The sequence below is a fragment of the Oncorhynchus masou genome, chromosome 21 (genome assembly GCF_036934945.1).
Source record: "Oncorhynchus masou masou isolate Uvic2021 chromosome 21, UVic_Omas_1.1, whole genome shotgun sequence".
NCBI lineage: Eukaryota > Metazoa > Chordata > Actinopteri > Salmoniformes > Salmonidae > Oncorhynchus > Oncorhynchus masou.
In genome coordinates this window covers 20,196,843-20,734,290 of record NC_088232.1, presented here as the reverse complement: position 1 = coordinate 20,734,290, position 537,448 = coordinate 20,196,843, and the positions used below count along the sequence as shown (strand labels likewise).

The 537,448-nt window shown below is 43.3% G+C and overlaps 8 protein-coding genes across 27 annotated transcripts; 1 reads left to right on the top strand and 7 right to left on the bottom strand.

The window, feature by feature from the left end:
• Positions 1-25,151: 25,151 nt before the first annotated feature.
• On the bottom strand, positions 25,152-72,345 carry LOC135507944 (nesprin-3-like). 2 transcript variants are annotated; one of them, XM_064927769.1, is made up of 19 exons: positions 72,155-72,343; positions 70,361-70,516; positions 60,665-60,837; positions 60,215-60,353; positions 59,719-59,889; positions 55,647-55,802; positions 55,079-55,426; positions 49,056-49,192; positions 45,822-45,996; positions 44,865-45,047; positions 44,330-44,473; positions 43,942-44,076; positions 43,100-43,261; positions 42,688-42,860; positions 41,203-42,271; positions 38,252-38,410; positions 33,527-33,724; positions 32,377-32,421; positions 25,152-28,303 (listed from the first exon to the last, which is right to left on the bottom strand). In XM_064927769.1, exons 2-19 carry the CDS (start codon positions 70,502-70,504, stop codon positions 28,115-28,117), a joined length of 3,900 nt encoding a protein of 1,299 aa, XP_064783841.1. In that variant the 5' UTR covers positions 70,505-70,516; positions 72,155-72,343; the 3' UTR covers positions 25,152-28,114. The 2 variants fall into 2 exon arrangements, with proteins under 2 accessions (XP_064783841.1, XP_064783842.1); XM_064927770.1 differs by lacking the exon at positions 32,377-32,421 and having other exon boundaries at positions 72,155-72,345.
• A 2,283-nt stretch (positions 72,346-74,628) lies between these two features.
• On the bottom strand, positions 74,629-100,753 carry LOC135507354 (gamma-aminobutyric acid receptor subunit rho-2-like). The gene is made up of 9 exons (XM_064926912.1): positions 100,470-100,753; positions 98,892-98,998; positions 81,721-81,788; positions 80,738-80,961; positions 78,232-78,314; positions 77,886-78,026; positions 77,432-77,584; positions 75,286-75,506; positions 74,629-74,979 (listed from the first exon to the last, which is right to left on the bottom strand). The coding sequence occupies exons 1-9, from the start codon at positions 100,610-100,612 to the stop codon at positions 74,629-74,631; spliced, it is 1,491 nt and encodes a 496-aa protein (XP_064782984.1). The 5' UTR covers positions 100,613-100,753.
• A 38,526-nt stretch (positions 100,754-139,279) lies between these two features.
• Positions 139,280-178,688, bottom strand: rragd (ras-related GTP binding D). Its single transcript, XM_064927768.1, has 8 exons — positions 178,454-178,688; positions 176,217-176,362; positions 175,437-175,583; positions 174,577-174,776; positions 173,594-173,708; positions 152,519-152,661; positions 146,598-146,746; positions 139,280-144,318 (listed from the first exon to the last, which is right to left on the bottom strand). Exons 1-8 carry the CDS (start codon positions 178,593-178,595, stop codon positions 144,116-144,118), a joined length of 1,245 nt encoding a protein of 414 aa, XP_064783840.1. The 5' UTR covers positions 178,596-178,688; the 3' UTR covers positions 139,280-144,115.
• Positions 178,689-206,152: 27,464 nt separating this feature from the next.
• On the top strand, positions 206,153-216,292 carry ankrd6a (ankyrin repeat domain 6a). Its single transcript, XM_064926911.1, is given in 12 exon segments — positions 206,153-206,299; positions 209,351-209,449; positions 209,938-210,135; positions 210,427-210,525; positions 210,683-210,760; positions 211,028-211,162; positions 211,367-211,528; positions 211,622-211,780; positions 212,050-212,202; positions 214,678-214,996; positions 215,193-215,572; positions 215,738-216,292. Coding segments are annotated over 12 exon segments (2,118 nt in total). The 3' UTR covers positions 215,927-216,292.
• A 2,166-nt stretch (positions 216,293-218,458) lies between these two features.
• On the bottom strand, positions 218,459-257,475 carry LOC135507459 (cation channel sperm-associated auxiliary subunit beta-like). The gene is made up of 28 exons (XM_064926993.1): positions 257,455-257,475; positions 256,990-257,056; positions 253,813-253,901; positions 253,419-253,568; positions 253,228-253,282; positions 247,952-248,071; positions 245,000-245,152; positions 243,888-243,977; positions 243,361-243,491; positions 239,513-239,545; positions 239,345-239,411; positions 239,197-239,243; positions 238,958-239,110; positions 231,970-232,113; positions 231,642-231,786; positions 227,714-227,865; positions 226,387-226,577; positions 225,789-225,985; positions 223,302-223,490; positions 222,910-223,050; positions 222,037-222,179; positions 221,591-221,788; positions 221,382-221,492; positions 221,091-221,201; positions 220,170-220,311; positions 219,118-219,218; positions 218,817-218,891; positions 218,459-218,680 (listed from the first exon to the last, which is right to left on the bottom strand). The coding sequence occupies exons 1-28, from the start codon at positions 257,473-257,475 to the stop codon at positions 218,459-218,461; spliced, it is 3,438 nt and encodes a 1,145-aa protein (XP_064783065.1).
• A 1,673-nt stretch (positions 257,476-259,148) lies between these two features.
• On the bottom strand, positions 259,149-266,440 carry LOC135507942 (eukaryotic translation initiation factor 2 subunit 1-like). The gene is made up of 8 exons (XM_064927767.1): positions 266,286-266,440; positions 265,554-265,802; positions 265,264-265,343; positions 264,106-264,257; positions 263,758-263,864; positions 262,768-262,865; positions 260,462-260,605; positions 259,149-260,223 (listed from the first exon to the last, which is right to left on the bottom strand). Exons 2-8 carry the CDS (start codon positions 265,792-265,794, stop codon positions 260,098-260,100), a joined length of 948 nt encoding a protein of 315 aa, XP_064783839.1. The 5' UTR covers positions 265,795-265,802; positions 266,286-266,440; the 3' UTR covers positions 259,149-260,097.
• A 2,394-nt stretch (positions 266,441-268,834) lies between these two features.
• On the bottom strand, positions 268,835-319,688 carry LOC135507941 (protein PALS1-like). 4 transcript variants are annotated; one of them, XM_064927763.1, is made up of 13 exons: positions 319,498-319,688; positions 296,734-296,855; positions 284,973-285,556; positions 283,610-283,818; positions 281,041-281,118; positions 280,024-280,170; positions 279,429-279,668; positions 276,507-276,690; positions 276,242-276,385; positions 273,010-273,177; positions 272,571-272,773; positions 271,919-272,029; positions 268,835-271,762 (listed from the first exon to the last, which is right to left on the bottom strand). In XM_064927763.1, exons 3-13 carry the CDS (start codon positions 285,343-285,345, stop codon positions 271,586-271,588), a joined length of 2,034 nt encoding a protein of 677 aa, XP_064783835.1. In that variant the 5' UTR covers positions 285,346-285,556; positions 296,734-296,855; positions 319,498-319,688; the 3' UTR covers positions 268,835-271,585. The 4 variants fall into 4 exon arrangements, with proteins under 4 accessions (XP_064783835.1, XP_064783837.1, XP_064783836.1 ...); XM_064927765.1 differs by lacking the exon at positions 319,498-319,688 and adding an exon at positions 314,937-315,070; XM_064927764.1 differs by lacking the exon at positions 296,734-296,855.
• Positions 319,689-320,006: 318 nt separating this feature from the next.
• Positions 320,007-450,457, bottom strand: LOC135507939 (gephyrin-like). Of its 16 annotated transcripts, none has more exons than XM_064927745.1 (28): positions 450,367-450,457; positions 391,986-392,064; positions 386,922-386,979; positions 386,291-386,419; positions 384,881-385,042; positions 382,400-382,573; positions 381,781-381,930; positions 381,109-381,246; positions 380,118-380,252; positions 355,103-355,144; positions 353,635-353,709; positions 352,018-352,083; positions 349,522-349,564; positions 348,681-348,818; positions 347,949-347,993; positions 328,869-328,961; positions 328,607-328,662; positions 327,984-328,103; positions 327,673-327,731; positions 327,343-327,496; positions 327,011-327,132; positions 326,432-326,519; positions 325,806-325,879; positions 325,573-325,637; positions 324,660-324,755; positions 323,554-323,657; positions 322,142-322,238; positions 320,007-321,932 (listed from the first exon to the last, which is right to left on the bottom strand). In XM_064927745.1, the coding sequence occupies exons 1-28, from the start codon at positions 450,428-450,430 to the stop codon at positions 321,799-321,801; spliced, it is 2,760 nt and encodes a 919-aa protein (XP_064783817.1). In that variant the 5' UTR covers positions 450,431-450,457; the 3' UTR covers positions 320,007-321,798. The 16 variants fall into 16 exon arrangements, with proteins under 16 accessions (XP_064783817.1, XP_064783819.1, XP_064783823.1 ...); XM_064927747.1 differs by having other exon boundaries at positions 386,327-386,419; XM_064927751.1 differs by lacking the exon at positions 324,660-324,755.
• Positions 450,458-537,448: the final 86,991 nt, after the last annotated feature.

The window sequence follows — 537,448 nt, the reverse complement described above, 5'->3', positions numbered from 1 at the left end:
CCAGGATACATACAGCTCAAGATGTATGCTTAGATATCCAGAAAAAAAGCCATCCTCACATATTTGGTACCCCTCAGAGTTTTGGGATGCATGACGCCCCTGCGCACATATGCACGCACACACACACATGCACGCACGTACACACACACGCACGCACGCACATACACACACGCACGCACACACAGTTAACACACACTGAACAATCCTATACCTTGCAGGTGGTTCATCTATTTTAGATTAAAAGCCCTTACATGGAGATAAGCTCAGCAGAGTCCTGCTAACATCCCTCTCCCACAGGGAGCATGGACATATTCTATTATACATTTTTATAGTAGCACTTGGTTACTTAATTAAACAAGCATTCAGAGAATGTATTTGAATCTCTTCTCTGTCCACATGTTTTGTAATGGTACTGTATAAATAAGCAACATTTTGTCAGCTATGGATATTCAATTCGGTTGGTCTCTCCTTCCAGGACTGAAGTCATGAAGCCTTAGCGGTGGTGTCTGTCTGGCTTGTACAGTACTGTGCTGTGCTTTGCCTCTCAGGAAATGTGAATCAATAATTAGTGAAGCGAGTGTTTATGCAGCACGATGCAGGGCAGGGTAGTTCCGAGGACAGATATTTCGATGTCTACAGTACTATACAGCGTATTCCATTTCTGACACATAGTCGGAGGAGGAGGAGGAGACAGAAGCTCAAGTACTGCAGTTGATAAAAAACAGGAGTCCGAGTGTTTTTGGTAAGAAACGGTACATTTGATTGCTTTCAAGACACACTGCAGCTCATACTGTGCTCCAGTGTAGCACTCATGCCATGTGTGTGTGAAATGTTAGGATTGCTTTTATGAAGCAATTGTTTGTCAGCAAGAGAGAAATAACACGTCTTTTTTCAACATCCGTGAAAGAAAGTTCAGGAGAACTCAGGAGAGCATGTCAAAGGGGTGCAGTAGAAATGGATTTACAGTATGACTCTATGACTCTAGCATTGTTTGTTTGTTTGTTGACAAACTCGTTGCCAGCTAGGTCCCATCTGGGCAGTAGGAGGCACAGCTTAAGGCGGGGCACCAGCTGCTGCTGGTTCGAACAAGGCACACAGAGAGGACAGACAGGCAGTTGGACAGATGCGTAGAGAGGAGTGTTGAGCAGACAAATAGGGCAGCAAAGTCAGAAGCACAGAAACATAGCGACTCAGCTCTCAACAGCAGTATAGAATGCCCTGCAGAATGAATCATTTGTCACCTCCTCAGAGTAGCCGATAGGCTTATTGTACACACACACACACACACACACACACACACACACACACACACACACACACACACACACACACACACACACACACACACACACACACACACACACACACACACACACACACACACACACACACAGTACTATATTGAGGCTAGGTTGGGGTATGAGGAACCCTTAATGACCTTTCTCCTCTTCACCTGACATCTTTTGCAGAATTTTTTGTGGTCTTGAGGGATGAGGGCAGGTGAGAAAACTACCCTCCTCCTGTCCTGTTCCCCAAGTGTGTAGGAGGGAGATTCCTAGTTGTGAGAAGTGTACTGGAGGGCATGAGACAAAGGAATGTGTAGTATCGGTGTGTGTTAACTGTAGGGGTACCCATGGTGCTGGAGATCAGAGGTGTCCGGGGAGAGAAAGGCATGTTGAGGATGCCAGGGTCAGAGTCATACAGAAGTTGTCGTATGCTGAGGATGTGAATAAGAGAATTAGAGGAAGACGGGTCCAGGGCAAAGGATCCTAAGAGGCTCCCTGTGAGCAGGCCGAGGGTCAATAAAGAGTGATGGGAATGACATGTACTTCAGTAAGGTTGGTTTCTTAGAGTTCATAGCCATGGTTATCAACTGTATGGCAGAAATGGAATGTAAATCACAGAAAAGGGTGGCAGCTGCAGGGAAGTACTTGGGTGTACGAGATTTTACTGCAGAAGAGTTACAAGGTGCGTTGAACGATAGCGTCATGTCCTCCGAGTCTGCTGGCATGGTGTAGGATCAGATAGAGCCAAGTAGTGGAATAGTGGGGAGGTTTTAATAGGTTTTTCTTCCCTCTTCCCTGTTCCCCATCTTTTGTCCCTTCCCTTTTTGTGTCACAAAGTGTAATGAATTCACACTCCAGAACAGTAGGCAGAAACACAGGGCTAGATAAGAGAAATAGATAAATAGAGAGGCCATGGCCAGCCTCACACTCCAGTACAGTACTGTAGGTGGCCGGTATATGTACCTTTCAGTTGATCGCGATCCACCAATACACATTTAAAGAAGAAGCGTAAGAGAGCTAGAGAGAGGGGAGATGGGGGAGATAGAGGGAGAGAGAAACAGGTGGGCAAGACAGAGAGGGAGAAAAAGAGAGAGACAGGTGGGGAAGACAGAAAAACAAAGAAAATGAGAGAGTGCAGTGCTGAAAAACAGCCCAGTCCCAAAAGCGAGAATAGAAGTACATTTTTGTTTTGTTTTTCTCAGAGCTGTAGTTAAAATAAGAGAGCCTCTCTCTCTCTATCTCAGGGTCTGCTTTGCTCAGAACCGATCAGTACAGTCATATGTAGGAAGCATTGGGTCAATGCTCCCCAGCCCACTCTGAGTACCATGCGGAGGCAGTTGTTGTATAACACAGCACAGAGCTGAAAGTGATTTTACTCCCACAGAAAGTGGTTGAATTTCAGAGAAATAAACCCAAATCAACTCCATCACTTAGCTACATCTAAATAGTACTCTACAGTGCTTCATAATACATAATCCCTTTAAAGGCCCAGTGCGGTCAAAAACATGACCGTGTTTTATAAACACTACCGTTCAAAAGTATGCGGTCACTTAGAAATGTCCTTGTTTTTTAAATAAAATCAAACGTCTCAATGTCAACAGTAAAGAGGCGACTCTGGGATGCTGGCCTTCTAGGCAGAGCTGCAAAGAAAAAGCCATATCTCAGACTGGTCAATAAAAATAAAAGATTATGATGGGCAAAAAAATCACAGTTGAGACTGGTGTTTTGCGGGTACTATTTAATGAAGCTGCCAGTTGAGGACTTGTGAGGCGTCTGTTTCTCAAACTAGACACTCTAATGTACTTGTCCTCTTGCTCAGTTGTTCACCGGTACCTCCCACTCCTCTTTCTATTCTGGTTAGAGCCAGTTTGCGTTGTTCTGTGAAGGGAGTAGGACACAGCATTGTACCAGATCTTCAGTTCCTTGGCAATTTCTCACATGGAATAGCCTTAATTTCTTAGAACAAGAATAGACAGACAAGTTTCAGATGAAAGTTATTTGTTTCTGGCCATTTTGAGCCTGTAATCGAACCCATAAAATGCTGATGCTCCAGATACTCAAGAAAGTCTAAAGAAGGCCAGTTTTATTGCTTCTTCAATTAGAACAACAGTTTTCAGCTGTGCTAACATAATTGCAAAAGGGTTTTCTAATGATCAATTAGTCTTTTAAAATTATAAACTTGGATTAGCTAATACAACGTGCCATTGGAACACAGGAGTGATGGTTGCTGATAATGGGCCTCTTTATGTAGATATTCCATTAAAAATCAGCCGTTTCCAGCTACAATAGTCATTTACAACATTAACAATGTCTACACTGTATTTATGATCAATTTGATGTTATTTTAATGGACAAAAAATGTACTTTTCTTTCAAAAACAAGGACATTTCTAAGTGACCCCAAACTTTTGAACGGTAGTGTATATTTCCACGCTATGTGGTTGGAATAATACTGTGAAATTGTGCAAATTATGACAATGCCCTTCTAGCATAAGAGCTGTTTGAAAAGACCGCCTGCAATTTCTGCCTGTTTTGGTGGGATAGAGTTTTGGCCTTCCATTGCAACAATTAGTTAAATAGACCAAAAAGAAAGGGCGTTACAAACCTTGAATAGAAGGTAACATATTTGGGGAATCAGTGCTAGCTCTTAAAGGGGCATAATTTTCAAATACAGCATTATTTAATCTGCAGTTATTCTTCTGCTATTTATTATTTTACCAATAACATCTTCTAATTATAAATATTACATCTGATCTTTTAACAAAATGCTAACTATTAGCTAAAATAAAATGTGAGTAGGTATATCTAGCTGTCTGATAACACGCTCTAATGAAATGGCTTGTCCTGCACTTGCTAAAAACCCAGAGTGCATTGAGTGAATGTCGGAAAAAGATCTTGGTTCCTTTCTAAACATAGAAATGTGAATGCAAAGAGTACTCAGCCCACAAAATAGGTGAAGTGAACTGGCAAAAGAGTTGAGTTTTCATTTAAAAAGCAAGAGCAGTGTGAATACAAATATCATTTAATTATTTAGCTTTTTTCATCCCAGAGTTCACTTTAAAGAGGACTGAGATTGGTTATTTTAAAGAGGACTGTATGTGAAAACACCCTAAAGTACCTAATTGACCCTTTGCTAAGCCCCGCCTCCTTGCTTACCATTACAACCTCGGGCCATTTTCCCGGGAAGCCCAATTCCCCATGCAACCATTGGCGAAAACTCCTCACAATGATCTCAAACTGTGTTTGTAATACACAATTAAATTAAACACAGACTACCCCTTGATAATTAGGAAACTCTTGGGTCTGTCGTGATGGACTGTCATTACAATTGCTTCACGGGAACCTGTGAAAATGATGTTTGTTGTGTAGCTAGCCATTGAATGGCTCTGAATTCACTGTTAGCATGCAGTCAAAGCTATAGCCACTTTTGGAGCCAATTAGTGCTCTCAAGTCGTATCCTGATGTTGACAGCATTTTGGAGTTGAATTCTTAACATTGCTAACTACACAGCAAATTGGCAGTGTTACCTAGTGTTGATTTTTCAGTGTGACATTTCTAGTGTTGATTCAGGTGTTAAATGAATTCTGTAAGTGTTAAATTAACAGTCATCGGTGTAAAAGAGCCCCAGTGTGTCACGCCCTTCTCTATTTGGTAGGTCAGGGTGTGACTAGGGTGGGAAATCTATGTTTATATTTCTTTGTTGGCTGAGTATGTATCTATCGTTGTCTCTGATTGGGGATCATACTTAGGCAGCCCTTTTTCCCACCTTCTGTTGTGGGATCTTGTCTTTGTTTGTTGCATGGGTTGCACTCCTAAGCTTTTCGTCCGTTCGTTGAGTTGTTTATTGTTTTTGGTGGAACATTTAAAAAAGAAAGAAAATGTACGCCTACCACGCTGCACCTTGGTCTTCATTTAAAGACGGACGTAACACAGTGTTGGTGTTAATAACCAATCTGTTACGTGGACTTATTGCACCTGTTACTGAAATGGTTGTTCCAGTTTAGATGGTTTAGGTAGTCTCATATCATTCTGAATGGTTATGGGTGAATAATAATTCAAAATGCTGGATATCCCCACTTTGGCTGGATTCCAGTAGGAATTACACATCACTTTGCAAGCCATCATAATGTGACTTGCAGGCCTGTAAACCTTGAGTTTGCCACTGTACTATGGTAAAACTAGGCCCTTAAAATAAGGCCTTTTTAAATGAACAAATGCAGTCATGGGTGGTAACTCTACAATTCAGTTGAAAGGCATGTGCAAAATGTGCAGTTTTGTCACAACACAGATGTCTCAAGTTTTGAGGGAGCGTGCAATTGGCATGCTGACTGTAGAAATGTCTACCAGAGCTGTTGCCAGAGAGTTGAATGTTAATTTCTCTTCCATTGACCTGATTGCAGTTCGACGTCGTAACCAACTTCAGTGGGGAAATGCTCACCTTTGATGGCCACTGGCATGCTGGAGACGTGTGCTCTTCACAGATTAATGCTGGTTTCAACTGTACCAGGCAGATGGCAGACAGCGTGTATGGCATCGTGTGGGCGAGCGGTTTGCTGATGTCAACATCGTGAACATAGTGCCCCATGGTGGCGGTGGGGTTATGGTATGGGCAGGCATAAGCTACAGACAATGAACACAATTGCATTTTATCGATGGCAATTTGAATGCAGAGAGATACCATGACAAGATCCTGAGGTCCATTGTCGTACCATTAATCCGCCGCTATCACCTCATGTTTCAGAATGATAATGCACGGGCCCATGTTGCAAGAATCTGTACACAATTCCTGGAAGCTGGAAATGTCCCAGTTCTTACATGGCCTGTATACTCTCCAGACATGTCACCCATAGAACATGTTTGGGATGCTCTGGATTGAAGTGTACGACAGCGTGTTCCAGTTCCCGCTAATATCCAGTAACTTCACACAGTAACTTCACACATTGAAAAGGAGAAGGACAACATTCAACAAGCCACAGCCTGAACAACTCTATGAGAAGGAGATATGTCGCATTGCATGAGGCAAATGGTAGTCACACGTGATTAAAAATGAATAAATATATATTTCACCTTTATTTAACTAGGCAAGTCAGTTTAGAACAAATTCTCATTTACAATGATGGCCTACGCCGGACAAACCCGGACGAAGCTGGACCAATTGTGCGCCACCCTATGGGACTCCCAAATCACTGTTGTGGTACAGCCTGGATTCAAACCAGGGTGTCTGTAGTAACACCTCAAGCACTAAGATGCAGTGCCTTAGACCGCTGCGCCACTCGGGAGCCTCAATACTGACTGGTTTTCTGATCCACTCCCCTACTTTTTTTAAAGTTATCTGTGACCAACATATGCATATCTGTATTCCCAGTTATGTGAAATCCATAGATTAGTCCCGGTTAATTTATCTTATCAATCTGCAGGGGTTTGATGTTTCTGGACACAGATGACAAGTGGCGGCAGCTCAGCCCATTTAAACTGTCTTTGTGTCTGTGTCCCAAATGGCACCCTATTCCCTAAAATTGTGCTTCTTCTGACCAGGGACCACATAGGGTGCTATTTGGGACAGTCCTGTGACTTCATAAGGCAGGGACACTTCCTTATTTCTGGGAGATGTGACACCTCTATTTCCTGTCTTGTTGTTATAAGAGAAAGCTGGGAATGTTTATGAATCCCCAGTGGGGTTGCTAATGTGGTGGAGGGACTAGCGTGGGACAAGTGTGACTCATTAGTCACTCTGTGCTTGGCAATAATGGATACTGGCTTGTAATGAAGCTGTAAGTAAACTTGGAGTGTGTCCTTTGAGGGGGAAAAATAAGGAATGCAGAGAAAAGCTTTGGAGGAGATAGAGGCTCTGAGGTTTTAACAATAGAAATGGGATGACTCTATTTCTGTGGATGTAACGAACATGGACCACTGTACTCCATCTAGAAAAGCAGGTGTAACAGTGGACATACAGTTGAAGTCGGGAGTTTAAATACACTTAGGTTGGAGTCATTAAAACTCATTTTCAACCACTCCACAAACTCTAGTTTTGGCAAATCAAACTCAGTGTCTCTTTGCTTGACATTATGGGAAAATCAAAAGAAATCAGCCAAGATTTCAGAAAGACAATTGTAGACCTCCACAAGTCTAGTTCATCCTTGGGAGCAATTTCCAAATGCCTGAAGGTACCACGTTCATCTGTACAAACAATAGTACGCAAGTATAAACACCATGGGACCATGGAGCCGTCATACCACTCAGGAAGGAGACGCATTCTGTCTCCTAGAGATGAGCGTACTTTGGTGCGAAAAATGCAAATCGATCCCAGAACAACAGCAAAGGACCTTGTGAAGATGCTGGAGGAAACAGGTACAAAAGTATCTATATCCACAGTAAAATGTGTCCTATATCGACATAACCTGAAAGGCCGCTCAGCAAGGAAGAAGCCACTGCTTCAAAACCGCCGTCAAAAAGCCAGACTACGGTTTGCAACTGCACATGGGGACAAGGATCGTACTTTTTTGGTGAAATGTCCTCTGGTCTGATGAAACAAAAATAGAACTGTTTGGCCATAATGACCATCATTATGTTTGGAGGAAAAAGGGGGATGCAAAGTTGTGGCAAAATGGCTTAAGGACAACAAAGTCAAGGTATTGGAGTGGCCATCACAAAGCCCTGACCTCATCCTATAGAACATGTGTGGGCAGAACTGAAAAAGCTTGTGCGAGCAAGGAGGCCTACAAACCTGACCCAGTTACACTAGCTCTATCATGAGGAATGGGCCAAAATTCACCAAAATTGTAGTGTGAAGCTTCTGGAAGGCTACCTGAAATGTTTGACCCAAGTTAAACAATTTAATGGCAATGCTACCAAATACTAATGTAGTGTATGCAAACTTCTGACCCACTAGGAATGTGATGAAAGAAATAAAAGCTGAAAGAAATCATTCTCTCTACTATTATTCTGACATTTCACATTCTTAAAATAAAGTGGTGATCCTAACTGACCTAAGACAGGGAATTTTAACTAAGATTAAATGTCAGGAATTGTGGAAACTGAGTTTAAATGTATTTGGCTATGGTGTATGTAGAGCCTAGCTCACATGCTCACAAACATAAACAAATAAACAGCTCCTCTCACCCCCACCCCTCCATTCACTCCAGTAGCTCAGCGTCCATCTCTCTGTCTCTCTGTCCTCCTGATTGGCTGGATATGGAACTTAGATGGTCAGAGGGAGAACAGGCTTTTAACCACAGACACACTGAGCATGCGTCAACCACACTGTGTCAGTACACAGACACTACTCTAGTCTACACACAATCATATGCATCAGTCTAGACTCTAATGTATTACAGCAGCTGGGCCAAATACATGATACAAATACAATATGAATGGAGGTGTCAGGTGTGAAAACATCCTCTCCCACTCTCACCCTGTTGTGTCATCGTGACATAGTTTCACCACACGGAGACTTAATTTTCTAGACCTAGATTCCCTGTGTATAGTTCTACAGTCAGCAAGTGTGTAGACGTTTCATTTGACAGAACTGGTAGGTAGGTCCTGATGAGCAGATAGAAACACGATCTGTGTGACCCTTACTGATGATCTGTCTGGATTAGTCATCACAAAATGTGTGCGGATTAGGATCATACAGATGTGCCATAAAATTGCAGATAAAAACATTATTTTTTATTTAACCAGGAAGGGCTCATTGAGATTTAAAATGTCTTTTTCAAGAGTGTCCTGGCCAAGATAGGCAGCACCAAGTCATTACAAAAATGACAGAAAAACAACATGAAAAACTACAAGTAATCTAGTAAAATCCATAGAATTCACAAGAGTATAACAAAATCAAAAATATCAAATTAAAAACATTGACAGGTCAGGGAATCAGTCTCAAGATCATTCATCAGTGATTTAAAAATACCAATCGGGACAAGTTCTTCCAGTTTAAAAGTATTTTGTACGGTGTTCCAAGACGATGGCACAGAGTACATAAAAGCCCTTTTACCAAATTCAGTTCGGACATTTGGAACAGTTAGCAGGATAAAGTCCAGCGAAGAGAGTACCCACCGCATTTCTGACCAATATAAATGCCCAAATAAAAAGGTAGTAAAACCCAAAATGGCTTTGTAAATAAAAGTATACTCATGCCTGAGCCTACGAGTGACTAGAGAAGGCCAGCCAACCCTGGTATACAAAGTGCAGTGGTGCGTAAGTGTTTTGCAGTTTCAAATCAATCTCAAATAGCCATGGTAAAGGGTGTCAATTGATCTCAAACACTGAGCGGAAGCATTCAAATATAAAATATCCCCATAGTCTAGTAAAGGTATAAATGTAGCTGATACTAGCCTCTGCTGTTCCCACATGCTTCAAGAGGGCCACCATTGTTCCTGTTCCCAAGAAAGCTAAGGTAACTGAGCTAAACGACTACCGCCCCGTAGCACTCACTTCCGTCATCATGAAGTGCTTTGAGAGACTAGTCAAGGACCATATCACCTCCACCCTACCTGACACCCTAGACCCACTCCAATTTGCTTTACCGCCCAAATAGGTCCACAGACGACGCAATCTCAACCACACTGCACACTGCCCTAACCCATCTGGACAAGAGGAATACCTATGTGAGAATGCTGTTCATCGACTACAGCTCGGCATTTAACACCATAGTACCCTCCAAGCTCGTCATCAAGCTCGAGACCCTGGGTCTCGACCCCGCCCTGTGCAACTGGGTACTGGACTTCCTGACGGGCCGCCCCCAGGTGGTGAGGGTAGGCAACAACATTTCCACCCCGCTGATCCTCAACATTGGGGCCCCACAAGGGTGCGTTCTGAGCCCTCTCCTGTACTCCCTGTTCACCCACGACTGCGCGGCCACGCATGCCTCCAACTCAATCATCAAGTTTGCGGACGACACAACAGTGGTAGGCTTGATTACCAACAACGACGAGACGGCCTACAAGGAGGAGGTGAGGGCCCTCGGAGTGTGGTGTCAGGACAATAACCTCACACTCAACGTCAACAAAACTAAGGAGATGATTGTGGACCTCAGGAAAAAGCAGAGGGCACACCCCCCTATCCACATCGATGGAACAGTAGTGGAGAGGGTAGTAAGTTTTAAGTTCCTCGGCATACACATCACAGACAAACTGAATTGGTCCACTCACACAGACAGCATCGTGAAGAAGGTGCAGCAGCGCCTCTTCAACCTCAGGAGGCTGAAGAAATTTGGCTTGTCACCAAAAGCACTCACAAACTTCTACAGATGCACAATCGAGAGCATCCTGGCGGGCTGTATCACCGCCTGGTACGGCAACTGCTCCGCCCACAACCATAAGGCTCTCCAGAGGGTAGTGAGGTCTGCACAACGCATCACCAGGGGCAAACTACCTGCCCTCCAGGACACCTACACCACCCGATGTTACAGGAAGGCCATAAAGATCATCAAGGACAACACCCACCCGAGCCACTGCCTGTTCACCCCGCTATCATCCAGAAGGCGAGGTCAGTACAGGTGCATCAAAGCTGGGACCGAGAGACTGAAAAACAGCTTCTATCTCAAGGCCATCAGACTGTTAAACAGCCACCACTAACATTGAGTGGCTGCTGCCAACACACTGACTCAACTCCAGCCACTTTAATAATGGGAATTGATGGGAAATGATGTAAAATATATCACTAGCCACTTTAAACAATGCTACCTAATATAATGTTTACATACCCTACATTATTCATCTCATATGTATACGTATATACTGTACTCAATATCATCTACTGCATCCTTATGTAATACATGTATCACTAGCCACTTTAACTATGCCACTTTGTTTACATACTCATCTCATATGTATATACTGTACTCGATACCATCTACTGTATCTTTTCTATGCGGCTCTGCACCATCACTCATTCATATCTTTATGTACATATTCTTTATCCCCTTACACTGTGTATAAGAAATTAGTTTTGGAATTGTTAGTTAGATTACTTGTTTGTTATTACTGCATTGTCGGAACTAGAAGCACAAGCATTTCGCTACACTCGCATTAACATCTGCTAACCATGTGTATGTGACAAATACAATTTGATTTGATTTGATTCTGGCTTCAAAAGAAAAACAGGCCTTATTCCTAAAATAAAATCCCAATTTCATGGTAATTTCTTTTGTAAGTTGTTGAATATGCAATTTAAAAGAGAGGCCATCATCAATTAAAATTCCAAGATATTTATATGAGTGTAACGGTTTTCTTCTGGGGAAAGAGAGGCGGACCAAAACACAGCGTGTTTACTTGTAAACATCTTTAATAAAGATGAACAATCTACAAAACAAGAATTGTGGGGGAAAAAAACAGCCCTATCTGGTGCAACAAACACAGAGACCTAAAGAATATGGCTGCCTAAATATGGTTCCCAATCAGAGACAACGATAAACACCTGCCTCTGATTGAGAACCACTCTAGGCAACCATAGACTTACCTAGAGTACTACTCTAACCACAATCCCATAACTACAAACAACCCCAGCTTTCTTACCAATTAATTGTCACTGCCCAATCCAAATCACCCGAACCACACTGGTTCGTCACAGCTCCTCACAACACTCACAAAACTCACATTTTTTTGGTTTGTTTTTGTAATGGATAGGGTTGAAAAGATACCGGTAATTTACCAAAGTTACCAGAATCTTCAGTCATTTTAGTAATGAACATAAAATCTATGGAAACCTATTGTAACTTTTGTAATTTATACTTGAATAACTTTTTTAAAAAACATACAGGAGCATTCAAAAGTTTGGACATACCTACTGAAGTTTTTATTTTTTTATTTTACAATTTTCTACATTGTAGAATAATAGTGAAGACATCAAAACTATGAAATAACAGATATGGAATCATGTAGTAACCAAAAAAGTGTTAAACAATTCAAAATATAATTTTATTTTTTAGATTCTTCAAAGCAGCCACCCTTCGCCTTGATGACAGCTTTGCACACTCTTGGCATTCTCTCAACCAGCTTCATGAGGAAGTCACCTGGAATGCATTTCTATTAACAGATGTGCCTTGTTAAAAGTTAATTTGTGAAATGTCTTTCCTTAATGCGTTTGAGCCAATCAGTTGTGTTGTGACAAGGTAGGGGTGGTATACAGAAGATAGCCCTATTTGGTAAAAGACCAAGTCCATATTATGGCAAGAACAGCTCAAATGAGCAAAGAGAAACGACAGTACATCGCTACTTTAAGACATGAAGGTAAGTCTGGAACATTTCAAGAACTTTTAACGTTTCTTCAAGTACAGTCGCAAAAACCATCAAGCGCTATGATGAAACTGGCTCTCGTGAGGACCTCCACAGGAAAGGAAGACCCAGAGTTACCTCTGCTGCAGAAGATAGTTCATTAGAGTTAAATGGACCTCAGATTGCGGTCAAAATAAATGCTTTACAGAATTCAAGTAACAGACACATCTCTCAGGGGTGGCAGGTAGCCTAGTGGATAAAGTCCTGGGCCAGTAAACAAAAGGTTGCTAGATTAAATCCCTGAGCTGACAAGGTAAAACTCAGTTAAGGCAGTTCCTAGGGTGTCATTGTAAATAAGAATTTGTTCTTAACTGACTTGCCTAGTTAAATAAAGGTTAAATAAAAATAAAACCATAAACTGTTCAGAGGAGACTGTGTGAATCAGGCCTTCATGGTCAACTTGTTGCAAAGGAACTGCTACTAAAGGACACCAATAAGAAGAAGAGACTTGCATGGGCCAAGAAACATGAGTAATGGACATAAGACCGGTGGAAAGCTGTCCTTTGGTCTGATGAGTCCAAATTTGCGATTTCTGGTTCCAAACACCCTGTTTTTGTGAGATGCAGAGTAGGTGAACGGATGATCTCCGTATGTGTGGTTCCCACTGTGCAGCATGTAGGAGGAAGTGCCATGGTGTGGGGATGCTTTGCTGGTGACACGGTCAGTGATTTATTTAGAATTCAAGTCACACTGCATTCTGCAGTGATACGCCATCCCATCTGGTTTGTGCTTAGTTTGACTATCAAACACATATCCAGGCTGTGTAAGGGCTACTTGACCAAGAAGGAGAGTGATGGAGTGCTGCATCAGATGACCTTGTCTCCACAATCACCTGACCTCAACCCAATTGAGATGGTCTGGGATGAGTTGGACCGCAGAGTGATGGAAAAGCAGCCAACAAGTGCTCAGCATATGTAGGACCTCCTTCAAGACAGTTGGAAAAGCATTCCTCATGAAGCTGGTTGAGAGATTGCCAAGAGTGTGCAAAGCTGTCATCAAGGCGAAGGGTGGCTGCTTTGAAGAATCTAAAAAATTAAATATATTTTGATTTAACACTTTTTTGGCTTCTACATGATTCCATATAAGTTATTTCATAGTTTTGATGTCTTCACTATTACTCTACAATGTAGAAAATAGTAAAAATAAAGAAAAACCCTTGAATGAGTAGGTGTGTCCAGACTTTGACTGGTACTGTATGTTCGTAGACAGAGTTGGGCCAGTAAACAGAGTTGGGCCAGTAAAAATCTGTCATTCTGCCACTGAGCAAGGCAGTTAACCTACTGTTCCCCAGGTGCCGAAGATGTGAATGTCGATTAAGGCAGCCCCCCGCACCTCTCTGATTCAGAGGTTGGGTTAAATGCGGAAGACACATTTCAGTTTTACAACTGACTAGGTATCAACTGACTAGGTATCCCCCTTTCCCTTTCATAGACAGTGCCTTCAGAAAGTTTTTATTTTTTATTTAACTAGGCAAGTCGGTTAAGAACAAATTCTTATTTTCAATGACGGCCTAGGAACAGTGGGTTAACTGCCTGTTCAGGGGCAGAACGACAGATTTGTACCTTGTCAGCTCGGGGATAGGAACTTGCAACCTTCCGGTTACTAGTCCAACGCTCTAACCACTAGGCTACCCTGCCAGCCCGGTATTCACACCCCTTTGACTTTTTCCACATTGTGTTGTATTATAGCCTGGATTTAACATGGATTCATTTGAGATTTTTGTCATTGGCTTAAACACAATACCCCATAATGTTAAAGTGGGATTATGCATTTTTATATATATATTTTTTTACAAGTTAAGTAAAAGCTGAAATGTCTTGAGTCAATAAGTATTCAACCCCTTTGTTATGGCAAGCCTAAATAAAATAAGTTCAGTCGTGAAAATTTGCTTAACAAGTCACATGATAAGTTAAATGGACTCACTCTGTGTGCAATAATAGTGTTTACCATACTTTTTGAATGACTACCTCATCTCTGTACCCCACACATACAATTATCTGTAAGGTCCTTCAGTCGAGCAGTGAATTTCAAACACAGATTCAACCACAAAGACCAGGGAGGTTTTCCAATGCATTGTAAAGAAGGGTTGGTATTGGTAGATTGGTATAAAAAAGCAGACATTCAATATCCCTTTGAGCATGGTGAAGATATTAATTACACATTGGATGGTGTATCAATACACCCAGTCACTACAAAGATACAAGCATCCTTCTTAACTCAGTTGCTGGAGAAGAATTAACCGCTCAGAGATTTCACCATGAGGCCAATGGTGTCTTTAAAACAGTGACAGAGTGTAATGGCTGTGATAGGATGGACAACAACATTGTAGTTACTCCACAATACTAACATATTTAACAGAGTGAAAAGAAGAAAGCTTGTAAAAAATACAAAAACATATTCCAAAACATGCATCGGGTTTGTGGCAAGGCAATTAACTCTTTGTCCTGAATACAAAGTGTTATGTTCGGGGCAAATCCAATACAACACATTACTGAGTACCACTCTTCATATTGTCAAGCATAATGGGGGCTGCATCATGTTTTGGGTATGCTTGTAATCGTTAAGGACTAGCGAGTTTTTCAGGATAAAAAATAAACAGAATGGAGCTGAGCACAGGCAAATTCCTAGAGAAACAATTGGTTCAGTCTGCTTTCAACCTGACACTGGGAGATGAATTCACCTTTTATCAGGACAATAATCTAAAATACAAGGCCAAATCTACACTGGAGTTGCTTACAAGGGAGATATTCAATTTTCAAAACCTAGATTAGTGTAACTTTACAGTGTCACAAGGTCATCCCCGAAGTCAAGACCCTGTGACAGCAACACGGTTGTCACTACTTACCACAGACACAGTCTCTCCCTATTTCTACAATTTATCTTCTTACAATGTGATTAGATAACGATCAGATATCATCATGGCTGAACTGAGATGAATGTATAGGAGTTAAAAAATAAGAAAAAACAAGGATGGCCCGAGGGCGGTGACAGTAAGGTGAAAGCAACCTATCAGAGAGGGAGCTGTAAATCTACTCGGACAGATTGATGGCAGGTCACATTCCATGACAGGACTCTGTCTACACACACACACACATTCCATGGGGGGCAGAGACAGAACACAGCACATCCACTGGACTAGCATCTCACCTTTAAATGAATGTTTTGTTTTCCAAAGATTACAGAGTTAAAACAAAAACATACTCAGACCGACTTAGACTATAAAGAGGCCTCAGCATTAGTGCTTAACCTGGTGAGAAGAGAAGAAAGAGGAGAGAAAGATATTCAATTTCCCAAACCTAGACTAGTGTAGCTTTACAGGGTCATCATATCAAGATTTATGAGGTCATCCCGAGGTCAACACCTTGTGACAGCAATGTGTTTTTTACTAGCTACCAGTCACAAAGTCATAAACCCCGCCTATTTCTAAAATGAATCTTCTTCAAATGTGAATTCCTAAGCCTAATCATAGATTAATATAAAAAAGCTAATTGTTGATATCATACATTTGTACGATATAGCCAATGTTGACTTTGTGGCTGTGGTAACTAGTGGGAACCCAGCAAGCAGCGGCTGCTATGGCAACGTAGTGAAAGGATTAAATATTTACCCATGTGGGTGGTGAAGTGTCGGTCAGTAAATCAAACTACAAAATGGAGGTGGTCAGCAGACAGCAGTAGCAGGACAAATGGGCCAGGCGCAGTAAGAGGGAAATTGGAGTTCCTTAGAGTTGTTTACAGGTTAAGTGATCATGGGACTATACTGCTGTGGAGCACCTTTGAGCTGAGAGAGAGAGCCCTGACTGTGCAAGGACTACTGCACTATGTTATTCAATGCGTTTGTATGGGCTAATAGCAGTAAGGCCAAATGAACATTTTGATCAAACTATTTTTGCATATATTGTATTTCATAGGTCAATGTGTCTTAAAATTACAAATCAAACAGCAAAATGGTCCTTGGTATGACCTTAAAATAATTCCATATAGCTTAGTATAGCTTAGTATAACGGGGTTAAATACATGTTAAAAATATGTAATTTTCCTGATCTTTCTTATGTCTCGCACATATAGGAAAGACACTTCGGAACAGACTTCCTTTAGATTTTTTTGAGGTACTATCTTGTCCCATGTAGTGAATTTGTTATTCAATGATTTTGTATGGGCTAATAGCAGTGTGTGTGTGTGTGTGTGTGTGTGTGTGTCCCTGCCCACCTGCAACCCATAAATACATTCCCAGAACAAGCAAAATGTTAATTTAAAAAGAAAAAAGTTTGGTTTTACTGGTCAGAAAACATATGGCTTCGTTCCCACAACCAATGTGGAACCCAAAACATACGTTCCCACAACTCCCAATGAACCAAATGTGCTAGCTGGGTGTTTACCTTGATTCTGTGTCTACCCTCCGCCCCCTGAATACAGCTCTCTCCTCTGTTTACTCTGCAGTCTAATGAGAATTGTCTGAATCCGGTTACCATAATAAAATCAGCAACCTACTGTTCCGGAAGGCAGGCAGCTAGCTCACTAGTCATTTGTCCAGCCACAGGTCATACATCCGAAACACTATTCCCTAACTAGTGTACTACTTTTGACCAGAGATATGGGTCCTGGTCAAAAGTAGTGCACAAAATAGGGAATAGCGTTCCATTTGGAATGCAAACAGTGGTAGCCTTTCAACCTTCCGCTAGCATTTCCTCCTTTCATCTAGGTCATTATAAAAATGCATAGCAGAAATATACATAAACCACTGACCAAGGTCACAAAAAAAGATGAAATGAAATACACTACATGACAAAAAGTATGTGGACACCCGCTCATCGAACTTCTCATTCCCAAATCATGTGCAGATGGTCCCCCCCTTTGCTGCTATAACAGCGTCCACTCTTCTGGGAAAGGCTTTCCACTAGATTTAGGAACATTGCTGCGGGGACTTGCTTCCATTCATCCACAAGAACATTAGTAAGGTTGGGCACTGAGTCATTGTTGCTCCTAGATGTTTCCACTTCACAATAACATCACTTGCAGTTGACTGGGGCAGCTCTCGCAGGGATGAAATTTGACAAACTGACTTGTTGGAAAGGTGGCATCCTATTACGGTGCCACGTTGAAAGTCACTGAGCTCTTTAGTAAGGCCATTCTACTGACAATGTTTGTCACACCTGACACCTGTCAGCAACATGTGTGGCTGAAATAGCAGAATCCACTCATTTGAAGGGGTGTCCACATACTTTTGCATATATTGTATAATATGCTTATTATTGGGTAGTGATAGGATTGGGGGGAAACATTTTCAGATGGAACACAACCAGTCATGCCTTTAACAGTAATTGTGTTAGTAGTCTTGCTTTGAGGAGATATCTCTAAAGTGAATGGATGTGACCAAAGTGAATGAGGGAGAAACATTTGGAGTGTGTAAACAGCAGTCAGCATGCTGCTGTGCTCTCTCAGCCGACAGGGGAACATACTGATACATGGTGGTTATGTGGAATCATGATTGATCATCTGGAGAATGGAAAGGACAAAATGTGTGTGTGTGGGTGTTCATGCACTATCTACAGAACATGTGCCCTTCAGGCATCATCCAGTGCATTCTGAAACTATTTAGACCCTTTGACGTTTTGTTACGTTACAAGCTGTATTGTATTTTTTTCCTCATCAATCTGCACACAATACCCCATAATGACAAGGCAAAAACAGATTTGTAGACATTTTTACAAATAAAGAATAAAAAAACTACTGAAATATCACATTTACATAAGTATTCAGACCCTTTACTCAGTACTTTGCTGAAGCACCTTTGACAGCGATTACAGCCTTGAGTCTTCTTGGGTATGACGCTACAAGCTCGGCGCACCTGTATTTGGGGAGTTTCTCCCATTCTTCTCTGCAGATCCTCTCAAGCTCTGTCAGGTTGGATGGGGAGCGCTGCTGCACAGCTATTTTCAGGTCTCTCCAGAGATGGTTGATCGGGTTCAAGTCCGGGCTCTGGCTGGGCCCCTCAAGGACATTCAGAGACTTGTCCCGAAGCCAATCCTGCATTGTCTTAGCTGTGTGCTAAGGGTCGTTGTCCTGCTGGAAGGTGAACCTTCGCCCCCAGTCTGAGGACCTCTCTCTACTTCTCTCCGTTTTTCTTTCCCTTAATCCTGACTTGTCTCCCAGTCCCTGCCGCTGAAAAACATCCCCACAGCATGATGCTGCCACCACCATGCTTCAATGTAGGGATGGTGTCTGCTTTCCTCCAGACATGACGCTCGGCATTCTGGCCAAAGAGTTCAATATTGGTTTCATCAGACCAGAGAATCTTGTTTCTCATGGACTGAGTGTCCTTTAGGTGCCTTTTGGCAAACTCCAAGTGGGCTTTCATGTGCCTTATTCTGAAGAGTGCCTTCCGTCTGGCCACTCTACCGTAAAGGCCTGTTGGTGGAGTGCTGCAGAGATGGTTGTCCTTCTGGAAGGCTTCCCCATCTTCACAGAGGAACTCTGGAGCTCTGTCAGAGTGACTATCAGGTGCTTGGTCACCTCCCTGACCAAGACCCTTTTCCCCCGATTGCTCAGTTTGGCCAGGCGACCAGCTCTAGGGAGAGTCTTGGTGGTTCGAGGCTTTTTCCATTAAAGAATGATGGAGGCCACTGTGTTTTTGGGGACCTTCAATACTGTACCCTTCCCCAGACCTGTGCCTTGACACATTCCTGTCTCTGAGCTTTACGGACAATTCCTTCGACCTCACGGCTTGGTTTTTGCTCTGACATGCACTGTCAACTGTGGGACCTTATATAGACAGGTGGGTGCCTTTCCAAATCATGTCCAATCAATGGAATTTAGCACAGGTGGACTCCAATGAAGTTGTAGAAACATCTCAAGGATGATCAATGGAAACATTGAGCACCTGAGCTCAATTTCGAATCTCATAGCAAAGGGTCTGAATACTTATGTAAAGATATTTCTGTTCATTTTTTATAAATTTGCAAATACTTCTAAAAACCTGTTTTTGCTTTGTCATTATGGTGTGTAGATTGATTAAGGAATACTTTTTAAAATCAATTTTAGAAGAATGCTCTCATGTAACAAAATGTGTAAAAAGGTAAGAGGTCTGAATAATTTTCTGAATGCACTGTAAATGACAGACCATTCATTGCTTTGGCTTTACTCTCTCCCATCTTACTATATAAAGAATGGTCTATCATGTATGATGACAAATCACCCCTTATAGAGAAAGAGGATAATTAATTGTATAATATCATTTAGCCAGGCTTTGAAGATGCTGTGTGTGTCTCTGTGTGTGTCTGTGTGTGTGTAGGCTCCTCAGAGGAGGAAGGGGAGGACCATCCTCCTCAGTGAATTTCATAAAAATAAAATAGTGAAACATTAAAAAAGGGATCTTTTTTGGATAAAAATATACACAATACATTCACATTTCACTAAATAACTGATTAAAACGCACTGTTTTGCAATGAACGTCTACAGTAGCTTCAAAAGTACTCTGTAGGGTAGCACCACGATGTAGCCGGAGGACAGCTAGCTTCCATCCTCCTCTGGGTACATTCACTTCAATACAAAACCTAGGAGGCTCATGGTTCTCACTCCCTTCCATAGACTTACACATTAATTATGACAACTTCCGGAGGTTGTCCTCCAACCTATCAGAGCTGTTGCAGCATGGACTGACATGTTGTCCACCCAATCAAAGGATCAGAGAATACATCTAGTACTGAAAGCACAAGCTACAGCTACCTAGCACTGCAGTGCATAAAATGTGGTGAGTAGTTGACTCAAAGAGAGAGAAGGACAATAGTTGAACAGTTTTTAAATAAATACATTTCTTCAAAATGAAGGAGAAGCAAGAGAGAGATCTAGCTATATTTCATATTTTTTCACTTACTTAGCTAGCCAATGCAGCTATCTAGTTTAGCCTACTCAAACACATGGCTGAAACAGTGAGAGGGATGCTATGTTAGCTAGCTGGCTATGGCTATCCAACACGGGAACTCTTCCAAGTCAAGGTTTGGTTTAATAATTTTTTTGCCACTGGGTCCCGCCGGTTTAACTGCTAATCTGCCTGCTGACTGTACACTTTACTGCACGATTGTAGCGGGTTTGCTAACATGTTAGTTCTAGTAGCTATGTTGACTTGACATTAGCTAATATGGTGTCAACGAAGCAGGCTGTGCCTTAGGTTTTTTGGCCTGGTCACACAGCTGATGTGTTGTGCACTGAAGTCCACAAGCGAAGGGAAATGGTAAGAGGAGGAGAGTGTGTAGATGCGAGATGGAATTATTGAATGATGAAAGGGACCACGCTGTTTGTGTGTGGCTGATATGAAAGTTAACTTTGTTTGCGTGTGATGAGGGGTGTATTCTGTGTATTCTGCCAATTCTGTTGAAAAATGTTTCTTAAACGGAAGCAAACAGAACAGAGATAAACATACTTGAACTCTTGTTTGCAACTGTTGGACTAATGATGACATCCTACAGTATATCAGCTAGGTGCAGGCAAGATTGACACATTCAATACTGCCTTGCACAATGTCTCCTTGATTACAAAAATGTATCTTGACATGTGCATCTGTTATAAACTTTCCTTCATAGGCTAGGTTGCAGCAACCTCATGATGGGCGTAGGGAACATTTTACTAACATGTAGTAGCCTAAACCTATTGATGTTACATTGAGCTGGGTGTATGGAATATGAATGAGAGTCATCCAATTTTCTGTAATAGAAATAAGGCCATGCTCATGAAAAAAAATGTCCTCCATCTTAAATGGCACAGACCGTCACTGTTGTGTAATACTGTGTCTCTCTATATATATATTCTCTGCGAAGTGCTAAATATCCTATAGGAAGGCTTGGTGAGTAGGAAGAAGTAGAGTATTTCTATCACAGATTATTTAACATGCCAGATTGAGTCTCAGTGGTGTAGCTGAGAAAAGCAGGATTGTGTGTAAGTGAGGATGCAGTTTGCAGAGAGTGGGTGGATGGGTAGAGGCAGTGAAATGTACATGCACACTGATCGAGAGTGTGGTGAGGTACTGTGTACGTGGGTTTGAGGAAACAATCAGTGCAACACGCACACACACACAAGAGATGTATTAGGTAAGTGTTTGTGATCTGTAGTGTACGTGGGTAGTAGTAAAACACATACAAAATCACAGGAGTACACATACAGCCACCCACATTCACAGGGACACAGTGATTTCAGCTCTACTACCCATATCAGTGAGTGGGATTGTGGTATTCCGCACACATGGAACAGAGAGAGAAGAGAAAACAGTCCCACTACACCAAGAGGGAATTCCACTTGAAGTAATTAGGCCAAACAAGGGCTTGTGCACATAGCAAAGTGTGCCACTGTCGCTTTCAGCCTCTGCCAGGTAGGGCAGAGTCCATACAGACCAACAAGATTGACCAATTTGACTACAGATTCTGACGTTTATCCACGTTTATCCAAACGGCAAGTTTCGAAGTTGCTCCAAAGTTAAATTTCGAATTATTTTTGACACCCTGCTCCTCCAGCGCAGCGTCGTTCCATTTCTCCAAACCAAATATCGACATGTTTTTAAGTTAAGGGTTAAGGTGTGGGATAGGGTTAAAACAGTATGTTACAAAATTAATTCTGAATGGTCAAGGGTTAAGGTTTGGGATTGGGTTAAAACATTACGTTTACAAATTCATTCTGAATGGTCAAGGGTTAAGGTTTGGGATTGGGTTAAAACAAAAAAAATGTGTGGGATTGAACACGAGACCTTCAGATCCAGTCATGACCTGTGGATCCATTTGTAATGAATTCGGATCCAGTCATGACCTTTGGATCCATTTGCAATGAATTCGGATCCAGTCATGGGATTACGGCCATCTGCCACCCCGTCCACAACGCCCAAGCAAACCCAAGCCTACTTGATGGTAATAGTACTCACTGTTGCCCCTAGTGGCTGGCACACACACACACACCTGGAAGGCAAACGGTCACCTGAGTGTTGCAACAGAGTGCTTGTCATGCACAAGCACCAGACATAAATATTGCTTGTCTACCAAGAGGTTGTGTGTGTGTGCGTGGGTGTGTGTGTGTGTGCGTGGGTGTGTGTGTGTGTGTGTGTGTGTGTGTGTGTAGAATTGGGAGCTCATCTGTAACTAACAAATCAGATGTTTTGGCAGGGCAGCTACTGTGTCTTCCTCGGATGAGATGCTCTTGCTTCACTGGTGGCCTAAATCACAGCCAAATTAATTTACTGAGAATGTCATACTGCGACACAACTGCACATCTCGTGAGCTGTTTTGCAGAAAGAAAGAGAAATGGCAAGGCAAGCAGTAGAAAAGCAAGTAAATGCTTCATATTTGACTGTGAGGCTGTGGCTGTGTGTCAGGTTTTGGGTGTCAGTGTGTCTGGTTTGTTCAGTGGTGTCCACCTTGTTAGACCCGTTCAGTCCTAACCCTCTATTCAACACAGGTTAAGGAAAACCTATCTGCACCTATCAGATATTACTAGCTGGGCTGTATTTCATTCCAAAATGTTGTCCCCTCCCTTCTGCCCTTTGCTCACCCCCCTTCCCCCAAGCTGATACAACTGGAAAGGTGAAAGCAATACGGTGGAAAGTAGGTGTAGAAGCGAATGCGTACAGCTGTTCAGTCATCTCACATCTAAAAAGGGCAGAAAGGAGGAAAGATATTTTTTGGAATTAAATAATGATTATTTGTGTTCATATTTTTGTGAATAATTCACAATTTTTGCAATATCATACGGGCCGCCATGAAGTCTTTTTTTGACATGGATAGGAACAAGTTCACAACCTCACCTTACATCCTGGTATGTGATAAGGAAATGTGTGCTTACTCCAAGACATGCTCATAGCCTTTCAAATCATTGACTAACCAGAGGCTTGTGAAACTAAACAGCCTGCTACACTTTAAACCCGTGTGCATCCCAAATGGCACCATATAAAACGGCCAAGTTCTATTCACAACGGTATTCAGTTGGTAAGAGACAGACATTCCGTAAATACTAGGAATAGATTGTCCACCATCTATGCGTTATCCAGACAGAAAAGAGAAATAGGCAAAATAACATTTCGATTTAGAGCAATAAAGAAATTGAATAAATTAAGAAACTCTGGGGGCGCTATTTCATTTTTGGATGAAAAAACGTTCCCGTTTTAAACAAGATATTTTGTCACAAAAAGATGCTCGACTATGCATATAATTGATAGCTTTGGAAAGAAAACACTGAATTTTCCAGAACTGCAAAGATATTGTCTGTGGGTGCCCTAGAACAGGAGCTACAGGCAAAACCAAGATGAAACGGCAATCAGGAAATGAGCAGGATTTTTGAGGCTCTGTTTTCCATTGTCTCCTTATATGGCTGTGAATGCGACAGGAATGAGCCTGCCCTATCTATCGTTTCCCCAAGGTGTCTGCAGCATTGTGACGTATTTGTAGGCATATCATTGGAAGATTGACCATAAGAGACTACATTTTCCAGGTGTCCGCCCGGTGTCCGCCCGGTGTCCTCCGTCGAAATTGGTGCGTCATTTTCAGCTGCTGGTATTTTTCCATGGGATTCTGAAGGGAAAGCAGGCTTCCACGAACGACATATCAATGAAGAGATATGTGAAAAAACACCTTGAGGATTGATTCTAAACAACGTTTGCCATGTTTCGGTCGATATTATGGAGTTAATTCGGAAAAAGTTTGACGTTTTGGTGACTGAATTTTTGGTTCGTTTCGGTAGCCAAATGTGATGTACAAAATGGAGCGATTTCTCCTACAAAGATTCTTTCAGGAAAAACTGAACATTTGCTATGTAACTGAGTCTCCTCATTGAAAACATCCAAAGTTCTTCAAAGGTAAATTATTTTATTTATTTGGTTATCTGGTTTTTGTGAAAATGTTGCGTGCTAAATGCTACGCAAAATGCTAAGCTAGCTTGCAATACTCTTACACAAATGCTTGATTTGCTATGGTTCAAAAGCATATTTTGAAAATCTGAGATGACAGTGTTGTTAAGAAAAGGCTAAGCTTGAGAGCAGGCATATTATTTTCATTTCATTTGCGATTTTCAGAAATCGTTAATGTTGCGTTATGCTAATGAGCCTGAGGCTGTATTCACGATCCCGGATCCGGGATGGGTAGTATCAAGATTAACTGAGCAAACTAGAAACCTTTCAATATGTACATTTAAACATTATTTTAAAACGATTGAAATATAATACATAGAAATGTTGTGGGACTATAGTAGATGAAGAATCAATATTTTTTAGATTGAGTATTTATTGGGTCACTATGTTAGTATATTATGTATGTTTGTAATAGTGTGTTATATGTGAACGTGTGTTTGTATTATAAATTGTATTTCAATGTTTAAGGACTCTTGGAAGATTAGTCCAAATGGGGACTAAAAGATATCCAAATAAAATTGAATCAAATGTATTCGTCACATACACATGGCTAGCTAGGTTTCACCAGAGCCCTGCTCTGGTCAAAAATTGCGCACTATGTAGGGAATCGGGTGCCATTTGAGATGAAGACCTGGTAACTCAGGCATTTTACTCATGCTGATCCAGTAATTCCCAACAACAGTAGCTCAACCATGAGCAACACCATACAGACTCAGATATCAATTATACACACTGCATATTTTATTGCCAGTTTTGAGTACAATACAAAAATATTGGTTAGGCCCTGTTGATACATTTTAAGCATTTCCTTCATTTCAAAATATAGTAATAAAATAGAGCATAATATTGTACCGTTTTACAAAAGCTTTGAATCTTCATTCCTGCATGCATGTGCGTTTAAAAAAATTGCAAAGCAGATACTCATTTGCAGGACAAGCTATTCCAATCTAATCTAATGTCCATTCGTATTACATTATCTACTAAGTGCTCTGCTAAATGTATCAAACTCCTTGTAAACACCCAGAGGAATCTGATTAGGGTTGGAAAATGTTGATAACCTGGGAATTTTGGAAAAGTTTTCCATAAATCCTGGTTGGAATATTCCCGGAATCAGGAGGTATCTGAAATATTCCAACCTGGAGATCTGTTAAAAAAAAAAAAAGGCTGAATTCTTCAACCCTACTTCTTTTGTACACTGCGGAGTAATCTGATACAGTATTCCATGAGATTCCCTTCATTCTCCACCACTCTCTCTCACCTATCCTCTCACCTATCTTGTAGCTAATTGGTACTCAAATTAATGCCACATATTATGGTCATGTTTAGTACTCTGTATTTAGTTTAGCATTGACGTTTAATATTCTCACATTTAAAAGAGCTAGATATGTTTCATTAATATGTATGAAGACTGAATAAGAGCATTGCATAACTTGTGTATAAATAACAGTAGAATGGTATAAATATTTCGGTTCAAGTCTGCTTTGTACAGGTAGGGCAGGCATGCGGGTTTCCTTCAATTTTTTCATTAAAATTCAGTTTGTCAACATTCATGATGACAGACTAAGACAGCCCTCTGAAACCTTCCCTGACGGAGAAAACAGATACAGATTGTGCAACATTCTGAGACAAGACAGTCAAACTAAACACACGCTCTCCCTCATTCTGAACAAAAGCTAACAGTTCAACTTTAATCAAATGTAAAAAAAACATCAAACTATTTGTGGGTTATAACCTAATTTTGCTGTCGTAACAAAAAATATCTGTGCTGTGTGATAGGACACTAATAGATATAATGCGATTTGGTTTCCGTTGCCCTAGCAACCCTCGGGTCTGTAAAACAAACATGTGCGGGAGGGAAAAGTACAAAAGTGAATGAGAGAAGAGAGGGGCATGCAAGAGAGAGGAAAGAGAGAAAAGGTTGACTGGGTCATTGCGTCGTTTTAAGAGTCTGCTCAAAAAAGGATATTCTCCCATAACAGGAGCTATTTCCGTGATATAATCTGGGCCCTGCTGAACATGATGTATTATAAAGAAAGTAAACTTAGCATCTAAAGTACTCTGTGGTCCAAGAAAACGTCAGGGGCCAAGATAGAAGTTAAACTGTGCGAAGGGATCATTATGACAGTGTTCAAATATAGCATAGCACCTTTAGGAAAGAAAAGCATATTGTTCAAACATACCTACAGTTCAGTACAAATACAATATACTTAAACAGTCAAAAGTAGGTACATCATGTATACCAGCACTGACTGATTTTCTGTATGGTAAGTATCACAAATTGACTGTTTTGTATTAACACTGGAACAAAACATGTCAAATTGATTAATTTGAATTGCCACATGATAGAACAGGGGTGTAGTCATTACGCTGATTCTGTTGCAAAACATTATGTCCGTTTACACCAAATAACAAAAACGAGAGTTCCTACTTGACAATTTCAGGTAGGTTTGCTTCCTTTTGGTCGTTGAACACGGTAAAGGGTTTCCGTTGCAAGATGTAATGAATACACCCCAGACGTTGTGTTTTGGGATGTGAGCACATCCTGCATCTAAAATTGAAGCCAGCCTAGACTTATGAACACAGTGCTAAAATTGATAAGGGTACTGTATGCAAAAGGCATTATGTACAGGTAAAAAATAAAGCTTACAATTACACAAAAATAGAAAAAAGCATAACGCTATTTGTGCAGTTTAAAAGCAGTTTAAAAGTATTCACATCTCTGTTATACACCCGTCTTTAAAGGGGTAGTGAACCATGATATTTTTGGGGAGTGTATGATCATACGCAGTAATTTTCTAAGACATCAAATCCCTCCAAATAGAGGAAATAAAAATACACATCCTCATCCTCTCCTAAAGTGCTTGGTGGCCATTGTTGTAGCTACTGTAGTACTGTGAAAAGGAGAGGGAGTGGAGCACTCTACTCTGTGGATGGATGGAAGTGTTGCCAGCCTGTGTGAATTGGCTTGATCGTGTGGGTTGCAGAGTGGAGAACAGCTTGAGTCAAGAGGAACAGGTGGAAAGAGCCGAGGCTACCCGCCCACACAGTGACACATCCAGCACAGACACACATTCACACACTAAAGGCGTCAGCATGCTTCGGTTCGACTGGCGCCTAGCCGAACGAGTGTTCTCGCATACTCCCTTAAAAGACATTCGCTTGAAAAAAGAGAAATAAAACCCAGCAACATTACTGTGTGTCAATTTGAAACGCCGTAGCCAGTAAACGCTTCCGCAAAATAGTAAGAACTAATTCAAGATAACCCAAGAAATCTGTCATTCATTTTGGCGTTTTTTTTTTTTTTTTGCAGAGATCTTAGTCGCACAATCTTACATCAAACTAAGATGCTTGGTGCAGTATTTCTCAATTAAAGAATTTGCATGAAAACGAGTCGCATCGTTGAATGACAACAAAGACTTTGAAGAATCCCTATTGTTGACCAATCACCGACGAAGGGGCGTAGACTTTGGCTCCGAACTTCAGCCTGCAACCAGAAAAGAAATGCGTGTGCCCGAACAGCCGAACAAGCCCAAAACTAACAAAAATTTCACAAAATGTCGTCATAATATATGCACAAACTTCTAACTGTTTCGGCTGGGAGGCATGCGGATGCCTTAACACACACACACACACAGACACACAATGGATTGAGAATGAAGAGGAATCAACTTATATGATTCTTCTATGTGGGTGGAGGTCCGTCGTAGCGTAGCATGATGTTGAAGGAGCGGGCAAAGTTGTTGGACAGAGAGCAGCTGGAGCCTTCGTCCATCCAGGGCAGGAAGAAGGCGAAGAGGAGTAAGGCCAACAGAAGGAGCCAGAGGGGCAGGGCCACCCGACACACACGGTACAGCAGGCCTGGAGTCTTCCCCTACAGGGAGACAATAGAGAGATGTTAACACATACACTGTGTGTATATATCCATTTACACAAACACTCACAGACATCAAGAGTTGTGAGTATGTTAATTGAACCCATCAAATCCCATTCTCATACTTTCTCTCAAATGCACATACTGTTGTACATTCCTTGTCTATACCATTAAGCGCACAAGTAAATGACCAGTGATTGAGGATAAACCGTAAACCCTTTGAGGGGCCATGTAATTATATGGGAAACAGAAATGCCTCAAATTCAACCCCAAATGACATCAAAACTAATACAAAAGTAGGTGTTTCACTCTCAGAGTATTTCTGTCTCCCATCCAACTGAATGTTAATCCAATGCGTCAGACTCCCTGTACATCTACCTCTCAACGTGGAGGAACATTCTGTGATGCTGAAATTTAAATAAATGCTTCTCATACTTGCCCGGTAATGACGCCACATTTGACTGGTTCATAATGAAGCAACGTGCCAATGTCTAAAAAGGGTTCATCTGGGATTCCAACAACAACAAGACTGCTCAGCTACATTTTGTTGGTAGTCGGCTCGGCTTGAGAAATGTCACCACTCAAATTCATACACAGAGTTATGGACTGACAATCCATTATAGTACAATTCTAGTTTTATGTACCAGTTTGATGTACATTTGCCAGATATCCCAGGGAGTGTTAAACTAAGTCACTTTTAAGATGACTCATACAGTAGGGTCAGTGTTCGCTCGCTAAGTAAACAAACAGTAAAGGCTCACAGCCCTTTCAATATAATCAGGGTTGTGATGGCACACACAGAGAATTAACACACACCACAGCGCAGAGTGCTCTTCCAAGTGAAGAGAGTAAATCCTCGCCCACTCTGTCCTCTCTGCACTCCACCTTTATGCTCACTCACTCAGTTCCATCAACCCCCTCTCCCTCCTTCTCTCAAACTACTTTCCAGAGCACCTAGGATCGAGAGAGGAGGAAGATGAGGAAGGGCAAGAGAAAGCCTCTCAACAGGCCTGCACCTTTCCTCGTTCTACATCTATATCCAAACTCCCATCACCTCTTTAAGAATATTCGAAGATAAATACACAACGCAGAGGTCAAGAGGGAATTAAACTATCAATGGAAATAGTTGTTTTTCTGTAACGGGGAACTGAAGATTAACGGGTCAGGGACACAGGAGGGGTTTCAGTCCAGGACTCATAGCGAAATGTGGCAAGTTCTCATTGGTCCAAATTATCTATACATTGTGCCTGAAACGGGATACTTGGCATTTGGCTATTGGCCCAATTATATTGGTCAACCACTGGCTAGGCTTGGGTATAAACTGCATCATGGCTCTTTATTCAGTGAAGAAAACACTGCAGACAGGGAAGAATCTACCATCTACTTCCCAGCATAAAAACTATGATTTGTTCTCTTTGAATAAATATATTTTCTCCCCCCGATTTCCTTTGGGGTCTGTGTTATTGAAGAACAACAACTGCTAACACCTCTGTCCCAGATACTCAAACTAAACAGTCCCAATAGCAATCCATTTGACAGACAGGTGTTAAGCGCCCTTAAAGAGATCAATCAATCAATCATTGTATACAAGCGCTAAGCTAGTCAAGCACCGTTAAGCTCAACCCCCTGCCTGACAGACCTATAGATAGCTATGTTCAGAGTGAAAATTGCTCAGAGCTGTTCTAATGGGAATAGGGGTGATGAAGAGGATTATTTTATCATTTTTATGCACTTCAATTATAAATGAGACTGGTGATTAATTTTTGGGTAATTCATTATCTGGTGTAAGTGAGGATTGTGTGTAGCCAGTGAAGGAGATTGCTGTTGGCCAGGGGGTTTGAGTTTGTTGCGCAGTGGAGAGGTATAATGCAGGCCAGGTGGTGTGTGAACTCTGAGTTTAGTAAATTGGAGGGGTCCTCTGCAATCTCTCATGCCATCCTCTGCATGTTTGTGTTAAAGTTGACCAGGAAGTTGTTGTTGGGTTTGCCCTTTTCAGTAGATAGGAAGGTTGTAGGCCAGGGGGCGCGATTATGTAAACAACCCTATGTTTATACTCCAAAGTAATGACAGGTCAGAAAGGAACTGAAACTAGTGAATGAGACCTGAAGAGTTATCTCCCTTGTTATCTCCATAGGTGTGTGTACGTGGGACAAAGGCATGTGTGAGGTACAGGAGCCATCTACAATCATAGGATAGTGTGTTAAGAATGCTAACAAGCACCTTTAAAACATGACTAAAATAACTAAGGGAAGTAATAACAGTCTATACAGCGTGAAAGTTATGAAGTTATGACAGATATAGAGACTCATAGCCCGCAAAACTAGCAACCACAATTCCTATACAGTGATTTGTGGATGGATGAGTTTCCGTGTCTTAGCGCAGATGCTGCAGTGCACTGATGTTTGTCATTGGGGTACTTTAGGCATGTACTTTTTGTCTTTGCTGTGAGTCACACTACCATATTTGTCTTTCATCTGTGTCTGCTGTTTTACTCATATCAACAACCTGGGGGTAAACTCGGTGAGCTACTCTGCTTATTTTTTACCATCCATGCACCTGCTGCGTTCACAGCTATATGATAGCGACAGAGAGAGACAGAGACAGAGAGAGAGAGAGACAGAGAGAGAGAGAGAGCAAAGAGAGAGAGAGAGAGAGCAAAGAGAGAGCAAAGAGAGAGAGAGAGTGACAAGAGACCAGACGAAGACAGAGTAGAATGAGGTTGCTCCAAGACAAGGATTTGTTATCCATTCCCCCCTTTCTCCAAATGGTTAAGGTGATGATTGTAGAAGGGTATGCTGATCATAGATCTGTGCCAAAAGGAAACTTATACCTAGAGCAGAGAGGACTGGGATGAGGCTGTCCACTAACTTAGCCATCAACAGATGGAGAGGAGGACAAGGTTTGAAACCAATGCTCCAGGTACAAGTTGCCCTTAAACTGACCTCAGAACTAAATCTACCTACGCGAAACATGGTGCAAATCCTCTGGAATTTTGTGTAATATCGAGGGCCCCCACGCTCCACCAAAGAGGGAGAGAGAGAGAAAGAGAAAAAGAGAGACCTGATGGGGGGCGAGGGAGGGAGTGACGGAGCATGTCATTGCTTAATCTCTTCTCCACCCAGTCTGGTCTCAAAGACTAGATGTTACTAAGTAAATGTAAATCCGGGACACTCAAATTAGTAAAATATGTTAAGTTTGATATGGTTACATAACACAGAAGGTTACTTAAGGTAAAAACGAAAGGAGGGTGGTTGATCGGTGTGGGCGTATAACACAAACATCTAGCAACCCAAAGGTTGCGTGTTCATATACCATCAGGACTACATTACCCTTTTAGCTACTTTGCAACTACTTAGCATGTTAGCTAACTCTTCCACGAACCCTAATCATTTTAGCTAACCCTTCCCCTAACCCTTTAACCTATCTCCTAACCCTATCTAACTTTTGCCACCTCGCTAATGTTAGCCACAACAAATTGGAGTTCGTAGAATATTTTACGTTTGGGAATTCAAACTATATGGTACATTTTGCAAATTCGTAACATATCATAAGAATTGTAATTCATAACATATCATACGAAATGGATGATGGACATCCAAAAATGAAGATATACCATACGAAACATATAGTAAATGTAGTGTCCTGAATTTACATACAGAATAACACAGAATGCTCTGAGACCAGGTTGCTCCACCCCACTGGGCTGCCAAATTAACTGGGGTTTGTTGGAGACAGCAGTCTTGACTTGGTGCCAGTCTTGGGTGGTCAGACAAGTGGCCCTAGAGCTGTGTTTTCTAAGCCCAGAGGAGTGGGGAGGCTCAAAGACTCCCCTGAAGAGGGACTTTTACTGCTTTTAAACTCTCTGGAGCAGTCCCACTCCTGGCATGTTTTCTTTCTTAATAGGACAAAGACAGACAAACCCACGCAGACAAACCCATGCTGTAGGAATATATGTGTTCCAAAGGCCGCGGCTTGGACCACCAGACCACACGTTTTTCCAGTTTGAACTACACTGAATATTAAAAGGAATGTTTGACCATGACACAAGCTCTGAGCTGGATTGATAACTGTACCTTAGCTGTCCTGGTGTGTTCCTCCTGTCCAGCAGCACTTGCACCCTAATGGAAATAAACCCAGAAAACTATACTGTGAAAAAAAATACTGAAAAACTATGCTTTATACAGTACAGTTCAGTCAGACCACGACCTAACAATGATGATACACTGCACCCTTGTGGTAGACCAATGTATCATCCCTTTATTATGGGATACTCTTCAACGCGCTCTGCTGCATGGACATTTTACACAGCACCCTAATTCCCTATATCAGAGGTCACCAACCTTTCCTTAAGTCAAGATCACTTTCGAGTCAAAATGCAAACCGTGACCTCAGATTGTTTAAAAACATGACTTGAAAAATGTAAGCCTATGCAACATTAACCAATTAAAAAGAGCTCTGTCGCAACAAGGTTTGTGCAGTAGGTTATAGACCCAATACATGGCTATGCTTGAATTGCCCTGCCAGTGTTGTTCTTCTCAGACCATTTTGAAATTATATTTAAAAAAATGTTGGTATATAGATCAAACTGGTAATAGATCATTTGTTGTATTAATTGTGATGCACAGCTGAGTGCGCATAAAATATACATACTTTATTTTTACTGGACTGATGGCCTGCATCTGATGATCTATTATTCCAAGGGTTTCCGTTACTTGTACTATGTTCTATATTGTACACACACACACACCAATTGTTTTAGGGTACATTTACCCCTTTTTGTGTTATGGGAGTAGTAATCAGGAGGCGAAGGTCGAGAGCCATGCGTCCTCCGAAACATGACACCACCAAGCCGCACTGCTTCTTCACACACTGCCCGGTTAACCCGAAAGCCAGCCGACACAGGAAACACCATACAGCTGCTGACCAAAGTCAGCGTGCATGTGCCCACCACAAGGAGCCACTAGAGCTCATGGGGCTCCCAAACCCGGATCTGTAGTGACGCAGTGCCTTATACCTCTGCGTCACTCGGGAGGCCCTATCGTTGTTTTATTAACAGAAATGTTTGGTGATCGACTAGGAATTCCTTGGAGTTGGTGACCACTGCCCTATATAGTGCACTACTTGTGACGAGAACCATATAGATCCTGGTCAAAAAATACTGCACTATAAAGGGAATAGGGTGCCATTTGGGAGGCACAATACAATGTATACAGCATCTCTTACCTTGACATTCAACAGAGCCTTGAGGTCTCCTACATCCTTCAGTTTGGACTTGTAGAGCATCCAGCGATAACGTATCTCCTCCATACCCACATCCTCAGCCCAATGGTCAGCCCCATCCCTGGATCCGGATGCAGCCACCCCAGACATCAGCAGTAGCTGGAACTGCTCCTGACCCCAGCCCAGACTGGACCGCAAAGTCTGTGGGAAAGAGAGAGAGGAGAGAGAAGAGGCAAGTGAACAACAGGGGGATGGAGAATGAAGAAGACTAAACAGTTGCATATGGCTGAGGGGTAAGCAGAGGAATTGTTGCATAAAGTAATAACAATAAGCAGTGTGTGTGTGTGTAATGTCCACACAGGATCTTTGCACAGAAGAATAACTACAGCAGTAAATACTGAAGGAATACTTAACCATTTTTCTCTACTGAAACCACAGCAGCACATACATACTGTATATTCCCAAACAAAGAGGCAAACATCTTCAATCCCCTTTCTGCATTGATTCAATGTCTGCTGACATTAAGGCATGCTTTGTGCACTGTTATCCTATCTGTTATCCTGACAAAAACATTCCAACCACTAACATGGGCTGCTAGAATCCCAAATGGCATCCTATTTACTATATAGTGCCCTATTTTGGGCCAGTGCCCTATATCAAAAGTATATATAGGGAATACACCCAGATGACAATTCAATGTCTATTTCACGTTGGAAATTTCATTGAAATGAAATGACGTAGAAACACTGATTCAACCAGTGTGTGCCAAGTGGGTAGGGTGGCATTTAGGACACAACCTGTCTGACTGTCAGGCAGCTTCTGGTTGGGATGTAAGTGTACTGGCCGTCAGTTCAGCTGCCAAAAGTTATTTTAGCCGTCTAGAGGAACGCTGGAAGGTTTGCGGTGTGTATCTGGGGTGTGTATTTGTTAGGGCCTTGCTGTAAGGTATGTTTCTACCTAGCCCAGTAATAAACTAAAGGAGCCTAACACAACTCCTTATAGTCCAAGGACCTTACATGCTCTGTTTAGAGGCAAATTGGCTCTGGCAGCCAAAACAGCCAAATCCTCTGAAACGTAAATTGATTCTCAACTGCGGTACGGTTCTAGAAATAATGCCTTCTACTTTCTTATCACATCAGAATAATTTCACAAATTGACACTTACTGTACACTGTTTCAACCAGTTTTAACACAGTTGCAGCCGACAGTATTTTTCAGTGACAACACGTTTGCCGCATCCGCCTTCTGTTTACACACAGGTGTTCGGTGACGTATATAGCTAATTAGCAGTGGTATGCCTCGGTCTTCCATCTGTTTTCAGTAAACAAGCCGCTGTAACATGGAAATATGGACGTGGGAACCCCAATCAGCCCTATAAGGATGTAGTAATTTAACCTTTTGTTTTTTGAAAATGATTTCTCGCTAATATGAAAGATGTTTCCAAAACCGTACAGCAAGGGATTGGGGCTCTTCTGGCCGCAGGCCAGAAGATTATTTTCGACCATCCTAGAGCTTTGTTTGGTGCACTCTGAACATAACATCCTCCAGAAGTTCTCACAAAGCATGTATATTACTGGCAAAGTAACTTGTTTTAAGCCAACCCTGATGTCCTAGCCATGTCTGAATCCTGGCATAGGAAGGCCACCAAAAATTCTGAAATTTCCAACCCCAATTACAACATTTTCTGAACTGCTAAAAGGGGGCGGAATTGCAATCTACTGCAGAGATAGCCTGCAGAGTTCTGTCATACCATCCAGGTCTATGCCCAAACAGTTCAAGCTTCTCCTTTTAAAGATCCATTTCTCCAGAAATAAGTCCCTCACTGTTGCTGCTTGTTATAGACCCCCCTCAGCCCCCAGCTGTGCCCTGGGCACCATATGTGAATTGATTGTATGCCCCCCCCCCCCCATCTATCGTCAGAGTTCGTACTGCTAGGTGACCTAAATTGGGATACGCTTAACACCCTGGCTGTCCTACAATCTAAGCTAGATGCCCTCAATCTCACACAAATGATCAAGGAACAACGGCAAATCCGTAACCATGGGCACCCTCATAGATATCATCCGGACCAACTTGCCGTCTATATACACCTCTGCTGTTTTCAACCAGGATCTTAACGATCACTGCCTCATTGCCTGCGTCCGTTATGGGTCTGCAGTCAAATGACCACCTCATTACTGTCAAACGCTCCCTAAAACACTTCTGCAAGCAGTCCTTTCTAATTGACCTGGCCCAGGTATCCTGTAAAGATATTGATCTTATCCCGTCAGTAGAGGATGCCTGGTTGCTATTTAAAAGTGCTTTCCTCACCATCTTCAAATAAGCATGCCCCTTACAAAGTAGAACTAAGAACAGATATAGCCCTTGGTTCACTCCAGACTTGACTGACCTTGACTCGCACAAATACACCCTGTGGCGTACTACACTAGCTTCGAATAGCCCCCGCGATATGCAACCTTTCAGGGAAGTCAGGAACCAATACACACAGTCAGTTAGGAAAGCAATGGCTAGCTTTTTCAAACAGAAATTTGTATCCTGCAGCACTAGAGTCCCAAAACTATTTGGAATTAAAGTCCATGGAAAATAAGAGTACCTCCTCCCAGATGCCATCTGCACTGAGACTAGGAAACACTGTCACCACTGATGAATCCACAATAATTTCAATAAACATTTCTCTACGGCTGGCCATGCCTTCCACCTTTCCACCCCGACCAACAGCTCTGCAACCCCCGCTGCAACTGGGCCAAACCACCCCGCTTCTCCTTCACCCAAATCCAGATAGCTGATGTTCTGAAAGAGCTGCAAAATCTGGATCCCTAGAAATCAGCTGGGCTAGGCAATCTGGACCCTCTTCCTAAAATTATCCGCCGCCATTGTTGCAACCCTTATTACTAGTCTGTTCAACCTCTTTCGCATCGTCTGAGATTACTAAAGATTCCTCTCCAAAGGGGGAGACACTCTAGACCCAAACTGTTACAGACCTACATCCATCCTGCCCTGCCTTTCTAAAGTCTCCGAAAGCCAAGTGAACAAACAGATCACTGAGCATTTCGAATCCCACCATACATTCTCCGCTATGCAATCTGGTTTCAGAGCTGGTCACGGGTGCACCTCAGCCACGCTCAAGGTCCTAAACGATATCATAACCTCCATTGATAAAAGATAGTACCGTGCAGCAGTCTACATCAACCTGGTCAAGGCCTTCGACTCTGTCAATCACCCCATTCTTATCAGCAGACTCAACAGCCTTGGTTTCTCTAATGATTGCCTCACCTGGTTCACCAACTACTTCTCAGATAGAGTTCAGTGTGTCAAATTGGAGGGCCTGTTGTCCAGACTTCTGGCAGTCTCTATGGGGGTGCCACAGGGTTCAATTCTCAGGCCGACTCTTTCCTCTGTATTTATCAATGATGACGCTCTTTCTGCGGGTGATTCTTTGATCCACCTCTACACATTGTGTTAACAAACCTCCAAACGAGCTTCAACGCCATACAAGACTCTTTCCGTGGCCTCCAACTACTCTTAAATGCTAGTAAAATTAAATGTATGCGCTTCAACCGATCGCTGCCCACACCCACCCACCCGACTAGCATCACTACTGAGGACAGTTCTGACTTAGAATATGTGGACAACTACAAATACCTAGATGTCTGGCTAGACTGTAAACTCTCCTACCAGACTCACATTAAGCATCTCTAATCCAAAGTTAAATCTAGAATTAGCTTCCTATTTCGCAACAAAGCCTCCTTCACTCATGCTGCCAAACATACCCTCGTAAAACTGACTATCCTGCCGATCCTCGACTCCGGGCAATGACATTTACAAAATAGCCTCAAACACTCTCCTCAGCAACCTGGATGTAGTCTATCACAGTGCCATCCATTTTGCCACCAAAGCCCCATATACTACCTACCACTGCGACCTGTTTGCTCTTGTTGGCTGGTCCTCGCTACATATTCGTCGCCAAACCCACTGGCTCCAGGTCATCTATAAGTCTTTGCTACGTAAAGCTCCGCCTACATCAGCTCACTGGTCACCATAGCAACACCCACCCATAGCACGTGCTCCAGCAGGTATATTTCATTGGTCATCCCCAAAGCCAACACCTCCTTTCCTTCCAGTTCTCTGCTGCCAATCACTGGAACGACTTTAACCCCCCCCCCCCCCAATTTTATTTTATTTTATTGGAGACATATCTCCCTCACTAACTTTAAGCGTTAGCTGTCAGAGCAGCTCACCGATTGCTGCAGCTGTACACAGCCCATCTGTAAATAGCCCATCCAACCAACTACCTACCTCATCCCCATATTTGTTTTTCTGCTCTTTTGCACACCAGTATTTCTACATCCTCATCTGCACATATATCACTCCAGTGTAAATAGCTAAATTGTAATTACTTTGCCACTATTGGCCTGTTTATTGCCTTGCTTCATTTCCACACACTGTATACAGATTTTCTATTGTGTTACTGACTGTACATCTGTTTATCCCAGGTGTAACTCTGTTGTTTTTGTTGCACTGCTTTGCTTTATCTTGTCCAGGTCGCAGTTGTAAATGAGAACTTGTTCTCAACTGGCCGACCTGGTTAAATAAAGTTGAAATAAATGTTTTAAAAAAATTAAAGTCTAACCATAAGATGGCCACAGCACTTGAGTACCTCATTATTTCTGTGTGAATATAAACAGGAGTGGAATACTGTATATTTCTGAGAGAATTCATTAGCACCAACCTTGAGTGTGTTCTGCCTGATCTTGAGTTCTCTGGTGCTCAGCGGTCCCTTGGTGTTGAGAATCCCTGAAAGAGTATCGTTTTCCTTCTGTAGCCAGGCCTCAAAAATCCCCCTCCTGTCCTCATACTCCGCTGCACTCAGAGCTGACCCTGGATCTGCCTGAAGGACCACAAAAACAACAACTTACTTGAGGTGATATTTCACAAAAGAGAATCCGTTAGCTAATTTTCTAAATATTCTGGTTTATAACAGAAGTGTAATATCAGTTATCTCCTCTGTGTCACAGAGGCTCTCTGCTCTGCCAAAGCTGACTCTTTCTCCTCTGTTCTCATCCTCCTAGATCTATTCTCTGCCTTCGACACCGTGAAACATCAAATCCTTCCCTCCACCTTCTCAGGGCTGTGCGCACATCTCAGGCTCTGCACACTCCTGGATTGCATTCAACCTGGCAGGTCGCGCCTGTCAGATGGCATGGAGAGGACCATGGTGCGTGCCTACAGAGCAGCAAGGGGAACTGCCCCTCCCTACCTTCAGGCTATGCTCAAACCTCACATCTCAACCCGAGCACTCCAGTCTGCCATCCTCCAGTCTGTTGGTCGTTCCACCCCTACAGGAGGTCAGCTCATGCCTAGCCCAGTCACAGCTCTTCTCTGTCCTGGTCCCCCAATAGTGGAACCAGCTTCTCTCTGATGCTAGGACAGCAGAGTCCCTTCCCATATTCCTGAAAACGTCTGAAACGTACATCTTCTCAGAGTATCTTAAATAAGAACCCCCCCCCTCCCCCCGTCCAAAAAAAACAAAACTTCAATTTGTCTTTTCCTACTAGCACTGACTTTGCTGATAACTTCTGTATTGAGGAGAAATGTGCTAATACGACTGTGATATGTGGTTGTCTCACCTAGCTATCTTAAGATGAATGCACTAACTAAGTCACTCTGGAAAGCAGCGTCTGCTAAATGACTACAATGTCAAATGTTGTTATAAACCGGGGTGTTCGAGCCCTGAATGCTGATTGGGTTAAAGCTGTGTTATGTCCGTATACACGGGTATGACAACCAAATAAAGATTTGTACTGTTTTATTTACGTTGGTAACCAGTTTATAATAGCAATAAGGAACCTTGGGGGTTTGTGGTATATGGCCAATATACCCAGACTAACGGCTGCATCCTGTATCCGCATTGCGTCATCCATAAGAACAGCCCTTCGCCATGGTATATTGGCCATATACCACACCCCTCATGCCTTATTGCTGACAGTGGGGCAAAAAAGTATTTAGTCAGCCACCAATTGTGCAAGTTCTCCCACTTAAAAAGATGAGGCCTGTAATTTTCATCATAGGTACATTTCAACTATGACAGACAAAATAAAATAAAAAAAACAGAAAATCACATTGTAGGATTTTTTATGAATTTATTTGCAAATTATGGTGGAAAATAAGTATTTGGTCACCTACAAACAAGCAACATTTCTGGCTCTCACAGACCTGTAACTACTTCTTTAAGAGGCTCCTCTGTCCTCCACTCGTTACCTGTATTAATGGCACCTGTTTGAACTTGTTATCAGTATAAAAGACACCCGTCCACAACCTCAAACAGTCACACTCCAAACTCCACTGTGGCCAAGACCAAAGAGCTGTCAAAGGACACCAGAAACAAAATTGTAGACCTGCACCAGGCTGGGAAGAGTGAATCTGCAATAGGTAAGCAGCTTGGTTTGAAGAAATCAACTGTGGGAGCAATTATTAGGAAATGGAAGACATACAAGATCACTGATAATCTCCCTCGATCTGGGGCTCCACGCAAGATCTCAAATCCATGGGGTCAAAATGATCACAAGAGCGGTGAGCAAAAATCCCAGAACCACACGGGGGGACCTAGTGAATGACCTGCAGAGAGCTGGGACCAAAGTAACAAAGCCTACCATCAGTAACACACTACGCCGCCAGGGACTCCAATCCTGCAGTGCCAGACGTGTCGCCCTGCTTAAGCCAGTACATGTCCAGGCCAGTCTGAAGTTTGCTAGAGAGCATTTGAATGATCCAGAAGAAGAGTGGGAGAATGTCATATGGTCAGATGAAACCAAATTAGCACTTTTTGGTAAAAACTCAACTCGTTGTGTTTGGAGGACAAAGAATGCTGAGTTGCATCCAAAGAACACCATACCTACTGTGAAGCATGGGGGTGGAAACATCATGCTTTGGGGCTGTTTTTCTGCAAAGGGACCAGGACGACTGATCCGTGTAAAGGAAAGAAAGAATGGGGCCATGTATCGTGAGATTTTGAGTGAAAACCTCCTTCCATCAGCAAGGGCATTGAAGATGATGTGGCTGGGTCTTTCAGCATGACAATGATCCCAAACACACCGCCCGGGCAATGAAGGCGTGGCTTCGTAAGAAGCATTTCAAGGTCCTGGAGTGGCCTAGCCAATCTCCAGATCTCAACCCCATAGAAAATCTTTGGAGGGAGTTGAAAGTCCGTGTTGCCCAGCAACAGCCCCAAAACATCACTGCTCTAGAGGAGATCTGCATGGAGGAATGGGCCAAAATACCAGTAACAGTGTGTGAAAACCTTGTGAAGACTTACAGAAAACGTTTGACCTCTGTCATTGTCAACAAAGGGTATATAACAAAGTATTGAGATAAACGTTTGTTATTGACCAAATACTTATTTTCCACCATCATTTGCAAATAAATTCATTAAAAATCCTACAATATGATTTTCTGGATTTTTTTTCTCATTTTGTCTGTCATAGTTGAAGTGTACCTATGATGAAAATTACAGGCGTCGCATCTTTTTAAGTGGGAGAACTTGCACAATTGGTGTCTAACAATACTTTTTTGCCCCACTGTAATTATACCATGCCCATTTGAAGTTGAAATTATTTTATTAACTAGAAAATAATGAGTATGTGATTGTGAGTTAATAGAATCATTAGAGATAGTAAACCGTACCGTGGTGTGTTGACTTGATCTCTGTAACCCTCCAGAGGTTTTTCTAGCAAAGCCTTGGTCCATGACTGGATCCTCCATCTTTGTCTTGATCAGGGTGAAGGACCCTCTGTGTCGTGGGTGTCCCCCTCCACTTCCACTCTGGTCTCCCATTTCACTTGTTCCCTCTCTATAGCTGCTTCTGCTGCCCTGACTATGACCTTGCCCTAACCCCACATCTACCTCCATGGCCACAGGTTCAGCCACACCTCTGGACCTCTGCTCATCCACCCACTCCTCTGTCCGCCCGCTACTGCTGGACCCAGACGCCCCGACAACCACCACTCCGCTACTCCTAGAGCCTGATCCCTCCATCACACCGCTACCTGTAAAATCAGAACCCCCCACCACTCCGCTACTCCTGGACCCAGAGCCCCCCACCACTCCGCAACTCCTGGACCCAGAGCCCCCCACCACTCCACACTGGGGGCTTCTGCCTCCTGTGTGGCCTGAGGAGTATATCCCTGTGGTTTCCCCTCTGGTCTCCCCCTCTCCTCCCTGACCATACCCCCCTCTCCAGGCAATGGAGTCCACCTCCTCAACACCAAAGCTGTGCTCACCGCCACCCTTCTCCCTGCAATTGCCACTGCTTTCAACCCCACTGCCCTGTCCCGGGCTCTGACTGCTTCCTTGGCTTAACGCCATTGGACCCTGTTGACCACTGCCCTGTCTCTCCCCATGTTCAGAGAGATCCATATCCTCCACACTGCCCTCGAACCCTCCCTCGACCCACACACCCTCTTCTGCTCTAAAACTTGCCCCTTTGCTTTGCTCCATCCTTGCCCCTGACCCTGTTCTTCCCCCTCTCCCAGACCCTGATCCATAGCTCTGAGAGACCCAGACACCATGGTCCTCTCCTGGGGATCTCTCTGGAGCACCCTCCCTCCTGCTGCTGGAGCCTCTTCCTTTGATCAGGTCTCCTCCCTCCCCAGGAAAGAGCTCCCTAGCTGGGCCTGTCAACTCCCCAGCCTGACCTCTCACCCTCTGGATGTCTAAGTCATGGTCCTCAGAGGAGCTGTGCCCATTCAGCAGCCTGGGAATGGAACAGCAGACAGTCAGTAACTGAAGGAATCTCTTAGGATTGGTGTGTAATTGGCCGCATTAAATACTTTTCACCCAGATGCAGGGACAGCATGTGCAACATATTGACTTCTTTGTAGAAGGCTATGGTTGGTAAAGTTTTCAGAGATAGTTGTGCACAAGCCATATGAGGTTGCCGAGAACCTTCACTGAAACACACTAAGCTAGAGATGAAGTAGCATTAGTGGTAATGGTACTAGAGTAGTCCTCCCATAGAGACACTATCATTCACAAGGGTGGATGATTCGATACATGTGCAAAGCTGTAGAATGTGTTGATAATAGCAGCCATCTTTGTCAAGCATAGTTGTTGATTCCAAAGTTCTATATCTAATTCTAAGAGTATACTGCCCGCTATAGCGTAATGTACCTGAAGAGGTTGAGGCTGAGGTCATGCAGGGCCATCCAGGACTCTCTCAGGCGCTTCATGTCCCTGAGGATGTGTACTCGTCCCTCCTCAGAGGTCCTCTTCAGCACCCCCTGGCCCTCCACCTCTGTCTGGTGCAGCTGCAGCTCCTTCTCTGGGAACTCACCTAGTGCCCTCTACCGGACCGGAGGAGGAATAACACAGGATGGGACGTGACATATTAACTTCATGCAAGTTCAGCACTGGACAGAGTCACAGTTTATTTCCCATAACTCTTTGTCAGTAGAGAACATTTTATTACATTTTGTTTAACACAGGATATCCTCTCCATAGTAGTCCAGTGCCTAGTCATGTTTGTCTATCTTCATCAAAGCCATAATCAGTGCCACATAACAGATGTGTGGTATGTCAGTACCTCAGCTTCATGCTGTCTGTTGTCCACGCTCCACTCCCCAGCAGAACTGCGGTAGGACTCCAGCTTCTGCCTCATAATCATCAGCCACTTCTCTACATTCAGCAGGCTCTCATGGAAACTCTCGTGCTCCCTGATGCTCTCCTCACTCTCGTTCCCCTTCACCTGCCACACACACACACACACGTTAATATCAAAGTTATACACTCAGTGCCGGTTTATTAGGTACACCCATCTAGTACCGGGGTGGACCCTGCCCCTTGCCTCCAGAACAGCCTGAATTATTTGGGGCATTCTACAAGGTGTCATAAATATTCTACAGGGATGTTGGTCCATGGTGACGCAACAGAATCACACAGTTGCTGCAGATTGGACAGCGGTACATTCATGCTGCTAACAGCCTGTTCCATCTCATCCCAAAGATGCTCTGTTCAGTTGAGGTCTGGGGACTGCGAAGGCCACTCAAGTAAACTGAAGTTACTGTCAATGTTCCAGGCAATGTTTTTCCACTCATTTGTCCAGTGTTGGTGATCGTGTGCCCACTGGAGCCGCTTCTTCTAGTTTTTAGCTGATAGGAGTGGAACACAGTGTGGTCGTCTGCTGCAATAGCCCATCCATGACAAGGATTGACGAGTTGTGCCTCCCACAATGCTGTTCTGCGCCGTTATTTGTCTGTTTGTGGCCTGCCTGTTAGCTTGCACGATTCTTGCCATTCTCCTTCGACCTCTCTCATTAACGAGCTGTTTGCGCCCATAGTACTGCCGCTGACTGGATGTTTTTTTTTTTTTTTTTTAGAGTATCATCTTTTTCAAAACTTCTGCTTAGTCAAATCCTTCCATTCTTACCCGGACTGCCTTGTATAGGTTCCTCCAGTCCCCATACAGTCTCTCAGACCGGGTCTTGTTAGTGGAGCTGGATGACACCAGAGTCTCCAGAGCTGTGATGTGGGCCTCACAGTCCTCCAAGTCCTTCTTGATCCCCTGAGAGACAAAGCAACTTTATGAATGCTTTATACATGCTTATATGTTCTAAATGAGTCTCATAGGACCCCCTGGACACAGGCTCATTCTCAATTCATCTTTCCTCAATTCCTTGCATCCTATCTCCTTGCCTCCTTGCCTACCATATTCTCTAACCTTCTCCAATGCCTTTGAGAAGGAGGTGAGGAGAGAGGATGCAAGGAAAGATTAATTGAGAATGAGCCACAGGTTAAGAATGTAGTAAGTGACCCACCCGTAGCTGGTCTGACTGGCTCTTCTTGGCCAGTATGTCTGGTTGGAGGATGTCTGCTGAGATCAGTCTGTCTCTCAGGAGGGTCAGCTTGCTCCTGATTGACTCGTAGGCGTCGCCAAAGTCCTTCGTCCTCGAGATCAAACCCTAAGGACATACGTAAGCAATAAGGCACGAGGGGGTGTGGTATATGTCCAATATACCACGGTTAAGGGCTGTTTTTGTGTACGACGCAACGCGGAGTGCCTGGATACACCCCTTAGCCGTGGTATATTGGCCATATACCACAAACCCCCGAGTTATCTTATTGCTATTATAAACTTTTACCAACATAATTAGAGCAGTAAAAATACATATTTTTCTCATACCCGTGGTATACAGTCTGATATACCACAGCTGTCAGCAAATCAGCATTCAGGGCTCGAACCACCCATTTTATAACAAAAATTACATTCCATCCCAAATGGCACCCCATTCCCTAATAATGACCTACATATGACCAGAGCCCAATGGCACACACACAAAATCACTCACACACCTGCAGTCTTCCCTTCCTCTGCAGAAGCTGGCTGTGCAGTAGCTCTCGGTTCTTCACGGCGGCGTTGAGCTCCGTCAGTAGACTCTCTGCTCTGTCAGAGCCAAACACTGAAGCCAGCAGATCTCTCTTCACCTGCAGCAGACTCAACCGCTCTTGCAGCTGTAGACTTTGCATCATCAACCTCTGTAGGGGATAGAAAGAAATAGGGGAAACAAAGACAGACAAAAAAAGTAGAAATATGTGCCTCGGGGCATCTAAATCACACATTCCTCTGTGTCAACGAAAAGCAAGCATGATCCTCAGATGTCTCTTTCATAGATCAGGAAATGATTGAACTCCCTGACCTGTGCTTTCAGTATTCCCATGTCTGGAGGGGAGGAGGTTATATGGGGAAAGCCATAGATTCAATTTAATGATGAAGAAGGCTCAAATGGCAGTCTCTTCCATATATAGTACACTACTTTTGACACCCTATTCCATATATAGTTCACTACTTTTGACCACAGCCCTATGGGCCCTGATCAAAAGTAGTGCACTAAACAGGGAATAGGGTGCCATTTCGGACACGGCCCAAGCCAATCTCTGTCAAGTACTGTCTGTCTGTAGGGCTGAATGGATTTCCATAGCCGACCTAATTAAGGTACCATGACTACAGTATATCATTATTACAGTGGAGGTCTCCAGGCCTTGAGTGCCACAGTGACTACAAGTTTGGTTTCTCAGCCATCAATGGGTTACCTTACGAATACAATCCTGGTTTAGCTGCTTGATTGATGGGATTGAAGGTCACCTTTTCTCGATGCATTTTACAGTGTTGAATTAGCTGCATTGTATGTTTTCTGTATCATGTCCTGCTCCATCCCTTTTAAGCACATGACCAAAAACATTTCCCATGGTGGAATAATAGTTGATCAAATCAGTAGCAGCCTGCAGTGCAGTGTGGTGTGGTGTTTATACCTCGATGTTCTGCACTAGCAAGGCGATGTGGGAGAACTCAGACACCTCTGCTGAGGCCTCCAGCACCTGAGAGACCAGCTGACTCCACTGAGAGAAGCCATGCAGAGGGTCCTGCAGCACCAGTCTCAGCCCTGTCTCTGACTCCACACATAGCTTCATTGCGCGACACTTCACACTATTGGCAGACAGGGGAGAGGAGACGGGCTTCAAACAGGCTAGATATGGTGCATTGCATGCAAAAGACAAAATGTACTGTATATATTTAAACACAGTAAAAAGTCAGAGGAAAAATGCAGCTTATACATTTAGCCTGTTTGACATTTAACCAAGTAATCACTGTACGTTTCAATAAGTTATTATGTTATAGAACAGCATAGACATCCTGTCTTTTCCTATAGAGAGAGAGCAAAGACTGTTTGCATGAATTATCATATAACATCAAAAGCTAAATCAGTAAGGGAAAGTGGAATAAATTGAGCCATGTTTTTACATTCAGCATCACTCCATCAAGGGGAATATAGTATTCTTTCTAACAAAGATATCTACACATATTTCAGGATGTTGTGTGTATCCCTGGAAATAATCACAATATAGGTAAACGGTTTTGAAAACATACATTACATGACGAAAACTATGTGGACACTTGCTCGTCAAACATCTCATTCCAAAATCATGGGCATTAATATGGAGTTGGTCCCCCCTTTGCTGCTATAACAGTATCCACTCTTCTGGGATGGGTTTCTACTAGATGTTGAAACATTGCTGCGGGGACTTGCTTCCATTCAGCCACAAGCGCATTAGTGAGGTTGGGCACTGATGTTGGGCAATTAGTCGGTGGTCCAATTCATCCCAAAGACGTCCGATGGGGTTGAGGACAGTGCTCTGCGCAGGCCAGTCAAGTTTTTCCACACCGATCTCGACAAACCATTTCTGCATGGACCTCGCTTTGTGCAAGGGGCATTGCCATGCTGAAACAGGAAAGGGCCTTCCCAAAAGTGTTGCCACAAAGTTGGAAGCACAGAATTGTCTAGAAACTCAATGTATGCTGTAGAGTTAAGATTTCCATTTACTGGAACTAAGGGGCCTAGCCCAAACCATGAAAAACAGCCCAAGACAATTATTCCTCCTCCACCAAACTTTACAGTTGGTACTATGCATTCGGGCAAGTAGCGTTTACTGGCATCTGCCAAACCCAGATTAGTCCATCGGACTACCAGATTGTGAAGCGTGATTCATCACTCCAGAGAACACATTTCCACTGCTCCAGAGTCCAATGCCACCAAGCTTTACACCACTCTAGCTGATGCTTGGAATTGCGTATGGTGATCTTAGGCTTGTGTACGGCTGCTCGGCCATGGAAACTAATTTCATGTAGCTCCCGACAAACAGTTAGTGTTGACTTTGCTTCCAGAGGCAGTTTGGAAATCGGTAGTGAGTGTTGCAGAGGATAGATTATTACCCGCAACGTGCTTCAGCACTCGGTCGTCCTGTTCTGTGAGCTTGTGTGGCCTACTACTTCGCAGCTGAGCCGTTGCTGCTCCTAGACATTTCCACTTCACAATAACAGCACTTCGAGTTGACAGGCACAGCTCTAGCAGGGCAGGAATTTGACTAACTGCTTATTGGAAAGGTGGCATCCTATGTCTGTGCCACACTGAAAGTCACTGAGCTCTTTAGTAAAGCCATTCTACTGCCAATGTGTGTCTACGAAGATTACATGGCTGTGTGCTCGATTTTATACACCTGTCAGTAATGGGTATGGCTGAAATAGTGGAATCCACTCATTTGAAGGGGTGTCCACATACTTTTGCAATTAGAGTACCGTCAAAAGTGTGGACAACAACTCATTCAAGGGTTTTTCTTTATTTTTTTCTACATTGTATAATAATAATAATAATAATAATAATAATAATAGTGAAAACATCAACATCATGAACAGATCATGTTGTAACCAAAAAAAAAAGTGTTAAATCAAAATATATGTTATATTTCAGATTCTTCAAAGTAGCCACACTTTGCCTTGATGACAGCTTTGCACACTCTTGGCATTCTCTAAACCAGCTTCATAAGGTAGTCACCTGGAATGCATTTCAATTAACAGATGTGCCTTGTTAAAAGTTAATTTGTGGAATTTCTTTCCTTAATGCGTTTGAGCATATTGGCTGTGTTGTGACAAGGTAGGGGTGATATACAGAAGATCGCCTTAGTTCTTGCCATAATATGGACTTGGACTTTTACCGACTAAGTACATATTTGGCTCAAATAAGCAAAATTTACTTTAAGGTCAGTCAATTCGGAAAATGTCAAGAACTTTGAACGCTCTTCAAGTGCAGTCACACAAACCATCAAGCGCTATGATGAAACTGGCTCTCATGAGGACCGCCAAAGGAAAGGAAGACCCAGAGTTACCTCTGCTGCAGAGGAAAAGTTAATTAGAGTTAACTGCACCTCAGATTGCAGCCCAAATAAATGCTTCATAGAGTTTAAGTAACAGACATCTCAACATCAACTGTTCAGAGGAGACTGTGTGAATCAGGCCTTCATGGTCAAATTGCTGCAAAGATACAACTACTAAAAAGGACACCAATAAGGAGAAGAGACCTGCTTGGGCAAATAAACACGAGCAATGGACATTAGATCGGTGGAAATCTGTCCTTTGGTATGACGAATCCAAATTTGAGATTTTTGGTTCCAAGCGCCGTGTCTTTGTGAGACGCAGAGTATGTGAACGGATGTTCTCCGCATGTGTGGTTCCCACTGTGAAGCATGGAGGAGGTGGTGTGATGGTGCTTTGCTGGTGACACTGTCAGTAATTTTTTATTACTCAAGGCACACTTAACCAGGTTGTGTAAGGGATATTTGACCAAGAAGGAGAGCTGCATCAGATGACCTGGCCTCCACAATCCCCCGACCTCAACCAAATTGAGATGGTTTGGGATGAGTTGGACCGCAGAGTAAAGGAAAAGCAGCCAACAAGTGCTCAGCATATGTGGGAACTCCTTCAAGACTGTTGGAAAAGCATCCCAGGTGAAGCTGGTTGAGAAAATGCCAAGAGAGTGTAAAGCTGTCATCAAGGCAAAGTGTGGCTACTTTGAAGAATCTGAAATATATTTTGATTTGTTTCACACCGTTTTAGTTACTATATGATTCTATATGTGTTAAATCTTAAAAAGCATCTTCCTCTCCATCGTCACTCTCCTTCTACACTGTGAAGTGCTCTGATTGTCCACTCACCTCTGGTGCTCCTTCACCACAGCCAGGACGTCGTCAGAGAGATGCCGGGAATCTTGGGAAAAGTGGAAGAGTTCTTTAAGCTGGGCCTTGAGGTTCTCAACCTGGGATTCCTCTGCTGACAGAGTATTCCGAACATTCTGAGAGGGGAATACCAAAAGGGAAATAAGAACAATTGTTTAAAAACCTATCACAGAGACCAGCCTGGGCACCAGGCAACTCACTCTCTGCACACAAAACACACACCAACAACCAAATGTGATAAACGCTAACTTAATTTCCTCAGTGCCAGCATTAAACTGTTATACAAGATCTTTCTCCCATAGAAGACAAAATGTTTAAACTTAACGTAATTCACATTAATGTCAAGCAATTTTAAACCACTATTGCAATCCTCGTTGACAAGGGTGAAATTCACCTCAGTGAAATGAAGGCAGCAGGCACAAAGTGGCCTCTGATACTGTAATTGGTTAAGTGGATTTTTCTAGACCAGGGGTCTCTCACCTTTTCTAGGATGAGAGCTACTTTGCGAGCTACTTATTTTAAAATAAAATAAAATAATCTCTTCTCCACTACTCTTCCATGGGTCCTTGGTAGAGGTCGACCGATTATGCTTTTTCAACGCCGATACAGATTATTGGAGGACCAAAAAAAAGCCGATACCAATTAAATCGGACAATTTTTACAATATTTATTTGTAATAATGACAATTACAACAATTACTGAATGAACATTTATTTTAACTTAATAGAATACATCAATAAAATCAATTTAGCCTCAAATAAATAATGAAACATGATCAATTTGGTTTAAATAATGCAAAAACAAGGTGTTGGAGAAGAAAGTAAAAGTGCAATATGTGCCATGTAAGAAAGCTAACGTTTAAGTTCCTTGCTCAGAACATGAGAACATATGAAAACTGGTGGTTCCTTTTAACATGAGTCTTCAATATTCCCAGGTAAGAAGTTTTAGGTTGTAGGAATATTTCTCTCTATACGATTTGTATATCATATACCTTTGACTATTGGATGTTCTTATAGGCACTTTAGTATTGCCAGTGTAACAGTATACAGTGGGGAGAACAAGTATTTGATAACCTGCAAAATCAGCAGTGTTTCCTACTTACAAAGCATGTAGAGGTCTGTATTTTTTATCATAGGTACACTTCAAATGTGAGAGATGGAATATAAAACAAAAATCCAGAAAATCACATTGTATGATTTTTAAGTAATTCATTTGCATTTTATTGCATGACATAAGCATTTGATCACCTACCAACCAGTAAGAATTCCGGCTCTCACAGACTGTTAGTTTTTCTTTAAGAAGCCCTCCTGTTCTCCACTCATTATCTGTATTAACTGCACCTGTTTGAACTCGTTACCTGTATAAAAAGACACCTGTCCACACACACTCAATCAAACAGACTCCAACCTCTCCACAATGGCCAAGACCATAGAGCTGTGTAAGGACATCAGGGGTGAAATTGTAGACCTGCACAAGGCTGGGATGGGCTAGAGGACAATAGGCAAGCAGCTTATAAGGCAACAACTGTTGGCGCAATTATTAGAAATGGAAGAAGTTCAAGATGACGGTCACCCTCGGTCTGGGGCTCCATGCAAGATCTCACCTCGTGGGGCATCAGTGATCATGAGGAAGGTGAGGGATCAGCCCAGAACTACACAGCAGGACCTGGTCAATGACCTGGTCAATGACCTGAAGACAGCTGTAACCACAGTCTCAAAGAAAACCATTAGTAACACACTACGCCGTCATGGATTCAAATCCTGCAGCACACGCAAGGTCCCCCTGCTCAAGCCAGCACATGTCCAGGCGTGTCCAGTTTGCCAATGACCATCTGGATGATCCAGAGGAGGAATGGGAGAAGGTCATGTGGTCTGATGAGACAAAAATAGAGCTTTTTGGTCTAAACTCCACTCGCCGTGGTTGGAGGAAGAAGAAGGATGAGTACAACCCCAAGAACACCATCCCAACTGTGAAGCATGGAGGTGGAAACATCATTCATTGGGGATGCTTTTCTGCAAAGGGGACAGGACGACTGCACCGTAGAGGGGAGGACGAATGGGGCCATGTATCGCGAGATCTTGGCCAACAACCTCCTTCCCTCAGTAAGAGCATTGAAGATGGGTCGTGACTGGGTATTCCAGCATGACAATGACCCGAAACACACAGCCAGGGCAACTAAGGAGTGGCTCCATAAGAAGCATCTCAAGGTCCTGGAGTGGCCGAGCCAGTCTCCAGACCTGAACCCAATAGAAAATCTTTGGAGGGAGCTGAAAGTCCGTATTGCCCAGTGACAGCCCCGAAACCTGAAGGATCTGGAGAAGGTCTGTATGGAGGAGTGGGCCAAAATCCCTGCTGCAGTGTGTGCAAACCTGGTCAAGAACTACAGGAAACGTATGATCTCTGTATTTCCAAACAAAGGTTTCTGTACCAAATATTAAGTTTTGCTTTTCTGATGTATCAAATACTTATGTCATACAATAAAATGCAAATGAATTACTTAAAAATCATACAATGTGATTTTCTGGATTTTTGTTTTAGATTCCGTCTCTCACAGTTGAAGTGTACCTATGATAAAAGAATTACAGACCTCTACATGCTTTAAGTAGGAAAACCTGCAAAATCGGCAGTGTATCAAATACTTGTTCTCCCCACTGTAGCTTCCATCCCTCTCCTCGCCGCTACCTGGGCTTAAACCAGGAACACATTGACAACAGCCACCCTCGAAGAAAAGTTACCCATGCAGAGCAAGGGGAACAACTACTCCAAGTCTCAGAGCGAGTGACTTTTGAAACGTTATTAGCGCGAAATGGCAAGCTAACTAGCTTGCCATTTCACATCGGTTACACCAGCCTAATCTCAGGAGTTGATAGGCTTGAAGTGAAACAGTGCAATGCTTGAAGCATTGCAAAGAGCTGCTGGCTCAAACGCACGAAAGTGCTGTTTGAATGAATGCTTACGAGCCTGCTGGTGCCTACCATCACTCAGCCAGACTGCTCTATCAAATCATAGACTTAATTATAACATAATAACACACAGAAATACGAGCCTTAGGTCATTAGTATGGTCGAATCCGGAAACTATCATCTTGAAAACAAAACGTTTATTCTTTCAGTGAAATACAGAACCGTAACAGGTGGCATCCATAAGTCTAAATACTCCTGTTACATTGCACAACCTTCAATGTTATGTCATAATTCCATAAAATTGTGGCAAATTAGTTCGCAATGAGCCAGGCGGCCCAAACTGTTGCATATACCAAGACTCTGCGTGCAATGAACGCAAGAGAAGTAACACAATTTCACCTGGTTAATATTGCCTGCTAACCTGGATTTCTTTTAGCTAAATATGCAGGTTTAAAGATATATACTTCTGTGTATTGATTTTAAGAAAGGCATTGATGTTTATTGTTAGGTACACATTGGAGCAACGACAGTCCTTTTTTGCAAATGTGCACCGCATCGATTATATGCAACGCAGGACACGCTAGATAAACTAGTAATATCATCAACCAGGTGTAGTTAATTAGTGACTATGATTGATTGATTGATTGTTTTTTATAAGATAAGTTTAAATGCTAGCTAGCAACTTACCTTGGCTTCTTACTGCATTCGCGAAACAGGCAGGCTCCTCGTGAGGCAGGTGGTTAGATCTTTGGACTAGTTAACCGTAAGGTTGCACGATTGAATCCCTGAGCTGACAAGGTAAAAATCTGCCGTTCTGCCCCTGAACAAGGCAGTTAACACACCGTTCCTAGACCGTCATTGAAAATAAGAATGTGTTCTTAACTGACTTACCTAGTTAAATAAAGTAATAAAATTACATTCAAATCTGCTAAATCGGCGTCCAAAAATACCGATTTCCGATTGTTATGAAAACTTGAAATCGGCCCTAATTAAATCGGCCATTCCGATTAATCGGTCGACCTCTAGTCCTTAGTGTACAATATATTTTGTCAATACACCTGGTAAAATAATGGTTAATCAACAACTCTAAGGGGACCCACAAAAATTATATTTTCTTGGTTTTATCTTTCCTTTTCTTGGTTTTATTAATCCTTAATATTACAATTATTCATAGAGAAACAATGAAAATGGATGCCCATGTCGATGCTTAAATCACATCAGAAGACCATTTTTGAAGTCAAGAAATATTTTCCGGTCTGGCGATGTTACTGCGGTTTGGCCTACACCCTTAGAAAATACAGTATGTGTTATTGAACAACCCACTTTTGCTGCAGCATGTCATGGCAGAGTTTTCAAAACAATCCCCACCCAATTTATACAAATAATCTTGATATTGTTCTGTCAGGTGAAACGACTTTGCGGTTAACATTATAAGGTTTTGGGGGAAAGTCTGTCTACCCACAAGATGGTTATCATTAGCATCGCTTTAATGGCTACATACAGAGTGATAAACAAATGTGCTCACCAAACAGAGATGGGCAATATTTCTGGAAATAAATTGGCAGATAGTGTTACATTTGGCTCTTTAAGGCAATAGTGGCTAACCAGGGTTGGGATAATGTCAATGCGGCCTTGATATTATGAGAGAGTTTGCAATGGAACACGTGAAAAAATGTATTTTCAGAATTTATTGGCAAGCTACTCATAGGTGGGCCACGAGCTACTGGTAGCTCACGATTGAACTGTTGGAGTCCCCTGGGTCCAGATTCACAAAACACTTCTTACGTAAAAAATTAAGATGCTTCTTAAGAATAAAAAAAAACTTCACAAGGTAAGTGCAATTCCTCTACAATATCTTAAGATTTAATGATTTTCTTAAACTTCTGAAATATAAATACACACAAATAAAGATTGTGTTGCTAGGCAACCGTTTTAGCTAACTATCTAGCTAGCAATGGCAATAATGTTAGCATATTTTCTTACTGAGATTACTGTTCGAAAACATGTTCTTGGGTGTAAAATAATTAAATAATAACCTCAAGTTTGAGAGTGAATTAAACAGTGAATTGCTTTCATGAGCTTTTTCCTCTCACTGCCCTGAGGGTTAAGCTATCTTGGAATTAAAACATTTCCAATAACTTTATTTTCTAAATCTAGTTTCTTCTTAACCTTTTTGCTAAATGAGAAACATACTGTAAGAAATAGTGCAATACATTTTCCAATAACCTTTTTGAGAAACAACAACTTTGCTTAACTTTCTTCTTAAATCTATAGTTAAGGGGAAAAAAATGACAGTTAAGACCTTTCTTCTTAAGAAGGTTTTGTGAATCTGGACCCTGGTCTAGACACTGGGATAAAATGACTATACTAATTGTTTTAGCCTCTGACGAATCTTATCACTCTTCTGCTAGCTTTTGTTTCTCAAACTGACCTCAATAGACTACTAAAGCTTCCGAGCCTTATGTCCTCTCCATCATCTACAGTCCTAAATGGAACCCGATTCCCTACATAGTGGACTACTTTTCACCAGAACCCTCTGATCTGAAAACACAGGACAGGTAAAAGCAATGTATTGAAAGCCTATGAGGCATTTCCTTGCATCTGTCCAATTCATTGACATCAGTGAATTGAAGGAGATTAGAAGAGCAATGAAGCCACTTCAATCAATCAATACAAATCCATAGACTGTGGGAACCTGCCCCACAACAGGTACGTTTTGACTGTGAGGATACAATACCATCCCACAACTATTATCTTCTATGTAATCTCCACCAGACTTCGCCCAGGCATGTAGCCAGAGGGCCAATTCCTGCAAGGTAATAGTTAGAGCAACTGCCCACTCCTATTTTAGCTAGTAACTAAAGCTGTAAGCCTTGGGTTGAGGAGTGAAATTTACAGAGAGACACTGAAAGAGAAAAAGAAAGCAAAGAACAAGTAAGGGGAAGGAGATAAGAGTGGAAGAGAGAAGGGTAAAAAAGGAAGGCAGAGGGAAGACTGGAGAGAGAGAGAGGTAGACAACAAGGAGATTAAATTAGGAAGAGAGCTAGCGAGAGAGAGAAAATGAGAATGAAAGAGAGACAGAGTGTGTATAAAGCCCACCATGTACTTCCTCCACTGCCCAACCATCTGTTCCTCGGTCCAGTCTCCCTCCCTGGCTGTCTCCAGGTCTCTGGTCAGTCTGTGAAGCAGGGCCTGGAGCTGCGCTATGTCCTCCCCCAGGCGCTGGCAGTGGCTCTGGTACTGGCTCTGGGAGTCTAGGCTGCTCCTTAGGCCCTCCCCAGCCTCACACAGGCTCTGTCGGAGCCTCTGCCAGGCCAGACGAAGCTCCTCCACCTCCTCCTCCACCACCTCCACCCCCCCGGGCGACGTGTTGGCCCGCACTGCCTCCACCATGCCCTCGATGTGCTGCAGCGTCCGCTCCTCACTAGCCACACTGTCGTCCAGCGTCTGACAGAGGGGAGAGGAGAGTTACGATGTGTCACGATTTTCCACCCTTCTCAAACTTAATTCAAAGTGCAATTAAAATAACAATAAACTTTACAGTAAAACAAATGTTTTTTTGTTGTCGTTTTTTTTTACAGCAAAAAAAAAAGAACATTGATGTGACTAGGGGGAACGCTCATCTGTCCCTCCCAGGAGTCGTATAACCAGGGTGTACTACTCTCACCTGTAGGGCTTGGAGATTGTTCTCGGCTGTGTCCTCTGACTCAGTAAGTGTGTTCAGCTCCTTAGCTTTGGACACCAGCCAGGCCTGGAACTTTAGGACGTAGCTCTGGTAAATCTGGTGCTCTTCAGCTATCTTCTGCAGCACTGACAGCCTCTCCTGTTGAAGGGAAATCCACCACTTTTTACACATATTCATCAACTCCAGCACCATACCAGGGTCTACACACAGTAAGTGAAAATGACATGTTCCTACATTGTAGTTTAACTTCTCTAGGGTAGGGGGCAACATTTGGAATTTTGGATGAAAAGCATGCCCCAATTAAACTGCCTTCTACTCAGGCCCAGAAGATACACTAAAGTTTCCAAAACTGTTAAAATAATGTCTGTGAGTATAAGAGAAACCTGAGAAAAATCCATTCAGGAAGTAAGATGTTTTTTTGTTGTTGTAATTTTCTATTCAATGCCATTACAGTATCCATTGACTTAGGACTCAAATTGCAGTTCCTTTTCCTTCCACTAGACATCAACAGTCTTTAGAAATTGTTTCAGGCTTGAGCAGTCTGAATGAGTGGACCCTGCCGTGAAAACATTGCAAGAAAACCTTTAGAAAAAGCAACAGCAAATGCTCTATAATAAACAGAGCTACAGATAGGGATACTAATAAAAATGAAAGAAAACCGTATCAATATGCAGTAGATACAGAACACGCATATTGCTTTGAATAAAGGAAACACCATTGGTGTACTTGGTGGATAGTAGAAAAGAATTGTATTCAGTGAGGGCCTATTAGCTTACAGTGCCTTCAGAAAGTATTCACACCCCTTGTTTCCATATTTTGTTGTTACAGCCTGAATTTAAAATTGATTAAATTGAGATTTTATGTCACTGGTTTACACACAATAACCTATGATGTTAATGTGGAATTATGTTTGACATTTTTACAAATTCATTAAAAATAAAAAGCTAAAAATGTCTGGAGTCAAGTATTCCACTTATTGCAAGCCTAAATAAGTTCAGGAGTAACAATTTACATAAGTTGCATGGACTCACTCTGTGGATGATGAGTGTTTAAAATGATTTTTGAATGATATTTTTTTATTTATTTAAGTCAGTTAAGAACAAACTCTTGACAATGATGGCCTACAGGCCGAACAAACACAGACGATGCTGGGCCAATTGTGCACCGCACTATGGGACTCCCAGTTACGGCCGGTTGTGATACAGCCTGGAATCAAACCAGGGTCTGTAGTGACACCTCTAGCACTGAGATGCAGTGCCTTAGACCACTGCGCCACGTGGGATATCTGTACCCCACACATAAAGATAATTTTAAGGTCCCTCAGTCGAGCAATGAATTTCAAACACAGACTCAACCTCAAAGATCAGGGAGGTTTTCCAATGCCTCACAAAGAGAGGGCACCGATTGGTAGATGTGTTTTTTTTACACATTGTATATCCCTTTGAGCGTGGTGAAGTTATTCATTACACTGTGCATGGTGTATTAATACACCCAGTCACTACAAACATACAGGCATCCTTCTTAACTCAGTCACCAGAGCGGAAGGAGACTGCTCAGGGATTAAAACAGTTAAGAGTTTAATAAGAGAAAACTGAGGATGGATCAACAAAATTGTAGTTACTTCACAATATTAACCTAATTGACAGAGTGAAAAGAAGGATGCTTGTACAGATAAAACTATTCCAAAACATGCAACAAGGTACTAAAGTAATACTGCAAAAAATGTGGCAAAGCAATTTACTTTTTTTCAGAATAAAAAGCGTTATGTTTAGAGCAAATCCAATACAACACATTACAACAGTTCCACGCTCTATATTTTCAAGCACAGTAGTGGTGGTTGCATCATGTTATGGGTATATTTGTAATCATTAAGAATTGGTTAGTTTTTCAGGATAAAAAAAAAGATGCAAAGAGGGTAAGCACAGGCAAAATCCTAGAGGAAAATCTGGTTCAGTCTGCTTTCTACCAGACACTGGGAGATTAATTCACCTTTCAGCAGGACAATAACCTAAAATAAAAGGCCAAATCTACACTGGAGTTTCTTACCAAGAAGACAGTGAATGTTCCTGAGTGGCCTAGTTACAGTTTTGACTGAAATCTACTTGAAAATCAAGACCTGAAAAAGGTTGTCTAGCAATGATCAACAATCAAATTGACAGAGATTGAACAATTTTGAAAATAATAAAAAAGGGGAAATGTTTCACAACCCAGGTGTGGAAAGCTCTTAGAGACGTACCCAGAAAGACTCACAGCTGTAATCGCTGCCACAGGTGATTCTAACATGTATTGACTCAGAGGGTTTGAATACTTATATCTAGTCAAGATCTATTAGTGTTATATTTTTCATTAATTCTTTACAAAAATGCTTTATTGTTTTTTAAAATCCAATTTGACAGAGTATGTTGTGTAGATAGTTGACAAAAAGTGACAATTAAATCCATTGTAATCCCGCTTTGTAACAACAAAATGTAGAAACGTCAAGGGGTGTGAATAATTTCTGAAGGCACTGTAGAACTAGCTAGTTCTAGCTCCTTTCAAAGAGTAGGGGAACAAATGTTCTCCTCTTTTGAGCAACAACCTCCATATGAAAGAGAATATAAATCATTAGAATGATATTCCCCCTTTGGACCAAACGCACAGCTCTGCCATGAGCTAAGCATGTTCAAACGGGCGAGGAGCACCAAAAGACTGTTCCCTTTGAAAGTAGAGAGACAGACAGGGAGAGGAGAGGACCGTTGTGGACTGTAAGATGTTTCAAAGACCTAGATGAAACAGAAAGAAACAGGAAAGGCATTGCCTTGATTGTGTGACTACAGAAAAATAAAAAAGGACGTACACAACAAAAGAAGCTCGGCACAAATTGAATTCACCAACAACGCTCAGAGAATCAAGTTACTCGACTCTGAGAACCTAGAAGTTAGTTACTGTACCCTGCAGCCTGTCTGTCTGGATGGAAATAATAACACTCAATAACAGCGACACGGTTTCAATCATTCTATTGTGTTCACTATATAGCTTACACGGGTCCAGATCCAAAAGTTTAAATAATATCTCGGGTCTGGGTCAGATATCAGTCATGGATCTTGGGTATGTGTAATTTTAATTGACTTGTCTGGGTGGACTTGTACAGGTCCGAACGCGACTGCTGCAGTAGAGAAAAATAGATATAATCATGTTTGCTGCTGCTCTTGCTTTTCATGACAGTGGCACATGTAGCTTATTGTTGTTGTTGGCTAATCATCAAAGTGGCAATAGGCTACAGTCATAGAGCCTACATGTGTGGCAAGTGTTAGATATCTAATCAATGGAAAATGGAATTAAAATGACAATTAAAAGTTAAAAGGAAGAAGGATAGGCTTCAACAACCAAGAGCCAACAGGTAGACTGCTACTTAATATTTTGAATGGAGTTATTCTTGTTTGTAACTGTGTAGGACGAGAAAGCGCATGCCTCCATAAGCCTAGCTCGCTAACATTAGCTAGCTTCTCCAGTTTTAATGCAGTCAAGACAGGTAATAGGTAATCATATTTGATTATAAATAACCTAGCTATGGCAGCTATTAGTCTCCTATAGCGTGAGTCGGCTTGGTTGGTTGCGGGCTCTCGTCTCTCTCTCTCCGTCCTCCCTGCTCACCATGTCACTTGCTCACACTTACAGTAGCCTACATACACAGCACGACCCCTGCTAGAGCGTCAGCTCTCTCTACCTCCTCTCCCTCACGCTTTATCAGCTCTGGTTAATAATGTATCTTAAAAATGAACTTTTCTGCTGCTTCCCTCACTCTGATCGGCCCAGGTCTGGATCCGACCAGGTCTAGTTCTTCGGGTCCGTTCAGGAACGGGTCTCTATATTTAACATATTTACTCATGCATATTCGTTCCGAGTGAGAAAGCCCCAGGTCCATTTCGGGAATGGGTCCTACTCTTTGGACCCGTTAAGGCCTCTAAGCTCAGTACAAGAATGCTAGCTTGAGTTTTGTGCAGAGAATTCGAGGGAATAGATGGAGATTTTGAACAAGTCATCAGAAAGCCTCCATTATACTGCACACACACACCTCAGCCCTGTCCCGTATGCTATTGTATGCCTCTTGCAGTCTCTCCTGTGCCTCCTGGTCCACACTGGGGTCCTGGGTACGGTTGTGCAGCGCTGCAGCCTCATCCAACAGCCTCTCCAACAGCAGTGCCTGGCTCTGCACGTCACTCAGCAAGACATGCTGGTGGTCCACCTGGAACACACACATTAGACTACATTATATACTTTCTACCTGGAAGACATACAAGTTAGCTACTGTGGTTGCTCTATAGGAATGATTGGCAGCATTTGAAGGCTAGCTTGATGTAGCTAGGTTTATTATTTCTTATGACCAAACATCCAAACTCAAAATATGGCAGTACAGTTGAGTTTCTGATATGGTATCAGTAGTATTACTTTATATTCAGTATCCGTTGGAACCACGGCCTACCCTCTTCACTCACACTAGTTTCCAGACTGGCTAAACATAGACATTACCATTGTTAACACCCAGGCCAGTGTCAGGTGTGTTCGCTCACCTGCCACAGTTTCTCCTTCACCCCCAGCTGTAGTTCCACCTCCGGCTCCAGACTGCGGCGCATGCGGACCAGCCACATCTCAACCTCCTCGTGCGCCTTCAGGTACTCACTCCAGTGCAGCCACACCCACTCTATCCGGCTGGGAAAGAGAGTAGTAGGGTGGGATGAAGAGTAAATATCGACCATAGAAAAACAAAGACCTTAGAAAATTGTGTTGATATGGCCATTAACAATCAAATTAACAATCAAATATTTTTCACTGAACGAATAGAATGTATTCCCTCATGCATACATTATCCATGGGTGTGTAATATTAGCTGATGTGACAGACAATAAAACTCATGGCAATTCCTTTTTAAAATGAGACATAGTAATTGACCTGCCCTTTTCAGCTGCCACAGAAGTCATTGGAGGTCATGGAAAGTCACAGAGGAGTCGTGGGTTAGTTACCTGTGGCAGTGGATTATGAAGGTGCAGGTCTCCTCCCATGATGCTTTGAGCTCTTTAAGTTTGGCATGGGTTTTGCTCCTGGTGTCCTGGTCTCCGTTCTGCAGTAAGACCTCAGCAGCCACCAGCACCATGTCCATCTTCACGCGACCCTCATGCTCAGACTCGTGGATTTTCTGTCCACCAGTAACACACAGGAGATGCTTGATGAGATCATGAATTTTGGGCTGACAGATAATGTGGTCAAGCATAGGGTTATGGCGATCACGAAATTGTCAGCCGGTGATTGTCAAGCAAATAAACAAACGTTAAGCATCTTCTGGTTTCCACAAAGACAAGGCATTTAAAAAAAGTCTAATATATCCATGTAATATAGCCTACTACTTCACAATAAATCCATTATTTATTTTAGACAGGTCTAAAGAAACATGAAATTAAGTAAATGTAGTCTATTTCAGAAGAAAATAATAGCATACTCTACGTTGTCCTTATGTTAGGTCCTGATCTGGCAATGCCAAATGGCTGTGTGCTACACTACAGTAGTTCATTTAGCAGACAAGATTTGCTTATAATTATAAGTATAAAAATTTAACAAAGCTGAATAAAATATATTTTCTCCAAATGATTTGAGTGCGCACATACGGCAATTCTGTGTTGAGCGGTTAACAAATAGGCATTCCTATATGCTTCATTTATAGTTATGAAATTGTAGGTGTTCTACAAACATTGGGCTATATGTTTAGATTTTAATACATTGTAAGGCTGCATGATGAGACTAATGATGACTTCAAAAAAGTATCTCGAAAAGGTATGAGCTCTGCTTTGTTTTTTTTGCGCAGGCTATACATACTCCAATAGTCTCTCATTCACAAATTGAGAAGCATTTGATAATGCCTCGAATTTCATAGCGGCATATCCTTTGTGTCTACAATGAATCCTAAAAAAATCCATGTCTTTTGCGGCCCGGAGTGCTGCGTTGCCTTTCTTCCCGAGTGTGCTGTTGCAATCTGAAGCATCTCTCACAAGACTCTCAATCACGTGATCGGGTCTTTCTCACGGGCTACAAGTGAAGACAGACACATCGGGGATGCAACTGCGTGCGTCCTTATCCAATTCCAAGGTGCATATTGAAGATATTGGAAGAACTGTCCACATTTACTTTTCATCAGCCAACAAGATGAGTAGGCCTAACAAACAACAAAAGAAGTAGCCTCTGTCAATCTACTATCCCCCCATAGTACAAAAGTCAACATATTCAATTCTGTGCAAGAAATACATATTCCAAACAGTCTGGGACAGTTGTTGGTTGGCTTCCATGTCTTCTCCCTGGACCTCCTCAATGTCCACCTCTTGAACATCAGTCTCTGAGGCCTCATCTTCACTGTCACTTACCAACCTTGAGGATGGCTCGCTGTCTGGCTCAAAAAGCCTCATTTGCCTGGATGGCCACCAATTTGTCAACCCTTGAATTGGTCAGCCTGATGCGTACTTTGGTGTGTGTGTTCCCAAACAAGGACCAGTTGCGCTCTGAGGCAGCTGATGTTGGTGGGATTTGGAGGATGATGGAGGCAACAGGGAAAAGAACCTCAGGTCCACAAAGTCCATTCCACCAGGTGGCTGATGAGATATGTTGGCACGACTGCCATATTACATCTCCATCCCAAAGCCCTTGCTTGGAAGTGTAGTTTGCCAGACTGTCAAGAACCTTGCCCTCATCCAGGCCAAGGTGGCGAGACACGGTAGTGATGACACCATAGGCCTTGTTGATCTCTGCACCAGACAGGATGCTCTTGCCAGCATACATGGGGTTCAACATGTACGCTGCGGCGTGTATGGGCTTCAGGCAGAAGTCTTAACGCTTTTGATGTATTTCAGAACTGCAGTTTCCTCTGCTTGGAGCAACAGTGAAGTGGGCAGGGCATTACGGATTTCTTCTCTTACATCTGCAAGCAGTCTGAACATCAGACAGGATGGCATTTTCACCCTCAATCCATGCAATGACTACCGCTCTAGGTATCAGGAGTTTCAGGCTGCTTACCACTCTCTCCCAAAATACATAATCCAGGAGGATCCTCGATGGGGCTGTCCATATCGGCAGACTGTGATATGGCCATTTCTTAGAGAGACTCCTCCCCTCCAGGAGACTGTCAAACATGATGACAAAACCACCTCAACGGGTGTTGCTGGGCAGCTTCAATATGGTGCTCTTATTCTTCTCACTTTGCTTGGTGAGGTAGATTGCTGCTATATCTTGATGACCCGTCACACACCTAACCATTTCCTTGCCTCTCTTGTAGAGTGTATCCATTGTTTTCATGAGCATGAGCAGCACAGCCAATGGGTGTGATGTGAGGGTCGGACTCTTCCACTTCAGATCAAGCAGCCTTGAAGTTCGCAGCATTGTCTGTCAGCAGTGCAAATACCTTCTGTGGTCCAAGGTCATTGATGACTGCCTTCAGCTCATCTGCAATGTAGAGACCAGTGTGTCTGTTGACCTTTGTGTCTGTGCTCTTGTAGAATACTGGTTCAGGGGTGGAGATGTAGTTAATTATTCCTTGCCCACGAACAGTCGACCACCCATCAGCGATGATTGCAATACAGTCTGCTTTCACTAGGATTTGCTTGACCTTCACTTGAACTCTGTTGAACTCTGCATCCAGCAAATGAGTAGATAAAGCATGTCTGGTTGGAGGGGTGTATGCTGGGCCAAGAACATTCAGAAATATCTTCCAATACACATTGCCTGTGAGCATCAGAGGTGAAGCAGTAGCAATCACAACTCGAGCAAGACATTCATCAGCAATTCTCTGACTAAGTTCCTCCATTGAGTCAAAAAACTTCTGATTTCAGGAGGACTATGAGCGGTCACTATCGATAAGGTGTCTGCTTCATCATTTTCACTTCGAATAGAAGTAGAGGGACTTTTGTCAGATGTTGCATGTTGTGAGTGCTGAGGAAACTTTGTGCACTTGACCAGATGATTCTGCATCTTTGTTGCATTCTTCACATATGATTTGGCACAGTATTTGCAAATGTACACAGCTTTTCCATCTACATTAGCTGCAGTGATATGTGTCCACACATCAGATACTGCCTGTGGCATTAAAACAAATATACATACACACAAATCCATGTACAGATAAATAGTTAAGCAGTTAGATTAAACAACTCCTTTGTAAGATAAATGTTTTAAAATTAAACATGTATGGAAACAGGTGAATTAACACTTCTCAGTTAGCAGGCTTAAGCAAGCTAAAACCTACATTGTGGCAAAAACTAACTTGTAGAAATTGTGAACAAGTTAGAAATGATTTAATCACACTTTGCTGTAGGCTACGATTTACAAGTTAACAAAAAAATAATGTACGTCATAAAATATTTTCACCCCACCCAGTATTGTAATCACAACTTACCAGAAAGAATGTAAACCTTGGCTCAGACAGTGTAGTAGTGTGGGCTCAATAGCATCTCATTAGTGTGCAAGATCTTGAGAATCAGCTGTACATGTGATGGAAGCATGCACTGTGCATGCAGAAGGATGAAATTCCATTGAATTGGGGATAGTTTAACCAAAATATGCCACAAGACCTAGAATTGCCTCATCTGTATCCCACTAAAAAAGGTTCACTGTTAAATGCTAACTTTTTATGAATTAAACAAAATTCCCCAAATTCCAGGGCTTAACTTCCCATGGAAAATTTCCGGAAATTTCCCGGAAGGTTTACGGCTCTTTGAAACCCTAACTATATACACTACCAGCCAAAGGTTTTAGAACATCTACTCATGCAAGAGTTTTTCCATATTTTTACTATTTTCTACTTTGTAGAATAATAGTGAAGACGTCAAAACTATTAAATAACACATATGGAATCATGTAGTCTCCAAAGAAAAGTGTTTGATTTAACTATATTTTATATTTGAGATTCGTCAAATAGCCACACTTTGCCTTGATGACAGCATTGCACACCCTTGGCATTTTGTCAACCAGCTTCACCTGGAATGCTTTTTCAACAGTCTTGAAGGAGTTCCCACATATGCTGAGAACTTGTTGGCTGCTTTTCCTTCACTCTGCAGTCCGACTCATCCCAAACCATCTCAAAATGGGTTGAGGTCGGGGGATTGTGGAGGCCAGGTCATCTGATGCAGCACTCCGTCACTCTCCTTCGTAAAATAGCCCTTACACTGCCTGGAGGTGTGTTGGGTCATTGTCCTGTTGAAAAACAAATGATAGTGGGACGAAGCGCAAACCAGATAGGATGGCGTATCGCTGCAGAATGCTGTGGTAGCCATGCTGGTTAAGTGTGCCTTGAATTCTAAATAAATCACTGACAGTGTCGCCAGCAAAGCACCCCCACACCATCACATCTCCTCCTCCATGCTTCACGGTGGGAAATATATATGCGAAGATCATCCGTTCACCCACACCACGTCTCACAAAGACATGGCGCTTGGAACCAAAAATCTCAAATTTCGACTCATCACACCAAAGGACAGATTTCCACCGGTCTAATGTCCATTGCTCGTGTTTCTTGGCCAAAGAAAGTCTCTTCTCCTTATTGGTGTTCTTTAGTAGTGGTTTCTTTGCAGCAATTTGACCATGAAGGCCTGATTCAAGCAGTCTCCTCTGAACAGTTGATGTTGAGATGTGTCTGTTATTTGAACTCTGTGAAGCATTTATTTGGGCTGCAATTTCAGAGGCTAGTAACTCTACTGAACTTATCCTCTCCAGCACAGGTAACTCTGGGTCTTCCACTCCTGTGGAGGTTCTCATGAGAGCCAGTTTCATCATAGCACTTGATGGTTTTTGCAACTGCACTTGAAGAAACTTTCAAAGTTCTTGACATTTTCTGGATTGACTGACCTTCGTGTCTTAAAGTAATGATGGACTGTCATTTCTCTTTGCTTATTTGAGCTGTTCTTCCCAAACTACGGACTTGGACTTTTACCAAATACGGCGATATGTTGTATATCTCTCCTACCTTGTCACAACACAGCCGATTGGATTTGAGGAACAGAATTCCACTTTTTTTTCACAAACTTTTAGAAATTTTAATTGAAATGCATTCCAGGTGACTATCTCATGGAAGCTGGTTGAGAGAATGCCAAGAGTGTGCAAAGCTGTCATGATGGCAAAGGGTGGCTATTTGAAGACTCAAATACATTTGGATTTGTTTAAACATTTTTTGGTTACTACATGATTCCATTTGTGTTATTTCATAGTTTTGATGTCTTCACTATTATTCTACAATGTAAAAAATAGTAAAAATAAAGAAAAACCCTTGAATGAGTAGGTGTTCTTGTCACGGCTGTCGAATGAAGTAGACCAAAGCGCAGCGTGGCGAGCGTACATATTCCTTTTTATTAGGATGACGCCCACAAAAACAATAAACAATACAAAACAACCGTGAAGCTTAAGGCTATGTGCCACAAACAAAGTTAACTTCCCACACTGAAAGGAGGGAAAGGGCTACCTAAGTATGGTTACCAATCAGAGACAACAATAGACAGCTATCCCTGATTGAGAATCATACCCAGCCAAAACATAGAAATACAAAAATCATAGAAAACAAAAACATAGAATACCCACCCCAAATCACACCCTGACCAAACCAAATAGACATAAAAAGTCTAAGGTCAGCGCGTGACAGTTCTAAAACTTTTGACCAGTAGAGTGTATGTATGTACAATCGAAGTCAGAAGTTTACAATCACCTTAGCCAAATACATTTAAACCCAGTTTTTCACAATTACTGACATTTAATCCTAGTAAAATTCCCTGTCTTAGGTCAGCTAGAATCATCACTTTATTTTAAGAATGTGAAATGTCAGAATAAATAGGAGAGAATTATTCATTTCAGCTATTATTTCTTTCGTCACATTCTCAGTGGGCCAGAAGTTTACATACACTCAATTAGTATTTGGTAGCATTGCCTTTCAATTGCTTAACTTGGGTCAAACGTTTCAGGTAGCCTTCCACAAGCTTCCCACAATGAGTTGGGTGAATTTTGTCCTGTTCCTCCTGACAGAGCTGGTGTAACTGAGTCAGGTTTGTAGGTCTCTTTGCTCACACACACTTTTTCAGTTCTGCCCACAAATGGTCTATAGGATAGGGTCAGAGCTCTGTGATGGCCACTCCAATACCTTGACTTTGTAGTCCTTGAGCCATTTTGCCACAACTTCGGAAGTATGCTTGGGGTCATTGTCCATTTGGAAGACCCATTTGTGACCAAGATTTAACTTCCTGAATGATGTCTGGAGATGTTGCTTCAATATATCCACATCATTTCCCCTCCTCATGATGCCATCTATTTTGTGACGTGCACCAGTCCCTCCTGCAGCAAAGCACCCCCACAACATGATGCTGCCACCCTCGTGCTTCACGGTTGGGATGGTGTTCTTCGGCTTGCAAGCGTCCCCCTTTTTCCTCCAAACATAACGAGTCATTATGGCCAAACAGTTATATTTTTGTTTCATCAGACCAGAGGACATTTCTCCGAGGAGTACCATCTTTGTCCCCATGTGCAGTTGCATACTGTAGTCTGGCTTTTTTTAATGGAGGTTTTGAAGCAGTGGCTTCTTCCTTGCTGAGTGGCCTTTCAGGTTGTCGATATAGATAATTTGTACCCGTTTCCTCCAACATCTCCACAAGGTCCTTTGCTGTTGTTCTGGGATTGATTTGCACTTCTCGCACCCAAGTACGTTTATCTCTAGGAGACAGAACGCGTCTCCTTCCTGAGCGATATAACGGCTGCATGGTCCCATGGTGTTTATATTTGCGTACTATCGTTTGTACAGATGAACATGGTACCTTCAGGAGTTTGGAAATTGCTCCCAAGGATGAATCATACTTGGAGGTATACCATTTTTTTCTGAAGTCTTAGCTGATTTCTTTAGATTTTCCCATGATGTCAAGCAAAGAGGCACTGAGTTTGAAGGTAGGCATTGAAATACATCCACAGCTACACCTCAATTGACTCAAATTATGTCAATTAGCCTATCAGAAGCTTCTAAAGCCATTACATCATTTTCTGGAATTTCCCAAGCTGTTTAAATGCACAGTCAACTAAGTGTATGTAAACTTCTGACCCACTGGAATTGTGATACAGTGCATTATGAGTGAAATAATTGGTCTGTAAACATGATGGAAAAAATATTTTTGTCATGCACAAAGTAGATATCCTAACCAACTTGCCAAAACTATAGTTTGTTAACAAGAGATTTGTGGAGTTGTTGAAAAACGGGTTTTCATGACTCCAACCTAAGTGTATGTAAACTTACGACTTCAACTGTGTGTATGCATGTATGCATGTATGTATGTATGTATGTATATAAACCAATTTAAAAAGTATACAGAAGCATCCCCCGGGGGCAATGAAACTGAGTGAGTGGTGGAAGCATCTGAACGAAAAAGGAAAACTGGACTCTGGTGTCACATACCAGTGTCCTACTGTATTACAGGAGTTAAAGGTGAAGGATCGGTTGTGGGCAGTCATAACAGACATGTTGGAAAGGACAATTTGAAAAGACTTATCTGAGCCTGCACAGAATGGTTCAGACTGGCTGAATAGTGTGAAACACGTCTTTGACCCTCGTTCAGAAGTTAGGGTTTGGTCTCACCTCTTTCCCCTCTGAGCAAGTATGACTGGTTAGTTAGGAGATGATGTGAGCAAAACTCAGCCCTAAGACAGTGTCAGTGGTTAGTTGGGGTCAGAGACTGGGAGTATTTTGTAAGTTGAATTACACTGGGCTGAACTACACTCCAATGCAAGATACTTTCAAAAGCTGTAATATGCATTTTCAAAATACAAAATACTTTTCTATAGCATTTTTCCCCCCATAGTGGTTCACAATTTTGTGGCCCCCTTTCAGCCTGCATTGGTATCAAATGTCTGATCGCACTATGTTGTGATAAGAGCATCTGGTACTTTACAGTGCATTCGGAAAGTATTCAGACCCGTTCACTTTTTCCACATTATGTTACGTTACAGCCACAGGAGGTTGGTGGCACCTTAATTGGGTAAAACAGCTCATGGTAATGCCTGGAGCAGAATCAGTGGAATGGTATCAAATACAGCAAACTTATGGTTTCGATGCCATTCCATTTCGTCCGTTACAGCCATTATTATGAGCCGTTCTCCCCTCTGCAGCCTCCACTGGTTATGGTCTTGTTCTAAAAATAGATTAAATCAATCTACACACAAAACCCCATAATAACAAAACAAAAACAGTTTTTTTAGGAATGTTTGCAAATGTATTAAAAATAAATAAATAATAGAAATACCTTATTTACTTCAGTATTTGAGACCCTTTGCTATGAGACTTGAAATTGAGCTCAGGTGCATCATGTTCCATTAATCACCGTTGAGCTGTTTCTACAACTTGATTGGAGTCCACCTGTGGTAAATTCAATTGATTGGACAAGATCCTCTGTGGAGATGGGAGAACCTTCCAGAAGGACAACCATCTCTGCAGCACTCCACCAATCAGCCCTTTATGATAGAGTGGCCAGATGGCAGTTACTCCTGAGTAAAAAGCCACATAACAGCCCGCTTTGAATTTGCCAAAAGGCACCTACTGGACTCTCAGACCATGAGAAACAAGATTCTCTATTGTGATGAAACCAAGATTGAACTCTTCGGCCTGAATGTCAAGCGTCACATCTGGAAGAAAGCAGGCACCTCTCATAACCTTGCCAATACCATCAATACCGTGAAGCATGGTGGTGGCAGCATTAAGCTGTAGGAATGTTTTTCATTTTCAGGGTCTGGGAGACTAGTCGGGATAGAGGGGGAAATTAACAGAGCAAAGTACAGAGAAATCCTTGATGAAAACCTGCTCCAGAGCACTCAGGACCTCAGACTGGGGGCAATGGTTCACCTTCAAAAGAGGACAACAACCCGAAGCACACAGCCAACACAATGCAGGAGTGGTTTCGGGACAAGTCTCTGAATGGCCCAGCCAGAGCCCAGACTTGAACCTGATCAAACATCTCTGGAGAGACCTGAAAATAACTGTGCAGAGATGCTCCCCATCCAACCTGACAGAGCTTGAGAAGATCCGCACAGAAGAATGGGAGAAACTCCCCAAATACAGGTGTGCCAAGAAGGCTGTAATCGCTGACAGAGTTGCTTCAACAAAGTACTGAGTAAAGTGTCTGAATACTTATGTATACATTTTTATTTTATTTTTAAATATCACATTTACATTTGAAAATCTAAAAACCTGTTTTTGCTTTGTCATTATGGGGTATTGTGTGTAGATTGAGGGGTAGAAAACAATTTAATCAACTTAAGAATAAGGCTGTAACATAACAAAATGTGGAAAAAGTCAAGGGGTCTGAACACTTTTCGAATGCATGTAACTATATGTAACAATTTCAAAGCATTCTGAGTTTTACTCTAATGAGCTCCGCCCAGAAACAAGGCCAATCTTATCCAGAGTGACAGTGCATTCAACTAAGGTAGATAAACGACATATCACAGTCAGAGCAAAACTTTTCGCTAACTGTTACTAAGAATGTTGCTGTTCGGCCAGCTACTTGCATATCTATTTTGTATTTTAAAATACATGCATTTTAATTAAATACAAAATTATCTTATATTTTGATACATTAGTCTTTCAGGTATTTTGTAGTTATATTTTGTAACTGTAATCTATTCCCATCCCTGGTTAGAGTTCTGTGTCAGTGGTTAGGTTTCACCTCTGTCTCTCTGAGCCTGGCCTGCAGGGCTGCTCGGGGGCCCTGGGTGTTGTCATTGACCCGGAGCCTCTCCTGAACGACATGTATCCAGGACTGAACTGCCTCCAGGCTATCAATAAACTCCTGCTGCTCCTGCTCAGTCATGTGGGAGCCAGACTGAGGCGAAACACAGAGAGGAGAGAGAGGTTTAGTCTGTATATAGTGCATTGGTAACCGAAGGTTAGTCAGGTGATAGACTGGAGATGGGCTTGTTTGGCATGGCAGCCGAAATAGGAGACTGAAGATTGACTGATCAACAAATCACCTTGCATCATAAATACCTACTCATTATTATTTGTAGATCAGTCAGTCACAATTTACCCACAATTCATCAAATAATCTATACTCTCAACATGGCCACAACACAGAAGAGAAATTATACTGCTTCATGTTGTTTTTCTGTGAGTAAAACTACACAACAACAATAGGTCTAGGCCTACTTCTTGGTTCGTCGGTTTCTTTAGAGAAGATTGGCAATACCTTACTAGGGAGGATCTACTACAACATATGTTTCAAGGAGACACCATCACAAAATAAATAATTGAACTGATGTAATCCTCATACTTCAGTCAGTGGTGCACTGTTGACTCCTGGTTTGAAGGAATGAGGGTGTTACGTTATTGCACTCACCAGACAATATAGCATATGTATGTATTTGCATACTTGCTGAGTGTGTGTTTACATATCAATGATACTTGTAGTGTAATAAGGTGTATTTGTCACGATGGCTTAACTCAGTCTCGCTGCAGACCTTGTCCTTGTGATGTCTGTAAAAAATAAATGTGCTTTTAAAAAAACAGAAATCTTTGTTTCTACTAGGCTCAAATCTGTTTCTACTATGCTTAAATTTGTTTCCACTAGGCTCCTCTCTCAAGGGGATTGAAATCCTTGACTAGAATAGTGTGAATTGTAGGCCAAGTCATGATAACGCAATGTTAGGAAGGAAAGAAGGGGTGGTCTGAAGGCACATGGGCACCACAGCTCTTTCTTTTTTTCTCCACTGGTCAGAAAATGAAGCCAAACACATTTTTCTGAGTGACTCATTTTCCCCAACAGATCAAATCTCCCCACGTATCCCCCTTTTAGGGAAGTTAAACTAAACTGTGCCTCTTGTATGTTCTCTAACGAACCACAATATTGAGTAACAGAAAAATGGAAAGAACACATATAGTAAAAATGTAAGCGTTATATTAATGGAGAAAGTCAACTTTACCTACGTTTCAAAGCCAATAATAGTCGAATAGACAAAACTTAAAATGTACTTTCAGAGTTTACGGGTAAGTTACTCCCCGCCCGCCATCTGTTTTTTTTGACAGCTCACGCTTCGTAAACGGACTTGCAACATGATTGATAACTTTCACGCCCTCACTAATGTTACATTCAATCGCTCCCCAGTGGCTTTATAATTGTATATTGACTGAAACGATTCGGATCTGCAATCTTTGCCCCAAGACTTGATCATTTGCCTGTATCCAAATCTATTTTATGGAAATAGCCCTACGACTGAAACGGCAAGCTATTTCGGGACGTTTTCAACCCTATATTAATAATAGAGACTTCGACTTCAAATATATTGGGATATAGGTCTACAGAAGGGAAATGTCTATCCATAATATGATACTACTGAAGTCTGACAACGTGACATTGTGACGATGAAATCCATAATACGTTTGTCATCATGCTATGTAAGGTACGAATAACCATAACATGAACAGCCCTGCCAATAACGGAAATAGACGATATGAAATGACTTACCGATTCCTGTTCATTTGGTGAAAGTAACAGCTTGCGTTCCTGTCCACAACTGACCTAATATGCACTGTAAACTTCTAGCATAACGCAGGAAGTGTAGGAGAGGCCTCTGCGATAGCCTAACCTTAGCGGATTTAGCCAGACGAGAGCAGCAAATCCGCAGAGCAATTGATAATCGTGGGGCGTGAGCGTATTACGTCAACAATTCAAACCGAAAGGCGCGCGCTGAAGAGCGAGACAGATACCGTGTTCTTCTGGACTCAGTCTGATTGACAGAGCAAGTGTGTGTGTGTGTGTGTGTGTGTGTGTGTGTGTGTGTGTGTGTGTGTGTGTGTGTGTGTGTGTGTGTGTGTGTGTGTGTGTGTGTGTGTGTGTGTGTGTGTGTGTGAGTGAGTGAGTGAGTGAGTGAGTGAGTGAGTGAGTGAGTGAGTGAGTGAGTGAGTGAGAGAGTGAGTGAGAGAGAGAGAGAGAGAACACCAATTTCAGTCCCTCTTGTCCTTGGCTGTGTGTTAAACACACTAGTATGAACAACATCGGTTGCGTCCCAAATGGCACACAATCCACCAGGCTCCCATAGCCATACCGCTCCTATACAGTAGGAACACCAGTAAATTAAATAGGATGCAGGAGCCAGGGGAGGGGGGAAGTTTAATAGTCTGAACAGTTGTAATGCTTGCAAACAGAACAGAAATGTGAACAGCAACATATAAAACACATTTCACCAATAATATTTTAATACCACCAAATTCTACAATACATGTTATTTTCATAATGAAAAATATCTACATGGTGATACAGGAAAATAGTTTCCTGTAGTGACTCCCTATTCAAAATGGAATGGCTAAAGTAGTATTATGGTTTCACAAAACCAATGCGAACTTGTCTGTGAAGAAAGTGAAGCCTACAGCTGCATTTACTTAAAGCCAATTTCTGCTCACACATTGACAACAAAAAAAGTGTTTACTAAAAGCTGTTCCAGCCACGTAATTAGAATGAGAATAGAATCGTTCATCTAATTTTAGGGTTGCAGCTTCTCACCTGACAATTAAAGCCTCTAGTGCTCAAAATAAAAGTATATTTAGTTTTAGGCAAAAATCTTCTATACTGTACATTTAAGGTCAATATCTCAAGCAAAGCCATGTGTTGCCTTTTGTGGCTGTAGCTTGTTAAGGTACGATGGCATGGGACACCTTAGATGTTTTTAAACATGTAATTCATTACACAAATCTTTATTAAGTGCTACAGTGTCACGATACAAGGTATTTGTTTTTAGATTTATATATTTACATTGTAGGCCTAAATAATTTTTTTACAATGGCATATAACCATACAATAATGACCATATGAGAGGTATCAGAGAAAGGAAAATACATATCTATACACAATTCCTCAGTTCCTTTACACAGTAAGCTACAAATGTCCCAGTAACTGTTGTTCACAGCTTGAAATGCTCTACATTATTGTTACTGTTGTGCTTTAATGACTTCACAGCTGTTTTAGCACCACTAAGACCTCACTTGAACCACAAACCATATATATATATATATATATATATATATATATATATATATATATATATACACATACATACATACATACATACATACATACATACATATATATATATATATGCACACACTGTAGTATATTGCATCATAACATTTCACATATGTATGTAGCAGATTCTCTAATCCAAAGCATCATGTCCATCCCAAATGGCACCCTATTTCCTATATAGTGCACTACTTTTGCCCAGAGTAGTCCATTATAAAGAGTATAGGGTGCCATTTTGTACGCAACCATTAAACTCAACTCTGTTAAACACTGAGCTGTTTCAACAGACTGAACTGGTACTTAGACCTGAATGCCAAATAGACCTGAATGAAAAGCTAACAACATTGTAGACACACCACTGTTGTCAAATGCCAAGCCCAGAGTACAAAAGACTTGAAATGATAGTTATTTGGACAAAAGAGTTTTTAAACAACAGCTGATACGTACTTGCAGAACTATGAATCAACCTGTGGAATCGATTGACAAAAATTCACAAACTACAGTGGGATGATGAAAACTGTCTCGGTCTCTCTCTCTGGGGCTTTTCTCTTTGTCCATCAGTGCCAAATATCCACATAGAACTCAGTCTCCGTCTCTCAGACTTTCGCAATCTCCCTCGTCATTCGTGAGTGAGTCACACATACCGTAATATACATAATAAACAAAAACCCATATAGATCAGTCTCATATGGGCCAGTACCCAAGTCAAACCAGTTAGCAGTCCATCCAAATATGGGCCATTAGTATCAAAATGTCCATGTAAACCCCAATAGCAGTCTCTCTTAGCCTTTCTCTTGTCCATGGCGAGTGTGTTAAACACAGTCGTATGATAAACATATAGTCTGTGTCCCAAAATGGCACCCTATTCAATACATTGTGCATTACTTTTGACCAGGGCCCATACTGCACCTATACAGTAGACCCTACGCTCCTATACAGTATGAACACCAGTAGATGAAGTTGAATAGGATATAGGAGCCAGGGAATAACATCCTGGAGTACTTGTCGATGGCATGTGTATTCTGGATAATTTTGAGGGCACGGATACCTTTCTTCTTGGTGGTTGTGGACTCGCTACTGACAGACAGGTGGACCACCATGTGCTCCCCAGGAGTCTGCTTCTCGTTCATCACCTCATGTGGCATCTCCGCATCCTCCTCGGACACCATAGTTCCCGAGGTGTAGCCGGCCAGGCTGTTGGTGTCAGCCTCGCTGTAGTTCCCGTCTAGTATCATGGTCCTGGTCTGGGACATGCCACAGGTGCAGGGCAGCGACTGCAGGAAAGGAGAGAAGGTAAGGGGAAGGCCGAGATTATGGCAGGAAAAATGGATCTAAACTAACTTGAGATGCATGCCTGTCATTTTTTAAATCATGCATGTCAATGAGACATTTGACCAAACATTCATGTGTTAGCATGTGTTAAGTTAGGCCCTAAGAAAGAAGAGGAAGAAATGTGTCAGCAGTGTCTCGCAGTCCAACCGAGTTGCATGAAATTAAGAGCAAACTGTATTCACAAGAGATATTCAGTTACTCTTTGAAAATGGTCTTATATGCACAGTACTATGGTAGCATCTAATTACCTGTGACCTGGCCCTTTCTCTTATCTCGTCTCTCATCTTACGTTCCCTGCGGTCCTGCATGGTGGACAGGTAGTTGACAGCAGCGTACTCCAGCACGGATAGGAAGACAAACACAAAGCTGACCCACAGGTAGATGTCCACAGCCTTGATGTAGGACACTCTGGGCATGGAGGCGTTCACTCCAGTAATGATGGTGGACATGGTGAGCACTGTGGTGATACCTGCAGTGGAAAAAAGAAGGAAATAGCAAAAGCTCAAATCTGTTGGATTCGAAATATATACAGTTAGTGTTGGAAGTGTACATATACTTAGGTTGGAGTCATGAAAACTAATTTTTCAACCACTCAACAAATTTCTTGTTAACGAACTATAGTTTTTGCAAGACGGTTAGGACTTGTGCATGACACAAGTAATTTTTCCAACAATTGTTTACAGACAGATTATTTCACTTATAATTCACTGTATCACAATTCCAGTGGGTCAGGAGTTTACATACACTAAGTTGCCTGTGACTTTAAACAGCTTGGAAAATTCCAGAAAATGATGACATGGCTTTAGAAGCTTCTGATAGGCTAATTGACATCATTTGAGTCAATTGTAGGTGTACCTGTGGATGTATTTCAAGGCCTACCTACAAACTCAGTGCCTCTTTCATTAACATCATGGGAAAAACGAAAGAAATCAGCCAAGCCCTCAGTGAAACTAATTGTAGACCTTCACAAGTCTGTTTCATCCTTGGGAGCAATTTACAAATGCCTGAAGGTACCACATTCATCTGTACAAATGATAGTACGCAAGTATAAACACCATGGGACCACACAGCCGTCATACCGCTCAGGAAGGAGACGCAGTCTGTCTCCTAGAGATGAACGTACTTTGGTGCAAAATGTGCAAATAAAACCGAGAACAACAGCGAAGGACCTTGAAGATGCTGGAGGAAACGGTTACAAAAGTATCAATATCCACAGTAAAATGAGTCCTATATCAACATAACAATGCTCCAAAAACCTCCATTAAAAAGCCAGACTACGGTTTGCAACTGCACATGGGTACAAGATTGTACATTTTGGAGAAATGTCCTCTGGTCTGATGAAACAAAAATAGAACTGTTTGGCCATAATGACTACCGTTATGTTTGGAGGAAAAAGGAGAAGGCTTGCAAGCCGGAAAAACACCATCCCAACCGTGAAGCATGGGAGTGGCAGCATCATGTTGTGGGGGTGCTTTGCTGCAGGAGGGACCCGTGCACTTCCCAAAATAGACAGCATCATGAGGTAGTAAAATTATGTGGATATATTGAAGCAACATCTCAAGACATCAGTCAGGAAGTTAAAGCTTGGTCGCAAATGGGTCTTCCAAATGGACAATGACCCCAAGAATACTTCAGAAGTTGAAGCAAAATGGTTCAAGGACAACAAAGTCAAGGTTTTGGAGTGGTATCACAAAGCCCTGACCTCAATCCTATAGAAAAGGTGTGGGCAGAACTGAAAAAGAGTGTGTGAGCAAGGTAGCCTACAAACCTGACTCAGTTACACCAGCTCTGTCAGGAGGAATGGGCCAAAATTATTTTGGGAAGCTTGTGGAAAGCTACCTGAAATGTTTGACCCAAATTAAACAATTTAAAGGCAATGTTACCAAGTACTAATTGAGTGTATGTAAACTTCTGACGCACTGGGAATGTGATGAAAGAAATAAGAGCTGAAATGAATAATTCTCTATTATTCTGACATTTCACATTCTTAAAATAAAGTGGTGATCCTAACTGACCTAAAACAGGGAATTTTTACTAGGATTAAATGTCAGGGATTGTGAAAAACTGAGTTTAAATGTATTTGGCTAAAGTGCATGTAAACTTCTGACTTCAACTATATATGGAATGGGGGCTACCAGAATAGAGTTCAGACATTTCTATAAGTATCTGAGTATTTTAGAATATGTATTCTTTCTTGTAATCGTACAACACCAATATATCTTCATTAGGTCTGACAAAGAGGGCTTTATTGTTCAAGGCTCGACGCTGAAAACCATTGTGATACTTACACAATACCACCAAATGCCGGAAATTTGACAATGAGGGGAATAAGCAGCGCTAGAGACGACAAACTGTAAGACTTCTGAGCTATTGGTAGCACCACCATAATTTTACCCAGCGAGACGCGGGCTGGGACGGCCCTGCGGTCGATCCAGAAGGACACCCAGGACAGCATGACCATGAGGGTGGCAGGGAAGTAGGTCTGAAGCAGGAAGAAGAAGATGTGTCTCCGCAGGGTAAAGTTGATGTACAGACGATTGTACCAGCCTGTACAGGAGGACACAAACCCAAAGGAAAGTATGGGTCAATAATATCATCATGGGAATGTCAATGCTTATGATTCCCTCCATGTGGATATTGTGATGATGACTTAAATGACTGTGTATTGGAGTTTTTAACTCAAATCATGTAGTGTGGTTGATACCTGTGCCAATACCTAATTGACCACTGATCGTGATCCCTAATCTTAGTCAATACCTTTAGCTCAACCAAAATTACCCTATTTGTCCGTAACATTGATCTGCCGTCTTAACTGTACTGTACTGCACTGTAATGTAGTTTAGTGTACCTGTGCTGCTGTAGAACGCCAGGTGAGAGGTGGTGTGGAACTTCTGGATGAGGAACTGAGAAAGGGAGATACGGTCGTCCGTACTCAAGGACTCATCCCCACTCTTCCAGTACAGCATCAGATCCTCATCCGTATAGGCATCTGGGGAGCACAAACATTAGATATATTCTCCATAATATTGTTCTGTTTGTGTATTTAGTCAAAAATACTAAATGTTGTGCCCAGTGGGAAGAATCTTGATGTCAAATGGAGATTTCTGTGTGTGTGTGTGTGTTTATCTAAGTTAGGATTCATTCAGAAGTTATGACAGTATCAGCCTTAATAGTAGTTGATGACAGTTACTCACAGCTCTCTAGCTCCAGTGAGCAGGTCTGGGTGTCCAGAGGAAAGCGGCTGAAGTCCATGTTACAGGCTGCGGTCACTGTCACCCTGTACCGTAAGGACAACACAGATCCATGATGTGACTTCAAGTAACCTAAGATTCCCCTATGAGCCTGTTTCCAACACATAAGATTCTTGTAGAGGGTCCGCACTCAAAAAAGTTATTGGATGCGAGCACAAGATTTTCAAAGTTGTATGGTACTTTCTCTTTTTGCCTTTTGTAATAAATAAATAGCACGACATGACTTTGAAAATCACATTTTTTGAGTGCGGACTCACTACATACACCATCACCTATTTACAACACCAAATGAAGTTGGTCCTTTCTGTTGTCCTTATTATTCCATACAACCAATTCAATACTGATTATAACTATGTAAACTCAGCAGAAAAATAAACGTCCTCTCACTGTCAACTGTGTTTATTTTCAGCAAACTTAACATGTGTAAATATTTGTATGAACATAAGATTCAACAACTGAGACAAACTGAACAAGTTCCACAGACGTGACTAACAGAAATGGAATAATGTGTCCCTGAACAAAGGGGGGGGGTCAAATTCAAAAGTAGCAGTCAGTATCTGGTGTGGCCACCAGCTGCATTAAGTACTGCAGTGCATCTCCTCATGGACTGCACCAGATTTGCCAGTTCTTGTTGTGAGATGTTACCCCACTCTTCCACCAAGGCACCTGCAAGTTCCTGGACATTTCTGGTGGGAATGGCCATAGTCCTCACCCTCCGGTCCCAGACATGCTCAATGGGATTGAGATCCGGACTCTTCGCTGGCCATGTCAGAACACTGACATTCCTGTCTTGCAGGAAATCATGCACAGAACGAGCAGTATGGCTCGTGGCATTGTCATGCTGGAGGGTCATGTCAGGATGAGCTTGCAGGAAGGGTACCACATGAGGGAGGAGGATGTCTTCCCTGTAACGCACAGCGTTGAGATTGCCTGCAATAACACCAAGCTCAGTCCGATGATACTGTTACACACCGCCCCAGACCATGACGGACTCTCCACCACCAAATTGATCCCGCTCAAGAGTACAGGCCTCACTGTAACGCTCATTCCGTCTACGATAAACGTGAATCCGACCATCACCCCTGGTGAGACAAAACCACGACCCGTCAGTGGAGAGCACTTTTTGCCAGTCCTGTCTGGTCCAGCGACAGTGAGTTTGTGCCCATAGGTGACGTTGTTCCCGTTGATGTCTGGTGAGGACCTACCTTACAACAGGCCTACAAGCCCTCAGTCCAGCCTCTCTCAGCCTATTGTGGACAGTCTGAGCACTGATGGAGGGATTGTGCGTTCCTGGTGTAACTCGGGCAGTTGCTTTCCTGTACCGCAAGTGTGATGTTTGGATGTACCGATCCTGTGCAGGTGCTGTTACACATGGTCTGCCACTGCGAGGACGATCAGCTGTCCGTCCTGTCTCCCTGTAGCGCTGTCTTAGGCGTCTCACAGTACGGACATTGCAATTTATTGCCCTGGCCACATCTGCAGTCCTCATGTCTCCTTGCAGCATCCCTAAGGAACGTTCACGCGGATGAGCAGAGACCCTGGGCATCTTTCTTTTTGTGTTTTTCAGAGTCAGTAGAAAGGCCTCTTTAGTGACCTAAGTTTTCATAACTGTGTCCTTAATTGCCTACTGTCTGTAAAATGTTAGTATCTTAACGACCGTTCAACAGGTTCATTAATTGTTCATGGTTCATTGAACAAGCATGGGAAACAGTGTTTACCCCTTTACAATGAAGATCTGTGGAGTTATTTGGATTTTTACAATGATCTTTGAAAGACAGGGTCCTGAAAAAGGGACGTTTCTTTTTTTTGCTAAGTTTCGTAGATGGTCTGAAAAAACAGGGCCACTTTCATGAATAACAATAAACATGTTCTCAACCCATTAGAACACAATTTGTGGATCCAATGTCTGGTGAATGACTTTTGGAAGCATAATAGAACAATCTGGCATAACCAAAAACTTAGTAGTACCTTCACATTTTGGCCTAGTTTTCAAAAACTGATTTAAAACAAATTATCAGCCAGAAGCACATTTCAAATCTTAACAAACAGAAGCAAAATGCAAATTAATCTTCTTGTCTAGATGTCATCATACATCCTGCACAGAACCATGTTATTTTTAATATTAAAATTTAGGATACTATTAACATTCTAAACTGATGACATTTCGTTCTTACATGTCAACAGCTAAATACATAATCCCAGTATTGAGAATTTTAGGAGTCGATCACTTTGTAGCAGGGGAGGCCACAGTGTGTGAAGGCTTTTGCTCCATCCCATTCCATCCATACCATAAGGTTGTGAAATTCCGGTAACTTTACAAAAATGCCCAGGTTTCCAGAAATTCCAGGATTCTGGATTTCCTGCTTATCTCTCATTCCAGAAATCATGGGTATTTTGGAAAAGTGACCGGAATTTTTCAACCCTAGTCCCCAAAGCATACCAGACCCACCTCAGGCTGTAGAGGACGTGTCCGTCGGGAAAGACCCTGAGCATGATGTTGTCTGTGGTGGTGTCATGGATGAAGGATCTCTTAGAGTGGACAAAGAACACATCTGGCACCCAGATCTTCTTCACCAGACGCCCGTCAAATGTCATGCTCTTATTGGTGGAGCTGGTGAAGGTCAGACGCTCATCCTTCCAATAGTGTCTCAGGTACAGAGTCATGGTGAAGTCCTGTTGGAACAGAGAAGCGGAAAGTTATGCATTGCCCAGTACCCAGGGTGAGTGAACCAATAGAATGGTCTAGAAACTTTATGATCCAAAATTAAAGTGCCCAGTGATTGTGCAAAACTATACCCAATCGTAATCATCCCAATGAGTAAGTTACACAAATCTATGTGGAGCTTTGACTTTGAGAAAAGTGCTACAGTTTATACATGTAAATAGAAATCAACCCAGCTGTCAGTGCTTACAGCACTTTGGGTTGAAATCCTGTTGGGGGTGAAATTAAGTGTAGCCTGAAAGTCAATGGTCAAAGCAGTCTCTTTGATTTCTCTGCAACCTCTCATGCCTCTGGGGTTGAGCTCCACTACAAAAAGACTCAAACCTCCTCCTCAGCTTTTACCGCTTCCTACTCCTCATCTCCCTCCGCGTACTCCAACTCCTCACAAAACCCCTAAAGTAGAGATCATCCCTCTCTCACTCCCTATTTCACCCCTCTCCCTCATGTAATGACTAGCAACAGTTGGGAGTACCCATCATTATGATGACCATCTGCAATGGTAAATAAAGACAATCCAAATGTTAGTCTGTTACGTAAGGGATTTACCAGGACAAACAAATACAAGCAGAACGTGTCCATTTGGATTCAGGAAGAAATGGCATAAGTGTTAATGATGTGGGTAATTTACTATAAGTTTATTTCCACAATGCGCAGTTGGACATTTTTGTGTCATAACTTGGTAGTACAAAAATCGGTTAGCCTTAACCCACCATGTCTACTTCTGAGATGCTGTCCAAGCTTTCCACTTGTACGTCCACTCCAACAGGAATAGCCGGGCCTGGAAAACAAAATGAAAGAAACCACATAGAAAAACATATTTGTACAAAAAGATGAAGACTTTTGTATACTTGGGTGCAGAAATAAAGCGCTGGGGAGAAGCAATATTCGTTGTGCAGGCCTCTCATTCCTTTATCTCAGTATTATTTCTTAGTCCAGCACCGGTATTCTTAAATTTAAGATGTGCATATCACTCTCCTTTTCTTCCTACAAACTACAGTATGGCATGTCAGGTGGCACATAGATGGTGATACCTGGTTACAGTGATTGAGCTGGATTCTCCCACAGGCAATTAGGAGAATGATCTGCGTTGAACTTCAAAGCAAAATCATTGCTTTGTCGTTGCATTACCTGACTCTACGTCAACAGTGACATCCCAGGCAACTCTGGGATGCTGGACTAATAGGCAGAGTTGCAAAGAAAAAAAGCCATCCGACTGGCCAATAAAAAGAAAAGGTTAAGATGGGCAAAAGAACACAGACACTGGACAGAGGAACTCTGCCTAGAAGGCCAGCATCCCGGAGTCGTCTCTTTGATGTTGACGTTGAGACTGGTGTTTTGTGGGTACTATTTAATGAAGCTGCCAGTTGAGGACTTGTGAGGCATCTGTTTCTCAAACTAGACACTGTAATGTACATGTCCCCTTGCTCAGTTGTGCACCGGGGCCTCCCACTCCTCTTTCCATTCTGATTAAAGCTAGTTTGCTCTGTTCTGCGAAGGGAGTAGGACACAGTGTTATACGAAAGCTTTAGTTTCTTGGCAATTTCTTGCATATAATAGCTTTCTTTTCTCACAAGTTTAGACTGACGAGTTTCAGAAGAAAGGTCTTTGTTTCTGGACATTTTGAGCCTGTGATTGAACCCACAAATGCTGATGCTCCAGATACTCAACAAGTCTAAGGCCAGTTGTATTGCTTCTTTAATCAGAACAACAGTTTTCAGCTGTGCTAACATAATTGCAAAAGGGTTTTCTAATTATCAATTAGCCTTTTAAAATGATAAACATGGATTAGCTAACACAACGTGCCATTGGAACACAGGAGTGATGGTTGCTGATAATGGGCCTCTCTACGCCTATGTAGATATTCCATTAAAAATCAGCTGTTTCCAGCTCCAATAGTCATTTACAACATTTAGTGTCTACATTGTATTTCTGATCAATGTGATGTTATTTTAATGGACAAAAAATGAGCTTATCTTTCAAAAACAAGGACATTTCTAAGTGACCCCAAGCTTTTGAACGGTATTATATTTTGATTTGTAAAACACTTTTTTGGTTACTAAATGATTTCATGTTATTTCATAGTTTGATGTCTTCACTATTATTCAACAATGTAGAAAATAGTACAAATAAAGAAAGAAAAACCTTGAATGAGTTGGTGTGTCCAAACTTTTGACTGGTACTGTAAATGTGAGTGGAAACGTTGGGGTTTAGTACAAATTCCGCTGGCCAAATTACGCAACTGCATTCTGGTACTAAAAGTAGGGCAAGTACCCGGAAAACCTCTGACTGTACTGTCTTTCATGTAATGGCCTTGCAGTACCTCTGTTCCACCCACAGTGGCAAGCAGTGAGTAACACTTAAATCTGTGTAATTCAATAGAGGACGAAGGCCTATATTCAAATCAAATCTGTCATATGCGCCGATATAACTGGTGTAGACTATCATAAAATGCTTGCTTACGAGCGCTTACCAACGATGCAGTGTTTAAAAATTAAAAATAAAATTGTAACACGAGGAATTAAATAAAATACACAAGAATGGAGCTATATACCAGTACAAGATCAATGTCAAGATGTCTAATATTAAGGACGTCTTGAGATATTGCTCGCCTCAGGTAGAGTACCTCATGATAAGCTGTAGACCACACTATCTACAAAGAGAGTTTTCATTTAGATTTTCCTTAGCCATCTATTTACCACCACAAACCGATGCTGGCACTAAGACCTCAATGAGCTGTATATGGCCATAAGCAAACAAGAAAATGCTCAACCAGATGCAGCACTCCTAGCGGCCGGGGACTTTAATGTAGGCAAACTTAAATCAGTTTTTGTCACGTTTACTCCCACTCCCCGGTGCTCTACGTCGCCAGATGTCTCATCATTATGCTCACCTGCCACCATCGTTACACGCACCTGTGCCTCATGACACTCACCTGGACTCCATCACCTTCCTGATTACCTCCCCTATATCTGTCACTCCCCTTGGTTATTTCCTCAGTTGTTGACTCTGATTCTGTTCCTGTGTTCTGTACGCTACTTGTGTTTCTTGCTTTGTTTCATTTATTATTAAATGCACTCCCTGTACTTGCTTCCCGACTCCCAGTGTATACGTTACAGAATAACAACTCACCAAGGGGAAACAACAGGGAATCATAATATTTTTACTGGTGACTTTGGGTCCAAGTGTCGCTGCTGAAGCAACAGGGATGCCTCAGCTGGCTCGTCAGGCTTCCTTGCCTCGGCTGGCTCGACAGGTTCTCAAGCACAACAGGTTCTCAAGCCTTGGAGTGTGGTGCCAGGACAACCGCCTCTCCCTCAACATGAGCAAGACAAAGGAGTTGATCGTGGACTACAGGAAAAGGATGGCTGAAAGCGCCCCCCCATTCACATTGACAGGGCTGTAGTGGAGCGGGTTGAGAGTTAAGTTCTTTGGTGTCCACATCACCAACAAACTCATGGTCCAAACACACCAAGACAGTTGTGAAGAGGGCACGACAACACCTTTTCCCCCTCAGGAGACTGAAAAGATTTGGCCTGGTCCCAGATCCTCAAAAAGTTCTACAGCTGCACTATCGAGATAATCCTGACCGGTTGCATCACCGCCTGGTATGGTGACTGCTCGGAATCCGACCGTAAGACGCTACAGAGGGTAGTGCGTACGGCCCAGTACATCACTGGGGTCAAGCTTCCTGCCATCCAGGACATACATACTCGGCTGTGTCAGAAAAAGGGAAAAAAAATTTTTGTCAGACTCCAGTCACCCAAGTCATAGACTGTTCTCCCTGATACCGCACGGCAAGCGGCACCAGAGCGCTAAGTCTAGGTTCAAAAGGCTCCTTAACAGCTTCCACCCCAAGACATAAACAATTATTAAAACGGCCACCTGGATCCCTAAACAGAACTTATTACAGGGAATACTGAATAAAGAGGTTCCCTCTCCCAGGTTCCTGAGCCTGTTTAGGGATCTAAATAGAATATGAATATGACTGAAGGAGTACAGTTTTAGTTTTTAGTTGACTTCTGAATGTTAGAAGTATATTTTTTTCACCTTTCCCTTCTCCAAATTATTTTAGAAAAAGTTGACCCTTGCCTTTTGGCTGATCCATTTGTGGTTTCACAGTGGGTGAAAAAAAGAGTTGGGTAATGTGGAATCAGTGAGGGTAACCAGAAGTGGTCCAGTGATAATTGTTTGTGTTTCTGTTGGTCAGAGGTGGAATGCGTTTGGAGTAAAACGAATGGGGGGAAGAAAAGTTAATTGTTTCATTCTCAAGAAAAGGGCACAAATGAAAGGAGTGATAACTGGGGTAGCAGTAAATATAAAAGTTGACCAGCTGAGGGGAAAGATTTACGGTGTATGTGATGCTCGTCGTTTGATGCGACGCAGACAGGGTGGCGAGAATGGGGAAACAGAATTGTCATTGTCGGTTCTTTTGAGTTTTGAAGTTGAGTCTTTGCCCGACAAAGTGAAGTTAGGATTGGTCCCAAGATCCAGACCCAGTGAGTTGAGGCCATGACAAGGTCCCCCTTTCCTGAGGTCAAATGACTGAATATCTGGTGTTTCTATGTCAAATGGTTTTGTTAAATTTCAGTCTTTTGTGATGTATATAAAGTGTAATATTTGTATGCAAACTCAAAATGTAATACATATACATCTCTGACATGGTACAGGTGTCTTCTTTTTTTAAGCCCATAACCATGTGTGTGAGGTGTATACTTATTATACTTTGTTTAAGACTTAAGACTACCAAGAAGCACTCTGTGCGACCCTGATTTAACCCACTGCAGTAAAAGGTAATTAAAGACCGAATTTATGTGGTCTTGAGTGGCCCAACACCAAGACCACTCAATCAAGTGTCCATGGGCCCTTTCTTCAATTGTAAGAAACTCAAGTAAACAGTACAGAAGAACACAGTACATTACAGTACAGTATAGCACATTAAAGACACCTATGTTTCTGCCAAATATATGTAAATGTTTGGGCTCCACTGCTGGCTCCATTTTTTCCTGAAGTGTGCACTTGTCCACTCCCCACATGGTAGTCCTCTGTAGTTCAGTTGGTACAGCACAGTGCATTCAACTTTAGAATGGCGATACCGTTCCCGTATATTAGATGTTTGGTAGTGACACTTAAAAATACATGAAGATTTATCAACTTGCTAACTCATTTTCTCAAAAATATTTGCAAACAGACTACTCACCATGTGTCCATGCTGGAGAGGAGTGCAATCCCATCACCTGGTGATATTTGTATGGGTGTGGCTTAAGGCACATTCATTCTAGTCTTTCAATGTGTGTGTTTTGATAGTGACATCAACGGAGGGGACAGCGTTTTTTTTTTAAAGATTTGTTAAAAATCTAAAAGTAAACTACAAGATGTTCTATTGAAATAATAGTGTTAAAAAATCATGAAATGCTTTATTTTCAAACACATCTTAATAGAAATAAGTGCATAAACAATGTACTGTATTATGTACAATGTTAATTTTATAATATGTTTGTTATTGCCTTGGATTGAAATAAAATATATGATGTAAATAAATGTCCTAAATTTGGAGACTTAAGTGTTTTTTTGTTTTTTTATATAGTATTTTGGGGTGGGACTACAATTTGCACCACTTCTGTAGAATGCACCATGTATGGAGACAGATTCACTCCAGCAAAGACATTATTAGGAGTCATAGCTGACATGTTATTTCAGAAGAGGTTGTGATTTGGATTGGCCTGCAAGCTGCTTTTTGATTGTCTGTGATTCAAATCACTTTAATGCGGAACGTCTTCACGGTTTTGCTTCTGAATCTGTCTTCGATTCTCAATCAAGAGTCTCTGAGCTGAGAATAAGATGAGGGTTGCATCCCAAATGGCGCCTCATTCCCTTCATAGTGCCCTACTTTTGACCAGGACCCATAGGGCATTATATAGACTAGAATATAGTATGCAGTGCCCTATATAGAGAATAGGGTGCCATTTACTGGATATCAAAGTGGCTCCCCGCTCCCTTTTAAGATGCATAGTTATTAGCTTGTCTGTGGAAACAATTATAGATTTTTTTTAATTTGCTATTACATGATGCAATTTCCAATTTCTGTTTGCATCACTGGGTGCAATAAAGGCTTTGGTTAATTGGGATAACTTGCATAGACAATAACTAACCTACGTGCTAGAAGTTTCATTCACATACATTAACATAACATAATGTGGATAAACTGCATAAATTTAGCCAGAGGAAAGATCTGAATCTAAATCTAGAGCTGCATGCACTGTGGTTTCACGCCGCCATACTTTAGATACTACTGCATATCACACAGCAACACATCCTACAACCTGTTGGTCATTTGTTTACATTTATCTACTTATCTATCCTGGGGCATCAGTGATCGGATTAAATTAATGTCCATTGGGTAAACAATGCTGGTACATGTTCTAATAAACACCCCCAGGCCTATTAATATGCCTATTGTTTGTGTGTGCGCATGTGTGTATGTATGTATCTGCATTCTGTCACTCTGACCTTGGTTCGATTTACCCCAACTTTGTCCCAGTTCGGTCTGACATTTGGCCTAAAAGAGACCCAGGAGATCAATAGCTTCTGACTTTCTGCATAGTAGTCATCAATGCAATGTTCTCTTTTTACAACTTGCGATAAATCAACACATGGCGATTTACAGTCAATTTACATTGACATCTCAACTCATTGAACTAAGTGGTGAATGTAACAGTGCAACAGCCTAGATGTCATTATAAGGAGTATTATACTGTCTACAGTCAGAAGCTGGAGTCATTTTGTATTGAATTATTTAATAGTATGAACTAATGAATAATATTGATACAATATTATAAATAATATTCCAAATCCCCTTAAAAAAAACTTGGCAGCATATTGCATATCAAAGGTTTTTAAAGACATCCCGGAGTGATGTCTTTATGCAAACTCCATGCACTTCTGTTAAACGACTTCATGTTGCTCTCTTCTAGTGCTTTGTGGAGCAAAATTGAGGTCAAGTCGACCTACAGACATGCAAAAATGCATTGCAAACTGGTCATGTCTTCAGGCTACATCCCAAATGGTACCCTATTCCCAAGTAGTGCATTATGTTTGCATTGAGTAGCCTATATTATCTGGTTCAGAGAAGGACATCTGTGTATGTGAGCATAACCTCTGTCGCTAACATGGCTTTTCAAAAGAATTAGCAATCTGCAGATAATTACATTTTAATGCCAACTCTTGATACATGTCCCAAACAAAACCCACGTTCGAGACAGAATCTAATTTCCCTTAAGCCAGGTATTAGAAAACAATGTACCATGAAACTTTTCAAACCGTTAATCAGGCCAAAATACTCTGGGACCCCCGTTCCAAGCCTAGAGGAATATTGGGATGTCAATTGAATATTCTTAGAATTATTTCTAAGAGTGAACAGGTAGAACATTTATTGAATGACTCTAATCTCGATCTTTTTCTGTTTCTCTGAGACATGGCTGAAGAAATCTTCTCCTATTTCTGACTTTAATGAGTGCAGAGGGGGTGAATTGCTTATGGACATGAAATCTAACTTTAAATGCAATCGTATCATATGGAAACATGCCAATGACCTTGAATGTATGGGGCTGAATGTCTTCCTCTCCCCTCATATATCTCACACTATTATTGGATTATATCGACCACCAACATCTGATATCTCGTTTTATGACCATCTAAATGCCATACTTAAAGAACACGATCAAAAGAAGGAGATCATCTTCATAGGCGATTTAAATATATTCAAATCCACCACCTTTAACAATTTTTTGGGTTGACTGTCAGCGAACTGACAGCTTTAAGCAATATGTTGATGCAAGCCTTGTCTTTAAGATCCTGCTAGATCTTGCCCCTCCACCCCTATGCCGAAATATCATGCTCAAGGAAAGCACCTCCAGGATAACAAGGGCAGTAACTAGAGGGGATTGTTGTCCCTTTTCCACACAGTAAAATTGGTCAATCTGTCTTCTCTGTTAGAGCTACAATATACTGGAATGCAATGCCCATGGACTTGAGAAGCTGCACTGATTATTTTTTAATTTAAATTGAAAACATGGCTCAAATCTATCCAAACCTGTACACATGAGTTATCTGTGGTTCCTCATATGCAAGACAACATTTGATGATAATGTTATTGTTAGAATTGTTAGATTCTAATTATTAGATTAAGAACTTGACGGACACTGTGAAAGCTTAAACCAAGTCTATTCTTCCCAAAGGATCAAACATATTCACACGAGCACTAGTATTTAACCCTTTCTCCTATGCTGAGTCTCCTCCGACACATCTGAACAGCCAATGCATCCCTGTTGCTAGACAGAACCTTTAGTGATATCGGTTCTTCCTCACTTCATATGACCTGACCTTTGCCCCAAAGTGCTCACTCCTCCCCAACTCATGGCTGTCATGGTGACTGGTACCAGACTGTGTCTCCTCCTCCCAGAGGATCCCTGATGGCTAACAATAACATATCCTGACATAACGTAAATGTTATACATTACCCTCTCTCCCTCAGTGACATGAATAAGTATATTTCCTACTTTCAGAACCCAACAGAATGATATATTATTGGATGTAATGTATTTGTATTTTGTATTGTTTTTGTGAGTATTTGTATAGTGGCTGTGAGGCCCTTACCTGCCTGGGGACTACAGGTGCAAATGAGCTTTGGCTAACCCCGGCACATTTACATGGATGTTGGATTATTGTAATATTGATGTTGATTAATGTGCATTGTCCCCTATAAACAAATAAATAATGTAGGAAACAAGGTGCCACTTGGGATTCAGACAAAATCTACTGATCACCCCAAAACTGTTGTTTAGAAAGACGATGTCACTGCTAATATAATGTATGTTACAGTAATGCTCTTAGTACTACTCAGTACTGTAAGTATTTAGTACTACTCAGTACTGTCTGTGTCCTTTAGTGCCCAACTGAGCCAGCCTGGCAGCACATCTGGTCTGTCTGTTGAGACAGTGTTATGGATGGTAAACAGCTGTCAGCAGAAGTCCCTAGTGCATTATGTACTAATCCACACGGTCAGCAGGAGGATCCCCTGCCAGTTTAATCTGTTCATGATCGTTAGCATCGCCAGCTAGGTATCACTGGCTAGGGTAAACTAAGGCTAGCAGCTAGCTACAGCAGCTAATACAAATCTAGATGTGATGGCTAGGCTAGGGTTAAGGCTACAGCAGATGGCTACGGGTTAAGCCAGCCGTCAGTGAGTATTGCTTAGCCTTGGCGACAAATTATTTTGTCGCTAATCAAAAACATCCCAGTGGGGGTGGCGATTACTCTAGCGTTCCTCCCAAAGGAGTGGACACACTATAAACATGGGACAGGACACACAAATATGCACACAAAAATACACACACACACATGACAGGGCACACATATGCAGGATAGCATACGACTTGGGTGGTTCAGCATTATGTTAGCGACCACTGCTGTTCGAGACATTTCCGAGTTGGCAGATGAATGTCATAGCAGAGCCATATTCCAGCCATAGAGGAGTAATGTATCTGTGTACACAGTAGCAGCAAATCAAATTGTATTAGTCACATGCACCGAACACAACAGGTGCAGACTATACAGTGAAATGCTTACTTACAAGCCCCTAACCAACAATGCAGTTTAAAAAAATATGAATAAGAATAAGAAATAAAAGGAACAGGTAATTAAAGAGTATCAGTAAAATAACAATAGCGAGACTATATACGGGGGTACAGGTACAGAGTCAATGTGCGGGGGAACAGTTTGGTCACGGTAAATTAGGTAACATGTACATGTAGGTAGAGTTATTAAAGTGACTATGCATATATAATAACAGAGTAGCAGCTAAGTAAAAGCGGGGGGGGCAATGCAAATAGTCTGGGTAGCCATTTGATTATATGTTCAGGAGTCTTATGGCTTGGGGGTAGAAGCTGTTTAGAAGCCTCTTGGACCTAAACTTCTGTTCTCTGCGGTAGCAGGGAGAACAGTGTGGCTGGAGTCTTTTAGGGCCTTCCTCTGATGATGTGGACACCAAGGAACTTGAAGCGCTCAACCTGCTCTACTAAAGCCCCGTCGATGAGAATGGGGACGTGGTCGGTCCTCCTTTTCCTGTAGTCCACAATCATCTCCTTTGTCGTGATCACGTTGAGGGAGAGGTTGTTGTCCTGGCACCACACGGCCAGGTCTCTGACCTCCTCCCTATAGGGTGTCTCGTCGTTGTCGGTGATCAGGCCTACCACTGTAGGGTCATCGGCAAACTGAATGATGGTATTGGAGTCGTGCCTGGTCGTGCAGTCATGGATGAACAGGGTGTACAGGAGGGGACTGAGTACGCACCCCTAAGGGGCCACTGTGTTGAGGATCAGCGTGGTGGATGTGTTGTTACATACCCTTACCACCTGGGGACGGCCTGTCAGGAGGTCCAGAATCCAGTTGCAGACGGAGGTGTTTAGTCCCTGGGTCCTGAGCTTAGTGATGAGCTTTGAGGGCACTATGGTGTTGAATGCTGAGCTGTAGTCAATGAACAGCATTCTCACATAGGTGTTCCTTTTGTCCAGGTGGGAAAGGGCAGTGTGGAGTGCAATAGAGATTGCATCATCTGTGGATCTATTAGGGCGGTATGCAAATTGGAGTGGGTCTAGGGTTTCTGGGATAATGGTGTCGATGTGAGCCATGACCAACCTTTCAAAGCACTTCATGGCTACAGACGTGAGTGCTACGGGTCGGTAGTCATTTAGGGAGGTTACCTTAGTGTTCTTGGGCACAGGGACTATGGTGGTCTGCTTAAAACATGTTGGTATTACAAACTCGGACATGTGAGAGGTTGAAAAAGTCAGTGAAGACACTTCCCAGTTAGTTAGCGCATGCTCGTAGAACACGTCCTGGTAATCTGTCTTGGGACTGTTGACCTGTTTAAAGGTCTTACTCACATCAGTAGCAGAGAATGTGATCACACAGTTGTCCGGAACAGCTGGTGCTCTCATGCATGTTTCCGTGTTATTTGCCTCGAAGCGAGTATAGAATTAGTTTAGCTCATCTGGTAGGCTCGTGTCACCGGGCAGCTCTCGGCTGTGCTTGCCTTTGTAGTCTGTAATGGTTTGCAAGCCCTGGCACAACGGACGAGCGTCAGAGCCGGTGTTGTACGATTCGATCTTACGATTGATGCTTTGCATGTTTGATGGTTCGTCTGAGGGCGTAGCGGGATTTTTTATAAGTTTCCGGGTTAGAGTTCCGCTCCTTGAAAGCGGCAGCTCTATCCTTTAGCTCAGTGCAGATGTTGCCTTAATCCATGGCTTCTGGTTGGGGTATGTACGTACAGTCGCTGTGGGGACGACGTCCTCAATGCACTTATTGATAAAGCCAGTGACTGATGTGGTGTATTCCTCAATGCCATCGGAAGAATCCCGGAACATATTCCAGTCTGTGCTAGAAAAACAGTCCTGTAGCTTAGCATCTGCTTCATCTGAACACTTTTTTATTGACCGAGTCACTGTTGCTTCCTACTTTAATTTTTGCTTGTAAGCAGGAATCAGGAAGATAGAATTATGGTCAGATTTGCCAAATGGAGGGTGAGAGAGAGCTTTGTACACATCTCGGTGTGTGGAGTAAAGGTGGTCTAGAGTTCTTTTCCCTCTGGTTGCACATTTAACATGCTGATAGATATTTGGTAAAACGGATTTAAGTTTCCCTGCATTATAGTCCCCGGCCACTAGGAGCACCGCCTCTGGATGAGCGTTTTCCTGTTTGCTTATGGCGGAATCATCTCATTGAGTGCAGTCTTAGTGCCAGCATCGGTCTGTGGTGGTATGTAGACAGCTACGAAAAATACAGATAAATTCTCTAGGTAGATGGTTTACAGCTTATCATGAGATACTTCCTTAGATATTGTGCACCAGCTGTTGTTTACAAATATGCATTGTCCACACCCCCCTTGTCTTACCAGACGCCGCTGTTCTATCCTGCCGATACAGCGTATAACCAGCCAGCTGTATGTTGATAATGTCGTTGTTCAGCCACGACTCTGTGAAGCAGAAGATATTACAGTTTGTAATGTCCCGTTGGTAGTTTAATCTTCCTCGTAGGTCGTCAATTTTATTTTTCAATGACTGCTTGTTAGCTAGTAAAACGTAAGGCAGTGGGGGTTTGTTCGATCGCCTACGAATTCTCAGAAGGCAGCCTGACCTCCATCCTCTTTTTCTCCGTCTTCACGCAAATTACAGGGATTTGAGCCTGTTCCCGGGAAAGCAGTATGTCCTTCACGTCAGGCTCGTTGGACTCGTTAAAGAAGAAAAAAAGCTTCTGCCACTTCTGATGTCCAGAAGTTATTTTTGGTCATAAGAGATGGTAGCAGCAATATTATTTAAAGTATTTAAAGTTACAAGCAACGACAACAACAAAAAAACACATTTGGTTAAGAGCACGTAAAACAATAACACGATTAAATAAAACGGCCCCCTTTTTCCTGCAATTTTCCCTATATTCGGTTACGTTATCATGGCTGTCACGGACATTAAAAGAAGAGGACCAAGGTGCAGCGTGGTGAGCGTACATTTTCTCTTTATTTGGAAAATGACGCCGAACAAAACAATAAACACTACAAAAACAAACCGTGAAGCTAAAGGCTATGTGCCCTAAACAAAGTCAAGTTCCCACAAAGACAGATGGAAAAAGGCCTACCTAAGTATGGTTCTCAATCAGAGACAACAATAGACAGCTGTCCCTGATTGAGAACCCGGCCAATACATAGAAATACAAATAATAGAATATAGAATACCCACCAGAACTCACATCCTGACCAAACCAAAATAGAAACATAAACAGGATCTCTAAGGTCAGGGCGTGACAATGGCTTTTGCTACCTTTTATCCAGCTGCAATTCTTGCCACTTTCATTCCAGCCACATCGCACCCTGCATACTACTACTGGTTTGCCTCTGAAGCTAAGCAGGGTCGGGCTTGCTCGGTTCCTGTATGGGAAACTAGATGTAGCTAGAAGTGGTGGAAAACAATTTAATAGTGAAAAAAACGTTGTTAGGAGAGGGCAAAGCAAATGCATAATGTAAGTCTACAAACTGCATGCAGCCTACAAGTCAGTGTTCAGACATGCATACATTCATTCACTTTAAAACTTCCCACAAAGCACAGACTTTGAAAATGCATGGAGGGACTAAAATAAGCCAAGCCGGTCCAAGGAAAGCTCCTTTACTGGGCCATTTGCATACAGAAAGTTATACACCACTAGTTCATCTGTACGAGTCCTGTGTAACTCCACATACATGTTTCTCTTCAAGGAGAGGAGAGGAGACTGTAACTGTATGAGTTAGTCAGTTTCCATTGTAGTGTGATTAGATCCATGTACCCACTGTTGGGATGTTGGGGATGATTGTACTCAGGCTATTTCCAGCTCTGCATGACACTGTGATGCCCTGCTGAATGGTGTGTGTGTGTGTGTGTGTGTGTGTGTGTGTGTGTGTGTGTGTGTGTGTGTGTGTGTGTGTGTGTGTGTGTGTGTGTGTGTGTGTGTGTGTGTGTGTGTGTGTGTGTGTGTGTGTGTGTGTGTGTGTGTGTGTGTGTGTGTGTGTGTGTGTGTGTGTGTGTGTGTGTGTGTGTGTGTGTGTGTGTGTGTGTGTGTGTGTGTGTGTGTGTGTGTACAGCATGTGTATGTGTGTGTGACCCCCTGCTGATCAATGTTCCCCTTCATTCCCCTGCAGTACAAGCCCCCCTACTTTCATCAGATCAGCTCCAAACAAGAAACAAGTTGAGATGAAAACATCAAAAGAAAAAAAAACTTGTTCATGCTCTTTCTCTCTCTTCCATATTTTTTCTCATTTTCAAATGCAGCATCTCCAAACATTGTTAAAAAAAGCTACCTTTGTCACGAAGAAAACAATCCTAAAGTTAAAGTTGGTAGATTTCTCGGTTGCAACAAACGAAGCAAACCTTTATGTACGTCAACACAAAGACTGGCCCTGAACAAGTCTCATCTGAACTCATCCAATAATACAAGTCTGCTTAGATTTCACACAAAAGTAGCAACGGTCATTTTTTTTAACAATTCCAATAAATGCAACAGTTGAACGGAGGAAGATACTCCAACTTTTGAAATGGTATAATCCATCAGATATTGACTGAATTCTAGCACATTAAACATTTCACTGGCACGGACATAGAGTTCAGGAATTTTGGTTGTAATTCAGGTATTCAGTTTATTGTCAAAATGCACTTTATTTTCTTAAAATGCACTCTCTCTTATTGTATCAAGCATTTAAACAATATTTTTTGTTAAAATAAAGAAAGGTATAACATTCGGAAAGTATTCAGACACATTTCCATGTTTCCACATTTTGTTATTTTACAGCCTTATTCTGAAATGTATATGTATATATATAAAAAATCTTAATCAATCTAAACACAATGCCCCATAATGACAAAGCAAAAACATTTTTTAAATATTTGTTTTGGCAAATGTATAAAAAATAAAAACAGAAATACCTTATGAATATGAATTCAGAGCCTTTGCTATGAGACTGGAAATGATCATTCTTAAGATGTTTCTACAACTTGATTGGAGTCCACTTGTGGTAAATTAAATTGATTGGAAAGGCACACACCTGTCTATATAAGGTCCCGCAGTTGACAGTGCATGTCAGGGCAAAAACCAAGCCATGATGTCAAAGGAATTGTCTGTAGGATTTTGTCAAGGCACAGATCTGGGGAAGGGTACCAAAAAATGTCTGCAACATTGAAGGTCCCCAAGAACACAGTGGCCTCCATAATTTTTATATGAAAGAAGTTTAGAACCAAGACTTTTCCTAGAGCTGGCCGCCCGGCTAAACTGAGCAATCATGGGAGAAGGGCCTTGGTCAGGGAGGTGACAAAGAAATCAATGGTCACCCTGACAAAGCTCCAGAGTTTTGGGAGAACCTTCCAGAAGGACAACCTGCAGCACTCCACCAATCAGGCCTTTATGGTAGAGTGGCCAATCGGAAGCCACTCCTAAATAAAAGGAACGACAGCCCACTTGGAGTTTGCCAAAAGGCACCTAAAGCACTCACGAACCATGAGAAACAAGATTCTCTGGTCTGATAATACCAAGATTGAACACTTTGGCCTGAATGCCAAGCATCACGTCTGGAGGAGACCTGGCACCATCCCTACAGTGAAGCATGGTGGTAGCAGTATCATGCTGTAGGGATGTTCTTCAGTGGCAGGGACTGGGAGACTTATCAGGGGGATAGATGAAGAGCAAAGTACAGAGAGACCCTTGATGAAAACCTACTCCAGCGCGCTCAGGATCTCAGACTGGGGCGAAGGTTCACCTTCCAACAGGACAACAACTCTAAGCACACAGCTAAGACAACACAGGAGTGGCTTCGGGACAAGTCTCTGAATGTCCTTGAGTGGCCCAGCCTGAGCCCGGACTTGAACCCGATTGAACATCTCTGGAGAGACCTGATAATAGCTGCACAGCGACGCTCCCCACCCAGCCTGACAGAGCTTGAGAGGATCTGGGTTCAGGAGCAATGTTCCATCTAATTATTTTCGGCACTGAGCAAATGTCAGCTCTGCTGAGTGCCAACTTGAACGTTGTGAAAATTCTGTGCAACTTCCAGTTTACTGTGAACACTGAGTCTGTACCCACTTTAAATTACAGTTTTAACAGTGGCCAAGTAGGCTACTGTGGCTGTTTTATCATATTGTGGGCCTACCAGAGTGGCCTGCCATCAAAAACAATGGATAAAATGCATCCCATAACATCCCATACTTTCTTCTCTGGAGCAGAGCACCGTTAAAAAGAGTGATAACTGGAGTGGCGTTAAGTGTTGAGGAGGATCAACTGAAGTTGAAGATTCCCGGTGTCTGTAACACCCACCATTTGGTGTGACGCAGACCTGGTGGAGAGCGTGGTGAAACAGAGAAGACACTTTCTGTACAACTGAGTTTTGATGCAGTGTCTTTACCAGATAAAATCAATTTAGAATGTGTCACTTATCCCGTGAGAGCTTTTGTCCCGAACCCATTACAGTGTTTTAGGTGTCAAGCTTATGGTCATGTGGCAGCAGTGTGTAGGAGGGAGATGTCTAGATGTGAGAAGTGTGCAGAAGGACATGAGACAAAGGAATGTGTAGTATCAGTGGGAAAAGTTGTGTGTGAACTGTAGGGGTACCCCTGGTGCTGGAGATTAGAGGTGTCTGCTGAGAGAAAGGCATGTTGAGGTTGCCAGGATCAGAGTAGTGCAGAAGGTGTCGTATATTGAGGCAGTAAAGAGAGTAGTAGAGGAAGATGGCTCCAGGGTGAGGAATCCTAAAAGGATCCCTGTGAATAGGCTGAGGCCAATAGAGAGTGATAGGAATAACATGTGCTTCAGTAAGGTTGTTTTTTTGGTGTTCATGACCATGGTTGATAATTGTACCGCAGGTATTGAATGTAAATCACAGAGGATTGATGTTAAGGTAGCAGCTGCATAGAAGTACTTGGGTGTATGATATTTTACTGCAGCACAGTTACAAGATGTTTTGAATGATAATGTCTTGTCCTCCCAGGCTGATGGCCTGGTGTAGGATCAGATAGGGCCAAAGTAGTGGAATAGTGGTGAGGTTTTAATGGGTGCAGAGTTAGTTGGTAGGGCAATTTTTTCACAAAGTGTAATGAATTCAAACTACCGAATAGTAGGCTGATACACAGCTAATACAGTAGGTAGCGGCATGCACCTATAATATTTGCTTGCGGACCGCCATTATATCGAAGAAGAAAAAGAAGAAGTGGAACAGGGCTGACTCCCCAGAGATAATTTCTTCGTGCTTTGAGTAGCAACGCCCATGGATCTGTCTTTTTCAGCCACAGTGCAGGTAGGGTAGACAGAGCATGGGTTTAGGTGGTCGCAAAACCTAACCGTACCCTATCTGCACTGTGGCTGAAAAAGACAGATCCTTGTGCGTTGCTACTCAAAGCACTAAGAAATGATCTCTAGGTTCACTCATAGGAAATCCATGAAACATCTCATGAATTGTTCTCAATATGCTGCTGCACAAAGAACATGGTGAGTCAGGTTAGTAGGCTATAACAAGCTAGAGTACAGTATGTAACTGAAAACTAAGTAGACGGCTTTTAAAAATCCTCTTCAGATGTTTTAGAGTGTGGTAGCTGGGTGTAAGACATTTGGTTATTTGGAGGTACCGAAACAGAGGCTTACAACCATAGAATTAGAATAGAGTAGAATGGGCATAGAATCAGTCCACCCATTATGGCATCATTGACTTAAATGGAGATGTCCGTTCTAATCATTCTAAATATATGAAATGCTTAAAACTCAGCAAATCTAATTGTTTAACCAATACACAGGTATTGTATACTTGTATCTATCCAAAAGTATTTATAGTTTACAGGATGTAAGAGCCTCACTTTGTGCTTTTCTTTTCTAACAAGCAGGAGAAGGTGTGTAATTGGAGGATAAAAGTTGAGATCATGTTCTCTCACTTTACCTAATGTGTTTAATTGACCTGTCATGTTGGACTGCAGTTGTTACAGTACTGTGAATGGGCTTACAGCTAAACCATTGAACTCAGTAACTGAGTGAAGTCAACTAGCACAAAAGCATTACCATTTTACATTTAGCAGACACTCTTATCCAGAGCGACTTAGAGTCCATGCATTCAACTAAGGTAGGTAAATACCATGAATGGGAAATTCATGCAGTTTGTGAAAGATGTTTAAGGTGTTTCACATGACATCTTACAGATAAATGGGGTCCCCTGAAAACCATCCAAGGAGCATATCTGGATTCTTCGGCCAGTGTGTGTGTGTGTGTGTGTGTGTGTGTGTGTGTGTGTGTGTGTGTGTGTGTGTGTGTGTGTGTGTGTGATCCCCCCTACCTCCGAATGCTGGCCTCATGGTGAAATCATGATCATCTACTTTCAGAAGCTGCTCTGTCTTCAGCTTGCGATTTTTGGTCACATCCGGAGGCTTCTTTGTCAAGGAGCTGGTATAAGACAACACAAGACAACACCATAATAAGTCACAACGACTGTCTGGCGGAATAATTCATTTCTAACTCGACACAAGCACATCTGGAATGAGATCAAATAAAACTCTAAATGAGCGGAGAATATCTCACTTTGGTCTCTCTGAGCCTATTCATATTGTAGCGAGTGTGTTAACCCTATTGGCGTGATGTTTAGGGTGCTTGCCTTTCAAGCCAGTTACCGCCCAGTTTGCTACATTGGTGTCCGAAGTGGGATGGCGGACTGCGAGGCCATCATCTGAGTAGTCAAAGCACAGGGGACGTGCTTTCCTCGCTATATGATCCACTTTACAATTGCCGCTAAGTGGGCTAACCCTATTTGCGCAATGCATAGGGTGTTTGCCTTTTACACCAGCGACCCGTGTTCACGTTCATGCCTTGACGTTCGGTATAACATAACATCAAAGTGGAATGGAAATTCATGTTGCTTTGCCTTATTAAATGAAAACAGTAGCTGCAGTTCTCAACCCCTACTGGGTGACATCCAGATAACTGTGCTTCCCTCCCTGATGGCTTTGACAGATGGCTTTGAGACACGTGGTCATGCTGATCTTCCTCAAGGCACTGGCAGCCAGCCGCTAAACTGTAATTGATGAGTGGGCACAACAAGTAGGCTATACCTAGGGTCTTCACTGAATGTCTAGTGTTGCAACCTTTTCTCACAGCATTTCACATTATCCTGTATGTAAATCAGAGACACTCCATTTAGTATGATATGTTCTGTTTTGTATAGAATGTAATCATTTGTGGATGTCCATCACCCATTTTGTATGATATGTTATGAATTACAATTAGTATTATATGTTAATAATTAGCAATACGTGTTTTATGTTACGAATTTACAAACCTACAATATGTTACGAAATTGCAAAGCGTATTGTATGTTACTAATTTGCAAAACTTATGATGGGTTAAGGTTAGTGTTGGGGGAAGAGTTAGCTAAAAGGGTTAAGGTTAGGATTAGGAGAAAGGTTATTTAACATCCTAAGTAGCTGAAAAGTAGCAAGTAGTTGAAAAGGTGCTAATTAGCTAAAATGCTATAGTTGTCCGTGACGAGATTTGAACTCACAACCTTTGTGTAGCTAGACATTCGTATTATAGTTTTTGCCCCAAGTAACCATTGTCTTATGTAACCACACCAAACTTAACATTTCATACTAAATGGAGAGTCACGGATTTACATACAGAATAATACGAAATGCTCTGAGACCAGGTTGCGTGTCTTCTACCACTGTCTGTCTGGGTCTTGTTGGATTTTCACCGCCCCTCTGTCGTTTATAATTAGTTATTAGATCGTTTTTCCATGTCCAATTTTGCATATCAAGTTTTGTGAATTTCAATGATGATGATGAAGAAGAAGACAACGGATCTTGAAACACTGCACACCACAGAACCACCCCTGGGTGAGCAGTATCGAGTACAAACTTACGTGCCATGATTTGCTGTCTCTGTGCCATGCTTTGCCGTCTCCACGGTACCCGTCCATCTCCGTACTCGGTGTCCGTGATTACGGCATTCCCCGGTAACCACCAGACAGACGAATAAAAATAGCGATTTAGTCAGATAAGGCATCGTTATGCGTGCAAGTCTAAAATTCCACAAGTTACTCCAAAAGCCTCGTTAAGTTGACCTACAGGCACACGTCTTTGTACGCATCTCCTCGCTCACGGGAAACCAAGCGTTCAGACAGGCATTGCATTGCAACTGCGATGGTTTGATAATGTGTAGGTTGTGTTTGAATACGGCCGCTTGGGAATCTATACTCCGAGAGGATTCTTCCGATTGTCATTGGTTAACAACTGCACAGCTGTTTTGATGCCCAGTGCCCCCAGTCACCGTTGGTCATTGTCGCTGGGAACACGCAGGCAGGGAGCTCCGGGTCTACACAGCTGTCATTTTTAACATGCTTGATAAAACACGGGAATAGGTATGTAACCTAATAATAACACAACCTCCAATGTACGGGGGCGCAGAAAGGGATTGCTACAACTAATATTGGTCTGATTCGTTTTTGAGTGGAGATACTGAGGTTGCGGAATGTGTGGGCAAAACATACAAACACTATTTATAGGGATAGATTATGCCCATTTTAAGATTCTCGTTGTGCAGTACAGTTAAGTGAAAAGTGCACGTGTAGAAGAAGAAAAGAGCAGCCCTATTATGCATCACTTGTTTCCAAATTTTCACAGTTCAAAGTTGCGCTGCGCTGTGCAATGGCAGGTCCATTAGTATTCTCTCTGTGATTCCTCCTTCCTCTCAAGTTGAGATGATAAGGGCCAGTCTCTGGGGGACCTGGGCTCCACGCTGGGACCTGGCTCTCAGATCCGCAGGGGGGTAAGAGGCACCAGGGTCCCTGGGGTACCTCCGGTCCCTGCCGCGGCACGGAGAAGCAGCAACATCAACAGCAGATGGCGCGCGGCTTTTTGTTATGTGTTTTGTCGTCGCCCACTCAGCTCTCACTCTACTCCAGCCCCTGAAACGCATATTATCTGGATTTCAGTGCAAGTCTTCCCGATCGGTGCTATTTTGGATCCTTGGGACGTCCCTACCCCATTGACGCTGTCATTTAACTCTCCTGTTGTGTTCCGGTCGAATTGGACCAATTTACACGTTCTCTCTGACAGATGTAGTTCATTTAATCTGATTGTCATAAGGTTCCATTACTTTGTCCACGCAGGGCATCTGGGCACGCAAAATACATGTTGATGATTTTTGTTACATTTTGGGTGTTTTATTTAACTTTTGTACACCTGTGGTGTTACTTTTTGACCGGTCAATGAAAATGAACTGGTGAGACTACAATTAGTGTATAAAATTGATTTCAGGCACATGCCCATTCATCAGATGGACACACTTCCTCTCCCAGACCCCCACATGCATGTGTGTTTGAGAAAACACACACACACCTCACTCCCCTTCTTGGCTTCCATGTCAACCCCCACGGGAACCTTTCAACTGTTGGCATTCTCACAAACAATCGCAACATTGTTTCAATAATATATAGAACTTTTCTTGCAGCTCTGGTATATAAAGCTTTTTGGAAGCCCTGCTCACAATTCATTCTGTGGCTGTCACACCCTGACCTTAGATATCCTGTTTATGTCTCTATTTTGGTTTGGTCAGGGTGTGAGTTGGGGTGGGTATTCTATATTCTATTATTTGTATTTCTATGTTTTGGCCAGGAAAGGTTCTCAATCAGGGACAGCTGTCTATCGTTGTCTCTGCTTGAGAACCATACTTAGGTAGCCCTTTCTTCCACCTGTCTTTGTGGAAAGTTGACTTTGTTTAGGGCACATAGCCTTTAGCTTCACGGTTTGTTTTTGTAGTGTTTATTGTTTTGTTCAGGGTAATTTTTCCAAATTCAGACCTGAGCCAACTCCCAGTGCTTACCGTGGCGAGCATGTGACTGGTCAGGCACCGTGATATGGGGTGATGCGCACAGTGTTTCGGTTGAGCATTCACAGGCCGGTGTGCTCTGTGCCAGCGTCCAGCATTTACCGGGTGGAAGCGGGCATCTAGCCAGAACGGTTTGTACTAGCTCTGCGCTTGAGACCGACAGTGCGCCTCCACGGCCCAGTGTATCAGGGGCCTCGGCCAAGGAAGAAGCATCCTGTATGTCTCCCCAGCCTGGTGAGTCCTGTGCCTGCGCCTAGAACTAAGACTCTTGTATGTCTCCCCAGCCTGGTGAGTCCTGTGCCTGCTCCCAGAGCCAGGCCTCCTGTTCGTCTCTCCACTCCAGTGATGATCCATGGCAAGAAGCCCCCAGTGATGATCCATAGCACGAAGCCTCCAGTGATGATCCATGGCACGAAGCCTCCAGTGATGATCCATAGCACGAAGCCTCCAGTGAGGAGTCATGGCACGAAGCCTCCAACGAAGGACTCCAGTCCAGAGCTTCCAGCGACGGCCTCCAGTCCGGAGCATTCAGAGACGGCCTCCAGCCCGGAGCCCCCAGAGATGGCCCCCAGTCCAGGGACCGCAACGGGGGCACCCAGGCCGGGGCCCACTGTGAAGGTCCCCAGTCCGGGGCCCGCTACGAGGGTCCCCAGTCCGGGGTCGGCGACGAGGGTCCCTGCACCAGAGGTGCCACCAAAGTGGGGTGAGCCAGTGGTGGAGCCAGTGGTGGTCTGCGTCCCGCACCTGAGCCGCCACAGAGGATAGATGCCCACCCAGACCCTCCCCTATAGGTTTAGGTTTTATGGCCGGAGTGTCAGGATTTGGCCAGGGTTGTTCCGGGTTTTGGTCACTAGATGCCCCCATTGTGCTTTTTGACCTTATGTTTTTTCCCTTGTTCCCCATTATTATTTGCACCTGTGCCTCGTTTCCCCTGATTGTATTTAAACCCTTAGTTTGGGTGTACTGTCGCACCCTGGCCTTAGAGATCCTGTTTATGTTTCTATTCTGGTTTGGTCGGGGTGTGAGTTGGGGTGGGTATTCTATTATTTGTATTTCTATGTTTTGGCCAGGTAGGGTTCTCAATCAGGGACAGCTGTCTATCGTTGTCTCTGCTTGAGAACCATACTTAGGTAGCCCTTTTTTCCACCAGCCTTTGTGGGAAGTTGAATTTGTTTAGTGCACATAGCCTTTAGCTTCACGGTTTGTTTTTGTAGTGTTTATTGTAATGTTCGGCGTCATTTTTCCAAAGAAAATGTACACTAACCACGCTGCACCTTGGTCCAGTTCTTCCAATGTCCGTGACAGTGGCAGCACAATGACCAAACGATATACTGTATGTGAGGCTCTTGATCAGATCTTTGATCATGACACTGGTGAGGAAGAGAGAGGCCAGGAAACTGACAGTGAAGTAGTCTGTGATAAATAGCACAATATGTTTAATCTTAGTATTTGTTATAGTAAAAATAATCCATACATAATGCTATTTTTTTACTCAAAAACAAGTTGTATGAGCTCAGGTCAATGAGGCTTACAGGCCATAAATAGCTAATATAAGTTCAAAACTTCTATTTAACTTAAGTTAATAAAAATATATAACACAACATTATGTGATAAAATATGTATGTATTATGATGGGGTGGTCATTTTGGACCGAGAACACAGAATTAATTAACATGAAACGAACACAACCGGAGGGTTAAAAGGGTCCCCAGCTAGCACAGTGGATCTTGGCCGATTCCTGCTGAGAGTAGGGGCACTCGGCCGAGTCTGGGCCACCTACTGCAGTATTACTTATTGCTAGGATGCAGGGATTGAGCTCGGACCGATTCCGGTGTGAGTTATCTGGCCCAAATGTATTACCTGGGGCTCGGGCAAATTGGGGCTACTTTCTGGCAGATGATTACATGGGCTGCTTTCTATAATTAACATTTAATTTTTTATTTTTTCCATATTTCCTCATTGTTTCTGTGATCAAAAAATACAATTAACATTTAAATGAAATTCTTTAGGCATCCTGTGTAGTATTTTAGTATTTTCATACTTTGTGCAAGGCAATTGATAAGCATTAAAAACTTTCTGAATGAAACTTCTCGAGGGGCGCAGCGGTCTAAGACACTGCGTCACAGTGAAAACTGCGTTTCAACAGAGGCTGGTTCGAGACCCGTGCCGGCCGGAAGACCCATGAGGCGACGCACAATGGGCTCAGCGTCGTCAGAGTTAGGGGAGGGTTTAGCCGGCCGGGATGTCCTTGTCCCATTGCACTGTAGCAACTCCTGTGTCGGGCTAGGCGCATGCCGCTGACACGGTCACCAAGTGTATACTGTTTCCTCCAAGACAAAATGTTTTATTTTTTGTGGATGGGTATAATTTGTATGTATAATAGTAATATTTAAAATGACTAAATCAGGTAATTTTTTATACATTTATTTAAATTTGCATCGGGCCGCTTCTGGGGGGATTCTGGTAAGTAGCTGAGAAAGTCGGCTGAATTATGGTAGACAGAAAATGGCCCAATGTACGTGGGCCGATTCTGGGCAGTCATTCATTTTGAAGTGGGGCGCTTCTGGGCCAATTCCTCATTGCTAGCTGGGTTAGGGTTAGGTAAGGGTTATGGTGCTCCTCAGAGGAGGAAGGGGAGGACCATCCTCCTCAGTGAAATTTCATAAAAAATAAAAATTGTGAAACATAAAAAAGTATTAAAATACACCTTTTTGCAATGAAGGTCTACAGTAATTTCAACAGCACTGTCTGGGGTAGAACCCTGGTGTTAGCTTCTGTCCTCTTCTGGCTACCTTGACTTCAATACAAAACCTAGGAGGCTCGTAGGCCTCACCCCCTTCCATAGACATACATGGTAATTCTGACCACTTCCAGAGGACGTCCTCCAACCAATCAAAACTTTTGCAGTATGAACTGACATGTTGTCCATCCAATCATAGAATTAAGATCAGAGAATGAACCTAGTGAGTTAGTGAGAAGGAACAATCTTCCCATTTTACAACAGATCATTATGGGGGTTCTATGTGTTGAGAGGCTTGTTGAGATTGTTGGATAGAGATTATGAGTGAAGAGCGATAGTTTAGCATTTTTGGGATATTATTACATTTATTAAACATTTTTTTCAAATTACAGGAGATGGAGGAGGTATATTATAAATAGTTTTCTTCGTTTTAGAACTTTATTTTTGTGTTCAGTTAGTGCAATTTATTTAATTTTGCTTTGCTAACTTCAGTAGCTAGCTAGCTATCAGCACAAGTGTGCAGTTTTGTACGCCAGAATGGCTAACGCTGCCGAAAATGTTGTGGACTTTTTTGTTGAAGAACCTCTTTCATTCTCTGGGATACATGGAAAAGGTGCAAATTAAAAGCGAGGGTCGACCAGCTTCATGAAAATGTGAGGGCGTTCAATACAAACTTGAATCAAAAGTGTAGCTGGTTAACAGGGAGCCTTTCATCAGGCTATTGCTGGCCTTACCTGCTTTTTGTAACGTCTGAGCCTTGTTCGAAAGGTGGGTGCAGTGACCTGAAGAACAACGATCGTTCAGCTAAATGAAAAAACACAAGCAGGGCATGTAAGAATTTGCTTTTAGGAGGACAAGACTAGAGGGAAAGTTCCATTAACAAGGGCAACTACAAGGAGCTTGTAGAGGTAATTGCATGTTATGATGCTTTACTTGCTGAACATATGGAACTTTCAACTGTCTCTTCTGGAATGTTAAAAACAATTCTGAATTATTTGATAGCTTCCATCGCCTCATCCATGAAAAGAGAGAGGTTGACGCAGCGCATTTTTTAGCGTGCGCTCAGGCTTTCCACTTTCCTTCGGTATTTATTTAGCAAAGATGATAACACATAATCACTCCGGACAGACACGAGCAAAAACTCATGACATAAATGGTGCAGCAGCCTAGGCTACACCTAAACATTAGAAATCTAGATCATTAGATCAGGGCTTTAGTCAGGAATTTTTCTTGGGCTTGTCACGCCCTGAACTTAGAGATCCTTTTAATTCTCTATTTGGTTAGGTCAGGGTGTGACTAGGGTGGGCAATCTATGTTTTCTATTTCTTTGTTGGCCTGGTATGGTTCCCAATCAGAGGCAGCTGTCTATCGTTGTCTCTGATTGGGAATCATATTTAGGCAGCCTTTTCCCACCTGTTGTTTGTGGGATTTTGTTTTTGTGTAGCTGCCTGAGCAGCCCAGAACGTCATGGTCTAGATTGTTTTTGGTGAGTTTCATATTTATGAAACATGTGGAACCGTGGTCCGATCCTTCCATCGACGAGCGTGACAGGGCTACTTTAATGTGTCAAGTGGACAAGATGCGCAGTCTAGGTTTGACCTCATGAATTTTGAGGTGTCTTAGTTGAAGTTCATAGAGAAACTTGTTGTCCAAACCTACTATGTAATGGAATGTATCTGCTATTTGTATTTACAGGGAAGTCCCGTCCTGTTCCCTGATGAAGAGGTGATGAGTACTCGACTCCACTACAATTGTCAACTTTCTCCTGACATGAACTGAAGCCACATCTCATGTGCCTGCTCATCCACTGGCACATTGAATGTTTCCCCTCCAAGCACTGAGTACCCCCTATCAATTTTCTCTCATTACTGTATGTAGAGTCAATTTCTTACACTCACATTATTACACATCAATATTAAATATTAAAAAGGGATGAATCCATTCTGTAATGTGTCTGCGTTGCAGCATTGCCACTCTATTCCCTACGCACACATAATCCACTATCAATATTTATAGAAAGACAATATGACAAATTGAATTGGTCAAACTGATAAACATGCAGTTATTAATTTGATGTTTAATTTAATTGAAGACATCAGTGTGTGCATATAGGAACTTTACATGTTATAGCCCAGTGTGCCGTCTATGGAAAAACAACATGATTTCACATGTGGAAAATCAAATGTTTTCATTTCCAGAAGATTTCACATAACATTTCCTCTTGTTTTGCACATGTGAATCCATTTGTTTTTGGAACACTTCAATTGTGATAATGTGGATTTTTACATGTGAAAATATTAGGTTTCACATGTGGATTCAAATTTTCACTATATTTCATAGGCGATGCCCTGCAGACAAAAGTTAATCATTAGAATACACAGGGTTTTCAGCTGACATATTTGACATACTTTGACTACATTGTGCATGGTTATTTGTTCAATAATTATTATTTAACATGTCCTTTCCTGGGAGTTGAACTCACATCCTCTGCATTTACAGCATTCCCATATTCCTGCTATGACACCATGTCTGTTTCAGCAACTGATTTTATCTGTATTAATACACTTTATTCTTCAAAGTAAATCTCAGCTTTGTTAAAAAATACACTCAAGAAAAACAATTATTTATCACAGTGGCTTCGGACTAATGTGAAAACAGAATAATATGCCCACCAACATTAGACAACTATACAGAAAACCCTCAAATTGCTGAAATAAATATATGAAATCAATGATGAGAGAATAGTCCGAATAGCCCATAACATAAATTACAGTTCAAATCAAAACAAATGACATGTTATTTGTCACATGTCTGAATACAACAGGTGTAGTAGACCTTACAGTGAAATGCTTACTGTCACGTGTGCTCCCTCGCTGGCCTTTAGGTCATCAGGCTGCTCCTTATGGTGCACACCATCATTATGTGCACCTGCGCATCATCAGACTCACCTGCACTCCATCACATCCCTGATTACCTTCCCTATATATGTCACTCCCTTTGGTTCCTTCCCCAGGTGTTATTGTTTCTGTTCCAGTGTTACGTCTGTGCGTTGTTCATGTTTCGGTTTATGTTGCATTTATTTATTGAAACACTCGCTGAACTTGCTTCCCAACTCTCAGCGCACATCGTTCCACTTACTTACAAGCCCTTAACCAACAATGCAGTTTTAAGAAAAAAATACATGTTAAGAAAGTATTTAGTAAATAAACTTAAGTAAACAATAAGAAATAGAAAAATAACAAATAATTAAAGAGCAGTGGCTCTCTTTTGCTAAATGCAGAGATGTATTATACAGTAGGTAATGAATGTTTAGGGAAAATCTACAGACTTTGTAGCGCAGCAGAAAGATCTCAAATCCAGGTTGTAAATTCAAATCCCAGGCCTGGTCCTATTTTAGCTGAACAGCAATAACACGTGGAATTGCACAGTTGAAAACATGATCACATGTGAAGTGTTTCAAAAACACATGTTTTCACCTGTGAAATGTCACGTGGTGTTCCAAAAACGTTTTCCCTTGATTTCACATGTGGACAATCACATGAATTCACACGTGAAACATCACGTTTCATGTGTAAATTTATGTGATTGTCCACATGTGAAATCATCTAGTTCAACATGTGATAACATGAAACTACACTGTTAGCCATTTCTGTTAATTTTGTGGTACATTTTACGGTCATTGTACAGTACATTTCTACATTAATGAGATACTGTACTAGTGTTTTGCTATATATTTACTGTCGATTGCAATGGACTTGCGTTATTTTTGGCCCATCCTGCAAATTAACTTGGCATACCTCACTTGCAATTGCATTTCAACTTATAGGATACTTTAGATGTGCTTATGGCACAAACTGTTAAAAAACATGTATTGCCATTTTAAAGTAAGTTACCGGCTACTAAGTTGCGGTGAAAATAGTGGAAGCAGGCTTTAATGTATTTCTACAGATGAACTGTATTTCTAATTAAATTATTATACCGGTAAAATGCAATTGAGTTCACTTTCTGAACTGACTGGAACTTAAATGGAATTGACCTCAACATTGGTAAGCACACTTGGGATGCACACTTGGGATGCAATTGAGTTCACTTTCTGAACTGACTGGAACTTAAATGGAATTGACCTCAACATTGGTAAGCACACTTGGGATGCGACCCCCACCCCCCTCCCCCCCCGTGGGATTTGAACTTACAACCTCTTAGATCAGTGGTTCTTAAACTTTTTCAGCCTGGGAGCCAAATGAGAAATTCTGTGTTTTCCTGGTACCCAAGCTTAGGAAAATATGCAACTGTACATAAATATTGGTAGATTTCATTGCTCTTATGCCTAAAACAAATGCAATATAGAAAAAAACAACAACAATTAAATAAAATATCCATATAAATATCTATTAATGTTTATTTTCCCCCATTTAAAACACTTACATATCTGTCTAGGTTGGAACTGTTGCTGTTAAAATACAATACATATTTTTTATTCTGACCTGGAATAAACTGACTGATCACATCACAGATGTAGACCAGAAAACACACTCAATCCTAATGAGAGCATGTCTATTCTGGGCCCTGTTTTTGACAGTACAACACTGAGGTTATGCTCAGCTTTGAAATGGTTTCTGTACTTGTTTTTTAAAAGTATGTCAGAGTTGAGAACCCTGACTCGTATATGTATGTGGTGCCAAACTGGACCAGAACATCTACTGCTTCCTCAGTCAGGCAGGAGACCACTTCCTGCTGTAGTTGAACAACCCAGAACTGTGTGAGTGTTTGCCTCAAAAAGCATTTTGCTTCAATCAGTTTATTCCAGTTAAAAATAACAAATATTATTGTATTTTAATAGCAACAGTTCCAACCTAGAATAGTTTTCAACAATAATTTATACAGTAAGATGTACAGTAGGCCTGATCATTTTCATCTTCATCTGTATTGTTACTCGGGTTGCACTATCAGTAGCTAGCTTGCTTTGGCGAATGTTAGCTATTATTTGCTGTGTACAAGGCCAGGGGATTGTTTGAAAGAGAAACTCACATCTACTACTATGTTAGTACTCCCTTACTTCTGCTTATCATCACCTGTTATAAAATGACAACAATGCCTTGCAAGCTGACTTACTTTTCCACTGTCGGAGCACTGTTTCCTGGAGCATTCTGCCCTGTTCTGAAAGAACTCCATGGGTTTACCATCATGCTGTGGATGTTTGGTCAGGACGTGTCGTTTAATTAATTTATTCGTTATGAGACTCATTACTAAGCACTTCCACACACAAAACACATTGTGGGCGCTCCTCGTTATACGTTTGTATGAAAGAGAGAGAAACTCATCTCTGTATATGCGTTTCATGACAATTGAGCCCAGTCAGAACTTGTGGCTAGCATGAGTCCATTTGATGACAGCGGTGAGTGATGGCAAGTGGGAATGTCAAGTTAGTGGCAGACAAGCGCATCATCTGCTGCTGAAGGACAGCGCTGCAGCGTGTGTGTCGCGGAGTGATCTTCAAGAAAACGGAAGTAAAAAGATACGGATCCGGCACACGGGCATGTCCCTCTCACGCTCGCGCAGCTGCCAAACTAAGCAGAGACCGCTGCTTAAGCAGAGAGCGCATGTGCCAAATCAATTCCAGTAATTAATTAAATCATTATAAAATTTTCTCTGGCACGTTGCGACCCCCTATTAACAGGTCCGGGTCGCAACCCATACTTTAAGAAAAGGTTGTCATCTAGGCTGTCATTAGATGACAGCAACCTGAATTTCCTGCTTCGACACAAGGTCTATGGCTGTGACAGAGATCTGCCACAGAATTATTGGCAAGAATACATTTCTGCAGAAAGTTGCCTGGAATCAAGTCAATAATTGTGTGATTATTTGACAACACCACCTAAAAAGAAAGAGTGCTCAGGGACACTTGACATTAAGCAGCAGTGCCACCATATGGTTATTTGTTACCAAGAACATATATCCAAACACTCAAAAGTAAGAGTACAGTGTTGTTCCCTGGTGTACAAAAATAAAATGTTGCCAGTAAGTTATTGTGACTTTTACAATAACTTACTGACCAGTAGTTTCCAGTTAAGAAATTACAAATTCATAAGCTACTGGGAAATGCACAATAACCTCTTCAGAGTGCAACTCATTACTGGCAGATTCTCTTACAAAGTTGACAGAACAGACGGTGTCAAAGGAGGTCCTCTATTTGCATCGGAATAACCATCAAACACTTAAACTGCTGCAACACTTCCACTGACGGTTGGCACAAATACACACACTGCATATTTGACCAAGCCCCCAAATATGCTAATGAGTCCCACCAATACATTGCACCCACCTATCAAAGTGCAGTGATGATCATACCTTATATTTCAAATATTGTGTGGAAAAATGTCCCAGTATACCTACAAGGTACCAAACTGTAGTGTACCCTAATCCTGCCCTTGTTTTTTGAGAGTGTGGTAGTATACTTTATACCATTGTTGAATACTCATTTCTGATAGACCACATACTTGGTGGTGCAGCGTGCACTTCAGGTAGCAACCAAGAGGTTGTGAATTCAAATCCTAAGTAAGCAGCACACTGTCTTAACCTTAACTGCTGTAACTTTTTATTTTTATTTTACCTTTATTTAATTAGGCAAGTCAGATTTAAGAACAATTTCTTATTTTCAATGACGGCCTAAGAACAGTGGGTTAACTGCCTGTTCAGGGGCAGAACGACAGTTTTGTACCTTGTCAGCTCGGGGGTTTGAACTTGCAACTAGATTTCCCATATTTTAACCTCAACTGGACCATAACCTCAAGGGGACCATGACACAACATTCTAAAAGCTTCCTTGAGTACATCCCTGGAACAAACCAGGAACTAGACAAAACCTGCATGGGACCATTACTGTTTAAATTGAATTAATGTAAATTATGCCTTTCAAACTAAAATATTCTAAAAGACATTTGGGTTTTCACGTGTTCAAATGTTGGCATGTGTAGTGTCATGCATCACATGTTGAAATTTTGCATCCCCATGTTGTCATATTTATTTCACATTAATTTCACATGAGATCATGTTCTCACATGCTCACATGTTGTCACGTGTATTTTTAAGGTTATCACATGTTGCTTCACATGTTGTTACATGTTATCACATTAAATCACTTGATATCACGCGAGATCACGTGTTCACATGTGAAATTCATGTGATTTTTCCATAGGCCTCCTCCCAAATGCCATCATATTCCAAATGGCACCATATTCCCTATATAGTGCACTACTTTTGACCAGAGCCCTAGGAGCCCAGGTCAAAAGTAGTGCACTACATAGGCAATAGGGTGTCATTTGGAACGCAAACCTACTGTTGTTCATGCTCTTATAGGTGACACCACTCCTTCTCTGTGAGAGTTTTAACAGGACATGATTGATCTTTAGCTCAATTAAAAGGTGAAAGGACTGAATAGAATATAATGCAACCTCCAAAGCAAATGGAGACATTTAGTTCATCGTCACAAAGGAGATGTGGGAAGGTCAAGGAAGATAGGGAGGACTTTTGAGACTCAAGCCCAATCCCATATCAGCCCCAGACACATCTTCATGGCCCCATGGCAACCTGGGGATAGTAATGCTATATAGTCCATTAGAGATGCATGGCAAGACCTCACCCGCTGGGCAAAAACTAGTTGAATCAACTTTGTTTCCATGTCATTTCAACCCACAAAATCTATGCAATGATGTTGAATCAAAGTGGAAAACTGATTAGATTTGTAAAAAGTCATCTACACAAGGGCATTTAATATTTTTTTCACCCACATTTTAACCTTAATTTGTTGTTGATTTCACATTGAGTTCACATTAGTTGACACCTGAACCAAATGTAAATCAAAACTAGATGTTGAACTGTGCCCAGTAGGCACACTCAGGCTGCAGAGGCCCTTAGAACCTCCTCAGGGTTAACCCACACTACACAACAGAGAATAGGATATACAACAGCCACAGCTGTATTGTACATTACATAGTAATGAAATATCACAAAAACAAGGGATAACACCGGGAATATGAGCATCAGTTCCATATGGCTCAGTTCATGTTTCTTCTCCTTACGTTGATTCACTCCCATTGTGGAAATAAACTCCTTACACAACACATTAATATTTGTTGTGTGATTAAGCTGCGATACCAGCTTGTCTGAATTGGAATCAGTGCAGAATAACTGTAAAACAACACACTGCATTGATTTTATAAATAGAAAGCGAAGGTTCCATTGAATAACAGATTTCAAATGACAGTGTTGCTGTGCTCACTGGCAAACTTACCATTAGGCAGAAGAGGCAATTGCCTTAGGCCTCACATCATGAAGGGGTCTCATGAGCTGGCCATAAAAAAAAGTAATTTCTCAGCTTGAGCCCCCCCCATGCTCCGCTTGAGGCAAAATGCATGAAAAAAAAGAAAACCCATCAAAATCCATCTGTTAAAGCTAGATATAGTTTTTTTTTTGCATCGGCTGCATCGAAATCCACTGCATCCACCGATTTGGGCCTTCTGCATCTGTGGTGGAAGGTGACAAAGCTACAGTGGTGTTTGTCAGACCAGGAGACATCTTGAAAATCAGTCTTCTGACTGAAATGTCTGCCGCTCCCAAATGGTGTGTCACAAGTGTCACAGGACTCGTCTGAAGGTAACATGGTACCGGGCCCAAAAAGGAATGGAAGTGAATAGGGCATTTCCACGTCAAAGGTATACAGGTATTTTCTCGGGGGGGAAAAAATACTGAGCTGTCTTATATCTCTCAGATATAGGACAGACACTTCACAGTCATAACCTGTTATAATATGGTCATAACACTACATAGTAGAATAATAGTGAAGACATCAAAACTATGAAATAACACATTTGGAATCATGTAGTAACCAAAAAAAGTGTTCATCAAATCAAAACATATTTTATATTTGAAATTCTTCAAAATAGCCACCCTTTGCCTTGATGACAGCTTTGCACACTCTTGGCATTTTCTCAACCAGCTTTATGATGTAGTCACATGGAATGCAATTCAATTAACAGGTGTGCCTTGTTAAAAGTTAATTTGAGGAATTGATTTCATTCTTAATGCGTTTGAGCCAAGCAGTTGTGTTGTGACAAGGTAAGACCATGTCCATATTATGGCAAGAACAGCTCAAACGAGCAAAGAGAAACAACAGCATCATTACTTTAAGACATGAAGGTCAGTCAATTTGGAAAATGTCAAAAACTTTGAAAGTTTCTTCAAGTGCAGTGGCAAAAATCATCAAGCGCTATGATGAAACTGGCTGTCATAAGGACCGCCACCCAGAGTTCAAATTCAATTTTATTTGTCACATACACATGGTTAGCAGATGTTAATGCGAGTGTAGCGAAATGCTTGTGCTTCTAGTTCCGACAATGCAGTAATAACCAACAAGTAATCTAGCTAACAATTCCAAAACTACTACCTTAATAGACACAAGTGTAAGGGTATATGTACATAAAGATATAGGAATGAGTGATGGTACAGAGTGGCATAGGCAAGCTACAGTAGATGGTATTGAATACAGTATATACATATGAGATGAGTATGTAAACAAAGTGGCATAGTTAACGTGGATAGTGATACATGTATTACATAAAGATGCAGTAGATGATATAGAGTACAGTATATACGTATACATATGAGATGAATAATGTAGGGTATGTAAACATTATATTAGGTAGCATTGTTTAAAGTGGCTAGTGATATATTTGACATAATTTCCCATCAATTCCCATTATTAAAGTGGCTGGAGTTGAGTCAGTGTGTTGGCAGCAGCCACTCAATGTTAGTGGTGGCTGTTTAACAGTCTGATGGCCTTGAGATAGAAGCTGTTTTTCAGTCTCTCGGTCCCAGCTTTGATGCACCTGTACTGACCTCGCCTTCTGGATGATAGCGGGGTGAACAGGCAGTGGCTCGGGTGGTTGTTGTCCTTGATGATCTTTATGGCCTTCCTGTGACATCGGGTGGTGTATGTCTCCTGGAGGGCAGGTAGTTTGCCCCCGGTGATGCGTTGTGCAGACCTCACTACCCTCTGGAGAGCCTTACGGTTGTGGGCGGAGCAGTTGCCGTACCAGGCGGTGATACAGCCCGCCAGGATGCTCTCGATTGTGCATCTGTAGAAGTTTGTGAGTGCTTTTGGTGACAAGCCAAATTTCTTCAGCCTCCTGAGGTTGAAGAGGCGCTGCTGCGCCTTCTTCACGATGCTGTCTGTGTGGGTGGACCAATTAAGTTTGTCTGTGATGTGTACGCCGAGGAACTTAAAACTTACTACCCTCTCCACTACTGTTCCATCAATGTGAATAGGGGGGTGTTCCCTCTGCTGTTTCTTGAAGTCTACAATCATCTCCTTAGTTTTGTTGACGTTGAGTGGGAGGTTATTTGTCGTTGTCTGTTGCACTGCAACATTGCCACTCTATTCCCCCCACACACTTAATCCACTATCAATATTTCTAGAAAGACAACATGACAAATTGAATTGGTCAAAACAAACTGATAAACATACAGTTATTCATTTGATGTTTAACTTAATTGAAGACATCTGATTCTAACTGGATTATATTTGATAAACTTCCATTAAATAACACCCTCTGTGTTCTGTTAGACAAGTAACTATTTATCCACATTATAGCAGGGGGTGTAAAGCTATAACACATAAATTTTTCCAGCAGCAGACTATGATCAACAATGTCAAAAGCTGCGCTGAAATCTAACAAGACAGCCCCCACAATCATTTTATCATCAATTTCCCTCTGCCAATCATCAGCCATTTGTGTAAGTGCTGTGCTTGTTGAGTGTCCTTCCCTATAAGCATGCTGAAATGCTGTTGTCAATTTGTTTACTGTAAAATAGCATTGTATCTGGTCAAACACCATTTTTTCCAGAAGTTTACTAAGGGTTGGTAACAGGCTGTTTGGTCGGCTATTAGAGCCAGCAAAGGGGGCTTTACTATTCTTGGGAAGCGGAATGACTTTAGCTTCCCTCTAGGCCTGAGGGCACACGCTCTCTGGTAGGCTTAAATTGAACATTTGGAAAATAGGAGTGGCAATACTGTCTGCTATTATCCTCAGTAATTTTCCATCTAAATTGTCAGACCCTGGTGGCTTGTCATTATTGATAGACCGCAATCATTTTTTCACCTCTTCCACACTGACTTTACGGAATTCAAAAGTACAATTCTTGTCTTTCATAATTTGGTCCGATATAATCGGATGTGTAGTGTCAGCGTTTGTTGCTGGCATGTCATCCCTAAGTTAGCTTATTTTGACAATTAAAAAGTCATTAAAGTAGTTTGCAATATCAGTGGGCTTTGTGATGAATGAGCCATCTGATTCTATAAATGAAGGAGCCGAGTTGGCTTTTTTTCACGAAAATATCATTTAAGGTGCTCCAAAGCTTTTTACCATCATTCTTTATATATTTTATCTTTGTTTCATAGTGTAGTATATTTTAGTATTTTTTAAATTTAGTTTAGTCACATGATTTCTTAATTTGCAGTGCGTTTGCCAATCAGTTGGGCTGCCAGACTTCATTGCCATACCTTTTACCTCATCCCTCTCAACCATACAATTTTTCAATTCCACATCAATCCAATGGGATTTAACAGTTTTTACAGTCATTTTCTTAATGGGTGCATGATTATTAGTAACTGGAATAAGTAGTTTCATAAATGAGTCAAGTGCCGCACCTGGTTGCTCATTACACACCAGCAAATATTCTTTACATCATCAACATATGAATCACTACAAAACTTAATGTATGTCCTCTTATGCACTATATTTGGCCCAGACTTTTGGAACTTTGGTTTTCCTAGATATGGCTATTATATTGTGATCACCACATCCTATGGATTTGGATACCGCTTTAAAGCAAATATCTGCAGCGTTAGTAAAAATGTGATCAATACATGATTTAATTCCTGTGCTGTTTGTAACTACCCTGGTAGGTTGACTGACAACCTGATCCAGGTTGCAGGCATTATCAAGCATTTCACACGTATTATCCAGATACTGACTGTTAGCACTTTGTGGTTTATAGCAGCTTCCCACTAGAATGGGCTTTAGGTGAGGCAGATGAACCTGTAGCCATATTATTTATAACAGTATTTAACATTAGATTGTCTCTAAGCTTTACAGGAATGTGGTTCTGAATATATAGTAGACAGCAACACCGCCTCCGTTGGCATTTCTGTCTTGCTACCACTGTATCATCAAAGGTATTATCTAAGTGAGTTTCAGAGATAGTCAGAATATAAATGTCATCTGTTACAAGCAAGTTAGTGACTTCATGGAGCTTGTTTCTATGGCTACATATGTTAATATGGGCTATTGTTAGCACTTTTCTGGGTTGTTTGATTGTTAATGCTTATCAGAGGTAGACTTGCTCATGTTATTTATATTGGAGCTGATAGTGCAGGTTGAGCTGCCCAAAAGTGGTTTTCCTACTATTGCACACCGCCTCAGTGCTAAGAGTGTAAATCTGGTTTATAAGCTCATGATTACTGCTTACAATAGCTGTAGCATAAACAGATGTATTCAGTGCAATTAGGGGTACATAAATTAAATTACTTACATTGTGTTTGTCAATGCCCCTAAGATCATGTACATTTGATGCAGCATTATGACGACTCATTGTCACAATGGTAGGGATTAACTGAGCTCGTCCTGGATCATTTACCAGTCATTGTTTCAACGCTGCCTTGAAATTCATGGACAGAGTCCAGGAGCCAAGATGATTTGGATGGACTCCGTCATTCCTGTAGAGTATCTTCTGTTTCCAGAAGGTTTCACGTAACATTTCCTCTTGTTTTTGTTTCGCACGCCTCTATGAAGTGGGAACGCAACACCCTGCTACAACTCAACGTGAAGTGAAAGAGGTATGGACTGTAGGTGCGAGTAAGGATTACAAAAGGCAGAGAATTGTACCGTTTACAAGGAATTTATTCCGTCACGCGGTAATTTTGGGGAAAAGGGGCTGTGACGGAACCAAAGTAAAGAAAGTAAATATCAAAGCCCCCTCTCCTACCTTACCTGCCTACCCACTACTTAACTAACACCACCTGGTGCGCTAACCAAAACACAGGGGGCGGTCCACCCAGGTCTTACCTAGTGTGCCTAGACAGTGAATATACTACGGGTATATGTATGCCCACGGACCTCTTGCCTAAGCACTCCCTAGGTGCCTTCCCCTTACCCCCTGTGAACAAATGAAACAGAATATTATAAACAATTTCACAAACACACTGAGAAATACAGGACATCAAATATGCTCTAACTGAGCAACAAACTCAAACAGAACATATCAAAGCTGCTCCCATCTACAACTAACCTAGTACATACCAACTGCCTGAGAAACAACCAACATATGCTATAACACTCTGCAATCTGCCTCATCTCTCAGGCATCAGCCTCCTCTCTCAGGCATCAGCCTCCTCTCTCAGGCATCAGCCTCCTCTCTCAGGCATCAGCCTCCTCTCTCAGGCATCATCTCTCAGCAATGATCTTTCTGCAATCTGGTCTCTTCTGAACAGAACACTGGCTTTTATATAGCTTCAGAAGGAGTCTAATCGGACACCGCTGTAACTTGACGAGGGGGCGGGGTCAGCCCCAATCATCAATGGGGCTGACCAATCAGCTGCTTGGGGAGAATTCAGGAAGCCATCTCCTGAAACACACACACTCCAATACAAACTACAGCACGGAAACTGGGGAACATAACAGTTTTGCACATGTGAAATCAAATGAAACCATTTGTTTTGGAACAATTCACATGATGATATTTCACATGAATGTTTCACACGTGGATTCATATTTTCACATGATATTTAGGCGATGCCCTGCAGGCAAAAGTGAATCATTAGAATACACAGTGCTTTTAACATACACGGTTTTCAACTGACATATTTGACATACTTTGAGTACATTGTGCATGGTTATTTGTTCAGTAATTATTATTTAACATGTCCTTTCCTGGGAATTGAACTCACATCCTCTGCATTTACAGCATTCCCATATTCCTGCTATGACACCATGTCTGTGTCAGCAACTGATTTTACCTGTATTAATACACTTTAGACTACAAAGTAAATCTCAGCTTTGTTAAAAAATACAAGCAAGAAAAACAATTATATTTATCACAGTGGCTTAGGACTAACATGAAAACAGAATAATATGCCCCACCAACATTAGACAACTATACAGAAAACCCTCAAATTGCTGAAATAAGTATATTAAATCAATTATGAGAGAATAGTCAGAATAACCCATAACATAAATGGCAGTGCAAGTCAAAACAAATCACATGTTATTTGTCACATGCGCAGTGAAATGCTTGTCATAAACTGTTATAATATGCTCATAACACTACATTGTAGAATAATAGTGACATCAAAAAGACATCAAAAATATGAAATAACACATATGGAATCATGTATTAAACAAAACATGTAAAACAAATCAAATATATTTTATATTTGAGATTCTTCAAAGTAGCCACCATTTGCCTTCATGAACTTTGCACACTCTTGGCATTCTCTCAACCAGCTTCATGACGTAGTCACCTGGAATGCATTTAAATTAACAGGTGTGCCTTGTTAAAAGATCATTTGTGGAATTTCTTTCCTTCTTAATGCATTTGAGCCAGTCAGTTGTGTTGTGACAAGGTAGAGGTGGTATACATTAGATAGCCCTATTTGGTAAAAGACCAAGTCCATAATATGGCAAGAACAGCTCAAATAAGCAAAGAGAAACGACAGTCTATCATTACTTTAGGACATTACATTTACATTTACATTTGAGTCATTTAGCAGACGCTCTTATCCAGAGCGACTTACAAATTGGTGAATTCACCTTCTGACATCCAGTGGAACAGCCACTTTACAATAGTGCATCTAAATCATTAAGGGGGGGGGGGTGAGAAGGATTACTTATCCTATCCTAGGTATTCCTTGAAGAGGTGGGGTTTCAGGTGTCTCCGGAAGGTGGTGATTGACTCCGCTGTCCTGGCGTCGTGAGGGAGTTTGTTCCACCATTGGGGGCCAGAGCAGCGAACAGTTTTGACTGGGCTGAGCGGGAACTGTACTTCCTCAATGGTAGGGAGGCGAGCAGGCCAGAGGTGGATGAACGCAGTGCCCTTGCTTGGGTGTAGGGCCTGATCAGAGCCTGGAGGTACTGCGGTGCCGTTCCCCTCACAGCTCCGTAGGCAAGCACCATGGTCTTGTAGCGGATGCGAGCTTCAACTGGGAGCCAGTGGAGAGAGCGGAGGAGCGGGGTGACGTGAGAGAACTTGGGAAGGTTGAACACCAGACGGGCTGCGGCGTTCTGGATGAGTTGTAGGGGTTTAATGGCACAGGCAGGGAGCCCAGCCAGCAGCGAGTTGCAGTAATCCAGACGGGAGATGACAAGTGCCTGGATTAGGACCTGCGCCGCTTCCTGTGTGAGGCAGGGTCGTACTCTGCGGATGTTGTAGAGCATGAACCTACAGGAACGGGCCACCGCCATGATGTTGGTTGAGAACGACAGGGTGTTGTCCAGGATCACGCCAAGGTTCTTAGCGCTCTGGGAGGAGGACACAATGGAGTTGTCAACCGTGATGGCGAGGTCATGGAACGGGCAGTCCTTCCCCGGGAGGAAGAGCAGCTCCGTCTTGCCGAGGTTCAGCTTGAGGTGGTGATCCGTCATCCACACTGATATGTCTGCCAGACATGCAGAGATGCGATTCGCCACCTGGTCATCAGAAGGGGAAAGGAGAAGATTAATTGTGTGTCGTCTGCATAGCAATGATAGGAGAGACCATGTGAGGTTATGACAGAGCCAAGTGACTTGGTGTATAGCGAGAATAGGAGAGGGCCTAGAACAGAGCCCTGGGGGACACCAGTGGTGAGAGCGCGTGGCGAGGAGACAGATTCTCGCCACGCCACCTGGTAGGAGCGACCTGTCAGGTAGGACGCAATCCAAGCGTGGGCCGCGCCGGAGATGCCCAACTCGGAGAGGGTGGAGAGCAGGATCTGATGGTTCACAGTATCGAAGGCAGCCGATAGGTCTAGAAGGATGAGAGCAGAGGAGAGAGAGTTAGCTTTAGCAGTGCGGAGCGCCTCCGTGATGCAGAGAAGAGCAGTCTCAGTTGAATGGCTAGTCTTGAAACCTGACTGATTTGGATCAAGAAGGTCATTCTGAGAGAGATAGCGGGAGAGCTGGCCAAGGACGGCACGTTCAAGAGTTTTGGAGAGAAAAGAAAGAAGGGATACTGGTCTGTAGTTGTTGACATCGGAGGGATCGAGTGTAGGTTTCTTCAGAAGGGGTGCAACTCTCGCTCTCTTGAAGACGGAAGGGACGTAGCCAGCGGTCAGGGATGAGTTGATGAGCGAGGTGAGGTAAGGGAGAAGGTCCCCGGAAATGGTCTGGAGGAGAGAGGAGGGGATAGGGTCGAGCGGGCAGGTTGTTGGGCGGCCGGCCGTCACAAGAAGCGAGATTTCATCTGGAGAGAGAGGGGAGAAAGAGGTCAGAGCACAGGGTAGGGCAGTGTGAGCAGAACCAGCGGTGTCGTTTGACTTAGCAAACGAGGATCGGATGTCGTCGACCTTCTTTTCAAAATGGTTGACGAAGTCATCTGCAGAGAGGGAGGAGGGGGGGGGGGGGGAGGAGGATTCAGGAGGGAGGAGAAGGTGGCAAAGAGCTTCCTAGGGTTAGAGGCAGATGCTTGGAATTTAGAGTGGTAGAAAGTGGCTTTAGCAGCAGAGACAGAGGAGGAAAATGTAGAGAGGAGGGAGTGAAAGGATGCCAGGTCCGCAGGGAGGCGAGTTTTCCTCCATTTCCGCTCGGCTGCCCGGAGCTCTGTTCTGTGAGCTCGCAATGAGTCATCGAGCCACGGAGCGGGAGGGGAGGACCGAGCCGGCCTGGAGGATAGGGGACATAGAGAGTCAAAGGATGCAGAAAGGGAAGAGAGGAGGGTTGAGGAGGCAGAGTCAGGAGAAAGGTTGGAGAAGGTATGAGCAGAGGGAAGAGATGAAAGGATGGAAGAGGAAAGAGTAGCGGGGGGAGAGAGAGCGAAGGTTGGGACGGCGCAATACCATCCGAGTAGGGGCAGTGTGGGAAGTGTTGGATGAGAGCGAGAGGGAAAAGGATACAAGGTAGTGGTCGGAGACTTGGAGGGGAGTTGCAGTGAGGTTAGTGGAAGAACAGCATCTAGTAAAGATGAGGTCGAGCGTATTGCCTGCCTTGTGAGTAGGGGGGAAGGTGAGAGGGTGAGGTCAAAAGAGGAGAGGAGTGGAAAGAAGGAGGCAGAGAGGAATGAGTCAAAGGTAGACGTGGGGAGGTTAAAGTCGCCCAGGACTGTGAGAGGTGAGCCGTCCTCAGGAAAGGAGCTTATCAAGGCATCAAGCTCATTGATGAACTCTCCGAGGGAACCTGGAGGGCGATAAATGATAAGAATGTTAAGCTTGAAAGGGCTGGTAACTGTGACAGCATGGAATTCAAAGGAGGCGATAGATAGATGGGTAAGGGGAGAGAGAGAGAATGACCACTTGGGAGAGATGAGGATCCCGGTGCCACCACCCCGCTGACCAGAAGCTCTCGGGGTGTGCGAGAACACGTGGGCGGACGAAGAGAGAGCAGTAGGAGTAGCAGTGTTATCTGTGGTGATCCATGTTTCCGTCAGTGCCAGGAAGTCGAGGGACTGGAGGGAGGCATAGGCTGAGATGAACTCTGCCTTGTTGGCCGCAGATCGGCAGTTCCAGAGGCTACCGGAGACCAGGAACTCCACGTGGGTCGTGCGCGCTGGGACCACCAGATTAGGGTGGCCGCGGCCACGCGGTGTGGAGCGTTTGTATGGTCTGTGCAGAGAGGAGAGAACAGGGATAGATAGACACATAGTTAACAGGGTACAGAAGAGGCTACGCTAATGCAAAGGAGATTGGAATGACAAGTGGACTACGCGTCTCGAATGTTCAGAAAGTTAAGCTTACGTAGCAAGAATCTTATTGACTAAAATGATTGAAATGAAACAGTACTGCTGGAGTAGGCTAGCTGGTAGTGGCTGCGATGTTGACACTACACTAATCAAGTCGTTCCGTCGAGTGTAATAGTTTCTACAGTGCTGCTATTCGGGGGCTAGCTGGCTAGCTAGCAAGTACTGTAATAGTTACTACAGTGCTGCTAACCTAGAAAATCGCTCTAGGCTACACAATTGTCTTAGATACAAAGACGGCTATGTAGCTAGCTAGCTACGATCAAACAAAACAAACCGTTGTACTGTAATAGTTACTACAGTGCTGCTAATCGGGGGCTAGCTGGCTAGCTACGTTAGAAGAACGACAATAGCTGGCCAGCTAACCTAGAAAATCGCTCTAGACTACACAATTGTCTTAGATACAAAGACGGCTATGTAGCTGGCTAGCTACGATCAAACAAATCAAACCGTTGTACTGAATGAAGTGAAATGAAAATGTGATACTACCTGTGGAACGACGCGGAATGTTGACCGGGTAGTTGGAGTTCAATTCGGTAGAGGTTGGCTAGCTGTTGGCTAGCTAGCTAGCAGCATTTCCTACGTTAAGGACGACAAATAGCTGGCTAGCTAACCTCGGTAAATTAAGATAATCACTCTAAGTCTACACACTCTAAACTGCACAATTATCTTGGATACAAAGACAACTATGTAGCTAGCTGACACTACGCTAATCGAGTCGTTCAGTTGAGTGTAATAGTTTCTACAGTGCTAGTGGACAGTGGATGTTAGCTAGCTGTTAGCTAGCTGCTGGGCAGATACGTTAGGACGACGAAATACGATAATTAAGCAATTGTCGTTGATACAAAGACGGCTATGTAGCTGGCTAAGAAGAAGTTGCGTCACGCCTTGGTCTTAGTATTTTGTGTTTTCGTTAATTAGTTGGTCAGGCCAGGGTGTGACATGGGTTTATGTTGTTGTATTTCATAGTGGGGTTTTTTAGTTATTGGGATTGCGGCTGAGTAGGGGTGTTGCATAGGTTTGGCTGCCTGAGGCGGTTCTCAATCAGAGTCAGGTGATTCTCGTTGTCTCTGATTGGGAACCGTATTTAGGTAGCCTGGGTTTCACTTTGTATTTCGTGGGTGATTGTTCCTGTCTCTGTGTAGTTTCACCAGATAGGCTGTATTTAATTTTCACGTTCCGTTTTGTTGTTTTGTATTTGTCTCAGTATTTTCATGTAATCGTCATTTGTTTTCATTAAAAAACCTGAGTAACCAACACGCTGCATTTCGGTCCGACTTTCTTGCAACAAACGAAGAACGCCATTACAGAATGTCAGTCAAATCGGAAAATGTCAAGAAGTGTCTTTGAAAGGGCAACCACAAAAACCATCCAGCGCTATGATGAAACTGGCTCTCATGAGGACTGCCACAGGAATGGAAGACCCAGAGTTACCTCTGCTGCAGATGATAAGTTCATTAGAGTTGGCAGCCTAAGAAATTACAGCCCAAATAAATGCTTCACAGAGTTCAAGTAACAGATACATCTCAACGTCAACTGTTCAGAGGAGACTGTGTGAATCAGGCCTTCATGGTCGAATTGCTGCAAAGAAACCACTTCTAAAGGACACCAATAAGAAGAAGAGACTTGCTTGGGCCAAGAAACACGAGCAATGGACATTAGACCAGTGGAAAGCTGTCCAAAATTTGAGATTTTTGGTTCCAACCGCCGTGTCTTTGTGAGATGCAGAGTAGGTGAACGGATGATCTCCACATGTGTGGTTCCCACCGTAAAGAATGGAGGAGGTGTGATGGTGTGGGGGTGCTTTGCTGGTGACATTGTCTGTGATTTATTTAGAATTCAAGGCACACTTAACCAGCATGGCTACCACAGCATTCTTCAGCGATACGCCATCCCATCTGCTTTGCGCTTTGTGGGACTATAATTTGTTTTTCAACAGGACAATGACCCAACACACCTCCAGGTTGGGTAGCGCTATTTGACCAAGAATGAGAGTGATGGAGTGCTTCATCAGATGACCTGGCCTCCACAATCACCCTACCTCAACCCCATTGAGATAGTTTGGGATGAGTTGGACCACAGAGTGAAGGAAAAGCAGCCAACAAGTGCTCAGCATATGTGGGAACTCCTTCAAAACTGATGGAAAAGAATTTCAGGGGAAGCTGGTTGAGAGAATGCCAAAAGTGTGCAAAGCTGTCATCAAGGCAAAAGGTGGCTGTCAGGACCCGGTTACGAACCTGGGTCTCCGGAGTGAGAAACAGTCACTTAACCAACTGAGCCACGAATAGTCAGCAGAACCCAGAAGATGAGGCAGACACAGCAGTACTTAAGACAGTGTATTTAATAAAGTAAAAAAGGAGAAGTCCTTCAATACAAAATGGCAAATCCAAAAGGTGGTAGGTATAGCAAAAAAAGCCTCAAGAGATACTCAAAAACAAAAACAGAATTCCACAAGAGCATCCACCGGAAACGACAAGAATACACAGAACACTAGGGCTGGGTGCTAACATACAAACACAGAGCACAGAACTGAGGGAAACTAAGGGTTTAAATACAATCAGGGGAAAAAACAAGGCACAGGTGCAAATAATAATGGGGAACTAGGGAAAAAAAATAAGGTCAAAAAGCACAATGGGGGCATCTAGTGACCAAAACCCGGAACAACCCTGGCCAAATCCTGACAGAATCCCCCCCCTAGGAACGGCTCCTGACGTTCCTACCAGCTCTCTCAGGGTGGAGGGCCCTGAACTGACGAATGAGGTCAGGGTCCAGGATGTCTTTGGCAGGAACCCAGGAGCGCTCCTCGGGACCGTAGCCTTCCCAGTCCACCAGATACTGCCAGGACCGCTGCACCCGGCGGGAATCCAGTATCCGATGGACGGTATAAGCCGGCTGGCCTCCAATGACACGAGGCGGAGGGGGAGGTCTGTCTGCCGGGACAAGGGGAGAAAAAACAACAGGTTTTAACAATGAAATGTGAAATGTGGGATTAATCTTAAGGGATCTGGGTAAGTGTAGGCGATAAGAAACTGCGTTAACTCTCCTGGCAACCTTGAAGGGACCGATGTATTTTTGGGACAGCTTGCGAGACTCCACCCGTAGAGGTAAGTCTCTTGTGGAGAGCCAGACTCTCTGGCCGGGGCGCAGGGTAGGCCCGGGACGGCGACGTCTGTTGGCTTGTTGTTGGTACCTCTGTGAGGAACGCATAAGATTAAGACGGGTCTTCCTCCACATAAGCCGACAGCGTCTGACGAACTTCAAGGCTGAAGGCACTCTGACTTCTGCCTCCTGGTCCGGGAACAATGGAGGAGCATAGCCAAACTGACACTCGTGCGGGGACATACCAGTGGAGGAGGAACGCAAGGTGTTGTGCGCGTATTCGGCCCAAACAATAAAGGATGACCATGTGGACGGGTTGTCACGAGTCATACATCGGAGGGTGGTTTCCAGCTCTTGATTCATCCTCTCTGTTTGGCCGTTGGACTCCGGATGGTACCCTAAAGATAGACTGGCAGAAGCCCCCATGAGTTGGCAGAAGGCCTTCCAAAACCTTGAGGCGAACTGGGGACCTCTGTCAGAAACCATATCTTGAGGAATGCCGAAGACTCGGAACACACGATTAATTACCAACTCAGCCGTTTCCTTGGCAGAAGGTAACTTAGTCAGAGGGACGAACCTGGCCGCCTTTGAAAACCTGTCGATTATGACTAGGATAGTAGTATTGCCATGGGATGGAGGAAGTCCAGTAATAAAGTCCAATGAGATATGGGACCAGGGTCTGTGGGGAACAGGTAAAGGGTGAAGGAGTCCTTGAGGGCGGAGGTGAGAAGATTTGCCCTGGCAGCACACGGGACAGGCATTGACGAAAGTGGCAACGTCTTCTCTTATGGTAGGCCACCAGAACTTACGCTGGATGAACTCCAAGGTGCGACCTACGCCCGGATGACAGGTGAGGCGAGAGGAGTGCCCCCACAGAAGGACCTGAGTCCTCACTGCCTTGGGGACAAACAACCGATTGGCAGGACCTCCTTTCGGGTCCGGTTCGCTAGCTTGAGCACGTCTCACGGTATCCTCAACTTGCCACGAGATCGGAGCCACAATCTTAGCAGCAGGAAGGACAGGCATGTCCGTGTCATCTCGAATGGCAGGAGCGTAGACTCGGGACAGGGCATCCGGTTTGAGATTCTTCGACCCGGGCCGATAGGTGAGGATAAACTGGAATCGATTGAAGAAAAGAGACCATCTAGCTTGTCTAGAGTTCAACCGCTTCGCCTGCTGGATATACTCCAGATTTTTGTGGTCCGTAAGCACTTGAAACGGGTGAGAAGCCCCCTCGAGCCAGTGTCTCCATTCCTTCAATGCCATCTTAACCGCTAGGAGTTCACGATCCCCCACAACGTAGTTCCTCTCAGTCGGGGTAAGCCGGTGTGAGAAGAAAGCGCACGGATGAAGCTTCTTGTCTTCACCCCTCTGAGACAGGACAGCTCCAACACCAACCTCTGATGCGTCTACCTCCACCACAAATGGTTCATCCGTAGTCGGTAGTATCAGGATGGGAGCAGAGAGAACGCGCTGCTTGAGTCCTTGGAAGGCCGTCTCAGCTTCTCTTCCCCACAAAAACCTTGCATTGCCACCCTTGGTTAAAGCTGAGAGAGGGGCTGCCACCAAGCTGAAGTTCTTGATGAACTTGCGGTAGAAGTTTGTGAAGCCCAGGAAACGCTGAACTTCCTTAACGGATTTGGGGGTGGGCCAATCCGCTACCGCCCCTACCTTCCTGGGGTCCATTTGGACTCGACCGGGTTCCACTACAAATCCCAGGAATTGTACTCGGGATGAATGGAATTCACATTTTTCCGGCTTAACGTACAGATGGCTGTCCAGGAGGCGTTTGAGTACTTGTCTGACATGCTTAGTGTGTTCTTGAAGGGAGCTCGAAAAGATGAGGATGTCATCCAAGTAAACGAACACAAATATGTTAAGCATATCCCTAAGCACATCGTTTATGAGCGCTTGGAACACCGCTGGGGCGTTGGTCAGGCCGAAGGGCATCACCAAGTATTCATAGTGACCAGTAGGCGTGTTGAAAGCGGTCTTCCACTCGTCACCAGGTCTGATCCGCACAAGATGGTATGCGTTCCGCAGGTCAAGCTTAGTGAAAACAACTGCTTCCTGGAGCAGCTCGAAGGCTGTGGCCATAAGGGGTAGCGGGTAACGGTTACGGACGGTTATGGCATTGAGTCCCCGGTAGTCGATGCAAGGACGTAATCCACCGTCTTTCTTGGCCACAAAGAAAAAACCCTGCTCCCGCCGGGGAGGTGGATGGACGCATGAGGCCTGCTTCCAGAGCGTCCTTGATGTAGGTATCCATAGCAGCTCGTTCGGGTGGAGATAGGGAAAAGATCCGACCCCTGGGAGGGCAAGTGCCCGGAAACAGGTCGATGGGGCAATCGTAAGGTCTATGGGGTGGTAGCATGGTGGCCCTCTGTTTGCTAAACACCAGTTTGAGGTCATGGTAACACTCGGGAACTCGGGTCAGGTCGATGGATTCTAAAGACTCGGGAGTAGAACTCGGGAATTCTGGAAAATACAAGTAGCTTGGCACGTAGGACCCCACTGCTTGATAGTGCCCACAGACCAGTCGATGTGAGGGTTATGGCTGTGAAGCCAGGGGTATCCAAGGACGAGAGGGAACTCGGAACAGGAGATCAAATGAAAGTTCATCAATTCCTGGTGTTGTGAAACTGAAAGTCGCAAGGAGGTAGTGACATGAGTGACAAGTCCAGATCCCAAAGGGCTTCCATCCAATGTAGTGACCCTCATGGGTTCACTTAGAGGTTCAGAGGGAACGCCATTCTCCTTCGCCCAGACACCATCCATGAAGTTACCTGCGGCTCCAGAGTCTACCAAGGCTTGAAGGTGAAGCTTGTGGTTGTCCCAGGAGAGGGTGACTGGAATGAGCAGACGGGAGTTGGACGGATGGGAGGAGGTTATGTTTCCCGTTACAGTTCCCCCCGGTCTGTACGGGACAGAGCGTTTCCCTGGAGCCTGGGACACGTGGAACGGAAATGGCCCGGTTTGCCGCAATATAGACAGCGTCGCTCCCTCATCCGGCGGTCTCTCTCAGCCTGGGAGATGCGTCCAATCTGCATGGGTTCCGATGGAGCCAGCGAGGATAAAGGTGGGGACTCGGAGCTGGGACTGATAGGGGCTAGAGGTCTACGGTTGAGTTCTCTCTCTCTCAGACGCTGGTCAATGCGTGAGGCCAACTTGATCAGGGACTCGAGATTGTCCGGTGGTTCCCGAGTGGCCAGTTCATCTTGGATAGTGTCGGAAAGGCCTTTCAGAAAGCACACCGTGAGCGCCTCGTTGTTCCAGCCACTTGCTGCTGCCACCGTGCGGAACTGGATGGCATAGTCCGTCACGCTGCGCCAACCTTGGTGGAGAGTCAGGAGCTGTTTGGCTGAGTCAGAACCACTGCTTGGGCCTTGAAACACTCGTTTGAATTCCTCAGCAAAGGCAGAGTAGCTGGCACAGCAGGAACTATGGGCATCCCACACAGCAGTAGCCCAGGCCAGGGCTTTTTCCGACAGCAGGGTGATGATATAAGCGATCTTAGACCGGTCGGTGGGAAACGACGAGGGTTGTAGCTCAAAGGAGAGAGAACATTGGGTGAGAAACCCTTTACAAGCACTAGGATCACCTGAGAACCGTTGGGGAGGTGGAAGACGAGGTTCAGCCAGGGGGTTAACTGCCATGGGTACGTGAATCTGAGGTACTGGGACGGGAACTGTTGCCGGGGTAAGACGATCAGATATTTGCTTAATGGAAGTCAGCATCTCCGACAGAAGATGAGAATGTCTAGCCATTAAGGCCTCTTGCTGAACCAGGGCGGCTTCGTGGCGTTGGACAGTCTCCTGGTGGTGGGACAGCATGGCAAAAAGGTCCTGGGAACTGGCTGCCTCTGGGTTCATTTTTTGGCTCTGTGTTTCTGTCAGGACCCGGTTACGAACCTGGGTCTCCGGAGTGAGAAACAGTCACTTAACCAACTGAGCCACGAAAAGTCAGCAGAACCCAGAAGATGAGGCAGACACAGCAGTACTTAAGACAGTGTATTTAATAAAGTAAAAAAGGAGAAGTCCTTCAATACAAAATGGCAAATCCAAAAGGTGGTAGGTATAGCAAAAAAAGCCTCAAGAGATACTCAAAAACAAAAACAGAATTCCACAAGAGCATCCACCGGAAACGACAAGAATACACAGAACACTAGGGCTGGGTGCTAACATACAAACACAGAGCACAGAACTGAGGGAAACTAAGGGTTTAAATACAATCAGGGGAAACGAGACACAGGTGCAAATAATAACGGGGAACAAGGGAAAAAACATAAGGTCAAAAAGCACAATGGGGGCATCTAGTGACCAAAACCCGGAACAACCCTGGCCAAATCCTGACAGTGGCTACTTTAAAGATTCTCAAATATTAAATATATATAGATTTGTTCAACACTTTTTTGTTCACTACATGATTCCATATGTGTTATTTAATAGTTTTGAGGTCTTCACTATTATTCTACAATGTAGAAGAGAGTAAAAATAAAGAAAAACCCTAATGAGTAGGTGTATCCAAACTTTTGACTGGAACTGTATGTGTTGCGCATGTATCTGATGCTGTCTGGCCAAAAAGAGTATGGCATGTCACTCTTTTTTGTCCAGACAGGATCAGATACATGGGCGACATGTTGTAAGACAGAGGGGCGCTGTTTTGCTCACTTGGATGCTTTCTCTGGTGAGATAGTTTCAGCCAGTGTTCGGATGCTGGAATTATATTGGAGGAACGTGTAAAAGTAACCTACATTTTGAAGTAATTTGTTTGACAATCAGATGAAAACATAATGTCTGGTTGTGTTCATGGCTCAAGTGTCCACACACAAGAGGTGGGGGGCTCATAATGGCCTCTGTCTGGAGCCTCCACATCACTTAGTCTGCCCCTGGCTGTGCTGTTTATTTTTTAACTTTTTTAATTGAATATTTAACTAGGCAAGTCAGTTAATAAGAACAAATTATTATTTACAATGACGGCCAAACCCTCCCCTAACACAGACGTCGCTGGGCCAATTGTGTGCAGCCCTATGGGACTCCTGATCACGGTCAGTTGTGACACAGCCCGGGATTTAACCCAGGTCTGTAGTGACGCCTCGAACACTGTGATGCAGTGCCTTACACCGCTACACCACTCAGGATCCCTTTAGCTAGGGGTAGCTTGGTGCATCACACACACACACACACACACACACACACACACACACACACACACACACACACACACACACACACACAGGTCCCCCCAGTGTGACTGAATGTTTCAAACCCCAGAAAGCGACAGAGGATGCAGTGCACTACTTTTGGTAAAAATTGGTGTATTATGTAAGAAATAGGGTGCCATTTGGGATGCAGACAGAGAGCTACAGGACTGGTCCTAACAATGACTGTGAGTAAACAACAATGACATAATAGAACATGCCAGCCACTAACTAGTGATCCCCCCTAAAGTGCTGGCACTATTTCCAAGGAATTTTGGCAATAGTCAAACTTTGATCTTGTTATCTGGCTGTGATTTGAAGGTAAATGTAACGAGTGCGCTGAGAGTCGGGAAGCAAGTACAGGGAGTGAGTGAGTGAGTAATTTAATAAATAAACAAAACACGAAACACAAACAACGCACCGACATGAAACAAAGTCAATAACACCCAAGGAAAGAACCAAGGGGAGTGACACATATCGGGAAGATAATCAAGGAGGTGATGAAGTCCAGGTGAGTGTCATGAGGCGCTGGTGCGCTTGACGATGGTGACAGGTGTGCGGGATAATCAACAACCTGATGACCTAGAGGCCGGAGAGGGAGTATACGTGACAGTAAATTGCTTCTCTCCCGGCCGGGGCAGGGCTATTAGTGTTGTTTCAACAGACACTACAGCTGGATAGGCTCTTTGCCAGGGCACAGAGCACCAGACTCAGCAGGGCTTAGCATTCAGCATATTACAGAGAAAATGGAATGGTGTCATTGTCAGAATAGCCTGGTCACAGATCTGTTTCTGCTATCTTGTCAACTCCTTGTCACTCATTGTAACACCAAACATGACAATTCCACGAGGAGTATAGAGGGCATCAAACAGACTGGCATCCAGGCTAGACATAGAACACGAACAGGTGGAATTCTCTACCTTGTTGAATTGACACTAGAGAACTTCTGACTGTTTAATGCATTTCTATATCTACCTGAAACATTCTGAACATTGTGTCCTAAATCTTTCCATGTACAGTTATTCTCCCGGGAGTTCTCTATCTTTCTCCAACTGGGTCTTTTCCAAGTATTTTTAAGGGTATCCTTGCCAATATATATATTTTTTGTACTATGGTATTATTTTCCCTAAAGAACTCAATGTTTCTGCAATGGGGGCTTCTTTATGAGTATTTCCAAGGGTCCCCTTGTCAAAATAATATGTTTGGTTTGAATTGGCCTCTGCAATTCCAGGAAATCTGCATTTATGTTCAGCTTTAAGGGAGATGTGTGAAATTCAATATCTGCCTCTGTGAAGATATGATGATTATAACTGGATCCATTTTCATTCCTGTATACTCAGACATGTTTCTTCACAAACACTCAATGTTCTGTCCCAATCATTCAACAGTCAACACACTCACTGGACTATAGTGGATTTGTATTGTGTGTGTGTCTGCGTGCATGTGTGTGTGTGTGTGTAGTAGTAGTAGTAGTAGTATATTTCTGTCAGATACAGGGTTGGGGAGTAATGAAAAAGTACATGAAATCAGTTACATGTAATCTGTTCACAATTTGTTTTATTACTGTAATCAGATTACAGATACTTTTTAAAAACTAGATGATTACTTTTTGGATTACTTTTAAATTCAGAAAAATATATATTATGACAACTTTCTCTCCAGCTAGATTTCTATCCAATTGGTGATATTAAAATTTTTGCATAAAACAATTTTCCCACAACAGATGTGTTTCGATCAAATTGACCTGTTGCGGATAAAAGGCTGTGCATGATGATGTAGTGCACATAAAAATAACTATCTTGTCACCAGAATAAGACCCTTGATCTTTATTGGAATAGGGCATCAAGCTCATACCGTCCACTTTCACCACCCTTTGAAGTTCATCATAATTTATTTAATCTGTAGCCGAATGCTGCGTTTACGTGCTCGTCTGAGATTCTTATTTCCTTATTGTGATGTCGAAAATCCAACTTTATTTCATTCGTGTGCTTTTTTGGTCGGAACAATTCTTCAACCAATAAGATTTTAGCTAGCTTGATAAGCAAGCTAACATTGTTTATGATACAGTTAGCTAGCTTGCTTAACATACACAATATTGTGGTTGTCAAAAACGTATTTCTTATCATCTTTTGGTTGAAAAGATAAAAGGTCAGTGGTGAAACGTCACAACTAGGTCACAAGGGGAACAACATTTTGTAATTCCAATTTGGGGTGTTGTTCAAGTGAAACGTTCCAGTCAGAACTAAGAACTTCCAATAACTCTGATAGCATGTGACCCCAACATAATAAACTGCGTGATTTCCCCAAGTCTTAGTGAGAGAACCACACAACATATCATTGCGTGACTCCAAGTTTACTTTGATATGATGGTTGGTAACATAGTAGAAACTGATCTGAGCACCACTTTCAAAATAGCTGCTGAAAGTAATCCAAAAGTAACTGAAAGTAATTAGATTGCGTTACTGAGTTTGGGTAATTCAAAAGTTACATTACTGATTACAATTTTGGACAGCTAACTATTAACTGTAACAGGTTACATTTAGAAAGTAACCTACCCAACTCTGGTCAGAAGGCCTTGACGCTATAAGACATGTGTATTTAATATTTTATTTTTAATTTTTATTTTATTTAACTAGGCAAGTCAGTTAAGAACAAATTCTTATTTACAATGACGGGCTACTAGGGAACAGTGGGTTAACTGCCTTGATCAGGGGCAGAACGACAGATTTTTACCTTGTCAGCTCAGGAATTCGATCCAGCAACCTTTCGGTCACTTGCCCAACGCTCTAACCACTAGGCAAGAAGTAAAGGTTTTTGGCTTTGGCACCTTGCTGAAGATTTCTTCAAGACAGAGGACACTATTTCACCTAAGCCAAACTCTACCCAGGGACAGATTGTTGACTGAATACCCAAAACACTGTTGACCAGAGCCCTTTACTGCAGTAGGAGGCTCAGCTGTTGATTATCAATATCTCCTCTTTGTGCAAACCACAGGAGGTTGGTGGCACCTTAATTGGGGAGAACGGGCCCGTTGTAATGACTGGAGTGGAGTCAGTGGAATGGTATCAAACACATGGTTTCCAGGTGTTTGATGCCATTCCATTTGATGCCTCCACTGGTGCATCAAACTGGTGCATATCATAGATGTTATCAGCTAGTTGCTACCCCACAACGGAACCACAAAACCTTCTGAATCTGACCAGAATATGACACGTAAGTACAATTCCAAGTCTCTTCTGATGACCTCCTCTTATAGTTTACTCTAACTTTATTATTACTTGGTGTCCAAAAGTACATGTTCACGATCTGACGATAGTGTTAGTCAGATTGATTACATTCCATGTTCTCTCTCTCTCTGCCAAAGGAAAAAACACATTAAACCATTCAGTTGACGCAGGTTTAAAGTATCACATGTGTGATAACAAATAGAATGTGTGCTAATCCTGAGCTTTGGCACATGTAGCATGTTTTCTACCACTGGAAACAGCTGTTCTATTTGAACTATCAATGACTTCATCACATGAACTGGTGTGTCGTGCATCACGAATGGCATAGGGCTCTGGTCAAAGGTGGTGCACTATATAGGGAATAGGGTGCCTTTTGGCACAGCGACCTAACTATTAACTGTAATGGATTACATTTCAAAAGTAACTTATCCAACCCTGGTCAGAAGAAGTGACAGCCTTGAGGCTATAAGATTTGTGTATCTAATAGGCTATCTGGAGATTATACTCATGCATAGTTCATGAAGCTTTCTTTTCCTGTTGACTGACAGAATTGTTATTTAACTAGGCAAGACAGTTAAGAACAAATTCTTATTTACAATGACGGTCTACCAGGGAACAGTGGGTTAACTGCCTGTTCAGGGGCTGAATGACAGATATTTACCTTGTCAGCGCAGGAATTCGATCCAGCAACCTTTCGGTTACTTGCCCAACGCTCTAACCACTAGGCAAGAGTGGGTGTCTGAAGTAAAAGTTTTCGGCTTTGCCACCTTGCTGAATATTTATTCAAGACAGAGGACACTATTTCACCTAAGCCAAACTTTAGTCAGGGACAGCTTGTTGGCTGAATGCCCAAAATACTGTTGACCAGAGCCCTTTACTGCAATAGAAGGCTCAACTGTCGGCAATCAATATCTCCTCTTTGTGTAAACCACAGGAGGTTGGTGGCACCTTAATTGGGGAAAACGTGCTCGTGGTAATGACTGGAGCAGAATCAGTGGAATGGTATCAAATACATCAAACACATGGTTTCCAGGTGTTTGATGCAATTCCATTTGATGTCTCCACTGGTGCAAACATATCGTAGATGTTATCAGCTAGTTGCTACCCCACAACGGAACCACAAAGCCTTCTGAATCTGACCAGAATATGAAATGTAAGTACAATTCCAAGTCTCTTCCGATGACCTCTTCTAATAGTTTACTTTAAGTTAGTGTACAAAAGTAAAGTTTCACGATCTGACGATAGTGTTAGTCAGATTGATTACTTTCCATGTTCTCTCTCTCTCTCTCTGCCAAAGGAAAAACCCATTAAGCCATTCAGTTGACACATGTTTATAGTATCACGTGTGGTGGTAACAAGTAGAACGTGTTAATCCTGAGCTTTGGCACATGTAGCATGTTTTCTACCACTGGAAACAGCTGTTGATCTATTTTAACTATCAATGACTTCATCACATGAATTGGTGTGTAGAGTGTCCCGAATGGAACAGGGCTCTGGTCAAAAGTAGTGCACTATATTTTGGCACAGCCTACATTTTTGTTGTTGTTGTATTTTACCCCCTTTTTCTCCACAATTTTGTGATATCCAATTATGATATTGTCTCATTGCTGCAGGGGTGAAGGTCGAGTCATAAATCTTATAAACATAACCCGCCAAACCGCACTCCTTAACACACACCTGCTTATCCCAGAAGCCAACTGCACCAATGTGTTGACCGAAGTCAAGCGAAGTCAGCCTGCAGGCGCCACAAGGAGTTGCTAGTGCGAGATGAGCCAAAACCTCCCCTAACCCAGACAACGCTGGGCCAATTGTGCACCCCCTATGGGACTCCCGGTTATGACACAGCCAGGAATCGAACCCGGGTCTGTAGTGACACCTCAAGCACTGCGATGCAGTGCCTTAGACCGCTGCGCCAGGCTAGTGACATGGTTGTTTAATTCGTGTTAAGATGGTGTGTTCCCTTGCTGTAAATGTGTCAGGCCAGGGGATCTTGTGTGATCAGAATAGAGATTTCTCTTGAAGTCATCATGAAGCTGTTGATACTGGCTCAGATTGCAGCCCAAGTAAATGCTTCACAGAATTCAAGTAACAGACACATCTCAACATCAAATGTTCAGAGGGGAGTGTGTGAATCAGGCCTTCATGGTCGAATTGCTGCAAAGAAACCACTACTAAAGGACACCAATAACAAGAAGAGACTTGCTTGGCCCAAGAAACACAAGCAATGTACATTAGACCGGTGGAAATCTACCCTTAGGTCTGATGAGTCCAAATTTGAGATTTTTGGTTCCAACCACCGTGTCTTTGTGAGATGCAGAGTGGGTGAACGGATGATCTCCACATGTGTGGTTCCCACCGTGAATCATGGAGGAGGAGGTGAGATGGTGTGGGTGAGCCTTACTGGTGACACTGTTGGTGATTTATTTAGAATTCAAGGCACACTTAACCAGCATGACTACCACAGAATTCTGCAGCAAAAAACCATCTCATCTGGTTTGCTCTTCGTGGAACAACCTTTTTTTTGCAACAGGACAATGACCCAACACACCTCCAGGTTGGGTAAGCTCTATTTTACCAAGAATGAGCGTGATGAAGTGCTGCATCAGATGACCTGGCCTCCACAATCACCCTACCTCAACCCAATTGAGATAGCTTGGGATGAGTTGTACCACAGAGTGAAGGAAAAGCAGCCAACAAGTGCTCAGCATATGTGGGAACTCCTTCAAGACTGTTGGAAATGCATTCCGGGTGAAGCTGGTTGAGAGAATGCCAAGAGTGTGCAATGATGTCAATCAAGGCAAAGGGCGGCTACTTTGAAGAATCTAAAATCTAATGTATTTAGATTAGTTTAACACTTTTTTGGTTACTACATGATTCCATATGTGTTATTTCATAGTTGTTATGTCTTCACTATTATTCTACAATGTAGAAAATAGTAAAAATAAATAAAAACATTTGACTGGTACTGTATATCACTACACAATACTAAACTAAATAAAAGGTTAAATCCAACAATTGTTGCATAGCACTATATAGTGGATATGATGCTGTTTGGGACACATACATTGTTAGAATTTCCATGCAAGACCTATTGACACGAAGAATGCATCTGTTTGATATTGCACAAGTATATTGCCGTATATCAATAAGCCACATATGCAAAGTATACTGTACATGCATGACTTTGTTTTTCCATGCACAATTTTACCCCTGTATAGATACAATAAATCAGATGTGCACAGCATAATGCATCTGTTTGCACCAATCCACCATTTCCTTCCCATCATGAATAATAGGAGGCAAACATGCTATGAATATACTGTACACCAGGGCTCTCCAACCCTGTTCCTGGAGCACTACCATCCTGTAGTTTTTACCTGAACTCTAATCTCGCACACTTGATACTAATAATGACCTGATTGACAAGCTGAATCAAGTTAGTTACAACTGGGGTTGGAGTGTAAACCTATCGGAGGGTAGCTCTCCATCAGCAGAGTTGGAGAGCCCTGCTGTAAACAGTTTACTCTTTCCCTCTCACTCTCTCTCCCACAGTTGATTCAGAGTTAGAACCCCGGCAGAACTCCCCACGGTGTGTGTGTGTGTGTGACAGCTAGCTAGGCCTTAGGAACAGCCTGATCTATACTGACAGTCTCTGACATGCAACACACACACATACCTCCCAACCAGCAGCAGGATACAAAGCCAACATCTCTACACACACAGTCCACCCTTCTGCCTCTGCTTGTCTGGCAATGTCTGGGTATCCCCCTTTCTATGACCCGCTGGCAATCGCTCTCCAACTATGTAAGAGACTTCAGGGCCGCTCTTCAAACAGTCCTCTTCTGACTGACAGGCATGAGGCCAGCCCACCCACATCATCGAACACGTCTGAGGCTCCTTACAGGTGATGGGGCCCTTTATAGTGCACTACGTTTGACCAGGACCTAGAGAAGAGGGTTCCATTTGGGACGCAGGCCCGAGGTATTTAACATTTGCTTGTTTATTATTTAGGCTCGATCACGTGGCTGTGTTTGTGTGTGTCTCTCTCGTCTCCTACGTTTGTAACAATGAGTGGCGCGTGAGTGAGTAAGTAACAGGAAATATCCGGAGGTCACAGCTGGGTTGTGCTCTAGCCGAATGGAGGATTTTGGCCCTGTGCTGCGTGGAGGATTATAATTTGAAACATCAAATTGTCTTACATAACACATTGTAGTGCAGATGATAACACACTGTGGCTGTCCAGCAAAGAGCAGCTGCTGTGCAATCCATGTTTGACCTCTCAACACACCCAGGCAGAAACACACACACAGCCTCCTCACACAGTGTACAGGTATCTCCTGTGGGGTTAGCGTGGTATGTGTTCCCATAGGGCTCCAAGTGGGTGGTGAGACAATGTGTGTGTGTTCTGTGCAACCTTGAAATTGCGTAATGCCCTAGTGACCTAATGGTGCAGTCATAATGATGACAGAATGCTTGTTCTAACAGATGAAAACAGGCAAAAAAAACACTCACACACTCATGATGTGGAAATATGTTGTGAATGCATCCATTTTTTCCTAATGGGTTGTGATTAAGGTGACAATGAGATACATCAACGTAAACAAATCTTATTTTATTGAGGAACAAAATAAATAAATAGAACTTTAAAATAAATTAAATGTTTCAGTAAAGTAGTAAAGTAATACAAGTATGGGTCAAAATAATTGGTTTTGAAAGCAGACAGGCTTCAAGAGCAAATTGCTTGTCAAAGTCAACAAGGTGTTAGTAGAACGTTCTAGCATTGCTAAAATAGTAGTTTTGATGCCGTGATTAAACAACTTTGAGACACCACAATTGATTCAAACTGTCGATTGTAATTGCTAGCACATTTAGATTTGGTGTTCCTAGAATTGACATATGTTATCTTGTATAAAGCATGGAAAGAGATACGTTTGCATTGGCTACACAAAATCAATACACTATAATAATACATACATAATGCAATACAGCATTTTTGAATAGCTGTTTTATAGAGTATTTATTTGTGTATTTTGTATGCTGACCTTACAGAATGTATTTCCATATACATTTACAATAAAGTTATAGTATCATACTATTTGAATGGGAGTGTTACAGTTAAATGTGATGTACAGTTAATATTACAGATGATAAACATAGCTATAAGGATGGGAACATAGTTATATTGAACAACCCTTATTGCTATCTTTGATCTTGCCTTCGCACTGTACCTGAAAAACGTAATAAAGCACCTTTTAAAAACATAAAGTTATTGACATTCAGTTAGCTGACATTCTGAGACTCTTCTTTCTCTTCTCTTATCTTTCAGACCTGAGTTCAAATACTATTTGACATCTTTCAAATACTTCCGGAGACACCTGAAACCCCACCTCTTTAAGGAATACCTAGGATAGGATAAAGTAATCCTTCTCACCCCCCCCCCCTTAAATTATTTAGATGCACTATTGTAAAGTGGCTGTTCCACTGGATGTCATAAGGTGAATTCACCAATTTGTAAGTCGCTCTGGATAAGAGCGTCTGCCAAATGACTTAAATGTAAATGTAAATGAGAGTTTGCATGGTGCCAGGTGGGCAGGGTTTGCACAACTGAACTTTTCTATTGGTTCCATTGCAACAGGCAAGCTACACTACTTGGCCAAAAGTATGTGGACAACCGCTCGTCGAACATCTCATTCCAAACTCAGGGGCATTAATATGGGGTTAGTCCCCCCTTTGCTGCTATAACAGTCTCCACTCTTCTGGGATGGCTTTCCAATAGATGTTGGAACATTGCTGTGGGGGCTTCCATTCAGTCACAAGAGCGTTAGTTAGCTCAGGCACTAATGTTGGGTGCCTGGCTCACAGTCAGTGTTCCAATTCATCCCAAAGGTGTTCAATAGGGTTGAGGTCGGGGCTCTGTGAAGGCCAGTCAATTTCTTACACACTGATCTTGTCAAACTATTTGTGTATTCGCTTTGTGAATGGGGGCATTGTCATACTGAAACAGGAACAGCCTTCCCCAAACTGTTGCAAGTTGGAAGCACAGAATTGTCTAGAATGTAATTGCATGCTGTAGCGGTAAGATATCTGGAACTAAGGGGCCTAGCCTGAACCATGAAAAACAGCCCCAGCCCATTATTCCTCCTCCACCAAACTTTACAGTTGGCAATGTGTATTTGGGCAGGTAGTGTTCGCCTGCCATCCACCAAACCCAAATTAGTCTTTCAGACTGCCAGACGGAGAAGCATGAGTCATCACTCCAGAGAACGCGTTTCCACTGCTCCAGAGTCCAATGGCGGTGAGTTTTACACCACACCAGCCGACGCTTGGCATTGCGCATGGTGATCTTAGGCTTGTTTATGGCTGCTCGGCCATGGAAACCCATTTCATGAAGCACCGGACGAACAGTTTTTGTGCCGATGTTGCTTCCAGAGTCAGTTTGGAACTCGGCAGTGAGTGTTGCAACTGAGGACGGATTACTTTTACGCGCTGCGCGCTTCAGCACTCGGCGGTCCTGTTCTGTGAACTTGTGTGGCCTACCACTTCGCAGCTGAGCCATTGTTGCTCCTAGACATTTCCACTTCACAATAACAGCACTTACAGTTAACCGGGGTAGCTGGGCAGAAATTTGATGAACTGACTTGTTGGAAAGGTGGCATCCTATGACGGTGCCACGTTGAAAGTCTATGTGCGCTTCAGTAAGGCCAATCTACTGCCGATGTTTGTCTATAGAGATCGCATGGCAGTGTGCTTGATTTTATACACCTGGCAGCAATGGGTGTGGCTGAAATAGCTGAATCCACTAATTTGAAGGGGTTTCCACATACTTTTGTATATACACACTCTTAAAGGGAGTGCTACTAATCTCAGTTTGTTACCTATATAACAAATTTGTTACCTATATAAAAGACACCTGTCCAGAGAAGCAATCAATCAATCAGATTCCAAACTCTCCACTATGGCCAAGACCAAAGAGCTCTCCAAGGATGTCAGGGACAAGATTGTAGACCTACACAAGGCTGGAATGGGCTACAAGACCATCGACAAGCAGCTTGGTGAGAAGGTGACAACAGTTGGTGCGATTATTCGCTAATGGAAGAAAGACAAAAGAACTGTAATTCTCCTTCGGCCTGGGGCTCCATACAAGATCTCACCTTGTGGAGTTGCAATGATTATGGGAACGGTGAGGAATCAGCCCAGAACTACACAGGTGTCACGAATATCGCCGAAGATGGTGCCTCTTCCTGTTCGGGCGGCGCTCGGCGGTCGTCGTTGCCGACCTATTAGCTGCCATCGATTCCCTTTCCGTTTGTTTCTGTTTATTGGGTTTAATTGGGTACACCTGTTTTGAGTTAGTTTGTTTGTAGGCTATTTAAGGGCACTAGGCCCGCTGGGTATTTGTGTGGGCTTGTTCTGTTATTTTAGTGTTGGTGTAGAAGTGTATTCCTCATTATTTTCCGGACAGTTTTAGTCCTGTTTATTTTGGACGGGTGGTTTCTTACACCCTAGTGTTGGCATGTCCATGTCTCCGCTGTCGTTGGAATAAATAGATACACGTACGACATTACCTGCTCTCTGCGTTTGACTCCTCCACCGCACCATTTGTAGAAGTCATAACAACGGGAGGATCTTGTCAATGATCTCAAGGCAGCTGGGACCATAGTCGCCAAGAAAACAATTGGTAACACACTATGTCATGAAGGACTGAAATCCTGCAGCGCCGGCAAGGTACCCCTGCTCAAGAAAGCAGATATACATGTCTGAAGTTTGCCCGTCTGAAGTTTGCCAATGAGCATCTGAATGATTCAGAGGACAACTGGGTGAACGTGTTGTGGTCAGATGAGACCAAAATGAAGCTCTTTGACATCAACTCAACTTGCCGTGTTTGGAGGAGGAGGAATGCTGCCTATGACCCCAAGAACACCATCCCCACTGTCAAACATGGAGGTGGAAACAATATGCTTTGGGAGTGTTTTTCTGCTAAGGGGACAGGACAACTTCACCGCATCAAAGGGATGATGGACGGGACCATGTACCGTCAAATCTTGGGTGAGAACCTCCTTCCCTCAGCCAGGGCGTTGAAAATGGGTCGTGGATGGGTATTCCAGCATGACAATGACCCAAAACACACGGCCAAGGCAACAAAGGAGTGGCTCAAGAAGAAGCACATTAAGGTCCTGGAGGGGCCTAGCCAGTCTCCAGACCTTAATGCCATAGATAATCTGTGGAGGGAGCTGAAGGTTCGAGTTGCCAAACATCAGCCTCGAAACCTTAATGACTTGGAGAAGATCTGCAAAGAGGAGTGGGACAAAATCCCTTCTGAGATGTGTGCAAACCTGGTGGCCAACTACAAGAAACGTCTGACCTCTGTGATTGCCAAAAAGGGTTTTGCCACCAAGTACTAAGTCATGTTTTACAGAAGGGTCAAATACTTATTTCCCTCATTAAAATGCAAATCCATTTATAACATTTTTGACAAGTATTTTTCTGGATATTGTTGTTGTTATTCTGTCTCTCACTGTTCAAATAAACCTACCATTAAAATTATAGACGGATCATTTCTTTGTCAGTGGGCAAACTCCCGCACTGTATAGTGTAAGTCAAGTACAGAAATGATTGAAATGATTTCAAATAGTATTTGAACCTGGACTGGTAGCTTTATGAACATCTGTTCTTACAATCTGTTCCTTTGGTGGGCTGCTTCCATAAAGATCATAGCTGCATCTCAAATGACGTCCAATTCCCTATATAGTCAACTACATTTGACCAGAGACCTATGGGGCTTACACACTATAAACGGAATAGGGTACCATGTGGGATGCAGCCAAGGTGATTTCAGTGTCCATCCTACTTCTACAGTATTCAAAAGGCCCATCCATATTACTTTGACTATGACCATGTACTATTATTAGTGACAATATTAGATGACATTACAGGCCCTTACTTGTAAAAAAAAAAAAAATGATACAACTTCAGCATGCCCTGCTATGGGCTGACACTCAACATACAGGTCATCTGTAACAAATGTGGTAATTATATATATATATATATATTTCCGGGTCAGGTCTTGTATGATTAGACAAAAACTTCTGGCCCAAGTTATACAGATGTAAGATCTTAATTTGAGGCAGTTTGCTAAAGCAGGAAAGTAATCTTTCTGTAACAGGAAATGTGAATTATCATGTTCTCAGCAAGAAAAGGGTGATCAAATTAAGATCCTATATCTGCTGGTTTGTATGGTTGAAATGCAACCATAAGTGATTGTTGAACAGTCGTGAAGACCTGCACTTGCACAAAAATGTTTACTATTGTGTTTTTTTTTTAACTCTCTGTTGTATCACAAACGTTGTGCCAAATGTGTTGTACAGCAGTTGTACAACCTGAGTGTGTTTGGGGCCATACAGCCCACAGCCCTTCACATATCACCTCCTCTTTATTTTATGTTGATTTAAAGATGGTTGATTGACATGTGATGCCACCAATGGGGCGGCGTTCAGTGCTGGCTGCTGAGGACTCAATTGAGGCCTGTTTGCTCCACCTCCTCTGGCTGAGTAGCTTTCTGTTTTTCTGCACCTTCACTCGTACATCAAACACCTCCTGAATAGCATTCTTAAAACAGTGAAAGTTGTAGTCAATTAGTCCTGTGGGATAAAGACAAGATAGGATGAGATCAGTAGTCAGACAGGACGAGCAGAGTTACCATAGCAATTAGAATGTTAAAATGACAAATTCATCTCGCTCTCACAATATCAGTTATGAGCGGAAATATCCTACATTGTGAATCAGATAATAATTGCAATTGCAAGAAACACAAAATTATGTACTTAAATATCTTCTGTCTCATTAGCTTGTTAGCTTAAAGTTAGGTAATACATGTTTAATGTATCTGTCAAATTATCAAAGCCTAGCCATCTCTAATTATTTAGATAGTCAAATATGCAAGTTTGGAGCAATGCTCTTTACATGAGATTTTTATTTTATATCACTGAATTTGAAGACACGCTAAATATACCATTGTTGAGTGGTATTTGTCTGAAGAGTTGAAAGTGTCAAAACGCTAATAAAGACTGAAATATTATTTTACAATTCAAGGGAATAGAATACAGATGCTATGGGCTCATACATGCTTTGAAGACAACTTTTACCCCCATTCTTCCAAAGTTTTGGAGGGTGAAAGTACTTGAAATCGCAGGTGAAAACAATGCATGATGCGACCTTGAATAATATAACCTGTATATGACCTGTTGTAAAAACCACTAAAGTTAACGAATACATTCTACATAATAATGAGGTAATTAATGTAACCTTATCATTGTTGGCCTATTGTTATATTGGGGAAAAGGGGGTATTTTGTGACTCGTTGACAAACAGTTTACCAGATGTAAGAAGCTTCCATGCTTTTGTTCTGCTGACAAATATGATAGGGGGAAAGACTTATCAATGCCGATGGAAATGTTCAAATGTAACACATAAAAAAAAAAGTCAAAGACCATACTGTTGAATAACAATACACACAATAAAAAACAGGAAATACACAGCCCTGCACTGACTTCGCTGTGTCTAATAAATACAACTTGAAAATGACTGTTCCCGTAGTTTGGGTGCCATGCCTTCCCATGTACTGTACAAAGAGAACACTCTTATGAATGCCTATTATCACAAGTGGTGTGTCATCTGTCGTCCAATCTCTTAGCTGCCGCAGACAGCCAAGGCTCAATCTAACAAGCCGGGAGGAATTGACAAGTTCACAAGTTAAAAGGAAGATGAGAGCCTTTGATCATCGGTGCCAAGGTAACCACACTCTTCTCTTTAAGAGATAGGTTGAGTGAGTGAGTGAGTGAGTGAGTGAGTGAGTGAGTGAGTGAGTGAGTGAGTGAGTGAGTGAGTGAGTGAGAGAGAGAGAGAGATGTCTATGGATTAATGGGCTTTCCATTGCAATTTATATAAATGACTTATTATGTGTTCATCTGTTAATTGAGCGTAAGAAGGGATACTGTATTTAGTCTCTGGACAATACAGCTTTTTGCTTTACATTGTCATCATATTAACTGTGTTATGCCATCTGTCAATTAACACATATCACTGTGCTCATCACACAACACGCTAGCAGCGGTTGGATTATAAATATTTCAATCCTGGTTAGTCGTTAGTCTTTGGAAGCATGCTGTTTAGAGTAGCAGGTGGTCTAGTATCAGCAGGTATTCAGTACTGCACTTGTGGATTCATGTCATGTCTGGTCGTCGTGACATCTGAATATGCGCATGTAGCTTTGCTAACTCGGACCTTGGCATAAATCATGCATTGATGTAACTCAGATTTTTGAATAAATCATGCATTGGTGTTAACAGGAGATACGTGTGACATTTCCTGGAAAATATTTTGTAGTGCCAACGACACATCTAAAAACTAGGTATGTAACATAAAACTTTGTGTTAGTACAAGCACATAATACCCAAAGTTAGAATTCATCCCTATAAAGTCACAGCACATTCTCCTATAAGTCTAGGGGTTCTTCTTGGACCAGGTTGGGCCCTGGTCAAAAGCAGTGCACTTTAAGGGGAATAGGGTTCCATTTGGGATAGAGACTGACTCTCGCTCACCTTTCTTCTCAAAGCTCTCCTCCCTAACTCTCACCTTTTCTCTCGAGACTCTCTATTCCCTAACTCTCTTTCACCTTTCTTCTCAAAGCTCTCCTCCCTAACTCTCACCTTTTCTCTCAAGACTCTATATTCCCTAACTCTCTTTCACCTTTCTTCTCAAAGCTCTCTTCCCTAACTCTCTCACCTTTCCACTCGAAACTCTCCTCTCTAACACTCTCTCACCTTTCCTCCCTAACTCTCTCACCTTTCTTCTCGAAGCACTCCTCACTAACTAACTCTCACCTTTTCTCTCAAAGCTCTCCTCCCTAACTCTCTGTTACCTTTCCTCTCAAAGCTCTCCTCTCGGAGGAAGCAGACCAGAGCCAGGAACTTCGTGACCTCCTTCAGGTACATGACGGTGGTGTTGTTCAGGTGGATGATGGCCATGGACTCTTTATCATAGGGCTGACCTGCCTCTTCCTCCGTCAGCCTGGGAGAGAGAGTGGTACGAACAAGGGTATGAGAGAGGGAAGAGAGCGAGGGATGAGAGAGGGAAGAGAACCAGCGACGAGAGAGGGACGAGAACCAAGGAAGAGTGAGTGATATAGGGTGTGCCTGCCTTGGCCCACGTTAGCCTGGGAGAGAGGGATGAGATCGAGGGGATGGGAGCGAGAAGAGAACAAAAGGTTGAAATGGCGAGATTTAGGCTAAAATTCATTCAAAGAAGAAAAGGAGGGTGATATGCACATCCTAAACTTAAGAATACCAGTACGGAGATTAAAATGAATACAGAGATAAAAGAAACCCTGCTGTTGTTGGTTTAATAATGTATTTTGTTTGTGCTTTTACATTGTCGGCCAAGGAACTGAAGGAGAAGTTCAATTCAATGAATATTCAATAGACCCCTCATATTCAACTCTGGAACTGGAAGTCAGTTCCACTGCTTTTTTTCATTCTTTCCCTCTAAATCAGAGACCAACTTAGACCTGGAACACCAGGTGGGTGCAATTAATCAACAGGTAGAACAGAAAACCTGCAGGCTCCGGACCTCGTAGGGTCAGAGTTGAATACCCTTTAAATTATTTTGGGATTCTGCTCGAAATACAGCCTATTCCCCATTCCTTTTCCCAAGTGCTCTTCTCTGTTCTCTTTAGGGACTGTTCGTTCTCATAGACTCACTGTATGTAAAATCATACAATAAGAGCTACTCTTTAAAAGTGCTCTAACTTCTGAAACTGGGTTATTCTTGTTAGTTTGGAGAGATGATGATGGCTTTGAGTGAGGGTGCCTTATCTCTCTCTTTGTTAACAAAACAACAAGCAATAAGGCCATGTACTGTAGCCCCCCACACTGTTTTTAAATAAATATTTTTAGGAATGAAGGCAACACATGTATGGCTAAACTCTATTAGCTCATTTAACAGATCTTATCCATGGCAAACTGGCACTAAGTGCAACCACATAGCAAAATCATTGCCAGTAAAACCTTCACAATAGCCACCATCTGCATAATCAGTGATAACAATCAATTAAAAACAAGTAGAACAGTTAAGGCATCCATCTTGATTTATTCACTGAGAAAGTCAATGGCATACTGTGGCAGCAGCAGTTATAAGTCAGAGCTGATAGCCTATTAGGTAGAATAACGTAGGTACTCGCCGTCAAACAAAGAAATGGAAAAACCAAGGAGGCCAGGAAACAAAAATATACGTCATTTAATCCATGGTCGAAAAAATTTAAGTTGCTAGTGCAAAGTGCTAAACAAAAAAAATCACTTTGCATTAGCACCTTTTTGTTATCATTTCGAGCATACATTAAATGAAGTATATTTTTGCATCTTGCCTCCTTGGTTTTTCCTTTTATATGGTTTGAGTGCGAGTACTTACATAACTCTATAGATATGTGTTCTCCCACACACCGGCAAACATCCATATTAAACCGAGCACAAACCTTCACACTGGCTTTCAATGAGTTAAATACAGGGGCACAAATAATCTACTGTATATTCCTACATGCATTAAAATGAGAAAGTACATGTGTACCTGTGTCCCCTCTGCCAACACCATCTAGTACATACGATAAAAAGCTGTGCTATGTAACAGATACCGGATCAAATGGTAATTATCAAAATGAATAAAAGCTCAAATCTAATCCCATGCTTTCAGGAGCTTTTGGGGGGGAATACACTGACATAAGGTCTGCAAACCAAGAATAGTTTCTCACTGGGGAGGAAAACAACGCAAAAAACATGAACGGTTTCACATGGAGTCATAATTTGTGAAAATAAAAAAAGGATAACCTCAATCAAGAAAGACCCTTTCAAAGAAGGGCCTACTTGCAATAACTGTGATATGTGGTTGTATTAACCTTACTAGTTGAATGCACCGACTGTAAGTCTCTCTGGATAAGAGCATCTGATAAATGACAAAAATCTCAAATGTAATTACTAGGAAAAGAAGCAGACATTCAATATGTTGGTCAGGGGAGTGCGTCATTAACTAAATGAGGTGGGGAAAAAACATTGCTGAAACCTCTAAATAATGTCAATAGCCCAGCCGTTTTGTCATGGTTCTGCATCCCAAATAACACCCCTTTCCCTACATAGTATATACACTATATAGGGAATAGGGTGCCATTTGGGAAGCAATCCATGATAATGATGTTCAAACGTCATGTGAGTAATCCCAGTATTTGGAGGAGAGTAAAATCAACTGGTCCAATGAAACCTCAAGAGCTAAATTGGAGCTCAATTTGCATGCCTTGGCCACTCACACACAATTACCTACATACAAGAATATGTAAAGTGCGTTCATAAAAAAATTATACCCCTTGACATTTTGTTGCGTTACAGCCCGAATTAAAAATAGATTTAAAAAACAATTTTTCAAAAGGACAAACTGTTTTTAGAAATGTTTCAAAATGTATTGAAAATGAAATACAGAAATATTTCATTTTCATAAGTACTCACACACTTGAGTCAATACATGCACAGCTGTGAGCTTTTCACACCTGGATTTTACAATATATGTACATTATTGTTTTTTAAATTCTTCAATTTCTGTCAAGTTGGTTCTTGATCATTGCTAGACAGCCATTTTCAAGTCTTGCCATAGATTTTCAAGCTGATTTAAGTCAAAACTTTAGGAAAATTCAATGTCATCTTGGTAAGTGTTTTATTCAAATTCAATGTAACTAGGCAAGTCAGTTAACAAGAAATTCACATTTACAATGACAGCCTACACCGGGCCAAACCGCCACCCTATGGGACTCCCAATCACGGCCGGATGTGATACAGCCTGGATTTGAACCAGAAACTGTAGTGACCCCTCTTGCACTTAGATGCAGTTCCTTAGACCGCTCCGCTACTCAGGAGCCCAAGTAACTCCAGTATATTTGGTCTTGTATTTTAGGTTTTTGTCCTGCTGAAAGGTGAATTTGTCTCCCAGTGTCTGTTGGAAAGGAGACTGAACCAGGTTTTCCTCTAGGATTTTGCCTGTGCTTAGCTCGATTCTATTTATTTTTATCCCAAAAACCGCTAGTCCTTGTCGATGACAAGCATACCCATAACATGATGCAGCCACTACAATGCTTGAAAATATGAGGAGTGGTAGTCAATGATGTGTTGTGTTAGATTTGCCCCAAACATAATGCTTTGTATTCAGGACATAAAGTTTTTTGCAGTTTTACATTTTTTGCAGTTTTACTTTAGTGCCTTATTGCAAACAGGATGCATGTTTTGGAATATGTTTTATTCTGTACAGGCTTCCTTGTTTTCACTCTGTCATTTAGGTTAGTATTGTGGAGTAACAACACTAAACAAAAATATAAACGCAACGTTGATCCCATGTTTCATGAGCTGAAATAAAAGGTCCTTGAAATGTTCCACACGCACAAAAAGCTTATTTCTCTCATATTATGTGCAAACATTTGTTTACATCTCTGTTAGTGAGCATTTTATCGATGGCAATTTGAATGCAAACAAAATACGGTGATGAGATCCTGAGGCCCATTGTGAGGCCTATATTTTTTTATTGTATCTATGACCAACCGCATCATATCTGTATTCCCAGTCATGTGAAATCCATAGATTAGGGCCTAATGAATTTATTTCAATTGACTGATTTCCTCATATGAACTGTAACTCAGTAAAAATCAATTAAATTGTTGCATGTTGCATTTATATTTTTGTTCAGTATACAATGTTGATCCATCCTCAGTCTCCTATCACAGCCATTAATCTCAAATCAAATCATTGGCCTCATGTTGAAATCCCTGAGTGGTTTCCATCCTCTCCGGGCAAGTGAGTTAGGAAGTACACATGTATCTTTGTAGTGATTGGATGTATTGATACACCATCCAAAGTGATATTCAATGTTTGCTGTTTTTATTTTTACCCATCTACCAATAGGTCCCCTTCTTTGCCAGGCATTGGAAAACCTCCCTGGTCTTTGTGGTTGAATCAGTGTTTGAAATTCACTGCTCGACTAAGGGACCTTACAGACAATTGGATGTATGGAGTACAGATGTGAGGTAGTCATTCAAAAATCATGTTAAACACTATTATTGCACACAGAGTCCATGCAACTTATTATGTGACTTGTTAATAAGCAAATATTTACTCCTGAACTTATTTAGGCTTGCCATTACAAAGGGGTTGAATACTTATTGACTCAAAACATTTCAGTTTTAAATTTGTAATTAATTTGTTTTTTTGATTTGTTTTGACATTATGGGGTATTGTGTGTAAACCAGTGACACAATTTATAACTGAGGCTGTAACACAACAAAATGTGGAAAAAGTCAAGTGGTGTGAATACTTTCTGAAGTCACTGTACACACACGTTCCCCCTTGGAAAATATCTCAAAGTCTGTGCAGTCTCCAAGACTTATATACGGTGAGAGCTCATCTCATCTAGAGTGTTGTGCCCTGAAGCGTAAACACAGTCAACAGCCTTCCCCAGCTCAGCCCTCCTAAACCACAGCGTGGCATATCTCCATCCCATCCCAACCCACAGCTGCAGTGCCCTGGGTAAGGCCTCGGCCTATGTCCCCAGCCCCAGCAGCAGCCTCCCTGCCAGGGCACAGCAGCCCAACGAAGGCACATCAGACCTGGTTCATATTGGGTCAACGGACCCAGAGGGAGCTAACGTTACCACATGGCTTACATCGGCTGGCAAGTTTACTACCGTCCTCTCATGGCTACGAGGAAGGTTCTACCATCAGCCTGACGGCCAGAACAGGAGGACAGGACATGGCAGGACAGGAGGTAGGTGTGTTTGTGTGTGTGAGTGTGTGTGTGTGTGTGTGTGTGTGTGTGCGGGTGGGTGTGTTCAGGGCTAGGGTGAAGACTGAGGAGACATAAAACGGATGATCACCTGCTGTGTTTGTCAGGTTTTGATGCAATAGAGCTCCCTGACAGGCAGCCAGGTGGAAAGATAAGAGAGGTGTTTGCAAAGCAAAGCAGAACTCTTTTGAGTGCACCACACCGTGCTTAAAAGGCTCAACTTAAAAGGATACACTTGTGTGCCTTCCGTGTTTAGCACCACCTACATTACCATATGAACTCTCTATGTAAATAAACTCAGAGTGCAAATATGTGTTTGTTTTTTTACTTGAAATGACTGTGATGTGGTTGTCTTAACTGCCTTCATTTAATCCACTAACCTTCAGTCACTCTGGATAAGAATGTCTGCTAAACGACTTTGAAGTGAAAGTAAATGTTTTTTGATTTTCCCCAATATCAATAAAGGCTAGATTTGGAGAATATAAATTTCAACTGCGAATGCAGCTATTCGTGAGAGGAATAACGTAGATGAAGGTGTGCTTGGAATCATCATTTCTTCATTTGTGTGTGTGTGTGTGTGTGTGTGTGTGTGTGTGTGTGTGTGTGTGTGTGTGTGAAAGAGAATAACTATCTACTAAAACAGACTGGGAACTCAGATTAGGATCTAATTAGTGTCTCAGCTGGAGTGAAATTGAACAGAGACACAGTGAGTATGAAGAACAGGATTCACACAGACTCTGTTCTGAGGGGAAAGCATTTGCTAAATGACAATTTTATTACCAGAACTAGGCTGGAACAAAACCCTGCACAGCCTGTGGGTCCCCAGGACTAGAACCGAAGGGCCCTGCCTGGTGTGAAGGTCTGATTGCGACTGTGAGACTCAAGACAATAACATCTTTGTTGGTCCATTATACTCAGGATACAACAGAAATGTGTTGGTTTTTGCCGGCACAGTACCTCCACGCAACTTTCAACTCACCCGTAGATGCAGGAGATGTCTATGACCACATCGATCATGTCGCAGCACAGCTCGTAGGTCTGCATGTCCACTGGACTGCTGTCTGTGGCGATGTAGATCTTACTGACCACGTCAAACAGAAAAGCCTTCTCTATGCCCGAGTTCTGAAAGTACACGGAGAGAGATGACACGCTACACTTGGAAAACACATAATAGAGCAAATACACCAGAGCGATTAGAAGCAGCAGGTGGGCACGCTATCGTCTCCTGCTAGAATATCATCCATCAATTTCCTGACGATTCTACATGTTGAACTGCCACAGTTCGCCGCCACCCAGCAGGTGATCCGTAAAACACTGCAGCCACCCGCTGCTTTTTAACAGTTCATCATTCTGGTGTGTTTTCTCTCCGACATTTGACACTTGACTAGCTCACACAGGGGAAAAAGAAAGCAAGGACGGGGCAAAAACTAAACTGGAGATGCTCTACTTTCTAAGAACTCAAAACAGCAGGGAGGGATATATTTTGGCAAGACCCAAAAGCCCTGTAGAGGAACTAACGAGTGAGGTTGAGAGCCATGGTGTATGCTCGCCAGGGGGGCAGAGGGGGGCAGGGAGGACCAAAGTTAAGTAAATCAAAGAAGAGAAAGTAGAGAGCACCGAGCACCAACCAGGGATATGAAAAGGATTGCGTCCTAAATAGCCCCCTATTACCTATATAGTGCACTACTTTTGACTATGGCCCATTCAAAAGTAGTGCAGTTTATAAAGAATAGGGTGCCATTCAGGACGGAACCAAGAACTCCAGAGCACTAGGGGTCGGTGGTGGGAAAAGGACTCCAACAGAGTCTACACTTTGAAGATATAGCACTAACACAGTCATCTGGGTCTCCCTCTCCTCTGTGAATATTAGATCACTGGAAACAATTTACATAAGCAGAGGGAGAGAGGCAGAGAGAAAGAGCGAGAGATAGAGAGGCTTGTTTATTTCACTTTTGTTTATCATCTATTTCACGTGCTTTGGCAATGTAAACATATGTTTCCCATGCCAATAAAGCCTTTTGAATTGAATTGAATTGAGAGAGCGAGAGAATGAAAGAGCACTCACTTGAAAGCTTAGAAATAAAGCCCCAAAGCCAAGGTTTTCAGACATTCTTTCCATTAACTAAAATCTCCCCAAACAAATATATGTCCCATGTGGCTTTTGAACCTTCTTTCCATATGTTGATAATGTATTTTAGATACTGTACTAATCTATGGGCAGCAAGAGATTACTGACATTTGATGAGGTAAAGTGACTTCTGTATGATCTGTGTTGACACTGAATGACAGGTATTCTCTCTTCTCCCTCCTACTTTGACGACCAGTTGATGCAATTGATTGGCTAGTCCACTCATCTGGTTTTACAAGTCTACATCACTCTGGGACTAATCCTAACATACTTGTCTTTCTTGCACTCACTTGTTTTGTTTTTCTTCCGGGCACGGATTCCACTATTTTGAAGAAGTCTACTTGGACTGACGCTGATATGTGGTTATTTTTTACTAAATTAGTTGAATGCACTGACTGTATGTCTCACTGGATAACAGTGTCTGCTAAATGAATTAAATTGGCATTGTAAATGTAGATTTACGCACATCAAATCAAATTTTATTTGTCACATACACATGGTTAGCAGATGTTAATGCGAGTGTAGCGAAATGCTTGTGCTTCTAGTTCCGACAATGCAGTAATAACCAACAAGTAATCTAACTAACAATTCCAAAACTACTGTCTTATACACACAAGTGTAGGGGGGTAAAGAATATGTACATAAAGATATATGTATGAGTGATGGTACAGAGCGGCATAGGCAAGATACAGTAGATGGTATCGAGTACAGTATATACATATGAGATGAGTATGTAAACAAAGCGGCATAGTTAGTGGCTAGTGATACATGTATTACATAAAGATGCAGTAGATGATATAGAGTACAGTATATGCGTATACATATGAGATGAATAATGTAGTGTATGTAAACATTATATGAGGTAGCATTGTTTAAAGTGCTAGTGATATATTTGACATAATTTCCCATCAATTCCCATTATTAAAGTGGCTGGATGTTAGTGGTGGCTGTTTAACAGTCTGATGGCCTTGAGATAGAAGCTGTTTTTCAGTCTCTCGGTCTCAGCTTTGATGCACCTGTAACTGACCTCGCCTTCTGGATGATAGCGGGGTGAACAGGCAGTGGCTCGGGTGGTTGTTGTCCTTGATGATCTTTATGGCCTTCCTGTAACATCGGGTGGTGTAGGTGTCCTGGAGGGCAGGTAGTTTGCCCCCGGTGATGCATTGTGCAGACCTCACTACCCTCTGGAGAGCCTTACGGTTGTGGGCAGAGTAGTTGCCGTACCAGGCGGTGATACAGCCCGCCAGGATGATCTCGATTGTGCACCTGTAGAAGTTTGTGAGTGCTTTTGGTGACAAGCCGAATTTCTTCAGCCTCCTGAGGTGAACAGGGAGTACAGGAGAGGGCTCAGAACGCACCTTTATGGGGCACCAGTGTTGAGGATCAGCGGGGTGGAGATGTTGTTGCCTACCCCTACCCTCACCACATAGAGTAACTTCAATCTTCAGACATACTGTGCAGTGCCAATCATAAGTATTCAGCCCCCCTTGGATTTATTCACTTTTTATTGTCTTACAAAGTGGGTTTAAAATGTAGTGAATTATCATTTTTTTTGTCAACAATCTACACAAATCCTAAAATGTATGAAAAATAAAACACGAATATACCTTGATTAGATAAACATTCACCCCTGAGTCAATACATGTTAGAATCGCCTTTGGCAGTGATTACAGCCGTGACTCTTCTTGGGTAAGTCCCTAAGAGCTTTGCACATCTGGATTGTGCAATATTTGAAGATTATTCTTTTCAAAAATCTTCAAGCTCTGTCAAAGTGTTGGGTATCATGGCTAAACATAAATGTTCAAGTCTTGCCATAGATTTTCAAGCAAATGTACTGTAAGTCAAAACTGTCACTCAGGAACATTCACAGTCTTCTTGTTAAGCAACTCCAGTGTAGATTTGACCTTGTGTTGTAGGTTATTGTCCTGCTGAAAGGGGAATTCCACTCCCAGAGTCTGAGGTAAAGCAGACTGAAGCAGGTTTCCCTCTAGGATTTTGCCTGTGCTTAGCTCCATCCCGCTTCTTTTTATCCTGAAAAACACCCCAGTCTTTGCTCATGTCAGGCATACCCTAGTCTCGTGTTGCCATACCTCCAAAATCACGCCTCCTTTGGAGGTCTGGAGAATGTTGTATTGCAAAAAACGGTTTGAATAGTCCTCTGGCAAGATTATGATTGGATGTTACATTTCAAGAACTCTCCCCCCACACACCCGTAGAAGGAGTGCTGTTATGTTATGTGCATTTCCAGGTAACTGTTACCTATGCTAGTTTTTCATCCTGTCCACGTGGCTGTGCTCAGCTACCATTGAACATATCTTGAAGATGGCCCATTACTGGGAGAACCTATTCAAGTAAGTAAATACATTTTTTCAAATGTGAAGAAATTCTGTATTAATAGCCAGCTACTGTAACAAAATATAATGTACTTGTCAACGTCAATTATACTGTATGATCAAGAGTAACATGCTGTATAAACTGAATACAATAGATTACCGTACATTGTATTTGTGAATATTCAAAATAGAATGTCACAACAACAAAAAAAGCACATGGGGGCAAAAGAATCAAAGCACATCCTCAGAGTCAAGAGAGTAAACGTTTTTGCTAATTATTATAATAAATTAAATATTTTATTCTTAGTTAATTGGTACCTGTTTAGTTATTTTATATGCATTGCTTTGTTTTTGGCCTTGCCATTTTATATTATAGAACAAATATAAAATCAGAAAACGGTTGGTCTAAAGGCATCTTACATACAGGCTCCTACAGTATCACCAGGTCCAATTAACTAGAGCGCCATCTTTACCCATAACCCCATACCACTACAAGTAAACCCAAATGTGTCCTCCAGGTGTCACAATAAGAATAGGGCATCTCCATATACAGTGCCTTCAGAAAGTACAGTATACACACCCCTTGACTTTTTCCACATTTTGTTGTGTTCCAGTCTGAATTTAAAATTGATTCAATTTGAGCGTTTTTCCGTCACTGGCCTATACACAATACATAAATTAAATAAAAATACAAATGAAAAGCTTAAATGTCTTGAGTCAATAAGTATTCAAAACCCTTGTTATGGCAAGCCTAAATAAGTTCAGGAGTAAAAATGTGCTCAACAATCACATAAGTTGCATTATTTTTGAATGACAACCTGATCTCTGTACCCTACACATATAATTATATGTAAGGTCCCTTAGTAAAGCAGTGAATTTCAGACACAGATTCAACCACAAAGAACAGGTAGGTTTTCCAATGCCTCGCAGAAGAGAAGGGCACTTATTTGTAGATAGGTACAAATTTAAAAAAAGCACACATTAAATATCTCTTTGAGCATGGTGAAGTTATAAATTACACTTTGGATGGTGAATAAATACACCCAATTTACTGCAAAGATAGGGATCAGGGACTTCACCATGAGGACAATGGTGAATGTAAAACAGTTACAGAGTTTAATCCTTAAGACTTTATTGACGCACCAGTGCATCAATCGAAGTAACATAAAAAAATCTGTCAGTTTAAGCTAGAGATATCCGTCTCAATCCGCCGCATCCGCCTATGTCAGCCTTCAGCATCTACGGTGGAAGGTGGCTGAGCTACAGTGGTGTTGTCAGACTATGAAACAGCCCAAGATTTTGTCTACTCACAAAAACATCTGTCACGTCTGAACGGTTTGGCCTACAACAAAAATTATATGACCACTCTATGGAAAGATGAAAAGACGACCCACAAGTGTCACGGGACTCGTCTTAAGGTAACCAAATTCATGGAAGTATGGAGGTAGTTTTTTGGCAACAAATTAAGGGGTTAAATATGTGTCCAAAATAACAAAAATATTTCCTGATCTTTCTTATATCTCCTAGACATAGAACAAACACTTTTTTTTTTATCCTCACCAAAAAAAATGTACTGTCTGTATTTTGCAATTTATGAATATGTTATTCAATGCATTTCTATGGGCTATAGAAATATGGGCTATACCCACTACCCATGTGGAAATTCTCAAAGTGATTTTTTTCTTCACCTCAAACAGAAAGTAAACAAAGTCTGTTTTAGCATCCATTGAAAATGACAATAGTTCCTCAACGTAGCCTATTTGAAAAATCTTTCCATCTCTCTTTCAATAACAGCTCAGTGTGAAGGGAGAAAAAAATGTCATGCTCTGATCCGGTGGAAACGTCATATATTAAGCCTACCTGATTACTTCTTATCCCTTGTGCAAATAGCCTACAGCTATGTCTGTCTGGAGCTCATTGGAGCAGGAAACTGAGGGCCCAGAAAATGTTATACAATGTTGCAAGTTTTCTAGAACAATCTTCAGACTGTACCCAAGGTAATAGTTGGTAGAATGTTTCAAGTTCCTTTCAGACAAGCCATGTGTAGCCAATGTGATTTATAGGATATTTATTTTAAATCAGGAAATTTTCTATCTGCAGCCGGCAATGTTTTTATTTCTTGGCTTTATGTAGGCTATTTTTACAAAGTTGGCAAATATAAGTTACTTTTAGAATTTTGATTAACCACATGATACTATTTTGAGATATAAAGGAAATGAAACCGTTCCACAAAAATGTGCATATAAAAATCATAACCGGCATGCAGATCCTCAGTAAAAGGCACATGACAGCCCACTTGGAGTTTGCCAAAGGGCACCTAAAGGACTCTCAGACCATGAGAAAAGGGTAGCCTAGTGGTTAGAGCATTGGACTAGTAACCGGAAGGTTGCACGTTCAAAACCCCCGAGCTGACAAGATACAAATCTGTTGTTCTGCCCCTGAACAGGCAGTTAACCTGTTCCTAGGCCGTCATTGAAAATAAGAATTTGTTCTTAACTGACTTGCCTGGTAAAATAAATAAATGAAACAAAGATTGAACTCTTTGGTCTGAATGCCAAGCGTCACGTCTGGAGGAAACCAACCATTTTTCAGCGGCAGGGACTGTGAGACTAGTCAGGGTCAAGGGAAAGATGAACGGAGCAAAGTACAGAGAGAGATCCATGATGAAATCCTGCTCCAGAGCGTTCAGGGTCTCATACTTGGGCAAATGATCACATTCCAGCAATACAATGACCCTAAGCACACAGCCAAGACATCGCAGGAGTGGCTTCAGGACAAGTCTCTGAATGTCCTTGAGTAGCCCAGCCAGAGCCCGGACTTGAACCTGATCAAACAGCTTTGGAGAGACCTGAAAAGAGCTGCGCTCCCCATCCAACCTGAGAGTTTCTGCAGATAAGAATGGGAGAAACTCCCCAAATACAGGTGTGCCAAGTTCGTAGCGTCATACCCAAGAAGACTCAAGGCTGTAATTGCTGCCAAAGGTGCTTCAAAGTACTGAGTAAAGGGTCTGAATACTTATGTAAATGTAATATATAAATGTGATACATATATATATCACATTTCCAAACACCTGAAGGTACCTGAAGGTACCACGTTCATCTGTACAAACAATAGTAAGTATAAACACCATGGGACCACGCAGCCATCATACAGCTCAGGAAGGAGATGCGCTCTGTCTCCTAAAGATTAACATACTTTGGTGCGAAAAGTGCAAACCAAATGTGTCATGCACAAAGTAGATATCCTAACCGACTTGCCAAAACTATAGTTTGTTAACAAGAAATTTGTGGAGCGGTTGAAAAATGAGTTTTAATGACTCCAAACTAAGTGTATGTACATTTCCGACTTCAACTGTATATACCTAAAGGGGCCTTAAAATTCATGGCATGACCATGGTATGACCATCTTAAAACAATTCCATATGTTAGCTTCGTTACTCCACATTACTAACCTAATTGACAGAGTGAAAAAAAGGAAGCCTGTACAGAATACAAATATTCCAAAACATGCATCCTGTTTGCAACAAGGCAGTAAAGTAATACTGCAAAAAATGGGGCAAAGTAATTAACTTTATGTCCTGAACACAAAGTGTTATGTTTGGGTCAAATCCAATACAACACATTACTGAGTACCACTCTCCATGTTTTCAAGCATAATGGTGGCTGCATCATGCTATAGGTGTGTTTGTAATCGTTAAGTTTTTCAGGATAAAAAATAAACAGAACGGAGCTAAGCGCAGGTAAACTCCTAGAGGAAAACCTGGTTCAGTCTGCTTTCCACCACACACTGGGAGATTAATTAACATTTCTTCAGGACAATAATTTAAAACACAAGGCCAAATCTACACTGGAGATGCTTACCAAGAAGGCAGTGAATGTTCCTGAGTGGTCGAGTTACAGTTTTAACTTAAATCTACTTGAAAATCAAGACCTGAAAATGGTTGTCTAACAATAATCACCAACCAATTTGACAGAGCTTGAAGAATTATGAAAAGAATAATGGGAAAATGTTGCACAACCAGGTGTGGAAAGCTCTTAGAGACTTACCAAGAAAGACTCACAGCTGTCATCGCTGCGAAAGGTACAAAGTAGTGACTCAGGGGTGTGAATACTTATTAGGGCTGACCCCATTTAGTCGACTGTTTGGTCGACAAGCTGTTGTTCGACTGAAATTTCTTTAGTCGAGCAGTCACAGTTTATTTTTTCACGGTGCACAAGACACCTGTCTGATTCACGCCTGTCTCAGTGGACTAATCCATTGCAGAGGCCTGCTAACGTAGCTCGCTAGCTATCTAGCCAACTTTACATAAAGTATAGTTAGCTACAGAAAGTGAATTAAATGTCACCATCTACCTAACTTCATATTAGCTAGCTATCTTGATGTAGTTATCATTGTAAAAAACTAACTCTAAATGCATTTGTGGGTAGCTAGCTAACTGCCATGGAGGAGGGTGAAAGGATAGCAGCCCCAACTATCAAAGTGAGAGAGTATAGGGCAGGTACTTGTGTAGTTCCAGCACATAGAAATGAGGATGGAGATAAAAGTAACATAATATTCAGTGCTGTATTATTGAAGTATAATGAAGTCTGTTTCCTGTGATGTTTTCTGTCCTCAGACACAGAGAGCTGTGAAAGCCTGTCTGCAGATGAAGAGGTCCCAATGAAGAGCAGTGGTTCTCAGTCCTGGTGCACATTTTTGTTTTTGCCTTAGCACTGTACAGCTGATTCAAATGATCAACTCATCATCAAGCTTCAAGTGTTATTTATGTATTCATGTGTGATGCTATCCTTGACATGATCCTGCCGTTGTCACATGTTACACATGCACATGCCTGTGCACATGCCTCTATCAATCCAATGTTATCATGATTCGTTATTAGGGATATTATACTTTAGTAATCCACAAAGACCTGGTGATGTAAAATTCTAATAAATACATTGTCTTCCATATTCCTACAGATACCTTGTAACTGGAGATTCCTTCAAAATGATTGCCTTCCATTACTGTGTAGGGCAATGCAAGGTTGGGGTGACCAGGACCATCTGGGACTCCCTCTGGGGAATTCAGGCTTGTGAAGGCTACCTGTGTTCTGTATAACTTCATGAGGATGGACACGAGGACCAGGAGGGGATCTGCAGCTCGCCGCTGTGTGCCAGAGGAGAAGTCTGCTGCTCTGCAGGATGTTTCAAGGAGGGTGGTCAACAACGCAGCAAGAGGCAATCCATGTGCCGGAGGCCTTCACCTCCTACTTCTTCGAAGACGATGCTGTTCCCTGGCAACACAAACGACTACACTATGCACAACCAAAGGCTCTTAAGAGTAAGAGTATTCTTCCATTTCCTTAGTGTCAGGATTTGGCCAGGATTGTTCCGGTTTTGGCCACTAGATGCCCCCATTGTGCTTTTTTGACCCTTTTGTTTTCCCTTGTTTCCAGTTATTATTTGCACCTGTGCCTCGTTTCCCTTGAACGTATTTAAACCCTTAGTTTTCCTCAGATCTTTGCTCAGCGATGCTGTGAACATTTGTTACTCCAGTTGGACTCTCTTGTGGTACTTTGTTTTTGTTCTCGTTTATTTATTTTTTATTATCTTTTGAGGCTTTTTTCCTGCTGTACCTACCACCTTGTGGATTTACCTTTTCACTTGGATTACCTTTTTCTCTTGGAATTACTTTTGACATTGTGGATTTATATTTTTACATGAAGTACTTTCCTTTTTACTTTATTAAAACACTGTCTCAAGTACTGCTGTGTCTGCCTCATCTTCTGGGTTCTGCCGACTATTAGTGGCTCAGTTTGCTAAGTGACTGTTTCTCACACCGGTTCCTGACACTTAGCTACAGTACCTGTCAAAGGTTTGGTCACAACTACTCATTCAAAGGTTTTTCTTTATTTTTTACTATTTCCTACATTGTAGAATAATAGTGAAGACATCAACACTATGAAATAACACATGGAATAATTTTATATTTGAGATTCTTCAAAGTATCCACCCTTTACCTTGATGACAGCTTTGCAAACTCTTGGCATTCTCTCAACCAGCTTCATGAGGTCGTCACCTGGAATGCATTTCAATTAAACCTCACTAGGGTAGGGGGCACTATTTTCACCTCCAGAAGCTAGGATATGCATATAGGAAACATTCTAAAGTTTCCAAAACTGTTCAAATAATGTCTGTGAGTATAACAGAACTGATATGGCAGGTGAAAACCTGAGAAAAATCCATCCAGGAAGTGGGATTTTTTTATGTTTGTAATTTTCTATTGGCTGCCTATACAGTATCCAATGACGTAGTACTCTGATTGCACTTCCTACGGCTTCCACTAGATGTCAACCGTCTTTAGAAATTGTTTCAGGCTTGTATTCTGAAAAATGAGGGAGTAAGACCACTCTGAGTCCGTGGATAGTGGAAAGTCCCCAGACCTGATTTCTACACTCGACCGAGAGCATGCCTTTCTTGTTTTTCTTTTATATTGACGAAACAATTGTCCGGTTGAAATATTATTGATTATTATGACTAAAAACAACCTGAGGATTGATTATAAACATCGTTTGACATGTTTCTACAAACTTTACTGATACTTTTTGGATTTTTCGTGACTGCCTTTGAGCCAATGGATTACTGAACAAAACGTGCCAACAAAAAAGAGGTTTTTGGATATAAAGAGGGACTTTATCGAACAAAACAAACATTTATTGGGTAACTGGGAGTCTTGTGAGTGCAACCATATGAAGATCATCAAAGGTAAGTGATTAATTTTATCGCTATTTTTTACTTTTGTATATTGAAACAATTAGACACCCTATAACCCACACCTACTGTACACACTTGTGTATCAATCTGATTGATGGATTGTGTCTCAGGTGTATAACTGCAGCTCCTTCCACCTTCAAAGAATAAACAGGAGGACCAACCATGGAGAATAGTAAGACACTTCATTATTTATATAACTACGCTAGATTGTTTGTCCTTGTGTGTCTGTGCATGTTTTTCAGTATAAAGTATTCTGCAGCCACTTAGTGTGGACACCAGGTGAGGCCACACACAGATTCCTGTTGACACTGTCTTTTTAACGAACTTATTTTGTCAATAACAGTCTCTCTCCTTCACTTCATCACTCTCCCACCTTCTCCATAAATCCTCTAGATCAGGGTTGCCCAACCAGTCGATTGCGATCTACTGGTCAATCGCTGCGTGCTTGCCAGTTGATCGTAAGATGATAATACATCTACTAGTCCTCCATTCACAGCAATGTCTGAAAAGTCACGTGATTTACATAAAATATGACCAGTCCCTGCCCACTTATTGACTAGTTGGCGCGGTCAGATGCCGCCCGCCAACTTCAAGTCGAGGTCACGGTAGCTAGCTAGCTAACTTTGTAGCTAGATCCGTTATTAAGTCGTTCTTAAATTGTGTTGTCAACAGCAGCAATAATTAGTGAAGGGAAGGATACAAAAAAACAGAAAACGTATAATTTCCACAAGGAATGGGAGGAGTATTACTTTTTTGCCAAATCAAACTCAAAATGTGTGCCAGGTTGCCTAGTGGTTAGAGCGTTGGACTAGTAACCGGAAGGTTGCAAGTTCAAACCCCCGAGCTGACAAGGTACAAATATGTTGATCTGCCCCTGAACAGGCAGTTAACCCACTGTTCCTAGGCAGTCATTGAAAAAAAGAATTTGTTCTTAACTAACTTGCCTGGTAAAATAAAATCTGCCATAATAGCATCGCTATCCCAAAGAAAGGTAACATAGAATGACATTATAAACCACACACAAAGCCCAGGAAAGAGATTTTCCAGCAAAGACTGAATTACGAAGAAGAAAGGTACAAGAACAAAAAAAACTACTGGCAGCGCAGCAGTCAATTTTCACACGGCCTGTGACCAAAGGGAAGGCGGCAACCATAGCATCTTATCGTGTGAGTCGCGTTCTTGCTAAGCATAAAAAGTCCTTCCAAGATGGGGAGATGATCAAGGAAGCATTTATTGAGGCTGCAGACTCGCTGTTTGGGGATTTTCAAATCAAATCAAATCAAATTTTAAGACTAAAATTATGGCTGCCATCAATGACATTCAGTTGACCAGAAATACAGTGACAAGAAGATGTGAGGGAATAGCAGAGAACCTCGAGGATCAACTGAAGAAGGATATTGACAACTGCCAGTGTTATTCCCTCCAGTTCGACGAGTCCACAGATATGGTAGATGTGGCACAGTTATGCATTTTCATTGACAACATGAGTACAAAGGAGGAACTACTCACCATTTTGCCACTGAAAGGACATACAAGGAGCGGCAGGTAGCCTAGTGGTTAGAGCCTTGGGCCAGTAACCGAAAGGTTTCTGGATCAAATCCCCGAGCTGACAAGGTAAAAATCTGTCGTTCTGCCCTTGAACAAGGCAGTTCACCCACTGTTCCCCAGTAGGCCATCATTGTAAATAAGAATTTGTTCTTAAGTTCTTAACTGAGTTGCCTAGGTAAAGGAAAACAAGGTGTGAAGATATTTTTCAAGCTTTTATGGAGTTTGCTAACAAATTCCAACGGCCCTTTTGTAAGCTTGACTTTATTACTACCGATGGGGCACCCACTATGTTAGGCCGCATTAGTGGGTTCGTTGCACTGTGCAAACAAGATGATTCTTTCCCTGAATTTCTTAGTTATCACTGCGTAATTCATCAGCAAGCCTTGTGCTGGAAGATGTTAAACATGAAAGAGGGGATGGATGTTGCGATGAAGATTGTGTGTTCTATTCGAGCAAGAAGCCTACAGCGGAGGCTATTTCGAGCTCACTTAGAAGAGACTGAAGCGGAACACACAGACCTGCTGCTGCACATGGATGTGCACTGGCTGAACTCAGGTATATTTTTAGGGAGATTCAGGGAGTTGTCGCCTGAAATCAAGGAGTTTCTCAAGGTCAAACATGCAGAATATGCACAGCTAGAGGACACACAGGCTCCTGGATTGAGCGTTTCTCACTGACCTAACTTACATGCTAAATGAATTGAATGTAGAACTGCAAGGAAAAGGCAAACATGTAATCAACATGATCAGCTCTGTGAACACTTAAATGCAAACCTCAACTGCTCACAAAAAAACTGCAACGTAACTGCACTTCTTTCAACACATGCATTCAGATACAGCACAGCTTGACAGTGCACGTAACGTGGAGCAGGTCCAGAGAATCTTATCTGAGTTTGACAGTCGTTTCACTGACTTTGCATCACTTGAGCCTATTGCCACTTATACGTGCTTTCCGTTTGGCACATACATAAATGTGGAAGTCATTGCCTCCAAAATGGGGTACCTTTTTCAGTTGGACACCACTATAGCAGAAACTGAAATTCTCCCCCTTCAAAATGACATTCAGCGGACATCCAGGGCAACCACTGAAATGAAAGAAGAGTTCTGGGAGCTACTGCTAGACGAGAAGTATCCCAACATAAGATGTGCTCTCAACTTATCAGCCCTTGGTGGATCAACCTACCTCTGTGAGTCTGCATTTTCTCACATGAAAATAATACAGTCCAAGTACAGATCTACTTTGACTGATGACCACCTTGTGGCCTGCATGAGTCTTGCAACAAGTTGCTTACAGCCCTGACTATGAAAAACGACTTGCCTCCACACAATGCCAAAAGTTAAACTAGTTGCACTTATTTGTAGAAGACATGTTATTAGTCCACATTACATTTGGGTATCAAATAAGTATTACAGCGGCAGGTCCATACTCAGTGGTGTGTTGCGTTTCATACATTTTGTTGGTTGGTTTAGATTTAGACTGGTAGATCTCATCAGGCTGGCAAATGAAAAGGTAAATCTCACGTCAAAGGTTGGGCACACCTGCTTTAGGTTATATCATCTGTGAAACCCCTCCCGCATCATCTGGAAAACCCCTCCCACATCCGAACTGGCTACATAGAGGGCACAGCATGATCAGCGGTGAGAGGTCACTTGGTCAGGTCAACAGGAAGTATTATTAAAGAGATGCTTTACATTGAAATACAGATAGAGATGTAGTAGTGCCAGAGTTAATGATCCAAGGTCAGTTTTGCATTTCACCTCCTGATGATTATGATGACTAACAGTTAGAATAAAAATAACACAAGGGCTTTAATCATGCCATTTCTTTCTCCATCTGTCTCTTGTCTTCAGGTATGTTTTGATGTGAGAGAGGATGCCAACCCCCAGTCCCGTCATTGCCATCTCACCAGCTCTTCAGATAACCTTCGGGCCAACTGGGGGCCCAAGGCTGGTTAGGAGACACCGCTAGAGACACTATTATGTAATTGTGATGAACTGAGATAATATTACGTTATGTAGCACTGTAATTAATGAATCATGTGCTGTCTTCCACGCTCCTCTGTTCTTACCACTTTCCCGTTCTGTTTTTTACACTCTCACACCTCTCTCGCCACCTCTTTCTTCCCATGTTTTTATAATGCACACCAGATGTGCATTGAAGTACAGATTGAACGTGTATTTGTGTGCTGTCTTGGCTGTGTGCTTAGGGTTGTTGACCTGTTGGAAGGTGAACCTTCGCCCCAGTCTGAGGTTCTGAGCTCTCTGGAGCAGGTTTTCATCAAGGATCTCTCTGTACTTTGCTCCGTTCATCTTTCCCCTATCCTGAATAGTCCCCTAGTCCCTGCCGCTGAAACATATCCCCACAGCATGATGTTGCCACCACCATGATTCACTGGTGCCAGGTTTCCTCCAGACGTGATGCTTAGCACGCAGGCCAAAGAGTTCAATCTTGGTTTCATCAGACCAGAGAATCTTGCACTTAAAGCTTTGATTGGTGGAGTGCTGCAGAGATGGTTGTCCTTCTGTAATGTTTTCCCATCTCCAAAGAGGAACTATGGAGCTCTGTCAGAGTGGCCCTTCTCCCCCGAGTGGCCCTTCTCCCCCGACCAAGGCCCTTCTCCCCCGATTGCTCAGTTTAGCCAGGCGGCCAGCTCTAAGAATCTTGGTGGTTCAAAAGTTCTTCCATTTAAGAATGATGGAGGCCAATTGTGTTATTGGGGACCTTCAATGCTGCAGAAATGCTTTTGTACCCTTCCCCGGATATGTGCCTCGACACAATCCTGTCTCGGAGCTCTACGGACAATTCCTTTAACCTCATGGCTTGGTTTTTGCTCTGACATGCACTGTAGACAGGTGTGTGCCTTTCCAAATCTTGTCCAATCAATTAAATTGACCACAGATGGACTCCATTCAAGTTGTAGAAATATCTCAAGGACGATCAATTGGTCACATGCATGCGATGCTTACATGTTTCACGTAAAGAGAGAAAGGGTTGAGGGAATAGGGAATGTGTTTCCTAAACAAATGAGTAATTTCGGTAACAGAACTTTTCAGTCAGAAACCAGTAAGTAAACTAAATGGCTGAAATAAGGTTGCAGCATCAGCACAGACAGCACAATAAACACTTACTGTGATGTGGTGCCTTTTCGCTGCAGTACGGAGAAGAGCGAGTGAAAGTATGCCAGTCACACAGGTACTCGCTCTCATTCATTTTAACAGTGACCATCAGCCTCTTTCAACCACTTCGCTTAAAGCATCAGACAAGCTCAGAGCATACGTAGTTGATTTCATTCAAAGACATTGTGTGAGTGTCTATATATGGAAAAATACGTTTATACCAATCGATTGGTCAAAAGAACAGGATGACTTGGTCAATCAAGATTTTTTTTCGAGTCAAAATATATTAGTGTTTTATTTTTCTTACATTTTTCATGATTGTTAGAATTTTTCTTCCACTTTGACAGAGTATTTTGTGTAGATTGTTGACCAAAAATTAAATCTATTGTATCACAACAAAATGTGGAAAAAGCCAAGGGGTGTAAATACTTTCTGAAGGCACATATACATTTTCTTATTGTATCAGGTATTTTAAAAATATATTTTGAGTTAAAATACAAATAAAATTATGTACCTAAATTGAATAAATACACAGCTCTATTTGCATATATGAATACATTAACATAAAGGGGTGGAAGAGGGCTGCAGCCACCAAACACTTGCTCTGTCTACCCTCCCTTCCTGCACTCACCTGCACTGTCTAGACTGCCTCATTAATTAATGTTGTTGTTACGTTCAACAAGTGTGTCAATAGCAGGATACCCTCAGATTGAAAATCAACATGCTTGGGTGGAGATTACGCCTATCTAAACATACTTTACATCAAACTTACACCAAACTTGGGGTCGCGGCCCCCCCCCCAATTTTTTTTTTACATTTGGTTATTAGAACCGGGGTTAGTAACCTCCAGTAGCTGCTAGATGCGGTTGTAATAAATAGAGTGGTTTCTGTTTTCTTCCTACGAATGTGGCTCTAGCTTTTGAATGGTTTAAGCTACAAACTATTATGACTCCATCACTGAAAGATAAGGACATCTATGTATTTACGTACTGTTTCCCTCTACTATGCCCACAAGCCGTTAGAACCGAGTGGACAAGACCAGACACTAAATCAGACTGGGGGAAAAATGTCATACAACATTATTACCTGATGCTCTTCTGAACTTACTGCCTGATGCTCTTCTGAATACCTTTCTGATGCATTTCAGTCACTTCAAACCATAGTGTTCAGATTGAAATACTTTAAAAAATATATTGTCTGACTGATTTGTAATAGACTGTCACAGCCCAAATAAAAAAAGTCAGCATTGGCCATTGATTACAAAACAAAATATTTACATGGTGGGGTCGGGAAAGAAATGTGATTTCAAATGGGGTAGTGGGCCAAAAAAGGAACCCCTGCTTTACATTGTTTGCGAAATCAGAGATAATATGAATGCTCATTTTCAGAAGTTGCTTTCATTTCAGCGCATCTAATTTGTAAACATTTCAACTGTATTAAATTATTACTTTTTCAATTACACAAAAAATGAACACCCATCAAAATAAAGTTCTCTTTCTTCCCTTTCTTGTGATGTAAGTGTCGAGATGGTGCATTATATCCCCGAAGAAACATTAGCGTTGTTTTTGATTCAACGGTAAGACAATGTATTCAAGACAATGTATTGAGCCCATTTCAGCCATTACCAGGGTGTTTGACAGGTCATCACAAACAGTGTAACATTAACAGGGAAAAAACGACAGGCACAAGCAAGAGTATGAAAGAGTCACAGGATTAAAATGAAAGCAATCCAGCAGGATTTAAGTGGAAAATGCATTTGAACCCCTCTAACACAGGAAATGGACGGCTGAAAAGGACAGATCCTCAGGTGGGCGTGGCATGCACGTTGCTAATGTAATGTCCATTAAGAGATTAATGGTTTCTCATGTACTGTACTTATTAACATACACAGACTAACAAGATACTACAAACGCTTTGCTGATGTCATGTCTTGTTATGTCTGTTCCTGTCCTTTCTCTTCACTCTGTCTCTCTCTGCTGGTCTTATTAGGTTACCTTCTCTGTCTCTCATTCTTCAGCTGTTCTACATCTCCCCTAACTAGCTCATTCACTCTGTCCCACCTGTTCTCTCTTCCCCCTCTGATTAGGTCTCTATTTCTCTCTCTGTTCCTGCTACTTTCAGTGTCTGATTCTTGTTTGTGTTTTTGATGCCAGAAGCAAGCTGTCGTCTCGTTTGCTTCCACCTTGTCCTATCCTGTCGGAGTCTGCCTGGCAGGTGCATCCTGCATTATACTAACGTTCTTTTTGTTCCATTGACTACGTTGGAAGAGGATTTATGCCATTCCTGTTTTTCATTAAAGAACTCTGTTTTCTGTTAAAACCGCTTTTGGGTCTTCACTCAAGTACATAACAGCTGATTACACTGAAGGCACAAAAGCAGAGAGAGGCGTTTGCTGCCCCAATCTTCCACACTAAGCATAAAACCCATTTTAAATCTATTTTTCTAAGAAACGTTTGTACCCGTGATATGAATAATGATTTCAATCATGGAAAGTTGTTTTCTCATATGGCTCATTTGGCTTCACCGAAGGTAAGATGTGAGTGACCAATATCTCTCATGATGTTAATTTTCTGTGCAGCTTGTTCACAAATGAACATCCACTGAAAACAATCAGTCAATTAATTTATGTGTATACAATAAATGAACTGAATGATGTATTCTGTTTTCAATCTTCTCTCTACACAGTATAATGGGATCATACCTCTTTCTACAAACCCCTGCCATTCTTACCTATTACTGCCACCTTCTGGATGAAATTCAAAGTGTTCATAATAAACCATTTGATTCAGCAATAATAATAATAATAATAATATAATATTAATAACAACAATATATGCCATTTAGCAGATGCTTTTATCCACAGCGACTTACAGTCATGCAGACATACATTTTTTGTATTGGTGCCCCCAGCGGGAAACAAACACACGACCCTTGGCTTTGTAAGTGCCATGCTATCACTCACATTCAGCTGAGCACAAAATTGACCAAATTACAATAGAGATGGGCCTCTGCTTTATTTGCTCAGGCCTTGTCAAAGCACTTCTGCCCAAACAACCAGCCTGTTTGGTCTCTATCGGCCATGTTCGAAGTGCACTAGGAATAGTGTGCCATTTGTCTGAAATATACCCTATTACTCACTCACTCAATCACTCTAGAGGTGTCACGAGGACAGTTCTGTGCATTCACACATATAAAAATATTAAAGGGTCGGTTCAGTATATTGACAACTTACTGTTGGATGGTTCTCACCCTGAAAGTAGTCTATCGGCGAGAATAAACTTTTCTTTAAACTGCGACTTTAAACAGCACTGTAGTAGTGTACTTGTGACAAACAAATATGTCTGGTCATATTTTTTACATTTTATTTTCATTTGTTATTTTATTGGGCCATCCCTTGCATCATTTTTAGGCCTCCTAGGTATTTGCATGTAAATGAATGTGCATGAGTACTGCCACTACGGGGAGCGGTGATGTCAAATGGGAGCGTTAGTGAGATCTTGGAGGTTTCTCATTCAATCTTGTAGAATGCCTACTACTGAACACCACTAACGTTTCTCCGTCTTATCATTCTATCCTGTATGGTATGTAATGTGCAAAAGTGCAAGATGACTCTCAAAATATTGAGGTAACATGGTTACTTACATAGTCCGTGAGTTTGGTGACGTTTTAAGGCAATTGGAGGGAGTTTTAATGGAGCGGGAAAACATGTTGGTACGTTCCCCATTGTAAGTAGGTTTGCTAGGTTGCTAATGATTTACATGTAGGGATTAAGATGGCGAACAAACGTTTTGTACTTTTAGCTCCTAATTTTTTTCTTTTTTTCTATGACCGAAGGCTCAGTTTAGTTCAGGAAATACAGTTGAAGTCGGAAGTTAAAATACACCTAAGCAAATACATTTACATTTAAGTCATTTAGCAGACGCTAAACATTTAAATTCCTGACATTTAATCCCAGTAAAAATTCCCTGTTTTAGGGCAGTTATGATCACCACTTTATTTTAAGAATGTAAAATGGCAGAAAAATAGTAGAGACAATGATTTATTTAAGCTTTTATTTCTTTCACCACATTCCCAGTGGGTCAGAAGTTTACATACACTCAATTAGTATTTGGTAGCATTGCCGTTAAATTGTGTAACTTGGGTCAAGTGTTTCAGGTAGCCTTCCACAAGCTTCCCACAATAAGTTGGGGGAATTTTGGCCCGTTCCTCCAGACAGAGCTGATGGAACTGAGTCAGGATTGTAGGCCTCCTTACTCCCACACGCTTTTTCAGTTCTGCCCACAAATGTTCTATAGGATTGAGGTCAGGGCTTTGTGATGGCCACTCCAATACCTTGACTTTGTTGTCCTTAAGACAAATTTGGAAGTATGCTTGGGGTCATTGTCCACTTGGAAGACCCATTTGCGACCAAGCTTTAACTTTCTGGCTGATGTCTTAAGATGTTGCTTCAATATATCCACATAATTTTCCTGCCTCATGATGCAATGAATTTTGTGAAGTGCACCAGTCCCTCCTGCAGCTAAGCACCCAGACATCAAGATGCTGCCACCCCCGTGCTTCACGGTTGAGATGGTGTTCTTCGGCTTGCAAGCCTTCCCGTTTTTCCTCCAAATATAACAATGGTCATTATGGCCAAACAGTTCTATTTTTGTTTCATCAGACCAGTGGACATTTCTCCAAAAAGTATGATCTTTGTCCTCATGTGCAGTTGCAAACCGTAGTCTAGCATTTTTAATGGAGGTTTTTGGAGGCTGAGCAGCCTTTCAGGTTATGTTGATATAGGACTTGTTTTACTGTGGATATAGATACTGTTGTACCTGTTTCCTCCAGCATCTTCACAAGATCCTTTTCTGTTGTTCTGGGATTGATTTGCACGTTTCGCACCAAAGCACGTTCATCTCTAGGAGACAGAATGCGTCTCCTTCCTGAGCGGTATGGCGGCTGCGTGGTCCCATGGTGTTTGTACTTGCATACTATTGTTTGTATAGATGAACGTGGTACCTTCAGCTGTTTGGAAATTGCTCCCAAGGATAAACCAGACTTGTGGAAGCCTACAATTTTTTTGGCTGATTGGCTGATTTCTTTTGATTTTCCAATGATGTCAAGCAAAGAGGCACTGAGTTTGCAGGTAGGCCTTGAAATACATCCACAGGTACACCTCCAATTGAATCAAATTATGTCAATTAGCCTATCAGAAGCTTCTAAAGCCATGACATAATTTTCTGGAATTTTCCAATCTGTTTAAAGGCACAGTCAACTTAGTGTATGGAAACTTCTCACCCACTGGAATTGTGATACAGTGAATTATAAGGGAAATAATCTGTCTGTAAGCAATTGTTGGAAAAATTACTTGTGTCATGCACAAAGTAGATGTCCTAACCGACTTGCCAAAACTATAGTTTGTTATCAAGGAATTTGTGGAATGGTTGAAAAACTAGTTTTAATGACTCCAACCTAAGTGTATGTAAACCTCCGAATTCAATTGTACATGTAAATATGCAATGTGATACAATGTGTTAAAGTGTTGACATTTGTAAAAAACAACAACAGTTTGTTAGCTTTATTCTAACCAAATGTAGCTTTGCTAAACGCTAGCTAGCTTTAGGCTAGTGGGTTTCAGCTATTGTTAACTTACGTGTTAATGGTTTAAAAGGTCATGGTTGTAGCATTGTTTAGCACAGGCCTCCAGTGAAAATTGATACTGCTGGTACAGTAAGTTATATAATGTAATGTAGCCTCTTATGGTACAATTTGATGGTTTTCATGCCAAATAGATTTTGTTGCTAGATGCTAAATACTACTGATTGAATAACCTCAGATTATATGCACTATTGGTTTGGCCATTAGTGAAAGGTAATATGTGAATGTGTTTGAATTTGTAGATGTATGGCGAGAGGTTTTTTTACTTTATTTTTGTTACTGAAATATGGAAATATAACAACGTAATACTACAATGCAACTGTAGTGTGGAATTGATTTTGACAACAAAAATATTAACAAAAGACAACCATATTTTTTAACATTGTAGAATGCCTACTACTGAACACCACTAACGTTTCTGCGTCTCATCATTCTATCCTGTTAATTCGGGTTTATCATCTGCTGACCCGTCTCAGTCCGAGGCGTGTAACATGCTCACAGATATCAAGCTAACTGAGGAAGTTTGAGTGTACTCACAGATATGAAGATGTTGAGCAAGTTCTCTAGAGTGGGCAGCTGAGGGATGAGTTTCTGCACCACTTTGCTGAAGGCCTCAAATATGGAGTGGTCATAGATGCTGGTCAGGTAAAGACTGAAGGGTCAAAGGGGAAAACAGTCAGTTCCTTTCAATTGGGTAAAACTGTAACCACCTACAGCAGCAGTTAGACTGGATCTACTCACAAGTGCATAGCAAAAATGAATGTGAACAAAATGTAGGTAATGTAGTTTGGAGAGAACACTCTGGCCACACACTAGTAATCCACATTATGGTAGCTTCATTTGAAAACACCTCTTTATAGTCGGGCGGGTAAGCAAATCGGTTGTGCATTTTGTGATAAAAGCGCCACATTTTTTACAGAGGTAGATTTATTTACCCTGAAAATATTGAAATATGGAGCAACCAGAGATTTAGCCCTTGGGGGATGTGGCAGCCATCTTACAAAATGGCCGCTGACGGTATTACCATTTTTTTAAATAACTAACCCAAGATAGACTGCCGTTTCCACTGAGAGCAAATCATAGTGGGCAGAACAAGCAAGGACGTGGGCAGAGCCAAGTACGAGCTAGTAAAATCCAAATGGTGCATTCTAGCATTTATTTGCATATTTCCATTAGGGAACGCCTACTCTGTGACGTACACGTGTCCAATAACACAATCAGCCCTTGTACTCGTTCTAAACAACGCAATTTTAGAAACTTTGGCAAAGGATAAACATTTTAAAAATATAGTTCACTATGTTACAGATTTTAGTTTTGGAAACAGAAAACTGTATGGAGATCAAATGTTTAATCGATGAGAAAATGTAAAGAACGTCGCACAAAACCCATCTAGCTCCGTCTTCTCCCACTGCCGGCCACTGAGCTTCTTATATTTGGTAGTTTGTGGAAATGCCAACCGGATGCTTCACATTTATATATCTAGTGAAATGTCTGGCTCATTGTTCTATCTGTGGTATTACCTTAGATGTATCTTCTCCAAGCCAGCGTCAGCCAGGTCGTCATTGGCCCGTTTGTGTATGTCCCTCTGCTTCTCGATCTTAGCGTCGTCCGACAGCCCATCCACCTTGTGGATAAACACCTCAAAGTTGATTTCTGGGTTGACCTTGTAGGCCCTGGTTACTGTGAGGTGGAGCCGACTCAGCGCCTCCACATAGTCATCCTACAGACAGACATTGGGGACAGGATGGACAGTTACTGTTATAACAGAGGGAAGGTAGCGCTTTCTATGAACAGCCTGTGTGTAATTAATGCATTTATAGCGCCTTATATGGTTAGTATTACACTCCTAGTAGTCGCTTGAGTCCATCCTTCCAAATCTCGTCTCGTTGACAACGTGAGCGATGTCTGGGCATCCGAGGCTACACCCTAGACATGCTTTAAACATTAATACAATTGTTGTATACAAATGCATAAATGCCTTTTGATGCATTCACAATACATAACACCAAGGACTTAGACGAGATCTGGCCCTAGCTCTTCAATAACACATAGATGGTTCAAAGACAGCCAAGTCACCAAAAGGATTCCCGATTGCTGATTGAAGCTCTCACAGCAAGACTCCTTATCAAAGAGGTGTGGAACACATCTAACAACCTAGTTTCTATTAGAGACCTAGGAGACGTTGCTTTTCTACTTTCGCTGTACACTCAAAAGTTCTGAGAACTTTTTTGAATTTAACTGAACTGAACTGAACCGGACTGAACTTTATTGATCCCAGAAGGAATCCTCCAACCAGGAATTATGGAAAACCAGAAAATTTTCTGGAGGTTTTGGGCACTTTGAAACCCTAACATGGACACCACCGTTTCCATGTAGTCACCTGTGAGTCGATGACGAAGATGAGGGCCCCTGTTCCTCTGAAGATCATCTCGTAGTCAAAGGTGGGGTCAAAGAAGTCGATCTGTCCAGGGAAGTCCCAAATCTGGAAGCTGACGAAGGAACTGTTGGACACGTCCTCTCTGCAGATCTTATTCCAATCAAATTCAACTTTGGTTAAAGTGGATTTAAAATCACAACACACTTTTTTCCAGTAAAACAATACAATGATGGAGATAGAAAACAAACAGAAGGCAATAAAAAGAGATGTATAAAATGACATAAAAAATGCCGTCTGAAAAAAAAAACAGTAAAATCATCACCAGGCGAAAAAGGTGGGTTTTCAAACGTGATTTAAAAGCTTTAACAGTGCCTGTGTGACAAAAGTCACTGGTGCATGCTTAAAAGAATGTTTGTTTTTTGTTGTTGTTTTTTTTAACCTTTATTTAACCAGACAAGTCAGTTAAGAACAAATTCTTATTTCCAATGACGGCCTGGGAACAGTGGGTGAACTGCCTGTTCAGGGGCAGAACGACAGATTTGTACCTTGTCAGCTCGGGGGTTTGAACTCGCAATCTTCCGGTTACTAGTCCAACGCTCTAACCACTAGGCTACCCTGCCGCCCCTGGGACTGAACACTGTCCTTTACCAGGCCAGGGATCCTCTGTCTTGTGACCGCACCGTGACAACATCTCAGCCAGTTGGGTCAATTCGATAGCACGAGTGGAGTCATTTCTACCTGGGGAGTGAGGTTACGGTGTGATCTAACTCGGTTACATCTTACCTTATTGGTGCTCTCCAGAAACAGGGTCTCGTTGGGGGACATCTTGTGGAACACCACTTTTTGGATGGAAGACTTGCCGCTACGCCTTAGACCCATGAGGAGGATCCTGGGCTTCACCTCCCCACTGAGGGGGTCACTGAAACCACCTGGGGGAGGGAGGGAGAGATGTGTTTTATGACAATGCTGTGTATTTATTAATATCGATGTTCATATTTTTGCTGTGTATGCACTGGACTGATGAATGGTTTGTGTATTTGTTTTTTTAAATTGAGCTGCCCTTCTTGGCCAGGACTCTTGTGAAAGAGGCCTTGTAACCTCAATGGTGACTTCCTGGTTACTCGCATACCAGTATTTAGCCTGGTGATGATTTTACCGCAAGCCAATTAAATACATAAGAGCAACTCATACTCAGGGAACATGTGCTCCACATACACCGCCCAACCAACACCACATGAGTGTGGCTCACACTCCGACAGCACAGTTGGCATGATGTGTATCATATAGCATGAAATCTCCTCAGCCCCATAGAGCCACAGTTTATCTGACCAAAATGGCACACTATTCTCTTTCTAGTGCACTTATTTTGACCAAAGCCCTATGGGCGGCCACTGGTCAAAAGTAGTGCTCTACATAGGGAAAAAGGTGCCATTTGTAATGCGGACAGTGTCTTCTCTGGCCCTGGTACTGAGCTGGCCCAATCAAATGCTTCCTCTGACCTTGATAACTCTCTACTGAGGGAAGAATGTGGTCTGCATTCTGTCACCACAGGGCTGGCCTTCCTAATGCTGTAACGTTATAAGGCTGCGGCCAAATGCCACCCTATTCCCTATGGGCCCTGGTAAAAACAAAAGTGGTGCCATTTGGGATGTAAACCGAGACTGAGACTTGGCACTCATGTAATGGTATGTGGTTGAGATGGGGTAGCACCACAGTGGTAATATATTATGGATTCTGAAGAGCATTCGGGAGTTTATAGCTTCGGGAAAAGGAACTGTTCTATCGGTTATTCTTTCACTGACTGGAATGATTCATGACAAATGGCTGGCTGGCGGGTATGAAGAGAAGGCCCAGTTAGGCAATTAGCAGCGTATGCATTGAGATCACTGTTACTTTTAGAAGAAAAAAAGAAGGACCTCTGAGCATATGAAAGTGTGCCATTGCAGAATTATTGGAAGATCATTGTAATGGAAGAGATAGTGGCGACTGGTCATTTAACAGAACACACACTGTCTGGGAGAATGATGAAATCCCCCATTGAATTTCTCAACACACTCTGAGACTAGAGAAAGAGAGGCTAGAGAGGCGCTGTCTATCATGTGACAGTTGAGTAATTATACAGACATAACCAACATCCCAAATGGCACCCGATGCTCTATTTAGTGCACTACTTTTGACCAGGGGCCCTACGTAGTGCGTTTTATAGGGAATAGGGTGCTATTTGGGATGCAGACATTCCACACCTTATGTAGCTTATTTGATCCAATAGTATCATTTGGATTGACTCTTCAATGCATAATTTCACTATCTGCAGGTCACACAGTCCTATACCTCTGACAGGGAGTCTGCTTGCATCAAATGAAAGATTGGAGAAGAATCTGGATATAAATCTTAAAAGAACAAACTGTAGATTTGTGAGAATGTTTGAGCTACCTATTGGAATACATGCACATATTTTGGCAGTTCTTTAATGGTAATAGATTGTAATCGCTTATTAAACGTTAATAAAGGTATTATCAAATAGTAAAAAAAAATAAAAAAAACAATGCATAATGCCAAAAAGATGTAATAAGACTATGTCAATCAGATTCAGATGCACTGAATGTCAGGCAGCAAATCAGTGAATATGCAGAGGCGCAACAGGACAGGCTTCAATTTCTCTATAGTCAAAACTGACCAATGATTCCTTTTTAGGTAACATGACGCATGCAAACCAACACGTTTCTCATAGGCCAACGCTCAATATGAACACAGCTCTCGCCTAGCTAGCCTCGTTGACACAGTAGATTACAGTAGCTCATTTAAATGTAGCTGCCAAACGACCACGCGTTCGGTGTGAAAGCGCTTGGAGGTTATTTTACGCTGCGCTATGTATAAACATTTCACACAAATAGTGAACTTCAAAGGGTTTAGACACAATTCACCTCGTAGTCTACATAGCTGGGATACAGTAAGATGAAACATTGTGTCAATATATTCATGACCTTCCTGACGCGGAGGGAGAAAAGTTTTGCCACTACCTCCGTCTTCACAGCTACAGTCCAGATTCCCGTCTGTGAATGTATCAAAATCGTCGTCGTCGTCATCGTAATAACCAATCGCCAATGTTTCTTCGTCTTCGACCTCGGTGTACTTCGAAACCCCCTCGCTGCTGCTGGTCATTTTCTTAAATGTCTCTGTTGGTTAGGCTAAACCACAGACGCTGACCAACTTTTCCACAGCATTGTCACCTGATATGTGCAAACCATTATGAACTTTCACCCCCTCTTCCTCCGTGTGAATGAAGCATGCTCGCTGGCCAGCATACCAGTCCGCCTGCGAGAGAAATTGCAGAACACTGCAACAATTCCCCGCATTCAGACATGTTGGAAAGATGCCAGCGCCGAGTCAGATCAGGGGCAAAACTTGCAATGCAAATGCAAAAGTATAGCATGCATCTCGTCCCATCAATTAGCTTTTCTCTCGTGCGGATCTTGAGATGTGTACACTATATTTTTCTTAGAATGAGCTCATACAGTGCCTTAAAAAAGTATTCATACCCCTTGATTTATTCCACATTGTGTTACAGACTAAACTCAAAATGTATTAAATGTGTTTTTTTCTTACCCATCTCCACACAATGCCCGTTATTATTTTCAAAATTCTTTCAGTTCTGTGAAATTGGTTCTTTGATCATCGCTAGACAAACATTTTCAGGTCTTGCCATAGTTGTTCAAGTATGTTTATGTCAAAACTAACTGGGCCAGTCAGGAACATTCACTGTCTTCTTGGTAAGCAACTCAAGTGTAGAGTTGGCCTTTGTGTTTTAGTTTATTGTCCTGCTGAAAGTTGAATTAATCTCCCAGCATGTGGTAGAAAGCAGACTGAACCAGGTTTTCCTCATGGATTTTGCCTGTGCTTAGCTCCATTCTGTTTTATTTTATATCCTGAAAAACTCCCCAGTCCTTAACGATTACAAGCATACCCATAGTATGATGCAGCCACCACTATGCCTGAAAATATGGAGAGTGGTACTCAGTAATGTGTTGTATTGGATTTCCCCCAAACATAACACTATATATTCAGGACAAAAAGTGAACTGCTTTGCCTCATTTGTTGCAGTATTACTTTAGTGCCCAGTTGCAAACAGGATGCATCTTTTGGAATATTTTCTATTATGTACAGGCTTCCTTCTTTACACTCTGTCAATTAGTTTAGTATTGTGAAGTAACAGCAATGTTGATCCATCCTCAGTTTTCTCCTATCACAGTCATTCAACTCTGTAACTTTTTTAAAGTCACCATTGGCCTCATGGTAAAATCCCTGAGTGGTTTCCTTCCTCTATAAGCAACTGAGTTAGGAAGGACTCCTGTGTCTTTGTAGTGACTGGGTATATTGATACACCGTCCACCAAGTGTAATTAATAACTTCACCATGCTCAAAAGGATATTCGAGGTCTGATTTTCTTTATTCTTACCTACCAAAAGGTGCCCGACAAATCGAGGCATTGGAAAACCTACCTGGTCTTTGTGGTTGAGTCTATTAGAAATTCACTGCTTAACTGAGGGACCTTACAGATAATTGTATGTTGGAGGTACAGAGATGAGGCAGTCATTCAAAACTCATATTCAACATTATTATTCCACACAGAGTGAGTACATGCAACTTACTGTATGACATTTTTACTCTTGAACTTATTTAGGCTAGCCAAAACAAAGGGTTTGAATAATTATTGACTCAAGAAATTTCAGATTTTCATTTTAGTTTGTAAATATTTCAAAATATTTCAAAAAAGCATAAACACTCTGACATGATGGGGTTTTGTGTGCAGGCCAGAGACAAAAAAAATCTAAATTTAATACATTTTAAATTCAGGCTGTGACACAACAAATTGTGGGGAAAAAATCAAGGGTTGTCAATACTTTCTGAAGGTAGGCTACTGTATATGGAGTCCAATTGGAAACCTAACTACCGAACCATCAAATTATTGGATTTATAAATAAATTAAATAAATAAATTATCTGGGCTCACGAATGGACTAATCTCTATAATATGTACTGAACCATTGGAGATTTTAGCATGTAAATCTTGGTGGAGTAAAAAAACTAAAAGTGGGATGCATGCCAGCAAAGCCATTACATAACACAACACTAAACAATACATGAATTGCTCTATAACGGTGACAAGCGGTGCCCATAAACTGTTAGAGCCTACATAAAGCTGTCCCAACATCTCACCACTGCTACACCTGGCTATCAGCGGAGCTTTGTCTGGCTGCGAAACTGTTCATTCACCCTCATTTACTGCCCTTTAAAAAACACATCTGATATGGCTGACTTGCTTAAACAAATGTGGTATCTGCTGACAATTGAGATTTGCAAACTATGGCATAAGGGGACGACAAGCGGATAACAGACAATCGGTAATTTCGATTAAGACATTAATGAGTGAGCTAGGATGGACGTAGTCAATATAACTATTTGTTTAGCACTTCCGAAATGTACAGAGACAGAATTCAGAACATGGCCAGTTCTTACAGTGTTCTACCTGTACACCAAGTCAGAACTGTAGGATAAATAAAGGGGGCAAATAAGCAGACAATGAAAGCTCTTACAATATTCGATGATTGCATTTCTCTAAAACAGGTTATGGACTACACCACCAAGTCAGAACAGTAGGCAAAATTAAGAGGGGTAAATAGACCAAATTATTAGGGTGAGGCACATGGGCTACTGACATCTTACTACACAACATACACTTGGTAGTACTTCTTAGCTACAGTTTACATATCTCCCTGGCATATTACATCATTTATGCAGCAGCATACAATACATTTTTGGACTCACCCTTTTGTGCTGTGCTCTCTTGAAAAGGAAGGTAGCGTGGTGATACTTTGTGGGCACATTTTGTCATCAAAGTCTGTCATTCTCTGGATTTATGGTGCTTTCAAAACAACTGGGAACTCAGAAAAAAAACAAGGTTGAATCATGATGATGACATTGATCTTCAGGTTGTAGCTCTAGAAAGATGCCAGATTTACAATTCAGTGTTGGATGACCGTTCAAAACCTATTTTCCCAGTCGGAGCTCATTTATTTCCGACTTCCCAGTTATCTTGGACTCACTTAAGTCAAGTTTTTGCCCTTCCGAGTTAAGTTGTTTTGAGCGCGGCACAAATCATGCTTTATTGACAGCATGGCCAATGTTGAATGTTATCATTTTAAACTTGGAAAAGAGCCTCTTAATCCCAGTTTTGGGACCACACAGCCACTCCACTGAATAGCAGGCTAGTTATTGCTTTTAAATGCTTGCAGTTAGCCACTGATTCCTTCCAAACCATTCATTGTTGAATTTGCGATTTCCAAAGCAGCCCCACCTGACCTGAATGACGGGTTGTCACTGGGTATTTGGAGATCAAACGATTTCAGGATCATGGACAGTTCAGCACCATGGACAGTTCAGGGCACGCCTTTCACCTGCGCTTCATCGCTGATTCCAAAGCTTACAGATAAGCTTTTGATATGGCACTGTCACATATTGACCACATGATAGCGCTGTAGGTACAGATTTTAAAAACTAGAATTTAAAACAAGTAGATCTTTACTGCCTCTGATCTGGCAGACTCACTAAACACATACTTCTTTGTAAATCATATCTTAGTGTTGGAGTGTGCCCCTGGCAATCCGTACATTTAAAAAAAAAATATGTGTGCAATCTGGTTTGCGTAATATAAGGAATTTTAAATGATTTTGCTTTTGATATTTAAGTATATTCTAGAAATTACATTTACCTTTGATACTCAAGTATATTTAAAACTGAGAATGGATCAACATTGTACTGACTCCACAATAATTACCTAAATGACATGAGTGTCCCCAAACACTTTTAGACTTTTACTTTTAGGTAGAATTTACTGTGTGACTTTCACTTTTACTTGAGTCATTTTCTATTAAGGTACGGTATCTTTACTTTTACTCAAGTATGACAATTGGGTACTTTTCCCACCACTGTTGAAAGGTAAATTCCTCTCCCAGAATGAAGCAGGTTTTCATCTAGGATTTTGTCTGTGCTTAGTTAGCTCCATCCCGTATATTTTTACACTGAAACTGGCCAATCTTTTCCAATGTCAAGCATACCCATACCATGATGCAGTCACCACCATGCTTGAAAAAAGGAGGCAGTTACCCAGTGATGTGTTGTATTGGATTTGCCCAAACATTTAGGCCAAAAAGTTTATTATTTTGCCTTGTAATTTTTCAGTATTACTTTAGCGCATTTGTTGCATGTTTTGGAATATTTTTTATTCTGTGTATTGGCATTCTTCTTTTCACTCTGTCATTTAGGTAATTATTGTGGAGTCAGTACAATGTTGTTGATTCATCCTCAGTTTTCTCCCATCATAGCCATTGAACTCAGTAGATGTTTTAAAATCACCATTGGCCTCATTGTGACATCCCTGAGCAGTTTCCTTCCTGTCCTGCAGCTCTGTTCAGAAGGACAACTGTATCTGTGATGTGTCTGGGTGGTTTAATACATCATCCACAACATAATTACTATATTGACCATGCTTAAAGAGATATTCAATGTCTTATTTGTTATTGTTACCCATCTACCAATCCGTGCCCTTTTTATGAGGCTTTTGAAAAGCTCTGTGGTCTTTGTAGTTGAATCTGTGCTTGAAATTCAATACTTGACTGAGGGACCTTACAGATGTTGTATGTATGGGGGACAGAGGAAGGGGTAGTCATTCAAAAATCATGTGAACCCCTATTATTTCACACAGAGTGAGTCCATGTAACTTATTACGTGATTTGTTAAGCCAGATTTTGCTCCTAAACTAATTTAGACTTGCCATAACAAAGGGGGGTAAATACTTAGGGGAGAGTGGGGTAAGTTGAGGTCGGGCTTAGTTGAGGCACCCACCCCTTGTTTTGGGGAAACCATACACACAATGAATCACGTGGGATTTTAACAAAGTCGAAATAATGTATTGTTTTATAGGTTTCATGATGGTGTATCTAAACCAAAGTAGATAGTTTTAACATTGTTTTTATACATCAGTTGGGGTCTCTATAAGCTACAATATGAGGTCTTAAACCTAGCATGTAAGTGCATCCGTGTAGCTGTGTGGGCTAATATAGTCAAGTGTTAGCCTTAGGGTACGTTGAGCCAATGGCCATTGGGTAAGTTAAGATAGTGGTTGTCAAACCCCATACAAATGGTCATGACATTTTGTCAGCTTTATGCATAATATGCCTATTTTTGCAATGTGTCATGCATATGAACAAAATATTTTGTATTGTTACCAAGCAGACGTCATCGAGCACTGTGTATACACACATAAAACAAGCAGGGGTCTAGCCCCCCTTGAGATTATTGAAAGCAGCCAAGGAAGTAAGAGAAGGGAAGAAGTCCATTTGAGAAGCAAGATATAACCATAAATGAACTGAATGACACTGAAGGGGTACATTGACAATAAAGAAAACGAATATGTACAGTGCCTTGCGAAAGTATTCGGCCCCCTTGAACTTTGCGACCTTTTGCCACATTTCAGGCTTCAAACATAAAGATATAAAACTGTATTTTTTTGTGAAGAATCAACAACAAGTGGGACACAATCATGAAGTGGAACGACATTTATTGGATATTTCAAACTTTTTTAACAGATCAAAAACTGAAAAATTGGGCGTGCAAAATTATTCAGCCCCTTTACTTTCAGTGCAGCAAACTCTCTCCAGAAGTTCAGTGAGGATCTCTGAATGATCCAATGTTGACCTAAATGACTAATGATGATAAATACAATCCACCTGTGTGTAATCAAGTCTCCGTATAAATGCACCTGCACTGTGATAGTCTCAGAGGTCCGTTAAAAGCGCAGAGAGCATTATGAAGAACAAGGAACACACCAGGCAGGTCCGAGATACTGTTGTGAAGAAGTTTAAAGCCAGATTTGGATACAAAAACATTTCTCAAGCTTTAAACATCCCAAGGAGCACTGTGCAAGCAATAATATTGAAATGGAAGGAGTATCAGACCACTGCAAATCTACCAAGACCTGGCCGTCCCTCTAAACTTTCAGCTCATACAAGGAGAAGACTGATCAGAGATGCAGCCAAGAGGCCCATGATCACTCTGGATGAACTGCAGAGATCTACAGCTGAGGTGGGAGACTCTGTCCATAGGGCAACAATCAGTCGTATATTGCACAAATCTGGCCTTTATGGAAGAGTGGCAAGAAGAAAGCCATTTCTTAAAGATATCCATAAAAAGTGTCGTTTAAAGTTTGCCACAAGCCACCTGGGAGACACACCAAACATGTGGAAGAAGGTGCTCTGGTTAGATGAAACCAAAATTGAACTTTTTGGCAACAATGCAAAACGTTATGTTTGGCTTAAAAGCAACACAGCTCATCACCCTGAACACACCATACCCACTGTCAAACATGGTGGTGGCAGCATCATGGTTTGGGCCTGCTTTTCTTCAGCAGGGACAGGGAAGATGGTTAAAATTGATGGGAAGATGGATGGAGCCAAATACAGGACCATTCTGGAAGAAAACCTGATGGAGTCTGCAAAAGACCTGAGACTGGGACGGAGATTTGTCTTCCAACAAGACAATGATCCAAAACATAAAGCAAAATCTACAATGGAATGGTTCAAAAATAAACATATCCAGGTGTTAGAATGGCCAAGTCAAAGTCCAGACCTGAATCCAATCGAGAATCTGTGGAAAGAACTGAAAACTGCTGTTCACAAATGCTCTCCATCCAACCTCACTGAGCTCGAGCTGTTTTGCAAGGAGGAATGGGAAAAAATGTCAGTCTCTCAATGTGCAAAACCGATAGAGACATACCCCAAGCGACTTACAGCTGTAATCACAGCAAAGTATTAACTTAAGGGGGCTGAATAATTTTGCACGCCCAATTTTTCAGTTTTTGATTTGTTAAAAAAGTGTGAAATATCCAATAAATTTATTTACTTTTACCTTTATTTAACTAGGCAAGTCGGTTAAGAACAAATTCTTATTTTCAATGACGGCCTAGGAACAGTGGGTTAACTGCCTGTTCAGGGGCAGAACAACAGATTTGTACTTTGTCAACTCGGGGATTTAAACTTGCAACCTTTCGGTTGCCAGTCCAAAGCTCTAACCACTAGGCTACCCCACTTCATGATGGTGTTCCACTTGTTGTTGATTCTTCACAAAAAAATACAGTTTTATATCTTTATGTTTGAAGCCTGAAATGTGGCAAAAGGTCGCAAAGTTCAAGGGGGCCGAATACTTTCGCAAGGCACTGTATTTGTGCGAAAGAGAAGCTATGATAGAGTGGTAGAGGAACACAAGGTCTTATCTGATGACATGGAGTCAGTCTGAGCTTGCTAAAGATATAAAGAATCTTGCGGACCAGTTTCATGGACTTAGTAGCCTCAAATGCAGAGAACTGGACTATGAATTGACACATTGAAGCAACGTCCCTGTCCCGGACAACTGGTCAACAAATGGTAGGTAAGTGATATTGAACAGAGAGATCTATACCTGAAAGCAGGCATAGAATTAAGACATACAATGTACCACACCCCCATTCCATGAATTAAACTTTGACCTACCAGCACCATCACCTACTTACCCCAAGGCAGATCAACTTACCCTGTCCCTATGCTCAATTTACCCCATACCCGGGATAAGTTGTGCTAAGACAGCACTTTTTTCGGGGACAGTTTTCAAAACTGTTATGTTTACATGAATTCGGATTTATTCCAGGGATACACAACATCCTGAAATATATGTACAGTTGAAGTCGGAAGTTTACATACACCATAGCCAAATACATGTAAACTCATAGTAAAAATTCCCTGACTTAGGTCAGTTAGGATCACCGCTTTATTTTAAGAATGTGAAATGTCTATTGTAGAGAGAATTATTTATTTCAGCTTTTATTTCTTTCACCACATTCCCAGTGAGTCAGAAGTTTACATACACTCAATTAGTATTTGGCAGCATTGCCTTTAAATTGTTTAACTTGAGTCAAACATTTCGGGTAGCCTTCCACAAGCTTCCCACAATAATTTGGGTGAATTTTGGCCCATTCCTCCTGACAGAGCTGATGTAACTGAGTCATGTTTGTAGGCCTCCTTGCTCGCTCACGCTTTTTCAGTTCTGCCCACAAATTTTCTATAGGATTGAGGTAAGGGTTTTGTGATGGCCACTCCAATACCTTGACTTTGTTGTCCTTAAGCCATTTTGCCACAACTTTGGAAGTATGCTTGGGGTCATTGTCCATTTGGAAGACCCATTTGCGACCAATGTCTTGAGATGTTGCTTCAATATATCCACATAATTTCCCCTCCTCATGATGCCATCTCTTTTGTGAACTGCACCAGTCCCTCCTGCAGCAAAGCACCCCCACAACATGATGCTGCCACCCCCGTGCTTCACGGTTGGGATGGTGTTCTTCGGCTTGCAAGCCTCCCCCTTTTCCTCCAAACATAACGATGGTCAATATGGCCAAACAGCTCTATTTTTGTTTCATCAGACCAGAGGACATTTCTCCAAAAAGTATGATCTTTGTCCCAATGTGCATTTGCAAACCGTTGACTGGCTTTTTTATGGAGGATTTGGAGCAGTAGATTCTTCCTTGCTGAGCGACCTTTCAGGTTGTCGATATAGGACTCGTTTTACTGTGGATATAGACACTTTTGTACTTGTTTCCTCCAGCATCTTCACAAGGTCCTTTGCTGTTGATCTGGGATTGATTGATTGATTCGCACCAAACTATGTTCATCTCTAGGACACAGAACGTGTCTCCTTCCTGAGCGGTATGACGGCTGCGTGGTCCCATGGTGTTTATACCTGTGTGCTATTGTTTGTACAGATGAACGTGGTACCTTCAGGCGTTTGGAAATTGCTCCCAAGGCTGAACCAGACTTGTGGAGGTCTACAATTCTTTTTCTGAGGTCTTGGCTGATTTCTTTTGATTTTCCCATGATGTCAAGCAAAGAGGCACTGAGTTTGAAGGTATGCCTTGAAATAATAATAATAATAATAATATATCCCATTTAGCAGACGCTTTTGTCCAAAGCGACTTACAAGTCGGCTGGGGCCACTACTTTTACATATGGGTGGTCCCAGCGGGAATCGAACCCACGATGCTTGGCGTTGCAAGCGCCATGCTCTACCGACTGAGCCACACAGGACCCCAATACATCCACAGGTACATCTCCAATTGACTCAAATGATGTCTATTAGCTCAAATGATGTCTATTATCAGAAGCTTCTAAAGCCCTGACATAATCTTCTGGAATTTTCCAAGCTGTTTAAAGGCACGGTCAACTTAGTGTATGTAAACGTCTGACCCACTGGAATTGTGATACAGTGAATTATAAGTGAACTAATCTGTCTGTAAACAATTGTTGGAAAAATGAATTGCGTCGTGCACAAAGTAGTTTTTCAGTTAGTTGTCCTAACCGACTTGCCAAAACTATAGTTTGTGAACAAGACATTTGTGGAGTGGTTAAAAAAATGAGTTTCAATGACTCCAACCTAAGTGTATGTGAACTTCCGACTTCAACTGTCGATACCTTTTGTTAGAAGAAATACTACATTTCCTTGACATAGTGATTGTGAAAGTAAAAAAATTCAACATTTAGTAGCTTTTACATTTGTATTAATTTGTAAACATTTGAAGAATTTTCTTTTCACTTTGACATAATTAAGTATTTTATGTAGATAATTGACAAAAAATGTATATTTAATTCCCACTTTGTAATTGTCAGGATTTGGCCAGGGTTGTTCCGGGTTTTGGTCACTAGATGCCCCCATTGTGCTTTTTGACCTTATGTTTTTTCCCTTGTTCCCCATTATTATTTGCACCTGTGCCTCGTTTTCCCCTGATTGTATTTAAACCCTTAGTTTCCCTCAGTTCTGTGCTCTGTGTTTGTATGTTAGCACCCAGCCCTAGTGTTCTGTGTATTCTTGTCGATTCCGGTGGATGCTCTTGTGGAACTCTGTTTTTGTTTTTGAGTATCTCTTAAGGCTTTTTTGTGCTATTCCTACCACCTTTTGGATTTACCATTTTTGTATTGAAGGACTTCTCCTTTTTACTTTATTAAATACACCGTCTTAAGTACTGCTGTGTCTGCCTCATCTTCTGGGTTCTGCTGACTATTCGTGGCTCAGTTGGTTAAGTGACTGTTTCTCACTCCGGAGACCCAGGTTCGTAACCGGGTCCTGACAGAAACACAGAGCCATAAATGAACCCAGAGGCAGCCAGTTCCCAGGACCTTTTTGCCATGCTGTCCCACCACCAGGAGACTGTCCAACGCCACGAAGCCGCCCTGGTTCAGCAAGAGGCCTTAATGGCTAGACATCCTGGGCTACTGCTGTGTGGGATGCCCATAGTTCCTGCTGTGCCAGCTACTCTGCCTTTGCTGAGGAATTCAAACGAGTGTTTCAAGGCCCAAGCAGTGATTCTGACTCAGCCAAACAGCTCCTGACTCTCCACCAAGGTTGGCGCAGCGTGACGGACTATGCCATCCAGTTCCGCACGGTGGCAGCAGCAAGTGGCTGGAACAACGAGGCGCTCACGGTGTGCTTTCTGAAAGGCCTTTCCGACACTATCCAAGATGAACTGGCCACTCGGGAACCACCGGACAATCTCGAGTCCCTGATCAAGTTGGCCTCACGCATTGACCAGCGTCTGAGAGAGAGAGAACTCAACCGTAGACCTCTAGCCCCTATCAGTCCCAGCTCCGAGTCCCCACCTTTATCCTCGCTGGCTCCATCGGAACCCATGCAGATTGGACGCATCTCCCAGGCTGAGAGAGACCGCCGGATGAGGGAGCGACGCTGTCTATATTGCGGCAAACCGGGCCATTTCCGTTCCACGTGTCCCGGGCTCCAGGGAAACGCTCTGTCCCGTACAGACCGGGGGGAACTGTAACGGGAAACATAACCTCCTCCCATCCGTCCAACTCCCGTCTGCTCATTCCAGTCACCCTCTCCTGGGACAAGCTTCACCTTCAAGCCTTGGTAGACTCTGGAGCCGCAGGTAACTTCATGGATGGTGTCTGTGCGAATGAGAATGGCGTTCCCTCTGAACCTCTAAGTGAACCCATGAGGGTCACTACATTGGATGGAAGCCCTTTGGGATCTGGACTTGTCACTCATGTCACTACCTCCTTGCGACTTTCAGTTTCACAACACCAGGAATTGATGAACTTTCATTTGATCTCCTGTTCCGAGTTCCCTCTCGTCCTTGGATACCCCTGGCTTCACAGCCATAACCCTCACATCGACTGGTCTGTGGGCACTATCAAGCAGTGGGGTCCTACGTGCCAAGCTACTTGTATTTTCCAGAATTCCCGAGTTCTACTCCCGAGTCTTTAGAATCCATCGACCTGACCCGAGTTCCCGAGTGTTACCATGACCTCAAACTGGTGTTTAGCAAACAGAGGGCCACCATGCTACCACCCCATAGACCTTACGATTGCCCCATCGACCTGTTTCCGGGCACTTGCCCTCCCAGGGGTCGGATCTTTTCCCTATCTCCACCCGAACGAGCTGCTATGGATACCTACATCAAGGACGCTCTGGAAGCAGGCCTCATGCGTCCATCCACCTCCCGGCGGGAGCAGGGTTTTTCTTTGTGGCCAAGAAAGACGGTGGATTACGTCCTTGCATCGACTACCGGGGACTCAATGCCATAACCGTCCGTAACCGTTACCCGCTACCCCTTATGGCCACAGCCTTCGAGCTGCTCCAGGAAGCAGTTGTTTTCACTAAGCTTGACCTGCGGAACGCATACCATCTTGTGCGGATCAGACCTGGTGACGAGTGGAAGACCGCTTTCAACACGCCTACTGGTCACTATGAATACTTGGTGATGCCCTTCGGCCTGACCAACGCCCCAGCGGTGTTCCAAGCGCTCATAAACGATGTGCTTAGGGATATGCTTAACATATTTGTGTTCGTTTACTTGGATGACATCCTCATCTTTTCGAGCTCCCTTCAAGAACACACTAAGCATGTCAGACAAGTACTCAAACGCCTCCTGGACAGCCATCTGTACGTTAAGCCGGAAAAATGTGAATTCCATTCATCCCGAGTACAATTCCTGGGATTTGTAGTGGAACCCGGTCGAGTCCAAATGGACCCCAGGAAGGTAGGGGCGGTAGCGGATTGGCCCACCCCCAAATCCGTTAAGGAAGTTCAGCGTTTCCTGGGCTTCACAAACTTTTACCGCAAGTTCATCAAGAACTTCAGCTTGGTGGCAGCCCCTCTCTCAGCTTTAACCAAGGGTGGCAATGCAAGGTTTTTGTGGGGAAGAGAAGCTGAGACGGCCTTCCAAGGACTCAAGCAGCGCGTTCTCTCTGCTCCCATCCTGATACTACCGACTACGGATGAACCATTTGTGGTGGAGGTAGACGCATCAGAGGTTGGTGTTGGAGCTGTCCTGTCTCAGAGGGGTGAAGACAAGAAGCTTCATCCGTGCGCTTTCTTCTCACACCGGATTACCCCGACTGAGAGGAACTACGATGTGGGGGATCGTGAACTCCTAGCGGTTAAGATGGCATTGAAGGAATGGAGACACTGGCTCGAGGGGGCTTCTCACCCGTTTCAAGTGCTTACGGACCACAAAAATCTGGAGTATATCCAGCAGGCGAAGCGGTTGAACTCTAGACAAGCTAGATGGTCTCTTTTCTTCAATCGATTCCAGTTTATCCTCACCTATCGGCCCGGGTCGAAGAATCTCAAACCGGATGCCCTGTCCCGAGTCTACGCTCCTGCCATTCGAGATGACACGGACATGCCTGTCCTTCCTGCTGCTAAGATTGTGGCTCCGATCTCGTGGCAAGTTGAGAATACCGTGAGACGTGCTCAAGCTAGCGAACCGGACCCGAAAGGAGGTCCTGCCAATCGGTTGTTTGTCCCCAAGGCAGTGAGGACTCAGGTCCTTCTGTGGGGGCACTCCTCTCGCCTCACCTGTCATCCGGGCGTAGGTCGCACCTTGGAGTTCATCCAGCGTAAGTTCTGGTGGCCTACCATAAGAGAAGACGTTGCCACTTTCGTCAATGCCTGTCCCGTGTGCTGCCAGGGCAAATCTTCTCACCTCCGCCCTCAAGGACTCCTTCACCCTTTACCTGTTCCCCACAGACCCTGGTCCCATATCTCATTGGACTTTATTACTGGACTTCCTCCATCCCATGGCAATACTACTATCCTAGTCATAATCGACAGGTTTTCAAAGGCGGCCAGGTTCGTCCCTCTGACTAAGTTACCTTCTGCCAAGGAAACGGCTGAGTTGGTAATTAATCATGTGTTCCGAGTCTTCGGCATTCCTCAAGATATGGTTTCTGACAGAGGTCCCCAGTTCGCCTCAAGGTTTTGGAAGGCCTTCTGCCAACTCATGGGGGCTTCTGCCAGTCTATCTTCAGGGTACCATCCGGAGTCCAACGGCCAAACAGAGAGGATGAATCAAGAGCTGGAAACCACCCTCCGATGTATGACTCGTGACAACCCGTCCACATGGTCATCCTTTATTGTTTGGGCCGAATACGCGCACAACACCTTGCGCTCCTCCTCCACTGGTATGTCCCCGCACGAGTGTCAGTTTGGCTATGCTCCTCCATTGTTCCCGGACCAGGAGGCAGAAGTCAGAGTGCCTTCAGCCTTGAAGTTCGTCAGACGCTGTCGGCTTATGTGGAGGAAGACCCGTCTTAATCTTATGCGTTCCTCACAGAGGTACCAACAACAAGCCAACAGACGTCGCCGTCCCGGGCCTACCCTGCGCCCCGGCCAGAGAGTCTGGCTCTCCACAAGAGACTTACCTCTACGGGTGGAGTCTCGCAAGCTGTCCCAAAAATACATCGGTCCCTTCAAGGTTGCCAGGAGAGTTAACCCAGTTTCTTATCGCCTACACTTACCCAGATCCCTTAAGATTAATCCCACATTTCACATTTCATTGTTAAAACCTGTTGTTTTTTCTCCCCTTGTCCCGGCAGACAGACCTCCCCCTCCGCCTCGTGTCATTGGAGGCCAGCCGGCTTATACCGTCCATCGGATACTGGATTCCCGCCGGGTGCAGCGGTCCTGGCAGTATCTGGTGGACTGGGAAGGCTACGGTCCCGAGGAGCGCTCCTGGGTTCCTGCCAAAGACATCCTGGACCCTGACCTCATTCGTCAGTTCAGGGCCCTCCACCCTGAGAGAGCTGGTAGGAACGTCAGGAGCCGTTCCTAGGGGGATTCTGTCAGGATTTGGCCAGGGTTGTTCCGGGTTTTGGTCACTAGATGCCCCCATTGTGCTTTTTGACCTTATGTTTTTTCCCTTGTTCCCCATTATTATTTGCACCTGTGCCTCTTTTCCCCTGATTGTATTTAAACCCTTAGTTTCCCTCAGTTCTGTGCTCTGTGTTTGTATGTTAGCACCCAGCCCTAGTGTTCTGTGTATTCTTGTCGATTCCGGTGGATGCTCTTGTGGAACTCTGTTTTTGTTTTTGAGTATCTCTTAAGGCTTTTTTGTGCTATTCCTACCACCTTTTGGATTTACCATTTTTGTATTGAAGGACTTCTCCTTTTTACTTTATTAAATACACCGTCTTAAGTACTGCTGTGTCTGCCTCATCTTCTGGGTTCTGCTGACTATTCGTGGCTCAGTTGGTTAAGTGACTGTTTCTCACTCCGGAGACCCAGGTTCGTAACCGGGTCCTGACAGTAATGCAACAAAATGTAAGAAATTCAAGGGCGGTGAATACTTATGATACCCACTGTATAGCATGCAGCAAATCTCTGATTTTACTGAGTCCACAGTAGGGTATCTTGAGAGAGGAGGCTTGCCTCTCTAATCCTCAAATAATACATTCAAAAAATAATCTCTAAAGGCACGCAAAGCGATCATGGGTGGGTTGACCATCTGGCAGTTCTGGCAAATGCCAGATGAAACATATTTTTGTTGGGTGGACTGTTCAAAATTGACAAAGATAAAAATTTAAATCACAAAAGAAAGGGACATGGCCAGTTGCCCACTGGCCTATTAAGATGTTTTTTTTTTATGATTCTCTTTTGTCTTCATAATTTATTTAAGCATTTGCCTCATCAGTGGGCAGCAGATGACCCCCTTCTATCAAAATGAGCCGGCCTGGTTTTCTGATTGAGCAAGGGGTCAGGCAAGAATTCACCTTCAAAGTCAAACACACATCAGCAAAGAAACCTGCTGAGACTCATCAATCGGCCCAGAACAGGGATCATAAAAAACAGAAAGGTGGTGCTAAAAAGAGACAACAAAAAAAAGGCTCTTGAGACTGACGCTGCTAAACGTGTAAAATGAACCAACTTATTTTCTAAAAGTTCTGGTCTGAGAAATGATGTAGGCACATTGACAGATCAGATGATGCTACAGAAGACAGTGCAGTCGAGGCAGGGAGAAAACAAAGACACACACTGACACCGATTTAACCTACTGCTGCCAATTCATATTTTGTCTGTATATCATATTAAATAGTAGTTTTATTATCACTTAGGCCTAATTATGGAAGGGGGGATTCGGAGGAACAGATATGACAGGTATCAACTTGCAATAGCCTTAAAAGTTGTTAGATTGGCTTTTATAACACATAAGCTAATAGCCATCAAGCTAATCAAATCAACTTTTATTGGTCACATACACATGTTTAGCACATGTTATTGCGGGTGTAGCAAAATGCTTGTAAATAGTCATTTAAAACACGAAACACTGGATTAATCCATAATAGCTAAATAATCCTCTGTGAAAGGTCAATTCAGGGACTCTCTGTGTATTTAAATTGTTTTATCAATGTTTATTCTCTCCTGAATCTGAGTCTTCAGCCAGCGAATGGGTCTTAATTTATGAGCTGTAGTAACAAGTGACTCTGGTGTCGAATTACATTACATAGCCACCGCCACTGGGGGCTGGAAAGTCCCGCCTATTTCCTGCAGAAGGCCTGTCACTTCTTGGCAGAAAGATACGCATAAGCTGCTCTGTCAAATGAAGCAGATGCTGGAAATCTATCAGCATCCACATAAAGTACTCCTGGCATCGTTCTATGAGAAACACGGAAGGTTTTATATTGAATCCAATAGAAGAAAACAGAGAGAGCGGGAGAGAGAGATACTTATACTCCCAAAACATTAAGGAACTGCAGTCTCTCTCTCTCTCCTTTTCTTTTTATGTTTTCTGTAACTCATCCATTAGTGAATGAATAAACACATCTATTAGACAAAGAAGAAAATCACTGAATAAATGCCTTGTAGATGACCATTGGTAGTTGTGTGTCTGTAACTTTCTCACTCATCATTATTCATGATTCATTCAGGACTATCAGGAATCATGGTAGCATCCACATTAATGTAGAAGTGTTTAGAGACATATTCTATTCTTATTTACAGTAAAAGTGACTCCAAAATGACACAATACATTATTTACCATTAATTTCTATTGGGCACAAAATAATCTGAAACACAACCAAAGCAAACAGCAAATGCATCCAACAGGTTTGTAGAGTCACAAGCTTGATGTAATTATTGCATGCTAGGAATATTGGACCAAATACTAAACTTTTGACTACTTTAATACATACAGTGCCTTGCGAAAGTATTCGGCCCCCTTGAACTTTGCGACCTTTTGCCACATTTCAGGCTTCAAACATAAAGATAAAAAAATGTATTTTTTTGTGAAGAATCAACAACAAGTGGGACACAATCATGAAGTGGAAAGACATTTATTGGATATTTCAAACTTTTTTTAACAAATCAAAAACTGAAAAATTGGGTGTGCAAAATTATTCAGCCCCTTTACTTTCAGTGCAGCAAACTCTCTCCAGAAGTTAAGTGAGGATCTCTGAATGATCCAATGTTGACCTAAATGACTAATGATGATAAATACAATCCACCTGTGTGTAATCAAGTCTCCATATAAATACACCTTTTGGTGAACCTGGCCACCCCATCACAAAGGTTCTTGTAGTCAACAAACCAGGGCGACTGAAACGGGTATGGCCAGGGCAGATTGTGAAGGAGTTCTGGAATGGGCTGCCCCCGCTGCCCAGGAACAGGCAACATGAGTACCTCAATGGTGAGGGCTTGTAAGATGTCCCAGGGGAGGAGCAGGAGTCCTGTCCACCCCTGTTCAGCCAGAAACTGTGAAGCCACTAGGGAATCAGGAAACTCAGGGCTAAGATACTCTTGACCTCCTGGCGCTATAGACTTAAGACCTAGTAGGGCAAAAGGTGAAGTGTCTCCTACGAAAGGACACTGAACACCTCGGTCAGGAGGGTCCCCCATGGGGACATCAGGAGGGTTCCCCACAGAGTCTCCCAAGGCTGAAACTAGCAGGAAACAGTTTGGAGGGGCTAGCAAGAACCCCAGGGCTGAGACCGGCAGGTTCCACCAGACAGGGACTGACAGGGCCTGGACAACAGATATTGACCAAGCCACTGCAGCAGAGACTGGAGGGGGCTCCCAGGGAGGAGCAGGGAGACGTCTTTGGAGAGCAAGTAGGCTGTATGCTGAAGGTAGGAGTAGACAGATCCCACCAGAGAGGTTTGAGTGGCAGGGCTGGTCATGGCGCCTTCAGCAACTACAGACAGGGCTCCCGCATTATGGACCAACTGACATCCAGTGGTGTCAGCTGGAGTAGGTGTAGGGTTCTCCCTCAGGATGAACTCTGGTATCTCCTCCGTCCCTGAAGAAGGCTGTAGATCTTCCTGCTCGCGAATAGGCAAGGAGGTAAGGCTAAATCTTGGGTCCAGAACAGGGGTCGGCAGAACCTCTGTCACTGGAGATGGCACAACTGTGGGAACCAGTTGAGACTCCGTGACAGGAGCTGGTTGAAGCACAGCTGTGGGAGTAGCGAGCTGAAGCTCCATGGCAGGAGCCAGTGTAGTAGGCCCCACTACTAACTTGAGCTCCAAAGCTGTAGCACCACTGTGAGGGACTCCACAGCATGGGTCAGATCCAAGACCGGGGCTAATGTTGACGCTGATACAGAATGACGCTGTGTCTCAAGCATTTAAGGCTCCCGAGTGGCGCAGCGGTCTAAGGCACTGCAGTCCCTGGTTCGAATCCAGGCTGCATCACATCCGGCCGTGGGCGGTGCACAATTGGCCCAGCGTCGTCCGGGTTTGGCTGGGGTAGGGCATCATTGTAAATAAGAATTTGTTCTTAACTGACTTGCCTAGTTAAATAAAGGTTCAATTTAAAAAAAATCTGGCATTAATGAGCTGGATGATGTCATCAACTTCTTTGTCAGCTTGGTGGCACAGGTTCTTGCACTCCCCCTCTGACGCCTTTCAGTTGTAAGAGGAGAGAACTATTGAAGGACTGGCTGAGATGCTCAGGTGACAACTGGCAGTGTCCATCAAGTAAGTACTGCGACGGTGGTCACATGGACTGTAGGAACCTTCCATCTTCTGGACTGCTTCAATGAGCACATCAATCTCGTCACACTGGCTGTGTAAACGCAGTGAGACCTTTCCGGTTGTCACTGGCGATTCATGCTCAGGTCGACGCTGATCCCGGTGATCTTTGGTTGAGGTCAGATGCTGATCCTGAGGATCTGGTCGAGGTTCGACGCTGATCTTGCCGATCTCTGGTCGAGGTTAGCCTGAGGTGGGAACTCAGTGAATTAGTAACTAATAAAAAGGCTGAGGCTTTGTTCTTTATTCTGCTGATCACTCTGGGTGGTGACTTGGACCGGTGATGAGTTGTTGAAGGGGAAGACGGCCACTTTGACTGCTCAAGAAAACCCTCTAATTGCTCTCCCTCGTAGGAGTGGTATGTGGATGTGTGTGGTAGTCTGTGCCTTGACTTGTAGCCTTCGCCCAATTTTCAAGATATTGTGGCAGGTGAGCTGGTCGTTGCGGACGGACCACATCTTGTGGAGAATCTTCTCTGTTAACTGTCATTCTTGGGCTTCAGCAGTTATCTGGATCCAGCTCGAAAGGACCATGAAAAATAATGGTTGCTACTGGCCTTAATGCAGACTGTCATCTTTAATTCCAGAGTATTCTCATCCATATCATGTGAATCGTTTACAAATTACAGCACTTTTTGTACAAATGTACTTAAACAGTATGAAAAATAGGGGTAGGATTAGGGTTGTAGAGAATCGAAGGACCATGAATGTAATAAGAAACCTTATGTGCTGGCTAAAGCACTTTAACCTCATAGTCAATGTATAATTTCAAATGCAAAGTGCTGGAGTACAGAGCCAAAACATCAACAAACGAGTCACTGTCCCAATAATTACAGAGGGCACTGTAAATACCTGTGTGAATAACTAGCTCACTAACACTTACATATGTGGGAGTAATGATTAATAAATGGTGAACAAATGGTTTGTAAATGTGTTATAAATAGTTTATTATGGTTTTGGGCTCAGTACTGTCAGTGTGGTCCCCTGGTCTTCTTGTTACAGTGATGCTAGGCTTAGCAGCACAGACAGCTCAGCTGCTACTGCAGCAGTCAAGTGCAGTGGAGGTAGGAAAGAGAGAGAGACACACACATGTACTACCAGTTGGTATTCATATTTTAGCTCTATATTATATATGTAATAGTAATTAACCCTTAGGATTGGGGGACACATGTAAGAAAGTCAGGCACTTTTATAAGGTAAAGTGAGCCAATGGTCATCTATTAGGCATGTATTCAGTCATTTTGTTCTTGATCATCTAAATGTGTTTATTCATTCAGGCAGTGTGGTCCGATGGTCTTCTGGTAACAGTGCTGTGGGAAAGGATGCTAGGCTTAGCAGAGACAGCTCACAGGTGGGTGCAGTGGAGGTAGGAAGAAAACAGAGAGACACAAATGTACTGCCAGTTCCTTAACCCTGGGACAGTCTGTGGTTAGAGCGTTGGACTAGTAATCGGAAGGTTGCAAGTTCAAAACCCCGAGCTGACACGGTACAACTCTGTCGTTCTGCCCCTGAACAGGCAGTTAACCCACAGTTCCTAGGCTATCATTGAAAATAAGAATTTGTTCTTAACTGACTTGCCTAGTTAAATAAAGGTAAAAAATAAAGGTAAAAAAAACAAAACAACATGTTGACACTATATGTACTGCCAGACAGATTCCTCTCTCTGTCTGTCTCTCTCTATCTCTCCATCCTCTCTCTCTCCTATTATCGCTCCTCTCTCTCCCATTTATATCTCTCCCCCTCTCTCTTTCTCTGTCTCTCTCTGTCTCTCGCTCTCTCTCTCTCTGTCTCTCTCTCTCTCCTATTATCTCCTATTATCTCTCCTCTCTCTCCCATTTATATCTCTCCCCTCTCTCTTATTATCTCTCCTCTCTCTCCCCTCTCTCCCCTCTCTCTCTCTCCCATTTATATCTCTCCCCCTCTCTCTCTCTGTCTCTCTCTCTGTCTCTCTCTCTCTCTCTCTCTCTCTGTCTCTCTCTGTCTCTCTCTCTCTCCTATTATCTCTCCTCTCTCTCCCATTTATATCTCTCTCTCCCCTCTCTCTGTCTCTCTCTCTCTTATTATCTCTCCTCTCTCTCCCCTCTCTCTCTCTCCCATTCTCTCTCTCTTTCGCTCTCTTTCTCTCAGGAAGCGTGCAGCTGATGCTCCAGAGCAGCAGCTGGGTTAAACTCTAGGACACACTGACGCCGAGGGGTCCAGGGACACAGTGAGTAAACTGATTTTCTTTTCACAAATCATGTTGTATATGTTTGTTCATTCTTTGTATTTATTTATCCTTTATTTATAGAGGTTGTCTCATTTAGGAGTGTTTTCAAATGACATATTTACTTGTGGAGCTGGATGAGAAGTTGCTGGATGAGAAGTGGACAGGACGATTGCACAGCACTGAGTTGACCAATTAAGCCGAATATACTTAAGTAGTATTTCTCTACCATTACTCCACCTCTATTTGTAATCACATGCAAAGAAAAGAGTATTACTAAGGCCAGACATACTTCAATACTGCAAATTCTTACGTAAAATTTCACAGCGTTGTTAATTATGGAACACTCAAATGTGTTTTTCTGATGTGACCTACGCAATTTGAAACATTTGTGTTGATACTGATAGTAATCCCTTGGCAAATCTGTATTCGTCTCTAGTGTTCACTGAGCTGAGTGTCAAGGTCTTCCCCTCCTCATCCAGACACTACTCCTGGGACTGCTTGGCTGGCGTAGTAAGACACCAGGTGTGTTAGGAGAGTGGATGACCTCAGTGTGTGTGTGGGGGTGAAGGTGTGAGGGGGTGGGTTGTGCCATCTCTCCCTATATGATCTTAATGCTGCATTAACATATTTTCAAAAGCTCAGTGAAGTCTTCACTAATCTTTTGTGAAAGACTCTTCTCAATTGCTTAGTGGAGACAGTGATAGCAAATGTTTACCCAGGCTAATAGCTGTGCACACGTTCAATGAAAGCAGCTTTTCTCCCAGTCATTTGCTTTAAACCTATTTATTTGAATAAGCCATCATAACCAATCACTCCAGAGTTGACAGGGGTTACATTGTGATAGGAAGCTTTATACTGTATATTAGGGGCGAAAGGTATCCTCGAGGTTAGAGCGCTGGGCCAGTTACCAAAAGATTGCTGATCGGAATACCAGATCCGAAAATGCACAAAACTCTGCTGCTGTGCCCTTGAGCAAGAAGGTTAACCCTAATTGCGCCAGCCACGCTGTAAATGATGACCGCACTGCCTGCCCGAGTCTCAGTGGGAGTATGGATATGCAAGAAATATATTTCCATGACACACTTGTGTGTAATAGGACAAATATAAGCACCCCCAAATGATTGTATTTGTACAGCTAACCTAGAGAGCTTGACAGAGAATACTAGCACTCATGTAACAGGCTTAACTGTATGGCTACTTGCTTAATTAACTCTATAGCGTCCTTACCGGCACTTGCTATCAGATCCTCTGTCTCACAAACCCGCGACCACCCTCTTGACAATGTTTTAGCCAGCCGCACCATCTAAAAGCTAGTATTTCTTTGGCTTGGGAGTGGACATTTCCAGCTTTGTTACGGTCGCACAGCAGAATGTACACTGTCAATTTCTCTAGAAGGAAAGACTCATTCATGTTTATATTATCAACTCAGTCTTATTCCACAACCCTTGATCTGAGTGTTCGAATAGATTAAATGTGTGAAACAACTGGTGGTCCCAGAGACTGGGATGAGAAACAGCACCTCCACTATGAACACTGGGTACCAGAGACGGAGATAGTTTGGGGGTTTGATGAATGTAAAACCCTCTCCTTATCACTCAGATCATGTAGGGTTGCAAAATTCTGGTACATTAACAAACATTCCCAGGTGTTCCAGAAATTCAGGTAATGTAATAGGATATGTGAGATCAGACATTTAGAATATCTCTGATGTGGTTGTTCTAAGAAACCTTACTGAAGGAGGAACAAGGATAAGCCGAGCTGAAGGGTGCTTTGTTGTACGTACGTACACACAACACAACACAACCCCCTGATTAAGACCCTATAGGCTTTCTGAGGATCAAAGGAACCACAGACTACAAATGCTCCCTGGCAACCATCTTTAATCTGACTGACTATCACGGCTCAGGGTAAGACCCAGATGCAGACACAGGAGGCGGATAGTACACGGGAACACGCTGGTAGGACTTGACGGGACAAGACAAACTGGCAACAGACAAACAGAAACCACAGGTATAAATACACATTAGGTAATGGGAGACACCTGTTGGGGGTTGGAGACAATCACAAGATAGATGAATCAGATCAGGGTTTGACAGTACCCCCCTCCGCCTCTAGGGGCGCCACCTGGTGTCCTACCCTGGGACATGTCCTACCCTGGGACTTGACGACCGGGGTGTCGATGGCAGACGTCTGCAATGAGGACTGGGTCCAGAATATTCCTGGCAGGGACCCAACACCCAACGCCATAACCCTCCCAGTCAACCAGGTACTGGAATCCCCTGCCTCGAGGTCGAACACTCAGTAGGCGCCTCACCATGTACACCGGATGGCACCAGAAGGCAAACAGCAGAGAGGCTAAGGACCTTAGAGATGGGGAAAGGGCCGATAAAACGGAGGGAAAGTCTGCGGGACATCACCTGGATGGGCAGATCCAGAGTGGAAAGCCATACCCTGTGCCCAAAATGATGGCGGTCCTCCTGTCATCGATACCTGGAGGTGGTCTTGAGAAGAGTAGCCTGGGCTCTCTTCCAGGTATGACGACAGCAATGGACGAACATCTGGGCAGAAGGTATGCTGACCTCTTCCTCTTGCTCCGGGAAGAGCGGGGGCTGATATCCCAGGGAACACTAAGAAGGCGAGAGACCAGTAGTAGAACAGGGAAGGGTGTTGCGGGCATATAAACCCACACTAGTTGCTGACCATGTGGTTGTATTGGTGGAGACAAGGCAACGAAGTGTCGTCTCCAGGTCCCGATTGGCTCGCTCCGACAAGGCAACGAAGTGTCATCTCCAGGTCCTGATTGGCTCGCTCCGACTGGCCATTAGACTGGAGATGAAAACCAGAGGACAGGCTGGCCGACGACCCAATGAGGGTGCAGAATGCCTTCCAGAAACGGGATGAGAACTGAGGACCGTGATTGGAGACCATGTCGACCGGAAGTCCATGGATCCGGAAGATGTGCTGCACCATGAGCTGGGGCCGTCTCCTTAGCTGAGGGCAACTTAGGAAGGGGGATAAAATGGGAAACCTATCCACCACCATAAGGATGGTTATGTTGCCATGTGACGGAGGGAGACCCGTGGCGAAGTCCAAGGATATATAGGACCAGGCGTGGTGAGGAACAGGGAGAAGTTGAAGGAGGCCAGCCGAAGCTTGTGTCGGAGTCTTGTTCTGCGCACACAAAGTGCAGACCAGCAATGAAAACGGAGACGTCAGGAACCTTGGTGGCCCACCAAAAACATTGTCGGACGAAAGCCAAGGTCCGACGGGAGCCAGGATGACACGTGAGTCTCGAGGAATGTGCCCATTCCAGGACTGGAGCATGGGCAGAGTCCGTGACAAACATCCGGTTGGGTGGCTCCCCTTCCTTTGGACCCCGGGTGGTAGGAGGTAGTGAAACGAGTGAATAACAGGGCACTGCCTGGATTTGAGGTGTGGCGATATTTCAGGTTCTTATGGTCCATCCCCACCAATAATTGATGTTCCTCCCCTTCTAACCAGTGCCATTCACTCCTACAACACCATCTTAACTGTGAGTAATTCACGATTTCCCACGTCATAGTTCCTCTCAGCAGGGATAAGACGATGGGAAAGGAAAGCGCAGGGATTCAGCTTCTGGTTCTGGGCAGAACGCTGGGACATGACAGCCCCCACTTTGACGTCCGAGGTGTCAACCTCCACCACGAGCTGACGGGACGGGTCCGGATGTATTAAAATGGGAGCTGTAGTGAATCGCTGCTTGAAGTCTGAAAACGCCCGGTCAACTGCTGGAGACCATATGAACAAAATCTTGGGAGAGGTGAGTGCAGAGAGGGGGGATGCAAGGGTGCTGTAACCCCGGACTGGCTCTTGAGCTTACCGGGAATAAATGAGGATGTTGTCGAGGTAGACAAACAAATCGGTTCAACATGTAACGGAGTACATCATTGACCAGGACCTGGAACACTGCGGGAGTGTTTGTCAGTCCGAACAGCATCACCAGGTACTCGTAGTGCCCGCTAGCCATGTTAAAGGCTGTCTTCCACTCGTCTCCTTCCGGTATCCGAACCAGATGGTAGGCGTTCCAAAGGTCCAACTTGGAGAAGATGACCGCCCCCTGGAAATGCTCAAAAGCCGAGGAGCTAAATGGTAGCGGGTAATGGGAGACACCTGGTGAGGGTTGGAGACAATCACAAGACAGGTGAAACAGATCAGGGTGTGACATTGACTGTGATGGGATTATATTGTATGTTCTTTATATCCCCTGGCCAGCCGGAACCCTTTATGGTTAGAGTCAGGCCATGTACATAAAGAGATCAGAATGCATTAAAGATGAGTCTTATGGAGGCCATGTACAGAAAGAGAGAGAGGAGCCAGGTCCTAGAGTGATTCAGTGCACCTCTTCCAGGACTCCCAGAAAAAAACTGTGGCAATGTCGTCACTCCGCCCACCTTCCTTCTATCCCATGAAAATGCTGAACTCCTTGCTTCTGTCCAATGAAAATTGCTGAACACCTTTCTTCTGTCCAATGAAAACCATGAAGCTGTGTCAACCAGAAAGTAGCCTACTTGCAATAGTACTAACCTTTCCTTAGAGTTTCCTTTACCTCAGATAGTCAAGCCATTTTTACATTAGCAGTCACAAAGTGCTTTACAGTAACCTGGCCCAGACCCCAAAGAGCAAAGCAGAAGTGAAAGCACAGTGGCCAGGGAAAACTTCCTAGAAGAAAGAAGCCTAGAGAGGAACTCGGCTCAGAGGGTTGGTCTTTGATGAGCCATCAGTATGTTACCACCCTGGCAGTGTCTGTACTGCTCCTCGTAGCCTCCTAGAAAGACCAACAGGTCCACCATGTGGGTCAACACATCACCACCCAGGGAGTCAAAGTAGCCATCACCAAGGTTGCATTTCCTGTGACAAATTCTTAGGTGTTTACATAAAAATGTAATCGGATGTGCAAGTGACTTTGTCCCACATCATACTTCCAGGTCCTGTCCCCTCATCTTTTGAATGGCTTGACGATTATATCATCACATTTGTGCCAGATGCCTTTTAGGACATTTTTGCTCATTGAAAACCATTTAAAAAAACCTACAAAAGTAAAAAACTACAAGGCTATTTCATTGAAAACTACGCATCACTTTCATACCGTAACTCGGCACCCAAAACCAAATCAGCTACTAATGTCAAGGCAAAAGACAATATGACTGTGGATATACAAAAAACATTGTGAAATACACTTCTCACATCAGCTGAGCAGACTTTTCACTCCGTTTGTTATATGAAATAACTAGAACAACATAATGTAGATCCAGGCATTCAGCAAAGCAAGCAGAAACCAGTTCACTTCCTCCATCTGTCCATCCCGGTGTACAGCTGCAGTGGTAGGAAGTCAACATCTGGAACAGGGCAGCTAAAGCCCCATAGCAGGGTCACTGCCTTTCCTCTCCTCTGCCTGCCTCTCTGACTGTACTGGAAGACTTTACCATCAAGCCTTTGTTAAATGGATGGATATCTCACTGTGTTGCTGTCATAGCTCTGTCTCTGTGGTTTAAATCTCACTTGTGCACTGATCTGATGCACACATTGGTCACACTCTCTGACTGAGAAGGTGATTGATAGAGAGGCAATATAGGCAGGGGGATAGAGGGAGTGAGAGGAGAAAAATGAAACCAGGAGGTGTCTCCTAATAGTCCAAGTTGGAGGGAGGACAGACGCAGAGTGAGAATAATTTTAATTAGGGCTTAAGCCAAGGGGGGAAACCTGCCTTGCATCCCAAATTACACCCTATTCCCTTTATAGTGCACTCATTTTCTTACCAGGGCCCCATGTACTGTAAAGGGAATATGGTGCCATTTGGGACTCATTGGAGTGACAGGGGCGAGTCAAATGGTAGATGAGGAAACACTATGCATAATAGCAATCTATTTTACCCTGTCATTTTATAATCCCGACAGGTTTATAACCATAGCGATCATACAATTCACTTCTGTGCCTATAGCTTATTCTCCTAACTGGGTGGTCTGGAGGCAGAGCAGTTGTGTGGTGGTATCAGGGCAGGGTTTAACCCTCTCTGCTCCCTGTCTGCTCTGTGTTCCACTCCCAGCCTTTATCTGTAACAGATAGATAGCAGAGCCAGCGAGCAGGATCTCCTCCGCTTCCCCCTGTGGATTATACATGGGGTTGTTTACTGCCTTTAATTCTGCGAGCTGGCACACACATACGTACGTAGACACACACAACCACAGACTCGCCAACACACACACACACACATAAATACGTACTCACCAATGCACATACTGGCTGGCATACACACATGACCATGTACATATGCACGTGACGCATGCACACACAGCGGGCACTCTGTCCGAGAGCAGCAGATTACAGTTGTGTGAGGAGTGAGTGACTATTTGCAGTTTACAGTCGAGCTGAGCTCATTTCAGTCGATGTTTATTTGCCTACTACAATGCTGTAATGCCTTTTGTAAGGAGAGGGCATATTATATATTTTTTAGAATACGGATTTGGATTGAGCCCATCAATCGTCGGTTTGTTGTTTGACTTTTCTCAGGCATACCGCTGCACCCTGACCTTTTTAAAGGGTCAATCTGGGATTGGGATACATCCTGCTGGAACACGGACATCCTGGATGAGGTAAGACAATGCTTTCAGATCAGATAAAAAATATTGACCATTTAGATTTGAAATATATTCATCATATCGACCATTAGATATTGTCCTTGATGTTATTAAAAAAAAGAATGAAATCATTCTTGATGATCTGATACAGCAAACAATATTCCCTATTAGATCATGTTTTTGTTACCCAGATTAGTTTTTCATCCCATTACGTGATCATACCAGACTTCATTTGGTACATAGAGATGCATGGCTTTTTATCTTAGATTGCGTGTTGGAGGTTGATGCACTATTTTTGTGATTGAGATAGAGTTTATCATTTTTATCATTTTAACCTCAGTGTGTAATGTATGTTGTGTGTTGGGTTGCACATTAGTGATGTGTGTGCTCGTGCGTGCATGCATTTGTGTGCGTGTGTATGCATGTGTGCGTCCATGCGTACAAGTGTGTGTTTAACGTTAGTATTCTGTGTGTTGTGTTGACAGTAGTGAGCAGTGATGAGTGACAGGGAGGCAGTCCAGGCCCATGTCCTTCTGTCATCACAGGGCCACCAGACAGCTCTCCACCGAGCAGCCATGGTGGGGAACAGTGATATCATAGACGGACTCATCAAGGGAGGCTGCGCTCTAGACCTGCAGGACAAGGTGAGGGAGAGAAATGTCTCTGAATCTGGATCTGTCCCAATACAGTTGAAGTCGGACGTTTACATACACCTTAGCCAAATACATTTAAACTCAGTTTTTCACAATTTCTGACATTTAATCATAGTAAAAATTCCCTGTCTTAGGTCAGCTAGGATCACCACTTTATTTTAAGAATATGAAATGTCAGAATAATAGTAGAGAGAATGACTTATTTAAGCTTTTATGTATATCATCACATTCCCAGTGAGTCAGAAGTTTACATACACTCAGTTAGTATTTGGTAGCATTGCTTTTAAATTGTTTAACTTGGGTCAAAGGTTTCGGGTAGCCTTCCACAAGCTTCCCACAATAAATTGGGTGAATTTTGGCCCATTCCTCCTGACAGAGCTGGTGTAACTGAGTCAGTTTTGTAGGCATCCTTGTTCGCACACACTTTATCAGTTCTACCCACAAATCTTCCATGGGATTGAGGTCAGGGCTTTGTGATGGTTAATCCAATACCTTTACTTTGTTGTCCTTAATTAAGCCATTTTGCCACAACTTTGGAAGTATGCTTGGGGTCATTGTCCATTTGGAAGACCCATTTGCGGCCAAGCTTTAACTTCCTGACTGATGTCTTGAGATGTTGCTTCAATATATCCACGTAATTTTCCTTCCTCATGATGCCATCTATTTTGTGAAGTGCACCAGTCCCTCTTGCAGCAAAGCACTCTCACAACATGATGCTGCCACCCCCGTGCTTCACGGTCGGGATGGTGTTCTTCGGATTTTTCCTCCAAACATAACGATGGTCATTATATTCAAACAGTTCTATTTTTGTTTCATCAGACCAGAGGACATTTCTCCAAAAAGTATGATCTTTGTCCCCATGTGCAGTTGCAAACCGTAGTCTGGCTTTTTTATGGCGGTTTTGGAGCAGTGACTTCTTCCTTGCTGAGCGGCCTTTCAGGTTATGTTGATATAGGACTCGTTTTACTGTGGATATAGATACTTATGTACCTATTTCTTACAGCATCTTCACAAGGTCCTTTGCTGTTGTTCTGGGATTGATTTGCACTTTTCGCACCAAAGCACGTTAATCTTTAGGAGATAGAACGCGTCTCCTTCCTCAGCGGTATGACAGCTGCATGGTCCCATGGTGTTTATACTTGTGTACTATTGTTTGTACAGATGAACGTGGTACCTTCAGATGTTTGGAAATTGCTCCCAAGGATGAACCAGACTTGTGGAGGTCTACAATTTGTTTTCTGCGGTCTTGGCTGATTTCTTTTGATTTTCCCATGATGTCAAGCAAAGAGACACTGAGTTTGAAGGTAGGTCTTGTAATACATCCACAGCTACACCTCCAATTGACTCAAATGATGTCAATTAGCCTATCAGAAGCTTCTAAAGCCCTGACATCATTTTCTGGAATTTTCCAAGCTGTTTAAAGACACAGTCAACTTAGTGTATGTAAACTTCTGACCCACTGGAATTGTGATACAGTGAATTATACGTGAACTAATCTGTCTGTAAACAATTGTTGGAAAAAGTAGATGTCCTAACCGACTTGCCAAAACTATAGTTTGTTAACAAGAAACTTGTGGAATGGTTGAAAAGCGAGTTTTAATGACTTCAACTTAATTAAGTGTATGTAAACTTCAATCACCTTCAACTGTATATAGTGCATTCGGGAAAGTATTCAGACTCTTTGACTTTTTACACATTTTGTTATGTTACAGCCTTGTTCTAAAATGGAATAAATTCATTTTTTCCCTCTTAATCTACACACAATACCCCATAATGACAAAGTCTTTTAGAAATTGGTGCAAATGTACAGTAAAACGTGTTTACATAAGTATTCAGACCCTTTGCAATGAGACTCGAAATTGAGCTCAGGTGCATCCTGCTTCCATTGGTCATTCTTGAGATGTTTCTACAACTTCATTGGAGTCCACCTGTGTAAAATTCGATTGATTGTACATGATTTGGAAAGGCACACACCTGTCTATATAAGTTCCCACAGTTGACAGTGCATGTCAGAACAAAAACCAAGCCATAAGGTCGAAGAAATTGTCTGTAGAGCATTGTGTCGAGGCACAGATCTGGAGAAGGGTACCAAAACATTTATGCATCATTGACGGTCCCCAAGAACACAGTGGCCTCCACCATTTTTAAATGGAAGAAGTTAGGAACCACTAAGACTCTTCCTAGAGCTGGCCTCCCGGCTAAACTGAGCAATCGGTGGAGAAGGGCCTTAGTCAGGGAGGTGACCAAGAATCCAATGGTCACTCTGAAAGAGCTCCATAGTTCCTTTGTGGAGATGGGAGAACTTTCCATCTCTGCAGCACTCCACCAATCAGGCCTTTATGGTAGAGTGGCCAGACAGAAGCCACTCCTCAGTAAAAGGCAATTCACAGCCAGCTTGGAGTTTGCCAAAAGGCACCTAAAGGACTCTCAGACCATGAGAAACAAGATTCTCTGGTCTGATGAAACCAAGATTGAACGTTTTGGCCTGAATACCAAATGTCAGATCTGGAGGAAACCTGTCACCATCCCTACGGTTAAGCATGGTCGTGGCAGCGTCATGTTGTGGGGATGTTTTTCAGCGGCAGGGACTGGGAGACTAGTCAGAATCGAGGCAAAGCTGAACGGAGCAAATTACAGAGAGATCCTTGATGAAAACCTGCTCCAGAGTGCTCAGGACCTCAGACTGGGGCGAAGGTTCACCTTCCAACATGACAACGACCCTAAGTACACAGCCAAGACAAAGCAGGGGTGGCTTCGGGACAAGTCACTGTATGTCCTTGAGTGGCCCAGCTTGAACCCGATCAAACATCTCTGGAGAGACCTGAAAATAACTGTGCAGCAATGCTCCCGATCCAACCTGACAGAGCTTCAAATCAAATCGTATTGGTCAAATACACATGGTTAGCATCAATTAATGCGAGTGTAGCGAAATTATTGAGCTTCTAGATCCAACCGTGCAGTAATATCTAACAAGTAATCTAACAATTTCACAACAGCTACCTGATACACACAACTACCTTTACGTCTCGCTGTTTCTGATAGGACGGCAACACGGCGCTCCATGAGGTCTCATGGCATGGCTTCTGTCAGTCAGTCAAACTGTTGGTCAAGGCTGGAGCTGACGTTCACGCCAGGAACAAGGTACAGCAATTCGAATGCGAATATGTTAGGTCTAGATCTGTGACCAATGATGGTAAAAATCATTAGGACTGAAATGTTTTTCTGTCTGGTGCCTGACAGGTTTTCCATGCCACTGTCAGAGTGCATCCCAAATGGCACCCTATTCCCTATGTAGTGCATTCCTTTTGAAGTAGTGCACTCTAATACGGTGTCGCTGGAATTTTTTTATAAAAAATGTGTCACATACACCGGATAGGTGCAGTGTTGTTTCACAGGGTCAGTCTATGGTATAATTTGGTATCTTACATGTGTGATTTAATGAAAGTTTGATTTTTATATTTTTATTTTTATTTTTTTTATTTGGCACTCTGCATTTTCCCTGGCTATTGGCCAAGTGGGACGCGACTGTCCCGCCTATCCCAGAGAGGCCTTGCTCAAGGGCACATCGACAGACTTTCCACCTTGACGGCTCGGTTCTGCCACACTAGGCTTTGTGTGTTTGTTCTTAGGCAGGAAACACAGCTCTCCACCTGGCCTGTCAGAATGCCAATGCTCAGAGCGCCCACGTGCTGCTGCTGGGAGGCTCCAGACCAGACATCAAGAACAATGTGGGGGACACCTGTTTGCATGTGGCAGCACGCTACAATCACCTGGCCATGATCAAGATTCTGGTGGGCGCCTTATGCTCTGTTACGGAGAAAAACCAGGTAGGTCCCAGCTTGATTTATATTGTTACTACAGCTCCTTTCACATCATTGATTACTTGTTTAGTGATGCCACAGTAGAGTTTGTGTCCAGTCAGGGAGAGACTGTGTCCAGTCAGTGACTGCTCAACTCTGGGTAGAGGTAACCTTTACATAGATGTAGGATCAGCTTATCCTCCATAACCCTAGGGGGGTGGGCTCCTTTGACTGCTCTTACACCTATAGTCAACTCTTCCCTGTGCCCAGCTAGGGGATAGAGTTAGGGTTAGTCACCTATCTGTTTCCTATACCCAGCTAGGGGACACTGCTCTCCATGTGGCGGCTGCCCTAAACCACAAGAAAACTGTTCAGCTCCTCCTGGAGGCAGGGACTGACGGCAACGCACGAAACATCGTAAGTGTATGCATCTCAAATGCTACTCTATTACCATACAGTGCTGTACTTCTGACCAGTGTACTATATAGGGGGGTTGCATTTAAAAGGAGCATTGTCAACAGTGCAGGGACCTTGTCAGCAACGCAACCTTTCAATTAATTGCTGTGTGTTCCAGGCAGGGAAGACTGCCCTGGACAAGGCCAGAGACTACAACCACAAAGATGTGTCTCTCCTGCTGGCCAGAGCTCCTCAGGTCAGCATAAGATGTTTCTTTGGACATAGACCAACGACACACTGATCTGATACACATTATGAGCTGATTCTGGCATCAAAACACCTGTTAGTGAACTTACATTTCCCTCCAAGGGTGACAGTTTATTAAGGAGTATAAAGAGTGCAGATGATTACCCATCGCCTCGCCTCGCCTAGTCAGTTTTTCCAGTCGGTAATCCAGTCTGTTCTTCATTTTATGTACCTTGGCTTGACTGTGAAGTTTTCTACTCTCCTGTGTTTTGGTCAGGTTCACTGTTTCACTAGAGAAAGGACAGTGAGGAAGAAAAGGGACCGGCTGAAAGCAGAACGCAGAACACAGTCTGTCACTAGAGAAGAAATTCTGCCCAACAAGGTAAAGGCTGTCTGGGGGTAAAATTAGGCGGTGTATATTGACAGGCAAAAAATGGATGACAGTAGACGGCGGTATGCTAACCCAATGTTAAATATGATGTTTACATTATTTGTGCCTCTTGAGTTATTGGGTTGGGGTAAAGCGGAATTCGAACCTTCATGGAGCTTTGTGTACAATTGGACAATAAAGTTATCTTCTCCTTCACCTCTGCCTCCTGGCTGTTTCCTTCATCAGGACAGTGGGTACATGGCTGAGGCGCCTCACGGTAGTGAGCGTAGGGCCAGCAGAGCAGGGCTGCCTCACCATCATCACCACCGCCTTCACTACAGTAAAACATCAGTCACCCCAACCAGCCCTTACCACAGAAGGAGAAGACATAAGCTTTTCAAAGAACAGGTGCTTAGGGGTGTCTCAGGGGATTGGGTTGTGAGGATAAAGACCATTTCTGTTCTCTGCAAGATAATGGACAATGAAGTCTCCTTCTTCCAGGCCTTGGCAGAGGATACTCCGAAAAGAAGAATGAATTGCCATCCCGAACTCCACAGGAAGAGCAGACTGTGTACACATGATGAAGCCCCTCCGCCTCACAACGGAAAAACCTATCAGCTATACACCCTGTACCGCGACAAGGACGGCAATGTCAAACAGGTCAGTCACCACGCCACGTTTTCGTGAAACCACAGATAGAATATTCCATTACCAACTTTTTATTTCCTCTTGAAGTTATTGAAATGTTTCAACCCTAGGGGTGGGGTGTCCATAACTGAAGTGGTAGTAGTGGTACAGTACAGTAGAAGTATTGTTGTTGCTGTTGATATTGGTAATATAAGAGATTTAGAAAGAAACCAATGAAAGAAATCTAAAGAAAATATGTAAAACAAACATCACAATTATACATGATTGTGTCGCCTGGTCAGGCCCCAGCCAATGGCTGCCACTGTAAGCCCCTGATCAAGAGGCTAGAGGGAGAGCTGAACGCCACTAAAGAGGAGATGAGGACACAGATGCTGACGGTTCGGGAGCAAGTCTATACTAGGCTTGGGAGGATGGACCGCAAGAGCACACACCAGGCCTGTCTGCTACCAGTCAATTCAATTCAACTTTGTTGCACACATGGCTTTTTCTGTCTCATACAGAAAGACAAACTGCAAATACAGCCTGTAAACCTCCACTCGAATTTGTGTGGAAATGACATGAATGACATACAGATGTAGCATCTTAATTTGATCACTCTTTTGTGGCTGAGAATTTTCCTACACGGCAGGAAATGCAAACGTGTCGTGTATTTGAGGTTTGAAAGGCTTCTAAAGTTTGTCATATCCACTTGAAAATGTCCGACTTGATTTGCTGCAACAACATTTTTTATTTTTTATTATTTTTTATCAACCCCTTTTTATCACCATATTCCCCCTATAACGCGACACTTTTGAATGCTATTTGAGATGCAACCATGAATTCTGTTTAACTGATAGCTGCTGTTCGGCGTTGTGTTGATCAGATCAAAGTGCTGGACATGTTGACCCAGGAGAGGGTGGCAGCAGAGAGGATGGAGTGTCTCTACAGGATGGACCAGACAGCTGCCCAGGGCAGAGAGGAGGCACAGAGGAGACAGGTATTGTATTACATGGCACAACCACACCCTTATATACGTTCTATCCTCATCCCAAATGGCACTCTATTCCCTATACAGTGTACTCCTTTTAACCAGGGCCTTATTCACCCTTCGTAATAACGTCTGAAACGTATTCACAACATCTGGAACTAACATCTTCACTAACCCACATCTTCTGAAAACATGACAACATGTATTTCTGATGTTCATTCACACACAAAACAGGCAGCAGTCACCCTAACCCCTATGTTTCTCTGGTTGTAGACACACAAAACAGGCAGCAGTCACCCTAACCCCTATGTTTCTCTGGTTGTAGACACACAAAACAGGCAGCAGTCACCCTAACCCCTACGTTTCTCTGGTTGTAGACACACAAAACAGGCAGCAGTCACCCTAACCCCTACGTTTCTCTGGTTGTAGACACACAAAACAGGCAGCAGTCACCCTAACCCCTACGTTTCTCTGGTTGTAGACACACAAAACAGGCAGCAGTCACCCTAACCCCTACGTTTCTCTGGTTGTAGACACACAAAACAGGCAGCAGTCACCCTAACCCCTACGTTTCTCTGGTTGTAGACACACAAAACAGGCAGCAGTCACCCTAACCCCTATGTTTCTCTGGTTGTAGACACACAAAACAGGCAGCAGTCACCCTAACCCCTATGTTTCTCTGGTTGTAGACACACAAAACAGGCAGCAGTCACCCTAACCCCTATGTTTCTCTGGTTGTAGACACACAAAACAGGCAGCAGTCACCCTAACCCCTATGTTTCTCTGGTTGTAGACACACAAAACAGGCAGCAGTCACCCTAACCCCTATGTTTCTCTGGTTGTAGACACACAAAACAGGCAGCAGTCACCCTAACCCCTATGTTTCTCTGGTTGTAGACACACAAAACAGGCAGCAGTCACCCTAACCCCTATGTTTCTCTGGTTGTCCACACACAAAACAGGCAGCAGTCACCCTAACCCCTATGTTTCTCTGGTTGTCCACATACAAAACAGGCAGCAGTCACCCTAACCCCTATGTTTCTTTGGTTGTCCACACACAAAACAGGCAGCAGTCACCCTAACCCCTATGTTTCTCTGGTTGTCCACACACAAAACAGGCAGCAGTCACCCTAACCCCTATGTTTCTCTGGTTGTCCACACACAAAACAGGCAGCAGTCACCCTAATCCTAACCCCTGGGTTTGCGTCCCTTTGATATTTTAAGTAGAAATTGTGCACCATTTAAAAAAAGGCTGTTAAATGAGCTGATGTGCCCTTTTAATATAGACCACATGGAGAATTTATTAAATCAGATTTTTAATATGAATAAAGACATTCAGCATTTTGACATGTTCCTCCTTTTTGACTTCTAAGATTTCATCCCACTTCATCGCAACATTTCTCCAGGTTTGTAAAGCCCTAGTTATTTTGTTGCTTTGACAAAAGTCATTTCTGAAAATTATTATTTAGTCTGTCCCTCATTTTTAGGTCAACCCTGTTTTAATGTGTTGAAACTATTATTTTTTTTACATTTTATTTTGTCTCTAAAGAAAAATGTAACATCTAATAGTAAAACTATAGTGTAAAAGCAGGTGAGCTGGTTGTACTCTTTTTGAACAAGTTTTGTGGTGAAGCTTACTTTCAATTGTCTCTCCCTGTTGCACACAACAAACTTCCTTTCCCCCGCCCCAAGGATTAATGGCTGTTTCGAGGTGAAATCCTCAACCATGTTACAGTCAACCCTGTTACTTTATTTGGCACTTAATAGGCACTTAGTATATTAATATTCGTATTTAACCACTTAACCACCAGAAAAATAGTTTTTTATGAAGTTGAACATGTGCTCTTTATGACAGAATGTTAAAATGAGGTGAAATGAAAAGTTACACTACCCAGAAGGCACACAATTTGTGGAACGACCCCTCTATGGTTCATACCCCAAGCAGGCAGCAGCAACCCAGGAGTTGAAGAGGTGGTGCATGACTCAGATCCAGGATATGGACCTCCACCTCCCAGCCCGCCCCCAGTACTACAAGCTGCTCCCCTCACCGTCTGTGGGGGACGATGGAGACTCAGAGTGCCTCCCCCTGCTCTCTGTCTTCTCTGGGGACAGCAGCAGCTCTCTGGCTAACTACGTCAACCTGCTGTCATGCCCTTCACCCTCGCCTTCAATCACCCACAATGCACCACACAGTCCGGCAATGGAGCAGGGCCAGGGGTCGGGCAGGAAGTACTTTGAGCTGAAGCTGGACAGATCACCAGGTGGGTGTTAGGAGGAGCATGAAATGAGAATGAGACATGGGAAGGTGGTTCCAGAAATCAAGTCACAATCTAAAAAAAAAAAGTATGAATTTCTTTAACCTCGTCCCAACATTTTTGGTGATGAAGTTGTGGGGTTGACAGTAGGTCTAGGTCCTACACCTCTGATTTAGAAAACGCACAAGCGTGAAAAAACAAGCTCCATTTCTCGTTCCTCCCTTCTCAGATGACGACCAGAACACTACTCCTCTCCCTCTGCTAGCTCACCGCCATCACCCAGGAATCCCCCTGAGCTCTACCGCCACCCGGTGTCAGCATCCAGAACTGCTCTCCAATCACATTCCGGGGCTGATCTGGGATGGCTGCTCCAGCAGCAGCCAGTCTCCCACCGGCAACTGGAAGCAGGGCCGGGGCCAGGACAGCCATGGCTGGCACCACAAGAAGCACCTCCGGGACCGGATCAGGACGCGCGGCCTGATGAGACCACCCAGTGTCGGGACCAGGACCCTAGAGTTCTTCATTGACAGACCCCCTGAGCCCACATTCAGTCAGGAGAGAAACAACCTACACGCCATGGAGGTAACTGATGACAAGATAGCTGTGGTGAATACTATATCAATGGCTTCACATTGCCCTCTGGTGGGCTGTGGACCAATGATTCCTTTTCACTTGGATTCTGGGAAGGGGTTGTGTGTGGAGAAGGGGTAACTTCTTCTTCACTCACTTCATGTATCTTTGTTGCAGGTGACCCAGAGGTTCTTTGAGACAGTGTCCACTCAGCTGGAGTGCTGGTATGAGAGGAAGATCCAGGATGCCAAGCGGCAGGCAGAGCTCAGGGCACAGCAGGACAGGGCCGAACTCCTGCAGCGAATAGGAAGCCTGGAGGAGGAGCTTGAACAGCTCAGGATGACCAATGGGAGCACAGACAGTTGATGCCAACCGGGCTGACATCATGAGTTTGAGCAGAGGAAGAGATGAAGCGAGAGGGTTTACATTGCCCAAAATCTGTCCACGAAAATAAGACCGCAAAGTGAGGAATCTTTTATGGAGGACAATGAGTCGAATTTGGATAAGAAAAACTTGAATTGCTTACTTGATCAAATCAAAGTTTCAAAATGGTTAGGTTGTTATGAATGCATTGATGTAAGTGAACGCATGTGGCATTTCGGAAACCTAAAAAAAATCAAACTTAATCTGAGTTGTGCCTTTTGTTCACAAGTGTATCTGCCCTCTCATTGGCTAGAATAGTCCCACCTGATCTCGACTCCTTTGGCCTGCCTTCCATCAAAGACAATACAGTGCTTCCATCTTTGAGGACACTCATTTCCAATGTTAGTGGTCACTCGACTATCTTGTCAATATAATAGATTGTCATTGGTTTGACCCTTACCTTAACCTAATTGTAACCCATTTGAAAATGAAATATCACATCTCCCCTTTGTTTTTCCCATTTATTGCTTATACAGTGCCTTGCAAAAGTATTCAACCCCCTTGACATTTTTTTCAATTTTATTCCATTACAACCTACAATTTAAATGGATTTTTATTTGGTTTTCATGTAATGGACATACACAAAATAGTCCAAATTGGTGAAAAAAACCCCAGAAAAGTGGTGAGTGCATTTGTATTCACCCCCTTTGCTATAAAGCCCCTAAATAAGATCTGGTGCAACCAATTACCTTCAGAAGTCACTTAATTAGTTAGATTGCACACAGGTGGACAATATTTAAGTGTCACATGATCTGTGACATGATCTCAGTATACATACACCTGTTCTGAAAGGCCCCAGAGTCTGCAACACCATCAAGCAAGCAGCACCATGAAGACCAAGGAGCTCTCCAAACAGGTCAGAGACAAAGTTGTGGAGAAGTACAGATTAGGGTTGAGTTATAAAAAAATACCAGAAACTTTGAGCATCCCACGGAGCACCATTAAATCCATTATTAAAAAACTGAAGAATATGGCACCACAACAAATATGCCAAGAGAGGACAGCACACCAAAACTCACGGACCGGGCAAGGTGGGCATTAATCAGAGAGAAAACAAAGAGACCAAAGATAACCCAGAAGGAGCTGCAAAGCTCCACAGCGGAGATTGGAGTATCTGTCCATAGGACCACTTTAAGCCGTACACTCCACAGAGCTGGCTTTACGGAAGAGAAAAAAGCCATTGCTTAAAGAAAAAAATAAGCAAACACATTTGGTGTTCGCCAAAAGGCATGTGGGAGACTCAAGGAAAACTCTATGTCTGACGCAAACCCAACACCTCTCATCACCCTGAGAATACCATCCCCACAATGAAGCATGGTGGTGGCAGCATCAAGCTGCGGGGGTGTTTTTCATCGGCAGGGACTGGGAGACTGGTCAGAATTGAAGGAATGATGGATGGCACTAAATACAGGAAATTCTTGAGGGAAACCTGTTTCAGTCTTCCAGAGATTTGAGACTGGGACGGAGGTTCACCTTCCAGCAGGACAATGACTCTATGCATACTGCTAAAGCAACACTCGAGTGGTTTAAGGGACACATTTAAATGTTTTGGAATGGCCTAGTCAAAGCCCAGACCTAAATCTAGTTGAGAATCTGTGGTATGACTTAAAGATTGCTGTACACCAGCGGAACCCATCCAACTTGAAAGAGCTGGAGCAGTTCTGCCTTGAATAATGGGCAAAGATCCCAGTGGCTAGATGTGCCAAGCTTATAGACACATACCCCAAGAGACCTGCAGCTGTAATTGCTGAAAAAGGTGGCTCAACAAAGTATTGACTTTGGAGGGGGTGAATAGTTGTGAATAGCATGCTCAAGATTTCAGTTTTTTTTGTCTTATTTCTTGTTTGTTTCACCCCAAAAATATTTTGCATCTTCAAAGTAGTAGGCATGTTGTGTAAATCAAATGATATAACCCCCCCCCCCCATTTTTAAAAATTTAAATTCCAGGTTGTAAGGCAAAAAAAAAAAAGGAAAAATGCTAAGGGAGGTGAATACTTTCACAAGCCACTGTAGCTGCTCCTATGCCGCATTCCAATTTAATATGGGTTACTACGTACTCACGACGATGAGTGATGTGTTTTCTTTATGGATCATTCCCGACTACTCCTCCAGGCCTGAGATAATATGTGATACTACTACATTATATTCTGGTAGGTTGTATCTGACAAAGTCCTAATGGCAACAAATCCTGGTTTACTTTTTGTGAAAACAGTTTTTTACAGTTTGTATTTTCTTTGAAAACACAGCAACAACCAATAAAACCCACTCCGAGCATGTGTTTTTCCTTTCATTTGTACCTTTTCATCTTTGCTAGTTTCTTTCAATCTTTCCCAAATACAAATTTCATGGAACACACATTTGAAAACAGGATCAATCTGAACACTAAAAACATTTACATCTCACACTTAGGTTAAAAGGCTAAAAATGGAACGTACAACTCTATAAGACACTCTTACAATGCCGAACTGTAAAATCCTACTCAGGTCCCTGTGTCGTGGTAGAGTTCTGGGTTCTGGTTGGCGAGATGGTGGGCTTGTGTTTCTTGAGGAGGGTTTTGAGGCTGCTCTTGGTTGGCATGGCAACGCCGTTGTATATGAGAAGGAAGCCAAAGAGCAGCAGGCCTCCCAGGATGATGGCTGCCATGTTGTTGACGAGGTGTTGGGTTGGGAACGCCAGCGGAGGCTCGTCTACGTAGATCTACCCGTATGGAAAGAGAGAGAAAGGGAGAGCGAGAAAGGAAGGAGAGAAATAGGTGAGGGCCGGAGGTTATCTTGCTCTTCCTCTTTTTTTTATTCGTTACTGACTTCAGTGTAAAAGCTACAGGGTTCCTCACCTGTACCTCCTCCACTAGGTCACACAACACAACTCCAGGAATGACAGAGATACGGAAGTGGAAAAGCTCAGAGCCCTGTGGAAAATAATGGTGGTGGTTGTTAGGTTGGAGAAATATTATATTTATAACATTGTCACAATGAAACCCCAGATGGAAACTTCTATTTCATAGCACAATTCGCATGACTGAAATGACTATGTCTATGCAGACGCTTTCAGATTACACTCAACTGTTTTACAATTTATATTCAATTTTTATGACAATTTATGTCATATAGTCAGGGAGACTGTAGATGATTTACATATAGGCTGATCTGCAGTCCTTCTGGGTTGTAGAGATTGTTCTTTAGACTGTCTTCAAGATATTGTCTCATCCTGTCCATGGTGGGGGTGGCATGGGTCCCTACCAACACAAAGGATGGGAAAAGACGGTTTAACAACAGAGAATGTGTGTTTCACTATAGTGCACTAGAGACCTGCCCATTAGGCAACATTTTGCAAGGGAAGTCCTGATCACACCCTTTTCTGGTTGAAATCAGTTTTTCTGGTTGAAAAGATGACAGAAAATATGTATTTTTCACATTTTAAAGTTGCAATCCTGAATGGTGACATGGCCACGTCCGTTTGGGATATTACAAAAACACATATGTTTGTTTAATTTTAAATTTGTAGTTTTACCCCTTTTTCGCCCCAATTTAGTGATATCCAATTGGTAGTTACAGTCTTGACACCCTGCCTGTTTAACCCGTAGGCCAGCCGTACCAATGCGTCGGAGGAAACACCTTACAACTGGCAACCGTGTCAGCGGGATCAAACTCGGATCTGTAATGACGCCTCTAGCACTGCGACGCAGTGCCTTAGACTGCTGCCCCACTCGAGAGGCCCCAACAACAAAAGACGTTACTGCAAACAACAAACACTGTTTTTTCCCTGACTCGGACATCATTTGGGGGACCGAGTGGTACAGCATTCTAAAGCACTGCATCGCAGTGCTAGAGGCGTTACTACAGAGCCGGGTTCGCTCCCGGGCTGTATCACAACCCGGCCATGATCGGGAGTCCCATAGGGCGGAGCACAATTGTCATCCGGGTTAGGGAAGGGTTTGGTCGGGGTAGGCCATCATCTTAACTGACTTGACAAGTTAAATAAAGGTTAAATAAAAATTGAACACGCGATAGAACAGCAGAATGTGTACTGCAAATTATATTTTTTTTTACTCAACGCACCTCGCCTCCATTTCAGCCACAAAACAAAAACAAAGGTGCTGGGGCGGACAGTGGTGCTGTTTCCCCTAAAGCTGATTCCATCTTTAAAAACATCCTTATATTGCAAAACCTTCTGGGATGAGACTGACCTGTGACCTTCCAGCTGGTCCGGTTGTTGACCTCTGTGACAGTAACAAAGTAAGGAGAGCAGAGCGGGTGGTCAGCGTGGTTGGTTCTCCTCAGGAACAGGGTGATGTTGAAGTCAGTCACAGGAAACGTTAGCCTCAGGACCTACAGTACAACACAGAGGACATGGGAAAGACTCAAATATTTTTAACCAATATACGATTTTTATATGATTTCATTCATGTTCGCAGTCGACAAGACTGAATTATGCAGAATGCACAGTTACATTAAGACAATACTTTAATATATTCCACTAAGTGGTACTAAATATGAGTGTATAGCATATTCAATATTGTTTTGTGTTATAAATGTTACAATATTTAATGTATAGTACCAGTCAGAAGTTTGGACACACCTACTCATTCAAGGGTTATTCTTGATTTATCTATTTTCTACATTGTAGAATAATAGTGAAGACATCAAAACTCTGAAATAACACGTATGGAATTTGCTTATTGAAGCTGTTCTTGCCATAATATGGACTTGGTCTTTTACCAAATAGGGCTATCTTCTCTATACCAACCCTACCTTGTCACAACACAACTGATTGGCTCAATGCATTAAATAAATAAATTCCACAAATTAACTTTTAACAAGGCACACCTGTTTATTGAAATGCATTCCAGGTGACTACCTCTGGAAGCTGGTTGAGAGAATACCAAGAGTGTGCAAAGCTGTCATCAAGGCAAAGGGTGGCTACTTTGAAGAATATAAAATATTTTTTTTATTTGGTTACTACATGATTATTTCATAGTTTTGATGTCTTCACTACTATTCTACAAAGTAAAAAAAGAACATGTCCAAACTTTTGACTGGTACTTTATATGAAATTGATTTTTTTTTGGAAGACATTGATGATTGATCACACTGATGCAGATGTGTACCCTCTGTCTGCAGTCAGAGTTGATGGCCAGAGGAGAGACTTTCAGTATGTCTGTGCAGCCACATTCCTCTGCGGACCTTTTCCCTGCACACTGCTTATAGCGACCAGAGTTCTGGAGGAAGGCACACAATTTGTCACCCACAGACACTATGTATCACAGCTTACACCCAATACGAAACACAACACAGAAGCACACATAGACACTTGGTTAAGTTACACTGCACAACAATACAAGACTTGCTCAGCTTGGAGAGTAGTGCTGACGTGTGTGAACCTTGTGACCTGTACTCACCTTGGAGATGGGGTAGTGTTCTCTGGGGCGGGGATGACTTGGGTCAGCGTTATAGATGTTGTCTGAGGTCGGGATTAAAACACCTAGTTGGGAGGGAGGCCGGTAGTTCACCTGAAGCACACACACACACGCATCTCATTATCTGCACACAGGTCAACTAATAAAACATTGATCACATGCCTGTAACCCAGTGTGTCTCTATCTCTCACAGGCAGGTTGAAGAGCCTCTTGTTGTCCATGTGATCCTCGGGATCCGCGTGGATCCATTCGTGGTCACTGATTGGCTGTTGGGAGACATAGACGATTTGGAGTCCCTCGGGGCAGGAGTTCTGTAGCGTGAAGGTGAAGGAGGAGGACCTACACAACAGAGAGGCTTCTGGGATGTATACCGTCACTGTGGTGGTTGCCTAAGGGCAGAGGGAAAGATATCACAACACAATACAATGGAGGAACAGACTTCAGACAACTGCATTCAGCAGGGTTGGGGTTCTTTCAATTAAAAAAATGGAATTGGAATTTCAGGTAAATTCCAGAATTGAGTGAATTGAAATGGAATTGACCTATACCCTGATATACAACTACAAAATGTTATTATTAGTCTATATAGGCAAACGCAAGGATGATATGAGGGTGATTTGGAGTATTGGGGATATACCTTCTTGCAGAGGTGACTGAAGGCGGTGAGGGTGAGCATGTGGTTGTTGGTGTCGTCCCAGGAGTGTCTGGCTGTGACTCGGATGGCCAGAGGGTTGGTCAGAACCACACGCATGAACTTCTTATGGTACACCATGGACAAAGCTGCACACACACAGGTTTTGTTAGAACGAGAGCATTAAAGCTGGACTCCTTAAGTGGTGAAACTGTTTGGGATATTACAACAAAGAAGTTACTGCAAAAACCTGACATCAATGAACACGTGTGACAGAACAGCAGAATAATTCAAAACAAAATGACCACACTGAAGGAGGCCCTGTTTCCCCTAACGCAGATCTCAATCTTAAACTATAGACTACCCTTTCAAAAGAATGTAGACAGCGATACACAGTGAATAGGACTTGGTGTTAGCTTCTAATTTTCAGACTGAAAACTCGGACACTATGAAAGCTTAAACCAAGTTTATTCTTCCCCGGAGGATCAACACAGCTGCATTAGACAAAGACATTGTTCACACAAGCACTGATATCTAACCGTTTCTCCTAGGCTGCAACCGGCCAACAGTATTATCCAAAAATAGACATTCTAATGACATATCTCACATAAACATGCAATAAAATAAATAAAACATATTATTTATAAATGTTTACCTAAATAATTCTGATTCCGCTACGACATTGTACACACTATATACCTTCCTCCCACAGATAACCATTTACTTCTGGTGTAGACCCTCTAAACCTAGGCACTCAATATTTCAATAGGATACCTGATAATTAACCCTATCCCAAGTTTAGGAGTTAGTACCCAGAATCCATTATTGGTAAGAACCCAGACACCACACACCTCAACCCCCCACACCACCACTACTCACAGTAGTCGGACATGAAGGCCTTGAAGGTGAAGTTGAGCTTTTCTCTGACGTTGATCCTCATCAGAGCGTTATTCCTCACACCGTTCAATGACTGCAGGGCGTGACGACATGGCCCCTCCTTCATCCCCCAGCTCCCCCGGCCTAGATGGATAAACGGATGGATCTATTTCACACATTTAAAACACATACAGGGTTGGTTTCCCAAATCTAGATTACGTCTCGTCTTGGATTAAGAAGTACTTTCAATGGAGAATCTCTTATCAAGCATACTTTTTAGCCCAGGACCAGGCTTAATCTGTATACAGGAAACGAGCCCATAGACTTACCTCAGGCGAGTACTACAACAATACACATTCAAAATCTTTGAGGATGTAATAACACACAATAAACACAGTAACCTGCAGAGTGGAAGAGCAGCCACTCTCCTGACCGGTGGCTGGTCAAGGGGAGCACGAGGGCTGGCATGGTGGGTTTGGCTAGGGCACTGCCGTTGGGCAGCAGCCCTGTGATGAGGTAACTGCTGAAGCCTGGTGCTACCACAGCCTTCCCCACGTGGGACAAATTAAACCCCTGGGACGGATCTGGACAAGACAGGACAGCTCAGAGTTCATCACAGGAGAAAGAGCAGCAGGGTTGACTAAAGCGGTATTTACCACAGAAGAATGATAGTGTTATCATCTAAGAAATCAAATCAAATCAAATGTTATTGGTCACATACACATGGTTAGCAGATCTTAATGCGAGTGTAGCAAAATGCTTGTGCTTCTAGTTCCGACCGTACAGTAATATCTAACAAGTAATCTATCAATTCACCAACAACTACCTAATGCACACAAATCTAAAGGGGTGAATGAGAATATGTACATGTAAGTATATGGATGAGCGATGGCCGAGCAGCATAGGCAAGGTGCAATAGATGGTATAAAATACAGTATATAAATATGATATGAGTAATGTAAAATATGTCAACATTATTAAAGTCACATTATTTAAAGTAGCATTGTATAAGGTGACTAGTAATCCATTTATTAAAGTGGCCAGTGATTGGGTCTCAATGTAGGCAGCAGCCTCTCTGATTTAGTGATGGCTGTTTAGCAGTCTGATGGCCTTGAGATAGAAGCTGTTTTTCAGTCTCTCAGTCCCAGCTTCGACGCACCTGTACTGACCTCGCCTTCTGGATGGTAGCAGTGTGAACAGGCAGTGGCTCGGGTGGATGATGTCCTTCATGATCTTTATGGCCTTCCTGTGACATCGGGTGCTGTAGGTGTCATGGAGGGCAGGTAGTTTGCCCCCGGTGATACGTTGTGCAGACCGCACCACCAGGCTGTGATACAGCCCGACAGGATGCTCTCGATTGTGTATCTGTAAAAGTTTGTCAGGGTTTTGGGTGAAAAGCCAAATTTCTTCAGCCTCATGCGGTTGACGAGGCACTGTTGCGCCTTCTTCACCACACTGTCTGTGTGGGTGGACTATTTCAGCTTGTCTGTGATGTGTACGCAGAGGAACTTAAAACTTTCCACCTTCTCCACTGCTATCCGGTCGATATGGATAGGGAGGGGGGGTGCTCCCTCTGCTCTTTGCTGAAGTCCACGATCATCTCCTTTGTTTTGTTGACGTTGAGTGAGAGATTGTTTTCCTGACACCACACTCCCCGATTGCCCTTACCGCTGAGCACGCACCCTTGTAGGGCCCCAGTGTTGAGGGTCAGAGAAGTGGAGATGTTGTTTCCTACCTTCACCACCTGGGGGGCGGCCTGTAAGAAAGTCCAGGACCCAATTGCACAGGGCGGGGTTGAGGCCCAGGGCTTCCAGCTTGATGATGAGCTTGGAGGGTACTATGGTGTTGAATGCTGAGCTGTAGTCAATGAACAGCATTCTTACATAGGTATTAATTTGGTCCAGATGGGATAGGGCAGTGTGCAATGCGATGGCGATTGCGTCGTCTGTGGACCCGTTGCGGCGTTATGCAAACTGAAATGGGTCTAGGGTGGCCGGTAAGGTAGTCTCCCAAAGCACTTCATGATGACAGAAGTGAGTGCTACGGGGCGGTAGTCATTTAGTTCAGTTATCTTTGCTTTCTTGAGTACAGGAAAAATGGTGGCCATCTTGAAGCATGTGGGGACAACAGACTGGGATAGGGAGAGATTGAATATGTCCGTAAACACACCAACCAGCTGGTCTGCGCATCCTCTGAGGACGAGGCTAGGGATGCCGTTTGGGCCAGCAGCCCTGCGGGGGTTAACACGTTTAAATGTTTTACTTACGTCAGCCACGGCGCAGTCCTTGTTAGCGGGGCTGCGACGGTGGTACTGTATTATCTTCAAGAGAGCAAAGAAGGTGTTTAGTTTGTCTGGAAGCGTGACGTAGGTGTCCGTGACGTGGCTGGTTTTCTTTTTGTAGTCTGTGATTTCCTGTAGACCCTGCCGCATACGTCTCATGTCTGAGCCGTTGAATTGCGACTCCACCTTGTCCCTATACCGACATTTTGCTTGTTTGATTGCCTTGTAGAGGGAATAACTACACTGTTTATCTTAACTTCAAATGTGCACACTTAAATGTAATCTTCCTTCAAATAGATCTGGCAAGTCAGACAGCTCATAGTTTACCCCAGGAGAAACCGAAACAGGCTGGGTTAAATAAAGCTATGAGTTGTGAGTAGTGGTTGATTTATTTTGGATCGTGCCTTAAGACTCATGACGAGAGATTGAGATCGTAGCTAGAAATATCACATTCATTTACTTGGAAGGATAGGAACATATCTGAAACGTCGCATGATTCTGTTAGAATTTCAGGACTAGTAAGCAGCACAAAATAAGTTTGGGAATCACTAAATGTAAATGAACAAACAAGTCAGTTGATGCTATCTTTCTTTCCAGTTACCTAGGTCTTTGAGCTGCAGTGTAACAATGAGCCCCTCGGGCTCCCCCTTCTTCACCAACAGGTCATATAACTGCACAGGCTCCGCATTCAAGCTGGCTCCTTTGATTGGCTCCAGGATCTCCCCGACGACAACCCCAGAGAACCCCTTCAGATAGTGAGTCCGGAACACCTCTGTGATCACCACCATGCCTCCGTCACTGGGGGAGAACACACACACACACACATGTATGGACATGCACACACGCACATCTGGAGGACACTGATGGCATTTACTAAGACACATAAGACAATACAAAGATATAAAGACACTCAATAGTAGATAGGAAAGTCAATATGAGATAAGAAAGTCAATACTAGATCAGGAAGTCAATATTAGATAAGGAAGTCAATAATAGATAAGGAAGTCAATATTAGACAAGGAGGTCAATATTACATGTAGACAAGGAACAAGTGTCTAAAATAGTTCAAAAGATCCACAAGATGACAGGTTAAAGAGATTTTGAACATGTAAGAGGTAAATGTATGGTTGAGGATAGTATTGAACAGGTGAAAAGGAAATGGGGAGTAAGGAAGAGACTAGGGCTAGTGTCCCCCCCACCTGAAGTAGATGACCTTGCCCACGTGGTCAGGTGAGAAGTGGCTGGCAGGTGCCACGGTGAGAGGGTTGTTCCTGCCCTGGAGGTTGTTTCCGTTAGCATGGTCATTGATGACAGCGTTCTCGTGGAGCAGGACTGTGTGGTCTGTGGTGTACTGGAGGGCCAGGGCTTTGTCAAAACTCATCTCATGTTTCTTTTGGGACACAAACACACAGTAGGTTAAAAATCAAGATATCAGTGTATGTCTGCAACAGGCCTGACAGACAGGAGAATATCGTATTGGCCAGTATAAACAACAGATGGTGTGCTATGAAGCCATTTCTACACCAACAGTTGTCAAAAACTGCAGTAACCCGATTCTTATTGCGTGTAGACCAAAGAATCTGCCGGGACTGAATGGGATACGTGAGATAACGAGCTGCAGTAGTTCTGGTCTTTGGGTTTTGGCACTGGTTATATGGACATATCAGAATTGTGCGAAGGCAGTGCTTAAACTGCTTCACTTCAAGTGCTTTGCGCGTGTGCCCATGTGGGTCGAAAGGGGCGGGGGTGGGGGGGCCTTTGGCTTGGAGTTTCCTTTTACAAGGGTGGAGACTTCGCAAACCATCGGAACTCTCAATTTCAAACACATTTTGACCCAGAAGTTAATCATGCAGTTGACCAAATTACGCAAGATTTTACTTCTGGGTTAACTAACATTAGTCTGAGGACAGTGTCTACACTAACTAGGTCCTGTTCAGTTGGGAATAGTGCCTCTGTGTTTCAAAAACAAAATCTCCTGACTGAACAGGCCGTTGGTCTGTACCGTTATGAGGTGGTCTATTTCAACGGTCCTGTAGCTAAAGCAACTTTGGTTATGTTCAGTATACAGACCGTAGCAAAACGTTTGCAACACTGACCTCTATGAGGTGGTCAATCTCGATGGTCCTGTAGCTAAAGGGCAATTCCACAGTGACAGAATGATGCTGAGACAAACTTTTGACCTTAAAATGCATGTTAAGTTAAACAAACCATACAACTCTATGCACAAGGACCACTTTTAACCAAATCACTTTTTTTGTGCCATCATTCTGTTACCAAACTGTGCATCTGCACTGTTCTTCAAGTAAATGTGTTTTTGTAAAAATGTCTGTGGAAATTCTTAAAAGGTGTCTTTGTGCATTGAGATGCATGGTCTGTTTAACTTTGCAATCCTTGGATTTTGTTTGGCATACATTTTAAAGTGAAACATCTGAGTCTCAGCATCATTATGTTACCGTGAAATTGACCTAAAGCAACTGGGGTTGTGTTGAGTAGGGCATACCGTAGCAAAATGTTTGCAACACTGACCTCTATGAGGTGGTCTATCTCGATGTTCCTGTAGCTAAAGCCACTGGGTTTGTCTTTGTCCAGCTGAACAGCAATTAGGATGCCCATGTGACCACACAGTAGAGTACTGGCTACATCCAGGGTCTCGTTCAACCACGCATACCTGGCAAGACCTTCAGGAGGACAAAAATGGGTGGGGATGGGGGAGATGGGATGTGATGGGAATTCTGTCAGGTTCAAGTAGGGCTGTGGTGGTCATGAAATTTTGTCAGCTGGTTATTGTCATGCAAAAGACTGCCGGTCTCATAATTAACATCTCCAGGCTTCCATGCATATAAGCCGCTGATGGGACATCTGCATTTAAAATAGCTGAATAAATCAATTTAATATACACCATCACAATAAATCCATTATTTATTTTAGCCAGGTCTAAAGAAAGATTATATGAAGAATATGTATTTTTAGAAGAACAGAATATGTTGGCCTACTGTATGTTATCTGGCTATGCTCCATGCCTTAGGCTGGACGCTTGTTCATTTAGCAGACTAGATATGCTAATAAGTGTCGTGGCATTATTTTATATTATATGATTTTATAGTAACTAGAATATAATTGAACTTAGCTGAATAAAATGGAACGGATATTTTTCCCATTCCGGAGCGAGTGCACATGGCTATGTTGAGCGTAAAAGTGATCATTTGAAACAGGTCCTATATAATAGATTTAGAGTTATTTGGCAAAGCTTGCAGTCTGTTCCATGCCTCAGTCTGCACACTTTGTTCTCTCATTAAGTGATCATATTTTCCCTATTCTAAATGTAATCTTGCCTTTACTATCATGTAAAAGTAGTTCTAATTTAGAATGGGCCATATATCAAATGGGCAGAAACAGGGGCATGGGAAAAAAGACATGTCATCCATTTGCACTCGAATAGTGAATGGAGGCAACTTTTTAGCTGGTTTGGTTATTTGGAGAAAGGAATGAAGGAGAGAGGAAAATATGGAAATGTATAGTGGTGAGATATTCTGTAGCTAAAGGTAATGCTCTATATTACTAGGCATTTCAAAATCAAATACAAATTCATATACAGTGCATTCAAAAAGTTTTCAGACCCCTTGATTTAGAATTCAAGGCACCCTTAACCAGCCCGGCTACCACAGCATTATGCAGCGATACGCCATCCCATCTGGTTTGCACTTAGTGGGACTATCATTTGTTTTTCAACAGGACAATGACCCAACACACCTCCAGGATCTGTAAGGGCTCTTTGGCCAAGGAGTGACAGAGTACTGCATCAGATGCCCTCCAAAATCACTTAACCTCAACACAATTGAGATGGTTTGGGATGAGTTGGAGGAGTGAAAGAAAAGCAGCCAACAAGTGCTCAGCATATGTGGGAACTCTTTCAATACTGTTGGAAAAGCATTCCAGGTGAAGCTGGTTGAAAGAATGCCAAGAGTGTGCAAAGCTGTCATCAAGGCAAAGTGTGGCCACTTTGAAGAACCCAAATATATTTTGATTTGTTTAACACTTATTTGGTTACTACATGATTCCATATGTGTTATTTCATAGTTTTGATGTCTTCACTACTTTGTACAATGTAGAAAATAGTAAAAATAAAGAAAAACCCTTGAATGAGGAGGTGTGTCCAAACATTTGACTGGTACTGTACATAAGTATTCAGACCCTTTGCTATGAGACTCGAATTTTAGCTCAGGTGCATCCTGTTTCCATTGATTATTTTTGAGACATTTCTATAACTTGATTGGAGTCCACCTGTGGTAAATTCATTTGATTGGATATGATTTGGAAAGTCACACACCTGTCTTTATAAGGTCCCACAGATGACAGTGCATGTCAGAGCAAAAACCAAAAACCGACGACCCTAAACAAACAGCCAAGACAACGCAGGAGTGGCTTTGGGAAAAGTCTCTGAATGTCCTTGAGTGGCCTAGCCAGAGCCAAGATTCTGTGCAGCGACACTCGCCATCCAATCTGACAGAGGTGGAGAGAAGAATGGGAGAAACTCCCCAAATATAGGTGTGCCAAGCTTGTAGTGTCATACCCATGAAGACTCGAGGCTGTAATCGCTGTCAAAGGTGCTTCAACAAAGTTCTGAGTAAAGGGTCTGAAAACTAATGTAAATGTGATATCATTAAAAAAAATTTTTTATACATTTGCTAACATTTCTAAAAAACTGCTTTTGCTTTGTAAATATGGGGTATTGTGTGTAGATTGGTGAGGGAATTTTTAAAAATAAATAAATGTTAGAATATGGCTGTAACGTAACAAAATGTGGAAAAGGTCAAGGGGTCTGAATACTTTCCGAATGCACTGTATACTGAACAGAAATTAAACGCAACATGTAAAGTGTTGGTCCCATGTTTCATGAGCTGAAATAAAAGATCCCAGAAATGTTCCATATGCACAAAAAGCTCATTTCTTACCATCCCTGTTAGTGAGCATTTCTCCTTTGCCAAGATAATCCATTGACTTGACAAGTATGGCATATCAAAAAGCTGATTAAACAGCATGATTATTACACAGGTGCACCTTGTGCTGGGGACAATAAAAGGCCACTCTAAAATGTGCAGTTTTGTCACACAACACAATGCCACAGATGTCTCAAGTTTTGAGGGAGCATGCAATTGGCTTGCTGACTGCAGGTATGTCCACCAGAATGGAATGTTCATTTCTCTACCATAAGCCACCTCCAACGTCATTTTAGAGTATTTGGCAGTACGTCCAACCAGCCTCACAATCGCAGACCACGTGTAACCACGCCAGCCCAGGACTTCCAAATTCCCCCCAGGCCCACCCATGTCTGCGCCCCTGCCCAGCCATGTGAAATCTATCAATAAAGGCCTAATTAATTTATTTCAAATGACTGATTTCCTTAAATTAACTGTAACTCAGTAAAATCATTGAAATTGTTGCATGCGGTGTTTATACTTTTGTTCAGTATATAACTGTAGGTTCGCCGCCCTGTACAATCATTGAACCAACAGCATCGCCTAGGCCTATATGTTCTCTCCCAGACTCATGAATAGAACGTTTGCAGCGTAGCATAAGGGAACCAGTCCATCCAGTATGAATAATAAGTCTGGCGATTACTACAATTAGTTACATTTTGGAGTATAGGCAAGACAAATTATGTACCAAAGACATCATAAATCAGTTTTTAAAAACAAAATATTTTTCTGCCATTCGTAATATGCGCTAGGCTATCTATTGTGTAATGTCACAATCATTATTTTAAATCAGTTTTTTTTTCCGGGATCGGGCTCATAGACCTAGCCGTATTTATAAACTCAATGCGTATGGGTGTTTTGAATTAATCATCACCTTAGAAAGCGCTGTCCATTTAGTTGTTTGGCTTTGAAACAATATCCACAACGACCACGTTTTCCACTCAGTTTCAACCTGTTGTTGAACTTCTTTCTTCAAAGTGATCAATCACAGTGAGGTGAGTTTTAAAAGCATGACACTGTTTTGATGATAAGTGTTTGCCGTGATTTTCAATTGTATTTGCATTGATGTCAGTGGTTAGGTGGACAATAGAGCTCTGAGTACCAGGCCATTAGTGACCTGATGATCGTTAGCGAGTTGGGTACTACCAACATGTGTCCTGAGTGCATAAGAGGAGATTACTGTGACTCAACGGTCACGTGGAATTTAACTGCGGGCATGACTCATGACTGCCGATGTGGTGGTAATAGGGTCTCCACAACAGCCCTGGGCTCAAGCCTACATCCTGCAGCATATTCTTTAGGAGTTGATGGTGGTGTTCCAGGTTGTCTGTCCTGCAGTCACCCTGTTCTCAGAAGGGTTCCCAAACAAACACGGTTCCTTCCTGAGTAGTTACAAACTTCTCCAGGAGATTGGATCATTTGGGAAGCAAGACTGCAAGAAAAGATAACCTGGAACGTCACTGTTGTTGTTGTCCCACCTGACTTCATGATGTAGAGGTTTCCATGGTCAGTGAAGAACACTACCACGCCAATGACAGTACAGCTCAGCGCGTCTATCACGATCTGATTGTCTAGAGAGAACACCCACGTGAAGGTAGAGCCTCTATCTGACGATGTCCACACCTAAGAACAACGCAATACACAGACAGAGGTTGGGTAAGGGAAATGCATTATGGTATCAAATTCATCATACTTAGACAGGAACCTGAGTTTTCCTACCTCCGGTATTTTTTATTTTGCCAAGTTATTTGAAATCTGTGTGCGTGAGTATGCATGTGTGCGATGTATGTGTGTGTGTGCTGTCACCTCTGAGCCGTACAGGATAACATGGTTGTCCAATAGGAAGATCCCTCTGGGCTGGAAGTCTAGAATCACCGGGGGGAACTTGGTGTGACGCTGAAAGAGTTCCTCTGCCTTTACACCAAACACTGACACCATCGCACCCTCCTGCTGGAAGAGAGAGACAACACAATATCATTTCATGATCATACTATCTGGGGAAGGTGGATTTTTACTTGACTCAAATTGAATCAATCAAATCTCTCTCAAATAAAGCAAATGGAATCCACACTTAATGGATTGCACTCACTTTGTATGGATTGTGCTATACACTGAGCGTATAAAACATGAAAAACACCTTTCCATGACATAGACTGACCAGGTAATCCTTATTTATGTCAATTGTTAAATCAACTTCAATCAGTGTAGATAAAGAGGAGGAGACAGGATAAAGAAGGATTTTTATGCATTGAGACAATTGAAACATTGTGTCACACCCTGATCGGTTTCAGCTGTCTTTGTGCTTGTCTCCACCCCGCTCTAGAGTTCGCCCATCTTCCCCATTGTCTTGTCTGGTCTTACCAGCGTGTTTTCCTGTTTCTCAAGTGTTTGTTTCCTAGTCTTCCCGGTTCTTACCATTTTGCCTGCCCTGACCTGAGTCAGCCTGCCGTCCTGTACCTGCCTGACTCTGACCTGTTTACGAACCTCTGCCTGCCCTGACCCCGAGCCTGCCTGCCGTCCTGTACCTGCCTGACTCTGACCTGTTTACGAACCTCTGCCTGTTCTCAACCTGCCCTTTGTTATGAAATTATCTGAGAACTGTACTATCCGCGTCCTGTGTTTGCATCTGGGTCATATCCTGAGTCGTGATACATGGATTGTGTATGTGTGCCATTCTGAGGGTGAATGGGCAAAACAAAATATTTACAATGCCTTTGAACGGGGTCCAGTAGTATGTGCCAGGTGCACAGGTTTGTGCCAAGTTTCTCGTGTGTTCAACTAAAGGACATCCAGCCATCTTGGCACAACTGCGGGAAGCTTTTGAGTCAACATTGGCCAGCTTCCCTGTGGAATGATTTTGACACTTTGTAGAGTCCATGCCCTGACGAATTGAGGCTGTTCTGAGGGCGAAAGTTGGGGGTGAAACTCAATATTAGGAAAGATGTTCTTAATGTTTTGTACACTCACTCAATGTATATAAAAATATACACAGTAGCAGTCAAAACCGTTGGACACTCATTCCAGAGATTTTCTTTATTTTTTACTATTTTCTACATTGTAGAATAATAGTGAAGATATCAAAACTATGAAATAACACATATGGAATCATTTAGTAACCAAAAAAGTGTTAAACAAATTAAAATATATTTTAGATTCTTCAAAGTAGCTACCCTATGCCTTGATGACAGCTTGCACTCTCGGAATTCTGTCACTACAATGTAGAAAATAGTAAAAATAAAGAAAAACCCTTGAATGAGTAGGTGTGTCCAAACTTTTGACTGGTACTGTACATGAATCTATTTGACCATTTAGAAATGAAAGCATTTCCTGTATCTAGTACCTCCATTTGAAGAGGTCATACGTATTTGGACAAATTCACTTATAGTGTATTAAAGGAGTCAAACGTTTAGTATTTGGTCCCATATTCCTAGCACACAATGACCACATCAAGATTGTGACTCTACAAACTTGTTGGATGCATTTGCAGTTTGTTTTCATTTTGTTTTGGATTATGTTGTACCCAATAGAAATGAATGATAAATAATGTTTGTGTCATTTTACTCTCTCCTACCTAATGCTGCATTCGTAACGAAGTGGGAAGTGGGAATTTACCACATGCAACTGGGAAAAATCCACTTGAACGGCCCTCTAACTGGTAATTACTAGTGGGAAACGTGTCTATCATCCCTCAGCTCTGACCTTTCTCTCATGCTGGCCTCTGACGTCACCTACTAAGGAAATTACCTTGGCAGTTAAATGTAACAACAAAACATTAGAAAAAGCAATCTATTAATATGGTTTTTGAACTCTAAAATTTGTTTACAAGCATGATAGCTATTTTGTGGTTGATGTTGCTTGTTGGCCATTAGCCAATTGGCATTTCCCAACCATTTCATAGCGCGTGAATGCATTCAACTGGTATTTACGACTTCACAACTTGTAAATTCCCACCTTCCAAATGGTTATGAATGCAGCTTTGTATTTAATATATTGGGTAGAAAACGTAACATTATACTAGATTATCCACACATGTACCGTAAAAGGTACCGCTCAGTAACATGTGAGTTCCTATAAGTACCTCTGAAGTTACCTGATGTGTACCTTTGACCTTTTTGTACACCAGGGAAGGGATATACCACAACCAGACTCTTATTTTTGAGAGTGTGTGGATATATGTTTAACCATCTGGTGGTATTGCTGAGACATTAATGCACTCCAGATCAAAAGGTTGCTTAGGGCTAGATTCTATCAGATCCGTGCTAGTGGACAACCACATAGTGTTTTGTGGTGGGCGATGTCGGAGCTGGAACAGCTGGCAAATCCACAAGCGCCTCCTGGCTTTATACCAGAAGCAGAAATTACCATTGGCTGCACAGAGCTGCATTAAGAGAAATCCCATGCAGCTTTGTTTACAAGTTGAAACACTGGAATGTGATATAAATATGAATGAAAATATGATTTTCTTTAATGATTTTCAATTTTAGTGTCATCGTTTCTATATAGCCTACACTTTATTATTCTGAACTCTTATTCTGAGCCGCTCACCAATTTGACAGCTCTAATGTAGTAACATCTCTGACACCGTCAAAACACCAGCTATGTGGCTGTCGGCTATCGTTTGCTTATGCTGTTCATGCTTGTAGTGAAGAGGGCACGACAACACCTCTTTATTGCTGAAAAGATTCGGCATGGGCCCTCAGGTCCTCAAAACCTTCTACAGCTGTACCATTCAGAGCACACTGGCTGCATCACCACTTGGTATGGCAACTGTTTGGCATCTGATCGCAAGGAAGTTCAGAGGGTAATGCGTACGGCCCAGTACATCACTGGGGCCAAGCTCCCTGCCATCCAGGATCTATATACCAGGCGGTGTCAGAGGAAGGCCCTAAAATGTCAGACATCAGTCAGCCAACTCATAGACTGCATGGCAAGCAGTACTAATGCACCAAGTCTCGAACCAACAGGACCCTGAACAGCTTCTACCCTAAAGCCATAAAACTGCTAAATAGTTAGTTAAATAGTTAACCAAATAGCTACCCGGGTTATCTGAATTGACCCTTTTTGCACCAACGTTTTTGACTCATCACATATGCTGCTGCTACGGTTAACTATCTGTCATTTTTATTCCTAGTTATATGTACATACAGTGCCTTGCGAAAGTATTCGGCCCCCTTGAACTTTGCGACCCTTTGCCACATTTCAGGCTTCAAACATAAAGATATAAAACTGTATTTTTTTGTGAAGAATCAACAACAAGTGGGACACAATCATGAAGTGGAACGACATTTATTGGATATTTCAAACTTTTTTAACAAATCAAAAACTGAAAAATTGGGCGTGCAAAATACTTTTTGCCGAATACTTTTGCAAGGCACTGTATATACCTCAATTACCTCGTACCCCTGCACATGGACTCAGTACAGGTACCCCTTGTATATAGTCATCATTACTCATTGTGTATCTATTATTACTTTTATTATTACGTGTTTAACTTTTAAATGATTTATCTATTTCCTTTCTCTCTGCATTGTTGGGAAGGGCCCTTAAGGAAGCACTTCACTGCTAGTCCACCCCGGTTGTTTACAAAAAAAGGTGACTAACACAATTTGATTTTGATTTGATTGAATCTAGGCCTTAAGGTCAAGTGTCCCTGAGCACTTTTACTTTTTAGTTTTAATCGCACAATTACCGACTTGATTCTCGGCAACTTTTAGCAAAGGGCAGAAATGTTTTCATATTTTTTATTTTTATGTTTAGCTCACATAATATAATTGAAAGTACACATTAAGGTGTCTGAAATAGAATAAACGTGTCAAAAACAAATGTAGACATTCTTAAATGCATTTCTATAGCTTCCAAAATATATGTTTTTACAATGGAGGAGGAGTACCAAGATGGCTGCGCGGTGGCTTCAATACATAGCCCCCTGTTAGTCATCCAGGGTTTATACACATCATTGGTTGTTCTCCACCAATCTCTATTCGGCAGATTGAGCCATGAGTTCTAATCAGTGGAGGCTGGTGGGAGGAGCAAGGAGGACGGGCTCATTGTAATGGATGGAATGGAATTAATGGAACGTTATCAAACACATCAAACATATGGAAACCACATGTTTGACTTCGTTCCATATATTCAATTTCAGCCATTACAATGAACCCGTCCTCCTATAGCTCCTCCCATCAGCCTCCACTGGTTCTAATTATTGATGCTCGGGGTTCCGTGGCTAAAGCAAATATTACTGGGCAGAGGGCATCCTTGTCATGTCCCTCTTGATAACCTAAATGGATCAGAGATTTGTCCATTTGTTCGTATAGCTCACATGTGAAAACATGTGTTTTTGAAACACTTCACATGCGATCACGTGTTTTCAAATGTGCATTTCCATATGTTATCGCTGTTCAGCTAAAATATGACCCCACCTGGGATTTGAAATCACAACCTCTGGATTTGAGGTACGCTGATCTTTCTCGTGTGCCACACATTCATTCACTATAATACATCTCTGCACTTAGCAAAATAGTGCCATCTGCACTGCTATTTTAGTTATCAGTTATTCAGAATATTCTCTCATCGTTGATTTCATATAATTATTTCAGCCGTTTGAGAGTTTTCTGTATAGTTTTTCTAATGATGGTGGTACATATTATTCTGTTTTATGTTACTCCTGAATCACTATGATAAATATAATTGTTTATCTTGAGTGTATTTACTTTAAAGTCCAAAGTGTAGGAATACAGATGAAATCAGTTACTGATACAGATATGGTGGAGTATGTGAAAGGTTATGTGATCACATGGGAAAATCCACATGGAAAACCTTATGTGGGGAAACTTCAATATTTATTCTGCCGATTGTGTTGAAAAGCATTTCTTAAACAGAAGCAAACTGAATGAAACGGGGATACACATACCTGAATTTGTCCAATATAAACTCTTGTTTGCAACTGTTGGACTAATGATTACACCCTAGATCTGCTAGATGTAGGCAGGAGTGTGCAAGCCGGTATTGAATGTGTCACTGTCTGTCATTAATCAACTTTTTCTCTCGATCTGTGCACCTCTGTCGTAAACCTTCATTCATAGGCCAGGTTGTAGCAACCTCATGATGGGTATAGAGAAAATGTGAGTATAATGTAGGAAACTAAACCTATCTGGGTGAATGAATCATCCAATATGCTGTAATAGAAATAAGGCCATGTTCGTAAATCATCCTCCCTCATCTTAAACGGCTCCGGCCGCCACTGAATTAGAACCACAGTAATACAGTGGTAGCTATTTAAAACGGTGCTACTTTTTTAGCCAATTAAGCTAAAAGATCAACTTTAAAACATTCAGGCTATCCTAACTTCCAATTATCTATAAATTAAAACTATATAAATTTGCAGACATTTGCATGAAATAACTCACCGCGGTAACTCTTGAAACATTCAAGCTAGAGACACCAAACCAAATTTATCATGTTCAAGCTATCCTAACTTCAAATTCTTAAAAACTTTGATCAACTATAATTATATAACTTAACAATAATTATATAAATGTGCATACATTTGCATAAAATAACCAACCCACAGTAAGTCCTGAACCATTCAAGATAGACACCAAACCAACTTTCACATGTTCGGATACTTCAAATTCTATCCTAACTTCAAATTCTATAACACATTATAGTGTATTTTCTGTAAGCCAGCGACAAATAATAATAATAATAATCTCAATTTAATCCATTTTAAATTCAGGCTGTAACACAACAAAATCTGGAAAAAGTCAAGGGGTGTGACTACTTTCTGAAGGCACTGTAATGTTTATTTATCTGAGAATTTCGAATTGTCAAGAGGTGCAAAACAAGGTTTCCCTCTATCACTGAATGGATTTCTTAAGGCCATTGAATTGTTAGCAATAAAAATCAGATCAAATTATAAAATTATGGGGATAGAAATGAATGGGTTCGATACAAATGTATGCCGATGATTCAAGTTCAGACTTCTAGGTTCGGCCTTCTAGGCAGAGTTGCAAAGAAAAGCCATATCTCAGACTGGCCAATAAAAAGAAAAGATTAAGATGGGAAAAAGAACACAGACACTAGAGGAACTCTGCCTAGAAGGCCAGCATCCCGGAGTCACCTCTTGGCAATTTCTCACATGGAATAGCATTCATTTCTCAGAAAAAGAATAGACTGCCGAGTTTCAAAAGAAAGTTCTTTGTTTCTGGCCATTTTGAGCCTTTAATCGAACCCACAAATGCTGATGCTCCAAATACTCAACTAGTCTAAAGGCCAGTTTTATTGCTTCTTTAATCAGCACAACCGTTTTCAGCTGTGCTAACATAATTGCAAAAGGGTTTTCTAATAATCAATTAGCCTTTAAAATGAAAAACTTGGATGAGCTAACATAACATGTCATTGGAACACAGGAGTGATGGTTGCTGATAATGGGCCTCTGTACGCCTATGTAGATACTCCATTAAAAGTCTGCCGTTTCCAGCAACAATAGTAGTTTACAATATTAACTATGTCTACACTGTATTTGATGTTATTTTAATGGACAAAAAATGTGATTTTCTTTCAAAAACAAGGACATTTCTAAGGGACCCCAAACTTTTGAACGGTAGTGTATTTTGATTTGTTTAAACACTTTTTTGGATACATGATTCCATATGTGTTATTTCATAGTTTTGATGTCTTCACTTATTATTCTACAACGTAGAAAATAGTAAAAATATAGAAAAAACCCTGGAATGAGTAGGTGTGTCCAAACGTTTGACTGGTACTATGTATAAAGACAATATAGAAAAGATACCTCAGTGTGTGAGAGCAGTAGGCCAGTGTGTTGGTGACGGTCATGGAGGAAGGACAGGTAACGGTGTTTGGGGTTCTTCGCGATGTCAACAGCGGAGGCCTGGCACAGGAACCACCTCGTGAAGGGGTACTTACTGTACACACACCTAGAATGCTGACAATTGAGAAGCTCCGGTTGAAACACAAGGATAGACATTTGTATAATATCCATTATAAACAAACGCCCTCAATCACACCTACCAGGTTTTCACCTTCACCTTCATTGGAAATCAAACTGAGTGTGTCATCTAAACAAGAGAGAAAACCATTTAAAACGGCTTCCACAATGACAAAAAACATGTTATGAATCCGCATGGTTCATTTATTGGAGGTCATGATAAAGCCATACCACTGAAATAGATGCGATCTGTCACACATTGAGAGGAAAACCACAAGGTGGTGGCAGAGTAGTCCATCTATGAAGGAGAAACACAATGACTTGTTAACTGTTTTCTTGGGAGGCACTCTGCCCCTACTATATTTGAGAATAGCTTGAACAACTGACATGTTTACAGACCTGAGCCAGTGCAGGGAGGAACAGCAAGGTGAACTGTAATATTCAGAAGCAAAGATCAGATACCACAACACAAGCTGTAAGGACCATAAAGTAAGGACCATAAAGAATAGTAAGGACCATAAAGAATGTTCATGCCAATCAAATGGATCTGTGCACAAAGTCAAATAAAATGTTACTTGTCACATGCGCCAAATACAACAGAGCCAGTGAAATGCTTACTTTACAAGCCCTTAACCAACACTGCAGTTTAAAGAAAAATACCTACAAAAAAAAAGAAATAAAAGTAACAAATAATTAAAGAGGAGCAGTAAAATAACAATAGCGAGGCTATATACAGGGGGTACCGGTACAGAGTCAATGTGCGGTGGCACCGGTTAGTCGAGGAAATTAAGGTAATATATACATGTGGGTAGAGTTATTAAAGTGATTTATGCATAGATAATAAGAGAGAGTAGCAGCAGAGTAAAGGGGGGGGGGGGTGCAAGTAGTCTTGGTAGCCATTTGATTAGATGCTCAGTAGTCTTATGGCTTGGGGGAAGAAGCTGTTTAGAAGCCTCTTGGACCTAGACTTGGCGCTCCGGTACCGCTTGCCGTGCAATAGCAGAGAGAACAGACTAGGACTAGGGTTGCTGGAGTCTGACAATTTTTAGGGTCTTCCTCTGACACCGCCTGGTATAGAGGTCTTGTCCATTTGCTCTCATGCATGTTTCAGTGTTACATGTCTCGAAGCAAGCATAGAAATAATTTAGCTCGTCTGGAAGGCGCATGTCACTGGGTAGCTCTCATCTGTGTTTCCCTTTGTAATCTGTAATAGTTTGCATTCCCTGCCACAGCCAATGAGCGTCGTAGCTGGTGTAGTATGTTTCGATCTTGTTTGATGGTTCGGTGGGGGCATAGTGGGATTTCTTATAGGCTTCCGGGTTATAGTCCCGCTCCTTGAAAGTGGCAGCTCTACCCTTTACCCATTTGCGGATATTGCCTGTAATCCATGGTTTCTGGTTGGAGTATGTACGACAGTCACGGTGGGGACGACGTCACCTATGCACTTATTGATGAAGCCAGTGACTGATGTGGTGTATTTCTCATTGCCATTGGAAGAATCCCAGAACATATTCCAGTCTGTGCTAGCAAAACAGACCTGTAGCTTAGCATCTGCTTCATCTGAACACTTTTTTATTGACCAAGTCACTGGTGATTCCTGCTTTAATATTTGCTTGTAAGCAGGAATCAGGAGGATAGAATTATGGTCAGATTTGCCAAATGGAGGGCGGGGGGAGAGCTTTGTATGTGTCTCTGTGTGTGGAGTAAAGGTGGGTCTAGAGTTTTTTCCCTCTGGTTGCACATTTAACATGCTGGTAGAAATTAGGTAAAACTGATTTAAGTTTCCCTGCATTAAAGTCCCCGGCCACTAAGATCTCCGCCTGTGGATGAGCGTTTTCCTGTTTGCTTATAGCTGTATACAGCTCATTGAGTGCGGCCTTAGTGGCAGCATCGTTCTGTAGTGGTACAGTGCCTTGCGAAAGTATTCGGCCCCCTTGAACTTTGCGACCTTTTGCCACATTTCAGGCTTCAAACATAAAGATATAAAACTGTATTTTTTTATGAAGAATCAACAACAAGTGGGACACATTCATGAAGTGGAACGACATTTATTGGATATTTCAAACTTTTTTAACAATTCAAAAACTGAAAAATTGGCCGTGCAAAATTATTCAGCCCCCTTAAGTAAATACTTTGTAGCGCCACCTTTTGCTGCGATTACAGCTGTAAGTCGCTTGGGGTATGTCTCTATCAGTTTTGCACATCGAGAGACTGAAATTTTTTCCCATTCCTCCTTGCAAAACAGCTCGAGCTTAGTGAGGTTGGATTGAGAGCATTTGTGAACAGAAGTTTTCAGTTCTTTCCACAGATTCTCGATTGGATTCAGGTCTGGACTTTGACTTGGCCATTCTAACACCTGGATATGTTTATTTTTGAACCATTCCATTGTAGATTTTGCTTTATGTTTTGGATCATTGTCTTGTTGGAAGACAAATCTCCGTCCCAGTCTCAGGTCCTTTGCAGACTCCATCAGGTTTTCTTCCAGAATGGTCCTGTATTTGGCTCCATCCATCTTCCCATCAATTTTAACCATCTTCCCTGTCCCTGCTGAAGAAAAGCAGGCCCAAACCATGATGCTGCCACCACCATGTTTGACAGTGGGTATGGTGTGTTCAGGGTGATGAGCTGTGTTGCTTTTACGCCAAACATAACGTTTTGCATTATTGCCAAACAGTTCAATTTTGGTTTCATCTGACCAGAGCACCTTCTTCCACATGTTTGGTGTGTCTCCCAGATGGCGTGTGGCAAACTTTAAACAACACTTTTTATGGATATCTTTAAGAAATGGCTTTCTTCTTGCCACTCTTCCATAAAGGCCAGATTTGTGCAATATACGACTGATTGTTGTCCTATGGACAGAGTCTCCCACCTCAGCTGTAGATCTCTGCAGTTCATCCAGAGTGATCATGGGCCTCTTGGCTGCATCTCTGATCAGTCTTCTCCTTGTATGAGCTGAAAGTTTAGAGGGACGGCCAGGTCTTGGTAGAATTGTAGTGGTCTGATACTCCTTCCATTTCAATATTATCGCTTGCACAGTGCTCCTTGGGATGTTTAAAGCTTGGGAAATCTTTTTGTATCCAAATCCGGCTTTAAACTTCTTCACAACAGTATCTCGGACCTGCCTGGTGTGTTCCTTGTTCTTCATGATGCTCTCTGCGCTTTTAACGGACCTCTGAGACTATCACAGTGCAGGTGCATTTATACGGAGACTTGATTACACACAGATGGATTGTATTTATCATCATTAGTCATTTAGGTCAACATTGGATCATTCAGAGATCCTCACTGAACTTCTGGAGAGAGTTTGCTGCACTGAAAGTAAAGGGGCTGAATCATTTTGCACGCCCAATTTTTCAGTTTTTGATTTGTTAAAAAAGTTTGAAATATCCAATAAATGTCATTTCACTTCATGATTGTGTCCCACTTGTTGTTGATTCTTCACAAAAAATACAGTTTTATATCTTTATGTTTGAAGCCTGAAATGTGGCAAAAGGTCACAAAGTTCAAGGGGGCCGAATACTTTCGCAAGGCACTGTATGTAGACAGCTACAAAAAATACAGAGGAAAACTCTCCAAGTAGATAGTATGGTCCACAGCTTATCATCAGGTACTCTACCTCAGGCGAGCAAAACCTCGAGACTTCCTTAGATATCGAGCACCAGCTGTTGTTTACAAATATACATTGACCGCCACCCCTTGTCTTACCAGAGACGGCTATTTTATCCTGCCGGTACAGTGTATAGCCCACCAGCTGTATGTTACTCATGTCGTTGTTCAGCCACGACTCAGTGAAACATAAGATATTACAGTTTTTAATGTCCCATTGGTAGGATATAGTTTGTCCAATTTATTATCCAGCGATTGTAGAGCAAATGCAGATTAGCCACTCGTCGGCGAATCCTCACAAGGCACCCCGATCTCTTTCCGGGATACCTCTTCCGTCTTTTTCTCCTGCAAATGACGGGGATGAGGTTTCTGTTCTGGTGTCTGGAGTAAATCCCTCTTGTCCGACTCATTAAAGAGAAATTCTTCGTCCAGGTCAAGGTGAGTAATCGCTGTTCTGATTTCCTGAAGCTCTTTTCGTTCATAAGAGACGGTAGCAGCAACACTATGTACAAAATATGTTCCACAAAATGCAAAAAAGCGAACAAAATAGCACGGTAGGTTAATTAAGAGCTCATAAAACAGCAGCCACCCCCCAGTGCAATCTTTAATGGTGTAAATGAGTGTGTGTGTGTGTCTAGTACATTGAGAGTGCCTGTGACAGGGGAAAGGAGATCCTGGCTGATGAAGAGCCCCCGGTTGGTCAGCAGGAACAGGTGACAGTTGGTCAGCTTCAGGTCCACGATGGAGATCCCCGCACAGCCAGACACACACACTGTGGAGATAGCAGGTCAGTTACACACAGACAGTGGGGGATCAGTAAGTCAGAAAAAGTTAGTTCCCTGCACAGCCAGACACACACACTGTGGAACATCAAGAGACTGGTTAGCAGCCAGACACACACAGTGTAGAGGACAATGAGAACAGCCATTAAGGCCCTTTTCAAGTGATCTCTCAGCTCAGCTCACCTTGGGTGTGTGAAAATGGTATTAGAGTCATTAATAACCAAATAATACAGGACCGGCTAAAGACAATGCACTGAAAACTACTGTACAAAACACTCACTCACTGTATCGTTGTGTATCAAACAGCAGAATAAGGGATGTTGAAATACAATTCTAAGTAATACAGTATATATCAAAGCTGCAACGTGATAGATAAGATGCTCTACCTTCATTGATCAAGCTACATAGTGATCTTGTGGCGTTGAACCATCGTCCCTGAGCGGTGAAGGCAGATCTGGTGACACTGAGAATCACCCCTACAGTTACAATGGTAGAGGACAGAAGACCTCAGTAATGATCACTGACAAAGTCCTATGAATGAGTACAAGCAGGGGTAGAATTGAATTGGCATGTTTGAGAACTGAGATCCCCATGTGAAACTAATTTTAACAAGTGCAAATTGCTTTCAAGCTAAATTACCTGTGATGTGACAGTGATTTTTCTTCTAATTCTACCCCTGCGCAAAAGCATCCATTTCTGGATCAGTGGCCAGGCAGACAGGCATCGAGGCATTCAGTTAATGTTCGATTGACCATTACAACGGGCAAAACGAGTGACCTAAGTGACTTTGAGCGTGGTATGATCGTCGGTGCCAGGCGAGCCAGTATCTCAGAAACGGCCACCCTCCTGGGCTTTTCACGCACGACAGTGTCTAGGCTTTACCAAGAATTGGTAAACATCAAGTCAGCGGCAGTACTGTGGGCGAAAACAGCTTGTTGATAAGAGAGGTCGAACGAGAATGGCAAGAATCGTGCAACCTAACAGGCGGGCCACAAACAGACAAATAACGGCTCAGTACAGATCTGGTGTGTAGAACGGCATCTCGGGAACACACAACCCGTCAATCCTTGTTATGGATGGAAAAACATTGGCTGGAACATTGACAGCGACTTCAGTTTACTATAGTGGCCTTCGCAGTCCCCAGACCTCAACTGAATAGAGCATCTTTGGGATGAGATGGAATGGGCTGTTAGCAGCATGAATGTACCGCCGTCCAATCTGCAGCAACTCTGTGATGCCATCGCGTCAGCCTGGACCAACATCGCCGTAAAACGATTCTGACGCCTTGTAGAATGCCTGAAGAATTCAGGCTGTTCTGAAGGCAAAGGTGGATCCGAACCGGTACTAGGGTGTACCTAATAAACTGGCGGGTGAGTGTATACACAGGGCACATCAATGGCCTGTTTGTCTGCAGTTAGTTCTCTATAGTTAAAGTATGTTCTGTTTGTCATAACATGTTTGTGTGTGCGTGTGTGTGTATACAGTATGTCTTCCTCACCTGTGTGTCCTCCTGGAGCGAAGACAGGTGCCAACACAGCCACATCACCGGCACAGGGACTCTGGCTGACCTGTAGTTGCAGGACCCGGTGGAGATGTGGTTCAATGATACGAGACGACAACTCCTCCCCTATCGTCCACTGCAGGATGGGCTCTAAGGGAGAGATGCCATGGTCAATGCAATTCTGACAAACTTATAGAAATTCACACTCATACTGCTAAGATACAACCTTAAAAGGGCAAACATTAGTTGAAACAATAACAATGTGAACACCCCCCATCTGTTTTGTTAAAAAGCTGAGGGATGGGCCTGGAGAAATGTAACCACTCTCAAATTCAACATTGTTGTTTTAAGCATGTTTTAAGGCTATACAGTGTTTTTATTTTTTATAATGCTTACACATTTGAGTAAAACAAGCTTATAATTTGGGTTCTGATCGGCTTTGACAGTTGAACTAAGCACGGGACATTTATAAGTTATATTCTTCAAGAATCAATGGGTATACAGTGGGGCAAAAAAGTATTTAGTCAGCCACCAATTGTGCAAGTTCTCCCACTTAAAAAGATGAGAGAGGCTTGTAATTTTCATCATAGGTACACTTCAACTGTGACAGACAAAATGAGAAAGAAAAATCCAGAAAATCACATTGTAGGTATTTTATGAATTTATTTGCAAATTATGGTGGAAAATAAGTATTTGGTCACCTACAAACAAGCAAGATTTCTGGCTCTCACAGACCTGTAACTTCTTCTTTAAGAGGCTCCTCTTGTCCTCCACTCGTTACCTGTATTAATGGCACCTGTTTGAACTTGTTATCAGAATAAAAGACACCTGTCCACAACCTCAAACAGTCACACTCCAAACTCCACTATGGCCAAGACCAAAGAGCTGCCAAAGGACACCAGAAACAAAATTGTAGACCTGCACCAGGCTGGGAAGACTGAATCTGCAATAGGTAAGCAGCTTGGTTTGAAGAAATCAACTGTGGGAGCAATTATTAGGAAATGGAAGACATACAAGACCACTGATAATCTCCCTTGATCTGGGGCTCCACGCAAGATCTCACCCCGTGGGGTCAAAATGATCACAAGAACGGTGAGCAAAAATCCCAGAACCACACGGGGGGACCAGGTGAATGACCTGCAGAGAGCTGGGACCAAAGTAACAAAGCCTACCATCAGTAACACACTACGCCGCCAGGTACTCAAATCCTGCAGTGCCAGACGTGTCCCCCTGCTTAAGCCAGTACATGTCCAGGCCTGTCTGAAATTTGCTAGGGAGCATTTGGATGATCCAGAAGAAGATTGGGAGAATGTCATATGGTCAGATGAAACCAAAATATAACTTTTTGGTAAAAACTCAACTCGTTGTGTTTGGAGGACAAAGAATGCTGATTTGCATCAAAAGAACACCATACCTACTGTGAAGCATGGGGATGTAAACATCATGCTTTGTGGCTGTTTTTCTGCAAAGGGACCAGGACAACTGATCCGTGTAAAGGAAAGAATGAATGGGGCCATGTATCGTGAGATTTTGAGTGAAAACCTCCTTCCATCAGCAAGGGCATTGAAGATGAAACGTGGCTGGATCTTTCAGCATGACAATGATCCCAAACACAACTCCCGGGCAACGAAGGAGTGGCTTCGTAAGAAGCATTTCAAGGTCCTGGAGTCGTCTAGCCAGTCTCCAGATGTCAACCCCATAGAAAATCTTTGGAGGTAGTTGAAAGTCTGTGTTGCCCAGCAACAGCCCCAAAACATCACTGCTCTAGAGGAGATCTGCATGGAGGAATGGGCCAAAATACCAGCAACAGTGTGTGAAAACTTTGTGAAGACTCACAGAAAACGTTTGACCTCTGTCATTGCCAACAAAGGGTATATAACAAAGTATTGAGATAAACTTTTGTTATTGACCAAATACTTATTTTCCACCATCATTTGCAAATAAATTCATTAAAAATCCTACAATGTGATTTTCTGGATTTTTTTTCTCATTTTGTCTGTCATAGTTGAAGTGTACCTATGATGAAAATTACAGGCCTCTCTCATCTTTTAAGTGGTAGAACTTGCACAATTGGTGGCTGACTAAATACTTTTTTTGCCCCACTGTATATCATTCATTTGTAAGTCTAAAAATGGATGTATCAACTGCAGATTGTCCCTTTTCATTTTTTTACATTTACCCCCCAATTGGTACAGTCTTGTCCCATCGCTGCAACTCCCCTATGAACTCGGGAGAAGCGATGGTCAAGAGCCATGTGTCCTCCGAAACACGACCCTGCCAAGCCACACTGCTTCTTGACGAACTGCTCGCTTTACCCGGAAGCTAGTCACACCAATGTGTTGGAGGAAACACCGTCAGTCAGCTTGCAGGCACCGGGCTCGCCACAAAGAGTCGCTATAGCGCGATAGGACAAGGAAATCCCAGCCGGCCAAACCCTCCCCTAAACCGCACAACGCTGGGCCAATTGTGTGCCACCTCATGCGTCTCCAGGTCACGGCCAGCTGTGACACAGCCTGGGATCAAACCTGGGTCTGTAGTGATGCCTCATGCACTGCCATGCAGCGCCTTAGACTGCTGCACCACACGGGAGGCCCCAGAATGCCCCTTTAATGTAAGTCTAACTGACTTACTTACTGTAAGTCGCTCTGGATAAAAGCATCTGCTGAATTTAATTTAATATAACAATGTAAAATGTTAATAGGGGATAGATAGATAATATAGGAAATACTATCAATGCCTTTAACCATATTATCATTGTGGAAAACCCCATCTCTTCTCAGCTATCCGGCGTTATGATCATAAAGAAAAGATTGCCACCTAGAGGTAAACCGGCACCGCAAATAATCAGAGTACACTATTTTCTTTAGTCATTGGCAAAAATATCCAAATTCAAAACACCCAGTGCTTTGTCACAGAATCACAATAGGCCCTTCCGTCCCCTAGTCCAACCTCTGGCCACGTCCAGTAGTGTTCCCTTCAGTGTGTCCAGGATGGATCCCTTGCTGCTGAACATAGAGAAGCCATGGAACATACTGAATTCCACATACCACTCATCCACAGGTGCTGCCACTAGGGGAAGGGGGGGGGGAGACAGAGAAAGAGGTGCAGAGAGGGAGAAGACAGGTTTAAATAGGCCAATCAAGCCTGTGAAGGGCTGCTGCAAGTAGATATTGTAGTAGTACGTCAATATTTCAAGTAGCCTTGGTCTTCAAGTAATAGCTGGGTAGCCTGGGTACCGGTCTTTTTAGCTAACATTCCACTCCGTGGCACTCCTGTCATTTGCAAAAGACTTTTCATATTTGAAGATTGAAGAAAGGCCATTCTATCATTAATGAGCTTGAGATCACCTATCAGAATCCAAGATGGCGTAGCAGTCGGATGAGTGTTTGTCTCCCGTGTAAATAGTCCTAGTTTTTTTCGTATACATTTCGTATATATTTTAATCTCACTTTCCATCTATAAACTGAATATACTTTCCTGCAACCCGCCTCACCCAATGTGGTACGGATATGCTATTTTTTATACTTTAGAACCGGAACCCCCATCGGAAGCTAGCCAGATAACTAGCTACTAGCTAGTTAGCCATTGCTGCGGTCTTCACTGTTACCTCGGACACCAGCCAGCTTCAGCGCGTGCCAATACCTGCCAGTCTGCAAGCTCAATATCAACCCAGAGCATATCGGACTGCTTTTTCTCTACCACATCACCGGATTCCTGACGCAAGCTCTGGACCATTACGCCGGATCATGGCAGCTAGCTAGTAGCTGAGGGCTACTGCTGGCTAACGCCTCTGTCCCGAAGCAAGCACCAGTTAGCCTCTCCCGGTTAGCCGAAGAGGTCTACCAGCGAATTCTTGGGCTTCAATACCTCTTTTGCCAATTGGCATGGACCCTTTATTGCCGACACGGAGCCCCGCCGATCCATTATGACTGGTCTGTCGACGTAATCGTCTGAGGTGGTTTCAACAGGCTTTTCCGTTGCGATGTTGTCGAAGACCCATCTGCTAGCCCCGGCCCGCTAGCTTTCTGAATCGCTGTGTCTCCAGCTCGCCTAGCGTAGCAGCGACTACCGAACGGCTCCCTGACTCACCTATTGCTGCTCATTGGACTCTATGATCACTCGGCTACACACGCCTCTCCCTAATATCAATATTTATTTATTTAACCTTTATTTAGCTAGGCAAGTCAGTTAAGAACAAATTCTTATTTTCAATGATGGCCTAGGAACAGTGGGTTAACTGCCTGTTCAGGGGCATATGCCTTGTCTACTACTGTTTCGGTTAGTTATTACTGTTTTATTTCACTGTAGAGCCCCTAGTCCCGCCCAACATGCCTTAGATAGCTCTTTTGTCCCACCCCCACACATGTGGAGACCTCACCTAGCTTAACTGGTGCCTCCAGAGACACAACCTCTCTCATCGTCACTCAATGCCTAGGTTTACCTCCACTGTACTCACATCCGACCATACCCTTGTCTGTACATTATGCCCTGAATCTATTCTACCACACCCAGAAATCGGGTCATTTTATTCTCTGTTCCCAACGCACTAGACGACCAGTTCTTAAAGCCTTTAGCCGTATCCTTATCCTAATCCTCCTCTGTTCTTCTGGTGATGTAAAGGTTAACCCAGGCCCTGTAGCCCCCAGCACCACACCTATTGACCCGGCGCTCTCATTTGTTGACTTCTGTAACCGTAAAAGCCTTGGTTTAATGCATGTTAACATCATAAGCCTCCTCCCTAAGTTTGTTTTATTCACTACTTTAGCACACTCCGCCAACCCTGATGTCCTAGCTGTGTCTGAATCCTGGCTTAGGAAGGCCACCAAAAATTCTGAAATTTCCATCCCCAACTACAACATTTTCTGACAAGATAGAACTGCCAAAGGGGGCGGTGTTGCAATCTACTGCAGAGCGAGCATGCAGAGTTTTTTCATACTATCCAGGTCAAACAATTTGAGCTTCTACTTTTAAAAATCCACCTTTCCAGAAATAAGTCTCTCACCGTTGCCGCTTGTTATAGACCACCTTCAGCCCCCAGCTGTGCCCTGGACACTATATGTGAATTGATTGCCCACCATCTATCTTCAGAGTGCGTACTGTTAGGTGACATATACTGGGATATGCTTAACATCCCTACAATCTAAGCTTGATGCCCTCAATCTCACACAAATTATCAAGGAACCTACCAGGTACAACCCTAAATCCGTAACTATGGGCAACCTCATAGATATCATCCAGACCAACTTCACCTCTAAATACACCTCTGCTGTCTTCAACCAGGATCTCAGCGATCACTGCCTCATTGCCTGTGTCCGTAATGGGTCCGCGGTCAAACGACCATCCCTCATCACTGTCAAACTCTCTCTAAAACAGATAATGACCTCATCTCGTCAGTAGAGAATGCCTGGTTGCTATTTAAAGTGCTTTCCTCATCATCTTAAATAAGCATGCCCCGTTCAAAAAATGTTGAACTAAGAACAGATATAGCCCTTGGTTCACCCCAGACTTGACTGCCCTTGACCAGCACAAAAGCATCCTGTGGCGTACTGCATTAGCATTGAATAGCCCCCGCGATATGCAAGGGAAGTCAGGGAAATCAATATACACATATATATACACAAACAATATAAGATTAGCCTTTTCAAACAGAAATTTGCATCCTGTAGCACTAATTAAACATTTTTTTGGGACACTGTAAAGTCCATGGAGCATAAGAGCACCTGCTCCCAGCTGCCCACTCCACTGAGGCTCAGAAACACTGTCACCACCAATAAATCTACGATCATCGATAATTTCGACAAGCATTTTTCTACGGCTGGCCATGCTTTCCACCTGGCTACCCCTACCACGGCCAACAGCTATGCACCACCCGCAGCAACTTGCTCAAGCCCTCCCCCACTTCTCTTTCACTCAAATCCAGACAGCTGATGTTCTGAAAGAGCTGCAAAATCTGGAACCCTACAAATCAGCTGGGCTAAAATTATCCGCCGAAAGTTTTGCAACCCCTATTCCTAGCCTGTTCAGCCTCTTTCTTATCGTCTGAGATCCCCAAAGATTGGAAAGCAACTGCGGTCATCCCCCTCTTCAAAGGGGGAGACACTCTAGACACAAACTGTTATAGAACTATATCCATCCTGCCCTGCCTTTCTAAAGTCTTCGAAAGCCAAGTTAACAAACAGATCACCGACCATTTCGAATCTCACCGTACCTTCTCCGCTATGCAATCTGGATTCCAAGCTGGTCATGGGTGCACCTCAGCCACGCTCAAGGTCCGAGACGATATCATAACCGCCATCGATAAAAGACAGTACTGTGCAGCCGTCTTCATCGACCTGGCCAAGGCTTTCGACTCTGTCAATCACCGCATTCTTATCGGCAGACTCAACAGCCTTGGTTTCTCAAATGACTGCCTCGCCTGGTTCACTAACTACTTCTCAGATAGAGTTCAGTGTGTCAAATCGGAGGGCCTGTTGTCCAGACCTCTGGCAGTCTCTATTGGGTGCCACAGGGTTAAATTCTAGGGACAATTCTCTTCTCTGTATATATCAATGATGTCACTCTTGCTGCTGGTGATTCTCTGATCCACCTCTACGCAAACGACACCATTCTGTATACATCTGGCTCTTCTTTGGACACTGTTAACAAACCTCCAAACGAGCATTAATGCCATACAAATCTCCTTCCATGGCCTCCAACTGCTTTTAAATGCTAGTAAAACTAAATGCATGCTCTTCAACCGATTGCTGCCCACTAGCATCACGGTTCTGACCTAGAATAAGTGGACAACTACAAATACCTAGGTGTCTGGCTAGACTGTAAACTCTCCTTCCAGACTCACATTAAGCATCTCCAATCCAAAGTTAAATCTAGAATCGGCTTCCTATTTTGCAACAAAGCCTCCTTCACTCATGCTGCCAAACATACCCTTGTAAAACTGACTATACTACAGATCCTTGACTTTGGCGATGTCATTTACAAAATAGTCTCCAACACTCTACTCAGCAAATTGTATGTAGTCTATCACAGTGCCAATCATTTTGTTACCAAAGCCCCATATAGTACCCACCACTGCAACCTGTATGCTCTTGTTGGCTGGCCCTCGCCACATATTCGTCGCCAAACCCACTGGCTCCAGGTCTTTGCTAGGTAAAGCCCCGCCTTATCTCAGCTCACTGGTCACCATAGAAACACCCAACCGTAGTACACGCTCTAGCAGGTTTATTTCACTGGTCATCACCAAAGCCAACACCTGCTTTGGCCACCTTTCCTTCTAGTTTTCTGCTGCCAATGACTGGAACGAATTGCAAAAATCACTGGAGCTGGAGACTTATATCTCCCTCTCTAACTTTAAGCATCAGCTGTCAGAGCAGCTTACCGATCACTCTACCTGTACACAGCCCATCTGTAAATAGCAAACCCAACTACCTCATCCCCATATTGTTATTTTTTTGTTGCTCTTTTGCACCCCAGTATCTCTACTTGCACGTCTATCACTCCAGTGTTAATGCGAAATTGTAATTATTTTGACTCTACGGCCTATTTATTGCATTCCCTCCCTAATCTTACTACATTTGCACACAATGTACATAGATTTTTATATTGTGTTACAGACTGAATGTTTGTTTAACTTGTGTGTAACTCTGTGTTGTTTTTTTGGCGCACTGATTTGCTTTTTCTTGGCCAGGTCGCAGTTGTAAATGAGAACTTTGTTCTCAACTGGCCTGCCTGTTAAATATTTGATCCTGATTCGGTAACAGTCATAGCTATCCTCCAATCAAAGGTTATGCAAATATTGGAACTCGTTTTTTAAAAGCTCATTTTGGAACTTTTTCACTTTTGGTGTCTGGTTGCTAAGCAACAGTTTGTTGTTGACCAGATGAAAACCAGTCTGTAAAAAGTTGCTCGCTCACTTCTAAATTCAAAAACTAAATACATACTGCAATTACAATCACAAAATGTCTTAGCTTTCCGCTAGAAAAGTATAAAAGCTAAATGTTTATTTTTTGTACTTTGTTGTAATTGTAATTCTATTTGAGGCTCCACATGTTGTCATGGAAAATATTATATATACAATGTTATTCCCAACAACCAATGAGCAACTCCGCTGGAAATCCAGCTGCATATTGACCGTTGAGATTCTCTTAGGCAAATGACAGGAGTGGAATGTTAGCTAAAGACTGGTTCCCAGACTAATAGATTGGCTCATTAATGAGAAATAATGACACCTGTGTTGATAGTTATGTTGTATCTGGGGACGTTCACTCTCCAGGTGGATGCATTCTAACAAGCAGAGGGAAAGCACACATAACACATAAGAGAAACAGATAGAAAGTAGAAAGTCACTGAATTCAAGTAATTACTGAGACCATTGATTTTGTTTTATGTACCATTTAATCCTAATCTTAGGGCATCTCACCATAATTAATTTAAAGGAGAAGGTGGCTGAGTTAGTGCTGTTATAGATGGCCATGGTGGGCAGGAGACCAGATGATGTGTAGAGCTTCAGTTGGTTCTGGTACTGTCTAGCTGAGCCACCTGGTTTCTTCCGTAGCATGCAATCCACCACCTGGAATGAATGAGATAGAATGGCAATCACAAGGACAGACAAATTACAATGGTTTGTTTTTCCCCCCTGAAAAGTTACTTTGTACGTTTTCCATTGAACATGACTTTTAAATCTAGAATGAGGCTTTATCTGGGTCATAGAAACTGGCCCTAAAATTATTCATCATAATTCTGGGACACAGCATTTGTTCCAGGCAACACAAGGGGGCGCCAGATGTTTGATGAGAGCTGCAGGAGCAACATACCAGATTGTCCAGGCCGAGGTACAGTCGAACCCTTTTGCTATCCATATTTCCTGACACACACTGAAATAGTTTCTGTTGCTCTGGGTCATCTGGTTCATCTGTGTCATTTGTTTCATCTGTGTCATTTGGTTCATCTGTGTCATTTGGTTCATCTGTGTCATCTGGTTCATCTGGGTCTAAGTGCATCAACGTCATGTAAAGAATAAATCAAAAGAAGTCTGCCAGCTAGAAAAACCGTAATCTGTTCACATCCAATGCAAATAACAGCCCTATGCATCATCAAAATTGGTGGAATTAAATGGTGCCTATCTTTTCCATTAATTTGGGATTGATGCATATGTACACACCACTACATATTTATTTGGACAGTGAAGCTAAAACGTTTCATTTGTCTCTACAGTCCAGCATTTTGGATTTAAGTTTTTAAATCATATGAGGCGCCAATACCTTTTATTTGAGGTCATTTTCATACATATCTTTTACTGTTTAGAAATGAGTACATCAAGCCTGTTACTCTACAAACTTGTTGGATGCATTTGCAGTTTGTTTTGGTTGTCTTTCAGATTATGTTGTGACCAATAGAAATTAATGGCAAACAATATATTGTGCCTTTTATTGTAAATAAGAAAATAATGTTTCTGAATACTTCTACATTAATGTGGATACTGTCTTGATTATGGATAACCATGAATGAATCATGAATAATGATGAATGATTAAGTCCTGTGGGCAGATTCTGTGTGCAGAAAGATTATCCAAGACATGCTAACCTCTCACCACTACCAAAAATGGGGGTGGTTAGCATTTTTGCGTGAGGGGCGTAAGATATTTATGCCTCTTTCTCACTCATCATTATTCATAATTCATTCATAATTATCCACAATAATCCGTCACCTAAAGTAGCAGGCGTAACAAGGCGCCTGAGCGTAGTCCCCACATCCGTTGTTCAGGGGAAACAGAAGTTAGGTTGAAAATACTAAACCTCTGAAAAAAGGAAACATCCTCCTCCTTTCTGCCGACCCTGCGGAGAGTGAATAACATTCCGTAATCATGACGAGGGTATGAAGTTGATTTTGAGTCCAACCCGCAAAAATACCTCCAAATGGTACCACCTCCCAAGGCCAAACACAGAAGATATACATTCTAGAGCAGTGAGAGAATGCTCTATAGCCTACTTTGTCTTTTTTTCACATGATTTTATTTGATATTTAATCAACAATACAAAACATACACACACAAAACATCAACTACATCACTGCCCATACCCACTAACCCTCACCCCTATCTCCAGCGCTCGTATCACTTTCTGCCACATGGCGTCAAACTGCACGATTTTGTTTCTTTCCGTCGCCCACTCACTTTACATTTTTAGATAGTAAAGCATTTGACCTTTCCCTTGCGTAAACAACGGAGGTTGATTTCCAGTTTTTACAGATATGTTTCTTAAAGAGTTTTTTATTTATTTAACCTTTATTTAACTGGGCAAGTCAGCTGCAAATGATTGATAAGAAATGTATTGTCCAACCCATCTGGTATCTTACTGCACCCTCATATGCCATGTCTTGAAATATACAGACAGACAAATTAAAAGTAAATTTACATTGTAATACTTCTTTCCAACTCCGCCCATTACTTTTGGACTTTATAAACATTCCCAGAAGGCATTAAGTGTGTGCAAAGCTGTCAGAGTGAGCAAAGGACATTTGGCAGCTTTGAAGAATCTCAAATATATTTTGATTCGACACTTTTTTGGTTACTACATGATTCCATATGTGTCATTTCATAGTTTTGATGTCTTCACTATTATTCTACAATGTAGAAAATAGTAAAAATAATGAAAAATCCTGGAATGAGTAGGTGTGTCCAAACTTTTGACTAGTACTGTATGTTGTGCAGAAAAAAAGTAAATTATGAATTATTTTGTCTTAGTTAAGAACAAATCGGTATTACTGAAAATAAATACAAAAACATTGGGAGCCATGCCATTCTGAAGAGGTTTATTTTACCTCTAAGATTTATGGGAAGATTATTCTATTGAATTAAATATGCTTTCATATTGTTAAGTAATGGGATAAAGTTATCTTTACAGTGCATTCGGGAAGTATTCAGACCACTTCACATTTTGTTAAGTTACAGCCTTATTCTAAAATTGATAAAATAGTTTTTTCCCCCTCATCAATCTACACACAATACCCCATAATGACAAAGCAAAAACAGGTATCGCAAATAAAAAAATTCTAATATAACATTTACATAAGTATTCAGACCCTTTACTCAGTACTTTGTTGAAGCATCGTTGGCAGCAATTACAGCCTCGGGTCTTCTTGGGTATGCCGCTACAAGCTTGGCACACCTGTATTTGGAGAGTTTCTCCCATTCGTCTCTGCAGAGCCTGTCAAGCTCTGTCAGCTCTGTCAGGCTGAAAACTTATGTAACTGTGATACTTTAGCTTTTTATTTTAAATATGCGATACCTGATTTTGCTTTGTCATTATGGGGTATTGTGTAAAATGTGTGTAAAATGTTGAAAAAGTCAAGGGTTCTGAATACTGTCCGAATGCACTGTACGTACATTGTACATACTGTATATTTTAAGATAACAGAGGCGACATTGCCCCCCCTACCCCTCCCCCTAATTTGATAGTAGTAGTAGGGTGGTAGATGCCTAGTCTCCCTTGTGGCTCTGCACAGGTGCCTACATAGTACATAAACCACAGACATACATAATTTACACACAGAAGTCAGCTCAGACAGATCCAGCTCAGAGGCCCAGCTCATGGAAAATGAATGTGTTTTTGCAACAAATGTTGTGCATCGTATCGCATCAAATCGTTCTCTAATCAAACCAAATTGTTTCAAACAAACCTATCATTGCTGTATTGTATTGGAGCACATCCCTTGGGGACCAAATACATAAAGTGCTTTCATTTCTAAAGAGTAAAACATAAAAAATAAAAAAGTGACAATTTACTGTCTCCTCATATGGAACATGTGATCTCGAATCCAAAATGCTGGAGTATACTATAGAGCAAAATTCAACATTTTAGCTTCACTGTCCAAATAAATAAATACACACCATGCCTGGTAAGACATGGACTTATCCCCTCATTATAATTATTTTGGAGTAGAATGTCCTTTCAAAACTAGCTACTTTCTTTGACACAATATGATCAGCTTACCTGATATGGTGTTTCCAAACTGCACCCTGACTAACAAAATGGTTATGATGAATATAACTTGGGTCACCTACACAAAAGATTAGGAAATGTCATTTGTGTCATTCATTATTAGTTAGCTACAGAACGAAATGCGTTTTCACAAGCCAAAATCTAGGTTTAGGACACATTGGGAGTCTGTACCTACACAGAGGGCTTCCTTTCGCCAGGTAGCAGGCTTTTTTCCGATAAAAAAAATTGTAAAGCCAATAAATAAAATTGGCACCGTACAATTGTCCAGAAGAAAAAATCCCATTGCAAAATTTGCCTATCAGCTTTTTAGCCTATTAATTGATGGATTCAACAGTCTATGTAAATACATTTGACTGATCATGCCTAATTTGTATAATTTTGTGGAATTAACTTGGTGCATGTGTACACTATATTCCTTATGTATCTTTTTTTTTTTTTTTTAAATCACACACATACAGCATACAGATACAGAGCCATTGAGTGGAAAATATGTCAGACTGTGCAAGAGCTACTGCTGCGCTTTCAAGACAACTGGGAACTCAGAAAAATACGAGGTAATTTCATGACGTCAGTGATCTTCAGCTCGTAAAGTCAGTGCTCTACAGGCCGGAGTTGGATGACCGTTCAAAAACAATTTTTCCCCCAGGCAGGCTTCATCAGCGCGTCACACTTCACTTTGCAACGAGCTGGAGGCTCATTTTTCAAAAAATGTATTTTGAAAACATACTTAACTGTTTAAATCCTGAACGTTTTAATATATATTACGAGGCATGTCTTACATTGCTTCAAGTTAGCCTATTAGATCTCCTCTTTCTCCATTTCTAGCGAATATTTTCATCTCTCACATGAAACCGCTTGAATGAATGTGCAGTGCCCTCTCGACAATGGTGTTTTCCCGCCAATTGCATTATGGAACGAACATTCCTGCGTAGCCTACTGCCTTGTGTGCATTACTGCGTTTATAATCTTAATAAATAGTAGTTTATCAACTTTAAGCTACATGTTCTGATCTGTTGCATCAGGCTCATTGCTTTTTAACGTTTTTGTTTTATGCAGCATAGGCCTACTGGTTGTATTAATTTGGGATCTATCTTCCCACAAATGTCCAGACTGGAATAGACAATCTTTCTCGACAAGCTGACCAATAGAATAGGTAGCCTAAACTTTTCTACTATAGTAGATTCACATAGGATAGTGATTTTGCTGTTCATTAACTTACCCATCTTGTTGGCTGAGGAAAAGTAAATGTCGACAGTTATTTTAACATGTTCAAAGATATTTACCTTGATTAAAGGTCGATTAATCTCCATAGTCTGTCGCTCTACAGAGCTAGCAATTTTCGTCGTTGCTTCTGTAATTTATGTATAGTTTCAGTCAACTAGCAAAACATTTACAACTTTTTAAAATATATATTTTGCTACACTACAGATGATTGACAAGTAAGCCTTCAGGGTTGCTACCAACTGCTAACACTGAATTCTGGGATTTGTAGTGCAGACAAATTTACAACCAGAGATATTAGCAAAAATAGAATAATGAGCCAGATGTTTCCCCGGCCGTTTCTACAGGAAGCTCTGGGACCGGTAGTGCCAATTTACTCATCGATGAAACATTTGATCTCAATATAATTTTCTGGTCCCTGAACTAGAATATCATACGAACAGAGTAGATTAAGTTATGTAGACTTTACCTTTTACCAAAGTTTATAAAAAGTGCGTTGTTTAGATGCGCATTTCAGAGTAGGCGTTCCATAACGGAAAACCACAAATCTATGCAAGAACGCGCCAATAGGACCTCACTATCTCGTGCTTGTCCTGCCGACTATGATTAATTTGCTTATTTTGTGAATGGGTGGAAGGTAGCCTAGCTGTTAGTGTTTCACTAGTAACCCAGCCGCAAAGGTTGATTTGCCCTTGAGCAAGGCACTTAACCTTAATTTGCTCCAGGTGTGCTGATACTGCTATGGCAGACCATATAAAGCAACACATTTCACTGTACATATCCTGTGTATGTGACAACAATAAAACATCTTATTTAAAATCTTTGATAAAGGCTAGAGTACTCACATGGACCTTTCTGAAACAGTTTCTGCTATAACGGCATCCCACATTTAATTTAAGTGCATGCTTCACTTTCAATCACTTCTAACCTGACAACACAAAGGTACTTTTTATTTGTTTAATGTAATGTTAAGAATGTAGTCCTGTCAAAATAGAAATACATCCAGAATGCACCCTAAGTTATAAAGATCTGTGTGCGTTGGTTAGGTGAGCATTATGCTCTCCCTTCCGACATTTCACTTGAACCATATTGAGCTGGAAAACGACAAGAAAGCTATTGTCCTTTCATGGAGTTGGGGAGATAGCCAAGGCCACTTTCAAAAGTACTCATTCCTAAAATATGTCCTTGCTATATATAAAACACTTATTATATTCTCAGAATCTATCAAAACCCCTACTCACTCTAGCCTGGTCCTATACTGTATGTGTCACAAAGAGTTGGCTAAAGAACATTCAGCACGGGACCAGGCTACCACCCCACCAACCCAAGCCTTGTCCCATTTTGTATTATATGTGCTGTAGCCAACTCTTCCACACAGAGATAAGTTGACTACAGCACAAATAGGCTAATCCTACCCCAACCCACCCGTTCTGATGCAATTCAAACAGCTAGGGTTCAGTGATCATATTCAGTTGTTATTGTGTCCATTGGTATAATCACAGAGGCCTTTCCCAGCCCTGTGTTTGGCAGTATGACAGTCAGTGCCTGTAGCCATCTCTTTATCAGTCTCCCTGAGAGGGTCCCTGCTACTGATCCAAAGGGTTCAGTTGGAGAGACGTTCTAGAATGCTTGATTTGACATGAAGTTCGTCATCTCATCAGACAGGGCCTGTATTCATGAAATATCTCAAAATAGGAGTTCTGATCTAGGATAAGTTTAGCCTTTTAGATCATTATGCATAAGATTACATATGGGGGTGGTGTGGTCTGAACCTAGACCAGCACTCCTACTCTGAGATGCTTTATGAATACATGCTCTGGACTGCATATGTATAATTGGTCTCGTCGTCGTATCCAATCCCTCAGTTCTTCATCTAGTTTAGTCCTCTGCCTTGGCCTCCATCTCTCCATCTTCGTCATCTCCGTCCACCTCAGCGTTCTCTCTCTCCAGTTGCTCCAGCTGGCGGGCCAGCTCTGTCTCATCTATGTCTGTCACAACCTTCGCCTGGAGGGGAGGAAAACATAAGACATTAACACATGGACATTGAAGGCGCAATGTCCTGAACATTGTTGCTGTTTATAATACTGTTTTAATGCGAGATTATTATTATTTTTTTATTCACATGAAACTTCTAACCACCCCACATTGGACTTTCCATTGTCCCCCTCTTTCTATAGTGTATTAAAATACAGCAAACATATGATTTTATGTAACTTATGACAATAAGGTAAATTGTACTGACCTCCATCTGGATGTTAAACACGCCTCGCTTCTCCTCAATCTTCTCTTTGATGGCAGCCATGGCCTGGTTGAGGACAGAGAGACCCTCTGTGCGCTCCAGTGTGGTGGTGGTCATGACGTAGCGCGGCGGCGCTATCAGATTAATCTGTCAGGGACCCAAAGAGACACTATGATGTGATACATGCAGCCTTTTCCCTGACACAGATCTTGGACTAAAAGTCACTTTCAGTGGATGCTTTTGTCTTTTTTAATATATATTTTTTATGTGTATACAGTATTGTATTGTATTGACCCAACTTATTGTGGAAGGCTTTCCAAAATGTTTGACCCAACAATTTAAAGGCAATGCTACCAAATACTAATTGAGTGTTTATAAACTTCTGACCCACTGGGAATGTGATGAAATAAATAAAAGCTGAAATAAATCACTCTACTATTATTCTGACATTTCACATTCTTAAAATAAAGTGGTCATCCTAACTGGCCTACTAGGATTAAATGTCAGGAATTGTGAAAAACTGAGTTCAAATGTATTTGGCTAAGGCGTATGTAAACTTCCGACTTCAACTGTATGTATACACTCACACTACCGTTCAAAAGTTTGAGGTCACTTAGAAATGTCCTTGTTTTCCATGAAAACATACATGAAATTAGTTGAAAAATGAATAGGAAATATAGTCAAGACGTTGACAAGGTTATAAATAATGATTTTTAATTGAAATAATGTCCTTCAAACATTGCTTTCGTCAAAGAATCCTCCATTTGCAGCAATTACAGCCTTGCAGACCTTTGGCATTCTAGTTGTCAATTTGTTGCGGTTATCTGAAGAGATTTCACCCCGTGCTTCCTGAAGCACCTCCCACAAGTTGGATTGGCTTGATGGGCACTTGTTACATACCATACGGTCAGGCTGCTCCCACAACAGCTCAAAAGGGTTGAGATCCGGTGACTGTGCTGGTCACTCCATTATAGACAGAATACCAGCTGACTGCTTCTTCCCCAAATAGATTTTGCTGTGCTTTAGGTCATTGTCCTGTTGTAGGAGGAAATTGGCTCTAATTAAGCACCGTCCGCAGGGTATGGCATGGCGTTGCAAAATGGAGTGATAGCCTTCCTTCTTCAAGATTATTTTTACCCTGAACAAATCTCCAAATTTACCACCACCAAAGCACCCCCAGACCATCACATTGCCACCACCATGCTTGACAGATGGCGTTAAGCACTCCTCCAGCATATTTTCATTTTTTCTGTGTCTCATGAATGTTCTTCTTTGTAATCCGAACGCCTCAAACTTATATTAGTCTATCCATAACACTTTTTTCCAATCTTCCTCTGTTCAGTGTCTGTGCCCCTCTTAATATTTTCTTTTTACTGGCCAGTCTGAGATATGGCTTTTTCTTTGCAACTCTGCCTAGAAGGCCAACATCCCAGAGTTGCCACTTCACTGTTGATGTTGAAACTGGTGTTTTGCGGGTACTATTTAATGAAGCTGCCAGTTGAGGACTTGTGAGGCTTCTGTTTCTCAAACTAAACACTAATGTACTTGTCCTCTTGCTCAGTTGTGCACCGGGGCCTCCCACTCCTCTTTCCATTCTGGTTAGAGCCAGTTTGCGCTGTTCTGTGAAGGGAGTAGCACACAGCGTTGTACGAGATCTTCAGTTTCTTGGCAATTTCTCGCATGGAATAGTCTTCATTGCTCAGAACAAGAATAGACGGACGGGTTTCAGAAGAAAGTTCTTTGTTTCTGGCCATTTTGAGCCTGTAATCGAACCCACAAATGCTGATGCTCCAGATACTCAACTAGTCTAAAGAAGGCCAGTTTTATTGCTTCTTTAATCAGTTTTCAACTGTGCTAACATAATTGCAAAAGGGTTTTCTAATGATCAATTAGCCTTTTAAAATGATAAGCTTGGATTAGGTAACACAATGTGCCATTGGAACACAGGAGTGATGGTTGCTGATAATGGGCCTCTGTACGCCAATATAGATATTCCATAAAACATCTGCCATTTTCAGCTACAATAGTAATTTACAACATTAAATGTCAACACTGTATTTCCGATCAATTTGATATTATTTAAATGGACAAAACCTGCTTTTCTTTAGAAAACAAGGACATTTCTAAGTTACCCCAAACTTTTGAATGGTAGTGTATATAAAACAATTTTTTTAAGGAAAGAAATTCTTGGGGAAAAAATGGGTTCCCTGCTGAAAAAGTCTGAATATCAATGGTCTAGGATTATACTATGTTTAATCTGGGTCCGTAAAAAAAACGGACTATTGAGGGGTGTTCGTTGTTTTATTTACCTTGATTGGCATGGCGTCTGTGGAGCAGCCCAGCCCCGCCCTCAACGCTTCTTTGACAGCATCAATCCCCTCATACCCGTAACAAGCCACCTCAATGTCTGAGGGAGACATGGGAGTTGGCTTAAGTGGGTTCCCAAAAATATTATTCTAACACACAGTGGCAGTTCTAGCTTGTATGGCTCCCTGGGCGAACCCCCCTTCAGACATTTGGAACAACACAAATAATCATAACATTTTAAACTATATAAATACAAATATACAAAATAAAACTAATAAATATAAAAAAGTAATAACAAAGACAAATAGATACAAAGTCTATATAAATACAAAGGAAAAAATTATTGAATTACTACACTATTACTAACAAAAAACCCACAAATAAAACTAAATTGCACAAATCCTATATTACACAAACACACAAATAGAATAACACACTTATAAAGAAGAGAACCTGCTTATTACACTATTGCACGTCAAACAAGAAACACACAAACTAAATTGCACAACTAATTGCATTAGTACTGTACAAAGTTATAAGGGTGCTATTTGACAGATTCCCCCGCTCCCCCTACCTCGGGCTTCCAGTGGGGAGACCTGAGGTCAACCTACCCACGTTCCCCTCCTCATCTCGTACTTCTGAGTTGGAGACCTTCCCAGGCAGTAGCCTGCCTAGCTCATAAACTAGAATCAGGGCGCCCACTCCGACAAGGTTAATTGACCCACAGTCCCACACGGTGACATGATATCATTGATGTGATGTGCAAATGAGCGATAGATAACCCATCGCACAAATGTCACCATTCCAAATTATTATTATTATTATAAAAAAATGGTGTGGGCGCCCCGTGCCGTGTCGGCATGGGCTGCCCATGTCGCCTCTCACTAAATCCGCCACTGCTAACACATTAGTATAATGCTATATCAAGATTCACCAAGACACTGCTGTCTATATGATGTACATGTACCCAGGTAAGTGTTAGGTGTACATACCTGCCCTGATTTTGACAGCTTGTGGGGTCAGTCTTCTGTTGATGTTGTCAATGAGGACAGCCTTCTCCTCCTCTGTCAGGTCCAGACAATCTAAAACGGCTGGGTCCCTGTGGGCCAAAACACCAGTCATTAACACATTCAATCCTGGGAGGTCCAGGGCAATAGCTAAATAATATGTCTATTGATGCAAGAGAAACAGATTTGCATCTAGTCTCGCGTGGGCAGATTCTTCCATTTCTAGTTCCATAAGTATGTTTGAAACTAAGAATGGAAAATCATATTTTTGTGGATAAATGTCTAAACAAGAGAATCCCATCCACCAACCCTGACCAGGTTGTCAGTACTTACGCCACAGCCTGTTTGAAGACATCATAGGCTCCGTATCCAGGCCGCTTGTACTTCTCATCAAACACCCAGGCGGTGCGTGTGAACAGGCTCTCCAGCTGCTCATCTTTGGTGTACTCCAGAACCTCAGCCACATGCCTCAATATGCTGTACACCTGTCATGACAGAAGACACACAAGTCTAGGTTCCCCTCCAGAAATGATATCTGAATATATCAGTTGACAACACATCTAAGAGTACCAAAACTTAACATAACCAGCCCTTCTGCATTGTCAGCCCAAGGCAAAAGTGCATATTGTACTAGGGTTGTTCCACCAACTCGGCGACTTTTGAGAAGTGTTTATTGGTAAAAAAAAAATTCTAAAAACAACATTTATTTCACCAAATTTTAACATTGTCATAAATAGCAATCAAGAGGTTAAATAAATAAAAATGACTACAGTAAATTTGAGGAAGAATGTACTTACATGTGTGATATGTGGTTGTGTCTCATCTCGGTATTTTAAGAAGAATGCACTAAGTTGCTCTGGATAAGAGCATCTGCTAAATTACTCAAATGTAAATGTAAGTGCCAAATAAAGTAACAGGGATTGATGATTTAATCTTATATAATGCATAAATCCCCTTGTGACAGGGGAGCTTGTTGTGTGCAAAAGGGAGCGTCAATTGAATGAAAGCTTCACAAAAACTTTTTTTTAAACATTTTTTCTAGCCTTTCTATCTACAGGTAATGAATGGCATGTTATGTTCGACCCACTCAGTTTCCCACCACAAAACACCAGAAAATTGCCAAAAAGAGCAGAACTAGCTCACCTGCTTTTACACTATCATTTGACTATTAGATGTTCAATGTATCTTAAAAAAATATATATATTTAAAAAGGAATAGTTTGAACATATTAAATATAGTTCAGTTCACGTAACAGGGTTGAACATAAATGGGGGACAGTAAATTATTCACTAATAAATAATCAAGTTCAGAAATGACCATCAAAGCAACCAAATAACAAGGGCTTTACAATGATGGTAAAATATTGGAGAAAGGCTTTGGTTAAGTGGTTTAAAATCGTCCTAGAAGTCAGAGGTTACATGGAAGGGACATGTAAAAACAAGGACTTTTGGCACTTTAAGTCTTTATAATGCGAGGATTTAGATAACCTACCGTTTTAGATTTGGTGAATTTGTCTTCGCACTTGATTGCCTCCTCGGGTGAAACTCTTCTCTTGGACAGATCAATGTAACCTAGAGAGAGAGAGAGAGCAGGGAAATGAACCGGTAAATTATAGTATATTCCTATCACAATGAGAACAGGACAACTAGCTTAGTCCCAGATCTATTTCTGTCTTGCCAAATCCTATGGTTATCTGTGACAAGAGTTGGCAAGGCAACACAAACAAATATGGGACCAGGCTACAAGTCAACCCATCACATTCCGAGCATTTTTCCTCTCACCTTTCTCCTTATCCACTCGGATGACGACCACACACTCGTTGCGTCCGATCCTGATGAGTTTGTTGATGGAGCGGATACGTCTGCGAGACAACTCGCTAAGAAGGATCATGCCTTCAATGTTGTTGTACTCCAGTAGACTTACGTAGGCTCCCATCTCTGCGATGGAGCGCACGTTGACCATCACCACATCGTCCACCTCTGGAAACCTGTGCTGGTAGAATCTACAGCTGAGCGACGGCATCCTGCACTCTGTGGTCAAGATGATTTCAAGTATGTGAGTAAGCAGCAGAGGATAGTAGTCATTGCATTCTCATTCTGCCTGTATGTTATCACACTCTGCCAAGCAGGCGTAATGCTTGCAAAATGTAGATCACTATATAGCAAATTATCATGGGCAGAGAACTAAGTAGGTGAACAGATGTATACGTTGTTGGAAGAAAACCTTTGTACTGTATAAGTAGCAGGCTCACGTTAGCTCGCAGTAGCAAACAGCTGCCAGTGACTGCCAGCTTATTCTGAATGATGGGTTTCTAGTTAACTAGCAAAGCAAATCTAACCAACCTTATCTAGCTACAACACATACACATGTAGCTAGAAAACCAGCTCGATAGGATACTAGCCTGAGGGACAGGTTAGCTAATGTTAACTAGCTAACGTAACGCTTTTGAGTCTCATCCGTTCATCACCAATCATTCATTCTTTCAGAACTTCACAATCAAACGTTATACTCACCTTATATAGTATATCCACAACTTGAGCTTTAACTATATGAATATGTCTGTATTATAAGTTATTACATTAAACTGTAGTAATTCAAATGTATTAGTTGAGGGGATAAAATTCGACTGTTTCATCAACATGCGTGAACGAGGCGACAACTTAAACTTACCCGGAAGCGGAACTGGAAACATGCACTCCAAAAAAGTACCATCGGTATTTTAGCAAATAGATTTCCCATTGAAATTAGCAGTTTGTGATTTCTCCACAAGGTGTCACCCTGTGAGTGTTTTGAAGCAAGTTTAACAAAGACACTGGTAGATACAGAGTACACAAAACATTAAAAACACCTTCCTAATATTGAGTTACAGAACTAAGATTGAATCCTACTACACCGGCTCTGACGCTCGACAGATGTGGCAGGGCTTGCCAACTATTAGACTACAAACGGAAACCCAACCATGAGTTGCCCAGTGACGCAAGCCTACCAGATGAACTAAATGCCTTTTATACTCTCTTCGAGGCAAGCAACACTGAAGCATGCATGAGAGCACCAGCTGTTCAATAACGACTGTGTGATCACTCTCCATTGCCGATGTGAACAAGACCTTTAAACAGGTCAACATTCACAAGGCCAGACGGAATACCAGGACGTGTGCGCTGACCAACTGGCAAGTGTCTTTCCCTCCTAGACAAAAGGAACACCTACGTGAGAATGCTGTTTATTGACTACAGCTCAGTGTTCAACACCATAGTGCCCACAAAGCTCATCATTAAGCTAAGGACCCTGGGACTACATCCCTCTGAAACTGGATCCTGGACTTCCTGACGGGCCGGTAAGGTGGTAAGGGTAGGCAACAACAGATCTGCCACGTTGATCCTCAACATGGGGGCCCCTCAGGGGTGCGTGCTTTGTCCCCTCCTGTACACCCAAGACTGCGTGGCCAAGCACGACTCCAACACCATCATTAAGTTTGCTGACAACAACAATGGTAGGCCTGATCACCGACAACGATGAGACGGCCTATAGGGAGCTCAAAGACCTGGCAGTGTGGTGCCAGGACAACAACCTCTCCCTCAACGTGAGCAAGACAAAGGAGCTGATTGTGGACTACAGGAAAAGGAGGGCCGAACATGCACCCATTCACATCGACAGGCCTGAATTGGAGCGGGTCGAGAGTTAAGTTCCTTGGTGTCCACATCACCAATAAACTATCATGGTCCAAACACACCAAGACAGTTGTGAAGAGGGCACTACAACACATTTTACCCCCCAGGAGACTGAAAAGATTCCGCATGGGTCCCCAGATTCTCAAAAAGTTCTACAGCTGCACCATCGAGAGCATCCTGACCGGTTGCATCACCGCCTGGTATAGCAACTGCTCGCCATCCGACCGGCGCTACAGAGGGTAGTGCGTTCGGCCCAGTACATTACTGGGGCCAAGCTTCATGCAAACAAGAACCTATATACTAGGCGATGTCAGAGGAAGGACCAAAGAATTGTTAAAGGAACGCCAAGTCTAGGTCCAAAAGGCTCCTTAACAGCTTCTACCCCCAAGACATAAGGTTGCTGAACAATTAATCAGATGGCCACCAGGACTACTTATATTGACACCGCCCCTTTGTTTTTATACTGCTGCCACACGCCATTTATTATCTATGCAGTCATTTTACCCCATGTACAAATTACCTTGACTAAACTGTACCCCCTGTATATATTATTTTATTGTTTTACTTTCATTTATTTAGTAAACATTTTAAACTATTTCTTGAACTGCATTGTCAGTTAAGGCCTTGTAAGTAAGAATTTCACTGTAAGGTGTATGCGGCGCACGTGACAAATAACATTTTGAGTTGCACTTGCACCCCCGCTTTTGTCCTCAATTTGCCATTGCATAGACTCTACAAGGTGTCGAAAGTGTTCCTCAATTGTCTCAAGGCTTAAAAATCCTTCTTTAACCCATCTACTCCACTTCATCTACACTGATTAATGTGGATTTAAAAAGTGTAGTCAATAAGGGATCAGAGCTTTCACTTGGGATTCACCGAGTCAGTCCATGTCATGGAAAGCACATGGAATGGAATGTTTGTACACTTCTGTGTTGAGTTGACCACTTACATATTACATGGCATAGAAATTAGTGCATACCTCATACTCTTCCCCCTAAGGGAGTGGTTGTTGACTACGCTTGATGCTGCCGCCAAGTCTGAGGAGACTGGCCTTAGTTCAAGAAAAGTAATTTAAGTTTAATGGCTCCACCTTGCTTTGAGATTCAAATTAATGTGCCAAATGTTTTAATACCCCTGTCAGATCTTTTAAAGGAGGACATTATCATACAATGAAAAAGGTTTCAATCTCACTCAAGTTCCGTTATCTTATCTATATTTTAGTGTCAATCAACTCTGACCCCACAATCTCTGTAGTCTGACCTCTTGGCATCATCATACATTCCTATAATTTCTACAGCAGCTCTTTAAAAAGTGCTGAATAAATAAAATAACCCGCCTCTACTTCTATCAATCTGGTATTTAATCCACTTGAATAATTCATACAAAAACAGATCTAAAGAAAGTGATTTTTAATAATACAGCAACTTTACATTCATTAGTTCTACTTCCCAGTTAACGGCTCAAATCTACACAAGGTGTGTACTGTGTATACTAAAAAGGGATATACATTCTGAACTAGACTGGTCCCAGATCTGAATGGCCACCATTCTCATAATAGGAGTGCTGATCTAAGATAATTTCCCCTTTTTTGATAATAATAACAATGAATAGGGATGACCTGATCCTAAATCATCACTTCTACTCTGAGAAACTAAATACAGCCCTATGTAGCCAACATCTATGGGAAACATGACAAATCGCCAGAGGAGCTGCGTAAAACACACAGATCTGGGATCAGGCTAGCACTGAGCGGTTCCTGGAGTTTGATCCAAAACGGGGGGATGGATAGGCGTTCGAGTCATCATTCACAGGTGCATTACTCTGTACTTAAATCGATCTTTAACATTACAAGTATATCAAATGTTAAGTATCTAGATACACCATGATTATCATCAATAACCAAAAATAAAAAAATGTGAAATGGTCTTCGCAAAACTATTTCCCATTGTCTACTAGAGATAATACTTGCCTGCATTACAGTGACAGTCCTGTCTCTGTGCATGCACACACACACACACACACACACACACACACACACACACACACACACACACACACACACACACACACACACACACACACACACACACACACACACACACAAACAAAGTCAGCATATTATAATCAAGGGTGAGCTGAAACCTATGATCATAAACACCAGATGCAAAAACAACTATTTTTTTTCGGTTCGGTCGAGTTAATTTCAGACCCATATCAAAAAGTAGAACACAATTTCAATAACAGCTTTGAAAAATCACTGACAAATAATAAAATCCCACATTTAAGATGTCGCATGTGGTGAATATTATTGGATTAAAATACAGCATAGTTGGATAGGTTATAATGCATTTAAGTGAATTATAAAATGCATCGATTTCAAACAAAGCATTTATGAAGTATTGATTATTAAGAGAATCCCACAGACAGCGGTGCTCATATGTTCCTTAGTGTTTTCAATGAATAGAATACTGCTGGTTACACTTGTAGAAATATAATTCAATTTCTATGGTCACAATCCTACAGATTAGCACAGGAAGTGTGCATGATGAATACTGAGATCAGGAAAATGAAGACATAGATAAAGTTACCCCTCAAGAGTTTAGTGTCATAACTTTTAAACACCTCTAATAATCTTTCTTCAATATCATCACTGTTGGTTTAAATCCTGTGATTCGGGACAGGACAGTTTTCTATTTAGCAATGACTCGTAGTGCTTGGGTAGAGGTAAGGGGTGTAGTGTGTTAGGACTGGTTAATCCTCCAGTACCCTTTTCACACTACTGAGCCAAGCTTTACTGCACTGACCTGGTTACGATCCACCATAGTTCCTGGAAAGGAAAATGTGAAAATATCAGAGCCAGCACACTCCAGTTTTGGTTGGCATGATAGTGTGAAAAGAGTATAAGGTAAGTAGGAGAAAGTGGCTCTTCACCATCTCTCAAATCAGATTGTCTAATTAATGTGGTGTCAAAACACCATTCAGATGAACCTTCATCATTATACTGTGCTCTAGTGCAGACCAGGGTTCAAATAGCATTTTAAATCTTTCAAATACTTTTAAGGTTTTGCTTTTTGCCGACCTGGAGAGACAGCTTGGGTAGGGATTACCGTTCTCGAACAATTCTATAGTTCAATTCTATTCTATAGCTCTAGTTTAGAGGATAGAGGCCAGATGCAGAGATCATGACTGCGTCCCAAATGGCACCCTATTCCCTATATAGTAAATAACTGATCAGGACCCATAGTCCTACACCGGGATGTTATCACCTCACAGATGGTTTCATTAGGTGAGCAAATCACATCCGTGATGATACATTACTGAACAAACACACACACCCACACCTAACCACACACGGGGTCAAGGAAACAACAAGGGTACAACAACCAGTGTGTGTGTCTATAGTTTTGTGTAGGAGTCATTCACTGCCCCTTTCCCCCAAAGACATTTTATGCTCGCAAAGTGGGGTGGGGGGCCCAACAACATTTCACTTAGAGCCCCCTCTGACCATGTCTGGGTATGGATGTGGGTACGCAGACCTGCAAGCCACTGCAGCCCCTCATGATGAGTTGAGATTTTTTTGTGGCCCCAACCCCTATCAAAGTTGCCCATCCCTGCCATAGATAGAAGCTATGGGTTCTTCTTATCGAAAGCTTCTTAAAAATAGAATATATTTACAATTATAAATAGTTATCAAAAGCAGAATTGAAGCACTAATTCGATTTCTGCCACCAAGTGCCAAGTCTTTACATACTTCTCTGGAATGTGAAAAGTTAATTTAGTGAAGAGAAATCCAGCAACGAAAAAAAAGGACAAATAATCAGAGCAATAATAAGACAATAATTAATTTCCCCAGGCAGTCTCAGAAGGGAAGAGAAGAGCTCGGCTCAGTTCAGTTCAGTTCAACATCACATGTAGTGATAAGCATTTTAAGTGTTTTATTCATCTTCAGCTTGAGTGTTGATTGAGGATCTTCCACTAGTCTCATACTGTGATTCTGGTTGGAGAATGGAGTCAAGGCTAATTTTCAGCTAATAATTGTCTTCCCCCTGGGCAACTAATGTCCATGATCCAGGGTAGCTCTAGCTCTTCATTGAACCAGTGAGTGCTGTGTCAGGTTAGTGTTGTGTCTGTATTATATTGCTCCTTCAACGTAGCCAGGAGGAGGGGACCCACTGTGGCTCAGTGTCCAGTTTGTTGATGAGCCTCAGCAGCTCCTGATATGCCTTGTCCTGGTCTGTGTTCACGATGGCTGCGTCAAACAGGTGGCCAAAGTTCTGCTCCATCTCACGGGCCTTCTCGATGATGTCTCGCAGCTCCTCCGGCTTAGGTAGAGAAAGGGTAGGAGATAAGAGATGGAACACAGAGCATGTTTCACTACATTAGCTTGATGTCAAGTGAGTTAACTTTACTAAGGCTTATTAGATAAACCTTACTAAAAAAAGATGAGAAAACAGATTGTGATGTGTTAAAATGACTACCTTTGGGTTCTTGCTCTCCTTGGCCAGGAGGGCTCGCAACCGTTCTTGGGAGGGAGGAGCGATGAAGATTATGTAAGGCTTCAGATCAGAGTTACGCAGAATCTTCAGCGACTATAGCGAGAGAAAGAAGAAGAGAGAAGGGGGAGAGAGAAAGAGGGGGGTGGGACTCACAGTCAGACAGCAGCAACAGACATTTTATGCTCTTAAGGCATCAGCATGCTTCAGTTTGGCTAGAGCGCGTATGCTCACATACTCCCTTAAAAAGACCTACGCTTGACAAAATAAAAAGCAGCAATAGTACCACTTGTCCATTTTGAGATACAGTAGCCAGTACACACTTCCTCTAAACAGTCAGAAACAATTTAAGATATTGAAGAATCCCTACTGTTGACCAATCACAGATGAAGGGGCGTAGACTTCGGCTGCCGATTTCCCTGCTTACTCAAGAAAATATTTTGTGTGCCTGAACAACTAGTCCGAACTGTTTCGGCTGGGAAGCATGCAGACGCCTTTATCCTCTTCTTTTCCCTGTTGGTCTCACCTTTCTCCCCCTCCTTACCTCACCTGGGTGTGCAGACACAGAAGACAGGCCTTTGCCCCCTCTCCCTACCTCTCCCCCTCCCTCCGTCTCTCTACTCCCCCCCATCCTCACCTGTGTGTGCAAACAGAGCAGACAGATCTTGCCCGTGTTGATGAGTTGACGGACAGAGTCGGTACTGGTTCCGTACAGGTTCTTCTCAAAGTCTCCCGACTCGATGAACTTCCCCGCGGTGGCGTCCATGTCAAAGGCCTGACGAGAGACGAAGTGGTAGTCCCTCCCACTCACCTCCACATCACGCCTGTTGCGTGTCGTGTCTGGAATAAACCCACTTTTACCAACATTTGTATTGCTTTTAATTAAAAAAAAAATGAACAGGACAGGGGAACAGACAATGGCCGCAAAACCATTAAACATTTCTGGAATTAACAAAAATGACAATTCTCATGAACCAAATTCTATAGGTCTTGAGTAATACTAAGCACCGAGGTGTGCAGTTCAAGGGGAAAGTTAACCCTTGAAAATGCACACAGGAATTCACACAAACACTTACGCGGGACAGCTCCTCCAAATCTGTCTGGCTCGCTAGACAGCAGTCTCTGTCTTAGCTCGTTCTGCCCACAGTTGGGAGGACCAATCAGAGCAATGGGCCGCTTGCGATTGGCTGGCTGGTGGTAGAGCGCCATCTCCTCATAGGTCAGGATCTCCTCGTTGTCATAGTCTGGGGAGGAGCAGATAGACAGACTGTTTTAGTTTCATATCAAACAGCATTCATATCGTTGGCTCGAGAGAGAAACTTGGAGACTGAGAAAGACCTTTAACTGAAACGTCGACATACAGTGCCTTCAGAAAGTATTCATACCATAACTAATTACATATTTTGATGTTACAGCCTGAATTGAAAATGGATTACCCATCTACACACAATATCCCATAATGACAAAGTGAAAACATTTTTAGAAATGTTCGCTAATTTATAGAAAATTAAATAAAGAAATCTCATTTACATACGTACAACAAATTGGTTGTTGATCATTGCTAGACAACCATTTTCAGGTCTTGCCATAGTTTTAACTTAAATCTACTTGAAAATCTAACTCCGCCCCTCTTTAGAGGAACAGCCTTCTTGGTAAGCAACTCCAGTGTAGATTTGGCCTTGTGTTTAAGGTTATTGTCCAGCTGAAAGGTTAAGGCTGTCCACCAGACACTAGTAGATGAAGACAACCAGATTTTCCTCTAAACTCTTTTTCAGGACCCTGTCTTTCAAACATATGTATTTTTTTTTACAAATTAACTTCACAGATCTTCATTGTAAAGAGTTTAAACACTGTTTCCCATGCTTGTTCAATGAACCATAAACAATTAATGAACATGCACCTGTGGAACGGTCGTTAAGACACTAACAGCTTACAGAAGGTAGGCAATTAAGGTCACAGTTATGAAAACTTAGGACACTAAAGAGGCCATTTTACTGACTCTGAAAAACACCAAAAGAAAGATGCCCAGGGTCTCTGCTCATCTGCGTGAATGTGCCTTTGGTATGCTGCAAGGAGGCATGAGGACTGCAGATGTGGCCAGGGAAATAAATTGCAATGTCCGTACTGTGAGACGCCTAAGAAGAACGCACGATATCGCCATCAGTGCTCAGACTGTCCGCAATAGGCTGAGAGAGGCTGGACTGAAGGCTTGTAGGCCTGTTGTAAGGCAGGTCCTCACCAGACATCAACGGGAACAACGTCACCTATGGGCACAAACTCACCCTCGCTGGACCAGACAGGACTGGCAAAAAGTGCTCTTCACTGACGAGTCGCGGTTATCTCACCAGGGGTGATGGTCAGATTCGCGTTTATCGTCAGAGGAATGAGCGTTACCCCGAGGCCTGTACTCTGGAGCGGGATCGATTTGGAGGGGGAGGGTCTGTCATGGTCTGGGGCGGTGTGTCACAGCATCATCGGACTGAGGTTGTTGTCATTGCAGGCAATCTCAACGCTGTGCGTTACAGGGAAGACATCCTCCTCCCTCATTTGGTACCCTTCCTGCAGACTCATCCTGACATGACCCTCCAGCATGACAATGCCACTAGCCATACTGCTCGATCCGTGCGTGATTTCCTGCAAGTCAGGAATGTCAGTGTTCTGCCATGGCCAGCGAAGAGCCCAGATCTCAATCCCATTGAGCATGTCTGGGACCGGAGGGTGAGGGCTTAGGGCCATTCCCCCAAGAAATATCCAGGTATTTGCAGGTGCCTTGGTGGAAGAGTGGGGTAACATCTCACAGCAAGAACTGGCAAATCTGGTGCAGTCCATGAGGAGATGCACTGCAGTACTTAATGCAGCTGGTTGGTGGCCACACCAGATACTGACAGTTACTTTTGATTTTGACCCCCCCCTTTGTTCAGGGGCACATTATTCCATTTCTGTTAGTCACATGTCTATGGAACTTGTTCAGTTTATGTCTCAGTTGTTGAATCTAGTTATGTTCATACAAATATTTACACATGTGAAGTTTGCTGAAAATAAATGCACTTGACAGCGTGAGGACGTTTCTTTTTTTGCTGAGTTCAGGATTATTATTATTATTATTTTTAAACTATAACATGATGGAGCCACCACTATCCTTGAAAATATGGAGAGTTGTATTCAGTAATGTGCTGTATTGGATTTGCCCCAAACACTTTGTATTCGTGATGAAAAGTTAATTGTTAATTTTCAGTATTACTTTAGTGCCTTGTTGCAAACAGGATGCATGTTTTGGAATATTTTTCACTTATCAATTAGGTTAGTATTGTGGAGTAACTACAATGTTGTTGATCCATCCTCAGTTCTCTCTTATCACAGCTATAATGTAACCATTGACCTCATGGTGAATTCCCCGAGTGGTTTCCTTCCTCTCCGGCAACTGAGTTAGGAAGGATACCTGTATCTTTGTAATGACTGGGTGTATTGATTCACCATCCAAAGTGTAATATTAACTTCACCATGCTCAAAGTGATAGGTAAAAATAAAAAAAGCAGATGTTGACTATCTACCAATAGGTGCCCTTCTTTGCGAGGCATTGGAAAACCTCACTGGTCTTTGTGGTTGAAATTCACTGTTCGACTGAGGGACGTTACAGATAATTGTACGTGTGTGGTACAGAGATGAGAGTCATGTTAAATCATTATTGCACACAGAGTGAGTCCATGCAACTTATGCGATATGTAAAGCAAATTTTATCTCCAGAACTTATTTACGCTTGCGATAACAAAGGGGATGAATACTTATTCTCGCAAGACGTTTCAGCTTTTCATTTTTTTATTTGTGAAAATTTCAAAAAACATCATTCCACTTTGACATTATGGGGTATTGTGTAGGCCAGTGACAAAAATCTAAATGGAATCCATTTTAAATTGAGGTTGTAACAACAAAATGTGGAAAAAGTCAAGGGTTGTGAATAATTTCTGTCACAAACTCCCCTGTTCTTGTCATTTCTTCTACTATATATTGGGGTCATGCCAACTACAGCCAATAAAGTAACAATGTTCACTTTCACAGTACATTGTCTCAAGGCGAACGCTGGTCAAAATCAGTGATCTCCTTCTGTAACCCTGGGATATGAAATACGAGTAACAATCAATAGTGTGATGACAAGGAAAGTGTGTGGGGAAAGTCCATTAAAACAAGCAAAGTCTAAACATTCCAGAACCAAAAAACTCTTACTCAGACGATGTGGGAATACGGGCCGGGTCGTTCTACACCAGCCTGCCTACATCTCTGCTACAGCCCTCACTGCTGGTCTGGCCTTACCGTCGTTCTGCTTGGAGTTGTAAAGGAGCTTCTTCCTCTTCTTCTTGTTCTTCTTAGCACACCACAACTTTCCCGACTTCTCAGGCTCTTTATCCTCTTCTATGGTCTGCTTCATGGCCTCCCTCTGCTGCTGGAAGCTCTTGCCTGCATTCCACAGAGAGGGAGAGATGATTAACACTTCTCCAGGCATTGTGGGGTCTGATAATCTGCATATATAACCTGGCACTTGCCCACTGTTGTTGAGCCCTATTGTGAGGTAGTGTACCTGGTACTAGCCCGGCCAGGGGCTGGTTGTCCTCGTCTCCGTCCCTGTAGGCCTGCCACCAGTTGGGGTCGTCCTGGCTGATGATGTGGAGGATGTCTCCTTTCTGGAAGCACAGGCCCAGCTCTCTGCACGGCACGTACGGGTCATCAGACGGGTCGTAGTCAAAGTGAGCTTTCACATGGACCTGGTGGAATAGAGGAAACAAAACATGACCGTGGTTTTCTAGTAGCTCGCACGGTATATTATAGAATTAAATAAAAAAGATTCATATTTGTAAATATGGTCATGTTGCAGAGGCTCCAAAACAATTGACTGTTCATAATGGTGATGCATGCAGGAATCAAACCAACATTGGCCATGGGCCAAGATCATGCTCTGCAACCAGGGTTGGGGAGTAACGGATCGTTACTTGTAATGGATTACAAAAAAAACGGTAACTGTAATCCGTTACGTTGCACAATTCTGTTCTCAATGACATTCAAATCAGCATTGAAAAAAATGTGCGAGTTTAAGTTTGTTACAGCGGAGCTAGTCTGACCACAAATCAGAAACCACTATGGTGACACACCAAATGTGTTTGATGGATCACAGGAAAAGAGCAGGAATCGGCTTTTGTAGGCTACAGGCCAAGCTATGTCTTCAAATGGTGCGACTGCTGTCGGCATCCAAAGATTATCCAACTTGAATAAATGCTTTGAGGTAAGGCCGACAGCGACCCCCGATATCCATGATACGGATATCACTTATTATTCATATCTACATAGCGCATTGATGGGAATCACACTGCTGCTCTCTCATTTAGCTATTTGCATTTTACGCATTTTATTTGCATTTGTGGTTGTTGTGGATGGCTGTTCACAAATCTGTGTATTTGAACCCAATAATTGTTGAATTCAAGAAGTTTAAGCTGCCTATCAATCATTGTTCTTGAAACCAGTGGACAGCCAGTGAAAAATGAACTCTTGCAACCATGTTATGAGGCTATACAATGTTTGTTTACATCTACAATGTTTACAAACACTGGAGGAAAACAAGTTCACACGCAACTCTTCAAAAGTTTGGAGTCACTTACAAATCTTCTTGTATTTGAAAGAAAGCACATTTTTTGTCCATTAAAATAACATCAAAATGATCAGAAATACAGTGTAGACATTGTTAATGTTGTAAATTACTATTGTAGCTGGAAACGGCTGATTTGGAATGGAATATCTACATAGGCGTACAGAGGTCCATTATCAGCAACCATCAGCGAAACTGGCTCTAACCAGAATTGAAAGAGTGGGAGGCCCCAGTGCACAACTGAGCAAGAGCACAAGTATATTAGTGTCTAGTTTGAGAAACAGACACCTCACAAGTCCTCAACTGGCAGCTTCATTAAATAGTACCTGCAAAACACCAGTCTCAACGTCAACAGTGAAGAGGCGACACCGGGATGCTGGCCTTCTAGGCAGAGTTGTAAAGAAAAAGCCATATCTTAGACTGCCCAATAAAAAGAAAAGATTAAGATGGGCAAAAGAGCACAGACACTAAACAGAGGAACTCTGCCTAGAAGGCCAGCATCCTGGAGTCGCGTCTTCACTGTTGACTGGTGTTTTGTGGGTACTATTTAATTCCAGTTGAGGACTTGTGAGGTGTCTGTTTCTCAAACTGGACACTAACATACTTGTGCTCTTGCTCAGTTGTGCACCGGGACCTTCCACTTCTCTCTCTATTCTGGTTAGACAGTTTGCGCTGTTCTGTGAAGGGAGTCATACATAGCGCTGTACAAGATCTCCAGTTTCTTGGCAATTTCTCAGATGGAATAGCCTTCATTTCTCAGAACAAGAATAGACTGACGAGCTTCAGAAGAAAGGTTTCTGTTTCTGGCCATTTTGAGCCTGTAGTCGAACCCACAAATGCTGATGCTCCAGAAGGCCAGTTTTATCGCTTCTTTAATCAGACAGTTTTCAGCTGTGCTAACATAACTGCAAAAGGGTTTTCTAATGTTCAATTAATTAGGCTTTTAAAAGTATAAACTTGGATAAGCTAACAACGTGCCATTGGAACACAGGAGTGATGGTTGCTGGTAATGGGCCTCTGTACTCCTATGTAGATATTTCATAAAGCTATACGTCATTAACGATATCTACACTGTATTTCTGATAAATGATGTTATTTTAAAAATGGACAAAAAAAACAAGGACATTTCTAAGTGAACCCAAACTTTTGAACAGTAGGTATATCCCATTGATTCTTGAAGAATATAACTTGTAAATGCCTCATGAGCTTAGTTCAACTGTCAAAGCCCACCAGAACCCAAAATAAACGTGATTTACTCCAATGATTATAAACATGGTAAATGTAAACAAACACTGTATAGCCTCATAACATGGTTAAAACAATCACTTTGATATCATGGATAGTCAGTCCTTGCATCCATTTCTGGGTTATGCTCAGGTAAAACAATTTGGGTAATCTATATTTCCATATGCCCAAGTCCAATTCTTGAAGATCAAGTGGTATAACATTTATTGGAATGACTGGAATTCTGATAGAACTTAATCATATGATAATATGTAGTAGAAAGTGATGGTTAGAAGAAGTCTACATAACCACCCATAAAGTAAAATTTTACATCCATTTATGGCCAGCTATATAAACATTACATTAATTTATCCTGCAATAGATGTCGTTCAATTTGTAAAATACATTTTTGCCTTCTTAAAATGTCTCTTAAGGGGAACATCATCTAAAAGTAACCGATTACAATTTTGGACAGGTAACTAGTAACTGTAACAGATTACATTTAGGAAGTAACCTACCCAACCCTGTCTGCAACCCACTGAGCCTGGAACAGTGTGATTGCTTCAGATAGACATACCAGTCCAGGGGCTGAGAGGAGAGGTGTGGGGGGTTCTTGGATGAAGGTGTGTCTGTACTTACCACAGTCTCCTTGATGGGCGGGGGTTTGGTCTGTGGGCTGGGGATGAGGATGAAGGTCAGGTTGCCGTGCATGTCGGCCAGGATGTCGAAGACCTCGTTGACGTCCTTCCCTCGGATCTCCACTCCGTTGATCTCCAGAACCTCGTCTCCTTCATGGAGCAGCCCGCTGCGCTCTGCCGCCCCACCCTTCACTATGCGGCTTATTATCACGCTGTCCATGTCGTTACGCACCGTCGCTCCCTGCCACACAGACAGTGGAGAACAGAGGTTAGTGACTGTGCAGATACAGGAGGGTTTAAACTTTGTTAGGTAGAGGAGAGCGATGTTGGCGCTGTCTGAAAAGTCTACAAGCGGCCAAATTATTGATTCCTCCCGTCCTCGAATCCTTGCAACACTCTCAAAGCTCATTGGAGGAGATCCGAAGGGAGGGACCTTGAAGCCTCTTCTCCAATAAGTTTTGAGAGAGCGGGGCAAGACGTTGAGGAAACAAAAGACAGAGGGAATCAAGGCTTTAACAGCTTGTACACTTCAGACAGAGACTATATCTACTCCTATGTTGATTCATGACAGTGTGTATTATAGGGGTCTCGCTCACCAGTGGGATGTCCCTAGCCTTCTCGATGCAGACTATCTTGACGGTCTCCCCTCCCCACTGGGTGAGAGTTTCACAGTGGTCATCTGGGGTCAGGGGCTCCAGCTGCATCTCCTTCTCCGCAACACAGTCATGGGCCAGAAGCACTGCCTGTGGAGGGACAGGGGACATCGGGTTCGTCAGCCTTACTGGGTTAACTTTTAGACACGTAGATGCATGGACACAAGCATCCACACACACACAGAGACCTGTATCTAACAGTACTGTAGTTATTATTTCCAGAGCCCCCTGCTGTTCTCGTTCTGGTGGAAGGAAGACATCCAGGAGGACAAACTTTACAAAATAAACTTTAATTTCAGTAAGTAGTAACATAATTTAATAATTTTCCCTGAGGGACAGCAGGTAAATCATTTTCCACTCCCTCCATCTGCCCCTGGGGAGAAATGCCTGGTTAGTTACCTCACTCGGTCTACCTCTATGGTAACCCTCAAAACAATACAGGGGAACCCTGTTCCCCCAAAATCCTTACTGCATCACATCCTACTGTGTGGATTGTGTTCCGCAGGGCACACTGTAGCAAAACATTCAGGTAGTACACTTCCCCTTTCCATCCGTTTCAAACGGTCCCTCCATATTGAACATGCCCTGGTGTCTCAGAGGAGAAGCATCACCGTTGTAGATGTTGGGGACAGATAGAGAAATCAGGTAACTCATCCACGATTGAGAGTTAAAGAGAGCGAGATCAGGCCTTTGGCCCGGCTTCTGCCAAGAGATGTAGCCAATAGTTGATCACAGCTGAACCAACACAGTCCTGACCTGAAGAACCCCAGCCCTAAGATCCAGGATCATAAAAGGTTATACTGGGAGATGTCACACTGGGACAGGTTAAACAGAGATGCACGTTACACCTGACACAGGTTATACTGGCACCCAGATGCACCGCCATTAAAGTGGTGCAGAGAGAGACAGGTTAAACTGAGACACAGAAATAGACAGAGTAGGAATGGATGGAGGCCTCACCTGGACATGTGGGGAAGAGAGCAGGGTGTTGAGCTCCAAGCCCTCCTTGTGTTGGCTGTTATAAACCATAGACTGTACCTGGAGGACACACCAGAACACAGAAAGTATAAGAAAGAGGATCAGGGATAGGACACACCAACTTGAAAACACATCTGATGATTTACACCCGTTCTCTCAGATCAAAGAAACTGACCAAAACAGAGGACAGCAGGATCTATACAGGAAGGTCGGAAAATCTGTCACAATTCTTCCCACCTTGATTCAACAGCTGCAATGCTTTTGTTCACCAGACTAGATGGCATACATGGTGTGTGTTAAACTAGTGTTGACTGGTTTTAACTTTTTGGTTGTGGGGTGCTTTAGAACGGCCCCAGCAGCAGACCATGTTAGAGTAAGCAGTGAGACGGCCTCGGGCCCGGGTTCAGCTTTGTTTGTGTTCATTAGGGCACGCAACAGAACACATTTGAAAACGTTTTGCAATGAAAAGTCCAGATAGTCCTTCCATGTTTCAATACATTTTCTTCTAATTGGTGCCTTATGAACACGACCCAGTTTGAGTGCAGTCAGTCAAACCAGAATCGCTCTGGAGCTGACGTCACTGGGACCAGGTTAATGCAGCCAAGGCAGGGGGGGGGGGGTCTGACACTAAGTTTATGGAGGTGGGGTTATACCAGGGTGGCCCAATGGGGGAAAATAAAAACCTCCTCACTTAAGTGGTCTCCTCCAGACCTAGGCTAATCCCACTATGGTGTTGTGGTAGTATTCCAGATTGACTAGGTAAGGGCAAGGCGCCGGAGCAGTTGACCCTCCCTCGCATGATGCCTGCCTCACCTGGGACAAATTTAGAGAATTGCAACTCTGAGCAAATCGTGGCCGTCATTTTTCTTGACCACTGGGATGCTTTATTTTGGCTATATGAACCCAGCGTGAACCGGAAGAGTTTGCCCATTGTTGGTTGTGACTCTACCATAAGGTACACAATGGTGACATGGTCCACATAAGGGCTGGCCAATAGAAAACTCCCTACATACTGAGGGCACAACATTCAAGGCTGAAAACACCTCTACCGTTGCCTTTTAAAAAAGGCCCAAGTTAATATTGGAATAGGGACCATTTGGCATGGGAAAGGTATGTATATTATAGGACAATGTATTCCGTCCACATGCATACACACACGGGGCAAATTCTGGTATTCCGACCCCATTTAAGCCCATTTTCTCCCGTTTGGTGCCTAATGAATAAAACGGTGGTGGCTCTGGCTGGTGTCAGTGAGTCTATAATGGTGCAGGCAGCAGCCTCAGAGAGACAGAGACGCCGTATTGTGAGTGTCCTGTCTTGTCCAGGTCAGTGAGTTTCAGTTCTACGTCTAGGCTCTAATGACGGTGCTTGAGTACAAGAGCTGTTCTGTGCTGCTGGGGCAGAATGAGACAACAGGAAAACAACAATAAACAAGTTTATTATTGAGTCTCATTAACACTTCTTCACACAACAGCGATTCCAGGCAACGAGGCGCTCTCCTCAATCAAGTGTCATTAGTGGACAAAACATTCAAAAAGTCATGTGGTACTTTGATGTGGTTTCTTGCCCATTAAAAACTTCTTACACTGCACAAACTCTGCTAAACTTCAACTTCAAGGCTAGTCGGCTACCTAATTTCGGCAACATTTTCCACAACTCCTACAAGTCGTACTTGATCGCTTGTGTGTGTTTGTGTACATGCGTGTTTCAGTGTGTGTGTGTTTATGTGCCTGCCTTAGTGCGCGTATTCCTGTCATTGTGTCACACAGACCCTCCTCAGTCCTCACTTTTTGGCCTGTTAGCTTGGCCTCAGATCAAGTTTGATGTCCCCCTCCCATTTCCTTCTATTCTAGTTCCCACGCAGTCTGAAATGGGTCTAAGACCAGTGGAAGGGGTTGATTTGGAAGTGGGTATACAGGAGAATTATTCTGTATTATTGGACCCTCAGCCTACATCCTCTTCCCTAGCCCTACTCAGTATGCTCCGGGTAGACGTTGCCCACAGGCAACAGATCCTAGGATCAGCTTACTCCTCCACAAATCCTACCCTTAACCATGTTGAAGAAAACACTCTGGATCCGTGTCTAATGGAGTCTTTCACTTTCCTCATGAGCCAGTTTTATTTTTTCTTCAGGGCAACATCTGTAGGCACATATCTAGAAGCAGTTTACCTTTCGCAATCCCTACACTCAACTATAACATAGTAATGAGGGTCCTGTGTGGCTCAGTCGGTAGAGCATGGCGCTTGCAACGCCAAGCGTCGTGGGTTCATTTCCCGCTAGGGCCACCCATATGTAAAAGTAGTGGCCCCAGCCGACTTGTAAGTCGCTTTGGACAAAAGCGTCTGCTAAATGGGATATATTATTATATTATAATACTGCAAACTGACTTGATATCAGCATCTGAGTCTCAGCTCCTGGACCAGGCTTTAAGGGCAGTGTGTGGGGAAGGGCAGGCTGGGTCGGTTCATGTGCTGCTGGGCCAGCTCTGTAAGCACAGCTCTATGATTAGCTAACCATAACACCCCAAACGGACTCCAGAGCAGGACTCACCTCTTGTGCCAGGCCCTGAGCGCGGTCTGTGTGTGGGAAGGGCGGGCTGGGCCTGTTCATGTGCTGGGCCACAGCGTTGTGGATGTTGAAGGCCTTCTGGAAGTCAGTCTTCTGGACCAGCTGCAGCACCAGCTCCACGTCCTCCAGGCTCTGGGCGTCAGACAGGCAGTGCTGCACCTGCTTTAGGGACATCAGCAGCTCCTCCAGCTCTGTATGCAGGGAGAGTGGGGAAGGGGGAGAATCAGACATGCATATGCTATACAGATAGATCAACCATACATTACACAACAGCCAGAGACAAATGCTCAGATTCAGGAAAGAATTACAGTGAACTCATACAGGGATTATGGTCAAGACAGAACATTTATATCAGTGATACAACTCCAAAATAATCATCATATTCTTAAACCTTACCAGCTCTCTCAAATCCAGACCCCTCTCTTAGACATATCTGTCCAGTCTAACTAAGACCAAAATAAGGTGACAGTCTGGTCTGCGTGTGTGTAAAAGGGAGTATCTAAGTGGGAGGTTAGTCGTCTCATCTGATGGTGGATCTACTGTCACGCGCCATTGACTTCACTGAGTACCTTCTGTCCTACATATTGTTTTCTTAGGCTAGGCCCAGGCTATATGATAGGTATCATTTCAATACATTATTAAGTTGGCAGGAGGAATGGTAGGGCAGTTGAAAGACAGGAGATGGGGCTGAAAAAGAAAATAAATGACAGAAAATGGAGGGCCAGAGAGCAGCCATTGCAGCCTGGGTCAGAATGTTTTGTAACAGAGTTTTTAATTAACAACACCCCCCCCCCGAGGAATGCTGCTACCACACACACCTCCTCACGTACCACCTCCTTCCTGCTCTCACTCCCTACTTCCCTCCCTCAGGCTCAGTCTTTCCCAGACCCCAGCCTCCCGATCATCAGAGAATTAAGTGGGAGTGAAGTAGGACTCCCTCAGAGAGCTTTAGAAGAAGAATGCACTGACGCCAGGCCTATAGACTGCTGTGTGTGTGTTTGGTCTCATTCATAAGCCTACCTGGAACAGGAAAAGTGAACTTGTGTTAAGAGTCTGAAGGAAAGCTAGACAGCTAGAGGCCTATCCTGAATTCCAAATCGACCCTATCCCCATAAATCTGAAAGGATCGTCTTAAGCAAAATAGCAATTTCTTCACCTTGTTTTCAGAGCATACATTTTACCATTCGATTTCAGCAAGAGACAGCCACTTGCTTGTTAGCACTTTATCCTTGCTAGTGCTCAAGGCTAACGCCAAATAACTATTCTGTTCAGAATCACAACTTAATAGAACACTATTATATTGTATGGCTGTGTTAAGACTATTGCCATACTCAGTCCTACTCACCCAGTAGAGTAGGGCCCCCCAGGTTGGGTGGAAGTCCCATGGGCCCTACGGGGCCTTCAATGGGGTCGAAGGTGGGGTTATCGATGCCCACCTTGGGGTTCTGAGATAGCTTCTTGAGCCGTATGGAAGCATTAAGATCTAGCTCCTGTCTGTTCCTGCCATCCTCCTCCCTCCTCCTCCTCAGGTCCTCCTGGTGCTGACGGATCCTCTCCAGCTGGGCAGAGCGCCGCACAGGCAGGGTACGAGCACCCAGGTCCCCTGGGCAGTCCACTGCCATCTCCCTGTGCCACTGCTGGGGCTCCTCCTGGTTCGACTCGCCTCCTCCACCGTCTGACTCAGTCACATGACCATTCATATGTGATGTGGTCATCATTGCCACCCCTGTGCCTCCTCAGTGTGTGTGTGTGTGTGTGTGTGTGTGTGTGTGTGTGTGTGTGTGTGTGTGTGTGTGTGTGTCTGCAGGTGGCTGGCTGGGGGAAGCACTATGAGGGGTGATCTCTGCGTGTCCTGGGCCCGGTGGCCATGACACCCTGACTTACTACTGATGACTCAGCAGATGTTGGGATTCCAGGAGTGGGGGACACCTGAAGAACAGGAAGGGAGGAAAGGTTAGTATGGTACAGGAATGCTGTCACTCAGACAAATCACAACATAGTATGCACATTAGCGTGCCCTACACTACCAAACATTTAAACACAAGCAGAGAATTCGTAGTCACTCACAATTCCACCAAAAATAATGAGCTTCTTAGACAATCACGCCACTCCTCCCCAGCCCCCAAACCCAATGTTGAAAACCTCTACCCACAATCCAATGTAAACAACCTAACACACGAAGCGGAAGACAGAAACTAAGCTATTTATCAGCACAGACCTAGCTACTATACTACCTTCCGCTCTGCTGCTCTCTACAGGGCCCTCCCTCTCTCCCTGTTTACCAGCTGGTTGAGACAGCACAGACCAAGGACGCCATTATCGCTCTGTTATCACCTTACATTACACACGGTTTTAAACCAAACAAACCTTAGCGCCCTCTCTCTCTCTCCCACACACACACAGCAATTTCAACCCTTGACCCACAGACATACTCCCCTCGCCAACAGATCTCTCACACAAAGGGTAAGGAGTGAAAAATCTCTGCAGTTTTACCCTTCAGTCTTACACAGAAGTAGGCCTCATCTAAACCACACACACTAGAAGTAGGCCTAATCTAAATCTTACATATTCGAAGTAGGCCTAAAAGATAATCTCAATCATGCGAGTGGGGTCATGACTGTTGGGTCACCTTCCACTGTATCAGTATACAGAGAACACATTTCAGTAGGACACACTTTATTGTCACCTCAGGAACGGGGTTTGATACTGCGACCAAACCCGTCACATTTGCGACCGTTTGACTTGGCAGTGCAACACACTTTATTTTATTGGTCGCAAGGGTGCCAGTAACATTTTGGTTCACAAATATTGTAAGACATTTTTTATCAACATGATTTATTCAAACAGTAATGCTCAAATAAGCAAAAATCAAACAACTTTCTGAAGAGGCGACATCGGCACAGAAACGCCCTTGTGTGCGCAGGGTCTATGTCTATACTTTGTGTAGCCATATGTGATGCAAATAATAGCTTAACCGTCTTCGGTTAGATGGAAAGGCTAGCAGACTCATGATTTTTTTCCACATCAATCCAGTTTTGAAAGTGCGCTACAGACATAGGCGGAGTGGCCATAAGTCAAGCTTCCCCTAAAGTAAAATTACCAAAATTATATAACCTACTCCTGTCAAAACAGAAATACATTTAAAATAGGAGACTACACCAGAAAGTATGATTTGACTGAAGGATTATTATCTTCTTTAAACCTGTTAAGCCTACCCCCTACTTTTTCGAACATTCTGTTAAAAATCACACAACATTTCAGCGTCCTGCTACTCATGCCAGGAATATAGTATATGCATATGATTAGTATGTGTGGATAGAAAACACTGACGTTTCTAAAACTGGTTAAATCACGGCTGTGACTATAACAGAGCCTGTGTTTCATCGAAAAGCGCAAGGAAAACTGATGACTGAAAACTGGAAAAAGTATCAATGCGCCACTTGCATGTATTGTTTATGGGAAACCAAATTACATGGGGCTGAGATTGCAAGTCCTACAGCTTCCACACGATGTCGCCAGTCTTGTCAATTGCCTGGGCTTTGTTTCTTGGTCAAACGAGTAAGAGAGAGCCCATTTCTTCCGGTCTCCGACAGGATGTTTTGGAGGAGAAATTTTCGACCATGAGTTCAAGACGTGGAGCTATTGAATACACACCGCCCCGTGATCAATTTGATAGATTATTGACGTTTACTAATACCTAAAGTTGGATTACAAAAGTATTTCGAAGTGTTTTGTGAAGGTTTATCGTCAACTTTTTTAATTTCAAAAAAATGACGTTGCGTTTTAAAATGCAGTTTTTTCCTGGATCACACACTTTTCATAGATCGATATTTAGGGTATATATGGACCGATTTAATCGATAAAAAGACCCAATAGTGATGTTTATGGGACATATAGGAGTGCCAACAAAGAATCTCGTCAAAGGTAATGAATGTTTTATATTTTATTTATTTCTTTGTTTACGTCCCCTTCTGGTATTTCGGCGTGTTGCCTGCTATCAGATAATAGCTACTCATGCTTTCGCCGAAAAGCATTTTATAAATCTGACTCGTTGGCTAGATTCACAACGAGTGTAGCTTGAATTGAGTACCCTGTATGTGAATTTTAATGAACGTTTGAGTTTTAACGAGTACTATTAGCATTTGGTGTAGCGCATTTGCATTTATTGTTGGCAAGGTGGGACGCAAGCGCGCCGGGTTGCCTAGAGAGGCTAAAAGAATAAGCTGTGGATTGTTTTAAAATCGCATTGCCTACAGTCAGAAGGGCCCGCAATTTGTTGAGTTGCGACTGTCAGTGAAAAGAATGGCATATCGCAATATTTCATCATAGTTTGGAAAGAAAATATTTATTGCTGTAAAGAGAAGACAATGAAGACTAATCTCTTTCATAGTTAGGCTTCTGCTCAATTTAGTATATGTTATTGGCACCAGCAGAGAGCATCAACCTTATCCCCGGTGAGTTCACATAACCAACAGAGAACATTAGATATTCAGTCATCATTGTTCGACCAGTCTACATTTCCCCCCCCCCATAAATAGACATACCATGTGTTTTAATAAAATAAACTACAGTACCAGTCAAGTCTGGACACCTACAAGGGTTTTTCTTTAATTTTACTATTTTCTACATTGTACAAAAACAATGAAGACATCAAAACTATGAAATAACAAATATGGAATCAAGTAGTAAGCAAAATAGTGTTCAATCAAAATATATATTTGAGATTATTCAAAGTAGCCACCCTTCGCCTTGAGGACAGCTTTGCACACTCTTGGCATTATCTCAACCAGCTTCAACTGGAATGCTTTTCCAACAGTCTTGAAGGAGATCCCACATATGCTGAGCACTTGTTGGCTGCTTTTTCTTCACTCTGCAGTCCAACTTATCCCAAACCATCTCAACTGGGTTGAGGTCCCGTGATTGTGGAGGCCAGGTCTTCTGATGCAGCACTCCATCACTCTCCTTCTTGGTCAAATAGCCCTTACACAGTGTGTTGGGTCATTGCCCTGTTGAAAAACAAATGATAGTCCCACTAAGCGCAAACCAGATGGGATGGCGTATCGCTGCAGAATGCTGTGGTAGCCATGCTGGTTAAGTGTGTCTTGAATTCTAAATAAATTCTCAAGTGTCACAAGCAAAGCACCCCCACACCTCCTCCTCCATGTTTCACAGTGGGAACCACACATGTGGAGATCATCCATTAACCTGCTCTGCATCTCAAAGACACAGCAGTTGGAACCAAAAATCTCAAATTTGGACTCATCAGATCAAAGAACAGATTTCCACCGGTCTAATGTCCATTGCACGTGTTTCTTGGCCCAAGCAAGTCTCTTCTTGTTATTGGTGTCCTTAGTGGTTTATTTGCAGCAATTTGACCATGAAGGCCTGACTCACAGTGTCTCCTCTGAACAGTTGATGTGGAGATGTGTCACTTTAACTCTGTGAAGCAGTTATTTGGGCTGCAAACGGAGGTGCTGGTAACTCTAATGAACTTATCCTCTACAGCAGAGGTAACTCTGGGTGTTCCTTTCCTGTCGCGGTCCTCATGAGAGCCAGTTTAATCACAACGCTTGATTTTTGCGACTGCAAAAAAAGAAACTTTCTTGACATTTTCCACAATACATGAAGGTCAGTCAAAGTAATGGACTGATACAACTATCTACTTTCACCTCTAATTTAGATACATTTCTGCTTATCATTTTCAACATTTGGTAGGTTATTATAATTTCTGACATGGTTTGCCATTTGTTTGTCAACTATAGTTCAACACATTCAGCTTCTCTTATGTCATCTTGTTGCCCTAGAAGACTAAATAAAGTAGTACTCACCAGAATAATGTATTTCGATAGAATGAACACATTAGTAATCTAACACCTGTAAAGTTGTCAGTTTCGTTTAGGGACCGGGGAGAAAAAAATATTTTACAAGTGGAAAAATTGTTCCTGTGCAAAATGTCCAAATGTCATCCGTTTGACCGGTTTTAAGGAAATGAAAAGCTGAGAAAACTATGAAACATGTTTCTGACTTCAGTTCCTCTTGGATACATATTATGTGTGGTTGGAACACTGTCTGCTTGATTATAACAGTGTTACACTCACATTCCTATTTTCTCAAGAGAAGCTGAAAGAAAATCACATTTTCCCACTCCTGTTCCTCTGACAAAATTAACATTAGTTATATAATTTTACTGCAAGAAATGCATAATTCTGCAGGAGTTAATATTATATTACGCTACATGTGAGTTTATAGGCCTACAGTCAGTCACTATTCCATTTAACCCATACGAATTTAAATTAGGAATATACTGTTTATTCATGGGTTCAGGGATAAAAGTGAGAGGAATATCAAAAGGTGCATGTAAAATTGCTTATCCTGGAATTGGATAAGCCATTTACAATTTTTTGTTGAAGTGATATCATTTTGGTATATCAAGTAGTTTTTTTTAATTCTGCTCTCTAGATCAGTGGTTCCCAAACCTTTTATAGTCCTGTACCCCTTCAAACATTCAACCTCGAGCTGCATACCCCCTCTAGCACCAGGGTGAGCGCGCACTCAAATGTTTTTTTTTTCCATCATTGTAAGCCTGCCACACACACACACACACACTGTACATTTTTTTAAACATAAGAATGAATTTATGTGAGTTTGTCACTTCCCACGAGCCGGGTTGTGACAAAGAGCTCTTATAGGACCTGGGCACAAATAACAATAAATAATTTTGCTCTTTATTTAGCCATCTTACATATAAAACATTTGTTCATCGAAAATTGTGAATAACTCACCACAGGTTACTGAGAAGGGTGTGCTTGAAAAGATGCACAACTCTGCTGTATTGGAGAGTCTCAGTCTTAAATCATTTTCCCCACACAGTCTGTGCCTGTATTTAGTTCTCATGCTTGTGAGGGCCGAGAATCCACTCTCACATAGGTACGTGGTTGCAAAGGGCATCAGTGTCTTAACAGTGAGATTTGCCAAGGCAAGAAACTATGACCACAGCCCTATCCAGAAATCTGGCAGTGGCTTCTGATTAAATTATATTTTCACAGAGCTGCTTGTTGCAATTTTGATGACTCTCTTGTTCAGATATCAGTAAGTGGACTGGAGGTAGTGCATGAAAGGGATAACGAATCCAGTTGTGTCGTCCATTTCACCCAGTTCACTCAGGTGCTTCACTATATCACATTTGACATTGTCCGTAAGCTTGAGTTCATTTGCACACAGAAAAAATTCAAACCAGGATGGAAAGACCGGTGTGTTGTCCTTGTTAATGCAGACAGAAAATAGCTCCAACTTCTTGATCATAGCCTCAATTTTATCCCGCACATTGAATATAGTTGGAGAGTCCCTGTAATCCTAGATTCAGATCATGCAGGCGAGAAAAAACGTCACCCAGATAGGCCAGTCGTGTAAGAAATTCATCATCATGCAAGCGGTCAGACAAGTGAAAAGTATGGTCAGTAAAGAAAACTATGAGCCCATCTCTGAATAAAAAAAAACAAACTTGTCTATACTTTGCCCCTTGATAACCAGCACACTTCTGTATGTTGTAAAAGCGTTACATGGTCGCTGCCCATATCATTGCAAAGTTAACCATTTGTACTGTAGTGTCCAAAACATCTTTCAAGCGGTCAGGCAATCCCTTGGCAGCAAGAGCCTCTAGGTGGATGCTGCAGTGTACACAGGTGGCATCGGGAGCAACTGTTGCAAGCGCGTTTCCACTGTGGTTCCTCCTTTAAAAGTTGCAGCGTACTGCGGTGCAGCTTGCATGGTGCTGCAGAATTCTATGGTACGTTATTAAGTGTGAACCACTGGTAGCATTAATGCATTAGTGCTAGTTTGACCACCAGAGGGCATCTTTGAGAAGCATTTGATAGCCTTCAATAATGGCTGAACAAGAGAATGTGGGCACACGGGAGACCGGGCTTCAATTCCCCGACAGAGAGGAAGCAGTAGGCTGTTCTTGTAAATAAGTTCTTTGTAAATTTGTTCTTAACCTCTAGCGTCGAGCAATCCCGTATCCGGGAGCGTAATCATAGCCTCAAGCTCATTAGCATAACGCAGCGTTAACTATTCATGAAAATCGCAAATGAAATGAAATAAATATATTGGCTCACAAGCTTAGCCTTTTGTTAACAACACTGTCATCTCAGATTTTCAAAATATGCTTTTCAACCATAGCTACACAAGCATTTGTGTAAGAGTATTGATAGCTAGTATAGCATTAAGCCTAGCATTCAGCAGGCAACATTTTCACAAAAACAAGAAAAGCATTCAAATAAAATCATTTACCTTTGAAGAACTTCAGATGTTTTCAATGAGGAGACTCAGTTAGATAGCAAATGTTGTTTTGTTCATCACGTTTGGTTAAGAAAACCCCCCGAAAATTCAGTCATTACAACGCCAAACTTTTTCCCAAATTAACTCCATAATATCGACAGAAACATGGCAAATGTTGTTTAGAATCAATCCTCAAGGTGTTTTTCACATATCTATTCAATGATAAATCATTGGTGGCAGTTGCCTTTCTCCTCTGAACCTAATGGAAAAGTGGACGCAGCTGGAGATAATAATTTCGACGGAGGACCCCAAGCGGACACCTGGTAAATGTAGTCTCTTATGGACAATCTTCCAATGATGTGCCTACAAATACGTCACAATGCTGCAGACACCTTGGAGAAACGACAGAAAGTGAAGGCTCATTTCCTGGCGCATTCACAGCCATATAAGGAGACATTGGAACACAGCGCATTCAAAATCTGGGTCATTTCCTGTATGAAATTTCATCTTGGTTTCGCCTGTAGCATTAGTTCTGGGGCACTCACAGACAATATCTTTGCAGTTTTGGATTTTTCTCAGGCTTTCGCCTGCAATATCAGTTCTGTTATACTCACAGACAATATTTTTACAGTTTTGGAAACTTTAGTGTTTTCTTTCCAAAGCTGTTAATTATATGCATAGTCGAGCATCCTTTCGTGACAAAATATCTTGTTTAAAACGGGAACGTTTTTTTTATCCAAAAATTAAAAGAGCGGTGTGCATCCCAGCACTGCTAAGAGCTGCTGTTTGAATGAATGCTTACGAGCATGCGGCTGCCTACCAACACTCAGTCAGACTGCTCTATCAAATATCAAATCAAACACTTAATTATAATATAATTAACACAGAAATACAAGCCTTTGGTCATTAATATGGTCAAATTTAGATTAAATACGAAACCGTTCTGTATTTTATCGAACAGGTGGCAACTTTAAGTCTAAATATTACTGTTACATTGCACAACCTTCAATCTTATGTCATAATTACTTAAAATTCTGGCAAATTACGGTCTTTGTTAGGAATAAAAGGCCTTCCAATATGTCGCAACGAGCCAGACGGCTCAAACTGCTGCATATACCCTGACTCTGCTTGCACTAAACGCGAGAGAAATGACAATTTCCCTAGTTAATATTGCCTGCTAACATTACATTTCTAGTAACTACATATGCAGGTTTTAAAAAATACATTGATTTTAAGAAAGACAGTGATGTTTATGGTTACGTACATTATTGCAACAATTGTGCTTTTTTCACGAATGCGCTTTTGTTAAATCATCAAGTTGATCAAGCTGTGATTCGATAAATTATGAACAGGCAACCCCATTGATTATATGCAACGCAGAACAAGCTAGTTAACCTAGTAATACAATCAACCATGTGTAGTTTTATAACTAGTGATTATGTGAAGATTAAACTGGTCTTATATAAAAAAACAATCAATGATAGCTAGCAACTTACCGTGGCTCCTTGCAGCCACAAGGTCATTTTGATGCTGCATTCACGTAACAAGTGGTCAGCCTGACACGCAGTCTCCTCATGGATTGCAATGTAGTCGGCCATAAATCGGCATCCAAAAAGGGAGATTACCGATCGTTATGAAAATCGGCCATGCCGATTAACTTCGAGTGTAGGGAGCAGTATTTTCGTTTTTGGCAAAAAAAAACGTACCCATTTGAAACTGCCTATTTCTCCGGCCCAGAAACTAGAATATGCATATAATTGTCAGATTAGGATAGAAAACACTAAAGTTTCCAAAACTGTCAAAATATTGTCTGTGAGTATAACAGAACAGATATTGCAGGGGAAAACCTGAGGAAAATCCAACAAGGAAGTGCTGTTTTTTCTGAAAGCTCTCAGTTCAATTTGATGCCTTGCCCCCATTTAATGGGATATCATCCAGATTCCTTTTCATATGGCTTCCTCTAGCTGTGGACAGTCTTTAGACAGTTTCAGGCTTTCATTTTGAAAAATGAGCGAGAAAGAATCCATCGCATCAGTGGGTGGCTGGGTGCCAGCAGAGTTTTTCATGCGCAACAGCCATTTTCTCTCTCTCTCCTATGGAAGAAGCTACATTCCGATTGACATATTATCGATTATATATTGTAAAAACAACCTGAGGATTGTTTATAAATAACATTTGACATCTTTCTACTCACTTTACGGATACTATTTGGAATTTCCGTCTGCGATGTCGTGACCGCTCGAGCCTGTGGATTTCTGAACATAAAGCTCCAAACAAATGGAGGTATTTTGGATATAAAATAATCTTTGTGGAACAAAAGGAACATTTATAGTGTAACTGGGAGTCTCGTGAGTGCAAACATCCGAAGATCATCAAAGGTAAGCGATTTAATTTATTGCTTTTCTGACTTTCGTGACCAATCTCCTTGGCTGCTTGCTGTTTGTAATATTTTGTCTACTGAGAGAGATGTGCTTACATAAATGCTTGGATAGCTTTCGCCGAAAAGCTTTATTGAAATCTGACTCACCAGGTGGATTAACAAAAAGCTAAGCTGTGTTTTGCTATATTGCACTTGTGATTTCATGAAAATTAAATGTTTTTAGAGTAATTTAATTTGAATTTGGCGCTCTGCAATTCAGCGGATGTTGATGAAAATGATCCCGCAAACGGGATGGGTGCGTCAAGAAGTTAATCGGTCGACCTCTAATAATCAGTGCTCTAACTCCCCCCTGCGCTGGTTTGGAGCAATGAAGTGATGACGCAGGGTACCGTACTAAACCACAAATGACCTATAAGTCCCTCGGCGTAAGCTCGCAACTTTTAAAGGAGGAACCACTGTATTTCTCAATATCATGGCTTTTGCGCCAGCAGTACAGATAACACATCTTGACCACCAAAGTCCATTTGATGTCACAAAGTTGTCCAGTACTTTAAAAATATCCTCTCATGTTGTCCTGGTTTCCAGAAGAGGATGTCTTCCTTAATTGACCCCCATGAACGTAACGGACATATACCAGGAGCTGTGCCAGGCCCGCCACGTCTGTTGACTCATCCAGCTGTAACACATAATTCACTGGCTTGTATGCATAGCAGTAAGTGTTACAAAACATTTCCTGTCATGTCACTGAAACAGTGTTGTTTGATGAAGACATTGTCTGTATAGTTTTTGGACCTTTTGCCCCAGCATTGCCCCAGCCATATCCGCGGCAGCAGGACGAATTAAGTCCTCCACAACAGTATGGGGCTTGCCTGTCCGAGCCACTCGGTATCTCACCATATAAGACGCTTCTAGCCCCTTCTTATTAAATGCTATGTTGCTTTTATACGTCTTACTACTCGAAAGTTATCTTTATTCTTGCTCCAAACACTCCTGTGGCTTATTTTTCAAATTGTCGTGTTTTGTTTAAATGCCTGCGCAAGAGTGAAGGTTGCCCGCGAGAGAGTAACGGTTAACGTGATTGGATGTTAATTACTTGACTAGGCTACCTATATTTGACATTGGGTTGTTATTTCACTGAACACTAGATGGGTTTCATTTTATTTTTGGCAGTGAAACGAGGCTGTATAGCCTCGTTGGAAAATCTAAATGTACTGTTAGAAAATGCGAAGATTTTTTTATAGTTTTGTTTTTAAAATTTGAATCACATTTTTATTTGGCATACCTCCGACGGCATTGGGAATACCCGCTCTTGATGATTTGTCAGAACACACGGCACTTTGAAATCTGCAATAGATTTTGCACTTAATTTTAAGTCTTATCGGTTTACAATAAATCTATCCAAATAAAGGTAAGGACACAAGGGAAAGCTAATTTAAAAGATGGACGCCAATGCCTTCCTCCTCTCTTTCATGATGCCGAAATGGTCTATCACTGTCATACAGTACAGACATTTAGTTTTTGTTGTCCTAGACTACCTGGCTAAAATGCTTACATTCATTATTAGCCTGGTTCTGTATGAAATGCAGGCACATTATAGGACACAAGCCATTATCATTTATCATTATTTATTCATTTTTAATTGCTGCGACCAAATCATGTGCTGGTGCCATCAACTGAAAAAGTTGGTAGCACCAGTGACCCAGTGGAAAAAGTTGGTTGTCTTCATGCAGGGTTCTACACCAACACCAGCCAAATCAAGTGTCTCTCTCCCCCTCCCACCCCCCATTCCCACAGGCCCAGCGCTGGTCACATGACCCCGGATGCTAGGAGAATAGATAACCTTTGTCCCTCCATCCGTGGATCTGCCCCCCTTCTCCACATGCCAGTCACATTCCTATCTACGTAGTTAGTCCAACTCCGAGCTGGACACAAACCTCAGGCCATGCACTAACGGGGCTGTGCGTCACAGACACTTAGTCTACTGTTTTAAGAACAAAATAGACATGCTGACGAGAAAACGATTAACAATATGTACAACAAGCACTGAAGGTCCCCATTAGTAACACCAAGTCCACAAAGAACACCCTAATCGCAAAGCAGCCTGTAGTACTCCTGTGTGTTAGCTGGTTGGACACAATTAAATCTGCTCTGTCATCCTAACCTCCGGGCCCCTCCTTGTCTCACACAACCCCCCCCCTACTCTTTCTTTACTCCCCCTTTTTTCGTCTGGGCGCCCCCTCTCTGCATTGGCTTCTCTGTTGTGTGGAGATTACTGTGCTGCAAAAGTCCCAGACACGTCTCCATGACAACAGCTTTGTCAGCGGGCGGGAGGTCCCCACTCCACCGCCCTGAAAAATAAGGAGGCAAAACACAAAGACAAACACACACTCAAGAAGAGGGTGGACTGTCAAATAAGGAAGAGGAGAAACATAGGACCCTATGTCCTTACCCAAATGTTGGTTGATTAGTTGGTGCTCTATAGTAGTAGATCAGCTGAGGGCTCTTCTCTCTGTATATAACCTCCAGGTAGTGGGTCTTCTCCCAGGCTGTGGAGCAGCGGCTATCCCCCTCCTAGGATCAACAGGCAGGCACTCAGTCAGCTAGCGCAGTCAGGGGGAACTGAGAGGACCAGGGAAGGGAGGTGGCAGGGGGGGTTGGGAGCACTGGTGTGTTTCGATTCCTCAAGGTATTGTGTGCTGGAACTGTGAAGGTATTTTTTTTTATTATTGTAGAAGGTAGTAGTATGGGGAATCTACTTGGGGTATGGGGAAGATATACTGTTGAAGTCAGAAGTGTGCATACACCTTAACCAAATACATTTAAACTCAGTTTTTCACAATTCCTGACATTTATAGTTTGTTAACCTATTGATGCTATGGGGGCGCTATTTCATTTTTGGATAAAAAGACGTGCCCGTTTTAAGCGCAATATTTTGTCACAAAAAGATGCTCGACTATGCATATAATTGATAGCTTTGGAAAGAAAACACTCTGACGTTTCCAGAACTGCAAAGATATTGTCTGTGAGTGCCCCAGAACAGATGCTACAGGCAAAACCAAGATGAAACTTCAAACAGGAAATGAGCAGGATTTTTGAGGCTCTGTTTTTCATTGTCTCCTTATATGGCTGTGAATGCACAAGGAATGAGCCTGCCCGATCTATCGTTTCCCCAAGGTGTCTGCAGCATTGTGATGTATTTGTAGGCATATCATTGGAAGATTGACCATAAGAGACTACATTTGCCAGGTGTCCGCCCGGTGTCCTCCGTCGAAATTGGTGCGTCATCTTCAACTGCACGTCTTTTTCCAAGCGATTCACCGGAGAAAGGAGACTATTAACGATATATCAATGAAGAGATGTGAAAAACACATTGAGGATTGATTCTAAACAGCTTTTGTCGGTGTTTCAGTCAATATTATGGAGTTAATTTGGAAATCAGTTCGCCGTTTTGATGACTGAATTTTCATTTTTTTTTGGTACCCAAACGTGATGTACAAAACGGAGCGATTTCTCCTACACAAAGAATCTTTCAGGAAAAACTGAACATTTGCTATGTAACTGAGTCTCCTCATTGAAAACATCCGAAGTTCTTCAAAGGTAAATGATTTTATTTGAATCCTTTTCTGCTCGCTACATAAATAGTTATATTAAACATTCATGAAAATACAAATGTCTCACATGTATCGAAAGCCTAGAATCTTGTTAATCCAACTGCGTTGTCAGATTTAAAAAATGGATTTACTGCGAAAGAATGCAATGCAATTATTTGAGCATAGAGCCCCATACTTTTTTTTACATTTTTAAACAGCACAGGGGTAACATAATCAAACTGCATTAAAATAAATTGTTTACCTTTGACGATCTTCGTCTGTTTGCAATTCCAATGCTCATTGTTACACAATGAATGATCTTTTGTTTGATAAAATCAGTTTTTATAGCCTAACACGAAACATTTTGTGAACCCGCTTGTGCAGTGAATTCCGTCTCATTCCATTTGACGACTCATTCCAGGTAAATCACCCACACAGATTGGTTTCATTGCAATCAACTGGTTTGTTTGTAACACAATCAAACCTGGGGCCATTTCGCGGGACGTATTGACTAAACGAAACCGATTTGAAGACAACAAGTAATGACATCATTGTGCACCAATGATTTGCCCGCTGTTTCGTTGATTGACTGTCTTTCAACCCAATGACCACTGATCGTCTTGAAATCAGGCTGTGTAGATAGCCAATGAGCTGAGCTAAACGGCAATACGCCATGTTTATGTGTTGCAAGACCAACCCATGTAGTAAGCTCCAGCGTAAAGAGAGTCATGCGCTATTGAATTTTCATACCGGAAGAAGCTACGCATATTATTGTTTGGTGAATGCGCAGATTCAGCTGTTTATATATCAATCATTATGGCGACTAAGTCAGGGAAAGCTAAATCTAAGTCTAGATATACAGATGTACACACAAATTTAGAATAAATTGATAGGGAAGGTGAGACAGAGATTGTTGTAGGATGCTTCATTTAGCGATTGTGGAGGAATATTTTTTGAACGGGAGAGGACATTGTTTTGGACTGGTAAGTTCTTATGCTAATGCCCATGTTTGAAATTAATAATATAAAATATGTGATTTTTTATTTATTTTAGAAACAATATATAAACATTTAATGTCATGTATTGTGAGATGCGTGTGTCTGCCGCCCCACCAAAACCCACATGAAATAGCCTATTTGAGGCTGTTGAGGAGAGTGCAGGACCACATCAATGGCCAAAGTGAAATGGAGACAGTAGATACAGCTGGTCTGTTGTAATATAATAAAGACAGTAATATAATACAGACAGTAGATCTAGCTGGTCTGTCATAATATAATAGAGATCTGGCATTTTTCGAGGTGCTGTGCTGTTGCACCCTCTACAACCACTGTACAACCTAAGTGTATGTAAACTTCCGACTTCAACAGTATGTAGGAAGTTGCCCGAGGGAGAAAATATGACCCACTTCTGAGATGTCACTCAACTGCTGAAATCAGAGTTGGGAAGAACACAGGCGCACGAGCGTACAGTAGACACACACACACACCCCGCGCTGGGGCCTGTGCTGTCTCAGAGGTCAAATCGTCCTTGTGACAGTAGAAAATAACCATGATGCAAATTGTAAAAATGCAAAACAGCCTAGGAACACCATTCCTGAGCAAAACATAAGGGACCTATTGTTAGGGTGTGTGATCACAGCGTAAACGTCAAACCTTATTACATTTGAAGAGTGAAGGAGAGGGTTAGATAAAGGGCGCCTGTCTAAATGTAACAATTTCTACTAGATAGCCCACACTCACCTGCACAAAGTATGGTAAACAAACACCCATAAAAGACTGGATGCAGTCAAATGTTGGTAAGAGGGTGGCACTAGCCATCCCATGGTTGTGGGTTTAATGTATGGCCTATCAGATACATACGCGCACCCAATTCATTGAAATCACGCAAAATTGCTTTTCCAAAAGATACAGAAAAACAACACTTGTCAGTTCATAAATTCATATGACTCAGACAGTGCATTCGGAAAGTATTCACTTTTTCCACTGTTAAGTTATAGCCTTATTCTAAAATTGATTCAATTGACCCCCCCCCCCAACAATCTACACACAATACCGCATAATGACAAAGCAAAAACAGGTTGACATTTTTGCAAAAAAATGTATTAATAAGATGCTATTGAGCCCACACTACTACACTGTCTGAGCCAAGGATCACATGCTTTCTGGTAAGTTTTGATTACAATACTGGGTCGGATGAATACATTTTATATGGCATACATGATTTAACACAAAGTGTGTTAAAAACATTAACTTGTCAACCATTTCTGCTAGTTAGTTTTTGCTACCATGTGGGTTTTAGCTTGCCTGTGCCTGCTAACTGAGGAGTGTTAATTCACCTGTTTCCATACGTTTCATTTTAAAACATTTATCTTATGAAGGAGTTGTTTAATCTCACTGCTTAACTTTTTTTGGGACAGGGGGCAGTATTTTCACTTTTGGATGAATAGCGTGCCCAAACTGAACTGCCTCCTACTCTGTCCCAGATGCTAATATATGCATATTATTATTAGTATTGGATAGAAAACACACTGAAGTTTCTAAAACTGTTTGAATGATGTCTGTGAGTATAACAGAACTCATACGGCATTCAAAATTCTGAGAAGAAATCCAAACAGGAAGTGAGATATCGATTTTCAAAACATTGCCTATTCAAATCCCTAATAGTTATGGATGTGCTAGGGCTTCCACTAGATGTCACCGCCTTTAGATCCTAGATTTACGATTCTACTATAAAAGGAGGGGCTCATAGGAGCTCTTTTCGTGAGTGGTCTGGCAGAGAGCCTCGGTCTCATGACGCGCGCTCCCGACAGAGTATGCTCTCATTCCAGTGCTTTTCTTCAGACAATGAAATTCTCCAGTTGGAACCTTATTGATGATTTAAGTTATAAACATCCTAAAGATTGATTGCAAACATCATTTGACTTGTTTCTACGACCTGTAACGGAACTGTTTGAGTTTCTGTCTGGAGGAAGTGCTCGCTCCTCATGAAGATGGATTACTGGGCTGAACACGCTAACAACAAGTGGCAAAATGATGGTCTGTATGGAACAAATCAGTCATTTATTGTCAAACTGGGATCCCTGGGAGTGCCTTCTGATGAAGATCATCAAAGGTAAGTGAACATTTAGTGTTTTTACGAACTAATGTTGACGCCAAAATGGCGGCTATTTCTTTGGCTGAATTGGGTACTGAGTGCCGTTCTCAGATTATGCTTTTTCCATAAAGTTTTTGGGAAATCTGACACAGTGGTTGCATAGAGGATAAGTCTCTTTAATTCTGTGAATAACACTTGCATCTTTTATCAATGTTATTTATGAGTATATCTGCAAAATCACCAGATGTTTTGGAATCAAAACATTACTGCACATAACGCGCCAATGTAAACTGAGATTTTGGGATATAAATATGCACATTATCAAACAAAGCATACACATATTTTGTAACATTATGTCCTATGAGTGTCATCTGATGAAGATCAAAGGTTAGTGATTCATTTTATCTATATTTCTGCTTTTTGCGACTCCTATCTTTGGCTGGAAAAATGGCTGTGTGTATTTGTGACTTGGCTCTGACCTAACATAATCATATGTTGTGCTTTCGCTGTAAATCATTTTTGAAACCGGAAACCATGGTTAGATTAACAAGATGTTTATCTTTAATTTGCTGTATTGGACTTGTTAATGTGTGAAAGTTACATATTTCAAAAAAAATATTTTTGAATTTCGTGTGCTGCCTTTTCAGCGGAATGTTGTGGTGGGGTTCCGCTAGCAGAACTCCTTTCCTAGACAGGTTAACCATTTATCTGTACATGGAATTGTATGTTGTTATTTTACTATTTTTTCCAATCTTTACAGGAAAATGCCACGGGAACCATCTGATGTGTGGAAACATTTCACTGGAGCTAATGTAGAAGGAAAAGCTGTGTACATTTGTAAATACTGTGCCAAATCTTATTTTATTTATTTAACTAGGCAAGTCAGTTAAGAACAAATACTTATTTACAATGACAGCCTAGGAACAGTAGATTAACTACCTTGTTCAGGGGCAGAACACCGCATTTTTATTTACCTCGTCAGCTCGGGGATTCAATCTAGCAACCTTTCGGTTACTGGACCAACCCCAAATATGTGAAGAACATGTGAAGAATGCAACAAAGATGTAGAATCATCTGGCCAAGTGCATAAAGTTCCCTCAGCGCTGACAACAAGTGACCTCCGACAAAAGTCCCTCTACTTCTATTAGAGGTGAAAATGATGAATCAGACACCTTATCGATAGCAACAGCTCACAGTCCTCCCGGAATCAGAAGTTTTTTTTGAGTCAATGGAGGTATGTAGCTAAGGTGTTCACAGATAATGCTCACAGATAATGTGTATTGGAAGAGATATCTGAATGTTCTTCGCCCAGCATAAACCCCTCCTACCAGACATGCTGTATCTACTAATTTGCTGAATGCAGAGTTCAACAGCATTCAAGTGAAGGTGAAGCAAATTATAGAGAATGCAGACTATTGCCATCTCTGATAGGCGGTCGAATGTTCGTGGGCAAGGAATAATTAACTACATTATCTCCACCCCTCAACCAGTATTCTACAAGAGCACAGACACAAGGGACAAGACACACCGGTCTCTACATTGCAGATGAGCTGAAGGCAGTCATCAATGACCTTGGACCAATGAAGGTATTTGTACTGCTGACAGACAATGCTGTGAATATGAAGGCTGCTTGGTCTAAAGTGGAGGAGTCACACTCTCACATCACACCAATTGGCTGTGCTGCTCATGCATTGAATCTCCTCCTCAAGGACATCATGGCATTGAAAACAATGGGTACACTCTACAAGAGAGACAAGGAAATGGTTAGGCATGTGAAGGGCCATCAAGTTATAGCAGCAATCTACCTCGCCAAGCAAAGTGAGAAGAATAAGAGCATCACATTGAAGATGCCCAGCAACACCCGTTGGGGTGGTGTTGTCATCCTGTTTGACAGTCTCTTGGAGGGGAAGGAGTCTCTCCAAGATATTGCCATATCACAGTCTGCCGATTTGGACAGCCTAATCAAGAGGATCCTCCTGGATGATGCATTTTGGGAGAGTGGTAAGCAGCCAGAAACTTCTGAAACCTACAACGGTAGCCATTGCACAGATTGAGGGAGACAATGCCATCCTGTCTGATGTTCAGACTCTGCTTGCAGATGTAAGAGAATAAACCTGTACTGCCCTGCCCACTTCACTGTTGCTCCAAGCAGAGGAAACTGCAGTTCTGAAATACATCAAAAGCGTTAAGACTTCTGCCTGAATCCCATACACGCCGCAGCGTACTTTTTGGACCCCAAATATGCTGGCAAGAGCATCCTGTCTGGTGCAGAGAGCAACAAGGCCTACGGTGTCATCACTACCGTGTCTCGCCACCTTGGCCTGGATGAAGGCAAGGTTCTAGGCAGTCTGGCAAAGTACACTTCCAAGCAAGGGCTTTGGGATGGAGATGTAATAAGGCAGTCGTGCCAACATATCTCATCAGCCACCTGGTAGAAGGGACTTTGTGGATCTGAGGTTCTTTCCCCTGTTGCCTCCATCCTCCTCCAAATCCCACCAACATCAGCTGCCTCAGAGTGCAACTGGTCCTTGTTTGGGAACACACACACCAAAGTACGCAACAGGCTGACCAATACAAGTGTTGAAAAAAATGGTGGCCACCCGGGCAAATTTTTGAGCCTGACAACAAGCCATCCTCAACATGGTTGGAAAGTGACAGTGAAGATGAGTCTGACGTTCAAGAGGTGGATATTGAGGGAGAATACATGGAAGTCAACCAAAGCTTCAGACAATCATTTTACAGATGTATGATGAAAACGTTTTTGGGAGATGCAATGGATCGTTGGGGATCAATCAATATTCCCTTTTGTTGTTCAGTGAAATCATCCCATGTGAAGATTCAACTCATTTAATTAAAGTTCAATTCATAACTAAAAAGTTTTTTAAAATTTCTATTGGAAGGATTTAATCATTTGCAATTATGTATATTTATGACAAGGTAAAAGGTTTATGTTTCTGTCTCCCAGTCCCTGCGGCTGAAAAACACCCCTACAGCATGATGCTGCCACCACCATGCTTCCCCGTAGGGATGGTATTGGCCAGGTGATAAACGGTGCCTGGTTTCCTCCAAACGTGATGCTAGGCATTCAGTGCCAAGAATCTTGTTTCTCTTGGTCAGAGTCCTTTAGGCGCCTTTTGGCAAACTCCACACAGGCTGTCATGTGCCTTTTACTGAGGAGTGCCATCTGTCTGGCCACTCAACCATAAAGGCCTGATTGGTTGAGTGCTGCAGAGATGGTTGTAACTGCAGAGATGGTTGTCACATCTCCACAGAGGAGCTCTGTCAGACTGACCATCAGGTTCTTGGTCACCTCCCTGACCAAGACCCTATTCCCCTGATTGCTCAGTTTGGCCAGCTCTAGGAAGAGTCGAACTTCTTCCATTTAAAAATGGAGGCCACTGTTCTTGGCGACCGTTGGGGCAGCAGACATTTTTTGGTACCCTTCCCCAGATCTGTGCCCCAACACAATCCTGTCTCAGAGCTCTACAGACAATTCTTTCAAACTCATGGCTTGGTTTTTGCTCTGACATGCACTGTCAACTGTGGGACCTTACATAGACAGGTGTGTGCATTTCCAAATCATTTCCAAAATCATTTGAATTTACCAGAGGTGGACTCCAATCAAGATGTAGAAACATCACAAGGATGAACAATAGAAACAGGATGCACAAGCTCAATTTCAAGTCTCATTGCAAAGGGTCTGAATACTTATGCAAATACGTTTATTTTTAAATTTTTATTAAAATTGCAAAAATTTCACAAAACCTGTTTTCGGTTTGTCATTATGGGTTATTGTGTGCAGATGGATAAAAATAAATTATCATCAATTTTAGTACAAGGCTGTAACAAATTATTTCCGAATGGACTGGATAACTGTCAAACCGCACTACTGAAAATATGCAGATGTTTTTTAGTGCAGAAAAAGTAACAAAATAATCTCTCTGGGTGATGTGGAAGTGAAGCAGCCCATTTGTCCTTGGAAACACACACAGGAGCAGAGCAGACGCTTTGAATGAATAATGTAGTTTCCGTGAGTGACGTAGGTTTAGGCTAGATAAGTAACTGTTACAGTAGCACTCACTAGATGAGTTGGAGTGTGAGGATAAATGCACACAATCCTCTTGTAGCAGAACATTTATTTTTATGGCCTTGAGTATTCTATTCTCCCCTTTTTGTACTACAGGAGCAGAACAGATAACACTATGTAGAGAAAGGCTTCCCATACATTGAAAGTGTCAGACAATTTACATTTCAAACCTTTTTGTGTGTGCATTTGTGTAAACAATGGCAATTCTAAAAACCCTATGAGTTTAGTTTCCTTCACTATAGAATTACAACTGGTTGTCTAAAACCTGCCTAACTTTCAATAAGGACTGGCTTCCTCCCTTTCCAAATAACAGCTGTAGCATGCTTGTAATCTGGTGTGGTGAGTATGCATTTGTTTAAGGGATAGTGTGGGACTGATGGAAAGTAAGGTCTGAATGAATTGAAATCTAGTCCGGTCATCTTCTTGAAAAGGTATAGATTTAACCCTGCTGGTTTATTTAAAATTCTCACCAACACCAAAAAATGTGTCATAATCTACACATCCATTCACACACAGATGGCATCACACACTGCATTAAGATCTTGAGCTAATCTCGTCTGGCAGGATCATCCCCTCCCCGTAGAGGAGTCATGCCCACGAGGCAGGTTAAAACACACTGTGCCCTTGATGTGGACCATCTGTTGCTTGTGGTGCTTAGCCAAGCAACCTGGTATAGTCAGTGGTCACCCTCCTGGTATGGCCGGGCGATATAGCCTAATAATCATATTTAAATGTTTTCAAATTTATGGGCGATACACAATATACACTGAGTGTACAACACATTAAAACACTTTTATAATATTGAGTGCCCCCCATTTTTGCCCTCAGAACAGCCTCAATTGGTCAAGGCATGGACTCCACAAGGAGTCGAAAGCGTTCCACAGGGATGCCGGCATTCATGGATGCCAAAGGAAGCCAGGCTTCCCCCCAAATATGTAACAAAAAATAATACATTCAAATAAAAATGTTATTCTATTGGCAAGAGGCTGAATGTATCTAACTGGAGAAAGAATCAAAACAAGTGAAACAGTGCCTCTGTTTGTACCCCATCTGATGCTGTCTGGTCAAAAAGTATGACATTGCTGCCACCCATAGCATTGAACACAATGGATGCCAGTGAGCAGTTGACCTCTCTTGATAAAATAATAAAAAAGAGAAAAAAAGTATAAAATAAAAGCCAATCAGTATTGAGCTAAACTGAGTGAGCTCAACTGTGAATGGTCCTGGCGCAACAAAGTAGTGTCAGAATTGTTGCATCTCGCTGTTTTGTTGTCCTCCGGTGGCTAGCTAGCTAAAATTGCCCCTTTCCTAAATTAGCCATGGATGGACATAGGGATTTGGACATGTGGTTTTACTTAATTCTCCATACTGGCCAATGAATATAATGGCTATTCTGATCCAACCATAAATTCATACACTGTGCCCAAGGCCTGAGAGGATGAAAGTTCAAGATATAGCAGGCTAGTGTTAACTAGATAACGTTGCACATGAAAGAAAGTTAAGCTAGCGAGCAAGCATTTTAGCCAGATAGTCTAGACGAACAAAAAAGTGTGAACTGTATGACAGTTCATACACAGATTTGTCAGCAAGAAAGAGGATGGCATTGACGTTTGTTCCTCTACAAGTATGGTGAGTGTACATGTTTTTCCACTAGCACGAATGCACACAAATCAGAACCATGGAGAGCCACATCATTTTTAGCTAATGTTGGACTAAATTGTTTTCGGTATCTTTTAGTTATCACTTAGACTAAGCATATGTGATTTGATAGTGAAAGCAGCTCCTGTTTTCTTTACAACTTGAGGTAACTCTCCGTGGTTCTAAATCAAAAGATGTTTAGTAGTCCGAAAACATTAGCTGGCTTGACCATGCTGTAGGTCACGTAACTGTTTGCTACATGCAATATGCTTTGTGGACAGAGGTTGCTCTCCGGGTTTGTGATGAAACAAAAGGTGTGGTTGAATTTATTCTGCCACTGTCTTGTTGTCTCAGCCATAGGCCTGGACGTCATGGTTGCAAGGCATATGAACAAACAGGTTATAGAGCAAACGATGCAATTATCTGGCTTGGTTTGCCCAGTGATTTTACCCACACACCGCACAAACCGTTGAGCCTGGCACCTACTTACCCTGTTTAAAGTTACTTAAATCTTTTGTCTTGCCCATTCACCCTCAATAGCACACATATACAATCCATGTCTCAAGGTTTAAAAATCCTTCTATAACCTGTCTCCCCCCTTCATCTAAACTAATTGAAGTGGATATAAAAAGTGACATCAATAAGGGATCAAAGCATTCACCTGGTCAGTCTTTAACATGGAAAGAGCAGGTGTTGTTTTGCATGCTATATATTAGTGATGCACCGATTTGACATTGGCCGATAATAATTTCCAATATTTTCTTTGCCAAAAAAAACATTACTGATAAGCGATATTTAAAATTTTAGCAGCCTTTTAAGCATTCTATTACAGTTAAATAGTTCACACACACAGCAGTCTAAGTCAATGCATCTCTGCGCAGGAGGCGTAACAGACCTGGTTTGAACCCAGGCTGTATTCACATCTGGCCGTGATTGGGACCCCCATAGGGAGGTGCACAATTGACCGATCGTCGTATGGGCCGTCATTGTAAATAAGGATATGTTCTTAACTAACTTGCCTAGTTAAATAAAGGTTACAGACACAGACCAAAAAGTTTTGTTGGCATTTACATAGTGGGGCAAGAAAGTATTTAGTCAGCCACCAATTGTGCAAGTTCTCCTGCTTAAAAAGATGAGGCCTGTAATTTTCATCATAGGTACACTTCAACTATGACAGACAAAATGAGGGGAAAAAAAATCCAGAAAATCACATTGTAGGATTTTTAATGAATTTATTTGCAAATTATGGTGGAAAATAAGTATTTGGTCTCAATACTTTGTTATATACCCTTTGTTGACAATGACAGAGGTCAAACGTTTTCTGTAAGTCTTCACAAGGTTTTCACACACTGTTGCTGGTATTTTGGCCCAGTCCTCCATGCAGATCTCCTCTAGAGCAGTGATGTTTTGGGGCTGTTGCTGGGCAACACAGACTTTCAACTCCCTCCAAAGATTTTCTATGTGGTTGAGATCTGGAGACTGGCTAGGCCACTCCAGGAGCTTGAAATGCTTCTTACGAAGCCACCCCTTTGTTGCCCGGGCGGTGTGTTTGGGATCATTGTCATGCTGAAAGACCCTGCCACGTTTCATCAGCAATGCCCTTGCAGATGGGAGGTTTTCACTCAAGATCTCACGATATATGGCCCCATTCATTCTTTCCTTTACACAGATCAGTCCTCCTGGTCCCTTTGCAGAAAAACAGCCCCAAAGCATGATGTTTCCACACCCATGCTTCACAGTAGGTATGGTGTTCTTTGGATGCAACTCAGCATTCTTTGTCCTCCAAACACGACAAGTTGAGTTTTTACCAAAAACTCTTCCTCTTAAAGAAGAAGTTACAGGTCTGTGAGAGCCAGAGATCTTGCTTGTTTGTAGGTGACCAAACCATAATTTGCAAATAAATTCATTAAAAATCCTACAATGTGATTTTCTGGATTTTTTTTCTCATTTTGTCTGTCATAGTTGAAGTGTACCTATGATGAAAATTACAGGCCTCTCATATTTTTAAGTGGGAGAACTTGCACAATTGGTGGCTGACTAAATACTTTTTTGCCCCACTGTATGTCCCCATTACCAGTAAAACAATCAACCTATTTCTGTCACTTACTTGCTGTGCCGTTTTGTTCATTTGTTCAGTCGTTTCATTTCATTCTTTTAGTAGCTATAGTTAGCTAGCTAACTATTAGAGGTCGGCCGATTTCAAGTTCTCAAATCAGTAATCGGCATTTTTGGACACCGATTAATGGCCGATTACATTGCACTCCAAGAGGAGACTGACTACCTGTTATGCGAGTGCAGCAAAGAGCCAAGGTAAGATGCTAGCTTGCATTAAACGTATAAAAATATTATTAAAAAAACAATCAATCTTAACATAATCACTAGTTAACTACACATGGATGATGATATTGCTAGTTTATCTAGCTTGTCCTGCGTTGCATATAATCGATGCGGTGCCTGTTAAGTTATTGAATCACAGCCAACTCCGCAAGCGCATTCGCAAAAAAGCACTGTCGTTGCACCAATGTGTACCTATCCATAAACATCAACGCCTTACCAGTATATATTTTTTTAAACCTGCATGTTTAGTTAATATTGCAGGCTAACATTAATTTATTTTAACTAGGGAAATTGTGCCACTTCTCTTGCGTTCTGTGCAAGCAGAGTCAGGGTATATGCAGCAGTTTGGGCTGCCTGGCTCGTTGCGAACTGTGTGTAGACCATTCCTTCCTAACAAACACTAATTTACCAGATTTGTACATAATTATGACATAACATTGAAGGTTGTGCAATGTAACAGCAATATTTAAACTTATGGATGCCACCGGTTAGATAAAATAAGGAACGATGCCATATTTCACTGAAAGAATAAACTTTATGTTTTCGAAATGATAGTTTCCAGATTTTATCATATTAATGTATTTGTGTGTTTATTATAGTATAATTAAGTCTATGATTTGATACAGCAGTTCTACAGAGCAGTGGAGGCAACAGCAGGCTCGTAAGCATTCATTCAAACACCACTTTCCTGCATTTGCCAGCAGCTCTTCGCTGTGCGTCAAGCATTGCGCTGTTTATGACTTCAAGCCTATCAACTCCCGAGAATAGGCTGGCAATACTATGGTACCTATAAGAACATCCAATAGTCAAAAGGTAAATGAAATACAAAATGGTAGAGAGAGAAATAGTTCTATACCTACAACCTAAAACTTCTTACCAGCTTTCATATGTTCTGAGCAAGGAACTTAAACGTTAGCACATATTGCACTTTTACTTTCTTCTCCAACACTTTGTTTTTGCATTATTTAAACCAAATTGAACATGTTTCATTATTTATTTATTATTCATTATTGATGTATTATATATTATGTTAAAATAAGTGTTCATTCAGTATTGTTGTAATTTTCATTATTACAAATATACATATAAAAAAAGGCAGCTTTTTTTTGGTTTTCCAATAAATCGGTATCGGCGTTAAAATCATAAATCGGTCGACCTCTAACTATATAGCTAGGCGTTATCTAAATAACTCTAATTTATAAGAGAGTTCTTATTTGATTAATGGTCTGACCCATCCATGTGAAGCTAGCCACAATAAGTATTCGCCACAAGAGTGGACTTTGCAGTTAGCCTTCAAAATCAAAGTATGGCATAATTCTACTATTTGTATTCATTTGCATCACTGTCAATTACATACATTTATTTTGAAGGCTAACCGCAAAGTCCACTATTGTGCCTAATCCTGATTGGTGCTAACTTCACAACACCTAACCCGGTCCGGTGGAGGCTCTCTAGCCAGATGAAGCTAGCTGGCTGCTTATAACGTTAGCTTTTGGAAACAGGGTTAAGATGCTGGCTAGCTATTTATTTTCATGAACAGAAGTTCAATTTCAAGTGGCAACCTTGCTAATAATTACTCACAAGGAATCCTAAATCATTGCTAAGTATAATGAAAATGACTGCGGTTTCTACTGGTCATTGTTTTCAGGCTGGTTGTATTGGTGCTAGCTAGGTACCAAGCTAAAGCTAGCTACCCCAGATGTTGCAGTCAATTTGTTTTGCTTTATTATCAACATATTGTAAACATATCGTTTGTGTCTGGGGTTTGCTTGCTTGCAGACTTTTGTACAGCTTTGACAGTGCTACTGTATCTTTTTTGACGCACAAAGACCCAAACGGCATTCCATAGTATGCATGTCGTGAATCTAATAGCAGTGACACTATTACTGTGTAACTCCGGTATTGCAACATCTGAAAAAAAGCGCACTTGGTAGTGTGTACCGGCGCTTGACTAGTCAGCAAAAGCCAACATCACCCACGACAGAGAACAGTTGATTGTCAAGGGCAATGAATTCCATTTGACTTTCATGGATTTCACCTTTGAGTTCCCGCTGAAATGTTCTTACAAATGAATGCTTGACTGCTCGATCCACACAGCTGACTTGTGTGGGCTAGGTTAGGAATGCTGTGTTGCATGTGTAGCGCAAAATGTTATATTGCGTTATTACGTCATGCATCTACTGTATATAGGTATGCACGGTAGCTTTGACATTGGTTTTTAACGTTGGCGTTAAACTAGACATCGGGCCAATATGTTGCCATTTTAAGCTAATAACGGCAGATTCTGATATGTTCACCGATATATCGTGCATCCCTTCTATATATACACAAAAGTATGTGGACATTACTTCAAATTAGTGGACTAGGCTATTTCAGCCACACTCGCTGACAGGTGTATAAAATCAAGCACACAGCGATGCAATCTTCATAGACAAACATTGGCAGTAGAATGGCATTACCGAAGAGCTCAGTGACTTTCAATGTGGCCCCGTCATAGGATGCCACCTTAATCAAATTTCTGCCCTACTGGAGTTGCCCCGGTCAAACGTTATCTGGAGTGATGAATCACGCTTCACAATCTGGCAGTCCGATGGACAAATCTGGGTTTGGAGGATGCCAGGAGAAATGCACCGTGTAACAAAATGTCAAGTTTGGTGGAGCAGGAATAATGAGCTGGGGCTGGGGCTGTTTTCCATGGTTCGGGCTAGGTCCCTTAGTTCCAGTGAAGGGAAATCTTAACGCTACAGCATACAGCATTATTCTAGACGATTCTATGCCTACAACTTTGTGGCAACATTTGGCTAAGGCCCTTTCCTGTTTCAGCAGGACAATGCTCCGTGCCCAAAGCGAAGTTCATACAGAAATGGTTTGTCAAGATCGATAATCAATAATCACTGATCTGGCTTTTAAGTCTGTCAATTAAAATCCTCTTGTTACAAATGTAATCAGAACAATGCAAAATGCACATTCACTAATAATGACTAACTTGACATTAGACAATTAACACCAGTTACAAACACTCAAGCACAAGCCCATGTGCTCATGAGGAGCCAACTAATCTTTATATTTCAAGTTTAGCCAACTTGGATCTATTTGCTTGCTAATAAGAGAGGGGAAACGGTTGAATTGTTATGAACACACACTTGTCTGTCTCCAACTGTTTGAACAGCATGCTCGCCTGTCCACTTGGTTCAGATGTTGAAATCAAGTGGCCTGTCTTATTTCTCAGAATGAGAACAAGTTGCCAATTCCTTGAAGAACTGTGTTTCATGCTTATTGTACATTTATAAAAACACAGACTAGTCTTTGGCTAAAATGTTACTAGCGGTAACATACGTGGTACTGCAATGCACAGCACAGAAGGAGTGAAGGAGACAAGTACCGAAAGACAACACGAGAACAAGCGGACATAAACACTGAAGAAAAAAAAGTGATTCTTGCGATACAAGCAATTTGGAATATCGTGCCAAACACACTCGAATTCAATATATCGCCCAGCCCTACCTCCTGGTCTTCTCAACCTCAGACACTAGGCTACCTAAACCAACCAACCAAGTCAGTTAGGCTACATACTCCAGTATAAATAATAATAATGGGCCAGGTAGAGGTTGCAGTAAACTACAGAAAAAGCTACCTTCCTCAGCTTATTACATGATTATTATTACATAATGAAATGCATTTTATAAACCTCTATACATCAGCAGACATCACTAAGTGCTTTACATCTACCCAGCCTAACCCCAGAGCAAGCAGCAGCATTTAACTTCTTCGATATAGGGGGCGCTCTTAATTTTTGGATAAAAAAAACGTTCCCGTTTTAAACAAGATATTTTGTCACGAAAAGATGCTCGACTATGCATATAATTGACAGCTTTGGAAAGAAAACACTGACGTTTCCAAAACTGCAAAGATATTATCTGTGAGTGCCACAGAAATTATGCTACAGGCGAAACCAAGATGAAATTTCAAACAGGAAATGGCCCAGATTTTGAAGGCGCTGTGTTCCAATGTCTCCTTATATGGCGGTGAATGCGCCAGGAATGAGCCTACACTTTCTGTCGTTTCCCCAAGGTGTCTGCAGCATTGTGACGTATTTGTAGGCATATCATTGGAAGATTGACCATAAGAGACTACATTTACCAGGTGCCCGCTTTTTGTCCTCCGTCGAAATTATTGCGTGATCTCCAGCTGCGTGCATTTTACCACTTGCTTCAGAGGAGAAAGCCAACTGCCACGAATGATTTATCATCGAATAGATGTGAAAAACACCTTGAGGATTGATTCTAAACAACGTTTGCCATGTTTCTGTCGATATTATGGAGTTAATTTGGAAAAAAGTTTGGCGTTGTAATGACTGAATTTTCGGGTTTTTTTCTTAGCCAAACGTGATGAACTAAACGGAGCGATTTCTCCTACACAAATAATCTTTTTGGAAAAACAGAACATTCGCTATGTAACAGAGTCTCCTCATTGAAAACATCCGAAGTTCTTCGAATGCTTTTCTTGTTTTTGTGAAAATGTTGCCTGCTGAATGCTAGGCTAATGCTATGCTAGCTATCAATACTCTTACACAAATGCTTGTGTAGCTATAGTTGAAAAGCATATTTTGAAAATCTGAGATGACAGTGTTGTTAACAAAAGGCTAAGCTTGTGAGTGAATATATTTCTTTCATTTCATTTGCGATTTTAATGAATAGTTAACGTTGCATTATGGTAATGAGCTTGAGGCTATGATTACGCTCCCGGATATGGGATTGCTCGACGCAAGAAGTTAAAGCAGGGATCATCAAATATATTCAACTGTGGTACGATTTTCTCATGAGCGGATGGTCGGGGGCCGGAACATAATTACAAATCTTTTGAAGACCGCAATTTGACTGCAAGAATCCCAAACAAAAATAATTTGACAAAAATGTGATAACTTCAAACCTTGTTTACATTTCTGTATGATCATGTCTCTATTATGTTATATATATACTTGGGAACAGATTTCCAAAATTAAAATAACTGGTGTTTTTACAGTCTTACATCTAACAATGATTTTATGTTTTATTTTTTTAAGACTTGTTTTTTTCAGAAAACTTGGGGGCCAAATAAAACCACCCACAGGCCGCCAGTTGGGGAAACCTGATTTATAGATTAGCATGTGACAGTTAAGGTAGTTGGAACAGGTTCATTGCCTGTGGGTAAGGGAGGAGCGGAAGTGCAGTGTGTGTGTGTGTGCGCGAGGGTGTGTGTGTGTGTGTGTGTGTACGTACTGTGCAGGTGTTTTGTGTTTTCAGGGGGAAGCTAGCAGCAGGTGCCCTAGGCTGTGGGTGTGACTTTACATTCTGGTTCAAAGCAGAGTGAGAGTGGGAGGAACAAATCTACAGGCCCCAACTGACTGAGTCAACAAGAGCAATGAGTATAGTGTCTCTCTCTGATGTCATCTCACCCACCGGCACTCACAGTGGTCTGTGAAACACACTCAGTCCTTACACAATACACACCCTCTCATTAACCAGTACGCACTCACAGGCTAAAATAGTGGGTAACCTCTGACCATTAAATCGCATATCACCATTTAGGACAGTACGGCTCACATAAGTGCTAGTATTGCATACAGTTTAAAACATACTTGAGGAAGGAGACACTCGTCACACCTAAACAAATAACAATTTGACCACCATCTTCTAGCCAAACATACCACTTCTTCTCTAGGCCACATCAGATTTGGTGACATCGTGGTGGTGTGTGAGGTGAGGACAGCCACACAGGGTCCTGACCTGAAGTAGGTGCCGACTCTACACCTAGGCTACAGGACAAACCTGGGGTGTATTCATTGTGTCTTGCAAAGGAAACCGTTTACCGGTTAAGAACCAAGCGGAAGCAAACAGCACAAACAGAACAAAATGGGGAGGGACTTACCTGAATTTGTCCAACAGAAACTCCCGTTTCCATTTCCAAAACGTTTTCGATTTAGAGTAAACTTTTTTCAACAAAATCGGTGTAATGAATACACCCCTGCTATACTGTGGGCATGAAGCAGATCGTCCTGGGAGTGGCACAGCAGTGAGTAAGTGACTGCACACACTGCTGTACAGCACCTCACAACAGCAGCTGAAGCATGCCATTACCCAATCAGTCTCCTAAAGGGTGGTGTCGGTCTTCCTGGCTCACTTTAGATGAGCCTTCTGAGACTACAGTAAAGAATGGAAGTCTAAGCATCCCCTCCTCCAGCCCACTGCCCTGAGCCAAGACCCCATATTAACACTGGGCAAAGCCTAACATTCCGCTAAATATATTTGCATTTCAAAATGGTGCTTTTATACTCACTTCTTGGCTCATATTAAAAGGAGAGAAATCAACTAGGCCTATTAACTTTCTTCTGATACCATGTAATCAGAGAATGCTAAGTCCCCATTACACCTCAGCTGTGGGCCAGTGTATCCTATCCTCTCAGCCCGTCACTGTGGAGAAGAAACAGACCAGGATTGTTATCTTCTCCAGAACTCTCATTCCACATTCCAACATGGAATATAGAACATTTCAGGGAAGGGGAAGAGAGTGATGTACCGTACCACCTCGTACCAGGAAGGGGGTAGAGAGATGGGGCTGAGAGAAGGGAAGTGTGATGGTGGGGAGAGAAATAAAAGGGGGTAATACAAAAACCTTTAATCCATATAAGATCATGGCATTTACAGTCTAACATTTTGATAACATGTTGCAGAAGTACACTTATCAGCTATCAAACTCTTCCTACGGGCAACATTCTGGCAGTTGCAACTAGAGGTCGACCGATTATGATTTTTCAACGCTGATACCGATTATTGGAGGACCAAAAACAGCAGATACCGATTAAATCGGCCGTTTTTTTTTTTTTTTAATTTGTAATAATGATAACAACACTGAATGAACACTTATTTTAACTTTATATAATACATCAATAAAATAGATTTAGCCTCAAGTAAATAATGAAACATGTTCAATTTGGTTTAAATAATGCAAAACCAAAGTGTGGGAGAAGTAAAAGTGCAATATGTGCCATGTAAGAAAGCTAACGTTTAAGTTCCTTTTTTCAGAACAGATCTAGTTGCAACAAAGCATTCTTACTTAGATAAATAGAACACTCTAGATTAGCTGTGTTCAAATACCAATACTAACATACTGTATACTACATACTTTATATATATATATATATATATATATATATATATATATAAAACATACTATGAGTTCATTTTAGGAGACTGTAAACGAACCGTCTCTTTTCACTTGAGCGCAATAGCCCTTCGCCTGTCTACCGGAAGTTGATGCTGTTGCTATGCAACTTCTTGCTAGTATAACAAATTACTAGCTAGACATCATATGTCCATTAAAAACACACAACGACTATAACACTTAGCGAAGCACGACTTGATAATTAGGTTGTGTTCCTAAATTCACTCTGGCTATCTAATCAGATTTCAGAGCACTCTGAGTGTGCCAGAGCGCTGAATAACCGCCGAATTTACGAACTCAGCAAACGTTTAATATGGCGATGTCAGTAAACCCCGGCAAAAATGCTTAATTATATTACCAGTAGCAGTTAGTCAAAAATGCTCTGGATAACATGAAAACAGCCTAACCAGCTCTGCTATGGTAAGTAAAACGGTCAGAGTGAGGTGTTCTCTCATTTGTGTATGGAAGTAGCTAGCCAAGCTAGCCAGTTAGCTTGAGTGCTTGACTGAGGTCAGGACGTTCAGTTCAACTCTACTCCTCAAGAGCGTCCAGTGTGCGCTCCGAATTTAGAGCGGACAAATTGACAACGCTCATTTTACAAACGCCCAGAGGGCACTCTGGCACTCAAGATTGAATTTAAGAACACACCTTTAGTAGCCAACTTATGTTAGCTAGCTAGCTAACATAGCATATAATTACAGCAGTAGGTGTCTATGTGGTTCATAAGGATAGCGTAGCTACAAATTGTCAGGGGCTAAATTAACAGTGGACAGCAGGGGCGGGGGCTGGTGGGGGACAGTGATTCCCCTCACAGTGAGTGAGCGACAGATTGAGAATTCCTGGGGGACACAAACAGGTCAGAGAGAACACTGAGTTACTGTGTGTTCCTGGCCTGGGTCCAGTCCCTCCCGGAGCAGGCCCTGATCACTGCAGACGTGCTCAACAGTCCTCACCTCGCTATTGTGTGTGTTTCAAATCAAATGTGAAAGTAGGCTGCTATGAGGTTCCTCACACAATAAACAAGTAGGATAAATGACAAGAGAAAAAGACATGATAGAGCCTAGCTCTTTGTTCGCAGAAGATCTACTGTACCTATAAGGTGATGCCATTACATCAGCTACATAGGAGAGACTGGCTGGACACTGGACACACACACTTCCAGGAAGTTCCTCAGATCAGCGTTGCTAGCTAAGTAACATGACTCGACAGGGAGAAGCATTAGCACTTTAATTTTCCCTCTCCCTGGCTATGACTGAAACCGATACAGAGTCAGAGAGATCCAAGCAGCAAGTCTAATCTACAAATGTAGCCCATAAGCCAAGGAGTCCAGTCCTGGCAGAAGGCCTAGTAGCAAACATCATTTTCGACTTGCTGTTGCTGGGCATAGTTGACCAGAATTACCACTTTGCATGTGTACCTAAAGGTCTGAATTTGTGAAAGTCGCAAGAGCTCCATGTACAACCGTTATGTTTACAAAATTTTCAAAAGCTATAGGCTAGATAGACTATGAGTAAAGTGTCTTCAGGGCTAACCTCTTGCAAATACGTTTTTATTATTAACTCATTCTGAAAGTGTATTAGAAAGCAGAAGTCATAATAGTTGGGAGTCAATTTTGATTAGGCTCACTCGGCTGTTGATGAATGAGGGGAAGTTTCAGAGATACAGGTAGCTGAATACATTCATGTCTAAATAAAGGGAACACTCTTGGCTATTATGCATTCGGTAGCTTATCATCACAAATGATAGCACAGACGAATTTTAGAATTGAGACCCTATTGAACAATTCATAATAATCACCACCGGACAACTTACATCGACCTCCCCCTCTTGTACACAGCTGCTACTCACTGTTTGTTACCTATGCATAGTCACTTTGCCTCAAAATACAAGTACAGATTACCTCAACTCGCCTGTACCCCTGCACACTGACTCTGTACCGGTGCCCCCTGTTTATAGCCTTTTTATTTTAGCCTAAAGGGTAAATATGTTGTTCTTCTTGAACTGCATGGTTGGTTAAGGGCTTGTAAGTAAGCATTTCACGGTAAAGTCTACACTTCAGGGAAAACCAACCACTTTCAAAGGTGTTGGTTGATAAGCAAGGTGGGTAGGGTCCTTCCTGGCTATTTTAGGTGTGATTGGAGGCAGACCACCTAAAGAAAATGTTAAAAATAATTTAAAAAAAATTGGCCTCAACTGTGAATAGCATAACACTGTCAGCTGACTGGAGGCACGTGATTAAGTAAACTGATAAGACTGGAACTGTTCTTTTTAGCCAAGAAAGTCTCAGGCTGAAGGTAAAAAGTGACCAGTGCGGGCACTGTCTGATTGATAAGGTTGTAGAAAACTACAGTACCTGGATGTGGGCTTCATTGATACCATTCATTGTGTGTTGCTTTTCGGTGTGACCTGTACATATAATACTGTAATGTACCGAAAAATACATTTGTTAGTCACTGACGCTTTGGTCAGACAAACATTGAATGAAACGATTGATCACAATACTGGCATAACCTCAGTGGTACAGCATACTTCAGTGCTGATAGTTGAGAGCTGGTGACCAAATGAAAATCAACAGTCTATGTTGATTGATGACTCTCTGGTCAGACGGTATTGCATTGCTGTCAAAAACAGACTCCTCATCCCCTTTGTCGACATCATGCATCTGTCCTGAACTGGTAAACTGGTTCAATCATAACGTTGAGACATAATACAGTAGTGACTGGGTTGTAAGGCACGAATCCTGGCGTCCGGACTCCAGGCTGTAATACCAGAATTTTGAGACGCATGAGCCCTTTTTATACGTAGAATTCCACCTTGCGAGCTAAAAATGCCTGTTTAAACAGTGCATCAATGAAGGCACCCAAACTTCACACACGTAACAGGTAGGGCCATAGAAATAGCTAGAATCATTACATTTCTATGGGTTGGGCTAGATACTAGTCCGCTCTGCTAGCTTCTAAGCCAACTAGCCTGGCATTGCGACAATTTCCGCTGTGACATGGGTTCGGGGATGAAAAGCGACATGGACATTTCGGTGATAATTTTACGCAAGAAAATACACCATTTTATTGTTAACCCACACAGTTGAAATATCAACAGCTTTAGTTCAACCTGGTGTGAAATGCTCTATTATGCTAGTTTACCAGGTCGCATAAACTTTAAAAGCTCGCGCTAGATAATGCTAGCATGCTAGCTAACGTTAGCTTCCTGGCAACCTGTTGCAAACAATGCCAGCAAAATACATTTGAAATGAAAGAGAACTACTCACTTTTAACCCGCAACGCTTTAAAAAAATATATCCTTCATTGAATTGTCCAATGTTCCTCCATTGGTTTTTGTATCAACTGAGTGATGAAAGACTCAACTTTACTAACTTTGTGTCACAATATCAGTCGAAACCCTCTCTCCCGCCGTAGCCTTGCATTATTAGAAGTCATTTCCAACTTAAGGGTTGAGACGTCAAGGCTCTCCCATTTGCTCCACAGCGCCACAAGTAACGTTACATTCTTGAAACAATATTCGCGATTGGTCAATGTTGCTCACAGTCAGTCATTTATCCAATGATAGATGACTTTACATCTATAAAGTAAGAGGGTAAATTAAATTTAAACAATTCAGTGTTTTTCTGCAAAGCTTTTTGCTGAAATCAAGGCAATCAAATTAAGGACCAATGCTGTAGAAACACATATACTTTTATGTACTCTATGTAGCGTAACATAGAATAGTTAAAAATTTTCCAAGAGGACATGTCCGTTTATAAATAAGAGACTGAACTAATTGTTTTACATAATGATCAAGGATTTTTTATTTTTCATCAGCTTCATCAATATTGTTACAGAATTTTTATAGTACAGAGTTCAATATCTCCTCATTGCTTCATTAATTTCTTTAGGAGTGCTGGTCACCATAATATCTGTACAATATCACTCTTTTTTATTTATTTATTTTTCTGTACATTGTTTTTAATAGTTGTCAAAAAGGCAGTCAGCACTTTAAATAAGCTGTTTCTTCCTTCTGAAATTAAACAAATAAAATAAAGTTCTCTCCCTACCCCAGTTCCCTCACCTATCTGTACTAGTGTGTGTGAGGTGAGCAGTCCTGGAGGGGTGTGGGTGGGGGAGAGCGGGGTGTTGGTAGAGTAGAAGGGCAGGGGACAGGGTGGGACCAGAGCCAGGATATACATATCTCTGGGTGGGACTTTAGTACCAGGTGAGGTTAGACTGACGAAGCGGGGCCGCTGCCTTCCTCCACCTTTAAGGCATGTATTCATAAAGGGGTAGGAGTGCTGATCTAGGATCAGTCTAATTTTATATATCATAATTAATAAGATTATATAGACCGGGGGGACCTGGGCCTGCATCCACAAAGCATCTAAAATAAAAATTCAAATCAAAGTTAATTTGTCGCATACACAGATTAGCAGATGTTAAAGGAGGTGAGGCAAAATGCCTAGAATCCCAGAGCAGGAGTTCTGATCTAGGATCTGTTTTGTATTTCAGATCATCATGAATAAGATTATATGGACAGATCCTAGATCAGGACTTCTACACAGAGATGCTTTGTGAATACGGGCCCTGATCCTTGATCAGCACTCCTACTCAGAGCCACTTTATAAATACAGGCCCAGTTCTCAACATGATGCCCGACACTTTTGGCACTGCGCACATAAACACGACTCACAAGATAAACGACAAGCAAAGCTGTGTGAAGCCATTATGAAGCATAATGAAGCCCATATAATGTGGCATAGAAGAGAAGAATACTAAAGGGAGGTAAAGATAGCTGTCACCTAAAGGCACCCTCAGGACCCTGAAAGACCTCCTCCTATCAAGCCAGAGCACCAAGGTTACATCCTGATTCTTCACTCTTTTCCTGTTTTCTTTCTTGCATGGATTTAGCTATGGTGGAAACTACCTCCAGCCAATGCCTACACCAAACCCATGCATTTAAATGACTGGGAGTGTGCAAGTGCACACTTTAGGAGAAGGGTGGAGAATCAGAACATAGACCAAGGGGGACTTCTGACAATCTCAAAAGGGTTTTCGTTGTAAAAAAGAAGATGTATTTTGAACCTTTCTGTGAGATAAGAAAATAGGCTTTCTTTTTTAATCCTGTTAAGCACCTACAGCTTCCTATTGAAATGCTACTGCTATCTATCTATAAGGTCTAGGGTTGAACACACAAAGCAATTGCAAGGATGAAAGAGAAACAAGAGTTGCTTAATATGATAATATAATATTAATAATTATCATAATAATCATGATACTTATAATAATAATAATATAATATATTACAGAATAATTCTCTTATGTTTTATATTTTTTCCCTCCACTTTTTAAAGGTATTACATTTTGTCTTTGAAATACAATGATCTTTTAAAATTAATATTTTCATGATCAATGTATGTACTCATTTATTTTGTGTTCGTGATTAATTATACTTGATCAAATTTATTATCCAAATCAATAAAAACTAGCTGTGCCGTTACATATTACAGAATAGTTATGATATGTGGACATGCACCAATTCCTCTTCCTGTCTATCTATCTGTCCCTGTAAGATGACATCATCATAGTCGTCCTATGACCATCACATCCACAACCTCTCCTTTATGTAGCTCCACGTATTGCTCTGTTTTAGGAGGCAACATCAGCAGCCCGTTGGCACTTCTCATGCTCATCAGTCGACTACTCATCTGATTTCCTGTAGAAGGGGAGAAAGAGAGAGAAAGAAGGAGAGGGTGGTAAGAAAGGGATAGAGGGGGAGGGGGAGAGAGGGAGAGGAGGGTGGGGAGACAGAGAGTCAATAAAATGACAAGGATAAACTTTCGGATAAGCATTTTCCCTTATCCATTTGTCCATGCAAACACATGCGGACAAACTATTGTGTATTTACTTAGTATGTGATAATACCTGTGCTCTGTGCCCATGGCAGAGGCTCCTGGTGGTGCCATGTCAGGATGCAGCGGTGGTACTCTGGACGAGGGTCCAACTTCACATCGCAGGACAGCTGTTTGCACACACACAGGAGAGAGCAGGGCGCAGAATGACGACATCACTCAACTTTCAACCCCAACGTATTTGCTGTGTGTATAAAACCCTCTCCAGCTCTCGCTCAAACTCCCTAACTTATGCAGCAAGCTCGAAGGACCTGTATATCTGGCTCCAAGGACCATGACTGCAAGGTGGAACACTTTTTCATTATGTGCCTGTATTTCAGCCGTGTCCAGACTAGGTAGTACAACGTAATAACGTAAGACAACGTAATAATTCCATGCAGATGCGTTAGAAAATAAATACATTAATTGGACTAGCGCCGGAGTGAAAATGACTGGAAGTGAATGTTAGCAGTACAGAAAGTTTGCAATCAAGTGAAAAATAAACAATTGTAGTGAATTTCAGCTAACTACTCAGCAAACACATAGGATAACTGTTTTACTGTCATTCTATTCATTTACAGTGCATTGTGGAAATTATTCAGACCACTTGACTTTTCCCACATTTTGTTACGTTACAACCTTATTCTAAAATTGATTAAATTGTTCCCCCCCTCATTAATTTACACACAATACCCCATAATGACAAAGCAAAACATGTTTATAGAAATGTTTGCAAAAAAAAATATTAAAAAATATCACATTTCCATAAGTATTCAGAACCTTTCCTCAGTACTTTGTTGAAGCACTTTTGGCAGCGTTTACAGCCTTGAGTCTTCTTGGGTTTGCTCTGACATACACTGTCAACTGTGGAATCTTATATAGACAGGTGTGTGCCATTCCAAATCATGTCTAATCAATTGAATTTATCACAGGTGGACTCCAATCAAGTTGTAGAAACGTCTCAAGGATGATCAATGGAAACGAGATGCACCTGAGCTCAATTTCGAGTCTCATTGCAAAGGGTCTGAATACTTATGTAAATAAGGTATTTCAGTTTTTATTTTTAATACATTTGCAAACATTTCTAAAAACCTGTTTTCACTTTGTCATTATGGGGTATTGTGTGTAGATTGATGAAAGAAAAAAAGTATTATATCCATTTTAGAATAAGGCTGTAACGTAACAATGTGGAAAAAGTCAAGGGGTCTGAACACTTTCTGAATGCACTGTAAATGTTTTTCAAATGATAGACAGCCACTTTATTACTTTAATTTATTGACCGTTGGTCACGTTTTCAATGTTAATGGTTTAGATTCAGCAACAGCGCTGTTCCAATAAATGTGTTTATTTTTTAACGTACTGCCTTTAATTATGATACTGTCTTAACCTGTATTTTACAACCTAGTGTCCAGAAACCCTCCATAACAGCCAGTGCTGTTAACCTACCCTGGCTTTGATGATGGTGGGTCGAGGGTCCAGGATCCCCTGCATCTTCCTCAGAGCAGGGATGACAAAGAGGTTACAGGTGACGACAGCAGACACTGGGTTACCTGACCAACAGAGAGAGAGGTGCTGAGGATGAGAGGGAGACAAGGACGGGACATTACCACTGTTCAGGGCTGAGGAGGGAGACGGCAGGATAGGCCTGGGAAGGTTTGGATGGGTTGGGGTTGAGGAGCATTGTTGTTGTTGACATGCTCCAGCTAGTAGCCCCTGTCGGACAGGACAAGGGCTCAGTGCATAGGGCAGTGGTTTTCTTCACCCCACTGGCCTGTCAGTATGCGACCCAGGCTGCAGTTGTGGACCTGGGCTGGGGCTGGAGGGATGGGGAGGCAGACAGGTGAGACATGTACGCTTCTGCCTTTGAAAGTGTTCACAGAGGAGGGACTGGTGGGTGAGAGCTCTTTGGGGAGAGTGGGACAAGTTTGTGAGTGCTGTTTCTTTACACCAACAAGCAGAGGTGAGGGGTAGCAATAGCAGGTGGAGAGGGTGAGCGGCGCTCTCAAATCACAACAACAAGCAACAGCATGGAATAGATACTCACAGGGGCAGGGGCTCGGGGACACACAGAGAAACAAAACGAGGAGCGACAGAACCAACAGCAACGCCACAGAAACGTTAAAGAAACAAAACAATATTTCTCTCTCAGAAAACAGAACAGAAAAATCACATAAGTAAAGAAAAACTAAAGTTTATTTTATCTTTTGTTAAGATTCAAGTTTGGGTTCACTAAAAGGTGTAGTGATCTTGTTTAGTTTAATCACCAATAAAAAAACAGACATAAATGCCCCCAAACATGCCCAAAGTCTGGGAGACAAAAATAAAATTTATCCATTTGGCCTGATAAAAAGTTAGCTTTTTTTATAGATAATTTGAAGCCCATATCATTTGAGTTGGGTCGAGTTTCAGTTAAGCACTCTTAAAAGAAAAAACACATTTCCCATTTTCAGTTTAAATTCCGTTTTCTGAGCTCAGTTGAAGTAAGCTTGCTTTCAGGTAGAGAGCAGCACACTGAACGGTACAGTATGGTCGACCAGGTTGGTAGCACCTACTTCCGCGCGGGGGCGGTGGCACGGGCACCCTGCTTGCCTCACTGTCGGGCACAGGGTCGATGCGAATGGCGCCTGTGTCTCTGAAGGTGAAATTACCTTAAAGGGGGAATATAAAAAGAGTGGCGGTCACCACAGCCACAGACTAGCCCTCCGGTCATATGTAGGACGGGCAGAGACAAGGCAGGGGGGCTGGGGCAGGTTGGCAATAGGACGGGCAGAAGCAGGGGCCTGGGCAAGGGACTAAGGGGTCCAGGGCTGGGGCCTTTGAAGAGGTGTGGAGGGGCCAGGTCGAATGCTAGGAAAGTAGAGGGACAAGAGGCTGTTGTCAGCAGGCTTGAGTAAGAGAGGAGGTAGGGCACTTTGGTTGGTTGGGTGGGTCAAATTTCAGGTTTGGTTGGATGGGGGTCAGGGCTGGCTGTGTTTTTTTTGGGCTGTGTGGGTCTGAGATAAAAACACAGGAGCACGGTTTTGGAGGGCTGATATAAAAATACAAACACAGACATTCCCTCACGCAAACATAGTTCTAATACTAATTAAAACTCATTTACTAAATGAAAATGGTCAAATCGGAGAGGAAATAAAAATGGCTGCTGTGGGTTGGAAGGGTTCCTGGATGCTGTGGAAACTGAACGGGAAGTGTGATTAAAGAGGAACATTACCTCTGTCTGAGGGCATGCTGCTGCATTAATATAACATGTTTCCCTCAAGGAAACATATTTGGTTGGTAAATGGTGGCGTTTTGGACTCAGAGCAGAGACACAGACGAGTGCCTGAGATCTCAGTCAAGACCAAGCGGTCCCCTGCCAGTCCTGAGACTCAACAACGACATTTATACCACACAAAAAAAAAAACACACACAAAATACTGCACACACGCACGGTACACATGACATGCAGATCTCAGTATGAAGTACCTGGTAGAGCAAATATCAGTTTCCGTGCCCCGTCAATGTCTACAGTGGCGAACGTGGTGGGAAGACTAAAGAGGAGAGAAGACAAACTCAGTGAGACCTTCATGACTGACTATCCATCTCTTCTAAACCAGCCTAACTTCATGAATTAAGAAGGCATAAACTTTGGTACCAAAATGTATTTTTTATTTAAATTTTGTACAATTTTTTTTTTTTTTATCCCCATCACGTCTCACCCTGGCTTCATAAAGACCCGTCCAAAGTGGATCTGGGCATGGAGGTCAATGTCCAGCACCTGCTTCAAGTAGTCCTGAAACACAAAGAGATACATTCTATGATATTATATTGTATTTACAGTGTATTTCATGCCCGATAAAGTTTCCGAGTTGATTCTGATATTGCAAAGAATACATGGGCGAGAGGTTGAACATCGAATCGAATGGAAACTTTGTGCATCTCTAACATGTCTGCCGGTCTCTGACAGATGGTGAGGTGTAAAATGTGTGATCCAATCACAGAAGTAATTGGAGCAGAAAACGCAAAGAGGGAAGCAGAGAACTCAGCTAAGCAGTAAACATACAAAAGGTCAGCCGAACCAGCAGGTTCATCACTAAAGAGTAACAGCTGGGTCAGAACAACAGATGGCAGCAGAGTGCATGAGTTGGACAGTACGTTCAACATAGAAAACAAACTGTTGTGGCGAATTCCAAAATGAGTTCCAGCCCTTACTATAGAGCCACGACGGAATTGATTTCGCTCTCACAAACACAGTAACCTCTCGCTGCCCCTTCTCTCATCCCCTTCTCTCTCTCTCTCTTTTTTATTTATTTTTAATTAACATTTAATTTTGTTTGGATCTTACCTTCTCTCCCATGGACACGCCCCCTGAGGTGATGATGACATCAGCACGGCTAATGCCCTCGTTCAGGGCATTGAGGAGGTCGTCTGGGCTGTAGGGGAATGGTCATAGTTTAGACCCTCCTATCTTTCTGATTGTATGTATATATGTATGTATATATACATACATATACACACACACACACACATATATATATATACACACATATATATATATATACACATATACACACACACATATATATATACACACACACACATATATACACACACACACACATATATATACACACACACACATATATATACATATACATATATATATACATATATATATATATATATATATATATATATATATATATATATATATATACACACACACACACACACACACACACACACACACACACACATATATATACACATATATATATATACACATATATACATATCTCTATCTACAGTTCTGCAGACACAGATTTAGTCCTGGACGAGGAGTAATGTGTGTCCATGGAAACCGGCCCAATGTTTTCTACGAGGGTAGACAAGCCTATAGTTATTGAGGGTTATGTTCACTGACTTGTCTCCGACGATGCCCAGGTTGATGGTAGGATATCCGTGCTCCTGAATGGTGGCCAGCAGTGTAGATCTGTTACTGTCCCGGATCTTCCCTGGGTGCAGGTCATCCTCTGGGTTCAACAGCTACACACACACACACACACACACACACAACTTTATTATCCATTGTCTATCGGAAACCATCTTACTCCTGCAAGATCTTCCCATCAGACCTGGGATTCCACCCAGAAATCGGTTGCCGTCGTACCCGCCGCTCTAACCTCAAACCCAGGTATTAAAGACACCATGAGAGAAGGCAAAAACGTGTGTGCATGCATGCGAGCTTGCGCTCACCTCGTTGCCAGTGGACATGACAGCCACCACGGGGAACTTTTGCACTTCCACCTCAGTGACTCCTACGGTGGCCAGCAGGCCAATCTCAGAGGGGCCCATGTGGGTTCCCTTGGACAGGACACACTCCCCACGCTTTATATCATGACCTATAGGCCTGGAGGGAGGGGAGACAGAGGGCTGGCACTCAGACATACTGGCTGTGTGGTATAGTACTGACACAGAACAGCATTAAGGAAAATTGGAATTTCAGTTTACTTCCTGAATTGACTGGATTTAAATGGAATTGACCCCACCAGTCCTGATTGGTACAACCCAAAACGTCTCGCTCACCTGATGTCCTGTCCAGGGCGTGCCTGTACCAAGATCCGCACCTCCAGCTCTTCTGTGCCCTGCAACGACATACAGGTTTAGTGAAGAAATTACAGTACAGTATATTGTAACGAAGAGGATTGTGGCAGACGAGTAAGTGTATGTACAATATAGAAAAGCTGTCAGTTTGTGGAGGGGCGGTACAGGAGACAGACGAGAGAGCCTTGAGGGAAACGGGGAGTGAGTTGAGAAAGAGAGAGGATGTTATTGTACAGTGTATTCCAGTAAAGCTCGTTGTGACAAATTGAGATTGGGACAGGAAGTCGACTCACGTCCTCAGACTCTCGGAGCAGTTCAGTGTCCTCCACCTGCACCACAGCATCCGCCCCACAGGGGATAGGAGCGCCCGTTGTCACCCTCATCACCTGACCCGGCATCACCGTGTGCGTGGGCTATAGGGACACACACAAGTTGGACATTATAAAAAGGTGTTAAACATGCTTATGGCTACAATTTTAAGGCATTATAGCGGCATAATTATGCATTATAACTGCTGGCATGGAGTAGTGTTAACATTACAATTGGGAAAAATCTAATCGACTGTACAACATTTTTCACAAGACGCACTTGAGCAACTCTTGAACACGAGGCTCCATAGTGGAGGCCGTGTGACAATTGTACGAAAGCCGAGCGGAGCGTTGCAGAGACAGGGTCTGTGTGCAGAGTAGAGCCCGATATAAATCTGTGTAAAGGTAGAGAGAGGACATGGTCTGTCTCTGTGGAGTCTTGTAATCACAGCTGAGCCAGTGACCTGTGGAACTCCATGCTGCAGGACAGCCCATGGGAATACACGGACTCACACAGAGGTAGGAAAAGGCAAGAGAGCTCCTGTTATAGTATGTTCTCAAAGCAACACTCCAGAATATCAGGGCTCACAAACTGTAAAGGACCTCACCTGCTGTCCTGCCTGTGACTCTCCAATAATGAAGCGATCTCCAGGACCATCAGCCGCTGAGAGGAAGAGAGAGAGAGAGAGAGAGGGCGGGAGGGATGGCGAAAGCGATAGCAGGAGAGAGTGAGAAAACTGTGAGACATAAATAGCTGAAAAAGGTGCAATGGTCAAAAGGCACAAAAACAAGCATTAAAGTCTTAAGCGTTAAATGGTTTGCAATCTATCAAACTACTGCACTGTACACCCACTCGTCCTGGCGTCTTACCTCGCACGGCGTAGCCATCTTTGACTGACGCAGGGAATGGAGGCAGGTTGTCTTTGGCGTAAACGTCCTGCGCCAAGACTCGACCCATCCCATCTACAACAGTAGAGCAAAGTGCAGTGGAGTGGAAATAGGAGAAAAGGTAGGATGGGAAAGAGAGAGAAGAGAAACAAGATTGTCATTTCACACATCAATTGGAGGTGAGTACACAAGGTGTGATATGCATGCTGGCGGGGTAGGCTGTGTCCCTCTATGTTTTGGTTAATGCTTGTGTGTGTGTATGCAGTGCAGTGAGGATGGGCCAGAGAATACATATAACCATGCTGCCACACAATCTGTTGACAACAGCACAGAGACAGATGCTGGTAGGACAAGACAGAGTGTTGAGTAGGTGTTGTGAAGAAAAACAAAAATCGAGACGCCAAGTGTTACACTGTGACGCTAGCTAATGCATCGGAGCTACGAATTACAGCCACACGCGCACGCACGTACTCTCCTCCGTGGAGAGAGCGGATAGCTCACTCTCAGCACATAAAAGAGAAATAGCGAGAGAGAGAGAGAGAAAAAATAGCGGGAGAGAGAGAAATAGAGAGAGAGAGCAAGAGAAAAATAGCGAGAGAGAGAGAGAGAGAGAGAGAGAGCAAGAGAAAAATAGCGAGAGCGAGAGAAAAATAGCGCGAGAGTGAGAGTGACAAATAGCGCGAGAGGAAAATAGCGAGAGGGAGAGAGAGAAAAATAGCTCGAGAGAGAGAGAGCGAGAGAGAAAAATAGCGAGAGAGAGCGAGAGAGAAAAATAGCAAGAGAGAGAGCGAGAGAGAAAAATAGCAAGAGAGAGAGCGAGAGAGAAAAATAGCAAGAGAGAGCGAGAGAGAAAAATAGCGAGAGAGAGAGAGAGAAAAATAGCGAGAGAGAAAAATAGCGCGAGAGAGAGAGCAAGAGAAAAATAGCGAGAGAGCGAGAGAAAAATAGCACGAGAGAGCGAGGGGAGAGAGCGAGAGGGGAGAGAGCGGGAGGGGAGAGAGCGGGAGGGGAGAGAGAGAGAGCAAGAGAAAAATAGCGAGAGTGCAAGAGAAAAATAGCACGAGAGAGCGAGGGGAGAGAGCGAGAGGGGAGAGAGCGGGAGGGGAGAGAGCGGGAGGGGAGAGGGAGAGAGCGAGAGGGCGAGAGCGAGAGGGCGAGAGCGAGAGGGCGAGAGGGAGAGAGCGAGAGGGCGAGAGGGAGAGAGCGAGGGCGAGAGGGAGAGAGCGAGAGGGAGAGCGAGAGGGCGAGAGGGAGAGAGCGAGGGCGAGAGGGAGAGAGCGAGAGAGCGAGAGGGAGAGAGCGAGAGGGAGAGAGCGAGAGAGCGAGAGCGAGAGAGCGAGAGCGAGAGGGAGAGAAAAATAGCGAGAGAGCGAGAAAAATAGCGAGAGAGCGAGAGGGGAGAGCGAGAGGGGAGAGCAAGAAAAATAGCGAGAGAGCGAGAAAAATAGCGAGAGGGGAGAGCGAGAGGGGAGAGCGAGAGGGGAGAGCGAGAGGGGAGAGCGAGAAAAATAGCGAGAGAGCAAGAAAAATAGCGAGAGAGAGAGAGCGAAAAATAGTGAGAGAGAGAGAGAGCGAAAAATAGCGAGAGAGAGAGCGAAAAATAGCGAGAGAGAGCGAGAGAAAAACAGCGAGAGAGCGAGAAAAACAGCGAGCAAGAAAAATAGCGAGAGCGAGAGAGAAAAAGAGAGAGAGAAATAGCGAGCGAGAGAGAGCGAGAGAGAAAAATAGCGAGAGGGGAGAGAGCGAGAGGGGAGAGCGAGAAAAATAGAGCGAGAGCGAGAGCGAGAAAAATAGCGAGAGAGCGAGAGCGAGAAAAATAGCGAGAGAGCCAGAGCGAGAAAAATAGCGAGAGAGCCAGAGCGAGAAAAATAGCGAGAGGGGAGAGCGAGAGAGAAAAATAGCGAGAGAGCTAGAAATAGCGAGAGAGAGAGAAATAGTGAGAGAGAAAAATAGCGCGAGAGAGAGAGCGAGAGAGAAAAATAGCAAGAGAGAGCGAGAGAGAAAAATAGCAAGAGAGAGAGAGAAAAATAGCGAGAGAAAAATAGCAAGAGAGAGCAAGAGAGAAAAATAGCAAGAGAGAGAGAGAAAAATAGCGAGAGAAAAATAGCGCGAGAGAGAGAGCGCAAGAGAAAAATAAAAATTTCGAGAGAGCAAGAGAGAGAGAGAGAGAAATAGCGAGCGAGAGAGAGCGAGAGAGAAAAATAGAGAGAAAAATAGCGAGAGAGAGAGAGAGCGAGAGAGAAAAATAGCAAGAGAGAGCGAGAGAGAAAAATAGCGAGAGAGAGAGAGAGAAAAATAGCAAGAGAGAGAGAGCGAGAGAGAAAAATAGCGAGAGAAAAATAGCGCGAGAGCGAGAAAAAAATAGCGAGAGGGGAGAGCGAGAGGGGAGAGCGAGAGCGAGAAATAGCGAGAGAGAGCGAGAAAAATAGCGAGAGAGAGAGAGCGAGAAAAATAGCGACAGAGAGAGAAAAATAGCGACAGAGAGAGAGAAATAGCGAGAGAGAGAAATAGCGAGAGAGAGAAATAGCGAGAGAGAGAAATAGCGAGAGAGAGAAATAGCGAGAGAGAGAAATAGCGAGAGAGAGAAATAGCAAGAGCGAGAAATAGCGAGAGAGAGAGCGAGAAAAATAGCGAGAGCGAGAAATAGCGAGAGAACGAAAAATAGCGAGAGAGAGAAATAGCGAGAGAGAGAAAAATAGCGAGAGAGCGAGAGCGAGAAATAGCGAGAGAGCGAGAAATAGCGAGAGAGAGAGAAATAGCGAGAGAGAGAGAAATAGCGAGAGAGAGAGAAATAGCGAGAGAGAGAGAAATAGCGAGAGAGAGAGAAATAGCGAGAGAGAGAGAGAGAGAGAGTGAGCGAAAAATAGCGAGAGCGAAAAATAGCGAGAGGGGAGAGAGCGAGTGGGGAGAGAGCGAGTGGGGAGAGAGCGAGAAATAGCGAGAGAGAGAAAAATAGCGAGAGGGAGAAAAATAGCGAGAGGGAGAGCAAGAGAGAAAAATAGTGAGAGAGAGAGAGCGAGAGAGGAAAAATAGCGAGAGGGAGAAAAATAGCGAGAGGGAGAGAAAAATAGCGAGAGGGAGAGAGCGAGAGAGAAAAATAGCGAGAGAGAGAAAAATAGCGAGAGAGAGAAATAGCGAGAGAAAAATAGCGAGAGGGAGAGAGCGAGAGAGAAAAATAGCGAGAGAGAGAAAAATAGTGAGAGGGAGAGAAAAATAGCGAGAGGGAGAGAGCGAGAGAGAAAAATGGCGAGAGAGAGAGAGCGAGAGAGAAAAAAATAGCGAGAGAGAGAGAAATAGCGAGAGAGAGAGAAATAGCGAGAGAGAGAAATAGCAAGAGAGAGAAATAGCAAGAGAGCGAGAAATAGCGCGAGAGAGAGAGAGAAATAGCGCGCGAGAGAGAGAGCGAGAGAGAGAGAGAAAGTAGCGAGAGAGAGAAATAGCGAGAGCGAGAGAAATAGCGAGAGCGAGAGAAATAGCGAGAGCGAGAGAAATAGCGAGAGCGAGAGAAATAGCGAGAGCGAGAGAGAAAAAGCGAGAGAGAAATAGCGAGAGAGAAATAGCGAGAGAGAGTGAGAAAAATAGCGAGAGAGAGAGAGAGAGATAGCGAGAGAAATAGCGAGAGAGAAATAGCGAGAGCGAGAGAGAAATAGCGAGAGAGCGAGAGCAAGAAAAATAGCGAGAGAGAGCGAGAAAAATAGCGAGAGAGAGTGAGAAAAATAGCGAGAGCGAAAAATAGCGAGAGAGAAAAATAGCGAGGGAGAGAAAAAATAGCGAGAGAGAAAAATAGCGAGAGAGAGAAAAATAGCGAGAGGGAGAGAAAAATAGCGAGAGGGAGAGAAAAATAGCGAGAGGGAGAGCGAGAGAGAAAAATAGCGAGAGAGAGAAATAGCGAGAGGGAGAGAAAAATAGCGAGAGGGAGAGAAAAATAGCGAGAGGGAGAGAGCGAGAGAGAAAAATAGCGAGAGAGAGATAAATAGCGAGAGGGAGAGAAAAATAGCGAGAGGGAGAAATAGCGAGAGAGAGAGAGAGCGAGAGAGAAAAAAATAGCGAGAGAGAGAAATAGCGAGAGAGAGAGAAATAGCGAGAGAGAGAAATAGCGAGAGAGAGAGAGAAATAGCGAGAGAGAAAAATAGCGAGAGAGAGTGCGAGAGCGAGAAAAATAGCGAGAAAGATAGCGAGAGAGCGAGAGAGCGAGAGAGAAAAAAATAGCGAGAGAGAGAGAGAAATAGCGAGAGAGAGAGAAATAGCGAGAGAAATAGCGAGAGCGAGAGAAATAGCGAGAGGGAGAGAGCGAGAGAGAAAAATAGCGAGAGAGAGAGAGCAAGAGAGAAAAATAGCGAGAGAGAGAAATAGCGAGAGAAAAATAGCGAGAGGGAGAGAGCGAGAGAGAAAAATAGCGAGAGAGAGAAAAATAGCGAGAGGGAGAGAGCGAGAGAGAAAAATGGCGAGAGAGAGAGAGCGAGAGAGAAAAAAATAGCGAGAGAGAGAGAAATAGCGAGAGAGAGAAATAGCGAGAGAGAGAAATAGCAAGAGAGAGAAATAGCAAGAGAGAGAAATAGCGCGAGAGAGAGAAATAGCGCGCGAGAGAGAGAGCGAGAGAGAGAGAGAAAGTAGCGAGAGAGAGAAATAGCGAGAGCGAGAGAAATAGCGAGAGCGAGAGAAATAGCGAGAGCGAGAGAAATAGCGAGAGCGAGAGAGAAATAGCGAGAGAGAAATAGCGAGAGAGAAATAGCGAGAGAGAGTGAGAAAAATAGCGAGAGAGAGAGAGAGAGATAGCGAGAGAAATAGCGAGAGAGAAATAGCGAGAGAGCGAGAGCAAGAAAAATAGCGAGAGAGAGCGAGAAAAATAGCGAGAGAGAGTGAGAAAAATAGCGAGAGCGAAAAATAGCGAGAGAGAAAAATAGCGAGAGGGAGAGAAAAAATAGCGAGAGAGAAAAATAGCGAGAGAGAGAAAAATAGCGAGAGAGAGAAAAATAGCGAGAGAGAGAAAAATAGCGAGAGAGAGAAAAATAGCGAGAGGGAGAGAAAAATAGCGAGAGGGAGAGAAAAATAGCGAGAGGGAGAGCGAGAGAGAAAAATAGCGAGAGAGAGAAATAGCGAGAGGGAGAGAAAAATAGCGAGAGGGAGAGAAAAATAGCGAGAGGGAGAGAGCGAGAGAGAAAAATAGCGAGAGAGAGATAAATAGCGAGAGGGAGAGAAAAATAGCGAGAGGGAGAGAAAAATAGCGAGAGGGAGAAATAGCGAGAGAGAGAGAGCGAGAGAGAAAAAAATAGCGAGAGAGAGAAATAGCGAGAGAGAGAGAAATAGCGAGAGAGAGAGAAATAGCGAGAGAGAGAGAAATAGCGAGAGAGAGAGAAATAGCGAGAGAGAAAAATAGCGAGAGAGAGTGCGAGAGCGAGAAAAATAGCGAGAAAGATAGCGAGAGAGCGAGAGAGAAAAAAATAGCGAGAGAGAGAGAGAAATAGCGAGAGAGAGAGAAATAGCGAGAGAAATAGCGAGAGCGAGAGAAATAGCGAGAGCGAGAGAGAAAAAGCGAGAGAGAAATAGCGAGAGCGAGAAAGATAGCGAGAGAGAGAGAGCGAGAAAGATAGCGAGAGAGAGAGAGAGAGATAGCGAGAGCGAGAGAAATAGCGAGAGAGAAATAGCGAGAGCGAAAAAGCGAGAGAGAAATAGCGAGAGAGCGAGAGCGAGAAAAATAGCGAGAGAGAGCGAGAAAAATAGCGAGAGCGAGAGAAAGAGAGAGAAATAGCGAGAGCGAAAAATAGCGAGAGCGAAAAATAGCGAGAGAGAAAAATAGCGAGAGGGAGAGCGAGAAAAATAGCGAGAGAGAGAGCGAGCGAGAAAAATAGCGAGAGAGAGAAAATTAGCGAGAGGGAGAGAAAAATAGCGAGAGGGAGAGCGAGAGAGAAAAATAGTGAGAGAGAGCGAGAGAGAAAAATAGCGAGAGAGAGAGAAATAGCGAGAGGGAGAGAAAAATAGCGAGAGGGAGAGAAAAATAGCGAGAGGGAGAGAGCGAGAGAGAAAAATAGCGAGAGAGAGAGAGCAAGAGAGAAAAATAGCGAGAGAGAGAGAAATAGCGAGAGGGAGAGAAAAATAGCGAGAGGGAGAGAGCGAGAGAGAAAAATAGCGAGAGAGAGAGAGCGAGAGAGAAAAATAGCGAGAGAGAGAAAAATAGCGAGAGGGAGAAAAAATAGCGAGAGGGAGAGAGCGAGAGAGAAAAATAGCGAGAGAGAGCGAGAGAGAAAAAATAGCGAGAGAGAGAGAAATAGCGAGAGAGAGAGAAATAGCGAGAGAGAAATAGCGCGAGAGCGAGAAATAGCGCGAGAGAGAGAGAGAGAGAGCGAGAAATAGCGCGAGAGAGAGAGCGAGAGAGAGAGAGAGAAAGTAGCGAGAGAGAAATAGCGAGAGCGAGAGAAATAGCGAGAGAGAAATAGCGAGAGCGAGAGAGAAAAAGCGAGAGAGAAATAGCGAGAGAGTGAGAAAAATAGCGAGGAGAGAGAGAGAGAGATAGCGAGAGCGAGAGAAATAGCGAGAGAGAAATAGCGAGAGCGAGAGAGAAAAAGCGAGAGAAATAGCGAGAGAGCGAGAAAAATAGCGAGAGAGAGCGAGAAAAATAGCGAGAGAGAGCGAGAAAAATAGCGAGAGAGAGAGTGAGAAAAATAGCGAGAGCGAGAGAAAGAGAGAAATAGCGAGAGCGAAAAATAGCGAGAGAAAATAGCGAGAGAGAAAAATAGCGAGAGGGAGAGCGAGAAAAATAGCGAGAGAGAGAGCGAGAAAGATAGCGAGAGAGAGAGAGAAATAGCGAGAGAGAGAGAGAGCGAAATAGCGAGAGTGAGAGAGAGAGAAATAGCGAGAGCGAGAGAGAGAGAAATAGCGAGAGCGAGAGAGAAATAGCGAGAGAGAAATAGAGAGAGCGAGAGAGAGGAAAATAGCGAGAGAGAGAGAGAGAAAAATAGCGAGAGAGAGAGAAAAATAGCGAGAGAGAGAGAAAAATAGAGAGAGAGAGAGAAAAATAGAGAGAGAAAGAAAAATAGCGAGAGGGAGAAAAATAGCGAGAGAGAAAGAAAAATAGCGTGAGGGAGAAAAATAGCGAGAGGGAGAAAAATAGCGAGAGGGAGAAAAATAGCGAGAGGGAGAAAAATAGCAAGAGGGAGAGAGAGAAAAATAGCGAGAGAGAAATAGCGCAAGAGAGAGAGAGAAATAGCGAGAGAAATAGCGAGACAGAGAGAAATAGCAAGACAGAGAGAGAGAGAAAAATAGCGAGAGAGAAATAGCGAGAGAAATAGTGAGAGAGAAATAGCGAGAGAGAGAAATAGCGAGAGAGAGAGAAATAGCGAGAGCGAAAAATAGCGAGAGCGAAAAATAGCGAGAGCGAAAAATAGCGAGAGAGAAAAATAGCGAGAGAGAAAAATAGCGAGAGAGAAAAATAGCAAGAGGGAGAGCAAGAAAAATAGCGAGAGAGAGAGAGAGCGAGAAAGATAGCGAGAGAGAGAGAGAAATAGCGAGAGAGCAAAATAGCGAGAGCGAGAGAGAGAGAAATAGCGAGAGCGAGAGAAATAGCGAGAGAGAAATAGCGAGAGAGAGAAAAATAGCGAGAGGGAGAAATAGCGAGAGAGAGAGAGCGAGAGAGAAAAAAATAGCGAGAGAGAGAAATAGCGAGAGAGAGAGAAATAGCGAGAGAGAGAGAAATAGCGAGAGAGAGAGAAATAGCGAGAGAGAGAGAAATAGCGAGAGAGAGAGAAATAGCGAGAGAGAAAAATAGCGAGAGAGAGTGCGAGAGCGAGAAAAATAGCGAGAAAGATAGCGAGAGAGCGAGAGAGAAAAAAATAGCGAGAGAGAGAGAGAAATAGCGAGAGAGAGAGAAATAGCGAGAGAAATAGCGAGAGCGAGAGAAATAGCGAGAGCGAGAGAGAAAAAGCGAGAGAGAAATAGCGAGAGCGAGAAAGATAGCGAGAGAGAGAGAGCGAGAAAGATAGCGAGAGAGAGAGAGAGAGATAGCGAGAGCGAGAGAAATAGCGAGAGAGAAATAGCGAGAGCGAAAAAGCGAGAGAGAAATAGCGAGAGAGCGAGAGCGAGAAAAATAGCGAGAGAGAGCGAGAAAAATAGCGAGAGCGAGAGAAAGAGAGAGAAATAGCGAGAGCGAAAAATAGCGAGCGAAAAATAGCGAGAGCGAAAAATAGCGAGAGAGAAAAATAGCGAGAGGGAGAGCGAGAAAAATAGCGAGAGAGAGAGCGAGCGAGAAAAATAGCGAGAGAGAAAATTAGCGAGAGGGAGAGAAAAATAGCGAGAGGGAGAGCGAGAGAGAAAAATAGTGAGAGAGAGCGAGAGAGAAAAATAGCGAGAGAGAGAGAAATAGCGAGAGGGAGAGAAAAATAGCGAGAGGGAGAGAAAAATAGCGAGAGGGAGAGAGCGAGAGAGAAAAATAGCGAGAGAGAGAGAGCAAGAGAGAAAAATAGCGAGAGAGAGAGAAATAGCGAGAGGGAGAGAAAAAATAGCGAGAGGGAGAGAGCGAGAGAGAAAAATAGCGAGAGAGAGAGAGCGAGAGAGAAAAATAGCGAGAGAGAGAAAAATAGCGAGAGGGAGAGAAAAATAGCGAGAGGGAGAGAGCGAGAGAGAAAAAATAGCGAGAGAGAGCGAGAGAGAAAAAAATAGCGAGAGAGAGAGAAATAGCGAGAGAGAGAGAAATAGCGAGAGAGAAATAGCGCGAGAGCGAGAAATAGCGCGAGAGAGAGAGAGAGCGAGAAATAGCGCGAGAGAGAGAGCGAGAGAGAGAGAGAGAGAGAAAGTAGCGAGAGAGAAATAGCGAGAGCGAGAGAAATAGCGAGAGAGAAATAGCGAGAGCGAGAGAGAAAAAGCGAGAGAGAAATAGCGAGAGAGTGAGAAAAATAGCGAGGAGAGAGAGAGAGAGATAGCGAGAGCGAGAGAAATAGCGAGAGAGAAATAGCGAGAGCGAGAGAGAAAAAGCGAGAGAGAAATAGCGAGAGCGAGAAAGATAGCGAGAGAGAGAGAGCGAGAAAGATAGCGAGAGAGAGAGAGAGAGATAGCGAGAGCGAGAGAAATAGCGAGAGAGAAATAGCGAGAGCGAAAAAGCGAGAGAGAAATAGCGAGAGAGCGAGAGCGAGAAAAATAGCGAGAGAGAGCGAGAAAAATAGCGAGAGCGAGAGAAAGAGAGAGAAATAGCGAGAGCGAAAAATAGCGAGCGAAAAATAGCGAGAGCGAAAAATAGCGAGAGAGAAAAATAGCGAGAGGGAGAGCGAGAAAAATAGCGAGAGAGAGAGCGAGCGAGAAAAATAGCGAGAGAGAAAATTAGCGAGAGGGAGAGAAAAATAGCGAGAGGGAGAGCGAGAGAGAAAAATAGTGAGAGAGAGCGAGAGAGAAAAATAGCGAGAGAGAGAGAAATAGCGAGAGGGAGAGAAAAATAGCGAGAGGGAGAGAAAAATAGCGAGAGGGAGAGAGCGAGAGAGAAAAATAGCGAGAGAGAGAGAGCAAGAGAGAAAAATAGCGAGAGAGAGAGAAATAGCGAGAGGGAGAGAAAAATAGCGAGAGGGAGAGAGCGAGAGAGAAAAATAGCGAGAGAGAGAGAGCGAGAGAGAAAAATAGCGAGAGAGAGAAAAATAGCGAGAGGGAGAGAAAAATAGCGAGAGGGAGAGAGCGAGAGAGAAAAATAGCGAGAGAGAGCGAGAGAGAAAAAAATAGCGAGAGAGAGAGAAATAGCGAGAGAGAGAGAAATAGCGAGAGAGAAATAGCGCGAGAGCGAGAAATAGCGCGAGAGAGAGAGAGAGCGAGAAATAGCGCGCGAGAGAGAGAGCGAGAGAGAGAGAGAGAGAGAAAGTAGCGAGAGAGAAATAGCGAGAGCGAGAGAAATAGCGAGAGAGAAATAGCGAGAGCGAGAGAGAAAAAGCGAGAGAGAAATAGCGAGAGAGTGAGAAAAATAGCGAGGAGAGAGAGAGAGAGATAGCGAGAGCGAGAGAAATAGCGAGAGAGAAATAGCGAGAGCGAGAGAGAAAAAGCGAGAGAGAAATAGCGAGAGAGCGAGAAAAATAGCGAGAGAGAGCGAGAAAAATAGCGAGAGAGAGCGAGAAAAATAGCGAGAGAGAGAGTGAGAAAAATAGCGAGAGCGAGAGAAAGAGAGAAATAGCGAGAGCGAAAAATAGCGAGAGAAAATAGCGAGAGAGAAAAATAGCGAGAGGGAGAGCGAGAAAAATAGCGAGAGAGAGAGCGAGAAAGATAGCGAGAGAGAGAGAGAAATAGCGAGAGAGAGAGAGCGAAATAGCGAGAGTGAGAGAGAGAGAAATAGCGAGAGTGAGAGAGAGAGAAATAGCGAGAGCGAGAGAGAGAGAAATAGCGAGAGCGAGAGAGAAATAGCGAGAGAGAAATAGAGAGAGCGAGAGAGAGGAAAATAGCGAGAGAGAGAGAGAGAAAAATAGCGAGAGAGAGAGAAAAATAGCGAGAGAGAGAGAAAAATAGAGAGAGAGAGAGAAAAATAGAGAGAGAAAGAAAAATAGCGAGAGGGAGAAAAATAGCGAGAGAGAAAGAAAAATAGCGTGAGGGAGAAAAATAGCGAGAGGGAGAAAAATAGCGAGAGGGAGAAAAATAGCGAGAGGGAGAAAAATAGCAAGAGGGAGAGAGAGAAAAATAGCGAGAGAGAAATAGCGCAAGAGAGAGAGAGAAATAGCGAGAGAAATAGCGAGACAGAGAGAAATAGCAAGACAGAGAGAGAGAGAAAAATAGCGAGAGAGAAATAGCGAGAGAAATAGTGAGAGAGAAATAGCGAGAGAGAGAAATAGCGAGAGAGAGAGAAATAGCGAGAGCGAAAAATAGCGAGAGCGAAAAATAGCGAGAGCGAAAAATAGCGAGAGAAAAATAGCGAGAGAGAAAAATAGCGAGAGAGAAAAATAGCAAGAGGGAGAGCAAGAAAAATAGCGAGAGAGAGAGAGCGAGAAAGATAGCGAGAGAGAGAGAGAAATAGCGAGAGAGCAAAATAGCGAGAGCGAGAGAGAGAGAAATAGCGAGAGCGAGAGAAATAGCGAGAGAGAAATAGCGAGAGAGAGAAAAATAGCGAGAGAGAGAGAAAAATAGCGAGAGAGAGAGAAAAATAGCGAGAGAGAGAGAAAAATAGCGAGAGGGAGAAAAATAGCGAGAGGGAGAGAAATAGCGAGAGGGAGAGAAATAGCGAGAGAGAAATAGCGAGAGAGAAATAGCGAGAGAGAGAGAAATAGCGAGAGAGAGAGAAATAGCGAGAGAGAGAGAGAAATAGCGAGAGAGAGAGAGAGAGAGAAATAGCGAGAGAGAGAGCGAGAGAGCGAAAAATAGCGAGAGGGAGAGAGCGAGAAAAATAGCAAGAGAGAGAGCGAGAGAGAAAAATAGCGAGAGCGAGAAATAGCGAGAGAGAAATAGCGAGAGAGAGAAAGAGAGAGAAATAGCGAGAGAGAAATAGCGAGAGAGAGAAATAGCGAGAGAGAGAAATAGCGAGAGAGAGAAATAGCGAGAGAGAGAGAAATAGCGAGAGAGAGAGAAATAGCGAGAGAGAGAGAGAGAAATAGCGAGAGAGAGAGAGAGAGAGAAATAGCGAGAGAGAGAGAGAAATAGCGAGAGAGAGAGAGAGAGAGAAATAGCGAGAGAGAGAAATAGCGAGAGAGAGAAATAGCGAGGGAGAGAGAGAGAAATAGCGAGGGAGAGAGAGAGAAATAGCGAGGGAGAGAGAGAGAAATAGCGAGGGAGAGAGAGAGAAATAGCGAGGGAGAGAGAGAGAAATAGCGAGGGAGAGAGAGAGAAATAGCGAGGGAGAGAGAGAAATAGCGAGGGAGAGAGAGAAATAGCGAGGGAGAGAGAGAAATAGCGAGGGAGAGAGAGAAATAGCAAGGGAGAGAGAGAAATAGCGAGAGAAATAGCGAGAGAGAGAGAGAGAGAGAAATAGCGAGAGAGAGCGAAAAATAGCGATAGAGAGCGAAAGAAAAATAGCGCGAGAGAGAGAGAAAAATAGTGAGAGAGCGAGAGAGAAAAATAGCGAGAGAGAAAAATAGCGAGACGGAGAGAGCGAGAAATAGCGAGAGAGAGAGAAATAGCGAGAGAGAGAGAGAGAAATAGCGAGAGAGAGCGAAAAATAGCGATAGAGAGCGAAAGAAAAATAGCGCGAGAGAGAGAGAAAAATAGCGAGAGAGCGAGAGAGAAAAATAGCGAGAGAGAAAAATAGCGAGAGAGAGAAATAGCGAGAGCGAGAAAAATAGCGTGCGAGAGAGAGAAATAGCGAGAGAGAGAAATAGCGAGAGAGAGAAATAGCGAGAGAGAGCGAGAGCGAAAAATAGCGCGAGAGAAAGTGAGAGCGAAAAATAGCAAGAGGGGAGAGAGCGAGAGGGGAGAGAGCGAGAGGGGAGAGAGCGAGTGGGGAGAGAGCGAGAGGGGAGAGAGCGAGTGGGGAGAGAGCGAGAGGGGAGAGAGCGAGAGGGGAGAGAGCGAGAGGGGAGAGAGCGAGAGGGGAGAGAGCGAGTGGGGAGAGAGCGAGTGGGGAGAGAGCGAGAGGGGAGAGAGCGAGGGGAGAGAGCGAGAGGGGAGAGAGCGAGAGAGCGAGAGGGAGAGAGAGCGAGAGAGAAAAATAGCAAGAGAGCGAAAAATAGCGAGAGAGAAAAATAGCGAGAGGGAGAGAGCGAGAAATAGCGAGAGAGAGAAAAATAGCGAGAGAGAGAAAGAGAGAGAAATAGCGAGAGAGAGAGAGCGAAATAGCGAGAGTGAGAGAGAGAGAAATAGCGAGAGTGAGAGAGAGAGAAATAGCGAGAGCGAGAGAGAAATAGCGAGAGCGAGAGAGAAATAGCGAGAGAGAAATAGAGAGAGCGAGAGAGAGGAAAATAGCGAGAGAGAGAGAGAGAAAAATAGCGAGAGAGAGAGAAAAATAGCGAGAGAGAGAGAAAAATAGAGAGAGAGAGAGAAAAATAGAGAGAGAAAGAAAAATAGCGAGAGGGAGAAAAATAGCGAGAGAGAAAGAAAAATAGCGTGAGGGAGAAAAATAGCGAGAGGGAGAAAAATAGCGAGAGGGAGAAAAATAGCGAGAGGGAGAAAAATAGCAAGAGGGAGAGAGAGAAAAATAGCGAGAGAGAAATAGCGCAAGAGAGAGAGAGAAATAGCGAGAGAAATAGCGAGACAGAGAGAAATAGCAAGACAGAGAGAGAGAGAAAAATAGCGAGAGAGAAATAGCGAGAGAAATAGTGAGAGAGAAATAGCGAGAGAGAGAAATAGCGAGAGAGAGAGAAATAGCGAGAGCGAAAAATAGCGAGAGCGAAAAATAGCGAGAGCGAAAAATAGCGAGAGAAAAATAGCGAGAGAGAAAAAATAGCGAGAGAGAAAAATAGCAAGAGGGAGAGCAAGAAAAATAGCGAGAGAGAGAGAGAGCGAGAAAGATAGCGAGAGAGAGAGAGAAATAGCGAGAGAGCAAAATAGCGAGAGCGAGAGAGAGAGAAATAGCGAGAGCGAGAGAAATAGCGAGAGAGAAATAGCGAGAGAGAGAAAAATAGCGAGAGAGAGAGAAAAATAGCGAGAGAGAGAGAAAAATAGCGAGAGAGAGAGAAAAATAGCGAGAGGGAGAAAAATAGCGAGAGGGAGAGAAATAGCGAGAGGGAGAGAAATAGCGAGAGAGAAATAGCGAGAGAGAAATAGCGAGAGAGAGAGAAATAGCGAGAGAGAGAGAAATAGCGAGAGAGAGAGAGAAATAGCGAGAGAGAGAGAGAGAGAGAAATAGCGAGAGAGAGAGCGAAAAATAGCGAGAGGGAGAGAGCGAGAAAAATAGCAAGAGAGAGAGCGAGAGAGAAAAATAGCGAGAGCGAGAAATAGCGAGAGAGAAATAGCGAGAGAGAGAAAGAGAGAGAAATAGCGAGAGAGAAATAGCGAGAGAGAGAAATAGCGAGAGAGAGAAATAGCGAGAGAGAGAAATAGCGAGAGAGAGAGAAATAGCGAGAGAGAGAGAAATAGCGAGAGAGAGAGAGAGAAATAGCGAGAGAGAGAGAGAGAAATAGCGAGAGAGAGAGAGAGAAATAGCGAGAGAGAGAGAGAAATAGAGAGAGAGAGAGAGAGAGAGAAATAGCGAGAGAGAGAAATAGCGAGAGAGAGAAATAGCGAGAGAGAGAAATAGCGAGGGAGAGAGAGAGAAATAGCGAGGGAGAGAGAGAGAAATAGCGAGGGAGAGAGAGAGAAATAGCGAGGGAGAGAGAGAGAAATAGCGAGGGAGAGAGAGAGAAATAGCGAGGGAGAGAGAGAAATAGCGAGGGAGAGAGAGAAATAGCGAGGGAGAGAGAGAAATAGCGAGGGAGAGAGAGAAATAGCGAGGGAGAGAGAGAAATAGCAAGGGAGAGAGAGAAATAGCGAGAGAAATAGCGAGAGAGAGAGAGAGAGAGAAATAGCGAGAGAGAGCGAAAAATAGCGATAGAGAGCGAAAGAAAAATAGCGAGAGAGAGAGAAAAATAGTGAGAGAGCGAGAGAGAAAAATAGCGAGAGAGAAAAATAGCGAGACGGAGAGAGCGAGAAATAGCGAGAGAGAGAGAAATAGCGAGAGAGAGAGAGAGAAATAGCGAGAGAGAGCGAAAATAGCGATAGAGAGCGAAAGAAAAATAGCGAGAGAGAGAGAAAAATAGCGAGAGAGCGAGAGAGAAAAATAGCGAGAGAGAAAAATAGCGAGAGAGAGAAATAGCGAGAGCGAGAAAAATAGCGTGCGAGAGAGAGAAATAGCGAGAGAGAGAAATAGCGAGAGAGAGAAATAGCGAGAGAGAGCGAGAGCGAAAAATAGCGCGAGAGAAAGTGAGAGCGAAAAATAGCAAGAGGGGAGAGAGCGAGAGGGGAGAGAGCGAGAGGGGAGAGAGCGAGTGGGGAGAGAGCGAGAGGGGAGAGAGCGAGTGGGGAGAGAGCGAGAGGGGAGAGAGCGAGAGGGGAGAGAGCGAGAGGGGAGAGAGCGAGAGGGGAGAGAGCGAGAGGGGAGAGAGCGAGTGGGGAGAGAGCGAGTGGGGAGAGAGCGAGAGGGGAGAGAGCGAGGGGAGAGAGCGAGAGGGGAGAGAGCGAGAGAGCGAGAGGGAGAGAGAGCGAGAGAGAAAAATAGCAAGAGCGAAAAATAGCGAGAGAGAAAAATAGCGAGAGGGAGAGAGCGAGAAATAGCGAGAGAGAGAAAAATAGCGAGAGAGAGAAAGAGAGAGAAATAGCGAGAGAGAGAAATAGCGAGAGAGAGAAATAGCGAGAGAGAAAAATAGTGAGAGGGAGAGAGCGAGAAATAGCGAGAGAGAAATAGCGAGAGAGAGAAAGAGAGAGAAATAGCGAGAGAGAAATAGCGAGAGAGAGAAATAGCGAGAGAGAGAAATAGCGAGAGAGAGAAATAGCGAGAGAGAGAGAGAGAAATAGCGAGAGAGAGAGAGAAATAGCGAGAGAGAGAGAGAAATAGCGAGAGAGAGAGAAATAGCGAGAGAGAGAGAGAGAAATAGCGAGAGAGAGAAATAGCGAGAGAGAAATAGCGAGAGAGAGAGAGAGAGAAATAGCGAGAGAGAGAAATAGCGAGGGAGAGAGAGAGAAATAGCGAGGGAGAGAGAGAGAAATAGCGAGGGAGAGAGAGAGAAATAGCGAGGGAGAGAGAGAGAAATAGCGAGGGAGAGAGAGAGAAATAGCGAGGGAGAGAGAGAGAAATAGCGAGGGAGAGAGAGAGAAATAGCGAGGGAGAGAGAGAAATAGCGAGGGAGAGAGAGAAATAGCGAGGGAGAGAGAGAAATAGCAAGGGAGAGAGAGAAATAACGAGGGAGAGAGAAATAACGAGGGAGGGAGAGAAATAGCGAGAGCGAGAGAAAGAAAGAGAGCAAAAGAGAGATGCGAGAAAGAGAGAGAGCGAAAGAGAGAGTGCAAGCAGGCTTCTCCTCTATTGAAGGATGATTAGAGGAGACTTACTGTTATAAAATACCACATCTGATGAGCAGCTAAATATAGAACATGTCTTTTATACCGTGATCAAACAGATGGACACGGAGGTATCTATGGAAACAGACAAATACACAGCGAACGGAGCACCACGACACACTCGCCTCGCCTCCGTCAAGCTGGCTGACAAGACAACCAAAATGTAGCTGGTTAATAACAATCGCACAACTCCCCATGGAACGCAAGACAGAATACAACTACACACACAGCAGAAAATACACACACACACAACGACGAGACAGGTTGGCACAATGGGCCCTCAAAAATAGAAACATATGCTCTCTATTAGAACAGAAAAACTGCAACCTGATGCATTACACACCACAACAGGAGCAACAAACAAAGACAGATACCATAAAATATTCCCACTACACTTTATTTCCTCATAACAGGACAGACAGACATTCCTGATGCCTGATGTGTGTGTGTGTGTGTGTGTGTTTGTACACCTGTGATAGCTTTACTACCAAAACACCAACAGTGATTCTTACAACACCGGCACAGCCTCCACCTCCTGAATTTAGTTTAAATATCCAATATCCATCCCTCTGGGCCCATCAATCTCTTAGGTGTTCCTTTTATCATTATATTAACCAACAAGAGAAAACAGCACTGTAAAAGTACCCCGAGTCCTTACTTACTGCCATCGGAGAGAGTCAACAGGCCATTTCAAAGATTTATGAACCGTTTTTCCTGGCGCAGACGCTACACCATTGCCCATATTTACTTTGGGTTGGTCTCAGAGAGCCTATGGCCCGTCGATGCACTAACTCACGGTGTGAGTGATGCTCAACTTTATCTCACACAGTCGGGCCTCTACACGTACTGTTTTCTTTCAGAGACAGGACAGTTGGGAGGAGAGACTGTTCAATGGACAGTGGGTGAAGAGTGCCTTGGTCCGCCTTTCTTTTTGGACAGTGGGTGGGATTCAAACTGCTCGACCCCCCCTCAGGCGACCTTCAACCACTGTTGATTGGTGAGGTGAACTTATATTTATATCTCTCTCTCTCTCAAGCCCTTTTGTTCTGGGAGTTCAGGGACCTCTTGTGTCATCACCTTCCTCTTGTGTCATCACCTTCCTGAATGTGTTCTTGGGTTACGTTAGTGACGGGGTCATGCACTGGCTTTAAATTCCCCTGACGCTCTGTGCGTTAACATCACAAAGAGTGTGTGTTCCTTCCTGTCCCACTGTCTGCAGTGTGCCTCGCTCTAGGCCTTACTCGCTCGAGCCTGATTGGGTGCCTCCCCCGTCCCGTGGTGGACGAAAAACTTGTGCCCAGCGGCTGTTGCATATGCAGATGATGGGAGATGGGAAATGACAACACAGAAAGCGCTCCCAGAATTGGGTCACTCACTTCTCTCATGGCTGACATAAAGAAGAGAGAGGGGGTAAGAAAGAGAGAGGAAAGGAGGAAAGATGGAGAAAGGAGAGAAACGGAAACGGCTCCAACATATACAAAATCTATTATTCAGGCTTGGAGCAGAGAACAAGTGAAATCAATGGAGCAGGACGCCCTGCAAAAAAAACTTAACAAGCACAAAGAACATGGTTGTTCTGAGACGTTTTGTCTGAGCTGTGGGGTGTTTTGTTTCCCCAATGTTCAACCCTGTGTGTCTATGTGCTGCCTGGGTGGGTAGTGGGCATCTCTTCTACCCACATAGATGCCACTCACAACTGGCAGGGGGTGGATGAACTCGAGCCCTCACCATTTGACCTTCGCTGTGCTGGCAGAGGGCGGTAGGTATGGCAGAGTAAAACTCGCCCACTCCTGCATTTACATATATATATTTTTTTACATACATTACAAACTTCTCCCGAGTTATTCTAACACGGCGTGGGTACTGAACCCAACTGCTCAGGCCATTGTGGTGAAAGGTCCTCCATAAATGTACAATACTAATGTAATATGAGGAGGAGGATAGTGGGTGGGTTTTGCAAGCAGCCAGATCATGCAACAGATTCAGAAGCAACCGCAACATCAGCACAAGTAGCAGCCTATGGCCCGGCCTAGCCCCTCTATTGCCCCCTAGTGGTCAGGAGATGAAATGACCCAGTGAAGAGAGAGGAGGGTGTTGTCGTCGTCCCGTCGCCCACAGACCCCTAACCGGAACCCTGTCTGCCATGGTCTGGGCAGTGGGCACTCTGGGAAGTGGGCAGGCAGTGGGGGCGGTGTCATTTCTTTTTTTTCATCTTCTTTTCAGTGGGGTGGTGGTTGGTGGTGAGGAGGGAGGCATGACGTCACCGATGACATCACTGACCTGTGTAATGCCAGGGCGCCAGGAAGGAGGCGACATTAGCATGATTGGCCCCCGGGCCCCCAGCCACAGCTCTCCTCTCCTGCTTTGGCGCTCCTCCTGTGATGGCTGTGGCGGAGATAAAGTAAGGTGTTTTTTTCCCCTAGTCCGCCCCACTCTAGGGGCCAAATGGGCTTAAATGGGGTCTGCTCCACCATGGCCTGCCGGGGGCCACGCAGGTTAGGGGCCGTTGTTGTTGCTCACACACGTGCTACATTATCCCAACCACCCCCAATATATAGCACTGCACACCCCTTCCCATAGACACACACAGAAGCCATAAATAGACCAATCAGCAACACTGACCCGGTTTTCATTCTGCACTTGTGAATACTATGGATTCTTGATATGTATGGGTGACCATGCTCCGTATTCTAGAGAGCTATGGGTCAATTTTACCAGAAGCTAGTTTCCCCAGCTCTATTCATGGTGTAAAATGTACTGTCAAGTGTGTCTTTGAAAACCCCAGGTTACTTGGTGTAAACGAGCAGCCTAAGCATCTAAAGTTGACCTATGTGAAGTCACAACCTGGACCATCAATGTACTTCCTTGGTATTTCATTAGGATCCCCGTGAGCTGTTGCGAAAGCCGTAGCTACTCTTCCTGGGGTCCCACACAAAACATGAACCATGACATAATACAGAACATTAATAGACAAGAACGGCTCAAGGACAGAACGACATACCCTTGGACAAAGGTCTGGATGGTTAGGGAGGTGTATGCAACAGTCAAGTGGTATGCACTGTTTATTGGCTTGCAAAACAATCAATCAATCAACAATCAAGCCATTGAAAGATGAGAACAGGCAGGTAGGCGGGGACTCAGACAGACCGATAGACAGGGTGGAATGGAGAGCATCTGGGTCAGGTGGAACAGCTGTAGGAACAGAAACATCATGGGCTCAACACACATATGACACAGACAGACAGTAATACAGACAATAGGTAAAGGGAACTACAGACATAGGGTCAGGGGTATAGTGAGGGTATGGCGTCAACAGCCATACAGAACATCTAGACAGAAGGTCAGGGGTATAGAGAGGGTATAGAGTCAACAGCCATACAGAACATCTACAGACAGAAGGTCAGGGGTATAGAGAGGGTATAGAGTCAACAGCCATACAGAACATCTACAGACAGAAGGTCAGGGGTATAGAGAGGGTATAGAGTCAACAGCCATACAGAACATCTACAGACAGTAGTGAAGACTGAGTGAGAAGTATGGCGTCAACAGCAATACAGACAGTAGTGAAGACTGAGTGAGCAGTATGGCTGATGTTAGAGACCGAAAGAAAGGCATGTCCGGTGACACGGGCATGACTGAGCTTTCTGTACGTCGGTCTGTCTGTCTCTCCGTCGGTCTGTCTGTCTCTCCGTCGGTCTGTCTGTCTCTCCGTCGGTCTGTCTGTCTCTCCGTCGGTCTGTCTGTCTCTCCGTCGGTCTGTCTGTCTCTCCGTCCGTCCGTCCGTGTTTTAGTCTGTCCGGCCGTCAATTTTCCAACTTGTCTCTGTTGGTCTGTCCGTCCGTCTGTCCCACTGTCAGTCAGTCAGGCCGTCCGACCCACCTCTGTAGTTGATGATCTCAGTGCCGAGCACAGGGGTCATCTCCAGTACAGTGATGAAGGCCTTATCCATGGAGGTGAGGGGGAAGGGAGACATGCGGTGCCGGCGAGCCACCTTGGTGATGTCCACTGCACTGTGACCTGATGGACAGAGACGGGAGAATGTTGAAAAGAGTGTAATGGGGAGGATAGTTGTCTTTCACCATCACACATACTATGACTGTGATGTAGTTCTAAGTAAAACTACTCTTCAATAAAGCAGCTATCACCAAAGTCAGTGCTAGTAAGAAAAGCCAAGAGCTATAAGGGTAAGGCTCTAATCTTTCACTCAACTTTTGTGAGGACGACCAGTTTTCCCCCTGAGTTTTATTAGGGAGCCCGGGAGCCCTGCCCCTCCCCCCCCCCCCAACACTAGTGCTGAGCTGACAGATGTTGGTTCAGTTATTTGAATTACATTTCGTGTTTCCCATGTTGCACACATTGTGCTGCAGTTTCTCTAGAAACAAATCAGATAATGCCCGAACTGTGCAAAGTAATAGGAAGTTGCAGTTTCCAATAGGCCAAAGTTCTACATAACTATCACGTTTTCTGAGCTAAACTATCTACAATGACCATAATCCATTGAGCAGGTTACTTCAAGTAATGCGATGTGAATAACTGACGGTTAAGAAGTGGTCAGTTACTACCACCATGGGACTTGTATCGTTTTATTCAGTGCTATTAAAGTACTCAATCCACATAAAGCATAGTGCATTTAATGTACATTTTTTAAATCAAAACTGAAATTGAGAGAGAAAAATAAGCACTAACACACACACAGAAAATTCTCGATCAAATAACTTACTAGCTCTCAGGATGTTCTCTTTGCTGCCACACCGCGACTGAACCTAGAGCGAGAGAGAGAGAGCGAGAGAGCAAGAAGATAGAGAAGGGGGGGAAAATGGAAGAAGAACAGCGAGAGAGAAATGGTTGAGGTGAGACCACAATGGGAATAGAGGCCTCTGTCCAAAAAGGATACAAACATTCCACACTGGCCCTAATATACTGGATGGCCAGTGTATATAATGGCCATATACATTCTACACATCCCTCAACTACTAACGCAGAACATAGGGACAATCACAATCAAGACAATCCTCAGAACATGAATGGCAAACAAAATCGATAAGATGAGGCTGCCTTAGGCCAAGGATAGTGGATCTGTCTCACTGAGCAGAACATGTGTATGGGGAAAGTGGGAATGGATAAGGGGCACTGCCTCTGAGGTTTAGGTTTGGTTTAGAGTTGGTTTGGGAAAGAGGTGAGATTCGCTTCACATCACAGTAGTATAGCGGTATTTTACAGGTGTTTTTTTTTTATATATATATATATATATATATATATATATATATATATATATATATATATATATATATATATATATATATATATATATATAAATAAAATTAGGGCCGATTTAAAGTTTTCATAACTTTTTGGGCACCGTTCCCCCCCCGCCTTTATTTAATTTTTATTTAACGAGGCAAGTCAGTTAAGAACAAATTCTTATTTTCAATGATGGCCTAGGAGCAGTGGGTTAACTGCCTCGTTCAGGGGCAGAAAGACCTTGTCAGCTCGGGGGATCCAATCTCGAAACCTTACAGTTAACTAGTCCAACGCAATAACGACCTGCCTCTCTCTCGTTGCACTCCACAAGGAGACTGACTGCCTGTTACGCGAATGCAGTAAGCCAAGGTAAGTTGCTAGCTAGCATTAAACTTATCTTATAAAAATAAATCAATCATAATCACTAGTTAACTACACATGGTTGATGATATTACTAGATATTATCTAGCGTGTCCTGCGTTGCATATAATCTGACTGAGCATACAAGCATACAAGTATCTAAGTATCTGACTGAGCAGAGGTAGGCATTCATTCAAACAGCACTTTTGTGCGTTTTGCCAGCAGCTCTGTTGTGTGTCAAGCATTGCGCTGTTTATGACTTCAAGCCTATCAACTCCCAAGATGAGGCTGGTGTAACCGAAGTGAAATGGCCAGCTAGTTAGCGCGCGCTAATAGCATTTCAAACTTCACTCGCTCTGAGCCTTGGGGTGTTTGTTTCCCTTGCTCTGCATGGGTAACGCTGCTTCGATGTGGTGGCTGTTGTTGTTGTGTTGCTGGTTCGAGCCCAGGGAGGAGCGAGGAGAGGGACGGAAGCTATACTGTTACACTGGCAATACTAAAGTGCCTATAAGAACATCCAATAGTCAAGGGTTAATGAAATACAAATGGTATAGAGGGAAATAGTCCTATAATAACTACAACCTAAAACTTCTTACCTGGGAATATTGAAGACTCATGTTAAAAAGGAACTACCAGCTTTCATATGTTCTCATGTTCTGAGCAAGGAACTGAACATATTGCACTTTTACGTTCTTGTCCAACACTTTGTTTTTGCATTATTTAAACCAAATTGAACATGTTTCATTATCTACTTGAGGCTAAATTGATTTTATTGATGTATTATCTTAAGTTAAAATAAGTGTTCATTCAGTATTGTTGTAATTGTCATTATTACAAATACATATTTTGTTAAATTTGTAAATTTTTTTATTATTATTATTTATTTATTTATTTATTTTATTATTATTTATTTATTTATTTATTTTATTTTATATGTTTTTATTATTATTATTATTATTTTTTTAATCGGCCAATTAAATCGGCATCGGCTTTTTTGGTCCTCCAATAATCGGTATCGGTGTTGAAAAATCATAATCGGTCAACCTCTAATCTATCTATCTATATAAAATACTGTCTGCAGTACGTATATAACACCTACCTGGAACCTCTGAGACCCAATGCCCCTGGCCTAAAAGGAGAGTGACACATGAGCAAGCTAAGGTCTGGTGGAACAGACGGAGACCCTCTCTACCACAGTACACACAGTACAACCAAGATTAAAATCAACCAACCAACCACAACTCAAAAAAAGACCAGCACTACTGATGACACACCGATGCAGTCAAAAACACTGACGGGGAGAGCAGAGAGAGCGAGAGAGAGTAGGAAGGGATGAGAGTGAGGAGGCACAGCATGGTCCTACAGCCCACACGAATGAAAGCGAGAGCAGAAATACGTGGCATCTTAATGGAGACAAGAACAGAGGATGAGCAGAGAGAAAAAGACTAGTGAACGGAACTGATAATCCATAGATTCCACCACCACACGATACAGCTACTCAAAAAAGGAGAGAATGTATGTTAGAATAATAAATAGATTGCTACTGAGGAAAGAGTGAGTAACAGAAAGGAGAGAGAGACAGAGAGAACAACAGAGAGAGGGGGGGGGTAGTTACTCGCGAGTCGTAGGTTCTGCTATGGCCTCTGTGGTCCTCGTTGAGCCCCTCCAACCTAGAGTGGAGCTACAGTACAGTAGCATATGGACAGGACATGACAGAGACAAGAGTTTTACAACAGACAAAGCAGAGGAACGCTAGGAAACAGTAGCTACAAGTCATCAGCAGTGTAAGGTTAGGTAACCCGCCAGGGTTGAATGAAACAACAGACAGTCGGAATAAACTGATCTGTAACCCAACTAGAGGTCGTCAAGTTCTGGTGTTGAGACGTGAACAGCTGTACCTGAAGGTAAAAGTGAGGGAGGGGATGAAGTGATAAAAAGAATGAGAGAACACAGAACGATGTGTGCTCAGGGCGAGGAAGGATGACTGAGCAGGTGCAACACAGCGTTACTGAAAGTAACACGTCTCAACACAGATGCGCAGTAAGACACTGAGCCGTACTGACCCGGGTACTGGTGGGGGCGGTGGTGGTGGAGGGTAGATTTAGTAGAACCACCTGTTAAAACAGGTCTGTACAGTACACCCATCTTAGTACCATAAGTGGAAGGGGAATAATGGCCACGCAGGCAACAAAACGGCTAGCGGTGAGATGAGGTGAAGGTCGGGGAAATGGGATACGGAGGATTCTGTCAACATTGGCCCTGTGTAACACTATGGATCAACCCGCCGAGGGCTGGAGATCAACGAGTTAGACTACATAAATAATATATAAGGCAGGAGCTCAGCTCCCCTTAAGCGCTCAACCTAAACAACAACAACAACACTGCATTAGACAAAACAGCGACTACGCAGAAGGATGAGAAGTCATCACAATAGCTAGGACACAACAAGACTGGAGGGAAAATATCTGAAAGGAGACGGTCTCTAGGGAGATGCTAGACACACACACACACACACACACACACTCCACTGAGCAGATATGTAGGCAGGCAGCTGCCTTATGTTCAGGCAGGCTCGTCTGCCTTTACCATGACAACGGTCTCACAGGAACATGCCAAGTGGAGGGAACACAGTCACTCGCTTCACTGTGTGGTCACTGATGCTATCCATCTGCCAGCACTGGGTCTCTCCCTCCCTTTCTCCTCTCTTCTCTTCCATCTTTCTTCCGTTGCTCATTATGCCCGCACCAGACGTCATGGATGAAACAGCGAGGCGAACAGAGAAGGGAAGGATTGGGTGAATCATTGAATGAATAAATGGCAGAGTGAAGAAATGGATGAACGGGAAGGAAATATGATTGTTTTTTGCCAGATGCTCCAAAAGACACTGAGAAACGGACACAGGGACAGCACACACACACAATGTCCACGTTCACAGTATGTCATCAAGATGAGATGTGAAGCAGAAACAGATGAGTTAACATGTTGATGAATGCCAATGAGGACTGATTACTGGGGACTAAAAGAAAGACATGAGAGCGCAATTGAAAAACCCCTTACTAGGTGATTACCCAATCAGATGGATCAATCATAGCCTGTGGGCCAGGATGGCAATACTGCTGAATGCCCTCTAGTGATAAAGGGAGCCTGTCACAGACCTGAAACGACAGGAGGCCTTTCTGATGGCCCTGAGAGTGGCGTGTGTGTGCGTGCGTGTGTGCGTGTAACCATTTACCTGGTCCAAGGTAGAGTACCTAGACTGGAGCGTGGTGACCTCATCCAGGTGAGCCCTGAACTCTCTCCGTGCGGCCTGGAGAAAGCCACAGGACAGTCACTCACTTGGTCCACACACATTCCACGGACAACCATGCCAAACACACACATAACACACACACCTCCAATTCCCACCCGTCAAACCCACTACAAAGCAAGCACACCTGCTGAGACTGAGATGAGAGATGAGAGATAGAAAGAGACGACACAGGTAATGACTGACTGCAATGACTAACAATTATGTAAACAAACAAAGACAAATCAAACATGAAAAAAGTTTTTAAAAACCGCCCTGAACCGCATGAATATGAACCTACCATTTATACGTTAACTATCATCGACTGTCTGAAAACGTTGCGGTGTCTTAATGATCACAAAGCAAAAAAAACACGGTTGCTCATCCCATGGTTCTATAGGAAGTGTGATGATTAGGACACAAGGGTATTTTTAAAATGATCCATCTAAGAGTGGATTCGATTTGAAGCCGAAGGAACAAAAGAGTGAGGCTGCCTCGCAAATGGCACCCTATTCCCTTTATAGAGCACTACTTCTGACCAGAGCCCTATGGGCAAAGGTGAAAAGTAATGCACTATAAAGAAAATAGAGTGCCATTTGGGAGGCAGACAGAAGGTTTTATAATGAAGAGAAGCGAGAGTTCAGAGATTGACTCTGTCTCCCCTACAGCTACACTGTGTGTGTGTGTTGCAGCCCAGTGTGTGTGTGCATGACTGTGTGTGTGTGCATGACTGTGTGTGTGTGTGTGTGTGTGTGCATGACTGTGTGTGTGTTCGTGTTGCAGCCCAGTGTGTGTGTTCATGACTGTGTGTGTGTTCCGCAGCCAAGTGTGTGACTGTGTGTGTGTGTGTGTGTGTGTGTGTGTGTGTGTGTGTGTGTGTGTGTGTGTGTGTGTGTCGCAGCAGAGTGTGTATGTGTGTGACAGATACTCCAGGTCAGCACAGGAGGTCATCAGTTTGCACGATATTGAGGGGCTTTGGAACAAGGGAAAGATAAAACAAAAATATATAGAAAAATTATGAATAATGACGTTCTACGATAATAATGAAAAAAGAGTTGAAAAATAAAACATGAGTCAAACAAGAACACTTAGCCGGTAAACTTAAAAACTCAAGAAATAGCCTACAACAAAATAATACTTTTAAAACCTTATATAGAGTGTCTCCAGATGTATAAACTCTTGGGTCATCAGTGAGATGCATGCCTGTTTGAGAGGTTGGGGGGGATTACAGTAAGGGGAGAGGAGGGGTGAGGCAGGTGGAAGGACATTGGGAGGGGACAACCGGAGGAGGAAAGGATGGTGGAAGGGTCTCGAAACAGGCAGGAAAGAGGGTATCCGACGGAGGATGGGAGATAGAAATGAGGGTGGGGTGGTTGCCATGGCGACGCAGGAAGATTGACACATGCTGAGGTACCTCAGAGACACTATAAGTGGATGAGCAGGAGGGGAGCCGGGCCTAGGGACGGTACCGTGGAAGAGAGCGATAGGGTGAGAGGGAGAGAAGGGGAGGGAGAAGAGGTGAGAGAGATAGGGGAAGAGGGGGAAGGAGGGAGGGAGAAGAGAACAGGTTTAACACACAACAGCCAGTGGCAGCCGCAGGCAGGGCGAGGCAGGAGAGGGAGGACAGACAAAACAGCGTCCCTACTGGGGTGGTGGACAACAGTTGCATCTCACACTGGCCCTGGATACAAATACAAGGCAGGAAGAGGCCCAGTTCAAATGTTGACAGTCAAACAGGAGCTTTGTCCTATGGTTACGCACCCCTACGCTACTGTACATACAAGACAGAGACCTATCCTCACAGTGTTAAGTTCGATATTCAATCCAAAGACGCCTGGAATAATACTAAGATAAACCATCAGTGCTGCAACAGAAAGCAAAACCCAGCTCAGCAACAAAGATATATGCTATTGCTTTTATTACATGTGAAAACTACAGCGAGAGTTGTGTCACACTGGCAAATCAAACGGGCTGCTAAAGGAACAACTGCAGAAAAGAATTGGCTTCGTAATGGAGGATGAGACTGGTGCTAAGACAGTATGTATAGTGGACGGGATGGGGTCACACACACACACACACACACAAAAAGGTCAAATAAGGGGAGCATATATTGGTCCTGTTTCAGTGCATGTAGAAGTGGGTAAACTGTACGAGTATGGGGTGTGAAATCTGTTTTGGGGGGGGGGTCATATCCCAACTCCCTGAGACACCATCGGAGAGTGGGGTCACGGCCGGGGATCAGATATTATTGATGGCCACCCTGGAGTTTTCCCCTTGTGGCCTCTGGGAATTCAAACAAGCAACCTTTCGGGTTAATGGCCCGACTAGGCTACCTACCTAACCACCTCACACACAGGGAATGACACTTTTAAAAAGGGAAGGTGGCATCACACACGTCGCTTGGGTTAGGCTTTAGTTTTGCCAGTTTGTTCACGTATGAGTCAGGTGGCTACATGCACCTTTTCACCTCGTGTTACTAATCTGTCGGACCCGGTGACGTGCGTGCGCATCTCTATATCAACCATAGGGTCCCTGTGGTTCTCCTTGAGCTGACCTCAGACTACTGCTCCAAACATCAATCAACGTCTAAAGGGTGTGTGTGTGTATTACAGGGGGCGGGGGGGGTGTAAGGACAAACCAATGGACATTTATTACAGAGACAAGTGGGAGTATCATGGGACTGCTGCTCAATACTGATGGTTCAGAGTTTCAAAACACACACACCAATGATAGACTGAACAAACATATAAAAGCCGCATGTAAAGATCACAGAAATGTTCCATACGCACAAAAATATTATCTCTAAAATGTGCACAAATGTGTTTACATCCCTGTTCGTGAGCATTTCTCCTTTGCCAAGATAATCCATCCATCTGACAGGTGTGGCATATCTGATTAAACAGCATGATCATTACACAGGTGCACCTTGTGCCGGGGATAACAAAAGACCACTCACTCTGCAGTTTTGTCACACAGCACAATGCCACAGATGTGTCAAGTTGAAGGAGCTTGCAATTGGCATGACGACTGCAGGAATGTCCACCAGAGCTGATGCCAGATAATTTAATGTTAATGTCTCCAGCCGCCTCCAGTACGTCCAACCAGCCTCACAACCGCAGACCACGAGTAACCACGCCAGCCCAGAACCTCTACATCCGGGTTCTTCACCTGCAGGATGTGTGGGCGAGCGGTTTGTTGATGTCAACGTTGTGAACAGAGTGCATCATGGTGGCGGTGGGGTTATTTACATTTACATTACATTTAAGTCATTTAGCAGACGCTCTTATCCAGAGCGACTTACAAATTGGTGAATTCACCTTCTGACATCAGTGGAACAGCCACTTTACAATAGTGCATCTAAATCATTTAAGGGGGGGGGGGGGGTGAGAAGGATTGCTTTATCCTATCCTAGGTATTCCTTGAAGAGGTGGGGTTTCAGGTGTCTCCGGAAGGTGGTGATTGACTCTGATATGGGAAAATGTCCCAGTTCGTCCATGGCATGCATACTCACTGAACATTGAGCATGTTTGGGATGCTCTGGACCGCCATGTACGACAGCGTTCCAGTTTCCGCCAATATCCAGCAACTTCACACGGCCATTGAAGAGGAGTGGGACAACATTCCACAAGCAACAGCCTGATCAACTCTATGTGAAGGAGATGTGTCGTGCTGCATGAGGCAAATACTGACAGGTTTTCTGATCCCCGCCCTTACCTGTTTAAGGTATCTGTGGCCTACAGAACCTAGCTGTATTCCCAGTCATGTGACATCCATAGATTAGGGCCTCATCAATTGATATAAATTGACTGACTTCCTGAAAACTCTGTAAAGTCTGAAATTATTGCATGTTGCATTTATATTTTTGTTCAGTATCATTAGTAACATGACTGTTGTGTGAAATGACGACATGGTTCTGTCAACACGAGGGGAAAAAAAGGCTCGGGGAAATAGATTTTATCCCACAGTTAGCCTTATTTACCTGCAGTGCTGAAACTCACGTCTGGACAGTCGCCAGGTGTGTGTATATCCTTAAGCTTAGCAGTGTGATCCCTGGATAGAACCAAGGTGATTATAGCTTTCTCTCTCTCTCTCTCTCTCTCGAGCCCATCCAGGGCTGACGATGTTGTTCGACATAGCCAAGTGTGTAGTAGCGGAAAGCATAGCCAACCTATCTGTGGCGTGGCATCGCCCACTCTATAGCTAGATTAGATTGGCACACACACAAAACACTTCACCGCACACACGCGCTGCATCCAGACAGAAGTGCAAGGCCTCTGGGTAAAAACAGAAGCTCCTGTTCCTGCCACTCTCACTCTTCATATTTTCTACCGTAATGTTCGTTCTCCCTCTCTTATCACCCTCCATCTCTCTCTCTCTCCTGATTTGTCCTGAATGCTGTGCCTCACTCATAATCGGTTTACGCTTGTTCTTTATCCATGTGTACAGCTCAGGCCAAGAGCCAGCAGCCTGTACTCATCCCCAGAGGGCACCACTCTGGAGGCATGCAGAACCCCTCCTCACCCCGGCCTCACCTCAGGAAGAGGGTGGAAGGACCCACATACACACCCCCGTCCTGTGGAGTTGACTAGAGCCAAACAACCCTATATCACTGTAACTGGACAGAGTGAATTATAAACATTATGAAACAGTGCTTGAGTTATGCTGCGCTGAATGTGGGCGATTCTGTCTAACTCTCGCTCCATGTTGCAGGAAACTACTATGGTGACCAGAAGCTCTACAACCGTTACACACACACACACACACACACACACAGAGAGACAGAGAGAGAGAGAGAGAGAGGGAGAACCTTGTGTTGCTCTGACTAATAAACAACCTTGCACAATAGCCATCTCTAACTAATATTGAACTGCTTTCAACAGCACTGACAAGATACTAAGCTTTCATGATGCCAGTACAAAGCTGCTACAGACCCAGAGAAAATGAGTCAATAGATCTGGATGAAGCTACAGCACACTAACATCCAAGTCCTGGCTTTCTGCCAATACCACATCTAGGTACAGCAGCAAGACAGCATTATCACCCGAGGCCAACATCTGAGACCATGTCATCTAGAACCACTTTATCTAATGCAGTACTACTAGTCCAGTTTTCTTCCCTACGGAGAGAATGGCATGCCTTCTATTTGGATTTCAAAACTCACTCAGACCTTTTTTGCTGAAGAATGTGTTTCTTCTATATGATTGTGATTTGCTTGTAGTGTATTGGCGTGTATATTGATGTGTATGTTTGATACATGGCTCATCTGTAAAAGAGACCTTTGTCTCAGCATGACTCCCTGTCAGAATAAAGGTGAAATAAAACATTTAAAAATAGACCATTGGTGAGATAGCCAGCTAAAGGTTTCAGCAAGCCTAGATAAGCAATGCTACTGTGTGTTAGTATACCCCAGCAAGAGTAGGTGCTGCATCAGCAACAGCTAACGGGGATCCAAATAAATAAAAAATATGAAGATGTGAGTGGTAGCTAGCTAATTGACAACAGTAGAGTACAAATTGAGCTATAGTACACTTTTTTTTTAGTCAAAACACAAACGAACACACACGTAATACACCAACTACTCACAAAACAGAATCTCCCCATCCCTTCAAAAACACACAAAAACAATAACCCTTCTTTACCCTCTAACACATGCAGAAAGAGCCACCAAAACACAAAACCCGTCAGTCAGGAGAGAAGAGACAGGCTGCTTACCATGCTTTATCCTGCTTCTGACTAAGAAGATGTAGTCTCCCACGCGCTCACTGGCACACCACACACACCCCACACAGGCTCAGAGAGGAAGGGAGTGAGAGAGATGAGGCAGCAGAGAAGGCAAGGAGAACACAGCAGGCGGAGAGAGAGAGATAAAGACTGTAGGACAGGGAGAAAGAGGGGGAGTGAGGGAGCGTGGAGAAAAGACAGAGAGATAGAGAAAATGAGAGAGAGAAAGAGAGAGTGAGCAGTGAGAAAGCAGGCGGGAGAGAAAAGAGCATAGAACGAGAGAGAGAGAGAGAAAGAGGAAGATAGAGGAGGAAGATGAGCGAACATCAGGAGCTTGGAGCTAATTCTGGACATGGCTGTAGCAGCTGTATGCTGGCATGTGTGTTTGTTGTCTTGTGTCCTCTTGTGCATGTCAGTACGGATGTGTAATGCCTGCAACCCATCCTCTGTTGGTCAGGGCAGAATGAAAGGATCTTAAGTAGGTTAGACAGTAGTACAGACTAGGAGAGCAGAAACACACACACACACACACACACACAACTGTCCTTTACAATGCACTGCTTTAAAGAGAGACAACAGCGAGAGCATGGGGAGTGGAAAGGAGGTGTGAGAGAGAGAGAAGGGGAGACCATGGCCATATACGTGACCTACCTCCTCGATTCGGTCTTGTGTAGCAACATTTGAAATTGTTTTTACATTGGATAAAAGTAGAGACTCAGAACTAGAAAATGGTTTATTATTAATGGCAGTTGAATAAATGGGAAAGTAATTGTGCTTTGAAAGTTAATGAACTTGTAGCCCCATTATTTTTTGAAAATGGCCCTTGAATGTTTTGGTACACCTACTGCAGAGCTGTTCTTTGTCTACACCCATTCAGCATAGTTCACACCCTCTTCAGCCTTAACCCCATCTCTTTAAGGATTCACATGAGGCTGTGCTAAACAGAGTGAGTAAGTACACTTTATCTAGTCTTTGGCCTATATCTTATTCTGACTTAAGTGCAGGTTGTTGTTCTTCAAATTACTGTCTCTGGTAAACACACACTATATCAAACTAAAATCAAAAGTTTCTTTTTCACATGCACAGGATACAGAAGGTGGAAACGGTACAGTGATTTTTTAACTTGCATATTTGCATAGTAGCAATATCAAAAGAGTAAAAAAAATCTTTTTTTTTTTTTAAATGTCAATGCCAATAGAGAAAGAACAAAATACAGTATGAACAAGAACAATATCAATAACGATATCAGTGATACTGGTGATAGATACGGTAGTTACAGTGCATTTGGAAGGTATTCAGACCCCTTTTTTCACATTTTGCTGCCCCCAACCCTAGGTAAGTTAAAGCACTATTCTAAAATGGATTAAAGAAAAAAAATGTCCTCATTAATCTACACAACACCCCATAATGACAAAGCGAAAACAGGTTTTTAGAAATGTTTGCGAATGTATTAAAAATAAAAAAACAGAAATACCTTGTTTACATAAGTATGGGGTGGCAGGTAGCCTAGTGGTTAGAACATTTAGCCAGTAAGCAAAAGGTTTCTGGATCGAATCCCCGAGCCGACAAGGTAAAAATCTGTCATTCTGCCCCTGAACAAGGCAGTTAACCCACTGTTCCCCGGTAGGCCTTGTAAATAAGAATTTGTTCTTAACCTCACTAGGGTAGGGAGCAGCATTCAGAATTTTGGATGAAAAGCGTGCCCAAAGTAAACTCCCTGCTACTCATTGTTTCAGGCTTTTACTCTGAAAAATTAAGGAGAAACACCACGTTCAACGAATGGACAGCGGAAATTTCCAGACATGAGTCCAGCGTGTGACCGGGAGCAAACATTTCTTGTTTTTTCTTTTCTATTGAATAAGCTTTTTTCCGGTTGAAATATGATTGATTTCTTTTATGACAAAACAACCTCAGGATTGATTATAAATATCATTTGACATGTTTCTACGAACGTTTATGGTACTTTTTGGATTTTTCATCAGTCTGTTGTGACCATGCTTTGTTCCATTGGGTTACTGAACAAAACAGAGGTTTTTGAATATAAAGAGGGACTTGATCGAACAAAACAAAACACTTATTGTGTAACATGGAGTCTTGGGAGTGCAATCATATGAAGATCGTCAAAGGTAAGTGATACATTTTATTGCTATTTCTGACTTTTGTTACTCCTCTTCTTGGCTGCTAACTGCTTGTAATAATTTGTCTGCTGAACGCTGTTCTCAGATAATCGCATGGGTTGCTTTCGCCGTAAAGCTTTTTCGATATCTGACACAGCAGTTGGATTAACCAGAAGTTTACCTTTAAGCTGGTGTATAACATTTGTATCTTTTATGTATGTTTATTATGAGAATTTCTGTTTGTTGAGTTTCATGCTCTGCAATTTCACCGGATGTTGTTTGAGACAGTGTTTACCTAAACAAAACGCGCTAACAAAACTGAGGTTTTTGGATATAAAGAGGGGGGTTGGGGCGAGGAGGTTGGGGCGAGACCAGGTTGGGGCGAGGAGAGGGACGGAAGCTATACTGTTACACCTAGTTAAAAAAAGGCTAAAAATGTTTTTCTAAGTATTCAGACACTTTGCTATGAGACTCGCAACTGAGCTCAGGTTTCCATTGATCATCCTTGAGATGTTTCAACAACTTATTTTGAGTCTACCTGAGGAAAATTCAATTCATTAGACATGATTTGGAAAGACACACACACACACACACACACACACACACACACACACACACACACACACACACACACACAAGGTCCCATAGTTGACAGTGCATGTCAGAGCAAAAACCAAGCCAAGAGGTCGAAGGAATTGTCCGTAGAGCTCAGAGACAGGATTACTGCAGCATTGAAGGTCCCCAAGAACACAGTGGCCTCCATCATTCTTAAATGGAAGAAGTTTGGAACAACCAAGACTCTTCCTAGAGCAGGCCCACCCAGCCAATCAGGGGAGAAGGGCCTTGGTCATGGAGGTGACAAGTATACAATGGTCATTTCTGGCAGAGCTCCACTGTGGAGATGGGAGAACCTTCCAGAAGAACAACCATCTCTGCAGCACTCCACCAATCAGGCCTTTATGGTAGAGTGGTCAGACGGAAGCCACTCCTCAATAAAAGGCACATGACAGCCCGCTTGGCACATAAAGGGCTCTCAGAGCATGATTCTCTGGTCTGATGACACCAAGATTGAACTATTTGGCCTGAATCCCAAACGTCACATCTGGAGGAAACCTGGCACCATCCCTATGGTGAAGCACGGTGGTGGCAGTATCATGCTGTGGGGATGTTTTTCAGTGGCAGGGACTGGGAGACTAGTCAGGATAAAGGGAAAGAGGAACGAAGCAATACAGAGAGATCCTTGATGAAAACCTGGTCCAGAGTGCTCAGGACCTCAGACTGGGGTGAAGGTTCACCTTCCAACAGGACAACGACCCTAAGCACACAGCCAAGACAATGCAGGAGGGGTTTGTGAATGTTCTTCAGACAAGTCTCTGAATGTTCTTGAGTGGCCCAGCCACTCACTTGAACCCGACTTGAACCCGATCCAACATCTCTGGACAGAACTGACGCTCCCCATCCCGCCTGACAGAGCTTGAGAGGATCTGCAGAGAAGAATGGGAGAAACTCCCCAAATACAGGTGTGCATAGCTTGTAGCGTCATACCCAAGATGACTTGAGGCTGTCATCATCAAAGGTCAGAAAACATATGTAAATGTCATTTTCCCATTATTATTTTTTTGCATTTATAAAAACCTGTTTTTGCTTTGTCATTATGGGGTATTGTGTGTAGATTGTTGAAAACAATTGAATCAATTTTAGAATAAGGCTATAACGTAACAAAATGTGGAAAAAGTCAAGGGTTCTGAATACTTTCTGAATGCGCTGAATGCATACAATCTGGGGTAAAGTGACTGAGCAGCAGAATAAAATACAAGCAGCAACGTATTGCGTGTGTGTTAGGAGAGAGTCATGTGAATGTCCATAGAGGCACTGCAGATAGACCAGATGACTAGGAACTAGCCCCCAGTGATGCACTGGTCCGTACGCACCCGACATGAACAAGGGAATCTATATTCGGAGAGCCTGTCTTTGCGCTGCCCTTGACTTTGGTGCAGGGCTTGTGATGTCCATGGCCTTTCCGTCGCAAAACTCCCTGATCTTCTCAAAAAAGATACGTTTGTCCAGCCGTGTCCAGTCCAGGTGGTGCTTGTACAGGCAGACCATCTATGGGAGGAAGGATGTCAGTGTTGCGCAGCAGCTGAAACCTGGTCCAGACTGAGTTATATATTATAGACACCGGATTTACAGAGATTTTCAGAAGAGAGCGAGCGATACGGAGAGAATCCAATGACAGATGGAGTCCCTTCTCCCTGTATACAGTAGGCTGTATCCCATGAAAAACTGAGAACTATTCCCCTCGAATGGACCAGCTGGCGCACACACACACACACACACACACACACACACACACACACACACACCACAAATTCGAATGCTCACAGCCAATGTTCCCGCAAATTATTTTCCGCACTGAGCAAATTTCAGGTCTGCTGAGTGCAATCTTGAACATTGTGAAAATTCTGTGCAACTTCCAGCGCGCGTTCACTGTGGCTGTACCGATTTAGTTACAGTTAACAGTGTCCAAGTAGGCTCTGTGGCTATTTGATCATAATGCAGGCTTACCATAAAAAAAACAAAAAATGGAGAAAACTGCATCCCATAACATTTTAGAAGAGAATTGTGTGGTGTTCAATGTAGGCCTACATTCCAAGAGACTTTTGAAAAAAACAAAAACATGCAGGGCTTGACATTAACCTGTTTATCCAATTGTCCTTCAGACAAGGAGGTGACTCAAAATTGGCTGTTGTTTGATGCAAGAAACCACACAAAAAAATGTATATTTCCCATACCTTTATTACAGAGAATCAGACAGACAAATTATGCTACCCTCTGCCTATTGGATACTTAGCTTATTCAAGACCACCTCAATACAACACTGGCCCTTTATGACAAACAAAAACAACTCTTAGCCTCTTATGGGAAGCAACCACTCCTCCATTGTCATCTAGAAATGAGCTATAACTGGGCTAACAACTCACTAACTAGCAAAGAATATGAACAAATGTGCACGTGGCTACATGCAGCTCTCCCTTTGATCTCAAAACAAGAGCATCTACTCTGGATCGCTCATGTTGTAAACACATTCCAGTTCAAAGTGAATGGCACAGACAAATATATGGCAATGGCTATTTGCATATAGGCCTACTGCAGCTCAAGCCTGAGTCGTGGATGTCAATGCAATGGAATTCCACTCCAATGCACCTGCCTACAAGTAAATTGCACAGTTCGTGTTGCATAATAAGTCTTGCATAGTTAGTTTTGTTTTCGGTATGTTACATTGAAAGTGGCTAATATTGCATTGATTCGAGCACAATTCCCACAGTAAATTGAAAACGTTGATAATGCTAACTAAAGGGGAAAACTCTAGAAAGATGAGTGAAGTTCAATCTCGTGCTTCTCTGTGCTGACTGATATTTCATCTGCACGTCAGTCCGAGGGGAGCTGGGCGCAGCTTAGATGGAACAGTGGCTTTACACACAAGCACAGACACGCACAAATGTGCACGCTCAGACACACACACAGTGAGAGCTGTATGGATCTCTTGCCATGTCGGTCTCGCTGAGTTCCTGTGCATTGAGAGCTCTGCTCTATGTTTGTGCTGTAGCCCATGTGCCTGAAGGGCTCAAAGCATGTGTGTACGCGCGTATGAGAGACAAAGAGCGATGACTGTGCCCGAGTGTTAACATATTACCCCGGAGCTAATCACACACAGTCATAAATTGCTCAGAGCATAGGAGCTGCTTATGTAACTAAGGCAAGGCAGGTTGATATGTGTGTGGGGGTAGCACTGTTTGAAACAGTGTGTGATAGAGGATCAGATGTGTGTGTAGCCGAGGTAGTGACGGTTAGCGCTTCATCCCCGCCTTCACACATCATACAGGGTCTGTGGCTGCACAACGCTGATACTGTAAATATCTAGGGTAGAAAGACTAATCATAGGGGCAGTTTCAAAGAGGGAGACCATATCCTTCTATGTCCTGTTCATATTGATCTTTCTCTCCCGGTCTTCCTCATTGCGCTGACACAGCGTGCGGCGGACGGACGGGGTGCTTGCGTGCCTGTGTAAGCCACTCAGCCGAGGCGGAGAAAAGGATTTTGCTCTATTTTTTTCAAGCGGTGCCGACATTGTTGACCAATCACAGTAGAAAATGTAGCCTGCGAGGAGGTACGTCAGAACATACATTCAACAGCATGACCAGCTAACTTGCCCACAAGCTAGCTAGCTGGATAAAATATCAGTTTAGAGTCACATTAAACAATAAAAATCATTGTTTTCGAATCAATTTTTGTCTAATTTCTGTTGCATGAATATACATGTTTTATGCATGCTTATGGTGTTATAGCAAAGACAGTGCCTTCCTAATTTCTTCTCCAATAGAAATCACAGATCACACTTGTAGGCGATGTCATGTCGATGTTGGCTAAGTTCATGTGTAGAAACACGTCATCGGGTCTAAACGGTCGCCAAACTGCGCACATGTAGGCTGTCATAAAGGCACTCCTTCAATATAAAGTTGTTTTTGACGAAAATAAAAACGTGTCAATTTGTTACTTTCACGAGGACCATGAGAGCCGGCGGAGGCATGAGAGCCCGGAGAGCCGGCGGAGGCATGAGAGCCCGGAGAGCCGGCGGAGGCATGAGAGCCCGGAGAGCCGGCGGAGGCATGAGAGCCCGGAGAGCCGGCGGAGGCATGAGAGCCCGGAGAGCCGGCGGAGGCATGAGAGCCTGGAGAGCCGGCGGAGGCATGAGAGCCTGGAGAGCCGGCGGAGGCATGAGAGCCTGGAGAGCCGGCGGAGGCATGAGAGCCTGGAGAGCCGGCGGAGGCATGAGAGCCTTTAGAGGTTCCCGGACCCGACGTCATTCCCACCGAAACAAAACTAAAAACACTCCCTGATGCTTCCCGTCGTCATTCTGTAAAGATGTGCACTTAGTGTCAGGAAGCAAGTTCAGGGAGTGAGTGTTTTAATAAATAAACAAAACATAATAGAAAACAAGAAACTAACAACACACAGACATGAAACAGAACTAGAAACAATGCCTGGGAAAGGAACCAAAGGGAGTGACATATATAGGGCAGGTAATCAGGGAAGTGATGGAGTCCAGGTGAGTCCGATGACCCGCCGGTGCGTGTAACGATAGTGACAGGTATGCGCCATAACGAGCAGCCTGGTGACCTAGAGGCCGGAGAGGGAGCACACGTGACAGGAGGAATAAAAATAGCATAAATAGGAAAGTATAGCAGTTCCATTTGAGTACCAGGATGTTGACAGCTGTGCCATAGAGATTGCAAAATCATTGGGAAAAGATTTTTGATGTACCATGGTACAGGGTGGACATTATGAGTTGATATATAAAATAAACACAAGATTCAAAATGATTATATAGAATTCTTGCCACCAACAAAATGTTGATTATTTGGGGAATACAATCATCGAAGCTCTGCAGATTCTGTTGTAAGGATACAGAATCAACAGACCATTTATTTTGGTATTGTCTTCAAGTTTCTGGTCTCAGGTTGAGGAATGGTTGAAAATGCTTAACATTGATCTAAAATTGACCCTAGTGTTAGTACTGTTGGGAGATCTGGAGAGACCGGGTCAGTCAATGACTAATATACTAATAAAGTAAGTAAAAGTATATATCTTAGATAGATTGAAATTGTATGTTAAACACCACAGTGTAGTTGAAAGATATATGGTGTGTATAATATTCGAAGAGGGTGGCCAGCAGAAATAGGTTGGATGGACTGAGGGAAGCTGAGGGTTGGGATGTGGAATTGGAGACAAGAGGGAGTAGAGTTGCTGGGCGGGGGATAGAAAAACAGTCAAAGATAAGTCAACAAAGATCTGTCGACATGCCCTTGAGTCTGTTAGATGACTAATGTGATATATTTGTTGAGCGGCTTCACTGCAAGTATAGTGTATGTTTTAAATATTTATATATACTGTGGAAGGACCACCAGAGGGCAGGCTGGGCTCAAGGATAGTAGTCCAACAAGGCATGGGAGACAAGGTAACCAGAGGCAATTAAGCACAGCTGACGGTACTAATGACATATTCTCCTTCCCCTATAAGAGAGAGAATGGAACCAGCAGAGAGTGGGGGGAAAACTCTCTGGAAGATGGCCACCGAGACAGAGGAGCTATCCAGGAAGAACCACTAAGACGGTGACAATTCCATGACTTTGTTGAAGTTTAAAGATAATCCTATTGTGTTCCTGTTTTATCTGAAGAAGATGCATGTTTTTCCTTGGAAGATTTTCATTGATTATGTTGGAGTGCTTGTGTTGACCAAATTCCCTCAATAGAGAACTGTGTTCAATCAAGAAAACCTACTCCTGACTCGTTTATTCCACCTTCCCGCTTTAGAGTGACGCCCAATTACTTGGTCCGCTCACATTGGTGGAGAATGCGGGCACTAGGTGGATGAGTGACAAGGATAAGTGAGTAAATCAAGATTCTTCCAGTAGACCCGGAGGAACCATTCAAGAACGATGGATAACGCCCTACTACAACAATTGATCACGGCACAGCAGACAACCATAGAACTCCTGCAACAACAGCTGAGCCGACGAGAAGAACCTAGAATTAAGCCAAGAGCGGCTGCTCACGCCATCTTACCTAGTCTCTCCAAGGAGGATGATATTGAGGCTTTCCTCATGACCTTCGAAAGGACGGCCACCTTGGAAGTGGCCACCCAAGTGGCCACCCACAGAATGGGCGAGCGCATTAGCCACTCTTTTGACCGGGCTCTTTTGACCTGGATTCCCGTGAAGCTGTGGACTATGTGCGACTAAAAACTGAGATCCTGTCCCGGTACCAGCTGACTGCCAGAGATAGGGCCGTAAAGTTCCGTCAATGGACCTATACAGCTGATCAACCCGTCTGTGCCCAGATCGTCGCATTAATAAGACTGACGAAAGTGTCTAGAACCTGGAAAGGGAGTAGGACATGTGATAGAGACACTCGTAGTGGACAAGATAGAGGGAATTACCCAGTGACTTAAAAAGGGTTGTGGGGCAAGCCAACCCGTTGTCAGCTGATGACATAGCCCAGGCGGTGGAAACATATCGGTCTACAGGGGAGTTGTTAAAAAGTGACAAGGAGGAACGGAAGGAGGCTTCCAATCCCGTACCACGACTCACCCCGGCACGTCCGCCACCGAAACGTCCAAGCCACCCCCCCAGAGGTGGGAGAAGTCAGCCACCACACAGCAGGGTTGGTGTTATAAATGTCAGTCTCCTGTCCATTATGCTCCACAATGTCCTAGCAAGGATGAGCCCATGGTCACAGAGTCATCACTGCCTACCCCCACACTTCCCGTTTTGAGGGGGCAGGATCAACACTGTTGGTTAGCAGAGATAGTCCCAGAGATTCCGGTTTGAGTCGAAGGACAAGATGTGGTAGCCATTCTCGACTCGGGAAGTATGGTTACGTTAGTAGAGGAGTGGATGGTGACCTCCGTAACACTGCTACCAGATAAAGTAGCCATATCCTGTATCCATGGAGACACCCACTATTACCCCACTGTGAATCTGCCTATTCTCACTCCAAAAGGAAGGTGTACAGTCAGGGCATGGAAAGTGCACAAGCTGAAGGTGCCATTATTGATCGGGAGAGACTGACCCCTATATAAGGAGCTTCGGCAGATGACGTTATGCATGGGAAGAAGGGGGACAGGTAAGAAGAGAAAATCTAAGCCTGAGGTAGTAGTCCTACAAGGAGACGTAGCCGCGTCCTCTGCAGCAGAGAAAGAAATAGCGACCCAACGTTTATGACAGATATTCCAGGAAACCACCGATGAAGACACCTGTGAAGGGTTATACACAACGCAGGAAGGAAGGAGCAACCAGGTGCTAAGGGACATATTTGAAGCTCCATCCGAGGAGGGAACCTGGAAGGGATTCTCCTCTGTCACCCCTGATGGGGATGGGGAACGACCTCCACATCCCTCTACCAAGGTCGACCTGCCCAAGGAATTAAAGGGACAGTTCGGCACCTCGCAGCATAGAGACCCAGACCTAAGGGAGGCCATGAGGAAGGTGAAGGTGATCGACGGGAGGAATGTTGATGATCAGGTGAGCCCCCTCTTCCTTACTATGCAATCAAGCGGGGTCTCTTATACTGGGTCGTACGACGAAGGGGGGAAAACCAGGAATTACAAATGGTGCCTAGACCATACAGGGATACCGTTCTACAGTTAGCCCATTCCCACATCCTAGGAGGACACCTGGCACGGGACAAGACTATTGACAGAATCATGCAGAGATTCTATTGGCCCCGGGTCACCCGGGATGTGGCCAGGTATTGTAAGACGTGTGATCAATGTCAACGTACAGCTCCACGGCCACACCTACGTAACCCTTTGATTCCTCTCACCATCATAGAGACTCCCTTTGAAAGCATAGCTATGGACCTCGTAGGACCCCTCACAAAATCCGCCAGAGGACTCGAGTACATCCCAGTGGTTATAGATTATGCTACCAATTTCCCGGAGGCCATACCCCTGCGTAACATGTCGTCAAAGGGAATTGCCAAGGAGTTATTCCTGATGTTCTCTCGTGTGGTCCTCCCAAAGACGATCTTAACCGATCAGGGAACCCCGTTCATGTCCCGGTTGATGAAGAACTTGTGTTGGTTATATCAGGTTCAACAGATACGTACAAGCATATTCCACCCTCAAACAGACGGGTTGTGTGAACGCTTGAACAAAACGATTAAAAGCATGTTGAGAAGAGTGGTGTCCCAAGACGGGAAAAACTGGGACATGCTTCTCATCACACTCAATGTTTGCCCTGCGAGAAGTACCCCAGGCATCCACTGGATTCTCTACGTTGGAATTGCTCTATGGCAGACCCTGTCGAGGGATCCTCGATTTAGCCAAGGAGACCTGGAAGACCCAACCATGCCCCTTTCGATCCACAATAGAACACGTTACCCTGTCAGCAGTGTGGCCCATAGTCAAGGAGCATATGGAGAAGGCACAAAGGACCCAAGGCCGGGCCTATGATAAGTCTGCGACCCCCCGTGAGTTCACTGTGGGAGAGAAAGTGATGGTGCTCGTGCCCACGGCCGAACATCGCTTGCTGGCGCAGTGGAGGGGGCCCTACGAGGTAATGAAAAGGGTCTCACAATTACCTCATCAAGCAACCTGACAGGAGGAAGAAGGTCCAACTCTATCACATAAACCTGTTGAAGACGTACCATGAACGAGAGGAGGAGGTGGCTTTGATGACCCTGGAGGGCAAAGGAAAAGGAGGCTCTACCACAGGTGCGCCGTGGCCAAACTCTCCTACCGGAGCAGTCAAGGCAGCTAGACAAGCTGATTATGAACTTTGGTCGAATATTCTCTCCATTCCCAGGACAAACAGATGTCCTGTTCCACCATATCCACACTGAACCCGGCAAGAAGTTGCATATTTGCCCTTACAGGATTCCTGAGGCTCGCCGAGTCATCGCTTAGAAAGAGGTAAGGGAGATGTTGAGGATGTGCGTGATCGAGCCATCGACGAGTGAGTGGTCCAGTCCCATAGTCCTGGTCCCCAAATTCCGATGGTAGTATGAGACTCTGCAACGACTTTAGGGGCGAGAATGCCATCTCCACATTCGATGTTCATCCACGCGGGGCATGGGATACGCTCTTGGAGCGCTTAGGAAAGGCCAAGTTCATCACCACCCTGGATTTGACGAAGGGATATTGGCAAGTGCCGGTGGCTCTGGAGGATCGCCCAAAGACTGCCTTCGCCACCCCAGAGGGGCTTTTCCAGTATGTGAGGATGCCCTTCGGACTGCATGGTGCCGCTGCAACTTTACAACGCCTCATGGATGCCATTCTACGGCCCCATCATGAGTATGCAGCGGCGTACATAGACGATGTGGTCATCCACAGCGAGGACTGGGATAGTCACCATCTACGATTACGGGCGGTGCTCGTGAGTTTGGAAGCCACAGGGTTGACAGCCAATCCAAATAAATGCTGCCTGGGCCTGTCCGAAGCGGAATACCTGGGGTACACCGTGGGGAATGGGGAAAATACGCCCACAGGCAGAGAAGATCAGGGCAATTCGTGACTGGCCTCGACCCCGGACCAAGCGAGACGTTCAGGCCTTAGAGATAACAGGATATTATCGCCATTTCATCCCAGGATATGCAACCATTGCCAAACCTCATCAAGAAGAACCTGCCAAACCAGGTAGAGTGGAAAGACGAGACTGAAGAGGCCTTTCAATTGCTAAAAGATGGCCTGTGTTCTGATCCTGTTCTACAGGCTCCGGACTTCTCACAAGAGTTCATTGTGCAGGTCAACGCCTCGGATACGGGGCTCGGGGCCATACTAGTTCAGGGTAAAGGCGAAGCAGAGAAGCCGATTCTCTTCATAAGTAGGAAGCTCAGCGATCGGGAACAGAGGTATGCTACCGTAGAGAAAGAGGCCTTAGCCATCAAGTGTGCCCTCGATTATCTCCGGTACTACCTACTGGGTCGGAGGTTTGCATTAGTTACTGACCATGCACCCCTCACGTGGATGGCTGGTAAGAGAAACAATAACAACAGAATAGCCAGATGGTTTTTGTCTTTCAACCGTTCTCTTTCCATGTCATCCACAGGGCCGGATCGAGGAACGGGAATGCAGACGCGCTGTCCCGACGCGACCAAGATACGGTGCGTCTGGCGCCCGACCCTCCGGTTCGGTCCTGGGGAGGATGTATGTGGAAGGACCACCAGAGGGCAGGCTGGGCTCACGGATAGTAGCCCAACAAGGCATGGGAGACAAGGTAACCAGAGGCAATTAAGCACAGCTGACGGTACTAATGACATATTCTCCTTCCCCTATAAGAGAGAAAATGGAACCAGCAGAGAGTGGGGGGAAAACTCTCTGGAAGATGGCCACCGAGACAGAGGAGCTATCCAGGAAGAACCACTAAGACGGTGACAATTCCGTGACTTTTGTTGAAGTTTAAAGATAATCCTATTGTGTTCCTGTTTTATCTGAAGAAGATGCATGTTTTTCCTTGGAAGATTTATTGATTATGTTGGAGTGTTTGTGTTGACCAAATTCCCTCAATAGAGAACTGTGTTCAATCAAGAAAACCTACTCCTGACTCGTTTATTCCACCTTCCCGCTTTAGAGTGACGCCCAATTACTTGGTCCGCTCACTATACATATACTATAGGATCACCACTTTATTTTACTATTATTCTGACATTTCACATTCCTAAAATAAAGTGGTGATCCTAACAGACGTAAGACAGGACATTTGTACCATGATTAAATGTCAGGAATTGTGAAAATTTTTAAATGTACATGGCTAAGGTGTATGTACACTTCCGACTTCAAATGCATATAAAAAAGACAATCAGTCTTTACCTGGCTAAAGGAGAAGATGTATTTTTAAAGAAGTCTGTACCTGAGAGGCAGAGTTACAGTTTTGACTTAAATCTACTTAAATCTATGGCAAGAACTACAAATGGTTTTCTAGCAAAGATCAACAACCAATTTAACAGAAGCTTGAAGAATTTTGAAGAGAATAATAGGCAATGTTCTACAATCCAATCCAAACACCCTTAGATACTTACCCAAAGAGACTCACAGCTGTGATCGCTACCAAAGGTGCTTCTACAAAGTTTTCACTCAGGGGTGTGAATAAAAATAAAGAAATCTATTGAATCCAGCTTCAATTCAAGCTGTAACAAACAAAATGTGCAATAAGTCAAGGGGTATAAATACAGTATAAGTCAAAAGCTTGGACACACGTACTCAAAGGGGTTCTTTACTTTTTACTATTTTCTACATTGTAGAATAATATTGAAAACATCAAAACTATGAAATAACACATATGGAATCATGTACTAACCAAAAAAATCAAAATATATTTTATATTCTTAAAGTAGCTACCCTTTACCTTGACAGCTTTGCACACTCTTGGTAATTCAGCTTCATGAGATAATTAAAATGCATTCCAGGTGACTAACAGGTGCTCCTTGTTAATTTGTGGAATAGCTTTCCTTCTTAATGAGTTTGACCCAATTCATTGTGTTGTGACAAGGTAGGGGTGTGTACAAAATATTTGGTAAAAGACCAAGTCCATATTCTGGCAAGAACAGCTCAAATAAGAAAAGAGATGACTCCATCATTACTTTAAGACATGAAGGTCAGTCAATGCAGAAAATGTCAAGAACTTTGAACGTTTCTTCAAGCGCTATGATGAAACTGGCTCATGAGGACCGCCACAGGAAAGGAAGACCCAGAGTTAACTCTGCTGCAGAGGATAAGTTCATAAGAGTTACCAGCCTCAGAAATTGCAGCCCAAATAAATGCTTCAGAGTTCAACTAACAGACACATCTCAACATCAACTGTGTGAATCAGGCCTTCTTGGTGGAATTGCTGCAAAGAAACTGTCCTTTATTTTGATGAGTCTAAACTTTCTACATTTTTTGGGGTTCTCACTGCCATGTCTTTGTGAGATGCAGAGTATGTGAACAGGTGATCTCCACATGTGTGGTTCCCACCGAGAAGCACAGAGGAGGAGGAGATGTGATGTTGCTTTGCTGATGACACAGTCTGATTTATTTAGAATTCAAGGCACACTTAACCAGCATGACTACCACAGCATTCTGCAGTGATATGCCATTCCATCTAGTTTTCGTTTAATGGGACTGTCATTTGTTTTTCAACAGGACAATGACCCCAAACACACCTCCAGGCTGTGTAAGGGCTATTTGACCAAGAAGGAGAGTGATGGTGCTGCATCAGATGACCTGGCCTCCACAATTACCCAAACTCAACCCAGATTGAGATGGTTTGGAATGAGTTGGACCACAGCCAACAAGTACTCAGCATATGTGGGAAGTCCTTCAAAACTGTTGGAAAAGCATTCCTCATGAAGCTGGTTGAGAGAATGCGACGAGTGTGCAAAGCTGTCATCAAGGCAACGGGTGGCTTAACTTTTAACAAGGCACACCTGTTAATTGAAATGCATTCCAGGTGACTACCTCAAAGCTTTGTTTAACACTTTTCTGGTTACTACATGATCCCATGTGTGTTAATTCATAGTTTGTCTTCACTATTATTCTAAAATGTAGAATAGAGTAAAACACTAAGAAAAACCATGGAATGAGTAGCTGTGTCCAAACAATTGACTGGTACTGTGTATATAAACTCAGCAAAAAAAGAAATGTCCCTTTTTCAGGACCCAGTCTTTGAAAGATCATTTGTAAAAATCCAAATAACTTCACAGATCTTCATTGTAAAGGGTTTAAACACTGTTTCCCCTGCTTGTTCAATGAACCATAAACAATTAATGAACATGCACCTGTGGAACGGTCGTTAAGACAGTAACAGCTTACAGACGGTAGGCAATTAAAGTCACAGTTATGAAAACTTAGGACACTAAAGAGGCCTTTCTACTGACTCTGAAAAATTCAAAAAGAATGATGCCCAGGGTCCCTGCTCATCTGTGTGAATGTGCCTTAGGCATGCTGCAAGGAGGCATGAGGACTGCAGATGTGGCCAGGGCAATAAATTGCAATGTCCGTACTGTAAGACACCTAAGACAGCGCTACAGGGAGACAAAACGGACAGGTGATCGTCCTCACAGTGGCAGACCACGTGTAACACCTGCACAGGATCGGTACATCAGACAGGTACAGGATGGCAACAACAACTGCCCGAGTTACACCAGGAATGCACAATCCCTCCATCAGTGCTCAGACTGTCCGAAATAGGCTGAGGCTGGACTGAGGGCTTGTAGGCCTGTTGTAAGGCAGGTCCTCACCAGACATCACCGGCAACGATGTCACCTATGTGCACAAATCCACTGTCGCTGGGCCAGACAGGACTGGTAAAAAGAGCTCTTCAATGACGAGTCACGGTTTAGTCTCACCGGGGGTGATGTTCGATTCTCATTTATCGTTGAAGGAATGGGCGTTACACCGAGCCCTGTAATCTGGAGCGGGATCTATTTGGAGGTGGAGGGTCCGTCATGGTCTGGGGAGGTGTGTAACAGCATCATTGGACTGAGCTTGTCGTCATTGCAGGCAAGCTCAACACTGTGCTTTACAGGGAAGAAATCCTCCTCCCTCATGTGGTACCCTTCCTGCAGGCTCATCCTGACATGACAATGCCACCAGCCATACTGCTCGTTCTGTGCGTGATTTCCTGCAAGACAGGAATGTCAGTGTTCTGCCATGGCCAGTGAAGAGCCCGGATCTCAATCCCATTGAGCATGTCTGGGACATGTTGGATCGGAGGGTGAGGGCTAGGGCCATTCCCCCCAGAAATGTCCGGGAACATGCAGGTACCTTGGTGGTAGAGCAGGGTAACATCTCGCAGCAAGAACCTGCAAATTTGGTGCAGTCCATGAAGAAGATGCACTGCAGTACTTAATGCAGCTGGTGGCCACACCAGATACTGACTGTTACTTTTGATTCTGACCAGGGACACATTATTCCATTTCTGTTAGTTACATGTCTCTTGAACTTGTTCAGTTTATGTCTCAGTTGATGAATCATATGTTCATACAAAATATTTACACACGTTAAGTTTGCTGAAAATAAATGGAGTTGGCAGAGAGAGGACGTTTCTTTTTTTGCTGAGTTTGTTTATATACAGTGGGGCAAAAAAGCATTTAGTCAAAAGTATTTAGTCAGCCACCAATTGTGCAAGTTCTCACACTTAAAAAGATGAGGCCTGTAATTTTCATCATAGGTACACTTCAACTATGACAGACAAAATGAGAAAAGAAAATCCAGAAAATCACATTGTAGAATTATTTCTGAATTTATTTGCAAATTATGGTGGAAAATAAGTAGTTGGTCACCTACAAACAAGCAAGATTTCTGGCTCTCACAGACCTGTAACATCTTCTTTAAGAGGCTCCTCTGTCCTGCACTCGTTACCTGTATTAATGGCACCTGTTTGAACTTTTTATTAGTACAAAAGACACCTGTCCACAACCTCAGACAGTCGCACTCCAAACTCCACTATGGCCAAGACAAAAGAGCTGTCAAAGGACACCAGAAACAAAATTGTAGACCTGCACCAGGCTGGCAAGACTGAATCTGCAATAGGTAAGCAGCTTGGTTTGAAGAAATCAACTGTGGGAGCAATTATTAGGAAATGGAAGACATACAAGACCACTGATAATCTCTCTCGATCTGGGGCTCCACGCAAGATCTCACCCCGTGGGGTCAAAATGATCACAAGAACGGTGAGCAAAAATCCCAGAACCACACGGAGGGACCTAGTGAATGACCTGCAGAGAGCTGGGACCAAAGTAACAAAGCCTACCATCAGTAACACACTACGCCGCCAGGGACTCAAATCCTGCAGTGCCAGACGTGTCCCCCTGCTTAAGCCAGTACATGTCCAGGCCCGTCTGAAGTTTGCTAGAGAGCATTTGGATGATCCAGAAGAAGATTGGGAGAATGTCATATGGTCAGATGGAACCAAAATATAACCGTTTGGTAAAAACTCAACTCGTTGTGTTTGGAGGACAAAGAATGCTGAGTTGCATCCAAAGAACACCATACCTACTGTGAAGCATGGGGGTGGAAACATCATGCTTTGGGGCTGTTTTTCTGCAAAAGGACCAGGACGACTGATCCGTGTAAAGGAAAGAATGAATGGGGCCATGTATCGTGAGATTTTGAGTGAAAACCTCCTTCCATCAGCAAGGACATTGAAGATGAAACGTGGCTGGGTCTTTCAGCATGATAATGATCCCAAACACACCGCCCGGGCAACGAAGGAGTGGCTTCGTAAGAAGCATTTCAAGGTCCTGGAGTGGCTTAGCCAGTCTCCAGATCTCAACCCCATAGAAAATCTTTGGAGGGAGTTGAAAGTCCGTGTTGCCCAGCAACAGCCCCAAAACATCACTGCTCTAGAGGAGACTGCATGGAGGAATGGGACAAAATACCAGCAACAGTGTGTGAAAACCTTGTGAAGACTTACAGAAAACGTTTTTACCTCTGTCATTGCCAACAAAGGGTATATAACAAAGTATTGAGATAAACTTTTATTGACCAAATACTTATTTTCCACCATAATTTGCAAATAAATTCATTAAACATCCTACAATGTGATTTTCTGGATATTTTTCTTCTCATTTTGTCTGTCATAGTTGAAGTGTACCTATGATGAAAATTACAGGCCTCATCTTTTTAAGTTGGAGAACTTACACAATTGGTGGCTGACTAAATACTTTTTGCCCCACTGTAATGTTTATTCCATGTTTTGCTTAATCTTGGCCAGGTCGCAGTTGTAAATGAGAACTTGTTCTCAACTAGCCTACTTGGTTAAATAAAGGTGAAATACATTTTTTTTTTTAAATGTCACGTCAATGCTAATAAATAATTCTCTAGCTTGCTAACCCACAACTGTAACAGTGTATTTTGAGAGACAAGGACTCATTGTGCACTTATGTTTTCAATAAACATTTGGAGACTAAACATTGTTGACAATATGTAAACTATCTAAGCCAACGCCGTCTGTTTTGCCCCATAGTTGCACACGCGTTGGTTTTGTTGCTAAATAACCAACCATAGGGTACAGGATGTCATAAGGTGAATTCACCAATTTGTAAGTCGCTCTGGATAAGAGCGTCTGCCAAATGACTTAAATGTAATGTAAATGTACAGTACACACTTTCGCCAACAGAGGGTGCTGTGGAGAACATAAGAATTCTTTCCATGACACACTATGGCTTAGACTGTTGATGCAGCCTGGTGCTGCATAGCTCTTTCAGTCTCTGCATCTCTATGCTTCTGCCTATCTGCATCGGCTCAATCAACAACTGCACTCCATTTACATTTACATTTATAGGGATTATTGATGCAGGTTGAGGACTGCTTTGCATGGGGCACACACACAAGATTGATCACTAGAAACACACTGCGATCTCAGACGTTTGAAAAGGTCCTGAGAAAGTCGATATATGCCTTCCTCGGCGTTTACCTAAAAAAAAATAATAATATTGTCCAACACTGGGAGTAAACTCGTGATGCTCGGAGCCGGAGCGTGCTGCTTAGACCACTGCTTTAGCAAGCCGCGAGAATACTGATGATAATAGTGTGTCGTTTTTCATTTGTTTGTTTGTTTTAAGCCTTCCCCAGGCCATATATCACTAACCTTTTCCACTCAGAATTAATACCTAAACTTAACCCTTTGAGTCGTTTCTCTTTTAACCCTGTAACCACGCAGAATTAACCCTGAAACCACAAAGAATGAATGCGTCACGCAGAATTAACCCTGAAACCACAAAGAATGAATGCGTCACAAATAGACATTCATCTATAATACGTCGAATTTCGAAGGGAAACTATGAGATCTTGTTGCAAGCACACACGCACTCTTTCTTACCCAGTTGATGCGGCCTTATGGGGCTGTGAAGGAGAGGGGAAGGGCACTCAAAGAAACATGACAGCAATCACAGAAACAAACCACTAAAAAGAAGCCCCCCCCCCCCCCACCACCACCTCACCAGGTGGATGACAAACGCAGCAAAAGCTCAAGCCAGACTCTCTGTCCCATTGCCTCATGATCAAAGCACTATAATGGGATGAAAGTATGATCACAGAGGCTGGCAAGCCACAATCATCCACAGAACAGGCCTACCAGTTAAAAAACATGATGAGAACAGGCTTAGTGCTGAAAGACAAAGTCTGCCAACCAGTCTGATCTAGTCAAGTTACACCCCCGCCCCCGGAACCCCTACCACTCGTCCTCTCTCTAAGCTCAGCAACACTGTGAGGGACAGAACACAGGCATCTTTTCTTTTCACAGCAACTCAGACAAACCCCAAAACTCCTGAAGTAGCAACTCCCCCAGAGTCGGAGCACTATTCACATTAAGCCCATTCATTATCACTTCAAACATGGTGAGTAATGAATAAGATCACATCTGCTTAGTTTAGATCACTTACACAAGACCCAGAAACACCTGAACCAATCCGCAGCCCAATATAAAGTCATTAATCATAACTGGAAGCATAAAGGAAGAGTTTCGATCACGTATTACCTCGGCAAGGCACCTCAACTGGGGGCGTTAGGACATGAAAACAGCAGCAGCAACATGCATGTCAAGTCTTTGGTTGGTTTCTTTGTTTTCACGGAGTCACAGTGCAGTTGGGCACAGATAGACATGACACCTGTCAATCACATCATTAAGTGGGACACTCCGCCAGAGGTCATTGATCTGACCAATCGCAGGACATTTCTGCATTCAAGAAATGAAATGTTAGCATTTTAAAGCGAAGCATGGAGATAGGATGGAATTGAGGTCAAGGGGAGGAGCCTGTAATTCCAACCAATCAACAGACAACATTCTGAACATGATCTCAGAGTTCCGGAACCATAGGGATCCAATAGGAGGCCCTCCCCTAAAACCATGGAGGAGACGGAGGGAGTTGAGGAGCAATATGCCTTCACCTCCCAGCATTGGTGGGACAGAGCAGGGAAAGGCAGCGAGGTAGAGGGAGGGAGGAAGGGTTAGGAGATGAGGACTGGGTGAGGCTGGGTGAGTATAGGGTACAAGGGGGACAGATGGATGGGCAGTGGGGTAGGTGTAAGTATAGGGCACAGGATGTGTCTTACTTTGGGTGTGGGGCAGGAGGCAGTGGAGAGGCGCGAGGTGGCCTGGGCGCGTGGCGACTCAGAGGGTGTGGTGCTCAGAGAGGCTGTGTCTCTGGGAAGAACCTGTACACCCCTGGAGATGATGCTGTCTGGGATCTACGGAGAGAAGTTACAGACAGTTATTGTGACTCCTACACACAGGCAGAGAGGAAAGCTGTGCGCACAAACAGCACTGGGATCTCTACTATACACAGAGAGACAAGACATCTCGAAAGCACACACCGATTGGTCAGTCAGTCTACGTGTTTTGGTGACTCCAGATCATCATTTTCCCAATTGGCAAGTCAGACGTTTCTAATGAGTGTAACAACATGATTTACATTATAAGCATCAGTAGACAAATGCCCCAGAAGCATGTTAAACCCTGTGTGTGCGTGTGTAGATTCAGACACACTGTGAGCCTGCAAGGAGACAAACAGGCCTGGCAGGCCCACAGTTTCCCCCCAGGGCTGCTGCTGTGGATGTGTGGATCTGCGACTGATCCGTGCGGCTCATTCGAGCAGTGCTAACGGGCCCTGGGAGGGCCAGTGGGATTTACAGTGGGTTTCCATTGGAGCGATATGGGCTTAGCGATGCACTAATTAAGACAATAAGCTTTACTGGCAGCCCAGCACTGAACCCCACTCGGCTAATTAGCAACACAGGCTAACCCAGCGTGCGCTAATAACATTGCCTTGGCTCCACCTAGCGATGCACCACACGTCATGACCTACACAAGACGGGGTGAACCTCAAAAGTCCCTCCTCGACTCCTCGCGTTCTCCCCTCCCAAGATTCCCTTCCTCGGGTCTGTGAAGGAGGTGGAGAAAGGACGGGGTCGAGCACTTTTGAGATTCATCTATGGCGTTTTGCAGGGAGGAATAATGGAAGAGGTGACGTGCAGAGTACACCGGTATGTGATGTAGGGGTGACGTGTGACATGAGGGTGGGTGGGCGGTTCTGAGGGGTCTTACCGTTCCCGGCTGGTCTCCAGAGCAGAAGCAGGTGAAATTACGTGGGGCTGGGGGGAGGTCAGATAGCAGGCCAGGTTGATAGTGGCTACCTTTTGCCATGACAACAGCATGGTTATGGTGCTGCTGGGGTTTCCCCTTCTGATGATGGATATGGTTCACGGGGTCAACACAGGATGGGACAACAACATGAACACACAAATCAGGCAAATACACACATGCGTGCAAAACACACAAACATTTAGAGGTGGATTTATGAGTGACGTATCACAACATCACAATGGCAATGGATCAACGCAGTAACGGTGTGAACAGGGACAGGGGGGTAATAATATAACAGACAATACATGCATTTAATGAGCTTCAAATCCCTCTCCTCCTCCCTAATCCTTCCCTCAGCCCTCCCTCTTCTTCTCTTCACCTCCAACTCACCCCCGTTCCCCTTCACTCCCTCCCTCCCTCCCGCCTCTCCTCCGTCGATCCCTCTTTATGTGCTTAATCTCCTCCGTTTCAAATCCTCATGATTCATTCCGATGGCCTTTAGGATACGAGAAACTGACCATGGCACTAATCATAATATAACGAACAAAGATACAGGGCTTCTCCTACCGCTACCCCAGAGTGCCATGGCCACCAGCAGAGCACATTATCACACCGTGTTCACAATGTGTTTACCTTGGCAGCGATGGCGGCGGCGGTGATGTGAGAGTTGTGTCCGTGGGAATGGGAGTGGCGGTGGTGGGAGTGGGTGTGGTGGTGGTCCTCGGTGGACGCTGCCCCGATGTCCTTCATCTTCTCATCTTCATCATCCTCACACTGCACACCCTTAGAGTAATAATTCACTTCATTAGTAAAGAACAGCTCGTGCAGAAAAACCACAATTTAAGGTGTACTTCATAAAAATAAACTTCAAAACAATTGATAAAAGACAATTACAGTAGCATGGTAAACGTTGTAACAGCAGCTATATAACGATTAAAAGAAGTACTGCTACGAAGTCTTCTGTGAAGTGAAAACGTGATTATTGGGCAGGAATAAAGCCCTCGGGCACAGCAATATTTCAGGTGTCCCCCTTTCATGGACCTTTTAACATACAGTAGCAAAGCACCTGTATGCTCAAGTGTGGGATGGTTATTTCACCATCTTTCATACCACCCACCCACACACACACACCTCTAAACCTTATAAGAACTACAACACAACAAACACGCCAATCTCTCTCTATCCCTCCCTCCTTCTCCCCTACCCCTTATTATATAAATTTAAAAAACACAGGAGTGCTAAAGAGTGCCACCTTCTCCTCTGTCTGGGTGCAGGCGACGCTGTTGAGGGTGAGGGGCGGGGAGAGGGGCGGCGGGGGTGAGGGCAGGTCCTCCAGGGCATCGTGAACCTCCTTCACCTTCACCACCGCGTCACGCAGCAGGTCAATGGCGTGGGGCAGAGCGGGCAGGATGAACTGGAAACACTCCTGTAGGAGGAGAGAGTTTGGGGTTAGAGGTCAGGGAGAGTAATACTCAGCAGGTGTATTGCATGTGCACACACACACACATACACACACACACACACACACTCAGAGGGACACAGACATACACACACTCGTGTGCATACTCCTGTTTACATATACACTGCTCAAAAAAATAAAGGGAACACTTAAAGAACACAATGTAACTCCAAGTCAATCACACTTCTGTGAAATCAAACTGTCCACTTAGGAAGCAACACTGATTGACAATAAATATCACATGCTGTTGTGCAAATGGAATAGACAACAGGTGGAAATTATAGGCAATTAGCAAGACACCCCCAATAAAGGAGTGGTTCTGCAGGTGGGGACCACAGACCACTTCTCAGTTCCTATGCTTCCTGGCTGATGTTTTGGTCACTTTTGAATGCTGGTGGTGCTTTCACTCTAGTGGTAGCATGAGACGGAGTCTACAACCCGCACAAGTGGCTCAGGTAGTGCAGCTCATCCAGGATGGAACATCAATGCGAGCTGTGGCAAGAAGGTTTGCTGTATCTGTCAGCGTAGTGTCCAGAGCATGGAGGCGCTACCAGGAGACAGGCCAGTACATCAGGAGACGTGGAGGTCGTAGTAGGAGGGCAACAACCCAGCAGCAGGACCGCTACCGCCGCCTATGTGCCAGGAGGAGCACTGCCAGAGCCCTGCAAAATGACCTCTAGCAGGCCACAAATGTGCATGTGTCTGCTCAAACGGTCAGAAACAGACTCCATGAGGGTGGTATGAGGGCCCAATGTCCATAGGTGGGGGTTGTACTTACAGCCCAACACCGTGCAGGACGTTTGGCATTTGCCAGAGAACACCAAGATTGGCAAATGGCGCCCTGTGCTCTTCAGATGAAAGCAGGTTCACACTGAGCACATGTGACAGACGTGACAGTCTGGAGACGCCGTGGAGAACGTTCTGCTGCTTGCAACATCCTCCAGCATGACCGGTTTGGCGGTGGGTAAGTCATGGTGTGGGGTGGCATTTCTTTGGGGGGCCGCACAGCTCTCCATGTGCTCGCCAGAGGTAGCCTGACTGCCATTAGGTACCGAGATGAGATCCTCAGACCCCTTGTGAGACCATATGCTGGTGCGGTTGGCCCTGGGTTCCTCCTAATGCAAGACAATGCTAGACCTCATGTGGCTGGAGTGTGTCAGCAGTTCCTGCAAGAGGAAGGCATTGATGCTATGGACTGGACCGCCCGTTCCCCAGACCTGAATCCAATTGAGCACATCTGGGACATCATGTCTTGCTCCATCCACCAAAGCCACATTGCACCACAGACTGTCCAGGAGTTGGCGGATGCTTTAGTCCACGTCTGGGAGGAGATCCCTCAGGAGACCATCCGCCACCTCATCAGGAGCATGCCCAGGCGTTGTAGGGAGGTCATACAGGCACGTGGAGGCCACACACACTACCGAGCCTCATTTGGACTTGTTTTAAGGACATTGCATCAAAGTTGGATCAGCCTGTAGTGTGGTTTTCCACTTTAATTTTGAGTGTGACTTTTTTTGAGCAGTGTATATTACCATTAGTATAGTATTTGTATACTCCTGTTTACACACTGCTCAAAAAAATAAAGGGTACACTATAATAACACATCCTAGATCTGAATGAATGAAATATTCTTATTAAATACTTTTTTCTTTACATAGTTGAATGTGCTGACAACAAAAAAAAAAATCACACAAAAATGATCAATGGAAGTCAAATTTATCAACCCATGGAGGTCTGGATTTGGAGTCACACTCAAAATTGAAGTGGAAAACCACACTACAGGCTGATCCAACTTTGATGTAATGTCCTTAAAACAAGTCAAAATGAGGCTCAGTAGTGTGTGTGGCCTCCACGTGCCTGTATGCCTCCTGTTTACATATATATTACCATTAGTAAAGTATTTGTATACTCCTGCTACCAGTCACTTTTCAGCCCTTTTTACATGTATATCCACCTATCACGCCCACACTGACACACAATCACTACGCGCACACGCACTACGCACACACTCCACCCACCACTTATGCTGTTGACAAAACTAGGATGATTATTTATCCTGTTACCAGTCACTTTCTCCTTGTCTCTGCACATATCTACCTCGGTACTCCAGTATCCCTTCACATTTGGTACTGACCCTGTACATAGCTTCTCCTCTTATTTCTTATACTTTTTTGATACTGAACACCGAACTGTTGGGTTGGGCAAAGTTAAGCATTTCGCTGTACTTGTTCATGTGACAAATAAAAACTTGAACGCGCACACATCAGATCTCACCTGTGAGCCCTTCTTGCTGCCAGGTAGGTTGATGATGAGGGTTTTCCCTCGGATTCCACAGACAGGCCTGGAGAGCATGCCCAGAGGTGTGACCTGAAGCGAGCCCATCAGCATAGCCAGCGCCATCCCTGGGGCCTCGCGCTCTATCACCTCTCTGGTGGCCTGCGGCATGGGGAGGTAGCAAGGGACGGAGAGAGTGGGAGGGGGGGGGAGACGCATAATTACTTTAGTATACGGCACAGACAGTGCATTGTACAGTTGTCATCACCTGCCTACACTCCACATAACGTGCCCCTACAGTATAGCAGGGTTAGCAACAAGCAACAGCTACTGCTTAATCTACTGTATTATAAACTGGGTGGTTTGAGTCCTGAATGCTGATTGGCTGACAGCCGTGGTATATCAGACCGTATACCACGGGTTTGACAAAACATGTCTTTTTACTGCTCTAATTACGTTGGTAACCAGTTTATAACACCAATAAGGCAACCCAGGGGTTTGTGGCCAATATACCACGGCTAAGGGTTGTATCCAGGCATTCCGTTTTGAGTTGTGCATAAGAACAGCCCTTAGCCGTGGTATATTAGCCATATATTATATTAGCCATTAGCCACACTCCCTCGTACCTTATTGCTTAAGTATACAACTGCCACATCCACTGCTAACACCCTTGTGATTAGGGTGGCTACTCCAATGAGCAGGAGCCACAGATAAACAGGCAGATAACATGTTGACATCTTTAGAACAGTGATTCCTTTCATCTCTGATGTTTCTTTCTTTAGCTCAAACCCCCTTCACCTGTGTGTGTGTGTGTGTGTGTGTGTGTGTGTGTGTGTGTGTGTGTGTATGTGTGTGTGTGTGTAACCCCCTGTTCACCCCTCAATCCCCTCGGGAGAAATGCCCTCTGGCAGCCCCCGTTAGTTCTATCCCGGGGGGGGGGGGGGGGGGGGGATTTAAGAATAGTGACGTTGTGTGTCCCCAAGTTGAATGCTACTTCAAACATGCACATTAGTAGAGAAAGAGAGGAGGACGGATCAAAGGAAGAGAGGAGAGAGGGGAGGGGAGAGAAAGAGAGAGAAACGACGTTCACAGCCAGCAGCAATCCCGCGCTTTCCCTCTCTCACACACACACGTTCAACACAACAACCATAAAATATGACACTCATACACACATTTTCAAAATATGCAAGATGTATCATATGGAATTATAACAGAATGAAACAAAATGTTTCATTTTTCTGTAATGTGACAAACCTGACAAAGCATAAGACAATCTACAGTTTGACAAACACAATACACACATAAACATGCACACTGACCATGCATGCAGGTGCCAACCAACACACACACGTGCAATCACAGCTACATCGGCTTACACTACATCTAGGGTCGACACTCATCCACACTCACATGGACACAAACACAAACTTTGGGGTCCCCATGTACCTCGGGAGTGACATCACGAGGGGCAAAGCCTGTACCCCCTGTGGTCAGGATCAGGTTCAGCTCTTTCTCATCACACCAGTCCACCAATGTCTCCTGAGGAAACAGAGAAGAGAGACAGGCTATTGGCTGAGAGCAGCGTAAATCACAGAAATTACCACCCTATTGGCTGGAAGCAGTGTCAATCATACAGACAACAGAGGCGGGTGAATCTCTAAAGAACTGGGTGAATCTCAATTGTCTTTCCTTGATTCCCCATGTCCTCTCCTCTTTCTCAAAACACATTGGAGAAGATCAGACCTCTGTCTTTTGAGAAGGAGGCAAGGAGAGAGAGGATGCGAGGCATCATTGAAGGACAATTGAGATGCACCCATTGTGTGGAAGAACTGTTTCCAAGATAGGTGTTTCAAACCACAAGTTGTTTCATGTAGTGAGAGAGAATACATGTGAGAATACAAAATGGTGTCACCTTTGAACTACAGCCTGAGGTGGGCTCTAATGGGCAGCATGTAGCATGCAGTAAAAGGGGGGAGAGAGAGAGGGAGAGAGAGGGAGGGCTGTAAGAGAGAGATAAATAAAGGAGGGAGGAGATCTTCACCTTAATCTCGTCGATCTCATCTGGGACTATTTTGTAGGAAGATATGATGCCTCCGAGCCTGTGGATGAAAAGCACAAAACAACAACATAGTTAGTTCATATTCAGACTTCACGAACTCACAAGAGACAGAAAGCGAGGGGAAGGGGGTAGAGAAAAAGGCAAACAAAACAGGGAGTGAAGATATATGTCGTAAAAGTAAGTGGGCGAGAGCAAGATGAAAAAGGGTTACCCTGAACAAATCCGTACTCTTAAGTTCTGAGCTTGCGAGTGATCTGTATGTGCAGGTAAAATGCAACTGACTCTCCAGAAACAGAGGCTTAAAGATAAGTCAGTGTTCGCTCTTTTTAAAAGAGTGATTGTGTTTCTCTGAGCTGAGGGGAGAGAATGCCATGAGACCGTTAGTTCAAGTCAAATCGTGTCCACTGGCGCCTACCAGTGGCGCATTTATTTACCACACCTGGGAAAGAACTACACAGTCGTGTTCCTCCTCACTAGTACTCCAACAAACAAAAAAATATTTTAAAACCATGAAAATCAAACAAAGAAAAAGTGAGTCACAACAGATTCAAACAAACTAAATTGAGACATACAAATATGAGAACATGTTAAACAAGCAGGTTTTCATTCATCCAGGAAACCACTTGTGTTGTGTGTGTGGATTGTGTGTCTGGGGTGAGGTACTCCACAAATCTTAAATAGGGATGAGTGGCTTCTGGGGCTAAGTAGACACACACACACACACACACACACTTGGAATGACACTTTTAGCAGTAGCAATGTGGTTTTAAAAGGGAAGGTTCTGTCATCTCATCTGTTTGTCTTTAACATCAGGGCTTCTAGTCGAGATGCCCACCTGATCTGATTGATTTTAGGGGCTGGGTGAATGCTACTGCCCGAAACTCCTGATTATTCTAGGCTTGAAGATTGAAAGGACAAGAAACTAACGAGATAGAGAAGGAGAAGGCAATTAGGAATAGCTGGAGAGCAGTAATGACAGAAGGGGGAAGAGGGGGAGAAAGAGGGAGGGAGGATAGAGAGATTGGTGTGTTTGTTGTGTTTTTACACAAGGTTGAGCGATTTCTGTGTGTGTGTGTGTGTGTGTGTGTATATACTACCCCCTGCCCTTGTCTACAGCTGCTGCATCCCAGCTGTGCAGATCTGCTCTGTTCTAGGACAGCTCCATTAATAAGCTCAATCTGCTACTCCCTTTCTCTCTCTCGCTCTCTCCCTTTGTCCCTGTATCAATTTAATTCAATTAAAAGAGCTTTATTGGCATGGAAAACATATGTTTACATTGCCAAAGCAAGTGGAATAGATCTCTCTGCCTCCCTCTTTCCTCATTCTCCCTCCACCTCGTCTCCCTAACTACTCGGTCAGGCCAGCTAAAAGCTACACTTGAACAAATCTCACAAATGTGCAGACGTACACATACATCAACTAACCTCTCTCTCCCCCCATTGCGCTCTACTTATCCCTCTCCATCCATCTCGCTCTCCCTCTCTCCTTCGTGATGGGTCCTAACCCATCAGTGTCCGGAGCAGAGCCAGGTATCTAGCTCCATGTCATTGGTGTGAAGGAGAGGCAAGTGTCATCGGTGTCAGTGTGATTTATCGCCTCTCTATTCTTATCGGCTCTCATTAGTAACATTGACACGTCTGTCTGTCTGTCTGCCTTCCTCTTTCCCCGTCTGTCTGTCTGTATAATTGCAGCAGCCACCTGAGGTGACAGCACTGCTCCTAGGGGCCATTATACAAAATGACGTCACTAAACGACTAGCGTCACATTGATTCGGACACCTTCAAACGTCTCAGACCTTTAATGATGTGAATGATATAGGAAGGCTGGAGAGCGGGATGAAGGGAGAAGCAGAAGGTCAGGGGCCACAGCCAGCATCACTTAAATGACCAGCGACACCTTCAAACGTCTCAGACCTTTACTGGAGGGACTGATGAGGTTAGCGGGAGAGAGGGATGGAGGGAGAGGGGTGGAAGGAGAGAGGGATTGAGGAAAGGAGGGGAGGAGTTTGGCAGGAAACAGGGAGCAAGTGAAACATGTTGAAGGGAGTGTTGTATCAGGGACATCCCCAGCTACACTACATGACCAAAAGTATGTGGACACCTGCTCTTCGAACATCTCATTCCAAAATCATAGGCATTAGTATGGAGGTGGTCCCTACTCTGCTGCTATAACAACCTCCACTCTTCTGGGAAGATGTTGGAACATTACTGTAGGGACAATCTTCCATACAGCCACAAGAGGTTGGGCACTGATGTTGGGCGATTAGGCCTGGCTCGCAGTCGGCATTCCAATTCATCCCAAAGGAGTTTAACAGGGTTGAGGTCAGGTCTCTGTGCAGGCCAGTCAAGTTCTTCCACCCCCATCTCTGTATGGACCTCGCTTCGTGCACGGGGGAATTGCCATGCTGAAACAAGAAAGGGCCTTCTCCAAACTGTTGCCACAAAGTTGGAAGCACGGAATAATCTAGAATGTAATTGTTTGCTGTAGCGTTAAGATTTCCCTTCACTGGAACTAAGGGGCATAGCCCAAACCATGAAAAACAGCCCAAGACCATTATTCCTCCTCCACCAAACTTTACAGTTGGCACTATGCATTCGGGCAAGTAGAATTCTCCTGGCATCCTCCGAACCCAGATTCGTCTGTCGGACTGCCAGATGGTGAAGTGCGTTTCATTACTCCAGAATGGCGGTAAGCTTTACACCACTACAGTCAACGCTTGGCATTGCGCATGGTGATCTTAGGCTTGTGTAGCTGCTCGGCCATGGAAACCCATTTAATGAAGCTCCCGACGAACAGTTCTTGTGCTGACGTTTCTTCCAGAGGCAGTTTGGAACTCAGTAATGAGTGTTGCAACCGAAAACAGACGATTTTAACATGCTACATACTTCAGCGGTCCAGTTCTGTGAACTTGTGTGGCCTACTGGCAGCTTCATTAAATAGTACCCGCAAAACACCAGTCTCAACGTCAACAGTGAAGAGGCGACTCCGGGATGCTGGCCTTCTAGCCAGAATTGCAAGGAAAAAAACATCTCAGACTGGCCATTAAAAAGAAAAGAATAAGATGGGCAAAATAACACAGACACTAATGTACTTGTCCTCTTGCTCAGTTGTGCACCGGGGCCTCACACTCCTCTCATATTCTAGTTAGAGCCAGTTTGCGCTGTTCTGTGAAGGGAGTAGTACACAGCGTTGTATGAGATTTTCAGTTTCTTGGCAATTTCTCACATGGAATAGCCTTCATTTCTCAGAACAAGAATAAACTGGCGAGTTTCAGAAGGAAGGTCTTTGTTTCTGGCCATTTTGAGCCTGTAATCAAACCCACAAATGCTGATGCTCCAGATACTCAAATAGTCTAAACGCCAGTTTTATTGCTTCTTCAATCAGGACAACAGTTTTCAGCTGTGCTAACATAACTGCAAAGGGGTTTTCTAATGATCAATTAGCTTTTTTCAAATGATAAACTTGAATTAGCTAACACAACGTTGGAACACAGGAGTGATGGTTGCATCTCTACATAGGCGTACATATTACATACATTTTTATATTTTTATGAAAAAGCCGTTTCCAGCTATAATAGTAATTTACAACATTAACAATGTCTACACTGCATTTATGCTCAATTTGATGTTATTTTAATGGACAAAACATTTGTTTTCTTTCAAAAACAAGGACATTTAGTGTAAAAACTCCCACACCCTCCCCATACCTCCGCTCTTTCTCTCTCCCCCTCTGTCAGGCTGTCCATCCCTGCCAACAGTCATTAGCCACTCAGAGCATCCTGTCCCTTGAGCACCACGCCGTCACACACAGTCACTCACCGTCACCCCTGCCGGGGGCCACGCTGTGTGTGTGTGAGAACCCTGGCTGTGGTTCAGAGGGCAGAACGCGTCTGGACATGGCTCTTCACTGACCTTTGTTTCCGTTCTCTACCCGTTCTGAGCTTTGAGGTAAATGGACAACTATCTTTGACAGCCTCAGAATGTATGTGTACGGTGCGCTTGTGTCTGTCCGTGTGTGTTTGCATATAGCCCAGCATTTAGGAGTGTTGGGCCAGTAACTGAAAGTTTGCTGGTTAGAATCCCCGAACCAACTTGGTAACATCTCAACCCTAATTGCTCCTGTAAGTTGTGCTGGATAAGAACGTTTGCGAAATTACTAAAATGTAAAATGTAGTAGTCAGGCGTTAATAGTGGCCAGAGCCTAGCGTACAGCCCAAGCCCAGCTGGTGTTGGCATTAACCAGCATTTAACAGTCTCAAGGTTAGAGGTTAGCTAGCAGCGCTACATTTCAGTCTAGGCATTAAACAGCAGTTAGCTGGCCTTATGCTTAGCGGCTAGCTAGCAGCGCTACATTTCAGTCTAGGCATTAAACAGCGGTTAGCTGGCCCAAGGTTGGTGGCTAGCTAGCAGCGCTACATTTCAGTCTAAGCATTAAACAGCGGTTAGCTGGCCCAAGGTTGGCGGCTAGCTAGCAGCGCTACATTACTGTCTCGGCATGAGAGAGAGGTGTCATGGAGTCATCTATCACAACCATCTGCTGGTGCCTCAACACTCTGCAACACACCACACACACTGGTGTCTCAACGCTCCACAACACGCTTCTGCCGCTGTGAAATATCAAGTGTGGCACCAGCATAATTGGACTGAGATTAATCAATTATTTAAATGGCACGCTACACGCTGGTGCCTGACCCCTGACTCTGAGAGGATAGAGCGAAGGAGGGAGGGAGGCAGAGATGGATGGAAGGATGGAGGGAGGGAGAGAGATGGATGGATGGATGGATGAAGAGAGAACGAGAGGGAGAGATGGGGAGAGAAAGTGGGAGAGGAGGCTCTGTCCTTGGTGAAAGTGGCTTGTCAGGAGGGTGCTACGTGAGAAACAATCTAAGCTAAGAGGAGAGCTGAGAAGGCTGCAGAGCAGGATGGTGCAGTGGTGGAGGAGAGAGGCCAGCAGGTTCACGCACACACACACACTACTCGAACAGGACCTGGATGACTGGTATGTGTGTGCTCGTCTAAAAGGGTGTGTGTGTGTGTGTGTACTCACAGTGACGGGTCGTGGACCAGATCTTTGAGGTTTACTCCACTGCGGTCCTCAGCCAGATTCCTGAAGCAGCTGTCACTCACTGTTGATAGAGAGTGGGAGGGAGAGAGATGGTGAGAGGGAAAGAGAGAGAGGGCAGAGAGATGTAGGGAGATTAGAAAGAGAGGAGAAAGAAACCATTAGTTCAGGCCTAGGTAAGTACTACAACAGTACAACAAACACACAGTAACACACATCCATCATCTTCAGGTTCAGACTAAGCGTGGACATGTCCACATTGTTGCGACATCTCCATCAACACTCTTCACTAACGGGACCGAGAGAGAGAAGAGAAGTGAGAGAAAGAGGCACGGAGGAAGATTTGAAGATGAGAAGGATGACAGGATGAGCTAAATATAGAGTGCAGACGTGGAGAGAAAAAGACAAGAAAGAGCGAGACAGAAATAGAGACTGGCTGAAGGGTGTGGCGGTGGCAGTGTGGTGGTGGCAGTGGGGCGGCGGCAGTGGCAGTGTGGTGGCGGCAGTGGCAGTGTGGTGGCGGCAGTGGCAGTGTGGTGGCGGCAGTGGCAGTGTGGTGGTGGTGGTGGTAGTGCTGGTGGCGGCAGTGACAGTGTGGTGGTGGTGGTGGTAGTGCTGGTGGCGGCGGCAGTGACAGTGTGGTGGTGGTGGTGGTAGTGCTGGTGGCGGCAGTGTGGTAGTACTGGTGGCGGCAGTGTGGTAGTACTGGTGGCGGCAGTGTGGTAGTACTGGTGGCGGCAGTGTGGTGGCGGCAGTGACAGTGTGGTGGTGGTGGTGGTAGTGCTGGTGGCGGCAGTGTGGTGGCGGCAGTGACAGTGTGGTGGTGGTAGTGCTGGTGGAGGCAGTGTGGTAGTACTGGTGGCGGCAGTGTGGTGGCGGCGGCAGTGGCAGTGTGGTGGTGGTAGTGCTGGTGGCGGCAGCGTAGTAGTGCTGGTGGCGGCGGCAGTGGTGGTGGTAGTGCTGGTGGCGGCAGTGGCGGCGGCAGTGGCAGTGGTAGTGCTGGTGGCGGCAGTGTGGTAGTACTGGTGGCGGCAGTGTGGTGGCGGCAGTGGCGGTGTGGTGGCGGCAGTGGCGGTGGTGGTAGTGCTGGTGGCGGCAGTGACAGTGTGGTGGTGGTGGTAGTGCTGGTGGCGGCAGTGGCAGTGTGGTGGTGGTGGTAGTGCTGGTGGCGGCAGTGTGGTAGTGCTGGTGGCGGCAGTGTGGTAGTGGTGGTGGTGGCCGTGCTGGTGGCGGCAGTGTGGTGGCGGCGGCAGTGGAGGCAGTGTGGTGGTGGTGGTGGTAGTGCTGGTGGTGGCAGTGACAGTGTGGTGGTAGTGCTGGTGGTGGCAGTGCTGGTGACGGCAGTGTGGTGGCGGCGGCAGTGGCGGCAGTGTGGTGGTGGTGGTGGTAGTGCTGGTGGTGGCAGTGACAGTGTGGTGGTAGTACTGGTGGCGGCAGTGTGGTGGCGGCAGTGGCAGTGTGGTGGTGGTAGTGCTGGTGGTGGCAGTGTGGTAGTGCTGGTGGCGGCAGTGTGGTAGTGGTGGCGGCAGTGTGGTGGCGGTGGTGGCGACGGTGGTGGCAGTAGTGTGGTAGTGTGGTAGTGGTGGCGGTAGTGTGGCGGCGGTGGTGGCGGCAGTGTGGTAGTGGTGGTGGTGGCCGTGCTGGTGGCGGCAGTGTGGTGGCGGCGGCAGTGGAGGCAGTGTGGTGGTGGTGGTGGTAGTGCTGGTGGTGGCAGTGACAGTGTGGTGGTAGTGCTGGTGGCGGCAGTGTGGTGGTGGTGGCAGTGCTGGTGACGGCAGTGTGGTGGCGGCGGCAGTGGCGGCAGTGTGGTGGTGGTGGTGGTAGTGCTGGTGGTGGCAGTGACAGTGTGGTGGTAGTACTGGTGGCGGCAGTGTGGTGGCGGCAGTGGCAGTGTGGTGGTGGTAGTGCTGGTGGCGGCAGTGTGGTAGTGCTGGTGGCGGCAGTGTGGTAGTGGTGGCGGCAGTGTGGTGGCGGTGGTGGCGACGGTGGTGGCAGTAGTGTGGTAGTGGTAGTGGTGGCGGTAGTGTGGCGGCGGTGGTGGTGGCAGTGTGGTAGTGGTGGTGGTGGCCGTGCTGGTGGCGGCAGTGTGGTGGCGGCGGCAGTGGAGGCAGTGTGGTGGTGGTGGTGGTAGTGCTGGTGGTGGCAGTGACAGTGTGGTGGCAGTGCTGGTGACGGCAGTGTGGTGGCGGCGGCAGTGGCGGCAGTGTGGTGGTGGTGGTGGTAGTGCTGGTGGTGGCAGTGACAGTGTGGTGGTAGTACTGGTGGCGGCAGTGTGGTGGCGGCAGTGGCAGTGTGGTGTTGGTAGTGCTGGTGGCGGCAGTGTGGTAGTGGTGGCGGCAGTGTGGTGTTGGTAGTGCTGGTGGCGGCAGTGTGGTAGTGGTGGCGGCAGTGTGGTGTTGGTAGTGCTGGTGGCGGCAGTGTGGTAGTGGTGGCGGCAGTGTGGTGGCGGTGGTGGCGACGGTGGTGGCAGTTGTGTGGTAGTGTGGTGGCGGTGGTGGCGACGGTGGTGGCAGTTGGGGCGGCGGCAGTGGTAGTTGGGGCGGCGGCAGTGGTAGTTGGGGCGGCGGCAGTGGTAGTTGGGGCGGCGGCAGTGGTAGTTGGGGCGGCGGCAGTGGTAGTTGGGGCGGTGGCAGTGGTAGTTGGGTGTGGTGTTGGTAGTGCTGGTGGCGGCAGTGTGGTACTGGTGGCGGCAGTGTGGTGGCGGCATTGACAGTGTGGTGGTGGTGGTGGTAGTGCTGGTGGCGGCAGTGACAGTGTGGTGGTGGTAGTGCTGGTGGAGACAGTGTGGTAGTACTGGTGGCGGCAGTGTGGTGGCGGCGGCAGTGGCAGTGTGGTGGTGGTAGTGCTGGTGGCGGCGGCAGTGGTGGTGGTAGTGCTGGTGGCGGCAGTGGCGGCGGCAGTGGCAGTGGTAGTGCTGGTGGCGGCAGTGTGGTAGTACTGGTGGCGGCAGTGTGGTGGCGGCAGTGGCGGTGTGGTGGCGGCAGTGGCGGTGTGGTGGTGGTGGTAGTGCTGGTGGCGGCAGTGGCGGCGGCAGTGGCAGTGGTAGTGCTGGTGGCGGCAGTGTGGTAGTACTGGTGGCGGCAGTGTGGTGGCGGCAGTGGCGGTGTGGTGGTGGTGGTAGTGCTGGTGGCGGCAGTGACAGTGTGGTGGTGGTGGTAGTGCTGGTGGCGGCAGTGACAGTGTGGTGGTGGTGGTGGTAGTGCTGGTGGCGGCAGTGTGGTCGTACTGGTGACGGCAGTGTGGTGGCGGCAGTGGCAGTGTGGTGGTGGTGGTGGTGGTGGTGGTAGTGCTGGTGGCGGCAGTGTGGTAGTGCTGGTGGCGGCAGTGTGGTAGTGGTGGTGGTGGCCGTGCTGGTGGCGGCAGTGTGGTGGCGGCGGCAGTGGAGGCAGTGTGGTGGTGGTGGTGGTAGTGCTGGTGGTGGCAGTGACAGTGTGGTGGTAGTGCTGGTGGCGGCAGTGTGGTGGTGGTGGCAGTGCTGGTGACGGCAGTGTGGTGGCGGCGGCAGTGTGGTGGTGGTGGTGGTAGTGCTGGTGGTGGCAGTGACAGTGTGGTGGTAGTACTGGTGGCGGCAGTGTGGTGGCGGCAGTGGCAGTGTGGTGGTGGTAGTGCTGGTGGCGGCAGTGTGGTAGTGCTGGTGGCGGCAGTGTGGTAGTGGTGGCGGCAGTGTGGTAGTGGTGGCGGCAGTGTGGTAGCGGTGGTGGCGACGGTGGTGGCAGTAGTGTGGTAGTGTGGTAGTGGTAGTGGTGGCGGTAGTGTGGCGGCGGTGGTGGCGGCAGTGTGGTAGTGGTGGTGGTGGCCGTGCTGGTGGCGGCAGTGTGGTGGCGGTGGCAGTGGAGGCAGTGTGGTGGTGGTGGTGGTAGTGCTGGTGGTGGCAGTGACAGTGTGGTGGCGGCAGTGTGGTGGTGGTGGCAGTGCTGGTGACGGCAGTGTGGTGGCGGCGGCAGTGGCGGCAGTGTGGTGGTGGTGGTGGTAGTGCTGGTGGTGGCAGTGACAGTGTGGTGGTAGTACTGGTGGCGGCAGTGTGGTGGCGGCAGTGGCAGTGTGGTGGTGGTAGTGCTGGTGGCGGCAGTGTGGTAGTGGTGGCGGCAGTGTGGTGGCGGCGACGGTGGTGGCAGTTGTGTGGTAGTGTGGTAGTGGTAGTGGTGGCGGTAGTGGCGGCGGTAGTGGTGGCGGCGGCGGTGGCAGTGTGGTAGTAGTGGTGGCGGCGGCGGCAGAGGTAGTTGGGGCGGCGGCAGTGGTAGTTGGGGCGGCGGCAGTGGTAGTTGGGGCGGCGGCAGTGGTAGTTGGGGCGGCGGCAGTGGTAGTTGGGGCGGCGGCAGTGGTAGTTGGGGCGGCGGCAGTGGTAGTTGGGGCGGCGGCAGTGGTAGTTGGGGCGGCGGTAGTTGGGGCGGCGGCAGTGTGGTGGTGGTGGTAGTGCTGGTGGCGACAGCGTGGTAGTGCTGGTGGCGGCAGTGGCAGCGGCAGTGGCAGTGGTAGTGCTGGTGGCGGCAGTGTGGTAGTACTGGTGGCGGCAGTGTGGTAGTGCTGGTGGCGGCAGTGTGGTAGTGCTGGTGACGGCAGTGTGGTGGCGGCGGCAGTGTGGTGGTGGTAGTGCTGGTGGCGGCAGTGACAGTGTGGTGGTAGTGCTGGTGGCGGCAGTGTGGTGGCGGCAGGTGTGGTGGTGGTGGTCGTGCTGGTGGCGGCAGTGTGGTCGTACTGGTGACGGCAGTGTGGTGGCGGCAGTGGCAGTGGTGGCAGTGCTGGTGGCGGCAGTGTGGTAGTGCTGGTGACGGCAGTGTGGTGGCGGCGGCAGTGTGGTGGTGGTAGTGCTGGTGGCGGCAGTGACAGTGTGGTGGTAGTGCTGGTGGCGGCAGTGACAGTGTGGTGGTAGTACTGGTGGCGGCAGTGTGGTGGTGGTAGTGCTGGTGGCGGCAGTGACAGTGTGGTGGTAGTGCTGGTGGCGGCAGTGACAGTGTGGTGGTAGTGCTGGTGGCGGCAGTGTGGTGGCGGCAGTGGCAGTGTGGTGGCGGTAATGCTGGTGGCGGCAGTGTGGTAGTGGTGGCGGCGGCAGTGTGGTAGTGGTGGCGGTGGCAGTGGTAGTGTTGGGGCGGCGGCAGTGGTAGTGTTGGGGCGGCGGCAGTGGTAGTGTTGGGGCGGCGGCAGTGGTAGTGTTGGGGCGGCGGCAGTGGTAGTGTTGGGGCGGCGGCAGTGGTAGTGTTGGGGCGGCGGCAGTGGTAGTGTTGGGGCGGCGGCAGTGGTAGTGTTGGGGCGTATTAAAAGGAGCTAACTGACCTATAGCCTATTAAATACATTATAAAGCAGTGACATTTCAACCAGCAACACTGACTGGGCTCTAATCATAGTCTACTGCGCTCTACTCTGCTCCACATCAGGGAAAGAGAGACAAAGGGGTAGAGTGAGAAATTGAGAGTAGGGAAGGAGAGAGAGAGTAGGGAATAAGAGAGGGAGAGGCAGAGGGAGTGTTGAAACACTTGCTTCATAATTGCAGCATTCCCCTAACCCCCTTACTCCCATCTTATAGCCAAACCTCATGTCTTCGCTCTCTCTCTCTGTGCTCTCCACTTCTATACCCCAACTACTCCCTCTTACTCTCCCCCCCACTCTCTCCCCTGCTAACCCTTGATCTATAAATAGGCCGATTCCCTGCAGGAGACAGCAGGAGTGATCGCTACATAGAGGAAAGGAGAGAGAGATGAGAAAGACGGGGAAAGAGTGAACGCGAGAGAGAATCTGACTGCAGTTGGAACAGGCATGAAAGGAATATTTTTTTAAATGTGGAATTCAATTTGAATATGGAATTTTGAGTGTAGCGACAGAGAGACAGAGAGAGACACCATGGAGGGTGTAGAGACAGACAGAGAGAGAGAATGGAGGGTAGAGAGAGGGGGATACCATGGAGGGTGTAGAGACAGAGAGAGAGGGGAGATACCATGGAGGGTGTAGAGACGAGTGCTGCTCCAGAGACAGGTCTTCCTGGTCGGGCAACTTGGTCAGGAAAAACTCTTAACCATCTCCTTCCCTCTCCTCCACCCCTCTCCGTCCTTTCTCTCTGAGCTCTAACTGAGGTCCACCTGGTTCAAAATGTTTGTTTGCAGACGGGAGGGTAGATTAGCCAATATTGAGTAGAGTAGGGTAGAATAGTCAGAGCAGACAGACCAGTAGCAGAGTGAGAGGGTAGGGAGATTCCCTCTCTTCTCCTATCATGTATCGCTCTCTCTTGTGAGAGGCCCCTGTGTCATAGCCCCAGGCAACAGAGAGCGAGTGAGCGAGAGAGGGAGGACACGACTGTGCTGTAGTGACTAGGCTAGTAATGATAGAGAGTGAGTGAGTGAGTGAGTGAGTGAGTGAGTGAGTGAGTGAGTGAGTGAGTGAGTGAGTGAGTGAGTGAGTGAGCCAAGCGATGTACAAGGTCAAAGGCCTAATTCCAGGGATATTCAAATTGGGGTCCACAGGAGGTACTGCAAGGGGTTGGTGAAAATAAAATCTATGTTTTTATTAATATCGCTAGTGCTAACAGAATAAACTCATTTTGAATTACATACCTACCCAGGTTGCCAGAGCAGGGGTCCCTGGGCAAGCAACGTTTGAATATCCCTGGCCAATTCTATTCCTTCAATAACACTTTCCCTTTCTGTCTCTCACCTCAATTAAAGTGCTCTCTCTTACCGTCTCGCCTTCCGCACCAAACAGTGCAAGGCCACACACACACACACACACACACACACAACAACCCATGGAAGGGAGACAGATAGAGAGGAAAGAGAAGGATGAGAACAGAACAAAGCAAAATAGGGCAACGTGTGAAAAAAAAGGAAGAGACAGGGAGCAAGAAAACGGGAGGGAGAGAGACGGAAGTACGTGCGTGTGTGTGTGGTCAGCTCCTCGTAGGGCTGACGTACGGATCAGAGACAGGAACACACTGATCCCCAGGCTCATGGTCAACAGCGGTAGACCGCCGTGCCGTCTGTGTGTGTGTGTGTGTGTATTACATACACGTGGGAAGTGAGTGAAGTGAGCTAACGAGGGAATGAAAGAGAGGAGAGAGAGAAAACGAGCGAGAAAGGGAGACACAGAGCGAAAGAGAAGGTCCCTAATCTAAGCTCTATTTCAAAGCATCTCCCTGTACAACGGTAACGTTTCTCAGATAACCATTTAACAAAGCAGAGGCAGAGAGGGGAGAATAAGCTATTTATACAGTGCATTGGGAATGTATTAAAGACCCCTTCCCATTTTCCACGTTGTGTTACGTTACAGAATTACTCTCAAATGGATCTCAATCTACACACAATATCCCATGACAAAACACACAGTTTTTTTAGTAGTGTTGCACCACTATGACATTTTTTGGCTGATACCGATATCTCACGTACCAAAAAACCTGATACCGAGATGCAATACTTAAAATGTAAGCGTCCTTTTAAGCATTCTAGTACAGTTAAATAGTTAAACACACACAGCGGTCTAAGGCACTGCATCTCAGAGCAAGAGGCATCACTACAGTCCCTGGTTCGAATCCAGGCTGTATCATATCCGGCTGCAATTGGGAGTCCCATAGGGCGCCGCAGTATTGGCCCAGCGGCGTCCGGGTTTGGCCGGGGTATGCAGTCATTGAATAATAATTTGTTCTTAACCGACTTGCCAAGTTACACACGCACACACACATTATGTTGTTGGCATTTACGTATGTCCCCATTACCAGTAAAACATAATCAAATCCTATTTCTTTCACAGTCATTTCATTCTCAATCAGGATTTCATCATACACGTCAAGCAGTAAAGTTTCAGCTGTCTGTCCGTGGTCTCTCGTCCTCGGTGCGCACTGTCACTGTGTCAGTTTCCATCTTGTCCAGCTGTGTATGTAATATTTCATGTAAACCCTGTTTCTTATCTGCATCGAAGTAGCGGTCCTTGTCCATAGCATCGAGAATGGTGGCGACACAGTAAAGAGAGAATGCCACCGAATCGCTTGTTCACAACCAGTTGTTGAGAATGCGTTTCAATGCCATTACAGAGGGTATCACGTCTGCTGCAAGCAGAGTTAATGAGCTTGTTTCTCAAGTCAGTTGTTCGATTTGAGCTAGCTGACGTTAGCGTGTTCATGTTTCCAAGTGGCAGCAGCGGTATGACAACCAGCACATTTATGAGCATGAAATAAGACTTTCCTCAGCACGAAATCCTTGGCGACCCACTGTGCTGTCAGACTCGCTGGTTCAAATGTCAGTCGTGATGCTAATAGCAATGACGCTAATACTGTGTATCTCCGGTAGGGTAACATCTGAAAATGTGCACACTCGGTAGTGTGTACCGGTTCTCAACCAGTGGGTGAAAGCCAACATCACCCACGACAGAGAATGGTTGATTATCAAGGGCCTTGAAAACCATTATCTTGTCGTTAATGGAGTTGTCTCGCTGAAATGTTGTTACTTTTTCAAATGACTGCTCGACTTATTGACTGCTTGATCCACACAGCAGACATTGTGGGCTAGGTTAGGAATGCTGTGAGGCTCATGTAATTTTACGTGGCGTCATTACGTCATCTACCTTCGTTATATAGGTATGCATGTCAGCTTTCACATCGGTTTTAAACATTGGAGTTACACTAGACATCGGGACGATATCGATGTTGGCATTTTTAGCAAATATTGTCCCATTCCAATATCTTCACCAATACATTGTGCATCCCTTTTTTAGAAATGTTTGCAAAACAGAAATACCTTGTAGCGTCATACCCAAGAAGACTCCATCGCTGCCAAAGGTGCTTCAACAAAGTACTGAGTAAAGGGTATGAAAACTTGTGTTAATGTAATAGTTTATTTTTCACATAAATTCTAACATTTCTAAAAATAAAAAATAAAAAAGTTTTTGCTTAGGCCGCATGGGGTATTGTGTGTAGATTGAGGGGAAAAAAGCAAGTTACTCCATTTTAGAATAAGGCGGTAACGTAACAATGTGGAAAAAGTGAAGGGGTCTGAATACTTTCCGAATGCACCGTATCTGCAATGCGAATGGAGGCAAGCAATATGATAATTTGCCTGGTGTACTGTAAGTGTAGTTACTGGCCTGTGTTCGGTGTTCAGTGGTCGCCTGGTCATAGCCAGGCACACAGCCCCAGTCCCTGCTCATATTAAACAGTGGTGTGTGTGTGGAGAGCAGCCCCACAGCCCCAGCCCCACCTCATAGTCCCAGCCCTAGCTGCAGCTCCAGCTGTAGAGAGAGAGAGAGAGATTGACTACTTTTGGTATATCCACTACCCTGCACTGCAGCTGTTCCCCCTCTCCCTCGCTCTCTGGAGTTGGTTGTGTGAGGAGGCTGAGAAGTTGCTGTCCCTTTTTTGTTCATTTCGTTCATATTTCATGATCCTCCCTCTACATGATTTTGGTTAAGTTATGCATTTAATTTTAGCCTACATTGTTGGGTGAGTTAGTCGTTTGGGTGACATTTATTTATTATCACACGTGGAGGAGCCGTCCCTGTCTCTTTGCTACGGTTTCACGTGTCTGCCTAACCCGATTGTGACGGTGGAGGATGTCCTCGCTGTGGGAGAACAGATTGGCTGCGAAAATCTTTCAACTGAGTCGCGAATGAATAAAGCAGTGGTGGTGTTACTGAAAGAGAAGCGCCTTGTCAACTGGCTGGTTGAGACAGTTGTTACTGTAAATTATGTATTTTTGTTTTGCAAATCGCGGCGTTTTTCTCCCCGGCTACGAGGGTTACTATATCCAACGTGCTAACGTTCGTTATCGATGGCAACCTGAGAGAGCTCGCACATTACGGGAAATTTGCCAGCTCAATGAGAGAGTTTATACTTGGATGTAAAAAAACAGGTTACTGCTCGTTTTTAGACTCGCCAACAAAAACTTTAGTCTGAAGTGTTTTTAACGTGGGGAGATTGGACATAAGCGGCAGACATGCACGCAAAGGGATCCTCTGTCATGTCTGGCTCCAAATCTGAGAGCGGGCTGGGGGGTTCAGGGCAGTCCCTGCCTCCATACTCCAAGTCCATACTCGACGCCAAACAGGTGACGTTAATGTAGCAGAGGTTGCCGTGGCAGGGAGCTCGGGGGCGGGCATGATAGTGACTGTAACCCCGGCAGTAGTTACCGAGGGCAGTGGCAACTACTGACTCCGAGGCTGATACGCCTGTCTCACAGAAAATGGAGAACGATGTGCCCACTGTATTTACAGACACGCAGGGTGATGGTGGGGAGGAGTTGGGTTCCGTGGAACTGCCTGATGAGGACGGAGGAAGAGACTGATACGCTGTCAGATATCCCCATCAATGTAGATGTAGCATCTCAGGGTGGAGTCCCAGTTAGGTTCACTGTACACGTTACAGCAGGATAGTGATTTTCTGCAGGATTCATTTGGTAAGAAGATTGGCATACAGGATTTTTTTTAACCTAATGTAGAGAATTTTATCAGGACAGTCAATCAAATCAGTGGGCTTGGATATAGTTAGAGGGGCCGTTGGTGTTAGAATGGCCATGTCACAGCAGTAAGAACAAGGTCCAACAGAAGGAAAGCAAGTGGTCGAAAAGAAAAACTATGGGTATGACCCTGCATCAAAGGGTGATTTGACTCAGCTGTGGGAAAACTGACGTAAATTAGATATTTCTGTATTTCATTTTCGATAAATTAGCAAAAAATGTAAAAACATGTTTTCAATTTGTCATTATAGGGTGTGCAGTTCTCTACAGAGATGTTCGATCGGGTTCAAGTCCAGGCTCTGGCTGGGCCACCCAAGGACATTCAGAGACTTGTCCCAAAGCCACTCCTGCATTGTCTTGGCTGTGTACTTAAGGTCACTGTCCTGTTGGAAGGTGAACCTTAGGACCTCAGACTGGGCTGAGCACTCTGGAGAAGGTTTTCATCAAGGTTCTCGCTGTACTTTGCTCTGTTCATCTTACCCTCGATTCTGACTAGTCTCCCAGTCCCTGCCGCTGAAAATCATCCCCACAGCATGACGCTGCCACCACCATGCTTCACCGTAAAGATGGTGCAAGGTTTTCTCCAGACTTGGCATTCAGGCCAAAGAGTTCAATCTTGGTCCTTTAGGTGTCTTTTGACAAACTCCAAGCGGGCGGCCATGTGCATTTTACAGAGGAGTAGCTTCCAAAAGGCAACTCTACCATAAAGGGCTGATTGGTGGAGAGCTGTAGAGATGGGAGAACCTTCCAGAAGGACAACCATCTCCACAGAGGAACTCTGGAGCTCTGTCAGAGTGACAATCGGGTTCTTGGTCACCTCTCCCTGACCAAGGCCCTTCTCCCACCCGATTGCTCAGTTTGGCTGGGCGGCCAGGTCTAGGTAGTCTTGGTGGTTCCATACTTCTTCCATTTAAGAATGATTGAGGCCACTGTGGTCTTGGGGACCTTCAATGCTGCAGAAAGCTTTTGGTACCCTTCCCCAGATCTGTGCAGACACAATCCTGTCTTGGAGCTCTACGGACAATTTCTTCGACCTCATGGCTTGGTTTTTGCTCTGACATGCACTGTCAACTGTGGGACCTTATACAGACAGGTGTGCCTTCCCAAATCATGTCCAATCAATTGAATTTACGACAAGTGGACTCCAATCAAGTTGTAGAAACATCAAGGATGATCAATGGAAACCGGATGCACCTGAGCTCAATTTCGAGTCTCATAGCAAAGGGTCTGAATACTTATGTAAATAAGGTGTTTCAGTTTTTTTTAATTGTATGTAGATTGATTAAATATATAAAAATCGTCATCACTTTTAGATATAATGTAACAAAATGTGGAAAAGGTTAAGGGGCCTGAATACTTTCTGAATGCACTGTAGCTCAATTTACAGTAAGCATGGTATAAACATGAATTGGGTAATGTTTGTGTTATGGGGTTCGAGGTAGCCTGAGGACTACAGAGTACCTTCCAGAACATGTAATCAATTTAGTCTACCCCTCTTCTCTTTTTACATTTTTATTTTTAACTACATTTGTCTGGAGTCATCCACAGTGCCTTGCTGAAGCAAACCCCAAAGCGGGGGCATTTTGGGTACACAAGCATGGTGGAGCTGACACACCTTGCAGTTATGGAGCACAACAAGCTTGTGGGACAGAAACCAGAAAGGGACACTGAAAAGGTATCAAATCAAGACTACAACAGTAATGACACAACCAACTCATTCTTCTCTCCGAGATTTACAGACAGTACTTTGAGATGAGGAAGGGAGTTTCGGTTGTGCTTAGAGAGTAAATGTACTGTTGCGTCAGAGAATGATTGAGGTGCCATTTCTCATCCATCTTCCATACACATACTGTGCAAGCACTGCCTTCCTAAGACTTTTCAAACATTCTTTAGCACATCAATCAGATGTGATTAAGACCAATTAGTGTAAAAAATAAAAAAAAGATCAGAATTGGGCTGCCTATGCAGCCAGCGGGGCTCAGCATAAGACCATGTAGAACAGGAGTTTCCAACCCTGTTCCTGGAGAGCTACGCTCCTGTAGGTTTTCGCACCAATCCCAGTTGTAACTAACCTGGTTCAGTTTATCATCAACCATCAAATTATTAGAATCAGGTGTGCTAGATTATGGTTGGAGTGAAAACCTACAGGATGGTAGCTCTCCAGGAACAAGGTTGGAGAGCCCTGATGTAGAACCACAATAAAATATGGATATTTTCTATACATATTTTAAATGTGTCTGCCCTTATAGATTCACAGAAGACATTCATATACAGTGCATTCGGAAAGTATTCAGACCCCTTTTTCCATATGTTGTTACCTTACAGCCTTATTCTAAAATGGATTAAAATAAATGTTTAAAAAAATACTCAGAAATACCTTATTTACATAAGTATTCAGACACTTTGCAATGGGACTCGAAATTGAGCTCAGGTGCATCCTGATTCCATTCATAATCCTACAACTTGATTGGAGTCCACCTGTGGTAAATTGAATTGATTGGACATGATTTAGAAAGGCACACACACACCAGTCTATATAAGGTCCAACAACTGACAGTGCATGTCAGAGCAAAAACCAAGCCATGAGGTCTGAGACAGGATTGTGTCTAGGCACAGATCTGTGGAAGGGTACCAATATGTTTCTGCAACATTGAAGGTCCAAGATCTCAGTGGCCTCCATCATTCTTAAATGGAATAAGTTTGGAATCACCAAGACTCTTCCTAGAGCTGGCTGCCCGGCCAAACTGAGCAATCGGGGGAGAAGGGCCTTGGTCAGGGCGGTGACCAAGAACCTGATGGTCAGTCTGGCAGAGCTCCTCTGTGGAGATGGGATAACCTTCCAGAAGGATGGTGGTGGCAGCATCATGCTGTGGGGATGTTTTCAGTGGCAGGGACTGGGAGACTAGTCAGGATCGAGGGAAAGATGAACGGAGCAAAGAACAGAGAGATACATGATGAAAACCTGCTCCAGAGCGCTCGGGACCTCAGACAGGGTTCTAAGGTTCAGGACAACGACCCTTAGCACACAACACTGTAGTGACTTCGGGACAAGCCTCTGAATGTCCTTGAGTGGCCCAGCCAGAGCCCGGACTTGAACTCAATCGAACACCTCTGGAGAGAGCTGAAAATAGCTGTGCAGCGATGCTCCCCATCCAACCTGACAGAGTTTGAGAGGATCTGCAGAGAAGAATGGGAGATACTCCCCAAATACAGGTGTTCCAAGCTTGTAGCGTCAAAGACTCAGGCTGTAATCACTGCCAAAGGTGCTTCAACAAAGTACTGAGTAAAGGTTATGAATACTTATGTAAATGTGATAGCTAAACAACTACCGGTAGCCATAAACTATCTAACTTAGCTAGGTAGCTACAGTAGTTAACTAAGTTAGCAAACAGAAATTAGCCAGCAATACACAATATGGGTTTCGGTGCATAAACTAAAGTTAACTAAGTGGCTTGCAGGAAAAAATAACTTACTTAGCTAGGCACCGTATTTAATCATCTGCCCTCTAGATGCTGGCATTGGCTGAAGCTGAGCTTCTAACATTAGCTAAATCCAACTACTTGTTTCGAATCCTCTGCGCTATTTTCCGGTTAAAACATGTATGGTTGAATTGACGCTCCATGATCAAATTCGTGTTGATGAGAGGAATCACTTTAAGCCATCGCATCTGGTCAGTTCTTTCAGTTTAGTCCAAAGGATTGTTGTTAATGTCCGCCTAAAGCCCACCTTGTGGGAGGGATGGGGCCAGAGCACGAAGCCCCGCGCAACACAAATTGTAGTCTTTCAGAGACTGGAGAAAATGTGACTGTTTGTATATTTAGCAGTGAATCGACCAACCAAACAATGACAACCATATTTACACACACAAAAACATACATTGCAGTATAACATAAGAGATTTCACAATGCCACAAAGCAGGAATAAAGTCATAGGCGGCAGGCTTGTTCATTTAGCAGACAAGATATGCTTAGATTATATGAATTTATAGTAAGAAGAATATAATTAAACTTAGCTGAATAATATATTAAGGATATTTTTCCCATTCCGGAGTGAGAGTACGCATATGAAGTGGCTATTTTACGCGTAAAAGTGATAATTTGAAACAGGTCATATATGCTATATTTATAGTTATTTGGCAACTTTAGTTGTGAATGATACAAACCATTTAATGCCTTAGAAATCAAAGAGACATATGGGCCGCATGGTGCGATTATAGGGTATTGATGAATTGAGAAAGTCGCAAAAAAAATCTCAATTATTCTCAATTTAATCTGGTCTTTACTAATATGTCAAATTCATTTCGGTTTAGAATGGTCCATTTTTAAAAAGGGTAGGAACATGGGCAAGAGAAAACAAGACGTCATCCGTATGCGCTCCAATAGCGAATGGAGGCCACTTTCCTGCCGGTTCCTTTCACTCACTTCGGGTAGGCTACTATGGTTATTTCGTTGCATGACAGGTGATATTCCGCCCAGACTCTGTATGCTATGGGCTCTTCAACCCTGCAGCGACCCAGTGCTTTATTTTGGGAAACAAAGTGAAGTCTGTTCGGGAACATCGATAGTAACATGTTTTCACAATGAAACATATTTCATTCAAATTGTTAATAGCCCCTCTCTCCACGCTGGAGAAAGAAATGAAGGCGAAGGAAACGCACGGTGGTGAGATATTCTGTAGCGAAATGTGTCAGCCTAATAATTATGAAAATATTTAAAAAAACGTCCTATTACTAGGCTATTCAAATCAAATAAAAATGCACTATAATTGTATACCAACTCTGACCAATTTGTTTAATTTAAGATAGACCAATTATGTACCAAAGTCAGTATTATTTATGTTTTTCTGACATGTGTAATATGCGGTAGGCTATATATTGTGTAACGCACAATCATTTTTTTGGGGGGGGGTGATATTTTGGCCTATGCGTTTGCATAAACTCTAATATGCATATGAGGGTGTTATGAATTAATCAATTAGGAAGCACTGTCCATTTCATTGTGTTAGGCTTTGAAACAACATCCACAACGACCATGTTTTCCACTCAGTTGCAACCTTTTGTTTCAACCATTTTTCTTCAAATTGTTCATAACAGTGAGGTAAGTTTTAAAAGCACATACTGTTTTGATGCCAAGTTTTTTTGGTAATTTTTGATTGTATCTGCATTGATGTCAGTGGTTCGAGGAACAATAGAGCCCTGAGTACAGGGTCATTCATGACCTGATTATCATTAGCGAGTTGGGTACTACGAAGACCTGTCCAGAGTGCATAAGAGGAGATTACTGTGACTCCTTCACATAGAACTTTATTGCGGTCAAAGGGACATTCCTTTAGTTGATACTAAAGACCTTTGCCCACCCAACACTAACGTCCAAAAAGTGAACACTAGAACAATATGTATGAAAAACGAATGTCTATTTTGAAACGTCATTAAAGTTGGTATAACGAAAATACCGTAACTTAAAGTATACACTGTATGTCAGGTTATATGTTGTGCATGAGACATGAATAATTAAAGTATTTTTGTTAAAGATAGGAACGTACTTTTAGTTTCCTAACGAGATCATAGTTTATGATACTTTGCACCAGTAAGTAGCCACGCCCCGGGGGAGCTCAGAGATCGTGTCAGGATGATGGAACACCCCTTTTTACACAGAGTGCATAAAGGCTTGGAAGAGAAATTAACATCGGACCAGAAAGACACGAGACCATGGTTCACACATTTGAAATGGTTAGAAAGTTTAACCTCAGCACGAGGTGAAGATAAACTCACTAGACCCGAACATTGCCAGGCTGCAGCTGTAAAGTGGTTCAAACCCTGACTATCCACACGAGCTAAGAACAAGTTCTGAACAAAGACACCACTGGTGACCGGACAACTTAGAAGGACATTTTGACCTCTGGTGGACTATCAGAGCCTTTCAAGTGAGCTGAGTGAAGAAGGCGTGGTTTCAGAGACAGCCGACTAACAACGGCATTCACACGTAAATACAATAATGATTTCTTATTCCAAACAGGCAGTGGTTCATGTGCAAGGTATTATGATTACTTTGAAGGTAGTTTCCATCTCTCTCTCTATGTTGTAACAAGCCGTCATATCTTGTCAGTCCACTAGGGACCTTTGTCTCATGTAAGTGTGTGTGTTTTTCTGTGTTATTATTTAGTTAGCAAGTAAATAAATAATTAAACCAATGTGTGGTAGTGAATGATCAGAAAAACTGGGATTTTTGCGGATCCAAGTTTGCGACCGTTCAGATGAGACTGATATAAGGTAATGATTAATAATAACATATCTTCTAGTTTAATTCGGGAGATGGTAACTCGTTAAACAACTTTTTCCGTGGTGCCCCAAATCCTAATGAGTTAATTGTTATATGATTAATTTGAGTAACAATTAAACATAGTGGATTAAATAAATAACAGCCATCTGATTATTGACAACCCCTGGATAAACAGGTTCATGTCAAGGTCTGCATGTTTTATTTCCCAAAAGTCTCATGGAATGTAGGCCTACATTTAACACCACACATTGGCTTCTACTGTACGCTGAATGATATAACAGCTATTTCCATGTTAAAATGTTATGAGATGCATTTTCTCCATTGTTTTTGATGGTTGGCCTACCAGATCATAATGATCAAATAGCCAGAGTAACCTACTTGGCCACTGTTAAAACTAACTTAAAGCGAGTACAGCCTCAGTGTTTTGACAAATTTTGACAATGTTCAAGTTTGCACTCAGCAGACCTGAAATTTGCTCAGTGCTGAATTGTTTTTGAGGCAACATTGGTCCTGGTCACTAACAACTTTGCTGCTTCAATGCTCTGGCACAGGCTGATGGTGTTGGACCCCAAACAGAGTCTGGTCAACCAACTGCAGAGGTTACTGGTCGATTTATTTTTGTCAACACTGGACACTTGCAGCAGGGTCTTGAGAGTGACAGCTTTCCATCTACAAGCTACACAGAAACATCTGTACCAACAGAGGGTGTGCTGCAGAGACACTGCTTGGGCTGTTCTGAAGAGACAGGGGACTTGTTCCTGTTGAATCTGAAGCAGGTCGATATGTCAGCCATTTCTCCGTTCTACTGCGCTGTGCTTTGGAAGTGTAAACATTTCACGGCCAGGAGCGTGGATAAAGGAGGAGCCACTGTTTCACAACTTACTCATTCAAACCAGAGTGCTGAAATCTGCCAGCTTGCAGGCTAGGCTTGTGAGGACCGGGTGTCCTGCAAGAAGAGGCTGGGTGGAAATCTGCCAGGTGGTGGAGGGGGTCCGTGCTGCACCATTGGGCTCGTTCAGAGAGCTTCTGGGGAATAGGCAGAGACTGGACCGTCTAACCACGAATCACACTGACCTACCTCCTTTCACCATTGCTGCCGCTGCAGGGGAACACCACGAGTGTGAGGGAATGATCTTATCGTTCAAGACTCCAGAGCTGGGGGCCTTTTGCACAGCCAGCAAAAGGGCTCTGTATTCAGTAGCTGTGAAGGTGGATCAGAAAGGCCAACTTCATAGGCTGAGGGCAACAGGGTGTCCGGGGGGTTGGGACCAGCCTCTTCTCCGAGAAGATGTTGGCGCTTCCCGTTTAAGCCTCCCGTAGAGAAGCGTATTGCTGATCTACAGTGGAAGATTATTCATGGTGCTGGCTATCGCTACAAGCAGATATGTGTCGCACCTTGATCCATCAGTGCAGCATCTGTTTTTTTCTTAGTCCAGGCTGGTAGGGTTGTTTTCTGTCCTGAGTGGGTGGTGTGCAGTCCTAGGGTTGGGGCTGACTGAATCTATATGTTGGGAGTGCCTAGGTATAGTGTAACCAATAGGTGAAGGGACTGTCAAGTAAATCACCTGTTGGGGTCGGCAAAAATAGCAATGTGGAAGACTAGGAAACATGAGATGCAGGGGTCGGGGTGTACGGACCCCAGAGCTGTGCTGCTGGGTCGGGTTCGGCTGAAACTAGAGCATATATAATGGGGGGAGGGGGGGGGGGAATCAGGGGGTCCTATGTGCAGTGGATGAGAAGAGGGGCTTGTTTCTAACTTTGTAGTCTGTTAAAATTAAATAAAGTTTGTTTTAATGATGTAACTATTTTATCAAGGCTAGAGGGTATGCACCAAATCTTATTGAATGTGTGTGTGAGATTATTATATTTTTAAAGAGATAGAGAAATAAAGACAGAGATAGAGATTGTGTGTGTATACAATCAAGCCAGTGAGGGTGGTGAGGTAGAGACACGCTCTAGGAATGATCAGCACGTCCATCTATCTGAGCCAAGCTCCATCAGTTGTGTCTTCAGCTGGATAGACAGATTAATAAAACATCACACAGCACAGCCCTACAGAGCTCTACTATTACTGCCAGCTAGGAACTTAGTCAGCAAAAGACACTGCACAGTCCATCCCTCAACACACAAAACACGCTGACACTCACACTTATTCACTACGCTATACACTCCCTACAGACATGCACAGAAACACATACACACAATTAAATGTGGCCTACATGCATCTCAACATCATTACGCCCCCTAACACTAAGCAATAATATAGTTATACCGGCACACTCCCTATAGACATGCACAGAAACACACACACCATGCACACCCATTAGCCTACATTCCCCACTACTGATGACACACAGAGAGAGACAGAGAGAGAAAGAGAGACACAGAGAGACACAGAGACACACAGAGAGACACAGAGAGACACAGAGAGACACAGAGAGACACAGAGAGACACAGAGAGACACAGAGAGACACAGAGAGACACAGAGAGACACAGAGAGACAGAGAGAGAACCAGGGAGAGAGAAAGGAGCAAAAGAGTGATTAACCTGGGAGTTTCTCCATTTTAATTAGTCTGAAATAATTAACGTTTGCAGCAACAGAGTCCTGAGGCACCCTATGGGCCCTGGTCAAAAGTAGTGCAGGACATCGGGAATAGGTTTCTATGTAGTCGAGAGTCCAAGAGTCTTGCAGTAACAGCTCCATGTAAAGGGCATCTTCTCCTTTATTGATGTTTTATTAAGCGACTTATAAATATTCAATAGACACTTCTTACTAACGAAGCAGTTCAATGCAGTATTTCAGAGAGAAAAAGGAGGTTTTACGGGAAAAGAAAATTGGAGATTCAAAAATGCTTTTCCTCAAACTACTGTGCTCGTCCATCCTTGACTGACTCCTCCTCCTCTCCATCCCCCCTTTCCCCCTCCCTCCCAATAGACCCTCATCCCGCTCTTCTTCTGATCATCCCTTCTTTTCCACATTCAACTCCTCTGAGCATACAGCACATTTGAACTATTCCTCAATCTACAAACAATACCCCACCCCATATTGACAAAACAAAAACAGATGTAGAATGTTTTGCAAATGTATAATGAAATAAAGTATTCAAACCCTTTACTCAGTACTTTGTTGACGCACCTTTGGCAATGATTACAGCATTGTGTATTCTTGGCTATGATGCTACAAGCTTCACATATCTGTATTTGGAGAGTTTCTCCCATTCTTCTCTGCAGAGCCTCTCAAGCTCGGTCAGGTTGGATGGGGAGTGTCGCTGCACAGCTATTTTCAGGTCTCTCCAGAAATGTTTGATTGGGTTCAAGACTTGTCCCGAAGCCACTCCTGCATTGTTGGCTGTGTGCTTAGGGTCATTGTCCTGTTGGAAAATGAACCTACGCCCCAGTCTGAGGTTCTGAGCGTTCTGGAGCAGGTTTTCATCAAGGATCTCTCTGTACTTTCCTCCATTCATTTCTCTCTCAATGCTGGCTAGTCTCCCAGCCGCTGAAAACATCCCCACAGCATGATGCTGCCACCACCATGCTTCACCGTAGGGATGGTGCCAGGTTTCCTCCTGACGTGACGCTTGGCATTCAGGCCAAATAGTTCAATCTTGGTTTCATCAGAACAGAGAATCTTGTTTCTCATGGTCTGAGAGTCCTTTAGGTGCCTTTTGCCAAACTCCAAGCAGATTGTCATGTGCCTTTTACTGAGGAGTGGCTTCTGTATGGCCACTCTACCATAAAAGGCCTGATTGGTGGAGTGCTGCAGTGAAGATTGTTCTTCTGAGATGTTCTCCCATCTCCAGAGGAACTCTGGAGTTCTGTCAGAGTTACCATCGGGTTCTTGGTCACCTCCCTGACCAAGGCACTTCTCCCCCGATTTCTCCATTTGGCCAGGCAGCCAGCTCTAGGAAGAGTCTTTGTGGTCCCAAACTTCTTCCATTTAAGAATGATGGAGGCCACCGTGTTCTTGGGTACCCTTCCCCAGATCTGTGCCTCGACACAATCCTGTCTCAGAGATCTACGGACAATTCTTCCGACCTCATAGCTTGTTTTTTCCTCTGACATGCACTGTCAACTGTGCCATTCCAAATCATGTCCAATCAATTGAGCACATTCAATCAAGTCATAGAAACATCTCACGGATGATCCATGGAAACAGGATGCACCAAGAAACTAAGGCATATATACATTTTTCAACCATTTTGCATTCTAAAATGTATTTTATTTCACCAGGTAGGCCAGTTGAGAACAAGTTATCATTTACAACTGCGACCTAGCCAAGATAAAGCAAAGCAGTGCGACAAAAACAACAATACAGAGTTAGACAAACAAACGTACAATCAATAACACAAAAGAAAAATAGAAAGATCTATGTACAGTGTGTGCAAATGTAGAGAAGTAGGAAGATAGGCCATAGAGCCAAAAGAAATTACAATTTAGCATTAACACTGGCGTGATAGATGTGCAGATGATGATGTGCAAGAAGAGATACTGGGGTGAAAAAGAGCAAGAGGGTAAGTAATAATATGAAATGAGGTAGTCGGGTGTGCTATTTACAGATGGGCTGTGTACAGGTGCAGTGATCGGTAAGCTGCTCTGCCAGCTGATACTTCAAGTTAGAGGGGGAAATGAGACTTTAGAGATTTTGACAATTTGTTCCAGTCATTTGCAGCAGAGAACTGGAAGGAAAGGCGGCCAAAGGAAGTGTTGGCTTTGGGGACGACTAGGGCAATATACCTGCTGGAGCGCATGCTGCTATGGTGACCAGTGAGCTGAGAAGGCGGGGCTTTACCTGGCAAAGACTTATAGATGACATGGAGCCAGTGGGTTTGGCGAAGGATATGTAGTGAAGGCCAGCCAACGAGAGCATACAGGTCGCAGTGGTGGGTAGTAATATGGGGCTTTGGTGATAAAACGGATGGCGCTGTGATAGACTGCAACCAGTTTGCTGAGTAGAGGCTATTTTGTAAATGACATCGCCGAAGTCAAAGATCAGTAGGATAGTCAGTTTTATGAGGGTATGTTTGGCGGCATGAGTGAAGGGGGCTTGGTTGCGAAATAGGAAGCCGATTCTAGATTTAGTTTTGGATTGGAGATGCTTAATGTGAGTCTGGAAGGAGAGTTTACAGTCTAACCAGACACCTAGGTATTTGTAGTTGTCCACATATTCTAGGTCAGACCCATCCAGAGTAGTGATGCTAGTTGGGCAGGAGGGTGTGGTCAGCAAATCGGTTGAAGAGCATGCACTTAGTTTTACTAGCATTTAAAAGCAGTTGGAGGCCACGGAAGGAGTGTTGTATGGCGTTGAAGCTCATTTGGAGGTTTGTTAGCATAGTGTCCAAAGAAGGGCCAGATGTATACAGACTGGTGTCGTCTGCGTAGAGGTGGATCAGATTATCACCAGCAGCAAGAGCGACATCATTGATACCATCACTTTTGAAAAGCAACCAGGCATCCTCTGATGACGGGATGAGGTCAATATCCTTCCAGGATACCCGGGCCAGGTCGACTAGAAAGGCCTGCTCGCTGAAGTGTCTTAGGGAGCTTTTGACAGTGATGAGGGGTGATTGTTTGACTGCAGACCCATTACGCACGCAGGCAATGAGGCAGTGATCGCTGAGATCCTGGTTGAAGAAAGCATAGGTGTATTTAGAGGGCAAGCTGGTCAGGATGATATCTAAGAGGGTGCTCATGGTTACGGATTTAGGTTTGTACCTGGTAGGTTGCTTGATAATTGATGTGAGATTGAGGGCATCTAGTTTAGTTTGTAGGACGGCCGGGGTGTTGAGCATGTCCCAGTTTAGGTCACCTAACAGTACAAACTCTGAAGATAGAGGGTGTGGAATAAGTAAATACGTGTAGAATAAGTAAAGGCTTTGATTTCTGGTAATTAAAAAAAAATCTTATATATATATATATATATATATGCAACAATTTCAATGATTTTACTGAGTTACAGTTCATCTAGGGATAATCTGTCAATTGACAAATTCATTAGGCCATTAATCTATGGATTTCACATGACAGGGCAGGGGCGCAGCCATGGGTGGAACATTTCTAGGCTCTTTTATTTCAGCTCATGAAACATGGAACCAACACTTTACATTTTGCGTTCATATTTTTGTTCAGTATAGAAAGGGGGTCTTAGAAAACATCTACCAGAAAAAGTATTATAAAAGGTATTAGAAACACAGCAGGAAGTTAGTTAAGAGCATTGGGCCAGTAACCAAAAGGTCACTGGTTGAATCCCTGAGCAGACTATGGGGGGAAAAATGTAATATCCTGTGTGGCTCAGTTGGTAGAGCACGGCTCACCTGCTACTGTCCTTCTGTTATGTTCAGCTCCTAACTTTTTCATTTTTCTGTCTGTCGTGTGGTGGTCAAAGAAAGAGTGTGAAAACAGTCTGGACAACCTTTCCCTCTAGTTAATGTCATCTCTCCCAACTTTTACTGACACCTACCCATGAGTCCCCTACCGTTCCATTGACTGTAACCAACCCTCTCACCCACTGACCGACACCGGACATCCATCTACATTGAAAAGTAGAGTGCATTTGGTCAGTCCAAATCTGAACCAAATCATAGACATCCATTTCACAAAGTTTGGACAGCACACTAGGGTGATATCAACCGTTGTCCTATCGTCATTAAGTACCCATAAAACATAGTGATATAAGATGTGATCGCCCCCTATTGGCCAACTGCTAAAAATACTGCTAACCTAGACCGCTAGCGCGAGCTTGCGCGCTTCGAGAGGGACGACAGGAATCATGACAAAATATATTTTGGAGCCAAATATTCTTAAGCAGCCTATTTCTCTCTGTTGGAGCTGTAGCACAAAAGAGTGTGTCTGTGTGTGCCAACGTGCAAGTGACAGTCAAGGAGCCTCGCTGGCTGTGCTTTGTTAGATGATGATTTACAACCTAAGGGCCCAGCTGCATAGCACGCAACTCTGATGTCCCCAGTACTGGATAATTATTCAATGATTTGCATTTTTGCCTATCTTCCTCTCTTATTAGGCCTAGGCTTCTAAATGTTGTAGGTAGGTTGTAGCCTACAGTACATTGCTAATATAATCGGCTATGGAAATAGGCCTACTCTACACGTTGTTTCTTTCATACGCTCAGCTGTAAGTCTTCCTTTTGACTTCTCATTCGATTTTTCTATTTTAAAGATTGTTTGCTCAATTTGATTTCTTGTTGCCTGAAACATTTCATTTGTCATTCAAAATAAAGCTGTGATGGAGAATCTCCTATAGACTGACTTTCACAATTGTTCCCATTTGAAAGCTGCAACTTCAGGACATTAAATACTCTTCATAACTTTAACATCTCTTAATGCATTTGATGGGCTATTTTAAGTAGTAGGATTTGGCTATTGGTTCGCAATAGCAAGGACTAAGCTTTGCTCAACTGTAAGGTTTGTTAAACTAGAGTATAGTATAATTTACTGCATGGTACTGTACTATACTTTACTGTGATGCCCTATAATCTACTGTGGTGTACTCTACTGTGATGTCCAAACTTCTGAAACAAAGACTTCTATGATTGGTAAAGATTTGGTCCAGTCCAAACAAATGTAGTCTTGTTTGGGGGCTCATTAGAATAACTGTGTAGCATAATACTGTGTAGAATAATACCAAAACATGCAAAGGAGAATATTACATATTCTACCCTTGTGTACCTATTCAGGATACATCCCCACAAAGAGAATGACATACATTATAATGCATTTCTCTATCGTACAGATCAGGGACCCATGATGTTATTCTGTTGCCATCATAATATTGCCAGGTGATAATTCACTTCACTTACTGTAGTTCAATAAGCAAAATAGAGTTTTTCAAACTCAAGGAGTCATATCATAGCGGACATCTTTTAATCTTAATTCGGAGTAGATATAACAGATTTTAGGAAATTGTGGTCAAAAAACAAAAAAGGTTTGACTGTCATTCTGTTACCAAACATTTACATCTGCACTGTTCTTCGAGTAAATGTGGTTTTATAAAAGTGTCTGTGGAAAGTGTTAAAAGTAGTCATTGTGCACAGAGTGGTATAGTTTGTTCAACTTTGCAATCAAACGTTTTTTGTTTGGCGTATTGGAGTGTCTTAATCTGATACCATGGAATTGCCCTAAAATAATAATGGAGTGAAAAAAGAGAAAATGGAAAGCAGGAGAAATTGTATGGAGTGAGTGAGGGCGTGAGGGAGTGAGGGCGTGAGTGAGTGAGGGCGTGAGTGAGTGAGGGCATGAGTGAGTGAGTGAGTGAGTGAGTGAGTGAGTGAGTGAGTGAGTGAGTGAGGTGAGTGAAGGAGGAGAGAATAACAAAGGATGTAAAGAAGAAAGGATGGAGAAGATGTGTGGTTTGGCCCTCATCATTCATCTTAGATTGACAGGTCTGTCTAGAGCGAGGGAGAAAAAAAATATTAAAAAAAGACTGATTTTGGATATTTTCATAAAATATAATCCATAGAATGGTACTTTAGAACAAACTTTTTATAGTCCCGTACCCCTTCATAACATTCATCCTCCAGCTGTGTACCCCCTCTAGCACCAGGGTCAACGCACTCAAATGTTTTTTTTTTGCCATCATTGTAAGCCTGCCACGAACGAACACACACACACACACACACACACACACACACACACACACAAGAATGAGTGAGTTGTCGTCACAACCCAGCTCGTGGGAAGTGACAGAGCTCTAATAGGATCAGGGCACAAATAATAATAAATAATTTTGCTCTTTATTTAGTCATCTTACATCTAAATCCTTATTTGTTCATCAAAAACTGTGAATAACTCACAGGTTAATGAGAAGGGTGTGCTTGAAAGGATGCGCAACTCTGCAGTATTGGAGAGTCTGTCTAAAATCATTTTCCACACAGTCTGTGCCTGTATTTAGTTCTAATGCTTGTGAGGCCCGAGAATCCACTCTCTCATAGGTAAGTGGTTGCAAAGGGGCATCAGTGTCTTAACAGCGCGATTTGCCAAGGCAGGATACTCTGAGCGCAACCCTATCCAGAAATCTGGCAGTGGCTTCTGATTAAATGACATTTTCACAGAACCATTTGTTGCAATTTCGATGAGGCTCTCCTGTTCACATATCAGTAAGTGGACTGGAGGCAGGGCATGAAAGGGATAACGAATCCAGTTCTTTGTGCCGTCCGTTTCGGGAAAGAAACTGCATAATTGTGCACCGAGCTCACTCAGGTGCTTCACTATATCACATTTAACATGGTCTGTAAGCTTTAGTTGTTTGTTTTTGTTACCTTTATTTTACTAGGCAAGACAGTTAAGAACAAATTCTTATTTACAACGACGGCCTAGGAACAGTGGGTTAACTGCCTGTTCAGGGGCAGAACGACAGATTTGTACCTTGTCAGCTCGGGGGTTTGAACTTGCAACCTTCCGGTTACTAGTCCAACGCTCTAACCACGAGACTACCCTGCCGCACACAACAACAAAAAAAATCATACAATGATTGAAAGATCTGTGTGTTGTCCTTGTTAATGCAGGCATAAAATAGCTCCAACTTCTTAATCATATCCTCAATTTTGTACCGCACATTAAATATAGTTGAGGAGAGTTCCAGTAATCCTAGATTCAGTTCATTAAGGCGAGAAAAAAATGTCACCCAGATAGGCCAGTTATGTGAGAAATTCATCATCATTGCATGCTGTCAGACAAGTGAAAATTATCGTCAGTAAAGAAAACATTAAGCTGGTCTCTTAATTCGGGACGCTGGTCTTCTCGGCAGAGTTGCAAAGAAAAAGACAACTCTCAGACTGGCCAATAAAAATACAAGATTAAGAGAGGTAAAAGAAAAGACACTGGACAGAGGAAATCTGCCTAGAAGGCCTTCATCCTGGAGTCGCCTCTTCACTGTTGAAACTGATGTTTTGCGGGTACCATTTAATAAAGCTGCCAGTCAAACTAGACACTAAATGTACTTGTCCTCTTGTTCAGTTGTGCACCGGGGCCTCCCACTCCTCTTTCTATTCTGGTCAGGGCCAGTTTGCACTGTTCTGTGAAGGGAGTAGTACACAGCGTTGTAAGAGATCTTCAGTTTCTTGGCAATTTATCGCATGGAATAGCCTTCATTTCTCAGAACAAGAATAGACTGATGAGTTTCAGAAGAAAGGTCTTTGTTTCTGGCCATTTTGAATCAACCCACAAATGCTGATGCTCCAGATACTAATCTAAAGAAGGCCAGTTTAATTGCTTCTTTAAAAACCAGGACAATAGTTTTCAGCTGTGCTAACAATTGCAAAATGTTTTTCTAATGATCAATTAGCTAATCCAAGTTTATCATTTTAAAAAGGCTAACACATTGTGCCATTGGAACACAGGAGTGATGGTTGCTGATAATGGGCCTCTGTATGCCTATGTAGATATTCCATTTAAAACTACAATAGTAATTTACAACATGAACACTGGATTTCTGAGCATTTTGATATTATTTTAAATGGTCAGTGGGTTTTTTTTCTTCTTTTCTTTCAATAACAAGGCGATTTTCTAAGTGTCCTTAAACGTTTTAAATGGTAGAACTAAAATGAACAACTTCCACAGACGTGACTAACAGAAATGGGATAATGTGTCCCTGAACAAAGGGTCAAAATAAAATAAAAGTAACAGTCAGTATCTGGTGTGGCCACCAGCTGCATTAAGTACTGCAGTGCATCTCTTCCTCATGGCAACAGATTAGCCCGTTCTTGCTGTGAGATGTTACCCTGCTCTTCCACCAAGGCACCTGCATGTTCCAGGACATTTCTGGGGGGAATGGCCCAAGCCTCACCCTCCGAACCAACAGGTCCCAGACGTGCTGAATGGGATTGAGATCCGGGCCCGTCGCTGGCCATGGCAAAACACTGACATTTATGTCTTGCAGGAAATCACGCACAGAACGAGCAGCATGGCTGGTGGTATTGTCATGTCAGGATGAGCCTGCAGAAAGGGTACCACATGAGGGATGAGGATGCCTTCCCTGTAATGCAGTGTTGAGATTGCAGGCAATGACAACAAGCTCAGTCCGATGATGCTGTGAAACACCGCCCCAGACCATGACTGACCCTCCACCTCCAAATTGATTCCGCTTCAGAGTACAGGCCTTGGTATAACGCGCATTCCTTCGACGATAAACGCGAATCCGACCATCACCCCTGGTGAGACAAAACCGTGACTCGTCAGTGAAGAACAATTTTGCCAGTCCTGTCTGGTCCAGCGACAGTGGATTTGTGGACATAGGCGACATTGTGGACAGGTGTCTTTTATACTGATAACAAGTTCAAACAGGTGCCATTAATACAGGTAACGAGTGGAGGACAGAGGATACTCTTAAAAGAAGAAGTTACAGGTCTGTGAGAGCCAGAAATCTTGCTTGCTTGTAGGTGACAAAATACATATTTTCCACCATAATTTGCAAATAAATTCATTAAAAATCCTACAGTGATTTTCTGGATTTTTTTTTTCCATTCTGTCTGTCATAGTTGAAGTGTACCTATGATGAAAATTACAGGCCTCATCTTTTTAAGTGGGAGAACTTGCACAATTGGTGGCCGACTAAATACTTTTTTGCCCCACTGTATGTATGTATGTATAATTGCAAAATGGGATAAAATGTCAGGAATTGTTTTTTTGGCTAAGGTATATATATATATATATATAAAATCACAGTTGAAGTCGGAAGTTTACATACACCTTAGCCAAAAAACAATTCCTGACATTTTATCCCAGTAAAAATTCCCTGTATTAGGTCAGTAGAGAATAGTAGAGATTTATTTCAGCTTTTATTTATTTCATCACATTTCCAGTGGGTCAGAAGTTTACATACACTCAATTAGTATTTGGTAGCATTGCCTTTAAATTGTGTAACTTGGGTCAAACTTTTTGGGTAGCCTTCCACAAGCTTCCCACAATAAGTTGGGTGAATTTTGGCCCATTCCTCCTGACAGAGCTGATGCAACTGAGTCAGGTTTGTAGGCCTCACACTTTTCCAGTTCTGCCCACACATTTTCTATGGGATTGAGGTCAGGGCTTTGTGATGGCCACTCCAATACCTTGACGTTGTCTTTAAGCCATTTTGCCACAACTTTGGAAGTATGCTTGGAGTCATTGTCCAATTGGAAGACCCTCCAAACATAACAATGGTCATTATGGGCAAACAGTTCTACTTTTGTTTCATCAGACCAGAGGACGTTTCTCAAAAAAGTATGATCTTTGTCCCCATGTTTTGGAGCAGTGGCTTCTTCCTTGCTGAGCAGCCTTTCAGGTTACAGATACTTTTGTACCCGTTTCCTCCAGCATCTTCCTTTGCTGTAGTTTGCTGTTGTTCTAGGATTGATTTGTGGATATGTCGATATAGGTCTTGTTTTACTGTGGATACAGATACTTTTGTCCTGTTTCCTCCAGCATCTTCACAAGGTCCTTTGTTGTTGTTCTAGGCATGATTTGCACTTTTCGCACCAAAGTACGTTCATCTCTAGGAGACAGAAGACGTCTCCTTCCTGAGCGGTATGACGGCTGTGTGGTCCCGTGGTGTTTATACTTGCGTACTATTGTTTGTACAGATGAACATGATACCTTCAGGCGTTTGGAAATTGCTCCCAAGGATCAACCAGAATTGTGGAGGTCTACAATTATTTTTGGCTGATTTATTTTGATTTTCCCATGATGTCAAGCAAAGAGGCACTGAGTTTGAAGGTAGGCCTTGAAATACATCCACAGGTACACCTCAAATTGACTCAAATGATGTCAATTAGCCTATCAGAAGCTTATAAAGCCATGACATATTCTTCTGGAATTTTCCAAGCTGTTTAAAGGCACAGTCAACTTAGTGTATGTAAACTTCTGACCCACTGGAATTGTGACAGTGAATTATAAGTGAACTAATCGGTCTGAAAACAATTGTTGGAAAAAGTACTTGTGTCATGCCCAAAGTAGATGTCCTCACCGACTTGCCAAAACTATAGTTTGATGATAAGAAATTTGTGGAGTGGTTGAAAAACAAGTTTTAATGACTCCAACCTAAGCACATGTAAACTTCGACTTCAACTGCACACACACAATAGTCATTCCAGAGTCAAAGCTCTGCTAGTTTTAAAGTTATGGCCCATTTTATACAGAGAAATTGGCATAGTAGGCAATGTAACCAATCACTGCGCTCCTTTTACTTGTATGGTTGCACATCCTGTAAATTACCAGGAGATTGTTGGTAATGCTTACAAATTGGATCCTAACTTTAAAAAAAGCAGAGATCCTACTCTGGAAACTTGATATTGGGTGGCAGGTAGCCAAGTGGTTCGAGCGTTGGACTTGTAACCACAAGGTTGCAAGATCGAATCCCCGAGCTGACAAGGTAAAAATCTGTCAATCAATTTTCATAAATTAATGTTTGAAAATTGTTATTTAAATACTACTCATATTACAGAGCAAGCGGTAAATCTTCATATGGCACACATTTTTGCTTTGTAGCACTTAGGTCTTTTTTAAAAAGTCATAAATATACCAACTCCGATTCATTATTTCTCAGTTATGCTTAAAGATACAAATGTCAAAAATATATGTTAACAATCCTTCCTCCAAAGGACCATTCATTCTATGGGATACAATTTTGTGAAAATCACCAACAGAGTATTTGTTTGTCCTGGTTTCATGTGGCATTACCCAAAAGGAGAGGATTAAATGGGATGAGAATGAGAAGGAGAAGAGGAGTGAGCAGGATGAGAATGAGGGGAGCAACAGAGAAATTTTGATTTATAGAGGGGAGTGACGAAAGTCCTTCCACTGGCTGCCTGCTCCTGTAAATGCACACACACTCTTCAATTCCCCTGTGGCGCACACACAGTAATTACCCAAAAGCCTTCACACTAATGACCTCCATCGTTGGCTGGGCCTACTGGACAAACACATTATTACTATTATAATAATAATAATAATTATAATAATAATAATACACAATTACTGTGGACACGGGGGGGGGGGGGCATGTAATTATCATAACGGTCCTACACCACGTCAACACTATAGCCCTACTGGGATAAACTGTTTCCATAAACACCGCACATGATGAAATGCCTTGGGCCTACATCTCTAATGTACAACTGCACTATGTATGGGATATGGCGCACTGTGGGACAGTTTCCTGGCCCCAGATTCTCCTTTGAAAAATATTTTAAGTCGAGGAATAGGATGAAATGCTGATTGTGCCTACTAGGGGAAACATACGTGTCAGTCAGTGCTGTTGTCCTGCTGTGGATGGATACACTGTCATTGCTGTAACCCTGTTCTTAACAGGCTGACAACCACAGTCACTGCTGTTTACCGTCGCTCAGTAAACAGGATGTCATCCCCATTGCATGTAATTCCTCCAACTCAGCTGCCGCACTAAACAGGCTGTCAGTCCCATGACTCTGCCACACTGAACAGGCTGATGACATCCTGTTATTCCCGTTACTGCTGCAATAAAGACTAAACAGACTAAGAGATGCCACGGTCACATCACATACAGTACCAGTCAAAAGTTTGGACACACTTACTCATTCAAGGGGTTTTCCTTTATTTTTACTATGTTCTACATTGTAGAATAATAGTGAAGACATCAAAACTATGAAATAACCCTTTTGGAATCATGTGGTAACCAAGACAATTGTGTTAAACAAATCAAAATATATTTTATATTTGAGATTCTTCCAAGTAGCCACCCTTTGCCTTGTTGGCAACTTTGCACTCTTGGCATTCTCTCAACCAGCTTCACCTGGAATGCTTTTCCAACAGTCTTGAAGGAGTTCCCACATATGCGGAGTACTTGTTGGCTGCTTTTTCTTCACTCGGCAGTCCGACTCATCCCAAACCATCTCAATTGGGTTGAGGTCAGGGGATTGTGGCGGCCAGGACATCTGATGCAGCACTCCATCAATCTCCTTCTTGGTCTAAAAGCCCTTACACAGCCTGGGGGTGTGTTTGGGGTCATTATGTTGTTGAAAAACAAAATGATAGTGGGACTAAGTGCAAACCAGATGGGATGGCTTATTGCTGCAGAATGCTGTGGTAGCCATGCTGGTAAAGTGTGCCTTGAATTCTAAATAAATCACTGACAGTGTCACCAGCAAAGCACCCCCACACATCCTCCTCCATGCTTCATGGTGAGAACCACACATGCGGAGATCATCCGTTCACCTACTCTGCGTCTCACAAAGACATGGCGGTTGGAACCAAAAATCTCCAATTTGAACTCATCAGACCAAAAGGACAGCTTTCCAACGGTCTAATGTCAATTGCTCATGTTTCTTGGCCCAAGCAAGTCTCTTCTTTATTATTGGTGTCCTTTAGTAGTGCTTTATTTGCAGCAATTTGACCAGGGAGGCCTGATTCACACGTTCTCCTCTGAACAGTTGATGTTGAGATGTGTCTGTTACTTGAACTCTGAAGCAGTTATTTGGGCTGCAATTTCTGACGCTGGTAATTAATGAGCTCATCCTCTGCAGCAGAAGTAACTCTGGGTCTTCCGTTCCTGTGGCGGCCCTCATGAGAGCCAGTTTCATCATAGCGCTTGATGGTTTTTGCGACTGTACTTGAAGAAACTTTCAAAGTTCTTGACATTTTCTGCATTGACTGACCTTCATGTCTTAAAGTAATGGACTGTCATTTCTCTTTGGTTATTTGAGCTGTTCTTGCCATAATATGGACTTGGTCTTTTACCAAATAGGGCTATCTTCTGTATACCAACCCTACCTTGTCACAACACAACTGGTTGGCTCAAATGCATTAAGGAAAGAAATTCCACAAATTAACTTTTAAGAAGGTACACCTGTTAATTGAAATGCATTCCAGGTGACTACCTCATGAAGCAGGTTCAGAGAATGCCAAGTGTGCAAAGCTGTCATCAAGGCAAAGGGTGACTATTTGAAGAATCTCAAATATAAAATATATTTTGATTTGTTTAACACTTTTTTGGTTACTACATGATTCCATGTGTTAATTCATAGTTTTGTTGTCGTCGCTATTATTTTACAATGTAGAAAATAGTCAAATTAAGAAAAACCCTGGAATGAGAAAGTGTCCAAACTTTTGACTGGTACTGTATATCCATACATAAATGGGCTGCCTGCCCTGCAGATAGCAAAAGTCTGAGGGATAGGCTACATACAGTTATTACATTCCCATAAATGCCGCGCTAAACAGGATGATAGCATGTCCTTCCTGTAACTCTGCCGTACTAAACAAGCTAAAAGACAAGGCATGTCACTATCAAATACTTACTCTATGCCTTGCAGATTGCAAAAAAAACGTGTCTGCCCCTTACGGTCTCTTCGTAAAAAGGCTGATGACGACATGTCGACCCTGTAACTCTGCCTCACTAAACAGGTTGAAAGACGTGTCAATGTCATACCTCCAATACACTGCATGTGTTGACCTGCAGATGGCAAAATGCCAAAGGATACATATTCTAATGTCATCTCTACTCAATATAATCTGATGATCTCATCCATAGAAGAAGCTGAACGTATGTCTGCGTCCCAAATGGCACCGTCGTCCTATATAGTGCACTACAAATCGGGAATGGAGTACCATTTGGGACACAGACTATGTATATCAGTCTATTATTATATTAATGTCATGTGTCACTTCTGCTTGGATGAGTGAATGCCTGAATAAAAGTGTGACAGTATGAGGTCTGTGTACATTTGAGTGAGTGCAGTTGTGTAAATCGAACTGTGTGTCTGTATGTGTCAGTTTTTGTGGGGAGGTGTGTTGCGTGCGGGTTAGGGCTGGACGGTACATCATATTTGTATACACACACACACACACACACACACACACACACACACAGGTATTGATGAACGGAACGGTTAGCTATCTAGCCAACTTCACATACTGTATAGATAGCGCTAGCTAAGTGAATTAAATATCACCAGCTACTAACTTCATGTTACATCTTGATGTACACTGTAAAACAAAAAAAAACTCCAAATGCATTTGTAGGTCGCTAGCTATGGAGGGTGAAAGGATAGCAGCCCCAACTGTCAAAGTGAAAGAGTAGGCGATTCTGGATAGAGCCTATACTTGTGTAGTTCCAGTACCTAGAAATGAGGATGGAGATAATAGTAACATAATATTCAGTGTGGTGCAATTTGACTAGCTCTCTTTAACTGAGGACAGAAAACCTATCAAGAAAAAGACTTCATTATATGAAAGCCTGTCTACATATGAAGAGGTCCCAATGAAGAGCAGTGGTTCTCAGTCCTGGGGACTCAGAGGTGCACATTTTTGTTTTTGCCATAGCGCTGCACAGCTGATTCAAATTATCAACTCATCATCAAGCTTTGAGTGGTATTCATGTATTCATTTGTGATGCTATCCTTGACATGATCCTGCTGTTGTCACATGCACGTGTGTGCCCATGCGTCAATCAATCCAATGTTATCATGATTCGTTATAAGGGATATTATACTTTAGTAATCCACAATGACCTGGTGATGTAAAAGTCTAATAAATACATTCTCTTCCATATTCCTACAGCTACCTTGTAACTGGAGATTCCTTCAAAATGATTGCCTACAGTTAACGTGTAGGGCACTGCAAGGTTGGGTGACCAGAGCCATCTGGGACTGCCTCCTGGAGGAATTCAGGTGGGTGAAGGCTACCTATGTCCTGCATAACTTCATGAGGATGGACACGAGAACCAGGAGGGGATCAGCAGCTCGCGCCGTGTGCCAGAGGAGAAGTCTGCTGCTCTACAGGATGTTTCAAGGATGGGGTCCAACAACGCAGCAAGAGAGGCAATCCATGTGCTGGAGATCTTCACCTCCTTCTTCTTCGAAGAGGGTGCTGTTCCCTGGCAACACCATAGACTACACAATGCACAACCAAAGGCTCTTTTAAGAGCACTTCATATTGCAATAAGAGTATTGTTCCATTTACTTAGCTATGTCAACTGCAGTTACTCAATTCATAGTTTCTCTCCCTTGATTTCTACTTCTCAGGTGAGGGTGCTGTTTAGGTAAGGGTGTTATGTCTGTACAAAAACAGGCTATTTTAAAATCACCCATATTGAAAATAATGTAGAACAATTAGACACCCTATTACCCACACACTCATGTATCAATCTGTGTTGTGCAGTAAGCAGGCTCAGGTGTATAACTGTGGCACCTTCCACCTTCAAAGAATAGGCAAGAGGGCCAACCATGGAGAATAGTAAGACACTTCATTATTTCTAGAACTAAGCTAGATTGTTTGCCCATTCATGTTTTTCAGTATAAAGTACTCTGCAGCCACTTAGTGTGGACACCAGGTGAGGCCACACACAGATTCCTGTTGAACACCATCTCTCTAACTACCTTATTTTCTCAATAACAGTCTCTCTCCCTCCCCTTCACTTCATCCCACTCTCCTCTTCTCCCTAAATCCTCTAGGTTATATCAGCTGAACCCCTCCCGCATCTGAACTGGCTACATAGGACACAGCATGATCAGAGGTGAGAGGTCACTTGGTGAGGTCAACAGGAAGTATTATTAAAGAGATGCTTTACATTGAAATAGAGATGCTGTAGTCCCACAGTTAATGATCCAAGGTCAGTTTTGCATTTCACCTCCTGATTATTATGACTAACAATTGTCATAAATTGTTATAAATGCACAACAGATGTGCATTGAAGTACAGATTGAACTTGTATTTATAATGCATGTAACACTTGGATAATGAACTTCTTTCAATAAACCATTTCACATTCTCTACTGAATGAAATACTACACCTATCCTGTTTCAGATCAATGCAGATGAAGGGCATTAGATATTGAGATGAACCGGTTTTAGAGTATTTACATGATGCATAGGAAGTGTAGTGTAGAGGGTTTTTAAATGTTATTTCTGTATATATGAATTACAAATCAGCCTTTAACTAGTTAAATCATGTTTCTAGTCTATTAGTTACAATGTATAACCATTGATGTTCCAGGACCAAGATTGGTAAACACTGTTGAAGTATATAATTGTAATACATACATGCAGACACAGCATCAGTCAAAGACTGGAATTTGAAACTCCTGGTAATGGATATGACTGAAAAATAATCTCCAAGACATTCATACCTGAACTGCACCTTTATTTGCCAAGGTAGAGTACATGATCAGTGAATATATTAAATGTACAGGCCACAATGTGGGGATCTCATGCATGGTAATACCTACATGTATATACGACTTGCATCTTTGGCACTAAGTTATTTTATGTTCTACTCAATCCATAGGCTTTATTAATGTAATTCAGACTGTTTTGAAGTTGATACAACTGGCTATGATAGCTGAGGTTCATAGCTAGGTTCTGAACTAATATGTATACCAAACGTTTGGGTCGATACACAGATCGGCTAGATAGCTACACATCCATAGGCATACAGGTATTTTTTATCCTTCACTGCACAAACATATCTAGTTATGTTATTTAATCTATCTGCAATGCATGGCAAATATCAGCAAGGCAAGCTTACAAAATTGTACATTCAATTTCCAGTAAATGCTTTAGATAGATTCTTTATGTCCACTGTTTCACAAGACGACAGCCTGGTTTACTGGTTGTTTCAGGAGTCCCTAAAACATTAAACAACCAGATTTACAATGTCATACTCATGTCACGACACCCATAAATCAGAAAGCTAGCAGGCTAACGTTAGCTAGTCAGCTAGCTTGCTGAATCGCAATTATCATAAATTAACTTTGATAAAAATATTCCAGTCAACTGTACATTTTCTGCATGATTCGTTATGATATTATAATCACTTACATTTGCTTCCATCCTAGTATTTTTGTCAGCTATCTTTTGCTGAAGAAAGTAAATCACTAACGCGTGCACCAGCAGCCTCTCCCAGGTCCTAGTGTCCCCCCGGTAAGGCATTTAAGATGCGATGGAACGGTTGACAAAAAAAAGAGAAATCACAGAAAATATATTGACTGATATATTGATCTATTTTAGGGGGGCTAATGAATATTTTAGGTATAGCGACATCCCTGGCCTGATACTAGTGCTGGTGTAGGCCTAGATCAGCATGTGGTTTGTGCAAAGGTATCTCTTAAATCAGAAAGGAATAGGTGAAGCATGAACATAGCTAGCATAGTTAGCAAGGACTAACAAAACATGTAATGTAACATCTAATTAGGATCCCGTGTGAAACACAGACTCCTACCCGGTCACAATAATTCCACCCTGGCTTTTCATTCGTTGTCATGTCAAACAACAATGTATTCAAAATGTTGCACACTATATTCCAACTATAGAATTAGAATAATCATTCTATTTCCATGATTCCAACAGTTAACCAATTAATTAGGCCTCGAATTCTTGCCCATATCATGCAGCACTACGTGGAACCGCGTCGGAATTATAACACGAATGCAGGAAATGCAGAAACGGGTGAAAATGCTGTAAATTATTTTGGGTTGAAGTTGGATTGAACAACATAAAACAATCAGAGTGGAGAAAGACCCTTTGAAATACCTTCTAAATGTAGGCTGTTGCCACCCTAGGGTCATAAACTACTCAAAGGATATTTAGATATTTTTATTACTCAAATACCGTAAAAAATGTGATATTTTGCCAATATCGCCCAAACCTAGTATAGTGTGTGTCTTTATTTAGAACGGTAGGCACTATATGATTGGATTACAGTACAGGTCCCCTGACAAAGGAGGCTACAGCTGTGCTGCTGCAGCTGGATTCAGGAGATGCAGAGCTGAGAGGAAAGTCTGACCTACACACATCTCATTATTCTGCCTGGCCCTACACAATACTTGACAGAACACACGCACAAACATATGATGAAGATGGAATCAAGAGAAAACAGACAGTAGCTACCTCTCTCCAAGGATGGTGTTCTGTGTGTTCAGGGCAGGAGAGGTCAGAGTTAACAGATGTAATCTATCTCCCTCGCTTTACCTGGATTAACAGTACAGCTGTTTGAGCTGAGCCCTCTCACTCCACCCCCGCTTGTCCCCCTTTCTACTCTCTCTCACGCACACCAAGCTAGAGAGGGTGAAAAAAAGAATCTGAGCATGACAGACAAGCAGTGCTAGAGAGTAAAAGAAAGGGATATAATTAAAAGGGGGAGAGAGACAGAAGAGACTGAAAGACTAACTGTCCACAAAAACAAAAAATAAATATACCTTTATGAGCCCACACAGCATGTAGAAAGAAAAAAAAGCAACACAGCATGTAGAACTGTTGAATGTTCATTACTGTTCTCAAAACAATGTCCAGTGTTAGAAGGACATTGAGAGTTAGATGATGAGAAAACAGCCCTTGCCTTAGTTGTCTAAGAATAGTGAGGAGAGAGGAAACCAACTTAATTAGGTCTATAATCAATAGCCTAACTGTTAAAATATGCCTGGCTTTAGAAATCATCCATCCATATATCTATATATACACACACACAGAAATAAGACAGATCCTGCTTCTGTTGCCTGTGTGAGTGTTGGTTTAAATAGTCTACTGATTCTGTGAGCACCAAGCCTTACGCAACCACAACATGTCAGATGAACAATTTCACTAATTCAGCCGTTTTTAAATCTGTGCTATAATAAAGGATTTAAACTTTCGTTAAAACATCCTCTCTGGTATTATTCATTTAGTGTTATTTACACTGTTCCAAATTGTATGAACAATAACATTTATAATAGAGGTCGACTGATTATGATTTTTCAACGGCGATACCGTTTATTGGGAGGACCAAAAAAGCAGATACCGATTAAAATCAGACGGGTTTTTTTTGTAATAATGGCAATTACAACAATACTGAATGGAAACTTATTTTAACTTAATATAATACCTCAATAAAATGAATTTAGCCTCAAATAAATAATGAAACCTGTTCAATTTGGTTTAAATAATGCAAAAACAAAGTGTTGGAGAAGAAAGTAAAAGTGCAATATGTGCCCTGTTAGAAAGCTAACGTAAGTTCCGTTCTCAGAACATGAGAACATATGAAAGCTGGTCATTCCTTTTAACAGGAGTCTTCAATATTCCCAGGTAAGAAGTTTTAGGTTGTCGTTATTATAGGACTATTTCTCTCTATACCATTTGTATTTCATATACCTTCGACTATTGGATGTTCTTATAGGCACTTTAGTATTGCCAGTGTAACAGTATAACTTCTGTCCCTCTCCTCACGCTTACCAGGAACACAACAGCCACCATCGAAGCAGCGTTACCCATGCAGAGCAAGGGGAGCAACCACTCCAAGCGAGTAACTTTTGAAATGCTATTAGCGCGCACCCCGCTAGCTAGCTAGCCATTTCTCATCGATTACACCAGCCTAATCTCGGGAGTTGATAGGCTTGAAGTCAAACAGCTGCTGGAAAAAGCAGGAAAGTGCTGTTTGAATGAATGCTTACGAGCCTGCTGCTGCCTACCATTCGCTCAGTCAGACTGCTCTATCAAATCATAGGACTTAGTTATAACGTGATAAACACACAGAAATACGAGCCTTAGGTCATTAATATGGTCGAATCCGGAAACTATCATATCGAAAACAAAAGTTCATTCTTTCAGTGATTTACGGAACCGTTCCGTATTTTATCTAACAGGTGGCATCCATAAGTCTAAATATTCCTGTTACATTGCACAACCTTCAAATGTCATAATTACGTAAATTCTGGCAAATTAGTTCGCAACGAGCCAGGCTGCCCAAACTGTTGCATATACCCTGACTCTGCGTGCAATGAACGCAAGAGAAGTGACACAATTTCCCCTGGTTAATATTGCCTGCTAACCTGGATTCCTTTTAGCTAAATATGCAGGTTTAAAAATATGTACTTCTGTGTACTGATTTTAAGAAAGGCATTGATGTTTATGGTTAGGTACAGTCATTTAACGATTGCGCTTTTTCACAAATGCGCTTTTGTTAAATCATCCCTCGTTTGGCTAAATTGGATGTCTTTGTTTATGTTATGAAAACTTGAAATCGGCCCTAATTAAGCGGCTATTCCGAATAATCGGTCGACCTCTAATGACAATAACAGCCCTCCTTTTCCTTGATCTCCTTATTGCTATTATTACTAATATTATTGTGATCATCAATATAATAAGTAATGTCATTAATAGGCTTAGTATAGCAGCCTTGTATTACCACCATTGAGCTGTAGGCCTAAGAGCACCTCCTGGTTAGTCTTAATACCTTAATTTCCACCTATATTTCAATAGTTATATAGGCTACCATATTAATCAATCATTAATTTGTTCATGTCATTACACAGCATACAAGTAATTCATGATTTGAAATGCAATCAAGCATTTTAGTTAAAATAACACGACCCTTGAATAATTAGACAATATATAAATTGTTCCATTTCAGAAACTGCATTTAGGAATGAATGTGACTGTCTTTGCTGTAATAAAGGCTTAACAAAAAAAATACATTACAGACTCTCTGATAGGCTTATAATTTATTGTGTTTACATCGTTCCAAACGGTCAGCAAAAAAAAATACATTGTAATCTAACAGCACCAGTTTGGCACACATAAGATGCACGCAGTGCTTTCTCCTTACCTTCTTTTTCTAGATCTCCAGCATTTTCTACAACTAGTCAAATTTATTCCACACACCTGACTTCCCCTTTACCTCCTGAGCAACCAGTACACATTCCCCTGTGTCAAGTTTATTTTTCACGATCTCTGCATCCATTTTGCTGTTAATGTGTGACGGTGTTCGAAGTTTATAGCCAATTTATTGATGTGATTATGATATAATAAGTCAGGCCCTATTGATCAGGTGCATGCGATGAATACATGTCACGTAAAGAGAGCAAGGATGGAGGGAACAGGGAATGTTTTTCCTAAACAAATTATGGATTTCAGTAACAGAACTTGTCAGTTCGAAATGGCTGTAATTTTTTTGCAGCGTCAGCAACGGGGACATCGCAATAAACACGGATGATCTGTGGTGGTCGCTGCAACAGGGAGGAGAGCGAGACACAAAGGGTGCTAGTCACAGTCACTCAGCCCGGCACAATCAAATCAATTGCGGTCGGACTCCCTCTAGTCATATGCTCAGTGCATATAGTTGATTTGATTAAAACACATAGGATGTGTGTGTGTGTGTGTGTGTATATATATATATTTATATTTATATTTATATATTTGTCTATATATATATAGACAAATATTGGACTAAGATGTTTTTTGTTGTTGTCCTAAATGATATTGAACTCAAAACAGAGAACAGAGCACTAGCTGTCTGGATCAAGTGCCATTCAGAGGCTTTGGCTAATACGCCTAATTATTTTTGTATTGGTATTGAAGTTCAAATTCAGGTATCGTGACAACATTACTCTGGACAGCTGCAGGAATCCCTGATTTCCATGCTGCTGCTGACTGTTTGCGCTAGTACCTCCAGTAGCTGTGTGTTTGGCTGGGGGGGGGGGGATCTGAACAACTCACCATTTAATTTTTTAATTTTACCTTTATTTAACCAGGCAAGTCAGTTAAGAACAAATTCTTATTTTCAATGACAGCCTGGGAACAGTGGGTTAACTGCCTGTTCAGGGGCAGAATGACAGATTTGTACCTTGTCAGCTCGGGGGTTTGAACTCGCAACCTTCCGGTTACTAGTCCAACGCTCTAACCACTAGGCTACCCTGCTGCCCCCCATGACCTCCATGCCAGGCAGCATATACCTGGCCATCCCCAGGCAGCTTACACCCCCAGACTAAAAAAGGCCTCTTTTGACCCAGTGTAATATGGAGTATAAATCATTGATACACCTCCTTCCCTAGTCCCGATGTTACTATGACAGGACATGAGGGAAAGGGAGTGCTCTTCTATGTCCACAAAAAAATATATATATTAGTAATCTCTGCAAGGGGTTAGAACTTGGAATGTCAGGAAATTCCAGCATGTAAAATCCATGAGGAGAAGTAAGTAAGTGCACACTTCTAAGAGAAATGTAGATAGAGAATCAGACCACGTGTGGACAGGGTCGCAGGTCTCGGTAGCATCAGGTTAGAAGGAAACAGACTCTCCTTAGCATCAGTGTTCAGCTTAGTGCTCAACTCCTGTAGGTCATAGTCAGTGGCTCAGAGAGATACTGGACTCTCACCACATTAGTCATGTTGAATGACATACAGTAATACAAAAACAAATTACGGTACAACTAAAGCATATCTGATTGACTGTGACCTCTTCCTACTTTGCCTTCCCCCATCTATCCTTAACTAAATTGTTGTGACGTTTAATAATCATAATAAACAGTCAAATGACTAAGCTGTGGCTGTGCTGTCAGGGTGATTTAAAGCTGAGGAATAAAGCAGCAGAAAACAACAGGAGGAAAAGGCTGAACTAAAATGGGCTGCCTCACTCTAAAGCAACTACCCACACTAACTAACTGACTGACTCACTCACTAAGTAACTAGGCCAAACCATAAGAGCACTGTTAGAGCTGGCTGGCATCATGAGGTGGTGAGGAAAGACCAGTGGGTTAGGCATTGAGCCTTCTTTCCTTGTTTCCTTTCTCCAATCCTTCTCTGTGACTTAGGCACGTGGAAGAGAGTATGACTCATCACTACTCAACATACTGAATCCCAATGAGGCCAAAACTAATTTGCACACACACACACACACACACAATCCATATCCTCCCATCCACACGCACACACCCACCCACGCAGGCACACATTGGTTTTGAGGATATAGATTACTGAGGGATTAAGGCTGGGTGAGGATTTTTGCCCGGATACTATTTTTGTTGTAGTCTTCCTCTGCCACCCCTGTGTGTGCGCGCGGGTGTGTGTGTGTGTGTGTGTGTGTGTGTGTGTGTCCTACGAGGGGTGAGCTGCCACCCTGCTGTCAAGAGAAAGAGAGCGAGAGAGGAGACCGAGGGGAATAGAGAGAAGAAAAAGAGCGAACGAGGGGGAGCGAACGAGGGGGAGGGAATAGAAAGTGTGTAGGGGGAGACAGGCAGAGCAGAGGCACTCACGCGACAGCAGCAGAGAGCGAGAATGCACCCAGCGTGCTTGTGACCCAGCACAGCTCCATTCACATCCTAATGGACTTAACGCCTCTGATCCTTCCATCCACCCTCCCGCCACCAGCACTCTTTCAGTCTCTCGCTCTCTACCTCTATCACTCAGGCACTCCACCAGGGCAGGGGAGAGGGAAGAAGGGAGACTAAGGGCCAAACTCCAGTAGTCAGAGACACACACTGCCTGGATGGGTCCACAATACACTGCACAGCAACGATCACAGCGAGGGGTCAGGGAGAACATTGATTATTCCTTCTGACTGTCCTTCACTAAATGAATTGGTCACATTGTCACTGTATCAAATCAGTCACAATGGTCTGATTCAGATCCCATACAGTAGCAGAGTATGGAGACTATTTATCCCTAAACACATGTGCCTGTGAATGCTCAAACAGCAAAACAGAGATACTCAAAGCTGGCCCAGGGGGGCATTCGAAAAGATTGTCCAACCACCAACACCGAGTACTTTTACATGCACAGTAATCATTCAATATTAATCTGATTATGCTAAAAACCAGATTATGCAATACTCATGTAAAACTTTACTCCATTTATCTTTTTAAAAATCAGCACAAGTCAAAATATAAATAAGCATACGCTGATTAAACCTGGTTTTCTGTAAACACCTTAAATCAGCATTCCAGCTGTGTATTTGATCTGGGCATGTGCTAGCACCAGCCAAGTGAGCCTCCCTCCCTTAGCGCAAGTGAAGTGAGTTTGGAACAAATTAATGAATGCATCTTAGAAGTAGTTTTCACATACAAACTTTATATGTCCGATCTCAGAATCAAATGTGCTTCCCAAAAATAACATTGTCACTGTGGTAGAGCATTTATTTTGATTTTCTGCATTTATCAGAGTGCCATCAGGTAGCGGGATTTCAAATGAGTCCATGTAAACACAACTATTAGGGAAAACGATCTTCTTGCAAAGCATGTAAACGTTTTAAATCAAAACTATTATATTAAATCTGACTATCCACAATAAATCACATTATTGTGTACATGTAACCGTACTCAATGATGTTGTGTTAACATAGCTAAGCCCCAAGTAAAAGCATCTATGTCATTAGGTAGCCTATAGGGCCATAGAGCTATTAGCCAGGCAAGCAGACAGGCAGAAAGTGGCAGCAACTCTGAGTGCTCTATATATACTATCGTGTCATGAAGACATGCTCTGTGGCGTTACACATTTATGAATGAGGCATGTACCATCTCAAGAGCATTGTCGAACCCTGTAGGCACTGCTACCCAAATCCCACTCCACTACAGCATACCAATAACAACAGCAGAGAGAAGAGCCATTGGGAGTCTCGGGGCAAGAGCCAGGTTAGTGGTTTAGCCAGTCTAAAAGGCTACAAGCACCTCCGGCTCTAGGAGCTCATTACGTCCCTTAAAACTTGTTAGGGATAGGGGGCAGTATTCGGAAGTTTGGAAGACTGAGGTGCCCAAAGTAAACTACCTGCTACTCAGGCCCAAAAAGCTAGGATATGCATGGTGGTATTGGATAGAAAACTCTAAAGTTTCTAAAACTGTGAAAATGATGTTTGAGTATAACAGAACTGATTTGGCAGGCAAAAACCCAAGGACACATTTGTTTTCTGATGACCTGCCAGCCAATTCAAAGTTAAGCTATTGAAAACAGACTTCCACCTCCCAAATTGCAGTTCCTATGGCTTCCACTAGATGTCAACAGTCTTTATACATGGTGTCTGGCTTGTTTTTAGAAAAACCAACGAGGAATAATTGTTTATCCTCAGGTAGCTCTATGGTCTCATTGCGTGCGTGACTGAGGGAGCGCACTGCGATCTTTTCCTTTCCTATTGAAAATAGTCCGCTTCGTATAAAATATCATTTATTTAGATATTAGAGTACTTATCCTCTCTGGGCAACCCGACACGCAAGCGTCCCACCTTGCCAACAATAACTGCAAATGCGCTACGCCAAATGCTAATAGCACTCGTTAAAACTCAAACGTTCATTAAAACTCACATGCAGGGTACTCAATTCAAGCTACACTCGTTGTGAATCTAGCCAACAAGTCAGATTTTTAAAATGTTTTTCGGCGAAAGCATGAAAAGCTATTATCTGATAGCATGCTACACCCCGAAATACCAGAAGGGGACGTAAACAAAAGAATTAGCGTAGCCGGCGCTACACAACGCAGAAATAAAATATAAAACATTCATTACTTTTGACGAGCTTCTTTGCTGGCACTCCTATATGTCCCATAAACATCACAATTGGGTCTTTTTTTCGATTAAATCGGTCCTTGTATACCCAAAATGTCCATTTATGAAGACCGTCAGATCCAGGAAAAACACCGTTTTTAAACGCAACTTTATTTTTTTTAATTAAACAAGTTGCCTATAAACTTCGACAAAACACTTCAAACTACTTCTGTAATCCAACTTTAGGTATTAGTAAACGTTAATAAACGATCAAATTGATCATGGAGCGATCTGTATTCAATAGCAACAAGTTTGGAAAACGTAGTCCACTTTTCCGCTTCCATTTTTTCCAACTGTGGACCTGAAGACCGGATGTGCCTATTACTCATCTGACCAAGGATTTAGTTACATCGAAATCACAACACTAGCGACATCGTGTGGAAGCTGTAGGAACTGTAATCCCATCCTTAAGTATTTTTCCTTCCAATAGACTGGCGGATTGATTTTTTCTCCGTCGATTTTGTGATCAGGTTTCCTTGCGATTTTGACCACGGAACACGTTCTGTTATAGTCACAGACATTTACATTACATTTAAGTCATTTAGCAGACGCTCTTATCCAGAGCGACTTACAAATTGGTGAATTCACCTTCTGACATCCAGTGGAACAGCCACTTTACAATAGTGCATCTAAATCATTAAGGGGGGGGTGAGAAGGATTACTTATCCTATCCTAGGTATTCCAGACATCATTGAACCAGTTTTAGAAACTTCAGAGTGTTTTCTATGCACACATACTAATCATATGCATATACTATATTCCTGGCATGAGTAGCAGGACGTTGAAATGTTGCAATTTTTAACAGAATGTTGAAAAAAGTAGCCCGATCTCTAACAGGATTATTATATGTTCCAAGTAATAAGTATGAACCTGGTGGCACTGCAGAAAGAACGAGGCACTCCCAACCAAGAGGTTGCAAGTTTAAATCCACAAATAATTATTGTATACTCTGTCAAGTGTCCTTGATCACTGCTAGTTTTATGTTGATATAATGTTGGTGGTGACAATTGTACAAATATTTACTTGAATCTGGGCAGGTTTTTAGCAAAGTACAGGAATGCATTTTTGCCAATAAGTCTGTGGCCATATATTTTATGCTCACAGATCTGATGGTGTAGCTGCGCTTGTAGCAGGACATTACAGGTTGGTAGCAAGCAAGGGGTTATTAGTTCAAATCCCATTTAAAGCGGAGTCCCAATTTTGGTCACAGTACAAAATGATACAAGTTTTTACAGTAATTAAAATCAGATTACAGAAGCATACTGTCATTTTATAGAAATATCACCAAGTTGATGTATATTTTTACTGAAATTGTGCAGAAAAATATTCTTGGCTATAAATATATAGCCAATCAACATTATGTCCATAGACCTGGTGGTGCAGCAGGATCTTCAGGTAGCTAGCTACTGTACCAAGAGGTTGTGAGTTCAAATCCCAAGTGAAAATGAAAATTGAAAATCTTCCTCTGATCGCAATCACAAGAGTCCCAGGAACACAATGAATGGTCGTTTTGTTCGATAAATTCCTTTTATATCCCAAATAGTCCGTTTTTAGTAGGCATCAATGAGTTCAGTAATCCACCTGTTCAGAATGCAGACATAGCAGTTCCAAAAGTGACTAGTTAAGTTTGTCCAAACAAATCAAACAATGTTTCTAATTCATTATTAATAACACAGTCTCAAAAAATAAGGCTTATGGTTAGGGTACAGTGTTGTTCCCTGGGGTACAAAAATGGAAACTTCCCAGCTACACATATAAACTCACATGGTACAGTTCGGTACCTTGTAGGTATTGGACATTTTTCTACCCATTATCTTGAATAGAAGGTACGCTCATCGCTGTGCTTTAAAATATAGCTAGGGGCAATGTACTGATTGGGGCTCATTAGCATATTTGAGGGTGTGGTAAAACAAATGTGTGTTTGTGCCAACCGTCAGTGGAAGTGTTGGAGCAATTTGAGTGTTATGGTTATGATGATGCAAGTAAAGAAAATCTTAACACTGTTTTGCAAACTTTAAGATAATGTGCCAATAATGAGTTGCACTGTAAAGAGGTTATTATACAGTTTTATTATAACTTAATGGCAACTTGTTGCTGTGAATTTGTCAATTCTTAACTGGAAACTACTCGTCAGTAAGTTATTCTAAAAAGGTCACAATAACTTACTGACAAAACATTGCCAGTAACCTACAAGACACTTGCTGCCACTAGCAATCCTTGCCTGTAACCTACTGTGCCTTCACTGACATTTCTGTTGACAACATGCACATTACTTGCTGATTGGCAGCATACTGTAGCAGCGTCAGCTTTTCATAAGATTGCAGGAGTGGCTTTTTAGAGGTGTCGCTTCAGCTAGCTCTTTTTGGTCCCCCATGAGAGGGAAAGTCATCCCAGTTAATGTGCTCTGTTGTAATCTGTTCATAAACATTAATCTTGTACACTGTCAGTGCATGTGATACCAAAGAGCCATGTTATTGTAATACTCACTTTTCTACCAGACTGTCAGGTCAGTGAACATGGAGATTAGGTACAGTAAATTACTGTGAATTTCACAATAATCCACATGCAATTAGTTAATAGCAAGTTATTGAAAAGAAAAAATATTAACTTCATATGAAAACAGCTGCCTTTAAATATTTTGGAAGTAGCAGCTCTTAATTGCCACAAGTTCTTACATGCAGAAATGACAGTGTCAAAAGTGGTGATCAACCATCAACATAACAATAAAACCGATATTAGCTAACAATGCCAGCATCGGCCTGGTGTCTAATTTAAAGCTGATGTGCAAAATTGATGTCAAGGCTGACATGCAAACAAAATCTCCACCCCGCTGACACTCAACACTGGGGCTCCACAAGGATGCATTCTCAGCCCTCTCCTGTACTCCCTGTTCACCCATAACTGCGTGGTCATGCACACCACCAACTCAATCATCAAGTTTGCAGACAACACTACAGTAGTAGGCTTGAATAACAACAACGATGAGACGGCCTACAGGGTTGAAGTGAGGGCCCTCGGAGTGTGGTGTCAAGAAAATAACCACTCACTCAACGTCAACAAAACAAATGAGATAATCGTGGACATCAGGAAACAGCAGAGGGAGCATCCCCCCTCCACGTCGATGGGACAGTAGTGGAGAAGGTGTAAAGTTAAGTTCCTCGGCGTACACATCACGGACAAACTGAAATGGTCACCGCACAGCAGCTCCTCTTCAACCTCAGGAGGCTGAAGAAATTTGACTTGTCGCCTAAAACACTAACTTTTATAGATGCACAATCGAGAGATTCCTGTCGGGCTGTATCACCATCTGGTATACAACTGCTCCGCCCACAACCGCAAGGCTCTCCAGAGTGGTAATGCGGTCTGCACAACGCATCACCGTGGGCAAACTCCATGCACTCCAGGACACCTACAGCACCCGATGTCACAGGAAGGCCAAAAAGATCATCAAGGACAACAACCACCCGAGCCACTGCCTGTTCACCCTGCTATAATCCAGAAGGCAAGGTCAGTACAGGTGCATCAAGGCTGGGACCGAGAGGTTGAAAAACAGCTTCTACCGCAAGGCCATCAAACTGAAAAACAGCCATCACTAACAGAGTGGCTGCTACCAACAGAGACTCAAATCTCTGGCCACTTTAATAAAAAGGTGTCACTTTAAATAACGCCACTTTAATAATGTCTACATATCCTACATTACTCATCTCATATGTATATACTGTATTCTATACCATCTACTGCATCTTGCCTATGCTGCTCAGCAATCGCTCATCTATATACATTTATATTTACACTACCGTTCAAACATTTGGGGTCACTTCAAAATGTCCTTGTTTTTGAAAGAAAAGCAAAAAACATTGTCCAATAAAATAACGTCAAATTGATCAGAAATACAGTGTAGACATTGTTAATGTTATAAATGACTGGTGGAGCTGGAAACGGCAGATTTTATTATTATCAGCAACCATCAGTCCTGTGTTCCAATGGCATGTTGTGTTAGCTAATCCAAGTTTTTCATTTTAAAAAGGCTAATTGATCATTAGAAAACCCTTTTGCAATTATTTTAGCACAGCTGAAAACTGTAGTACTGATTAAAGAAGCAATAAAACTGGCCTTCTTTAGACTAGTTGAGTATCTGGAGCATCAGCATTTGTGGGTTTGATTACAGGCTCAAAATGGCCAGAAACAAAGACCATTATTCTCAAACTCGTCAGTCTATTCTTGTTCTGAGAAATGAAGGCTATTCCACGTGAGAAATTGCCAAGAAACTGTAGATCTCGTACAACGCTGTGTACTACTCCCTTCACAGAACAGCGCAAACTGTCTAACCAGAATAGAAAGAGGAATGGGAGGCCCCAGTGCACAACTGAGCAAGAGGACAAGTACATTAGTGTCTCTAGTTTGAGAAAAGTCATCAACTGGCAGCTTCATTAAAAATAGTACCTGCAAAACACCAGTCTCAACGTCAACAGTGAAGAGGATATTGGACTCCTGGTTGAGACTGAACAAATGAACAACGAAACAGAACAGCAAGTATGTGAAAGAAATAAGTTTTGATTATGTTTTACTGGTAATGGGGACATAAGTAAATGCCAACAATATAACTTTTTGGTCAGTGTGTGTTTCAACTATTTAACTGTACTAGAATGCTTAAAAAGGCCACAACAATTTTAAATAAATCGGTATCGGGTTTTTTTTGTCAAGGAAAATATAATATCGGTACATCCCTATTTGAGAGTAGTGGATATATATTCTTGGTAACAATTAACTATCTTGTGGAACTGCTGAGACATTAATGCACTCCAGACCAAAAGGTTGCAAGTTCAAATCCTGAGAGCATTAATGCACATATAGGCATAGATTCTAAAATCAGATCTGCACCAGCTATGTGGGTTTCGGCAATCGCATGTTTACATTTGATTTAATATTGAATTTAACGTCAAGTGTCCCTGAGCACAGCTACTTTTTCCATTGGTGTTGTCAGATAATTGCATTATTATTTACTTGAAACTTTTAGCAAAAGTGCAGAAATGTATTGTGAAGTGAAAATGCACGGGTGCCAATATATCCTCCAAACACTGTCTTCAAGGGCATGATCACTTTTATACAACATATTCAAATAACAATTGACGTATCATTAAAAACATTATTTTGATTCATTTATTCATACCATTTCATCCTTCCACAAGATATAGTCCCAACACAAATCTAGGGTTACTACCCAAGCCGGTGGGTCGTTCATTCTATCCATTCGGTTGCCAAAGACACGACCCAGTTCAGTATCTATGGACGCGACCCAGTTGTTCGTTCTAAACGTTCCATTGTCATACTGGCTGGCAACGTTCTTTTCCCTTTTTTACTAGCTAGCCAACTACGGCTAACTTACAGTCACATCAAAAACTGCAGCCTGAATAAAAGCAAAGTAGCTGTATTTGAATTTGTTCAAGCTGTATTCTAGTGACATTTATTTGGATACATCCATAACAATGAGCTAATGAGGTGTGGTTTCGCCTGGCATTGAGAATGTGCATACTCATCAGGACACTGTTATTCCGAGGAGCTAGCCAACAACACAGCTACAGTAACACAATCACTTCAAACTGAAAAGCTGGAAAGACTGCAAATTAACTGCTTTTATTTTGACCTTTTATCAATTGACCTTTTTTTTGTACAGTGGGGAGAATAAGTATTTGATAACCTGCAAAATCGGCAGTGTTTCCTACTTACAAATCATGTAGAGGTCTGTCATTTTTATCATAGGTAGTACACTTCAACTATGAGAGACGGAATCTAAAACAAAAATCCAGAAAATCACATTGTATGATTTTTAAGTAATTCATTTGCATTTTATTGCATGACATAAGTATTTGATACATCAGAAAAGCAGAACTTAATATTTGGTACAGAAACCTTAGTTTGCAATTACAGAGATCATACATTTCCTGTAGTTCTTGACCAGGTTTGCACATACTGCAGCAGGGATTTTGGCCCACTCTTCCATACAGACCTTCTCCAGATCCTTCAGGTTTCGGGGCTGTCGCTGGGCAATAGACTTTCAGCTCCCTCCAAAGATGTTCTATTGGGTTCAGGTCTGGAGACTGGCTAGGCCACTCCAGGACCTTGAGATGCTTCTTACGGAGCCACTCCTTAGTTGCCCTGGCTGTGTGTTTCGGGTCGTTGTCATGCTGCAAGACCCAGCCACGACTCATCTTGTCACGTTCTGACCTTAGTTCCTTTGTTATGTCTTTGTTTTAGTATGGTCAGGGTGTGAGTTGGGTGGGTTGTTTATGTTCCGTTTTCTATGTTGTGGTTTTGCGTTTGGCCTGGTATGGTATGGTTCTCAATCAGAGGCAGGTGTCGTTAGTTGTCTCTGATTGAGAATCATACTTAGGTAGCTTTTTCCCACTTGTGTTTCGTGGGTGTTTATTTTCCGTGTCAGTGTTTGTTTCCACACTGAGCTATTTTGGGTTTTTTTGTCACGTTGTCGTTTATTGTTTTGTTCAGTGTTCTTATTAAAAACCAAGATGAACACTTACCACGCTGCGTATTGGTCCGATCCTTGCTACTCTTCCTCAAGAGAGGAAAGCCGTTACACATCTTCAATGCTCTTACTGAGGGGGGGGGGGGTTGTTGGCCAAGATCTCACGATACATGGCCCCCATCCATCCTCCCCTCAATATGGTGCAGTCGTCCTGTCCCCTTTGCAGAAAAGCATCCCCAAAGAATGATGTTTCTACCTCCATGCTTTACGGTTGGGATGGTGTTCTTGGGGTTGTACTTATCCTTCCTCCAAACACGGCGAGTGGAGTTTAGACCAAAAAGCTCTATTTTTGTCTCATCAGTCCACATGACCTTCTCCCATTCCTCCTCTGGATCATCCAGATGGTCATTGGCAAACTTCAGACGGGCCTGGACATGCGCTGGCTTGAGCAGGGGACCTTGCTCCATGACGGCGTAGTGTGTTACTAATGGTTTTCTTTGAGACTGTGGTCCCAGCTCTCTTCAGGTCATTGACCAGGTCCTGCCGTGTAGTTCTGGGCTGATCTCTCACCTTCCTCATGATCATTGATGCCCCACGAGGTGAGATCTTGCATGGAGCCCCAGACCGAGGGTGATTGACCTTCATCTTGAACTTCTGTGAGAGCCGGAATTCTTACTGGTTGGTAGGTGATCAAATACTTATGTCATGCAATAAAATACAAATGAATTACTTAATCATACAATGTGATTTTCTGGATTTTTGTTTTAGATTCCGCCTCACAGTTGAAGTGTACCTATGATTAAAACAATTACAGACCTCTACATGCTTTGTAAGTAGGGAAACCTGCAAAATCGGCAGTGTATCAAATTGTTCTCCCCACTGTTTATATCCATAAAAATGACACCAGCTGATTCATGATTTAGACTGGTTGAGAAACGCTCCCTGCCTTTGTCTCGTCCCGACACATTCATTAATATGGGACAGCAGAAAATCTAATTCCAATATTGACACAATGTTGCAAATATTGGAGAGACAGCTAGGTTTAGACAAATTTCCACTGTTGAAAATGACATGTTACTCTAAAAGAAATAGTAAAGATCAAGTTTATAACTTGCCTGGCTGGGTTGATGAGACAGTGGATTGCGCAGTCAGATGGAACAGAGTAAAGAGGCATTTTAACGTCATAGATTTAGTCGGTGGTAACTTGTAGAATAGACACCGGCTGGAATGCGGTTTTAACCCATCAGCATTCAGGATTAGACCCACAAATGGGAGCTGGACCAAGGCACCCAGTAGCCAACACCAGACAAACATTAACCCATAAATCCATAGGAGTATGATCTATGAACTTTAATCCAAAGACAGGTAGCCTATGAAAATTCCCCATCAGATGTAGATGAAAACTATAAGAGATGTACTATTGTTGACATATCAGAGAGTAGCAAACCTCCCTTTACTTCAAACATAGCTAGGCACAGAAGGCTATAACAAAGCGCAACTATGCTTCTTCAAGAGGCACCTTGGTACTAGTGAGTGACCTTAGTGATAAAACAAGAGCTCCATCAGATCCCATTAGACCATGTAAAGTTGACGTAAGTTTGATGTAAGGTTGGTTGACTCCCTGTAGAGTGGGACTTGGCAGAATCAGAGGCCACTCGGTGACACAGCTCTGTAATTCCTAAAAGGGTGTCAACATGAGCTCTAGATTGAATTAACTGCCTAACGGTGTCCACTTCTCTTCAGCCTCCTCTTCTCAGCCAGCCAGGGTTTATAGGGCTTACATTTATAATATCTGATCACAGATTAGCCAAGGATTTCCTCTGGAAAAATGTATAGCAGTGGGAGAAAAGGTTGAACGGGAGATCTCTCCCCCTCTTGTTTTGGGGTTCCGGGGTTCCCCCCAGATACGTTTTATGTAGAAGGACTGAGAAGCTCAGTTCGTGACATTTTTTAAAAAGGTAATTCTACTCCAAAATGAATTAAAATAAAAACTGTGCTGACATCTAAAATAAAATGTCTACCTCCAGAAATGAGCCCAATAATATATTGGTAGAACATTGGACCATGCATGTAGACTGTGCATGGTTCATATTATCAGGTAAGCTATTAGCAATAAGCATTATCACCTGTAGCCCAACTGATGCAGCATTATGGCTATAAACAAATAGGCTGAAGCATGGGGTTGCCCATCTGCATTTACCCGATTGGGCTCATCATTATCCAGATCTAAATGTAATCTTTTAATTAGTTAGCATCCTATTGATTAATTTTATGTCTCAAAAATGTGCATAAATACAGTGATGTACGCCTACCTATTAGGGTAACTGGGGTAACTCCCCACCCGGGGTAAATGCCTGCCTGTACTGCTTACAAAACCCACTTTTTTTCTCCCACTTTCCCTGGTTGCCACGAATCTTGCTTGACTAAAAATGTAATCTGTCTTATCACAATTTAAGTCACTACAGGAAGAAAATGGAGATAAAGTCACCCTACAACTGACTTGTTACATTTAGCCCTACTCTCACCTATGCACTCAAGGCAATTGGGGAGCAGTAATATGCTTAACCATGACCTACTAAAAACTCAGGGTTTAAAATGGTGCAGTTCTCACATATTTACAAATTTAGAAATAAATAAAAGTAGGAATGGAATGCTGGGAACCTACAGTTTTTATTTTTACAAAGGCAATTAATACTGCAGTTTTCAGCCTCCCGAGTGGTGCAGTGGTCTACGGCAGTGCTAGCTGTGCCACTAGAGATTCAGGGTTTGAGTCCAGCTTCTGTCGCAACCGGGAAACTCATAGGGCAGCGCACAATTGGCCCAGCGTCACCCAGTTTAGGGGAGTGTCTGGCCTGCAGGGACGTCCTTGTCCCATAGCGCACTTGTGACTCCTGTGGCAGGCCGGGCGCTGTCCACGCTGACACGGTCGCCGGATGTACGGTGTTTCTTCCGAAACATTAGTGCGGCTGGCTTCCGGGTTAATTGGTCATTGTGTCAAGAAGCAGTGCGGCTTGGGCTGTGCTTGGGCTGGGTTGTGTGGTTCGGAGAACAGACGGCTCTACACGCGGCTCAACCTTTGCCTCTCCCAAGTCTATACGGGAGTAGCAGAGGTGAGACAAGACTAACTACCAATTGGATACCATGAAATTGGGGAGAAAGAAAAATTGCAAGAATTGTTGTGCTTTGATTGGTTGTCAGAATGCAGGTTTCCCTCCCTATGGCATGCGTAGCTTGAATGTTTCGAGAATATTTCTCTCTCATAAAACATACAACAAGTCGTCTCGGTAAATAGTCTATTCTACTATGGTGTTGTCTGATTTTTCTAATTAATACTAGTTTTGTTTGCTGAGGAAAAGTACATGTGGACTGTACTAGCATCAAAGTGCACCTTAACAGAAATATTTGTTTATGTTTAATATTTTCGGGGCATGGCGGCAATGATTTTCCTGTGGCGCAGCGGCAGTTAAATGAGTGCAGCGGAAACCTGGATCAGCCAACAAGGGCTTTAGAAAGGTGTTATACAGTTATCACAGATCTGTGGAGTGTTGAGTGTCCAAACAGACAAGATGACACAGAGGTGTCCACTGTCAACACGTTCCCTCAACTCATCAACGCTAACTTCTTTCATTGCTTGCTGACAGACGCGAGTTGGTTATTCAAGGTAATTTGTCTACCTTGTTTGAAAAGGCTTATAGTCCTTGTAAAAAGGACAACCCTACTGCTCTTTTCACAAATAGGAGATATGGTGATTTCAACAGGGGACATGCAACAGAGGCTGTTTTGCAAAGGCAGGGGAGAGAGGGAAAGCAGAGACTGAGTATATAGCCTTGCGTGGTGTAGCATTAACAGTGTCGTTGTGATCAGTGCTTTGAACAGCACAGAGACAGGGGCTGTCAGGCAGACGCTCTACTCTGCTCACCCTGAAATAATATTTGATGCCAGCCGCAGCTCCTTTGAATGCAACTTTGGAAACCAAAAGAAGAAAATAACTTTTTTGAAAAGGGTATTTAGTTTCTGTTTCTCACCCCAAGTTTTTTATTTTGTTTATCAAAGAGAATATCATCACAAAATGTTAAATAACTCACCGACACACTGCAGGACTACCATGAGGCTAGACAAAAAAGGTGACACGCAGATCGACAGGACAGGCAAACAGACAGCACAATTGCAGTCCCATCACACATCTCCCCAAACACAATAAATGAAGCACACCACACAGCTTAGCTTAAACACAAACACCTGCGAGGACAATACCATAGCTGCCACTCAACACACACAGGCGCGCACACACACGCTCACACCTGACACGGTCCACTTCCATAGCTGCCAGGGTGCTAGACACACAGCGGGAGGGTAAACAGGAGTAGTGGTTTCACTACAACACAGGGCCTGTCTCTCTCTGGCACATAAACAGACTGATACTGTACTGACTGGCAGGATATGTGCGACTTTTATCTGCCCAATACGCACGGTCCGTCCGCTCATCACAACCACACACACAGGCATACCCCACACACAAACACTTCATAATAATAAATCAGTCATAATGAACTCTTATTTAAAAACACAGGCCTCCTGTTATTTGTCTAATTGAGAACATAGTTGTCTGAACCAATATTAGACTCGACCGATACAGTAACTTCAGAAGCCCCTGCCCACCATAGACTGTATATTTAAAGCTGCCCACACACACACGCACACACACAAACACACAATTCTGACGGGCTCAGTTTGCCTGTTATAGAAAGGGAGAGAAAATGTGTAGTCTGCCACAAAAGTGAGATCTCGCACTGAACCCTTCCATTGACATTTTTCAGTGAGAGGCTTCACAGAGAGAATCCTGAAATCTCTATTTGAGGAAAGACCATACAACAGAGGATATAGGACAGATGGAATTTCATGTTGGGTGGGGGAAAATAGCCATTTCAGCTTAAAGTTTGCGTTCACCTTTTCAACTAGGCCCATCTCTAGACACTATGACAATCATTCACAATAATCAACAGTAAAATACTTACAGTAGTCATCAAAGTGGTAACCTATATTAGTATTTTTTATTTGAATACAAAATACAAAAACCTAATAGTTTGTAATAACTGGTGGACTCTGGAATGGCTGAAGGTCAAAAGTAACACATTTATTTGCATATTTTTAGACCTAATGTTTGGAACAATATACAGTACTATTCCAACACATAACATGTCCAGAGTGGGCTCCCTGATACTTTTAATGATATGACCCATGTTATACATATAAATTGACACTATAGGTAATTAACCAATTTACAGCCCTCCTTTAGGATCGCACATTCAGCTAATTTATCAGCAGAGGGAGTTCCCTTTAAATCCATTTTGTTGGTGGTGCTCATAAAATGTATCAAAACTTCAGAATTAGCAGAAAGCCCACTCTGGAAATGTGATGGACTTGTCTAGTATATTGTCCCTATCAATTTGTCTTCAAGTGAACAAAATCAAAAAGGGTAGTTTTGATGTTGAATAAATTAATGTGCACATTTGTATTTGAGAATCCAGACATAGGTATATTCTATATGATAACCTACTCCTTATAAAATGTGCTCTATGAAACTAAGATGTATGTATCATAGGGTCTTATGGGAGCCCACTTTCATCATGATTTTCTCAAACATGGTTTGTTTTACAAATGTAAAAAGCATTCCAGAACATACTTCCTCTCAATGAAATGTCTATGTGAGAATTGCCAGCACAATCGGAGATATACAATATATGTTCTGCTCCAGCTGGCATGGAATCGCCCTGTAACATTACATGTCATTGGGGAAACCCCTACGCCCCACCCAACCTATCACAACCCAAAAATTCCAGGATATTGCCCGAACAAACCGCTGCACGGACATTTCGGTTGAATGCATTCAGATGTGGAACTGACTAGGTATCCCTCCCGAGTTCAATGAACAGCGCCTACCGAAACTAGGGGGCGGGGTACTCGTGTGTGATAGCAATCTAACTACTGCAGAGGACCTATGTCAAAACAGTGTGTGTACTTATGTGCACAGAGGCAGCGGAACGCCAATGTTGACCGACAGAGTAATCGTTAAGCTATTATTCTTGCCAAAAAAAGGATCCAGTGAGTGGGACAGGGATAGCAAATCCAAGCTCAGTAAAATAAACAACGATTATACTCCACGGCTAGCTATACGGGCTACAGCTGCACCAAAATACAGCTCCATTTTGTCATGCATCCAAATAAGATGTATTTCAACAGTCATCTGTATTGGTTGGCCTATATAACTAGCAATCTGAATAAATCCGACAGAAATTTTAAATGACACGCTCGAGTACAAAATTACGTTACATCGCAAGCGCCCCACACTAAAAACGAGCCAATCTGAAATAATCACCTATGAATAACAATACTAATTTAGCAAGCAACATAAATTAATTCAGTAACAGTATAGCTTAGCAAACATGCTGAAAATAGATAGAGAATTTATTCTCATTCATTTAAATATAATATTCGAGTCTGTGACACTGACAGAATCTGGCTCGTGCTGCTCTGCTTTGCCAGGCTAGCTGCAGCTTGCGTACAAGACATGAATTATTCAAATCAAAAAACTGTTTTCTACACAGCGAGAAAATGCTGCAAGTTACACCTTCGTGAACATATATTTTATTTAGCGTATACAAACCATTGAAAAGGTTCAAATGACAAAAAAACACATACAGAGGGCAACATCTGTAAATCACTAGGAGTATAGGAGTCGAGGAATACGGTCAAGTAGTAATGTTACAGTAGCGAGCTAACGTTAACCGTTTGACAGGCTAGAGAAGCCGATGCAAGGCAGCCACAACTCATCTAGCTAGCTGGCCACGACCCGGTGGAGAGCGAGACAGCACTGACAATCACATACAATGAACACACAAAGGTAGCCGGAGATGGCATCAAAAGATTTAGATATATTTAGAAATTACCCGTTAGAATTCCGACTCGAATTTGGTGGTCGTGGTTGGTTAAAATCATCCCTTCCGACGCCATGTTTACCACCGCTCTCGCCCGCACTGAGGATCCAGAGAGAATCGATAGCAGAGCACATCGAACGAGGGGAGGAGGCGGGATGAGGAATATATATGGGGTTTCCACTAGTTACCACAGCCACAAAAAAGAAATATCTTTATATCGTAAAAATTCATGAAAACAAATATTTGCATTGTGCTCTTAATTTAAGGTTAGGGTTAGGAATACGGTTAACAGTGTTTTCAAGGTTAAGCTTAGGTTTAAAAACACATTTTAGGAAGAAAATGTATATAAATGGGCGGGGTTTATGACTTTGTGTATGTGGTAACTAGTGACGACCAAGGCAACCAGGCAGGAGAAGCAGAGTTCAGACCATGCAGAAACACGATGTTCATAGATACATTTATATTTAGAACTAACCCACACTTCTTTACTGTGCGTGGGCCCTCAGAAATGAGTGTAAATATACAGTATATGCGTGCATTATTGCGGAAATACTTACAAGTACGCTGTATCCGAAATGGGAGGTGCTTACAGGCCTAATGCACATAATGAAATGCCTTAGTGGTCTCCTCGCTGTGAGTGTACTACTGTTTTTTCCAACAGGCCTGGGATTTTATGGCACAGTTGGTAGGTAGCGCGGAGTCACTGGGCTGCATGTGAGAATACTACTGTTTCTTCACAGCTATCTACAACGCATGTGCCACTGTTTCTCCGTGTTGTAGTGGTACCCGGAGAAATGGGTATAAACTACTGTATTTTGCCAACAACTTACCAAACGGCCTTCCTAGCGAAGTAAAGAGTGAAAAATAGTTTTCCTAATAGTTTTTGCAGGGTTTCACTGTCAAAATCAAACTTCTTTTTTTATATAGCACAACAAAAATTGCGCACCTTGCAAGCGTAGGCTAACTGTGTTAATGTGCTGTACAATAATGTAGGCTACAGTGTACCTTTGATTTTGCTAAACAAATGCCCTCCCGATTGATACAAATCATTATGACGTAGTCCTACCAGGTAGGACTACTTTGCAGTCACATTTAATTGGCAAGGTTTTTGGGGAATGCCGTTAGAAATGTTCATTCAAACAGTACATGATGACAGAATTGTGCATGGCAAAGATTCAACCAAGACTTCGGACAACATTTTAGTTAGCATTTACTGATAAACTCTTTATGAAGAAGCTAACAGTAGTGGAGAGGGTAGTAAGTTAAGTTCCTCGGCATACACATCACAGACAAACTGAATTGGTCCACTCACACAGACAGCATCGTGAAGAAGGCGCAGCAGCGCCTCTTCAACCTCAGGAGGCTGAAGAAATTCGGCGTGTCACCAAAAGCACTCACAAACTTCTACAGATGCACAATCGAGAGCATCCTGGTGGGCTGTATCACCGCCTGGTACGGCAACTGCTCCGCCCACAACCATAAGGCTCTCCAGAGGGTAGTGAGGTCTGCACAACGCATCACCGGGGGCAAACAACATCTCAAGGCCATCAGACTGTTAAACAGCAACCACTAACATTGAGTGGCTGCTGCCAACACACTGACTCAACTCCACTCACTTTTATAATGGGAATTGATGGGAAATGATGTAAAATATATCACTAGCCACTTTAAACAATGCTACCTAATATAATGTTTACATACCCTACATTATTCATCTCATAGGTATACGTATATACTGTACTCTATATCATCTACTGCGTCTTTATGTAATACATGTATCACTAGCCACTTTAACTATGCCACTTTGTTTACATACTCATCTCATATGTATATACTGTACTCGATACCATCTACTGTATCTTGCCTATGCTGCTCTGTACCATCACTCATTCATATATTTGTATGTACATATTCTTTATCCCCTTACACTTGTGTATAAGACAGTAGTTTTGGAATTGTTAGTTAGATTACTTGTTGGTTATTACTGCATTGTCGGAACTAGAAGCACAAGCATTTCGCTACACTCGCATTAACATCTGCTAACCATGTGTATGTGACAAATAAAATTTGATTTGATTTGAAGAAGCTGTTATTTTGAACTGAAAATGGTTCTTTGGGTTGGGCTATGCCCATAGACGAACCAATTGAATGGCAGTAAATAAAAGGCATGTGATGTATCAGAAATTGTGTAATGGAATTATAGTCAACCTTAAACGGTATATAATTAATTATATGACAATAGTTATGTTAGGTATACTCCCTCTCCGGCCTCGAGGTCATCAGGCTGCTGATTTTCCCGCACACCTGTCACCATCTTCTCATGCACCTGCGCCTCATGGCACTCACCTGGAATCCATCACCACCTTGATTATCTTCCCTGTGCCTGTCACTCCCCTTGGTTATTTCCTCAGATGTTATTGACTGTTTCATGTTGTTGTTTGTGTTTCGTGTTCATTGTGTCTTTATTTATTAAAACACTCACTCCCTGAACTTGTTCCCAACTCTCAGCGCACTTGTTACAGTTTCTATGGATTTTATACCAATGTTCTGTATAATAGCCTCAAATATACACTGCTGAAAAAAATAAAGGGAACACTAAAATAACACATCCTAGATCTGAATGAATGAAATATTCTTATTAAATAATTTTTTCTTTACATAGTTGAATGTGCTGACAACAAAATCACACAAATTATCAATGGAAATGAAATTTATCAACCCATGGAGGTCTGGATTTGGAGTCACACTCAAAATTAAAGTAGAAAACCACACTACAGGCTGATCCAACTTTGATGCAATGTCCTTTAAACAAGTCAAAATGAGGCTCAGCAGTGTGTGTGGCCTCCACGTGCCTGTATGACCTCCCTACAATGCCTGGGCATGCTCCTGATGAGGTGGTGGATAGTCTCCTGAGGGATCTCCTCCCAGACCTGGACTAAAGCATCCTCCAACTCCTGGACAGTCTGTGGTGCAATGTGGCGTTGGTGGATGGAGTGAGACAGGAGGAACCCTGGGCCAACCGCACCAGCATATGGTCTCACAAGGGGTCTGAGGATCTCATCTCGGTACCTAATGGCAGTCAGGCTACCACTGGCGAGCACATGGAGGGCTGTGCGGCCCCCCAAAGAAATGCCACCCCACACCATGACTTACCCACCGCCAAACCGGTCATGCTGGAGGATGTTGCAGGCAGCAGAACGTTCTCCACGGCATCTCCAGACTCTGTCACGTCTGTCACATGTGCTCAGTGTGAACTTTCATCTGTGAAGATCACAGGGCGCCAGTGGCGAATTTGCCAATCTTGGTGTTCTCTGGCAAATGCCAAACGTCCTGCACTGTGTTGGGCTGTAAGCACAACCCCCACCTGTGGATGCCGGGCCCTTATACCACCCTCATGGAGTCTGTTCCTGACCGTTTGAGCAGACACATGCACATTTGTGGCCTGCTGGAGGTCATTTTGCAGGGCTCTGGCAGTGCTCCTCCTGCTCCTCCTTGCACAAAGGCAGAGGTAGCGGTTCTGCTGCTGGGTTGTTGCCCTCCTACGGCCTCCTCCACGTCTCCTGATGTACTGGCCTGTCTCCTGGTAGCGCCTCCATGCTCTGGACACTACGCTGACAGACACAGCAAACCTCCTTGCCACAGCTCGCATTGATGTTCCATCCTGGATGAGCTGCACTACCTGAGCCACTTGTGTGGGTTGTAGACTCCGTCTCATGCTACCACTAGAGTGAAAGCACTGCCAGCATTCAAAAGTGACAGCCAGGAAGCATAGGATCTGAGAAGTGGTCTGTGGTCCCCACCTGCAGAACCACTCCTTTATTGGGGGTGTCTTGCTAATTGCCTATAATTTCCACCTGTTGTCTATTCCATTTGCACAACAGCATGTGAAATCTATTGTCAATCAGTGTTGCTTCCTAAGTGAACAGTTTGATTTCACAGAAGTGTGATTGACTTGGAGTTACATTGTGTTGTTTAAGTGTTCCCTTTATTTTTTTGAGCAGTGTATGTAAACAGACCATAAATGTTATTTTCTTGGAAAGCTGTGAGTGCTATTATATGATACAATATCAGTACTTGTGTTTAAAACTTGTCTAAGTCCTATCATCAACTGATTTGAGCCAGTCTATGGCTGTGTGTAGACTGCATTGTTTGAATTGAGTGTTAGCACAGTGGCAGTTAATTTGAAAAATTACTGTAATCATTCCTTTAAAACTGTCTGGCTAGCTAACATATATACAGTGCGGATACATTTGTCACATTTATTGTTTTACACATTATCTTATCACAGCACTGACGAACCATGGTTGGCCAACTCCTTCACCAACATGGCTGACCTTTGGACCATCATGAGAAGGTTCATGTCCATTCTAGTATTCTAATTCCTATGTTGAATAACCCCTTTTGGTTCCAGGTAGAAGAACCTGTCTGGTTCCAGGAAGAACCCTTTTGTGTTCCATGTCCAATCCTTTTCAAAGAGGGTTCGACCTGGAACCAAAAGGGCTTCTCCTATGGGGACAGCCGCAAAACCTTTTTTGGAACCCTTTTTTCAGGTAGTGTAGATATCATAAATTGAAACGTCCTTCCTACTTACCCGATCGACTACCAATGTTGTTCTTCTGTGAGCTGCTCCATGAGACAACCAGTTGAGAGCTGCAGGCTCTGGCTGCCTGACAGATGATATTCCGCTGAAACTAGGGTATGTGTGCAGCTCGCATTAATATGTTTCACATGCTTAGTGTTTGTGTAGGCTACTTTATGCATGATTTCTCTGTTGTTTTACATAATAGATACAGCGTATACCTCCACTGCACTATTTTGATATGCATCAGTGGGTAAAAAAAAGTGGGTATTGGGCATATACCTGCGTATTGTCCCAACTACGCCACTTCTGTTTTTCACACGGCCCCCACTACAGATGATCCAGATGCCAACCCTTTATTGGTGGCAGCAGTGGGATAGTCTCTTGGGCATTTTCTGTGTGCAGAATCTCTTCTAAGATTGCTAAATAATAATAAAAACAAAATATTATTACCATTTTATTCCATGCTGTACTATAAAGTGCTACCCGTCCATATAATAGGATCAACGGACTCTCAGAGGAAAAATACAGCCATTAGTATGAACTCATTGATGCTGCTGCCCCAACAGAGGTCATCCAAGAGTACTTGGTAACCTGATTATAAATCAGACCAGTCATGGTGGCTGTTCCTGTTCAGGCTCAAGATCAACAGAGGTGACTAATGGAGAATGTCTGGAGAGAAGCAAGGGTCTTTGGCCTGCCAGGAAGAGAAGGCTCCTGAGTCCTGATATCTTTCTCTCTCTCTTGTTTGGAGCCTGCCCAGAAACGGAATTATCATTCAGTTTGACCAGCCAGACATATTCCCTGGTTCACAAGAACAAGGCCATCTCTAGTCTTTGAAGTCACTATCGAACTTAAATAAAAGTTTCTTTGATGTGCCAAATATGTCCCTAGTTTGTTGCCTTAGAGAGATGGAACATGGGACGTTACAGAGGTAATATGTATTTGTGTTATAATTTATTTTTTTAATATGTTATGACAGGACACTGGATATAGATATAGATAGACTTAGGGTATAGACATAGATAGCCATTGACAATTTGGTGTGTTACAGTATTTGTTCCTCTTTCTAGTTCCCTTCCCCCTTCTCTTTCAATATTGGTACAACACAATGGTTGCTCACCCACAGCCCCAGATTCCAAAAGGTAGTTTAGTTTACTGTAGCCCAGGGCCAGGCTCCTAATGTTAAAGTTTACCTTTGTCAAAAATTAAATGTGCTTTTGCGTGTCTTTACTGTACATGTCCCACCTCACTAGTGAATTGTTACTAAATGTGATCATGGATTGGAGAAATAAAACAAGATCCTAAATAATGGTTTATCCTCCATATGTAGTAGGACTAACCATATGGGACTCTATCTACACGCAGGGAAACGCAGAAGCACTGAAGAGTATCTGCATAATTATCATCCGTGGAATTATGGGGTGTAAAATGTAAAAGCAGTGTGCCAGTAAAGGGTCTCCCAAGACATACATGGCTCCTTACTTAACCCCTCTAATAGACCAACATATAGCTAGTGTTACAAATGGCACCCTATTCCCTATTATATAGTGTGCTACTTTTGACCTGGGCCCATAGTAGTAGTGCATCACATCGGGAATAGGGTACCATTTGAGGGCACAAATTGCTGTATGGTATTGTCCTCGTCTTTACAGTGTCCACGTTGCTCTAGTTTCTCATCACTATATGTACTGAACTGCTTCAAATATTCAGTTGTTGGACTAATTGGAACACCTGTCTGCTATGTCTTTCAAATTAGGGGAACATGGAAGGGACATCTAACAGTGTTGAGAGAGTGCAGGTTGAATTCTGATCAGCCACAACCATACAGTAACAAAGTCCCTTTGTCTAACCTAATGGATTTACTACAGAATACACTAAACTCTTTCATGACTCAAAGATCAAATCAAACTGTATTTGTCACATGCACCGAATACAACAGGTGTAGATCTTACAGTGAAATGCTTACTTACAAGACCTTAAAACCTCTTTGGGATCAGTGTCCCGTCCATGGCACGGTTGAGCTAATGTAGGCTAATGCGATTAGCATGAGGTTGTAAGTAACAACAAATTCCCCCAGGACATAGACATATCTGATATTGGCAGAAAGCTTAAATTCTTGTTAATCTAACTGCACTGTCCAATTTAAAGTAGCTATTACAGTGAAATAATACTATGCTATTGTTTGAGGAGATTGCACAGTTTTGAACATGAAAAGTTATTAATAAACAAATGAGGCACATTTGGGCAGTCTTGATACAACATTTTGAACAGAAATGCAATGGTTCATTGGATCAGTCTAAAATGTTGCACATACACTGCTGCCATCTAGTGGCCAAAATCTAAATCACATCTGGGCTGAAATAATACACTATGGCCTTTCTCTTGCATTTCAAAGTTGATGGTACCAAAAAATACAAAATAATGTTTTATTTTTATTTTCTTTGTATTATCTTTTATCAGATATATCGTGTTATATTCTCCTACATTCCTTGCACATTTCCACAAACTTCAAAGTGTTACCTTTCAAATGGTACGAAGAATATAACCTTGCTTCAGGGCCTGAGTTACAGGCAGTTAGATTTGGGTATGTCATTTTAGGCAAAAATTGAAAAAAAGGTGGATCCTTAACCAACAATGCAGCTGAAATAAAATAAAATAGATAAATATCAAAAATAAACAACAACAAAAATATAATATATTAAATATATGAATAAGAAGTAAAAGTCTTAACACTTGAAACTGAGGTAGAGTTGAGAGGTCAAAGGCCAGATTTTCACACCGAATAACCAGTCCTCTGCCAGAAGACCACACTTGCCTCACATGGCAACCATGTAAATTTCTCAGCATGTGGCCCTGACCGCCACTCATATGTTAATTTATGCCTCACTTTGAAACCCCAGACTGAAATACCTTTATTCACAGAAATTCCTCAAGAATTGAGGTAGAAATGAACATTTCTCCAGCTGTTTTTTCTGGGGCAAGGTGATATCATTCTCCATACTGCTTCTCTCCCTGACCTGCCTTCTCCCTTTCCTCTTCCACCCTTCTCCCTTTCTCCTTCTCCTCTTTTTCTCTAGCTCTCCTCCAATTAATACTGAAGTTGTTCATTAGTCACTGTGGTTTTTTATCATTTCCATCTGAATCTGTGAACCTTTAAGCCTTCACACAGCTGAAAGTCTAACAACATCCCAAAATATATGCGGTCAGCCAACAGCTTGAGGAGAAAGGATATGCACATCTTCAGCCAGTCCCTGCCCTGCCCCTTAACACTAGATCTAGTACATTAGACAGAGAAAAATGAGGGCTGTGGAGTTTGGAGAGACTGTCTGAAATACATTCATTCACTTTCCCTTTTTTGCTAATGTAAACCTTTAAACGCCATGCATCACTGAAATTTACATTTAAATTAAATTGACTTGGGGCCAGAAGATGAGTGTGAGTCCCCAGACACATTCTGGTGGCAGTGCTGTGGTCTTTATTTACTGATCTGTGCTCTCAGTCTGTTTCCCAAATGGCACCCTATTCCCTAAATAGCAGAGGATGGGGTAAGTTGAGCTGTTTTTTTTTACATTCAGCATCACTACATCAAGGGAATATAGTATTATTTCTAGCAAAGATACAGTATCTACATATATTTCAGGATGTTGTGTATCCCTGAAAATAATCAGAATTCATATAAACATAACAGTTTTGAAAACATAGCTTTTCCCAAAAAAGGTTCAGCCACCTTGGGGTAAGTGGTGGACAGTGGGTGATGGTGCTGGTGCTGGTAGGTCAAAGTTTAATTAATGGAATGGGTGTGTGGTATATTGTATATCTTAAATATATGCCAACATTCAGATATAGATATTACTGTTCAATATCGCTTACCCTTTCATTTCATGACTAGTTGTCTGCGACAGGGATGTTGTTTCGATGTGCCAATTTGTAGGAAAGTTCTCTGCATTTGAGGCTACTAATTCCATGAAACTGGTCTGCAAGATTCTTGATATGTTTAGCAAGCTCAGACTCCATATCATCAGATACAGTAAGACCTTGATGTAGGAACTTAATTTGAGCCAGTTTGCTACAGCAGGAAAATAAACAAAATGATCAAATTAAGATCCCTTATCTGTACTCTAACATAGCCTCTCTGTTTGTTTTCTTTTTTTCAATGTACCTCTTCAGTGTCATTCAGTCAATTTTTTTTCATCCGTTAATGCTGCTCCAATGAACAGTACCCAGCCCTGAACTTACAGTAGTCTCTCAAGAACCTCAAGGGGGGCTTGACCCCTGCTGGTTTTATGTTTGTGTCACGTTCTGACCTTTATTTTCCTTTGTTTTGTCTTTATTTAGTATGGTCAGGGTGTGAGTTGGGGTGTGCAGTCTGTTTTGTGTTTCTATGTTTAGGTTTCTGTTTCGGCTTAGTATGGTTCTCAATCAGAGGCAGGGGTCGTTAGTTGTCTCTGATTGAGAATCATACTTAGGTAGCCTGGGTTTCACTGTTGGTTTGTGGGTGTTTGTTTCCGTGTTTGTCACCACACGGGACTGTTTCGGTTTGGTTTTCGTTCATGTTCACATTTATTGTTTTGTATTTCTTAGTGTTCAGTTTATGTTTTATAATAAACGATATGGACACTTACCACGCTGCGTTTTGGTCCGATCCCTGCTATACCTCCTCTCCAGACGAAGAGGAGGAAATCTGCCGTTACAGTTTGTTTATACACACGGGGCATAATGATGTTTACCCGGTAACAATAACAAGTCACAAAAAATGACCGTGGAGCTCTGTAGGATAAACTGAGTTGACATCTTGTGCTGGGGTGTTTGTTTTATTGGCCTATATTCAGCCAAGCCAAGATATTGTGGTGTCCACTTCCAGTGAGAAGTAGTAAAAACAATGGTTCAGCATGTCTCCACTGTGACAGGCTGTGGGTTCATAGTTCAAGTCAGAAAGCACTGCGATTTGTAGGTCTACACAAGGTATATAATAAACATTTTATATAGCCTACAATAGAGTCATCACAGTTCATCCCAGATTACAAATGCATGTAAGAAAAAAAGGGTCTGAGTAAGGGACAAACTTTTATGAGCTATAACTCATGCTGAACACAATTAAACTGAGCCATTAAGCTTTGTGGATAATTATAGGATTGTGGTAGGCTATTAGATGGTGACATAGCATGGTGCGGGTCTGGAGAGGTACACAGTAGACTCTTTCCTCCAGATAGTTGTGTGAGGCAACAAAAAGGTTGTGGGTTCAATTGCTACAGAGATCACAAACTGTACACATAAAACATAGTCCTATGCGTTCGCTGAACTGTAAGTTGCTTAAGATAAAAGTTAAAGAAATGTGCATACATTTGATCAAATATAAATATGCATAAACATGAGGATGTACTAGTAGAGGCAGTCAAGTGGGTATACCTTTCCTCACTCACTGATCTTAAACTAAAAGAGGTAGTTTAGCACCATCATGTGGTCATTTCAAGATTTATTGCACACTCCATTACAGGCTGTTTGGCTGTTTGAATCAGTTCAGGTTCCTCCTCTTCTTCAACTTCGTCCTCCTCCTCCTCCTCATATTTCTGTCTGTTGCAGATCTTGCAGCAACATTCAGAGTTATTGTCTTTCTTACTGTGAGTCTTATCTGATCAGGAATGATTGTGAAGATCATCAAGGACCTCAGCCACCAGAGCCACGGCCTGTTCACCCCACCATCATCCAGAATGAGAGGTACAGGTGCATCAAAGCTGGGACCCGAGAGACTGAAAAACAACTTATATCTCAAGGTCATCAGACTGTTAAACAGCCATCACTAGCCGGCCTCCACCCAGTACCCTGCCCTGAACTTAGTCACTGTCACTAGCCGGCTACCACCCGGTTACTCAAACCTGCACGTTAGAGGCTGCTGTCGAATGGACATGGACATGGAACACTGATCACTTTAATAATGGAACACTGTTCATTTTAGTAATGTTTAAATACTATTTTACCCATTTCATATATATATACCGTATTCTAGTCAAGGCCATCCTATTCAACTATTGCTGTACACTATTCTATCTAAGTGTTCTTCAGATATTCTACATATTCTATCCACATACTGTTCATAATGTCTGTACATCACATTATATTCACGACTGGTCAAAAGTTTTAGAACACCTATTCATTCTGTTTTTTTTCTTTATTTCATAGTTTTGATGTCTTCACTATTATTCTACAATGTAGAAAATTGTAAAAAATAATGAAAAACCCTTGAATGAGTAGGTGTGTCCAAACATTTGACTGGTACTGTAAATATATACTCCAGATTCCGACATTGCTCGTCCTAATATTTTTACATTTCTTAATTCCATTCTTTTACTTTTAGATTTGTGTGTATGGTTGTGTATTGTTAGATATTACCGTATCGGTGAAGCTAGGCACACAAGCATTTCGCTACACCCGCAATAACTAAATATGTGCATGCAACCAATAAAATGTTGTGTATTGGGTAGAACCTTGCGTCCCTAAGAGGGCACTAGGGGGCAGTAATAGAGTCTTAACAATTTAGGCTGCATGTAAACTGATGACAACAGTGATTGAAATATACTCAGATAAATCATATAGCACATATCCAAGACATATCTGGTTAATGCCAATACACAGACTTCTGGCTTGCTACTTCATAAAGAGTTATTCAGCCTGGTGTACTACAATCAAATATGTCCTGTTATGATTGATTCTGCTCCGATAACTAATTAGAGGCTGATTTTTGAAATAGTGATATTATTCCACTGCCCACAATCATTTTAAATCATACTGATCATATTAAACTGTAGCAGAACTGGTTTATTGCAGTTGTAGGCAAGTGGGATTGGGACCATGGGGTGCTGTGATTACATGATTGCCTCACAAGCGGTTGCAGATAGAAATAGAATGAATAGAGTTGTCACGATTTCCTATTCTACCTGACCAACAATCATATCAATCCTATCTGTTCTACATAGTACATTTCTATCTGAATGTTCTGTAACATTATCCCACTGAACAGGCCAGTTCAGTTCAGTCAGCTTGGAGAGGAGGATGACTGTGAAGAGGAAGAAAAAACAGAAAAAGGGAGAAAAACACATCTAACAACTGAGAGAACAGAAAGTACATGCACTTTCTGTAAGTATGAGTGGGTGTAGTACTTGTTCATTGTTATAAACATGTTGACATTTTGAATGATGAAAGAAAAAAAGAATATCGCCACTTTACCCTAGCTGTTCCTCAGTGGGTTGATTGCTACAAAATCACCTCTTTGAATTGTTGTTTTTCTCTTCCTCCCCCAGTGTGTGTGTGTGTGTGTGTGTGTGTGTGTGTGTGTGTGTGTGTGTGTGTGTGTGTGTGTGTGTGTGTGTGTGTGTGTGTGTGTGTGTGTGTGTGTGTGTGTGTGTGTGTGTGTGTGTGTGTGTGTGAGATATATAATATTGTGCGTAGTGTATAACACCCGTGATTGAAATAGCCCAGAGATAATTAGCCTGAAAACTTAGTCCAAAGTGTGGGAGAAGAAAAATAATAGAACTTTAAAACCTCCATAAAAACATGACAATAATTGCAGTTGAGAAATATTGCTTGGTTGTTGCCCTGACTTTTATGAATACGGTGTGTGTGTGTATTTGTGCACTGGCGTGTGTTCCCCTCCCCTCTCTGCTTCTCCTCCTTCCAAATCCTCATTGATACTACAGTAGCTGTTGGAGGGATGCTGAACTGACTGTGTCTGAGCTGTGGACCTGTCTCTGTTGTTACTGGAGGGATGCTGAACTGACTGTGTCTGAGCTGTGGACCTGTCTCTGTTGTTACTGGAGGGATGCTGAACTGACTGTGTCTGAGCTGTGGACCAGTCTCTGTTGTTACTGGAGGGATGCTGAACTGACTGTGTCTGAGCTGTGGACCAGTCTCTGTTGTTACTGCAGGGATGCTGAACTGACTGTGTCTGAGCTGTGGACCAGTCTCTGTTGTTACTGCAGGGATGCTGAACTGACTGTGTCTGAGCTGTGGACCAGTCTCTGTTGTTACTGCAGGGATGCTGAACTGACTGTGTCTGAGCTGTGGACCTGTCTCTGTTGTGCTGTAAATCTGAGGGTCATGGAGCTGGTTCATCTCCAGAGTTATCCGTCACCCAGGGAGACACACACACACACACACACACACACACACACACACACACACACACACACACACACACAGACACACACAGACACACACACACACACACACACACACACACACACACACACACACACACACACACACACACACACACACACACACACACACACACAGTGGGACTGAATAGATGTTTAGTTCCTCCTCTCCCTCGGCCCTGCGCTACACTCCTCTCAGTGTGACTCCCAAATGGAACTCTATTCTAGAAAGTGCACAATGTAGGGAATAGGGTGCTATTTGGGACTCAGCCAGAAAGAGGAAATATGACCAGTAAATTCAAACAGTTAGTCACTGCAGGACCAGGGCACTGCCAATCCCTAACTCTTTTTCCTGTTGCCTGGCCTGTGTGTTTAACGAGCCAGGGGACTGGCTGAAAAACTACCTGATGACACTGAGGACATGAGAGATATGAAAGAGTCGAAATGTCGAGGGAAAGAAGGGAGAGAGAGGCTGCGATACTAGAGTCCCAGATCTGTTTGTGCTGTCTTGCCAACTCCTATGTCATTGTCACACTGGCCAGGGAGTGGTGGGGAATTGGAATGAAACAGTGCCTCCCCCCCCCAACACACACACACGCGGGAACTGCAACTGGAAGGAAACTGAAATGATGTGCTGAATTCATGATTGAAAGTCTCCTCATCTCCTCAATTTGTGCTCTGTGCTGTGTGTTACACCATCCTGTTTTCACTAAATCATTCATAGCGAATTAAGTCTATTATTCAAATACAAACTCCCTCACACACAGACTGAGTCATTCCCATCGCACGTTGTCCAGAATGCATTTTTTTAAAGGCAATGTTCCGCATTCACGGAGACCATACTCACTGTAAATGGTGTATATGTCGGCTCAATGGGAAATTACCTTTAAATGGAACATTGTCCTAATCCTCAATCTGATTGAATCTCAACCATAGTCTGCATTTGAAATATAGCCATATTCCCCATTTAGTGCACCGGGTTCCATAGGGCAGTGGTCAAAAGAAGGGACCTATATAGGGAATAGATGGCTATTTCAGACACAGGCACTGTCTCACCAACAGTCTTATCACATTGTAAACAAACACACACATGAAATAAATAATTCATACCAGATGAAGTCTTTTCAATTATGAACTTGCTCACACTGTCTCATAAACACACACGCACACACACACATTAATCCTGTCAGTCAATATTATGGTTTCATCCCTCCACCCCATCCAGCAGTAACTGTCACATCAGACAGAAGTCTGGCATGTGATCCCTCTTCATTAATAAAAGGCCACTGCTCCAGCTCTCAGTTGAGCCAAGCCAACCACAGGAGCCAGCCATCCAACATCTGTGCATTCCTCCAGGGAGCGTCAACAACAGACACAGGTTATGTCACAAATGGTACAAGTAGTGCACTAAATGGGGAACTGGGAGCCATTTAGAACGTAGGCATACTCACTAAATTCTCACACCTCTCCATCTACAGTTGTCACGATCGTCGTAAGAACATTCGGACCAAAGCGCAGCGTGATATGGGTTCCACATATTTATTGAAGTGAAACACACAAAACAATAAAGAACAAACAAAACGTGATGTCAATAAAGTGCTCAAAGGCAACAACACAAAAACAAGATCCCACAAAACATAGTGGGGAAATGGCTGCCTAAATATGATCCCCAATCAGAGACAACGATAAACAGCTGCCTTTGATTGGGAACCATACCAGGCCAGAGGAAGGATCCTGCCCTGGAGCGGGACTGGACACTGGGTCTAGACTGGACATCGATGCAGAGGAAGGCTCCGGCCTTGGAGCTGGACTGGGCGCCATGCTTAGACTGGGCATCGGCGCAGAGGAAGGCTCAGGCCATGGAACTGGAGGTTTCGGACCGTGGCCTTCGCAGGAGGTTCCGGACCGTGGACCGTCGCAGGAGGTCCCGGACCGTGGACCGTCGCAGGAGATCCCGGACCGTGGACCGTCGCAGGAGGTTCCGGACCGTGGACCGTCGCAGGAGGTCCCGGACCGTGGACCGTCGCAGGAGGTTCCGGACCGTGGACCGTCCCAGGAGGTCCCGGACCATGGACCGTCGCAGGAGGTTCTGGACCGTGGACCGTCGCAGGAGGTTCCAGACAGTGAAACGTCACCGGAAGCTCTGGACTGTGAAACGTCGCCGGAAGCTCTGGACTGGGGACCGTCGCCGGAAGCTCTGGACTGGTGACACGCACCTCAGGGCGAGTGCGGGGAGCAGGCACAGGACGTACCGGACTGGGAAGGTGCACTGGAGGCCTAGTGCGTGGAGCCAGCACAAGTGGTAAACAGCTGCCTCTGATTGGGAACCGAGGAGGAGCAGGCACAGGACGTACCGGACTGGGAAGGTGCACTGGAGGCCTAGTGCGTGGAGCCAGCACAAGTGGTACCGGACTGGTGACACACACTTCAGGGTGAGTGCGAGGAGCAGGCACAGGACGTATCGGACTGGGAAGGTGCACTGGAGGCCTAGTGCGAGGAGCAGGCACAGGTGGTACCAGACTGGGAAGGCGCACTGGAAGCCTAGTGCGTGGGGCCGGCACAGGTGGCACCCGACTGGTGACACACACCTCAGAGCGAGTGCGAGGAGCAGATTTTACCAACTGATAGCACGCCCCTCAGGATGAGTACGGAGAGCTGACTCAGGTGGCATCAAACTGATGACACGCTCCTTAGGGCGCATGTCGTGCATCATACACCAACACAACAACTCTCGCCGCTCACTCTCCTCCAATTTCTCCATCTTCTCCCAGACTGGTTCACTCCTTAGCTCCTCCGACCACCCCTTGTGCCCCCCCTCCAAAACAAATGTTTTCCTCCCACATCCAGGATCCCTTCCCATCCAAGATCTCCTCCCAAGTCCAGGATACCTTCTCCTCCTGGGCATGCTGCTTGGTCCTGGTGTGGTGGGATCTTCTGTCACGATCATCGTAAGAACATTCGGACCAAAGCGCAGCATACCAAAGCGCAGCAACATATTTATTGAAGTGTAACGCACAAAACAATAAAGAACAAGCGTGATGTCAATGAAGTGCTCACGGGCAACGACACAAAAACAAGATCCCACAAAACACAGTGGGGAAATGGCTTCCTAAATATGATCCCCAATCAGAGACAATGATAAACAGCTGCCTCTGATTGGGAACCATACCAGGCCAACATAGAAATAAACACCCTAGATTACCCACCCTAGTCACACCCCGACCTAACCAAAATAGAGAATAAAAAGGATCTCTATGGTCAGGGCATGACAATAGTACAATTAAAGTACCATCGCCTTGGATACAGAGGCCTTTGCTTTTCTGGGTCAGTGGTATTAATTGTGCTTCTTGAGTAGAAAGTGTTATTGGGACCCAGGTTCACCCTCAAAAGCTTACCACCAAAACAAACAGAAATAAAAAATTTAACTCAACCAACATAACACACCTTTCCAAAAAACATTGCAGTTTAATCTCCTTTGAAAGACCAAAGAACAAATCCCTGCCTGAGAAAAAGAGAAAAAGATCCAACTTTTAAACATTAAACACATAATTAGCCATTCAATATGTATGATGTGAAGTATAAAAGGTCTGAGTACACACCCTTGAGGCACCCGTAACCCCTTCTGTTCACGTCCTTGTATCTTGCCTGGCCCCGAGGCCTGGACTCTCAGGGTGCTTCCCAAATGGCACCCTATTCACTATATAGAGCCATAGGGCTCTGGTCAAAGTACTGCAATACATATATAGGGAATTGGGCTCTTATCAAAAGTAGTGCACTACAGTGAATAGGGTGCCATTTGGGAAGCAACCTCTCTCTCTCTCTCAGGGAAAAAAAGCCCATTTACCAGAATAATTCATGCAGCTTTGCCTGGCTAATGAAGATAGAGATTAATGTTGGGTCCTGCTATGCCCTTTCTGCACAATCGTTATTATTGTATTTCTCAGACATTGCGGGGGTAACCTGCTGTATGGAGGTAACTGCTGTAATTATGAGGGCTTTTTTCTCGAGTTAGTTTTTCTTCTTCTCGCTGTGTTCTTTATTGCTTTTCAATGTGAGGAAGGGAAACTGACTGGCTCTCTCCCCACTCTGACACTCCATGATAACGCTCGCTATCTCCTTTCTCTCTCTCTCTCTCTCTCTCTCTCTCTCTCTCTCTCTCTCTCTCTCTCTCTCTCTCTCTCTCTCTCTCTCTCTCTCTCTCTCTCCTCACTCTCTCACTTTACTCTCTCTTTCTCTCTCTCTCTCCTGTCTCCCTCCACTCTCTCTCTTCCCACTCTCTCTTCTCGCTCTCTTACCCCTCACTCTCTCTCTCTCTCTTTCCCGTCTGTCACTCCATACTCACAGGGAGATGATGAGCTTCTTTAGCAGGAGCCTGGATCATCAGACAGCTTGCATCTCAATGGTTATCTCTCACTCTCTCCATGACCCCTGTTGATTGTTTTACTGGTTTAGTTGGTTTCTCACCTCTGATACAGTTAATTGACCGGAGAGAGGGGTGAGAAGGGGAGAGAAGGGTGAAAGGGGAGTTATCTAAGACATCGACATTGGTATTCCACTTGGCTTCTGGTCGAAAACATTTCCCTATCCCCGTCTGTTGTGTGTCTCTGTTGGTTTCCAGTCAGAGGACATTGACAGTGAGATTAGCTCATAGTTTTACAGCTGGAGACACATCACCTGTGTAGTCTGTGGTGGTGAGGCCATTAGAAGCTCATGTTTCATCTCCAAGGTGATGAACATTTTGTCTAACAACAACGTCAACCTAGCCCTTTTTTTCTGAGAAGTCTCAGCTGCTTTCCTTTTTCAGAAAAAAACGCCTTGTTTGGCATATTAGAGCTGCCCGATCTCTTTCTCTGATGCATGCCATGCGCATATCTGAGCACACACATGCACTCCGTCTATCTCTCTATGGACTGGTTGTCCAGATCAGTTCCTTTGATCTCATGTCCTCCCTAGGCAACTGTGGTGGTTAAGGGACCCTTCAAACACACACACATGCACACGCATACAGACACACGCTCACACACCTGCCACTAGCACAGAGTCAGTCTGGAAGGAAATGCCCAATTAAACTTCAAAGGTGAGGAAATTGGAAACTTTTTTACGAGATCACCTCTGGGTCACCTTACAGCTCCTCATCTCTCTCCTCCCACTCTCCTCCGTTCCTTTCCCCCTCTGTCGTTATCTCCCTCCATCTCCCTGTCATCTCTCTCAATTCAATTCAAGGGGCTATATTGGCATGGGAAACGTGTTAACATTGCCAAAGCAAGTGAGGTAGATAAATATACAAAAGTGAAATAATCAATCAAAATGAACAGTAAACATTACACATACAGAAGTTTCAAAACAATAAACACATTACAAATGTTATATTATGTGTATATACAGTCTTGATATAATGTACAAATGGTTAAAGTACACAAGGGAAAATAAATAAGCATAAATATGGGTTGTATTTACAATGGTGTTTGTTCTTCACTGGTTGCCCTTTTCTTGTGGCAACAGGTCACAAATCTTGCTTCTGTGATGGCACACTGTGTGATTTCACCCAGTAGATATGGCAGTTTATCAAAATTGGGTTTGTTTTCGAATTCTTTGTGGATCTGTGTAATCTGAGGGAAATATGTGTCTTTAATATGGTCATACAATGGGCAGGAGGTTAGGAAGTGCAGCTCAGTTTCCACCTCATTTTGTGTACAGTGTGCACATAGCCTGTCTTCTCTTGAGAGCAAAGTCTGCCTACAGCGGCATTTCTCAATAGCAAGGCTATGCTCACTGAGTCTGTACATAGTCAAAGCTTTCCTTAGGTTTGGGTCAGTCACAGTGGTCAGGTATTCTGCCACCGTGTACTCTCTGTTTAGGGCCAAATAGCATTCTAGTTTGCTCTGTTTTTTTTGTTAATTCTTTCCAATGTGTCAAGTAATTATCTTTTTGTTTTCTCATGATTTGCTTGGGTCTAATTGTGCTGCTGTCCTGGGGCTCTGTGGGGTGTGTTTGTGAACAGAGCCCCAGGACCAGCTTGCTTAGGGGACTCTTCTCCAGGTTCATCTCTCTGTAGGTAATGGCTTTGTTATGGAAGGTTTGAGAATCGCTTCCTTTTAGGTGGTTGTAGAATTTAACGGCTCTTTTCTGGATTTTGATAATTAGTGGGCATTGGCCTAATTCTGCTCTGCATGCATTATTTGGTGTTCTACGTTGTACACAGAGGATATTTTTTGCAGAATTCTGCATGCAGTCTCAATTTGGTGTTTGTCCCATTTTGTGAAATCTTGGTTGGTGAGCGGACCCCAGACCCCACAACCATAAAGGGCAATGGGCTCTATGACTGATTCAAATATTTTTAGCCAGATCCTAATTGGTATGTTGAATTTTATGTTTCTTTTGATGGCATAGAATACTCTTCTTGCCTTGTCTCTCAGATTGTTCACAGCTTTGTGGAAGTTATCTGTGGCGCTGATGTTTAGGCCAAGATATGTATAGTTTTTTGTGTGCTCTTAGGGCAATGGTGTCTAGATGGAATTTGTATTTGTGGTCCTGGCGACTGGACCTTTTTTGGAACACCATTACTTTGGTCTTACTGAGTTTTACTGTCAGGGCCCAGGTCTGGCAGAATCTGTGCAGAATATCTAGGTGCTGCTGTAGGCCCTCCTTGGTTGGTGACAGAAGCACCAGATCATCAGCAAACAGTAGACATTTAACTTCAGATTCTAGTAGGGTGAGGCCGGGTGCTGCAGACTTTTCTAGTGCCCGTGCCAATTCGTTGATATATATGTTGAAGAGGGTGGGGCTTAAGCTGTATCCCTGTCTCACCACACGGCCCTGTGGGAAGAAATGTGTGTGTTTTTTGCCAATTTTAACCACACACTAGTTGTTTGTGTACATGGATTTTTTAATGTCATATGCTTTACCCCCAACACCACTTTCCATCAATTTGTATAGCAGACCCTCATGCCAAATTGAGTTGAAGGCTTTTTTGAAATCAACAAAGCATGAGAAGACTTTGCCTTTGTTTTGGTTTGTTTGGTTGTCAGTTAGGGTGTGCAGGGTGAATACATAGTCTGTTGTATGGTAATTTGGTAAAAAGCCAATTTGACATTTGCTCAGTACATTGTTTTCATTGAGGAAATGTACGAGTCTGCTGTTAATGATAATGCAGAGGATTTTCCCAAGGTTGCTGTTGACGCATATCCCATGGTAGTTATTGGGGTCAAATTTGTCTACACTTTTGTGGATTAGGGTGATCAGTCCTTGGTTCCAAATATTGGGGAAGATGCCAGAGCTAAGGATGATGTTAAAGAGTTTTAGTATAGCCAATTGGAATTTGTTGTCTGTATTTTTGATAATTTCATTAAGGATACCATCAACACCACATGCCTTTTTGGGTTGGAGGGTTTTTATTTTGTCCTGTAGCTCATTCAAGGTAATTGGAGAATCCAGTGGTTCTGGTAGTCTTTAATAGTTGATTCTAAGATTTGTATTTGATCCTGTATATGTTTTTGCTCTTTATTCTTTGTTATAGAGCCAAAAAGATTGGAGAAGTGGTTTACCCATACATCTCCATTTTGGATACATAATTCTTCATGTTGTTGTTTGTTTAGTGTTTTCCAATTTTCCCAGAAGTAGTTAGAGTCTATGGATTTTTGATGTGCTGTTCCTTCTTTTTCCTTAGTGTATTTCTGTATTGTTTTAGTGATTCACCATAGTGAAGGCGTAGACTCTATGTTTTTGGTTGGACAGGTTTCTCAATTTCTTTATTAGATTTTTGCATTCTTCATCAAACCATTTGTCATTGTTGTTCATTTTCTTCGGTTTTCTATTTGAGATTTTTCGATTTGATAGGGAAGCTGAGAGGTCAAATATATTGTTAAGATTTTCTACTGCCAAGTTTACACCTTCACTATTACAGTGTCTCCTGACCCCTCCTGTCTCAGCCTCCAGTATTTATGCTGCAGTAGTTTATGTGTCGGGGGGCTAGGGTCAGTTTGTTATATCTGGAGTACTTCTCCTGTCCTATTCGGTGTCCTGTGTGAATCTAAGTGTGCGTTCTCTAATTCTCTCCTTCTCTCTTTCTTTCTCTCTCTCGGAGGACCTGAGCCCTAGGACTACCTGACATGATGACTCCTTGCTGTCCCCAGTCCACCTGACCGTGCTGCTGCTCCAGTTTCAACTGTTCTGCCTTATTATTATTCGACCATGCTGGTCATTTATGAACATTTGAACATCTTGGCCATGTTCTGTTATAATCTCCACCCGGCACAGCCATAAGAGGACTGGCCACCCCACATAGCCTGGTTCCTCTCTAGGTTTCTTCCTAGGTTTTGGCCTTTCTAGGGAGTTTTTCCTAGCCACCGTGCTTCTACACCTGCATTGCTTGCTGTTTGGGGTTTTAGGCTGGGTTTCTGTACAGCACTTTGAGATATCAGCTGATGTACGAAGGGCTATATAAATAAATTTGATTTGATTTGATTTGAACGTTTTACCCAGGAAATTGTCTAAAAGGGATTGAGTTTGTTTTTGCCTAATTGTTTTTTGGAAGGTTTCCAAACTGCATTCCTTCCATCTATAGCATTTCTTAATGTTACTCAGTTCCTTTGGCTTTGATGCCTCATGATTGAGCATTGCTCTGTTCAAGTAGACTGTGATTTTGCTGTGGTCTGATAGGGGTATCAGTGGGCTGACTGTGAACGCTCTGAGAGACTCTGGGTTGAGGTCAGTGATAAAGTAGTCTACAGTACTACTGCCAAGAGATGAGCGATAGGTGTACCTACCATAGGAGTCCCCTCGAAGCCTACCATTGACTATGTACATACCCAGCATGCGACAGAGCTGCAGGAGTTGTAACCCGATTTTGTTGGTTATGTTGTCATAGTTGTGCCTAGGGGGGCATATGGGGGAGGGAATGCTGTCACCTGCAGGCAGGTGTTTGTCCCCCTGTGTGCTGAGGGTGTGAGGTTCTTGTCCGGTTCTGGCATTTAGGTCGCCACAGACTAGTACATGTCCCTGGGCCTGGAAATGATTGATTTCCCCCTCCAGGATGGAGAAGCTGTCTTCATTAAAGTATGGGGATTCTAGTCTCTCTCTCTCTCTCTCTCTCTCTCGCTCCTCACATACATATTAGCAAGCACACACACACACACACATACACACACACACACACACACAAACAAACAAACAAACACACACACACACACACACACTTATTCCCACACATGCTCAAACACAGAGAACTCAAGAAAATTCAGTGATCCCTATCTCATTGGGATTAGCCTAGCTGCTATTTTAAAGTTAAGCTAAGCTTTACTCACTCACTGTGACTGCTCACCAAAAACAGCCAGGACCATTTTTACCGCTGTCGTTTGAATGTCAAAATAAGACCAGACAATTGCTTTGTGATTTCTGACGTGTCTCATTTTCATTCTTGGATGGCATGCAAACCTCTAACCGCAAAATGCAAAATGGAAGTCAGCCAAGTTTGGCCGTGACACATTATACACTTGTTTATCAGATGGGGAGGGGGGGGAATACAAGCAATATCCCATAAGGCCTATAAACATTTGAACTAGCATGAAGATGTGCTAGTTCTTCTTCCACCATAGTGGTCAGCGTTAAAAATATGTATGGTTTAGAAAAATAATTTGAGACAGAGCATGTTGCATGGGTCTCGGAGAATCTCAGACTACTCCGTAAAGTTTTAACACAGGACTAGGCTTAGGCTTAAACGAGCAGGTGAAATATTTAGTGGAACCATGTCAACAATTCAAATGATCCACTGTGGTGTCAATGTTTGATATAATTGCAGTGTCGACACGTAGCCCATCACATCTCCCCATCCCATGTTGAAGAATATTCCTGTAGAGCAGCATGCTTGATGAAAACCTGCTGGCTGAAAACAATCTGTGTGGTGAATGCCAAAACCCAGGGATTTTAGTTGTTTATCTGTTTAATCTCTAGCTCGTTATATAAATTAGCCAGAAGAAGCCGACAGGAAGCTACTGCGAGAGAGAGAGAGAGGAGAAAGCTCCAACTCCCATTCATCTGCTTGCCAAATTTTAGCGGCTTGAATACTTAAAACAAGATAATTCACGTATCTGTCAAATCAACATTTTATTTGTCACATTTGCCGAATACAACAGGTGTAGTAGACCTTACAATGAAATGCTTACTTATAAGCTCTTAGCCAACCATGCAGATTTAGGGGATACTGGTACAGAGTCAATGTGCAGGGGCACCAGTATCGAGGTAATTGAGGTAATATGTACATGTAGGTAGAGTTATTAATTTGACTATGCATAGATAATAACAGAGAGTAGTAGAAGTGTAGAAGGGTGGGCGGGGAGGAATTGATTTGGGAGATGTCGGCTTGCCCATACTCTAAGCCACAACACTTTCTTTAGCTCAGTTTGTCTGTCTACCTTATCATCCGCTTCTCTTTCTTTTCCCTCTATTTCTTTATAGTTTATGTCCTTCTCATCTTCCTTTCTGTTTTTTCAACGCACCTTGACATTTTTTTTTTAAATCTCTTACTCAATCTCAGTTCTTTCTTTTTTCTCTTCATCTCTCTCTCTCTCTCTCTCTCTCATGATTAGATTAAGCTAAGCACACTAATCACTCCCAAAGCTCAGTTAAATCTTCAAATGAAGAGCAGTCAGAGCAGCGGCAAAATAGTTGAAAAGTAAAACAATTTTTAAACAGGAGCCCAAACGGACGATATCATCCATCATGTTTTATAACGGACCCCATTACTCCTGCACCATCTGATTAAGCAACTTGGACACTTTCCAAATGGCACCTTATTCTCTATATAGTGCACAACTTTTATGAAGGGAATAGGGTGCCATTTGGGACACATTCCAGACGAAGATCATTCATCTGATTAATCAACAGACAAAGATTATGGAATCAGCGTGATGTGAAATGCCCCCCGGAATTTAAGGGATTCAATTCTGAGTATTACTCTCCATCTCTTTCCCATAAATGCCAATGTGTGCATCATTATCCTGGCTGTCGTTAATCTATGGTGTCGTGGGGGAGAGGAAGGGGGGTAGTGAGTGGTTGTGTCAGAGAGAGAGCGCTCAGCCAAGGGGAACAAGAGAGGATGGATCAAACCAAACTGGCAAGGGGAAGAGGGGGGTAGATGGAGGCACATGCATGGACCATAGGCACATAGTGTAACAACGTTCTTCTGTTGAAGGAGGAGCGGACCAAAATGCAGCGTGGTGGTTAGTCATGTTTATTAATGAAAATACAACTAGACATGAAATAACTGAATGTACAAAACAACAGACAGAGCGTGAAAAACTATACAGCCTATCTGGTGAACATAAACAGAGACAGGAACAATCACCCACGAAACACTCAAAGAATATGGCTGCCTAAATATGGTTCAAATAAATGAAGATAAACACAATATATTTCGACCAGGGCATGACATAACCCCCCCCCCCCTAAGGTGCGGACTCCCGGACGCACATCAAAACAATAGGGAGCGTCCGGGTGGGCGTCTGTCCATGGTGGCGGCTCCGGTGCTGGACGTGGCCCCCACTTCACCGTAGTCCTCCCTCACCTTGTCCGCTTCCGTGACCTCCTAGCCACGGCAACCCTGCTAAATAAAACGGGACAGAGGGGCAGCTCGGGACAGAGGGGCAGCTCGGGAAAGAGGGGCTCCTCAGACTCCGGCAGCAGCGCCGGACAGGCGGGAGAGTCCGGCAGCAGCGCCGGACAGGCGAGAGACTCCGGCAGCAGCGCCGGACAGGCGAGAGACTCCGGCAGCAGTGGAGAGGAAGCCTCTGGCAGATCCTGGCTGACTGGCGGATCTAGAAGAGTCTGGTTGACTGGCGGATCTGGAAGAGTCTGGTTGACTGGCAGATCTAGAAGAGTCTGGTTGACTGGCAGATCTAGAAGAGTCTGGTTGACTGGCGGATCTGGAAGAGTCTGGCTGACTGGCGGATCTGGAAGAGTCTGGCTGACTGGCGGACCTGGAAGAGTCTGGCTGACTGGCAGATCTGGAAGGGTCTGGCTGACTGGCAGATCTGGAAGAGTCTGGCTGACTGGCAGATCTGGAAGAGTCTGGTTGACTGGCAGATCTAGAAGAGTCTGGTTGACTGGCGGATCTGGAAGAGTCTGGCTGACTGGCGGATCTGGAAGAGTCTGGCTGACTGGCAGATCTGGAAGGGTCTGGCTGACTGGCAGATCTGGAAGAGTCTGGCTGACTGGCAGATCTGGAAGAGTCTGGCTGACTGGCAGATCTGGAAGAGTCTGGTTGACTGGCAGATCTAGAAGAGTCTGGTTGACTGGCGGATCTGGAAGAGTCTGGCTGACTGGCGGATCTGGAAGAGTCTGGCTGACTGGCAGATCTGGAAGGGTCTGGCTGACTGGCAGATCTGGAAGAGTCTGGCTGACTGGCAGATCTGGAAGAGTCTGGCTGACTGGCAGATCTGGAAGAGTCTGGCTGACTGGCAGATCTGGAAGAGTCTGGTTGACTGGCAGATCTGGAAGAGTCTGGCTGACTGGCAGATCTGGAAGAGTCTGGTTGACTGGCGGATCTAGAAGAGTCTGGTTAACTGGCAGATCTGGAAGAGTCTGGTTGATTGGCAGATCTGGAAGAGTCTGCTTGACTGGCAGATCTGGAAGAGTCTTTCTGACTGGCAGATCTGGAAGAGTCTGGCTGACTGGCGGATCCTTGCAGACTGGCAGCTCCTTGCAGACTGGCAGCTCCTTGCAGACTGGCAGCTCCTTGCAGACTGGCAGCTCCTTGCACACTGGCAGCTCCTTGCAGACTGGCAGCTCCATGCAGACTGGCAGCTCCATGCAGACTGGCAGCTCTATGCAGACTGGCAGCTCTATGCAGACTGGCAGCTCTGGATGCTCCATGCAGACTGACAGCTCTGGCTGCGCTAAACAGGCAGGAGACTCCGGCAACGCTGTAGAGGTGGAAGGCTCTGGCAGCGCTAAACAGGCGGGAGACTCCAGCAGCGCAGGAGAGGAGAAAGGCTCTGGCTGCGCCGAACAGGCGGGATACTCTGTCAGCGCTGTAGAGGAGGAAGGCTCTGGCTGCACTGAACAGGCGGGAGACTCCGGCAGCACAGGAGAGGAGAAAGGTTCGGGCAACGCTGAACAGGCGGGAGACTCCGGCAGTGCAGGAGTGGAGGAAGGCTCCGGCAGCGCTGGAGAGGCGAGGCTCACTCTAGGCCTGATGCGTGGTGCTGGCACTGGTGGTACTGGGCCGAGGACACGCACAGGAAGCCTGGTGCGGGGAGCTGCCATCGGAGGACTGGTGTGTGAAGGTGGCACAGGATGGGCTAGACCGTGAAGGCGTACTGGAGATCTTGAGAGCAGTGCTGGCACAGGACGTGTAAGGCTAGGAAGGTGCACAGGAGGCCTGGTGCATGAGGCTGGCACCATCTTAACCAGCCGACTAACACGCACCTCAGGACGAGTATGGAGCGCTGACCCAGGTGCCATCAAATCGTCACGCTCCGTCGGGGGAATATCATGCTTAATGCACCAACACAGCAACTCCCTCATTACTCTCTCCTCCAATTTCCCCATTAACTCCTTCACAGTCTCTGCTTCGCTCACCTCCAGGAGAGTTGGCTCAGGTCTGACTCCTGACTCTGCCACACTCTCCCTGAGCCACCCCCAATAGAAATTTTTGGGGCTGACTTTTGGGCTTCCATCCGCGTCGCCGCGCTGCTTCCTCATACCAGCGCCTCTCAGCTCTCGCCGCCTCCAATTCTTCTTTGGGACGGCGATATTCTCCAGGCTGATCCCAGGATCCTTCTCCGAACAATTCGTCCTCCCATGTCCATTCCTTCTCCTGCTGCACCTTGGGGCGGCTACACTCCCCTGGTTTAGCCCAGGGTCCTCTCCCGTTGAGGATTTCCTCCCAAGTCCAGAAAGTCTTGTTACGCTGCTCCTGCTGTGGCTGTTGCCTGTTACCACACCGCTTGGTCCTGTTGTGGTGGGTGATTCTGTAACAACGTTCTTCTGTTGAAGGAAGAGCGGACCAAAATGCAGCGTGGTGGTTACTCATGTTTATTAATGAAAATACAACTAGACATGAAATAACTGAATGTACAAAACAACAGACGGAACGTGGAAAAACTATACAGCCTATCTGGTGAACATAAACACAGAGACAGGAACAATCACCCACGAAACACTCAAAGAATATGGCTGCCTAAATATGGTTCCCAATCAGAGACAATGAAAATCACCTGACTCTGATTGAGAACTGCCTCAGGCAGCCATAGACTATGCTAGACACCCCACAAAATCCCAAGACAAAAACACACCACAATAACCCATGTCACACCCTGGCCTGACCAAATAAATGAAGATAAACATAATATATATCGACCAGGGCGTGACACATAGGCTTACATGTACACAGATACAGAAATATCTTTGTCCAAGACTGTCTTTGTCCAAGACTGTACTGTGTCAGTCCTGGATCCTCTTGTGTTCTGTGTCAGTCCTGGATCCTCTTGTGTAATGTGTCAGTCCTGGATCCTCTTCTGTAATGTGTCAGTCCTGGATACTCTTGTGTATGGTGTCACTCTTGGATCCTCTTGTGTACTGTGTCAGTCCTGGATCCTCTTGTGTACTGTGTCAGTCCTGGATCCTCTTGTGTAATGTATCAGTCCTGAATCCTCTTGTGTAATGTGTCAGTCCCGGATCCTCTTGTGTACGGTGTCAGTCCTGGATCCTCTTGTGTACGGTGTCAGTCCTGGATCCTCTTGTGTCAGTCCTGGATCCTCTTGTGTACTGTGTCAGTCCTGGATCCTCTTGTGTACGGTGTCAGTCCTGGATCCTCTTGTGTACTGTGTCAGTCCTGGATCCTCTTGTGTAATGTGTCAGTCCTGGATCCTCTTGTGTACGGTGTCAGTCCTGGATCCTCTTGTGTACTGTGTCAGTCCTGGATCCTCTTGTGTACTGTGTCAGTCCTGGATCCTCTTGTGTACGGTGTCAGTCCTGGATCCTCTTGTGTACGGTGTCAGTCCTGGATCCTCTTGTGTACTGTGTCAGTCCTGGATCCTCTTGTGTACGGTGTCAGTCCTGGATCCTCTTGTGTACGGTGTCAGTCCTGGATCCTCTTGTGTACAGTGTCAGTCCTGGATCCTCTTGTGTACGGTGTCAGTCCTGGATTGTCTACACATATCTGACACCGTCTTGGTCCTGGATGGTCTTGTATATTATGTCCTGATGATGATATCAGGAGGATCCAGACCCAGTGCATTTCATGCTGTTTGAGTATGGCCCGTATGTTTACCATCTCATCTTCTCATCCCAACCACCTGGACTCTGCATGGTGGGCGGCAGGAATAGAGCAGCTGCTTCTCTTGGCAACTGTGTGTGTGTGTGTGTGTGTGTGTGTGTGTGTGTGTGTGTGTGTGTGTGTGTGTGTGTGTGTGTGTGTGTGTGTGTGTGTGTGTGTGTGTGTGTGTGTGTGTGTGCCTGGTGTACATGTCTGCATGTACATATGTTCATCCTTATGTCAAAACTGAGAAATGATTTATCGAGTTGATATCTCATTTATTGCAACAAACCATTTGAATGTGATGCATGGTTTTGGCACCATCTAAGTGTCTCGTCCCAGTTTGCTATTTCTGCCTTGGATGTTCCCTGGGTGGATGCACTGTGTTTTCTATTTCATGAAACGGACATGGAGAGACTGTTACAAAGCCATGAAGTTCAACTGCAGGGGCAGCAAGCAAGATGTTAACAATGCTAACACTAGGACGCACGCTAGGGTTGGGTGGTATACCTTATGTACCGTATTTATATATGGTAAGTGATGTTTTTGAGGCCATTTTTTATGTTTCAAAATAAAAAAAAGAGTGCCCCTTGTGTGCACTACTGGTAATATCATATATCCCAGGATGGCACAGGCATGGTATGAAGGTATGGAAATCTGGATAGCACACACACACATTTGTTTTACTGTCCTTGTAAGGACCAAAACATTTATTCCCATTCAAAATCCTATTTTCCCTAACCCTTAACCTAACCCTAAGCCCAAACCCCTAACCTTAATTCTAACCCTAATTGTAATCATAACCCTAAACCTAATCCTAAAACAGTACTCTTCCTTGTGGGGACTGGCAAAATATCCCCACTTCTGGGCCCCACAAGGATAGTAACCCCCCCCATGCACACACACACGCACACACAGGCACCCGCCCACACACACACACACACACACACACACACACACACACACACACACACACACACACACACACACACACACACACACACACACACACACCAGTTAATGTTTGCCATCAACTTATATACTGAGTCAACTGAGTGAGTATGAATCTAGGACTACTTGAAGCAGAAGGCAATCCTTAAAAGTGTGTCATTACAGACAAGTGAAGAAGAACAGTATATTATTAATATATCAGTATTCATACATCACCTATTTTCAGCCTTCAACTAAATCTTTCACAGAAAATGGCTTGTGACTGATTTCACAGTCCCTTTCATGGCAAGAGTAGTAGTGGAATCATTTTAGTTGAGTAAATGTGTGTGTTCTGTGGAAGAGAAGGGCCGTTATGTGTGTGTGTGTGTGTGTGTGTGTGTGTGTGTGTGTGTGTGTGTGTGTGTGTGTGTGTGTGTGTGTGTGTGTGCGTGCGCGCGTGCGTGCGTGCGTGCATGCATGCATGCACATGTGTGTTTTAAATGACTAAACACAGAGGCTCCATATAAGTGAGAGACCAGATCACTGTGGTCATTACCATCAATATTGATGGGAACACACAGAGAGGCCCAGCAGCTGATGATGAAGATGGTGATGGGGATAATGCAGTGACCACGGGGGTGATGCAGTAAAGTGAACTAGCCTCGAATGGTCTAATGGTCATATTAAGACTGTCACTGTGTCCCTAATGGCACCCTATTGCCTATATGGTGCAGTATGTTGGGAATAGGGTACCATTGACACAGCCCCTGGACTACCTCTGAAGGAGGCCTAACCAGCAGGAACCACTGATAAAGCAGAGGAGACCACAGTATATCTGAATTATTCAGAGAAGCAGAGAGCTCCTTTTCTCTCTCCTCTCCCCCTGAGACAGAGAGAAAATGCTCCCCACTGTGGAGTAGACACAGTTAGCCCCCTAACTGTGGTGGGAGAGGACGAGGAGGAGGGAGGAGAGGACAGGGGAGAAGGGGAGGAGGTGGAAAAGGGTGAGGGGATGGGGGGGATTGAGAGGAGGTGGGGGTGGCAGAAGAGGAGCGGAGGAGGAGGGGGTAACATGGGAAAGAGAATCTCCAACTACTGTATCTGAAGGATGCTTGAGAACAGAGTGCAGCATAGGGAGGAAAGACTGACAGACAGACAGAGTAGTTTGGCTACCTTCATCTCTCTCCCTGCCTGCCTTTCTTTCTTTTCTCTTAAGGGGATAGTTTTATTTGAAGAGCTTAAAGTGCTTTTATTTCATCCCTCATCCCTCCTAACCTTGTAGTGTTGAAGGACAGAACCAGAGCTTTGTATCCCTCTTCCGCTCCTCTCTCTCTCTCTCTCTCTCTCTCTCTCTCTCTCTCTCTCTCTCTCTCTCTCTCTCTCTCTGATGATAACACACGCACGCCCGTGCACACACATACACGCAAACACACACACTCTCTCTTTCTCTGTCTTAGTCTGTGATGAATATTAGATGAGCTTTGGTTCCGTGGATCACTGCTCCCCAAAGCCACCGTGAGAGATAGGAGAGGGCCTTGGTGTGTGTGTGTGTGTGCATGCCATGGTGTGTGAATGCGCGCATGCGTGTGTGTTTGAGAGGCTTGGTGCAGCGGACCGACTCTTCCTGCTACGACTATTCTGGAACCCCTGAAGGGTCTGGTTACCGTGGTTATAGTGTGGAGAATGGGTTCTGATTGGACCTGACTGATTCCAGTCGAGCTGGAATGGCAGCAAGGAGGTGGACTGACACATAGTTGCAATGACAGAGCCTTTCACCGTGTGTGATGTGGTTCCACAGAGGCAGCCAGGGCTTTGTGTTGCGCCGGAGCAGAGTGGCCCTCCTGTTGACAGCCATAATGGGATGTGATGTGCTGACTGAGCACTAAGGGGCCGAGAAGGGAGCGGGGGTCCGGTGGGAGCTTCTGTCACTGGAGGAGAAAGTGAGGGAGGAAGGGAGAGACAGATCGACAGAGGGGGCCTTCTTGTAGCTGTGCGCCAAACAGAGCTGTTCCGCTTAGCTCTGAACATGTCCTCTGAGAGAGGTACAGGTAACTGCCAAAATAAAGGAAACAGCTTCCACACCTGCTTTTGGGTTCTGATTTAATTAAGCAATTAACATCCCATCATACTTAGGGTCATGTATAAAAATGCCCAGTTGTCCATTATTTAGGCAACCATGGCTAGAAGAAGAAATCTCTGTGAGGGTTCTCAATGGAGCATAGTGGTTTAAAAGGTGTGTGTTTGTGTGTGTCACCAGATCTCAACCCAATTGAACACTTATGGTTCGGGAGCGGCGCCTGAGACAGCGTTTTCCACCACCATCAACAACACACAACATTATGGAATTTATGGTGGAAGAATGGTGTCGTATCCCTCTAATAGTGTTCCAGACACATTGTACAATCCCTGCCAAGGCGCATTGAAGCTGTGCTGGCTGCTCGTGGTGGCCCAATGCCCTATTAAGACACTTGATGTTGGTGTTTCTATTATTTTGGCAGTTACATGTAGTTTGATGTATCTCACACTGGACAGAATTAGTTACTAGATCTCTGTTGTGAAATGCCTTTTAATGAATATATGAATTGGAGCTGTACCGTACTATTGGGCAGAGCTTCAAATCTACACACACAGTGCCCACACCCAAATCCCCCCAACACACACACTGCCCACACCCAAATCCCCCCAACACACACACTGCCCACACCCAAATCCCCCCAACACACACACTGCCCACACCCAAATCCCCCAACACATACACTGCCCACACCCAAATCCCCCCAACACACACACTGCCCACACCCAAATCCCCCAACACACACACCCCCCACACCCAAATCCCCCAACACACACACTGCCCACACCCAAATCCCCCCAACACACACACTGCCCACACCCAAATCCCCCCAACACACACACTGCCCACACCCAAATCCCCCCAACACACACACACTGCCCACACCCAAATCCCCCCAACACACACACTGCCCCACCCAAATCCCCCCCAAATGCCCCCCCAAATCCCCCCACACACACACTGCCCACACCCAAATCCCCCAACACACACACTGCCCACACCCAAATCCCCTCAACACACACACTGCCCACACCCAAATCCCCCCAACACACACACTGCCCACACCCAAATCCCCCCAACACACACACCAGTTAAGTGCGGTGAGTTCAGTGGCTGGGTAAGCACAGGCTAATATCAAAGCCAGATTTACTCACCGATAAACCTTGACGAAGCTCAAGTTCACCATACAACAGATAGCTCCAATAACCATAAGCTAAGCTAAAACAAAACATTTCACTGCACCTATCCGGTGTGTGACAATAAAACAGAATTTTTGTATTAACTGACTATGACCAACAGTTTTCACCAAATGTAAATACCAATGCGGCCAAAATACACAAGCGACAGCCTTCGATGGCAGAATATTTCAAATGATCCGACAAAATGACATCCTGCTCAACTCAGCTCAGCTGTAGACCGATGTAGCATCCACAGTAACTGATAGGTGACACTAAAATACCAATAAATGGATATATTTCACCCAAATAATTTGCAAAACAAACTACTCAGCCTTTCACAATGGATTTACAATTGTTCCAATGTGCAGTGTGTGCAAACACGCACACACGCACGCACGCACAGACACAGACACAGACACACACGCACGCACGCACGCACGCACAGACACACACACACACACTTACTTACTTATTGACATCCCCCTTCTTATAAATTAGTCGAAAGTCAAGATAATGATGAGTGAAAAAGTTACAGAGTGTCAAAGATCATATCGCCAAGACATGCTAACTTTTCACCAGTACCAATAACAGGGGAGGTTAGCATTTCTTGGGGGTATGATCTCTGACTGTCTGTAACTTTCTCACTCATCACTATCCACAATTTATTCAGGATTGTCTGTAATCATGGTAGCATCAACATAATGTACAAGTGTTTAGAAACATATTTACATTTGACATTTGAGTAATTTATCAGACACTCTTATCCAGAGCAACTTAGATTAGTGAGTTAGTACATTTTAATAATTTAATTTATTTATATTATATTCTTATTTACAGTAAAAGTGACTCCAAATTGCCACAATACATTATTTTCCATTCATATCTATTGTAGAGTCACAAGCTTGAGGTAGTCTTTGAGTGCTACGAATATGGGACCAAACACAAAACGTTTGGCTACTTTGTTCACAAGAATCTTTAGGGGGTGTCAATAATGTTGACCCATAAAATCTCTTTCTCTGAGCAAGTGTATTAGTTTAAAATAATATAATTTCCCCATTTCTGTTAGCATACAATATAGCTCAGTATTTGAATAATATATTTCATACAGTCATTATTGCTCATCTTCATGAAGGGTGCCAATAATGTTGGACCCCACTGTATATAATAAATAAAGCTCTAACGAAATGTCCATATCAATAACTAAAATGACTGAAAATGCAGTTCAAAACTTCACAGTGTCATCAAAACAAAAATCAAGCTTGATAAATCAAATGCATTTAAAGGGGACAGTAGCCTAACCTGCAATTGCAAAGAAAAATGCATTTAGGCTTGTAAATTAAGTCCATTCGTCTGGTGAACCTCTCAGTGACAGCATTGTTGAAGTCACAGCAGAACCCCATGTCCATTATTTTATTCTGGGGGAGACGTATCCTCAAGGCTTCCTTCGGTTCCATTTTCACATTGACACAAAAAGTAATTCCCCACTGGGCACAGACGTCAATTCAACGTCTACTCCACGTTGGATCAACATCATTTCAGAAACAACATTGATTAAATCAGTGTGTGCCCAGTGGGTACCATTCCCAATATTGTACGTCCACAAAGCAAAAGTATATGTCCAAGATGTGTAAACGTCAGTGTAAAAAGTATTAATTGGTAATGACGTTTCAGACAAGTGGACAGTCCGGTACTCACTGTTCACCTGCCATGTCACGTCTTGTGTGTTGAGCTCCTGTAGAGATGCTGGATCTTCATTTGACCGCTCTTTTGTTGCTGAGATTTTTCCTGCACAGCAGGAAGAACTATAATCCATGCAATAATTCATGTTTCCTGTTGCTGCAGGATTATTTTCCTTCTATAGCATACAGGCTCAAATTAAGATCCCACGTCTTTACTCTTGTTGACGTTCCACTCTTCGAACTCTCCAAACGGCGGGTTAAAATTGTTTGAGGTGCAATAGTGCTGTCAGGTTATTTTCTTCTAGCTAGTTCAAGGGTTAGAACGGCACATTATGTAGACACTCCCAAATGTGCACAGTTTACCCCAGGCAAGACCCACACAACATGCAATACGCATGTGCATAATATGAAATCAGCTTAATGCAAGTCAAGGACTGAGGACAAGCAGCGAGGTCTATGCTGACCATATCCATCAACAGTGACTGAACTCAGGAACCGCCGTCAACGAAGGCATGAGTTTATGATCCAGTTTTAGCACGTGTGATTTTGAGCATAAAACCACCAGGATAATTGAGAAAGAACATTAGATAACAAAGAATGCCAATTTTGTATATCATTCTCACAGGGTAAGCATTGCCTTCCCTGCCTACCCTGGCTGTACGTCACTGTCACACACACACACCAACAACAGCTTAATTATTTCATGCTAACCAAGCATGAAGCAAAGATCTCATGCTGCAGCTGAACCGAGTAGAACCCTGGGAAATCAGGCTTCCACAGGAATATTCCCACATTTCCAGGCAGCTGAAGTTTGTGTGTGTGTGTGTGTGTGTGCGTGTCTGCGCGTGCATGCGAATTCCCAAGAAGCTGAGAGCTCAGCGTCCGGCCAATCACACTCCATCAGAGCAGAGTGGGAGAGGAGCAGTGAGGAGGACAGGTCCTTGGGCCTGCTGCCAGGCCCAAGGACACCTCCATCTCCTGGGGAGAGCAGGAGGGATGGGACGGGGGAGAGGAGACTGGAGGGACGGGACACAGAGGGAAGGAGGGATGGCAAGATGACAAAGGGGGTGAAAGGAGGAGGGATGAGACAGGGAGAGGAGAGACTGGAGCTTACTGTATCATCTCAACCTGCTTTCTAGGAGGCAGATTGGCACGATAACAGTCACACTACCTCCCTCCGGCTCTAACCCTCCCCTTCTTCCTCCCCTCCTCCCTCGCAGGTACATACAGTATTACGCACACACACACACTCACACGGTTCCATATCATATTTAACCTCAGTTTGTTGAAAATGTGTATCTAGCCTAATATGGGAACTGCATTAGTTCCATCCAAACACCCCTCTGCGTCCAATCCATACAAATATTTACGTTAACACTGTATATATGATTCAGCCAAAATCAATCAATCAGATGGTACATGTACCTCTCTGAATCTGTAGAGATTCATTATCAAGGCTTTGCCTGAAGGACAGAGAAAACAAAACTTGATGGGAATAAAAATATGTCCAAACACTCAGTTTGCATCCCAAATGGCACCCTATTACCTATACAGTGGACTTCTATGGACCTTGGTCAACAGTCGTGTCCTATAAAGGGAATAAGGTTACATTTGGGATGCAGACACAGTGTACTTCCAAACACAGGGATAAACACACAGTGAGAGACTATGATTCCATTGAAATGAGTCCATCTTCCAAGGACAAACCCCACAGAGACAAACACAGCTGGTTGGATGCTGCTGTGACTGACCATCCTGCACACGAGCACGAGCACGCGCACACACACACGCACGCACGCACGCACGCACGCACACACACACACACACACACACACACACACACACACACACACACACACACACACACACACACAGTGCGAATTTAGCACGTGCATAAAAAAACAAAGGGTTTTATAGTATAGACGTAATTTATCTATTAAAATGTATTACCTTTTAATGTGCCATGATATGAACACATCCGGTCATGGTGTTGTCATCTGATTGCCAAACAAATGACTTCAAAAAGTAAGTTACCTTCGCACGTTCATCCAAAATAATTCCAGCATCTGAACAGTGCACTGTACACCCGGCAACTTTCCTTCAATTTGCAAGTGGTTGAAACTATTTCACAGGAGCATGGGGGAGAAGTGCCTCAAGCGGAGAAATTATTTTAAAAATGGAAAATTACTGGTATTATTTATTTTGTATTATGCCCAGCTCACGAGGCCCCTTGATGATAAAAGGCCTGAGGCAATTGCTTATTCTGCCTAATGGTAAATCTGCCACTCCACACATGCACACACCACACACACACACACACCACACACACACTTGCACACACAGACGCACAAACACACACACGCATAACACACACACACTGACCAGCCTGCCTGAGAGGCCTTCCCAGCAGGGTTAGAGGCCCCCTACATGGGAAACTGAGAAATCACTCCTCAATACTCCTCCTCCATCCACCTCCCTAAACTCCTGTCTTCCAGACCCCCCACCCTCGCTCCTCCTTGACCCATCTATACTCCTCCAACTCCCCCTCTTTCTCGCCCAGCCTCGGTCCCCTCTCCTTTCTTCCCCCATCCTTCCCTAAACCCCTCATCTCCTCTACCCCTCCATCCCTCGATTCCCCTCCTAAACCGTTGTCCTCTAGTCCCCTCATCCTCACCCCAAACCCTGAGGTGACTGTATTACTACTGTGTTATTATGAGTCAGAAACACATGCACACACACACACACACACACACACACACACACACACACACACACACACGCACGCACACATGCACACACACCACACACAAGTTTTCACAGCGTAGACAAAATGAACATCTGGTAACAGAGTTGGATGGCTGTCACACTCTGTGCAAAGTCATTTCTGACACACAGACACGCCCACACAGACGTTAATAATAATAATAAATAATATATCCCATTTAGCAGACGCTTTTGTCCAAAGCGACTTACAAGTCGGCTGGGGCCACTACTTTTACATATGGGTGGCCCCAGCGGGAATCGAACCCACGACGCTTGGCGTTGCAAGCGCCATGCTCTACCGACTGAGCCACACAGGACGTTGTCAAAGCATAGAGAAGACAACATCTGGTAATGTAGTTGGATGGCTGTCACACTCAGCATGAACCTGCAGCTTGATGAGGGGAAAAAGAGAATGTTGGGTGACAAAAGTCTGGATGAACAAAATGCAGTGGTGGAAAAAGTATGGAATTGTTATACTTGAGTAAAAGTAAAGATACGTTAATAGAAAATTACTCAAGTTAACATCTACAAGTCTATAAGTATTTGGTTTTATATATACTTAAGTATCAAAAGTAAACGTTTGTTTTTATTTTATTTACAAATAGCCAGTGGAACACTCCAACACTCAGATTATAATTTACAAACAATAGATTTGACCAGTAGATTTGACCAGGGATGTTCTCTTGATAAGTGCAGGATTTGACAATTCAAATGCAATGAGTACTTTTGGGTGTCAGGGAAAATGTAATGGAGTAAAAAGTACATTCTTTTCTTTAGGAATGTGATATAAAAGTTGTCAAAAATATAAACAGTAAAGTATAGTACATATACCTAGGGCTGTTGCAGTGACCGTATGTCACGCCCTGACCTTAGTATTCTTTGTTTTCTTTACTATTTTGGTTAGGTCAGGGTGTGACATGGGTGATATGTGTGTTTTTGTCTCATCTAGGGTGTTTGTACTGTCTAGGGGTTTTGTAGATTTATGGGGTTGTTTCCATCTAGGTGTTTATGTAGGTCTATGGTTGCTGAGATTGGTTCTCAATTATTGGGAACCATATTTAGGCAGCCATCTTCTTTGGGTATTTCGTGTATTGCGTGGGTTATTGTCTATGTTATGTTGCACGTTAGCACATTGTTTATATAGCGGTCACGGTAATTTTTTTTGTTTAAGTATTCTTGAAGAATGTATTCTAACCATGCTGCGCTTTGGTCTACTCCATACGACGATCGTGACACCGTATTAACACCAGACTGGCAGTCAAGAGTCCCGACCACAGTAAAATTCCACGTGGCCGTTGAGTCACGGTAATCTCCTTTTATGCAATCTGGACTCCGGCTCTATTGTCCCACTAAGTCCCACTCCAATAATTTCCCACTATGTCCTGCCTTTTCGATTGAATTGTAGAGTTACCTACAGACACATCAGGCCTGCAAGTAGGGTTGCAAAATTCCACAAACCTTGGTCCAAATTTCTCAGTAATATACCAACCAGGATTTCTGAAAACCTGGACAATTTACTAGAATTTTGCAACCCTTACTGTAAATCACATCATGCTGGCTTGCAATGTGATGTATAAATCCTATTGGAATCTAGCCAGCGTTAGGCCATCCAACAGCTAAAATGTGTATTCACCCGCAACTTGCATTCATAATGACTGCTAGGACTAAAAACAGTGGGAGGAGACTATCTAAACCATTTTGAACTGTAACAACCAATTCAGTAATGGTTGCAAAAAGTACATTTGGGTAGCATAACATTTAACCAATCAATCACATAATGTACAGTACATGCAAAATCACAGATATTAAAAACAACTCCCCAAAATCTACCTGCAGTAGAGCATGCTGGGAAAAAAGTAAATTTGTTATCATATCTTTAGATTTAGTTGGTGACTTCTCTTTTAGTTTTGTGTCAGTAACACATAAACATATTAAGTTATTGTTAAGGTTTTCTTCCATCGAAGGAGAGGAGGACCAAAATGCAGAGTGGTTATTATTAAACATCTTTAATAAAGATGATAACAATACAAAACAATAAACGTAACGTGAAAAACCTAAACAGCCTTATCTGGTGCAAACAAACACAGAGACACATCACCCACGAAACACTCAAAGAATATGGCTGCCTAAATATGGTTCCCAATCAGAGACAACGATAAACACCTGCCTCTGATTGAGAACCACCCCAGGCAACCATAGACTTTCCTAGAATACTATACTACACCACAATCCCATAACCTACAAAAAAACCCTAGACAAAACACACCACATAAATAACCCATGTCACACCCTGGCCTGACAAAATAATAAAGAAAACACAAAATACTAAGACCAGGGCGTGACAGAACCCCCCCAAGGTGCAGACTCCTGGCTGCACACCTAAACCCATAGGGAAGGGTCCGGGTGGGCGTCTGTCCACGGTGGCGGCTCCGGCGCAGGACGTGGACCCCACTCCAACATAGTCTTAGTCCGCTTGCATCGCATCTTTAGATTGGCGACCCTCGCCGCCGACCTTGGCCTAGTAACCCTAACCAAGGGCCCCACTGGACTGAGGGGCAGCTCTGGACTGAGGGGCAGCTCGGGACTGAGGGGTAGCTCGGGACTGAGGGGTAGCTCGGGACTGAGGGGTAGCTCGGGACTGAGGGGTAGCTCGGGACTGAGAGGAAGCTCGGGACTGAGAGGAAGCTCGGGACTGAGGGGAAGCTCAGGCAGGTTGATGGCTCTGGCTGACTGGCGGCTCTGGCAAATCCTGGCTGAATGGCGGATCCTGGCTGAATGGCTGCTCCATGCAGACTGGCGGCTCTGGCTGCTCCATGCAGACTGGCGGCTCTGGCTGCTCCATGCATATTGGCGGCTCTGGCTGCTCCATGCATACTGGCGGCTCTGGCTGCTCCATGCAGACTGGCGGCTCTGGCTGCTCCATGCAGACTGGCGGCTCTGGCTGCCCCATGCAGACTGGCGGCTCTGGCGGCTCCATGCAGACTGGCGGCTCTGGCGGCTCCTTGCAGACTGGCGGCTCTAGCGGCTCCTTGCAGACTGGCGGCTCTGGCGGCTCCTTGCAGACTGGCAGCTCTGGCGGCTCCTTGGAGACTGGCAGCTCTGGCAGCGCTGGACAGGCGGGAGACTCCGGCAGCGCTGGAGAGGAGGCAGGCTCTGCCAGCACTGAACAGTCGGGAGACTCCGGTAGCGCTGGAGAGGAGGAAGGCTCTGGCAGCGCTGGACAGGCGAGGCGCACTGTAGGCCTGGTGCGGGGAGCTGCCACCGGAGGGCTGGTGCGTGGAGGTGGTACTGGATAGACCGGACCGTGCAGGCGCACTGGAGCTCTTGAGCACCGAGCCTGCCCAACCTTACCAGGTTGAATGCTCCTGGTCGCCCTGCCAGTGCGGCGAGGTGGAATAGCCCGCACTGGGCTATGCAGGCGAACCGGGGACACCGTGCGCAAGGCTGGTGCCATGTAAGCCGGCCCAAGGAGACGCACTGGAGACCAGATGCGTAGAGCCGGCTTCATGGCACTTGGCTCAAGGCCCACTCTAGCCCTGCCGATACGCGGAGCTGGAATGTACCGCACCGGGCTATGCACCTGCACTGGAGACACCGTGCGCTCTATAGCATAACACGGTGCCTGCCCGGTCTCTCTAGCCCCCCGGTAAGCACAGGAAGTTGGCGCAGGTCTCCTACCTGGCTTCGCCATACTCCCTGTATGCCCCCGCCAAGACATTTTTGGGGCTGACTCTCGGGCTTCCTTGCCAACCGTGTTCCCTAGTATTGCCGGCTCTTCTCTCCGGCTGACTCTGCTCTCCTAAGTGCCTCCACCTGTTCCCATGGGAGGCGATCTCTTCCAGCCAGTATTTCCTCCCAAGTGTAACAACCCTTGCCGTCCAAAACGTCCTCCCATGTCCATTCCTCCTTGCGCTGCTCCTGCTGCCGCTGCCTGTCACCACGCCGCTTGGTCCTGTTGTGGTGGGTGATTCTGTTAAGGTTTTCTTCCATCGAAGGAGAGGAGGACCAAAATGCAGCGTGGTTATTGTTAAACATCTTTAATAAAGATGATAACAAACAATACAAAACAATAAAGGTAACGTGAAAAACCTAAACAGCCTTATCTGGTGCAAACAAACACAGAGACAGGAACAATCACCCACAAAACACTCAAAGAATATGGCTGCCTAAATATGGTTCCCAATCAGAGACAACGATAAACACCTGCCTCTGATTGAGAACCATTCCAGGCAACCATAGACTTTCCTTGACTACTATACTACACCACAAACCCTAGACAAAACACACCACATAAATAACCCATGTCACACCCTGGCCTGACAAAATAATAAAGAAAACACAAAATACTAAGACCAGGGCGTGATAGTTATAATGACTTTTAACTGACTTTGAGTACAACTTACGAGAAGTATTTCAGTTAAAAAGGCCTTGGGGTTTGCAGTGCATGCGTTTCAATCTCCTCTCTCTCCTTTATTTCTTTTTTCAGGATGCAGAGGGGCTTTCAACAGTTTAGTGAAATATGTTTAATTGAGAAAACATGTTACTATCAATGTTCCCAAACAGATTTCCCTTGGTTTCCCAAATTAAGCCCTGAGTAGCTGCAGGAATAGGGTTGAAGAATCCATGGCATACAGAGTTCAGGCGGGATATCACCTGTCGCGCAGCGAGAGCATGGAGTGAAACAAGTGTTCTTATATTTGTTTCTCAGCTGCTCATATTAAGCACATGCTCCGCTATAAAACTGAAGTAGCCTACCCCCATCATTGAAAAACAGACAGGTGGGGAAATGATCAGCCTCCATTCGCTTCCCTTGTTCCTGATCGTTTGATAATGGGCCATTCTAAATCAAATCTAATTTGACATATTAGTAAAGAGAAGTTTAAATTGAGAATGGTCTGATGGGTGAAAATATGATCACTTGATGAGAGAACAGCTGTGCAAGGAACAGAGCGCAAGCCTATAGTGGCACCATGCAGCCCATACATGTCTTGATTTCTAAGACATTCTAAGGTTTGTATTATTCCCCACTAAAGTTGCCAAATAACCCTAAGTCTAGAGTATAGGATCTGTTTCAAATTATACTATTTTATTCAGCTAAATTCAATTATTTTCTTCTCACTTTTAAATCATATAATATAAAATACTGGCACGGGACTTATAAGCATATCTTGTCTGCTAAATGAACAAGCCTACAGCCTAAGGCATGGAGCACAGCCAGATAACATACAGTAGGTCAACTCATATTGTGTTCTTCTGAAATTCAATTTCTTCATATCATGTTTCTTTAGACCTGACTAAAATAAATCATGGTTTCATTGTGATGGTGTATATTACATTGATTTATTAGACTTTTTAAATGTACACTACCGTTCAAAAAGTTTGGGGTCATTTAGAAATGTCCTTGTTTTTAAAAGAGAAGCACATTTTTTGTCCATTAAAATAACATAAAATTGATCAGAAATACAGGGTAGACATTGTTAATGTTGCAAATGATTATTGTAGCTGGAAACGGATGATTTTTAAAGGGGATATCTGCATAGGTGAACTGAGGCCCATTATCAGCAACCATCACTCCTGTGTTCCAATGGCACGTTGTGTTAGCTAATCCAAGTTTATCATTTTCAAAGGCTAATTGATTATTAGAAAACCCTTTTGCAATTATGTTAGCACAGCTGAAAACTGTTGTCCTGACTAAAGAAGCAATAAAACTGTCCTTCTTTAGACTAGTTGAGTATCTACAGCATCAGCATTTGTTGGGTTTGATTACAGGCTCAAAATGGCCAGAAACAAAGACCTTTCTTCTGAAACTAACAGTCTATTCTTGTTCTGAGAAATGAAGGCTATTCCATGCGAGAAATTGCCAAGAAACTGAAGATCTCGTACAACGCTGTGTACTACTCCCTTCACAGAACAGTGCAAACGGTCTCTAACCAGAATAGAAAGAGGAATGGGAGTCCCCGATGCACAACTGAGCAAGAGGGCAAGTACACTAGAGTGTCTAGTTTGAGAAACAGATGCCTCACAAGTCCTCAACTGGCAGCTTCATTAAATAGTACCCGCAAAACACCAGTCTCAACGTCAACAGTGAAGAGGCGACTCCGGACGGCAGGCCTTCTAGGCAGAGTTCCTCTGTAAGGTGTCTGTGTTCTTTTGCCCATCTTAATCTTTTCTTTTTATTGACCAGTCTGAGATATTGCTTTTTCTTTGCAACTCTGCCTAGAAGGCCAGCATCCCGCAGTCGCCTCTTCATTGTTGATGTTGAGACTGATGTTTTGCGGGGCTCAAAACGTTATCGGCTACTGCGTTGCGGTGAAAATAGTGGAAACACCTTTTAATGGAAACAACTTTTCTACAGCTTAACTGTATTTTGTCAGTAAATATACAACAGTGACCTTTATTCAGGAAGTACACAGAAATTACAATTATAATTAAATTATTTTCAATACCAGAAGTCTAGAAATTGGAATTTGGTTTGCTATCGGAATTTACTGGTACTTAAATGGTATTGATGTCAACATTGGTTAGCACACTTGGAACGCAAATTTCACCTGGGACTTGAACTCACAACCTCTCAGAAGACAACAACCTGAATTTCCTGCTTTGCCACTAGATCTGCTGCTGTGATAGAGATCGGCCACAGATTTATTGGCAAGAATACCTTTCTGCACTTTGCTTAAAGTTGCCCGGAATCAAGTCAATAATTGTGTGATTATCTGACAAAGTAGCAGTGTTCAGGGACATTTGACAATAAGGCCGAGATTCAATCAGATCAAGCTTAAACATGCGACAGCCCACACCCGCATAGCTGGTGTTTTGGCGGTGTCGGAAGTGTAACTGCGTTAGAGCTGTCAAATCGGTGAACAGCTGCTCTTGTGGTTATCACGAAGACACACGTGCTCTACTAGTGTTAGAAGTTCAGAACGAGAACAGTTTTGCTATATAGAAATAATGACATTCAAATTGAAAATCAATAAATAAATAATACGGATTTCTATCAGTCTTATCAAGGTGTAGATTACATATCATATTCCAGTGTTCCAAATTGTAAACAAGGCTGTATGGGGATTCTCTCAATGCAGCTCCATGCAGCCAATGGCATTCAGGTATAATGCCATGAGACGCTTTAAATAGTACCCGCCATGCAGCTTTTGGATTTGACAGCTCGAATGCAGTTCCACCTCCGACACTGCCAAAACAACTGCTATGCAGGTGTCCACGTAGATCTGATAGAAACTATCCCTAATATAAACACTTTGGGGATTTGAACATGCAACCTTTTGGTCTCGAGTGCATTATGGAAGTGTACACATAGGGACTTTTAAGGTGAATGTGCAGATAATCTAGTATAATGGTACATTATTCTCATCCATATATTAAATATAAAGCTGCGTTCATTACCATGTGGGAGGTGGGAATTTACCAGTTGTGTCGTAAATACCAGTTGGATGCATTCACGTGCTTTGAAATCATTAGGAAACACCAATTAAAAGTACAGCTATTATGCTTCTAAACAAATCATAGATGTCAAAAATAGATAGCTTTATTACATTGTTAAATTTAACTGTGAGGTAATTTCCTTACTTCAGAGGACAGCATGTGGGAGAATTTGGAGCTGAGAGATGATAAACGCGTTTCCAACTAGTAATTACCAGTTGGATGGGCCATTCAATTGAATTTTTCCAAGTCGCAAGTGATAAGTTCCCACTTTGTTACGAACGCTGCATAACACTTCAGCTCCACTATAAGCGTTGCGTTGCTTTTCCAGGAGAGTCGTGTCAGTGTGACGTTCTACCTGCTACACAGACACATTGTTTTGAGAGCATCTTTATTCTATTTTTCCCTACTGCACTGTACAATATTCATCGATTATGCGTAAGTTCAATAGCTTTGGTCCAGTTCTTTATTTATTGTTGCTAGTGGTTCCACTAAACACTCCTCTAATTACACATGTTACTTTCGTTTACATTGTGAACTTAGTCAATGTATCTAGCTAGTTACAGTTTCTGCTAGTTAGTAAGTTCTTGACTTCATAAATCCTTGTAAAATAGCCAGTGGTGTCTTACTGGAGGCCATATTCAACCAAAATCAACTTTATTACTCATTATTTCAATTCACAAGATACTGTAGAATGAACGCGTGCGTCAGCTGTACAAATGTTTACCTCAGCGATTCTTGAGCTTGCATGCTACCATTGGACATGACGCAATGCGAGTGAAACACAGGTAGTAAAGCAGCTTTCATTGATTTGAAAGGAAGCATTCCCACAACACCCGATGTATGTAGTGTAACAGGGCCGTTAGGTACAATCATTACTGAAATGTGAAATGTAGGTTAAGGAAATGTGCTGGCGGGTGTTATTTGCATACTTGGGGGCATGGTCTAAAATACAGTTAAAGTCGGTAGTTTACATACACCTTAGCCAAATACATTTAATTAAACTCAGTTTTTCACAATTCCTGACATTTAATCCCAGTAAAAATTCCCTGTCTTAGGTCAGTTAGGATCACCACTTTACTTTAAGAATGTGAAATGTCAGAATAATAGTAGAGAGTTATTTATTTCAGATTTATTTATTTCATCACATTCCCAGTGGGTCAGAAGTTTACATACACTCAATTAGTATATTGGTAGCATTGCCTTCAACATTTACATTACATTTAAGTCATTTGGCAGACTCTCTTATCCAGAGCGACTTACAAATTGGTGAATTCACCTAATGACATCCAGTGGAACAGCCACTTTACAATAGTGCATCTAAATCATTTAAGGGGGGGGGGTGAGAAGGATTACTTTATCCTATCCTAGGTATTCCTTAAAGAGGTGGGGTTTCAGGTGTCTCCGGAAGGTGGTGATTGACTCCGCTGTCCTGGCGTCGTGAGGGAGTTTGTTCCACCATTGGGGGGCCAGAGCAGCGAACAGTTTTGACTGGGCTGAGCGGGAACTGTACTTCCTCAGTGGTAGGGAGGCGAGCAGGCCAGAGGTGGATGAACGCAGTGCCCTTGTTTGGGTGTAGGGCCTGATCAGAGCCTGGAGGTACTGCGGTGCCATTCCCCTCACAGCTCCGTAGGCAAGCACCATGGTCTTGTAGCGGATGCGAGCTTCAACTGGAAGCCAGTGGAGAGAGCGGAGGAGCGGGGTGACGTGAGAGAACTTGGGAAGGTTGAACACCAGACGGGCTGCGGCGTTCTGGATGAGTTGTAGGGGTTTAATGGCACAGGCAGGGAGCCCAGCCAACAGCGAGTTGCAGTAATCCAGACGGGAGATGACAAGTGCCTGGATTAGGACCTGCACCGCTTCCTGTGTGAGGCAGGGTCGTACTCTGCGGATGTTGTAGAGCATGAACCTACAGGAACGGGCCACCGCCTTGATGTTAGTTGAGAACGACAGGGTGTTGTCCAGGATCACGCCAAGGTTCTTAGCGCTCTGGGAGGAGGACACAATGGAGTTGTCAACCGTGATGGCGAGATCATGGAACGGGCAGTCCTTCCCCGGGAGGAAGAGCAGCTCCGTCTTGCCGAGGTTCAGCTTGAGGTGGTGATCCGTCATCCACACTGATATGTCTGCCAGACATGCAGAGATGCGATTCGCCACCTGGTCATCAGAAGGGGGAAAGGAGAAGATTAATTGTGTGTCGTCTGCATAGCAATGATAGGAGAGACCATGTGAGGTTATGACAGAGCCAAGTGACTTGGTGTATAGCGAGAATAGGAGAGGGCCTAGAACAGAGCCCTGGGGGACACCAGTGGTGAGAGCGCGTGGTGAGGAGACAGATTCTCGCCACGCCACCTGGTAGGAGCGACCTGTCAGGTAGGACGCAATCCAAGCGTGGGCCGCGCCGGAGATGCCCAACTCGGAGAGGGTGGAGAGGAGGATCTGATGGTTCACAGTATCGAAGGCAGCCGATAGGTCTAGAAGGATGAGAGCAGAGGAGAGGGAGTTAGCTTTAGCAGTGCGGAGCGCCTCCGTGATACAGAGAAGAGCAGTCTCAGTTGAATGACTAGTCTTGAAACCTGACTGATTTGGATCAAGAAGGTCATTCTGAGAGAGATAGCGGGAGAGCTGGCCAAGGACGGCACGTTCAAGAGTTTTGGAGAGAAAAGAAAGAAGGGATACTGGTCTGTAGTTGTTGACATCGGAGGGATCGAGTGTAGTTTTTTTCAGAAGGGGTGCAACTCTCGCTCTCTTGAAGACGGAAGGGACGTAGCCAGCGGTCAGGGATGAGTTGATGAGCGAGGTGAGGTAAGGGAGAAGGTCTCCGGAAATGGTCTGGAGAAGAGAGGAGGGGATAGGGTCAAGCGGGCAGGTTGTTGGGCGGCCGGCCGTCACAAGAAGCGAGATTTCATCTGGGAGAGAGGGGAGAAAGAGGTCAGAGCACAGGGTAGGGCAGTGTGAGCAGAACCAGCGGTGTCGTTTGACTTAGCAAACGAGGATCGGATGTCGTCGACCTTCTTTTCAAAATGGTTGACGAAGTCATCTGCAGAGAGGGAGGAGGGGGAGGGGGAGGAGGATTCAGGAGGGAGGAGAAGGTGGCAAAGAGCTTCCTAGGGTTAGAGGCAGATGCTTGGAATTTAGAGTGGTAGAAAGTGGCTTTAGCAGCAGAGACAGAGGAGGGAAATGTAGAGAGGAGGGAGTGAAAGGATGCCAGGTCCGCAGGGAGGCGAGTTTTCCTCCATTTCCGCTCGGCTGCCCGGAGCCCTGTTCTGTGAGCTCGCAATGAGTCGTCGAGCCACGGAGCGGGAGGGGAGGACCGAGCCGGCCTGGAGGATAGGGGACATAGAGAGTCAAAGGATGCAGAAAGGGAAGAGAGGAGGGTTGAGGAGGCAGAATCAGGAGATAGGTTGGAGAAGGTTTGAGCAGAGGGAAGAGATGATAGGATGGAAGAGGAGAGAGTAGCGGGGGAGAGAGAGCGAAGGTTGGGACGGCGCGATACCATCCGAGTAGGGGCAGTGTGGGAAGTGTTGGATGAGAGCGAGAGGGAAAAGGATACAAGGTAGTGGTCGGAGACTTGGAGGGGAGTTGCAATGAGGTTAGTGGAAGAACAGCATCTAGTAAAGATGAGGTTGAGCGTATTGCCTGCCTTGTGAGTAGGGGGGGAAGGTGAGAGGGTGAGGTCAAAATAGGAGAGGAGTGGAAAGAAGGAGGCAGAGAGGAATGAGTCAAAGGTAGAGGTTAAAGTCGCCCAGGACTGTGAGAGGTGAGCCGTCCTCAGGAAAGGAGCTTATCAAGGCATCAAGCTCATTGATGAACTCTCCGAGGGAACCTGGAGGGCGATAAATGATAAGGATGTTAAGCTTGAAAGGGCTGGTAACTGTGACAGCATGGAATTCAAAGGAGGCGATAGACAGATGGGTAAGGGGAGAAAGAGAGAATGACCACTTGGGAGAGATGAGGATCCCGGTGCCACCACCCCGCTGACCAGAAGCTCTCGGGGTGTGCGAGAACACGTGGGCGGACAAAGAGAGAGCAGTATGTTTAACTTGGGTCAAACGTTTCGAGTAGCCTTCCACAAGCTTCCCACAATAACATTGGTTGAATTTGGGTGAATTCCCATTCCTCCTGACAGAGCTGGTGTAACTGAGTAAGGTTTGTAGGCCTCCTTGCTCGCACATGGTTTTTCAGTTCAAATTTTCTATGGGATTGAGGTCAGGGCTTTGTGATGGCCATTCCAATGCCTTGACTTTGATGTCCTTAAGCCATTTTGCCACAACATTGGAAGTATGCTTGGGGTTATTGTCCATTTGAAAGACCCATTTGCAACCAAGCTTTAGCTTCCGGACTGATGTCTTTCTCATGAGGGTATCTATTTAGTGAAGTGCACCAGTCTCTCCTGCAGCAAAGCACCCCCACAACATGATGCTGCCACCCTGTGCTTCACGGTTGGGATGGTGTTCTTCTACTTGCAAGCCTCCCCCTTTTCCCTCCAAACACAACAATGGGCATTATGGCCAAACAGTTCTATTTTTGTTTCATCAGACCAGAGGACATTTCTCCAAAAAGTACGATCATTGTCCCCATGTGCAGTTGCTAACCGTAGTCTGCCTTTTTTATGGTGGTTTTGGAGCAGTGGCTTCTTCCTTGCTGAGCAGCCTTAAAGGTTATGTTGATATAGGACTCGTTTTACTGTGGATATAGATGTTTCCTCCAGAATCTTCACACTGTCCTTTGCTGTTGTTCTGTGATTGATTTGCACTTTTTGCACCAAAGTACGTTCATCTCTAGGAGACAGAACGCGTCTCCTTCCTAAGCGGTATGACGGCTACATGGTCCCATGGTGTTTATACTTGTGCACTATTGTTTCTACAGATGAATGTGGTACCTTCAGGCATTCGGAAATTGCTCCCAAGGATGAACCAGACTTGTGGAGGTCTACAATTTTTTTCTGAGGTCTTGGCTGATTTCTTTTAGTTTTCCCATGATGTCAAGCAGAGGCACTGAGTTTGAAGGTAGGTCTTGAAATACATCCACAGGTACACCTCCAATTAACTCAAATTATGTCAATTAGCCTATCAGAAGCTTCTAAAGTCATGACATAAGTTTCTTGAATTTTCCAAGCTGTTTTATGGCACAGTCATATGTAAACTTCTGACCCACTGGAATTGTGATACAGTGCATTATAAGTGAAATAATCTATCTGTAAACAATTGTTGGAAAAATGTATTGTGTCATGCGCAAAGTATATGTCCTAACCGACTATAGTTTGTTAACAAGATATTTGTGGAGTGGTTGAAAAACGAGTTTTAATGACTCCAACCTAAGTGTATGTGAACTTCTGACTCCAACTGTATGTCGTGCCAACCGTCTGTGGAAATGTTGTACCAGTTGAGGTGGTTTTATGATTATGTTAATTACATTTTAGCACCTTCTTTGACAGGTAAGAGCTGTACTGTTAAAATATCTTACTTTGTGTTTTCCAGTAGCTTAATGGCACCTGTTAAGCAGGAAGTTAATGTTTAATTTTCAATAATATACTGTCAACTATCACTACAGTTACATGGTAACTATGTGTAAATTACATATAATATGGTGATTCACATCCATTTTTGTCAACCTTTAAACTTGGCTTCAGAAATGACAGGTGTATAATCTTGATGTGTATGAACAGCCCAAATTAACTGGTATGACATTCTTTCTCATGGGAGAACAAAAAGAGCTAGCTGAAGCCACGCCTTGAATAATCCACACCTGCAATCTTCTGATAGGCTGCCACTGTTACAGTATGCTGCCAATCAGCAAGTGAAGTGCATTTTGTCAACAGAATGGTCAGTGAAGGTACAATAGGTTACTGGGAAGATTGCTAGTAGCAGCTAGTGTCCTGTAGGTAACTGGAAACATTTTCTGGTATATGACTTGTGACTTTTATAATAACATACTGACAAGTAGTGATGTTTACATTTGATACTGGAGATCTGAGGCATGTGTCGAAATCGCTAAGCAGCTGACTTTCAAGCAGTGTGCCAATGCGTGTATCACTCTATCAGAAGTATGTCAGCAATGATGTCCGACGCTTTGTTTAATCACATGCTTTTTCAATCCACGTGTTGCAAAATACGAGATGCCAATGATTTTGCCGTGGTTCCGGTGCTTACTTCGATTAAGCTGCTTTCAAACGCCGAGCTCTACTGGATGCTGTACTTATACATCTAGTTAGACTTTGTACACGCAATTACACCAGAATAGGAAGCAGGTAGAGTTGCCGATTTTGGCACATCCAGGGACGTGAGGGTGAGGTCGCATCCTGTTGAAGGCGCACTATTTTGAAAATCGTGTCATGTGAAAACACTTTCTGCGCTGTTGTTCAAATAATTTGTTTAATTTCGTACAGTATAAGTTTGTTTTTATCATCCTAAATAATGCCGTAGATTATGTTTTAGAAAAATAGTAAACTTGAATACAAAAAAGGGAAGCAATATCAAGATGTGAACCTGGCTAGCCAACAATTTACCACTACTCCACAGAGTTTTAGTCAATAGAGGGGAAAAAAAACATAAATCCGCTAATCATACGCTGCTTTTTATTGCTGACCAGCAGATGTCATTAATGTGCATTGTGAACGGATGACGAAGCTCAGAGTAATGACTATTTCCCACACAATTGCCTTGAAAGCCTCAATGCTTCAGGAAGCCTAATTTCGTCATCACTACTGACAAGTAGTTTCTTGTTAAGAAATGACTAATTCACAGTAACTTCTGGCAACAAGTCACCATTCATTTACTAGAAATTGCAAAATAACCGCTTCACAACACAACTCATTACTGACTCATCCACTTACAGAGTTTGCAGAACAGACAGTGTTAAAGGAGGTGCTCTACTTCAAACACTTAAACTGCTACAAGTCTTCCACTGACGGTTGGCACAAATATACTGTACATATATATGACCACACCATTTCAGGTTGCTAGTGACCAAGAGTTTATGAATTTAAATCCCATTTTAAGTCCCAATTGTGATCACAGTATGAGATTTTACAGTATTTGAAATCAGAATACAGCATTTGATAGAAATAACACCTTTAAGTTGTTGAATATATTTACTTGATTTTTTACTGCAACTTTAGGCGAAGTGCAGAAATGTATTCTTGCCAATCTGCATCATGGCCACAGACCTGGTGTTGCAGAAGGAACTTCAGGTAGCTAGCATGTGATTTCAAATCCCAAGTGAGGTTGAGTCCCAAGTAATAAGCATACAGCAGCATATTGTCCATTTAACACCGGAATTTAGCAGTAAAAATACAGTAACTAGTTGTAGATTTACCATATTTTCACTCTGACTAGACAACCTCCAGGGAACCATGGCACAATGTTCAAAGAACCTCCTAAAATGTCCTTGGGGACATCCCTGGAACAAACTGGGAACGAGACAAAACCTGCAGGGGACCATGACTATTTAAATTGGATTAATGTAAATGATGCCTTTCAAAGTAAAATATTCTAAATGACATTTGACACCTGGGTTTTCACAATATTGCATCACCATGTTGTCACATTTATTTCACATGAGATCATGCGCTCACATATTGTCACATGACGCTTCACATGTTGTCACATGCTTTTACATGAAATCACATGTGATCACGAGATGATACGAGATCACATGTTGTCACACGCTTTTACATGAAATCACATGTGATTACGAGATGATACGAGATCACACGTTGTCACATGTGAAATGCATGTGTTTTTTTCCATAAAGGTAGGCAAGGAATTCTGAAAAAGGTGGATAGGCAGGATTGCTCTCTTAGTTAATGTGGAATAAAGGAAGTATCCTTGTTTCTCTATTTACATTTCTTTTCATGAAGTCTTATCACCTGTTGGCCTTAGTTGGCTCTCTCACGGTCTTCTTTGTCTTTGTCTCTTCATAAACCAAACATTTAAACTACTCATTATGATTTTCTTTCAGTTCCTCTCTCCTTCCAGGTAATCTATAGCTTTCTCTATATTTTAATACAACCTATATTTCCTTTCCCTCTACCTGTCTCTTTCTCTTTATCTCTCCATTATGTCTCTTTCTACTTACCTCCCTCACTCCCCACCTCCCTCTCTCCTCCTCTCTCTCTGTCTGCAGTGCACAGAGGAGGATGGTGTTTCCAGCAGACACAGAAGAGTCTGACCTCATCACATATTTATTGAAATGTCACAGTGACACCTTAATTACAGAACAGTGGATGAAGAGGGAATAAGGCCTTCACTACTTCCTGAAACATCCTCTGTAAACCTTCCCTCTCTTCCTCTCTTGTCCTCCCTCGTTCACTCCCTGCTTCTTTCTCGCCATCCCCCCTCCTTGCCGTATTCTCTCCCTCCCTCCCTCCCTCGCTCAAATCAAATCAAATGTTATTGGTCACATACACATGGTTAGAAGATGTTATTGCGAGTGTAGTGAAATGCTTATGCTCCTAGATCTGACAGTGCAGCAGTATCTAACAGGTAATATCTAGCAATTCCACAACAAAACCTAATACACACAATCTAGTAAAGGAATGGGATGAGAATATAAGTATAAATACATGGATGAGCAGTGACAGCGCAGCTAAGATGCAACAGATAGTAAAGAATAGATAGTGAAGGATACACTATACAGAATATGCATATGATATGTAAACATTCTTAAAGTGGCGTTACTGAAGTTACGAGTGTTACATTTATTAGTGGCCAATGATATCAAGTCTGTAGGTAGGTAGCCGCGTCTCTGTGCCAGTGGTGGCTGTTTGACCTCGCCTTCTGGATGGAAGCGGGGTGAACAGGTAGTGGCTATGGTGGTTATTGTCCTTCATTATCTTTTGCACCTTCCTGTGACATTGGGTGTTGTAGGTGTCCTGGAGGGCAGGTAGTTTTCCCTCTGTGATGCGTTGTACAGACCGCATCACCCTCTGGAGAGCCCTGCGGTTGTGGCCGGTGCAGTTGCCGTACCAGGTGGTGATTCAACCCAACAGGATTCTCTCAATTGTGCACCTGTAAAAGTTAGTGAGGGTTTTCGGGTGACAAGCCACATTTTCTCAGCCTCCTGATGTTCAAGAGGTGCTGTTACCACCTTGCTCACTGCTGTCCTGTCAATATGGATAGGGGGGTGCTCCCTTGGCTGTTTCCTGAAGTCCACGATCATCTCTTTTGTTTTGCTGACATTGAGTGAGAGGTTATTTTCCTGACACCACACTCCGGGGGCCCTCACCTCCTCCCTGTAGGTTGTCTCATCGTTGTTGGTAATCAAGGCTTCCACTGTAGTGTTGTCTGCAAACTTGATGATTGAGTTGGAGGCGTGCATGGCCACATAGTCGCGGGTGAACAGGGAGTACAGGAGAGGGCTCAGAACACACCCTTTTGGGGCCCCAGTGTTGAGGATCAGCGGAGTGGAGATGTTGTTTCCTATCTTTACCACCTGGAGGCGGCCCATCAGGAAGTCCAGGACCCAGTTGCACAGTGCGGTGTCGAGACCCAGGGTCTCAAGCTTAATGATGAGTTTGGAGGGTACTATGGTGTTGAATGCTGAGCTGTAGTCAATGAACAGCATTCTTACATAGGTATTCCTCTTGTCCAGATGGGATAGGGCAGTGTGATGGCGATTACATCGTCTGTGGAACTATTGGGACGGTAAGCAAATTGGGGTGGGTGTAGGGTAACAGGTAGGGTGGAGGTGATATGATCCTCGACTAGTCTCTCAAAGCCAGCTGGTCTGCTCATGCTCTGCGGACGCGGCTGGGCCGGCAGCCTTGCCAAGGCTAACACGTTTAAATGTTTTACTCACTTCGGCCACGTAGAATGAGAGCCCACAGTCTTTGGTAGCGGGCTGTGTCGGTAACACTGCATTGTCCTCAGACCTTGTGTTTACCACAGACTTTTTATTTTCAGCGTTTATCCAAAAACCATCCAAAACGCCCATTAATTTCCCCATAGGCTTTGATCAAGGAGCCATGGCGGAGTTGGTATCTACAAAAAGACGGCATTACTATTGCTCTCTATACTGAAAGTGTCTATGGAGCTTGTCAGTGGGTAAAGGCCTTCTACATCTTCAGAGAAGACCTTAAGATTTATACAAGTATTCAATATTATTTTTGTTTAAACTTCGTTTTAATTTCTTCATATTTTCTAATTCTGATTTCATCTCTTCAGTTTGTGATGGAAAGGGAAGGGTTAACACTGAGAGAATAGAGCCAATCAGGATTTTTCTTTGGTAGTTTATGGGTATTAAAATCGAGCTAGCTAAGTCAGCCATTGGCTAGACCCTCACAAGCTAGACAAAAGGTATCTGCTGTTCAAGGCTCCAAATAAATAAAATAAATACAATTTTAAAAAGTTAGGAGCACCATATGAAATTTAGGAGCACAGAAAATAATACTTTTAAAATTGATTTAAATACAGCCTGTATGAATTCTAGTTACATTTGAAGCACATGTTGTGCTCGAGTAACTAATATGTAACGCTGTAAAGATGTTAGTTTTTTATAAAAGTAGATTTTAAGAGGGAGTGTCCGAGAGCAAAACAACGAAGATGTACATGTCCGGGAGAGTCTCACCTCTGCACAGATCGGTCAGTGTGCACAGTGTGTAGCCCAAATGGTTCGGACGCTACAGACAGAAGTTGCGGAATGTGGAATTGTGACATATGCGGATGCTGTGGATTGAGATGCATCCAATGCAAAAAAACATATCTCTACTTTAAACTGACAGATTTGTATAGGAATTATTTTTATTATGCTCATTAAATATCCTCTTGGGTGTGGACATCAACCTTAGGGGTTTCATGTATGGGTCATCAGGCTGAGGTAGCATCAGACTTGATTCTTTTCCTATTATATTTTTCCATGCAAATATTCTAAAATCTGCAGAAAAACAATATTCGCATCTCAGTGTTTCCTTTAGGAAACTTTGGCGCCGTACAAAGTGACCGGGAAGATCTTAATTTACCAGACATTTGAGAAATTTACCAGACATCCATATACATTCAGATCCAACTTTAAACAAGGGATATTGGCCAAATGAGACACATTTACATGTCCTTAAAAACAGCCTATAACAAATGACAAAAACACGACTCCTTGTGTTTCAATGTGTAGCATATACAAAACTATATAGCCAGTTTTATATATATAAAAAAAATGGGGCTACTCCTAAAACAATAATTGTCCATTTTTCTTTAATGGTTCGGCTATCAGAGATTTTTTACTAAACACATCTGGGCATTGCATGCATAGGCCTATAGGCTGAGGTTTCCACTGTATGATATTCATATTTAAAGCAACATATAGGTTATATAAAGGCAGAGGAGATTATGTCTAGCGACAGAGAGAGATAAATATATGCCTGCGGCATGCTATGGCACTGTCATACATTTCTTTATGTCAAGCCATAGGGGAAATTTGAGTAAGCTATTATATTGCAGCAAAAATCGGTGTAAAAATTGGCAGAAGAAAATGTTTCAGCAGAATTAAACAAAACACTTGCGAACTGGTTTAAATCTTCATAAAAGTTTTGAATTGGCCATGTTGCAGTAATTACAAACAGAAATAAGTGCCTGCCATACCCAACAAAGGACAGAAATAGGCTAATGTTATTTATTTTACAACAGACCTACTTATAGTCTATCTTAACTAAATACGGAGCACACAGTTAAAAAGACAGACCGAATTTAATTTAGTCAGTTCAATGTAACTAAATGTAATGGAAAATGTAAGCTACGTAATCCCCAAAAGTAATTATTTATCATGAGAGGGCCATAACCAATAACTAGAAATGTGGCATGCTAAAAGAAAGGTTCAAATCTCACCTTACTGATAAAAATATGAAGTATTTTATATGATGTATTTCCTATTCAACAAAACTGTATGAATAATGTTTGAAATTACTTATATGCTTTCTAAATATAACATAATGAATTATAAAATGACTAACTATAAGATTTCACCTTCTTTATAACTGAAAAATGCATATTTGTATGTATAGGGTTAGAGAAAATGTGCATATTTTCTTGATCAAAACATCTGCCCCCACTGCTGTGAAAGTCTCACAGAGCTTTAGCTTGGTTTGCTGAACTCATTAGGAACTTGCCTTTTTCTCATATTAATTCTGTCCATCTATAAGAAACAGAAAGTGTTTGTTTATTTAAAATCTATGAAATATTTTAGATGAATGGCTATAAATCCATCTCTGAATGTGCTTCCGTGATGAAACCACTCTCTCCTGCTGCTCTATGATGTAATAATTGCAGCGTGTGCTTTGTCAGTAACTGTGATGTAGGGTTCAGCCAGGAGTTGATGGACAGTTGGAAGAGTGAATGAAATGGTAGGAGGGACATCCCAGCTTCAAGTGGTTTCAGATTTCACATCCCACTGTATTTCACACAGGCTCAGAAAAAAATACTACTGTGTCCGTGGGAACCTTCGCTCAATGAATTTCGATTTACGGCGTCCACAGCTTGATTTATAAGCAAAAATGTCAATCGGAACCACTACCAGAACCACGCAGGTTCCCTAAACAGGGGACCTTACATCTAACAGTTTTAAACAAAACAGGTTTTGCATATTTAAAGAAGGTTTGGATTAATAAACAGGCTTACAACAATAAAAATGATATACAGTAATAATAATAATGATGAATTAAATATGTTCCAAAATTGTATCCTACATGAATAAGGAGTTGCACAGTACCCTGCATTCTTCTCATCTTATTAGTCCACGACAATTTTAAAACTTAGGCTCTTCATTATAGGCATACTGTTTTTCCACTAACTTTTGTTTTACTTCAAAGAAAAAGGCCTCCATGTTAGGAATCAACAGTAGCCTAGGCCACGGCTCATCTGTTGCTCTCTCTCTCCACAGCAGCAGGAGCACGTGCGTGCAAGGCTTGAGAGAATGGTGCTGAAGCTGAATTTGGGGTGTAGGTTATGATAGACAGCCTCTTTCCCCAACAACTTGGCCTGCAACATTTTTATTTATTGGCTTTTTTTTCTGCCAAATTCTGTTGAAGCAGCTGTGTGAAGGCTTACAGGTGTACCAGCTTGTTGATGTCATGGAGAAGAACCCGGAACACTGTCCCAGTCTCTTCGTAATTGGCGATGTCAATATGTTATGGCCAACTTCTGAATCTATGTTGTGATTACATGACTTATTTTGATATACTAAATTGTATTCTTTGTATGTTTCTTAGGTAGACGTGCACTACATCACGTCCAACCTGTCCCCAAAGATGAGTGATACCCTGAAGCAAGTCAAAGATATGCAACCCCTGACCTTCCTTCAGGATTTCCCGATGAACCCTGAGGGTATAGAACACCTACTCATTCAAAGGTTTTTCTTTATTTTTTACTATTTTCTACATTGTAGAATAATAGTGAAGTGAAGACATCAAAACTGTGAAATAACACATATGGAATCATGTAGTAACCAAAAAAAAACGGTTAAACAAATCAAAATATTATTGACATTTGAGATTCTTTCAATAGCCACCCTTCACCTTGATGACAGCTATGCACACTCTTGGAATTCTCTCAACCAGCTTCACCTGGAATGCTTTTCCAACAGTCTCAAAGGAGTTCCCACATATGTGGAGCACTTGTTGGCTGTTTTTCCTTCACTCTGCTGTCCGACTAATCTCAAACCATCTCGATTGTGGAGGCCAGGTCATCTGATGCAGCACTCCATCACTCTCCTTCTTGGTAAAATAGCTCTTACATGGCCTGGAGGTGTGTTGCGTCATTGTCCTGTTGAAAAACAAATGCAAACCAGATGGGATGGTGTATCGCTGCAGAATGCTGTGGTAGACATGCTGGTTAAGTGTGCCTTGAATTTGAAATAAATCACAGACAGTGTCACCAGCAAAGCACCCCCACACCATCACACCTCCTCCACGCTGTGCGGTGGGAAATACACATGCGGAGATAATCCGTTCACCCACGCCGCATCTCACAAATACACAGTGGTTGGAACCAAAAATCTCCAATTTGGACTCAAGACCAAAGGACAGATTTCCACTGGTCTAATGTCCATTGCTCATTTTTCTTGGGCCAAGCAATCTCTTCTTATAATTGGTGTCCTTTAGTAAAGGATTCTTTGCAGTAATTCGACCACAAAGGCCTGATTCACACAGTCTCCACTGAACAGTTGATGTTGAGATGGGTCTGTTACTTGAACTCTGTGAAGTGTTTATTTGGGCTGCAATTTCTGAGGCTGGTAACTCTAATGAATTTATCCTCTGCAACAGAGATAACTCTGCATCTTCCATTCCTGTGACGGTCCTCATGAGAGCCAGTTTCATCATAGCGCTTGATTTGTTTTTGCGACTGCACTTCAAGAAACTTTCAAAGTTCTTGAAATGTTCTGTATTGACTGACCTTCAGGTTTTAAAGTAATGATGGACTGTCATTTCTCATTTCTCTTTGCTTGGTGGCAGGGTAGCCTAGTGGTTAGAGTGAAAGGTTGCAAGTTCAAATTCCCGAGCTGACACTGTTCCTAGGCCGTAATTGAAAATAAGAATTTATTCTTAACTGACTTGCCTAGTTAAAAAAAAGGTTAAATAAATTATTTGAGCTGGTTCTTGCCATAATATGGACTTGGTCTTTTACCAAATAGGGCTATCTTCTGTATACCCCCCTACCTTGTCACAACACAACTGATTGGCTCAAATGCATTAAGAAGGAAAGAAATTCCACAAATACAATTTTTAAGAAGGCACACCTGTTAATTGAAATGCATTACAGGTGACTATCTCATGAAGCTGGTTGAGAGAATGCCAAGGGTGTGCAAAGCTGTCATCAAGGCAAAGGTTGGCTATTTGAAGAATCTGAAATCTGAAATATATTTTTATTTGTTTATCACTTTTTTGGTTACTACATCATTCAAATCACATGGTATTAGTCACATGTGCCTACTTACAAGACCTTGAATGAGTAGGTGTTCTACAACCTTTGACCGGTAGTGTATATTCCTTTGATGTGAAAGCCACACACATAATTCTCTCCATAGTGTGATTTTAATGTGAAATGCTGTCATGTGATTGAAACTATATGAAATGAGTATTGCTATCTATCTGTCACATTAAAATCCAGGCTTGTTAAACAAAATTAAGTCAGATATTACATGCATACTGTGCAAGGGACAGTTGCCACTTGCCTGGGTATTGTAAGGGCAGATTATTTGAACACAGGCTAAATGAAGATAAACAGGCAGTGTTTACCGTGAATGGAAACTCCGCTAACGCGGGAAACATTGCCTTTAAAAACTACAATTCCTATAACCCAGGATCGGATAATTCAGAAAATAAGTCCTGTGTGTTTGCCTGCTTTTGTGTTTTTAATTTCTTGACACAACACCTGAAGACGGAGAGACAATGTCTGTTTCACAGGTCATGCAGTAGTTAACAGAGCAGGCGCACAGACATCTGCTGCCAGAGAGAGAGAAGTTCAAGATAGGGGTCGGTGTTGACCATGACAATCCAAACCTCAAGGTTTGCTATTCGGTTGTAAGTGCATGCACAAACACCATTACATTTCCTGCAGCCCACCTGGGGAGTTATGAGGAATTCAAATAAATAATGAAGACTGCTGTCACATTTGGTGGGGAATTTAGTAGGCTGTAGTTAAAGGGCAATAGCAGAGGTGCATGTGCTTATAATATTAGGGAATGATAATCCATATCTTCTGGGAATATTATGAAGTCCAAAGATTATGGGCGGAGATTAGAAAGTTGGCTGTCAGAAGTATTACAAAGGAAATAAACATTTAATCTGTCTGTTTGCATATTTCAAGACATGACATATAAGGGTGCAGTGAAATATCCTATGGGTTGGACAATACGTTTCCCGTCTATCATCTTGAAAAAATGTATACTTAAACTGTACATCCACCACTGTCAGCCTTCAAATACTTTATTATCCAAATGTTGAAAGTTCATGTACTACAAAACAAAATGGTGCAGTTTGAAGCCATGTGGCGCAGAGTCTCAACGTCAACAATGAAGAGGCGACTCTGGGATGCTGGCCTTCTTGGCAGAGTTGCAAAGAAAAAGCCATATCTCAGACTGGCCAAGAAAAAGAAAAGATTAAGATGGGGAAAAGAACACAGACATTGGACAGAGGAACTCTGAAGGCCAGCATCCCGGAGTCGCCTCTTCATTGTTGGCGTTGAGACTGGTGTTTTGCGGGTACTATTTAATGAAGCTGCCAGTTGAGGACTTGTAAGGCATCTGTTTCTCAAACTAGACACTCTAATGTACTTGTCCTCTTGCTCAGTTGTGCACCGGGGCCTCCCACTCCTCTTTCTATTCTGGTTAGAGACAGTTTGCGCTGTTCTGTGAAGGAAGTAGTACACAGGGTTGTACGAGATCTTCAGTTTCTTGTTAATTTCTCGCATGGATTAGCCTTCATTTCTCAGAACAAGAATAGACTGACGAGTTTCAGAAGAAAGGTATTTGGTTCTGGCCATTTTGAGCCTGTAATTGAATGCTGATGCTGCAGATACTCAACTAGTCTAAAGAAGGCCAGTTTTATTGCGTCTTTAATCAGCACACCAGTTTTCAGCTGTGATAACATAATTGCAAAAGGGATTTCTAATGATCAATTAGCCTTTTAAAATGATGAACTTGGATTAGCTAACACAACATGCCATTGGAACACAGGAGTGATGGTTGCTGATATTGCGCCTCTGTACGCCTATGTAGATATTCCATAAAAAAATCTGCCGTTTCCAGCTACAATAGTCATTTACAATATTAACAATATCTACCCTGTATTTCTGATTTGATGTTATTTTAGTGGACAACAAAATTGCTAAGTGACCCCAAAAGTTTGAACGGTTGTGTGTACACACACACACACACACACACACACACACACACACACACACACACACACACACACACACACACACACACACACACACACACATACACACAATGAGCAGATTAACTTGGTCAAAACATTTCATTATTAACGATGATCAGAAAGAATGTTGGTACTTTTGATCCAAAGCCACAAATGAGTGCCACTCAGCTTTGTGCTGACAAATATATATCTGCCAAGCCTAAACAAATATATTAAATAAACTAGTATATTTCATAATTAAAATAAATAAATTAAGTAGCTCAGGTCTTTTTAAAATATTTGCAACCTTTATCCCCTCCCTATCCTCGCTGGACTCTTTCATTCAGTTTCTTCTTCACGTCAGCAAAGAAGGACTCTGTGTTTCAGGAACTCACTTTAAATAGAGGGGCCATCACTCTCACACTGTGGTAATTAAAGCCGGTTTGTTATTTAAATTTTTTTCTTTTTTTAGAGGGAGAGTCACCAAAAGCCCCACTGTGCCTGCTTACAGGCTCGCAGCTTGGTTCTCTCTGAAACCACAAATCCATCTGTAGGTGAGTCTTTATCCTTTGGAACCACACAATTACTAGACAGTTGGCCTCTTGAAGCAACAGAGGAAATCAACAAGATCCACAAGTATTCTTTCAGCTGCACTGTCCTCCTCCGTGGTGGATAACACCCACTCTTTGTTTATGTAACGAGCTGTAAGGCACAAGTATGCTGTTTTCGAAAATTGTCAGTCAACATGTCAAGTGTAATTCTGCCATTGTATTCCCCAAGTTCTCTCAACTCCGGGACCACCCACCAGCTGATTTTTTTGTTGTTGTCTGATGCAGGACTCTAGTGTGAGAGGACAGAGACTCTCGGACTGAAACATTCACACCTCCATTAATTTACAAAACGATAGTCTAGTAGCTCACAATCTGACACCATCTACCAGAAATTGTCGCGGCATAAATTCAGAACTTTTAATTGAAGAAACACTGTACCACAAGTGCCTCGTTTTGTATGTTTGCAAAATTGTACAATGCTCTCTGTTACTCTTTTTGTGTCTCGACATTAGTAGTCTACGTGATCCCAATGGTACTTTTCTCAGGCCTACAAACAAATGCCTTGTTTGCTAGGTTCGCCGTAGTGTACATTGCTCTGTTACTCTTTTCTTTTTAAATCAGAATTATTGGCACAGGGAACATGATCCCAATGTTATTTTTTGGTAGCAAGCTTCCATTCAGGATTTCATAGTAATTTGCCTGTAAATTTCATAAATGTGTTCTTATAGGTCTACATGTCATTCATTCATTCATTCTGTTTGTTCCCCAGAGTTGTAGTTCTGCCTGATTCGGCAATGTTTTCCTTGTGGAGAACCAGCATTAAGAGTAGGAGTGTTGATTTAAGACCAAGCAATCCCTCTTATCCATAATATTACTTTGTGTAATCTAAAAGGTTAAATGAATTTCTAGAGGCTAGATAACCATAGCCATGGCGGCCAGCCACGGTGCTCACATGTAAGGCCTTCGGAGAAGATGTGAACAAACTTGATCAATGGATGAGGCTGAACTGTCACTCCAAAACTGGTTGACCAACGGAGACGCATTATCTCCACCTGCCTCTAAACCCAGCCCATACGTAATGAATGTGCCAAAAACATGCAACTGCAAAAACAAGCAGTGAAAGCAAAGGCCAGGGTGACGTAACCAAATATAGAGAAATTGCAGGCAGTTGAAGAAAGTGTTTCATCGCAATCACATTGAAAATGTTTCACTGAAAGCAATTTCTTTGCATTAATTTTCAATGATTTGTTCTCGTGTTTCGGAATTATTACGTTGCAATATATATTTCAATATAATTATTTTTGTTCTTAAAATCAAAAGGTTTAGCGTAATATTAAAGGCACAAAAGTAATTCCATATTGACTTGTCACTCCTGAGAGCATGAGCAGTAGCCTAGTTTTTCCACGGTCTAGATAGCTTTTGTTGTAGTGTGACCGAGGAGGATGTTTTTGCTAGTTTGTTAACATCTCCTTTCAAGATTAACTTTCAACAAGAAGTTACTTTTGTGCATTTAATATCACGCTAAACCTTTTGATTTCGAGAACAAAAATAATGATATTGAAATATATATTTCAACATAATCATGATGATCGTTTGAAACATAAAGGTAGACTCAGAGAAATGACGCTGCTACGAGCAGCACTGCAAAGAATGTGACGAATGTCTACACTCAGTGATATCATATACAGTAGGTGTATGAAGTAAACAGAATAGTGGGTCAATTTCCGCAGAGAGAGCGTTGAAGCGCAAGGCTAAACTTCTGAGCTGTCTTAATCCTGTATCTACCAAGCTCTAACAGCATAAAGCGAACCTATACACATGCACAGATACTGTGTGTGACCGAAGTCTTGCAGCTCGCTCGTCGCATTCTTTGCAGTGCTGCTCATAGCAACGTCATTTCAAACGATCATCATTTGGTGAGTGGCACTATTTTTTGTAGCTCGCTTGCAAAAATGATCTGAAACTATTTTGATTATTTGAAAAAAACATTGTTGCGTTTAAGCTTTTGTCATGACTCTCTCTCCTTGGTGAGGATCAAAGGTGACAGATCAGCTTGGCACATGTTTGAAGATAGCCAGACCCCTCTCTCCCACAGAAGAGGGAAAGGGGGGGCTGTGCTGGTCTTGACATCTTAACACTAAGTCGTACATTTAAGCAGGAGGGAACTTTCCCTCTATGCCTTTCAGTATCCACCAAAGAAATGCTTTGTCTAGAGATAGTGTGGCCGCCAAAACTCCAACGTCCAAAGCTTGGACGTTGGAACAATATTTCTAACATAAAGAATGTGTAAAATCAAATTCATATAAACCTAGACCCAGTGTCACGAGTCCGACTGAGGGTGGTTTCCCTTCCCGGTCGGGTGGCGCTCGGCGGTCGTCGTCACTGGCCTGTTAGCTGCCACTGATTGTCTTTCCTACTTCCTATGATGTGGGGGACCGGGAGTTGCTAGCGGTGGTTAGAGCTCTGAAAGTGTGGAGACACTGGCTTGAGGGGGCTAAGCACCCCTTTCTCATCTGGACTGACCACCAGAATCTGGAGTATATTCGGGCAGCTAGGAGACTTAACCCACGTCAGGCAACGTGGGCCATATTCTTCACCCGGTTCCGGTTTACTTTGTCTTATAGACCGGGCTCCCAGAACGTAAAAGCTGACGCACTGTCCCGCCTTTATGACACGGAGGATGGGTCCACCGAACCTACGCCCATCCTTCCCGCCTCAAAGCTGGTAGCACCAGTGGTATGGGAGGTGGACTCGGACATCGAGCGGGCGTTACAGGCAGAACCTGCGCCGCCTCAGTGTCCGGCGGGGCAAAGGTACGTGCCGCTTGGTGTTCGGGACAAACTGATTCGGTGGGCTCACGTCCTACCCTCCTCAGGTCACCCTGGGGTGACGAGGACAGTGGGGAGCCTTCAGGGGAGGTATTGGTGGCCTACTTTGGCTAAGGACGTTAAGGGCTATGTCTCCTCCTGTTCGGTGTGCGCCCAGAGTAAGGCTCCTAGGCACCTTCCTAGAGGGAAATTACAACCCCTCCCCGTTCCACAGCGGCCATGGTCATGGAGCGTTTGGGGGTCTCTATCAGCCTGACCTCCGGTTATCACACCGAAAGTAATGGGCAGGTGGAGAGACTGAACCAGGAGGTAGGTAGGTTTCTGCGGTCGTATTGCCAGGATCGTCCAGGGGAGTGGGCACGATACATTCCCTGGGCTGAAATGGCCCAGAACTCACTACGCCACTCCTCTACTAACGTGTCCCCTTTTCAGTGTGTGTTGGGGGTACCAGCCGGTCCTGGCACCAAGCCAGACCGAGGCTCCTGCGGTGGAGGAATGGGTACAGCGCTCCAAGGAGACCTGGAGGGCCATCCAGGAATCTCTACTACAAGCGAGTGGATGGCAGAAGAGAAGTGCTGACCGCCACCGCAGTGAGGCCCCCGTGTTTGTACCGGGGGACAGGGTCTGGCTCTCGACCCGAAACCTACCCCTCTGCTTGCCCTGCTGAAAGCTGGGTCCGCAGTGTGTAGAGCCCTTTAAAGAATAAACGAGGTGTGTTATCGATTACAACTCCCTTCCTATTATCGCATCAACCCCTCGTTTCATGTGTCTCTCCTCAGGCCGGTGGTAGCTGGTCCCCTGCAGGACAGTGAGGTGCCGGAGGTGTCCCCCCTGGACATCGAGGGGTCCCCGGCATATACGATCCGGGCCATTCTGTACTCAAGATGCCGGGTGAGGGGCCTGCAGTACCTCGTGGACTGGGAGGGGTACGGTCCGGAGGAGAGGTGCTGGGTACCGGTGGGGGACATCTTGGATCCATCCATGTTGAGGGATTTCCATCGCCTACATCCGGATCGCCCTGCACCTCGTCCTCCGGGGCGACCTCAAGGCCGGTGTCGGCGCGCTGCGGGAACCGCGCGTCGGGGGGGTACTGTCACGAGTCCGACTGAGGGTGGTTTCCCTTCCCGGTCGGGTGGCGCTCGGCGGTCGTCGTCACCGGCCTATTAGCTGCCATTGATTGTCTTTCCTCCCCCTCCTTGTAGGTTTATTGGTAGCACCTGTGTGTAATGATTAGTTTGTCTTTATTAGACAGCCGGCCCGCCTGGTTGTTGTGCGGGATTATTCTTTGTAACCTTCGGCTCTGTATCAGAGGAACGTGTTAGTTCCTGGTCGTACATTTTTCAGTCGTCATTTTGTCATTCCCTGTGTTTTGGGGCCGTGATTATTGTTAGCACTCTGTGGTGCTATTGATGGCAGCATTCGTGTGAAACTGAAAGCGCGAACCACTGCTTTTAATCAGGGCAAGGTGACTGGTAATATGACTGAATACAAACAGTGCAGCTATTCCCTCCGTAAGGCTATCAAACAAGCTAAGCGTCAGTATAGAGACAAAGTAGAATCTCAATTCAACGGCTCAGACACAAGAGGTATGTGGCAGGGTCTACAGTCAATCACGGACTATAAGAATAAATCCAGCTCAGTCACGGACCAGGATGTCTTGCTCCTAGGCAGACTAAATAACTTTTTTTGCCCGCTTTGAGGACAATACAGTGCCACTGACACGGCCTGCAACGGAAACATGCGGTCTCTCCTTCACTGCAGCCGAGGTGAGTAAAACATTTAAACGTGTTAACCCTCGCAAGGCTGCAGGCCCAGACGGCATCCCTAGCCGCGCCCTCAGAGCATGCGCAGACCAGCTGGCTGGTGTGTTTACGGACATATTCAATCAATCCTTATACCATTCTGCTGTTCCCACATGCTTCAAGAGGGCCACCATTGTTCCTGTTCCCAAGAAAGCTAAGGTAACTGAGCTAAACGACTACCGCCCCGTAGCACTCGCTTCCGTCATCATGAAGTGCTTTGAGAGACTAGTCAAGGACCATATCACCTCCACCCTACCTGACACCCTAGACCCACTCCAATTTGCTTACCGCCCAAATAGGTCCACAGACGACGCAATCTCAACCACACTGCACACTACCCTAACCCATCTGGACAAGAGGAATACCTATGTGAGAATGCTGTTCATCGACTACAGCTCGGCATTTAACACCATAGTAACACCATAGTACCCTCCAAGCTCGTCATCAAGCTCGAGACCCTGGGTCTCGACCCCGCCCTGTGCAACTGGGTTCTGGACTTCCTGACGGGCCGCCCCCAGGTGGTGAGGGTAGGCAACAACATCTCCACCCCGCTGATCCTCAACACTGGGGCCCCACAAGGGTGCGTTCTGAGCCCTCTCCTGTACTCCCTGTTCACCCACGACTGCGCGGCAACGCACGCCTCCAACTCAATCATCAAGTTTGCGGACGACACAACAGGGCCCTCGGAGTGTGGTGTCAGGACAATAACCTCACACTCAACGTCAACAAAACTAAGGAGATGATTGTGGACTTCAGGAAACAGCAGAGGGAACACCCCCCTATCCACATCGATGGAACAGTAGTGGAGAGGGTAGTAAGTTTTAAGTTCCTCGGCATACACATCACAGACAAACTGAATTGGTCCACTCACACAGACAGCATTGTGAAGAAGGCGCAGCAGCGCCTCTTCAACCTCAGGAGGCTGAAGAAATTCGGCTTGTCACCAAAAGCACTCACAAACTTCTACAGATGCACAATCGAGAGCATCCTGGCGGGCTGTATCACCGCCTGGTACGGCAACTGCTCCGCCCACAACCGTAAGGCTCTCCAGAGGGTAGTGAGGTCTGCACAAACTATCACCGGGGGCAAACTACCTGCCCTCCAGGACACCTACACCACCCGATGTTACAGGAAGGCCACAAAGATCATCAAGGACAACACCCACCCGAGCCACTGCCTGTTCACCCCGCTATCATCCAGAAGGCGAGGTCAGTACAGGTGCATCAAAGCTGGGACCGAGAGACTGAAAAACAGCTTCTATCTCAAGGCCATCAGACTGTTAAACAGCAACCACTAACATTGAGTGGCTGCTGTCAACACACTGACTCAACTCCAGCCACTTCAATAATGGGAATTGATGGGAAATGATATAGCAAAAAAAATAAAATATAGCACTAGCCACTTTAAACAATGCTACCTAATATAATGTTTACATACCCTACATTATTCATCTCATATGTATACGTATATACTGTACTCTATCGTCTACTGCATCCTTATGTAATACATGTATCACTAGCCACTTTAACTATGCCACTTTGTTTACATACTCATCTCATATGTATATACTGTACTCGATACCATCTACTGTATCTTGCCTATGCTGCTCTGCACCATCACTCATTCATATCTTTATGTACATATTCTTTATCCCCTTACACTGTGTATAAGAAATTTGTTTTGGAATTGTTAGTTAGATTACTTGTTGGTTATTACTGCATTGTCGGAACTGGAAGGACAACCATTTCGCTACACTCGCATTAACATCTGCTAACCATGTGTATGTGACAAATAAAATTTGATTTGATTTGACATGGAACCAAAACATACCGGGTTGCTGACAGCGTGTAAAGTGGTCCTAGCCGTACCCTGAATAAATGACTAGAGAATGTGAGGATGTGGTCCACACGTTGAAATGGTTAAAATTAACAGACCAGACAGCGTGGAGCGGTGGCTATACTTCTGACAACGGTAAGACCCTCTGAAACTCTCGACGAGTGAAGAAAGTAAAGATCAAACATTCAGTCTGCAGCTTTGTATGTAAAGTAGTCTAAGACAATTGACCAAAGACAAGAGGGAAGAACAAATCCCCCTCACCACTGTGTGGTACACATTCTAAGAACATTCCAAGACAAAGATGCCTACAACTAAGAAGGACATTGTGACCTCTGGTGGACAACCATAGACTTACATCGAACTACTCCCCATAGACGGATCGAGTGGTTTCATCAGAGACAACAGAGAAGACATCCATGTGTAAATATGTATTGCATTTCTAATCCGAATGAGCGGTTGTTCGGGTGCTAAATATTCTGGCTATGGTGAGTTTCCAAATGTACAGTGGGGAGAACAAGTATTTGATACACTGATGATTTTGCAGATTTTCCTACTTACAAAGCATGTAGAGGTCTGTAATTTTTTTTATCATAGGTACACTTCAACTATGAGAGACGGAATCTAAAACAAAAATCCAGAAAATCACGTTGTATGATTTTTAAGTAAGATTTCTGTTATTTAAATTTGGCGCCCTGCACTTTCACTAGCTGTTGTCAAATCGATCCTGTTAACGGAATTTCAGCAGTAAGAAGTTAAATAACTTTTCCCGTGGTGCCCCAAACTCCTAATGAGTTAATTGTTACATGATTAATTTAATCGAATGTCAATTAAACATAGTAGGTAATTATTCGATAAATAACAGTCATCACATGAATGATAGTCACGTCACGACACTTAAGATCACTGGTTACTTTGTGAGCTGAACGTGATAAACATGTTTGCAATGGGAAATAATAGTTGTAAATTCCGATTTGGAAATGCTTAATGGTTGTGTTTTTGTATTCTTATGATTAGGACCTATTAGCTTATTATGAATGGGTTGCTTTAAACAGTATGCTGTGTGTGACTGCTCTCTATCGGCCATGTCTATCTGTTTTACAAAAAGTGTTCTCTCCTACACAGATTACGGTTGCTGTCCTTTCAGCACCACGAGCCTGTCACCTTTGATGTGCCACTGTTGATGGTGTTAGATTACCACAGGTTGTTTAAGTGTTTGTTATTGCTGGTTGTATTATTCCACGCTGGGCGTGTGAGTGACAGCCTGATGCGTGACTCAGGCTGGTTTGCTTATTTCATCATGTCATCAAAAAGGATTTATCTGCCTGCATTAGAGTTAGATATAATATTGTGTGCGATAAGTGATGATGTTTCGGTAATTGTTCTTGATTTTTGAGTTTTAAGGATGAGAAGATTCCCCCCCCCCAACTGAAAGCCTAGGTCCAATAGTCACGGTTCGCCACTGGAGCTCGTTAAAGACAGACTTGAAAGTGAGAGTGTAGGCCTACACATCATTACGCATGTTATGAAACTAAAACCACACCTCATCTGATAAACATGGACTGCAAATGGCTTGGCTGTCTCACACACACACATGCACACGCACACACAACCTGTGTAACAACTCACACTGAGAGTAGCATCCTCCTGCTGCCTATCCAGTAGAAGAGGAGAAGTAGGGAATATGGGATGAGGCTAGGAGGATGAGGGATGGCTGCAGATGTGGAGAGCTGGGTGTAAAAGTGAGGACGTGTGGCATGTGAAGAGATAAGAGACACGCTGCAATCCCTCTCCTGCCGCCAGTGTAGAGACGCAGCCACTAAATCACCAACAGTATCTGATCCTGCTGCAGCCGCAGACACTACTGTCCCATTCTTGGAGGAGGAGGAAAGAAGGGAGGAGGAGATGGGGGGGACAAGGGGGATTCTGGACATTGATGGCACCTTCTGAGCGGAGGAGGGAAGAGAGGAGAAGATTGAGGAAAAGGGGGGGAGAGGGAAAGAAGAAGGAGAGGGGACCAGGATGGGAGAGAGACAGGGGGAACTTATAGAATTAGGAATTAGAGTACCCTCAAAGCATAAATAACTTTGAGGGTTTATGTCATAGCTCATATATTCATTTAATAGTATCTCTATGGGGGAACTGGCCTAGGACACTCATGTCACCAGCTGTGTTGTGATGGCCCTGAGAGATAAGAAGGATACAGTAGATGCCAGCAGTAGTGGTGTGTGGTTAAAATCACTTGGGAAGCCAAGCCCCACTGTTCCCCCAAAAGCCATATTACAACCTATGTGTTGTGATAATTGCGTTGTTTGCTCTATAACCTGTTAATTCATATACCTTGCTACCATGATATATAGGCCTAAAGGAGCTAACTCTGTCCGGTGAAGTCCACAAAGCATATTGCATGTAACAGACCTACAGCATGGTCAAGCAAGTTAAGACCGCACTCAATGAGCTGTATAAGGCCATAAGCAAACAAGAAAATGCTAATCCAGAAGCGGCAATCCTAGTGAATCCTATTCATTATTTTTATTTCTTCTTTGCACATTCTTCCACTGCAAATCTACCATTCCAGTGTTTTACTTGCTATATTGTATTTACTTTGCCACCATGGCCTTTTTTTGCCTTTTCCTCCCTTATCTCACCTCATTTGTTCACATCGTATATAGACTTGTTTATACTGTATTATTGACTGTATGTTTGTTTTACTCCATGTGTAACTCTGTGTCATTGTATGTGTCGAACTGCTTTGCTTTATCTTGGCCAGGTCGCAATTATAAATGAGAACTTGTTCTCAACTTGCCTACCTAGTTAAATAAAGTTGAAATAAATAAAAATATCAAATCCAATTTTATTGGTCACATACACATATTTGCAGGTGGAGTGAAATTCTTATGTTCCTAACTCTAACAGTGCAGTAGTATCTAACAATTCACAACAATACACACAAATCTAAAAGTAAAAGAATGGAATTAAGAAATATATAAATATTAGGACGAGCAATGTCGGAGTGGGATTGACTAAAATACAGTAGAATTGAACACAGTATATACATATGAAATGTGGAAGCAGTATGTAAACATTATTAAAGTGACTAGTTTACCATTATTAAAGTGACCAGTGATTCCATGTCTACGTATATAGGGCAGCAGCCTCTAAGGTGCAGGGTTGAGTAGCCGGGTGGTAGCCGGCTAGTGATGGCTATTTAAAAGCCTGATGGCCTTGCGATAGAAGCTGTTTTTCAGTCTCTCGGTCCCAGCTTTGATGTACTTGTACTGACCTCGCCGTCTGGATGGTAACGGGGTAAACAGGCCATAGCTCGGGTGGTTGATGTCCTTGATTATCTTTTTGGCAAACCGCACCACCCTATGCAGAGCCCTGCGGTTGCGGGTTGTGCAGTTGCCGTACCAAGCAGTGATACAGCCAGGCTAAATGCTCTCCGTTGTGCATCTGTAAAAGTTTATGAAGGTCTTCGGGGAAAGCCACATTTCTTCAGCCTCCTGAGGTTGAAGAGGCACTGTTGCGCCTTCTTCACCACACTGTCTGTCTTGGTGGACCATTTCAGATTGTCAGTGATGTGTATGCCGAAGAGCTTGAAGCTTCTCCACTGCGGTTCCGTCGATGTGGATAGGGGCGTGTTCCCTCTTGATGATTGTGTTGGAGGCGTGCGTGGCCACGCAGTCATGGGTAAACAGGGAGTACAGGAGGGGGCTGAGCACACATCCTTTTGGGGCTCCTGTGTTGAGGCTCAGCGAAGTGGAGGTGTTGTTTCCTACCTTCACCACCTGGGGAGGACTGTCAGGAAGTCCAGGACCCAGTTGCACAGAGGGGAGTTCAGACCCAGGGCCTCGAGCTTAATGGTGTTGAAGGCTGAGCTATAGTCAATGAACAGCATTCTTACATACTGTAGGTATTCCTCTTGTCCAGATGGGATAGGGCAGTGTGCAGTACGATGGCGATTACATTGTCTGTGGAACTATTGGGGTGGTATTTCAATTGAAGTGGGTCTAGGGTGTCAGGTAAAGTAGAGGTGATATGATCCTTAAATAGCTTCTCAAAGCACTTCATGATGACAGAAGTGAGTGCTACGGGGCGATAGTCATTTAGTTCAGTTACCTTTCCTTTCTTGGGTAGAAGAAAAAAGGTGGACATCTTGAAGCAAGTGGGGACAGCAGACCGGGATAGGAAGAGATTGAATGTATCCGTAAAAACTTGAATCAGCTGGTCTGCACATGCTCTGGGGATGCTGTCTGGGCCCGGCAGCCTTGCGAGGGTTAACACGCTTAAATGTCTTACTCACATTGCCCATGGAGAATGAGATCCCACAGTCTTTGGGAGATGGCCACGTCGGTGGCACTGTGTTATCCTCAAAGTGGGTAAATGTGTTTAGCTTGTCCGGGAGCAGGACATAGCTGGTTTTCCCTTTGTAATCTGTGATTGTCTGTAGACCCTGCAACACACGTCTCGTGTCTGAGCTGTTGAATGGCATCTCCACTTTGACACTCCACTTTGAATAACTACACTGTTTGTTTTCAACCATATTCCCAGTCAACTTGCCATGGTTATATTCAGTGGTTCGCATGAATGCTTCCATCTATCCATTATTTCTGGTTTGGGTACGTTTTAATAGTCACCGTGGGAACAACATCCCCTATACACTTCCTGATGAACTCAGTCACCGTGTCCGTGTGTACGTCAATGTTATTCTCAGAGGCTGCCCGGAACATATCCCAGTCCACATGATCAAAACAATCTTGAACCATGGATTTCCGATTGGTCAGACCTGTGCTGAATAGACCTTAGCACGGGTACTTCCTGTAGTTTCTGCCTATAAGAGCAAATGGAGTAGTAATCTGATTTGCTGAAGGGAGGGCAGGGGAGGGCCTTGTTGGCATCCAGAAGGGGGAGTAGCAGTGGTCGAGCTTTTTAGCAGCGCGAGTACTACAGTCAATGTGTTGATAGAACTTTGGTAACGTTTTCCTCAAATTTGCTTTGTTACAAGTCCAGTGTAGTTCCTTGAGGGCCGTCGTGGTATCGGCTTGAGGGGGAATATACACGGCTGTGACTATAAGCGAAGAGAATTATCTTGGGAGGTAATACGGTCAGCATTTGATTGTGAGGTATTCTAGGTGAGGTAAACAAAAGGACTTGAGTTTCTATACGTTATCATAATCACACCATGAGTAGATAATCATGAAACATACTCCACCACATTTCTTCTCTTAAGAGTACTTTATTCCTGTCTGTGCGATGTACTGAGAACCCAGCTGTCTGTATGAAAGGGGACAGTATATCTGGAGAGAGCCCTGATTCCGTGAAACAGAAAATGTTGCAATCCCTGATGTCTCTCTGGAAGGAGATCCTCGCCCTGAGCTTGTCTACTTTATTGTCCAGAGACTGAAAATTAGCGTGTAATGGAGGATAGTGTGCATGCATCCTGAGTCAGACTAGAAGTTTATTCCGAATACCTCTTCTTTGTCGGCGGTGTCTTGGAGCAGCCTCTGGGATAATAATGTAAGAAATAGCACACAGCCCCAAAAAATACAGCAAAGTTGCTTAGGAGCAATGTATGTCGGCGCCATCTTGCTATTTACTCTGATGCTCGTTGGATGTGCCAGGGCTTGCAAACTATTACGGACTACAAAGGGAAACCCAGCCACCAGCTGCCCAGTGACGTGAACTAACCAGACGGGCTAAATGTATTTCATGCTTGTTTCGAGGCAAGCAACACTGAACCATGCATGAGAGCATCAGCTGTTCCGGACGACTGTGTGATCACGCTCTCCATAGCCAATGTGAGCAAGACCTTTAAACAGGTCAACATTCACAAGGCCGTGGGGCCGGATGGACAAACAGACGGACAAACTCAGAGCATGGGCAGACAAACAGGCAAGTGTTTTTTCAACTTCTCCCTGACCAAGTCTGTAATACCTACATGTTTCAAGCAGACCATCATAGTCCCTGTACCAAATAGTGAAGGTAACCTGCCTAAATGACTACCGGCCGTAGCATTCACGTCGGTAGCTATGAAGTGCTTTGAAAGGCTGGTCATGGCTCACATGTACTCCAATTCTCATACTGCCCCAACAGATACACAGATGACACAATCTCCATTGCACTCCACACTGCTATTTTACACCTGGACAACAGGAACACCTATGTGAGAAAGCTGTTCATTGACTACAGCTCAGTGTTCAACACCATAGTGCCCACAAAGCTCATCACTAAGCTAAGGACCTTGAGACTAAACACCACTAAGCACCATTGAGAGCATCCGGACAGGTTGCATCACTTTCTGGTATGGCAACTGCTCAGCCTCCGACTGCAAGGCACTACAGAGGGTAGTACGTACGGCCCAGTACGTCACGGGGGCCAAGCTTCCTGCCATCCAGGACCGCTATACCAGGCAGAGGAAGGCCCTAAAAATGATCAAAGACTCCAGCAACCCTAGTCATAGACTGTTCTCTCTGCTATTGCACGGCAAGCGGTACCGGAGCGTCAAGTCTAGGTCCAAGAGGCTTCTAAACAGTTTCCACCCCCAAGCCATAAGACTCCTGAACATCTAATCAAATGGCTACCCATATCAATTGCATTGCCCCCCCCCCTCTTTTACACTGTTGCTACTCTCTGTTATACTCTATGCATAGTCACTTTAATAACTCTCTCTATCTGTACATATTGCCTCAAATACCTCAACTAACCGGTGTCCCTGCACATTGATTCTGTACCGGTACCCCCTGTATAGAGCCTCGCAATTGTTATTTTACTACTGCTCTTTAATTATTTTTAACTTTTTTTTCCTTAAACTGCATTGTTGGTTAAGGGCTTGTAAGTAAGCATTTCACTGCTTACTGAAAAATAACATTTGATTTGATTTGACCAAATACTACAGGAAAAAGAGGGACAAACACGCTCCCATTCACATCGATGGGGCCGTAGTGGACCGGGTCGAGAGTTTCAAGTTCCTTGGTGTTTATGCAAGTGACTGATTGAACGAATCCTCACTATCTGTATCTGCAATTTGGCAGTACGCCCAGAACCTTGTTTAGAGAAAGGTATATCTCAATTTAAAGGTCTCATCTTCGTGAGGTATTGGTCTGTCACATGCATGACCCAGTATTGGTTGTCATATGAATGAAACAAATATTAATTCTGAATGATGAATAAGCTAAATCATGCTAATATATTTTGTCAGTATATAAGGGAACTAACGGTACTGCCACGTTAGAGCTCAAGACAGACATTCACTATGGTGCATCAAGTTTGTTGGAACCTCTAGAGTGCACTGACAATACACAATGATTCATTTAAGATTGACTTTGAGTGTCCCTGTGTAAGAATTTAAACAACAATTTGGCATCAACTAACAGGATGATTGATTCTGCTTGCGGAGCTCTCCAGTTGGGGTCTGCAGTGAAAACTGGTGGCGCATTTTATGAAGCGTGGAGGAGGAACTTCCTGTATGACCAAAAGACGGCGAGACCTGCCCAGACCAGACCCTTACTGTGAGCTGCCCGGGAGGAGACACATCATCCGCGAACAATTGAGGGACAGCAACTGCATTTCAGTAAGTCTATTGAAATGAATCTGTATAACAATATAAATAAATGCTGAAAAATAAAATCAAGGCAAGTAACGCATAAAAAGATACCCATAGTCTTATAGAGAGAAGGCTATTCACTAGTTTTATGAGAAGACTAGGACGAGGGCATAACGTTACCATGGAAAGCCCAGCTGACAGCTGTCTGTAGGCATTTATGTATAAGAAATGTCTACATGGTCTGCAGAAACTACATATAACACAAGGTGTTTTTGAATACGTGGTGTTATTAAATATGTACAGGATACATATGGTGCATATGGTGCATATGGTACCAAATAATGACAAGAGAATCGTTGAAGATGCACATGAGTAATAAGGGAGATTACCGAGTGTGTTTGGGAATAGTACAAAGTGAATGTGGATGTTAAAGTTGTGTGATTGTGAGATATGACATATTAAGCTGATTGAAATTTGGATAATAAATGGATTGAAATGATTACTATTAAGATTGAAATATGGATAATAAGAAATTACAAAATTGAAATTTGGATATTAAGCTGATTGAAATGTAGATAATAAGATGATTGAAATTTGTATAACAAGAGATTGAAATGTGGATATTAAGCTGATTGTACAGAGTGAATGAGAGCTGTCAGGGGACTAGCTCCAGTATGAAAGAGGATTACTGAGTGCGTGAAAGAATGGATATCCCAATCAGTTCTGTGTGAGCTGAGTTTTTAGATATATACGTTATCTAGGGGTTCTGTCCACCGCTGCCCATCGATCTACAGGTAGTGAGCACTGACAGGAGAAGCAATTGAAAGATTTGAGAAGGTAACAGCCCCCGGACACTGATTTCCTTGATATGAAAGATATGTGTACCTCTCGGGCTGCTGCGCTGTGATTATTGCTGCGGTGTGAAGGTGAAAACCTAAAGATTTATAACGTTATAAGGGGATTCTGTATGGAGATATGAAAGGAGAAAGTACTATTCCTGAATATGCTGTTAAATTGAACACTAGTTAATATTAATATTTCAACCTGTCACACCCTGACCATAGTTTGCTTTGTATGTTCTATGTTTTGTTTGGTCAGGGTGTGATCTGAGTCGGCATTCTATGTCTTGTTTGTCTGTTTCTGTGTTTGGGCCTGATATGGTTCTCAATCAGAGGCAGGTGTTAGTCATTGTCTCTGATTGGGAGCCATATTTAGGTAGCCTGTTTTGTGTTGGGTTTTGTGGGTGATTGTTCCTGTCTTTGTGTTTGTTACACCATATAGGGGTGTTTTCGGTTTTTCACGTTTCTTGTTTTTGTATATTGTTCTATTTTCATCCTTATTAAAGATGTATCTAAATAACCACGCTGCGTTTTGGTCCGCCTCTCCTTCAACAGAAGAAAGCCGTGACACAACCACTGTATGAATAGAACACTGGTGTAGAGGAGGAATGGAACACAAATGTATAATGTGTTGCTCGAGATCTGATGAAATAACAATAAAAATAAAATGTTAAATAATTTACGACTTGCACACCCACACGTAGACATACGTAAGTGGTGTAAAAAGTATTATGAGCAATGTTCAGAGTGGTCCCTTTTTGGATCATTTGAGGTATGATAACACATTGTACGGGACTTGACTTACCCCTAAACAATAAACCTATAAAAAGAACCAATGAATGTTGAACATGCTTTTCTGTTAACTAAACTTAAGGCTACAATTTATTGTACTCCTTCTGGAGTTTTCAATGATATCCCAAACAATGAGTAAGCAGGCAAATTTAACCACTCCCCCAGGAGGAGCTTCCTGTGGAACAATAGATAGCCGCCAGTACACACTGAAATCAAACAGGCTGTAAAAGAGACAGTGGGGAAATTTGGCACAGAGGTATGAATCATTTAACAAGACATTTTTGACAATTTATTACTCAACTCTAAAGTTTGGGTATCCCAGGGATTTAAGTAAGAAGGTAATGACATCTAAAACAATAATCTGTTTCCATTACATGGAACTGTGTCCAGAATGAAGTAGATCCAAGGAAATGTTTTAGTACAGAATCTTGAGCTGATAAGCCAGCACCAACTTTTTGAAGGCTCTAGCAGATTTGTTAAACAACAGGTTTTATATTTTGATTAAGTTTATGTCCCAGGGAAAGTTTGTACAGAATTGTATGTCAATGCAACAGGTCAAAATGACAATGATTACAAGAGAGGGGCTCTGGGATTGTTTACTTTAGAAGGTGTCTATTCAGCTTGATGGGATACTGTATCATCTGATGTGTCTGAAGTATAATTGTATATGTGACTGATGGAATATCCGCTACTAAGTTTTTCTGTAATGTTTATCTATGATTCTGTATCTCTCCCTTTGAAAGGATTCCTAACGTAAGTGCCCTGGGAGAGCAGTTAAAGGTACCCGGATCCAGCTGTTAAGGGAGCTCCCAAATTAAGTAAGGCCTGGCCATTTTGATTGTTTTTACCCTATGATTTTTACTATACACATGGCAGCACCCACTCACAGCCCACCTGTAATTAATATTTGTTAATGGTGTTAATACTCTGTTTGATTTATTATGTGGGGTCTTTTTATTTTGGTCTAAGTGTTTTTTTTGTTCATGGGTTAGAAAGGATGCTGTACACAAGTTTCTATTGTCAGAGTTTTGGTTGCATACATGTAAATTATCCTGATAAGAAATGTACTGAAAAACCCAATGTATATTTTTTATTTAACAAGCAGTGTTGTTGTTTTTTTGGACGCATGATTTACAATGTGAGTCATGTGTCCAAAGGTGGAATTACCAGTCCCCTGGGGCCCCTGGCCTTTGGTGGGTCCTTTGGTAGATATGCAAATTATTTTTCTTCACATGCCTGCCTGTAAAAGGAAAAAATATATATTGGTAAAGGTTGACAGTTACTACAAATGGATTGAAGTTTTCCCCACATCAAGTATAATGTTTATCGCTGTTGTTGTTTTCTTTCCTTTTCTTTGTTTTTGTCATGCAACAATAACAATTTCTCCCTTTCTCCCTATCTCCCTGACCTGTAACTCTGCAGTGGGATCGCCAAGATGATAGGGGAGTATAAGCCAATTTGGGGGAAAAAATAGTTTGATCAACGTGTTGATTTTCTCTTTGAAATTTGTTTTAAAAATCTGTATTATCCTTTCTGGCGCAGGCGTTCCGCTAGCGACCCACCTCGACAACATCCGGTGAAATTGCAGAGCTCGAAATTCAAATTACAGAAACATTTTCATTGTAAGTGTCATACATCAGAAAAAACGGTAACGTCTTGTTAATCCAGCCGCTGTGTCATATTTCAAAAAGGCTTTATGGCGAAAGCACACCATGCGATTATCTGATGACTGCGCCCCACACACAAAAGCATTAAAAAAATGTTCAACCAGGCAGGTGCGCCTCGAAAGTCAGAAATAGCAATAAAATAAATGCCTTACCTTTGAAGATCTTCTTCTGTTGGCACTCCAAAAGGTCCCAGCTACATCACAAATGGTCCTTTTGTTCGATAAAGTCCTTGTTTATATCCCCCAAAACTCAGTTTAGCTGGCACACTTCATTCAATAATCTACCGGTTTCCCTCCTTCAAAATGCATACAAAATGAATCCCAAATGTTACCAATAAACTTCCCCAAACAAGTCAAACAACATTTATAATCAAACCTCAGGTACCCTGATACGTAAATAAACAATACAAATTTAAGACGGAGAATCGTTGTCATCTTTACCAGAGATAAACAACAAAGAATGCGCTCTCATCCACGCGCATGAAAACACTACAGCCAAAATGGGAGCCACTTAGAAAAACTACAAATTCTAGCTCATTTTTCCAGAAACAAGCCTGAAACTCTTTCTAAAGACTCTTGACATCTAGTGGAAGCCATAGGAACTGCAATCTGGGAGGTATTAAACATGACAGCCATTGGAAACAGTGGTAGGCTGATTTAAAAAAATGGATGGTTTGTCCTCGGGTTTTTGCCCTAAACTAACCTGTTGTTCTGGTCTGTCCTCTCTCAAGGTTATGGCAAAGGTGACCACAGATGGTGTCTAGGTACATGGAAGGTATCATTTGACCAAGAACAGTGTTAACATCAACCCCCCCTAACCGGCTGAAGCAATGGCGACAATGGCGTTCAGTATGGTCCTTCACCACTTCTACCGTGAGACCTGAGTCTGAGCCAGCAACTTATAGACAGCATTCAGTTGAAGCCATCAACTGCCTTTTCTCTCATGCCTTTTTTTCTCAGGAGTGTGACATGAGTCCATGTGGAGTGAGCATGGAGAAATATCCCATCCAAGCATCTCTCATGCTGCTGGTGTACTGGAAGAAAATGTACAATAAATAATGGACTGTAAAGGACAGTGGCGGCTCAGGTGAGAAACATTATCAAGGGCCATCGACTTCAAACATGTGCCATTGGGAGGACGAACTGAAACACTATCTGAAGAAGAACATGAAGAAACGCTAGAAGGATGAGTGCCGGGAGGGAGAAGGGTGGGCAACCGTGCCCGTAATTGATTTAGGTTTATCCCCCAAAAATTATTTGGAGTTTCAGGTTGATTGTGGAGGTCCGCACACAGCGAAATATATAGTAATTTAAACTAAGAATGCATTGAGATACCAATCTGTCATTACCACAAGTGATGAGAATAGTTAACACTAGAAATGTAAGATGAATATACTGTATGCCAAAGTAAATCTACATTCTGCCAGTATTGGTGTGTGCTAAGTTACTTACTTACATACGGACTTTATTGTCCCGATGGGGAAAGTTTGTTGCAGTGTAATGTACATATTTAAAGTGGCATTTAAATACAAAACAAAATTGACAATACAACTTTCATAACAGTTACATACCAATACGACATTTAGAAAAAAAAGACTAGCCTGCTGGCCTTACTGAGTCAATAGGAACATTAGCCCGAGCTATTTAGGACCTGGCACAAATTTTGTCTAGTTCTGTTACTCCTGCTGAGGAGTGCCCTATACCTGCACCCAGAGGGCATTCGTTCAAAGTCTGGCTACAGGGGGTGGCTTAGGTCTAAAATGATTTTGTGAGCCTTGCGGAGGGCCCTGGCCTTAAAGATCTCATCCATGCCTGTCTGTTTGACTCCAAGTACCTTGCTTGCTGTGGTGATAATCCTTCTCAGCATATTTCTCTGTCTGACAGTGGCATTGCCAAACCAACAAACAATACAAAAAGTTCAAATACTCTCAGTGAAAGATTTGTAAAACAGGGTCAGTATAGTACAGTCTACATTAAAAGATCCCAGTTTTCTGATCTTTTTGTAGATCAGGTCTGTACATTTACTCCACTGAAGCTTAATGTCAAAGAGGACATCCAGGTATTTGTATTCCACTACAATCTGACCCCTGATAGATATTTTCTGACCTCTGATAGATGTTGCAGAGGTAGGCGTTGTACACTTCCTGAAGTCTATGCACATCTCTTTGGTCTTGTTGGTATTGAGCTGATTGTATTGAGCTGACACCACTCTACAAAGTAATCTAGAACTGGGCCATGATGTTCCTCGTTATCATGCAACAGGCTAATCAAGGCAGTGTCAGCGAACTTAACAAGGTGTCTGTCAGAATGGGAACTAGTACAACTATTAGTGTACAAGATGTACAGGAGTGGGGACAATACACATCCCTGAGGAGAGCCTGTGTTGGTATTGCGTATTTCTGACACGTGGGGACCTATTTTGACTCGCTGTGAGCGTTGGCTCAGGAAGTCCAACAACCATAAAACCAGCCCCCTAACGAGAAGTCACGAATGAGTGTCTGTGCCAGAATGTTGGGCTGGATTGTGTTGAAGGCAGAAGAAAAGTCAACAAAAAGTACCCTAACATGGGATCTGGCACCCTCTAGATGTCTATAGACCATGTTAAGGAAGGTAAGGCTTTTGTATGTGTTACAGGCCTGGGCTTTTGTATGTGTTACATCCCCTGAACAACTTTAACACATCAGACTGTTTAACTTCTTATGGCTGCAGGGGCAGTATTGAGTAGCTTGGATGAAAGGTGCACAGAGGTGCCCATATTCAACGGCCTGCTCCTCAGTCATAGTTGCTAATATTTGCATATTATTAGTAGTATTCTGAAGTTTCTTAAACTGTTTGAATTATGTCTGTGAGTATAACAGAACTCATATAGCAGGCAACAACCTGAGAAATTCCAACTCCTGTTTTCTTTCTGGAGGTGGCAGATTTTCAACCAAGCTCTCATTGAATTTACAGCGAGATATGAATGTGTTTTCACTTCCTACACATTCCACTAGATGTCAACAGTCAATAGAACTTTGTCTGATGACTCTAATGTGAAGGGGGGTCGAGTGAGACAGGAAATAGTCACCACAGCCATGAGTGGACCATGCTTTCACCAGGAGCGTTCACAGGGGAAGGACTTGCGTTCCACCGGTCATCTGAAGTAATTCTAATTCTCCGGTTGCGGTACGCCATCCCACCACTGCCACCATATGTCACGTAGAGTAGGCCAGAAGGCTTAACTGGATAACCTAACCTCTATCAAAATAAAAAGATGGCGGAACCACAAAAGTTCTTCTGTGCAAAGGTGTTTATTTACAAGTGAATTCCGGAACAAAAAAACAACAGTACTGCCATCAACGTCTACCTTATGGTACAGCTTAAAAACAATGCTGCCCCATCCACAGCTCAATCCAAACTGCCCCTCCATGACTGAAAGAGAGGCTCCTTTTGTAGGGCTAGCCCCTCCCCTCAGAACAATTAACCCTAATTAATTAATCAATTAACAATAGAAACCTACATTTTCCATGAACTAAACATACTAAAGGATATACATTGCAACAGTTTTAAACAATATCCCAACATAACATTTAATACATTACATCACTACTGACAATATCTTTCAATATGCCCATATGCATTTATGAGCCATTTGGGACAGGCACTATAAAGCCAACCCAATTCCCTTAGCTCGGGTCCTTTTCCAGCATACCCGGAAGCTACAGAGATGGAGAGAGAGGAACAGAACAAACAATGCGCTCATCCACAACATTGATAAGTATAATAATTATTGTATCTCTCAAATATGAACATTGACAAGTGTGAAATGCATGCACCAAGACAGAAGTTAATTTGTGTGTCGACCCACATTGTTAACTTATCTTATAATGGCGCAGGGAGGAGTGATGAATATGTGGGTGCGTTAAAGAACCAAATGCTGCCCGCGGCCAGTGACGGACTTCTACGTCACATTACCTTCCTCCTCTCCTGAAGCGACCATGTTCGGGAGCCTTGATAGGTAGTCCGCAGTAACATTCTCTTTTCCTGCCTTGTGACGGACACAGAACCTGAAGGGCTGGAGCTCCAGATACCACCTGGTCACACGAGAATTCCGGTCCTTCATGGTCTGGATCCAGGTCAGTGCTCTGTGGTCCGTGTGCAGGTCAAATTCCCTCCCAAGAAGGTAGTAACGGAGGCTATCTATGGCCCACTTTATAGCCAGGCACTCCTTTTCGATTGTAGAATACCTGGTTTCCCTGGGCAATAGCTTCCGACTCAGGTACAGCACAGGAAGCTCTTCTCCTGGCTCCCCTTGGGCCAGTACAGCTCCAATTCCTACAGCCGAAGCGTCCACCTGCACGAGAAATCTCTTCTGAAAATCAGGGGTCTGGAGAACAGGGAATGAGCACAGTCGTTTTTTCAGTGTCATGAAGGCTTCCTCACACTCCTCAGTCCACTTCACAGGGTTGCTGGCCCCCTTCGAAGTGAGGTTGGTCAGAGGGACAGCGATGGTCGAAAACTGTGGAATGAATCTCCGGTACCACCCTGCCAGACCTAGGAAGGACTTCACCTGTGTTTTGGTTCTGGGTCGAGGGCTATTCCTGATGGACTCCACTTTCTCCACCTGAGGCCGAACTTCACCCTTACCCAGCTGGTAACCCAGGTACTTTGTCTCCTGTTTCGCCCACTCACACTTCAGGAGGTTAAGCGTGAGGCCTGCTTCATGGATCTTCCCCAGTACTCTGCTAAGATGCTGTATGTGCTCCTCCCAGGAGTGGCTGTAGATCACCACGTCGTCCAAGTAAGCAGCACAGTAATCGTCACAGTCCTGGAGGACCTTGTCCATCAGCCTCTGGAAAGTCGCAGGGGCCCCATGAAGGCCAAACGGCATGACCTTGAACTGGAACAGGCCCATTGGCGTTCGGAATGCAGTGTAGGCCTTGGATTGTTCATCCAGGGGCACCTGCCAGTACCCTTTGCAGAGATCCAATGTGGTGATGTAATGAGCTCTACCTATTCTCTCCAGTAAGTCATCAATGCGGGGCATGGGATAGGCATCAAACTGGGAGATGGCATTCACCTTACGGAAGTCCATGCAGACGCGCAAAGAGCCATCCTTCTTTGGGACAATGACAATAGGGCTGCTCCATTCACTTGAAGATGGCTCGACAACATCCATCTCCATCATGGTGTGGACCTCTTCCTTGAGGGCTACCACCAGCCTCTCAGGCACACGGTAAGGATGCTGGCGGACAGGGTTCTGGCCAGGTTTCAAACGAATGACGTGTTCTAGGACTTTGGTTCTTCCTGGTCTCTGACTGAAGAGGGCCGGATACTTGCCAAACAGCTGCTTCAGCTCATCTTGCTTGTCTTCTTCCAGGTGAGCCAGTATGACTTCTGCTCGTTCTTTCCATGCCTCTGTGACCCCATCCGACTCATCCTCTTCTACTCTGCGGACCAGAAAGGACTTTCCTTTGGAGAGTTCCCCTTTCTCTTCCCAGGCCTTGAGAAGGTTCACATGGTAGGTTTGCTTCTTCTTACCCTTGTCCGGGTGCAGCACCTCGTAGGTCACTGGGCCCATCTTCCTCCCGATTAGGTACGGTCCTTGCCATTGCGCAAGGAGCTTGCTGGTAGACGAGGGAAGGAGGAGCAGGACTTTCTGTCCTGGCTCAAACTCTCTGTGGCGAGCGTGCTGGTCATAGCCTCTCTTCTGGGCCTTCTGGGCTTGCTGAAGGTTTGCTCTAGCTTCCTCTCGGTACCGTTCCAACCTGTCTCGCATCTGGAGGACATACTGGACAATCCCCTGTCCTGAGGTAGCTACTGGGGAACCTTCCCAGCACTTCTTCAGCAGGTCCAGTGGTCCTTGCACTGGCCATCCATAGAGGAGTTCGAATGGCGAGAAACCTGTCGATGCCTGAGGCACCTCCCTGTAAGCAAAAAGCAGAAAGGGTAACCACTTATCCCAGTCTTTACCAGTGTCAGCCACAAACTTCCTCAGCATGTTCTTGAGTGTTTGATTGAATCTCTCTACGAGCCCATCCGTTTGGGGATGGTAGGGAGTAGTCCTCAAGCCTTTAATGCCCAGCTGTCGGTGGAGTTGAACCATCAGTCGCGAGGTGAAGTTTGTCCCTTGGTCCGTCAGGATTTCATCTGGGATTCCTACACGAGAGAAGAGCTGAACAAGAGCACTGATTATTTTTGGAGTGGTTATGGAACGGAGTGGGAAGGCTTCTGGGAACCGGGTGGCATAGTCACAGATCACCAATATATACTTGTAACCTGTACTACTCTTCTCCAAGGGTCCAACAATGTCCATTGCAATTCTCTTGAATGGGGTAGAGATAACTGGCAGTGAACATAGAGGAGCCCGTTCAGACCTACGGACAGCACTGGTTTTCTGGCACGTGGGGCATGATTTGCAGTATTTTTGTACATCAGTATACATGGAGGGCCAAAAGAAACGGGAGCCTAGCCTAAGATAGGTCTTATGTTGCCCTAGATGGCCTGCCCATGGAACTGTATGTGCAAGGTTGAGAACAAGTGGTCTACAGGTAGATGGCACCACCAACTTCCTGCTATCTGCCTCTGACCCAAGGTAGAGTATGTGGTTGTCTACTGTGTAAATCCCCCCACATGAAGATTGACTGTCCCCAGCTAAGGCCTTGTCAAACAAACATTTCAAGGTTGAGTCAGACCTCTGCAGTGTAGCAAAATTTTGTGGAACATCCCATTGCACCTCTAACCCAGACACATCAGCAACAGGTACAGGGGTTCCCACATACTTCTCAAGACGCCGCTGGCGGCGTGACTTTCTGGGCCCTTTGGTTCCCCCTCGCACAGACTATCACACAAGTCAGGCAGAGGTTGTAAACCAGCTTTGGCCTGGGCACGAGTGACAACTGAACATGCCATCTGAACATCAGACTGGCAAACTGACTGCCCATATAGCTGACCCCCACACTTCCCAACAGATCAGAGAGTACAGGCACATCCCTCCCCAAAATCATCTCAAAAGGTAGCTTCTCCATTACCCCAACTTTGAAGAGGTATTTCTGACCCTGAATCTCAACTGTGAGTTCAGCTGTGGGCTGCTGTGACTGGTCACCATGGACACATTGGATCAGTGTCTGATGACCATAATCAATGTCATTAACAGGTACATTACCTTTTCTGATCAATGACAGGGAACTGCCGGTGTCAATCATTGCAGTAAGACTTTTACCATTCACTTTTACAGGTACCAAGCATGACCCTTCCTGAGTCTGTCTATTCTGAACACCATCCCCCTCTCTGGGTACATAACAGTAACCTGAGAGCTTGGATTTACGTAGCGGACACATTGAAGCTTTGTGCCCCTGCTGCCGGCAGTAAAAACAGGTCAGACCCCTCCCATCAGAGCGAACTGCATGATCCCTTACCTCCCTCCCAGACACATAACCCCCAGAGTTACCTCCACCATCTCTGGCGTTTCTGATGTCCCTTGTGTCTCTGAGACTCCTTGGAGCGGGTGCTGCAGGTTGTGGTGGGCCCCCTTTACGTGCATTAAGATACTGCAGTGCAAGCTTGGCCGCCATAAGCCCGTCCTTGGGCTCGTGCTCTCGGACCCAGGTTCGAATGTCGTGTGGTAGAACCTGTAGAAGTTGCTCGAGGATGATGACCTCCCGATTTCGTCCTGTGTCTTCTCCCCGGTCGAACCCATCGTCGGTAGAGACCCTTGAGGCGGTGGTACGTCTCTGTCGGCGACTCACCCGATGGCGTTGATGCAGCTCTGAAGCGTTGACGGTAGGTTTCCGGTGAGATGTCAAACTTCACCAGCAGCGCTTCCTTCAAGCCCTTGTAGACATTGGACAGCCCCTCATCCATTGCTGTGTAAGCCTCTAAGGCCTTGCCCGTGAGCAATGGGACAAGCCTGCAGGCCCACTCTACCTCAGGCCACTGCCACGTCTTAGCCATGCGCTCAAACCTCAGCAGGTAGTTTTCAATGTCCTCCCCCTGCTGGTATGAGGGCATCTTTGGCTCCTTCCTCAGGAATGCTGGAAGATGGACGTTAACACTGCTGGACTGGTCTCCTGGTGCTGGCCTCATTACTGCTTGGGGTGCCTGCTGTGGAGTTGAAGTCCCTGCTGCATCGAGCCTTTGTCGTCCTGGTGTTGGAAGACCCAATCTTGGGCTCTCACTGACGAGTTCCGTCTGGTGGGGAGCTGTGAGGATAGATTGGCGTAGGCCACGTAACTCCTGCTTGAGGTCTTCATCCCTCCTCTCAAGGCAGGTGAAAAGTTGCTGAAAAAGGGTTACCATGGTTGGGTGTGGTTCTGGTCCCCCAACTGCTCCTTCAGTCAGCAGCTCACCCAGTTCTGGTTGTCTTTGGCCCC

What these genes read in the sequence shown, in the direction of transcription:
- LOC135507944 (XM_064927769.1), bottom strand. Translation starts at nt 70,504, where the DNA reads ATGACTGAGCAGGAGCAGCAGGAGTTTATTGATAGCCTGGAGGCAGTT. An exon ending in CCAGGCTCAGAGAGACAGAG is followed by an intron (nt 60,838 to 70,360) that starts GTGAAACCTAAC and finishes ACTGGTGGACAG; the next exon opens with AAAATCCACGAGTCTGAGCA. An exon ending in GATCAAGTCAACACACCACG is followed by an intron (nt 38,411 to 41,202) that starts GTACGGTTTACT and finishes GTGGTCCTTCAG; the next exon opens with GCAGATCCAGGGTCAGCTCT.
- LOC135507354 (XM_064926912.1), bottom strand. Translation starts at nt 100,612, where the DNA reads ATGCCTTATCTGACTAAATCGCTATTTTTATTCGTCTGTCTGGTGGTT. An exon ending in CCCAGCCCGCGTCTCGCTGG is followed by an intron (nt 75,507 to 77,431) that starts GTAAAATTATGG and finishes TTTCCACTGCAG; the next exon opens with GTATCACCACAGTGCTCACC. An exon ending in GAGAAAGGGCCAGGTCACAG is followed by an intron (nt 74,980 to 75,285) that starts GTAATTAGATGC and finishes CCTTTCCTGCAG; the next exon opens with TCGCTGCCCTGCACCTGTGG.
- rragd (XM_064927768.1), bottom strand. Translation starts at nt 178,595, where the DNA reads ATGACCAGCAGCAGCGAGGGGGTTTCGAAGTACACCGAGGTCGAAGAC. An exon ending in TTGGAGAAGATACATCTAAG is followed by an intron (nt 173,709 to 174,576) that starts GTAATACCACAG and finishes TTGACCCTTCAG; the next exon opens with TCTTTACCTGACCAGCATCT. An exon ending in GACATCTCCTGCATCTACGG is followed by an intron (nt 146,747 to 152,518) that starts GTGAGTTGAAAG and finishes TCTCTCTCCCAG; the next exon opens with GCTGACGGAGGAAGAGGCAG.
- LOC135507459 (XM_064926993.1), bottom strand. Translation starts at nt 257,475, where the DNA reads ATGGCTCTGTATCTGTATGCT. An exon ending in CTGTCACAGGCACTCTCAAT is followed by an intron (nt 239,546 to 243,360) that starts GTACTAGACACA and finishes TGAATATTACAG; the next exon opens with TTCACCTTGCTGTTCCTCCC. An exon ending in ACTGCAGCTCAAAGACCTAG is followed by an intron (nt 223,491 to 225,788) that starts GTAACTGGAAAG and finishes TGTCTTGTCCAG; the next exon opens with ATCCGTCCCAGGGGTTTAAT.
- LOC135507942 (XM_064927767.1), bottom strand. Translation starts at nt 265,794, where the DNA reads ATGCCGTCGCTCAGCTGTAGATTCTACCAGCACAGGTTTCCAGAGGTG. An exon ending in GTCTTCAAACAGGCTGTGGC is followed by an intron (nt 263,865 to 264,105) that starts GTAAGTACTGAC and finishes TTTGGCCCACAG; the next exon opens with GGACCCAGCCGTTTTAGATT. An exon ending in CAGACGCCATGCCAATCAAG is followed by an intron (nt 260,606 to 262,767) that starts GTAAATAAAACA and finishes GGTCCCTGACAG; the next exon opens with ATTAATCTGATAGCGCCGCC.
- LOC135507941 (XM_064927763.1), bottom strand. Translation starts at nt 285,345, where the DNA reads ATGATGACCACATCACATATGAATGGTCATGTGACTGAGTCAGACGGT. An exon ending in CCTGGCCGGGCTAGTACCAG is followed by an intron (nt 276,386 to 276,506) that starts GTACACTACCTC and finishes TGTGGAATGCAG; the next exon opens with GCAAGAGCTTCCAGCAGCAG. An exon ending in AGGAGAGCAAGAACCCAAAG is followed by an intron (nt 271,763 to 271,918) that starts GTAGTCATTTTA and finishes TCTCTACCTAAG; the next exon opens with CCGGAGGAGCTGCGAGACAT.
- LOC135507939 (XM_064927745.1), bottom strand. Translation starts at nt 450,430, where the DNA reads ATGGCGTCGGAAGGGATGATTTTAACCAACCACGACCACCAAATTCGA. An exon ending in CGCCCTGGACAGGACATCAG is followed by an intron (nt 327,497 to 327,672) that starts GTGAGCGAGACG and finishes CCCTCCCTCCAG; the next exon opens with GCCTATAGGTCATGATATAA. An exon ending in TCATGTCCACTGGCAACGAG is followed by an intron (nt 327,133 to 327,342) that starts GTGAGCGCAAGC and finishes GTGTGTGTGTAG; the next exon opens with CTGTTGAACCCAGAGGATGA.